The sequence below is a fragment of the Felis catus genome, chromosome C1, assembly GCF_018350175.1.
Source record: "Felis catus isolate Fca126 chromosome C1, F.catus_Fca126_mat1.0, whole genome shotgun sequence".
Lineage (NCBI taxonomy): Eukaryota > Metazoa > Chordata > Mammalia > Carnivora > Felidae > Felis > Felis catus.
In genome coordinates, this window is record NC_058375.1 from 157,979,426 (window position 1) to 158,556,141 (window position 576,716).

General features: G+C 38.2%; 12 protein-coding genes, 1 long non-coding RNA gene, 1 other non-coding gene and 1 pseudogene across 42 annotated transcripts; 9 read left to right on the forward strand and 6 right to left on the reverse strand.

The window, feature by feature from the left end:
- Positions 1 to 11,980: 11,980 nt before the first annotated feature.
- On the reverse strand, positions 11,981 to 210,613 carry LRP2 (LDL receptor related protein 2). Of its 3 annotated transcripts, none has more exons than XM_045033909.1 (79): positions 210,288 to 210,613; positions 173,615 to 173,722; positions 171,687 to 171,809; positions 162,061 to 162,177; positions 149,673 to 149,783; positions 149,227 to 149,340; positions 147,442 to 147,558; positions 146,250 to 146,402; positions 144,560 to 144,679; positions 138,428 to 138,556; positions 136,606 to 136,775; positions 135,383 to 135,600; positions 134,110 to 134,316; positions 131,075 to 131,277; positions 129,247 to 129,387; positions 126,960 to 127,163; positions 120,859 to 121,051; positions 118,983 to 119,108; positions 117,954 to 118,084; positions 115,247 to 115,384; positions 114,589 to 114,870; positions 113,197 to 113,436; positions 111,843 to 111,962; positions 111,627 to 111,743; positions 109,780 to 110,157; positions 108,333 to 108,581; positions 107,125 to 107,336; positions 106,109 to 106,293; positions 104,878 to 105,106; positions 103,696 to 103,873; positions 101,746 to 101,874; positions 95,781 to 95,947; positions 94,690 to 94,833; positions 90,612 to 90,721; positions 88,642 to 88,819; positions 85,733 to 85,946; positions 84,193 to 84,426; positions 82,425 to 82,613; positions 78,539 to 79,459; positions 78,241 to 78,406; positions 77,700 to 77,858; positions 76,251 to 76,537; positions 75,130 to 75,333; positions 73,781 to 74,023; positions 71,590 to 71,715; positions 70,124 to 70,243; positions 67,082 to 67,213; positions 64,850 to 65,051; positions 61,087 to 61,382; positions 59,492 to 60,008; positions 57,989 to 58,141; positions 57,301 to 57,471; positions 55,432 to 55,655; positions 53,369 to 53,546; positions 52,206 to 52,402; positions 51,042 to 51,287; positions 50,292 to 50,414; positions 49,174 to 49,293; positions 47,820 to 47,936; positions 47,000 to 47,116; positions 45,989 to 46,126; positions 43,926 to 44,048; positions 40,572 to 40,700; positions 35,922 to 36,053; positions 34,715 to 34,846; positions 32,882 to 33,025; positions 31,611 to 31,776; positions 29,827 to 29,955; positions 28,354 to 28,574; positions 27,375 to 27,551; positions 25,049 to 25,168; positions 22,447 to 22,537; positions 21,579 to 21,646; positions 21,084 to 21,198; positions 20,421 to 20,550; positions 19,326 to 19,430; positions 17,385 to 17,492; positions 13,747 to 13,818; positions 11,981 to 13,557 (listed from the first exon to the last, which is right to left on the reverse strand). In XM_045033909.1, exons 1-79 carry the CDS (start codon positions 210,364 to 210,366, stop codon positions 13,396 to 13,398), a joined length of 13,938 nt encoding a protein of 4,645 aa, XP_044889844.1. In that variant the 5' UTR covers positions 210,367 to 210,613; the 3' UTR covers positions 11,981 to 13,395. The 3 variants fall into 3 exon arrangements, with proteins under 3 accessions (XP_044889844.1, XP_023115199.2, XP_044889845.1); XM_023259431.2 differs by having other exon boundaries at positions 21,084 to 21,201; XM_045033910.1 differs by lacking the exons at positions 144,560 to 144,679; positions 146,250 to 146,402; positions 147,442 to 147,558; ... (4 more) ...; positions 173,615 to 173,722; positions 210,288 to 210,613 and having other exon boundaries at positions 21,084 to 21,201; positions 135,383 to 135,599; positions 136,604 to 136,775.
- LOC109503159 lies at positions 209,715 to 242,193 on the forward strand. The gene is made up of 4 exons (XR_002162059.3): positions 209,715 to 210,242; positions 237,198 to 237,284; positions 240,566 to 240,760; positions 241,868 to 242,193. It is a non-coding gene; the product is annotated as an uncharacterized LOC109503159 (long non-coding RNA).
- On the reverse strand, positions 222,303 to 223,708 carry LOC101086244 (annotated as a pseudogene).
- An 8,641-nt stretch (positions 242,194 to 250,834) lies between the features above and the next one.
- On the forward strand, positions 250,835 to 251,137 carry LOC111561646 (M-phase-specific PLK1-interacting protein-like; the record flags this gene model as incomplete). Its single annotated transcript, XM_045033683.1, has 1 exon — positions 250,835 to 251,137. A coding segment is annotated over one exon (303 nt), but the record flags the coding sequence as incomplete, so codon positions are not given.
- A 12,332-nt stretch (positions 251,138 to 263,469) lies between these two features.
- On the forward strand, positions 263,470 to 263,682 carry LOC101086493 (26S proteasome complex subunit SEM1). The gene is given in 1 exon segment (XM_019839187.2): positions 263,470 to 263,682. A coding segment is annotated over 1 exon segment (213 nt).
- Positions 263,683 to 304,741: 41,059 nt separating this feature from the next.
- BBS5 (Bardet-Biedl syndrome 5) lies at positions 304,742 to 328,163 on the forward strand. Of its 5 annotated transcripts, none has more exons than XM_011285332.4 (12): positions 304,748 to 304,913; positions 306,998 to 307,080; positions 310,525 to 310,590; positions 311,224 to 311,273; positions 311,405 to 311,532; positions 315,599 to 315,734; positions 318,397 to 318,492; positions 320,646 to 320,708; positions 322,477 to 322,611; positions 326,543 to 326,626; positions 327,570 to 327,593; positions 327,748 to 328,163. In XM_011285332.4, exons 1-12 carry the CDS (start codon positions 304,855 to 304,857, stop codon positions 327,847 to 327,849), a joined length of 1,026 nt encoding a protein of 341 aa, XP_011283634.2. In that variant the 5' UTR covers positions 304,748 to 304,854; the 3' UTR covers positions 327,850 to 328,163. The 5 variants fall into 5 exon arrangements, with proteins under 5 accessions (XP_011283635.2, XP_019693784.2, XP_011283634.2 ...); XM_019838224.3 differs by having other exon boundaries at positions 304,871 to 305,009; XM_011285333.4 differs by lacking the exon at positions 310,525 to 310,590 and having other exon boundaries at positions 304,742 to 304,913.
- Positions 312,684 to 312,790, reverse strand: LOC111562043. The gene has a single exon (XR_002745103.2). It is a non-coding gene; the product is annotated as a U6 spliceosomal RNA (small nuclear RNA).
- Positions 328,164 to 330,651: 2,488 nt separating the features above from the next.
- Positions 330,652 to 347,009, forward strand: KLHL41 (kelch like family member 41). Its single transcript, XM_004001577.6, has 6 exons — positions 330,652 to 331,848; positions 336,095 to 336,252; positions 336,397 to 336,504; positions 339,584 to 339,769; positions 341,391 to 341,537; positions 346,354 to 347,009. Exons 1-6 carry the CDS (start codon positions 330,739 to 330,741, stop codon positions 346,463 to 346,465), a joined length of 1,821 nt encoding a protein of 606 aa, XP_004001626.2. The 5' UTR covers positions 330,652 to 330,738; the 3' UTR covers positions 346,466 to 347,009.
- Positions 347,010 to 350,451: 3,442 nt separating this feature from the next.
- Positions 350,452 to 411,423, reverse strand: FASTKD1 (FAST kinase domains 1). 5 transcript variants are annotated; one of them, XM_045033913.1, is made up of 15 exons: positions 411,355 to 411,423; positions 396,221 to 396,740; positions 393,519 to 393,587; positions 377,512 to 377,637; positions 373,953 to 374,351; positions 372,087 to 372,197; positions 370,621 to 370,752; positions 365,688 to 366,174; positions 364,529 to 364,643; positions 362,023 to 362,151; positions 361,100 to 361,231; positions 360,624 to 360,737; positions 352,768 to 352,906; positions 352,004 to 352,118; positions 350,452 to 350,783 (listed from the first exon to the last, which is right to left on the reverse strand). In XM_045033913.1, exons 2-15 carry the CDS (start codon positions 396,553 to 396,555, stop codon positions 350,688 to 350,690), a joined length of 2,499 nt encoding a protein of 832 aa, XP_044889848.1. In that variant the 5' UTR covers positions 396,556 to 396,740; positions 411,355 to 411,423; the 3' UTR covers positions 350,452 to 350,687. The 5 variants fall into 5 exon arrangements, with proteins under 5 accessions (XP_044889848.1, XP_011283633.3, XP_011283632.3 ...); XM_011285331.4 differs by lacking the exon at positions 411,355 to 411,423 and adding an exon at positions 398,790 to 398,937 and having other exon boundaries at positions 373,953 to 374,009; XM_011285330.4 differs by lacking the exon at positions 411,355 to 411,423 and adding an exon at positions 398,790 to 398,937.
- On the forward strand, positions 407,267 to 452,327 carry PPIG (peptidylprolyl isomerase G). Of its 6 annotated transcripts, none has more exons than XM_045033917.1 (14): positions 407,274 to 407,423; positions 409,135 to 409,194; positions 421,903 to 421,980; positions 422,072 to 422,146; positions 422,746 to 422,853; positions 423,466 to 423,510; positions 424,793 to 424,880; positions 430,077 to 430,106; positions 430,192 to 430,331; positions 440,920 to 441,133; positions 442,151 to 442,318; positions 443,737 to 443,824; positions 446,294 to 446,430; positions 446,619 to 452,327. In XM_045033917.1, the coding sequence occupies exons 3-14, from the start codon at positions 421,920 to 421,922 to the stop codon at positions 447,727 to 447,729; spliced, it is 2,265 nt and encodes a 754-aa protein (XP_044889852.1). In that variant the 5' UTR covers positions 407,274 to 407,423; positions 409,135 to 409,194; positions 421,903 to 421,919; the 3' UTR covers positions 447,730 to 452,327. The 6 variants fall into 6 exon arrangements, with proteins under 6 accessions (XP_006935404.3, XP_044889852.1, XP_044889851.1 ...); XM_045033916.1 differs by lacking the exon at positions 407,274 to 407,423 and adding an exon at positions 407,481 to 407,813; XM_006935342.5 differs by lacking the exon at positions 409,135 to 409,194 and having other exon boundaries at positions 407,267 to 407,423.
- A 1,871-nt stretch (positions 452,328 to 454,198) lies between these two features.
- On the reverse strand, positions 454,199 to 486,586 carry CFAP210 (cilia and flagella associated protein 210). Its single transcript, XM_011285329.4, has 9 exons — positions 486,419 to 486,586; positions 480,571 to 480,797; positions 476,056 to 476,229; positions 475,751 to 475,944; positions 467,956 to 468,112; positions 464,527 to 464,666; positions 461,513 to 461,705; positions 460,131 to 460,295; positions 454,199 to 454,645 (listed from the first exon to the last, which is right to left on the reverse strand). Exons 1-9 carry the CDS (start codon positions 486,477 to 486,479, stop codon positions 454,307 to 454,309), a joined length of 1,650 nt encoding a protein of 549 aa, XP_011283631.2. The 5' UTR covers positions 486,480 to 486,586; the 3' UTR covers positions 454,199 to 454,306.
- Positions 486,587 to 486,595: 9 nt separating this feature from the next.
- On the forward strand, positions 486,596 to 503,947 carry PHOSPHO2 (phosphatase, orphan 2). 7 transcript variants are annotated; one of them, XM_019838232.3, is made up of 4 exons: positions 486,627 to 486,902; positions 487,428 to 487,461; positions 492,317 to 492,366; positions 492,578 to 493,340. In XM_019838232.3, exon 4 carries the CDS (start codon positions 492,604 to 492,606, stop codon positions 493,327 to 493,329), a length of 726 nt encoding a protein of 241 aa, XP_019693791.2. In that variant the 5' UTR covers positions 486,627 to 486,902; positions 487,428 to 487,461; positions 492,317 to 492,366; positions 492,578 to 492,603; the 3' UTR covers positions 493,330 to 493,340. The 7 variants fall into 7 exon arrangements, with proteins under 7 accessions (XP_044889859.1, XP_044889858.1, XP_019693791.2 ...); XM_019838234.3 differs by having other exon boundaries at positions 486,627 to 486,869; XM_045033924.1 differs by lacking the exons at positions 492,317 to 492,366; positions 492,578 to 493,340 and adding an exon at positions 503,292 to 503,947 and having other exon boundaries at positions 486,596 to 486,869.
- A 3,867-nt stretch (positions 503,948 to 507,814) lies between these two features.
- KLHL23 (kelch like family member 23) lies at positions 507,815 to 527,074 on the forward strand. Of its 2 annotated transcripts, none has more exons than XM_006935345.4 (4): positions 507,815 to 507,947; positions 508,851 to 510,065; positions 513,768 to 513,920; positions 524,953 to 527,074. In XM_006935345.4, the coding sequence occupies exons 2-4, from the start codon at positions 508,853 to 508,855 to the stop codon at positions 525,261 to 525,263; spliced, it is 1,677 nt and encodes a 558-aa protein (XP_006935407.1). In that variant the 5' UTR covers positions 507,815 to 507,947; positions 508,851 to 508,852; the 3' UTR covers positions 525,264 to 527,074. The 2 variants fall into 2 exon arrangements, with proteins under 2 accessions (XP_006935407.1, XP_006935408.1); XM_006935346.5 differs by lacking the exon at positions 507,815 to 507,947 and adding an exon at positions 508,234 to 508,364.
- A 22,176-nt stretch (positions 527,075 to 549,250) lies between these two features.
- Positions 549,251 to 558,411, forward strand: SSB (small RNA binding exonuclease protection factor La). Its single transcript, XM_011285323.4, has 12 exons — positions 549,251 to 549,406; positions 551,105 to 551,179; positions 553,154 to 553,257; positions 553,346 to 553,520; positions 554,186 to 554,293; positions 554,384 to 554,484; positions 555,713 to 555,784; positions 556,099 to 556,141; positions 556,531 to 556,671; positions 557,269 to 557,455; positions 557,572 to 557,703; positions 558,018 to 558,411. Exons 2-12 carry the CDS (start codon positions 551,114 to 551,116, stop codon positions 558,107 to 558,109), a joined length of 1,221 nt encoding a protein of 406 aa, XP_011283625.1. The 5' UTR covers positions 549,251 to 549,406; positions 551,105 to 551,113; the 3' UTR covers positions 558,110 to 558,411.
- On the reverse strand, positions 558,110 to 566,037 carry METTL5 (methyltransferase 5, N6-adenosine). Of its 7 annotated transcripts, none has more exons than XM_023259438.2 (8): positions 565,915 to 566,037; positions 565,534 to 565,690; positions 563,290 to 563,404; positions 562,737 to 562,918; positions 561,430 to 561,512; positions 560,562 to 560,613; positions 558,608 to 558,657; positions 558,110 to 558,214 (listed from the first exon to the last, which is right to left on the reverse strand). In XM_023259438.2, exons 2-8 carry the CDS (start codon positions 565,640 to 565,642, stop codon positions 558,176 to 558,178), a joined length of 630 nt encoding a protein of 209 aa, XP_023115206.2. In that variant the 5' UTR covers positions 565,643 to 565,690; positions 565,915 to 566,037; the 3' UTR covers positions 558,110 to 558,175. The 7 variants fall into 7 exon arrangements, with proteins under 7 accessions (XP_023115206.2, XP_023115203.2, XP_023115205.2 ...); XM_023259435.2 differs by having other exon boundaries at positions 558,608 to 558,675; XM_023259437.2 differs by having other exon boundaries at positions 558,608 to 558,675; positions 565,854 to 565,988.
- Positions 566,038 to 576,716: the final 10,679 nt, after the last annotated feature.

Here is a 576,716-nt window from a genome sequence, read left to right on the forward strand (position 1 = left end):
GATCAAAAAGAAGAAGGAAAGGACCCAAATAAATAAAATCAAGAATGAAAGAGGAGAGATCACAATCAACACAGCAGAAATAAAAACAATAATAAGAGAATATTATGAGCAAGTACATGACAATAAAATGGGCAATCTGGAAGAAATGGAAAAATTCTTAGAAGCATATACACTACCAAAACTGAAACAGGAAGAAATAGAAAATTTGAACAGACCCATAACCAGTAAAGAAATAGAATTATTAATCAAAAATCTCCCAAAAAAATCAAGAGTCCAGGAGCAGATGGCTTTCCAGGGGAATTCTACCAAACATTTAAGGAAGAGTTAGCACCTATTCTCTTGAAGCTGTTCCAAAAAAATAGAAATGGAAGGAAAACTTCCAAACTGTTTCCATGAAGCCAGCATTACCTTGATTCCAAAACCAGACAGAGACCCCACTAAAAAGGAGAACTATACACCACCTTCCCTGATGAACATGGTGGCAAAAATCCTCAACAAGATATTAGCCAACAGAATCCAACAATACATTTAAAAAATTATTCACCATGACCAAGTGGGATTTATACCTGGGATGCAGGGCTGGTTCAATATCCTCAAAACAATCAATGTGATTCATCACATCAATAAAAAAAAGGACAAGAACCATATGATCCTCTCAATAGATGCAGAGAAAGCATTTGACAAAATACAGCATCCTTGATAAAAACCCTCAAGAAAGTAGGGATAGAAGGGGCATACCTCAACATGAAAAAAGCCATATTTGAACGACCCAACGCTAATATCATCCTCAATGGGGAAAAACTGAGAGCTTTCCCCCTAAGGTCAGGAACAAGACAGGTATGTCCACTCTCACCACTGTTATTCAACATAGTATTGGAAGTCTTAGCCTCTGAAATCAGACAACACAAAGAAATAAAAGGCATCCAAATTGGCCAGGAGGAGATCAAACTTTCACTCTTCACAGATGACATGATACTCTATATGGAAAACCCAAAATATTCCACCAAAAAAACTGCTAGAATTGATTCATGAATTCAGCAAAATTGCAGGATATAAAATCAATGCACAGAAATCGGTTGCATTCCTATGCACCAACAATGAAGCGACAGAAAGAAAAATCAAGGAATGGATCCCATTTACAGTTGCACCAAAAACCATAAAATACCTAGGAATAAATTTAACCAAAGAGGTGAAAAATCTATACACTGAAAACTACATAAAGCTTATGAAAGAAATTGAAGAAGGCACAAAAAATGGAGAAAGATTCCATGCTCCTGGATAGGAAGAACAAATATTGTTAAAATGTCAATACTACCCAAAGCAATCTACATATTCAATGCAATCCCTATCAAAGTAACACCAGCATTCTTCACAGAGCTAAGACAAATCATCCTAAAATTTGTATGGAGCCATAAAAGACCCCAAATAGCCAAAGCAATCTTGAAAAAGAAAACCAAAGTTGGAGGCATCACAATCCCAGACTTCAAGCTATACTGCAAAGCTATAATCATCAAGACAGTATGGTTCTGGCACAAAAACAGACACTCAGATCAATGGAATAGAATAGAGAACCCAGAAATGCACCCACAAACGTATGGCCAACTAATCTTTGACAAAGCAGGAAGAATATCCGATGGAATAAAGACAGTCTCTTCAGCAAGTGATGCTGGGAAAACTGGACAGCGACATGCAGAAGAATGAACCTGGACCACTTTCTTACACCATACACAAAAGTAAACTCAAAATGGATGAAAGACCTGAATGTAAGACAGGAAGCCATCAAAATCCTCCAGGAGAAAGCAGGCAACAATCTCTTTGACTTTGGCTGCAGCAACTTCTTACTTGACATGTCTCTGGAGGAAAGGGAAACAAAAGCAAAAATGAACTACTGGGACCTCATCAAAAAAAAAAAAAAAAAAAAAAGCTTCTGCACAGTGAGGGAAACAATCAGCAAAACTAAAAGGCAACTGACAGAATGGGAGAAGATATTTTCAAAAGACAAATCAGATAAAGGGTTAGTATCCAAAATCTATAAAGAACTTATCAAACTCAACACCCAAAAAACAAATAATCCAGTGAAGAAATGGACAAAAGACATGAATAGACACTTCTCCAAGGAAGGCATCCAGATGGCCAACCGACACATGAAAAAATGCTCAATATCACTCATCATTAGGGAAATACAAATCAAAACCACAATGAGATACCAACTTACACCTGTCAGAATGGCTAACCTTAACAACTCAGGCAACAACAGATGTTGGCGAGGATGTGGAGAAAGAGGATCTCTTTTGCATTGATGGTGGGAATGCAAGCTGGTGCAGCCACTCTGGAAAACAGTATGGAGGTTCCTCAAAAAACTAAAAATAGAACTACCCTATGACCCAGTAATTGCACTACTAAGCATTTATCCACAGGATACAGATGTGCTGATTCGAAGGGACACGTGCACCCCCATGTTTATAGCAGCACTATCAACAATAGCTAATATATGGAAAGAGCCCAAATGTCCATCGATGGATGAATGGACAAAGAAGTGGTATATATATATACAACGGAGTATTACTCAGCAATCAAAAAGAATGAAATCTTGCCATTTGCAACTACATGGCTGGAACTGGAGGGTAATATTATAAGTGAAATTAGTCGGTCACAGAAAGACAAAAATCATATGACTTCACTCATTTGAGGACTTTAAGAGACAAAACAGATGAACATAAGGGAAGGGAAACAAAAATAATATAAAAATAGGGAGGGGGACAAAACAGAAGAGACTCATAAATATGGAGAACAAACTGAGGGTTACTGGAAGGGTTGTGGGAGGGGGGATGGGCTAAATGGGTAAGGGGAATTAAGGAATCTACTCCTGAAATCATTGTTTCACTATATGCTAACTAATTTGTATGTAAATTTTAAAAAATAAAATATAAATAAATAAATAAATAAATAAATAAATAAAAGAGGCCCCAGAGAACTTCCTCATCCCTTCTGCCACATGAGGACCCAGAGAGAAGACGACCATCTGTCTGTAAAACAGGAAGTGAGTTCTCACCAAACCCTGAGTCTCCAAGCACCTTGATCTTGGACTTCCAAGCCTCTGGACTGTGAGAAATAGATTTCTATTGTTTAGAAACCACCCTATGGTATGGTATGGTCTCTGGTATTCTGATATAGCAGCCTGAGCAGATTAGTACAAGGAAATTGGTGGCCAATGCTGGGCTAGTACATGGGTCAAAGGTTTGACCCTTGCCTCAGTTAAGGACAACTTAAAAGGACTATATCTAGCTCCAGAGCATCCTATAGGATTGACTGAAGCCTTCATGGAAATGTATCAGAATTTATCTCTTTGTCCTATCTTGCCTTTGTCCCACCCATCCCTATATCTATATGCTTAGCTTTCCAGAACATTCTCAAGATCTCATAATATCAACATTTAGTTTCATAAAGGGAAGGATCCAAGCATCTTTCATAGATAAAGAATATTTTCTTCAACTCCTTCAACCTGTACATTAACTGAGTAGAAAGGGTATATATTTGCCATCAACTGGGATCTTTAGAGAAGTCCTGCTACCACAGAAGTCTCTCCACCATGAATGTAGTACACTGTGTTACCTGGCCTTGAGGGTTACCCTGCCTGGAGAATAAGCAGGTGAATACCTGGTGAATAAGCAGGTGAGTTGCTGGGCCACATAGAAGTTTACATTCTGGAGGGAGAGAACGACAAAACTAGTAAACAGACTTATATAAAAGATGGTGGCCAGGTCTAAGAAATGAAAATAATTGGTGATGTGACCCAGAAAAACAGGGTAGAAACTAGGTCAAGGGGACAGATGGGACTTTGCTGAAACTGATAACTCTGATTTGACTTAATTAGTTAAAAATAGAAAAAGTAACTTCAGTAAATATAATTCTTTTGATGAATTATACTTTTCAAAGCACGGATCCCATGGAATTATTAAAAGGGGGCCTTCCTTTATGAAAGATTTTTGAACACTGATCTTCAATTCCCCACTTAAGAAATACAATAGCAGGTAACTTGATCAGATTACTAATTTCTGGCCAACCTGGACCAAGACCTGAGTCTTCTCTCTAGAACAGAGATCTTTCCATTACATCATGTCTCAAATCACAGAGATGACCCAGAAACCAGTGCTGGCCATGGTTAGAGAGGTGCCCTGGATTGAAACCTCCTGGTTCAAAGCCCTGCTCTGCTACTTACTAGTTATGTAGTTTTGAGCAGGCTATTTTAATTCTGTGCCTGTTTCCTCCTTCATAAATTGAGGATGCTTATAATCATACCTCCCTCAGCTTGTTGTACTCTCTAAATGAGATACTATGTACAGAAACCTTAGTACAGAAGAGCATATACTAACTGCTTGGTGGATACCAGCTATGATCTGAGTTCATATCAAGCCTGGTCTCCAAAGGCCAGAAACCCAGGGCAGTTTCATAAGTGGTTCTCGACAGCCTATTCTGTATGAGAGCACTGTTAAATTTTAGAGAGTGGGTGACCCAGGAAGGGTAGAGCTTCTCTCCCTACATCAGGTGAACTTATAGTAACAGCTTATTTCCTGTCAGGAATCTGGAAGGGTACAAGGTTAACTTCTCAGATATTGTTTAAACAACACCTGATGGGGGTGTCTAGGTGGTTCAGTCAGTTAAGCAGCCAACTCTTGATTTCAGCTCAGGTCATATTCTCACGATCATTGGATTGAGCCCTGCGTCAGGCTCTGTGCTGAGCATGGAGTCTGCTTGTGATTCTATCTCTCTCTCCCTTTCTCTCTGCCTCTCCCCCACTCATGATCTCTCTCTCTCTCTCTCTCTCTCTCTCTCTCTCTCTCTCTCTTTCAAAATAAATAAGTAAGCATTTAAAAAATACATTTAATAAATAAAGAAACATCTGGCCATTCTATTCAATTACAAACCTTTATCAGGAGATTAGGAGAAAAAAGTCAAGATGTAAATTTAAACGGCAACTTATCAAGACCAGAGTGACCTCACATGCATTAACTTCTCTGAACCAGCCTGTGACGTAGGCAGGATAAATGTGCACCTGTGAGATCATTCATCTTTCACTGGGGGCTCAGGATTCGATGGATTTCTTTCTTGCCTTAGCCTGTAACTTTGTTCATTTATTTACTTAGCTAACATTTATTCAACACCTATTAAGTGTTGGGTTCAGTGTTAGGAGCTATGGATACAGCAGTGAAAGCTAGCTGTTGTCCCTGAGACATTCACACAGGGTAGGAGAGACATGCAAAAAAAAAAAACAAAAACAAAAACAAAAAAAAACACCCATTGTAATAGATTATTCTGTAGTCTTCCTGAGGCAAGACCAGAATGGAGGCAAGCCGAGAAGGTCAGTGAGAGCGCAGGAGAAGGCCATGCATCCCTCTTGATTAAAGCGAGACCCACCAGGAAATTACAAATAGAGTTTAGTCTAGGGTTAGGTGTCTGAGCTGTTTGGCTCCGCTATCCGTGTTGAGGCAGGGCTCAGAAAAACCACTGCAGCTGCCTTTTTCTTGCATCTTTGTTCCCCGGGAACAGCCACCTTGCATGATAGGATGCAGGAGTCACACCACAATCTTCAGCCCATCTTTCACAGAAGAAATCAAGGTGTATGTTCATTATCTATTTCAACGCAAGTGACTCAAACAAAGAAAAGGTTAATGCTGGTTGGCACAGCTAGTCAGGGCTGGCTTGGCCCTTCATAGGGAGAGAAGCCAGCACCCACCCAGCTTGGGGAGGAGCACCCCGAGAGCCAGTCCCGCACGAGGAATTCCCTGTGACTTCAGCCCTCTCCTCCAACGGCTCGTATTAAATCACATTAGTGCTAACTGACGGCAAGATAGCAACACACAGAGGCCAGGGGTGATTTATCTGACTTATCCGAGTTAGGGTCCTGGATCCAACAGTAGTTATAATAGGTTGTGTAAGTCATTTAATCCTTTCTGACTTCAATTTCTTCATCTGTAAAATAGGGGTGACAATACTAATCTACGTCATTGGGTGGTTGGGAAGATTAAATGAGTTCACACTTGGAAAGTGCTTAGAAGTCTTGGCACACAGAAAACATGCTATAAATACCTGCTGTTATAGCTGTTAGACAGTATAGGTCACAAGAATCCATAGAAATAAAATAGGGGAAGTAAAGGAAAATTTCTCCTGGGTCATGCCGTGCAACCTCCAAAGCATCTTCCCATCTGTTATCTCCATTTTCTGATCTGTGAGAGGGTAAAAATAGTAGTTCCTGTATAAAGCTTCCAGGAGAATTAAATGAGCTACTTCACATAAAGTGCTCAGTAAATGGTAGCTGCTACTATTTGATACTATGCCCTGGAACCTAGTAGATGCTCATTCACTATTTGTCAAATGAATCAGTTTATCCTCATGAGAGTCCTGTGGAGTTTATCATCTCCATTTTCTTTTCTTTTCTTTTTTTTTTTTTTAGGTAGGAAACCGAAGTTTTGCAAAGCCCAATAGTAGTGTGGGCAAGTCCAGCCAGCTAGTTAGGAAAAGAGTCATGGCTCCATCTCTCCTTTCCGAGATGCCAAAACTGACTCCTAAACCAGAGCTTGGTGGCTGTTTGCTTAAGTTATTAACATTGGTGTCTTTATACTCTGAACACCACAGCGCAACCCATTCTGAGTGGTAACCCACGTGGCCATCGTAGTGACTAGAGCATTCCCTCCTGGGCTGGACCTGCCTGAGCTACGTCTCCTGCCATCTTTTTGTGCCATCTTTTTGCTCTGACACAGAGCAGAAGGAAATATCACACCTCGGTGATTTCCAGACATTATAGACAGCCTTCTAAGACCATCTTGTAAAACAAAAATAAAAAAAAAAAAAAGGCTCCAGATAGCAGATGGATGATTACAAATTCAAGTTTAAAATTTTATGTTATGTCAGGGCACCTGGGTGGCTCAGTCGGTTAAGTGTCCGACTTCGGCTCAGGTCATGATCTCACAGTTTGTGGGTTCGAATCCTGAGTCGGGCTCTGTGCTGACAGCTCAGAGCCTGGGGCCTGCTTTGGATTCTGTGTCTCCCTCTCTGTGTGCCCTCCCCCGCTTGCTCTCTGTCTCATTCTGTCTCTCAAAAATAAATAAATGTAATTAAAAAAATTTAAAAAATAATTTTATGTTATGTGTATTTCACCATAATTAAAAAATAAATTCGAGTTTAACTTTCAAAGAATGGAAGTCCCGTGATTAATTTATTTTATTCCTAGGTTCATCTCTTCTTTAATCCAGAGACCATGCAAGGGCCTGGAATCTCATCAGAAGTCAGCAGGATACCATTGGTCCTTCTGGTTAAGGTCCCTTCATATGACTTAGGAAGCTCAGTATGGGCCTGGGGTCCCATGAAAGGCCCCTGAAGCCTTGGATGTATAAACAATGTTTGCGGGAGTTTCCTGCAGAAAGGGGCACTTCATGGCAGCTTTCAGCCCTAAAATTGACAGGCAGTCTTTCAAATACTTTAAAAAAAAATTTTTTTTTTCTAAAATGCATCTCTTTGATAGCTCACCTAGAGAGAGGCAGCATTTGAGGATAAAAATTAAGATGCTGTCATTGAATCCGACTTCTTTGAAATCTCTGTAACAAGCCTAGAACTTACTGGAGCAGCTGCAGTAGGTTTGAAATGAACAGAACTCCACATGAAGGCTCAAATACAGATAAATCATTGAACCATGGCACTTGAAAGCTAGAGGAGAACTTAGAGATAATTGTGTTGAACCCCTTCACTTTCCAGGTGAAGCTACTAATCACCTGGGAGGTGAAAAGACTAACCCAAGGCACGTGGCCAGTTAGAGCTTTGCTCAATGTGACTAAAGTCCGTGTCAGCCGCATACATGAGGTCAAAGACAGATAAAGTAACACCCCCTCATGTCCCCCCCCCCCCATGTTTTTATTGCAAATAAGCCTCCATTGCCCTCCACCAAATGTATTTGGTCACTTTAAGATTTGGAAAATGGCAACAAAGTACTGTGCCAACAACCTGAGGTTGCTCATCTTATAAAACTGACGTGTCACTCTGAAATGCTTTATTCTTAGAACTTGCCCCAAAATAAAACCTAAAAACTCGACAAATGCACTCTTGTAACTATACAGTTGGACTCTTGGTCATAGACCGTGTCTTACCTGACTGGAGGTAAGTGGTGTTACTGTCAAGAAAGCTCAGGACTTTTTAAAGTTTTCTATTCCCTGGCTCCTAAGAGAGGCCTCTTGAGGAAATTATAGCCACAATGGGGCTGAGGAAAACTAACAAACAGAACATAATGGAAGAAGAGTCCCTTGGAGCTAAGTCTGGAAACATGGGAAGGGATAAAAGAGTAAATTTCTGGGGCACGTGGGTGGCTCAGTTAGTGAGTGTCCAACTCTTGCTTTTGGCTCAGGTTGTGATCTCAAGGTTCGTGAGATACTGGGCTCTGTGCTGGACAGCACGGAGGCTGCTTGGGATTCTCTCTCCCACTCTCCGCCCCTCCCCCGCTGTAGCTCTAGAACCTCTCTCTCAAAATAAATAAATAAATATTAAAAAAAAAAAAAAGTAACGTTCTACATCAGCTTGTTCTTCAATCCAGTGAAGTCCTGGGTGCTAGACACTGGGAATTTTGTGAAAGACCCTACCCCTGCCTTGTTGGGACAAGAAATGTGGCTCTGAACATTGTGACTTAAATATGCACTTTACCTTTCTGGGTCTTGGTTTTCCCATCTTTCATGCCCAGGGGTATTAATTTCCTTCTCATTACACTTATGTAACAATAAAATGAGACCCCAAATTTTATCATCTCCCCTCCGGCCTCATTACAGACAAGATGTGTCCATTTGTCCAGAGGCCCAAATAAAATCTTGACCATCCCCATAACATCCTTTATTAAAAAAAAAAAAAAAATCAAAGATCAGCCTCTTGTAATTAGATCAGTAGTTCTAATGCTGGCTGTATATTAAAATCACCCAAGGAGCTTTTAAAAATATATTTCCCATTTTCAAAAAAAACTCTTCCTTCCTCCTCCACTCAATTAATGACAGTAAGCGCGGCTACTGTGGACTGAGGGCTTCCTCTGTGCCAGGAAGTGGGCCGAATACATTCTTTACACACATTTCGCATCAGACTCCCATGGCCAACCTGTTTTATAGAAGGAGCCTCTGGGGCTTTGATGAACAGCAGGAGGATGGCCTAGCGCCTATGATGAAGGCATTTGTCCTGTGATGATGGCTATCATCAGGGGACATCAGTTTTCAGAGGAACAGAAAGAGGTGCCCCTCCTCTCTGGTCTGCATAAGCAGAGACAGCACTCAATGACTGGCAATATTGTTATGTAAGTGGGACTCAATGCCCTCTAGTAGTTTCTAGAGACCTGTTCGTTTGGCTTCTTATCATTAATTGCAGAACATCACAGACACAAAGTGAACACGGAGGCTTGATTTTCAAACAAGATGCTCTGGATTCACTTCCAGGAAGGAGTGGCTCAGAATTGGTAAGACCAAAAGAACTGAGCAAAGCTGGTCACTTTAAAGAGCTGACACACCCAAATGTTGTTTTTGTTTTGGGGGTTTTTGTTGTTGTCGTTGTTTTGGTTTTGGATCCATCCCTTGCAGTGGCTGGGGCGGGGCCCCTGGTGAGGTGAGCCAATCGGTGTGGATCTTCCTTTCCAGGGCATCAGAGACCCTTCATATATGGGCCCATCCAACCTTCTCTAAGCTACATATGCAGCTACATGTCTTCAGGATCTTCACCCAAGCAGTATCCGATGGAACAACACAGCACGGCTTGTGCCATCCCCTGCACCGTGTCCGTCCCCACTTCCCTGTCTTTGCCCATGCTATCTTTTCTGTCTCCCCTCCTCCTTGGACTTCTTTACTGACAAATTCATCTTTGGAGGTCAAATGTGAAGATCTGTGACAAGCGCTGTCCTCCTGTGCTCCCACACATTTTATTGGGATTAGTTTCCTGCACTAGACTGCATCCTCTGAGAGAAGTGGCCACGGCAGCGGGTTGAGACAGCTGGATTGAAATTCCAGCCCTGTCGCTTACTGGCTGTGCGACTTTAGTGTTTAACCAAAGGTGTTTAGCCACTCGGTGCCTCGTCTGTACAATGGGGAGAATAGTATCTACCACATAGGACTGTTATGAAGATGAAAGGAGATAAAACACGTAAAGTATTGAGAACCGAACCTGGCGTGTAAACATTCTACTAGCTATTGTGATTTGCTGGTGCCTGTAACACGGGATTCTCTCGTGACAATTCATGATTGTGTGTTACTTAGAGAGGACAGCAAACAAACTGAAGGATGTGAGTTCCTAGCTCATTCAGGAAAATCTGAAACATACACCAGAATAGAGAGAATAGTATAATAACCCCCATGGACCCAAGGCCCAGCGGCAACATTTCTTGCCTTGTGGCCAATCTCTTTGTATCTCTATCCTGTTCCTCACTCTCTCCCCAGCACGCACTGGCTTATTTCAAAGCAAATCACAGATGTGAAGAAAGCAACTTTAGCTTTATTCTCTTGAGGGAGCTTTCAGAAAGGAAACACATAGTCACATAGTATCCCCCTTAGGACATACGGCTTGTGACCATGATGAACACAGGGGGAAGGCGGAACAGAGGCTGAGAGATCAAGGGCAGCCAAGGACTCAAGCCTGCAGTCCAGGGCTCTTTCTAGGATGCCTGGGAAAACCTGTGTATCTCCAACCAGCTTCCTTAGAACCCTCCCTCACCCCAGGGCCTACATAGTTCTTAACTGTCTTTGAGCCAGTCTGAAATATTCCACCTCAAAAATCAAACGTTGGTCTTTTTCCATTTCAGAGAAAAACCAACGTAATGGATGGACTTCTCAATGGAAAATTCTCCTGTCACATATGTTCCTGAAACCCGTGGTCTCTGCATCCCTTTGTCTGCAACTGAGTGCTGGTAGAACACAGAGAGAGTGAGTGAGTGAGTGAATCAGTGAGTGAATAAATAGTAGAAAGCTTACTGGGAAACCCTGGAAAAAGGTGACCGGTATGATCTGACAGCTTTGGGTGGACACACCTGCTGTGGTCATGATTTTATACTGCACACAATACTCCATGTCTGCTACTAAAATTGCCCCTGTTTCACGTGCTAAAATGATGAGCAACCTCAACTTCAGTCCTGTAAATAGTGCCCTGTCTCCCCGGTGTTCCTGCACTGGCAGAGTTTCCAAACAGCTGCCCTGGCTGGAAGGAAGGAAGCAGGGGGGAGAACCCAGCACTGGGGGAGCCTACCAGGAGGGGCTACGGGAGGGCCAAAGTCCACTAGAGAGGACAGGAAGGCACCAGCAGGCTCTCTGAGTCCTTTCTGGGATACACCGGGGAAACGAAGCTGAGCAGAAAACGAATTCTCATAAAAGAAATTCCTGAGAACAATTTCATGGTGAGCTTAATGCCCAAAACAAATACCAAAGCTGGAAATTACAAGCATTTCCAAGTGCAGGTTCTCCTGGCTCCCTTTTCCCCGTGCATCCACACTTTCTACTGGCTGATGCAGCCACCCCCATGTTAATGCATCAGAATACACACCCCACAGAAGCTTGACTTCCAATTTGGAACAAAACTCTCTCCAGCTGCAACCGTCCTCACTGCTCTTCTGTCAGGCTCCGCATGAGGAGCCCGGAGATCCCTCAGCAGTGGGTCCTTTCACTGAGCTCTGGAACACAATCAGATCCGAAAAGGGGGACTTGGCTCAGGGCCTACAGCGTAAGAAGAGGTGGAAATTGACTTTGAAAGGCAATTAAAGGGGCTGCCTCCCCAGAGTTCAGGTGGGAACCTAAGGAGCTACTCCCCTCTGAGATTACCCCACCAGGCCTGTCAGGTCTGCATGTGCTGGGAATTCTTCCTCCCCTCCCTGAACTCTGGACACCCCTAGCTCTCAGGTTGCCTGGCACTTACAGCCCTGAGCTCTGTGTACAGCGAAATACAACCGATTCACGAGCTGGTCTTAAGAAGCACGCCAAAGAAGTCTGATAAAATACACATTTATTAGAAATTTTTCAGCAGCATCATTTCCGTTTGCTTTTCTAATCAAAGTATATTTCAAAAAAATTACAATAAGCTCTCAAAATACAAGCCACAAATATTTTGAGAACTCGGTAACAAAATAATCAGTAGTACATGTTTCATTCATCCATCCATCCATCCATTCATTGTTTTAAAAATGTGCAATATTAGCACAGAGAGCCAGAAATGCTACTCAGTATGGAACTTGTATATTCCTGCCATGGGTCCTGTTGTGAAGATATGCCCACTATTCAAGAGAAACTCTAGGCTCTACAGTACATTCCGATACAAATGTATAATTTAGCCAAAAGGACCTAAAAAAAAGGCTCAATAAGAACAGTTTCCCTTTCTATTCATGTTCAACTTAGGAAATAAATAGTCATTATAATGATATTTTCAGACAGAAACAAAAACCCAGTTGAGGCTTTGCTTAACTGGTATTCGCTTTGCACCTTACTTGATGAAGACACAGATTTGGTTTGAGTCATTCAGCTGGTGAGCTCCAGTGTCTGGGGTAGGTGACCGCCTGAGATGCCAGGCAAGGACGGAAACTGCCCTATGGTCCATCAGGCAAAAGAGCTCGTTCAACTGGATGCAAACTCTTTGCAGGACACTTGTACCTCCTGACGTGGAATTTTCTCACAGACGTCACAAACAAAAACGTTGACTTGACAGCTAGTGAGGTAACACATGTGAAAGTGTTCTGGCTAGACAACACAAACATGCAGACGGGTGAAATTGAATTGGTTTTCTTCTACCTTCTGCATTATCTGAGGCATCTACGGTCAGACCCAGATGTCTAGATAGCACACAGTGCCCTGTATCCATATGGCTACTAATCAGCTAATCGAATAATCGGCTAATCTTGAACATTAAGTGCTGAGGTGTAAAAATGGACCCAAGAGTGGGGCCTGGGTTTCTTTGCTTGATAATCCTATAGGGAATACAAGTGGTACCTCTTCTTTAGACATGGCGAAAGGCCCCAAGTCAATTCCTTTCTTTGTTGGGTCATTTACTGGAATGATCACCAACCAATTCAGCAGATACTTTTCTCAGCAAATTTAATGATGTGATAATCTTTCCAAAATTTACAAATGTACAGTATATTTATAGCATTACCTTCAGATAGCTTCAGTGCAAAGATATCCATATAGTACATTGTGATAATTATTTGTAAAAATATGAGACAGCATAAGTAAAAAAAAAAAAAAAAAAAGACACACAAGACACAGTTTCCAAAGACACTTCCAACTACAGGCAAATGGGAAAAAATATATTTTTTTAATAAAGTACTGAATGTTAACTTTTTCTTCATCTGTTTGTAAAAAATATATGTGCAAAAGTGTGTTTCTAGTGATCCCTAAACAGATGGCATAGCTATACCTCAGAGTCTTCTCTAACAAGGTTTGCGGTGTCTGTAAAAGTGTCTTCCGTCGCAGTATAGGTTGGCACTGGGTCTCTCCTTGGAGAACTTTTAGCAGGGAGGGAAGGAGAGGGAGTGGGAGCCACAGCAGTGCTGTCCTTGTGTTCATTCTCCATCTAAGACCACAGGGAAAAACGAATCAGCCATTTATTCCCCCAGTGGGACTGGAAACAGTTTTGTGTGAAGAAAACAAATCTTTACCAGTTTGCTCAGAATAATCTGAGTGTATACCCACCTTAGCCAGACAAGTTATTGCTAAGAAAGAATGCTGAACGCCTGTGGGAACAAAAATTGTCAACAATTACCTCCGCATAGATTGGGTTTTCAAAGTTGGTAGTTGGTTTCAATTTTCGTTTGAAGATACTCCATTTTGTTGCCTAAATGAAAAGGGGGAAACAGAAAACCTTCAGTAATGGAATTTTTTGCATGGATTTGTTCCTCCATGGAGGTTTTTTTTTTTTTTTTTAATTTTACGTTTGTTTATTAGAAACAGAGCACAAGTGGGGTGGGGCAGAGAGAAAAGGGAGAAAATCTGTGCTAATAGCAGAGAGCCCAATGCAGGGCTTGAACTCATGAAACTGAGATCATGACCTGAGCCCAAACCAAGAGTTGAACGCACAAGCGATTGAGCCACACAGGCGCCCAACCTCCATGTAGGTTTTAAAATGTCTTCTGAGTGAAGGAAAAAGCAAACTGGGACCTGGGACCCCATGACCTGACCCATGGGTACATTGTTCAGTTCCTCCTCAGACAGTCCCCAAACTGAAACTGAAAGTCTCTGGGCTCTTTTCATCTAATAAGTTCAAAGACTTCCTTGACTTGACATGTATAGTTGACAGAATCTGTGCCAACAGAATCTAGAAGCTTTGACAGAGACAGGCAAGAGATTTCTTCAGGGGCTGCTTAAAACTTAAGGGGAAAGCCAGATTGTAACTCTCATTTCCTACAATGATGTCTTGATCCTTGGTCAACTCAAACCTATCCCTTCCCCTTCATCATTTCCTCCTGTGATCAAAATAGCAATGGTGACAACAAAAAATAGCATCTATTGAGAGCTTACTATGTATCAGGGGTTAGTCTAAAAGTTTTACAAGTTTTCCCAATTAATCTTCCTGGCAACTCTGAGGTAGGTGCTCTTATTTTATAGATGAGGAAGGAGTCACAGCAAGCGCATATAACTGAACTGTAGGTGGAAGAGTAGGCAATGATGATAGGACTCAGAGGACCATACACTGAAGAACCCAAAGAGAAATACCACAGACTATGGCTGGTGGCCCAGGTCTCGCTGAAAAGCTACCCATGGTGCCAGTGCCAGAAACAGCTCTGGCTGTTTCGAGATGGAAGAAGACAAAGGAACAGAAAGCAAGGGCGCGGACAGCCTGCTTCAGCAGGAAGCTAAGGTAGCCCATATGTTTTAGGGGCATCTCTTGCTCTGTGAAATTAGGCGGCCAACATGTGAGGAAGTAGGGGGCACATGACTACAGGAGAAGACCATTCACTATAACCCACATGTAAGTGAACACCTACTCTGTACATGGCAGCCACCAAGAAAAAGATAAAGACATTTAGATCAAGAGCCTGGCCTCTGGAAGCTTACACTTATGGGATGGGCTCCTTGGAGTTAAGCAATTACTAACAAGAGAAACTGGTGATTTTCACTTTTATCTCCTCGGGAAATCCAGTGCATGTCAACATGACTTGGAAAACAATAGAACTGAGTCATAGGAATTCTTGCTCCTAGCTTTGAGTCTTTTGAGTAGATTTACTGATGAAAGATACATTTGTGAGCCACTTTGGCACATTAATGTCAACCTAGAGAGAGCCTAACCAAGTGTTGCCTTACTGCTTTAAGCCACATTAGCTGTCATCTCAGTGCCCAGAAGACAACCGATAGAGAGAGATCCCTAGACATAGCACGTAGGACAGACCTTAGAGGGTCTCAGCCTCAACTGATTAAAAACAACAAAACAGAGGAAGAGCCAACACACTGCAAAGGTGAAGATGAGAAAGAAAGAGACTATAACTGATGAAGATCCACTCTCGTCTGAAAAGTCTTTCAGTGTTCATTGTTTCTGATGATAGATGTGCAGGTCAGAGGCTGCAACATCTCCACCACATTCCCCTTCCTGCTCAGGCTGGGAGAGAGCTCTGTCCAGTGGAGAAGATCACTAGACTTGAAATGGACTGAAAGAAAAGTTGAGAATATACAATAAATCTGGCACTGCCTTGGGGTTGAGTTAGATTTAGGGAACACTCAAGAGACACAACATTGCGACACTCAAGACTTGTGACATCCAAGTATTTCGGTGTCTGTAGAAAATTAATCTTCAAAATCCATTTTAAAATGTAGCTTAAAAAAAATCAGTCCCTTGAAAAAATATAAAACTGAAAATTCCTTTCTAAGACATTTTTATGTGTCTGGTGTGTGTGTGTGTGTATGTGTGTTCGTGCATGTGTGTATCAGAAGAAGGAATTAGTAAATGAAATATGAAAAGGTAGAGACCTTTGTTATAAACTCTTCATTAGCATTAATTTAGTTCAACTTTTATTTTGATCCAAACAAGCAGAATAGAAACCAATTTCTGAGGTGCTGAAAATTCAGCATGACTTCCAAGTTAACTCTGCAGATACCAGTTATGCTTACAGATTATTTCAGAAACAAGGATTGTGTAAATAGTCAGATTTCTCACTACCCTTGGATTTGTTTCTTTATATTACTTTACAGGGGTCATAGAACCTTAAAACTGAGACATTCCAGATCCTATTGCTCCCAATTGGAAATGGAGGTGCTGAGGCAGAGTGGGGCTGATTTCTGGGATCACAAAGCATTGGGGGAGACACTACTGACGCTTAATGGACAGGGGCCAGAAATACTAAAATGTCTTGCAATGCATAGACAAACTTTTGTACCACAAAGAACTATGCCAATAGTGAGCCCAATGAGAAACATAAAGACTCTAAAAACCAGAGGAAAAATATTTTGCCCAAAATCAGACAACTAGATCTTAAATAGCTTCATATGTGTCCATTAAAACTAGTGATGGATTATATATTAACACAAAATTTCATATCAAATTTAATTGAATTTCTCTCTGTAGACCAATCTGAAAATTTCAAAGTGCCTGAAAGCATGACAGAGAAGTTCTATTCATGATCTTTTTTTCTTTTAATCTCCAGTGTTAAACCCTGTACCTGGCACACCGAGGGCAATAATGTTGGTTGGATGGATAGATGGACAGATGAAGAGAGTATGAGTTAGTGCCATCTCGTGGTGAATATAGGTAACAGCAGTAGAGCTAAGAACAGTACATTATTCAGGGAACAAAGATGTAGACTGTAGAAAAACTGCATTACATGAAAAAGGAAAAGGTCTTCTATATGTGTGATTGACACAGTGAACTCTTTATTCTCAGTCATTCTGTAAAATCAAGTAACTCTAGTCTGAAGAGACTAGATCCTGAAATCTGTTGCCCCTCTTTTTTTTTTTAATTTTTTTTTAACATTTATTTATTATTGAGAGACAGAGAGAGACAGAGCATGAGCATGGGAGGGGCAGAGAGAGGATGAGACACAGAATATGAAGGAGGCTCCAGGCTCTGAGCTGTTAGCACAGAGCCCGGCGCAGGGCTCGGACTCACAAACCCAGCGAGATCATGACCTGAGCCAAAGTCAGACACTCAATGCCCCAGTTGCCCTTCTTTTTTTCCATATGGTCTCCCACGTCACAAGGAATATCATTCCATCTCAATCCATGCTAGAAATGTGGTTTTAGTTAGTGGAACAATTTTCAATTTATTATTATTTAAAAATTACCTTTATTAACTGCCTATCTTGGGTCCATGAGCCTATCAGGGTCTCCCTAGTCTCCCCTAGCATTAGTAAACCCAGCAATTCCTAAGCCCTTTGCAAATCCCATACCATTTCAGTAGCCAGACACTATTACCTGAGTTGCATCAGCACTTGGGGAAGCCGGCTTTGTGTCTGGAGCTATTTCAGAAGGGTTTACGGGACTTCCATAGTTCTGGTTATCCACATTTCCAGATACAGTCACCTGCATGCATATTAAAGGATATGATCCAGTTTTGAAAGAAGTTTTGCTGTGAAGTTTCTTATCAGCTCTTTGGTTCTCTTTACTGCCTTGCTTTCTCACAGACATGGTCAAGCACTATTTGTCTTTTTTTTTTTTAATTTTTTAATGTTTATTTATTTTTGACAGAGAGAGAGAGAGAGAGAGAGAGAGAGAGAGAGAGAGAGAGAGAGACAGAGCATGAGTGGGGGAGGGGCAGAGAGAGAGGGAGACACAGAATCCAAAGCAGGCTCTAGGCTCTGAGCTGTCAGCACAGAGCTCAATGCGGGGCTCAAACTCACAGACTGTGAGATCATGACCTGAGCTGAAGTCAGACGTTCAACCGACTGACCCACCCAGGCGCCCCGCACTATTTGTCTTAATAGGAGAACAATCCCGTGCCCTAGGACTAAACACCATTCCCATCTCCCTAAAATCAAAGCACCAACCACTATGCCATCTGTCTCATGCCTTAGTCCTGGGAGGCAAACACCCATCACAGTCATACTCTTACTTAGTAATGACAATTTTATTGTGTTCTCTGTGCTGCCTTATTTCCACTGTTGACCATATTTTCAGACAAACAACTCCAATTGTATACTGGCAGCCAAATCTTAGAGGAACAGCATGAATTATTCCCAAACTCAGTGGAGAACTGAGACTCTTATCTTTGGATATTTAGAATAAAATTACTATTCTGAGATGACTGCTTACAAGAGGTTGAATTTCTGAAACAAGAGACATAATGGAATTAATACCCCTCTAGACATTTTCTGCAACATTCATGTGATTCCAAGGTTCCCTCCTAAGCCCAAATTACCATGAATATATAGTTAACAAATTACAAGGTAAAAATTCATTCTTTTTCCTATATTTTTACATTCACTGTTTCGTTTCTTCTCAAACATGTGTTTGTAAACATGGCCTCATTTTATTTCGAGTGAAAATGCCAAATGAAATGCCACATCTATTGTATCATGTGATCATATTTTTGCTACCTGGATACCAAAGGACCAGGAAAAATGCTTAAGATGCAACTGTTTCTGATCTTAAGAATGCTATCCATAAAATAAACCTTTTTATCTTTAAAAGGTACCATATCTTATGATTTCAAATGAAGGTTAGGTATTAACCACGAAACTGCATTTCCCTGACGCTGTAGTTGTTTCAACAAAGGAAGTAGGCTAAATGCTGACAGGCACAGAAGTGGTGTGGGAGCTACTGTTCCAGGTCCAGGGAAAAGTTCTTTCCCTTCATCTACTCACCTATGTCACCTCCCTGCTCCTCTTAAAGATGAGTGAGTAACAGGGCTGCACCAAAGGAAATTTAGGTATCTGCCTACCAACGTTGGGGACTTTAGTTTTCAGAAAAGTATGTGAAAGGCAAGCATAAGGAGGTCACCTCAAATAACACACCGGTGATACCAATAAGAACCCAGAGAGTATACCCAATCCCCCAAATCTCCACATAATGACCTGACAATCATTCACTTGTTCGTTTCACAAATATTTACAGAGAGTCTGTGTGAGTCAGGCACTGCTTGCCAAGCCCCTGAGTGGACTCGTAATTCTTGCTCTGACCACTCAGCATGACAAGGCCCTTGGTCAGCACAGAATGGTAGCCAAGCCTCAGCGACTCTGCAACACGTTGGTATCATACCCTTGGGTCAGTCCTACTATCGCATTTAGTGAACCTGAAGGGTGGGAACACTGCTTCCTTCCATTTGAGGGAAAGTTAGGAGAACCCTAGGAGGGCATTATTCAATAGCACAAGATTGAGTAGCAGCAGAACCTGAAAGAAAGGGCTGTGACTTCTTACCTGGGTTGGCTGGTGAACCACTTTGACATCACTGTCCCTGGATGCATACATTGGGTTTTCAAAGATTATGGGCTGCTTCCCCATCTCCATGGCAAAGTGTTCACTCTGACGGAGAAAAGAAGTATCTGGTTTACACAGGAAGGAAGGTGCCCTCCTCACACCTGGAGGTATACTAGTTGCTATGCCAAATTTATCCAAAAAGAACTTAAAGCAAAAGCCAGGAGACACAAGGCCTCCACACGGCAAACATCACATGAAGTAACAAATGCACTAATTCATCAGATCAAGGAAACAGAAACACTCTTTTACACCCACATTCTCTTTGGCTCGTTAATGCAAATATTCACTTGGGGATAGGTCTGCACAGCAGAGAAAAGGGTGGCTGGTGGAAAAGAGAGCAAAGAGGAGAAGAGGGAGAGGGGAAAGAAGAAAGAATAGGTAATATTGTACTTTTATGCGGAGGTTAAACATGAAAGATTTGGGAGAAAGGCAAAATATTGAAAGTTATTTTCCAGTCCTGGTTATAGATCCTGTACTAGTACACTCATAAGGTAGCCATTTGGTCCTCACAAGAGGTATTACTGTATCCATTTTATAGAGGGGGACAATGAGGGTCAGAGCGATCAAGCTTCATGCCTATTATTACATTCTTAGAAGGCGGCAGAGCTGTGATTTGAACCAACCACTGCATCTAAAATCACTATGTATCCCAACTATACACATTGGTGGGAAAATATAGAAGACTAGGAAACATGGATTTCCCTACTCCTTCCCTTAACATACAAAGAGTCATCAAATAAAAACAATTCCATGCTCTCTCTCCCCTCTCCCCCAAAAAACATAAGACTCTTTAAGATTCCCATTAAACTTAACACTGTTTAGGATTCAAGTGTGGCTTAGAGCAGGGGTAAAGTGCAATTTTATTACTAATATGTTAGAGACCTTTCTGCAAAAACGTAATGTTTCCTAATTGTGTAAAGACTTTACGTTGAGAAGCATACCGTTTCATTTTTATTCTAGGTTAATTTTATTCTCTATAAAAAGTGTTTCTTTTATAAAACAGTAAACATACAGCCATTTTGCAGCCACACTCACCATCACCACTGATCTGTCAATGGCGGACTCAGGCCCAAAACCAGACACTCCAATATCCATGTTAACGTCTGCTCCTGATCTGAAGGTCACCCCATTTCCATTTTCAGAGGATTTAACTAGACTGCTTAAGCTGAAATAAAGTAATTGAAACAGTGTACGATTTTTTAAGCCACCTGTTGCAATAGTACCCTCTCCTCCATATTGCTAAAGCTTACTTAAATGAAACGCTCAATTCCCACTCTGAATTCATACATCAAATATGGTAGGAAGTTGCCTTAGCTACACAGAAGTGTTAAAGCACATTGTTGAATGCTTGACATCTAAGAGAGGGCTAACTTGGCACTTGCAGGAATAAAGCCTGGTCCAACCCACCGACTGTGTTCCAGTCTAACCTGAATCCCCACCAGTGGGCATAACTATGTGGACTATAAAGTGTGATTTGCATTCAGGCTTCAAAAAAGCATTAGATTAAGAGGTTGTGATTTGAAATTATGGCTTTTAAGTTCAATACTTTTTGTTTCTACAGAATAGGTTAAGCTGCACGTTATGCTATTTTAACTTACAAAAAAAAAACAAAACAAAACAAAACAAAAAACCCTGAATTATTCACATAGTCACATCACCCAAGCTTCTAAAATCAATATTCCACATGATGAAACTGACCTTGGTAGCTTGGGCAGAGAAGGCAAAAGGGAGCCAGTTCTCCTGTAGTGGAAAAATCCTAATGCTGCCAACGCTCCAATTATGATGATCAGGATGCCTGTCAACAGCACAGCCACTGCTGCCACCGAAGAGGGAAGAAAAAGTGACCATATCAGCATGGAGAAAGGGAAAGGAACCAATAGACTTAAGACTGGAAGCTGAGGGCAGAACCAATTCAAAGACTGAGTTAAACAGAATATAAACAGCTTTCAACTTAGGAGCTGTGAAGCACTTCCAGGTCACTCATATATATTTCTTTAATGTTCAGAGTGCGAGAGAGGTGGGGGACAGAGAGATAGGGGAACAGAAAATCCCAAGTGGGCTCTGCGCTGACAGCAGGAAGCCCGATGTGGGGTTCGAACTCACAAACCGATATCATGACCTGAGCCAAAGTCAGACACTCAAACAACTGAGCCACCCAGGCGCCCCCAGGTTGCTCATATTCTTAAAACTTACTTGTTCCTGGAGGGACGCCTTTTGAAAGTCCTATTTCACAATATTTTCCCATGTAGCCACTGGGACACCTGAAAGTGAAAGGAGAATTGCTCACAAGCTGTGGCATTCTTAGGCTTCCACAGCTATTGTACAAGCACATCTTCAGGTAGAGAGAGGTTTGACCGAGCAAATTACACATGGGACAGTCAGTGTATCTTGCACAACTTTGTTTATTCTGCCAAGATATGATGAGCAGCAAAAACAACTGACTTTGATCTGACTATGAAATTCACTTTCAATGCTGTGGCTATGACACCTGCAAGGTCATCAAATAAATGTATTGGTGTCTACTCTATGCAACGTTTCCACTGAGAATGAAAATGGAAACCAAGATTGTATTCTTTCCGCTGATATGTTTCCATTAAACGGTTTTTAAAGACCTCCATTTATCTTGTGCCACGTTAGAGCTTTCTCAAGAATTCTTTTTTTTTCCCCCAAATCTTTAGCCCAGTCTCTGCTCATCACAAGTGCTTGGGCTGACTCAGCTCTGCTGACAGCTGGTCTCCCACACTCCAAGTGTAATTAACACCAGGTGAGTAGAGAAATTGGGGCTGTCACTTCTCTAATCCCTGTTACAGTTGGCTCACAATCCTGTGGCATCTCATGGGGGCTTGTTGGAAATGCAGAATCCCTGTGAATGAGATGATACTTATGCACAGTATGGTTTGAGAAGCACTGCCTTAGTTCTCTGCGGACTCTCCCACGGGAGGGCAAGCTGGTCACGATGTGAAAATTAGTGAACTGGCAAGGCTCCTCTACTTGTTTTTCTGGCCACTTTGTCTTAAATTCCCCCAAGGCCTACAACTGGGACCTCAACATTCAGACTTACTTGCATTTGGGGAGGTCATTCTCATCAAAATAGCAATTTCCTCCGTACATACACCTGCATGGGGGGGGCATGTTGATAGGACTTTCGATGGCTGCAGAAAGGGAAAGCCATGCATGTGTTAGTCAGCCACACTCAGCAGAGCACCCAAACCATGCAAATGTGCTTCAGGCCCAGGGTCAGAGTGGGGAGTGGATGGGGGCAGGGCAGCTAATTAGTTTCCTCATCAAAACGGTACCTTCCACTTAAGTCAGATGAATGTCCTTATCAATAATAAGGTCTTGGAGAGTAATGTACATTTGGTGGAAAGAAAGAGGCAATTTATAGCATTTTCCCCCCAGTGGAGAGATGCTACACTCCAGAACATATATTAACATTTAAAAGAAACTTGTGGTAAAGAAATATCTTAGGACATTCGTGTTCTCATTTGAAGTTTTCAGAATTCTCCTCTGCAAGCCCAGTGAAACACAAGAGTTCAATCTGGGCACACCTCAACACTTCATCTGAAGGCTCCAAAGCATCAGGGACCCATCAATCAAGCAACAATGCAGATACACAGATGCCTGATAGACAGCTAGTTAGAGATGTCCTATTTTTTAAATCCTCCAACTTGCCCTTGCTCTGGGTCCCTGCTCCAGCTCAGCCCCCACGTACTCCTTGGAGGTGCCTGATGGGGCTGTTAGCGTTTCCATGTCTTATACCTAGAAGATGCTCAGTAAGTATCTGTCACATGTGCACTTATTTAAGGAGCTCAGATATCCTCCTGGCTCAGTCCCTCTATTTGAATCTCTACTCAAAGTTCATTTTATCACAGAGGCCTTCCCAGAACTCTCTACCTAAAGGCCACCCAACTCCCACCTGACCCTCATCCCTCTTACCCTGCTTTCGTTTTCTCCTTTTGCTTTTACTATCTGACATTATACATTTGGGGAGGGGGGGCAGTCTCTATTTAGAATCTCTATTAGAATATAAGCTCAACAAAGGCAAGGGATCTGTTTTGTTCACTTTCATTATCTCCAGCACTTAGTACTTAGCACATAGTAGGCTCTCAATAAATACTTACCAAATTAATTAATTAAAATGCCAAACTAAGACCCCATATGGAACAACTACCACCATTATCGTGCTTGCTTTGGTTAAAGTTCTTTTAAACAAGAATCTGACTATAATGCACTTGGCAAACAATGTAAATGAGGAAAGTAGTAGATGAAGTAACATCTTGGACAACACCGCCCATGAGTGCGAAATTGTGATAAATGTCAGAACCATCTGTCTACAGCATACAACAAATGTCAAAAGCTTGAAATTGTTTGGCTCAAAATATTACTAAATACTGTAATCTTGCCAATATTTCCCCCAGCCTCGGGATGAGAGTGGGGACAGGGGAAGAGAAGCGGGAGTAGCTGTTTTTTGGTTCCTGCGTTCATTCTCTAAACCCGCCAACTTTTCCGGCTGGTTCAGAAGAGCCAAAAGTTGGTGCCTTGTTTAACCACTTGCTCCCCCTGGTGGCCACAGGTGGTTAAGCATAGCATCATCAGCTAAAACTGAGGGAAGAGAACCATAAAATGGGCCACTAAAAAATAAAAACAAGGATGTGAGCCACAAAATGGGCTGCTAGCAAACTACAGGATGATTTTTTTAATGAGTATCATTAAGAATTGGATACCAGCCAGGGACACTAGTTATTCCCCAGGACTTATATATACTCCCTAATTTAAGAGTCACTGAAGAAAGGTCCTGCTAGGCACAGATCATCCACAGCATTTGGGATGAGAAATAAAGCACTGCTTCCTTATTCCAGCCTCCAGCCTCCAACAATGTAAGGTGTCTTTTTTTTTTTAAATTTTTTTTTAACGTTTATTTATTTCTGAGACAGAGACAGACAGAGCATGAACAGGGGAGGGGCAGAGTGAGAGGGAGACACAGAATCTGAAAGAGGCTCCAGGCTCTGAGCTGTCAGCACAGAGCCCGACGCGGGACTCAAACTCACGGACCGTGAGATCATGACCTGAGCCGAAGTCGGACGCTTAACCAACCAAGCCACCCAGGCGCCCCGTAAAGTGTCTTTTTAAATGTACCTTTTTCACTTGTCAAAACTTTGAAATGAGCATGTGAGGAAAAGAGTGACCCTCCTCTCGCCCTCCCATCCACACTGGATAAGGTCCCCCACCTCAGGAACCTGGTTCCCCACTTGAGGAACCCCAATTAAAGCCAGATGGATTCTGGGGCAACAGACATCCAGTATGGAGGTAAAGAAAGGAGGTAGAGACCTTATCGAAAACCCACTCTTCCAAATACCCTTACAAAACAACACAATGGTAGATTTGGGGGCACTGGATTGGTACCCTACAGATCCTAGCGAATAATTCTCAGCAATCACTGGAACACCAACTCTGTTTGTCTCCCTAAGTCCCACTCAGCTCTGTTCATATCTCCCCATCTCTCATCCCTCCTTCGAGCCACCCCCGCTCTATCCTGCAAAGGACCCAGCCACACAAGGATTTTTTCCAGGCTCCTGCAGGAAGAGAAGCACAAGTAGGGAAGCTACTGAAGAAAGCAGAAGAGCATTCCCAGGCCCCCATGGCTGTGCAGACAGCACTCCTACCTGCGTTACAATCAGTGGTGCTCCCTGTTATAAAGGTGGAGCCTTGGGGACAGGCACAGCTGTATCCTCCAGGTCTCAGGAGGCAGAGGTGACTGCAGACATTTTTGCAGCGGTTGGGCACTGGAAAGCACATGAGGACAGTGGTTAGGGTCTGAAGAGGGAATGAGTTCACCAACCAAAGATACGCCCATCAACTGAGTTGTGGCCCTGCCAGGTGACATCAGAGCCCAGCGCCTCTAGGCCACATGCCACCTGGCTATTCACCTCATTTACATGACCGTCCCCATGGCACCCCATCAGAGTGGCACAGCCACCCTCCTGCTTCTCACCATCCTACACTCACACTGTCTACTGGCCATCACTTATCTCCTCCCCGTCTCTGGCAGATTTGGAAGGTAGGTGTCCAGTCCACTGCATGACCACAAAAACTAATCAACGCAAGGCAATTTGAGATAGTTCAAAAGACCACAAAGACCCTATTATTATGTCAAGATTTGTCGTTACCTAAATTTGCATAGATCATAATGTGTCCAAATTATATATTACATATGATTTCCACCCTACCCGCACAGGAGTACTTTCTTCAAGTACTTTCCTTACTTGAAAGACAAGGGAATTTAGACCTGTGATTATCAGAATCACCTGAGAGCTATGCACAACTACTGATGCCCAGTCACAGAAATTCAGATTTAAATTGGTCTAGGATGTTACAAGTGTTACCGTTAAAAGCTCCTCAAGTAATTCTAGAGTCATCTGAATTCTACCTTAGCATGTACTATGATTTCTCCAAGGTATAGATGACCTCTAAACTTCTTCTCAGACTAACATTCTGTGATCCTGATTCTCTGTCATCCAGTCTATAACTACAGACAAGGAAATGGCTATAAAATAATAAGCCATATTCCAAAGTCTCACTCAAAATCTGCCCCATTACCATTTCTTCAGCTCTCTAGAAAAGAGCTTTTCAAACTTGAATGTAATACAAACCACCTGGGGAATCTGATTCGAAAAGGCTGGGTGGGGCCTGAGAGACTTGCATGTCTCACCAGTGCTACTGGTCCACAGCCCATACTTGAGCAGGGCCTGGAGCAGGACTTCTCAAATGTGGTTCCTGAACCAGCAACATTGGCGTCAGTTGGGAATTTGTTAGAAATGCAAAGTTTAGGCCACCTCAGGCATATTAAATCAGAAATCTCTCAGGTAGGACCCAGCAATCTGTGTTCAACAAGCCCTCTAGATGATTATGATATATGCTAAAATCTGAGAACTACTGGTCCAGAGTACATGTTAATCTGGCACAGCTTGGTCTAGATTTCTGGCCTACACAGCAATCAGCATTCTCCAAAGGGGGCCCAGCCAACTCCACTGACTCCTAGGTAGCCTTTTCTACAAAGGCCAGAGAGGGGGCTCACCCCATGTACCGTCCTCTCCCTTCTTGCCTTTAAAACTGCCCAGCACAAGAGCCCCAGGAGCATGGAGGACTTACGAGCTATTATACTGGTGGGATTCCCTATATGTGAGATGAAAATAAAATCTAATTATAATTCTGGAGATTAACTAAAGTAACAAATGTCTGGGTTAACACTTGAAGAGAGAATCTGACTTATAGAGCTTAATAAAAGCCTATTTCCTTTCCTCACTTCAAAAATTTCCTTCCCTTTTATCTAGCTTGATTCAGTGGTGAAGGATGAATTAGAACACAGGTAACCTGGTGAAGCAGGACCCACAACTAAGAAAATGGGAGAGAGGGGAGAGGGTAGAAATGCATGACTGACAATTTTAAACTGAAGCTCACGTAGCTCAGGATAACTTGACTAGCCTGATGTTCACGAAACCCATTGTTATGCACCTGACACCTAGCAAGGGTTTGATGCCTACTGGATTCTGTGGCCCAGAAGTACATACTTGTAACTCCAAACAATGAGGGCCGAAAAAAAATTTTTTTCTTAAACAGGCTTCAAGCCCAGTGTGGAGGCCAACACAGGGCTTGAACTCATGACCCTGAGATCAAGACCTGAGCTGAGATCAAGAGTTGGACATTTAACCAACTAAGCCACCCAGGCGCCCCAGGACTGAAATATGTTTACTTCATATCTGCTGGTGGTGTATATAATTACATTTGACCGCCTATTTTATTTTTCTTTGGTCGAAATGGTTAAAACACACACACACACACACACACACACACACACACACACACACACACACCTTTCATGCATCAAGAGATCAGACTATTATAATCCACTACCATTTTCCAACAATATAGCCATTAATTTGAAATAAGATTTCTAGATAATGAGGAACATCTTACTCCAAGGAATGTTACCTGACCGATCGTATCTATGTTGATGGAAGATTCGAACTTGAGTGAGCCATGGGTTCACCATCAGCATTTTCTCCTTCTCGTCTTGCCCAAATTTATCTTGCTTCCATACTTCTCCCTTATTCTTAGATATCCAGTAAAACTGGCCTTCAAAGATGTCCAGGTTATATGGGTTCATTGCTGCTTACCCACAGAGGAAAACCAAAACAAAGCAAGATAATTGAATAGAAAATTCCCTACCCCTCTTTTATGTCAGATGTCGTTATGCTTGAGTTATTCCCTAATTCAATGCCTTGAAAATCCAGGAACATTCAGGCAGACTTTCTGTACATGTGACCACAAAAGTGTGCTACTTTGGGAGATCAAGATGACAGACATTAAACTAGATTAATGTCTACTGGTTCATGCCAATTATAGAGTACTTGCTCGCTTTCAAGTTGCTGATTTGATTTTCTCTTTGGACAATAATTTGGATGGCAGAGATCCTTTTTTTTTTTCTTTGAACATAAGATACCACTTATCAGGAAAAGCTGGTAGATACTGGATTGTTGCAGTTCTGCAGAAATCTGGATTAGAAAATAAAATGTTTCTCTCCTTCTAGATGTTTCCAGTTCTACATAATAAACAATTGAGCATAATAAAAACAAATAGGTCTAAAAATGGTTAGACATGGATTTCCATTGGTACACATGACTGTCACCCCTATCAGGGCAACCTAATGGGAAACTTGGTTATTTCAATATCTGTTGCTAAGAGTGTCTTTTAAAAATTATGTTAAAAGGATAAAAACAAAACAAAACAAAACCTTAATTACTGCTAATGGATTCATTTGCATTTAAATCAGCAGCTGGAAGTTGAGGGGAGCAGTATCTAAGAAAATATATCAATCGGTTCCTAAGATTCAGATTCCTTCTGGAGAAAATGGGCAGAGACCCAAAACATATTTATTATTTAACATGGTAAATTGTAACTCATTTCTAACCTGCATTTGCAACGATTCTTCTATCAGTCCCATCATGTTTTATACTTTCAATATTGTTCTCCTTGAAGTCACTCCAGTAGATCCGGTCATTGTTCAGATAATCAATAGTGAGGCCTGTTGGCCAACCAAGGTCCTCCTGAACCAGGATGTTCCGATGCTGTCCATCCATCCAAGCAGACTCGATTTTAGGTTCTCTGCCCCAGTCAGTCCAGTACATAAGCCTGTAATGGAAAGTTTCCTCTAGTGAGGCTTCTACACTGAAGCAGAGCATGAACTTCCAAAAAAGAAATCAACTGTTTTTCATTGAGATCTGGGTGCTAAGTGATGCTATTTTTATACTTTACTTTAGAAGAAAGGGAGAGAAAAGGAGGGGCCAGTGCATCTGTAGTCCTTCCTGAAAACTTCCTCAATAGAGACTGCCCAGCCCTGTCCAAGTATATACATTCAGACAATTTAAAATGTATAATGACAAAGCTGTTCATTCTTCATAAAGTATTTATTGAATGCCTATGTGTGAGCAGCACTGTCCTGTGTTCGAGATGTATCAGAGAACAAAACAAGAATTCCTATTTTAAAATGGAGACCAGGGATTGCACCACCTCAAATACCTGGAAAAGACCAGGCAGGCAAAAAAAATGACTGGAGCACAGCAGTCATGAACATCAAGTGATGGTGAGAGCAAAGCCCTGTCTACAAGTTCCAGGCAATACTGCATCAAGAAAGGCATACCTACCTGGTGTTATCAGTTGTTCTGGTTTTTCAAGCCAAACATACAGCGTAAAATGTGTGTGTGTGTGTGTGTGTGTGTGTGTGTGTGTGTGTGTGTGTTAGCAATTAAATTTAAAAAACCTTAAAGCTCTGTTTAGTTCAAGTAAAATATATCTGTGAGCCATATTTAGCCTACCAGCTACCACTTTGCAGCCTCTAGTCTAAACCAATCACCAGGTATAAACCAATCCTTAAATTCTATTGAGAAATGTGTGGATTTTGGACAACTGGGCTATGGAAAAAATTGTGGCCAGAGGCCCTCCCCTTACACAGTATCAGTCTGAAGCTTGGATGGTCCTAAAGATGTTTAGGCCATCTTAAATTAGTCATAGATGTCAATGCAAAAAGTTCAAAGTCAATTTCAGTACAATTAGGAAAAAATAATTAAAGATATAATTTCTTGAAAATCCAGTGGCAAATATCTAGAAAATGAAAGACTCCTTCAAGTACTGGGGTGCCTGGGTGGCTCAGTTAAGTGTCCAACTTGTTTAAGTTGGACACTTGGTTAAGTGTCCAACTCTTGATTCGGGCTCAGGCAGGTCATGATCTCACAGTGTATTGGGCTCTGCACTGATAGCGTGCAACCTGCTTGGGATTCTCCCCCTCTCTCTGTCCTCTGTCCCTCTCCTGCTGGCATTCTCTGTCTCTCTCATAATAAAATAAATAAACTTTAAAAAAAAAAAAAGGACTCCTACAAGTACTTACCCTAGTTTGGGATTCACAACCACTGCAGCTGGTTGATCCAGTTGGGTGGAAATCAGCCACTTTGTGTACCTCCCATCAAGTTTAGCCACCTGGATCCGTTTACTCTTGGCATCTGACCAGTAAATATGCCTGAATTTAAAGGGACAAAGTTAAAAATCCAAAAAATCTAGACTGGTCATTTCTAGGGAAGAGGTTTGAAGATGAAAGCATTCAGTTTGGAATCTGGGGCCAACAAGACAACCACTTAGATACTCATGATGAGAGCAGAGTCTCCCTCCATCAGGAACGCCCCAATCTCTTCAGCCAAGGGAGCATCTTTGGAAAGTTACAAGTGGAAGAGTAAGGGTTAGAGGGGACTCCTTCTTGATCAGCCAGGATCAGTGATGATGGTGGACATCACATCTGGCATTACTACGAGACATGTACTTTCCAGGTGGAAGTCACCAGGCATTGTTTAGCTGGCCCTTTAACTGCAACTGCCCTGTGAATCTGTTTCGATTCAACCAAGAGCCCCAGTGGAATTAATAGGAATCTGGCATCAGCTCCAATGAGCGGAAATAGCCTTTCCAAAATAATGAACTCAGCAAGGCCACCCTGCCCTATTTTCACTATTAGAGCTGCAGGTCTCAGTCTCTTACAAGCAGAAAGATTTCCGTCAGCTTCTTCACTCGCTCTTTCATTAAGGCTGAGAAAGAAGCAAAACTTCACACATGAAGACAGATTTGCTACTGCCTGTTTGGTTTTCAGAAGGAAGTGCTACGGTCTATATAGTTTCAAGTTACTGACTCTCTGAGGCCTTGTTTCCTGACAAAAAATGCTGAAATGACTGTCCTGATAGCCTGTGGGCACAGCAGGGACCTAATTAACTTCTTCAGAGATGTTCAAGTCTTCCAGGAGCATTAGACAGGTTTGTTAAAAGGTGAAAATTAATTTATGCTGCAAATGACTCTCATTCTCCCAGAGGTCGGCAACAAGCCCCTGAGACTCCCCTCTCAAACATTTTTTTTTCATTATTCATTCATTTCCAAGGCCATGGGGGAGTCTATGAATGTGTGAGCTCTGATTCCAACATAATCACTTTCCCATAAATGCCACTCCAATGCAAGGCTCCTCCTCAAAAAAGGAGCTTATGAACTTTTCCACATCAGTTTGCATGTCATGAATCTGCCTGATGATAAACCTACTTAAAGCTCTTATTTAGAGATCATACAAAAGCTCTGGTTCTAGTCCCTAGGGCTCCAGGAGACCTAAAAGAGCAGAACAAAACTGACACTGCTATTAACTCAACCCAAAGACTACACAGGAAAGTCAAATTTCCAATCTGTTCAGACAATACGGTCTGCTCAAAACACAAGATGTGGGTTGTTCCTCCTCAAAATAATTACCAGAGAAAAATGTCTCATCTCAACTGCCTTGCTGGTAGAATTGTGAGACTGTTCCATTTCTTCTAAAATGAATAGTGCTGCCATACTGGAAGTTAATTTTGGAATCCAAAACTCTGTCGGCAAGAAAGCTCTCCTAGATATAATACAAAATCTTGACTTTGGTGCTTTCCCAAACTTTTTCATGGCATACATAGACTATAGGAAATGATACTGTCTATATGACACCTTGGGGTAAGCAGAGGTGGTTGCTGGGGCTAGAGCAAGCCCAGGCATCAGCCGGCTGCACCAGCGCTGAGTGCACCCATATATGGGTCAGCTTAACTCACGTGGTGTGACAAGCAGGAGGGAGATCTAGCCAGGAAAATAGAATTGACAAGAGGGGAACGTGGCTAAATTTACCTTCCAACCCAGTCCACTGCTAATCCGTCTGGCTGCATTATGTATTTCAGGTTCAGGTTAACCTTTGACACAAGATTATTAGTACCAGATTCAAAGTTGGGGATGTAGGCACGTTTAATAGCACCAAATTCAGAACCGTGGCCTAGCACAGTGTAATATATGACACCTGCAAGGCAAGACAAACAGGTGAGTTTCATGTTAAGAACATCAGGTAAGGGAGGAACTGGGGTCTAATCGGGTGGACTACTGTTCCTTCATTGACATCTCTACTTCCTTATTGTTCCTATAAGACTAGTAATTCAATTACATATATCTGATCAAACTCAACACATTATACTTGAGCTACTAGCTACAAATACTTCAACTGATAGCTTATTGATACTGACTTAGCTGTCTCTATCTCAAGGTAACTTATTAAAATACATTTCAGTCAAGAGCCTATTTTCTCTCATTAGGATCAAGTTCTAGTTTCAAAAAAAAAAATGTATAGATAAACCAGGGGCAGACTATTCAATAACTGGCAGTAAAGGAGCTATGTAGACGAGAAATCCTATTTAGCGTATAGACTACAGGATAGTGGATGGCAGGCATTTAAAAATCAAAGGAAGACTATGGCTTCCTAGGTATTTTCCATTCTTAAAAATTTTATTGTATTGTGTAAGTGTGAAAACACTACCATAAGAAATCTTACATTGCATTGTTATTGATAGTATGCAAAGCATTTTCACATGTTATCTCATTTGATCTTCAAAAGAACTCTCAGAGGTAGTCAGGTAGACAAGAATACTGTTCTTATTTTACAGGTAAGAAATGGAGAACCAGAGAATTGTTACAATTATTTAAGGTGGTTTAGTAAAACCATATATAAAACACTACGGGCTCATGAGTGAGTACTTATGGAACTGTGCCCAGGAAGAACTATAGAAGATGTCAGAGGAGGTGACATTTGAGCTGAGTAGAAATGTTGAGTTTGAGTAGAAATTTTGAAAGGTACAGTGATGGGGAAGAACAGTCCCTACCTGAGCAAAGACAAAGAGATATGAGGTGGTCCTGAAAGGATAATCCCCAGAGATGGGAGAAGGTTTGGTTAGAAGTTGACAAAGTTTGGCTGGGACCCACCGTCATGCTAAGGCGTCCAGAACACGCTGGACAGGAGGAGCCCCCTCTTCCACTCATGCAACAAAATTCACTCATTGAAAAATAAATTCCCCAAAGTTCAACACCTTATAATTCAATTAATATCAATGACAGATGCGAAAGTTCATACTCACTGAGACCTATGCCCTCAGGATCCCAGTCATAATCAATAGCCTGAATACGTTCCTCGCCTTCAAGATAATCTGAGAACTTCTCAGATGAGAGATTATACTTCCGAATTCGCACATTTTCAGGCAGTAGCAACAAAGGAGGATTACCTGTAAATAAGACAAGGGCTTCTTTATCTGTTTGAATTCTATCTGAATTCTTTTTTGTATGAAGTAGATATAAAATAGCAAGTATCCTCCCACCTTTAAAAAAAAATAAGTTTTTATAGAAATCTGACTATCTCTGCTAATCAGTAGAGCTAACTACCCAACTGGGTTGCCAGATCTGTGACAGTGGACATTCTTGCCTCCATTTTCAGGTGGAAAGCTAATATTTCTGCTAGGGATGTTATCAGTTCTTTATTCCTATCCCCGGTGGGTGATGGTTTAGAACAGGGCAAGACTGAGACCCCTAGACTGTGTCCTCTTTTCCACTGATTTTTTTTTCTTTATTCACTGGCAATAAAACACAAGACTGTAGACAATCTCACAGAAGAAATACAATATGTATAACGTTACTAAAAGTTTACCAGGAAGTCCTCATTCCTTACTCTTTACTGACAGAATTTATGATTGTTTTAGCAGGTAATCAGCTCCACGATTCAATTTATCTTCCAGCTAATGACAAAAACAGCTCATCCTTGTTCTTACCCAAAGCAGCTATTTCAATGGTTACTCATCTCGAAGTGCACTGTTTGAATTTTAAAATTTAATTTACTTGCAATAATATCAATCAAATCTCATTTAAGTAACTTTTGAAAGTTCACTTTATATATTTCTTCTGTCTTGACATTGTGCTTTATGTGACTACGAGAATTTATTTCAGTCATCTCCTTAGTTAAACGACTTGAACATTTTTTTAATTTGCTGCCTAATTACCAGACCAACTGCTCAAATGCCTTTACTCTAGTTTTCACTCAATGTCAGGAAGGTTTGGGGGGTAAAATATTTAAGTATGCTAATCAAATGTATGCTTTAAAAGCCCAATTTGTATAAAGAAATTGAACAGCCATTTTACTCTTAAATCTTAAAAATGTGATTTCCTTTTCAAGTTCCTTAAACTCCAGTACAAACTTTAAATTCAAATCTGTAAGACTTGTGAAGACCTATACCCTTCGACGGGGATATGCTGATTTTGGTCAGAACACTGGAAATTTGGACTATATAATACTTCTGCCACACAGTCTTTCTCTTTTGTCATTTCTGTCTAGTACTTATTACTGCTTTCTATCAGGCCTCTCAGATACTGGCATTAACCTAAAATGTAGAACAAATGGTTGAAATGAGCCAGACTCTTTCTGTCTATGATCAGCAGTCCATGAACAGTAAAAAAAGAAATTACCAACAGAATGTCCTTGACTTGCCCCAACTGAATGAGACTATTTTTCATGAATTACAGGGTTCCCACACCTTAGTCTTAGAGTGGGAGCTGGAGGGTTTCATTAATTTCCTTCTGTTGACCACCACCCTATAAGCAAGCTTTTCTTGTGTAAATATTCTGGAAGGTGACATCTTGTCCACTTTTTGAAGTTTTTATCAAGGTGGACAAGATGCTAAGCCCAGAATAATAAATAATACCTGACTCTCATTTTAATTCCTACGTATTTGTTGTGGGATTGCAGTTACTGTCTTAATCTGGCAGGAGAGGAGAGAGAAGAGAGTGGATGGGTGTTGGAAGAGAAGTAGCTGGTGAATTAAAAAGAAGACTGAGAGCCTAAAGCTTATTTTCTGGTATATTGTACTCATCAGCATTTATTTCTCTAAAAGTCGATTGATTAGTCCCAGCAGAACCCAGCATACCATCAGCTGCGCATCGTTTTCCATAGTGGTCACTCACAGACCTGAAGCCTTCGGCACAGGAGCACTCATAACTTCCTTTGGTATTTTGGCAGTGCTGGGGACAAACCCCAAATTGCTCACATTCGTTGATGTCTGTAGATACAATAAAAGCAAATATGCACCATCTGCTCCCAACCATTCCTTAGAGACCCTGCTTCTGTTTAAATCCATACTCATAAACAATGCGGACTGAGAAAGCTGCAGACAAAAATAAGCCATGACACCATCATTTGTGGAACACTTACTAAGAGTCAGATGTGGTTTCACATGCCTCTGCTGTTTTTCCCTCATTTAGTCCTCCAGAACGACTCTGCAATATGGACTATTCCTAAACCCAAAGTCCCAAAGCTAGGAAGCAATGAAGATGGGGTTCAACTGCAACAGTGCAGCTCTACAATAGCAGAATAAAATTTTCACTTTTGGAAAGCCGCTGTGTGTTGGCGTTGTTCAGTTCCAGTTCCCTCGCCCTCACTAGCTTCAGGAAAGGGACTCATTCATTTGATTTTTTTTTTTTTTTGATTGAGTTCTTAAGCTTCAGCTTCCAAAAGAACTGTCCCAATCATCTGAGTATGATACATCATGAGTTAGAAACAGAAAATTCAAATAAGAAAAGACACTTAAAATCATACTCAGTCCTTACCATCTTGATAAGCTAGCTTCTAACCCCATACCTCAGAACTCACTTATGTTTGGCATCAGAAAGTGTGTAACAAATATATGTTGTTGGACTTTGATGAAGAAAATAAAATTTGTGTTTATTTAAAAAAAACTGGTCTCTCACACTGATACAATAAGCAGTCAGCATTACTGAAGTCTTACCGGTTCGGCAGACATTACTAAGGATGAGCTATCTGCCTAGCCATCTGCTAGGGATGGGCAAGATAGCATGGAAAAAAAGTAATCGGCATTCCTGAATGTTGTTTTTTCATGTCCCAAGAAATTAGTGAGCAAAATCTTAACATCATCATTGGTTACATACATCATGAATGTACAGTTTATACTCTCAGAACTGATCGTCACCCTCTAACAGTACAATTACTGGTGCACTTAAGTATTTTAATGAGCAAGAACCAAGAGTTTGGCCCAATTAAGGGAATTCAACAGGGGTTTAATAAAAGGGAATGAGTGGAAAACCTAAAAAGTAGGAATTGTAGGAAATATACTCTACCATCACAGGAGTTCCTGTCCAAAATACTGGCTTTGAACCCAGGTCTACAGGAGCAGATAAAGCCTCCTTCACTTAACTGCGTACAATTTTGTTCGCATAGATTCTCCGCACATGATCTTTCTTTTCCTGTATCTGGAAAAACAATCTTAGTGTTACAAATGAAAGGTATAAACACTTATCTATAGCCTATTATAGGACATCTCAAGATAACCCCTTTCCATAAGTCTTTGTAAAGGATTGAGGACCCCTGTATTCAAATATCTGGTAACACCCTGAATGCCACTTATACAAATGTATATAATGTTAGATTCTTGAGGCAATTTTTCCATTTTACTCATCACTGCCAGGCTTACCCTCAGGACATCCAATTCCAGAGTCCAGAACTATGAAGTCAGAGGCTCTTTACAACTGTAACCATCTGTTATGCTATTATATATATTTAGATATGTAATATCTGATATATATATTAGGATTAAGATATATAAAATGATATATGTAATACATATCCTGTTATATGTGTAATAAAGGACACTGATACAGGTTAGAGCAACATAACAAATAGGAGGAAATTATAAAGTTATAAGAAGACCAACTGAGATATGTATACACATATATATCAAGTGTTGGCCAGTTATAAGTCATACCACTGCTATAAGAACCATAGAGTGGCCTGCATGAAAAGGAATTTTGCAACAACATATATGAACCCAGGACTTTAAAAATATTCAGACCCTATTATCGTTTTCCATGTTAATACATTTTCCTTCAAAAAGAAATAAAAATGTGCACTATGATTTATTTAAGGATTATAAATTATTGATAATAAAATTTTGAAAACTTGAACAATTATGGTACACTGCATTTTATCAAATCTGAGTAAGCCACCACTGGTGCACTACTTTATGTAATACTAAAAAAGAAAAACTCTGGGACTTACACTATGGCATGTTATCAACTGAAGAATGATCCTTGTTTCAGAGATGTTAAAATGTGAAAATAAACATGCATCTTAGAATCAATGAGTTATGATTATCTACATGATGGATTGTTAGGCAATCATTCAAATTCATGATTTCGAATGATACTTTGACATGGGAAATATCTATAACAAAAATGGAGGGAAAGATTGTAACACTACATAAAGACTATGTATCTTTATTTTTTTAATATTAATTTTTACACATACATGTGCAAAAAAAAGACAACAGAAGTACACCAAACTTTAAGATTAGTTGTCTTTTAGTTATAGGATTCAAGTGATTTTTACTTTTGATTGTTAATATTTATTTTCTGGGTTTTATAGCTTTCATAATACAAAAAAAAATTCAACAATAGTTCATTTTTATAGGGCTCATATGAATGACTCTTGTTATCCCTACTGTTCTGGGGTCCAGATACTCCAGGGAAGACTTTTAATAACTCATACTCCATCCTCACAGTTCATTGTTCCTCATCGCCCTGAATTCTTGTCTCTGCCAATATCTGTCAAAGCCATCTGGCTTTCATTTTTGTATTATTGTAACTTTGCATCTTTTATGCTGAGTCTCCATCTAACCCTCAAACCCAGGTCTTACAGGGAAGCTGACAAAGATGAACATACCTAGTGAGAGACAATGGGGGGACCAGGGGTGGGAAAGGCAGTGGTTATCTCCATAAAGGATTCAATCTTTGTCTGCCTCTCAAATGAAATTCTCTTGGTCACAGGCTTCTGAATATTTTAGCCAAAGAGACTGTGGTATCTCCTGGCTCAGTCCTTTTAAAGCAAAATAGATTTGTATCTATCTGCCTCCTATAGCAGGTAATGAGGGTTCCTTAGGGTACAATGACTATTTAAGCATATGAGGTTTGAAACGACTAAAAACATTGAGTTCAAAAAAGAAAAATAATCACAAAATAAAGTACCATGGTATTCAAAGGAATGCTGCCACTGGAGTTCATACTTCAAAGCTATATACATGAACGCCTTATAATAAAGGTCTTGTCTAGCTCTCAAGAACTACACATTGCTAAATAAGTCTATTCAGATTTTTTATTTTTTCTAGAGTCATGTCATTGTTTTATCGTTCTAAGAATTTGGCCATTTCACCTAAGTAGTCTAATTTGCTGACATCAAGTTCCTCATAGTATTCCTTTTTAAATTTCTTTTAAATTTCTATAAGGTTGGTAGTGATGTCACCACTACAATGTTAATAAGTGTGACCTGTTTTTATTAATTTGGACAGCCCTAAGCTACTCACATAACCTCTCTGGGTCTCATGTGTATAATTAGACTCTGTAATCTTCTGTGACTAAAGGTCCCATGAAGTAAACATTTCTAGACCAATTGCTCCCTTGAGTGAGTTATACTCTTATGAAGCAATAGTCCTTCAAACAAGAGCAGAAACCATATAACATTATAAGATTCTTCCTCAAATATGAGGAACTTATAACTTCTTTCATCTGAAAACAATCACCATCTTAATCCACAAACAACAGATCTATCCAAAACCAAACATGACACTGTATTTATAATATAGGCACTCTATTTTCTATTTTATGAAGGAATAAGAACCACTAAGCAGAGAAATAGCAAGTCAATCTACCTTTATGGGGCTAATTATTTTCTTTATACTTCAATGATGCTAGAAAAATACTAACGTCTTTCTCTCTTGATTTTAAAATATTTATTTATTTATTTATTTATTTATTTTTTAAATTTTTTTTTTCAACGTTTATTTATTTTTGGGACAGAGAGAGACAGAGCATGAACGGAGGAGGGGCAGAGAGAGAGGGAGACACAGAATCGGAAACAGGCTCCAGGCTCTGAGCCATCAGCCCAGAGCCCGACGCGGGGCTCGAACTCCCGGACCGCGAGATCGTGACCCGGCTGAAGTCCGACGCTTAACCGACTGCGCCACCCAGGCGCCCCTAAAATATTTTTTAAAAAGCAAACATATGCCCTGAACACCTCAGGGATCCTGTTTAAAATTAAAAGGATTGCTTCTTGGCCTTTTGGCTAAGATCAAGTGTAAAATTAAAAAGAGAAGGAGAAAGAAGGGGAGAAAGGGAAAAGAAAAGAAAGGCGAGTAGCACATGAGAACTGATATTTTAAATAAGAATTCTATGTCTTAAATTATTGACCCACAGAAGACTGAATTCGTTATCACATATCCACTTAATACCTAAAAAAAAAAAAATGCTGCTTCCAAACCTAAATTAATGTTTATGCTACTTATTCCCTTTCAATAAAGGCTGCTTTTGATCAAATGTCTTTTGAATTAAAAAGTACTGTGGTCTATTGTAAGCCTTTTACATGGCAACTAAAAGAGGAACTAATGTTTGACCCATGCCCAACTTGGAAATTCTCCAAACTCCTGGAACAGTTCACATGTCAGTCGTGGCACCAAATCTAGACTCAAATCTAACACCTAGTTTTGCAAATCCTGTCATGTTCATACTTTTTAAAATATTTCATCAAGTCACATTGTTATGTCAAAAACTCCAAGCCCCACTAGGAAGTGGGTAAAATAAAAGGCAAATCAACTCATTATGACCAGTTATTTACCCTCCTTCGTAACTCACACAGGAGAAAATTTGCCAGGAAATCCTTGGGATGCCTCAAGAAAGAGCATTTAAAGCCCAAGAAGTTGAAATCTTGTGGAACTAACTAGGATGATTAAGTCATGGGCTCCTAGAGTTTGAAGAACTTTCTTTCCTATGAAGAAACGGAGGCCTGGAGAGGTCGGCTGATGATCAAAGGGGCATAGCTAGTGGCAGAGCAAACTAGAGGTCTTGTTGGGACTCACAGGACTATTCGAATCCTGCCTCTGCCACTCTGCATGACCTCAAGCAACGTCCTAAAGCTCTCTGAGATTATATAGACAGACATAGTAATAGCAACCCAATGGGGTTGACTTGAGTGACAAATTAGATAATGTACGTGCAAGAATTTCATAAGAGCTCTAAAGGACTAAAAAAGTGTAAATTATTAACATGTCATCCCAACATTTCCATCACAATATTGAACTCGAACCACCTGTTGGTTGTGTTCATCATTCTTTTCCTACACAAATCCTCCCTCAACTTTAACAATAAAAATAAATGTTCCTTCCAAGGCTCCCTGTGACATCCCCATCTTTATCAACTCCCCTTAGAAGCTTTTCCCCTAAGTGCCGAAGGATACTGCATCTAGCTTATGGTCAAAAAGTATGCAGACTCATAAACGAAAAACAGCTTTCAGGTGCTGAGAGGCACCTAGTTAACGGGAGAAGGATGTGCTCTGCAGTTAGGTAGATCAGAATTGAAATTCCTGCTCAACCTCTTAACGGTAAGAAGGCATGGCCAGTTTTTTTAAACCTGTAACCCAGTTTCCTCATTAAAAATAAAAATAAAAAAATTGAGGGAGAGAATAATACCTAGCTCATAGGATTGTTACAAGGGTGAAATAAGATAATCCATGTACTGTTTAGCACAATGTCTGGTACAGAGTAAATGTCTGGTACCAACGTCTGGTAGAGTGAATGCTCAGTAACAGGTAGCTACGACTGCAGTTCAGAGCACAAAGTAAATTAAAAAGAACTATGTGGTTATCATCTACTTTATGTTCTTGCATGCTTTCATTAGGTAAACCTGAGTTACTCCAATGAACTCTAGAAATAAATATTTACTTACTGCAACCTGTTTCATCAAAATGGTCACCACAGTCATCGACATCATCGCATACAAGATGCTGGGAGATGCAATGTCCGTTGCTGCACTTAAATTCATCTTCTCTACAAGGTCTAGAGGTCGAAGCTACGCCTGTAATTTAAGAACAGAAGTTCAAGTCAAAGTCAAAACTTTCTCTTCTGTGGAACAAGATGCTTCCCTCTGTGGCAAAGATGGTTATTGCTCACAAATAAGCCTGTGCTTCCCCTACATTTCCCAGTCCCCCCTGCAGTTATGTTGGGACCATGTGACTCGTTCTGGTCAATGGGCTATGAGTAGGAAGCGAGATATGTCACTGCTAGACTGAAACAAATAAAGCCCATGTGCCTCTCTGCTTTGACAACCTGGGAAGCCATGTGTTTCAGGTGGCCTAGTTACAAGATGGAGGAGGGTTGGGCAACCTACACAGGCCTTTACCTGGGTGAGAAGTAAGTCTTCATTAGGTTCACTGCTGAGAGTTTGAAATTTGTTGGGTGCAGCAGCTAGTATTAATTACCTTCAATCGTATATATATAAAGCGCTTCCATTATAAACACCTAAATTATTTGGCACTGGCTTCATAGTCAGGAGGCAAGCAATGAGGAAAGCGATATTGGAGGCAGGAAAGATGGAGACCCATATTATGCAATGGCAAAACATCTGGTAAAAGTGTGACTTGGGAAAAATCAGAAGGCAGACCAACTGCTCGATGAGCATGTCAATCTATGGAAAGAGGTTAGAAAACAGAATGTTAGTAGTGTGCATTCCTTGTCATTACCAGTTGGGCGAGATAGTATTAAGACAGAGAAAAGCTCAGGGAAGAACCAGATGATTTAGAAGCAGAAATGAAATAAAATAAAGTCTAGAAACTTGATGCATGGGAAGAACTGACTGCACTCCCAAACAGTGAGATTCTGCTGTTTAGAAGTCACTGAGACAGAAAGACCCAGGAAAACCTGACTTGGATGAAATGACAGCCCATCTGTTTTTCTGGATGGCCTGAAGATAACTGATGATCACTTGAGACAAAGGTACATGGGGAAAACAAAGCAAAAAAAGAAAGCAGATTCAAAAACTATGTCTCAAAAGTGAGGTTCTTCACTTTTAGAAGTGACTGGAATCAAACAGGTGAAAAGCCGGTCAATTTCCAGGAAATACATGACCAAGCAAGCCAAAATACTCTGACAGGGACTCTAAAACCCGTGGGCCCCCAAACCTACAAGCCGGGAGTGGCTGAAAGCTGTGCAACTCCTAAAAAGGGCTTATTCTCTTGTTCCCTCTTCAACAAAGAGGGGAAAAGACAAGGAAATACTCCCAAAGGGTGGAGACAATGAGGGACAATAGACCCAGCGCTCCTCTCAGAGCAGAGCCTTGGCCTCGTCAGTGAATCTCCTCCACTCCCCACTGTAGTGGCCTTCACAAAGTCTACATAGGGTAACCCTATAGTTGAGAGTAAAAGGGCACTGTTAATAACTCCACCAGAGCAACAGACATAAATCAGGACTGCCCTGCGCCAACATGTGTCACCTAGTGTCACCTGGTGTTTCAGAATTGCTATAGAGTGGTGAAGGCAGTAGATCTCTAATTCTTTCTTGCCCAGTGGGAATCTTTATTTCTATTATGCTTCCCCCTGATCCACCACTATCTGTTGGGGGCAAGGGGGACACAAATAAAACTTATTTATGGACCAAGGGGAACCGAATCTGGAATTGACAGCAGGGCTACAGCCTACCCATCCAGGGCTCCTAGATTTCAGTTACTGAATGGGACTATGAGTCACATCCCTTGGAGTGAGGGTGAGGGAGTTCTATGCATGGGAAGAAATGTGTAAACGGATTGTTACTGACATAAGGGTAAACTGTGGTGGAAATCATTGGTATTCATTAAATATCCATGCACTTCCCTGGGTTTCCCAGTCCCCCTTGCAGTCATATTGGGGCCATGTGACCAGTTCCACCAAATGACCGCAAGCACAAGCAAAATCTATCACTTCCAGACCCAGAAGATTAAGAACCTGTGTACCTCTTCCATTTCTCTCTTCTCCTGCCTCAGCAACCTCGAAGACTATGTGTTCCAGGTGGCATAATTACAGGACCGAGAACTGCCTGACCTTCATTGAACTTTAAATCAACCTCTCCAATCTTCAGCCATTGAAATTTGCAGTTTATCTGTTGTGATGGCAAGCCATGATTCCTTTAACTAACAATTTACTCCTTGGGAAGAGTAAGTTTACGGACCCTTTTATCCACTTTCAGATTTGCCTATGTGCTATAATTGTGCTATAATCCATTGAAAAAAATGGCATTAACAGTAAGGGAGATGGAAAGGGGAGGGGGGTAGGGGGAAACTTGCCCCAAAATTTTTAAATGTTTTATTTCTGGGTTTTCATCCTTTTGTTCTCTACCTCAAATAAACATAGCAACAATGTTATAACCATAGGTTCGCCTCTGCCAAAAGGCAAAAAAAAAAACCATAAAATGAGTACAACTGGAGCACTGGAATAGTGTCAGTGTCCTCCCCAACGTCCCCTCCAGGATGACAGCTGGCAGGGAGAATTCCAAGGCCACATCAATACAAGGGATGGAAAACAGAAAAATTAGCCATTTATGTCAATTTTCCCAAATAGTATCCTTTAAGGAAAAAATATAATTGGAGTCTGGGGAAATCATTTTCCTCGCTGACTTTTTCCTAAGTAAATTATCCAAAAAATTAATCAACTCTCCCGTCCAATGAATAGATTTTAAAACATTCTCTAAATGGGGAAGCAGAGATTTTTTTCAATATCTAAAACATTAAATGCAGCCAGTTTGAAACTTTGATCTTAAAATAATCCCTTATTTTTCTCTTCTGAGAAATGAATTTTCATTTTAAAGATGCATGTAAGACAAGATCTGTTAACATCGGGGCTGCCTTATTTAACATGATCTTTTCAGTTGGACGTTGAGAAGTTCACATGCCTAGATTAGCAAGAAGTAACTCTAGGCTAAAAAGTAGCCAAACTTCATTTCTTTAAAACAAATAAACCATTAATTTGTGAAGTGCCAACCAGCAATTAGTGTTTGTTCTCATTTTAAGAGAAAAAAAGGGGGGGGGGAGCTTATTGAATATTTAAATGAAGACTGAATAATTAAGGGACTTGCTCAAATCAGACAGGAAAAAGCGGGCAGGGATGCATCTGAGTAACACGTAGGTTTATACGTCTGTAAACAACTGTCAACAGAGATCCACTGTCCAACTCGAGCCTCTACAGAATGAACTGAAATCCAAGAGGTACATTTTGCAAACTGCAGATAATTTGGGGCCCTTCATCTTTCCTTCTTCTTTTTCACTTTTGCTTACACTGCTCCTCTTTCTCATCACTCCCATCTCCACAATCATCCACATGGTTGCACAGCTCGTGCTTATAAATGCAGCGATTGTTGTCACATCGGAACCGGTATGGTGAATCACAGGAAACATCCACTGAGAAAGGAAAGATGGCAAAACAAAAGTACACGTTAAGAGTAGAATGGGTCAGTATCTAAAATGCTCCCCGGCCAGCAACAGTCTGGCTTCATTCATCCATTCATTTGTTCATCCAATTAACCAACTGACAAATACATCTTGACTATCTAATACACGCATTGTATCTAGGAACCAGATACAATGCCAAACAAGAAAGACACAGTCCTGGGGTGCCTGGGTGGCTCAGTCAGTTAAGCGTCTCTGACTCTGATTTCAGCTCAGGTCATGATCTGGTAGTTTTTGAGTTTGAGCCCCTCATCGGGCTCTGCACTGGCAGTGTGAAACCTGCTTGGCATTCTCTCTTCCTCCTCTCTCTCTGTCCCTCCCTCAGTTGCTCATTCTCTCTCTCTCTCAGATGAATAAATTAAATTTTAAAAAGAAAGAAAGCCACAATGCTTGTCCTTGTGAGCCACAAACTAGATGTGCTATGATAGCATCTACTGGCGAGACCTGATCCAGTTCCGGAGGAGGAGGGATAAGAAGAGGCTTCACTTGGGAAGGCTCTGAGTCGGGAAAGAGCATGGCAGGTGTTTGGGCCTGAATCAAAATCTCTGTAGCTGGAGCATGGAATGAGGGGAACAATGACAGCCATGAAGCTGGAGAGGCTGGCAGGACCCTACACAAGCTCTTACCCTAATAGCAAGGAGGCCACTGTTTGTCCCTCTGACTGCAGTTGTCATTGACTCTCTAGAGCATGAAGTTTCCCACCATGACAGACTTTCCTTCCTGAATTCCCTCACCTCTCTTACATTAAAGTTGCTATTTCACATTTGAACCCTGTCTCATTTTGTTGAATTAGACTTCTTGCTGATGCTTGTGCACCTGTGAGGAACCCAAAGGTAGAACCCAGGTTCCTTACTTGTTGAAGGGGCATGGTCCTCCATGCATGTACCTGGAATTGGGTAAACTCAACACACATATGTGTTCTTCTTCTACATGGAAGGCTTTGGCTGTTTTATTTTCCTTCTGCTTTTGCACCACACACAGGAGCAAAAGGAGAAACTTGTAATAAAGTTGGTTGGTGGGGGGCGGGGGGGGGGAGTCAGATCCAAGAGCTGATTCTTGGAAGTGTTGTTAATATTTATTTTTTCAAGTTCATTTATTTTTGAGAAGGGGAGAGAGAGAGAGAGAGAGAGAGAGAGAGAGAGAGAGAGAGAGAGCAGTGCAAGCAGGGGAGGGGAAGAGAGGGAATCCCAATCAGGCTCTGCAATGCCAGCACAGAGCCTGATGCAGGGGGGGGAGGGGGGGGTTGATCCCACAAACCATGAGATCATGATCTGAGCCAAAATCAACAGTCAGATAGTCAACTGACTGAGCCACCCAGGGGCACTGGAATTATTGTTAATAGAACTGTTGCAGAAATACTTTGCTGTGAATGACAGGTGCAACACTATAAAACAGTGTTGGTGACTTTTTCATGTGGCTATGTCTCTGCCTCTCCAAGGTTTAATTTTACTAGCTGTGGGCACTTGATCTTACAGAGGGAGCAACTTCCTAAGGACTTCTTCGAAAGTTACACATACTTAAGATATTTTTCAAGATCCATTAAGTTAAAGCAAAACAAAATATGCTCAGTTCCTAACAAGAAAAGAGGTAGCAAGAAAAATGTTGAGATGCCACTGTGAAAATATAATTCATCCTAATCAAATTTCTCTGAAGGGAAGGAAATATTCTGACATGGCATTTTTGTCAAATCCTTGGGCTAAAAATGAATAGTGATGAATGTTTCAAACACAGATCTAAGGCAAAAGACCAAGTACAATCACAGTGATGCCACTCATGCATCTAGTATTCAAAAATTGTCCAACTGCTCTCTGGTATCACATGCTCCACATAAGAAACTCTGAGATTTTGCCAGATAACACCACTCCCATACCCGCCCTTTCTCTGCCTCTTACAGCACAGGTGAAGTTCTTCGTCAGAACCATCGCCACAGTCATTATCACCATCACATTTCCAAGATGACCTGATACAAACATGATTTTTACATTCGAACATAGTAGCCGAGCAATATGCACCATTGGGGAAGCGAGTGGCTGTGGGTGGGGAGGAGACAAATACAAATTATTAGAAAAAGTACTAGTTTTGAAAAGTTAGCTTCTATTTCTCCTTTAGCCCTTTCCATTATAGCCTGCTCTTCCTTATTCATCAAGATGTTCTGTTGCCTGTCTGAAACCATGAGGGAATAATGAGGGAATACTTCTTAAGGACAGTTGTCCAATCCCAGTTTTCAAAGACGTGAGTCATTCTGTGGATAGCACTGGACTTCTTCTTTAGAGGCAAAGGCCACTCTTCAGCTGTGTCAGTACTGGCTTTACCCATCATCCATTTATACAGTTTCTTTGAAACCAGGTTTGAAGATGTGGCAACCACATCAATGATATCCATCACAGACAATCAACAACAATGAATATTCATTCAGTGATTCATAAAAACTAAAATGTGAATAATCACATTGGCTTTCGTTTTAAAGAACTTTTTTATGCCATCATGCACTTTAGAAAAATGTTAGTGCTATAAATTCAGAATGTTCTACTACCCAATCCAAGTTCTTTATATCCATCTATTCAAATATTCTTGTTTACCTGTGTTTTTTTCCAATTAATGATTTGTATCATAGTTAATAATGTGTAACTATTTTTCTTAGCACAGATATTTACTATATTTTCTATTTAAAATATTGTTAATGAAATGCACTTGAATGACTATTATGAACTACTTGGATACAGTGACTCAAATCCCAAGTGAACTTATAATTATCAATGAATGCATTGATAGATAATCAATGAATGCATAGACAATCCCTATGGCTTTCTCATCTAAGAAGTGGTGGCTGATGGAGAGGTAGGTTCTACTAGGCCATATGTGTTCATTTCAGATAAACAGCACCACAGGTGCCTAGAACTTACGACAGGTGGCTTCATCAGAGGCATCCAGACAATCAGCGGTTCCGTCACATTTTGATTGTTCAGGCACACAGTGTCCACTCTGACACTGAAAATATCCAGGTTGGCAGGTCTTCAACTCTGAAGAGAAAAGACTGTCATTCCAGAAGGCCTTGTCATTCTCAGTCAGGTCCATGGAATATAGTAAGTACTTCATCACATTACTATCCAAACTTTGTGACTGGCTCACAGCAAATGCACAACTTGTGGTTAGCAAATGAATAAACTCTCAAAAAATACACTTTCCCCACTCAACAACCTATCTCTCGTCTATTAAATAATCTCCAGCTTTCTCTCACAAATCTGAATCCCCAGACCCAACCCTTAATGAGTAAAGAGCTATAAAAAAATCACTTGGGGTTTATGATTCCTATTCTAATCCTCTGGCCTCTATACCAGGGAACTACAGTAATATATCCTTGAGGGCCACTTTCTGGGGAGCAGTAGGAAAAAATGTATTTGTTGTTATCATTTATAAGGACAATGCAGACTGAAGTCTGCTCCTAGGAAATGTTTAAGTTAAAATGAGATTTTTAAAAATCTCTTGCCATTTCCCCCTTGTATTAATCAAGACTGCTGTAAGTTAAGAATAAAAGCATAGAAAATACAGAACAGAAGGTACTGTGTTATGCTAAGGTTTATATATAACACAAATTACAAAAAAAAAAATTGTTTTACCCTGAAAAAACATATAAAGTCGCATTTGAAGTCCCTACTTCTGTCAACAATGCTGACCCTACTACCACAACCCCTGGTAAGCCTCTCAAAGCGCTCTGACAGTTACCACAGTCTCGTTCATCTGAGTTGTCTCCACAGTCGTTGGTATGGTCACAGACCCAACGAGAGGGGATGCAGCTTTGATCATCACAACGAAATTCACTTTCTGAGCACTCCCGGGGGACTGAAAAGGAAAGCCACAGAGCCATCAGTGAGGACCAGGAATCACACACAGAAGACAGACTTGTGAGTTGGCCTGAATACCCTCAGTGTGCGAGGCACTCCTGTGTCCCAAGTCCTAGCAATTTGCTTGGGCTGGCCGACTGTCTGCCCTCCAAAATGAGACCTTCTAACTCAATTTTAAGAATATAAAGAATGACCTTTATTAAGAGGTTTGTCCAAATATGATTTAATCTCAAGATAACTGTTGATTTCATGATAGTCTAGATAACCTCCAACAGAATTAAACATGAACTTTCTCAAATTTAAAATTCCGGTGGATCACAATTTCATGTAAGAAGTTTTTAGCCAATTGATATTTGCAGGTGCAATCAGCATTCTGATTCTCTCAATTGCCTATGGCAAACGGTGATCACTTCTTATTTCCAAAAGGTGACCAAAGTTACAATATATTCCATATTACAATTCACTTGGCTGGCTCAGTCAGTGGAGCATATGACTCTTGATCTCAGGGTTGTGAGTTCACGCCCAAACTGAGTGTGAGGCTAACTTAAAAAAAAAGAATGCATTCCGTATTAGTTGATCTGAAATTGACATGTATATCATGAATCACTAATAATACGTTCAGGGCAGGGTCTCAAAGTTGTTTTCAGAATGCATCCAGTTATTCAAGACTGACTATCGAGTTTGATATGATCCAGACCTTTGGATTCCTTTTCTTGACCTCCCTATCCAATTCTTTGTAGTTAGCACCTTCATTGGGAGAGAGGAACTAAAACCTGACCAGTCATTTAACCATTAGCCTTCAAGATCTCTTTCCTCTGCTATTAAGGCCATTTTGGGGCAAGAAGCAAAGTCTTTGGGTTAGCACCTTTCCTTCCTTAACTTCTCTTCGTTCTGATTTTTTTCTTTCTATTCTATTTATCTTGTTATATTTGTCCTTGATTTATTATAAGTCACCTCAAGTTCTTTGTAGAAAAAGTTAGATATAAATAAATTTAACAAGCAAAAAACATACTTGGGTAAACATCCTGCTCCCCAAAATTTCATTATAAGCATCTTAAAAGGAGATGTTTATGTCTTTATCCAAAGAAAAAGTAGAAATGTAGCAGTCAGCAGAAAGCAAGAGGTCAGGTCATTGTCATCCTACCCATCGAGGAAGAATGGCATAGACAACTGAGTTATGGACAAAAAGAACAAGCATCACAGCTCTAGTGGCACACAAAACCCTGAACACTCACCGCAGTTTTCCTCATCTGAGTTATCTCCACAGTCATTGTGCCCATCACATTTCCAGCGAAGAGGGATACAGTGGTGGTTATTACAGCGGAATTCTCCCAAAGGTTTGCACGTCCTCTCCTCTACAAAGCACAGTCATTGCCAAGATTTCAGAAGCCAAAGGTCAAGAAATGCCAAGGTAGTGCTGGCTTTCTTGCGAGACAATCTGAGAATTATGCTACCATAGACTCAAAGCTCCCAGAGAGGAACGCCAGCAACATACACTATCAATATCCCTCTTTTGGCTAACCTGAACCTATCCTACTTAAACTTGAAACTGCTACAAATTAGATTCATTCTCTTTCATAGAAACTGCTCAAAAAATGAACTGGTATCTGGCTTGTAAATTTGCAACAAAGGCCTGGAAAGGAAGATTAAGTGATGCCACGAGCTAATAGAACATTTCCATCTCATTGCCTTTAGTGGATTAAATTCAGTGTTATTAAATTCGGTGTTAAAATAACCTGTTATCTTCCTTACTCTCTTCCAACTAAGCCTGGCATATACACTCACAGACATTTGGGTTTCAAGTGAAAGTATATGGCTAACCTGGACAGATTCTATTAATTCATTGGGCCTTTTGCCCTAAGTTCTGTCAATGTTGCTGGGGTGACTTCAGCTTTCTAATAGATGGTATGGACAGAGAGACAATTCAGAATATGAAAATCTTCAGACAAGAAATACTCTGATGATGAATTATTTTTCTAGAGACAGATACCACATCTTTTCTGTACCATCCTTCCGTCAATTTTAATCAACCTATATAATTAGACAATTTAAACTTGTCAAGTGTGAATAAGGATGCCACATTTAGGAGAAATTGTATAAGTTCCTGATATCTTAACATCTTGCCCAATTACAACATCCTTTGGGATGGGATTTCATTTAAGATGATATAAATTAAACTCCCCCCCATTATCTGATAAAATGCTACAAAAATGTACCATGTTATCAGAAGGTGCTGTTCCAGAGCTAAACAGACGAACAATAATGACACGGGAAATGCACTCTCATCTCCTAAATGGCACCTGACACTTAGGTTTTCTTGCTTTCCCCCCACAACCCCTGCAGCCCCTCCTACCACAGCCTTGCTCATCACTGTTGTCCCTGCAGTCATCAAAACCATTGCACACAGCCCACTGTGGGACACAGCGGTAGTTCGTCCTACAGCTGAATTCTGTATGGTTGTCACAGCGATGGCTCACTGAAAAGAGAGGAAATAGCAAAGTCAGAACTGAAGTCTCAGTCCTGCATGAAAGCAGCACCAAAAGATACCTCCCCATTGTCATATTAAGGAGTAACAATTATCATGTTACCAACTGGATTAATTCTGGCAACATGTGTCTGTTTTACGTGTGATCTATTTACCAAGAACAGAAAGTGTCTTAAGTTTCCTCACTATCCCAGTATCACTCATTTGTGTTACAGGATAACTATGGGGGCTGGAGTGGGGGAGAACCAGGCTTGAAGCAAAAAGAAACCTGGGTGTCAGGTCTACCACGAAATACAAATGTGATCATCCACTTAATGTGAACCTCAGTTTCCTCATCTGTAAAATGGGAATTGGTAATACATTCCCTACCTCACAGGGTTGCCCTAAGGCTCAAATGAGAAAGCGCTAAACATACAAAATATTCTGGGTAGTAAGATATTCGGGGTTTCGAGAGGAGGAATCAGACACTTTCAAAACTGGGTCTGGTTCCACCTGCAAGCCATACTTGGCCTTGCAGTGCCAGAGTTAGCAGGGAGAGCCAACAGGAAGTGTGCCATGGGGCCAAAGCAGGGGCCCCTTGGTTTCCTGATCCGGGTCATGCATGTCCCTCCCACTTACTGCATTCTGACACCGGCTCATCCGAGTAGTCTCCACAGTCATTGTCCACATCACACTTCCAGCCTTGAGGGATGCAGTGGTTATTGGCACACTTAAAATAGCCTGGCTGGCAGATCCTGCTGGCACAGTTGTAAACATCTTCATCTGAGTTATCCCCGCAGTCGTTCTCCGAGTCACACCGCCAGGCTTCTGGGATGCAACGTTTGTTGGCACACTGCCATTCGTTGGACTCGCAGCGGTGATGCTCTGCAAGCAGGGGCATTGCGTTGCAAGGTGTTAGGAAAAGAAGCTCCTAATTTACGCTGATGGATCTTGGAGAGCCTGATCACAATTTCTTTTCAGAGGACTCATGTCCTAATGCGCTTATTGTCAACCAGCACAATTACATAGTCAGTTACTCTTTTGACTATGACCGTCTCCCAAATTCATAAATATCCTTCTCTGGCATGCAGAATTAGGGGTTCAAGACTACTCTCTGATGGCATACTAAATTCACCCTCTCCTCTCCCTGTTCTCCTAATGGACAACGTGTTTCAAACTTCACGTTTGTTGTTATTAATGTGTTGTTTTTCGTTTGGAGGGTTTCCTTCTTGGCTTTTAAAAATGAAAACACAAATAAATATTACACACGAGAGTCCTTGTTTAAAATGAGAGTGGGAAACCCTCATTTCGCCCTCAATGTTAGCACCCCAGGAGGATTCTATGCAGAGCACATGGTAAAGAATCACGGAATGCAGATGACATACAACCTACCTCAACTGTTTGCCCTATAAAGACCTTACTTTATAAAAATATAGTATGGACGCGACATTTCTTCTAGGACTGTGGACTAGTTTTTGGGTTACGGCATGCAGAAAACCCCCACAGAATCGCAATCGCACACAATCTGCTATAGAAATGGGCAAAGAGGGGCGCCTGGGTGGCTTGGTCGGTTAAGCGTCCGACTTCAGCCAGGTCACGATCTCGCGGTCCGTGAGTTCGAGCCCTGCGTCGGGCTCTGGGCTGACAGCTCAGAGCCTGGAGCCCTTTTCAGATTCTGTGTCTCCCTCTCTCTCTGCCCCTCCCCTGTTCATGCTCTGTCTCTCTGTCTCAAAAATAAATAAACGTTAAAAACAATTAAAAAAAAAGAAATGGGCAAAGAAGGCATAAAGCAATTCAACACACCACAAAGAATCTGGTCTTCATCAGAGCCATCAGGGCAATCTTGGTGAGCGTTGCACAGGAAGTGTGAGCTGGTACAGTTGCCATCCTTGCACTGGAACTGGCCTAATGGGCAGTAGCGCTGTGGGCAAAGGACTGGTTCATCAGAGCCATCCGAGCAGTCTCTCTGTCCATCACATTTCCACCAGATAGGAATACACCTGACAGACAAAACGCAGCACTTCTCTTAGCAAAACACTTGGTAGGACAGGCTATCCAGAGAGAAGATGTCAAACCTGAATCCCAGGTGATAATACGCAGGAGTATTTACTGTGGTGTACTTTCAGAGAAAATATAACTAACTAGATAAGATGGAACAGGTTGGTTAAGACTCAAATGCATGCTGGAAAAAATGCTTTGACCTAACGATTAAATTCCTGCCACAGAAGACAGTGGAGTGTGTGTTTGGGGTTGTGATTCTGGTAGCAGGAATTGGTTGGCAATATCTGCTGGGGTGACATAAAAGGCATACAGGTATTGGTTGGAAAGGTAGAGGGCGCTTACATTTATTGACAGCCTAGGTCAAGATAGGCATATGCTAGATCCTTAATCTAATATATTTTACTTAAGCAGACTAATCTGCCATTGAATCTTACATGCCATCATCTGAATTAACACCTCCCCCTGACTCAGTCATCAGTGGCCTACAGCCATTGTTAGGGAAATAACCTGTGGGCATGTTTTGTAACAGACACAAATGATCAAAAATGGATTTAAATGTATAATCCTGGATCCTCTGGCATAGTTAACTAAGAAGCTAGGCCAGTATATGAGTGGGAAAGAAAGAAATTCTACAACTCTTGAGGACTATTTTTCAGTGTGCACATACACAGTCTTGGGCCTGATACCCAGAACAATTTATTAGAAACAAAAAACACAGCTTGCTTTCTCTCTAAAATATAAATACTTGCATATGTAGGTATGACCTTTTGGTTAATAAATAGCTTCTATTCATGGGAGATATTATCTGAACTTGGAGACAGAGAGTCTTGGTGCATTCTGAACGAACCACATTAATTACCCAAAATCTGAGTTTATTAGGAAGTTCCCATCCTTTGGACCCTCGAAGTTCAATGGGTGTCCACAGGGATGGAGAGGCAGTGGGGTGAGGGAAGCGAGAGCCTTACTTTTCATTGTTAGCACACAGGAATTGGGTGCTAGAGCACTTGGGCAGGCAGAAGTTGAGGTCACCCATATGGATGGTTCGGAAGTCATCTGGACACTCACAGGTGAATCCATTTCCTCCTGCTGTGATGAGGCAGAGATGAGAACAGCCACCATTGTTGGTCCCACAGGGATTGTTCACTAGTGAAAGAAGGAAAATATATGTTCATTCACTTAAAATATCAAGCACAAGTGAGCTGACTGCTCACCTAATCAAACTAGTCACCTCTCATACGAAAAATCATTATCCCAGTTACATGCTTTTTCCAAAAATTCATAAATAGGACAGATGGTAGAACTGTGTAAGCAATGCTATGCTTTGAGAAAACTGATCTATGTGCTACCAGAAGTAAGGCATACCCACTGGTGTTTAGGACTAGAAAATATGTGTTTCTCAAAGTCTTTGGAGATCAGGTGGGGAACTCAGCTTAAGTTCATGTGCCCAGAACCTAACAGTTTTAATTTCTAGCAGATGCTAGAAATTTTTCTTTCATTCTGAGAATATGGGCAATAGAAGTATGGCCAAGAATGAAGCGAACAGGTAAACTGTGCAGTAGCACCTTTACTAATATTCTGGGTCATCACTTGGAGGTAAAGATTAATTTGAACTTATATTTTATTATTAAGTAAATTCTATCCCCAACATGGGGCTCACACACAAGACTCCAAGAGCAAGAGTCTATGCCCTACCAACTAAGCCAGCCAGGCGCCCCTAATTTGAACTTCTGTTTAAATAATATCAAAAGTATTCACTTCCGGGGGTGGAAGGACCTGAATATCCTTATTTTGCCAATTCTCATTTTTCCTTACTTATAAGTTTATCTTGTTTAACAAAACACCACAACAAAGCAGGCCCACAAAATCCATTCTATCCCCAAAGCATATTCCAGACCTTTGCTAGATTATCTTTACATTATACAATGGTTTTAACGACATGATGAGGAATATTAGTTCAAAAGAAAAAATTTTCCCTAACTTATGAGACACTGTGTTGCTCTTAACATTATTACCTTCCAGATGACAAGCATAACATATGTTTAACACATAAAGTGTCATACACAAATAGACACTTAATAAATGATGTTTTATAATTATTGTAATTTTCTTTTAAACATTTCCTTTAAATCAATCATTTAATAGATTGGTATTATGGAATGACTATTTATTGTGGTTACATAGGAAATGCCCTTATTTTTCAAAGGTGCTTTCTTAAGTATTTAGGGGTGAAATGTCATGATATTTTTAACCCACTTTAAAATACTTCAGTCCTCTCACCAAATACTTCAGCTCAGTAACTACAGCAACATAACAATTGTTAATTCTTATTAAAAACAAAAGCCCAGAATAAACCAGATGTTAAGGAAAAAAAAGTTATATGCCACTATCAACAATAGCCAAACTATGGAAAGAGACCAAATGTCCATCAACTGATAAATGGATAAAGAAGAAGCGGTATGTTAATACAATGGAATATTACTCGGCAATGAAAAGAATGAAATCTTGCCATTTGCAACAAGGTGGATGGAACTGGAGAGTATTATGCTAAGCAAAATAAGTCAGAGAAACACAGACATCATATGATTTCACTCATGTGCAGAATTTGAGAAACACAACAGATGAACATAGGGAAAGGAAAAGAAAAATAAGATGAAAACAGAGAGGGAAACAAACCATAAGAGACTCTTAAAGACAGAGAAGAAACTGAGGGTTGGAGGGGAGGTGGGTGGGAGAATGGGCTAAATGGGTGATTGGCTTCAAGGAGGACACCCGTTGGGATGAGCACTGGGTGTTATATGTAAGTGATGAAACACTAGGTTCTACTTCTGAAGCCAAGACTATACTGTATGTTAACTAACTTGAAATTAAAAAAAAAAAAAAGTTATAAGCAGCCTTTCCCATATGCTTTGCAGGAAACACTAACAAGTGATGTCATTCTCTTTATAAATTATGTTTATGCTTAAAGAAATAAGAATGGCATGCATAGAAACTAAAGCAACTGGGCCAGGCTTCTCAGTCACGTACTCACCAACTGGCTGCCTGTATGGATGATACACGTGGATGTCAAACGGTTTATGTGTTGTGTTCACCAGGACAGTCCTAGCTGATCCGTCATATTTGTTTCCCTTTTCAACTGTCCTTGTATTCCAATCTGTCCAATAAATAATGTCTTCAAAAATGGTAATAGCAAAGGGGTGAGAGAGTGTCCCGTCATACACGGTATGTCGATGGCGGCCCTCCAGATCAGAATACCTAGGGTGGGAGGAAGAGTCACTTAATGAAGCTAACTCCTTTCTTCTAATAGCTTTAGGGATAGATGAACTGAAAAATCAATTAATAAAATTCTACCTTCTAGTGGTAACTGAAGCCCACTCAGATCCTCCCCGAAACTCTTAGACTCTAATTAAACAAAAACCAAACTTAAAACATATTTTAGCTGAACACAAGATGTAAAAATTGAAAGAGCCATGCTTAGAAAATAGGAATAGCCACAGGAGTTCAACAATCCCTAAATCCTAACCATGGTTGCTTTGCTGCAGATGCAGCTGGTTCAGCTCTTATAGGCTTATAACCTCTTACATTAATGTTCTCCATTCAACATCCTTTTGATATCCTGGGATGGACATAATTTTTGTTTCCTAAGTCACTGGAAGAAATCAGAGGATAGCAATATAAAGCTGGGATTTTGCCTTTTCACGAACATTTCTGAGGAGAAGCTATTCTTAAGAGACAGCGAGGTTCTCAGTGTCACCTGCAAGGAATATACTAACTGAGTGAAAGTATAGGCCTGAAGGCTTCACTTTGCATACCCTGGCAGCACATTTATTATGAATCATTCCTCGGGCACTATTGATGAGTACTTTTCCAGACAAATAAAATTCCAGAGGAGGTTTTCTGATTTCAAGATATCACAGAGCATCTATGGCCAGATTTCCAGGTCCTTCCAGTTCTATTGCCTTGCTCATTGCTGTGAGTCTATGTCAAAATGCTGATATCAATTTTAGAGTAGACCCTAAAACTCAAATGGGAAGTGGAACGAGCTAGCAGCTAAGAAATTTGATGTTAGACATACAATATTAAAAATATCTCCAAAACATGATAACTTATGGTAACTTACAGGAAAACTTCAAGACCTTCTTGACCAATGTTATATGTCTCAATTTTAAAAACAAAAAGGGGGGCGCCTGGGTGGCGCAGTCGGTTAAGCGTCCGACTTCAGCCAGGGACTCTCTGCCCCTCCCCCGTTCATGCTCTGTCTCTCTCTGTCCCAAAAATAAATAAAAAACGTTGAAAAAAAATTAAAAAAAAAATAAATAAAAACAAAAAGGTTAGGGGTGCCTGGGTGGCTCAGTCGGTTAAGCGTCTTATTTCAACTCAGGTCATGATCTCACGGTTCGTGAATTTGAGCCCCACATCAGGTTCTGCACTGACAGCTCAGAGCCTGGAGCCTGCTTCAGATTCTGTGTCTCCCTCTCTCTCTGCCCCTCCCCAACTCATGCGCGCGCGCGTGCACTCTTTCTCTCTCAAAAATAAACATTAAATTAAAAAAAAAAAAAAACAGGTTAAAAAAGGGATAAGAAAATTAAGACGAGCTGAGCACCAAGCTGTCTATAATAAGGGAGAGTTTACTACCTCCATTTCCTCGATGAAAAAGCAATAAGAAATGAAAGCACCAGGACAAAAACCTAATCTATCTGGCTTTAATCTTCACATTCTTTCTACTATACCATAACCACAGAGCTCAGTGAATTGCCTATAGGCAGTTTTGTTTAGAAATGACTTCCAAGTGACTTCTAACACACAGGCAGTTAGAAGCTGCCTGGGAATAACACACTGGCAACAGAAGCCCTGGAATAAACAGTTGCCCAGTTTACTTTATCCTTTTTTCTGTACGTACTCAATGTAACCCAGGTGGGCATCTGCCCAATAGAGTAGATCGTTGGTGTAGTCAATGGTGATGCCATTGGGCCACTCTATCTTGGTAGAAATAATCACAGACTTATTCACTCCATCCATGCCTACTCTCCCAATGTATGCTCGGTGAGCCCAGTCTGCCCAGTAGACATGCCTGTTGGAAAAAACACAAAGGGTCAGTCCTTGAAGCCGAAAGAAGGCAGTAGCCAAAAGACATAGCTTTTCTCCAAATAGAGACATAGAACTGACATGCTACAGAGTCTCTCAGAAAGGAAAGAGAACTAACAGAAAACAATCTTTAAAAAGGATGATGTATAGGAAATGCTCAAGAATGAACATGATTAACTGGGGATTTCAGTGGGTTTCACATGGAGAGTTCAGTAGAGGTGGTGTTTTGGGGTTTTTTTTAACCTCAATTTTCTCTGCATGCAGCCAAAACAGGTGACTTGAAAAGTGAAATGGTATGTCATAGCAAACAGAACAATTGATGAATATCATTTGAGTACGCCATGCTTCTACCCATTATAACTAAACCATTTACCAGTTAAGAAAAGCAGAAGACAAATCCCAGCAAGATATTGGCCTTGAGATAAGTATGTGAACAGCCTTTTTGGTTACAGAGGCAGAATAAGGGCATGAGAGAAGAGCCCAAGATGACAGGGAGACAATACCCATATTGAGGGTGGAGGGCAATTCCTCTGGGATTTTCAAAGCAGAAGGTATTGTTGACATCCACACAGTGCTCGGCCAACTTGCGGCGGTATCGACCATCAAGGTCAGAGACAGAGAGGCAATTCAGGTAGGCATCCACCCAGTAGAGTTTTCTGAAATGAAAGGCCAGGAGTTACCGATAAAGCCATTTTGCTTGTTAAACGGTTTAGCTACCAAGTTTCCTATCCGTACTATGGTGGAATCACAAAGACCGCTGCTAGAAGGCACTTTCCCCCAAGAAAACAGAGGCAAGGGGAAACAGGAAACTAACCTTCCTGCGATGAGGCAACAGAAGATTCAAGATTGTGAACTACAATTCCCACCTTAAAGAGATTGTCACATAGGGAATTCTGGGGCCACACCTCGAATAAGGATTTTGGCTTTACTTTCTTAATGCAGCATAGGGCATCCTTCTCAGGCAATGTAAAGGCTTAGAGGAGCAGGGTCACAGAAGGGAAAGCAATTAGTGTCATATGAGAAAGCCGAGGAAGCAGACTTGTCTAAGTGAATTATTGAGACCGCGCAAAGGAACTCTGAATTATGACAACCTTAAGATACAGAGAAACCTTACCCCTCCCTGGCCCTGTCAGACTAGGCTGACAAAATGAGTTGCTTATTCTGGGCAATCTTACTTAATCAAACTTAAGAACCTTCAGACACTTATTAGAATCTTTTAGAAACTTCTACCTCAAGGATATTTCAGTTCTAAATATATTGCTATTCAGTAAAATCCATTTATTTTCTATTCTTAATCTGTGGTCCTTAATCTACCATCAGCGTAGGTGAGGCTTTGAGGGATCTATGAACCTTCTAAAACCAATGCAAAGTTGTGCAAGTGTAAATGTTCTAAGTGCTTTTATCCAGCAAGAGGTTCACGACTTTCACCAGTCTTAAAGCAAAGGATTCAATGCCCCCTAGAATTTGAGGGTCATTTAAGATCTGATGGTCAGTTCCAACTGGAAGGAGAATGAGTGTCTCCTTGCAAGAGGGGACCCCTGTTCCAACAAACCTGGATGTTCAGACTATTTAACTATTAGCATGGCAGCATCCTTTTAAGGATGAGAATGAGGAAATGAGTATGCATAAATCTACAAGCATTGCCAGTTAATTCAGTTGGGTGAATCCTGATGAATGAGGTGTCCACAAGCTTGGATTCAATTCTCTACTAAGATAAAAACAGGGGCACCTGGGTGCCTTAGTCAGTTAAGCGTCCGACTCTTGGTTTCAGCTCAAGTTATGATCTCAGACTCCTGAGTTCAAGCCCCACATTGTGCTCGGAGCTGACAGTGCAGAGCCTGCTTGGGAATCTGTCTCCCTCTCTCCCTCTGTCCCTCCCCTGCTCACTCTGTTTTTCTGTCTCAAATAAATAGACAAACAAATATTTTTACAAAGCTGAAAACATTGCCTATAATATTTCTTAAAAGCCCTTTTAACTTTTAAAAAGCCCCTCCATGTTTTCTTACCTGGTAACCCAGTCTACGGCCAGACTTTCTGCAGCTGGTAGTTTGTGGTTTATGACTATCTCCCTGTTTGTCTTATTCAGAAACATTCTCTCAATGACTTTATTCTCTGCATCAATCCAATACAGTCTCTTTTCTACTCGGTCAAAATCCAATGCCACAGCATTGCCCAGTCCTTGCAAAATGAGGGAGTAAAAATGGCCATCTAGAGTTAGATTTCTCAAATAGTAACGGTTGCTAAAAATGAGATAGGGCTCGATGTTACTGTTCTGCCGACAGCTTTTTCCATCTGGTTCTCGGAGGTAGCCTGGGGCACACTTACAGATGTAAGAACCCATTACATTCTCACACTTCTGGCTACAGACAAAGGGCGTCTCCTTGCATTCATCAATATCATCACAACTCCGATTGTCAAACATAAGCTTGTAACCAGGACGGCAAGAACAATAGAAACTGGTGAGGGTGTCTGTGCAGTTTTGGTCACAGCCACTTAGTAAAGGGTCATTGCATTCGTTAACACCTGTAAGTAAAAGACAGGTGTTAGAGAAGCTAAAATGTCCACCAAGGACCCACCATAATGGGTCAAGTTTCCCACTCGACGGCCCAATTCTTAATGAAACATGCTAAAGGAAGACAGACAATAAGGGCTTTCTAAAGGCCATAGATTATTCAAAAGTCACCATTTTTCAACTTCCTCCCCTACTTAATGCTTCACTGGTGGTTTGAACAACTAATATAACTAGTAAGATTAAGTTTGACTTCTAATCCTATACCTGCTACTCTCCTTGTAACTAATAATTTAAAAAGTAAAATGGCGGGAGAGAGGAGAAAGAAGAGCAAAAGGAAAGAGCCTGGCAGGTGTTATGCTGGTAAAACAGCATCTCGGGGAGGGGGGGGGCGGGTAGGTAGAGGAATGCTATGATTTGTAGCATCTCCCATTTCCATGGTATGACTCTCTCACATGACCAATTCCAGGTTACCAGGGCGACATCACTGGACAGGGAGCTGGGAAGAGATGTAGACATTTGGCTCTCATAAGATAGGATGAGCCGGCCAGCAGCCTCCTAAGTGTACTTGTAGCTGGTCCTGTGACACATAGCCAAGCTCACCCAGAAACTACGCAGGGAAGATAACATGTTCCCATTAATTCTATGTTTTATAAATGCTCAACTGGTTTACCTGGGGAGGTTAGAGTGAGAGGGGGTTTCAAACTCTCCCCTTCGGTCACCTGAGGATGAAAATGAATAGGCAAAGGAATCCTAGCAGAGGGACAGCTCAGGCAACAAGTCATTTCAAGGGTTCAAAGAGAACCAACACTGTTTGCCCTGTTTAACAATGCTGTTTAACTACCAATGGTATGAATTTGTTCATCTTCCATTCTCTATAATAACTGCCCAACTGATGAATTAGCTGAACAATGTTTGTGTACTGACCTTATATACCAAGAAATCCTTGCGTTCTGATAGACAAGCAATAGTAATTTCCTAGTGATATACTATTTAGAGGACAGACTGGGAAGTCCCTGTGAGTCATAGAGGGTTGAGAATCCACATTCAGTCTCCCTGTTTTCCTTTTCCCAAAGCTTCTGCTATACTCACCACATCCTTTCTCATCACTGTTGTCTGAGCAGTCATCTAGGTGGTTGCAGACTTTTACCATATCGATGCAGTTCCCATTGTTACACTTGAACTGATGAGGGGGGCACGTAGTCTCTGGAGTGTGGCACAAGTGCTCCTCCTCATCAGATCCATCTCTACAGTCATTTTCCCCATCACAGACTTCCTGCTTATAAATGCACAGCCCGTTCTGACAGGTAAATTCGCTCTCACTGCAAGTGGGGTACAAGCAGTCCCTCTCGTCACTGTAGTCACCACAGTCATCGCGCCGGTCACACCTGTGTAATGAGACCCAGTACCACACTTGGAAAGGTTGACAAGTCTCAACTATCACCTACTTGGGACTTTGCTTTCTTCTTCTACCTGAACATCAGGTGAACCATTTCAGTAACAAGACCACCCATGCCCTTAGTTCCCTCTCCCCCAGAGAGGGAACCCCACCAATCTCCAGCTCAAGAAGAATCTAATATTTAGCATTCCATATAATTTCCCCAGGTGCTGGTTGCTACCATTAGACATGTGGATCTAGAGATATTAAAAATAATCATATTCATTTTTAAGCAGTTGACAAATTAAACACAACTTTTATAGTTTTGGTGTTCATAATATCTATTCATCAGATAATGATGACAACTTATGGGCACGGGAAATATCCTGCATAGCCATGTGATAGAAGCGGCCATACCCAAGTGAAAATATATTATAAATGATGAGATTATTATGTGTCCCCTAACATATCTTCCAATTGCAGTAATGTTTTCATTGTCCTGTTCCTTCCATCTTTATTTATGATACCCTGCCACTTGTCATGAGATGTGAGTGGTCATGGTGATGGGAAGGAGGAAAAACTAAAAGTTAAGTATGGGCTGAGGGCAAAGGAACAAGGCATTTCCTATTATTGTCCGTGGACCTAGCATTCCCAGGCATCACGAGGACAACATAGTTCCCTGAAATTCTGTGAGCCAGACTGGTCTCTCCTCTCTATATTACTTCAAAATCCCATGAAAGTTATGATTACTGATGAGGGTCTCGTTGACAGTAACAAAACATAAGTATAAAGGAATCATGAAATTCATAATAGAGGAATTCATAAGTATAAAGGAATCTTGAACAAGGATTGGTAAAGCTAATGTTTGATAGTTCATAAAAGGATTTACCATGGAGGGCATAGGAGCTAGAGGCACAGTATTAAAAGATGTTAAGGTACCAAAGCTGAATGTGGTCAATTTTACAACTGATCTATGGTCAGGTCGCTAATCAGCAATGCCACCCACAAACCTAGGGCACTGGCAAAGTGATTCATAACAAAATGAGTGCATGTAACGGTAAAAAAAAAAAAAAAAAAAAAAGCTGTGATCAGAGGAAGCTGGTTTAACCCCATTTGGTGTCCTGGGACCTATTTAGCTCATTTCCAAATGATCTGAAACACCGATGCTGTCTATCCTATAGTTTAGATCCAACTCCGAACTTAGAAAAGCAAATCACCAGGTTTTTGGACATCACAGCACATCAATATTCCAGAAAGCTGCTCACAACTCAGCCTCATCCAGGTTCTTCAGCAACATCATAATGAGCCAAGAAAAAAAAAATCAATAGGAAAACTGATCTCCTATATCACCATACAAAATGGGGGAACACACACTCTGCCAAGCAAGCAAAAGGATGCACATTAAGAGGGCTCTTAGTAGCAACTACTGGCAGAAAGAAGAGAACCCAGGGTTATGTTAGACTCTATCGCTCATGTGTCCAGATAAGAAGTATTTGTCATTGTTTGTTGTTGTTGCTCTGCCAAAGCTCTTGGCTAAGCAATTCAGAAAGCTGAGGCAAAAACAAAAACAAAAACAAAAAACAACCACTTGGGAGGGAGAGAGGGAGAGAGAGGGAGGAAGAATGGGAGGAAGTAAGGAACAAAGAAAGGAAAAGATGCAATCAATAAAAGTTTGGTAGGACAGGGGAAGTCAGCTGAAAGATCACAGTAGTAATGTAATGAGACAGAACTCAGAAAGTTCAGAAAGGAAGTAGAGAAATCTAGAATCTGACATAAAAAATTAAGATCTGATACAATTCTCTTCTGTAGCTCCTAAGGCTAGGTTTTCAGAATATATCTCAGACTGATGATACTAAATATTTACTGAATTCAGAAGAACAAATAGCAGAAGAGCATAAAAGAACTCTTGAGCAAATAAGGAGAAAATATATTATTCACTTTCATTTACAAAAATTTTAAATCTACAGAACACATCCATATCCATTAAATACAGACAAAGCATATTGAAACGCAATCTCACTACTAAAAGAGACAGCTCTGTCTCCTGAATGTCTTCAGGGTATCAATACGACCAACTCTCAGCTGTGTCTACTTGGGCTTCGTCACTACCATTTTTTTGTCATCATGCCAAGTCCCTGCTCCTTTTGCAGCATTCACAGAACACAACTTGACCTTCTCTGGCTTCCTCAGGACTACCATCATGAACACACAGTTCCGTACCACACTGGATTCCAGAAGTACTTCCGGGTACTGTTGAGGGACTGCTTGCCCCAAAGCACATGGTTCCAGAAGCTCGGCTGCTCTCATCTTGCACCAGCACTGTGTATCTTTTCCATCTCCTTCCTTAGCAAACTGTAAGCTGACAGTTCCTGTTGCTATCAGTATGCATGTATGTCTTTTAACAGACCTTGGCACATGCAACATCTTTTCTTAGCTCCAGTTCTATGTGTCCAAATGCCTGATACACATTTTCACCTCAGGAAGTCCCACGACATCAGACTTGCTGTCTACATAGAGCCAACTCCCTCCTGGACCCCCTCCTTTTGTTAATGTTCTTACTATTCCCCTAGTCCATCAGGATTGAAATCTACACATCATTTTTCTGCTCTACTTCCCTGTATATCCAAAAATTGGCCATGTGGGGATAGTGAGAAGGCGGGGCACCAAAAAAGTATAAACCTTTGGAAAGGCCCATTTGGAGAAAGTGACAAGAAATCAAGCAACAGAATATTACAGGAGAGGTTTCCGATGCTGGCAGGCTGGGCACTGAATCTATTTGACCTGTAGTGCTCTTAGGATTTTAAATTTTGTTTCCAGCACTTAAAATCAGACTATTCCATATGAAAATCGATATTTCCAATTTCTCTAAAAACAGATCAGCACTCCCACACAATGTTGAACAGCATTTGTATCTCTTAGCTAGAAGGTGTGTTCTCAGTTTACCTCACCTTCCTCTCTCCACTGTTTCATTGGCTGTAAGTGCCAAGCTCCATTTATGATCATGTTTGTTTTGTTATTTTTCTTATAGCAGAGAGAAGAAAATGAGGAATTTCTTGTACCCATTCCTCTATTCCAAGTGGGAAACCAAGAGTGTCACCTACTTCTGGAAAGAATTTTCTTATATCAAGCCCACTTCATTAATCTCCCTGGCCCTCTATGCAAGGTCCACATTGTAACTTTCATGAGTCATAAACCCTTTTACCATCATGGGCCCCTTTCTCCATGAAAATATTAAAAATTGTACTTAATTATCACATTGGCACAAAGGCAAATATATTAATATTATATGTTAAAATACTTTATTTGATCTAAACTCTCATTTTTTTCCTTTGATTTTGAAAGAAATCCAAAAATTTTTATAGGCCACTAAAATTTCTATGGACCCTAGGCATTGTGGTCACTATGCCTAATGGATAAGCTACCCCTGCCCCTTTGGACATATGAGGTTACTGAGAAATTTGTTAATCCCCAATTCACCTGTATGAGTGTGGGACACACCGTCCATTACTACAGGTGAAATCATTTCCAGAGCAAGATCTCCTTGTGCAATTTTGATGCTCATCAGAGCCATCAGTACAATCCGCATCACCATCACAGACCCAGGATTGGGGAATGCACTTCCTGGATGGAGGCACGTTATTTGCACAGAGAAACTCAGAACTTGAGCAGCTGTGACTGTCTGAAACCAAAGCACACAAGAATCAGAAACCACATGACAACTCATTCTAGCAGTTGAATTCATTCTGAGCCATTATTTCTCTTGCTTTATGTTATTTAATAGCCTGAGGGATGAAAGCAAATGAGGGTAAAAACACATTGACAAATAAACAAATCACTATCATAATAAAAGATTATAATAAAAAATACCTTCTAAATTCCATTTTAATTGCTCTGGACCTTGGATTTTTTTTTTCAGAAGTAGGAAATAAATACCTCGCTTAGTTTTCCATATAATTGATCTAAAATCATGTATTTCCCTTGGAGCTTCAGAAAACTACTCCCATTTTGTTATCTTTACACCAAAAATGCCCTATACTTGATAACAATTTTTGGCTAACAAACTGTAATTACAAAAACACAACATGAGGGGCGCCTGGGTGATTCAGTTGAGCATTGAGCTCTTGAATTCATAGTTCATGAAATCGAGCCCCGCTTCGGGCTCAGCACTGACAGTGCAGAACCTGCTTGGTATTTGCTCTCTCCCTATCTCCCTCTCTCTGCCCCTCCCCCACACTCTGTCTCTCAAAATAAATACTTTAAAAACACACACACACACAATGCGGGATAGGTATTTTTATGCCAATTCTTCAGATAAAAATTAAAGTTCAAAGTGGTTAACCAGATGGGTCCAAGTCACAGACCTTTCTAAAGACCTAGGGATTCAAACCTAGGTCTTTTTTTTTTTCTCAAAATTTAGGGCTTTTTCAACTACATTACAGCTACCACCTAAGTAGAATTAGGGTATATAGGAGGGAAATATGTCAACAAGAGTTTTCAGCAACAATGACAACTGTTAGGAAAAAGATGAGATGCTAATATATAATCATTAATGCCTGCAGAATAAAAGAACTGGTATTTTATCCAATTTCATTGTGGATGAATGGGAGACAAAAGGAGGGGCTGTCTTGCTGAGTGGAGCTGGGAGGAAAGTACATGCCACAGTCTATGTTTGTGCAGCTGCCAACTCCCCATTTTAATGCACTGAGTACATGTGGAGCTAGAGACAACCACCAAAGTCAATGACATAAGGGGTTACAATGAAATGAAATGCAAACATCAGAAAGCCATTGTTTTTATCGTTTTACCATGGAAAGATGCTCTTCTAAGACATCTTAGCTAAGAGTTCCATGCTCTGTTGGTAATGGAAAACGGTGCTCCATGGTCTTTTCCACAAACCACTCAAAAGGAATGACCCTCCCTCTACCCACTCCTCCAAATAACAAGGTAATACATGAAACTGGAGGAACAGTTAATTACTACACTGTTTAAAGCTGTTTAAAGATGGAGTTCTCTTATGAAATCCTGCCATTGGCAACCACGTGGATGGAACCAGAGGGCTAAGCAAAATTTCAGTCAGAGAGAGACAAATATTCTATGACTTCACTCATATGTGGAATTTAAGATACAAAACAGATGGACATAAGGGAAGGGAAGCAAAAATAATATAAAAGCAGGGAGGGGGACAAAATATAAAAGACTCTTAAATGTAGAAAACAAACTGAGGGCTGCTGGAGGGGTTGTGGGTGGAGGGATGGGCTAAATGGGCAAGGGGCATTAAGGAAAACCCTTGTTGGGATGAACACTGGATGTTATATGTAGAGGAAGAATCACTGGAATCTACTCCTGAAATAATTATTGCACTGTATGCTAACATACTTGGATGTAACTTAAAAAATAAAAAAAAATTAAATTTAAAAAAATTTAAAAAAAAAGATTGAGTTCTCTTTATCTGCTTCAGAAATGTAGGACATTATTTCTGCTAGCTAAATGCAAGAGAAAGACAAAAAAATATTAAAATAATTTTTATCAAATTGAAGCATTGAAGTGGATGCTATCAATCAATTTCAGAGTGGAAAAAGATGGTAACATTTTACCAGTACACAACCAAAGAGGAATCTGCTGACAATCATACTCTCCAAAGACACAAAAACTAATCTCCCAACCTTCCATGGAATGTGACTCTGCAGAGGAATGAATGGTTTCACTTACCGCAGTGGTGCCTTTCATCCTCGTCACTCATGTCCCCACAGTCATTATCACCGTCACAGATCCATTCTCTTCGTATGCACCTCCCACTGTCACACTTGAACTCATTACTTAAACATGTTGCTTCATGGTATTCTGAGAAAAGATATAAAACACTCTCAGGGGAAAAGTGGTCTGTAATCCAAAAATCTTAACAGAAGCCTGCTATCCCACAGACTGTCTAAAAACCTGAAACAGAGCATTACCCAGCTGTGTACAGCTATGCTGGGTCTTCCAAGGAGTGTTGTACCAGTGACCAGTGTTCTGAGATTGAAGTACTTGACTGACAGTGCAAAGCTCTCATTATCTTTTGTTACCAGGATGAGACTCAATATTCCCTTTCAGGCATGATAGAGGAATAACAGTCTTTTCCCAAGAGGGTATAAATATTTCATTCATTTCATTCTTAAATCTACTTTTCATTCAAAAACATTTTGTTTGGCACAAACCATCCCCCAGCATGACTGATCCCTGTCTTCCGCTCTCTTTTTTGCTTTTCTCCATAGCACTTATCACCTTTCAACATGCTATACAATTCACTTACTTGTTTTGTTGCCTGTCCCCCCTCACTAGAATATAAGCCCCATGTGGACAGGGATCTTCGAATTCTTTACTGACATAGTCTGGAAGTGCTTAGAATCTAAGTGCTCAAGAAATATTTGTTGAATTAAACTGGTAAGACACCCTTATGCTTTAAATTAGCCATCACTGATTCAAATTCTTCCATCATAACCCCACAGGTACCTATCAACTATTTGTCACAGGTCCATACACCCAGGGGCCTCTCAAAATTAACCTAGGGCAAAGTACATTAAATTTTAACTATGGAAAAGGCAGCCCAATGATAAGAGTAAGGATAACAGGACCTTTCATAAGCTGCTAAGGAAGGAGTACACATGACTACAGCCTACAAAGAGACACGGTCCCTTTGGCACACACACACACACACACACACACAGCACACTTCTAGAAATCCAGCCTTTAAGAATCTTCCCACATATGCACCAAGAGGTTTCTAAAAGGATGTTCATTCCAGTATTATGTTTCATAGTGAAAAAATAGAAATATCCTCACCATCCATCAGTTAAGAAAAGGAAACAACACACGGGCCATCCATCCTTGAGATGGCAGGGCAAAGGAATAAGTAGCTCTGTGTTTGCTAAAGTGCTGACAAGATGTTGTTAAGCTGAAATGGGCAACGTTGCAGACAAATATGCATAGTGAGCTCTCCATTTGTGTTTTTGAAACTATATATTAGGATATACGGAAAAAGGTAAGGAGAATTCACACTCACCCTTAGCAGTGATTATCTCTGGGGAGTGAGATTAGAGAAGTCTAAGAAAATGAAAATTTCGCTTTTTTGTGTACATCTTACTATTTCTTTAAAATAATACTCCCGGGGTGCCTGGGTGGCTCAGTTAGTTAAGCAACTGACTCTTGATTTTTGCCTCAGGTCATGATCAGACGATTTTTGGGTTCGAGCCCCTCGTCAGGCTCCTCACTGGCAGCATGGAGTCTGCTTGGGATTCTTTTTCTCTCTCCTCTCTCTCTGCCCCTCCCCCAAGTGTTCCACCACCCCCCGTCCATCTGTCTCAAAATAGATAAACTTTTAAAAAATAAAGTAAAACTCCTTCATATTGTGAGAATGTATTCCTATATGGATTCTGCGTTTATCTTTATTTCATTGTGACAGGCAGTTGGTACCAACTGCAGTTATGGACTTTGGTTCCCATGGAGAAGTCTGGAAACTATACTTACTCTTCATATATTTGAACAAATCATTCATATATCTAAACCAATCTCTAACACTATTCTACTCACCTAACAGTTATTTATTTCCTTTATAGATCCTCACAACTCTACATGCCCTTTGCTTTCTACAAAACTTTCAATGTTGGGAAAAAAGAACTTGGCAAAGAGCATCAAAAACCACTCTCCAACTATTAGCCACAGTATTTGAACCTGAGAGAAAACGGGAATAGAAAACAGTCTGGATTCAGCTGTAAAATTATGAAAATGGTACTAAGAAAATACCCCCCAAATAAAAAGCTTTATATATAATTATTTTACTGCCGCTCTATTTATAGTAAGGGAAAAGATAAAAGCAATCAAAGTGCTTAAAATAGAGGCAGTTAACTCGAAGATAATACAACCACTCAATGGAATATCATACTGCCATTAAAAAGGAATGTGAAGACTGTGCAACCAGATAGCATATGCCTCTCTTAACCAGATAGCATATATTTTAGGCTTACAGGACATATGTTCTCTGTCACACCCACATGACACTGCCATTGTAGCACAAAAGCAGCCATAGACGAAACGTGGCCGCATTCTAATAAAACATTATAAAGACAGGCAGCCAGCCATGGTCATAGTTTGTAGACTGATTTATTGCCAGATAAAAAAGCAATGACAGTTATATTAAAAAAATGTGCACGGACATAGATTAGAACTTTTAAGGTTAATAGCACCCCCCAAATAAATAGGCACAACTGTCTCCAGGAATACAACCAGAGGGTCTCTGAAACTTCTTGGGAAACTCAGATGACCCTGGGACCTTACCTTTCGTAAGTCGGCACCTAAACTGGAGGAGGACATGTGCCCATAATATGCCCCTTCCCCATATATATGATAATTCCATTCACTCTTGGATCCTCCCACAGCCTATGGGCCAGAACTCAAACAAATTCAGAAATTCCAATTCACAGTCAATTAAAATTAATGGAGTTTAAAAGCCAGGCACAGTATTAGGGTATCACCAACATAATCTCATTTCATGATTATTAGGCAGCAACCTCCACACCCTGATCAGCTCCCCACACAGTACCCTACACAAATGGGTTTTTAATGAATGTCTGCTGAGTGGTTTCATCATCTTAACTGAGAGTAAGAGCAGAGTACAAACATTAGGCAGCCATGAGCCAACTCTGTGTGTGGAAGTAGCTGGAAGAGGTTCTCTAGCTGCATCATAATGCTTGTCATGCTTGCTTATTACTCTCTTACCACAAGTGTCAGGTTCATCAGAGCCATCAGGACAATCTGCTTCCTCGTCACAGTACCAGTGTCTGGGGATGCAACGTCCAGACGTGCAGTGAAACTCCTCATTGTTGCATGTGTGAGCAGCTGGAGGATGAAAAGAAGGTAAAACCCAGGAGTAAAACACAAGCTTGTTCCCATCATTCTTAACCATCTGCCTATATCTCTGAACTAAGTAACAGGTGCCAGGGAGGGAAGACTGAGGCCTGGGAAAAGGGTTTTTTATAAACTTTCCACAGGAAGGGAGATGTAGGTGAGAAAGAGAAGACAGGCAATACTGCTTCAGTATTCCAGAATTTTTCTTTCTAGATTCTAGAAACCCAAAAGTAAATTTTATTTGTTAAAATATCTGTTTGACAGATACACAATACACAAATAATGTATAAGAAGACTTAGTTCTATGTTTTCTGCTGTAACCTAAAATGAAATAAATTCTACTGAAATAATATTAAAAGCAAAAACAACATAAGACCCTATCTGAGTTCACTACACACACATCCTTTGGCTGTGTTGAGACCATGGTTCTAAAAAGTTAGCACATCTGTGTTCTTATTCATCCTTGTTATATGGGACCTTTGAGTAAATGACACTGCCTATGTTTGAATATTGATTCTTGTCTTGTGTAAACGTAGGTAACTCTAGTTCAGATGTATTTTCTAAATTGTTATGTGGGTACGAACTAGAATCAAGTCTTAGAAATCTTCTGGTCTACGAGGCTCCCTTGCTTTGATCCATAATATCTGATGATTTTCCAGGGGTAAAATTGATGAGTAAGCAGAGGTCCCTGAAAGGTCAGCCCTGTCTCCAATCTATGTGTCCCTGTCTGATGGCTAAATCCTGAATTCTGCTTCCTCCTGCTGCTATTATACTACAACTGACACTCGCTTTCAGACTGTACCCTGGACTGGCGAGAATTATTAAATTCTTAAATTATGCATCTATTTATAGTAATAGTTATCAAGCTTAAGAAAGGCCTTTTAAATCAGTCTACAAACCCAGGAAAAATATTTGAACCAAATTGCTAAATATGGAATAAAGATTTCTGAAACTCAAGCATATTAAAAAGACAGAAAAGGTATTTCATTTACTAATGGTGATTATAATCATATTAGGAGTAAATATAAGGACTTGACATACAAATTCTGCCTGGGGTTCCTGAAGACAAAAGGCCCTCGTCTCTGGGAGAAATAGCTCTGCAACTGTAAAAGGTCAGGTGTCAGAGCAGTTCTCTGGAAGAAATATGTAGGGCAACCAGCCAGAAAACAGAGAATGGGACTGCCCCTCTCATCACATCCTAAAAGAACTGCCCACTGCATCTACCATTGAGGTCAATTTCCAGTGACAAAAAGTGCAAACACCCAGACCATATATCTATGTATTAGCGGAAGACATGCGTCACGGGAACCACAGAAAGAGAAACAAGTTTATCTTACCACAGAAAACAGGGCTTTCATCACTCATGTCTCCACAGTCATTGTCTTCGTCACACAAGTAAAAATGAGGAATGCAAATATTCGTAGTCTGACATTTTACATATCCAGGCAGGCAGGCACGTTCAGCTTAGAAAAGACAGCCAGGTAAATATTGGAACGTATCTACCACACACACATATATATATAGCATTAACAACGTCCACACAAATAGAGCTATTGGACTCAAAATAGCTGGGAAGACCGAAAGGGGGGCATTTTTAAAGCTATCACGGAGGCAATAACCATGACAGTTGTTTCACCATAGATTCTAGAATAAAAAGAGGTATCTCTAGCTGGTAAGGGCAGGGGAGAAGGGAGCACGCTTACTTTGTAGCAAACCATCTATTTTAATTATTCATTTACTTATTTAATTTTAATTATTTAATTAACTCATCAACAAGAGTCTCAACTCTTGGTTAAATAAACTGTGGCATATCCACACAATGAGGTAATATGTAGCTGTAAAAAGGAATGAAGAAGAGCTCTATATATTGACAAGTAATGATGGTATGATCTCTAGCATATATGTTAACAGTAAGAAAGCAAGATTCAAAACAGCAGGAAAAACAATATGTGTAAGAAAAACAATATGTGTGTGTGTGAGTGTGTGTGTGTGTGTGTGTGTGTGTGTGTGTGTAATAAGAGAGAGAGAGATGCTTATAATAAAAAACAATAATCAGTCCCTCCTCGAGGCATCCAAGATGCTGAAAGGAAAGATGGCTAAGGGGAAGAAGGTGGCCCAGCCCCTGCTGTTGTGAAGAAGAAGGCCAAGAAGGTGGTTAATCCCTCATTTCAGAAAAGTCCCAAGAATTTTGGCATCGGACAGGACATCCAGACCAAAAGGGACCTCAGTCAATTTGCCAAATGGCCTAGCTATATCTGGCTGCAGCAGCAAAGGGCTATTCTCTATAAACATCAAAAAGTGCCTCCCATGATTAACCAGTTTACCCAGGCTTTGGACAGCTACTCAACTGCTTAAGCTGGTCCACGAATACAGACCAGAGACAAGGCAAGAGAAGAAGCAGAGATTATTGGACCAGGCTGACCAAGCTGCCAACAAAGGGGATGTGCCCACTAAGAGGCTGCCTGTCCTTGGAGCTGGGGTTAATACTGTCACCACCTTGGTGGATAATAAGAAGGCTCAGCCAGTAGGGATTACACATGATGTGGATGCCATTGAATTGGTTGTCTTCCTGCCTACCCTGTGTCATAAGATGGGTTCCCTACTGCATTACCACGGGGAAGGCCAGGCTGGGATGTCTGGTCCACACGACAACCTGCACCACTGTCAACGTCACACAGGTTAATTCAGAAGACAAAGGACCTCTAGCTAAGCTGGTGGAAGACATCAGGACCAATTATAATGACAGATATGATGAGATCCACCATCACTGGGAAGGCAACATCCTGGGACCAAAGTCGATGGCTCAAGCTGGAAAAGGCAAAGGGGAAGGAACTGGCCATCAAACTGGCCTAAGTGGATGCTGTTGAATTTTCTGCATTATAAAAGTAATAGAAAGTTCTCTTTCAGCCAGTGTCAAATAATAATAATAATATTATTATTAATAAAATAATGTTAAATTGAGAATACTTCAGAGTGAGTGGGGTGGAGAGGACAAGGAGGAAAGACTACTGTGAATGTACCTCATCATACAATTTTGACCATGAACCATGTACATTAGTTTGTATAAATAAAAAGAGGGATCTAAAATCTTAGATTATGATTAGATTTACTGGTAGTAGTATTATGTGTGTGGTTATTTTGAAATTATTATAGGCATTTTGAAATTATTGTAGAATAAAGCAATAAAGTAACTATGTTAATGTAATCAGAAACCAATTTTAAGCACAAAAAGAGATAGGATTTATAAAATATAAGTTAAAAAATGTAATCTTAAATTAAAATATAATTTCTCCCTTAAAAATTGTATTTCCTAGCTCTAGTACACTGAAAAGCCCAGGAAGCAATGAAAGCCAAGGAAAGGGCAACTCAACACTGTGGTAATTTCTAAATCTACAAAAGGAATGAGGTCTCTTGGGATAAGTGGCTAAATTCCAGGTCTGAGATAGGTTATGGAGTGAATGGGCCATGTTAAAATAACAGAGGAACCAACTTAGCAGAGCTCCCACGGTAAGTACTTGGTGAACTTACCGCAATTTTTCTCATCTGATGTGTCATTATCATGGCAGTTGTTTATGCCATTGCAGACAAACTGAAGAGGAATACACCTTCTATTATTGCAAGTAAACTCCGAAGTGGCATTACAGTCCCTGAACAGGCACCCTGCCTCGTCACTGTTGTCACCGCAGTCATTGTAGTGATCACAGCGGTAATGATACTGGACGCATCGCCCATTGTCGCAGGTGAAGGCTGTCTGAGGGCAGGTGTGAAAAGCTAAGAGGAAGAAAAGACATTGACGAGACTTCTTGATTAAAGCATTCAACAAATTAGAGGGGTGCCTGGGTGGCTCAGTCAGTTAAGCGTCCAACTTCGGCTCAGGTCATGATCTCACGGTTCGTGAGTTCAAGCCCCACGTCGGGCTCTGTGCTGACAGCTCAGAGCCTGGAGCCTGCCTCAGATTCTGTGTCTCCCTCTCTCTCTGACCCTCCCCCATTCATGCTCTGTGTCTCTCTGTCTCAAAAATAAATAAATGTTAAAAAAAACAAATTAGGAATCCTAATTTCTAGAAAAATACACTCAAATAAAATGGGTACTTTGAGTTTACCTTCTAAAGCAAAATAGGCTGCAAAATGGACTGTGTGCAAAATGAGGTAAACTTTAAATTAGATTAATCAAAACATATTGTGTATGTTTTTAAAGTAAATTAGTTATCTTAAGCAAATGTTATTCTCTGTCATCTCAATTTAAAATTTTACCTCAATCACAGAAAAGCATGCAAATACAATCTCTTTAGGGAAAATAAAACTCTCAGCCCCTACAGTCTATTGGGAAAAGGTAGCTAACTTCCAGTGTTTTACTCACCCCATTCAGATGGAAGCTGAATACTGAATGATTTAAATAAATCATTAATGACCCTTCTGCTATGAAAATTAATAAAATGATAACAATCACCTAGTAGAGTTCTTAGTTCCATGCTAAGTCATGCTTCACATGCACCAAACCCCATGCTGTGTTTTTTATATATATTGTCGCTCTCCTCACAAAAATCCTCCAGTTTCCAGAGGAGGTGTGTGAAGCTCAGAAGGGCTGGGTAACTTCTCCATGGCTTCACAGACTGTAAATGGCAGAGCTAGGATTTTATTCCAGCACCTTTGCTCTCAACCACGGAGGAAGTGCTTCCTACTGAAACATCATACATTACTCCCTGGCGGATATACCAGCTTCTATGTGATATAATAGTCTGCGTTCTCAGTTTTCAGTTCTAAGAGGACACACTGGCACAAAATTGAAACCTACACACACACAGAAGGATTCTGCACCAAAAACACGGCATAAAGACAAGTTTGCTTCCTAACGAAAGCTCTGAGAGTCCAACTCACCACAGACGATTTCCAGCTCATCACTGCCATCACCACAGTCATTATCGTTGTCACACTTCCATTGCTCTGAGATGCAGTGCCCATTGAGGCAGGTGAACTTGGAGCTATCACACCGTGTCCCATTGTCCACAATGCAGTACTTTTTGTTGTTGGCCAGATACCAGCGGCCCTCATGAGGACACTGGCACTCGGCACCATTTGGACCTGAAAAAAAGTTGCCGAAAAAGCAAAGGATTTGCTTATTTTCCCCTCCAGAATAGCAGTGGCAATATTTCTATATTAAATGCGCTACAAGTCAAGCCATAGAAACTCTTCCCATTGACCTCTCAACTATATTCTGAGTCCTTTTTCCATGAAGAACAACCACCAATTCTAATAAATACAGCTAATTCACCTTAATCTTTAAACAATTAGCTCTTGCCTGCACTGACACAATAGAAACCATTCTCCCTTCTCAGCAAAATCTATAAAGCAGTAGTACCAAAAGATGCATCTTTCTATGAACCTGTTGCTATCTATAAAACACACTATGAAACACATAATATCAAACTATAATAGTACCTTCTACGTGGAAGAAGTAAATCCTTTCATAAGGGAGGTAAGCTCAGTAATATAATTTCTTTTTTTTTTATAAAAGTTTGTAAAGTTTAGTTATTCATTTTGAGAGAGAGAGAGAGAGAGAGAGAGAGAGAGAGAGAGAGAGCAAGTGGGGAAGGGAAAGAGAGAGAGGAACCCAAGCAGACTCTGCACTGTAAGCACAGAACCCTATGTAGGCTTGGAACTCACGAACAGTGAGATCATGACCTGAGCCGAAGTAAGACAGGTGCCCCTCATTCATGGAATTTCTATTTAATTCATGACGTTTGGCGGCCACAGACTCCATGTTTCTACTTCCATCAACCTTGAGTTAAAATTGCCTTTTTTAAGAGGCCTCCATATCAAATAGAGCCTATAAAAGTCTTCCTCTAAACATACAAACCCCTAAATCTATTTTATGAATTACCCTGAAATTAAGGACAATTTTGATTTTCACCTCTTAGAGTTGAGTATCACTCAGCCTTCCCTACCAGTCATCAGCACTATTACACTACATGATTCGGTCTTCATGGGCAATGCCTTACCTGGTGCACAAATATGGCTGCAGCCTCCATTAAACTCACTGCAAGGATTGCTACACTGCTGTTGGTTCTTCACAATAACGCGAATACCATTAGGCCGGAAGGGAAAACTCATGGTCATTGCCATCTGACCTGACCCATCATATTTGTTAGCTCGGTAAATTTTTTTTGTGTTCCAGTCAGTCCAATAAATGTACTGGCCATAGAGAGTCAAGCTAAAAGGATGAAAGGCTCTGTTGACAATGACCTCACGCTGTGTGCCCGTCAGAGTACTGCGCTCAATCTTCTGCCTAAAATAAAGCAAGAAACATGTTGCAATCCAGAAATAAGAAGTTCCTCAAATGGCAACCCAATGCTAACCATTCCAACCATCCCTTTACACAAGCCCCCAACTTTCTTTTCAAGGGTAGCATAAAGCAGGAAAAAAAGTTTCATCCAATGATGGAAGGTCTTGGTTTGCTTATGAAACAATGGCCTGTATAAATCACTGATTTCCAAACATTAATATAGCCTACAAGTAAGCCTACACAGGGAACCAGGCTGAAATTAGGAACGGAAGAATATTATGAAATAATACATGCAAAGCATGGAATTCAATGTTTAGTATATATTTAGTACATATGTTTAGACATATTAGTCACTCAATGAAATGTGAATTACTTATTCCTTCCTACTCCCTTAATGACCATTTCAATTTGACATGTACCTAGTCCTTTGAGGTATTTACCTAAAATGATCCAAACTTAGACACTTAAACATCACTGCTTGCTTCAAATGAGAAGATAAAGAAAAGATGAGATTGTTAGGTGCTTAGTGTCAAAAGACCAAAATCTTAAGAAAATAAGCAAAATAAGTTTAAGATTTCTGACATGGAAACACCAGCAATAATAAATGAAATCATCTCATTTTTTTCAGCTGTACCATTAAGATGACTGGAATGTAATTTCAGGGCTACTTAAATAAGTTACATATAAAATTAGAATTGACCAAGGTTTATAAGAAAACATTGCAAAATTGGCTGAGAAAAACCTATCTGAGAAGATGACCAATAGTCAAAGACTAAAGGAAAATGTTTTTAACAAGATATGTAAGACTAAAGCCCAGAGGAAACTTAATATCAATGTGCATTTAAAAGTCATTCATATTTTGTAATAGTTACATGGGGGCTGGAGATTATAAATTGAGTGATTATATTTGTAATTATAATTGAAATTAACTTATCTAGTAATGTGTCTTTAGATGCTTTCTAGTTCATAATTATTCAATCTCATGATAGACCAATTTTAACAGGTACATTCATCAAGCTGAGACATAGTTCATAAAACTGTGACTCTACATTTTGGCCATGTCTATTTGGCATATTATATTTTCATCACATTATGCAAATCCCTCCTTTAGAAGTAGAAACAAGAACTCTTATCAACACCCACAAGAATAATGAAAGACACATACAGACTGGCATCTGCCCAGTAGAGAAGGTCATTCTCATAGTCCAGAGTGAGCCCATTGGGCCAGACCAGGCTGCTGTTCACAATAGGTACCCGGAAATTTCCTCCCAGTGTGGCTCTCTCAATTTTGGCATTGGTACCCCAGTCAGTCCAGTACATGTACCTAGTCATCCAAAAGGAGTCATAATTAATTCACCACAAGGAAGCTCACAATAATTAAAAAGGTTAAAAGAATGGCGGTCTTCTTTACCTGAAAATTTGACATTAATACGGCAAATGAAACCCACTCCATTCTCACCCACACAACTTGCCTAAAAGGGATTTACTGAGTCAGAACATTGATTCCTGATGAGCGGCCAGCCTTTCCAGCATCAACAGGAGTTACTTCCTAGTCAAAATCATTCATGCTCTTTCACACTTGAATATACAGCTATAGAGTTTTAAGCCAATAAAATGTTGGCTGTCTAGGAACATAATATAATTTCAGGCCCCACTCTCTCCAGAAATAAACATACAGAAATATGATAAACGAGACCATAGCATACCCTCGACAAGGATCTAAAACGATTGCTCTTGGCTTTGAAACGTGGGCTATCACAGTGCGCTTAGACCCATCCTCAGCCATTGAGTTAATTGTCTCATTGGTGTAGTTACTGTAATATATTCTTCTATTGATCCAGTCAAAGGCAATGCCATCAGGATTCCCTTTACCTGGACATATACCAATAAACACACACAGAGGTATTAGAATCTCAAAAAGCATTTTAGAACCTCTAGGTCATCCACATGTGTTGATTACACTGTGTCAATTTCCAATATAAGCTGCTCCTGAAGTGCTCTTACCTGAAATAATGGCAGTGGAGGACCTGGTCCCTGAATTTAGATTGACATACGAAATCTGACCATTTCCAGATCCTAAAGATTGTGTGAAGTAGATTCTGTTACTTATGTCGTCATAGGCCAGGTCTACAGCAACTCTTTCCACACTTATTGGTTGGAAAGGTGGGCTATGATCCTCAGGGTCCAAGTGTAAGCTTCTCAAGGTATTTTCCAAGGCAAAGATGAGGAAATTTTCTGTTGGAATGGCACAGCTCTTGCCATCACCTTCTAGGGTTCCAAAGGCACAGCCACATTTAGGGGTGTCCAATCCAGGGAGAGCAAAGCAGAAATGGGTGCATCCACCATTATTTTCCAAGCAAGGGTTGTGGTTGACCTCAGCTGGTGACCGGGGCTGAACACTCTGGTCAAAAATGGTTACATCTCTTAGCCAATTGATATTGTCCCTTATCACTGTTGGTGATTCATTGCTGTTTGGTTCCTTGCTAGCTTGGAAGATTTTTTTTAAATTTCTGTCTACCCATATGATAGAATTTCCAAAAACAGTGATGGCATAAGGAGTTGGATAACGACTGCCATAACGAATCACTTCAGACACTTCTGCCTCCATACCAATCCTTGCAATTATATCTAAAGAATCATCAACCCAATAAACATAGCGATTGCTGTGGTCTACTGCCAACCCCCGTGGTGTGACAATGCCTTCTGATACAAGCACAGTTCGATTAGTGCAATCAAGAAAAGAACGTTCAATCTTTGGGCTTTGCCCATAGTCAGCCCAGAAGAGATATCTGTTCTTGGGGTCTACAACAATATCCCTGGGTCTATCCACTGTGGCTTTAAGGAGAATACGGCGGTAGGTGGTATTGATCCGCAGAACTTCTATCAGTGTTTCAGACACGAAAGCATTGGTGAAATAAAGATTTCCTGCAGGAAAATGAAAGAGCATGCTGGTAAGTGCAAAACCAAGAAGGAAAAAGAGGGTACCTTTCAAATTCAGAACAAAATATATAAGGTTGAGGTTTGGATCAGTAAGTGTTATCTTTTCCAAGATAATAACTATTTATTAAAGAAATTGTTTCTTCAAATTTAAAGAGATAGTGCCTACCTTCAGCTTCTAAAGCAGATTGGAATTTATGACAAACGTGATAACCCACTTTCTACTGAAAAATATATTTTTCAGAACGTGCAACTGAATGTTTAACACCTAAATCTCCAAAGACTCTAATACATATTATCATGACATATCTTCTACTCCCAACATGAGGAAAGGAGTAAAGAGGGAAAGCCAGCAGTTTCTGACATTATCAATGTCATCAAGAGCTCTTTGTGCTTAGAATTAACATGAGTTAATAATAGTATACTCTAACCAGTGTAGCAGTTTTCATCACATGGACCTTCTACAGCCATCAAAACAAAAACCCATTTGTCTTTTGACATTACAAAACAATGTAAATGCTAGAAAGAAACAATGCTGGGGGGGGGGGGGTGGCGCCTGGGTGGCTCAATCAGTTGGAGGATCTGACTTCGGCTCAGGTCATGATCTCACGGTTCATGGTTCAAGCCCCACGTCGGGCTCTCTGCTGACAGCTCAGAGCCTGGAGCTTGCTTCAGACTCTGTGTCTTCCTCTCTCTCTGCCCCTCCCCTGCTCATGCTCTGTCTCTCTGTCTCTGTTTCTCTCTCAAAAATAAAAATTGAAATATAAATTAAAGAAAAAAAACCCACAATGGTGTGAAGGCAGTATGAGTAGATAGTGATCCCATATTGATTCCATGTAGTCAAAAGCCTATTGTTGAACTGTCAATTCTGCTACCAAGGAACATCTATTTTGTTCCTAGGTCTGAATCAAAATTGCTCAGGAGAAATCAGGCCAATATGCAATATGTTACTGATCTACTCTTTGTATATTTAAATCCTTCAATCCAGGCTTGGCAAATTTTTTCCAAAAAGGGCCAGATAGTAAATATTTAAGGCATTATAGAGCACATGGTTTCTTTCACAAGTACTCAGGTCTGCCACTGTAAACACAAAAAGCAGCCATAGACAATACATTAGCAAATAGGCACAGTTGTGTCTCAGTAAAACTTTACTTACAAAAACAGGCATAATCAAAAGGTACAAATTTCCAGTTATAAAAAAATAAGTACTAAGGATGTACAACATAATAACTATAGTCAACACTGCTGTATGGTATATATTAAAGTATTTAAGAGTAAATCCTAAGAGTTCTCATTACAAGAAGAAATATTTTTTTTCTTCTTCTTTCCTTTTTACTGTATCTATATGAGATGATGGATGTTAGCTGCACCTATTGTGAATTATTGTGCACAATATGTGAAAATCAAACTATCATGCTTTATGCCTTAACTTCATACAGTGATATATATCAATTATTTCTGAATAAAACTGTGGAACTAAAAACAGCCAGTGGGCTGCATTTGGCCCATCGGCCATAGACTGTTGACGCTATACTCTCAAAAGTAATATAGGAATTTGTAATCAGAAATGGGATTTAGGAACTCAATTAAACCCTTATCTAAGCATACTATGATATTTACTATTTACAATAAACTCTTATTAGAGTACTTAGATTTTCATAATATATTTTAATATTTTTAAGTGCTGTCTACGTACCCAACTTGATTAACACACAATGATACCAATTTTTTATAGAATAGGATCATATTCTAAAAATTATAATACATTTATCTCAGTTTATCAGTATATCATTAAACAAAAATTAATTTAAAATTTAATTTAAAACTAAGTACATGATACCTGAAACTAATATTACACTGTGTGTTAACTAAAATAAAAACTTTAAAAAATAATAAAATAAAAAACAGCAGGTGATTTTGCTACATGCAAGAGTGGGAAAATGTCAAGTCACATGTGAGGATAGTTACCAACCAATTCAATGTCAGCATATCAAAGGAGAAACAAGGGTTATGATCAGGCAGGGGTTGAAGAGAGCTTCAACAATGGCTAATGAGGGAATAAGTCAGTGATGAGAGGTCCTGTTACCACCTGGAGATCATATTTACATTCTTAGAGTTGTTTAGAATATTAATAAGTGTATGTTATGTATTTCATTATAAAAAAATAAAATAAATTTCAATAAAATTAAAACAGAGAAAGTGCCTAATAATCAAAGGGTTTTAACACATTAATAAGAGGAAGCGATTAAGAATTTGTCAGTTAAAATTGCTGAGCTTTGAGGCACATGGGTGGCTAAGTCAGTTAAGCACCCGACTTCAGCTTAGGTCATGATCTCGAGGTTTGTGGGTTCGAGCTCAGAGCCTGGAGCCTGCTTTGGATTCTGTGTCTCCCTCTCTCTCTGCCCCTCTCCCACTCGTGCTCCCTCTCTCTCTCTCTCTCAAAAATAAATAAACATTAAAAAAAATTTCTTTAATAAAATTGTTCAGCTTTGAAATAAATGATTGACATTTTATGGTTCACACAGTTTAATATCCTTATTTAATATCCTAAATTTTCATTTAGATATTTCTAATTTAGGGGCGCCTGGGTGGCGCAGTCGGTTGAGCGTCCAACTTCAGCCAGGAATTAGGTGCTAATCTAAGTGTGAAAAAAAACAAATCAACATAATTTTTCTAATCATTTTGCCTACAGTTCTGATTATGTTGATAATAGAACAAAATGTATTAGCTGTTATGAATTTGCCCACGGAAGTACCTTATAATTAACTTAATAAAAGTATAGCTTAGTCTAAAAGCATAATTCAATTTATCTTAAATAATACTAATAATTCTCTAGAAAAATATTTTTGTAGTGCATATGGTGTTAGATTAAACTTTCTGGCATAAAACAAGATGATAGAGATGCAAACACAAAAAGAGACTTCTCAATAAAATCATTATATGGCTTACCTACCTGCTACCCAATCCACTGCAATACCCCGAACTCCATTTTCTCCTATTCCTTGTGTAACAATGTTTGTAAAAGAAGACCCATCAGGTCTGATTCTACGGATTGCATTATAAGATGTCACAGAACTGCTAAAATCACACCAATAAATAAAGCCAGAGAATACATCAACATCCACATGCAGTGCATTTCGTCCTGAAACATTTAAGAAAAGATCATTAAACAGTACTCTGGATCGAACTGGAACTTTAAAATGCTTGCCCTCCCTCTCACACCATCATTTCCAACCCCCTTCTCTGACTGTGCCCCCCACTGCAAAATAAAACTGTTTCCCAGTTGCAATGAGCACACATACCACCCAGATCGTGGTTTCTAAAAACCATCTCCCACGATAAGAAACACTGGCTTCCGGGAGAAACAGCTGATTATAAGTTTGGGAATGGAAGGTATAAGATAAGCCTAGAACACCTTCTTATACACAGAAGCAAGGAAGCACTCAAACACTAATGAGATCATAACATCATACAGGTGGCCATTTTAAGAGGTTTTACCTGGCCACAATGAATTCAACAGAGTATCAAGAGTAATTGTGGTAAACATTTATAATACATTGAATTGAAAAAAAAAAATAAAGTAAAAACTTGAGTCCATGATTACATTCTACACCTGAAACTAGTAACACTAAATGTATGTGCAGGTGTACATACACACACAGACTGAGAGTTCAAATGTGCTGAAATATTAACAATTTTTGTATCCAGGTGAAGGGTATAAGGATGTTCACTGTACCTTTCTTTCAACTTCCCTGTGTTTGAAAATTTTCAAAATAAAAGTTATGAAAAAAATTAATTGATTTTTATACTATCTTTAGAAGATGGTAACTTAGATCCATAACTTTTTAGATATGAGTAAACAGTGCTTGCTTCGGCAGCACATATACTAGATATGAGTAAACAAAGATGAGTCATAAGTACCTGTGAATGTAAGTATCAAGCAGGAGCACACTTGGCACCAGAAGCTCCCTGACTTCTTACACTATATACCCTGCCACCTCTTCTGACCATCCACCCCTCCATTCCCTTCACTCTTTTTCTTCCCTTTCTATCTTTTATTTCTATCATTATCCTGTGGCACACTCCTTATGATGCGAGTAAACATTTAGTTCCCCCTGTGGTAACACACACCTAGAAATCTCTTGGTTCATCTAGAAAGCAAGTGATTATTTTCTATGTTCACTGTATATAAGCATAAAGTACTGCAAAAATACAGTTACTAAGGAGATACTAATGCTGTCAACTTATTTCAACTCCTCAAACAGATATTAACAAATCAGATTATGGACTACTTCATTACTATTCTAAGTAGCATAATCTTGACCCTAAATCTCCATTAACTGTTCTTCTAAACACCAACTCTGATTACTTCTTGCAATCTCATGCTACATTCTATCTTTCTCTAGTTCTGTCATTCTCAGTGTGGTCCATGGACCAGTGACATCAGATGACCTGGGAACTTGTTAGGAATGTAGATTCTCTGGCCCTACCCCAACTTACCAAATGCGAAAGTCTGGAGATGGGGTCCAGACCTGGTTTTAACAAGCTCTCCAATTCTGATGCACACTAATGTCTGAGAACTATTCAAGGCAGAGCCAGTTTATTTCAGGAGAGAACCTCATTACATGCTGAATCCAAACGTGAAGAAATGCTTTATGGCACCAAGAATTCAACATGGCACAAGACAGAGTGAAATCTTACTTATATTGGAGTTGGCATACCTTGGCCTGCCACTGGCACCATGGCTTCTGAATGATCCGACAATTGCAAGCTAAAGCCTCTGATTGTCGACAGCATTGAAACAACAAGGAAAGAACTATATGGAGAACAGGTCCGATTATCAGGATTGAGTTTCAATCCACTGGCACAGGCACATGAGAACAATCCTCCCGGTATAGGCAGGCAAATCTGCTGACAGGCATTCACATTGTTGCTACAGCCATTGAAGGATGTGCCTAAATGAAATCAAAATTAGTTTGTAACTTTTGACCTCACATATTTGCCACTCCATCTCAAATACTTTATACTGGGTCATCAAATAATTAATAATAAATAACACAATACCTGGGTTAACAACATAAAAACAGCATTGAATCAACTACAGCTTATACAACTAACACATAAAGGTACCACAACCATTATTTAATAGAGATTGGAGGATCAATGGTTTTTCTTCCACAAATCATATAGGAATTAGAAGAATTAGAGAGGTCAGTATGCAAATTCTAATTTTCTTCACCCTTTCGATCTATGTACTGGCATTTAAAATTACATCCGTTTAATTATATGATCAACAATGTGATGGGCATTTGATTTAGAATATATTAAATAATAACATTTAAAGGTTTTTTCCCATGCAATAAAAACAAATGCCAAGTAGCAAACCTAGGTTATAGACAGCAAACAAACCGTTTAATAAACTTTAGTTACAGACTAAAAGCTGTAAAATATGTCAAAACGTTAAAAAATCACCTCTAGATCATAATGCTAATCTAAGGGGCAAATCAAAAATTACATTATCTATGAAAAAAATGTTGAAATCAGAAAGTATTCCTTTTAAGATTAAAAATTCTATCCTGTTAACATTTTCCTAGCAGGTATCCAACAAATGTTTACTGACCACCTTCAATGTGCCAGGAACTTGTCTAGTTACTGTATATAGAGCAAGAAACAGGATAGACAAAATGCCTGTCCTTAGGGAGGTTACATTCTTTTACTTTTTTTTTTTAATATGTATTTATTTTTGAGAGAGGGAGACAGAGTGTGAGGGGGCGAGGGGCAGACAGAGAAGGAGACACAGAATCGGAAGCAGGCTCCAGGCTCTGAGCTGTCAGCACACAGCCGGATGCAGGGCTGAAACTCGTGAGATCATGACCTCAGCCCAAGTCAATGCCCACCGACTGAGCCACCCAGAAGCCCTGGGAGGTTATATTCTAATGAGAAACGGAGACAACAAACTGATAGATAATATGTCAGGGACTGCTATGAAGCAAAAGCAAAGTAAGGAGTGATGAAGAAGGAATGGGAATAAGCTTATTCTGAAATCAACCTGGCTTTCCAAATGCCAGATTAGTCTTCGACATTTAGCCAAGTTTATGACAGGGTTATCATTTTTTAAATATTTGAGGTAATTTCAACCTACATGCATGTGTATGTATACAGGTCTGTGTGTGGGCACGTATTTTTATATGTAAGTGTGTAGATGTGTGGAATATGCATTATACATTTGTGAATATGTAGGTTTCAGTGACAAATACTTACCGTGTCTGTGATAAACTCGGAGACCCCTCAAATTTGGAATATTCTCTCTCAAGACTACTTTGTTGTCCCCAGTGGCCTTGTCAACTCTTTCAATGACCTCATAGTGTTCATCAGTGTAATAAAGGTAAGAATCATAGACAGCAATTCCCCAGGGGTGGGAAAGATGGTTTACCAGGATCATTCGATTTGTACCATCCACGTTTCCTCTTTCAATCTAAAAAGATCAGAATTGTTGTCATTGACTGATTCATGGTGAAATGAGAGAAAAAAACTAACATTCTCTTAATAATAATACCTCACATTGATATAGCACTCTATCCAAGTAAGACAAATTTTTAGGGATATATACATGTATATTTGCTTAAGAAAAGCAAGAGCATGATTAACACCAAATTTAGTAGTTATCTCTGGTGGGAGGATTCCAGCAGGGAGGGGCACACAGGAAGCTTCAAAGGCAGTGTTAATGTTCTGCTTCTTAAGCTGGGTCATGTTAACATGGCATTGGTTTTATTATTGTTCCTTTAAATTGAATACACAGTCTATTACATATATATGTATTGCGTCACTGTATAATATCTGTATATGTATATGTATAATATGTATAATATCTGTATAATATCTTTCAAAATAAAAAATATAAAAAATGTTAGTAAAATACTTCTTTTTGTCTCTTTGTTTAACCTTTGGTTATCTCTGAAATAGTGACCCCCCTCTTTTAGTCCCCCACCACTTAACTCCTAAGGTCTATTTGACCTCTGTGTAGCTGGTGGTACCACTCCCACACGCCTAGGCCATTGGACACTTTCACCAGGGGTAGAAAGCGAACTCTATATGTCTGGTATTTGAGAGAATATGAGAAGGAATACATAGTAATTTGTGAAAGTTTTCCTATTTGTTTTCTTATGTGATATTCACAATTACATGGAGCAATAGATCAAGCAAATGTCATTATGCCTATTTCACTGATGATGAAGTTGGAGCTCAAGTAAGTCCAACAACTTTGTCAAACGGCACGGTGAAGGAAAGGGAAATAAACCTCTTTAGGCCCTGCATGTGATATTCCGGATAAGGATACACATTCAATATCTAACCGTAGACCATTACCCAGGAGTTGACTGACCCTGCATTTCACATTTTCACCAACAATTTCTGCAATGGGAACGGAAAATATGCTCCACTCAATGACAAGATAACGAGACTTGAATGGGGCAAAGGGTAATGCTGTTATATGAGAAGAGCTAACAAGTCTTAGTGAAAATGACTCTGGAAAACTAGAAAAGAGCTCACAAAAATGAAGTTCCTAATGAGAAATGACAAGTTGTCTGCTTTTGGAAGAAAAATAAAATGTGGACATAACTGGTTTGATTTCATTCCAGAAACTTGTCTCAAGTGCCTCTTCTGTGCCAGGATTTGAGCTGAGTTCTGGCAAGAGAGACAAATGAGGTTTGGCTCACTGCCTTGCTTGACAGGGAACCCAGCAGTTACAAGAACAGGTTATGCCCTAGAAACTGACAGAAGTTTCAGAAAGCTAGAGCACAGGGAAGATAAGCTTAGAGGGGAGCTTTGAAGGGGTGACCAGGACCAGATTAGCTGACCATGCTCAGCTGAAGTGTTTGGAGCTACTCCTATAGACTGAGCAGTGATCAAACCTATTTTGTGGTTTTATGAAGGTAACAGGCCTCCATCATGAAAGCAAGGTTTATTAATGACAGCCGTCATCCACTCAAGGCTAGAGAGAAGAGGCTCAGTATGGTAGAAGTGGCAGAAAAGGGCAGAACATGAGAAAAGAGGCAGAGGACAATTTGTCAGGATTTTGTAATGGCTAAATAAGGACACAGTTATTCGAGTGAGGGGAAACATGAAGGTTCTGACCTGGGAGAAAAGATGGAGAGTCACACAAATAACAAGCTCACACAGGAGTGCAGAGCAGATGAAAAAGGGAGAAAGATGGTGGGCACTGTCTGGAACAGGCTAAGTTGTTCCAGAAATCATGCCATGGGACAAGAGCTCCCTCATCATTGCACATAGGCATCAAAGTCTGTTAAGTGCTTTTAAAGCATCACTGCTCCTTTTTAATCCTCAAAGTTTATCACCATGATAAATACATACTAGGAATGAAATTAGCACTTGTTGAACTGATAATGAACTGAAAACCAAACCTACTGCACAATATTATGGTAAACACCAACATCAAAACCAGATCTGAAGTCACTACTATTTAGAAGGCAAGGAAGAGACTTAGCACACATTCGATTCCATATCCATAGCAATATTTTAACTGATCAAGTTATTATTGAGCACCTTCTATGTGCCTTGTCCCAGCTCAATTGCATAAGCACAACAGTGATGATCAAATACTATGTCTGTGAATGAATGAAATTATATAGTTTCTGCTTCTTATTGCAGAATATAAAATTACCTCTATAGGGGAGTTTTCATATATGTGCCAACCATTATCAAAACATTAGAAAATGACATGTAGCTAAGAGGGGATGCTGTGCACAGGAACTTGGTATGTACATTTTTTTCCCCTTCAGTCTCTACAATTGGAGAGCCTAGAGAACTTTCAAAGAAAAGCATTGAAATCACTAAAACATGAAAGAAATGGCTCTTACAAGTCAAGTAAGAAATGTGAAATGGAAATATTTGATCTTGAAAAAAAACAAAGGATGATGGAAATGGCAATGAACATTATTCTATAAAGAACTATGCACATACTAGAAAATATTGGACTAGAAAATATTCAACTACGGCAATATCTGCTCTAGGGAAAAAAGTTATTGGGAGAAAGGATAATACAACACTGGTCCACGTGGCCAAGTGAGATTGTTTAGGAAACACAGCCACACAAGGAACAATCATTATCAGCTATACATGCTCAGCAATAAAGACCAGTAGGGTGTGCATACCACTCCCGTGCTGGTGACAGCCCAGTAGAGTTTCTGCTCCTTAATATCAAGGGTGATAAACTCCAGGTGTTCAAGGTTCCCAGTGAAGAGAACTTTTGGAAATGTGCCATCCATGTTAGCACTTGCAATCTTGGCAGGAACACCACTGTCCGTTCCTTGGTCCGACCAGTACAGTTTCCTACAACCATGAAAGAACACCAGCATTTAATAAAACAATTTCATTGAATATTTAAAAGAATTGCCCTCGAGATGTGCTCAAGTCAATGGAGGAAGTCTAAATCATTAATATCTGGTGACATACAATGTGGAAGAGTACATAACCAGTGTTCTATCAATGTCTGTATTTTTCCTAGTTATTATTGGGGTAGGATGCTAGCACCCTGCATTGGGAATATTTTACCATGGTCAGACAATTTGGAAGCTTATGACTGACTAAGAAATTGCCTACATCAATGGTCATTCCCTTTCAAAGAATCACGCACTGTGCAGTGCCCTGGGAAGGACAAAGCTGATGTAAAAGTTGGCAAGTACCTCCCTGCTCACCTCTCAGGCCTATTATTTAATTCTTCTCTAAATCATCATCTAGCACAAGACCAGCTACTTTCTTTTCTGATTTCTGTGATGGAAAATGTAATATTACACACAAACCCTAATTGCCACACAGAATTGCCAAACCCATGATATATAAAATTTCATTAAAATATATAGGGTTGCTTTCTATTTCCACTGAGGACACACTGTCTAGATTTGAATCTCAGTTTCCACTCCTTTCTATCTCAGCTGCTGCCATAGCCTCATGAGACAATCCTCTTACACTCTTTCCCCACAAGTCTTCAAACCCCTTCATTCTGATCTTTATTTGCATACTTCTTGCATGCCCGTCCCATGCGCCTCATCTTCAAATCTAAACTTCCCTACTTGTAAGTTCTCAAACTCTGACATTCTCTGCCTCAACCAAACTCCAATCTCTTCCCTTCCCCCATTTTATTTCTTCTACTGAGCCTGTTCTTCAACCTTAAAACTTGCCTGAGCTTCCAAGCCTTCCATCGCTCTCTGCCTGGACCTCATGCATAACCATTTTAGCAACATCGTTATTTATTCTCATCATGTCCCATTGTGCCTACCTCACTAACAACTAGCCCTGCGTTCGTGTCGTAATTTTCTTTCTTTTCTTAAATTCCAGGCTATCAAAAGTTTGCTGGACAAAGTCATAAACTCTTGTGAATTCTGAGTTCCTTAAAAATTGAAGCTACCTTATCTTATCTGAGAACTCTCCTCCCTAGCTGAACACTTTCTCCTAATTGGTCTCCCTGCCCCTGGCCTCTTCCACTCTGATCCTGACCCATCCTTCAGAAATACAAATTTGATTTTATCATTTCCTTCCTCCAAATTCCCAACTGACTCAAAAGAAAGAAGTGAGATTCCTTAGCAAGATGACATTAAATCCTTCCTTTGGCTTCCATCTTGTCAACTGTCACTAATCTCTAAGACTCTGGCTTCAGCCCTTTACACAATCATGCTAAATACTGTGATGCTTCTGCGCTTTCCTTGTTTGGCCTCAAGTACCACTCCCCAGTTCCCAACCCATTCTCCACCCATGGGAAGCCTTCTCCTCCAAGTTCTATTTCAAATGTTATCTAGCTCCTTAAAGCTTTCCACATTCACTCAAATTCAGAATGCATTGTTAATTGCTATAATTCCATTTTTAAATGTCTAAAATTCTTTCCTGGAATTAATTTTAAGTCCAGTGTTGCTAATTTAAAGAACATAGAACAAAATACATATTTACATCTTTCATGTTAGATGTAACTCAGAGGTATTCCTCTTTCTCACTGAGATCTGTATTTTTCAAAATGTTGGCATATGAAATCAAAAAAGGTCCTAAGTCTGAAATCTTCCATTTCATCAGGTCACAACATTAACAAGAATGGTGCTGCATAGAGCAGATTGTGTCATTTATGAATGCTCACCCATTAGCAGGATCAACAGTTATGCCAACTGGAATACCAACTCCAAGAACTGTCCCATCGTTGGTAATCAGTGTTTTTCTGTATCTGACATCTCCCCGGAGTTTCAAAACCTATAGCATAAAGTCACTTATTAGAACTGAGTATCAAAACGGGAAACAAAAAAGGCTGAGGTGAAGGAGAACTTACACACACAACAAATGGGAGGGTTTGTGTGAGATTCCAATAATCCCTAATTGCATTTCAGGGCTATGAGGAAATCCCCTCAATAGAAAATGAGTAAGAAAAGCAAAATCACCTCTCAAATTCCTATTTCAATTCACCTAATGTTTCAGGAGAGGACATTTATATGGATCAAAGAAGGATTCAAATGGGTGAACATACAAAATCACTGCCTAAGAGAAGCTACAAAAACGTCTTCAGAAAAAGATACAGGAAAACTCTGGAAGACAAATGAAAACCCCACAGCTCTCCTGCATCCCAGTGATGTGGCCAAGGCACCTGGTGGTCCTTCACTGAAAACACAGCTGACAGTTCAAATTTACTCAGAGTTAAAGTGAATTCTGCGCCACGTTAACAGCCTGAGTTAAAACAGAAGAGTTCAAATCCCTGCCCATCTAGATCTGACTGGGACAAGTAAATTCACCTGTCTGAACTTAGTTTCTTTATGAATAAGGTGCAGATGATAATGGCACATTGCGCATAGAGCTGTGAGATAATACATGTATAGCATTTAACACAGAGCTCAGTACAAGTGTGTTTCCTATTTTGTTTATTGATCCATTTATTGAACACTTATTATGTAGCAGGCATTATACTAAACAGTATTGGACTGAATCCTCACGACCGTTCTGTGAGATAGATACCCATATTACAGATGATGAAAGAGGCCTATGGACGTTTAGTGGCTTTCTCAAAGTTACCCATTTTTAATTATTATTGCTCTAATTGCTAATGTTAACAGAACTCTGAAACATCACAGAAAAATATGGATTACCAGACTAGAAGCAGTTTCTTATAGGAACAAGGCTATTCTAATATGTACTTAAGACAGTCTGAGAAGAGAAACAGCTAGTAAGAAACTAGAAAATGTATATTGATTATTTGCACAAAGGTTTTTCTATAAAGTTGCTTTTTAATGCTAATAGATTGTGTATCAGTGTTTATGTTGTTTTTGAGAGAGAGAGAGAGAGAGCACATGAGCAGGGGAGGGTCACGGGGAGAAAGAGAATCTTAAGCAGGCTCCAAACCCAGGCTCAGTATCATGATCTGAGCTGAAATCAAGAGTCACTTAACTGACTGAGCCACCCACGGACCCCACGGTCTTTATGTTTTTATCTTTGCCCTCTCTCTGTCTCTCTCTATATTTTTTTCCTCCCTCCCTCTCTTCCTACCTCACACACACACACACACACACACACACACACACACACCCCTGTCTTTAATCACTCACTCTCCTCTCTAAATTTTTCTCTTTCCTGTCTGGTGTCTTTTTTAAATTTGCCCCTTTCGGCCAAAATTTCACTCCTTTTCTTAAGGCTAAGTATCTCTTTGGTTCAAAGGAAAGTTCTTTTCCTTTTGGGGGGATACATCAAGTTCTCTCTCACACAACCATTCTGTAGACTTCTTTTCAGCTACAAAATTACATTTAGTGAACGGGCACACAGCTACCCCTAGTGGAAAGCATTTATTCAGTACTTCTCTTATTTTCAAATTTGAATTAAATAGGAGTAACTCTTATCCTGGAAGGATATTATTCGAGTAAATGGTAAGTGAACAGTATTTCTGTGCCCTTAAGCAATCTAACATTCACCTGAGTCACCACTGATATCACAAAAGGAGAAAAACAATTAAAAAAAAAACAACGCTAAAAGGACAATTTACCTTTAGATCATTATTCTCATGAGCCCTCTGTGGATATTCAAATATATTGATGATTTAAGGGAAAAAGGGCTCTGTATTCACAGGATATCTTAGTTTCAAGACGTACTTTTAGTTACTGAGATATAACCCCATTTTGCAGATATGGAAGCAGAAACTCAGAGAAGTTAAGCAATTTGTGCAATATCAAATACCCTTTGAGCAGAGTAAATACAGTGTGTTTTCAAGTCTCAGTTTTTATCAAGTGATTTTCTCTGCCTGGGGTGCTTTTTCCCTACTTCTTCATTTGGCAGCGATAAATATTGGCCCTCTTTCAAGAAAGACACAGCTCACAAGTCACTGATTCTCCTGCCATTCTCCCTCTCCACACTTTTACTTTGCCCCTAGCCACAGAACAGTTTGTAGTCACTGTTCATATCATACTTAGCACACTGGAACAAAGCTATTTGTTTATATGTCTAGCTCTCAGAGCACGAACTACTTAAAAGCAGGAAAAAATATGTTATTCATCTTTGAATATCCAGGACTAACAATGGGACGGATTCATTTACTAGTATTTGTTCAATGAGTAAGTCAGACTCAAAGCAGGTCTTTTGACTCCAAAGCAAATTATCTTTCCTCTGTGCCTCACTGCATTGGGGAACAATTACTAACTTTAGGTTTATATGATTAGGGTGAACTTACCAAGATACACTTTTGCACACACACACTCACTCACACAGTTATCCATCAGCGGGTGCCTTGTCATTGTACCTAATATTGATGGAGGAAACATGTCCCCTGCTTTTGGAAAACTATCAGTTTAAAAGTCAAGAGACCAAAAGACAGAGTCTGAACATATTCATTGCCATTCAGAATGAAGACAGCTTTGTGTTAAGCAGACACTAGAGATGTGTTTGGAATTAAGGGTTTTAGGCAGTCAATTGTGCCAATGTTTTGATGGGAGAGTGATATTTTTAGTTGAGATTATGAAAAACTACCTTTTGTCACTGTCAAAGGGGGTTAAAGCAGACTGGATTGCTGGAGTTATCATTATAATAAGGCAAAGTCAGAACAGAACGCTTCCTGGGAAGCAGGGTGGTGAAGCTGACTGCTTAAGCCAGTTTCTTAAATTATGTAAAATTCAGGAGCTTATCTAAATAACAAAGGGTTTGAACCAGATGAGCCTCCAAGGTTCCCCTCATGTTAAGAGCTGATGATTCTACCTGGCTTGAGATAACTCAGAGGTTAGCATTTGTGCAACTTGCAAACTCCCCTCTAATTGTGTTGCTTGCCTTTGGGAATGTTGAGAGGACTAAAAGAGATCCTGTTTGTAGAAGACTTTGTAGACTGTAACCACTGTTCTGACCAATCTGCTCTAATTTCACCACTTGGCTGCTATGTGCCTTTCTCACCTTCAGCATTTCCCTTTCTGAATACCCCATAGAGAACCAGCTTACTTACTGGCTGGCGCCTCACCCTGAGCAGTGAATTGATCACTCTACACAGTCCTGCAGACTGCCCTTCTCACAAAACCCTCCCTTTGCTTTAGAAATTTTCACTTTCAAAATTATTATGAATTAATAACCTTGTCCCAGAATGGAACAAACCAATACTAGTTGAATTACCTCTGATTTACTCCATGCGATTGCATACTTGTGCCCCATCTAGAATTTCTTCTGGGAATTAGAGTAAAAAGAACACTTATCACACCGAGGAAAAGTATCAAAGGAATTAGAATCAAGTTTCTACTTTCTGTTGCACTGTTAGAAAAACTGCATTGGAGCCATAGAAAGATTTCCATCTTAGAACAGAGGTAACCTATAAATTTGGTTTGGGACTGAAACAGCATTACAGACTTGATGAGGAAAGATAGGGAGGAAAATCTCCTGCCTACTATATTCCTTCCATACCTAATGCTGAATTCCTTTTTTAAACTATTTTTATATATTTTTATAAATTATCTAAAATCCTTTTATATGAACAAGTTAGTATTGATGCTTAGGAAGAAAACAAAATAGGGCAGTAGAAAGTTCCAATAATTTATTTCTAAAGTGGTTTTACTCCATCACTTCTAATACTTGGATAGTTAATACCGATAGCTCCTCTCTTTTGCTTCTGCTTAAAAATAATTTCAAAATCAATGAAAGCATTTCCTGAGAATAGATTTTATATGCATCAAAAACCAGTGTTTGTGTATCTGGTATTATGGAATCATTACCTCAATTGACATTGTTCCAGGATTGGTGTAATATAAGTTTCTTGATATCCAATCTAAGGCCAGGCTCATGGAAGAACCCAACCTAGACAGAGAAACTAATACTGTTCTGTTGGTGCCATCTGTCTTCACTCTGTGAATTTCACCCTGGAAAGAAGGACAAGAAGAGGTGAGCTGGTTCAAAGGCCACAGTTTCCACATGGAAGCACAGCCACTGCTGGCTGCTAGGTTTCTTGAACACTCCTCACACTTGGAGGAAAGGCAAAGGTTCAGCGCCATTGGGTGGGCTCGCTGCGTATAATACTATAACACCAGCAACGCTTCAAAAATAATGATTTTTTCCGTGTGTCAGAGGACTCTGCAAGCCTTATCATTCAGGTTGCTTCTGATATTGGCTAGAGATTTATTTTCTAACTACCACAGGCCATAGTCATAAAAATAACCCACCAAAGGTGAAAATCAGGCGGCCAGAAGCATATTTTACATAGAGGTGACAAGCCTCAAACAGAAAGATCTTCCTCTCTTCTTTATTTGTAATCTCTTTGCCCCTTCCCCCTCCTCACAGCTTTCTCCTCTAAAGGGTGAGCTCCAATAGAAAGGGAACTGAAGGAGGGCTCTTTTTATCCTGGAGGCAAAGATGCTGAGAATATCCCAGCAGCCACATCAAATGCTCTCCTGGAATTCTTTCAGAGAACTATTGCTTTTTGTTTTGATTCATAATCATTTTTATATTCATCTAGAATCTTCTATTAGCTTAAAGCTCCTTAGGAGTAATCTTTGTTACTGATTCTTGATGTGTATTCTACAGTTGGGAGTGGCTAGTTTGGCGCAGAGCAAAAGTAGACACTTAATAATTGCTTGCTGAATGAATAAATAATATCCAATAGGTTAAATGTGCCTATTATCTGCTCTTTGCTCCAGGTCAGCCTCCTATTTACATCCTTCACTGATTCAAAGAAACTTAGTGGTAAATTAATTTATTTCTGGACCATTTCCCTTTTATCCACCCAGCAAAAGTTGGCTTATAAGAAGGCATTAGTGTAGGTAAGCTCTTTGAAACAAGTTATATACTTTGAATGTGATTCAAAACTTACTGGATTCTCAACCCAATAGATGAACTGCTCTGAGTCATCAAATTCAACATCATAACCGTTCATTATCCCTGCTATGGGAACCATAGCATCATTGCTCTTCACCTCAGGATTGAGGGAGATTCCAAAAATTACACTGTATCTCACAGTTATTAAGAAAGGTTGATTATCTGTGAAAATAGCAGATATCAGTCAAAATTATATCCTACTATTCCCAGACATTTAGAGTAATGGAAAGCAGTGGATTGTTACCATCTCATAGGATAAAACGCCATTGAAGCTTTGTAGCAAAAAATACCATACATGATAAATACTTCATCAGACAATCCAGGGCCTTTGATTGGGTTTCAGTGGGTTACTAGGTCACCAAACCTCCAACCATACATGCAACACTTCTGGACTTTCCCAACGTAGATCAGTATTTACCTTGCTCTTCATGAATTCCTTACTTACATGGATAAAGCATCCATGTGTGTTGAGCATCACATTCTACACATAGAGAAACCTCACTAATACTGAATTTAAAAAGTGAAAGAAAACATACAGACTATTCAATTTATTAGTCTTAAGTGTGCTCAAAAAATAAAAACACTACCACGTGTGGCTTGGTGTTTATTAGAGATTTTAATTACTAAATAAAATCCAATTTATAATCTCCCCAATTGCTGTTGCCCAATGGCTGTCTTTCACACTAGATTCTAACTCCCAAAAGGTAGTGACTATGTCTGATTTACTATTATGTTCCCAGAACCTCGCATGTAATCGTTGCCAAATAAATATTTGCTAACTAAATGAATGACCACATAAATGAATAAATGGATGGATGCATAAGTGGAAGTGTAAATAGTGTCTTCTAAAGTTCTCAAAAGTATCTGTATTTTGCAACTTTAAACATCCTCAAAATATCTTATTCAAACTAGCAATTCACTTAACCTCCTTAATAGATAAAAGGTCCTTTTTCTTTTTCTTGCTTTTTTTTTTTTCTAAGCAGGTTCCAAGGTTTATTTCAAGACAAAACCAACCACTGTGTAAACAGAATGCTTGCAGTAGAAACACCACACATCTTCAGCCCATAGGAAAGCACAAAGTCATACTAGAAGTTGTCTGGTGAGCCTCAAATATGGACTCTGGCCACTCAGGTTTGATAGACTGATGTCTTCTCTCAGATTGGAAACTTGCTGGCTAGGGACCAGAACTGATGACCAAGATTCCTCATCCCTTCCCAGTGCCAAAGACATGGATACACCCTGGCCATCTGTCTCTTCTTCTCTGGTCTAAAGGTCCTTTTTCAAAGATAATCTTTATCCTAGCTGTAGATGCTTTGTCAAAAAAAAAAAAAAATCCAAAATGATGAAAGTCAAGAGTGACGTATTTATAATTCTCTCAGAAAAGGAAAACTGGGGGGCACCTGGGTGGCTCAGTCAGTTAGGCATCTGGCTTTGGCTCAGGTCATGATCTCATGGTTTGTGAGTTCGAGCCCCGCATCGGGCGCTGTGCTGACAGCTCAGAGTCTGGAGCCTGCTTTAGATTCTGTGTCTCCCTCTCTCTCTGCCCCTCCCCCGCTCATGCTGTGTCTCTCTCTCTCTCAAAAATAAATAAACATTTAAAAAATTTTTTTTAAATAAAAGGAAAACTGGAGTGTGAGTTTCATGTTATGAAGACATGTATATGACATATACCACATATTAAGCAAAATATAAAATGATTAATCATTGCATAATTTTCATCTGCTAAAAATGATGCTTTCATTATTTTGATAATCTGGAAATTTTTCCATCTTCAATGTGATTTTAAGTTTATTCTGAGAGAGAGACAGAGCAAGAGTGGGGGAGGGCAGAGAGAGAGGGAGAGAGAGGATCCCAAGCAGGCTCCTTGCTGTCAGCACTGAGGGCTCAGTCTCACAAACCGGGAGATCATGACTTGAGACAAAACTCAGTCAGATGCCCAACCAACTGAGCCACCCAGGTGCCCCTGGCTCTTAACTTATTTTAACATCTCATTAGCTTTTCCTTTCTCCTGGCATTTCAGTTACTAAAAATTACTTAGCATTTATAAACCTGGAATAAATTTAAAGTAAATACTGCAGCTATTAATGTTTATATTTTACAAAGTCCTACAATATATAGCATTTCGTCTTTCCATTAAACCTGTGAAGTTGTTTTCAGCTGAGGCCAATGAAACTTGCAGGGGCTAGTGAGAGTGTAGGTTCACAAGCCCATTCTCTCTTAACTGCTCCACGTTGCCTCTCTTCTGAACAAATGAAAGAGCCATAATAATCGCCCCTATTTATTGAGAATATGGGCCATATAGTATGGACCAGATATTATTTCACTTAATTTATCTCCCTGAAGCCTCCAAACCCTGTTTGTTAGAGTGTTACCAACCCCACCCACCCCCAACTTTCAAATGAGGCACAAAGAAATTAAACAATTGTCAGGTCCTCAGACTCCAAAACTTATGTTCTTAATCACAAAAAGTGCAGACTGGGTACTAGTTATTGAATATCAAATTACCACTCAATTCATTTAATTTAACATGCAGTAATAAAATATGTAAGCTATATTGGGGGTTTATATCTACCTTGAAATTATATTGAGATATTTAATTATTTATTGATTATATGTTGTAAGTGTTCATTGGTTCAGTAAAAACAAGAAGTTATCCCAAATTTCACAGTAGAGATTATAAATTTTACTTACTCAAAACCGAATACTGCTCTTTTTAATGTGTAATTTTCATTTTGCTTAATTGGAGGAATTCTCAACCAAAGCACCTAAAGAACTGCATTTCTCATCCATCGAACATGGGCTTTCTTGATTCTTCCCAGAAGCACTCCTCTCAAGCCCTACCCAGCTCTACTCCTTTGGCCACTATTCCTTTGTCAGGCTAAGTCTCAGGCTCTTGATCTGATCGCTGCTGGCATATTTGAGAAAATATATATACCACTTACCACTAGTGAACATTTATGGGCAATGAACCAGAGGGTGGGAGTCATTTAGTGCTGCACTGGCAGAAAGTGTGAGAGCCAAGGCGAAGGATGATACCAGAGAGAGTGCATGAAAAGTGTTCTGTGGGAAAGATAAAACGAGTGATTTGATGACACAATACAGCCATAAGGGAATAAATAGGCGGAAAACACAGGAATGAAGAAGGAGCAAGAAAGAATATCGGAGGGCTTTGTCATTCACTGAACATTTACTGAGTGCTACTGCGTGCAACGAGCAAATATCAATGAATCAGGTGGAGGCTTAATCATCAAGGAACTTGATTCTACAGAACGAGGCAAAGTATATGGATTCTGGATCATAATGGCCATGAAGGAATATGCACAAAAGTACCTGGGGTGGGATGGGAAGGAGTTCAGAAGGAGGTGATATTTAAGCCATCCTACCACAGTATGTCTTTTGAAATTAAAAATCATTACTTCATTTTTATTCTTTATGTCATGATCCCATTAAGATTAGTACTAGCAGGGCAAGAAGTAAAGAGGAAGCAGTTGGTAATGGGAAATTTATGTTGTAATTGAACAGCAATGTTTACTACTTCCTAGCTAGGTTCCCCTTAACTCAGACGTTGCACTAAATGATCAGCGCCTCAACCTTTCTAACAGTGTGTGCAAGGAGTGTTTTCTTCTTATGTTGCACATAATCACTGAGACAATTGTCTTGTGTCTCGCTCACACTGAGTCGGAAACTCATTTTGGATTGGAGGTTGTTTATTGTAGAGGACACTGGGCGTTGTTTTGGTTTGCTTTTGTTGTTTATTTGGTTTTGGCATTGTGGAGAACATATTTTTGAAAGAATAAAAAGCTATTTTATGCAGAGAAAGTTCTTGGCTTAAAATGTTATGTCGCCTCATTAGGAAAAAAATAGAAATATCTCATAATTCCCTTACCCAACTGTAACCACTATTGGTGCTTACGTGTGTTGTCTCCCAGATCTTTTTAATGCATATTTTTACATGGCCAGTGGTGAACAGTCTGCCTTTTCACTTAACCTTATCGTATGCACTTCCAAAGATATTGCAGACATTTAGTAAACAATATTTTAAAAGCTATTTAACCTATAAATCAAGTAAAATTTTTTCATCTATAAATGTTAACAAGTCTTCTAAGCTTCTGATTGAAAAAAATGTGCCCCTCTTTTTCTTAGTTAACATATATTGGCATTCAGTTACCCAAGTGGTACTCAAAAATCAATTGAGCAATACTAAAAAAGTTCCACCTCAGTAAAGTCAGCCAATGGAAAACCCACTAGTGGAATTATTTGTGAAACAACAAAAGCTACTACTTAGATATCAATCACCATCAGATCGTTACATTGATTACACCAATCCCCAATGCACAGTTCAACAACCTTTGCATGGTGAAAGAATGCTTTGTATCCAAAATGTCTATAGCCCAGTTTAATCTCCTGCTGAAAGACTCTGAGGACACACTAAATTAAACAGTGTCAACAAGGATTAGGTGCATAATAAGTCTCTGAAGAAAAATGGCAAATGCCAATCCCTTTGTAAGCATTACCAATAATTAAAATCTTTCATCATGAAAGTATCATTGCAAAATATTATATCTTGATGGAATTCAATTTTCAGTAAGCCTACATTTGCAAAATCTGTAAACACCATTAATTTCCTGGATTCAGCAAAAATTTTCCACTTGAAAAATAACTTTCCTTCTAGATTAAGATTCTGTTTTCTCTTAGCTTAAGGATTTTTTATCATTAAATATTTAATTATAACTTGTCTGCAACCATTTTTGTCAGGACCAAAACACATTCAAAAACTAAAGTCAAAGACCTTGAATTTAGAATAACTCTCTAGATTTTTAAGCAAAGGTAAATGATTTTTAAAAAGACTTTATTATTGGGGGCAACTGTGTGGCTCAGTCAGTTCAATGTCCAACTCTTGATTTAGGCTCAGGTCATGATCTCGCAGTTTGTGGGTCCCAGCCCCGCATCAGGCTCTGCACTGACAGCACAAAGCCTGCTTAGGGTTCTCTCTCCCACTCTCCACCCACTCCCTGCTCACACTCTCTCTATCAAAAATAAACAAACATTGGGGCGCTTGGGTGGCGCAGTCGGTTAAGCGTCCGACTTCAGCCAGGTCACGATCTCGCGGTCAGTGAGTTCGAGCCCAGCGTTGGGCTCTGGGCTGATGGCTCGGAGCCTGGAGCCTGTTTCTGATTCTGTGTCTCCCTCTCTCTCTGCCCCTCCCCCGTTCATGCTCTGTCTCTCTGTCCCAAAAAAATAAATAAACGTTGAAAAAAAAATTTTTTTAAATAAATAAATAAAAAATAAACAAACATTAAAAAGACTTTTGTATCATGTACATACTCCAGCAGAAATCTCTTTTTTGGATTGACTGTATCTTTCCCTTTTGTTCTCACTCCCTAATAATACTAAGAAGAAGAAGAAGAATATCTCCATCAACCCAGTAAAGTATCTTGGATGAGACAAAGATTAAATTGCTCAAATAATCACTTAACAATCTTTCATACAAAGAAAACTTTCATTTTTAAAATACCAGATATTAAAGTTATTGCAGTTGGAGTCAGAAGGCCTATGCTAGAACACTCATCACTGACTATTAGTGACAACAATAAAAATGAGATAAGGAACCTGAGAGAAGGAAGCCATACACAAGTGTTAAGAATCCTTACTTCCTAAGTGCGGAATTTGGAGCTTCCCATTATCACTGCTTGTCTAACTGTAACCAGGTAAAAGAAAACGTGAGCTTAAGGATTGTTGAGTCATATCCACACATAATATGAGCTTTATATACAGAAACTATTACAACTGAGGTGCTCAATTAAATCACCCCACATGGCATGCGTCCCACATGGGCATGCGTACTCCAAAGATTTGCTGAATCAAAGGGAACACAGCACACGTTCTGTTAGCAAGTGGCTTAGAGCTCACACTGCTCTGCTAAACTAAGGCAGCCTCCACACTTAAAGGGCATACGGTACCTCTCAAGCAAGTCACAGAATCGTAAGAAAGACTCCATCCTGAAGGACAAGCACAAGAATAAAGATGCGGCATCTGTGAGGAAAGCAAGCATAGATGGCTGCAGGAGGAAGAAGCACATGAATTTTCACCTGTAATGGAAAAAGAAGAGAAGAAAACATTGGTGAATGGAAAACCTCCCACATTAAAGTGTACAGAGTGAATTAATAAAGAAAATGTAGTAAAATGTAGTGCACACACACACACACATGCCATATCTTTCAGCCGTAAAAAAGAAAATCTTGCCATTTGCAATCAGCATAAACTAAGTGAAATAAATCAAAGAGAGAAAGACAATATACTTGTCTATACTATAGTATACTATATGATATACAATATGATATAACTTATGCTATAAGTTATATAACTTATAAATACTATGTGCTATAACTCATACGTGACATCTAAGAAAAACCAAATTCATATGGAGAACAGATTGGCAGTTGCCAGATGCATGGAGTAGGTAGTGCACAAAATGGGTGAAAGTGGTCAAAAGGTATAAACTTCCAATTACAAGATAAATAAGTCCTGGGATGTTATGTGCAGCATTATGACTACCATTAACAGTATTGTATTATACATTTGAAAGTAGCTGACAGAGTAGATCTTAAAAGTTCTCATCACACACACACACACACACACACATACACACACGTTATAATTATGTATAATGGTGGATATTCACTAATCTTATTGTCATTATCATTTCATAATATATACATTTATCAAATCATTGTGCTGTGCACCTAAAAATATAATATTATATGTCAAATTTATCTCAGTGTAAGTAAATAAATAAATTTTTAAGTATGCACATAGTCATGCTGTTATTGTCCCCCTGGAGGCCCCCAGTAGAGACTCAAATAGATTAAGTTACCTATGTTGGTTCGGTTTTTTCCTAAATTACTTTACCCTTCCCCGGCATCATGCTTTCAACACAAAACTCATAAGAGAAATAAGAGAGAGAAATGACTTGCCCAAGGTCACAGGTCAATCCTATCTATAACCAGCTTATGAACAAATAGCTACTGAGTAACCCAAAGCTCAGTAATAGAAATACGATGCCAAATAACATGTGTCTCCTTGCCTAAGCTAAAAAATCTTTTTATATTAAATGAAATCAATGTGCATGTTCCCTTTGTGACCTTGAAATTTATCCACTATTGTCCAAATTTTGGTTAGATAGTAATCTTTTATCTTTCTATTGATTGTATCTTTGTGCGTCTCTGCTTTTTAAAATAAGGGAACCTATGTGCACCCCAGGCTCACAGGATGTCCTCTAGATCTTATACATTCTTATTATATATATTGCATTAGATTCATTAATCTATTCATTCACTCAAAAAACATTCACTGTGCTCTAAGCACTATTCTAAGCACTGAGAATACTATAAACATGGGAGCAGATATTCTAAAAAAGGGAGATAGAACTAAACTACCAATGTCAAATTTTTAAGTCATCTAGCCACACACACATCTAGGATGTGTGGCGTATATCACATCTACATCTAGGATGACTTGGGATAGCTACACCTACAGGGCACTGGCGCCATAATAAATGAGTCCTAAGAATAAGCTCCTTTAGATCACAGAAGTGTAGCAATAAAAGGATCTAAGGGACTATCTGGTCTATGCAGTATTTGTCAGCCGAGGAAACAGGGATTTAGAAATTGTCACAGAGACAGTAGCCAATTGGGGAATAAAATGACACAGTTTAGGTCTGTTGTTGTTACATACAAGTTTTTAGTTTACCATGATAAATAAAAGTAATGAAAATGTTAGGACTGCGGTGGTTAGTAAAGAAGAAGGGAGTATATTGCCCAAACAAATAGGTCTACAACATTGTACACTTAGCATTCTCAGAATAAGTGCTTTCCAAACTATTCCCAGGCAAGTGTCTCTATATCACTTACTATTAGGTTGTTTCACAGGATGAACTGCAACAACCCCCAGGGGCTGCTGAATATTACGAATTATGACTGACTGGTTTCCACCATGCCACTTATTGGCTTGCAAAACCTGATAAGTAGAGCGGTCAGTCCAGTACACAGAGTCTTCAAAGATAGTTAGGGCATAGGGATGTCGCAGAATCTGTGAAGTGAAGAGAAAAGATGAGACTTTGCCAACAAGTACAAACCAAGGCAAAAAATATAGAAAAGGATATCGTTTAGCATTTAATCATTTAAGACATAGGGAAGTCATTGTTCAGGAGACAGAGAAAAAATACACTGCTTGACCTATAATTATCCCACTATAGCACTCAAGATACTTTCACATTTTTGTCGCTTTCACATTGAGAAAGCACTTTCACATTGTGTCGCTCAGTCTTCATTTTTTCTCTGGTCATTACACTGGGCATCCATTTTACAAATGAAAGCAACACTGAAGGGCAGAAAGTAAGGTGACTTATCTGTATCCCCTACTCCCAAGCCTTAGCCCCCTCCCCTGTTATCACCACTCGTTATCCAGTGCTATTTCTGCCACTACAGATTCACATAAATCTGACCGAGCCTACTTGCATGCTTCCTGAAGGGAGGGAGGCCCTGCCAGGGCCCCTTAAAGCCACAGAACTATCACCAATGGCAATTTTAAATAATGGCTCTTTGCTAAAATATATATTTCCTATATCTTCCCATTCAAATTGTGAAAATAAATTCACCATAATTTTCTGAATAAAAGTTGATTAATGTACAGAATTGTTGAATCAGTATGTTGTACACCCAAAACTAATATAGCATTGTATATCAATTATACTGAAATTAAAAAATACAAAATATACAACAGGCTCTGATTTAACTGAGAAAGCTAAATATAAATTATTAATTTTGCTTAACGCACTTTTTTAAAGTGTAGAAGCAACAGATTAGCCTCTACAGATCAACTTAATCACACAAATCGTTCCCAGACATGGCACAATCTGACCATGAACTAGAATAAAAATATTTATTTTCTGTTAGTAAGGAAAGATGGATTGGCCCTCACTCCTGTTGATATTTCCTGTAAAAATTAATCTCTTAGTTCTCTTGTTAACTCTATTTGCTTTCTACTAAGCTGCTATTGTGGGTTCAGCGTGGTCTTCCTCAAAACCAACTTACCAAATCACTGGCTATCACCTGCCTCCGGTGCTGTCCATTATAATCACAATAGTCTATGTAGTCAAGATAGGAATCTATGAAATAGAGCAGTCTGTTGGGGTAGTCAATAGTTATGCCACTGGGCCAGAAAATCTTGTCCTGAACAATGACAGTGCGCAGACTGCCATCCATGCTAGCTCGTTCAATACGAGGGTGATGGCCCCAGTCAGACCAGAACATCAAATGGTCACTGTGGAAAGAAATCAGTTACCAGTCAGAAAGGATATATTTCAATAGGGAAAGTAACTGTCATTTTAAGTAATACAACATCATCTTTATGTTCTGCTTAAAGTAAATCATCTCTAATTCAGAACATCTATACAGAGTTTATTATTTCCTCTGAGTGTCACAAAGTAAAACTGTAATCATAATACAATCATAAGCCATCTGGGTGTTTCTAAAATGTTCATAAAACATGCAGTACATAATGACAATGAAAGTCTCAATGCCTATTCATGTTTCTGTACAATCCACAAACAGTTGATCTAGAAAAATCCATCTGGCCTTGTTTATCTACCCTGTCATTTTTTAAGATAAGAGTCAATTTATTCATCATCAGAGATTCATCATAAATTTCACTGGTGTGTATTACTTTATAATATCTAGGAAATCTATATTGCATCAAGCATAATTTGTCTAACTCACGATCTTACAGAGAAGAACTGAAGTTAGAGAATTTTAAGTAAATTCAAGAAAAGAAGCCATCAAAGGTTTCTAAGCACATGGGAGAATTTCTTCTTCCCGTTACGACCAGCGGGCAAAACTTTTCTTCCTTCCATGACATAAAATGGGGTTCTAATAAACATGAAATTGAAGCAGGAAAATCTTGCCTTTTTGGTTGTATAACCATGTTACAGCAAACTGGCCCGTCTATGGAATACCACTGAATGCATTCATTAGAGACCTAATTATATAATTCTATGACAATCAATTCAACAATTGTGTTACCAAGCTAATAAATCAATGTGTTCTTTAATTGAACAACCAATGGCTCTTATGTACTTTATGAAGAAGAGTATATAGATAAAGGAAGGGTACCAATAACTACTTGGATGGTTACCATATCTATAGAAATGTTTAAACAAGGTTTCATTTAAAATCTTAAGATACACGTATAGGCCATATCATGTTATTATTGTTTTTCCCTTATAACCATTTCAAGGCGATATCATTTAAAAAAAAAAAATCTTACCTAATTCTGGGATCTAATGCTAGTCCCCTTGGATTTGATACATTATGACTAATCAGCACAGTCCTGTGAGTCCCATCCAGTTTAGATACTTCAATTGTTTCCAGAGCATAGTCTGTCCAGTAAAGATTGCGACCTACCCAATCTACCACCATACTTTCAGTCATGGTGACACCACTGTTAAGTAGCTAAAGAAAAAAGGTGAATTAAGAGTGAATTCTGCGGAGAATGAATAAATTGAAATTATGTAAATAATTATATGAATAGATTGAAGTTCTATGAAAATCTAGAATAAGGCAACTAAACTTGTCCTAGGATTGCTTGTAAGGATTAGAAAATGTTGTCTTCCATGTAGCTAACCACCAAATCAACAGTACGGCATTCCACGAAAAATATACTACATTTTGTAGAATTGAATACTCTGGGATAACTCTACCGTTGGGTGAGTGTGTACTTTCATTTGGTTTCAAAGCTTTTGCATTTAAACAAAAGCTCTATCCATTCGCTAAATTGGCAACACTATGAAACTTTATAACGTTCACATGCCAAAATAATATCTTTATTGATTAAATGCCAACAATTACAAAATAAAGTCCTAAGGGGCAGAGGAAACATAACCATCAAGGGTCGAGAAACTGAAACTGTGGGAGATGGATTGAGAAATATAACTAAATTAAAGCTAAAGAAAAGCAACCCCTTAACTACCCTGCATTTTCCTCTGCTCTCATCCACTAGGGGAAAAAAAAATTACTAAAGCTATGTCAGAGAGTTTCTGAAGTCTCTGCGTCATGTGACCTGGAATTTAGAATCTTGGATCCACCTTCAGACGTCACATTCTTTTCTAAAACACGCATATATTGGGAATTATGAATGCCTAGGCCCCTTGGGTGCAATGTGGCCCAAAAGGAAAAATGAGAGCTACCCAGGATGAGGTAGGACCTGTTCTCACTGATGAGTAAGAGTAATAATCCCAAGACAGGGGGACTAGTGAGGCCATAGATCAGTAGAAATGTACTTACTACTCTTCTATCTGTTCCGTTGAGAAACGCACTCCAGATTGTACCCTGACCTCCATCAGACCAAAAGACACGACTACTGATTGAATCAAAATCAATAGCTACAATGTGAGAACCATTCCGGACAACTGAATAGATATTGTGAACCTGGGAGGTGATATTGTCAGCAACAATTTGGTTCCGACTTGCCACAAGTAGCAACAGACTTTCGGATGCTGTCCAAGAAGAAAATGCAAAAATGTCAATGAATCAGGAAGCAACCACAATTAAATTAAAACATCTCTTAAATATTTGATGCAATACTTTTGATAACAGAAGGAAGATATAATTCCAAACTATCGTAATAGGGAAAGCAAATTACTAAAAAAAATAATTTAATCACTTCATTCTTTATCTTGATAGCTCATTTTCATGAGTATTTAAAACCAGCTTTTTCCAAAATATCTTTTTTCCTTGAGTTATACCCCAGTGTTTGCCTAAATATCAATCTGGAGCAAACTACACTTGCATTGTTCCAGTTACTATTTGTTACTTTTGCAGTTACTTTTGAATTTTATCTTCCTTCCTAGAATGTGGGCTTCCTGATAAGAATTGTGTCTTAAATATTTTTGTTTTGCCTGAGGCACTGAGCTGTGGCAGAGACTTTTAATTATCTCTCAATATCTCTTCACTTCCTTTTTAGGAATAAATCATACCAAGTTTTAGCATGGTGCACAGCCTTCCCCCGCCCCTGGACTGTCTACCATTCAGCCTCCTACTTGAAAAAGAAACTATTATGATAACCTTCTTTATTTGGTCATTTTTTTAGGTGAACCATCCAAATCAATATCCTAATAGCTAGTATAATCACTTTCACATAGTAGAAACTGAATTAATATTGGTTGAATTGAATCAACTAAGCATTATATATAAAATGCTTAAATATGATATAGAAATAATTTTTAAATAATATAAAAGCCACTGATACTTTAAATAACATAAAAATCATCTACCTATTTATATTTTACTCTCTACTTTCCAAAATATCCCAAGATCTTTATCATTATTAACTTATTTAATCCGCACAATAAACTGTGGGTTGAGGAGTTACATAACCCATCCAGGATTCAACTCCAACACTGTCAAATGCCTGCATGCAACATTTGATCTTAAACTCTGGAGTGTGCTGTTATTCTGGCTGGAGGTAGTTCACTTTCAAGTTCAGTTATTACCTGTAACTTTGCAAGTCCTTCCGTTAGTGTCTAACGTGTATTCTTTATCACACCAGCACCGGAAGGAACCTCTCACATTGTAACAATGCTGGCTACAAAAGCCTGGAATATCACATTCATAGATGTCTTCACAGGTCTTAGAGTCATTGGCAAGCAGGTATCCTGATGTGCACACGCATTGAGCTCCATAGGGCCCCTGAACACATTGGTGAGTGCAACCACCATTGGAATCTGAGCAGCTGTCCTGGTCTAGAATAAAGAAAGAGAAATCACAAAGGAAAAAAGTCAGGAATCTTTGCTTTTTTTTTTTGTCCCACCCTGTTGTAATATTTATCATACGGTCTCATGCCACCTTCATTGTAATACCTGGGTAAGAGCTAAGAGCAGCTATTCACTTGGATGAGTTCCACAGGCTAGTCAGTGTCTGCTCTAATTTCCTTAAGGATTTACTCTCCTCCACAATCACTGTATTTAAACCACTTTTTTTCACTACCACTTCTATTATAATTCCATTTAGTGCAATGAGAGAAACTTAGGGAAATACTGTCGACATCAAAAAACACAACTGTCCTTGAGAAAGCATGAAAAGAGACCTAAATTACTTCCTGCTTGCTTTCTGACATTCTTCTACCTATACAGAAATGAAAGATGAGACATTCAAAAGCAAGGCTGGAAGGTCTATGAAAGGGAATAAATGGAAAGGGAAAGGAAATAAGAACATTAGAGGGCACAGATCCACCAACATGCCATCACTCCTTCCTTTCAGGGCCACAGCAGCAATGCCTGAAGCCACCCAAGGTTGGTTCACATGGCTGGTATGCAAATGCCTCTATTTCCATGTGTACTCTAACTTATTTTTAAGAGACGTGACAGGAAACATGCTCCAGAGAGGGAAGTAAGTCAAAATTACTAGAATATTTTCAGCACAAACACAATCCATATAATATCATAAGAATCTAAAATATTTTGCAATCATACCTGGCTGGGGTTCATCTGAGAGTGAGCATTGATTAAAGAGGAAAGAAAGAAAGGACAGCAATTAGGATTACATGCCAATCACAGGATTTTAATCACAGCAAACACAAATCCCCGGACTTCATTTGCTTTGTGGCAAGTTCTGATTGAAATTAGAAAATATTAAAGTTAGAAAAACTTAGGACCACAATCCAAAACAAAAATTAATTTGACAATCTAATGGCCTCATTTAGTCCCATTTTTCTAAAAAAGAAGTAAAAACACAGAACCAAGTGCAAAGGATTTAATGAGAAATATCATCCAGTGGTGATTTATTTGAAGTCCATGATGCTTATCCCTACACAGATTTGAATTCATAGAGGAACTGAAATCCCTTCCTTAAAGCTGCATGGGGACTCTGACAATGGTGATGCACAGAAGGCCACTGCTCAGAATGAATTTATGGCCATTAAACTGTGGTCAGGAAACTTACTGCAAAGTGGGGATTCATCTGTCCCATTGGGGCAGTCAGAGATGCCATCACACACTGCACTCAGATTCACACAGATGCTATGGCCAGGGCACTGCCATTGCCAACTGGGACAGTGAAAGGCCTGAGTAGGGCAGTCCTTCTCATCACTCATATCCCTGCAGTCATTGTCCCCATCACAGAGCCAATCTCTGTAGATGCAGTTTCCATTATCACACAGGAAGTGAGTTGAAGGGCAGGTCTTGGGGGCACAGCCGTGATGCTCATCAGATCCAAAGATGCAGTCTGGGTGCCCATCACACTCCCAGCTCTTCGGGATGCAGACACCATCTGCTTGGCACTGAAATTCATCTGGGTGGCACATCCCAGGAGGCCTAGTTGCTAAGATAAATGCATGGGAGAGATGAGCTTATGAAGGTAATTCATAATCCTTTTTATATAATTCCTAGATTAAGAAGAAATGATTTTGGATTAATGGTGGGTTTCTGATAATGACTATAACAAATTTAATATTAAAATCTAGAACGATATAGGGTTCTCAGACATTGCAGTGCACAAAAATTTTTCTACAAGTCCAATTTGTCCCTGAGTCAAAAGAAAAGCGTTTCATGTGTTTTTGACATTCGTTCAACTACAGGTTAATAATAAAATTCATCTTCTTCTTTATTAAATAATCACTAGTTCACTTCAATAGAATTCAAATTGCCATTAATTTGTTACTTTGAATTGATCAGTTTAATATCAAGTATTTGGATGTTATTATTTTCCCTCAAATGAACTACATCCAATGAAACCAGCACACAATAAGTAAACAAAGGGTGACAGTAAGTCCTTAATTCTTTGCTAAGTTTCCACTATGCCAAGTTTCCTCCCAGGGACCTTGTAAGGCAACCACAAGTCAGTGGCAATTGGTAGTTTAACCACAAATCATCACAGAAGAATTCCATGTTTTCAACAGAAAACAGGAACACCAGTGACTACGAATTTCTGGGTGTTGTATACATCTATAAAGTATTAAGCATTTTATTTAACTTTTCTTTTTATATATAGGTTTAAAAACTTATTTTCTGAATGGGGAGGAAAATTGATAAACACTTGCTTTTCATGGTCTAAAACACCATTATTCTAACAAGTGATTAACTTAAATCCATTTGACACAATTCGTGAGCAATAAAAAATCATGTCCACTATAGGTGTCTAGCCCATGGAGATTATAGATCCGTCAGATTTATATTTTATGAAGTTCTCCTTGAATCCTATGACTAGAAGGAATTTCTTTTCCGTGAACCCAATTGAATTTTATCTGTATCATTTCTAAGGCCTTCATTAATATGTACCTTGCTTCAATTATTTCTTATGTTATATAATTTCTTACCCTACTCTAACACATAACATCTTAGCAGATATTCAGCAAATAGCTACAAAAGAATTCGAGTCAATATCAAATACCACTCCACACCCTATCTATACCATGATTTGACCGCTCTACTGAAATTTAAAAGAAACAATTAAGATATCATTATATATAGCAAGCCTCAAAAATTTGAAACCCACGAATTTGGGATGTCCTAGGAAATATTCATAGTGAGAACAAAAATATCTAAGAAACATGGAACCTACTTAAGAGACTGGAAAGTGCCCATTTGTAAAACCACTTGATTCACAAATTTAGGTTATTATTTGGAAATACCTAGTCAACTCTACTGTATATTCAATACTGTATATTCAATACTCTTTGATAATGGTTTGTAATTTAAGCTGTCTTCTTTCCAGTGTATGCAAATTAGAAAAAACCTGTGGTAATATGAAATGATTCCTTGGCCTAAAACATGTAGGAATATGGTACTTACAACAGTCTACCTCATCAGAGTGGTCATTGCAGTCAAAAACACCATCACAACGATATATGTTGCTAATACATCGACCCTCACTGGCACATTTGAATTGGGAAGCAGTGCAATTAATTACTAAGAATGAAAAAAAAAAAAAGCATTCGAAATTAGCTCAAGGAAAAAATGACTATACATTTTTAAATGTCATGAATACAAATAAAGCAATCCACTTACCACAACCATTTTCATCAGATCCATCAACACAGTCCTTGTCCCCATCACAGACAAAAGATAGGTCAATACATCGATGATCAGGACAACGAAACTGACTAGGTAGGCATGTCTCTGTAAATTCTAACGTCATTCAAAAACAAAACCAAGTAACAGTTTATTTCTTGTTCAGTGTGTACCGTACCGAAGCTGCAAAATGCTAAGGAGATACACAGGTTATCTCATTTGTACATGTGTTCAAAATTCCTTCACATCAGCCATATAGCCAAAGTTAGCCCAGAAGAGTACTCAAAGCCAGGACAGTTTGAGGGAAGAGGAATAAGAAGATTATAGGTCAGAGTCAGATTCTGTGATTAAACCTTGAAAAATACATTACACTTACCAAAGTGAGCATCATGGGCTTGGACTGGACTATACCTCATGAATACAATTGGGTCTGTGACTCTCCACCAAAGCTAAGCAACGGAACCCAACTGGGCACCATGGTCAGCCTGACCCACATGCCACAACAGTATATAGACAGATCATGACTGGATTTAGTTCAAAGTCTAAGCAGAACATTTCTAGAAGCCAGGGTCCTACCTTGCTAAAGAGACATACCCTTAGAGTCAGATGTGCTGGCTGTCCCATCCACAATATGAAGCTATATTAAATATAGATGCACAGAATGTGAAAGCTAGAAGAGGTCTGAAAACCCATCTGCTACAGAGGGAAGTGACTTGCCTAGTCATGTAACTAAGACTAGACCTTGGTCCAGGGAACTCCATCCACCTTCAACTACTATTGTAGACACAAAAACAAACAACAACCTAAATGAAATCAGAACTAGCAAGATGAAAAGCAGGCAGACAGCACCAATGAAATTTAAATTTTCTGTGCTTCTGTGCTTTATTCCCTTTTTGCCTGTATGAAACAAAAAGAAAAACCAATAGCCAAATGTCTTATATGATTTAGAATAAAACAAATTTGTGATATATAGATAGATATAGGTATCTATATCTATCTATATATATCTATATATCACAAATTTGTTTTATATAGATATAGATATCTATATCTATCTATATATACATACATACATATAGTGGATATATAGTGGAGGAATTGTTTCCACTCGTGTCTGGATGTTAGACAGACACAGTCCTTTTTCTGCATCCATAAAACTCAGTGATCAGAGGACTCTAAGCATCTTTACTCTTTACTCTGATAGCCTATTGATACAGGGATTGACAGATGGAACAATGATTACAATCCAACAAAAACTGTGTGAGCCTCAGAGGAAAATGTGCAAGGCCTACTAATTGTTCAAATCTATTCATTAGGCTGACCAACCAAGAGAAGTCTGCGCAAAACTTACCGCAATTCTTCTCATCAGATCCATCTGCACAATCATTATCTGTGTCACAGAGCCAGCTCCTTGGGATACACAGATTATTATCACAGGTGAATAAGGATGCAGGGCAGGAAGTGGGTGCCTGGGACGGACAGTTCTGCTCATCACTGCCATCCACACAGTCATTCTGCTTGTCACACTTCCAGTGTGCAGGGATGCACTCTCCGTGGCTACAGGTGAACGCTGAAGATGCACAGGAATTATCTACAACGGAAACAAACTGGTCACAAAGACATTTGCTTTTACAGCCCTATTGAGTTCTTACCTTGTAAAGGCCCAGTTCTTCAACGGGAGCAAATATACAAAATAAAGAGAGACGTGCACGTCATTCTTATCATCACCATTGGCTGACATTTATGTAGCAATTAATTGTCATAAGCCAGGCATTTTTCTAAGTGTTTTATACATACTTTTTCTCTCTTAATCTTCACAAGTATACTGTGTGGTATGTATAATTATCTGCATTTTACAGATGAGGAAACTGAGGCTTTGAGAGATTTAGGAATCTCCCTAAGATTCAATCTCTAGTTGGTGTGACCTGAGACCCATCCCGTACTTCTCAGCTACACTTCGTCTAATCTCAATTTCACACTTAGTCTAAAGAAACCTTGAAAAGGTGTCATTGGAAAAACGCAAATTGATAAAATATTCAGGTAAAAATTTGTACATTTAAAACAAGAAAAAAATTTTAGAAATTTCAGACAAGTGGGCACTTTTATTTTCAAATCTGACACTCTTCTTTCTCTCCAAAAAGACAGGTTATCATTATTATTGATCTCACCTTGATAGAGAGTTCTTAGATTTCAATGATTCTTTTTTTAAATTTTAATGGAATGCTTTTGTTTTCTACAATAGCATTCATTAGGCCCCCGACTTTATACACCAGATTACCATGGAAAGAAGAATGTAAACATTAAGACCATCAGTTCACCCCTCTTTTACTCCAAAGTGGGGGAAAGGAAATATACCACTTGAAATTTTCAAACGCAATGATTACAAGTACCGATTATGAAATATATTCTTTCAGATACTAAAGGTTATAATCTATTTATTCTGACTTGACTTTTGGAGGAGCTTGTAATGACTGCATTGGTCCAAACATCCAGTCAGATAAAAACAAAATGTTGCTGAAGATAGCCCAAATCAATGGTAGAAATCAACTGTAGCATGATCTATGAATGATATTTACTATCTAGCTTCCTAAAGCCTTGGGGGTACATATTAAAAAATCCAAACTTCTAGAAGATTTTTTCCCCAACAGAGATAACCCAACCATAAAAAAGAAAAAAAAGAAAAAACAAAGGTCCACCTCTCTGTTCTATTCGTCAGAGTATCTCCTATGTATAAGCTACTTACTAAATTTGCCACATAGGTGCTCATCGCTGTTATCATGACAGTCATCTACTCCATCACAGCGGTAGTGACTGGGCACACATCTGCCGTTGCTACATGGAAAGGAAAGGGCACCACACTGCTCCAGGGGTGGTTCATGGGATGGGTCTTCCTGGCATGTCAAGTGATTAGAAGTCAAATTCATTCCATACGGACAACCACACACCCGCTGGAAATTTGGCACTGGGAAGCAGAAGTGGCTGCAGTCACCGTTTGGATGTGTGGGTCGGTTACAGTAGTTAGAACCTGCAAAAGCAATGAGGGAGACAGTGAGTTATGTACATTTCCACTGGGTTGGTCACAGGGTTAGTGGTGAAGAAAAACAAATGGGAAAGAACAGTGTTCACACCCAACACTAAAAAAGTAGCTGCTTCTTAGAAATCAACATGCCAAATGGAACATTCAGTTTAAACACAGAAAACGTCCTAAAATGTGTTTTGCCTGACAATATCTTTAGGATTAACAAAGTTGAACAGAGATTGTTAAGTCTTACACTATTTAACTATCTGGGTAGCAGGAATATATAACAATCAGGAGCTATATTAAATCATACATACTAAAAAGTAAAGGAGCCACCATGTTAAACAAAATACAACCATGTAAAAGAACTTGGCAACCTCACCAGTCTGAGTGTTGGCATCATATGATTTCACATGCATTATATTAGTGATGCCGCTTCGGATAACTCTCATGTCTCCACCATCCATTTTCCTCACTCGAACGATGGCACCCAGTCTCCAGTCGGTAAAAAACACATAGTCTAAGAAGAAATACCAGTGATTAGTATTATCATCACAGCTCACTTTGGAAAATGCAATAGACTTGTAACGCTTCTTGCAAATGTGAGAAGATTCTCCCACAAATATCTGTAATATATTTCTGTGATCATTTTCTGTGACTTATTACTCTCTAGAAATGGCTCCTTAGAAGGCTACATATTTAATGATACCAGAGTTCTGGTTCAGACAGGCATGTATGGAGTATTGTGATGGTATTTAATAGCAATTAGGTTTGGACTTCCATAGGTAGAAATAAAAAACTGGATTATTCAATAGAGCATTAGATGTGTCTCATATGACCGAGTTCTTATCCCACCTAAAGCACTAAACTTCTCAGTGCTTATAGGCAAGTACTTAACTGGATGAGGGTTCTTTTTTTAGTAAAATTAAGGAAATAACTAAATCTCTAAGCTCCCTTCCAGATCAACCCTTCTATATATCCCATGTCTTAATTGAGGACACTAATTTTGTAGCTCTGGGGATCAATCAAATTATCCACAGAAGTGTGCCTACCTCTCCAACTGTAGTAATATTCCATGAAGTTCAAAATAGTTAGTCATGTTCCCTTTATGCTACCAGAGCAAGAAAGTAAACACACACATTTTGAATAGAATCAGTGGATTTTTCTTTTTAACAATACTTTAAAATTCCCAGCTAACCAAAAAATGCCAAAAATGCCACAAATTTTATCATTAGACCAATTTCCCTTATCTGTGGCCTAATCAATGACTAATCAGTCACTGGACTTACTAAACCTTATCTAGACTGACTGACAATCTCAATCCCACCACTCATGAAGGTATCTTACTATACTTAAATAGATAAGAAGTTCAATAAACCTTTCACTCCTGTGTGGTGCACAGATAGCCAAGCATATCTAGCCTTTCCATAAAAAGAAGGATAATTTCTATGGTGTTGTGCAATCAAAGAATTTTCCAGGGGCCCGTGGGTGGCTCAGTCAACTCTTGATTTCAGCTCAGGTCATGATGTCCCAGTTTGTGAGTTTGAGTCCCACATCAGGCTCTGTACTGACATGCAGAGCCTGCTTGGGATTCTCTCTCTCTTCCCCCTCTCTCTCAAAATAAACTTAAAAAAAAAATAATTTTCTATAAGAAATTCACAATGAAGGGCAGTGTTGGGAGAAACCTACTATTATTATTATTATTATCATCATTATTATTATTATTATTTGGGGAACATGGTGTTGCTTTTGTGAGTATGCACTAAAATTTTTTTCATACTGATGAAACCAAAAGGTATTGAAAGTGCCTTTTTATTCAATCCCAAAACATTCCCTCAAGGAGCAGGAAAAATTTAACATTCCTACAATGTTCCTATGTGACATCAAATGGCTGTCTGACATCATTAGTGAAAAGGGAGTAAGTGGAAAGGCATAAATAGAAAGGGGTGAGTATGTAGAATTGACTCATCTCATCATAAAAACTTACTCTCGCAAGAGCATTTTTAAAATATTTTTAAATACCATGCACTCCTCCACAGATAAACAGACAGCAGGATGGAACATGCAATATATTTACTACCTATTCATTCCACACTATATGCATGGGAGAAAGTCTTTGATTTACAGTCAGTATCTAGCCTGTTAAAGCATCTTGCTAATTATCCAGAGTAGGATGTTCCATCCAAGTACACAAGTAGCATATGGTCCAGGGCCTTTTGTGGATCACAAAACGGCACTAACTGGACTAATTATGGTTTGTCAAACAGAACCAGGTTAGATTTGAGTCTCTCTTCATCCTCTTGGCCTGGCAATTTTGTATAATGCGCAAGCTATACAATCATTTGCAGAAACCTTGTGTTCAAGACTAAATAAACCACCTGTTTCACAATGCCAAGCTACACTCAACTCAATACCACAACTCCACTCAAGAGGGGAGCCAGGACAAGGAAAACTGAAACACTGTGATCATTGTTGCTGTGTCTCTCAGAATTTCACACCCCCAAGCAATCTTTACTAGCAGCATTAAATTATCAGAAAGGTTCATGAAAAAGCAACTACGTCTCGCTATTTTTCACAAGACATACACTAATTTCTATATAACAACAATGATATCAGTTACCCAATATGTGTCTAAAAAGTTTCAGAGTCATTCAGTGCCTATGCAGTTGATAAATATGTGTAGTAGCTTTCCCACATGAATTCTAAGAAGGTTTTTACAAAGAATAACAAAACACAAGACACCATAAACACTCCTAGTGTTTTATTCTTAAAAGTGATAGAATCAGTAGTTTATTTCTTTGGGGGATATTTATATCATAGAGTACTTGGGGAGTTTATAATCATGTAATCTACAAAATGCTATACCTATATAAATTGTCAATTATTATCTAAAAGCGTCTAAAACAAAAAATTCACAAAGTGAAAAAAACCAAATGTTTTGTCTACACATAATAGCACCATTCTCATTTTTTGTATTCTAAAGTAACCAACTTTTCTGGAGTTGTGAGATTGCCAAATGAGGATGAGTCTACTGTTAACAATTTGCAAAGTATAAAAAAAACACACACTTTTATTGCTTCAAAGCATACCTCCAAAGACAGTAAGTCCAAATGGATGTGTCATCTGCTGTATATGGCCCAGGTTTCTTCTGTCTAAGCCATCAAAGGTGCTGTGCTCAATTTTATCAAAAAAGGCATCTACCCAGTACAACCGTAAAGCACTAAAATGATAAAATACTTAGTTATCTGTTATCCAGAAACTAGTAATGCACCCTTTCCACGGAGGACAATCATAAATGGTATGTTCAGTTGAAACATTTATTAAACAAAGTTTTAAAGATTAGATTATACTCATTAAAAATGTGATAGTTTTTGAAAATGGCATGATTTCATTCTTTTTCATCACCTTACTTATGCCTCCCACCAATGATACAATACGTTCTAACGAAGCAATTTTTAATTGTCTTAAAATTTTTTTAATGTTATCTTCCAGTTAGGTATTTTATTTTTCTCCTGGTTAAGTCCATAAGTTAACAAAATATTGGTAGTAATCTATGTTTAAAAGACTACATATATTTCTTCCTTTTGTCTCTTCTATAGACTACTTTGGCATTCATCTCTGTAAGCTTTTTTACCCCATTATCTTTTCCTATGTTCCTAGATCATCAATTTCCTGAGAACTCTATCCTATACTTCAAAATTCTCCCAGAGTATATATATGCAAATACACATTTGTTAATTAATTGACACTAAAGATTTCCTACCCACAAGATGCTCCCTATGAAAATTACACATCACCTGAACTTCATCAAATCCCCTATCCTACTTCTAATGTGATTTCCATCTTGCCTCCTCTGTATGGACCTCCCACAAGGTCCTATCATTCTGCTCCCTCTATCAATATCCTCAGAATGTTCATGAGTGCATTAGTTTTCATCCCAGCAGAAGCTGGCTAACTATGTGTTCTTTGTGTCCTTGTACCATACTATGTCCTTCTCCCAGTGCCAATGATGTAAAAATATCTGAGTGCAAGTAGTACCAGTTTCGTCACTCCATCATACTGCTTAATGTGGTCCACACTAAGAGGGAACTTAATAATTCACAATGATTCCTACTTACCCCCAGTCAATGGCCAACCCATTGGGCCATCCAAGAGTAGTGTTTACTATAGGCAAAAGGTTAGATCCATCACTCCATGCTCTCATAATTTTAGCAGGACGGAACCAATCAGTGAAGAATATATACCTAGAAAAAGAGGTAATAAATCAAAAATGTTAACACTGGAACAAACTACATGACTCAGATTTTCCAGAGACATGTTACAATTTCATTTTCTGTATATGTTCTTGGGCTTATGGAGAAAAAATAAAATCTGTTTAATAGGCAAGTTTAGTGTACTATCGATCTCTTAATTAAAAATTCAGTTAGCAATATATAACTAAAGTCATAAATACAATGGCATTAAAATGGGCATCCAGAGCAGAGAACCAATGTGCTAGACTTGGGACATGAAACTATTGTCACCAAGTAGATTCTTTAAAAAGACATAATTCAGGTTACATTTTAAGATTTTATTTTTTAAGTAATCTCTAAACCCAACATGGAGCTCGAAACTACAACCCCTAGATCAAGAGTCACACGGTCCACTGACTGAGCCAGCCAGGCACCCCTGGGTTACTTTAAATACTCCCAAGTTGTTGAAATGAAATAATACACTATGAGCAAGAATACAGATTTTAATCTCTCTTTCCTCTCTGGATTAAACATCTAGGTCACACTAGATAGCTCTTTAGTCATTTTCCACAAGGAAAGCATTTCATCTCAGTTGAAGAATGCACCCAAACCAACTCTCACTCTCTATCCAAGGTAAACTTTTATTCTGACGAATGACAAAAAGAAAAATCTAGGGGTAAAAACAAACAAACAAACAAACAAAACTTTTCTCTCTCATATGACCCTTAAAATTAGTCTTTCCAAAACATAATTTTCTGAAATGTGACTTCATATTATTTAAATGAAGGAGTCAGTAGGAAAGGAATTTAACAGCTCTTCAAAACCAAATGGCTAAGATTTAGTTTAAGACAAGTTCATTAGGAAATCAACTCTTTACAGGGCAATAAAATGTATTATTAATAATATCACCAGTTTTTAAATGTTTCTTACATTATTTCACAGGAAGAAATTTAAATACAAAATAAACACTCTAGAGGCATCATACAGAGTTCTTTAGACACAAAGGCTTTGTAGTCAGATAGGTCTGAAATTTGAGTACTAACTGTTGTTTATCAGGTATTATATCTTCCTGGCTCACAAACCAGCTTTTGAATTAGACAAGATTATGTAAAATGCTTACTCTGTGTCCTCCAGAAATCAGGTTTTAGTGATTTAACACTCACTTTTTTTCTTTTTAAACTCCACTCAAATACAGCTACCAAGCTCAGACTTGTTCCAAACAAACATATTCGCTATTAACCAGATTTAAATAAGAAAGGTAAGAACCTAAAAGGAATAGTATAAACTGTTCTGTCTTTTCTTGTCTGACACCACCAATCACGGAATGGTTAAACATGAAACTTAGTCTGTGGTCTGAAAGACTTTTTATTCTGAAAACTACTGAATGATTAAGCAAGTTTTGCCACGCTTTGTATCAATACATTAAAGCAGGGAAAGAATTTGATCCTTTCCTGATAATTCCACTGCACATTCAATCCTTTTCTACTGAATCTGTATCACATTGTTGGTCCTCTTCAATTGTGGAAAAAAAAAAAAACACATTTCAGTGAAGACTAGGAAAGCTGAAACTAAGGAGAAAGTGATTTCAAGGAGATGAAATGATTCCTTAAACTTATGCTACACGGATAAAATTTAAGGTGATTTCAATTTATGTAGTTCAATCTTGTATTTGCTGAGCTTGCCAAATAAATGTGGCATCACTTTTCAATAACTTTAAAAGACATACAGTTTCAAGCTTTTCAGGGAACATGAACACACTTACCCAGCAATAGGATGAACTACAATTGATCGTGGGTTATTTAAATTCTGGATTATTGCACGTCTCGATTTATCAGCTAACCTCATGACACTGATACTCCTGTAAGAAGCATCTGTCCAATAAAGATTCTTTGAAATCCAATCAAAAGTCAAACTTTCAACACTTTCCACCCTGTTGGCGGTGAGAATTTCTCTTCCTGTAAGTTGAAATATGAACAAGGTTTAAGCTATATATATTTTATGCCACACATTTTCCAACTACTGCATATTTAAATTGTGTCAAAGTTATAACATATTTCAGTAACCCACGTGGAATTCTTAAAAAACAAAACAAAACAAAACAAAAAACAACACTGCTGAGCAACGAGCAACCACAGAGATAAAACTAGAATCTATCCATTCCCAAAAGTTTGGATCTCAAAAAACAGATATGATTCTGATAAATTGAACCAGAAGTGGTATGCCCTACATTTACTCCCTTGTTCAACCTTCCAGAAAAAAATTTCTCATTGCAGAACATCTGAAAGAAGAGAAGATACCTGAGTTCACATATTCACAAGCACCACCCACAGAGAGCTCTGATAAGCCACCAGGTACCACTGGCAGGAGATCTCTGAGGTGTGACCGCCCAACCTTCTCAACAGCCTTTCAAACTGCAAAGTTGCCCTATTTTGAAAAGACCAGCAAAGATTCCAAATGGAAATCAGAGGTACAGGAGGAAAAAAAAGGCCACTTTTCTCTTGGTGAAATTTTTATGTCTTTTCCCCTTTTTCTTATTTTCATTAAGGAAATCTGAATCACAGTCAATAACACTTTTTTTGAAGTAGGGAAAACCATCGTAGTGCTTTTTCCATTCATTTACTTAGCAAATTATAAAAGAAGTGTGGACACTGCCTTTGAAGGATTTATAATGAAGTGGAGGCAATTAAACTAAGAGGTAGAAATCAAAAAGTAATGGGTATTTTGACAGATGTGCATGGAATGGTATGAAACACAGACTCCAAATGAAGCACAAGGCGAGGTGGAGGTGTGGACAGTTTTCCCAAAGGAAGGGGTGAATTAGGTGCTATAGGAAAGGAAAGACTTGGAAGTGAGAAAGAGAGAGATTGAGAACTCCACGCATTTTGGAGGTTAATCAGTTAATGACAGAGGTTAAGAGAAAGGGAGAAATTTAGGTAACCACCAGACCCTGGGAGGAATGGGGGTGGGGAGGGGTGATAAGAGGGAAAGGGACAGTGGTCATGCTCTACATGCTCTAAGGCAGGAAGTCTTACATGGAGTAAAGATGTCTACTTACATCTGTTGGTTTTGAGGTATATGGTGAGGTACACAAAAGGCAGTTGGCATTATGGGTGTGAATCTCAGAGAGCTTGGAGGGAGATTTATGGAGGGATATTTATATCACCTGAAAAAAGTCTTCCCTGATCTTTCCCTCATTTGCCAGGTTAGGAGGAAAATCATTCAGTAAATGCCTTACCATAAGTCTCCCCATTCTAATTTATAATGGCTACATAAATGGTAATCCAAGACGCTGAAGGCGCAAAATTATGCAGAAAATAGAGAAGAGACCCACATGTTGAACATAGAGAACACGCCTATATAGGAAACAGGCAAAGAAGGAACGACCTCTGAAGAACACCAGAAAGATAAGGAAACGACATTGGAGGTGACCAAGATGAGAAGAGTGTGAAGTGACATAGTTGGCAGATTGAGATGGAGTGAGGAATAAGTGGAAAGTATAAATGTGGAAGTGAGAACAGGAACATGTAGGCCAATGTTCCAAGAAGTCCAACCATGAAATGAAAGAGAGAGAGAGAGCTGTAACTAGAGAGACACTTGGACTGGGATGTGGGTTGCACTTTTAGGATGGGAGAGATTTGAGCATATCGGAGTCCCTTGAGAGCTTCATCAGCTGATCTTGACTTTAACCTGATTTCTGACAACTCATTCTCTACATACGTACTCAATGACACGTATTCGTGGAAAACAGCAGTGTAAAACCTCTCTCACCAAAGCATACTACAGAGTGTTTTAAAAGGTAACTTGCTCATTATGTAGACTTGAAACTGACAAAAAGCGTGATGAGAATTCCAGTCTGACAAAGCAGAAGGAAGCTGATCTGTAGGAGACTGAGCCTACATGTGGCAAAAAACCTAACTCTGCTTTTTGGTGAAAGCTAACATTGACTGGAGTTCTCCAAGCTCAGTGGACCTAACTCTAGTCTTCAGATAGATGCAGTCTGGTTGAAAGTAGAAGACTGACCACACATGTTTTCTCCTCTTCCTTCCAAACTCTACTAACATGACAACAAAGGGACAGCAGATAAGAGATTTTGACACTTTGGAAGAGAAAGGGACTGCAGGTAATAACTCATTAAGGGCCGGGGGGGGGGGGGGGAGGAAGATGCAAACTAAGTCCAGCAGGGGGAAGACCCACACACACACACACACAGACACTTCAACATATTCGGGGTCAGAGATACCGGGCTCTGCGACACACAAGGGTGAAGAACTAAAGGGCTTAGTTACAAGTTGGTATTAGAAGCAGTGAGACCACCAGGTCCTTCCCGGATCCTGAGCAATTCTGCCACTTCTGTCCATCTACCTCTTCTAACAGACCAGCAATCTTGTTCTCTGGAGGAAATGATGCAGAGACGCTGTGGGCTCAAAGACACCACAATGCACAACGGCACTGCATCTGCTGGGTGGAACAAAACTGAATACAGGCAAATTGTGTGACTAGTGAACTGAAGGGTCCTTGGCCCCCTGTCCTCTGTACTTCTCCTATAACACAGACGGCAAGCTATCTTCACCTCCTCTTAATCCCCATACCAAGGAGAATGGAGACATCTAATAAGGACAAAGGACTATCCCTAGAAAAAGATTTACTAATATTGATGTTTGGAAGCTCCCCAACAGAAAGTCTGCCTCAATATCTGAAGTTATCCAGCTGATGAGGCCCATACAGACAGAAAGACCTTCTGGTAGCTTAAACAAAAATCACAGAAATTTGAAGAAAGCTTCCATCATGGGGGAAAAAAATGCGTAGTTAATGGTGTTATATTTGTTTCACATGTACAATATAGTGATTCCACAATTTTGTATATTACTCAGTACTCATCTAGGTAAGTGTAATCTTAATCCCCTTCACCTATTTATGCCCCCCTCCACCTCCTCTTTGGTAACTATCAGTTTATTCTCTATAGTTAAGAGTCTATTCTTTACTTTGTCTTTTTCTTTTTTCCCTTGTTCATTTGTTTCTTAAATTCCACATATGAGCATACCATACAGTATTTGTCTTTCTCTAACTGCTTTATTTCACTTAACATTATACTCTCTATACTCATATACTCTATACTCATTATACTCTCATGTGTTGAAAATCACAAGATTTACTTTTTTACGACTGAATATCATTCCATTGTATATATACCACATTTTCTTTATCCATTCATCTATTAATGGACATGTGGGCAGTTTCCATAATTTGGCTATTGGAAATAAGGCTGCAACAATTAGGGGTACAGACATCTTTTCAAATTAGTGTTTTCATTTTCTTTAGGTAAATACCAGTAGTGGAATTACTGGGTCATCTGTTAGTTCTCTTTTCAATTTCTTGAGGAATCTCCATACTGTTTTCCACAGTGGCTGCACCAATTTACCTTCCCTGCAATGGTGCATCAGGATTCCCTTTCCTCCACATCCTTGCCAATTTCTTGTCTTTTTGATATTAGCCATTCTGACTGGTAGCAGGTGATGTCTCATCATACTTTTGATTTTCAGTTCCCTAAAGATTAGTGATCTTAAGCATCTTTTCATGTGTCTGTGGACCATTTTGGACCATTCTGATGCCCTATTTAAGACAATGTCTATTTGGTTCTGCTGTCCATTTTTTAATTGGATTTGACTGCTGTTGTTGTCGTCATCATTACTGAGTTAGACTGAGTTCTTTATGTATTTTGGATATTAACCCCCTTAACCAATATATAGTTTGAAAATATCTTCCTCCCTTTCTGTAGGTGGTCTTTTCATTTTGTTGTCTAGTTTGCTGTGCAGAAGCTTGAGTTTGATGTAGTCCCATTCATTCATTTTTGTTGTTGTGTTTGTGCACAAAAACTTACTGCCAAAACCAATACTCATGAACTTCTTCCCTATGTTTTCTTCTGGGAGTTTTATGGTATCAGAAATCATTTTTTAAGTCTTTGATCTACTTTGGTTAATTTTTGTGACTTGTGTGAGGTAAGGATCCAATTCCACTGTATTACATGTGTTTCTCCAGTTTTCTCAACACCATTTGTTGAAGAGACTATCCTTTTCCCATTGCTTATTCTTGAAACCTGTCTCAAATATTAGTTGGCTATATATGCTAGAGTTCAGTTCTGCGCTCTCTATTTTGTCCTAATGTTCCATAATGTGTCTATTTTTGTGTCCATATCATACTATTGTTACTGCATTGGCTTTGTAGTACAGTTTGAAATCTGGAAGTGTGACACCTCCAGGCTTGTTCTGTGTCCTCAGGATTGGTTTGGTTATTCAGGGTCTTTTGTGGTTCCCTACAAATTTTAGGATTGTTTCTTCTATTTCTATGAGGAATGCTTTTGGTCATTTGATAAGGATTGCACTGAATCTGTAGATGACTTTGGGTATTATGACCATTTTAATAATATCAATTCTTGCAGTCCATGAACTTGGGATGTTTTTCCATTTGTATGTGTCTTCTTCAATGTCTTTCATCTAAGTTTTGTAGTTTTCATTTTACAGATCTTCTACTTCATTGGTTACATTGATTCCTAAGTATTCTATTGTTTTTTGATGCTATTGTGCATGGAATGTTTTGTTTTTACGTCTTTTTTGGATGCTTCATCCTTAGTGTAAAGGAAAGCAACTGATTTATGTATGTTGATTTTCTGCTCTGCCATTTTATTGAAATTATTAATTAAATTGCAACAGTTTTTGACTGATTCTTTGGGATTTTTTGTATATATAGGGTCAGCAGCAAATAACTGCCTTTTTGCTTCTTTCTTTCTAATTTGGATGGCTTTTACTTCTTTGTCTTACCTAATAGCTCTAGCGGGGACTTCCAGCACTATATTGAATAGGAGTGGTAACAGAGGGCATCCTTGCCTTGTTCTTAATCTTAGGGGGAATGCCTTCAATTTCTCTCCATTCAGTATAATGTTAGCTGAGTGTTTGTTGTACATGGCCTTTATTATAGTGAGATACGTTACTTCTATACCCACTCTGTTAAGAGTTTTTATCATTAAAGTATGTTTTCTTTTGTCAAATGCTTTTTCTGCATCTATTGAGATGATTGTGTGATTTTATCTTTCATTTTATTGATGTAGTGTATTACATTTATTGATTTGCATATATTGAATCATCCTTGCATCCCAGGGATAAATCCCACTTGGTCATAATATATAACCCTTTTAATGCGTTCCTGAATTCTGTATGCAATATTGTTTATTTTGTTGAGAAGCCTTGCATCAATATTTACCAAAAGTAATGGCCTACAGTTTTCTTTTCTTATGGTATCCTTATCTGGTTGTGGTATTTGATAGAATTCTCCAGTGGGTTATAAAATCCAAATATAAGATGATGTTATCATCCAATAAAGTACACAACAGTAAAGTGTGCCTGATTATAATGTGTCTCTCTGTGATGATTATGAAGATATTAACAGAACCCAAATCAATTGAAAATTTATAGTAAATCGACACTCACATATTAATTCATGTTTTTGTTTTTGGGGGTTGTTGTTTTTTTTTTACTATTATTTCAAGCCCAGCATCCTTCCCAGAGAGATCCTCTGGCTGCTTGAATATGAGGAATAGCTTCTAATCAATTAACCCATTACTGACTCTCCTTTTATGGAATGTCAGCTTCTTTTATATTAACATTTCTCATCATTAAAAATATACCCTTAAGAAAAAGTTTTTGTTTTAACTTAAGTCACAAAAAAGTAATGGCTCTCTTTCCTTATTTAAAAATATTTAGCAAGCCAAGTAAGTTCTAGTTAGAAAATTATTATTATTATTATTATTATTATTATTGTTATTATTAAAAAATAGACAAAGCATGCAAAAAAATTTTAATGTATTCTCACCTGTGCCATTGATATTTTGTTTAAAAATCATGTCTTTTGATGTATCTGAAAAAAAGATAGTGTTCTCTTGGGCATCAAAATCAACCCCAACAAAGAAAGAAGGATTTCCTGTCACTGGAACTATGACATCTTCTTGGGTAGACAGGTTGAACGGGATGCCACGAACGGCCACCTCAGATGAAAAGATCAGGAACTGCTTAACAACTGTAGAAAGAAGAACACATCGCCATGAGCCACAGGCTGGTTCTTGAATTCCAGAGAAATTACTTATACATCCACAATGCACATTTTATAATTCAGAAATGTACTTTTGAAATAAACATAAAAAATAAATCTGTGGAAAACATAGTTGGAAACAATGGGAAGAGAGGAAAAAAAGATAAGCAGCTATGACGGCAATATAACTATTACAATCTTTCTTCTTCTCGAGAAATTTATCCTTAAGATTTATATAAAACATGGTCCATAGGCTGAATTTCTAAGGCAGTATTAACTGGCCTGCATAGTAATTCCATCAAAATCCTTGCTTTGGATTAACTTTTGAATAGACATCTATACCAAGAATCCTACTGCAGTTTTTAAGGTATTAAGACCGGTGAAGGAAGAATTAACAGTAACCAGGTAAGTTATTTAGAAATAAACAAAGAAGGAAAAGATGGGAGGGGAGAGGAAAAATAGAGGAAATAGGGGAAAAGGAGTGATTTTAAAATCAAAGAAGGAGACAGTAATAGTATGTCAGGAAATCAAAAAGAGGTATACCCAAGACGTATACCCAAAAAATTAAAATTGCAGGAGTTTAAGTGCAAAATTATTACACAATGTAGTGTCAATGTAACAGTCAGAAATACATGGCTTTTTAAATGAGGGTGATTTTTATCTGAGTCTGGGATTACCTACAAAGTCAACAAATTTGGGGTGCCTGGGTGATTCAGTTGGTTAAGCAGCCAACTTTGGCTCAGGTTGTGATCTCGCAGTCTGTGAGTTCAAGCCCCACATTGGGCTCTGTACTGACATCTCAGAGCCTGGAGCCTGCTTTGGATTCTGTGTCTCCCTCTCTCCCCCCTCTTAAAATAATAAACTTTTTTTTTTTAAGTTAACAAATTTGTCTCCGGTAGAATTAGAGAATTTACATTCCAAGCCCAAAGCAGCACCATCTGGGGAGCAAGAATTTGTCAAGGCATTAAAAAGGAGAGTTTTCAAGGTGAAGACAAGACAAACAAAAGTTGTAAGAGTGTGCATTTCATCAGCTGAAGCTGAGGCAAGAGCCTAATCATGAGAAGATGTGTAGGCAACAAAAGAAGAAAAAGGGGCGCCTGGGTGGCTCAGTTGGTTAAGCATCCGACTTCAGCTCAGGTCATGATCTCACAGTTTGTGGGTTCAAGCCCTGCTTCAGGCTCTGTGCTGACAGCTCAGAGCCTGCTTTGGATTCTGTGTCTCCCTCCCACTTGCTGCCCCTCCCCCACTTCTGCTCTGTCTCTCTCTCTGCCTCTCTCTCTCTCTCAAAAATAAATGTAAAAAAAAAAAATGTAAAAAAAAAAAAAGAAGAAAGAAAAAGAAGAAAAGAACTGAATTGCATCCCAGAGCATAGAGGCAGATATAAATAAAATCTGAACTGAAAAATGAAAAACTAGATGAGTAAATGAGCTGCCCCAACACTTAGTTTGCTGTGGAATGCAACAATAAAGGCAAGGCTTTATTCCCAATAAAGTTAAGGCTACCAGCTAAAGTGGAAAAAGTATACACAATAGAGAAAAGAACTCAAAATTAAATTGTATGGAATTTTAAGAGAATAGTTTACGGGCACCTGGGTGGCTCAGTTGGTTGAGCATCTGATTCTGGCTCAGGTCATGATCTCACGATCCATGAGTTCGAGCCCCACATCGGGCTCTGTGCTGAGAGCTCAGAGCCTGGAGCCTGTTTCAGATTCTGTGTCTCCCTCTCTCTCTCTGCCCCTCCCCTGCTCATACTCTGTCTGTGTCTCTCTCTCTCAAAATAAATAAACATTAAAAAAAGAGAGAGAGAGAGAATAGTTTTAAAAGGAGACAAAGATTTCAGGAAGGAGACAAAGGGGAAAGGAAGTCCAAGGAAACCCTCAATGTGCAATTAAAGGAAAGACCCATGGGACAGCTCTGTGTATGAAGGGAGTAGTGCCTACTGAGGAAGATGCTCTGTCAGCTACCAAAGGCTTATTCACCATTAAGAAGTATGACAGCTGGTCCAGTCCTGTCCAAAAGCAGCATATACCCTTATGCTGCCTGCCAAAAAGAGCCCAAAAGTGATTTCTTACCAACACAGTGGCGGTTATCCACATCCAGCCTGAAACCGAATGTGCACCTGCAGCGGTAACCCAAACCATCATTATCTGTTCTGTGGCTGAGGACACAGACCTGTTCACAGCCCCCATTGTTATTTCCACATGGGTTGTTAACTAGAGGAAAAAATATACAGGGTTAAATCTCAGTTAGAAATGTATGATTGCCAAAGACATGTGAAACCACTTTGAGCCCTGTAGGTGAAACAGAATAATGGGTTTGAAACTCAGAAACACCACCGCTGGTTGTTGCTGTGTACATCCACATTTACCTGCTCTGACTCTCCCACCTACTCTCAAACTGCAACACACAGGGTTCCCACAGCTAGATAACTTTGGGAATTCTTCTCCCCAAGACAATTATGTCAGACCCTGTCTGCTAGCCTCAGTGGTTAGAAAGTAACTGCCTCCCCGCAAAAAACTTCAGGGTTATTTTTACCATTCATAAAATATAATAAGTAACTATTATTCACTGGATGCTCGCTTTGTAAGTAAGCCAATTTACAATCAATGACTCTAAGAGCTAAATATTATTATCTCAGTTTTATTACTGCCCAAGATTATTCAGCAACTAAACTGGAAGTCAAAACCAGATCTGATTCCAAAACCTTACATGCCTGCAATACAAACCAGTTTATACTTCCAAAACCCATTCTCAAAGGAATGACTGAAAAAGCTCACTGTACACAAAGCTTTTGTCATGGCCAAAAATGTCACGTCTGCTTTGAAAATTACCTTCTTAACCTTTGACTTACTCTTTAAAATTATCTCTTTACCTTCTCAGGTGGATTGATTTAGGGAAACTACAAAGAAAAATAATTTGGATGATAAAATTGGGTAATATTTTTGGTCAAGGACAAATAGGAATTTAGTAGCTGATAAACTGATTATTGCAAATAAATATTTCAAAAATGTTTTCAGGGGCAGCATGCATTTTCAGCTAACATATGTTTTCCCAGGATGAATACACTGAAGGATATTCACCTGAATGTATCAGTTCTAGTGACTGGTTTTTTGTTTAAAGAAAATAAATAAACCTAATTATAGTCTTTCTCCACTGTAAAGTCAAACCCACCACTTAACAAGGGAGTTTTAAAGTAAAATCTGCCTTTCCCTGAATTAATGTTCATTGATTGTAAACTTTCTATCAACACAGAAAAGAGCCATATACAGTCATAGTCATGCCAATTTAAAACAAGACTTAGTATAAAATAACAGACGTCTATACAATGTCTGAATCAAAATAATTTTTTTTTTGATGTGACCAGCCTATGACACCAAACACAGTCAGCCTATGACAGACCCAATGCAAACCAAAGAACAAGTGTCATACATATACAACAGAGAAGAAGAGAAATTGGTTCTGACGTCACCTCAACTTGGGCATGTTATTTTCTTCTTCTGGGCTTCGATTTCCTCAAATTTAATATTAAAGGATTGAATACAAGATTTCTCCTAATAGAATAAGAATACATATTTTGGTTTGCTTTGTTTGCTGTCTGTCCCCAGCATTTAGACAGGACTTGGCACATTGCTGGTGCCAAATAATATCTGTAAAAGACATCTCTAAGTTCCCTGTAGATTTGGCATTTTAACTCTGAAATACGTCAATTTCTCCAGAAGGCCCCAGGATCTACAGAGCCAATTTCAGAGAGTTTAACTCTCTAGATAACCCTCCATATATTTGAAAATGCCACCTAAATCTCATGATATCGCTCATCACTAACTTCCATGGCTGTGAAAAAAAATCTTTCTACCAAGGCTAGTACTGAGCAGGATTTCCATTGTTCTGGGGCAAACATACCATAAGGCTGCCTGAGGGAATGATAAACAGTCACTCCAAAGGGCCTCAGGGAGGTCTGGAGGTACACTTGTGGACTGGTCTCTGTGAACTTGTTTGCCTTCATTACAGCCATCTTTGTCCAATCAGTAAAGTATACATAACCTTCAAACAAGCTTATTCCAAAGGGATGAGGAATGAGTGAGCCTCCGTGGACGACCGTCTTCCTGTTGCAAAAGATGTACATCACACAATTTTTTTTTACCTTCATTTTTTTTTAATTTTGTTTTAAGTTTTATTTATTTTTGAGACAGGCAGAGACAGAGTATGAGCAGGGAGGGGCAGAGAGAAAGGGAGACACAGAATCCGAAGCAGGCTCCAGGCTCTGAGCCATCAGCACAGAGCCCGACTTGGAGCTCAAACTCACAAACCGTGAGATCATGATCTGAGCCAAAGTCGGACATTTAACCGACTGAGCCACCCAGGTGCCCCATACCTTCATTTTGATTAAAGGTGGAATTAGTTCAAGTAAATGCTTAAAAAGCTAAGTAATCTCTTGATCCAATTGTAGAATATATAGAAAAATATTTTTAAGTTGTAGGTATATCTCCACCTACATTTGATAGAAAGATTTTCATGTGTCTCTTGGGAAAGACCCTTGAAAATAAAATTCTAGCACCAGTCCTAGTTTATTCTAGACTTTTTGAAAAATTACTGTTTTCTCACATGCTTCTTTAAGGTTATCACACAAAAAAGGGGAAGAGGGTTAAGATGTGAGATACCATTTTGAAATCCATAGGTCAAAGAGTATAACAAGGGAATGGAAATGTAGTAGCAGATACCTTCAACTTACTTCACACTGCAGCATTAACCATTTCTTAGCAATAGGGAGCTGGATAGTAAGTAGAACAATTCCAGAACAACCATACAGACCTATTCCTGATGTCATTCTGGAAAACCAAAAAATAGCACGACTACTGTCATGCCTCAGGATAAACCTGTTTGCTCACCACACTTGTAGTGGAGGCACATAGTGGCCAGAGCTGCTTTACGTAGAAGAAAATACAAGTAAAAGGTGCCAAGCAAGGATAATGTCTGCCATAAGTTCTTCTACATCAGTGATAATTCACTTAGGCCACATAAAGAAAGTGAAGTAGAAGATGGTTCTGAGAAAAAAAAACTTATTTTTTTGCCTTGTGGCAAAATAGAAAGACCTTCAAGAAAAATCTTAAGAGCCCTGAAAGCAAAAATGCACTATAGAACTCTAAGAACTGAAGATGCTAAGGTTTCACACCAAAATGTAAAAAAAAAAAAAAAACAAAAAAACAAAAAAGCAAAAAACAAAAACAAAGAAACCTAAGGGGGCAAGTAAGCACACACTTTAAAACACTCAATAATGACATGGCACATTAAGATTAGAGAATGGTTTTTCTTTTTCATTTAGCAAATTCCAGAACCCTGAATGCCACCTGCTGGCACAGCAATAGGCAGTGACTTTATGATTTCAGCTGTACTCATGAGCTTTAATATAGCTCTTTGATGTTGCTTCACAGCCAGCAAAGCACTCAAATATTTCTGAAACTACATTGGTTTTTTTAGGTTTTATGTTTTACTTGAACCTTAGCATAAAAATAGTTAGGCTATCTAATATAATTTCAAAACACCTGTGAAAGAGAAAAAAAATTTAGGCAATTTCTCAATTGTTTTTGTATGACTTATTGGGTTGATTGATATTTTACGTTAAAGTGATTCATATTCTCATTATGGGAACCAGTTTCAGTGATAAGAAGTCACAGTCTTAATATCCAATCACTTCATTTCATCAAGTAGAGATTGTTTTAAGAATCTGAAATCTAGTGGTAAACTGTGATACCACCCTTAAAATATAAAGAAGAAAAAATATAATATTCCTTCCATTAAGAAAAAAATAAAATCAAGTCATTTGGAAAATTAAATTGGGCAGTTTATTTGCTGAATCCACAAAGTAGTTTTTGCTAGTCAAATTTAAAGACTGTGGTTTAACCAATTTTTGAAAATATGAAAAAGAGAGAAACTAAAACAGTTAACAATTTAACTAATACAGTTAACTGTAATCAGACTAAAAAGATGAAATAAAAACTTTGTCATATTTTGGAGAACAGAGGGTTACTACTGGAGAGGTTGTGTAAGGGGCATTAAGGAATCTATTCCTGAAATAATTGTTCCACTATATGCTAACTAATTTGGATGTAAATTAAAAAAAAATAATAAAATCTAAAAAATAATAAAATAACATTTAAAAATGCAAAAAAAAGTATGCTATAGTTTATGCTCAAATATTCTTAAGTATCTTTGAAGTACATCAGGTGAAAAGCAAGTCAGAATTTCTCTTTGAAATTTGAAATACATAAGGGCAGAGTAAAATCCAATTAATTCCCACCAGATTATGCTAAATAAATAATAAAATGCACTTATTCACTGGGGGAAAGTTAGAAAGCTAAACGATAAAGTATCCTTTGGAAACAAACCATAAGGGACCCAGAGAAATAAATGGACTCAGGAGTTAATGAAAATAATGTGTTCCATCTGAGAGTGGGGGAAAGGTTGGAGAGGAGAAATCAAAGAACAAATGCTCTACGCAATAATGAGTATTAACATGGAACACAAGAAAAGTTAACAACAATCCAAAAACAAAACCTTGTCGCTTCATGCAAATGTCAACACAAAAGTTATTCAAGATATTGAACCCACAAAGTCCGTATTTTTTTGAGAGGGGGGAGCACAAGTGAGCAAGGGGCAGAGAGAGAGAGGGAGGGAGAGAAGCGGGGCTCACCCAAAGCAGAGCTCAAGCTCACCCCATGGGGGACTTGAACTCACCAACCATGAGATCATGACCTAAGCCAAAGTCAGATGCTTCACCAACTGAGCCACCCAGTAATTTAATTTTAATTAAAGTATTTTAATCCTGGTCCTGCTGTACCCCTCTCCATAAATTTATATATATACTATTTATAAATATTTATATTTATATGTATATACTTTTTTCCCAAACTTATGAAGCTATAAAAAATACTTCTTACCTTTGAATTCCATCATAAGTTACAGTCTCAATGTAATCAAACCGGCAGTCCACCCAGTAAACACGCTTTAATACTATATCCAGGGTTATCCCAGCAGGCCATCCCAGTTTTGTTTTTACCAGGTCTTTCCGGTTGGTGCCATCCATGAAAGCCCTTTCCACCTTAGGTTCCCCAGAAAGGCTCTCCCAATCTGAGAAAAATAAATAACTACAAAAGAAAAACAAAAGATGACAGTTATTTTACAAGTTTCTCTGGAAAAAAATATGTTTTTAGGTTGTTTGGATCAATGGAAATTTTCTCCAGCTGATTAGAGAATCATGGGAGTATAAAACAACAGAAGAAAAAAAATCAGAGACTACGAGGGACAATCAGGAGAGTCAACAACTCCAAATAGCAACTATTAAAATGCACTAATACGGCAGCCTAAAAATTCATGTCATGAAGTACAAATGAATAATCATCATTCAGCAACCTTTCAGTAGCCCAAAGTTCAGACAAGCCTTCTAATTTTTTTTTTAATGTTTATTTTTGAGAAAAAGGGAGAGACAGAGTGTGAGCAGGCTCCAGGCTTCAAGCTCCAAGCTGTCAGCACAGAGCCCGACGCAGGGCTCGAACTCATGAACTTCAAGATCATGACCTGAGCCGAAATCACACGCTTAACCGACTGAGCCACCCAGGCACCCCCAAGTGTGCTAAGATCCAACTTTGAGAATTTGGGAGAAAACTAAGTCTCCTATAACTGTTTTCAAATGTGGACACAAGGAAAATTTGAATTTACACCTGCAGACAAGTAAGCATTACCAATCTTGATGGCATGTCGCACATCAAACAACTTGTAATTAGGTATTACCATTGTCATCTCAATCCCAGTTTGTAACAATTGCCAAAAGAATAGCTCCGATCTTCTTTCCCCTCTTTAAAAAACTACAGCTAATTCATGTTAGGATGATCATCTTGATCATGGTGAATCAAAAGCAACATCTAGTTGTAACAACATTATTAGATCGAGTCAGAACAGAGTCTATTCTCTCAGCAGGCAAATGTGGCGAACACTAAAAATAAAATTCATATCCCTAAAAAATCATATATTCTTAGTACACCAGTAGAGGTACTCCTTTAAAGCTTCTATGAGTGGAGACATAAAATAAGCATGGGTTTTGGAGCCTACAAGAAATCAGAATTAACCTTTAATTAATCCAATGGATGTTTTATGTATAAGAGGAGAGATAAAGCTCCAAAAATACTAAAATCAGTATGTTTCCACATCTCTTACCCAACAGTTGGGTCCACAGCAATTCCTCTAGGATGCCCCAAGTTTTCAGTTATGAGGGTGATCCGGTGGCTTCCGTCTATATTTACCATATCTATGCGGTTGACCTTGGTCTCTACTAAATAAAGTTTATTATTAATCCAGTCTATGGCCAGATTCTCTGGATCATCAAGAGAAACAACTTCTTGGATATTTAAGCCATTAATGTCAACTGAAAAAACCTAAAAGAAAGAAAAAACAAAATGGCATGTCTTAAGCTGTGGGCACTGTTTTCCTATATTCATTCAGTATATTTATCATCTATGCTGTACCAATCAGTCAGCTGGACTTAAAAAAAAATTCACTGAGACTTGCTAAAATATTTTATATAATGGGTTCCTAGGGAGAAAAAGATTATTTCAAAGTATATGTAAGGCAAATATAAAAAGTTGGATTTTTTTAAATCCTCCATCTCTAATTCTTGGTAACTATCAAAAGTTTCATTAAAGAATGTGGCTTTTTTTGTGGAGGAGGTGGTGATGGTTTGTTTTGATTTTTAGCTGTAAGCAAATCAGTATTGTTAATAATCCAAATTCTCATTTTTTAGAATTTTTATGCAAAAGTCACATAATTGAATTAAAATTTTACTAATAGTACAGAAAATGTGACAGGAAGAAATAAAATTCCATAACTCTTTAAAAGCCTCTAAAGTTTGTTTTAAAAATCTCTATTGCATCACTCAATGTTGAAATTAAATCTGTCATACTTTCCAAATAAGACAGCATAATGAAATTTTGGCTGTTAAACAAAATGTTGTCACTATTTGCTACCGAATCTTCCATTACAGTTCCATTTAGAAGATGCAGGTAAAATCTGATTTTTATCATCCAAAGCAGCAGAGTAGTTTTTACATTTTAAATGATCAAGTTTCAAAAATTACTACCAAATATCTGTCCAGTTTTGAAAGAATGTCTACTATTTCTTTTAATTAGGCTTTTGGACTCCATTTCGAATAAAATTAAAAGTTGCTCAAGGCTAATCCATATAATAGACTGCTTTGTTTAATAGGTCACATGTAATAGTATAGCATGGAAAAGGTGCTGATTAACATAAAATATCTCAAGGGCCTTTTTTGTTAGAAAACAAAAGAACTTTCCCCTTCACTCCCCCAAAAAATGAAAGCTATCAACACTTTGTGCTTGGGGTTCTATCAACTCCCAAGCTACACTCCTGAAATTTCTATTTACCTTATCTTGCACAGTGTCAGTCCAAAAGACTCTGTGTAGGTGATTGTGAAAATCCACACCCACAGCCACTCCATGATTTTGAGACTCTACCAGCATGGAAAAGGTCCTTCCATGAATATCACCAATTAGCAAATCCCGACCATTGGAGAAAATAACGAAGGGCTGCTCAGCTAAATGTGAAGAAGGAAGGTATTATCACACCTTTAAGTGAACAAACATATGCATATCACTCTCTCAGAAGAACTTACAACTGATAGGCTTCCTGCCTTTTCAAATACTTCTTCTATGTCATCTTATTTGATTTTAAAATACACTTCTGAGGCAGGCATATGGGTGTCATTCTACCCAGTTTACAGATAAGCAAATGGAGGCAAAAGATGTTTGATGAAGTGTTCAAAATCAAAGTAAGTTAGGAACAGAGTCTACCAAGAATTCAAGTGTCCTGACTGCTAGTCCAATGTGCTTTCAAGGACACTGAGGGGAATACATCAGGTATTTTCAAGAATCCTCTGTGATATGGGCACCTTACCCCATGTGCAACTTCAGATTATGTAAAGCACAGAACATATTTTAAGGATTACTGGGAAATCACTGTTAAAAATATGGCAATGATGATCCAAATCTGCTTTACCTACAAACTCACAGGCTTGCAAAATGACATATGAGTATCAAGATTTTCCTCACAGTCTTGTCTGCAATGGCTGAAGGATCAAAAATGCAAAGGATAAAAAATGATATAAAAGTCCATTAGTAGGGAAATAGCTAAATAAATAATATACATCAAAAAATGGACAATTATGCTAACATAAAAAAGTGAAGAAAAGTTCTCTGTGTTGATACATATCAATGCACAACCGTGTGTATAGAAAAATAGAATTAAATACTTATACTTGTACAGTCTTATTTATGTATTTAACAATCACTAGAATTGAAATAAACAATGATATCCATGGGATAAGGGAAGTGGAAACTGGGCAGAGAGAAACAGAGATGGAGAAAGACATTTTTATAGATTACAGTTTTTGAACATATGAATTTATTATCCATTAAAAAATAACTACATTTAATTGTTAAAAAATCAGCTGTACCAAAAAGCTATTAACACAGCAAGTCAGATTTTGTACAGGAAAATAACTTGGAAATGGGCAATTGATCAGATAAATGTCAGGCCAAAGGAACTTCAAAATAATATGTGAAAAAAAACATTGGCGAAAAGAAACAAAGTCAAGATCTTCCATCCCAGAAATGCATGATTCAATGACAAAATGTCATGATAAATGGAGGAGGGGGAATACCTTTTCTTTTTTTTTAACAGATTTTCCCCATAAATTTCCTATACTACAGTACTCTTAGATTGATTCCAACCAAACATCCAGAATGAGGGCATTCCCCAAAATTCCAACCCAAGTTTCATAGGTCCATTTGGAACCACCCCTAAATGTTTCATAAACAATACCAAAATTATTTCTATAGATACTAATCACCCACATTTGCGGTAGGTAAATTAAAATTTAAATGTACAAGTAACATACCACAATTAAATGTTGTGGATGACACAAAAGCTCAGACTCAAAGTGGACAAGCAACCAATTAAAAAACTATATGAATAATGGTCATAATTAATCCACAAATTGGTCCCTAAGAAACAAAGTATAAAATTTACGTGGACCCGTTCTTCTGGCAGCAGCGCCCACTCCTAATTTGTGATGAAAAAACCCTGCTATCCACATAAATGCTGATATTTCTTTTGTCATCTGCTATGGAAGGAGGATATTTCCTGTTTCCGGTTCCAAGATATGGCAAGCGTACTTAATTTACTCACAGGAAGTATTAGCTTTGCAATGTTGCTGATGCTCCAAGACATACCCTTCTGCACAGTGGCACTGGTGATGGCCAGTTCGGTCTTCACACATCTGGTCACAAATTCCCCATATCTGGCAATCATCAAAATCTGCCACATGGGAAATAAATATTTATAACCATGTTTACCAGCATTTTTTGAGCACACTCTGACAAAAGTCTTGGACGGGCCATATAGGAATGTGGTGATGCCCATATCTAAATAAGTCCCCTCTAGAGGTAGCCCACATTCTAGGCATACAATAAAAAATAGGAATTCAGAACAGGCATCTTCATATTATGGAAAATCTAAGATGATTTAAACAGTTTTTTTTTAATCTGCACAAAGGATAATTTTACAGAGGATGCACAGCACTGCTTAGATTCATAGCCTTGTGGTATTGCATTTCATTTTTTAATGTTGATTTACAAAATATCTGAATTTCTTCCCTTCAAAACTGTGTTTTCCCATATAGCAGCCACTAGCCCACCGTGGCTTCCTAAATTTATATTTCGATTAATTAAAATGAAAATTGGGGCGCCTGGATGGCTCAACTGGTTAAGCATGTGACTTTTGATTTCAGCTCAGGTCATGATCTCATGGCTTGCACCTTGCCAGCACAGAGCCTGCTTGGGATTCTCTCTCTGCCCCTCCCTCTCTGCTCTCTCTCTTTCTCTCTCAAAATGAATAAACATTTTAAAATAAAATAAATAAAATGAAATAAAATTAATAATTATTTTCTTAGTCTTACTTGCCACATTTCAAGTGATCAACAGCTACATATGATCAAGGGTTACCTTATGTGAAAGTGTAGATATAGCACATTTCCACCATTGCAGAAAGTTCTATTGGACAGTGCTACATCAGAATAAAGTAAGAGCTGCCCTATATCTATCCCATCAAGAAGTTACAAAACTGTAACTGCAATAAAGTATTTGGAAAGATTCATTTGCCCAGCTGCCTTTCCTCTGACATCAAAAATTATAACAGGGTGCCTGGGTGGCGCAGTCGGTTAAGCGTCCGACTTCAGCCAGGTCACGATCTCGCGGTCCGTGAGTTCGAGCCCCGCGTCAGGCTCTGGGCTGATGGCTCGGAGCCTGCAGCCTGTTTCCGATTCTGTGTCTCCCTCTCTCCCTGCCCCTCCCCCGTTCATGCTCTGTCTCTCTCTGTCCCAAAAATAAAAAAAAATTAAAAAAAACGTTGGAAAAAAATTATAACAAAAATTAAATTTAAATCATTTTTAAGACATTTTTAAAATATCTTCTACTTATTCATTAACTTCTTATTCATTCATTCATTTAATAAGTGTTCATTGGAAGTCCATTACATGACTGAGTAGGGTTTACTGTCACCATTGTCCTAGTTCTACTTTCTAAAACTGACATATAAACAATACAGTATGGTGGGGGGGCGGGGGAGAAGCAGATGGAACAACATAAAATATAACGAGTCTTTCTCAAAGATTGTACAGCTTAAGGGCTACAGAAATTGTAGCCTATCCTTAGTAGATTGTTGCCAAATATTTCATTTGACCCTCCAAGTTCACATCCACTCTTCAGTCTCCTTCACCCTGCTCTCTTCACCTGGGAGAAAGACCATCACATCCTATACCAACAGGTTCTCAGTAAATTATAATTTCTGAAAGCATTGTACCCTAGGGTCTAGAATTCTCCACATTTCTAGGACCCGATTACATTTGCAACAAATGTCACAGTTGTGAATTAGGTTCTACTATACTTGCTGCGTGGCCCTCTACCTCACAACTCCCCAACTACAAAGCTCAAGAAAGCGCTGGGATCAAGCTGAAGTTTCCAGTTTTCCCTCAAGATCAACTTCAACAACATGGGCCTACATGGCCCTTTCCAAGGACTGTGACTAACCAAAGGAAAACATTAATCCAATTTGGACATGACAAGGTAAAAGGCATGTGTGTATAAATAAAAGGCCTTTCATGACTTATCTCTTGTGTGCCCCCACCTCAGCCCTGAGAAAGCACCACCTGAGGCTTCACCTCAGTAGAAATGAAAGTACAGGATATTCGCCCTCAAATTCCGAGAATGTCATGACCTCATTTTGAATGCAAGACCGATGAGAATATGTCTTAAGGGCCTGCAGTCACCCCGGGAACAGGAGTTCTGATGTCAAACAGAAGAAAACCAAAGGTGAAGAAGTCATAACTAAGAATTCTCGGGTGCAAATGCCCTTCCTATCACCTGGGCTACAAGTACTTTAAAGGTTGAATGAGTGTATAAAATCACTGTCACTTTTAATGAATGAATAAGATTACAGTCTACATTATGGAGAAAAATGAAGGATAATTATTACACGTCATCAGCCAAAGTGAAAATAAGAAAAATTAAAGTAGACTTGAGGCTTTTCATGAGAATAGAAAAGTAGTGCAAACTGCCTAACACCCTAACACACTGCTTTATAATGCCACCTCCCACGCCATTACCTTTACCTATTTTTCTTTCCTTTTTATTCTTTGTCACCTCATACCAACAGATACTGCTTTGAAAATAATTCAAAAACCCCTTTTTAGCTTAGACCCCCTTGGACACCCTCTGATCCGTCAGGTTGTCTGAAATCCCACCATGCTGAATGACCTCCCTGCCCTAACTCCGTACCATGATGTCATTCCGTCAACAAACAGCATGTCCTGTCAATCAGAAACAATAACCCTGGTAAACTGCTTCAGCACGCCTCGGAGGCTCCACAGCCAGGTCAAGACTACCAGGGGCAGATGAATGGTAGAAGTCCACAAGATTACTTGTCAGGATTATCCAATTTTATTCTTGATTACCACTGAGGCATTCACTGGGGAGCCATGTCTAAGATGATAGATGTTGCATAGGTTTCCAACACCTGAAGCCTCTGTAATGAGCCAGCCATGCAGGGTCACAGTCATACAGAGAGTGTTTATTGAGTTGAAATGCTTGAAAGAGCAAACCAAAAGAATTTTCCTAAAAGCCCTGCTGAAACAAGTGTAACTGGTTTCGTAATGTCACGTATCAAAACTAATGTGTTCTCTTTACAAAGAGAGCAAAACACGGTCTGTGAAATAAATGTTAACCCAGCTTCAAAGAACACATCTTTGAAAAACAGAGATCACAGAAAAGGTCTCTACAGGTGGCACGGGACCTAACAATCACAAAGGCCCCCAACTGCAGACTTTTGAGTTTATCTCCAAATGAAGTCATCTGTACTAAAGTCCCAGGCACACACTGCAGGGATTAAAAAAAAGATGTTCATCATGTAAGTTGAAACTAGTGCCGTAGTATTAGATCAACGACTTCCAGTGTGCTAGGAACTGGGTGAGTTTTAGAAACCCTGAAATTATCTTATGCCACAGCAGAACATTGGCATTTTCTGTATTACATTCACTAATAGGTTAAATGTATTTTTAAAAACTCATTATGGCAGTTTTCATTTATTTCAGACTTCAAAACAAAGTGGCCCAGACCTCTGACAAGTAGCCCTAGACACTTGAAAATAGAACCCAAAGCTCATCATAGACTTAGATACTGGGGGGAAAAGTGTTGGAAAATGTGCTATCTAGACTCTAGGATGCAAAAAAACAATGTCTAAGAACAGGTTGTAGGGCATCACAAAACTAAGCCAAGGATTCTGAAAGAGCAATCACTTTTACTGAATAGACTTCACGGCCTATCAAGTTCCAAATGCAATGCAGCTCAGCAGCCGTCTCAGTCCCCTCTTCGGGGAGTGAGAGAAGAAAAAAGAGAGAAGCTGATGGAATACTGAGAATGTGGCTTCTGGTATTTCTATTGGAATTCCTTTTCTACTAAGAGAAAGGAGAAATGCCTAGAGAACTAAAAAGACTAGAAATCGAATTGGCAGGTGGGTGGCAATAAGTGGCGGGGTGGGGCGGGGGGTAGGGGGGGTAGACCCTGACATTTGCCAAAGACAAAAGGAGCAGCCTCGCACCCACAGATGAACAGCACTCTGAGGAAAAGGGGACGCTGCCTTCACAATGAAGCCAGGCAGCACAGGCAGGGGCTCAGAAAACCACCTAACAGTTGAGAACACTCAAGTGACCGGTATTTTTTAATTAGTTGACTGCATCCCCAATCTGATGATGGTGGTGGTGATGATGATGATTGTAATAATAAAACACAAAAAGTGTCCTGATTTCATTTAATGCCCGTTGCAGATCATCATCTTTTTTTATAGAATATTTTCAAATGATTAGAAATTTAGGGGCTTCCTTAAATAATTTTGAGTTGTCTCTGGGTCTTCAGAATCTCTTGAAGTGATTTGTGTAAAGCACGTCTTATCTTATATGCATGTCTTGTCTTGTGACATGTCTTATATTCAACAAGTAACTATACTGTTACTTCAGGGGAACAATCAGATCATGGGCAAACTTTGGGGCATGGTCCCAACATTAGAAACCTAAAATTGCCTCCTTTGAACACCACAAGGACCACCTTAATTGGATTGCTTAGCGGATATAAAAATCTTATTTTTCTTTGGCATATGACACATAAGTGAGTCCCATTATGGTTCTCAATAACACTGAGGAATAGACTTTCTCAAAAGTTTCAAGTTAAATTTGTAAACCAGAGTTAATTTGTGGCATTAAATTTTTTTCTGGCTGTGAACAGTTATTAAGATCAACCATATTTGATATAGTATAACCAAATTGGAAGCCATGAGCTGAGACTAAAGACTGAATAACTTCATTACTTTTACCCAAATTCAGTATTTTTGGCCAAATTATATTAATATTTTGGAAATTATTTCAGGAGAAGCACTTTTATAAAAGTATGTCTTACATATGCCATGTCTGTTTTTATTCAGAAAACCCTGAAGAACCCCTTATTTGGAAGGAATATCAAAAGAACACAAATATCCTAGGAAAAATCTGAATTATCTGTCTTTTGGAGATCCATAGATGACTACCAAACTTAATTTTAATGAATCATTACAGTTACCTTCCAGATGCCCTTTTGCCAACAACAGTAAAAACAAAGTTAAAAAAAAAAAAAACCTGGGGGTGTCTGGGTGGTTCAGTCAGTTAAGCATCTGGCTCAGGTCATGATCTCACTGTTCATGGGGTCAAGCCCCACATCGAGCTCTGTACTAAAAGCTCAGAGCCTGGAGCCTGCTTCAGATTCTGCGTCTCCCTATCTCCCTGTCCCTCCCCTGCTTGCACCTGTCTTTCTCTCTCTCTCTCTCAAAAATAAACAATAAACATTAAAAATAAATAAATAAAAACCCCCATGGACACTTTCTGCTAATACATTTGTTGTTTGTGTATCAAAAATCAGAAAGAAGGAAAGAAATCAGAGCATTAAAAATCACTGTTTAAATCCTACAAAAACTAAATTGATGTTACTTGGCCATAGTAATTTTCCTATCATCAGACCCCATCCTAATCTCAGAAGGATGCAAAGCTGGCTCACATCACACTCAAAAATTTCCTAGTGGGAAAAATCACTGTTACAATTCAGATAAGAGAGATGTGAGAAGTATCTGGTGCACCAGCATCTACTTCAATGCCAGCCAAATGAAGCAAAATGACGGTGTCTACTCTTGAACCAAGTTTCAAGAATCTTCAAACACAGGTGAAATCAATAGGATTAACAACAAGCATGGCATGGGCACTGACTGGCCACCGTGGCCAGTGGAGCAGAGAGCTGATGATCTGTGTTACGTGAGCACTCTTTAGTTGCTGGGTCCTGAAGACCAGCATCCTGGAGAAGAGGCCAGGGGTGAGAAGAAGCCATGTGGTAATACATCCACATGCATGTAATACCATATTAAACAACCAGTGTGGCCACACCAACCCTGCTTCCAAATACTAAAAAACACGAAAAGATTTCTTCCTTCATTATGTTGTGGACAAGTATCCATGTAGCTAGTCAACCCACTCAAAAGAACCACTCTTTTGCCTTGTGCATTTCACAAGTTTCTCAGACTTAAAACTTCCTATTGTCCAGGTTTTCTATGGGGACTGTGTTGGTCTTTGTTATAAAGATAGTCACTCCTATCCACAAGCATAAACACCTTGATGTCAGAAATCACATAACACATCAGTGTCGCAGCGTTGCACTTGTGATGAAACACAAGGCATTCCCACCTGTCACTTACCAACACAGGTGCGGGTGTTATTTTGGTCAACGACAAAACCTAGGGGACAATGACATATCCCTCCATTTGGTGACGGGTGGCATTGGTACTCACAGCTCAATATAAAACACAAATTCACATCTAAACAGAGAAAAACACTTTGTTAAATAAATAGTGAACTCTGGACAAGACTGATTTACCTATAAAGTAAAAGCTTCCTTTATCAAACCTAAAAGTTAATTAAGCATGTAGTAGAGACACAGAAATTATTACCATTCAAGCCTTCCTGCAATTTTATGCAATAAAAGCTCAATCCTATTTTTAAAAAAATAAATCCTTTTATTTTTTTTAAGAGCTAAGATTAGTGTATACAAAGGATTTTTGTACACTAAAAATAAATCCTTTTAAAGTTATAACTACATGCAAGTCAAGTCATCTTAAAGGCAGTTTATGGAAAAATCAACTCATAAGCCTATCTTTTTGTTTACATAGTAGAAAAAAGTCAAGAATTCCCAAGTGACTGGATTGGCAACATGAAACATGTTAACCATGGCTACTTCTAAACAACTACTAGATAATTTATAGACTACAGGTCATAAATTGTATTCCCATATAGGACACTCAATTGTCCATACAGTTGATGGATTGATGGTGGGGGGATATTCTACAACCATTTAGAAAAAAAAGAAAAACTGGGGTGCCTGGGTGGCTCAATCAGTTAAGAGTCTGACTCAGGTTAAGCATTTTGGCTAAGGTCATGATCTCATGGTTCATGGGTTTGAGCCCCGCATCAGGCTCTGAGCTGTCAGCCTGCTTCAAATTTTGTGTGTATCTCTCTCCCTCTCTCTCTTTCTCTCTGTCTCTCCCTCCTCCACTCACTCAGTAAATAGATAGATAGATAGATAGATAGATAGATAGATAGATAGATAGATAGATAGGAAAAAAGAAAAACTAAAGTAAGGTATATATCTCAGAAACCAGAAGGTTCTTTTTTTTTTTCCAATATAGCCAGATAAGACTTCTCCATAAGTATAAGCCAGAGAATAAAATCCCCAGAACACCTTTAGAATCATCAAAATTGCCATTAAAACCATTCTGCTTGGGTGAAAGAAAAAACACCACAAATATTTTGAAGCTCCTCCCATTAAGAGATGGAGTTTGTTTCATCAATCCATTGAATCTAAGCTTGGCCAGATGACCTGCTTTGGCCAATAACAAATTTAGCAAACATGACCTAAGAAGAGGTTTAAAAGAGCTCATTCGCTAGGGTGTGCCTTTTCTATCACCATGTAGAAAAAGACTAGACTGGGTTTTCATTTTAACATCTTGATGTGTCAATGAGCCGGTCTAGGCCACAAAACTTCCTAGCCAACCCAAAGGACCACAAGAAATAAATATTACTTGGTTTAATCCAGTAAGTTTTAGGATAGTTATGCAAACACCAATACTCTCTGTATTTGGCAATCTATTATAGAAAAACAGAAACCTCTTTATCTGAGGGGTGCCTGGGTGGCTCAGTGGGTTAAGCTTCCTACTTTGGCTCAGGTCATGATCTCGTGGTTCGTGAGCTCAAGCCCCACATCGGACTCTCTGCTGTCAGCACAGACCCTACGTTGGATCCTCTGTCATCCTCTCCCTCCCCGACTCATGTGTGCTCTCTCTCAAAAACAGTCTTTATCTGAAAACTACCCAGATAAATTTCCATACTCACCACAAAATCGTCCTTTGGTAATATTGGTTTCATCTTCTCCTCCTGGACAATCTAAAGTCCCATCACAAACCTTTAAAACTGGGATGCATTTTCCAGACTCTGGACAAGCCCATTCGCCTGGGTAACATTCATGAAAACGATGAGTACTGCTTTCTGCAGGGGGTGGAATAAAAGAGACACAGGCCACATGAGAGAGGGAGCCAACTCTTTTTAATCAATATAGAGAATATAGACCAGGTGGACAAGAGAAGTCCACAAGTATTCTTAGTAAACTAGTATTTCTAACTGTACTACTGGGCTTTTACTGAGATGAGAAATGGCAAATGGAATTATTCAAGTTCTGTTCTAAGGTAGGCAGCCAGATTATAAGAGTAAGAAGACACATGGACCTGAATTATCAAACAAACTAGATTAATAACCCCTAGAAGAAAATGCAGTTAATTTAAATCCTGAATTATAGAACTAGGGTTATCAAGGTAATAGCAAGTTTCCTGAGTTTTTATTTTGTTTTTGTCTGTCCTTTTTTTGGTTGTTCTTTTTCTTTAGTGAAATGTCATCAATGTAAGAAAAACTACAACTAAACTTCAGGAAGACTGCTGCCTGGAACACTGAAACCAATGGATCTTCCCCAAGCATCACTCTTACTATATCAGGGGCTGGAACAGTACAGGACTTGCTTTATGCTGTGGGCGTTAGTAACTTCTGCACTGTTGGAGGTACTGCTGGTGAAGGCGGTGAATATCATTGTCAATTTCCTTCTCAAAGAATCTTGAAACAATTCCCTGGGTAGCAGAGTCTCCTGCAACTACCAGTCCCTAACTCTTTCTCTCACACGTTGCCTACACGTTGCCTATCTTCTACCACTGGATGTCAGTGACTTACGTGGTTGAAAATCCGAATTTGAAAACAGAAAAAAGTCAGCATATATTAAAGAAGAGGGACAGACTGCCCCAGCTATTCTGCTTTAATGATGACAGGGAAGAAATCATAATTTATTCTATAATTGGGTCCAGGGTCTTTTTAAGAAAAGCCAGGGGAGTCACCTCCTTCTTCCCCACCCACTAAGTTACTTAAAATGCAGGCAATCCTGAGACTTGCTTATCACAGATAATTTCTAACAAGGAGAGTAGGAATACAAGTTCTGGAAAACACTTTAAGAAAATGCTTTCCAATAAGAATCTCTTCTCCTTACCACATCCATTTTCATCTCCATTATCTCTGCAGTCATCCTCTCCATCACAAACCATATTTTGACTAATGCAGTAGCCATTGGGGCAAGTGAACTGGTTGCCTCTGCAGGTCTCGTAGGCTGGAAGAAAACAGCAGTTGCACTCCAAAGACACAAATCACTTAGGAAAAATCAAGAAGTTCAACTCACTGCCTAAACTGAAACGAAACTGACCATGTCAATTTATTCTCTAAAGTATCTCAAAACAAAACAAAACAAAACAAAACAAAAAACAACCAGGAAAGAACAGGGGGAAGAGTGGAAAAAAGAAGGGGAGAAAACATAACAGCATCTTTGGGTCAAGGATGTGAACTCAGATGCCAGTCTGTCTCTCAAAATTACACGGCAGTATGCTATAGGTTGACACAGAACAAAGAATGCAGATTGATAAAAGTGCTACAGACAGGTCAACGTCCAGCACGCCCTTACTTTATCACAAGCACCGAAATTGCTATCTAAGACCAAATGATTCTGAGTCACCCATTCTGTGTTGTCACATTCCCTTTAATACAGTCACTGAAATAAGCCCAGGGGCCAGAAAGGAAGTCAGGCATGGCTCATAAAAAGTTAGGGTGATGGGGCGCCTGGTGGCTCAGTTGGTTAACCGTCCGACTTCGGCTCAGGTCATGATCTCACAGTTTGTGGGTTCGAGCCCCACGTCTGGCTCTGTGCTGAACAGCTCGGAGCCTAGAGCCTGCTTCGGATTCTGTGTCTCCTTCTCTCCCTGCCCCTCCTCCACTCATGCTCTCTGTCTCTCAAAAATGAATAAACATCAAAAAAAATGTTTAAAGAAAAGTTAGGATGATACTGAAAATAATTTAGCAAGGCATGGGTGCCAATCAATCAAAATGAGTGTGGTTACAAAAATCACATTCTAGTACATAAATGACCACAAAAAAGTGCCACCTCATTTTGTGAAATCAGTAAAACTCTCTCACAGAGACTTCAAACTACATATTCCAATAAAATGAGTCCAGAGTGAGAGTGCCTGGGTGGCTCAGTCAGTTAGTGTCCAACTTTGGCTCAGGTCATGATCTCACAATCCATGAGTTCGAGTCCTGCATCAGGCTCTGTGCTGACAGCTCAAATCTTGGAGCCTGCTTCAGATTCTGTGTCTCCTTCTCTCTCTGTCCCTTCCCTGCTCGCATTCTCTCTCTCTCTCTCAAAAATAAATAAATGTTAAAAAAATTACATAAAAAAAATTAGTCCACAGTTGGCAACCATGAGAGGTGATGTGCCTCATAGGCAATTAAAAGGAAAATAAAAAGTAGGGACAGAGTTAAAAAGTGGAGGCAACAAAAGCCACCTGCACCACACTGAAACTTTCCTGTCCCTCCAATATCAATGTGGTAAGAATTTCAAAGTAAAGAGGAGAGCTAGGACCACTGCTATAAGGGAACTTCCTCTCCCTTCGAAGTGTTCAACTATCAAGGTTATCAGACCCATTACTGAGGTATGGGTAATTTGAGAGCCTAGTGATACAATACACCCTGTACCCTTGTAGCCTAAGGGGGAAAAATGCACACTGTCCATCAGCAATCCTTCAACTCTACACAGATCCTTAGAAGATAAAAGAGTCTAGGTCTAACTACACTGCTGAAACTCATGCCATGAGGCCTAAGTGATCTTCTGGCTCCATCTGCCATCAGACATAGTGACCCTTTTGTTTGAAAAGAGTGGTACATTCGTCAGAAAATAACTACAGCAACACTCCTAGCAACCTGACCCAGCATAAGGAAATCACCGTACCACAAGAACGTTCATCACTGCCGTCTTCGCAATCAGGGTAATGGTCACAGACATAGATACGAGGGATGCACACCCCAATGTCACACTGGAACTCGTGTTGTGAACATTCCTGAGCTGTGACACAAAGTTAACGAGGGCAAGAAGAAAGAGAAGTTCAATTCCACTGTAGCCATTTAATTTCACAGGAAGATTCTGTCTCAAGTTTAAAAAGAGATTTTTATTATGCAGCAGCATGCTGGTAAATGTTTAACAACCAATTCTCCAGGAACAAAAAGGCCCTGACTCGTAGTGTTTGCCAATTTCCATGGTGCAAATACTCCCACTTCCAAATACTGACTTCAGGCTACCAACATGAATTCACCGAACACAAATTCGGGAAGAGACTGTGGAATTGGCCAGCATAAATGCCTGTGCACACCATTGCACATCTTGCATACATTACTCACTGCAATTGCTTTCATCAGAAGAGTCTCGGCAGTCAATTCTCCCATCACATTTCTGACTGCTGTTATAGCAGGCTCCACTGGCACAGGTAAGCTGTTCGCATGTTGGGTATTCTAAAAAAAGGAAAATAACACACAAATCTTAAATTAAGACATTCCTTCTGCATACACTTCTTCAGTGACTACTACATGTTAGACACTAAATGCTGAGCATATACTGGAAAACAAATGAGACCTGGTTCCTTTTACAAATTACAAACTGGGCTGTGTGCTAATGTGGGAAGTGCAGGGTTCTATGAGAATGCATAGCAGGGAGTCCAGAGCCCAGGGAAGTCTCCCCTGAAGAAGTGACCTATGAGCTCAGAGCTAAAGAATGAGAAGGAATTTAACTTATTCCAAAATGGAACCTTCTTTTACATAATACAGATAACATCCCAGATAGCTAGTGTACTACCAAACAGGCTTTGAGAAGTCAAGGGCTGTTTCTTTTGCCAGATGGTTGTTTCCTTTCTGAAAACAGGCTTCTAGGTTAGGAGGGATGGGACCACTCAGTAGCTATTTACTCTTACTCAAGCTGCTTATCGTCTCTGTTACCACTTCTTTATCCATACATTTACATAATTTAGTTCACAGGGTAGAGGGACCTCAAAACACAATGTCTACAATCGCATTCTGAAAAGCATAATGTGTTCTACAAGCACAAGTAACTATTACCACATTATACACATATGCTATTAACCAGATGCTTAACTCTGGTTTTCTAGCTCAAGATGGAAAAATCAGGATGTCCCTTGCAGGAATAACATGCTGATAGTCCCTCTCCTGTGTGTCCCCATACTTGAAACACATACCTCTCGTGATTCCGAATGAAGGCTTCATTCTAGTGGTTGTTTATCTGTTTCCCCCACAACATAATGACACCCTCTTAAGTTCTAGGATCCTGTCTTACCCATCTAAATTTTTTTTAATGTTTTTATTTATTTTGAGACAGAGAGAGACAAAGCATGAGCAGGGGAGGGGCAGAGAGAGAGGGAGACACAGAATCTGAAGCAGGCTCTGAGCTGTCAGCACAGAGCCTGATACGGGGCTCGAACTGACAGACTAAGATCATGACCTGAGCCGAAATCAGATGCTTAACCGACCGAGCCACCCAGGTGCCCCTTGTCTTACCCATTTTAGAATCCCCAACACTTAGTGCAGGAACTGGATCATTACTCAAGGTGTTCAAGATATGTTAGATATTGCTACTGACTTATCACAGATGAACTTTTTAGGTAAAAAGCTTTCAAAACCATTTTGAACTTCTGCCTTTTATGGTCTTCAATATCCTCCTTCTCAAACTGATATTTTTCTTGGTCTTTTTTTTTTTTCCATTAAAGATTGTTCTCATAATGATTCTCATATTATCTTCAAATTTCTCTTTAAGCAAAAGGTATGCCTTAGATAAGGGCTCAAAGACTAGACAATAGAGTCCCACTTTGTGGCTCAATTTTTCATTTAAGAACCTGCTTTGAGGTTTCATAGATGCGGACAGATAATTCCTTAAACAGTCCCAAAGTCTCCTTCAAGCAGGAGCAGTACACAAAATCCTGTGCTGAAACTTTATTAAACTTATCCTGAGTTAACAACGTGCACTTTAATGAAAGATGAACTCTCAAATGATACTTTTCCATTTTTTGTACAGTGAAAGAACCCCAAATATTCTCATCTCCAAAACTTTAAAACTGGACTACTAAGTGTCTTAATACTTAGGTGTACTTAAATAGCCAAAGTTCCATTTAGTTAATCATATAATAAAATGGAAGGCATTTTAAAATAGCTGATTAAAATTTTTAATTTCTTCTGAATTTTAATTATTTTTTTAGTAGTCTAAGAATCAGCTTAGGGTTACCGCTGTCTTTTCATCATTGAGAAGGTATGCGTTACAAATGTGCCTTCAAAGGGTCATACAGCTCTGTTTATTAATTCTCACTTCAAGAGATGCAAGAGGCCAGTTGAGTCTGGCCAGCAATTCCCCTCCCTGTGTGCCAGACAGCTCCTAGAGTATGTTGTGTAGCCTTTTAAGCAGGAGAAAGATCTTAGAAAACCCTGTCTTTGTAATAGATAAGGTATCTGTTTGGAGGAAAATGTATTTGGGGTTGGAGGGTGACTACCTCACTTAAGGTGATTATGGCAGATATGAAGGATCTGGGACAAATACACTGAGAGGATCACTTGTTCTCACCGTCCTGCCTTTTGAGAGCCAGTGCCATAAAACCGGAAAGGGAAGAACTACAACAGTATCCACTGACAAGACTAAAAGTTTTCTGACACGCCTCATTCCCCCCAACAAACAACAAGGCCAGCTTGAGGGCATCAGGGAGAGTATTGTGATGGTCAGAGGTCAGCAGTTAAACACCGGGAATGAGGAACAGCTTTCTTGTCTCCATCCACAGTGATAATGAATCTCTTCTCAATCAGCCAAGAACCTGCCTCAACTCCTACAAGCCTTCTGGTCTATTCTGTGCATAGTTAACTGCGGTATATGCCCATAGGGAAGACTGCATGGAACTACCTGACTCAGCTAAATACTGAAAATATTTGGAGACCCACACAGAGGGAATGGTTCCAAACTATTCACCCTGAACAAAATAAGAAATGAACAGATTCTACTTCCCTTAAAGATTTCTATTACCAACCCCAGGAAATAGGAAGTCACAATACTTTGGGACTGGCAGACACCTAAAATCTTATTTTTTGGTTTATTTCCTAACCAGGTCAAGAGTCTAACCTCATAAACTTTTTCCCATGGAGCAAACCCATCATGTATCTGAAATGTCCTGCAAGATTTTAAGTAGAGAGAAAATTTAAGAGAAGAGATAATGCACAAGAAACCAGAGAAACCCAACCTTCTAAGTTTTGTCTTAATGGAAAGATTGACAACGATCAAGTAGCCCAAGACCTCTAAAGCTTATCTGACACAAAAATTCACAAAAAGAACACACTTGCTCACACCACCTCTTCCCTCTCCCTTCCTTACTTTCTCCACATGCCAAATGTATGTGTTTGTTCCCCTACAAATGGGAGCTTCCCCCAAATATCCATACAAGATTGGTGTGGTGCTTGAAGATTTTTAAAATTTTTCTATGCTAATGATTTTATTTGAGCAAGAAAGTACCATGTTTAGATAATCAAATAATTAAAGGGTCTGAAGTGGCTTGAAGACCTCATGGAACTCCCAGAATGGAAATCATTCACAGCAGAGCAAGATATAAATATTAACACTACTCTTTATTATCTTGACAAGAGGGCTGTGAGTACATTCTAGTCTCAGAATTTGGCAAAATGGTCAAAAAGCACATAGAAAAGAAGACAAATTTATTACAAAGAAAGGGGAGACATCTTAAAGGTAGATTATGAAACTTAAGGTAAGATTTAAAGGAAAATAAGAAATTACTGATAAAAGTCTTGCCCAAGATACCTGAGACCTTTCAAGGTCTTAGCCTCATCCTTGTAAGTTAGTTACTCTGGCTAATCCAGTCAAAGTAATGATTTGCCAGAAAAAGTTTGCAAGTTTGGCCACCAGCACTTAGTTGCAAGTACTACCCACAGTTAAATAAGCAATGACAATAAAAGCCATCAATAACATAGACTGAAAAGTAGGTGCCAGAAAGTACCGAGTATGTATGAACTCATTTCATCCTTATCACAACCCTATGAGGTAGACACTATTACTCCCATTTATAGATTTCTATTCTATTGATGCTATATATGTACCTTTCTGAGGTTAAGTAATTTAAAAAAGGTCATACAACCAGTAAACTGGAGAGCCAGATTTCAAATTCAGGCAATGTGGCTCCACAATGCACATCCCTAGCATCACAATAGATGTAGCTACTGCTTAGAAGCTTCACAGCAAGCAGTAGGAAGAAGCAAAAAATTACAGAAACAAAATGAAATTGAAAGAAATAGAAACTCTTAGAAAGATAGTTTTAAAAGGAAAATAAATAACTCTAGAGAAAAAGCAAAGTTTTCGTTTCTTCCATTCAGTTTCCTATCCCACATTGGGAGTCTGGAGTGGTGAGGCCAACTCTAGATTTCAGCAAGTAATGGCATATTCTATTAAGGACTTCAATCTGGTATGATCCAGGAATTCAAGGAAACTCTATGCTAGGAAACAAAGCTTTCCAGGAGTACCAGAACAAACAAGAGAGTCGGCACCAAAAAAATAGACCACAATATAGCAGGGAACTCACTCTACCCCCCCCCCCAGTTAAATTCAAATCCCCAAAGTGACTGCCATCATGAACTAGCACCAAGGAAATAAAGCAACATACAGCAAAACAAGAGGAAAGTATTTCCTGCCACTCTTCAAAAATAATTAACAATGGCTTTCAATAAAAAGCATATACATAATAAGTTTTATAAAATGGAAATAGCAATTCAGCACCCTAGAAAGAGAAAGCAGGGATGCCTGGATGGCTTAGCCCATTAAGCGTCGACTTCGGCTCAGGTCAGGATCTCGCATTCGTGAGTTCGAGCCCTGCGTTGGGCTCTGTGCAAGCAGCTCAGGGCCTGGAGCCTGCTTCAGATTCTGTGACTCCCTCACTCTCTGCCCCTCCCCTGCTCTCTCTCTCAAAATAAATCAATAAACATTAAAACGAAAGAAAAAGAAAGAGAGAGAGAGAGAAAGCAAACACAGTAATCCCAAGGGCTAGTACCATGGGACTAAAATCAAGTTTAATCCAAGTAGCTTTCAGGAAGCAGAAGCCAAAAAGAGAAAACACATTATCTATTCCTATCTGTTCCTTACAGTGATCCTCTGTGACTCATCTGGGCAGAACAAACAAGCAAATTTTAACTGAAGAGACAGGAAGAGTACCCGCACCACTAGAATTATGAGAGTGGCCACTTGCAAACCATAGCTAGAAATGGCGTGGCTCAGTCTTCCTATCGAGAAACTGTTCCAGATAATTGAAGATTCATCAGCAAATGATTGCTGCATGAACGTCATTATGCCGAAAGCTAGTTATTCTACAGAGTGCTACGTTCCTTTTCATTAGAATTTCATTCTATCCAACATACATTTACTGAAATCCACCTCCCTGGATACTTTGCTAAGAACTGGATAAAGAGATAAACTTTAAAATTACAAATGAGGTAGAAATTCCCACAATGTTGGGAGGCACCTGGGTGGCTCAGTTGGTTAAGTGTCCAACTCTTGGTTTCGGCTCAGGTCATGATCTCACAAACTGTGAGATCAAGCCCCGCTTCAGGGTCTTCACTGACAGTGAGGAGACTGCTTGAGATTCTCTCTCTCTCCCTCTCTCTCTGTCCCTCCTCTGCTCGCACACCCTCTCTCTCTCTCTTTCTCTCTCTCTCTCAAAACAAATAAATAAACTTAAAAAAAAAGAAATTCCCACAATGTTTTAAAAAATATTTTATTCAATCAGGGCACCTGCGTGGCTCAGTTAAGCGTCCAACTTGTGGCTCAGGTCATGATCTCTCAATCCATGAATTTAAGCCCCGCAGTTCAGAGGCTGGAACCTGCTTCAGATTCTGTGTCTCCTTCTCTCTCAGCCCTTCCCCCACTCATACTCTGTCTCCCTCTCTCTTTCTCTCTCTCTCTCTCTCAAAAATGAATGAGTGACAGTGAGGAGCAGCTCTCTGATAAGGTGACAGTTGAACAGGAGCCATTAGGCTTAGTAAAACAAGGTCATTGCTGGCATTGACAAGAATGCTTTCAGGAGATTGGTGGAAACTGCTGTTTTCAGGGAGTTCAAGAAAGAAAGAGGAGAGGAAATGGAGGCAGTGATATTAAAGACAACTCTATGTAACTTTGTTATAAAAGGGAGCAAAGAAATTGGACAACAGTTGAGAGGGGTCTTGGGAGCTTTTATTTTTTTTTAACTTTTTTTTTTTTTTTTTTTTTTTTGAGACAGAGAGAGACAGAGCATGAATGGGGGAGGACCAGAGAGAGGGAGACACAGAATCTGAAACAGGCTCCAGGCTCTGAGCTGTCAGCACAGAGCCCGACGCGGGGCTCGAACTCACGGACCGCAAGATCATGACCTGAGCTGAAGTCGGCCGCTTAACCGACTGAGCTACCCAGGCACCCCTTGGGAGCTTTTAATAAATATTTATAATGTGCTTGCATGATAATTTATTTTCTTTTAAGTTTATTTATTTTGAGAGAGAGCATGCGTGCAAGCAGGAGAGAGGCAGAGAGAGGGAGAGAAAGAGAATCCCAAGCAGGCTCTGTGCTGACAGCATGGGGTGGACCCCATGAACCCCGAGATCATGACTTGAGCCGAAAACAAGAGTCTGACACTTAACTGATTGAGCCACCCAGGTGCCCCTGATGGAGATTTAAATAAGAAATTTTTATTTCCCCAAGGTTTCGGGGCTCTGAATTCTATCTCGACTGTAAGAACACCAAAACAGGTATGTCTGTGATGTGATAGGTAAGGGTGTCAGTCTCTCTGCTTCTGCTTTCTCACCTGGAGTAGTAGAAAGAGAACAGTAAGAGCAAGGCTGAAGGGGCAGCTTAACCGTGGAACTGAGTTTGAAGAAAAGCATGTTCTTTACGAGCCATCATAGTCTACAGAATGACTTGAATCATCCTCTTTATTCCTCTGTTTCCCATTTGGAGTTTCAGCAATTAGATATATAAAGGAAAATGTTTGAATTCTAAAGAACAGAAAGTCAATAGAAATAAAACTTCACGGACAAAGCGGCCCCAGTTGCAGGCAGACCAAATACTGCTGATTACCAGCAAGAAAGCCTTCATTGTAATAGGGATTTTACCCTTTCTTTGGCATTCCTAAGTATCAAAAGAGAAGTACTGCAAACCAGTGATAATTAGCAATAGTTTTACTCACACCAACATCACTCTAATATGGCACTCGATAAAAACAAAATAATCTGTTCTCTTAACTGGGAAAAACTGTACTAGTTTTGAGCAACTTAAAGTCACTGTAATATATTAACTGAATGACCCATAATTGCTGCATTGTTCTGATGTTTATCTTAGACTCTGCATGAGTGGTTTTTCCTTGATGCTAATCCCATTAGAAGTAAAATGGACTGCAGTTTTGAATCTCCTGTTCCTTGGGGGGAAAAATTAATTGACAGCTATTTAATAGTAGGTGCCATTTTATAGATAGCCAGACTGAAGAATAAAATAACTTGGAGAAAATGAACTTTTACCTGTTTCACAGCTTTTTATATAGTAGACATAACCAGAAATCGTTCTCACATAATAGAATAATCAAAAAATACCTTATGCATATTGGAACACAGCAGACAAAAAGACCAAACAATATGAAAAGCTTTCATACAACACAAATTTGTCTCAAGGATAATCTTTTTAGTGGAATCTTACTATGTTTGCCTTCCTCATCATCAGGCCCATTCTCTTCCCTCCCCTCTCCCTGCCTCCCTGAGAGAACTCTTATACACTTTTCTTTGTTCTGTACAAGGAATGTCTGGAATAGACACAAGGTGCTCTACGTTGGAGCGCAGTGTCTTGATCTTAGAAAGCTTGAAAGGGTAAAGACTATATATAACCTAGGGATCTGATCCGACAGTCAGGACTATGAACTACAGGGTCGAGCTTCCTGATCCTTTCAAATATTTGGGGAAAAGAATTAGATCCTTCTTTGGAGCTTTTCCAACATCATTACTATATTTAAATGATTTCTAGGGGCATAACGTATTTAGACCCCTTCGTGTAGACAATCTTACTTCTGAGAAATAGAGAAATGAAAGTCACACTCATAGGCTGATCCTGCATTTGTCCACAGGTAACGATTCCCATGTACCATGACTGCAGAAACAATAGAATAGTGTCATGTCTCATGAAAATGATTTCTGGGCAAGCCTTGTTTAATCCTTCATCATATTGTAATGTTCCAATTTAAAACAACTAATAAACAGCTGTTACATATCTGAAGTGAAGTAACTATGACTAAATGGATGTTAGCAACAATCAATGGCTGATAGACATTATATGCCTCCTAGTGGAAATATGCACCTGTATTTTCAAAGTATTGTGCCCCTACACACACAGACACAGACACACACATAGACACAGACACACACAGAGACACACTCACACATGCGCACGTGCACAGAAGTCTTTGTATCTGTTCAAGCCTCTAGACTAATGTTATTCCCAACTAGACTAGTGGAGGGAGATTTTGCTCCCACAGGACATTTAGCATTGTCTGGAGACATTTTTGGTTGTGACAAATGGGAGGTACTGCTGGCTTCTAGTAGGCAGAGGTCAGGGATACTGTTAGACATTCTACAATGCATAATGTTCCGTGCAAAAAGGATCTACCTGGCCCTTGATGTCATTTGTACAAAGGTTGAGGAACCTTGCTGTAAATATAGCTGCCAAAAACTACAGGACAGAAGAGCACGTTAAAGGACGTGCTCTGGGGATGCAATGAGCAAGATCCAGACTGTGGGAAACTTGGGACAAGTAATTTGGTTTTTTCAACAAATATATTGCAAGAGGTAAACGACAGAAATGGAAGGTAAACCTACAAATCAAAAGACAGCAACTAATTCCAATGCATAGATTTTATTTGGACTTTGCTTTAAATGACACCACAAAAAATAATAAAAAACCAATTGGGGAATTTTAAGAACTGATTATTTTAATGGTTGTTAACTCATAGGTGTGGGTTGTGATATTGTTATGCTATGTTTCAGTCCTTATATTTTAGAGTTAAATATTAAATTATTTAAAGATAAGATTATGGGTGCCTGGGTGGCTCAATCATTAAGCATCTGACTTCAGCTCAGGTCATGATCTCGCTGTTCATGGGTTCAAGTCCCACAGTGGGTGAGTTGAAGCCCCACTTCGGGAAAAACAGGATCCCCACTTCCGGTGAACCCGCTTCTCTCTTTCTCTCTCTCTTTCTCTCTCTCTCTCTCTCTCTCTCTCTCTCTCTCTCTCTCTCTCTCTCTCTCTGCCCCTCCTGGGATTCTCTCTCTGCCACTCACTCACTTGCACCCTCTCTCTCTCTCTCTCTCTCAAAAATAAAATATGGGCATCTGAGTGGCTCAGTTGGTTAAGCGTCTGAATTCAGCTCAGGTCATGATCTCGCAGTCCATGAGTTCTAGTCCCATATTGGGCTCTGTGCTGACAGCTCAGAGCCTATTTCGGATTCTGTGTCTCCCTCTCTCTCTGCACCCTCCCCCCACCTCAAGTAAATAGATAGATAGATAGATAGATAGATAGATAGATAAATGAAATAAAGATAAGATTATATGATGTGTGAAAAGTGCTTCAAAATAAGAATAAAGAGATATAGGTAAGACAAAATTAGCTATGAGTTGGTAATTGATATAACTGGGTGATGAGTACAAAGGAGTTCATTATCAATTCACTCTGCTTTTGATTATATTTAAAACCTGCATGGGCATACAGTTTAGACCTAGGTTAAAAGCCTGAGGAGATGGTCAGGTCATCACATCTACCTTGTGTTATTAAGATAAAAATTGCATAAAATAGTGATTGGAGCCCAGCAAATGGCAGCTCTCTTCCCTACTTCCTGCAAGGGTTCCAAACAAAGGGAAAACAAAATGAGGCCAATTTGTCTCCCTATATTAGCACTTTCTAAAGACTTTGATCCAGGCCATTATTCTCTTTCTTGTACAAATCTGGCTGTGGCCAGGAGATCAAAGCACAAAGAAGCATGAAGATTCTTTTCTTAACTTCCTGATTTGTTAGATTTTTTTTTATACTTCTCCATAAATAACACGTAGTAATAAATAAATAAGGCAAAGAGAAATAGGAAAGAATGCTTCATTACAAACCCCTTTTGCATGTGTCAGATTCATCTTAGAGCCATGAACCCTGAAGGATTCATGACTTGTATGATTCCAGGAGCAATTAACTATCATATAAATCTGGCTCTCTTAAGAAATCCTTGTTGCACCTATTACTTGCACTTAAAAAAATAAACAAAAACTTGATTAAAAATTCCTGCTCAGATATTTTATAAAGCTCACTCACTTCCTTTCCATAACCCCTTTCTATAACAGCAGCCTGCATACTTGTACCCAGCCAGCTTTTTTCCGGAAGGTCTATTGGCAAAGTTGTGAGGCAGTTGTACTGATGACTTTAGACTTGGCTGCAGGGTGTTCACATGGAATAAATCCAAACAGTCTGTTTCAGTTGCCTTTTATTTTCCCTAGAGTAGCATTTCCTTCAGTTCCATTGCATTTCCAATAAAGCACTCATTTTTATCCACTTGTAAATTAGGGATAAAGACACAGACTGTTGGCTGGTGGCACAGCCTCTGGTTCTCTCTTAAACTTGCACAAGGTAGAACTTTCTCCTTCTGTAAATAAAGTCTTTCATGAAGAGCAATCACCAGACTTGGAACCAGAAGATGGATTTAGCCCTAGCTCTGCCACATATTTTCAACCTTGAACAAGCCAGTCTACTCTTTGCAATTTTAGTTTCTTTATTTGTGAGAGAATAATAACACCTGCTCGATTGTCCTCATTGAGGAACCGAATTAAGAGTAACAACCAACATTTATATAACACTTACAGTTTACAAAATACTATAAAATATATGATTCATCACTATTATTTAGTCAAAAACATTTTCTTCACTTGCCACAATGAAGGACCTATTGTTTGCTTTACAAAGTACTGAGAGTACTTGACTCATGGACTTGTTATTTTGTGACATCCAGACATACACTATCTTTAAAATTGCCGGTAATTCTGTAAAATTTCCAAAATGAAAAGAGATCCAAATTAGAGACAACATAATCTCTTTCCGAGAGAACATTTAAGTTGGAAATTATACCACAACACAACTATACCAGCAATCCTGCTAGGAAATGGAGATACAAAAACAAATCACAGTATTTTTCTCAAAGAAAAATAAGACCCAAGGAAAGAAAGCATCCAACTCTTGATTTCGGCTCAGGTCATGATCTCACGGTCCGAGAGTTCAAGTCAAGCCAGCGTCACTGCTTGGGATTCTATCTCTCTCCCTCTCTCTCTCTTCCCCTCTGCCATTCATGCTCTCTCTCTCTCTCAAAATAAAAATAATAATAAATAAACATTAAAATGCACCATGTGATGATGGTATGGATGCAACATGAATCTGGACCTATTTGGAGCCAGATCTTTCTCTTTCACAATATTTCTTCCATGAAAAGTACAGTTTGAACAGTACGGTGAAATAAGAATGATTTGCTCATAACCAGTTTATGTTAGCTCCCTCCCAAGGCATTGCACCATATTGGGGAATGTACCAAAAAAAAGAACCAGAAGATGGTTCTCTCCTCATGAAGCATAAAATATACCAATTGGACCAAAGAAAGAAGTTTAGGAACAGTCCAGAAAATTAAAATTAAATCAAAATGATCAAACAGTAGAGGTGTCCCATGAGAATAGACTAAAACTTAAATCTCCGTTGGAGACATAACTAAGTTTACGATCAAGGCACTCAAAATCTATCCACTGAGTATTGGAATACTGAAATATTAAAACAATTCCCTAAACTCCGAAATATAAATTTAAGAGCAAAAGAAAGAAACTAACTGTACTTAGCTCACAGTAAACTTACGAGACACAGCCTATCAAAAGAAATTCAGGAAAAAATGTCTAAAACCTCAAGGACATTCTGATTCATAAATGATACCATAGATGATAAACGCATAAATAATAGACTTATAAGAACTTTTAAACAAAACTGAATATGTCTGAGACTAAAGATAGAGTTAGACCACAGAACTTACATAGTAGAATAAGTCCAATATTCTCATATTCTAACAATTCCACATAAACCTCAAGAGAGGCAGATTACTGATTTGTAAGAAGTACATGATGCACTATGATTATACACTCTCTTATTTTGGTTATGGTAATGTCTAAACATTACACATAGAATAGTGTGATTTCTATGCCTTATCTTGTGATCAGTTACAAACTAATATGTCATCATTGGAGAAAGCCATTTTCAGAATGTAACACTTTTCCAAAGGTAACCCGGAAAATACTGAGTCCATAAGAGCAGAAAACTAATGAGACATTTGGTTTAACATCATAATTCAATAAAACCCAACATTGACCAAACTGGATTTTATATTCAATGTATTCAATAACTTTTCAGGATTCTATGTTAATGTTAAAAGTCTCTTCCAAAAATACAGAAACTTGACATGCTAAGGCAGGACACACTTAGAATGTCTTGCTAAAAATAGTCTCCTATCAGAATATCACCTCTAATCCACAAAAGAATCTGCCAAGAAATTTCAATAACAAGAGGCATATTGTAGGCATTTCTGTCCATCAACAAATCTAACAAATTGATTAAAATGCCAAAGGGACAAAGGTGAAAGCAAACACAGTGCAAAGACTGAAAGGGACTCACGGCAATCTTTCTCATCGGTTCCATCTGAGCAGTCTCTGACATGGTCGCACCTGTATTCTTTTGGGATACATTCACCATTGAAGCATGTAATCTGATGGCTTGAGCATGTTCTCCCAGCTGTAGAGGGGAAAAGATACTACTTTATAATTACTGCCAAATACAGACCAATCCGTTGCCATTTACCAAAGATGAGTGAGGAAAATTTAAAAGCAAAGGCAAGAGAGTATACCGAACATAAAGTTTATAGGCTTAGAAAGCAGGGTACCCACCTACCCCAATGTAGACAGTGTGAGCTGTCTACAATGCAAAAGCAAAGGTATTAGTATCACGATACTATATCTAAATGCTCACAGAATCACATCAACACTCAAGCATGTGAGTGTAGACAATTATAGGATCCAACATGTGTTGAGAATACAATATACATTGATAACCAAAATGGTAAAACAAAAATTTTGCAGATATAAGAGTATCAGTTGAGGTACCTGTCATCATAATACTTTTTTAAACAAGAAGGAAATATGCCAAAGGGTTATAACAGTGGTTATTTCTGAGTAATGAAATTGTAGGGGATTATTTTTCCTATGGGTGAGTTTTTCCCCATTATATCAGCTTTCTACATCGAACATGTGTCAATTGTATATATAAACAATTTAAACTAGCTTGTTTTTAGCCTATGTTGGTTAGGGTAGATAAAATCAGGACATCAGTAGCTTATCAAATTTGCCTCTGGATAAAACAGATAAAAATCAAAGGAGTTGATGCTGCAAGCACCATGTGAATGCTATTTGGGAAGCCTGAGGCAGGAATTATCAGGGGATTTTTCAACTGTCCACATAAAAAGAGAAGCATTTGGGGGAAATGTGACCCACTGAAAAAAATTATAGTCCTCAAATTGAAGAAAAAAGGTTTCCCCTGCATTTTTATAGTTTCCTATACTTCCATATGGTAAAGATGCTTAGGTTTGGCAAAATTTGCTTTTCTGATGAAATTACGTATCTGTTAAGGGGTGTGCCATCATCTAAACTTTCAAAAAAAACCTTTCAAAAAGACAAGTGGATAATCAATCACAGTTTTAGAGCTGACACTTGAGATTCAAACATATACAGGTTATTATATGATAAGACATTCCGTGTTTAATTGACTATATCTTGTCATCCTGTTCTAAGAAAATTCTTTCATTATGTATGTGTTATGTAATTCTTGAATAGCAAACAAGATTTTTCCAGGCAGCCTATTTCTGACACTTCAACAGTATGATTTCATATTTTCTCCTGGTACCTTGTATTAATAAAGTTAGAATAGATCAACTTTTCTAGAAGTCACTTAAACGTATGAATTCAGCCAAAGCAGACACAATTTTATCTGAATAAGTCTAAAAAGATTAATATTTCCTCATTAAATTCCCATATAATTTACTTAAGTATGTATTGACAATTTCCACACAAAATTAAAGAACTTTTTTTAATTTATTTTTTAAGTTTATTTATTTATTTTGAGAGAGAGAGAGAGAGAGAGAGAGAAGGAGAGGCAGAAAGAGAGGTAGAGGGAGCATCCCAAGCAGGCTCCACACTGTCGGTGCGGGGCTCAAACTCCCAAACCATGAGATCATGACCTGAGCCGAAATCAAGAGTTGGAGGCTCAACTGACTGAGACACTTAAGCACCCCTAAAGAACTTTTTTTATTCACAAAACGGCAAGTCATGAGTAGCAGTACTAACAAAATATGTAGAAAAACTAAATCAAGTGCCAATATTATTTTAAGTATCTTGGCTTTCTTCTTAAACTGACGTCCAAAGCAATTGTATATTTTGTGCTTAACCTTTCAAAGGGGTTTATGAGGGGGTAATTAAAAGCTCATTCAAGGGGCGCGTGGGTGGCTCAGTCGGTTAAGCTCAGGTCACGATCTCGCGGTCCGTGAGTTCGAGCCCCGCGTCAGGCTCTGGGCTGATGGCTGGGAGCCTGGAGCCTGTTTCCGATTCTGTGTCTCCCTCTCTCTCTGCCCCTCCCCCGTTCATGCTCTGTCTCTCTCTGTCTCAAAAATAAATAAAAAACATTTAAAAAAATTTAAAAAAAAAGCTCATTCAAAAGCTCTGCACTGCAAAGGAAACAATCAACAAAACTAAAAGACAACCATGGTGGAATGGGAAAAAGATATTTGCAAATGACATATCAAACAAAGGGCTAGTATCCAAAATCTATAAAGAACTCACCAAACTCCACACCCAAAAAACAAATAATCCAGTGAAGAAATGGGCAGAAGACATGAATAGACACTTCTCTAAAGAAGACATCCAGATGGCCAACAGGCACATGAAAAGATGCTCAACGTCACTCCTCATCAGGGAAATACAAATCAAAACCACACTCAGATATCACCTCACACCAGTCAGAGTGGCCAAAATGAACAAATCAGGAGACTACAGATGCTGGCGAGGATGTGGAGAAACGGGAACCCTCTTGCATTGTTGGTGGGGATGCAAACTGGTGCAGCCGCTCTGGAAAAGTGTGGAGGTTCCTCAAAAAATTAAAAATAGAACTACCCTATGACCCAGCAACAGCACTGCTAGGAATTTACCCAAGGGATACGGGAGTGCTGATGCATAGGAGTACTTGTACCCCAATGTTTATAGCAGCACTCTCAACAATAGCCAAATTATGGAAAGAGCCTAAATGTCCATCAATTGATGAATGGATAAAGAAATTGTGGTTTATATACACAGTGGAATACTACTTGGCAATGAAAAAGAATGAAATATGGCCTTTTGTAGCAACGTGGATGGAACTGGAGAGTGTTATGCTAAGTGAAATAAGTCATACAGAGAAAGACAGATACCATATGTTTCCACTCTTTTGTGGATCTTGAGAAACTTGACAGAAGACCATGGGGGAGGGGAAGGAAAAAAAAAGTTAGAGAGGGAGAGAGCCAAACCATAGGAGACTCTTAAAAACTGAGAACAAACTGAGGGTTGATGGGGGGTGGGAGGGATGGGAAAGTGGGTGATGGGCATTGAGGAGGGCATCTGTTGGGATGAGCACTGAGTGTTGTATGGAAACGAATTTGGCAATAAATTTCATATTTAAATAAATAAATAAATGTTCGTTCAAACACGGAAAAATGACAAATTAAAATCATAGGGTTCCATGAACCAGTCTGATGCTAGAATTTACTTATTCATTACATAAACCTCTATTGGGGGCCTATTATATACCACAAAGTACACCAATAATGGGAATATAATGATGAATGAGGGACACTCCCTACTCTCAAGGAGCTCATGGCTTTCTAGGGGACACTTTAAGAATTTATTAGAGGGGTGCCTGGATAGCTGTGTTGGTTAAGCGTCCAGCTCTTGGTTTCAGCTCAGGTCATGATCTCACACTTTGTGAGCTGCGTCAGGATCTGTGTTGACAACTCAGAGCCTGTTTGAGATTCTCTCTCTCCCTCTCTCTATGCCTCTCCCCCACTCGTGTGCTTGCTCTAGCTCTCTCTCTCAAAATAAATAAACACTTTTTTAAAAAAATTTTAAAAAATGATGAAAGTGAATTATAGGCATACAAGGAATTATAGAAGGATCAGGGAGGTGTGCCTAATTCACTCTGAGATGAGAGTGTGAACAGGGACAGCTTCCTTTAGGAGGTAACACCTCACCTGGGTCTTAAAGGAGAAGCAGTGAGGTTAGCTAGGTCATAAGGAAAGGACTGTCTAGCAACAAGCATTCAGGCAGCATGCACAGTTGTGAAAGAGGGACACAGCACCATATGCCCAAGGGAACTAGAAGCACTGCTGTGACCCCACATGGAAATTTCCGGGCATGAATAGCAAGTGATAGACATGGAAAAATAAGTGCTGGCAGTGTCTTAGAAACCACTGTAAACCATGAAACCATGTTAAGGAGCTGGAGCTTTCTTCTTGGGGTGGATAGAGAGATACCCAAGGGTTTTAGTTAAATCTTTGTAGTATCAGTGTCAGGGAGAACCTGAGGAGGCATAGGACTAGAGGCAGGGAGGCCAATCCAGAGGCTGCTGCAGTCACCCAGATAGATGCTGGAAATGATGCTATAAATGGGAAAGAGATGAACTTCAGAGGTATTAGGCCAGAGCTGGCTGACTAAGTGTGGGCAGAAGAATCAAGAATAATTGCAAATTTCCAGTTTGGGTGCCTAAGGGATTGTGCTATCCTTTCCATGCTAATTGATTACATTTTTAATGTCACTAACAGCCATCTTTATTTTTCCTCTAACGCTTTCATTATGAAATATGTTTCAGGGGCGCCTGGGTGGCTCAGTCGGTTAAGCGGCTGACTTCGGCTCAGGTCACGATCTCGCGGTCCGTGAGTTCGAGCCCCGCGTCGGGCCCTGGGCTGACAGCTCAGAGCCTGGAGCCTGTTTCAGATTCTGTGTCTCCCTCTCTCTGACCCTCCCCTGTTCATGCTCTGTCTCTGTCTCAAAAATAAATAAAACGTTAAAAAAAATTAAAAAAAAAAAAAAGAAATATGTTTCATAGGGGCGCCTAGGTGGCTCAGTCGGTTAAGAGTCCTACTTCAGCTCAGGTCACAATCTCACCACTGTGAGTTTGAGCCCCACATCGGGCTCTGTGCTGACAGCTCAGAGCCTGGAGCCTGCTTCAGATTCTGTGTCTCCCTCTCTCTCTACACCTCCCCCACTCGCACTCTCTGTCTCTCTCTCTCTCTCTGTCTCTCTGTCTCTCTCAAAAATAAACATTAAAAATTTAGAAAAAAATGAAATATGTTTCATAAAATTCTACATTAACGAGGAAAAAGACTCACTCTGCCTATTTCTAGTAGTTAAGACTGATGTTGTATTTTCTGCTAGTACCTTATAGTGAGCTAATTTTATTTCTATAAAAAGATAGGGGTTCCTCAATGAGCTACCACCTCACACCTGTCAGAATGGCTAACGTTAACAATTCAGCAAACAACAGATGTTGGTGATGATGTGGAGAAAGAGGATCTGTTTTGCACTGCTGGTGGGAATGCAAACTGGTGCAGCCACTCTGGAAAACAGTATGGAAGTTCCTCAAAATTTAAAAATAGAACTACCATATGACCCAGCAATTGCCCTACTAGGTATTTATCCAAGGGATGCATGTATGCTGTTTCAAAAGGACACATGCACCCCAATGTTTATAGCAGCACTATCAACAATAGCCAAAGTATGGAAAGAGCCCAAATGTCCATCGATGGATGAATGGATAAAGAAGATGTGGTGTATATATATATATATATATATATATATATATATATATATACACAATGGAGTATTACTCAGCAATCAAAAAGAATGAAACCTTGCCATTTGCAACTATGTGGATGGAACTAGGGGGTATTATGCTAAGCAAAATTAGTCAGTCAGAGAAAGACAAATATCATGACTTCACTCATGTGAGGACTTTAAGACACAGAACAGAAGAACACAAAGGAAGGGAAGCAAAAATAACATAAAAACAGGGAGAGGGACAAAACATAAGAGACTCAAATATGGAAAACAGAGGCTTACTGAAGTGCTTGTGGGAGGGGGGATGGGCTAAATGGGTAAGGGGCATTAAGGAATCTACTCCTGAAATCATTGTTGCGCTATATACTAACTTGGATGTAAATTTAAAAAATTAATTAAATTTAAAAAAAAAAGATAGCGGTGTCTGGATGGCTCAGTCAGTGGCACACAACTTCAGCTCAGGTCATGATCTCACAGCTCATGGGTTCAAGTCCCATGTCGGGTTCTGTTCTGACAGCTCAGAGCCTAGAGGCTGCTTCAGGTTCTGTGTCTCCCTCTCTCTCTGCCCCTCCCCTGCTCATGCTCTCTCTCTCTCAAAAACAAACAGACATTAAAAAAAATTTTTTTTAAGGTAATTCACGTAGATCAACAAAAAACAAAAAACAGTTCATGGGAGAAGATTATTAATCCCACTTGGGACACCTTGAATTTGAGGCGTCCTGGAGATCTCCAACAGGCAGTTGAACATGCAAGACTGATGTGCAGACAAGAAATCTGGGTCATAAGCATAAATTTGGGTGTCACCAGGCCATCCAGATTCATCGAAATCATAAGGTTGGTTGAAATTATCCTGGAAAAGCATTGAGTAAGTGCAGGGCTCTAAGCAACAGCCATATTTACGGGCTGGGTAGAAAAGGAATACAAAATGGAATGATCAAAGCAGTTCAGAAAAGAACCAGGACAATGAGGAGTCATGGCAGCCAAGACAGTAGTGTCCAGAAGGAGGGCGTGATCACCAAAGTTGTACAATAGGGAAGTACATTGAGGAGTTCCCTGGTGACCTTAGTGAATATAGTGGTGGCATATCCTGTCTGCAGCTAAGGATGCCCAATAAAGAATTTTATGACATTAAAAATGCAAGAATTATATTGTGAAATCCACACTCATTTAAAATAGCATGTAGGGGCGCCTGGGTGGCACAGTCGGTTAAGCGTCCGACTTCAGCCAGGTCACGATCTCGCGGTCCGGGAGTTCGAGCCCCGCGTCAGGCTCTGGGCTGATGGCTCAGAGCCTGGAGCCTGTTTCCAATTCTGTGTCTCCCTCTCTCTGCCCCTCCCCCGTTCATGCTCTGTCTCTCTCTGTCCCAAAAATAAAATAAAAAACGTTGAAAAAAATAAAATAAAATAAAATAAAATAGCATGTAACATTGCTTATAAATTACTGCTATGGGAACACTTGGGTGGCTCAGTTAGTTAACCGTCTTGATTTCAGCTCAGGTCATGATCTCACAGTTTGGTGCGTGGGATTGAGACCCACATGGGGCTCAGCACTAACAACTAAGATCCTGCTTGGGATTCTCTCTCTCTCCCTCTCTCTCCCTCTCTCTCTCCCTCTCTCTCTCTCTCTCTCTCTCCCTCTCTCTCTGTCTCTCTGCCCCTCCCCCCCACTCATACTCTCTCTCAAAAAATAAACATTTTTGAAAATTAAATAAATAAATTGCTGCTATAACATTTTCTCCAGTCTCTTTTCCCAAGTGGTTGTCCTTAGGAGCTTGCATACCCTCTGTAAATATTATTATTGGCAAGGGGTCATCCATTACATTGTATCACAATCTACAGCTCAGCTTTCTTCCTACTTTGTGTGGGGAGCAAGAGAAAATGGAACCAAAATGGTCTATCTAGCCAAAAGAGAAATAACTCATCACTCATTAATTCATTCAGTACCCGCTTATCAAGAACCTGCTATCTGCTAGTAGGGATGCGAGCTGCATAAAGCATATTCACTGCTCTCCAGAGATTCACAATCTAGCCCCATCCTGTTCCCACTGAGCACTCACTATCTGCAGTCATCGCTTCTTTCTCCTAGGACCTTTGAGGGATTGGCCAGAAAATAGTATTGGCCCAGACAGATTTCCTACAAACAAGGATTTCTTCCTGTGCCCTACTATGCCTGGCACTTTTAATTCCTCCCTTCACTACTTCTGAACTATCATACCCCATCTCCCTTTTTCAGATCTGTTCTTCCCCTTTTGCTGTTCCTGAAACATGTTCACATCCTGAAACATAACTGGACCTCATCTGGACATCCCATGCTCCCATTTGGCCTTGATTAGCTCCTGTCCATGCCTTCTTCAAGATCGTCACTTGTCACCACCACCCTCCACAGCCCTACACAGTTTGCTGGTTTCTTCTTCATCACTTTGTCCCAAATATCACCATCTCTTTGTTGCTGGAAGTCCCCATGACCAACATTTACAAGCCCTAACAGGCTGTTTAATTATACAGTCTTCATTTTAGGAGTAAACTGAAGTCAAACTCAAGGGTATTTTGAGAATTCCTATTCTCTTCCTCAAAAGACCCTTGGCCGGACTGAAAAGAGTTCACAGTCAATGCTGGACTCAAAAGTACTGGGCTAAATTCCAAGCTCTTATAAATGAATCCAGGACCAACGAAAGGCCATGGAATCTCCATTACTAGTCATATAATGACTAAACAAGTTCTCACATGAAGTAGCCATCAAAAACATCTGTTTCTTCTTTGATCTTTGTGGACAATGACTGTAAAAATGCCAACAGGATCTTGGCTGGCATCTTAAAATCAAAAACAAAGTGATGATAGATGCCCATGATTTGTGGGATGTGTATTTAATGAAACAGAATGTGGGGGAGGCTTAAAGGTGAATGCCACACAGTGATCAGAGCTAGACTCTTCCACAGGACAATTGGGGTCAAGAGCCTGAACCAGTTCCTTACAGTCAGATACCTGCTCTCCAATTTCCATCTCAGTCTAACCTGGACTTTTAAAAGATTTTTGGTTTTTCACTTTGGGGGCTTTGGGTGGGGTTGTCTTATAAACACACACACACACACACACACACACACACACACACACACACGGAATGGATATTATGTTCTCCCTTCTAGAAGCTGAAATTATAAGGATGTGAATTCCAGGCCTTCTACAGCTTTCATACAATCACAAAAAGCCAACAGGCTAAAGATGGGAGTGCAGAAAAGTGGGAGAAAATTGGCTGATAATTTACTGAGTTGGGAATTCATCAACCCTGGAACAACAATACACTTAGGCTTCTTATAGTGTGAGATAATAAATTCCCCCCTTTGCTTAACTTTTCTGAGACGTGTGTTTCATTCTTTGCAGCCAAAAACATCCTCATTGATACAGGAATAATTTGAAATTATACAAATATCCTTAATAGAGAAAGCAAAGGAATGCTACACATGGCATATTTCTCATATGCTACCATCTAATATTTACCCAAGATTACTCTCTCACTCAAAATTATTTTCAAGCCCACTTCAAACTCTTTTACAGTTTGATCCCAACGAAATTAGAATGGGAGCGTTTCTTCCCGTTTACTGTCCTGAACTCCCTCAGTGTCCAGGAATGCAGCAGCTGCCAAGGTCTTCCTCAGGGCTACCATTTCCCTCCTTACTGCAGTTCATCCGACGCAAGCTATACCAGCAGTCACTGAAGCAACAAGCAACAATGCTTCCAACAGACCTCGCTACACTGCCACTTAATCAAAAAGAAGGCAGTGTAACACCGAGGCAGAAGGGGTGGAAGGTTATTATGCAGTGTGCACTGCAGGACCCAAAGGACCCATCCAACCGCCAACCACACAAATGAAGACTGGCCGCCCCCCACAGATACCAATAAATGTTCTGTTTCTTTACTGAGTGTGACATATTCTTAATACTGAGAACCTATCTTATTTCCAAATCGCTGGGGTATATTTATAATTCTTCAGCACGTTCACACTTTCAGTATCTTCTCACCCTGGGTGAGATTGCCGGCATAGGTGCCCCCTGTGATTTGAGTTCCAATTCAGCATTTATAAAGAATCATCCCAGGGGCACCTGGGTGGCGCAGTCGGTTACGCGTCCGACTTCAGCCAGGTCACGATCTCGCGGTCCGTGAGTTCGAGCCCCGCGTCAGGCTCTGGGCTGATGGCTCGGAGCCTGGAGCCTGTTTCCGATTCTGTGTCTCCCTCTCTCTCTGACCCTCCCCCGTTCACGCTCTGTCTCTCTCTGTCCCAAAAATAAATAAACGTTGAAAAAAAAATTAAAAAAAAAAAAGGAATCATCCCATTATTATTTTTAAATTTTAGGTGTCCAGAGGGCCAAAACAAAATTCCTCTACAATCACTTACGGCAATGCTGATGTTCATCGGAGCCATCCTCACAGTCCTCATCATTGTCACACTCCCAGAAGTTAGGGATGCATAGACCTTCACCCTGACACAGGAATTGGTTCGACTTGCAAGAAGGGGGAGCTAAAACAAACCAGGAAAGGACTCAACTCATTGTGTGAAACATCCACCCTATTACACCAACAAGCAATGCTTATTTCAAAACAATCTGTGTCAACTCCTGCTTAACACATTGATGGCAAATAGTAAACAGTCCTATAAAACAGCCTGTGGACTCTAATCAGCATTCAATGCCAAATAATTGCGGCAAAGGCATCACAACAAACTGATGATGCAAAGAATAAATACAAAGAATAAAACAAAACAGCCAAAACACAAAGGCATGACAAAAAAATATCAAATTAAGAATGTAACTTAAATACAAACTAACCATGAGTTATTGCTAAACTATTTGAAATGCTTTGTAATAACTAATAGTAAAGCATCATGATGAGCTGAAAAAACATGCTATTTGGAAAAGAAGACCCAGAATTGAATAATTATTATTTCTATAATTTTCTTGACTTAGGATCTTTGGCAGGTTCTCTGAGCCTCAATGTATGCACCATAAAATGGGGACTATATCTCATAGTTTGCTATAAAAAAATAAGTTAAACAATTTATGTGCAAGTGAAGTATAATGTTAGCTGCTGTCACTATTGTTGTTGGTACTGTTGTTATTATCGTTGTTATGGAACATTGGTATTACATTAACAATCTCTAAAGAGTTGTTGGTACAACTGTATTTATTCCTCTATCCCAGAATACACAGTTCTTGCTTTTCTGTTCCTGGTGTTTAATCTAAAAATGAACTCAGTAATCCCATAGGAGGCAAACAGATAGCACATGATCATGTCTCTGCAGATAGAACTACTCCCTTGCTCAAAATATGATTCACAAACTAGCAGCATGAGCATCACATGGGAGCTGGTAGAAATGCAGAATCTCAGGTCCCACTCCAAACATATGGATGTGAAACCAGCACATCAACAAGCTCCCCTATGCTCCATTTGTGCACGGAAGTTTGAGAAGCACTGAATAGGACCTATTCCCCACCCTCCTCTGATTGTCAAATGCATCACGATCCAAACAATACACCAAAGTTTGTTCTGTTGTGCCACAGGATGGCCAACAATTGCAAACAAAATTAATTTTTCCCTGATTTCTTGGTTTTCGGATGATAACCCTTGTCTGTTCACAAATCAGAATGAATGAAACTGCAGTGGTGTGATTGATCACCTACGGCAAGCTGGGAAAGCAAAAGATGTTAAGGGCTGGGATTTGTGCAGGAAAGAGGCTTTTAATGAATGATTCAACTTCACTATGCCTGTTTCCTAATTTGAAACCTATCTCAGAATACTGACAGAATTAAATGAAGAAATATATGTGAATATATGTGAAAGTGATTGTGTTATTAAACTTTGGATTTACAATATATCATGTTTTTAACTATCATTTTTTTAAACATTTAAGACCACACTAACCTCTTCTGTGATCTCTTTGTGTAATTTGCATAAGCTACACAACGTCCTTTATACAAAAGACTCCTCCTTGAATTACAAATCACAGTTGGTGGACAAAATTTCCAGAGTGAATAATGTGAAATACTTTATTATAGGCTTTAGGAAACTACTCACAAATTTGTTTCCATATCAAGGTCATGGGATAAGGGTAAGATAGAAATGGATGTGAATTGAAGCCCTTCCTCCAAAGAACTAAAAGAATCATTAATGCCATCAGTTCTCTGTTCAACAACAGACATCTCAAAACACTTGAGCCCAGTCGTGAATCTATCACTAAAGGTACAACTGTATCTTTGGTACAGTTGAATTCACCAGGAAGCACTTATATTACTCGAACAGAGTTTGGCCCGGCCCCTCCTCACTTACGGCAGCCAACTTCATCCGTGTCATCCAAGCAGTCTCTGGTCCCATCACACCTCCAGGTTGCAGGGATACAATGCCCATCTTCACAGCGAAAATGCTCGCTGTCACATTCTTATAATGCCACATGCAAAAAAAAAAAAAAAAAAAAAGAGTAAAAAAACTTACCCACATAGATATTTCAAAGAAATACAAATGTTTTATAAAAATAAAAGTTTTTTCAATGAATTAGTAATCAAAGGAATGTAAATTATTTATAAAATGAAGAAAACATTCTTATAATGGTTATTATCTGTTTCCGGGTCTGCAGGAAGATGGTCATTTTTGTGCACAGCTCACTACAGTATACCTTGACGTAACCAATCTGGAAAGCAATTTGACAACATATATCTTGCTTTTTAAAAGTGATTTTTCTTAGTTCTTTTATTTTTAGGTATTTTCCCCCCTAAGGAACTAATCAGAGAATTAGACAAAGATTTATGTATGCAGATTTTAATCACAACATTACTTATAATAAATTGCAAGCTTCCTAGATATTCAATAATTTCAAAAAAAGGATAAAATTCTTATCTTTATATTAACACATGAAGAACTCATTAAAATAGTTATGTAGAACTTCTAAATGATTTGGATAAAAACTTATATCATATAACAAAGACAAGGATGTATAATTTTACCTTTAACAGAGTTACATACGGAGTGTAGAGAAAGACCAGAATGTTATTGGTGCTTATCTCTGAATGATAACATCATGAGTAACTTCTTATTTGCTTGACTGTGCCTTTTTTCAGTTCTTCGCCCTTTATTTTTTTTAAGTGCCTTTTTATTACTAAATCATATATAGCAATTTATGGTCCTACATTCTTAGATTCAGACCAATATTTTGGCTTTTTTGTTGAACGCATTTGTAGGATGCCAGATCTGTAAGCTCATCTCTGCTTGTTTTAAGCCAAAAAAACAAATAAAAGAAAAATCTCTGTACCCCACCAGAGGGCACAAATTTGCCCCCCAAAGTTACTACATTCTCAAGTGGCAGTGATATCCCCTAGTGATACCATAAAGAGAATATAACTTAAACAAGTTTATTTCATGCAACCAATATAACCAGCAATTATCCTAGGTCTCCCCAGGGGACTAATTAGGCAGTTGGAAATCCTTTGAGTCCCCAAATATGTGACCAGTGACTTCCCCAGGTATCATGTGCCAAGTAGGAAATTTTTTTTAAAGAAAGCAGCCAACATCAGCCCAACCTGGAGAAGATACAAAATTATTCTTTCACAAGCCCAATGTGGTAGGAGTAATTTGGGGGGTTAAAAGAATACAATTATTCTCCCCAGGTATTTCAGTGATCATGCTAAATTACCGATTTCAGTTATTGGTTAATTAAGCAAAAATTAGGTAAATATACAGATCAATTATCTACTCCTAAGAGAAATAAACAATGTGCTATCCTGACTTGTGTAAATGCTGGCATATCAACAGCATGACATAAACATAGTTAAGTGATCTATTCCTAGGGGATATAGGCTACTTTGTTCATGGAATGTTCAAATCTGATTGTCTGGTAGTGACATCCTGATTTATAATGTATGCTGCAAATGGTCAGAAACTTCCCTTGGCTAAATGGTGGTACCGAGTGGTACAGGAATACGTACACCCAAATACCTTCTATAGACTAATGCACGATGGTGGTTGGTGGTGCAGGTCTGGGGTTGGTGGTGCAGGTCTCTTATCAACTACCTTTAAAACACAACAACCTCCCTTGCAAAAATGCCCCTAAGGAATGTACAAATTCACTCTGGAATCCCAGAACTTCTCATTGGATTTTGTTCTACAAAGCAATATTTCCATGGGAGATTAGGGGCTTTGGAGGTTTAGCTATTAACACAACATATATTAAATCACTTTTATCAATTAGGTCTATTGTTAGGAATCCAACATAATACATTTGTAGGTTCAGTACATTTGTCTCCCTTAGTATCTAATAATTTCTGGTTGAAAAATGGTAACAATCTAAAGGTCAGTCTACTTACAAAGAGTTTCATATTGCTATGAAAAAATGAGAAGCATAAACTTAGAAACTGAGCTTACAGAAGAAAATTCTCAAAAAACAATTTATTGCCTGTTTTAAAATATATATAATCCTTAAGCAACTTTTATTACAAGTCAGATTTTAAGGTTATTTTTCATTTTTCTTAAAATATGAAGTTATACACATCATAAAAAGAAATAGATACCCAAAAGTCACTTTTTAAAGCACTTCAAAGCCAAGTGCATAAAACACATGCAAACCAAAACTGGTAGGAGGAATTTTGCAATTAATCCTTTCTAGTTAGAGTTTTTTCATAATTGATCTCCCAGATACTCAGTTATCTAAAGAAATATATCAAACTCCATTTACTTACTTTATCAACAGATCCATGATAATTCATCCATCAAGTTCACCTTCTCAGTATTACCTTCTATGCCTGTTGTAACTCCCAAATGACTATTGTTTGGAAATACCTCTCCAGGAAAAACAAACCCATACTATATCATTGCTGGGTGGCCTCCCAGCAATCAAACAAAGTGCTCCACTGGTGTCAGAAGCCTGTCATTCACTCTATTATAAAGAGAATATGTGCTGTTTAGAAGCAAACTACTAGTGGAAAGGTCTGGGTCAGGTCTGATAACAATGACAGGTGCCCCCGATTTCAATTCATCTGTATGCACTTTATTTTCAGATTTCGGTTTGTTTTACATAAGTCAACCCGCCACAGGTATCTACACCTTATTGTTTAATAATTTGAAGTCCAAATAAGCGAGGAGAGGGATTTCATACACTGGAGCCAGTTTATGAAGAAAAAAAAAAATCTAAATAGAGCAAAAGGAAAAAAAATGTTTTCAACAAACGGTCTCTAAACATTCATATCCAGTCAATCCAGTTTTAACCAAGAGGTAATTTTGCAATAACGAGGAAAACATCGTAACCCACACTGAAATAAAAATCTTTTGTTAGGAACCAGGCAGCCATTGACAAGAAACCACTGGGACCAAGCAAACACACTATTTCCCCAGCACAAGCCCTGGCCTTTTCCAAGAATCAAAATAAATGAAAAGAAAAATACTTGCATGGTGCTTAAATGGCATGCACCACTCTAAGCACTTTGCCAACTTCAAGTCATTTAATTTCCATAAAAACCCTATGAGATAGACGTCATTTTTATGAACACTTCACAAATAAAGAACTTGAGGCACAGAGCAGTTCAGTCACTTGCCCGAGATCAAATAGCAAACATGTGCAATGCAAGAATTCGGACCTGACAGTTATAGTTCAGGTCCAAAGGCATCTGTGCCGCATTGACCACTGCTCTGTGTTCCCTTACACCAAAGAAAGAAAAGAGAAAAAGCAAAAAGGAAAAGAAACAGAAATGATTCCACCAAGCTCGAGAATGAATGTAAAAATGTGACTTTTTTTCCAAAGTTGCTGTCAACATTAACTGAGTTCGTGAACTGGGCTTGTGTGGAATCCCGACCACATTATATGCAGTATGATTCAGTTGGAGAAGAGTGGTATACCTGGCAACAAACATTGCATATAAAATTATTGGGCCTAGGGAAATTGGCCAATCAAAAGCAACAGTTTCAATCTCTTCAAGAAAAATTATATTAGACATGAGAATAAACTTGTTTTCCAACCTTATAAAGCCCCAAGCTGGAGAAAAACAAGAATAATCCTTTCTTTATAAATAGCCATATCCCAAGCTTCCTGGTCTAAGTGTTGGACCAAGAATGTGTTAGAGAAACAGATAATGCCTAGAGGGAGGAGGAAGTCACTTGTTTTCCCAGTGCAGGAAATAGTACTGAATTTTAAGAACACTACTTCTGTACTCTTTCTAGCCTCTAGCACAGTGCTAGGCCCACATGGAATAATCAACACGTATCCATCGGGTAATGAAAATTCCTCTTCATAAGATTCAGCCTCTTGGTATCATATATGTAAAACCATTAGACATATAAAACCATAAAGGCAAGCAGTAACAGTCTAAGAGTTTGTTTGCTATCTTAAATCCAAAGAAAGGAAAATGAGATCTGGAAAAATTTGAAATTACTTGAAAGAAGAATGTCCAGAAGTTTAAAAAAGAAAAAGGAAAAAATTGAGTCGTATTGAAAGGTTTGATTCTCCTACCGTTTCCTGTAAAAGTTTCTTTTTTCCTCTCATAAATTCTTTTCTCAAAAGAGAAAGGCAAGTTGTAGTCAATGGAACATTGTCCAAAGTGAACAGAGTAAGGTAATTTCTACGGCAAATCCTATTTTCCTGTTAGATCCTCTTAAACATGTGCTGGTTCTTCCAGACTCTTGGTCTACCTGAGGAAGAGGAGGTGCATGTACTCTTTTTAAAGATATGACGGGGGCACCTGGGTGGCTCAGTTGATTTAGCATCTAACTTCAGCTCAGGTCATGATCTCATGGTGTGAGTTCGAGCCCCACATCGGGGTCTGTGCTGACAGCTCAGAGTCTGCAGCCTGCTTCAAATTCTGTGTTTCTCTCTCTCTCTGCCCCTCCCCCACCCATGCTCACTCATTCTCTGTCTCTCTCAAAATAAACATTAAAAAAAATAAAAAATAAATAAAGATACGTCATGTAAAAGTACATGACATGTTAATAGTGTTACCTTCGCTGTGCTCAAACAAATGTAAGAGGCAATTCCTTAATTCATCCATAATTCTTTCTTCACTTTTTCTGTACTTTATTTTCATTCCCTTGACATACATTCAGTGTTTGTAAGTTGGGTGATGGTTTGCTACAATTCTCACACCCTATCCCCATCAACAAAGCCAGTTCCCTTCAAAGATTTAGAGTCACTTGCTTATTTCCAAAACTTGACCACTGCAGCCATGACAGGCAAGGGTAACAAACTGTGGGGAAGATCTGCTCTGCCTAACATCAACTGGTGGAATTGTCAAGGACTCGATTGATGGAACTGAAACCAGACATGCCCAGCAAACCAACCTACTACTCTTTTTCTGTGCAACATTCTGGTTTTCATAACAGATTGTCAAATAGGTGGCCAGAATTCTTGTGGGCTTTTTTAAAATGTAGTTTACAAACCACTAAGTTGACTGTTTTTTCCAAAATAGTGTTTCAGAGCCCTGATACCTGATTCATTTCAAGAAGACATTCATTTCAAGACATTTCAAGAAGTCAAGGACTTTGAGGCAGAACTCACAAAGCCACTCAATGAGTGATCATGTATACACATCATGTAAGTGTAGTTAAAAAAAAAAGAGAGACCCAAAAGAATATGTCAGATTCACTAAAGCCACCAAAAAAAAAAAAAAAAAAAAAAAACTCATACCTACTACATGCAAAACATTGTTCTAGAGCTTGTGGAAAAACAAAGAAAGTTAAGATATGGTTGGGTTTTTTTTTAATAGAGTTAATAAATTCTGGGGGGACAAAAGTAACATATAATATAAATTAGCCATGTATTAAGTATTTTCCATAGATTATCCCACTTATCTATCACAACTCTGTGAGATTATATTAAAAGCCCCATTTCATAGATGAGGAGATTGAGGCTTGACAAAATCTCACAACTAGTAGGTAGTGAGGTGGGGATTCAGACCTAGGTAGACTGATTCCAAAGCTGTGCCATATGACTGTAGAGGATTTGGTTCCAAATAAGCAACATAGACAATAAAAATCAACTGGTCTCAAGGAGAAAAAAATTAATACCACATGCTGGAGTGATTAGAGAAGGCTTCATGAAGGAGAATAAGACTTCACTGGGCCTTTGTGGATGAGCAGTATTTGGGTAAGTGAAGAGGAAGGACCAGTCCTTTGTGTAGCGTCCAAACAACTTGCAAGAAGCCTATCATGGGTAAAGGCCTAATGCGCAGGCCTCCACGGCATAAGGAACTACTTGTAAGTGGAGGACAACAAGGCTGGGAAGATGGACAATAAAGGGCCGAAAATGTCGAGCAAGAGAGTGACGTGATCAAACGGGTCAACTTTAAGAAAGCTTAGAGATCACTAGTGCCAGTAACTGTTTAAAACTAACAGTGGTTCTGGGTAGATGTAAGCCTGGAGGAGGATACAGACTTTGACCATGAGAAGGGCTTGGAGCTCTATTTCTTTCCCCAGAAACCGACCCAGAGCATAAATGAGCTCAGTGAGCAAGCTGGTCAGTGGTTCACTGAGAGGCTGCTAGCAGAGATGAGTCTCATCTTGAAGCCCCTCAAGTTGCCCCAGGCCTGGTCCACTTGCATGCTAAATGATCAGCAAGTTCTACAGGTACACCAAAAGTATCCTACTGTCCTTTCCCCACCATCCTCTCACAGCTGAATGTATCTGAGCATCCAGCCTACAGAATTCAGTCATCCCTCAAGAAAGTCAGCTGATCACTAGGAATTTATCCAAAGGATGTAAAAATGCTGATTCGAAGGGGCAGATGCACCCCGATGTTTATAACGGCATTATCAACAATAGCCAAAGTATGGGAAAGAGTCCAAAAGTCCATCGACTGATGAATGGATAAAGATGTGTTCCCTCTCTCTCTCTCTCTCTCTCTCTCTCTATATATATATATATATATATATATATACACACAATGGAATATTACTCTGCAGTAAAAAAGTGAAATCTTGCCATTTCCAACAATGTGGGTGGAATTGGAGGGTATTAGGCTAAGTGAAATAAGTCAGTCAGAGAAAGATATCACATGATTTCACTTGTATGTGGAACTTGAGAAACTTAACAGATGATCATAGGAGAAGGGAAGGAAAAATAAGATAAAAACAGAGAGGGAGGCAAACCAGAAAAGAACCCTTAAATACAGAAAACAAACGGAGGGTTGTAAATGGATGATGGGCACTAAGGAGGGCAATTTTTGGGATGAGCACTGGGTGTCATACATAAGAGATGAATCACTGGATTCTACTCCTGAAGCCAAGACTACACTGTATGTTAACTAACTTAAGAATTAAAAAAAAAAAAAAAAAAAAGATAGTTGATCTCAGTCATTGCTTAAATATTCGCTTAATGATTTTTTTAAGTGCCTTTCCAATAACCAAAAGCCAGCAGAATAACGTGAGGCCCTATCAGAGCAGCCTCTCAATCTGGAAATTGTTTCCACCTGTACTTACTGAGCTTTTTCCCATTTTCATTTAAACACAAGCTACCTGCCTTCCTCCCCTTCCCCCTAGTCTCTCACATCCCACTTATTTTTCATTGAGCACCTCCTACCCCAACAACCAGACTTTCAGGCAGTACTCCTGAGCATTATGAATAAAACCACACTTCTCAGGGGTTCTCAAGAGAACACAGTTGGCATTTAAGGTGGGACAATTATTTAATTGCCCGAGGCAAAGCAGAATGTATAGCACCTCTGGCCCCCATATGTGGAATGCCAATAGTGCCCTTCCCCGGGGTCACCGTGACAACAATAACACCCCATACATGTCCAAACATCACTCGAGAGTGGCGGTACCACCCCCAGTTGAGAACAACTTAGAACCTCTAAGCAGCTTGGACATTCAGAGCTCAAAACATCTTAATCCACATGAAAGAGATCATCTACCAAAACCCCTATAATAAATTCTTCCCTTCTGAAGATAATAAAATTTCTTAAACAGCAATCCCACTCCCTCCCACCCAGCAATAAGAGGGCCTGGGATTGGGCAATATGCTGCAGCTCCTAGTACCAGCAGCTTGAAATCAACTCCCCTGGGAGTGTGATAAAGAATCTAAGTTCCAGGGAGGCCTACTTCACCCTGGAATGTTCCACAGTGCATCCACAGGCTTACCCATTCAAGGGTGGGGGGAGTCACACAGAGAAAAAAAAAAAGGCTGAAAATCTGAAATCCTCAGGCAGTTCTTCATTAATGTAAAAGGATCATTGTTATGAAAAACAAAATCACAGACACATCTGCTTTATGGGGCAAACTTTTTCCACCTGTATAATTATCGTAACAAAAAATTTCTTCAAATGTCCTTACCCGATCTCTGCTACACTTAAAAATTTTGAAATAAAATATAAATTGGCAATCACATGAGTGCTTAAAACATTCAAAGGACTCTCCAAGATTTTACCCAGAACACTCCGCAATGAAAACTTCCTGGCAGCCACTACCAAAACACTGACACTATATTTGTATTAGTCTTTTCTGTACTTCCAAGTAATTCATGTAGTATTTTCTGTATCAGCTCAGTCACTGTGTTTCCTGTGGATGGACTCCTCCTCCACATGGAAGAAAACTAAGTCCAAGACCTTCAACCCCACTCCCTCTAAGGGACTACCTGGTTTTCTACCTCTCTAATGGCCAAAGAGCTATACTTACAGGATGCCATAAAGAACACTATCCAAACAGAAGAAAATTTGAAACAGTCGCCTGCTCAGGTAAGTAAGGAACCAATGAATCATGCTATACATAAGAAAAGTCTAAAATACCCTTCAGCACATAATAATTTAACAGGCCTTGTACAAAAACTATAAATCACCCTGATTTAAGTGCTGACTTCCAACCCCAATTGCCCCAAGTATTCTTATATGGCTTAGTGACTAGCAAATATGAATTACTGGAAAATGGTTGAATGGAATCAAACACTAAAAAAGAAACTAGGCACTTGTGAGAAATAAGGGACTACAGACATCTCCAGGCAGGCAGCTTTCCTGCCTATGGCTTATAAATGGTGCAAAAGACCCACTCTCAACTTTACAGACAGCAACAAACTAAGGTTTTCTTGATGCATTAGCCCCGTGTTGAACCATAAATCAAATTGAAACAGATATGTTAAAGTTGCAAATATCACTGCTAATTTGGTCACCTTAACAAGCAGATTAGATCACCAGGTTATCAAATGGACAATGGCTTGATACTGGAAATTACAATAGCAGCAGAAGGAGAAATTGATTCCCAACTGGTGGATTTGGTGATTCTCTACGGCCACAGACTAAATCAGTTGTAACTGCTAAATAGACCTTCTTGGCTGAATCTTACAAACACCTCACTGTACTCTTTCTCCTCTATTCCATGTTACTTCATTCTTAACTGTTACAATAGTTACACCAACGAGCTCTGATGGCATGAAAAGAGCAAGAAGAGGCAAAAATAGAAGAAAGAGAAAAAGGAAGAGGGAGGAAAGGAGAAGTGTTATGGTCAATAATCAGTGTCCAGACACTGAATTTAGTAAGAGCTAGCATCTTGAACCCTAACCTCAATTTGGTTAACTCATTCTTATTTAGCTTTGTCCCAAATCCAGACTGGACCAGGACGTAATTGCTAAGTGGGTTTATTGGTCACAAATTTCATGCTAGGAACTAAACAACCCTCTGATTCTAATGTGTACATTTTCAAAAAGTAGAGATCAGATATACTACATATAAAATACATACATAAATACACATATATACATATATATATAATTTACTCTGAAGCAAACAATGTTTCCATGTTATAATAAACAAGTGTGATGACAACTCTGATCAGGAATTTTGATACTTATTGTGGGGCTCATTACATTGTTATTGACACAAACACTGACTTTTATCATAGTTCATTTGTTAGGAGACTAATGGGGGTACACACATGTATGACTCAACCTTAATGATTTAGCTATGGGCATGTAGGGTTTCTGCCAACAAAGAACTTTCTTAAACTCTTAAATATTATGCAGCAAGAATGTGAAAATAATTCCACCAGTAAGTTTAAAAACCTGTTCTTGGGAATAAGTACTGATAATTAATCATCTGATAAACTGACATCATTATTTTTAATAAAAATGTATGGTGTCATTATCTTTCTTAAAAAATTAACCAATTTTTGTTGTTTTACACATTTTTTTGTATTTTTTTCCCTTCTAGTGACAAGTTATAGTTCAGAAAGAATTTTATACACAGAAGCTCAAAATTCTCCCACTGTGACCTGATATATGAAAAGTAAAGAACAGAGGAAGTAGATGAGATCGAGTGACCAAAGGAAGAGTAAATGGTAAGGTGGCAGGATTCAATTACAATTCTACCACGAACAAAGCATAATTCTAAACTGCGAGCTCCTAAGGGCGGGACTAAATACTTCTGTAATCCTAGTGCCTAGTACAGTACCTGCTAGTACCCAGATGACATTCAATAAATAAACAATATATAATCCATTAGAATATATGGATGAGGGGCACCTGGGTGGCTCAGTTGGTTAAGCATCTGATTTTGGGCTCAGGTCATGATTTCATGGTTCGTAGGTTGGAGCCCCATATCGGGCTCTGTGCTGACAGTGCAGAGCCTGCTTGGGATTCTCTCTCTCATCTTCTCTCCCTGCCCCTCCCCCACTCTCACTCTCATTCTCTCAAAATAAATAATAAATAAACTTAAAAAGAAAAGTCTAAAAAAATGTGTGTGTGTGTGTGTGTGTGTGTGTGTGTGTGTGTGTGTATGGCCAAGATGATTTCCAAAAAATGATAAAGGCTTGAAATCTTGGTGATTTCTGAACTTTGATAATGGATGCCACTGTTTAGAGGCACTGTTTCTTCTGATCTAATTAACATTTCAACAATCATCTTCCATACTGACCTGGCATGAGACACCAGACAGACTGGAAGAAGTCAACCTCAAATCCTTGGGAGCCTATTTATATGTTCAGATTATTCTCTGCTTATTCACTAAAGGATGGGATCCCGTGTTTATATCCAGCACTACTCTAGAGTGGAAAAAGTACTCTGCACCCCCCCCCAAAAGGCTATAAGAACATCTGATTCCACAAATCAAAAGCTATAATTTTTTATTATAAGAAATTTGCTAACATAATCATGATTTTGGTTTCCTTATACAGAGTCAAAGGTAGGGCTGCCTTTGTTAACTTGGGAATTTATAAAATAGGATCTGTTATATTTGCAAAGACTTTCACGTTTGAATGAATTTCTTGTCTTCTCTGCTGTACTGATCTTAACAGATTGAGCAAAAATAACTTTAGGACATGCCTCACCAGCTGGTTATCTGTTATAGTAAGAGTCCCTTGGCCCGGGGTTTGTTATGCCTGGGCTGAAGAGCATTTATAGGTCTCCAAATCACTTCCAGTCTCTATAAATGTCATCACTTTGTGTTATAATGTGATTACCATGACTCGAAACAACTCAATAGCTTATTGACACAGAATCAACAATACTATATTGTCTCCAACTGATACCTGTGTGTGATAAAATGGGGTGTGGGTTTCTGATTACATATGGTGAATTTTTAGTGTCCTAATATTAAGAACAGCTTAAATAAAATTATAAGTTTATCTGTGGTGATTGTCAAAAGCAGGAAAAACAATGTGGAGTGCATTTCCTAAGATTTTACCTAATCTGTACTATAAACACAATAAATAATGATAGTAAAAAACCTGTCATTATAAATTTAAACTTTTAACCATGCATTAAAATAAAACCTTAGAATTTCAATGCTGGAAAAAAGTAATGATTCCAGTAATAAACTATACTAGAAAGTACACACAATAAAACCTTTGTTGACACAAATAATTAAAACCATCTCTTACTGGAATATTGTCTACATTGCACTTTTTAAAAAGGCAACCAAAAAATAAACTGACATGAAGGATTTGGTCAAAAACAAGAATTTTTAGTTGGCTGTCTCAATTCTGGAAATTGGATATCTATGGTTACAGTTGTAAATTAGATATTGAATGAATGTGCTGATGATATTCAGAATGAGTCTTTAGGTATTGCAATAATTAAAGAAATTTTTAATTAAATTTAGTAACAAATTCAGATTTTACAAAAAAGAGCTAAAACAAGATACTAATAGAGAAAATACTAGATTATGAGCCAAGAGACATAACACATGGGTTTCAACCCTTGCAATAGCACTGACTGTCCCTACATCATTCTAAGTTCCATGAGGGTAGGAACTATCTGCCTTACTAACAATTGACTCTTCACTCAATAAATATTTGTTGCTTAACTGACTTAGCTTGGGGGACCTGGATTTAAAACTCTAATACATGGGGCACCAGGGTGGCTCAACTGATTAAGCATCCAACTTTTGGTTTCAGCTCAGGTCATGATCTCTCTCGGTTTGTGTGTTCGAGCCCCTCATTGGGCTTTGTGATGACAGTTGCAGAGCCTGCTTAGGATTCTCTCTCTCCCTCTTTCTGCCCCTCCCCTGCTCACTCTCTCAAAATAAACGTTTTAAAAAAAAAAATTTAATGAACTCTGATACACAGTTTCCTTAACCTGCAAATTTTCTGACCTACAACATCAGGTTCAAGTGAGGACTGAAGAGAACTGTAAAACACCAGCACAATGCTAGAAATACAGTCCTTCCAGGAAGGCTCGTTCCCTCCTGGGTACTCCCACCTGTCATCCAATTCTAACGTTGTAACAGTCTAGGTAATAAAATACTCCAGGATCAATACCTCCACCAGATAAGAGCTGTTTGTTCTAATTGAGAGAAAACCTCCCAACCCTGCACCACCTTGCTTCCAGGAAGCTCACTCAGCACTGAGAGCAAGGTGGTTGCTTTGCCTCCAGCCCAAGAACAAAGTATCCAATAGCCAAGTCTGGAGTCAAGGGCAAGACTGAAAATCAAGATTTATTCTAGGAAAAAGGTCAAGCCAGACCCAAAACCAAGGCTGCCACCAGTTTCCCTTTTCTTTATGCATCTTTCTGTTTTCCCACAATGACCATTTTTTATTATTTCATCTATTTTAAAATCACTCTCTTTAGGCGATCCTCTGGAGTTTATATGTGGAATACTGTTAAGTGTATAATTTCAACACACACACACACACACACACACACACACACACACACACACACTTGATGATACATATAAAGGCTTTCCCAGAATGAGCCTTGAGTCATTATTACACTATACAATGAACTCCCAAGTTTTCCTATTGACCTCAGTGTATGCCTCTATATGGACATAAAGAAATGAAGGTCATAAACAAATTCAGGATTTTAAAAGTTATTTATTTTTTGAGAGAGAGGGTAAGAGGGAGGGGCAGAGAGAAGGGGAGAGAGAATCCCAAGCAGGCCCCATGCTGTCAGAGCAGAACCCGATGCAGGGTTCAAACCCAAACTGTGAGACCATGATTTGAGCAGAAATCAAGAGTCGGACACTCAACCAACTGAGCCACCCAGGCATCCCAAGAAATTCAGGATTTTAATCAAGTGAAACTAAGCTAAAAATCGTTCCATTTAGAAAGTTCAGAAATGCTCCAGGTCCTAGGTTCAAAAGAATGGTATTTCAAATTCTTCCTACAAGTATTAAGATATTCATTATTCTAGTTCTCTAAACTTTCTCCTATATTATAGAAAAATGCTACAAAATGCAAGCATTTTTTGACTAAAATCATGTGTGATCATGCCTTTACAATACATTCAAAGGAAAACTCGAGATGACAAAGTTGTTCGCTTCTAGCTGAATGAGAAAGGCTTTATGAAACTCGGACATCCAATCCCTCCAAGAAAAAGAGTAAAATATCCCAGCGACATGACCCCAGCCTTAGGCTTCCCTGAGGCCTTACCGCCTTCCTAAGTATTCTCCACCCTCACAGAGCAGAGGCTCCAAATTCCAACAAACATGGACTGAAGCTCCGGCAGACCGTTCATCTGAGTGTTCTTAAGAAGGGAGAACAACAACTGGCAGGACACCTTTGTGAAGAGAACAAGGCCACAGTTTGGCTCTCCTTAAGCAAACCAGTATAACCACCCCCAAGTCCTGCCAGAAACTTAAGTGAAGCCAGTTCCTCCCCGAGCCGGGTTATGCTCACCGTTTACTAAGAGCACTCAACACTTCACTAAGTTTGGTGGGTAAAGTTACGAAGAAGGGAAAAGCAACTTAAACTTAAAAGGCTCTTCTGATAGTCCAGGAATGAGGCAATTAGGGCCTTATCTAGTTAAATGGCCCCACCTCCGCTTCATTTCTCCGCACCCCTGTCTGAAAATCCTTTTCTTCTCTGTCCCTTAGATCCCCATAATGTGGCTACAGCTTTCATGGCTCCCACCCCTGACCCCCAAAATCTGTTCCCAGTGACTTATTAACAGCAAAGTTTAAGTGGTTTTTAAAGCCCTTCCTTGGGTATTTGCATTTACAGCAGAAAATAGGGAGCCCTTCTGCAAAGGAATGAATTTTCTGATGGTGGCATTTAGGTATTCTCTAATGCACAAATACCTTCTTCACCAGCTTGGCGGGGCAGATTTTAGGGGGATAGAGTACCTTATCAGGACTCCACATAGGTGGTGGTACGTGTACAAGGCCATCTTTGCTGGTGCCAAAACCTCATCAGCAGTGAGACAGCACTTTTCCATAAAAGCACAGCCCAATTAAAACACACTCAAAGGGCTTCCCGGGAGAATTTGGTGTCATCTCTGCATCAGTGAACGTGTCTTAGATTACTCTGGGCTGAAGAGAAAGGCACTAAAGAAATATTGCAAAAGCAATGACTCCAAAGGCCTAGAGAGACCCAAATAACAAATGAAGATGATTTATTGAAATACTATTGTTTGGGTTCTTTTGTAAACTGAAACCCCTTACTCTATTTGTAACTCAAAGAACTCCTTCCACTAGAAGTGCAAGATTTACCAATTCCACCCAATATGGAATCTACACGTACATACGCCTGTATACACATACAGGTACACACAAGGAGGCCCACCCAGTGTTACAAAGCTTGCTGATCAAGGAATGCTGATCAAAGCTTGCTGATCAAAGAGCAACTTTAGGAATGCATAGCAAATGTAACAGTCTGTATTTCCCTTCTTCCAATCAGCCCAGTATGTCTAAAAGCCAACAGCTTTTCTGTCGAAGATTAAAACACAAAGTCTGCATAACCAGCCAGCAATGTGCTTGATATACTACTCTAAAAAAGGAGGGAGGAAGGGAAGACTGACTGTTCAAAAGCCAAGTAATTTTCCAGAAGCCAGCCCCTGGAGTCCTATAGGCTAGATAGATTCAGACCCCAGCTCTTGCTTTAATAACACTATGGCGGGTATGTTATTTAATTTCTACGCCTCAGTTTCCTCATCTTTTTAGATGGGATAATAAGAGCTCTTACTTATGAGGTTAATATGAAGATAGAAAAAGGAGTATAAGCCTGGCACATTACTAAGTGTTTAACAAATGTTAGTTATTATTAATATTTTAGACAGTGTTTTCTGGTCCTTTAAACTATATATTGTCTCCCTTTGAATTTTAGTTTGTTTCATACACATTTGCTCATACTCTAGCATTTCCATATTCATAATTGCAACATAGTTTCAAAATATTTTTAAATTAACTTAATTATGATAGCTTCTTTCCCCCAAAAAAGTTGATTTAATACTGAAATTTGAATAATACCTTATTACTAAATTATCAGTTTCATCTTAAATTATATTCTCTCTCATGGCACCTGGCTAGCACAGTTGGTTAAGCATCGAACTTTGGCTCAGGTCATGATCTTGCAGTGAATTCAAGCCCTGCGTCGGGCTCTGTGCTGATAGCTCAGAGCCTGGAGCCTGCTTCAGATTCTGTGTCTCCCACTCTGTCTGCCCCTCCCCCACTTGTGTGTGTGTGTGTGTGTGTGTGTGTGTGTGTGTGTGTGTGCGTGCGCGCGCTCTCTCAAAATAAACATTAAAAGAAAAAATTTTTTAATTATATTCTCTCTTTAACTGTTTCTTATATCTGAAGTTTAGAAGAGAAAAATATACCTGCATTCAAAATAAAACTGAACTAGAAAAGTAGAACTTAATTCACAAAGATAGGCAAGTTTTCAGGCATGTGTCTACTCTATGCACTTTCAAAAATACATTACTACTTAGTGAAATAAACTCTCTGAAAGCTTATTTTTTTGTTGATAATAGCTGTTTTTAAGACATTTAAATAATTACATTTTAGGGGTATTAAAATTGTTTAGTACATAGATATCTCAGTCCAAAGAAGTTGAGAGTGACAGTATTTACTGAATTACTGAGTTAAAAAATAGGAAGTTACTAAACCTTCATATTAAGTGTTTACAACCTAAGAATTCTCACTACACCCTAAATGTGGAAATTGTTTCTTACTCCACAACATTTTGAAGAAAGCCAAGCATGAAGGAAACCGAGGCCACATCTGGCAAGAGGAAAATTCCTGTGCTTTGCAAAATGTAAACTGCTGACTGTATCACCATTAAAACAACCATTAAGAAAAGATTCGGGGCACCTGGGTGGCTCAGTCGGTTGGGCATCCAACTTCAGCTCAGGTCATGATCTCGCAGTTGGTGGGTTCGAGACCCACATCAAGCTCTGTGTTGACAGCTCAGAGCCTGAAGCCTGCTTCAGTTCTGTGCCTCCCTCTCTCTCTGACCCTCCCTGCTTGTGCTCTTTCTCTCTCTCTCTCAAAAATGAATAAACATTAAAAAAAACTTAAAAAAAAAAAAAAAAGAAAGAAAGAAAGGGGGATTCTAGGAGCAGCTGAGTGGCTTAGTTGGTTTAAGCTTCCAACTCTTGATTTCGGCTCAGGTCATGATTTTGCAGTTTGTGAGCCTGAGCCCTAAGTCAGGCTCTGTGCTGACAGCACAGAGCCTCCTTGGGATTTTCTCTCTCTCTCTCTCTCTCTCTCTCTCTCTCTCTCTCCCCCTCCCTCCCTACCTCCCCTGCTTGAGCTCTCTTTTTCTCTCTCTCTCTCTCTCTCTAAAAAATATTTTTTAAGGGGGGGGGGGTTGATTTTGATGTAAAGAAACCAGCAGTATTTGATGTAAAGAAACAAGCAGTATTTCTAACCTTAAAATCAGAGACTCACAGACATATATACAGTAATATAGCTCTACTACATAATGTCAAAGGTTAAAAGAGACCTTAAAGTAGAATTCCAACATTCCATTGGTGCATGCTATGCACCAACAATTTCCTTCCTATCCCTCGGAACCATTTAAAATAGGCTTATCCTTCTTCCACATGATGGTCCTTCAAATATCTGGGGAAAGCCAGCCATTTGTTCCTCTTATCTCCCCAAGAAGCTCTAGTTTTTCCAGCCTTTTTCCCATAACATAGCCTCCAGTTCTCTCACCATCCTTGTTTCTCTCCTCCAAATTCATTTCAAATGGTCTCTGTCTCTCCCAAAATGTGATCCTCAACACTGAACAAATGCCCAGTGTTACCTGGCCATCTATGGCCAAGACCAAAGTAACCTACCCCAATATTCATTCCCCCTTCCTATTCAGAAAGAGAATCTCAATTTTATTCAGGTGAACAGGTCTTCAGCTGAAAGGCTACATTTCCCAGACTTCAGCTAAGTGTGGTCATGGGATTAAGTCATAATCAAGGAGATGAAATGCAAGCAGAAGTGCTGTACAGGACTTCTGGGAAGTCTTCTTTAAAGACAGAAGGCACACTCTTCCTTTTCCTCCTCCAGTTCCACTACCTGGCACGGAGCAGTGATGGCTGTGGCTACAGCAGCTATTTCGGACAATGAGGTGACCTTAGGGATGGATGCCACCACCAGAGTATGGTGGAGCAGGAAGACAGGAGTCACAGGAGTACCAAGCCAGGCTTCTACTGCTGGTTATAAAAACAAATGTTTATCCTGGTCAAGCCAAACAAAATCCTCTCTGCAACAACAGTCCTATCACCTCTCCTAGGTGATGGAGTTGCTTTACTACACTCATGTGGTTCTTTTAAATATCTACCAAAACAAATATTTCTCAAGCTCCTGCTTCCACATGGCTTTGTTCCAGACACAGGATACCAGGGGAGGCAGGCATAACTCAGCATTAGTGGTCCTATTCTAGAGGAGATAAAATACATACATAAATAATTATAATTCATGGTATGATGATAAGTGCTGTAAGAGAGGTTTAGATAACATTGAGTGGAAATCGAGAAAGGCCCTGTGGAGAAAGGAGTGCATAAGCCCCAATACGCAGATCTGAGGGATGGGTATTTCTGGCAGAGGAAACAAACTGGAACTGGCAGAGGCCAGAAAGTGTTAAGGCATGTCCAAGAAAGAGACACATTTTTCATCCTGTATCACTGACACATGCCTTCAAATTACAAAGACCTTGAGTGCTTGAGGGAGATTCCCTTTTACATGAAGTAAAAACCAAATTTTCAAGATCATAGCACCCTCTAAAACCACTTAGTGCCTCCATAGAGTCAATTCAATTCACAAGACATCTATAGAGCACCAACTGTTTTGCCATCAAGTAAGAGTCAATAATCATCTCCTAATCAATAAATGTGATAATTTTCCATATTTTAAAAAATACTTGGAGATGATACTTTGTTAATATTCTACTAAACTGGATGAAATGTTTCCAAGAGATGTATTCTGAGATATTTAATAAAGTGTAAGCACACCATGCAAATGTATTTCTCATTGTCCTCTTGTAATTGATCAATCTATTGTATTAAACTGAGTATGTATTCAATAAAAGTTAAAGAATTGGGCGCTTGGATGGTTCAGTCGGTATTAGAGTTAATTAAGCATGCAAGACCCAGAGCCAGTCCTCCTACTCTGTCTCAGTGTGCTCATTTATAAAATGGGGATAGAACCTCCCCAAATTGACACAAGGATTGAACACTATAACTATGGTGACGATATCACAGGCATATAGTAAGTTTCAGTAAAATGTCAGTTCTTATTAGTAGTATTATTCCTTCCTTCACTCCCTGTCAACCAAGATGGACCCTCGACAGAAATACTATTGGCATTTGGGACTAGACAGCTCCTTGTAGTATAGAACTGTCCTGTATATTGCAGCTGGTGTAGCATCCCTCCTCTCAACGCCTAGCAGTGACACTCAGGCATTATGACAACGCCCCCCCCCCAAAAAAAAAGCCTACACATTTCTAGATGCCTCTTACGTGAGCTGTACCAACTAGGAGTCAGTGAGCTAAACCACAGAAGACATCACACACCATGCCTAGATGGTCAATGAGGTAGAAGTGTTTAAAACAAAGGATTCAAGAAAATAGTATCAAGTAGTTATAAATGTATATAACATGGATGTACACTGAAAAGATACGTCTAATACTCCCATAAATAAGCATATCAACTTACAAAACAAATAACATGAATTATCCCCAAAAAGCCACAAATAAAAGCTTTCTCTCTATCCCATGGTGACTCTCTACATTTCTTATCACCTGCAGATCCACAGCTTTGGTTCCACCCTCATCATCTGTGGCTCCTCTAACTTAACTGGTTGATCTGCTTTCCCTCATTGCAGCAAGCATTATCTTTACAAAACAAAAGTCTGATTGTTGCACTTCCCTCCTTACATTTCTTCAAAGGCACCAAACTTCTTGACAGACAAAGTCCTCCACAGTGTCACCAGACTCCACTCTTCCAACTCCATCTCCTACTGACACACCCTCCTGAAGACTCAGTTCAAACAGCCATCTTTATGGTCTTCTTGGCTCTTGGCCCCCTCAGGCCTTACTTGACTTCAATCCTTTCCTGTGTTCCCAAACCTCTGCTATAGCACCTCTCACAAGTGTTTATTTATGCGTCTTGTCTCCACTTCTAGGCACAATAGGATCTCAGTAAATGTTTGTGGAATAAATACATTAATGACAATATTCACTGATTATTAACCAAAACTAGATTCGCTGATGGCTTTCTCACCCCCTTGAACTGACCTTGAACACCCCTCACTGACCTTGCTCTTGTTTCATGCAACAAAAAGACACTACCACAAAAGAAAAAACACATCATTGTGATTCTTACACATTCTGCCTAAAACCTCTCACAAAGCCAGGCGTTCATCTTCAAATATACTCTTCCCCCTAGAAATCCTTCTCCTTGACCAGGGGACACACCCAACTCTACTTAGCCCCAAGGTTCTTCATTGGGCTAAGTAGAGAGTATCATTGTTATTCTCAGTTACAAAGACCTCATCAGTAAACTCTGCATGGGATCAAGTTTCTAGGAAACATATACAGAACACACGAAATGGAAATACTGGATCCATTCAGAAGTTTGAAACCTTCTGTAACATTACATTTTGGGATCTGTGCTTTCAAGACCTGAAAAGTGAAGAACCAAAAATTCTTGGAGTAGAAAGGCAGATTATAAGGCCTGTCTTCTAATGTTTCTTCTTTGTCTGATAGTTTCACCTCCTTAAAAAAAGAAAAAAAAAAAAAAAAGATATATTTTTCCCCAGCAAGTTCTATGGATAGAGAATTTGACAAGTGGTTCCTTTATTTCAAAAGACCACAGCATGGTGGCTGTTCTGCTGCACTGACCTAACCAAGAGTTGGTCAACTATGAATGATTTAACACCAGGTTCCCTGTAGGGCCAAATGTTTACTGAATGCTCACCAAGTGCCAAGAACTTACATGTTCACAGTGTCCTTTAAATATTCCCAGGAGCCTGCAGGGTAGAAATTACTAACACCCATTGTATAGGTCAAGGAAACTGAAGCTCAGAGAGATCTAGTGGCCCAGGGGCACATATCTGGAAAGTAAGCAAGCTAAGTCTCCAAACTCCAACACCAGGCAGTGTCCCAGCACCAGAAAGGATTTGGCCACAGGTTAACCATGTCCAGGGTAGACCCTTGAGATTGAGGATCCTTGGGCAGGTGGAGAAGGGGCAGCGGGAAGAGCCCAAAGTTTTACTTAGCCAGAGATTTAAATTTATATCACTGGCTTCAGTGCATTCCCACAATTTAGGCTACTTTCTGTACATTCAAGGAAACTTTAAGAATTTTCTCTTTATAAAATGTGGGTTATTTTAGCATAGAATTTGTGCAAATACATACTAATTCCTCAAAAGTTATTCAAGATGCCAAGTATTCCTTCTTGAACCAATCCTAAACAACCTTAAAACATCTGGTATACAGGGCAAATCCCTGAAATATTCCATGTCTTCTAGGAAATGCAATGGCGTATTTGAGGGTATGGGAGATCATTTTTTAATGTTCCACCTCATATGTTTCATTGGAGATAAAGACATAATAAAATCTTATAGGCAGGGAAGTAAATTTTCAATTATAGAGATTCTTTTTTGAATGTTTATTTACTCATTTTGAGAGAGAGAGAGAGAGAGAGTGCATCAGTAGGGGAGGGACAGAGAAAGAGGGAGAGAGAGACAGTCCCAAGTAGTCTCTGTATTGTCAGCGCAGCGTCCTACTTGGGGCTGGATCCCACACGGGAGATCATGACCTGAACTGAAACCAAGTCAGGTGCTTAACTGAGCCACCCAGGCACCCTTCAATTAAAAAATTCTAAAACCAACATTTTTTTGTATATTTATATGATATTTTAAAAATGCAGTTAAGCTTTACAGACTAATACAATCAATAAATCCAATTATTTTTATAAGTTCCCTTTAAATAGAGCACCTAAGATATCCAAAGGTTATTTCTAGCTAAAAGCCAAATTCTGTTTCATTTTATTATATCCATCATTCAGTTTTAACTTAGAAAAAGGAAGGAAAATAAAATTTTTTAAAACTTAATAGTAAGAGCTTATCCTGCAGTCAGTTTATTTGCTACTCACATTCTCCCTTAATATTATTATGTACACACTTACTCATTAAGTTTCATTTCCCTAAGTGATTCTTTCAACATCTGCTAAGATAGAGCAAAGGTGTCCTTCAGCCTGACTTTTCTTTAAAGTCATATATTAAAACTTAACCTGGTGTGTTCTTTCAAACTATAGCTACCTTGAGAGTTCTCATTTGTAACAGTAAGGTTGGCAGGGAGGAAATGAGATGAGAAGGGGAAAACCTCTAATTTGTCATCAATAAAATAAATCAGGAAATACCCTTTAATCTCAAGAGTACAATTTACTGATTTAGTCATTTATTTACAAAATTGATGGAAATTGTTAACAAGGAGTTAATTGATTTAAGTCACCTGATTACTACAGTTAATTAACCACACTGACTTAATCTTCTTTGAAAACATCAACTAATCATTTCCCAGGTGTCAAGGGGTAAATCGTTAAATAAAAAATAAACCTCTGTCCCCCTCTTCAAGGGAGATTTCTTGAGCATGTTTTCTTTGCAGATTCCAATCTACCAACAAGCCAAGTTTGGTGTGTGTGTGTGTGTGTGTGTGTGTGTGTGTGTGTGTGTGTGTGTGTTTTCCCCTATACAGCTATACTGAAAGAGCTGCCATCTTTCCAGAGTTTTTTCCTCTTTTATAATAAGGGAGAAGCAGCCTTGCAACCCTACCATCCATGTCCTTTTGAATTACTTTAAAAAATGAGCTAGGAACACTTTTCAAGTAAAAATGAGCAAATGAAAGGCAATGGAGACTTTCACATGAGAAAGTGAGTTTTCAAAAAAATAACTTGAGAACTTATTTGGAGGGTGTGACTACAAAGAAATCGTGTGGGGGAATGGGCATGAGGGGCACGTTATTACTGAGCTGTTCTAATCTTTTAATTTTTTTTGGTTTAATTAAGTTGTCTTTTTTTGTTTGTTTTTTGAGAGGAAGAGCAAGCAGGGGAGGGGCAAAGAGAGAGGGAGAATGAGAATCCCAAGCAGACTCCACACCATCAGCACAGAGCCCGATTCGGGGCTCAAACCCATGAACCAGAGTTCATGACCCAAGCAGAAACCAAAAGTCGGCTGCCCAACCGGCTGAGCCATCCAGGCACCCCTGAGCTGTTCTAATCTTGACTGTGGTAGTGGTTACACAAATATATACACATATTAAAACTGATAGAGCTGCACACTACAAAGTCTATTTTAGTCTGTGCTAATTTTTTAAATAAAACAAAGCACTTCATAATGCCAATATTCATAAAAACTATGAAACCTTATTCCCTTTTTTAAAGATAGAAAAATTAAGACAAATCACCTGCCCTCCCCCACCTCAATGAAAAGGGGGTGGGGAGGCATAAGAAAACCAATCAGAAGGAATATAACCCATGTCTCTCATGGCTAGCCAGTTCTCAATTAGTAGACCCACTGCTTCTCTGAAAAAAAATAAAGCCAATTGTCTTTGATCTACCAAAGCACCCACAGTACAAGAGGGCTCTGGAGGGAACCAAAGTCCCAGGTCACTGTGACAAATCACGCTTACACTTGCTAAAGGGAAAGAGCGCAAGGGTCTTGATAAAACCTGATTCCCCTCCCGCCCTTTTCTCATTCCTTCCATCACAGCAAAGTGTTTGAAAAATAAATCTGGATTACGGTGGGATTTTGTTGCACATATTCACAATCGGCAACAACTATTAAAGACCTCTAGGATTTCCCTTACAGACAAGTGAAAGACTTCAATACAAGATGTATCCCTCTGAGCTCAAGTCCCACGTTTTCTCTTGTCTTCACTGCTGGGTTTAATTATTTACAGTGAGAATCATCTAACTTTCACTGCCTTCCAGTTAGTATGTTCAATTTTTAAACCATGCATTTTGTTTTTCACCAGAATCTCGGCTTTCAATGATTACTTTGCAAATTCTTTCAACACCTCACTGCACCAAATATTAGGGAAGAGGTAAATTTTTGTGGCAGAAGTGAACTGGAAAAAAAATTCAGAGTTTTGGTACACAAAAATTAACCATTTATTGGGGCGCTTGGGTGGCTCAGTTTATTAAGCATCAGACTTCATGTGAGGTCATGATCTCATGGCTCAGTCTGTGAGTTCAAGCCCTGTGTGGGGCTCTATGCTGTCAGCACAGAGCCCACTCTGAATCCTCTGCCTCCCTCTCTCTCTGACCCTCTCCCACTTGCAGTTTCTTTCTCTCTCTCTCTCTCAAAAATAAAAATTTAAAAACACATTTAAAAAATCAACCATTTAACAATTGACTTAAGAAATATGTGCATTTTACTTTGTTCATTGCAAATTCTTTTTATGTACTACATGCTAAAAACAAAACCAGAAGTACCTATCAATAGTCATCATTATGGTCTAGAAAAATCATAACTGCAACGTACATTAAATCCACAAGCCTCCTCTCCCACTTACTTGGCACTGGTGAATCCCTAAGGAATGACTGATAGAGCCTTACAACTTTGTTGCTTTTAAGGTCAACCTCTCCTGTTGTTTTAACAATCCTACTTCAAATACAGCCAACTTGAGGAAGCAGAGCCATAGTAGAAGGTAAGAAGTTCTATCTTGGAAGTCCACTTGACAGATTCACAGTAGAAATTCCCCGTAAAATCATCCTAAGAACTTTTTCTCCTAGAAATGCTGATTTAGGCAACCCAGTTGAGATGAAGTTGACTCCCTTTCAAGACTACCTGTCACCTCTGGCAACTTCCTCCCTACTTTCATCCCCCATCAAACCATACCAGTTTTGGATCTCATTCTCAGTGAACCTTGCTCTAGCAAACTTTTACCTGCATGGCTATCTCACCGAACTCCTCTGCTCTAGAGGGGTAAACATTTCTACCCTTTTAAACAGAGTTTCAGGAGGAAACAATGTCTTACTCCTAAGAACTGGTTCTAACGGTGACAAAGCAGACATCTTTGGCCAAGATGAGAGACGTCTGGGGGCCAAGAGACCTTTTAGCACCTTCAGCCCATAGGCAAATGCCTTCCACATCTCTACAAGACCAGTCTCCTCAAGGGGCACCTGGGTGGCTCAGACGGTTGAGTGTCCAACTTCAGCTCAGGTCATGATCTCACGGTTCATGAGTTTAAGCCCCATGTCAGGTTTTGTGCTGACAGTTCAGAGCCCGGAGCCTGCCTCAGATTTTGTGTCTTCCTCTCTCTGTGCCCCTCCCCAGCTCGTGCTTTCTCTCCCTCTCTCTCAAAATAAACAAACATTAAAAAAAAAATTTTTTTTTAATGTGTCTGATAGGGGCACCTGGGTGGCTCAGTCAGTTGAGCGTCCGACTCTGGCTCAGGTCATGATCTCGCAGTTCATGAGTTCAAGTCCCATGTCGAGCCCCGTGTCGGGCTCTGTGCTCACAGCTCAGAACCTGGAGCCTGCTTCAGATTCTGTGTCTCTCTCTCCGCCCCTTCCCCGCTCATGCTCTGTCTCTGTCTCTCAAAAATGAATAAACGTTAAAAAAAAATTTTTTTTTAAAGTGTCTGACTTTGGCTCAGGTCATGATCTTGCAGTTCACAAGTTTGAGCCCCACATCAGGCTCTGTGCTGACAGCTCAGAGGCTCCCTGACAGCTCAGAGCCTGGAGCCTGATGTGGATTCTGTGTCTCTCTCTGTCTCTGCCCATCCCCTGCTCATTCTCTTTCTCTCTCTCTCTCTCTCTCTCTCTCTCTCTCTCTCTCTCTCTCTCAAAAATAAATAAAAAATTTAAAAAATTTTTAATTAAAAAAAAAGAGCAGCCTCCTCAGATATAGAGACTCCACTCTCACTTGTTCATTACTATCTTCTAGGATATTGAATAAGAGAGCTTATTAAGAATTTTTCCATCAATATTAAACAACAGCAACCTTTTAAAATCTGTCATCCCTAAGAGGAAGTTAGAGTAGAACTCTCCAATTGGGTGTCATCTTTTGAATGAAAAGACATGTAATTATAGAGAAGAGAATACTGCCAGATAAGGAATGGTAGTACAGGAGGAAGCCAGCAAGCAAGAATCAATGGATACCCAAGGAGTATAGAGGAAAAAGTAGGTTAAAATAGAAGTGTACACTTCTGAATAGTAAGGTATTTTGACAGGCATATGTCACAGGAATCTCTCTATCCTTTGATATAACTAGTTACATCACGCCGGGAGCATAAGGTCTTGATCAACATGTATTACATGAATGATTGCCAAAGTCACACAAAAATATCTGACATTTGGGTTGCAAAGCTAACAATCTCTGAAATGAGGTCACCGTAACATAACATGAACCATTAAATAAGGCTTTGTTTGACTGTGTAGACAGGCACTATCTTCTACCTGCTCCTACTTGTCCACAGTGACAATATGTAAGAATAAGGGCTCTGGGTTCCAATCTCGGTTTCACCACTTAGTAATTGGATGGCTTTGGGCACCTGTCTTTGCCTTGGTCTTTTATCCACAAATGCAGATTGTTAATGAAGTGGGTAAATTAATACCTGTAAAACACTTAGGATAGTGTTAGACATGTAGCAAGCACTCCAAAAAATTTATCCATAATTATTTTACCTCATTCTTGCAACTTCACTACCCATTCATGCATGTAACTGAGCCATTCCTCTGCCTTTAACCTATTTGGTCATGGTTGTATATAGAGTCCTCAAAAGAATGGGACCTGGAATGAGAAAGGTTGTGCTCACAGGACAAGCAGTCATGGGCATTTTTCAGCAGTCTGGTCCTTCTTTGGTTGAGCCCATTTTTCCTTCATTCATCAGGAACAAGACTGATGAATGTCACGGCTTGACATGTGATGTTCTTTCCACCATAGTCCATGCCGCCTCCCTGAGTTGGGAAACCACTCCCCTCTTCAAAGAGGCCCTTTTGTGTGATCAAGGCTGTTTTCACCGTGCTGTGGCCTCAGACAGCTTTCTTTTGTGTTGTTTAAACGCAGAATGGCAGTCCACTAACATAATGTCAAAAACTTTGCCTTATCTTTTTGTAAAAGTTACTGTATCAAATCTGTCCTAAACATAGCAGGATGACACATTCTGTATATACAGGGGATTCTCACAGGGTAACCAAGTGTCTAAGTTAACGTTAGAAAGGTTAAAGAGACTGATGCAGGATCAGCCACTCTCAAATGCATTGGGAATCATCAGTGTTGGGGGTCAGCGAGGCGGAGGAAAGGGAAGAGTCAAATGGAGAGAAACAGCATTGCTAAGCCACTTGTTTTAATAGAGATAGCAATTTTTTATTCCCTCCATGGGGTTTTTGATGGAGCCTGGGGGAACTAAAGGCTGGCAATACCAGGGATATGGTGATGAGCTGAATGCCCCTTCTTAGCTTTAGAGTCCATGGGGCATTTACCCATTTGTTCAACTTATATTTATTTATTTAGCCCTATTCTAGATACTAGGTATAAAGCAATAAACAAGGGAGATAAAAATTCCTGCCCTCATGAAATTGACATCTTAAAGAAAGGAAGACAAAAGTAAATAAATAAATAAGTTACATACATTGTGTCAGATGGTTATAAGTGCAATGAAGAGAGTTAATCAAGAAAAATCTGAAGACCACACTGATAAGGTGACCTATGAGCAAAGACCTCTAGGAAGCAAGGAGTGTGAGTCATGCACAATTTGAGGGAAGAGCACTCAGAGAGAAAGCAAATTTAAAAGCCTTAAGGTACACACTATGTTGGGGGGATGGGGGGAGGAAGCAAGGATTATCACCATGCCTAGAGCATTGTGAGAGGGGGAGAGGAGAAAGGGTTTTCTACATTCACTCAGCTCCTTTGGGGTCCACTTCAGTTATAGAAAGGCACCTTGCCCAAGGTCATGCCCTTATGAGGGCAGGCCACATCTAGTAACTAAAAAAGGTCATTGCAGCCTGCCATAGAACATTCTCACAGTCAAGTCTTGCTCCAGAGCTCCCCACTAGGTTGACTGAGGCCTTCTCAGAGTGTTTAACTTCTGCCATTCCTGCTTCCTCGTTTCTCTTCAAGGGAAATGATCTTAATAAACATCTTTTACCCCAAACTCCATCTTAGTGTCTGTTTCTAGACAACTCAACTTGTGTGTGACAGAAGCCATTGGAGCTTTTGAGCAGTAGTAACATGATCTGACTGATATTCTAAATAGGTGTCAAGAGTAGACAGAAGAGGGACAAAAGGGAAGCAGAATGATCAATAAGGAAGCTATTGCAATAATCTCGGTAACAGCTGACTATGATGTGGATCAGTGTGGTAGCAATAAACATGGTAAAAAGTGATTGGATTCTAGATACATTTTGAAGATTAAAACAATGGGATTTTCTGATGGATTGAATGTAAGATATAAAAGAAAAAGGAATCCGAGCAAGGATGGTCTAGCCATTTACTAAGATGGAAAAGCCTATGTGGAAAGCAGGTTTAGGGCATTAGAGAAGATCAGAGTTATGGTATTGGTCTAGATTTGGATCAGATTCACGAATTTGGAAGTTGTCAACATATAGATGGTAAAGCCATGAGACAGGATGAGTCTCCAAAGACGTAGCGTAGACAGAGATGAAAAGTAGTCAGTCAGGTAGATGGGCGGGAATAAAATAGCAAGGAAGAAGGAAACCAGGAGAATTTGGTTTCTTGGAAGCCAGATGAGGTGTTTCATGGAGGAAGGCAGGATACACAGTGTCATATGCCTCTGATAGTTAAATAAAACAAGAGCTGAGAGTGGATTATTGGATTTAATAGCATGGAGGTCATTAGTGACCTTGGCAAAAGAAGTATCTACCAAGGGTGGGAGCAAAAACTTGAAAGGCATGGATTTGAGAAAAATTGGAGGAGAAAAATTACAGTGGGTATAGACAAATCTGGGAAGGAATTTTGCCATAAAGAGGAACAGAGAAAATAGGAACAGAAATGTGGGGAAAGAGAGTAGACAATTAATTAATGAGAGGTTAAGACAGAATTCAATGTAGAACATGAATGAACTGTTTGAACTTAAGAGCATGGAAAGTTCATCCAGTGTAACCAGAGGGAAGACAGAATATACAGACAGGATGTATGCAGGTGATGATGGCTGAGTTATGGGAGCTTGTTGAGTTCTCTTCTGATTGCTTCTTTTCACATTTATAAGAAGCAATGTCATCTGAGCAGGTGGTGTCGGAAAAAGGAGATATAAGGAAGTAGGAAAGTGAATGACCTCACCAGACAGCAGGTCTGAGGTTGAGATTAGTTTCACAAATTTATAATGAGATCAGTCAACCTAGTTTTGTGTTTTCTCTTGCCACATTTAGCTACAGCAATGCAGATGTGGAGCATTAGATTTAACCAGGACTGAGCTTTGGCAGAGCACAAGAGAGCAAGACAACGGGACAGGGGGGCCCGACTGCTGGTGGTATAGGCAAGGAAGTAATGTTAAGAGTCATAACAATAAAAGATGAGGAAGTAAATAAACAAGGGATTTGAGGGACAGTGTACAGGTGGTAGGATCACGGACTCTAAGTCCCAGTGGGGTCTACAAAGAATTGAGCCTAGGCTATAAAAGAAATGAGCTACAAGGTTTTCCAATACTCCCATTCCAACCATGGAATAGATGGCTGCTTTAGATGCCAGTGGGCTCTGTCGGGATGCTCTGACATAAATTGGAGGAGAGAGATTACAGTGGTTATAGAGAAATCTGCCTAATTTGGGTAAGAAAGGATTAGAGGATCCATCCAACAGTTGCTCAGCTTAAAGAATCAAAGTTTCTGAGAGGGGGAGAAAGGACTTCAATTGTGTCCAGAGACAGAGCAAAGAATACAATTAAGACACAAACAGTAGCTCTAGGGAGGGAGGGTCATGTTAGGCAGGATAGGAGATGGCCAGAAATGAGGGCAGCACTAGATATAAAAGAGTAGTTTTCCTTCTTACTGTAGCTACCTTGTAACGTCCCCATTCAAAAGAAAGTATGGATTTAACAGAGTGTATTTAACTGCTAGAAGGAATTTACAGTGGCATGTTAGTATACCTTTAGTTACAAAACTAAAAATGAGAGATTACCTAGATCAGCTGTTCCCAAATTGTCTGACCCTCAGAATCAACTGGAAACTCTTTAAAAACAGATGCCCATACTCCTGATTTAGTAAGATTGGGTTTTTGCCCTAAGAATCTATACACTTTTTAAAGCTCCCCAGGTGACTTTGATGATAATGCCAAGTTAGGGGAACTGGCTGACTTCTATCTAGGGTTCCTAAAAATTATAGCATTCTATAAGTTGTGGTGAAATAGTGCTTTTGAGAACATAAGCAAACTCTCAATGTTGAATTCACCCTAGATATGATCAAGAAAACATGCAGCCCCATTTGCTCTGGCAGCTATAATATAACAATAGGGGAAGCTGGACTGAAAACAAAGCTGAAACCTAGAAGAGAGTAGAGTCAAGAAAAACACAAAGAAAGAGAACTGGAGCCCTGACTGCACCTCACCTGAACCCCACTCGGCCTCAGAATTTTCTTACACAAGCCAATAAATACCCTTTATTGTTTAAGCCAGTTTGAGGTGGGTTTTCAGTTTCTTGTTTCTCGCAACAAAAAGTATCCTCCACACCCTTCCTTCCCCATATCAAAATTAAGCCAGTGTGGAAGCACATGCTAGCATTTTCTCTTCTCCTTTAGTGAGATTATAATGTGCATAGGATTGATATATTTCATATTTTAAAAAAACCCTTCCATTCTTCAGTTCAACTTTGAGGATTTCCCTAATGAAATAAATTATTTTGCTTTTTCAGCCTTTACACAAAAAAGCTTCTCCTTGCTAATGAAATAAAAACCAAAAATTGGGCCCAAAGAGACAAGCAAATCTCTGACACTATAGGACAGGATGCTTTTATATAAGAATCCAAGAAAGTCTAGCATAACAGAACTGTGGCTATTGTCTTCTTCCCCTTGTTCACATTTAACACCTATAGGAACGTCAAAAGTAGATAGGTTTTCATTTAATGTCAATCAGTAGATTAGTGAGTAAAGGCTCAAAGTTACTAAGAAAGAATCTTCATGTGTTATTGACCGATAGTACATAAACCTCTGGTATTGCTTACAAACTTGGATCTCAAGATCTGGACAATAAACAAGCCATTGTATCCATGGTAACAGTGGCTTAACTTTTCAATGCACAGAATGGTAATTACATTTCCTCCTTTCATTCATTTCTCCCTGTTCCCAATAACCTTGGGGGTCAGGCATGACCTGAGGGCTAATGACTAAAAGCATAGAGCTTTCATCATGAAACTTCACATTGTGTAACCCGTCACCTTTCTTAGAGAGACTTCTTATTTCCTTGCATTGGGTTTTGGCACTGTACTAAGTCAGAAGTACCCTTATATAAAAGTTAACCATCTTAATTTTGGAATGATAATGTTTCTAGTTTCTCAGCACATGCTTTAGAAATAAGACTTAAAGACCAGCAAAATAACCATTGGCATAGAGCGCATATATATTTGACATTCCGAATCAATCCAGGGAGGTGTGAAAGACACCTGCTCTACCATTATTGAAGAAGTTCTTAGGTTAAATGCTAAGGACTCTTGGATTTGCCCCAGGATGTATTGTCTCCATAGAAGCTTTTTTTTTTTCTAATTAGATGTTTTTATTTATTTATTTATTTTGGGGGGGGGTGGGGAGGGAGGGACAGAGAGAAAGGGAGAGAGAGAATCCCAAGCAGGATCAGCACAGAGCCCAACACAAACCATAAGATCATGACCTGAGCCGAAAACAAGAGTCTGACGCTCAACCAAATAAGCCACCCAGGCACCCCTCCACAGAAGCACTTTAATGTCTCCAAACCTCCTCTCTTCTTTCTTTCCACCCCATTCTCATAGCCAAGGCCTACTGCCTGGAAAAGCAGCAAAGTCTTAGAAATATAAGCAAGAAAGCAGAGTTAGCTGAGAAAGGAGAAAGGACGTAGGATTCACTGAAAAATGAAATCATATAATGGACTCAAGAGCTCCTGTACTCTGCTCTCTCAGCTCACTTTTCAGAACTTTCCTATCCATCACAAAGATCTGCTCCATATAAGAAGCCTTTAGGCTACAAGTAAATCTTCTAGAAGTCCTTCTTTCTCCTGTTCTCCTAAACTTAAAATTGCAACATGATCACATGAACATAAAACTTCATCCCTTTTGCTTTAATACTTCCAATATGTTTCCCCCCTTCAATTCATTGAGTTTTTCCAGCACTGACTGCTCTTGAGAAGTTTCTTCAGCCTTTTAAGTCTGTCTTCATGGATAAAACAAAAATAGCATCAGCTGGTTTTACCTGATAAAGTGTCCTAGACAGATTTGGTTTTTGCAGCCCAGCCTCTGTTCACCTGGGAGCCCTATCCAAATTTCCCTCTATGGTCGACCTTAGTCCATGACTGCAGGAACCAAGCATATGACCCAAAGCCTAAGCCATGGGCACATTTCATGCCAGGTACAATGACTGGTTCTGCAATGAGTCTGTGACCTAAGCAGAGCCCAAGAGGCAACTTACACTTTTAAGACAAGACAAAAACTCTTGCTTTTTCCCAGAAAGAACATGGCTCCAAGAGCCACTGACAGCCATCCTAAGACACTAAAGAACATGATTGAGAACAGTCTTCTCAGAGTCAGAAGATAGAGAAACCAGATCAGCTTGACATAGGCTGAGCCTCCACTTTATATTAGGTTGAGCAAAATATAAAATTTTATATTAGGTTGAGTCTTTCTTAGAAAAACAGCAATCCCATATGGTTCAACCTAATAGTTATATCTTTACAATTACGTATTGAAATAAATTTCCTTTTTTGGCTCCAGGAAGTTTAATTTAGATTTCTGTCATTTACAAATATGAATCTAGACTAACATTTAAAGTTGTAGCCACTAAGGGTGCCTGGGTGGCTCAGTTGGTTTGTGGAGCCCTGCATAGGGCTCTGTGCTGACACTAAGGAGCCTGCTTGGGATTCTCTCTCCCTCTCTCTCTGCCCTCCCCTGCTCACCTTCTCTCTCCCTCCCTCTCGCAAAAATAAACTTCAAAAAAAATGACCTAACAATTACCTTCAACTAAGAATAAATACCTATTCTGTACTATGAAATCCATAAACCTTAGTAACACGTTTCGATGGCCCAAGATTTTGAAAAATGGATCCAGAGATACGGTCTTTGAAAGGTGGGGCACTAACATGGCATAAGTTCTGAACCAAGCTGGACATGACACATGGTTGTATTAACCTATCCTCTTAGACTTGAGATTCCTCTTAGACCCGGGATATGTGACCCACCCTATATCTAAAAATGATCAATTAGGGGCGCCTGGGTGGCTCAGTCCGTTGGACATCTGACTTTGGCTCAGGTCATGACCTCATGGTTCTTGGGTTCAAGCCCCAAGTTGGGCTCTGTGCTGACAGCTCGGAGCCTGGAGCCTGGAGCCTGCTTCGGATTCTGTGTGTCTCTCTCTCTGTCCCTCCCCTGCTCACACTCTGTCTCTCCCTCTGTCTCAAAAATAAATAAATATTTAAAAAAATTAAAAATGATCAATTAGGAAGACACAAAGAGGAGAGCTGGTTCTATCCTGGGCCACAGGCCCTTAGGCTAAGGGCTTAACCCCCTCCCTTTCCCTCCTGTCCATCCCCCTTTCTTCCCTCCAGGTTTAGTTACTTATCTATAAAATAATGCAAGTAGACCAGCTGATAGCTAAGGTTTCCCCCATCTATAAAAGTCTAACTTTCTATTAGAACAGGACAGGCACAAGACTGAAGGGAGTTTGAGCAGAAGCCCTATACTATAAAAACTGGCTGGGAAGAACTTCAAGCAGAGAAAAAGAAGCCAACTGCTGTGAAATTAAAGCAGCAGCAGTATCAGAGATGTGACAGAACCAAAATATTGCCTGTTTGTTACTGGGCCCCATAATCCTTTTAAATACATAAACTTCACCTGAAAGTGTAATTGTCATAAAGCTGATACTAACTATAAAAGGCATAACCCAGCTTCTATTGAATGAAAGAATATAACTTGAAGATCAATACCACTTTCTCAAAAAAACTTTCAGTCATGTACTGGGATCTGGGAATTCCTCAAAGAAATGTTACTTGAAAATGCCTAAGGCCTCCTTATGTGCACTTGGAAATTAGAAATACGAATAGAAAACAAAAAAAGAAATGTTACTTTTAGTGTTGGTCAATATAATAATAGCTGTAGTTATTTGTCTATATGCCTTACATATTCAGCACTTTTATCTCTTTATGTTAATGAAATGTCATGGAGTAGATTCTCTTATCATTTCAATTTTGCAGATAAGCAATCTGAGCCATGGAAGTTTAGTGACTTCCCCAAAGTCACACAGCTAGAAACTGGTAAAGCCATTGCTAGAACCCAGACAGCCTGACTCCAGAGTTCAGGCTCTCCCAATATTTCTTAACAGCGTTCTACAAAATATGAAGAAAATACAAATAATTTTAGCTATAGATGTGTTATAATTTTTTTTTTAAAGACTAACCATAAAATACTCAGAGGTCTTTTCCAATTTCTAGTGATGCAAACTTTGCAGGAAGATCTTACCTAAAGTGTGTGCTCAAATAAGGATCTTTACAATGTCATACTTTACTTCACCTGATAAGTCAATAGGACAGGAATCTAGAAATCTCCTTAACCTTACAGGAAGGTTACCTAAAGGTCAGATGATAGAAACCTGAAAAGAATTTCTGAAAAAATATCCAGAGTTATGGTGCGTAAGTGGCAAAGACTTGTAAAATACCACTCAGATTCTTTAGTAACCTCATACATGGGTAGTGACTTAGGGAGCAGGACATTTTTAGTACAAAATAAAAGAGACAGGGAAATAGAGGAGAGAGCCACACACTATAGCAGTTAAATTATAGCCTCTGGACTCAGAATCTCTTGGACTGGCCTCACAGCTCTGCCATTTTCTAGCAGTATGACCTTGAGCAAGTTAACTTCATTGACCCATGCCTCCATTTCCCATCAGTAAAACAGATATAGAAAGAGTACTTACATCAAAGGGGTATTATAAAGATTAAATGTCAACATTATAGTATTTATAGTATTATAAAGATTAAATGTCAATTAGTGTAAAGCACTTAGAACAGGGTCTGCCACATGTATAAGTGTATGATATGCTATTATTACTGTACATATTATTGTATATTATCAGAGAAGATGGATGGATTTAAACCACCAAAAAGAGTAAGTACAGGGGCGCCTGGGTGGCTTGGTTAAACGTCCAACTTCGGCTCAGGTCATGATCTCATAGTTCCTGAGTTCGGCGCGTTTGGGCTCTGTGCAGGCTCTGTGCTAACAGCTCAGAGCCTGGAGCCTGCTTTGGATTCTGTGTCTCCAACTCTCTCTCTCTCTCTCTCTCTCTCTCTCTCTCTCCCCCCCCCCCTGCCCTCTTCCATTCGCTCGCTCTCTCTCTCTCTCTCTCTCAAAAATAAATATTAAAAATTAAAAAAAAAAGAGTTAAGTACACCTTATTGGTGACTAAACAATCAATCCAGGGGAGAAAACACCTGTTTGGGTTGTATGGGAACAATCCAGATGTATCCCAGATGAATCCGGACAAGATTTCCTTTTGCCAGGCACTGACAGGAACATACAGTAAATCCTATGGCTATACTTAGGACATACGATGTATATCACCCTAAGAGCTGCGGCAAACCCTCCACGATAATAATAAATCCTCTTTCTGTGTTACCAACCCTGAGAAAAAGGTGTGCAAAGCAAGAATTATTAACAGTCTCTCCCCGCCTCCCCTCCCTCTCCAAAGATTTTTACAAACCAGTGAGGTTTGTTGGCGTTTCCAAACTTCTCAGGAAGTCTGAAATGGGTACTGCTAGGAGTTGCTGTATAATTATTTAGTTGATTCCCTCTAAGGAGCTTACGCTAAGAATTGAGGAAAGAAAGCAGATTAACCATTTGAATACATGCCACGGCCCATCCACAAGCTTTTCCCTCTCTCTGCCATAAATGGGGACTTCTACAGTCCCCACCCGTCAACCCCAATATGTGATCCAGGGAAATCAATTTATTGCTTTGGCTAATCCTACAACAATAGGGGTTTCATTTTCATTGTAGGGCAATTAAGTTGTCCGACGGGAAGGAAGGAGCAGGAGGGGAGAGAAGTGGGGGGAGAACTCTCCCATCCCCACAGACAGATTAGTCCCTGTGGAGGCAGCAGCGTCCGTTCTGTCTGTCTGGTGGTCGGTCACACGCAGCTCTGGGCTGCTACCTAGCAACGCAAAGCCTGGAGAGAGCTCGCGGGTTCCCCGGCCTCCTCCTCGCCCTTCCCATTCATCCCTGGTCTCCCTCTTTCTCTCTTTCTCTTTCTCTCTCTCTTTCTCTCTCTCCCCCACCCACCCCCCACTCCGTTCGCTGCTCTGTCTTCAAAGTTTGCTCCTCTCCCTTCTCTCCCTTTTTCTCCCTACTTGTCTTCCCTGTTTTTCACCCGTACTGTTTTTATTCTCTCCACTGCTTCCTCCCTTTCTTTCTCTGCCTCTGTTTCTATAAAAACGTAAATTCTGACAACTTGAGAGAATTTTAAAGCGCTTCATACCAGAAACTTTTGCTTTCCAGCCCTCAAAACTCTGGCCGCGCAGACGGGGCCCCATTCATCAACACAAAAGCCCCCCCCCCCTCCCCGTTGAAAAGGAAAACCCTTCAAGAAAATGCTCCAGTATATCAGCCGCTCTCTCCGCCAATCCCGCCTCTTTGCCTTATCTCGGCTCGTAAATGATCTGCATCGAGATGCAGTCTCTTGAGGGTCACAGCGGGACCAAGTTTCGCCGAGGAAAAGAAGGGGGGGGGGGGTTGCTCTAGCCTTCGAAGGGATCTCCCCGGCTGCGCGCTGCAGGTGGAAAGCTGCGCACTGAGCAGCTCCGAGGACCGCTCAGCACCCCCAGGGAATAAATAAGTGGGGGGAACAGACTGCGCACAGGCTGAGAGAACCTCATTCTCCGGGTTCCAACTGCAGAGTGCTTTCCAGAGGATCGGGAGAAAGTCCCGTGGGAACAAAGACGGGGTCCCCGTGGGGTGCGCTGTCACCGAAACCGGCGGAGCCGCTTTCTCAAGTTTGTGGCTGCTCGGTTGCCGGGCGGGCGAAGGAGGGGTGCTCGCGCTCGCCCCTCGCTGAGCAACCTGAGCGCCCCGGCGGGAGCCGCTCCAACGCCGCCGCCCTGCCCTGGCCCCCTCCCGGCCGCGGTCCCCTCTGTGCGCTCACGGACTCGACCCCTGCCACTGCCGGGTAAGTCCGGAGCTCTGCGCGGAATTCCGGCCAGCGGGCGCTTACCTTGGCCACTGGCCGGCGCCAGGCAGGCGGCAAAAGCCAGCAGCAGCGTGCACGCCACCGCCGCCGCCCCGCGCTCCATCCCCGCGACCGTCCGGGGCCCCGGCCTCGCTGTTCCTTCCCCGGGAGGTGGGCGCGCGTAGCCCGCAGCACCGGCGGCACCTCTGCTCGCGAGCGCTCCTGTAGGCCTGCACCCCGGCGAGCTCCTAGTGGCAGAAAGCCGGCCCCAGCGCCCGAGGCATCCCGTTTTCTACCCGCGCAAGTCCCCACCCTCCAGACAGTGCATAAAGCCCTTGAGACCCGACCGCCCCGGAACTAGCATGCGGGAATCCAGCGGGGCAGGCCCCCTGCCGCCAGGCCCGCCCCCTGCACTTCGCAGCGTAGGGAGGAGTAGGGACTCGAACACACGTGCGCTCTCACATGCACACCCCACGCGCGCGCGCGCACACTCACACACGACTTCATAGGGTCGCGCGCACACCGTAGCCCACACTCCTCACTGTCACACAAACTGACAGTCTCACGCGCTCACTCGCGCGCCGGCACACACATTCCTAAGTCGCACACGCGTGCGGTACTCCACAGTCACACAAACACCGACACGTGCACGCACACTTCACAGGCATTCACACGTTTACTCACTCCTGGAAGTCTCACACTTGTTCGAACACCCGCCTGAGACACACACACACACACACACACACACACACACACACACACACACACGGGCACGTTCTGCCCTAGCCTCTGCGCGGGTTTGCCTGCGCAACAGAAGTCGGCTACGCAGTCCGCGGGGAAACCTACCACCGACAGTCTTAAAAAAGGAAGAAAAAGAAGAGAAGAAAACGGAAGGAATAAGCCCGCTGGGAGCGATTTGTGACCATTCTCTAGTCTGAAATCTCTAGGCTTCTCGGACACCCCGGTTTCACCCACAGAGTTGAGATGCTGAGATGGGTGCTGTTTTGGTTTTGTTTTTTTTTTTTTCCAAGAGAAAGGGGGCAGATCAATGTTGGGGGGAGAGTTGGATCCTTGTTCAGCTTTTCTTAAGCAGCACATACACAGGTGTCACCGCCAGATCGCGTTTCTTACAAATCTGTTCCATTTGAAGCAACATTGGAAAAGAATGAATGTCCTCTGGATTGACTGGTGCGCCTTTATATGAGGGAGAGACGTAAGGGGTTCAGGGAGCCCTGAAGCTCCCTCCTGCAAGGCAGCGTTAGACAGGCTGCCGGGGACTCCGGCCCCCAAGAGCCCTGCGGAGGGACCTTACAGCCATCCTCAGAGCATCTTCCTCAGGCGGTTCGTGACTCTAGAGCCGGCAGAAAAAAAGGAGGGGTGGCGCGACTTATTTCCTGGACCCGGGATCCCTGTCTTATGAGAAGGGGCCGTTCTCGGGCGGGGGGTCGCCCCAGAATCTCCTGTCCCGGGCTCTGGATTAACTCCGCAGCAGGGCCCCGGGAGCCAGGTCCCGGTCCAAGGAGTCAGGAGCCCTTTTCCCCCAGCCAGAGGGGCCAGAACAGTGGAGGCGGCATCCCTGTGCGCACTTAGTCCCGGACAGGGTCCCGCCGCCTCGCCCTTCCCAGGAGCGAGAACCTGCCAGTTATTATCACCCCTTCTCGCCGGGGCACCGACCGACCGTCTGGGGCTCTGCTGACCCCCCGACAGTCCGGACCCCTACCTTCCGTGGGCTTTGGTGATTGGTGACGCTTTGCGGGGAGGAGCAAGGGGAACTATTTTAGAAACACAAAAAGTGAGAAACAGACACAGGGAAAAACTAGACTTAAAAAAAGAGGAGGGCTGTGAGAAGGGACAGCAGTCACTTCGCGGCTTTCTTTCCGAGATTTCTAGATTTGGAAAGGCAGAGCTCTCTGCTCTGACCCAAGTCACTGGAACGTGGTTGGCCTCCCTGCACGGCACTGGCGCTGTCCGGCGGCGGCGCCGAGGAGGAGGCAGGATTGGGGACCGAAGGGGCAGAGGGGTCTGGGAAGTAAAGAGGCTGAGGCCGGTGGGAGGAGGGAAGCGGCGAGGGGGCGAGAAGCTGCACTTCAGTCTCGGCTGGTGATTTATGCCGGTTCCGGGCGGCCGAGGCGATGGTACGAGACCGCGCCGGGGTCAGGCGGCTCTGACGCCCGCCCAGGCCGCGCTGCATAGTCAATGAGCGTCCCCGCACCGCGGAGTTACAAAGAGCTGCGGCGGCCGCTGGGGAGGCGTGCGCGGGAGGGGCTGGGTGGCTCCCAGTGCGGGTGTGGGCGCGTGGGGGGTGTGGGAGGGTGAGCGCGGGCGCGAGTGTGGGGTGTGTGTGTGTGTGTGTGTGTGTGTGTGTGTGTGTGTGTGTCCTTTCACTGTAGCAGCCAGGGCTCCAAACATTCCTTTCTGCACTGAAGGGTTTTCCTCATTGTTGTTGTCTTTGTGCTCCTGTGTTGCCAACTTACTGGAATTCCTGACGTGGTTGCACAGCGGGGCTCAGGCTGACGGTACGAGCCAGCTGCGTTTGTGTACGGGGCCGACCCCGCCGTTAATCCCAGAATAACGCAGTGAAGGGGGGAGAATGGAGGGAGAGCGGGAGGGAGGGGAGCAGATAAAGGGTGGGGATGGGGAATGAGTGACCACTAACGGAGCACGGTCCATCACTCCCAACGCTGTGGGTGTAAATTCACACATCCACAGTTTTCCACTAGAAAATCTCATTTTCTCAGTGCAACCCCAAACTGGTGCCGCTTGAAAACAAGCATCTTTTTGCAGCCTGTTTATCTCCGGTATCTATACCTGAGAAAATCTAGATTTGGAGGACTAAATCTGAGGACCAGCATCCGGGAAAGCCCGAGTTAGCACAGTGGTGATTTAAGCCGACATTGTTTCTATATGATGTAAAGAGCAATTTCTTTTGTTTTCCACATTTCTCTCTCTATATATGCATGTAAGACTTTACAGTTAGCCAGAGACAGAGAGGAACAGTGCAGAAAAGTGATATTCTAGTAAATTTATGTTAATTGACTTCCTTGAAACATTTTTGACTTGTACATATTATTTTACTTATGCATCTCAATAACAAATCATTAAAACTATTTTCAGAGAATTTGTTCCTATCTTAAACTTCTGTTTCCTGCAGTGGGCATAAAGTTGTAAAATCTCCTTGAGTAAAATTCAACTTCAATTTGCTATTAATCCAACCCAGACTTGCTTCTTAAATGCTATTGAGCCAACTGCCCCACTGAACAGCTCCAGTCTAATGTCCTTGATACCTTAAACTCAACATGGTGGAGCCTGAACCGTAAACCTTCCTTGTTCCTTATCTCAGAAAGGGGCACCACCATCCAGCCCAGAGGCCAAGGCCTGAATTGTCATTCTTGACCCCTCCCTCTTCCCCACCCCTACATGCAATCAATCATGAAGTGCTGTTAACTTAAATTCTTCAATCTACTTTCTTTACTCCCAAACCCACCCACTTCTCTCAACTTCATGGCCAGTAGCCACCTAGACTCTCTCACCTGAATGATGGCAAGAGCCTTATACAAGTTCCTTGTCGTCAGTTTTGCCCCCCCCCCCATCTATCCATCTATTTTCCATTCTGCAATCAGATGATCCAAAGTGATATTTGGATTAGGCTAGTGCTTTCAAACGAAGATCATTACTAATTAGAGGGTAAGAAATCAATTCAGTAGTTCAGACAAGAATTATTTTCAAATTAAATAAAACAGAATAGAAACTAAAATAACTTTCATGTGGAAAGCATACGTATTGTTTCACAAAACTGGTTCATTCATATGTATATATAGGTATATATGGTCACCTTATTATAGATCACAGTCAAAAAAATTTGAGGTATCTCTCCACAAATTACACATAGTAGGAGAAGTGGAGAAACCTGGCAGATATCTTAGTAGGTTTTATTATTATCTAGGTATAGTATGGTCAATAGATCAGGAGATGACTGCCATTGGAAAGGTAGTGTATTATACGCGTCCAGCTGCCAAGAGAGGGAAGACGTGTCACACAACTGGGGGGCCACACAGGGAAGTACCAAAGTGAGCATTCCCAGAGGGAAAGGAGGGAAAATGTGGGCAAGCAGCTTTTCTGTGGTTTCTGAAGGAAGGAATACGCAGATAGGGTAAACACGCTCAGGGTTGGCCAGGTTGTATTTGAAAAACACTCCTTTGGGAGAACTCTCAGAGGAGGGAGGCACTGAGGGAGGCAGGAGGTCAAGGCAAGGTGACTAGGGCATACCATCAGGTTGTCCATTGCAAGGTGTGTCCAGCATATGCCTGCAGGGCAGATGTTAAAGCATCTTAAAGATTACACAAGCTAGAAACTTGGTAAATATAGCAGATGCCTCATGGTATCACTGACAAAAATGCATAATATAGCCATGAGAAAGCAGCAGACAAACCCAAACTGAGGGACATTCTATAAAATTACCAACTTGTATTCTTCAAAAATGGCAAGGTCATGAAAGACAAAGACTAAGAAACCTTTTAGAGATATGGTAATTAAATGCAACACACAGGCTTGGGTTGGACTTGGACTAGGGAAAAATATAGGAAAAACAGACATTTCAATGTCGACTATCTATTGGATAATAGCATCTTGTAATGTTGAATTGTCTGACATTGCTTAGGAAAGAGAAGGTCCTTGTTCTTAGGAAATACATCCTAGAGGATTTAGGGGTACAGAAACATGACTTTGCAACTTATTCTCCAATAATTCAGAAAGCAAAATTTGTGTGTATGCGTGTGTGTTAGGAAGAGAGAGAGAGCAAATGGGCAAAGAGTATGTGAGGGTTTCTTTGCACTATTCTTGCAACTTTTCTGTGAGTTTGAAATTATATTGAAATCAAATGATTTTTTCAAGTTTGAGAAACTTGGAAATCATAAATCCACATGAACAGTTCCCCTCCTATGTCCCAGTGTTCACTCCTATTATTGCCTGTGTCCATTCTTTCCCTCCCAACACCTTTCTTCATCTGGTTAACTCCAATTAAACTTTCCAATCTCATCTAAAATACCTCTTCTTCCAGGAATACCTCCCAAGCCCCCCATAGTGACTTAGGAGTCCCTTCTAATGTGTCCTCACAGCTCTATTTCCCTCAGTCCAGCTGTCATCACACTTGTATTCCCGTAACTTCCTCAAAGTTTCTCCCTCTGAAACCAGGATAATATTTTGCAGTCATGCAGACTACATAGATCACTTGGTTATAACACTTCGGTAGTTTTCACAGTATTCTGAAATAAAAATCAAAATTTTTAGCATAATCTACAAGTCTTTGCAGGATCTGGCCCCTGGCAATCTCTTGAATCTCATATGACAGTCTAGACACACTGGCCTCCTCTTGGTTTCTCAAATATACTATCTGCTTTCCCAGCACTGATGGTGAGATTCAGAGACATAGGGGAGAGATAGGCAGAGGTTCTTGGAGCTGCCTAAACTCCTGACTCCACTCCAGGTCTAGCTCCTAACCTACTATATCCTTAAAATAATCCTTCTTTTGCTCGAGCAACTTGAGTGGATCTCTGCCACACGCAAAACAGAGCAAGACTGAAACCATCAAAAAGTACCAAAAAGACATCTTAAGATATCTCACCTACCAGGCAGCCCCAGTATGCTTCTGATGTAATAACAACTGCAATCCAAAAAGGAAGAACACTGCATTTATGACTCTCCCACCGCCTACCTTTTTAAATAACTTGTAACCAGGTCCTGAGCCATAAGTCAGCTGCCGGTTCATGGTAGGTAGCCAGGGCCAAGAAAGCCACAGCAACACCTAAAGGGACAACCAGTGCAGCAGCCACGTTTTCCAAACCAAAAATGGAGACACCAGATATAGTATCACAGGAGAATCCTCCTGATTTGCAAATATAGTCATATGAAAAGTCTTGGCAGAATTTTAAAGAAACAACAGGGAATCTAGTAAGTCTCACGGATTGAAAAAAAAAAAGTTGAATAAAATTAGGACTCTGCTAAAAAATGTTAGGACTTAATGACCCAATCACAGGAAGCCCTGGGAGTCAGGTGAGCCTAAGGCATGCACAGATGTTCTGATCAAGCCAGAACTCACCAGAGTCAGGAAGCACCAGACCCCTCTGCCCCTCCAGTCCCCAATCCCACCTTCTCCTCCGCTTCACAGTGCAGGGAGGCCAACCACATTCCAGTGATTTGGGTCAGAGCAGAGAGCTCTGCATTTCCAAATCCAGAAATCTCAAAAAGAAAGCCACGAAATGACTGCTACCTTTTCTCACAGCCCTCCTCTTTTTTAATTCTAGGTTTATTCCTCTCTGTGTCTGTTTCTGCCTCTCTTTTTGTGTTTCTAAAATAATTCCCCCTCCCTCCTCCCCTCAGAGTGTCACCAATCACCAAAGCCCACGGAAGGTACGCAAGGTAGGAAGGTACAGTCTGGACTGTTGGGAGTCAGCAGAGTCCCAGACGGTCAGTTGGTGCTCCAGCGAGAAGGGGTGGCAATAACTGGCAGGTTCTAGCCCCTGGGAAGGGCGAGGCGGCGGGACCCTGTCCAGGACTGAGTGCGCTATATCAATGTCACTGCTGTGATATCTGGCACTTAGATCTCCCAGAACCCTCCTAAGGAGAATTTAGATCGACTCTCAGAATTATTCCCCTGGATCAACAGGAGAACTCTTTCTCTTTCAGCTCCCATCCCCTATTGGCTAAGAGTGATCATGGGGGGCATTACCTTCCCTGTCACCTGGGGTATGCATGTGTGTTCACCCTAGCCACTAGAGCCTGCAGCAATGGAGAAGCTCCTGGGCACAAAATGAAAGAAATGCCACAGACACCTGAAGCATAATGATTGCAGTCAAGGTGAGGTGAAACCCGTGTAAGGAGTCAAGTGACTAGGCAGTTGTCATACCTTAATGTTCTGTGGTACTTTTACCGTGTCCCCTGGTGAAATCATTCTGTCTAAGGATCAGGATCTCTGATCCAGCAGAACCTAAACTGCATTCTTGTCATTTAACAAATTCTTACCGTGATGGTGAGAGGCACCAGCATATACCTGCCACATGCTAGATCATAGAAGACAATATCCCAATCCCACAGCTTTGTCCTTGAGCAAATTACAAAGCTTTGTCCTTGTAATTTAAATACAAATTGAACAAGTCATTCTATTGTACTATTAGGGAAGCTCCTTCTGGGTTATGAGGTATACATACCTTCTTCAACTTACTATGGGGTTACGTCCTCCTGATAAACCTATCAGAAGTTGAAAGTATCGTAAGTCAAAAATGTATTTAATACGCCTAACCTACCGAACATCATAGCCTAGCCTAGCCTAGCCTAGCCTACCTTAAACGTGCTCAGAACACTTACATTAGCTTACAGTTGGGCAAAATCATCTAACACAAAGTCCATTTTACAATAAAGTATCAAAAAACTCCTGTAATTCATTGAGCAGAGTACTGAAAGTGAAAAACAGAATGGTTGTGTGGGTACAGAAGGGTTGTAAGTGTTATCAGTTGTGTACCCTCATCACCGCCTGGCTGAAGGGATGAAGGGAGCTGAAGCTGCCACTGCCCAGCATCACAACACAGTTCTATACCACACACTGCCACCTCAGGGGAAAAAATCAAAATGCAAAACTTGAAATACTGTTTCTGTTGGATACATATCTATTTTCTACCATTGTAAAATCAAAAAATCATAAGTCAAATCATAAATCGAGGACAAGCTGTATAATAAAACTAAAGCATTCCAAGGTCAAATACCCAGTATTAAACCTCCTTCACTTGTAAATGAGTTGCTTGTTCTGAGGCATCACTATTCAAGATCCCATGTTAGTAAATCAGGCATTTTTATGGTGCTGGCAGAGGCACTGTGAAAAGGAAAGACAAAACCACCTTCAAAGTACCAGTAGATTCTGGAAAAAATAAATCACCTCTTCCTCCATATATAAAGGGTCCAATGTAATCAATGTGCCACCAAGGGACTGATTTTTCTTTTTTCTTATGTCAATGTTGGCAATTTTGCTTTTCTAGAAATTTTTCCATTTCATTCATTTTCAAATATATTGGCATAAATTTGTTCATTATTTCCTCTTATCTTTTTGGAATCTGCGTGATTTGCAGTACTGCCCTTCTTTTCATTACTATATTGATTGATTATTTCCTCCTTTTTTTTTTCTTTTCTAGTATTACCAATTTTGTTGGTCTTTTCGAAGAACCAACTTTGGATTTGTTTTTACATCAATTACATTTTTATTTTTGTTTTGCATTTCATTAATATCTTTGCTTTTATTATTTCCATCTTTCTACTAACTTTAGGTTTTATATACTGTCAAAGTCATTTATTACATTTTTTTATTTCCATCATTATATTTTCAGTTCCAGAATTTCCATTCAAATCCTTTTTTAAAGAGCCCAGTTCTCACATGAAATTGTCCATATCATCATCTCCAACATATGAATTGTATCTTTTGAAACTGTCAATTGTTTATCTTTCTTTTTTTTTTCCATTAATTTCATTCTAGCTTCTGGTATGCTTGACAAATTTTAATTGAATACTTTAAATGAGTATAACATATTGTGTAAGCTATAGATGATGCTATCTCCTCCAAAGAGAATTTCTTTTCCTTCAAGTAGGAGTCAAAATAGGGGTAAATCTTTGATCCAACCAGAATGAAGTGTCTCAAGACTAGATTTCAGTCTTTTTTTTAATGTTTATTTATTTTAGAGAGACAGAGAGACAGAATGTGAGCAGAGGAGGGGCAAAGAGAGAGGGAGACACAGAATCCGAAGTAGGCTTCAGGCTCTGAGCTGTCAGCACAGAGCCCAACATGGGGCTTGAACTCACAAACTGTGAGATCATGATCTGAGCCAAAATCAGATGCTTAACCAACTGAGCCTCCCAGGCACCCCTGGATTTCAATCTTTTTGAGGGCTGAACTAGTTCTGGTTTGTCCTTTAAATACCTCAGTAGAAAATGTGCAGCATTTTCCAGGAACTTTTCTTCCTTAGTGGCTCTGAGTTCCAGTCTTTATCTCAGCAGCACCATGATACTACCAAAAGCTCTGATTAAACTCTTAACGTGTAAACATTTATTTATATTAGACTTCTCATATCAATGCAGCTTACAAATTGGAAATGCTTTGAGAAGAAAAGTAGCAGAGAATTTCCAGCTTTCCTAAGTGTTTTCCCTTTCTTTCTTGGCTCATGGTCTCTCAAATGCTGAGTGTGCTGTAGTTTCCCAATGCCTTTACTGTTATTTCATATTTTTAACTTTAAAATATATTTTTCATATAATTGTGACTATTCTCTCATACTACACCAAAACTCAACAAGTTGTTCCTAAGAGTTAATTACAATAAGGAATTTGAAACCACATCAAGGAACTTTTCATCCACAATTACATTAAAATCCATTGGTCTTTAACTTTGTTTTTGTTTTTTTCAACTTTTTTTTTTTTATTTTTTTGGGACAGAGAGAGACAGAGCACGAACGGGGGAGGGGCAGAGAGAGAGGGAGACACAGAATCGGAAACAGGCTCCAGGCTCTGAGCCATCAGCCCAGAGCCCGACGTGGGGCTCGAACTCACGACCGCGAGATCGTGACCTGGCTGACGTCGGAAGCTTAACCGGCTGCGCCACCCAGGCGCCCCAAACTTTGAATGGATTTTGTATCATTATATACTAGTCATTTTGAAAATATTAATTCACTCTTATGCAGCTCTTCTAAATGTTGATGTATTTCATTATAGAATATTTTTTTTAATTACATTGGCTAATATTACCACAAAACTCATTGTAAAAAAAAGAAAAAAGTCTTTCAGTATACTTAAGCTATCCAGTTCCCAATGGCAGATACAGTTTTCCAAAATTCCAATTTTTCAATTCAAAGCATAATATGTTCTGCCTAATATTTGCAGTACACCCTGTTGTAATAGGAACCTGTTTAGTAACAGATATGGCACAAAAATAAAAACTCACTAAATTTGAATATACTGCAAAACAACATTTGGATGAGATATCGTCCAAAATTTGTACATTCTGTCATCATGAAAGTAATAACTTTAAAATAATATTTAAGTCGGGGCGCCTGGGTGGCTCAGTTGGTTAAACACAGGACTTCGGCTCAGGTAATGATCTCACAGTTCGTGGGTTCAAGCCCCACGTAGGGCTCTGTGCTGACAGCTCAGAGCCTGCAGCCTGCTTCAGATTCTGTGTCTCCCTTTCTCTTTCCACCCCTCCCCTGCTTGCACTCTTTGTCTCTCTATCTCTCTCAAAAATAAACACTTAAAAAATTTAATAAAAAATAAATAAATAAAATAAAATAATATTTAAGTCTAGAAATACCTCAAACTGAAAGAAAAATTAGGCTAAGAAAAGTTTTTAAAATTATAGTAAAAATATAGCAATTATATATGGTCTTTTTGAATTCTCTTTGAAAGGCCATTTACTTCTCCCCATATCCATTATAAACTATACTGTCATTGGTTATATTTGGACACAGTACACTTGAATTTTGTGACACAGAAGCAGATGCTGATGGGAGAAACAAGTTGGAAAATAACACATTACAATAAACCTATGTTCCCCAGAATCAGCTGAGGTTCCCTAAACTGAAAAAAAATTATAATAAAAATAAAACCTACCATTAATAATGTTTGGGAGGGTGAGTAGCACAGAGACATTGACTCTGCTACCATCTGATTACACTGATCTTGGTAATTGTGGGTAAATGGACAGAAAACTTTTTGGCCAAATAGCTCTAAAAATTATTCTTTAAAATTGATTTACTACTTATATGACTCTTTATAATCAAAATCCTTACTATTTCTCAAACTGAAAAATTGGAGGTGCTTCCTAATGCAGGTTTTAGAAGAGAGAACTGCAAATTCTTTTCTTCCAACACAGCCCTTTCCAGTGGGCAGATAAAGATAAGGATATTTTCCATACCTGAGTGCCTTTGCCTCTGCTCCTTCAGAGTTGGCTGGTTTTCATCTAGACTCCTGTCTTCACTCACCAGTCAAAGGAAGACTTCTCTCTGCTGTACCTTCCTGTTCATACAGTTATTTCAACCAACAGTTAGATAATTGCCTCAGTCAGAACAGAAGCGAAAGGGTATTATAAATGTGACCTTACAAATTAAAGTTAATAAAACAACTGTATTTGCTTTTCATAAACCCCTTACTTGTAAATTAACTCTAATTTAATTGCCATGTCACTTTGGTTACTAGAAATTTAAAGCTTTAGCTTATGATAAAAATTAAGTATTATTTTCTGTTTATGTTTGAGAGAGAGACAGACAGAGCACAAGCGGGGGAGGGGCAGAGAGAGAGGAAGACACAGAATCTGAAGCAGGCTCCAGGCTCTGAGGGGTTAGCACAGAGCCCAACATGGAGCTTGAACTCACAAAACTGTAAGATCTTGACATGAGCCAAAGCCGGACGCTTAACTAACTAAGCCACCCAGGTGCCCCTAAATATTAAATATTATTTTTATCTTCATAAAAATATTTAGGAAATCAGTTTGCAAAGTAACGTGCATTCTACATGCTATTCTGTTAGGTTGCATAGGCTTGTACGTGTCTGTGTGTGTGTGTGTGTGTGTGTGTGTGTGTGTGTGTAGAGACAGAGAGAGAGATGCATGAAGTCAAGATCAAGATTGAACTCCACTCTAAAAGAATGATCACTGAACCAGTACAAGTCTTTAGCTCCAAACGGTGGGATTTGAGGTGATCTTTTTTTAACTTTTCTATGTTATTTAAATTATCTATAATTAATATATGCCATCTTTATGAAAAGAGAAAAAACAATTTCTATGGACACACACAGGAGGGCACACCTATCTCTCCTTTGAAAGGGAAAAATCAAGGTTGAGGAATAAAATGATCTATAAGCTGAATATTGAAAGATAAGTAATTCATATGGCTGAAATGAGGAAGAAGGAATATAATAAAATCCTTTAACTGATGCATTATAGTGCCCAACAACCTTATGTGATAAGTATTTTTATCCACCCAAGATCTCCTTTCCATTATTTATATCCAGGTTCTTTTTTTTTTTTTTTTTTTTTTGTAATATGCCACAACTTTTATTGCGACGTGGCCATTTTTGTGAGGGTAGGGAGTTTGATCTCAAAAACAATGTTCCATTTAAGGCTCTTTTATACAGAAATTGCCATCATGACTGATATTCAAAATATTTTTAGCGTTGCCAAACTTACATGGTAAACATAAACTCCTACACTTATTCAGTAGTGTACACTCAATGGAAAACAAAAAGGCATTAACAGCTGTTTCTTTTAAGATATGCAGGTAACAGGAATGAATACTGAGGTACTAGGATAAGTTGATGACACTGTTAACAAAACTTAATTGGCATTCCTTTTGGGGGAGGGAGAGTGAGTTAAACTCATTACAAAAAAAAGTGCTTTCAATGCATAGTGTTATATCTGTGTTGCCATGTCACAAAAATAGGCTTGCCAAGGCAGGTGAGGTGTATGAATGCTCGAGCCTCACAGAACTGCAATCAAGTGCAACTATAAATAATACTGAATAAAGTTTACCATCTGACCAGTGGATAATACTTTCAAGGCATTCAATCAGCTTACCCTTTGCAGTATTCTAAGCTATTCACATTGACAATCACTTTCATTGTAGTGCTTGCTGCAAGGGAGGCATATAACCAGTTGTTTTGGCTAAAATATGACGGGAAGGCATTCCTTGGGTTCTACATAAAAGTAACAGTATTAAACAGTCTAATGGCAATCCCTGATAGGCTGCTTACATGAATGGTATTTCCTTCATTCACTGTATTGGAAGGACCCAGTGGGAAGAGAAAAAAAAAACAAAAACAGAAACAAAAAACACCTAACACTATTTCAATTGATTGAGGTGGAGAAATGGAAGCTCCTTAAGATCCAGATGGCACTTGCACTTTATAAGGGTTTTCCTTCAAGTGAAACTAGTTGCCTCCCAATTTCTCTCCAAGTGTTGAACGGTCCTTTATATCATCCAATCCATTTACTTGCCATTCACTTTTAATACCTGTAAATTTCTTTTTAACGGCATCTTTAGAGCTAGCATAAATCATCTTGCTTTTTAAAGGTGCACTCTCAGGACCCCAGAATATAAATACTAGGTCTTCTTTCTTAGACTCTTTTGTTTCGTAGTGTGGCATTGTACAAAGCATATCGGCAATCATTCAGAGGTAGCAACTTCACAAAAGATGTGTAGGGGTCCTCTACAGTATCACCAATGTCACCCACCAAGATCTGCTTTGCTTCCTCTACAATTATTTGTCTTTTGTTATCACTTAAACAGAAGAGAACGGCTTTCTTTCTTTTTTTGATCTCCTCTTGTGTAGAAGATTTTCTTACTTTCATATCATTAAAAACTTTGATGACTTCATCATTCACTGTAACTCCAGAAGCCATAGTGTCTGTGGCTGTGGCTGCGGCGGCGGCTCCAGCTCCGGGTCTGTGGCACTGGTAGGAGGAGAGGGAGGGGCAGGCGGGCAGCTGCGAGTGCGGAGCTGCAGCCCTATATCCAGGTTCTTATATTAGGTATGTTTTTGAAGAGTAAAATTATGAATTCCCTCATTAAAAGTCTTTCATTGATAAAAGTACATACTTAACATAAAAGCTAGGTGTCTTAGAAATGGGGATGCTCAGAAAAAGGGCAATCTAGAAACACAAAGTATTTATGCACTAAGCACATTACTCAGGCAAAAACCTATTTACCTATTCATTAGATATTAAAACATTATCTGAAAACTTTAAGACTCCCAAAATAAAAATTTTATATATCATAATCATTTTAGCTTCTAGATAAATTTGGGAGATTTCCCTGGACCTAGAAAAAACAAAATGCAATGAATAAAATGGACAAATTTGAAAGGTACATAAACTACCAAAACTGACTCAAGAAGAAAGAGAAAATCTGAATAGACCTAAAACAAGTAAGGAAATTGAATTAGTTATCAAAACCTCCAAACAAAGAAAAGCCCAGAACCAGATGACTTCACTTGTGAATTCTACCCAACACTTAAAGCAAAATTAACACCACTCATTTTCAAACTCTTCCAAGAATACTGAATAGGAGGAAACATTTCCTAACTAATTCTATGAGGCTAGAATTACCTTGATACCAAAACCAGACAAAGATACTATAAAGAAAAGAAAATTATAGGGGTGCCTGGGTGGCTCAGTCAGTTAAGCGTCTGACTTTGGCTCAGGTCATGATCTCACAGTTTGTGGGTTCAAGCCCACATCGGGCTCTGTGCTGACAGCTCAGAGCCCAGAGCCTGCTTTGGATTCTGCATCTCCCTCTCTCTCTGCCCCTCCCCTACTTGTGCTCTGCCTCTCTCTCTCAAAAATCAACATTACCAAAAAAAGAAAGGAAAGAAAGAAAGAAAGAAAGAAAGAAAGAAAGAAAGAAAGAAAGAAAATTATAGACCATACAAATCAAAACCACAATGAGATACCACCTCGCACCTGACAGAATGGCTAAAATCAACAACTCAGCAAACAACAGATGTTGGTGAGGCTGTGGAGAAAGGGGAACCCTTTTACACTGTTGGTAGGAATGCAAACTAGTGTAGTCACTCTGGAAAACAGTATGGAGATTCCTCAAAAAGTTAAAAATATAAGTACCCTATGGCCCAGCAATTGTACTATGAGGTATTTTACCCAAAGGATATAAAAATATGGATTCAAAGGGGCACATGCACCCCAATGTTTATAGTAGCATTATCAACAATAGCCAAATTATGGAAAAAAGGACCCAAATGTCCATTGACTGATGAATGGGTAAAGAAGATGATGTGGTATATACATACTATGGAATAATACTCAGCCATCAAAAAGAATGAAATCTTGCCATTTGCAATGATGTGGATGGAACTAGAGTGTATTATGCTGCGCAAAATAAGTCAGTCAGAGAAAGACAAATATCATATGATTTCATTCAAATGTGTAACTTAAGAAATAAAACATGAACATATGGGAAGGGGGAGAAAAGAGAGAGGGAAGCAAACCATAAGAGACTCTTAACTATAGAGAATGAACTGAGGATTGATGGAGGGAGATGGTGGGGGATGGGCTATAAATGGATGAGGGTGTTAAGGAGGGCACTTGTTATGATGAGCAATGCATGTTATATGTAAGTGGTGAATCACTAAATTCTACTCCTGAAACCAATATTACACTATATGTTAACTAATTAGAATTTAAATAAAATTTTGAAAAAAAAATCACAGACTAATATCCATTATAAATATAGATGTAAAAATCCTCAACAAAATACCAGCAAACTGAATTCAGTAATACAATAAGAGAATTATACACCATGACCAAGTGGGATTTATCCTTGTAATGTGAGGGTGGTTTAATAAATAAAAATCAATTAATGTAATATATCATATTAACAAAATGAATGATAAAAACCACATGATCACTGCCGTTGGTACAGAAAAAGTGTTTGGCAAAACTCACTTTTCATGATAAACAAAAGTACTCAATAAACTAGGAGTAGGAGGAAACTTCCTCAATATGATAAAGAATTTATCTGAAAGACCCACAGCTAATATAATAGTCAATGGTGAACAAAGTGAAAGCTTTTCTCTTAAGATCAGGAACAAACAAAAATACCCATTTTCACCACTGTATTTAACATAGGGCTGAAGGTTCTAACTAAAACAATTAGGCAAGAAAAAGAAATAAGAAGCATCCAAATTGGAAAGGAAGAAGTAAAATTATCTTTGTTCAAAGATGACATGATATCATATGTAGAAAACCCTAAAGAACACACACACACACACACACACACACACACACACACACACACACTGTTAGAGCTAATAAATGATTTCAGAAAGTTGCAGGCTACAAAATCAACACATAAAAATCACTTGTATTTCTATACACTAGCAATGAACAATCCAAAATAAATTAAGAAAAAAATGTACTTATAATAGCATAAAAAGAATAAAATACATAAGAATAAACTTAACCAAGGGAGACAAAAGATTTATAGATTGAAAACATTGCTGAAACAAATTAAAGAAAGCAAGAATAAAGGAAAAGACAGCCTGTGTTCATGGATTGGAAGACTTAATATTGTTGAAATGGCAATACTCTCCAAAATAATCCTCAGATTCCATGTAATCCTACCAAAATCCCAATGGCATTTTTTGCAGAAATGGAAAAGCCAACCTTAAAATTTATATGGAATTGCAAGGGACCCCAAAGATAGCCAAAGCAATCTTGAAAAAAGATCATTTGAATCAAGTTAGACAACTCACACTTCATAATTTCAAGACTTATTTCAAAGCTACAGGAATGAAAACAATGTGTTTCCGCCATAAGCGGAGACATACATCCATAGAAAATAATTGACAGTCCAGAAATAAACCCGTACATCTGTGGTCAATTGGTTGGGGTGCCACCCATAACCATTCAATGGGGAAAGAATAGTCTTTTCAACAAATGGTGTTGGGACCACAGTATATCTATAGACAAAAAATGAAGTTGGATCCCTACCTTGTACCATAAATAAAAATTAACTCTAAATGGATCAAAGACTTAAGTTAAAACTATAAAACTCATAGGAAAAAAAAACATAGGGGCAAATGACCTTGGATTGGCAATGCTTTCTAAAATATAACACCAGGGCTTCTGGCTGGCTGAGTTAGTAGAGCATGTGATTCTTGATCTCGGGGCGAGGAGTTCAAGCCCCATGTTGGGCATAGAGATTATTTTTTAAAAATATACTGTTAATAAAATACTTTGCAACTTGGATCTTTAAAAACTAATAATAAGAGGGGCACGTGGGTGGCCCAGTCAGTTAAGTGTCCAACTTCAGCTTAGGTCACGATCTTGTGGTCTGTGGGTTTGAGCCCCGCATCAGGCTCTGTGCTGACAGCTCTGAGCCTGCAGCCTGCTTCAGATTCTGTGTCTCCCTCTCTCTTCTCTTCTCCTGCTTGTGTTCTATCTACCAAAAATAAATAAACATTAAAAAAATTTTAACTAATAATAAGATCAAATAAAATATGACACCAAGAGCACAAGCACCAAAAGAAAAAAAAGATAAATTGGACATCATCAAAAATTTTTAAATTTCTTATTTATTGTATAACTGAAAGTAAATAGTGATGGGGATGACTATGATACAGCATAAGGAATCTAATCAATAATATTATAAGAACGTATGGTGACAGATGGTAACTACACTTATAGTGGTAAGCACAGAACTATTGAATCACTATGTTGTACACCTGAAACTAACATAAGATAGATCAACTATACTTTAATTAAAAAAAAATTGTTTTAACTTCTGTACCCCAAAGAACACAATCAACAGAGTGAACTCACAGAATAGGAGAAAATATTTATAAATCATAAATGTGATAAAAGTCTAGAATCCAGAATATATAAAGAACTCTTACAACTCAACAACAAAAAGACTAACAGCTCAATTTAAAAAACAGGCAAAGAGATTGTCTCAGGCAAATAGATATGTCTCCAAAGAAGATATTCAAATATCCAAAAAGCACATGAAAAGATGCTCAATGTCATTGGTCATTAGAGGAAAGCAAACCAAAATCACAATGAGATACCACTTCAACACATTAGGATGATCATAGTAAAAAAACAAAGAAACAAACAAACAGAAAATAACAATGTGGAGAAATCAGGACCTTTGTGCACTGATGGCTGGAACGTAAAAACAATGTAGCCACTGTGGAAAAGTTTGGTGTTTTATCAAATGTCAATTACAATAAACCCAGCAATTCCATTCCCGGGTATATAGCCAACAACACTGAAAATAAGAACTCAAGCAAATGCTTGTATGCCAATGTTCACTTCTGTACTGTTTATAATACCCAAAAGGTGGAAATAATCCAAGAGTCCATCAACATATGAATGAATAAATAAAATGTGATATATACACACACTGCAATATCATCTAGCCAAAAAAAGAATGTAGTTTTGGTACACACTACAATATAGATGAACCTTGAAAACATTATGCTAAGTGAAATAAGACACAAAAGGACAAACACTATATGATTCCACACGTATGTGATATGTGCACACAGTAGTCAAATTCACAGAGACATAAAATAGAATGGTGGTTACTGGGGTCTTTTGGAAAAGGGGACCCAAGAGATACTGCTTAATAGGTACAGAGTTTTTGTTGGGGATGATGATAAATTCTGGAAATGGATAGTGGTTATGGTTGTGTAACATTGTGAATATACTTAATGCCACTGAATTGTATCCTTTAAATTACTAAAATGGTAAATTTTAAGTGTATCTTGCTACAATCAATAAAACTGCAAACAAGAAGCGAAAACCAAATGAAAATCAACAATAGAGAGCCAGCTTTACCCTATTTTCTTTTTGTAAAAATCTATGTGGCAATCAAAATAGACTGAAAAGTGCCTTCGGAACTTCCTGTGTTTTTGTCCTCCTGAAAGGCCTCAGAATTTCTTGCTCTTTTCTTCACACTGATACAAACCCCTATTCACACACTTTTCAAAAGCAAGTGTGTAATTTAAAACATTTATACTCCAAATGAGTTGTTTCTTTTTTTAATAAACCTTAGGGTGAAGGGACTGCCACATTACCCACTGGGTCCTTTACGTGGCAACAGTATTTCAGTGGTTGACTCTGCTTATGTCAAGCTGCACAAGGAAAACTGATCACTTTTTTTGTTTCTCCAAACTTCCTTGTAGCTGAAAGAATAAGAGAATAAATGAAATTGTCATAAACCATTCAAGTTTTCTGATTTTTTTCAATGGCATAGATATATGTCTTCTTTTTATCCCACATTAATTCCACAAATAACATGGACCTGGTTATTGAAAGGTTTTGTGGCAGGTGTTGTGTGAGATAGACATGAAGTTGTCTAAGATGTAGCTCTTGCCTTCCAGGGACTAACAATCTTGAACAGAGTTCAAACTGCAGGCCAAATCTACCAGATGCCTATTTCTGTATAGAACAGAAGCTATGGAGAATTTTTACAATTTTATATGGTTGAAAAAAATCAAAAGGAAAACAGTATCTCATGACATGTGAAAATTATGTGGAATTCAAATGTCAGTTTCCAAAAATCCAGTTAATTTGAGTACTAGTTCATTTGTATACCGACTATGCTGTTTTCATTCTACATATACCAGAGTTGAACAGCTCTGACAGAGACCACATAGCCCACACAGACTAAAATATTTACTGTCTGGCCATTTATAGAGTTTGCCAACCCCTACACCCAATCTAGAAGGTGACATGAAATGCATATGGAAATAACAGCAAATTCAGACAGGCTGGAGTAAACACCATGTGACACCCAGCAGGTTCTGAGTGCTGGGAGCCTACAAAGGATAGCAGGGTGATCACAGAAGACATCAGGGCAGAAGCAGATTTCAAACTGGTCCTTGAAGGATAGTAAGGGTTTCCATAAGTGATGATTCAGGAAAGAAAATTCTAAACAAAGGAAGAGTATGAACAGAGAAAGGATAAGGAAAAATATAAGCTTTGGGGATAGGACACCCCAACTCTATAATCAAAAGGAATTACTAGTGGGGCATCTGGGTGGCTCAGTCAGTTAAGTGATCTTACGGTCACGATCTCACAGTTCGGTTCGTGGGGTCACACTCCCCATCAGTGGCAGGTGGGGGGGGGTGAGGCAGAGCCTGCTTGGGATTCTCTCTCCCTTTCTATGCCTCTTCCCCACTCATACTGTCTCTCTCTTTCTCTCAAAATAAATACATAAACTTAAAAAAAAAAGGAATTACTGAGAATGAAAAATGCGAATAGCCTACTGGTTGCTCTCTCTTTATCACAAGCTACAAATCATTAACGATCACAAACATCAAATTTTAAATATAATTTAATTCTTATTCTATACTCTTCTCTGGAATTTAGTGTATTGCAAGAACTCTTACAGCAAAGTATGCTAAAAAATTGTATAGTACAAAAAATAGGATCCACTTGGATTGGATTAGTCAATAGCCACACTATTGGTGATCTGAATAGACATGAATTTGTATGATTTTATTCTTCAGATTTGTCACTCTACCCCCCAAAAAATGTCCTAAAATTTTATAACTGTTTTTTTAAATATGTGAAGTCTACAATTGCATGTCTGGTGGCTAAAGAGACAGTTAATAAAAATGTGCTAGTCCCTAGAAATCCTGCATGACTGCCAAAGTAGATGGATGAACTGTGTCAATAATCCAAAGGTCCTGAGCCCCCTGGATTGATGGTCGCTAAGTAGTCAATTTTTTACCCCTTTGCCAAGGTGTTTGCTTCTTGGAAAGTTAAGACTCTTCTCAGAAAATCATCTCTTAGGAAAAAGCAAAGTTCCAACCTTTGGAACTTGAGATGATTAAGGTAACTGTTTTACTTGATAAACCATGGGGTTGGTTAGAGAAGGAAATGTTTAGCTCTTGCTGCTGCTTTTGTGCACAACGTGTAAAGGGCTTCATGGGCAAGATTTGCTGGGCAATACACTGCCAGCATCAGGGCTGGCAGCTCTTCACAGGGAAGCTTTGCTGGCAACATAGAAAGACATTATTTTCATCAAGCTCCCCCAGATCCTCCCAGTAATAAAGCTGCCGAGCCTATCAGGCAACCATCACAATTAAGAGCTACATTGCCTAGGTTCAAATCCCAACTCTAATCTCAGTTATTATGAATGACTGTAATATTTGAGTTCTCACCAAGTCACTATAGTCACTCTTCTCTTCCTGTCAAAGAATCCTCAGTCTTCCCCAGGATTCATTCTATTAATGGTCCTACAGTTTTCACCATATAGTATAAACACCCAATTCTGTACACTTTCTTTTCTTATCACCATTCATCAGACCCTACTGAGGTCATTTATGGGATGTTAACACAGCAGCCTCAGAAAAGGCCTTCCCTTTTAACTTGCAAGAAGCATGAGCAGGCTAGAATTCTGTTTATGAGAGGTCTCTATCTATTATGGCATAGTCAAGCTAATGACCATCTGAATTATATTATATTTGCAGTTGAGGTCTTATAGCTGAAAGTGGGGCCAAAAATACCCTTTGATCCCTTAGATCTTGCAAGGGTCCCCAAGGATTTGTAAGCCCTTGTTGACTAAAGATAGTTCTCTGGCTCAAACTTAGATATGTGACTATTAGAATAAGAATCAATGGAGCACCTGGATGGCTCAGTCGGTTAAGCTTCCGACTTTGGCTCAGGTCATGATCTTGCAGTAAAATAGTTCGAGCACCCCAAGTCAGGCTCTGTGCTGACAGCCCAGAGCCTGGAGCCTACTTCTGATTCTGTGTCTCCTTCTCGCTCTGTCCCTCCCCCCCACTCATGCGCTCTCTCTCTCTCTCTCTCTCTCTCTCTCTCTCTCTCAAAAAAATAAAATAAATAAAACATTAAAAAAAGAACTTAAAAAAAAAGAATAAGAATCAATGACAAAGGCCACTATTAGTACTCAAAAAGTCTCATAAAAACAAAGCTAAAAGGGGAGGGGCATGGGGGATGGTGTTGTAGAAGAATTATCTGTGAAAAGTCAACTGTTTCAAAAAAGCCTCATTAAAGACTGAAGGAGTTTGAGGCACCTGGGTGGCTCAGTCAGTTGAGCTTGCGACCTCAACGCAGGTCATGATCCCATGGTTCACGAGTTTAAGCCCTGCATTGGGCTTGCTGCTGTCAGCACAGAACCTCCTTTGGGTCCTCTGTACCCCTCTCTCTCTGCCCCTTCCCTGCTTGTGCACTCTCTCTAAAAAATAAATAAATCTTTTTAAAAAATTAAGGTAGTTTGTTTTATCAAAGACCTAATATAGCATCTAATTTCAAATATCAGCTTTCAAATATCTTCACCAAAGATGACTTGCCCTTTTTTTTTTTTTTTTTTTTTTTTTTTTTACTCATGAAGTATAAAGACCCATTAGGTTTAATGAATTAATCACTCAGAAAGCAGTCTCACTTGCTTTGGAAAGTTTCTAATACTGCACCAGTGTGAATTGGTTTGCGAGCATAATTCATTCGGGAAACATGCCTGTAATCCAAAGCACTCATATATCAAAGTGAATTTCAAGAACCATTGGCTCTGTTGTGATCATGTGACACTCAGCATCACGTACTACTCATATTGTAAGATACCGCTCATTTATCAAGTTAAAATTTATTAGAGGGGCGCCTGGGTGGTTCGGTTGGTTAAGCTTCTGACTTCAGCTCAGGTCATGATCTCACAGTTCGTGGGTTTGAGCCTCATGTTGGGCTCTGTGCTGACAGCTCAGAGCCCGTGGCCTGCTTCAGATTCTGCGTCTCGCTCTCTCTCTGCCCTCCCCTGCTTGTGCTCTGTCTCTGTCTCTCTCTCAAAACTAAACATTAAAAAAAATTAAAAAATAAATGAACACTAAAAAAAAATGTTTTAAGTACAAAACAATTTATTACAAATGTCTGTTCATCTTGCAGAACAAGTTACAATCCAAGGATTTACTATAATTAATTTGTGTCGTTTGGGCTGTTATGAATTCATCAACAAAAAGAAAAAAAATGCTATTTTTCCTTTTTCTATTCAAGAAATACAGCCAAGTCTTTGTGTTTGAGTTTTAGGTTCCTTTGCCCCGGGAGGAATAACAGTGTTTTGTGTGTTTCCTAAGCTTTCTTTTTGGGAAGTCTTGACCCATGCAAGGAAATGGTATTAAGGCTTCTATGTTTCCTAGGAAATGAGAGTGCTGGCTTGGACTCCCAAATATTTGATTTTTGCAAGACTGGGAGAGGAATGGGGCTCTATGAGGAAAGGAAACCTCCACTAGCTTCTCCACAGTGCTCTAGATGTTGAAGGAAGTGGATGGGTACAGGGATACCTATGGAAGACAAGAGACTTGGGAATAGCAATGGGGATCTCCATAGCCAAGCTGCAGAAATTAGAGAGGATCTCAGGGAAGGATTGCCCTGTGGTCTACCTGGAGCCAAACAGTAAAGGGCCAGGTTGTGACAGAGGCATCATATAGCAGAAAAAGTGGATTAACAATGGTGACCACTATGGTCCAAAGACCCATCATGTCCATAAGGCCAGAGTTCTTGTGCAGGCCCATGGCGGGTATGTGATTTATATTGAATTGTTTACTGACCTTGGCAAACAGGAATTCAGAAATAGACTCAATGTTAATTTAGATATCAAAACACTGCAACAAGTTGTTATGGAAAAACTCATATCTATTTTGGGTTCCTTTACTAATCCATAGACTGGAAATAATAATAACATCCATCTCAGAGATAATTGGTGTGACCAAATGAGATATACTGTGTCAAGTATGAAATGCATTTCAAATATTTTATACTGTTTTATACTGTTGTGGATACCGTTTTCTTCCCTTGCTGGAGTGTTCACTAACCACCTGCTCCAACGTCATCTCTCTCTCGTCACTTAAATAAGTGAAGACTCAGTTCATTGCAGCCAGCAAGAGTAGCTCTATGAACGTTAGGAATGATAAGTTTCTTTTGGAAAGGCTTTTTTTCTAGGTCAGTCTATTTTACCAGTGTAGGGAAATTGATTGAACCCTTTTCTGTGCAAACACACACAGAAGGATTCTTAATCCTTCCCTGAGGGCTTTTTTGTTTGTTTTAACATTTCTCTTATTATCTATTCTAGAATGACCTTTGAAGTTACAGTGACTTTTAAGCATGGCTACTGTGAATGCAGAAATCTAGCCAAACAATGTAGGAAACTTTATTCAGCTTAAAAGCCATCACTATGACTTTCTTGAAAGAATCATATTACAGGGGAAATGGTTTAAAATTCTAACTTGGGAGTTCTACTCCTGAAACCAATACTATACTCTATGCTAACTAACTTGAATTTAGATAAATAAATTTTAAAAATAAAATTCTAACTTGGAGGGGCACCTGGCTGGCTCAGGGCATATGACTCTTGATCTCGGGGTTGTAAGTTCGAGCCCCATGTTGGGTGTAGAGATTACTTAAAATAAAATCTTTCAAAAAATAAAATAAATAAAATAAAATTCTAACTTGGAGAGTAAGAGGGATAATCAGATAACAGATAATATTTAGATGACTGTCTAAAATATGCAAATATATCACCCTTCTCAGAATTTTAGTAAATGGTCTGTAAACAATTTCTTAAAATTAGCTAGAGGATTTCTTCATTCGCAAAACTTTTTGTACTGGAAACAATCACTCTCTACTACTCCTCCCAACAACCTTAGGAGAGAGATGTTATTAGCTTCACTTACACAAGAGGAAGCAGCTTAGGAATATTTAAGGAATTTGCCCCAAGTTCTAAGATGTAGGGAATGTCAGGGCAGGGACCAGGGCGCGTATATGTCTGAACCAAAGTCTAGACTCCACTGTGAAGCTCTAGGGTCATTCCCGCTTTCTGAACAACAGCAGCAAAAATCCTTTGCTACCTTTAAACTCTTATCTAACCCAGACCAATTCCTGACTCAAAGAAGAGTCTCAAACTCAAAGGCCTACAGGGCCTAGGATGGTAACACAAATAAGTTAATATAGGTCATATTTAAGAAAAAATTCACATTGTTCCACAGTGTATAACTTGCCTACTGTTCAGCTTCAGTCAATTATTGTCCTGAGAGAAGTTAGACCTATTATTACCAGCCCCTAATTTTGTAACAGAAGCCAGAAATCTGGATTTTTGGGAAAAACACCCCAATTTTCAGATGTTGGCAATAAGAGTACTTGTTTTTAAAGAACAATACTTGAAAAAAATTCTGTATTTTTAAATAAAAAATAAAGCAATGCTACATGGGACAATATGTACAGGCTAAACTTTGTGAGACACAGTCTAGGGAGAAAAGGAAAACTTGTTCGATATTCTTACCTTTTGATTACTGACAGACTTTAGTCGATTTAGGTAAAAATAAATGACTTTCCAGACAGTACAATAAGAGAAAGGAGTCATGCCACAAGTACATGGTAGGAGAAAAACAGCTCATTAATTAATTGTAGTCTCATTTGTGTATATATATATATATATATATATATATATATATACCATGAAAATAATTTTTAGTGATCTTCCATCAGATTTTATTCCTTGACAACGAGGGTAAACATATAAAAATGTTGTGTACCGGGGCGCCTGGGTGGCGCAGTCGGTTAAGCGTCCGACTTCAGCCAGGTCACGATCTCGCAGTCCCTGAGTTCGAGCCCCGCATCAGGCTCTGGGCTGATGGCTGGGAGCCTGGAGCCTGTTTCCGATTCTGTGTCTCCCTCTCTCTCTGCCCCTCCCCCGTTCATGCTCTGTCTCTCTCTGTCCCAAAAAATAAAATAAACGTTGAAAAAAAAATTAAAAAAAAAATGTTGTGTACCAATTACTGGAAATATAGAAATTATATTAAATCTATGCATATCTCCTTTGATGACCAATTCATTGGAGTAATTTAAAGCTAAATCAAAATCAACTCATTCCTTTATGGCAAAAGCAATCTTATCTGCAGCCAGCCAAGAGAGCATTATCAGGTTTGGTGGTAGGTTTTTGTCCACACCCCCCCCCCACCCCCATGACAACTTAAATGAAAAGCCCTCAGGTTGAATTACAGCAAAAAAGGAAAAAAAAAATCCTATTTTCTAAAATCTTTCTCTAACTCTGACTCTCAGATCTCTGCACTAGAGATACGGCTGGAATGTGGATGTAGATGGGAGTAGTAGTGCCAGAATCTTTTCAATGGATGTGCTTCTAAGCACAAAATTTTTTAAAGAAGTTTCCCAGTATCCCTCAATGGAAAAAAAAAATTAATCTCTGGGCCTCAAAAAAAGTACTGTCTCCATTTCATTTTCATCAGCCATTCGCATTAGTAACTATAATATTTTCATTTGTCTCTTTGTTTTCCCCTCTCAGTTACATATACTTTTTAAAATAGTGGCTGTGTTTGAAGCTTTGTAATTAAATTACTGTGGATCCATCCTTGCATTTGTGAAGGCACGGTTTTCAAATAATATGTATTGAAAGACTGGAAGATCAAAACAGTAAAAGTGCAGAACAAAATTAGTCTCAGGGACCCATTTTCTCTTTGGGTTTCTATCTATTACAATGATTTCGATCCTTAAGGCAAGGAAGAATCACATTCCTTCTACACAAAAGCAACTCTGAAAGTCATTAATTATTTTGTATAATGCCTAACATGGAGCTTGATACAGAGTGAGTAGACTATAAGTGGAATTGCTGAACTATATTGCAAACATTTTGTAAAATCTGAATTTTAAACAGCATTAGGTCAAAATGTTTACTCTTTGAACTTCTGTCTTTTTATTTTCTCATAGGTCCTTTGGTCTGGCTTGAGATGCACAGAGCTAAGACCTAGGAGATTTAGCACACCTTAAATAGGGAGTCAAATAATATGCTAAGTGAAATAAGCCAGACAGAGAAACACAAACACTGCATGGAATCACTTATATGTGGAATCCAAAAAAAAAGTTGAATTCATTGAAACAGCAGAGAAGTGGGTGCCAGGGGCTGGGGAAAATAGGGAGAGGTTGGTAAAAGAATACAAACTTTCAGTTGTGAGATGAATAAGGTCTGAGGATCTAATGATCCAATGTATAACATGATCACTTTATTGCTAACAACTGTACTGTAGAACTGAAATTTGCTGGGTAAAATTTAAATGTTCTCAAATACAACAAAAAAGGCTAATATGTGAGGTGATGGATGTGTTAATTAACTCCATGGAGGGAATTCTTACAAAATGTACATGTATATCAAATCATTACATTGTACAGTTTAAATATCTTATAATTTTACTCATCAGTTATACCTTAATAAAGCTGGGGGGGGGGGGGGGAGGGAGCCAAAGGCAGTGAACGGTTATATAAACCAAGTTAAAATGTTGACAAGGGTCTTGCCATTTCTGAATGTTTCCAACTATGTAAGGAGAACATTTTTCATTGCTAAAATGGGCATGTATAATTTTTTAAATTAATGTTTTTCTTATTTCAACCAGAAAAGGAAGAGTGAAATCAAAGGAATTTACACTTCCAAAGAATTTTTTAGGAACTTTGGATGCAAAGAAAAAGAGCAGCTTCATATGGTGAGTTGTCATGTTGAGAAAAAAAAAAAGGAACTAATGAATGGGAATATAGAACCTTGAGACAACTATCACTGTATTTGTAGAAAACTGTTAGCTATTTTAAGTCTAAAATGGCCCAGGTTTTCTAGAATTAATTTCAATTTTAAAAATCTATAAAACTGCAAGCCCTGTACTTGTTCCGGTTGGGCCTATAAGAATGTCCTATTTCCATGGCAAAGCTTTAAGTAAAATTTTTAAAGGTGAAAATCATGGCAAAAGATCAAAGGATGAGAAATAGGTGGCAGGCTGTATAGTCAGTTCTACATCAATAGCATTCAGCCGCCTCCTCCTCCTATTTCTTGATAAAAACCCATTAATTCCCACTCCCTTCTGTGCTAACATTCAAGAAAAATATGCTTGGACCTGCCTCGCACACTGTGAGAAGCACAAGAGTAGAATCATGCTAAACATCTGAAATAGCTCTATTCAACTCGTGGCTGTGCGACCAGCACTCTCGTCCATCCGCAACCTTGTCCTTGCAAAGCCTGAAGGAAAAATGATCATCTCCTTTACTGCCTGGGGTAGAAAGATCAGATTAAGGCACATAAAAAGGTTATGCAGTAACCAAATAGGAGACAAGCATTTCTAACCCTGGGCTCATGGCAATAATTTTTCCATACAATTTGGGCAATACCCATGGGGTAGATGTTTATCTGTGACATTTCTTAAATAAATTTGCTTATTTTGGAGAAAGCAGGAGAGAATAAAAGGACAAAGGTGGAGGATTAAATTTGACCATTCTAAAATGTGAACCTCTGACCTACAACTATTACTTTCATGTGGGTAAAACATAGCACTTCAAGGTCTTACATACGGATGGCACCTAGCCAATCTACATCCTTCTCAGCAAACTTTTTAAAGAGTAAAATATATACACAAATCATTAAGTATACAGTTATATGGATTTTTCATAAATTAATCCATGTAGCCAGCACCAAATCAAGAGTCAGAACATTATCCACATCCCAGAAGCTCCCCTCATGACCCTTTTGGTCACTCTCTTCCCCCAAAGGACACCACTATTCTCACTTCTAACCACATAGGTTCATTTTAATAAGTATTTATTTTAATGCACTTAAATTTATGTCTTTTTGAGTACTTGGCTCCAGATAAAATCTGTATATATATATTGAACCAACCTAGCTGTCTTAGGCATTCATTGACTACTCAGCTACACTGAGTATTACACAGTAAGTACCATTTTGGAACAAAAGACCCCAGGTTTTGTCCCTGTGGCTCTGCCACAAATTAGTTGTGAGATCTAGATGGAGTAACTTTTCCATTTGGGCCCTTAAATACCTGTCTGTAAAGTAAGTATATTTAAGTAGAAAAGGTATAAGGTCTCTTCTGAAAGAATATACTTAGTATGAAAATATCATGAATATATACTTTCAACTACATATACCTTTCAAATACATACATATATCCAAATATAATACTTATATATTCAATTGAACATATATTCAATTACATATAATTATATATAAATAACATAACTTTATACAGAGATTTACAAAATATTTTGCCTATTTACTTTACTTCAAAGACAAATATTTATTATGGCACTGTGGCCAATATACATGGGTAATAAGAATATATATGGGGTCCCTTCTCTCATGCTGTTTCCAGTTTTACTCTAACTTAAGCAAAAAAGTTAATTAGTGATTAATGATGAAGCAGGGCATATGGGTGGCTCAGTTAAGTGTCTGACTTTGGCTCAGGTCATGATCTCACAGTTCGTGGATTCGAGCCCCGTGTCGGGCTCTGTGCTGACAGCTCAGAGCCTGGAGCCTGCTTCGGATTATGTGTCTCCCTCTCTCTCTGCCCCTCCCCCACTTGTGTTCTGTATCTCTCTCAAAAATAAATAAACATTAAAATTTTTTTTCTTTAAATAAAGAGAAGGTACAGTGGGACTAAGTGCCTATGGATCATTTCCTCCCAAAGGGACACAGAATTCAAGGAAATAAGGGAGATCTATATAGAACTCCAAAGTAGAAAAAAATTACAGTGTCTGAGCCTTGAGAATCTTTTCTTTTTTTCTACTCAGTGAAAACTTCTCTTCCCCAAAGTGTCAGTGCCCTTATTTCTCCCTATTAAAACCTATTATTAAGATTAATTTATTCTCATTAATGTGTAAACGGTTGCCAAACCTGAATATTTTCTCTCACAAAAGCGTTTATACTGACCAAGACATTTTGATTTTGAGGAATGAATTTCTGGTTACAGAATTTCAAATATCAGAGAGTCAGAAGGGCAGGACCTCTTTTAGACAAGGAACAACTAAAATCACCCTCTTCAGGGAGCCTTAAAGCAAACTTCTCTCCCAATGTTAGTGGCCACGATTTATTAAGCACTTACATTGGCCAACATTGTGCCAACCTCTTTATATACATCATCTCATTTATTTCCACAGACACTATTATGATTTTTTTTGACATTATTATCATTTTTATTTCACAGATGAAAAAGCTGTTAATTCCTAGCCCAAGGGCACACAAGGAATGGCACTAAATCCCACCTTTGCCTTTCTGAAATGCCAGTCTGATCCTGGGTTTGGCAGCAGTTACCAGCCAAAAGCAAAAGGAGAGGCCAAAGTTCCCCAGAGCAGTCCCAGGAAGGGAACACACTCTTCTGGAACATTGGTAGTGAAGGCCTGAGAGGAAAGGAAACACAACCACTGTTATTTCTGCTTCTGGCAGCTCTGGACTTCCTCCTTCGGACTAGACCCTTACAGAAGCTGCATTAATGCTATCAAGGCCCTGATAACTTAAAGAGTGGCAAGATTCTAAGGGTGCATTGAAATACTGCTCCCAAAGGCCTACAGATCAACCTGCTGGGCAGCCCTGACTTAAAGTCATTCCCAGCCAACATGTTATAGAAGCTTCTGAGGCTAATAGGGACTTCAGCTATAAATCAAGAGTGGCCTCTGAACATCCTGACAGGGCATAAAACATCCAAAACTCCCCTCTGAACACAAGCACTGACCATGTCTCCTAATTCTTATAAGGAAATGCTGCAGTCACTCCAAAGGGCTTGTTGTATACTGTTAAGTAGAATTGTAAAGCCCTGAGGCTTTTCAAAGGGCCTTTACTAAGCAGGGGTTCTAAGTACTATGCTGAGAAAGAGAACACAGCTTGGTAACAGGTATCCCCAGCACTTAAAGGGAGTATCTCTAATGATTCCCACATATATGACGCAACATTCTAAAAGTACTCAAAACCAAAAATTAATTCAAAACCTAGGTACAATCTCCCACCATGCTTGGGATGAGAAGAGATGTCAAAACCCTGCAACAGAACACAGCTACTCCAGAAAGCAAGGGATCATTGACTACTCATTGAAGCTACATCTCAACACGTGATGATTGCATTTGTTTCAAGAAGATTACTGGAATTTTGTCCAGAATGGTTTCAGTGCCAGTCCAACATAATGTAAAGGTAAGTTTGGGACTATGGCAACCCACAATAATTATAGAGACTCATTTGGGGCAGTTCCGTTTATAGGAAGACAGATTGAAGTCTCAAACTACTAAATTCAAACAAATGAAAATATGCTCAATCCAGGTCAATTGCTCAGAAAGAAATGAAATTAAGCTGCATTGTTTTAATCCAAATGAGTTTTTCAAAATGTTATTCGCAAATATCCAGCTTTATCTAATTTTATGATATATTTTATTCTAGGCCCTAACATTGCTACAGTTTGTCTTAGGGGCCAAGATATGGCTGTGACTTGGCTTAAGTGAACCACCAGCTTCTAAGGAGACTTATCAGGGAGTGTAAGATAAACAGAAGTCAGCGGTATGTTCAGGGTTGTTGGACGGGTTTTGAAGGAGGAGGAGAAGGGGCATCAAAGACTTGCACACCATCAGAGGTGAGGACGCCCAACTTCTCCGCGTTCCATTTCCTCTAATCTGGATTGGCATGTCTGACCAAATTCTTGCCTCTGGTGCCACTTTTAAAATCCTAAGAGATGAGAACATCAGAGTACTATTTATTATATTTTTAAAAGGATGGTCTCAATTCAAAATGAGGTAGATCTATATTGACTGACGTGCAGCAACTGCAAAGATACATTATTAAACATTTAAAAAAAGAAAGTTCCAGAATGTCATCTATACTGTGCTATTTGTGTATTTTTTTAAAAAAGGGGGGGGGAGGAGAAAGGTATATATAAATGCTTTTTTGTGCATATCTAGATTCTAGAAGGATACATTAGAAAGAGGTAAAGATAAAGGGATCAGATAAGGGGATCTTGGGACTGAGATATCCACCTACACTATACGCCTTTCAGAGTTATACAATTTTTCTGGGTTGAAAAGGTAATCGTGAAATAAAGTGCAACATTTAATTGAGAGTTATATTTTCCAGACCAATATTTGACTTTGAAATTTAACACAAAGTACTGTGCAGAAATAAAGTCACCCAATGATGTCTTAAACAGCTAGTCAAGCCCGGGAGGATTTTTAAAGTGCAAATGTCAGTCCATTTTCAATAAACCAGCTTCTTTTGCTGCTGTTTTTAGTCTTTTTTTTTTTTGGCCCTCAGATTTTCTGAAGATTGAAGTCTTCATGGTTGTGAAAGAGAAATCACAAAGACTAAAAGAGAAAATGTGTTGCTGTGTTAGTTATTAAATAAAAGTGTTTCCCCTACTCTCTGGAGACAGAATTACAAAGAAAAGCTGAAGTCATCTAAGATTTATTTCTCAGTCCCTAACTGCTTGTGAATATGGATCAAGATTGACACCCAGTGGCCAAATTTAATCCTTTCTTTTTTTTCCACTGAAATTCCCTTTCTGGGTAATTAGCCATTTTCTAAAATGTCCCTTTATTTGTTTTCAATTGTAAATATTATTAAAATCTATGTCTTGTTTATTTAAAGTGTATCATATCTTATAAAGCCAGATTCAACTAGTAAGTCTTATTTCACACATAATTAATACATTTATGTCTGTATCCTCTCTTTTTATGCATTTTCTTACCTAACAGTAAAAAGCAATTTGGGGGGAGGGGGCGCAGAGGGATGGGCAAAATGGGTGAAGGTGAGTGAGAGAGTAAGGCTTCCAGTTATGGAATGAATATGTGACAGGGATGATAGGTACAGATAGGGAATATAATCAATGGTATTATGATAGCATTGTATGGTGACAGATGGTAGCTACACTTGTGGGCATAGTATGACATACAGACTTGTCCAATCACTATGTTGTACACCTGAAACTAATGTAACATTGTGTGTCAACTATACTTCAATTAAAAAAAAAAAGACTATTTGCCCTCACTTGACAAAACAATGTATTCAATTTCTAGTAGAAGCTAATGGAATAAATTAGAATTATATAGCAAACCTAATTGGACAACAAGATAATTTATATCCTTAACTTTTCCTAAAGCAAATAGCAAAATTACCTGTTCTGATTGGTCAGTTACTTATAGATAATTACACATTAATGATTTTAATTTTGAAATCTTGAGGGTGACATAATTGCACATAAAATATGCTAATTAGGAAATTCTATCAGAGTTGAAGTTTGCTTCTATTTAAAGAGGAGAGGGACAGCTGAAAGACTCAGTTGGTTAAGCGTCCAACTCCTGACTCCTCGACTCAGGTTGTGATCTCAGTGTTTATGAGGTTGAGCCCCTGCTTCAGGCTCTGCACTGACAGCGTGGAGCATGCTTGGGATTCTCTCTCTGCCCCTCCCCTACTCTCTCTCTCTCTCTCTGTCTCTCTCTCTCAAAAATAAACAAATTAATAATAATAATATAAAAAATAAAGATAAGGAAAAAATGCATAGCATGTATAATTTTGTAAATCAATCTCATATGAACACTGGAAATTCTGTGGTAAGATTTGTATTGTGGCATCCATTTTAATGGTTCTAAAGAATAGAAAGAAAAAAACCTTAATTTTTATGATGTTAATATTTTAGCAAATACATATGACATGTGTAACACAGATTACCAAACAAGCTGTGAATTTAAGAATCAAAAAGATCAAAGTCCAAATTCTCACTGGGCAATCTTGGACAAGTCTCAGCATTTTACTAAACTTGAAATCCCTCACCTATAAAATGGAGCTATTAATCCTTCCTTGCAGGGCTGTCATGAGGATTAAATGAGATATAATTTTAAATGCTTATCACGGTACCAGGCACATAAATATATAAGAGTATTTATTATTACCTGAATACCAGAAACAGCAAGGTTACTAAAGTCAAACCCCCATGAACCAAACTTCTCTTCTTGAATCAAGTTTCCAGAGAAAGACAGATACCATATGGTTTCACTCTTATGTGGACCCTGAGAAATTAACAGGAACCCATGGGGGAGGGGAAGGAAAAAAAAAACAGGTTAGATAGAGTGGGAGAGAGCCAAAGCATAAGAGACTCTTAAAAACTGAGAACAAACTGAGGGTTGATGGGGGGTGGGAGGGAGGAGAGGGTGGGTGATGGGTATTGAGGAGGGCACCTTTTGGGATGAGCACTGGGTGTTGTATGGAAACCAATTTGTCAATAAATTTCATAAAAAAAAAAAAGTTTCCAATAGCTGCTTTGATACAGGTGAACAGGGGTCCCAGATAATCTGAAAGTATAAATAATCCAAAAAATCAAATAATCCAAATAAAATCACTTACAAGTGGGTTTCTATTATACGATACTTTTATGGCCTACTTACTTTCACAATCATTTTTTTTTTTTTTTCAACGTTTATTTATTTTTGGGACAGAGAGAGACAGAGCATGAACGGGGGAGGGGCAGAGAGAGAGGGAGACACAGATCATTTTTTAAATCAAAAATTAAAATTAGTTGGGGCGCCTGGGTGGCGCAGTCGTTAAGCGTCCGACTTCAGCCAGGTCACGATCTCGCGGTCCAGTGAGTTCGAGCCCAGCGTCAGGCTCTGGGCTGATGGCTCAGAGCCTGGAGCCTGTTTCCGATTCTGTGTCTCCCTCTCTCTCTGCCCCTCCCCCGTTCATGCTCTGTCTCTCTCTGTCCCAAAAATAAATAAACGTTGGGAAAAAAAAAAAAAATTAAAATTAGATTGAAAATCAGGGCTCTCCAACCTTTTTTCCTTTCAGGAAAAAAAAATCCAATAAACCTATAAACCTCCATGTATGATATATGTAAATTACTTATATTTGGTATAGACACACTATTGACCTCTTATGCATATTATAAAATATGCCCAAAATAAAAATGTTTGAAGTATGAACTAAATATAAATCGAAGTGGAGACATTCTTTTCTATCTCAAAATGGAATATCTTGCACATGCTTGGGGAGGGTACCTCCCATTCTGGAGGTGTTACACTAACAGTTCTCTGACTTCTCACCAGTGAAGGGCAGAGAAACTAACTGATTGGTGATGTGGCACACTGGAACAAGCAAGGGCTTTAAGGACCCCAGTCTTTTCTTGCATTGGAAACCGCTCTTCCATTTATGACTGGTGCAGTCTTCACAGATCTCTTCATCTCTTTAAGCCTCAGGGTCCTCTTCTATCAAAGGAAGGTGATTATACCCACATATGATACTATCCATAAAACACAGTTGTGGGAGCACAGTATCGTTATTACTTAGAGGTGAAAGAAGCTTTCAAAGGTCACTTAGGACGCTGAAGCTAGAATGACACAGTCCACCAGATTTTCAAGTCTGGGAGACTTGCCAAAAGCCACAGAGCTAGCTAGCTACAGACAAATCCAGAACCATCCTGTTGTCTTTACTGAGCTGTTAACTACCTCAAAAAGGGTGCTGCCAGGCAAGTTTTCTCTGGAATTGGGAATTTTAATTCTGCCATGAAATTTCCCATAAATTTTGTCCCATCTGTAATCTACATAGAAGTACAGTTAAGGATACAATTACCAATATACTCTTATGATATGGTTTTAAAAAATCCCACAAGTCACAAAGTAAAGTATGTCCTATTACCAGCACCAAAAATCTCTTCAAAATATTTTATTTTTAAATCTACAGAAGAGGAAAAGCTCTGGTCTAGAAGAAATGAAACTTAGATTCTGGTTCCAACTGTGATGTGAACAAATCACTTGCTCACTCTATACTTTATTTTCCTCAGCTAGGTATTAAAGGGAAATGATAATTTGCTTATTGCAAGGACAGCATAAGCATACAATAAACAATAATATAGGTTAGTGAAAGGATTCTATGAATAACAATCATTGCTAATGACGTGCACGCACACACACATATACACTTGAGGACTCTTCCCAGACCAAAAGAAAGATCTGGTCCCTTTAGAGACAAGACCATAGACTACTCCACCAGGCTATGGGTTTCACCAACAAAAATCACTGTCATTTCTGCCTTCTCCGATCCCCCCTCTTGTCCTCTGACTACTACAGGGGCTGGCCTCTGTCCTAGACCTATTCTGAGCCATTCCTTATCAGCAGCCCCAGGCCCTCCAGCCTGTAGACAAGGTATATGGTTTGCTAAGAATGAGCCTTGGAATCCCACATAGCCAGGTCACAACATTTCCCACCTGACTTCTCCCTGACCAAGTCATCTCAGTCCTTAAGACTGAGCAGCTGCCTTGGCTCAACTGTTTGGAGCTCTCAGCCTTTACAAGGACTGATGTCTTAACCAATTAAGAATGGATGTCATATTGTGGGTCTACTACTGTGCTAGGCATTTTACATACAGCATTTCCAATCCTTATAACAATCTGTGAAGTGGTGATTATTTCACTTTACAGTTACAGAAATTGAGACTCAGAAAGGTTAAGGAACTTGCAAAAGTCACACAGCTAAAAAGGGAAAATGCTTGGATAACCATTTCAGTCTGGCTCCAAATCATGTGTGCTTCATAAAATATTTCACATCCTGATTCCCTGCCTTGATCCTGCCTGATTTATCCCTGCATTCTGGATCCTGTTTATTATAACTTTGCAGGGGTCCTCCCAGGAACCACTGGATTGGCATACACAACAACTTCCTGCTTGTAGACTTATCTGCTAAATGGAGCACATATTGGAGCCCACAGAAGCATTTTCCTACTCTTGTATATACCTTAATTCGCTAACTGCCTGCCTGACAAGCTTATACTGCTACACCCTTTAGACCCAGAGCATCGTGTTGCATGGCATTTCCACCTGTACTTTCATTTCTCTCTCATCTCAAGCCCAGCTTCCTTCTTTCCATGCCAGCCCACGTTCCTGAGGTTCCAGCATGCTTTTACATCGGAGCCTGCCTTAGCAGCAACACACACAACACCTTATTATCTCCCTAAAATAATGTCTTAAGGAACTAACAAATTATTCACTACCTTGGAAAATACTATATTTCATTTGGATGGGTAATTGTGCATATGCTTTTTTTTTTTTAAAGTAATCTCTATGTCCAATGTGCAGTTTAAACTCACAACTCTGAGATCAAGAGTCACATGCTCTAACTAATGAGCCAACAAGGCACCCCTTGGATGGATAATTGTGATTCACCATTAAGAAAAAAAAACAGCAGATATTTAGGCTGTCTTTTAAATGACAGAACAGTCATTTGAATTGAAAACATCTGAGTATCAAGAAACCAAAAATCTTTTTAATCTTTATAGATACACAGGGAACAGAATGGGATGGTACCCCCCCACACCCACCCCCCACACCTGCTTTTTAAAATTCAGGGACAGTGATATAAAGCCTCAATAGAGGGCAATAAGCCACATGAAATCTTTAATTTTTTTATGTCTTTATTTTTTTTATTTTGAGACAAAGAGACAGACTGTGAGCCAGGAGGGGCAGAGAGAGAGGGGGAACAGAATCTGAAGCAGACTCCAGGCTCTGAGCTGTCAGCACAGAGCATGACATGAGGCTCGAACTCATGGAGTGTGAGATCATGACCTGAGCTGAAGACGGACGCTTAACTGACTGAGCCACCCAAGTGCCCCAATACACGTGAAATTTTAATGAGCTCACACTAATTCTCCAAGTTCAGGGAAATGCAAAAAAGCACTATAATCACATTTTATAGGCATTTTAAAAAGAAACATAGAAAGCATAAATTAAAATTAACTATGATATTGTAAGACTGAACCTTGCAGATTTTACAGAATGGGAATCATGCCACACACTTGTGACAGGTCACTTTACTAGACCTTAAAAGTCCTGATTTACAAGAAATATCCTGCACTTTTCATGCTCTAGTGAACAAAGCTATCTCCAAAGTTGAAGCCTTAGCTATGATCCCAATTATATAAATTTAGGAAACAGTTTACTGAAATTCAGACCTATAGCAGAAAGTAAATGCAAGGCTCTTGCAAAGTGGCTTCCACTCCTAACTTCAAATGTGAATGTCTTTCATCTGAGGCAACTGTGCAACAATTATCTAAACAGCTATTATCAAGGTTAGATGGGAATAACTCTGTTCCCATCACCAAAAAGTGCCCAGAGAAACGTACCAGACTCATATGACACCTTTGCTCTAATTAGACTTTAAGGTCTAATTAGATAATGTACACTTTCTCCCTTCCTGTCTGGGGAATGACCAAATATCAAGTATCAAAAGTGGACTTGGGCAGAGTGATTCGGTAAGACCAGCTGGATAGGAAAAACATACTCCCTTAGACTATGCTTTTACTTCAATAAGTGATAGTGTTTCACTTTCGTTGGCATTGTTTTCTTCTGTGTCAGAAACTGTAAAGCCAAGTACTTCACCCTATTTGTGAGGACCGGTAAAACATGTCCCTCGCAACTCTTATACAGCAGCCAAATTGCTAAGAGAATCTTAAAGGATAGAGATCAGAACTAATCAGCATCAGGGCCTTAGCAAAGCAGCTAGAGTCTACTCAAAACTTCAGACTTCAAAGAAGACAAAAGTTGGTTTCCACACAAGTTCCCATCAATGTTGACAAGGTCATGGATGTCAACCTGTATCAGGCCTTTTTCATGACTTGCTGCTATAATAATAGTGTGTATTGAGAGAAGATTTTCATGCCAAGAAACCACTCTGATTCTTTTTAATTTGCCATCAAAAAACATCACAAGTCTTCTAGTTAAATATAGAAACTGGTCTTTACATTTCCCTAAGCCTCTAGGAGATGATCTCTATTGATATTACCAGAAGGGAACTCATTCTGGATGTCCCGGAGCACAGGGAGGTACAGGTAGCCTTTGCCTGTTGCAATTTGATGTTGATATTTTGGTTCTTTTGTGCTCCTATTGTCCCCTGGTTCAGTAATGGGACAGTGAGCAGAGGAAGTGGCTGAGGGATCCTATAATAGTTTTTTTTTTTCATGTTTACTTATTTATTTTGAGAGGGAGAGAGAGAGACCATGAGTAGGGGAGAGGCAAAAAGAGGGAAAGAGAATCTCAAGTAGTCTCACTGTTGTTAGCCCAGAGCCTGACGCAGGCTCAATCCCAGGAACCATGAGATCATGATCTGAGCCAAAATCAAGAGTTAAACACTCAACCATCTGAGCCACCCAGGTGCCCCTATCCCATAGTAGTTTTGCAGTCATAGGAATTCTCTTGCCCAAGACCTGCACATTCTTTGCCCTGTTGCCCATAAATAACAGGCTGCACAACATAATCACCAAAGCCACTGATTTTCCAAGACAAATGGCCAATAAATTTTGATTAAAAACTTATAGTTCTTGGGGCGCCTGGGTGGCGCAGTCAGTTAAGCGTCGGACTTTAGCCAGGTCACGATCTCGCGGTCCGCGAGTTCGAGCCCCGCGTCAGGCTCTGGGCTGATGGCTCAGAGCCTGGAGCCTGTTTCCGATTCTGTGTCTCCCTCTCTCTCTGCCCCTCCCCCATTCATGCTCTGTCTCTCTCTGTCCCAAAAATAAATAAACGTTGAAAAAAAATTAAAAAAAAAAAAACAACTTATAGTTCTGTATCAAACCTCTGTTACAGTAATCACAGAGTCATGGCATTGGTTAGCAACACATGGATTACGAGATAATATTTTGACAATTCGTGGTTTAATATAATTTTCAAAAAAAAGATAAAATCATAACTTTCATAGATACAAAGATGAATGTGTATTAAAGATTGTATTTAATTTAATGAGGAAACTGAGGAGGATTTACAACCAATCAAAGCAGAAGTCAAAAAAGCACAAATTTACATGGAGTAAGGAAATGGGAAATGATTGCGCAAATGAAGGCAAAACTAGCTTCTTCCACAGTGGAGGATAGTCAATTGAACCCCTACTACACAGGATAGAATTTGCATGTCTATAGACAAGAATTTTTTTTTACATGACTATCAGTTATCTACAATTTACAGAACTGTAAAGCCCCCATAGAATCAGAATCAGATAACATAGAAGGGTGTCCCCTAGATAGTGCATAGTTTTTCACTGAAGCACAAAATTGTTCCTACAACATCTATGTTTATACCAACTTGAGATTAAAGAAGTAATGGATAGGTAACTGTTGTCCAAGTAAACAGTCTGAAAGAATGGTACAAATTATCAAATATCTTTCAAGGAGCATGACCAATAAGACTTTCCCGGTTTTGTACCATTAAAATGTCACTCCATGTTCAACAATAGTATTAAATACTATTATGTGTGTAATTGCACATACAGTTAGTTCCAGAATGCTGGTTGAACCATTTTGTTCCATGTTCCTTGAGGAGCCACAGCCCCAAACTGTTGAGACACTGTTCTATCTGCACCTAAACTTCACTTATCTCTTTTCTCTTTCTCTTTCTTTCTTTCTTTCTTTCTTTCTTTCTTTCTTTCTTTCTCTCTCTCTCTCTCTCTCTCTCTCTCTCTCTTTCTTTTACCACAAGAGTAGGATCTGAATAAAAAAGAGCTCCTGGTTCCTGGAACCATAACTGAGATAATGACTACTCTTACATGCAATGTTCCAAGTTCAGATGCCATATTGATTGACAATAAATGTCTTCCTCCAGCATCTCCTCTAGTATCATTTGGCTTTGATTTTACTTACTTTTATTTTATTTTATTTTATTTTATTTTATTCTATTCTATTCTATTCTGCTCCACCAACCAAGGTCTCACAACTCCATAAAGTCAGGGAAGCATTAATTCCTCCCTAGTCACTACAATTGCTGAAATGGAGTCAGCTGATATTTCCACAGTTGTTTGTACAGCTCAGAGACAACTTTATGAAGGTCATAACCTTCCTTGACATTATAAGCCAAATGGAGACAAGTGGAAATATATGCTATAGGCCTGCCTAATAATTGGCATGTGTCAGGATCATATTTTTAAAATATTAAACTGATGCAGTTTTGGTCTCATAACCTTTAGTAATTCCTGGTTTCCCTGAAGCTCCCTACATATAGCCTAGAAGAAAGAGGCCAACTGAGTCTCTTCATCAGTTCACAGAAGACACAACTGTTTCAAAGCAAAAGCAAAGGGACTAAGGGAAGCACCTCCTGGGGTACCCGGGCATAGGCAACCACAGCTACCCTCCTCTTGTGATGGTAGGGGACTGTGTGCCACACGCTGCCTGTGGTTTGGGCCGGGTCTAGGCCCTACAGGAGCAGCCAATCTCCACCACAGGGCAGCAGCTTCCTGGAGTAGAAGGAAAGAGGGGTGATTTGGGTCTCAGTACCCTGGCAGCTATTCTGGCTCCTACTCCAAGTCACCCTCGGGGTTGCAATTCGGATACTCCCCAGGGCAGCAGGAAACCCACCCCGAGGGTTCTTCAAGGACATCTACACCCTTTGGATCAGGGTGTGGTGGAGAAAAAAGAATGTCTAATGAGTTGGAAAGTTACTTCAAGCCTTCAATGCTTGAAGACCCTTGGGCTGGCCTTGAACCCATATCTGTAGTGGATTTTAACCAACAATACAACAGTATTCAAACATTCAGAGGCAGAAAAGGAAGATACTTTTGTTAACATTTCTGAAATTCATCTAGAAGCTTCCCATGTCAGGAACATCTTGGACAAAACTTTCACTTGTGTAATTACATTGAACTTAAGATGGTGACTTTGAATATTTAGTTGGGTCTTCTTGATATTTTTCATCATATCAAGTATTGTTGATATTAGAGAAGACATACAGTAGAATAATTTGCAGTATTTAGCTCTTTAGAAGTGCCTACCACATTTTAGAGAATTTACAGTTTCCAAATATTTCACATTCACAGTTATATAATGGACATTTGTCTTTCAATGGTTTTCCAATGTTTTAAAATAAAACATTTTGTCTTTTTGGAAAAAAAAAAAAGCAAAGGGACTAAGTTACAAGTGTTTGATAAGGTACAGTAATGGTTTTGTTTTGAATTGCAACAAGATTTGACTGGCAAGATATTAGCCAAAGCCCAAAAGACTTTTTTTTTTTCTTTTAGAGTTTTATAACAACAGTGCCATTTAGAAAGTAAGGAGGGGCAGAATTTTAGCCCCACAAGAAGGATTAAAGACCTTTCTAGGTTGGGGGAAGAGGAGAGTTCATATACATAGTCTGCTCCTTGGTTCCTTCCTTTTACCCTGGAGGAAATTCAGGCAGTCCCAGAATTTTTCTGGTCATTCTTACATAACAAAAAGCCCAAATGGTTACATCAAGTTGCAAACAAAATATCAATTCAGGAAAAAAAAAAGTAATCAGGTAATAAAAGCAATCTCAAGTAATTATCAATTTAATTTGATTTAACAATTCAACTTTCCCCTCTTTCAACTGGGGTCTTTATAGGTAGCGCCAAAGAATGGAACATGATGCTGTTTCCCCAACATAGGCTTCTACCCCTATCTTGCTACCTTGCTAGCTGTGTTTTCTGACTCATCAAAGGTCAAAGCAGGAGGAGGAGAAAAGGGAAAGAGGAGCAGGGAAGGAGAACAGGAAAGTTAGTACTTGATCAAGACTATCCATGGTCCTTGCCCTCTGGTCTGACAGATGTCCAAAGCTGGCTCTAACTTATAGTACCTTTTGTGAGCCCCTTCAGAAATCCTCACTGGGAATATTCAACTTCATTTCTAGTCCTGGTGAATGCATTTTCCTTTGCCTAGCTGCTCCACCTCAGCATTCCACCATCCGTTCTCTCCCTTGGGTTCCTATCACTCAGTCCAGGCTTAGACAAGATTTAAAAGAGCCCCAGGTCTGTTCTTTCTCCCAATGACTGTATCTGATGGAGTAAACACACACGCATCCTTTGCTCCCACCTTGGATCAGCTGGATAGTCCACATTCCTGCCTTTTACATTTTTCAGTCAGAAGTCAGACACCAGTCCACACTGCCACCCTCCTCCCCCCAAACTGCATGAATCATGTACCAAGATTTCTGAGAAACTCTTCTCTCCAGGTTTGAGATGAGGGAAAACGAGGTACAGAAAGCTTACAACAGAGCTCTGTTCAAAAACATCCTCTGTCAATCCCTTCTTCCCATTTCCAATGCTATCCTTTAGAATTTCAATATGAGAAAGGTTTAGAAACTTCCTTCAAATTTTACAAATTCTATTCTGTGATCTCACAATCCACTCTGCCATCTGGCATTTGTCATTTTAGGATCCCAGCTTAAACTTCCATTTATAGGTCCTATTACAAGTGTTTTCTACTATTAGAGGAAACAAGGACTCATGAACAACATAGGTTAAGTATAGAGGGGGAAAAAAAGAAAGTTAAATGTTAACACATCTAAGTTATGACTAAATATTATCCCACCTCAATTTTTATTTGCCCTCAGTACAATATATGCATGTAATAAGAGAGTCCTGGAAAACAGGGGTCCACAAAAAAAAAAAAAAAAAAAAAAAAACAATGGAAACAGAAAGCACCTCTCTGGAGAAAAAGCAATAAAAGAAAAGGATAAACAAGTTGGCAACCATCTGCAAAAAGATCAGGTGTCCTCTCTTCCATCAACATCAAAATAGTTTGTGTACCCATAGCTCGGCAACCCCAGAAAGATGTATGGAGAAGAATTTAGTGAGTTGATGCCTACTGCTCCATCTGTATCTTCAATAGAAGTAAGAGGTAAAAATGTTCACAGCCAAAAAGCAAACAAACAAACAAAAACAAAAACAGCAGAGTCAGGAGCAACAGTAAAGGGAAACGATGGTTCTAAGGGAGTGAACTTGGGGCGCCTGGATGGCCCAGTAAGAAAAGCACATGACTCTTGACCTTGAGGTTGTGAGTTCAAATTCCCAGATTGGGTATAGAGATTACTTAAATTAAAAGAAAAACAAATGGAGTGAACTTGAAAGAAAATTCTGAATTACAAGGTTTGCTGCTTGCTGGGCATCTCAGAAATGCTGGGTGACAGCCCAGACTGAGTGTGCCCATGAGCTTAACTACCCACCTATAAGAGTTAAGTGACATTATTTATAAATTAGATAAATGAGTTATACAGTGTGGAGTCCTACATGTGTGAACTTAACTTCCTAATGTTTGATATGATTCCATTTACTAATGTTCTTAATATAACTTCATTGTCAGTATTAAAAACAGTTTCAGATGTAACCAACAGCTCTAAGAAAGGGTAACTACACCACCCAGCAACATTCCATTAAAGCTGGAGCAACTCACGAAAGACTGGACAGAAAAAGAGAACATTAGTATTTTAACTCTTGTGCAATTCTTGTGGTTGCTGTTAAAGTAATATGCATGAAGGAGAGTTCCCAGGGTGGTATCAGCAGAATTAAGGACCACCACATGAAGCCTTGCTCATGGCTTATCCGTGTGTTTAGAAATTTGCTTCTACTAGGGATGCCTGGGTGGCTCAGTCGGATGAGCATCAGACTTTGATCATCAGGTCATAATCTCATGGTTCGTGAGTTCGAGCCCCACATCAGGCTCTGTGCTGACAGCTCAGAGCCTGGAGCCTGCTTCAGATTCTGTGTCTCCCTCTCTCTCTGCCCCTCCCCTGCTCATGCTCTGTGTGTGTGTGTGTGTGTGTGTGTGTGTGTGTGTGTCTCAAAAATAAACTTAAAAAAATAATAATAATAATTAATTAATTAAAAAGAAAGAAATTTTGCTTCCACTCAATAGTCATCTCTTAACCTAGTTTTCTTCCCATGGAATCTAATGAATCTACTCCCTTTGATCCCTTCTATTTTATTCACTATTGCCATGTAGCAAATTACTCCATAAGTTAGCACCTTAAAACAACCATTTTATTATGCTCATGAATTCTGTGAGTCAGGAATTACAACAGGGCACAGTGAATAAGACTTGCCTCTGCTTCCATGGTATTTCATGTCTTAGATAGGAAGATTCAACAGCTAGGACTGACTTTCTGGCATGGGAGGGAAAGAAGTGCTAGTTACCTAGAAGTATAATCACTCACATGTCTGGCTGGTGATGCTGCCTGTCAGATCTTAGCTGGTGCTGAGCAGCTACACATGGCATCTCGTGTGACCTAGATTTTCTCCCATCATGGCAGCATGGGAACTTACATGGTGGTTCAGGGTTCCAAAACCTGAATCTACATTACTTCTCTGGCCTAGCTTCAGAAGTGACACAGCATCACTTCTGCTGCATCTATTGGTTAAGCGAGTCACAAGCCAGCTGAGATTCAAAGGAAGGGGAAATGTACTCTCTCAATAGTAGGGGTGTCAAAGAAATTGCAGCCAATTTTTAAAAACTGCCACACTTTCTTGACCATCACTTGAACACATGCAAGATTATCCTAAATGCACATCTACTTTTATTTTTGTCATTATTTCCCCATTTTGAGTTATCAAAGTAAGGTAAGGCTTCTCTGAGATAAAGCACTGTTTTCCTCTCCATTTATCACCTCAACCTTGCCAAGTATACACACAGGCACATAAACATACATACTTACACACTACAGTTTTCAGAGAATTAATTAAGCAATGAACTTTAAGATTCAGGAAAATGGTCAGAGTCAATTTTTTTTTCCACTGCAAAGGGAAGCAAATCTTGAACTGTTCACCATCAACAAAATTTACCTTTTCCTCTTTCAGAAAATCTTAGCAAGCTTTCTTTTCTTTTTCTTTTTTTTTTTTTTAATATATATCCAAGTTAGTTAGCATATAGTGCAATAATGGTTTCAGGACTAGATTCCAGTGATTCATCCCCTACATATAACACCCAGTGCTCATTCAACAAGTGTCCTCCTTAATGCCCCTTGCCCATTTAGCCATCCCTCCATCCTCTTAGCAAGCTTTCTATCAACTATTACATCAATTGATCCAATTTTTTAAAAAACATAATTAATTTTCCCACCAACCATTGTTTCATGATATATAATTATATAAACAATATTTCAAGGTAAATATTCTTTCTAGTCCTTAACAGAGAAGTTCAGTATTTAATCTATTAGTACTAAAATCATTCTTATCTTCTTTAAAATATGTACTTTATATATTTTCTTAATAACCAAGTGAACAATGACTATTGCTAAAGAAGTTGAGAAAAACATATTCACTTTGAAACATTTTTTCTTTAATCAAAACTGTTGCTGGAAAGCACTATATTGCTTAGAAGCTCTTCATTATCCTTCAAGAACAGGGGTACCTGGGTGTCTTAGTAGGTGAAGCATCCCACTCTTTTTTTTTTATTTTTTTTTTAACGTTTATTCATTTTTGAGAGACAGAGTATGAGCGGGGAAGGGGCAGAGAGAGAGGGAGACACAGAGTGTGAAGCAGTCTCCAGGCTCTGAGCTGTCAGCACAGAGCACAGAGCCTGACGTGGGGCTCGAACTCACGAATTGCGAGATCACGACCTGAGCTGAAGTAGGATGCTCAACCGACTGACCCACCCAGGTGCCCCCCATCATCCTTCAAAGAAACACTTTTTCTGATTGTATTTTTGTCTTGAGTTGAGAGGCATATATTATACAGTCCAATTTGATACAATGTTTGCATAAGAATCACTCTAGTTCTTAGCAATCCTTCTTTTGTGGCTTCTTGGAGTGTCATTTGCTGCTCCCTGATTATGGCAAAGCCAAGGACTTAGAGGATAACTGCCCTGCCCACAGATCAATGAAAATGCAAAAAGAAAATACCTGTAACTTTTATTTAGTAAATTTACCAAACTATTCTATACTTGTTTTTACCAGATTATGCAAGGATAATGCAGGAATTCCAACCATGTCCCTGAATGGACAGTGATAAGCAGCACTGACAGTGAAATGGAAGAAACACAAAATGCTCCAGGGTTATCCAGCCTCAGTTGAAGTCATTATCCCAGGGGAATGAATCCATATCTCACAGGAGAGTTTACATTTACAAGGCTAGTTTAGAGGAAACTGATGTAAAGCAGAATATGAATGCCATAGGAAAGACTCAAAATGCTTTGGGGATTAAAAGGGTAAAAAAATCACATACGTTAGAGGAATTATGAAAGACCTCATAGAAGAAGTGGCTACACACAGACAGCCAACCAACAGTTTAGGGCTCCACCCTTAAATATAATGAATGCCTAAGATTCATCAGATGTTTCTGGAAAACAGCAACATGTTTTAGAAAGACCCAAACAAGCAAACAATATGAAAAGAAAGGGAGAAAGAAAATTTAAAATTTTTGAGGAGTGGGAGGGAAAAGGAGGACACAATACAAAGAAGAGATAAAAACTTATAAAGAATAGCTTCAGAGAAATAAGAGAAGATGTAGCCTGAAAAAAAGAACAGGTACAAAGAAAACAGATAATCCAAGAACAGGAAAGACCTCTTGGAAATTAAACATTTGTATACTAGGGGCACCTGGGTAGCTCAGTTGGTTGAGTGTCTCACTTTTGATTTCAGCTCAGGTCATGATCCCAGGGTTGTAGGACTGAGCCCCGCATCAGGCTTCACACTGAGCACGGAGCCTGCTTAAGAGTCTCTCTCTGTCCCCTCCCCCACTCATACACACACTTTCTCTCTCTCTCTCTCTCTCTCTCTCTCTCTCTTAAAAAAAAAATCTATACACTAAAAACTTTCTAATTAAATAGAAGGATTAGAGGGGTGCCTGGGTGGCTCAGTCGGTTAAGCGTCCAACTTCAGCTCAGGTCGTGATCTCGCAGTCCGTGAGTTCGAGCCCGCGTGGGGCTCTGTGCTGATAGTTCAGAGCCTGGAGCCTGTTTCAGATTCTGTGTCTCCCTCTCTCTCTGACCCTCCCCTGTTCATGCTCTGTCTCTCTCTGTCTCAAAAATAAATAAACGTTAAAAAAAATTTTTTTAAATAGAAGGGTCAGAAAATAAAGTCTTTCCAGAAAGTACAGAAGAAGAAAGCAGGGGAATAGGAGAAAGTTACAAAAGATAAGAAAATTGAATAATCAGTCCTGATTATGGAACATCTGATAGTTATGAGTACCAGGAAGAGGAAAAAAGACCAAATGAAAGAGTGATAATCTAACAAGTAATTCAAGACAACTAGTGGTGCTGAGGACAGAAGTCTGTAGCCTAAAAGGACTTGGCCAAGTGACCAACACCATTAATTTCAAAAGCCCCATTCCGGGGTGCCTGGGTGGCTCAGTCGGTTAAGTGTCCGACTTCGGCTCAGGTCACGATCTCGCGGTCCATGAGTTCGAGCCCCGCGTCGGGCTCTGGGCTGACAGCTCAGAGCCTGGAGCCCGTTTCAGATTCTGTGTCTCCCTCTCTCTCTGACCCTCCCCCATTCATGCTCTGTCTCTCTCTGTCTCAAAAATAAATAAACGTTTAAAAAAAAAAAAAAGCCCCATTCCAAGGACAGCATCACATAAGTAGTGACTACTGGGGATAACATGAAAATCCTTTAAATCTTCAGAAGAGAGAATAAAAGATCACATACAAATGTTCAGAAATGAGAATGGTGTTGATCTTCTCAATAATGACCTTAGATGACAGAAGACAAAAGATCAGAAGTCTTAAAGTTTTTGAAAGATAATGACTTGCAACTTATAATCAACTTAGAATTTCCACCTGGCTAGGCTTTAGAGTGGACTAAAAAGCATTTACAGACATACAAAGGGTAAAAAGTTTACTTCCTTTCTTAGAAAATTAAAATGTGTCCAGCAAAATAAGTAAATAAATCAAGAAACAGAAAAATCATGGTTTCCAAAAACCAGGGTATCTACTTTAGGAATGAGTCAAAGAATAGTTGCAGGATGACAGCCAACACAGAGAACCAGTCAAGAGGACTCTGGGAGGAAATTCCCAAAAAAAACAATGTTAATAAACTATGTGATTTGCCTAGCTTTGGAGAAATTATTGAGAGGAGTTTGACAAATCTCATGGAAAAAATTAAGGATAAGTACTGAAAGGTGCACAAGCATAAAGCAAATGTTACAATCATCAACTCCAGGAAGAACAAGCACAGGAACTCTAAATGCAAAGAAATTAAATCATAATACATTATTTGGCTCAGGAGTAAACAATATTTACATAGTATGATGCTATCCAATTATTGAACCAAAAATTATAATTCTATTATGATGGTGGAGTGCTGCTGTCTACCCAATATTCCTTCCTTCCCTGTCCCACCTTCTTCCACTTAGGTTTTGTTGTTGTTGTTGTTGTTGTTATGTTTGTTTATTTATTTTGAGAGAGACAGAGACAGCCAGTGGGGGAAGGGCAAAGAGAGAGGGGAGAGAGTGGGGGAGAGAGTTGCAAGTAGGCTCCCTGCTGTCAGCACAGAGTCTGACTGGGGCTCAAACTCACAAACCATGAGATCATGACCTGAGCTGAAACCAAGAGTTAAATGTTTAACCGACAGCCACCCAGGTGCCCCTTCTACCTAGGTTTTGTTCAGGTATCTACAATTTTCTTTCTGCCAACATTCTTTAGGAGAGGTTGATCCCAATGCCACACCCAAAAGGTAAATCTAGTTAGTCCCAATCATGATAATCCCATCCATCCCTTCAGTTGTGATAGTTTTAGGAAGAGACTTAGATCCAAGTCAGTTAGTTGAAGGGCTTCTTAAACAGAAGTGCAAGGAAGAGTCAGTCTCCTCTTCTTTCTGTGGATATATGTTAAAGACAACTAAATTTGCTACCACCATTCAGCAATCATGAGGGCAACTTAAAGACAAAGTCAACACCCCAACAATAGGAAAACAAAGCTCAGAAGTACTCATGTTTTGAGGATGCACTGAATTATGCAGCTTTGAGAGACACTGTGTTTAGATTTCTGTTAAATAGAAATAATAAATGTCTTTTTTAAGCCAGTAGAGTCAGGGTTTTCTATAATCCTCACTTGAAAGCATTCTAATTGTTTTGGGGTTTTTTATGGTGGGGGTCTGCAGAGGAAGAGGGTGCAGCCTGATACTCTGAGTACTAAACTGTTAAATCCACATCTACCATAACAGGACATATATAATACACTATCTAAAAGTATTAAATCAAGATAAAGCAGTATAAATTCCACATTTAGAAACACAGAGGCAAATACTTGGAAAAACAGTTAAAATACTAAATAGTGCGTAGTTTTAGGAAGTTAGGAATAAGAGTTGCAGAAAAGTGAGGTAATACTATTTATTTTTAATTATGTGGATGATTACTTTGATAAAAATAAAAAATAATTACAATAAACAAATCAGCAAACAAAAATACAGATGTGATTTTCCAAGGTAACTGTAAAGAAAGGTTGAGCACCCCATGTAGCTATCAAAGTAGCTATTAACATCCCACAAAAGCCAAACCAACTAGTCTACAAGAAGTTAATATACTAGTCATAACCACATGGATCTTACAGTACCAATGGTTCAGATTGGGGAGCAACCCAAATCTTTTTAACTACACAATGCAATCCTCAGATGGTGTCAGACAGAATTAGAACATGATGATATGATTGCAAGGTGACATGATGAAGGCTAGGTTAAGGTCACACGACTTCTCAGAATTCTTTCCCCAAGTTATTTGCTGTCAATTTCATTCTTTTTTTTTAATTAAAAAATGTCTTGGGGGGCCTGGGTGGCGCAGTCGGTTAAGCGTCCGACTTCAGCCAGGTTACGATCTCGCGGTCCGTGAGTTCGAGCCCCGCGTCAGGCTCTGGGCTGATGGCTCAGAGCCTGGAGCCTGTTTCCGATTCTGTGTCTCCCTCTCTCTCTGCCCCTCCCCCGTTCATGCTCTGTCTCTCTCTGTCGCAAAAATAAATAAACGTTGAAAAAAAAAAATGTCTTCCTGCTCTCATTTCTCTATAATGCAAATATGAAATTTTGCACTCAAGATCTCAGTATTTTTTTCTTTTTTCAAATTTTTTATTTAAATTCTAGTTAGTTAATATACAGTGCAATATTGGTTTTAGGAGTAGAATTCAGTGGTTCATCACTTAATAAAACACCCAGTGCTCATCATAACAAGTACCCTCCTTAACACCCATCACCCACCTCCCTCCATCAACCCTCAGTTTGTTTCCTAAAGTTAAAAATCTCTTATGGTTTCCCTTCCTCTCCCTTTTTCCCCCTCCCATATGTTTATCTCTTTTGTTTGTTAAATTCCACATGAGTGAAATCATATGGTATTTGTCTCTCTCTGACTGACTTATTTCACTTAGCATAATACACCCTAGCTCCATCCATGTTGTTGCAAATAGCAAGATTTCATTCTTTTTGATTGCTGAGTAATATTCCATTATATATATATATATATATATATATATATATATATATATATATATACCACATCTTCTTTATCCATTCATCTGTCAATGGACATTTGGGTTCTTTCCATAGTTTGGCAACTGTTGATAATGCTGCTATAAACAACAGGGTGTATGCACGCCTTCAAATCTCTATTTTTGTACCCTTTGGGTAAATACCTAGTAGTGCAATTGCTGGGTCATAGGGTAGTTTTATTTTTAACTTTTGAGGAACCTCCATATTGATTTTCAGAGTGTCTGTACCAGTTTGCATTCCCACCAACAGTGTAAGAGTGTCCTCCTTTCTCCACATCCTCACCAACATCTGTTGTTTCTTGTGTTAATTTTAGCCATTCTAACAGGTGTGAGGTGGTATCTCATCATAGTTTTGATTTGTATTTCCCTGATGATGAGTGATGTGGAGCTCTTTTCATGTGTCTGTTAGCCATCTAGATGTCTTCTTGGGAAAAATGTCTATTCATGTCTTCTACCCATTTCTTAACTGGGTTATTTGTTTTGTGGGTGTTGAGTTTGATAAGTTCTTTATAGATTTTGGATACTAACCCTTTATAAGATATGCCATATGCAAATACCTTCTCCCATTCCATAGGCTGCCTTTTAGTTTTATTGCTTTTTTCCTTTGCTGTGCAGAAGATTTTTATCTTGATGAAGTCCCAGTATTTCATTTTTGCTTTTGTTTCCCTTGCCTCTGATGATATGTCTAGTAAGAAGTTGCTCCTGCCAAGGTGAAAGAGATTACTGCCTGTGTTCTCCTGTAGGATTTTGATGGTTTCCTGTCCCTTACATTTAGGTCTTTCATCCATTTTGAATTTATTTTTGTGTACAGTGTAAGAAAGTGGTCCAGTTTCATTCTTCTGCATGTTGCTGCCCAGTTTTCCCACCACCATTTGTGGGTTTTTTTTATTTTTTTTTTAACGTTTATTTATTTTTGAGACAGAGAGAGACAGAGCATGAATGCAGGAGGGCCAGAAAGAAGGAGACACAGAATCTGAAACAGGCTCCAGGCTCTGAACGGTCAGCACAGAGCCCGATGCGGGACTTGAACTCACGGACGGTGAGATCATGACCTGAGCCAAAGTCGGACGCTTAACCGACTGAGCCACCCAAGTACCTCTACCCACCACCATTTGTTGAAGAGACTGTCTTTTTTCTGTTGGATATTCTTTCCCGTTTTGTTGAAGATTAGTTGACCAAGGTCTCAATATTTTAAAGGGCTATAACTGAAAAAAGATATTTTCATCAAACTTCCATGATTTTGTAACTGTCGTAAAACATTAAGGTCAGGTGAAAGCATCTGATTTTTGATAGTCAAAGGAACAAGAATGTAAGATTTGGAGGGAAGAAAAACTTGTCATTTTATCAAATAGTCCGGATGAACTCAATTTATTTATCTCTTGATCTTTGGCAAATTAACAAACAGGATATTAAAATTAACATATTTTAAAACAAAATCTCATCACTGATTTCAGCAGTAACATTGCTGAACATTTCAGCAGTAACATTGACCACCAAATGTTTTACCAGATCAAATAATGAAAATGACTGAATCAGATTTGCATTCCCATCTTGTTCTCTGATCAGCTCTTGGTGAGGTGGCCCTGAGTCTGCTATAGGAAGGAGGTACAGTCATTCTCTAGGATCTGGGAGAGGTAGGAAAGGGGGACCAAGACATTGGGATGTTGCTATTAGCATCCTATTAACTCCAGTACTTCTTCCGGTCTCAGTTTATTTCTCCAGGAAGTCCTCCTTAACCTCCTAGACTAAGATAGGCCCTCTGTTATACACTCTTATGACACCCTACCCTTAGCACAATGGTAATCAAATAATTGTTTCTGCATTGAATTGTTTCATGTCTACCTCCCTACTAGAGAGTAAGTTACATGAATCACAGATTGGATGTATTTGGTTCATTTTTACATTACCTGGCACGATGCATGGCATATTGTACATGGCCAATAAATATTTGATGAATAATTGAAAAGGGGGAAACAAATGGTTTTAATACACGTTAAAATATTTTCAGCCTAGGGGCATCTGGGTGGTTCAGCCGGTTAAGTGTCCAGCTTCAGCTCAGGTCATGATCTCATGGTTAGTGAGTTTGAGCCCCACGTCAGGCTCTGTGCTGACAGCTCAGAGCCTGGAAGCTGCTTCAGATTCTGTGTCACCCTCTCTCTCTCTACACCTCCCCCGCTCACATTCTGTCTCTCTCAAAAATAAACAAACATTTTTTTAAAAAGCTTTAAAATATATTCAGCCTTACGGTAAAGAAATAGAAGTGAAAACATCAATGAAATACTATCTTCTACTTTATCAAATTGAAAAGTTAAAAAAAACTGCAAATATACCGTGCTGTTGGCAAGAGTGAAGTATGACAGGTGGCCCCTGTTGGGGCTGCTATATGTTTAGCAACACATAAGAAACTTAGCAAAATAATTAATATAATTCAAAACTTAAATGCATATACCCTTTCACCCAACGATTTCACATCTAACATTTTATTCCACCACTGTGCTCTCATTTCTATTCAAAGACCCTTGTACAAGGAAGTTCATGATTTTGCTTGAATAGAAAAAGAATCCTAAAATCATATAATAAAGAGAGTTAAATATCCCATGTCTTTAAGGTAGAGCCGGCCTCCTTACAGGCAGCAGTGGTGAGGGAAAGTGAGGATTTCAACTTTGCCACTGGCCTGAGAGGTTTTTTTGGCATGAAGGGTTGCAATGTCAGAGAAAAAGCAGCTGGTGGACTTAGGTCTCTGGGAGGAGGACAACGAGTTCAGGGAGTTCCCCAAGGAAGACTGGGCTGGTTTAGATGAAAATGAAGAAGCAGATGTCTAGGAAAATAACTGGGATTTTGACAATGTAGAGGGTAACTTCTCCAATCTGATATGAGGTAAATCAGAGACACATGGTTATAAGATGGAGACCTCATAGCATCTGGAAGTGTTGAAGCAACCTAAGCTTGAACTTGTTACTAAATTCTAGGACAGAGAATCTAGGATGGGACACCTAAAATATGTTTATTTCATTACCTGCTTGGATTTTTTATTTTTGTTTTTGTAACACAAAACATAAATGTTTTGATCTAAAAAAAAAAAGAGTTAAATAAATTATGGTACAGCTATGTAATAAAATACTACACAGCAGTAAAAGAATGAGTTATATATATTTATATACTGATTAAAATAATAACCAAGACATATAAGTGGAGACAATAAAATGCAAAAATATAAAACAATGTTTATATTATATTCCCCTTTGTTGTTGTGGTTTTTAAAGGAGATATATGTGCATATAAGATATATCTGGGAACCCACATGAGAAAATGGTAACAGAAAGTTGCTTCTGGTGCAAGAAGACTGGGAAACTGGACACTGGGACAGAAGACAAATTTTCTTTTCACTCTATACTTTTTAAACTGTTCACATTTTTTAGCACGTATATTAATACATTTTTAACAGAACAGCTTGTTTAAAAATCTAATTCTTGAAGGAATATTTTTCTAGACCACATGAATGGTCTTTCCACGTAGAGCTTTTAATCACTCTGCAATTATATATACATAAGATGACTGGATTTTGATTTAGATTATCTTGAAGATGTTATCCTTAATGTACACTTATTATTTGTCTCTGTTTTTTTAAATTTTTTTAACATTTATTCATTTTTGAGAGACAGAGAGAAACAGTGTGTGAGTGGGGGAGGGGAAGAAAGAGAGGGGGACACAGAATCCGAAGCAGGCTCCAGGTTCTGAGCTGTCAGCACAGAGCCTGACGTGGGGCTCAAGCTCACAGACCGCAAGATCATGACCTGAGCCAAAGCAGGACCCCCAACCAACTGAGCCACCCAGGGGCCCTATTTGTCTCTGTTTAAAATAAATGTCTTTCTTCAGATCACTAGTAATTTTTGTAAACAGAGACATGTAATAAATGTCTGCTAAGGAGAGGCTCTCAAGTAGCTACAGGTTAATCATCTTCATTTAACATAGAAGGTACATTTCTCTTTTGAAGCAGGAGTCATATTCATTCATTCATAACAATAAATCTAATTTAATCTCTATGGCCATGCATTCTATAGTTATACATTTTATGAAATAAATTATAATTTGTTTTAAATGTCTTAAAAATGTTAAGTAAGAGAGTAAATTAAATGTTATTAAGAAATATTATTTATTAACATTAAATGTTATTAAGAAAAATAAGACTTATATGGGACAGTTACAACTGTTGGCTAATTGATGTGCAATCATAGTTGAAGATATAATTTTATCAGACTATAAGTCAAAATGTACACAGCATGAGAGAGAATATCTCATATGCCTGGAATCCTAGTGAGAAAACTGTCAAACATCATATGCATTCAGCTAAACTCCTGCCACATTAAATGAGGCTTTCAGAATGTAAGTACATCTGAGTCACAGAACTGTCCTAAAGAATATGGAAACTTGTTACCAAAATAACACATCAAGAATTTGCTATTGAGTAAGAAATTGTCAACTCATTAAGACATTTCTAGCTATCTCCACTTCAAGTCATTAATTTTCTAATAGAAGTTAAAAGGTGAGCAGTATCTTAATAAGACCACTAATTTTGCAGGAAGAATGCTTCTATGTATCTTGATTAATGTATAAAGTACTTAGCAACTTATTTTTTATTTTCAATATATCATTTAAATAATATTAATGTTATAATTTCTATATAATGGACTATTGACCTAATTGAAAACTTTATATTGACATTAGTTGTAAAAAATACTTCTTAACTTTTTTTAATGTTGAGAAATTAAGAAAGTTTTTGACCAGGATGAAAAGGCACAGAGCAAAGGTTGATTCTACCATAACATTAGTCTACTCAATAATGAGGAACTACTCCCTTAACTTAAAATGTCCTTAGGGATTGGGGGAGATAAGATCAATGTTGTTTTAAGGGTACAAATTTGCAATGAGTAGTAAATAAGATGTAGAGATCCAATGCACAGTATAATGAATACAGACAACAATATTGCAATACAGTCAGCAAACTTGCTAAGAGACTAAAACATCATTATCCTATCCACTAAAAAGAAAGCATAATTATGTATTGTGACAAAGATTTTAAATATCACTGAATGGCAATCACATTGCAGTATATAAGTGCATCAAATTAACACATTGTATGCCTTAAATAATAAGGCATACATAAGTCAAATATACTCAATAAAAAAGTTTTTTTATAATTCAGAACATAAAAAAATAAAATGTCAGATCATTTCACAATATATACATAAACATTTATAAGTCTTATTAAGTCTAAAGTCGACCCATTTTACACAGACAACAGATTTTTTTAAGTGGAACTGAAACAATGATATTCAAGTAAGTAAAATGGATAAATATTAAAATTCTAAGAAATTCAATTATGACTTTAAGCAATTAGGTTTAAAAAAATCTACTTCCTTAAAAAATCCAGTCTTTCTTAAAATTCTTTTTTTAAGCTTATTTATTTTGAGAGAGAGAGAGAAAGCAAGCAGAGTAGGGGCAAAGAAAAGAAGAGAGAATCTCAAGCATGCTCCACACTGCCAGCACAGAGCCCAATGTGGGGCTTGAACCCACAAACCGTGAGATCATGACCCAAGCCAAAACCAAAAGTCAGACCCCAACTGACAGAGCCACCCAGGTGCCCTGAAAATTCTTAAGGCATGAATAGTCTCACAATTTCATCAACTCAAATCAAATACTTTAATTTTTTTAATTCAATTTTTTATTTAAATTCTACTTAGTCAACATATGTGGTAAAATTGGTTTCAGGAGTAGAAATCTATGATTCCTCACTTACATATAACACAGTGATCATCACAACAAGTGCCCTTCTTAATACCTATAACCCATTTAGCCCATCCCAGGCCCACCTCCCCTCCAGCAACTCTCAGTTTGCTGTCTATAGTTAAGAGTTTTTTTATGGTTTGTCTCACTCTCTCTTTTTTGCCTCTTCCCCTATGTTCACCTGTTTTACTTCTTAAATTCCACGTATGAGTGAAATCTTATGATATTTGTCTCTCTGACTGATTCATTTTGCTTAGCATAATACTCTGTAGCTCCAACCATATCATTGCAAGTGGCAAAATTTCATTCTTGTGTATACAGATACCACATCTTCTTTATCCATTCATTAGTCAATGGCAGACAACTGGGCTCTTTCCATAATTTGGCTACTGTTGACAATGCTACTATAAACATTGGGGTGCATGAACCCCTTCAAATCAGTATTTTTGTATCCTTTGGGTAAATACCTATTAGTCTAATTGCTGGATCCTGGGGTAGTTCTACTTTTAACTTTTGTGAGGAACCTCCACACTTGTTTTCCAGAGTGGCTGCACCAGTTTGCATTCCCACCAACAGTGTAAGAAGGATCCCCTTTCTCTGCATCCTGGCTAAAATCTATTGTTTACTGTGTTGTTTATTTTAGTCATTCAACTGGTGTAAGGTGATATCTCATTGTAGTTTTGATTTGTACTTCCCTAATGATGAGTGATGTTGAGCATCTCTTCATGTGTCTGTTAGCCATCTGGATTTCTTCTTTAGAAAAATGTCTGTTCGCGTCTTCTGCCCATTTTTTAACTGGATTATATGGTATTTGGCTGTTGAGTTTGATAAGTTCTTTACAGATTGTGGATACTAACTGCTTATCAGATATGTCATTTGCAAGTATCTTCATCCATTGTATAGGCTGCCTGTTAGTTTTAGTGATTGTTTCCTTTGCTGTGCAGAAGCGTTTTATCTTGATGAGGTCCCAATAGTTCAAATCAAACACTTTTAAAAGCAAATCTTAGATCAGATGAGATAAATTAAGAGTCCACAGTATGTGTTCTGTCCCACCAGACAGTTCTCAGTTGTTCAACCAAGAACCTACTACTGGAACAAGCAGAAGGTAGGGCAGAAGCTGCTAAAAGCCATCTCACAGTCACATGACATAATATCATACAGATTTTCAGATAGACTCCAAAGGTAGCCACCCATATAAATCCAGTGAAAACTGATGGTCTGCTAAGTCACCATGTGAGGCTGCTGGACCTATGAACATGAAGTGAACCGCACAGGGAGGCTTGTCAGTGAGTTAGTGAGTGGTTGGAATGGCACAGGGCCAGGCAGGAGCATGAATATTGTGCCTTTTAAACAGCATCTTAAAATACTCAGAGCAAGGGGTACATGCACCCCCAATGCTTAGAGCAGCATTATTAACAATAGCCGAATTATGGAAAAAGTCCAAATGTCCATCAACTGATGAATAGAAAAAGAAGATGTGGTATATATATATACAATGGAATGTTTCTTAGCCATCAAAAAGAATCAAATCTTGCCATTTGCAATGACATGGATGGAGCTAGGGTGTATTATGCTAAGCAAAATAAATCAGTCAGAGAGAGACAAATATCATATGATTTCACTCACATGTGGAATTTAAGACACAAAACAGATGAAGATAGGGGAAGAGAGAGAGAGAAGGGGAAGCAAACCATAAGAGACTCTTAACTATTGAGAACAAACTGAGGGTTGCTGGAGGGGAGATGGGTGTGGGATGGGCTAAATGGGTGATGGATATTAAGGAAGGAACTTGTGTTGAGCACTGGGTGGTATACCTAAGTGATGAATCACCAGTTCTATTCCTGAAACCGTTATTACACTATATGTTAAGTAACCAGAATTTAATATAATTTGAAAAAAAAAATACTAAAAGCAAATGCTCCTCTTGGCCATGGAATCACACCCAATCTCCACCTCCAATCAGCCCTTTCTCAGTCTGCCACCTGCCCACACCACAGACCTGGTGTCTCTCCCTGATCCTGCCCTGCCACTTTCCAGTTTCCTCCCACCAGAAAGTTCAGGGTTTGCTGAAGAGTTTAGCAGCACCTCCATGTCTCCAGGCTGGCCCTGGACCCTCTACTTTCGGGCTGAGAGAAAGCACTTCTGAGGGAAACTATGGAGCCAAGGAAAGCTAGGGGACATCTTCCAGGCCACCATGGCATAGTGAGGCATGGCAATGCATGGGAGGGCTAGGGGAGAAACCTGGAGGAAACCCAGAGGGAAGGGGGAGGGGCCAATGAGAGGGGGCCAGAATTCCCCCTGTACCTAAAAGTAGTAGGGTGCCAGGAGATAGTCCTGGAGCTGGAGAAGACCCTAGGAGACCCCAGCCAAGGTTGCTCATGTTCCTGGATCCTCATCCCATGACATCCTGCTACACCTGCTGGGTCAGTGCTAGTGGTTCTAGGCTGTGCATGTGGGGCTGGTCTCTTCCAGGAGAAAGTCCTAAGTTCTGTGCTTTCCTAATGCACAGAGAGATCCCTCCCTGTTAGCTATGTGTGAGATACAGAATAAATTTGGTTATCAAGGATGTCTGAAATACATTCTCCTTCTCCAGAAAACTGGCTGATCTTGTCATTTATACTGTAGTGAGCCTTTGGCTCTGGAAAAACTAGGCCATCCTTCTCTATTTAGCAATGAGATAAGTATATAACGTTTTTAACACTACAAGCCAGTGGATGGGAATAGCTGCTGGGGACAGGTTATAGAAGGATATGACTGCAGGAATGGAAGGAAGAGGGTCTTTGCAGAGCCAGTGTTATGCATGAACAGAAACATCAGGGTGAAGCTAATGAGAATTTCCATCAGGGCCAAGTGAATGTATTTATCACAACTTGAACATTCTTCTAAGGGTCCAGGAGAATGTTTTGCATATTGAGAATCTTACTGGATCCTCAAGGATACAACCATATGAAAGACACTTCCAAACACTAGATCCAAAGGGATTATCAGTCAATAAAGACTGATGCCAGCAAATGACCAGTGTCCAGAATCTCCTTTATTAGGTCTTAGACTCACAATTGCAAAGTGGGGACAGCTCATAGTTAGAATTTTTCTTGGCCAGGGAAACCATCAGGTCCTTTGAGGAATGTCTTCTTCACAACTGACACTGGGATAAATCCACTTGAAAGTAGGGTTCTAGCCTTTCTGTGCTTATTTCACTCCAAGCAAAGCCATTTCTGGTACCTAACAAGAACTTAATACTGATTAACATGTTAGACATGGACACTCTTTATTAAAAGGTACATTCCTGTCCAAAATAAATTTAAAGAGATACGTTTTATTTTAGCAAAAAAGATGGTGTGGCCACCAACTCACTTTCTTTGTGAAAAAACAACTACTGATCAACAGCTAGAGGTTTAGTCCAGCAGAAGCTAAATTAGAATCTTGAGCCAGAGTTGGAAAGTAACAATAAATTTAAACAATTACGGGTGCCTGGGTAGTCAGTTGGTTGAGTGTCTGACTCTTGATTTTGACTCAGGTCATGGTCTCACAGTTGTGAGATTGAGCCCCACATCAGTCTCCAAGCTGAGCATGGAGTTCGCTCGGGATTCTCTCTTTCTCTTCTCTTTCTCTTCCTCTGCCCTTCCCCCACTTGAGCATGGAGTTCGCTCGGGATTCTCTCTTTCTCTTCCTCTGCCCTTCCCCCACACGCACACGTGCACACACGCACACACACACACACTCTCTCTCTCTCCCTCCCTAAAAAATAAATAAATAAATAAATAAATAAATAAATAAATAAATAAAGTTAAACAATTACATTAATCGGGAAATCAGACACCAGAAACCACAACAGTTGTTTCCACAGAGAGAATTTAATAGTGTATGTGGAATTGGTTAAACAGATCTTGGAAAACTAAAAGAGCAAACAGAGAAGTCTGAGGTAATAAAGAGACTATAACTGTGTCAGGAAGCAGCTGTCACCCCAAAAGCTGGGGGCAAAGGAAAGAGGTTGGAGTCATTAAAACTCAAAAACTCAGAGGATGAACCCCCAAATTGGGGGTCTCTAAAGAGGAGGTACTGCCTAACTGGTGCTGCTACTTCTGAAGCTGGAACCAACTGCTATTCTTGGTATACTCTTTATTATTATTTTATTATTTTGAGAGAGTGCAAGCAGGGGAGGAGCAAAGAGAGGGGGACAGAGGATCTGAAGCGGGGTCTGCACTGACAGCAAGGAGCCCGATGCAGGGCTTGAACTCATAAGCCGTGAGATCATGACCTAAGCTGAAGATGGACGCTTAACCAACTGAGCCACCTAGGTGCCCTGCTATTCTTGGTATAAAGAGCCAAAATAATACACCAATTATGGTTTGACTGGTCAGATCACCATAAGAAAGGATTCAGAGGCAGTCAGTACATGCAAGACCACCTTTTTTTGCACAAAAGCAAAGCCAACAAAAATGGCAGGAGACTTAAAACTCAACAACACAGAGACAACCCAACAAAAAATTGACAAAGGATTTGAAAAGATATTCCTCTGAAAGAAGACATGCAAATAGCCAATAAGCACATCCAAAAAAAAAAAAAAGCTCAATATCATTGCCATCAAGGAAATACAAGTCAAAACCACAATAACTTATTACCATACCCACTAGAATGGCTATAATAAAAAACCTTTAAAAGAGAGAGAGAGAGAGAGAGAGAGAGAGAGAGAGAGAGAACAGTAGCAAGTATTGGCAAAGACGTGGGAACATTAAAACCTTCATACATTGCCAGTGGAAATGTAAAATAGTGCAGCTGCTTTGAAAAACAGTTTGGCATTTCCTCAATAAGTTAGACACAGAGTTATCTTATGATCCAACCATTGGCATTCTGAAAATGTTCTGGAATTAGTGTGATCATTGCACAGCTCTGTTAATATACTAAAAGTCACTAAATTGTATACTTTTAAGAGGGTGAGCTTTATGACATATGAATTATATCTCAATTTTTTTAAATAACAGGAGAGAGAAGACCAAAAAATAGGGACAGTTTTTTAAACAAGATAATATTCGACTATGCATATAAATTTTGTCTCCTTTTTCTGGAACATCCTATTCAATACCTTTCCACATCAAAGTGTATTTTGACTTTGTTATTTGCTATTCAAAATCTGACTGACTAATCAAGCCCTCAAAAGAAACATTAAAAAAGTACATAGAGTGCTTTCATAATTAACCTCTGGTTCATGCACCCAAGAATGCAAGCACAGAAACCTATAAACCATTGTGTCCCAGCATTATCTACCCTGCAACCCTGGCTCCTGTGATCTGTGGCCTCTGATGGTTAGGAAAGGGCACTCACCTTTCCATCTGACTCCTGACCCCTAATTGGCACTTTTGCACCAATCCTGGACTCCTGTCCCCAGGACAGGCACCAGTGACAGATGAATTAGTAAGACTAGTAAGATTATGGACCATCTACCTTACTTGGTGTCCCATCTCCGACTATCACTCCAAGGAACTCTCATCACACAACCTCCCTTGGCTAGAGGAGGGCCAGAAACCTAGAGGTAGAAACATCTCAGGTATAGATTTGGCATATTTATTTATTTATTTATTTATTTATTTATTTAATTTGGGGGGGGGGGGAGGGCAGCGAGACAAGGAGGAAGAGAGAAAACCAAGCAGGCTCCATGCTGTCCGTGCAGAGCCCGACTGGGGACTCGATCCCATGAACCCTGAGATCATGACCTGAGCCAAAATCAAGAGTCAGACACTCAACTGACTGAGTCACCCAGGCATCCCTAGACTTGGCATATTTTAAACACCAATTAGTCTTGCTCACGTTTTCTTCTCAGGATTTCCCCCATCTGTCTCTTTTCTGTTACCACTGTTTCTTCCTACTTTATGCCTGCATTGTTACAATTGTCTCTAGTTTTTTTATAGTCTCTCCCATTTCCCATTATCCTACACACAGATACCAATAACTTTTTAAAAACATTTTCTCTTTTTCACTTCTCTGAAACCTTTCAATGCCTCTTCACCACCAGTTGAATGTTAATAAAATTTAACGTCTGAGCCTGGTTTTAGAGCCCTTGATAATCTAGTTTCAATCTCATTCCAGATTTACATAAACTCCCATTTTGATTACATACAATACTCTACACTCACCTTAAGATTGTTTATTTCTGTGCCTTTATGTATGCCTTCTCCCCAGTTCCTAATTCTCCTTCCATCACACCTATAAAATTCTATAAGGTCTTCAAGACCTATTCTTTTTTTTTTTTTAAGTTTATTTATTTACTTTGAGAAAGAGGGACAGAGAGAGAGAATGCACACACATGCTCAGGGGATGGGGAGAGGTGGCAAAAGAGGGACAGACAGAGACAGAGAGAATCCCAAGCAGGCTTCATGCTGCCAGTGCAAAGCCTATGGGGGGCTCAAACTCATGAACCATGAGATCATTACCTGAGCTGAAATCAACAGTTGGGCATTTAACTGACTGAGCCACCCGGGTGTCCCAAGACCTATTCTTTAAAGCTGAGATCAGGTCTTAGATTTGTCAAGAAGCCTTGATTATCCCAGCTGAGTTTAATCTCTCTCCTTGAAACCATCATTATTTTCTTTCCCATTTGGCTCTCTCCATCCACTACTTTGTAGTGTAATCACTTCTGGCCTCCCCAAAGGTCCAGGAGGACAGTGGAGTTTTGAGTGTCCTGAAGTGCTAGTCAAATTCAAACTGCAGATCCATTCTGAACAGTGATCTTAAAACTTTCAGATAGTTGTTAACTCTTAAAAGTTAGGAGATTTCAGGGCACCTGGGTGGCTCAGTCGGTTGAGACTCCAACTTCAGCTCAGGTCATGATCTCGTGGTTCATGGGTTCAAGCCCCCCATTGGGCTCTGTGCTGACAGCTCGGAGCCTGGCAGATTCTGTGTCTCCCTCTCTCTCTGTTCCTCCCCCACTCGCACTGTCTCTCTCTCTCTCTCTCTCTCTCTCTCTCTCTCTCTCTCTCTCTCAAAAATAAAGATAGATAGATAGATAGATAGATAGATAGATAGATAGATAAATGAATGTTGGAAGATTTATCATAAGAGCTGGGTTTCCTGCTTCTCTTGAGACCTTAGTTCATACTGGACTGCATTCAATTCATGCTGGACCTGTACTCCTGCTTAGAAGATGCTGAGGCTGAGTAGTGGCCACCTCTTTAAGACAGGGCCTGTGTCTTCCAGTTCACCCAAATTCCCATCTTGCACAGTCTTTAAACCTCATTCAGGCCCCAAAGCATCTCTCTGCTCCTAACATCTCTATAGTGTAAGGGATAGATGGATGGATGGATGGATGGATGGATGGATGGATGGATGGAGAAAGGGATAAATGAACAAACTAACCTAGCATGTGACAGAACTTACATCCTCCACATGTCTCTTGCTGTCCAGGAGACTTGACATCTGAATTCCCCTAGCTGCTCCACTCTCCCACTCTGTTCTTTCCTTGTCCTGGGTCATGTTCAGAAAAATTCTAGTGTAAGCCTGAGTGAAGAAAAGACTTATTTCTTTTCGATAAGCACTTCCCATTTTCTGTCTCAGAACTCATAATGAGTCTGAGTGACAGTCAAAATTTTATAAAAATCATTCCTGTGTCTCTGTGTCTGAAAGTGGGAAAGTAAAAACTCAAAAGGGATCCATGCAAGTCACAGCCTTTGCTTTGATGTGCCCCTTGGTGACCCACACTGAGGCAACACATGGCTGTGGGTTCCCATTGTTAGAGTAAATGTGACCTTTCTTACATAAGGGGATTGTGGTTTTGATCGATTGAAAGGACCCCGTGGGCAGCCAGGGATCAGCATAAAGGGTGAAAAGGTGAACAATAAATATGCCAGTGCATTAACACAATTAGGTTTATAAAAAAGGCACTGAAGCAAAATGGAACATCAAGGGTTTATAAAAGCAGCTGACATGTTCTGTGTTTTAGAGATGGATTTATAGCCAATTAACGGTCCAGAACCATTCTAACTCCTGTACATAGGAAAACATGAGCTGAGACAAAGAGTGATTGATTTCAGTGGGAAAGTCCTGCATTGTGAAATGGGAGAGAAAGTGGAGACAGTATAAGGCAATTAGTGGGAAGTATTGACTTTGCACAGCATAGATGTGGAATCGGGGTGTTGCAAGAGACTGAGGTTTGTTGCCGCCTCTATTGTTCTTATTGCTATTCTTTGTGTTGTTTTAAAGTGTCTTATAGTAAGGCAACAGTTATAGCTGTCATGGAAAGGTGGCTGGATCACAAGATTTACCAGATCCTTTTGATGTTACTAGCACTGGAATCCAACATTAGGTATTAATCAACTCTCATTGTGTGGAGATTATCATGTTATGATTACAAGAGAGGAAACAGAAGATTTGGGCTTTAATAGTAATGACTTTTTCCATTTTTAGAGTTCTACCTGAAATCCAGGGGCACTGAGCTGCCCATAATAGGACCAGGCACTATGATATGTAGAAAATATAAATAACTTCTATTCAATTCATCTGTCCTGAGGTAAATCCTTTCTGCCAACAGTTCCATATGTAGCCACTCTCCTAGCCTTGAAACACAGTCAAACCAAGAGTGTGTATACCACTAATGAATATTGATCTAATTCCAAACATCTATATTCAAAGTAAGACCTAAGCACAGATAATTGCAGTGGGATTCATCATCTCTGTGGTTCTCTTTCCTCCACCTTTTCTAAAAATCAATTGCTCTGACTATGGATATCCCCTCTAGAGAAGCTTCTAAGAGAGATAAGTAGGAACATAACTAGAGAAAAAGAAAGTAAAGTCTAATAGCAGAGCAGACATGGACAATAGAAGATAGAGGGGGGTTCTACCAAGAGGGAAAATGGACTGGATAAAGTTCAAGTCGGTAGAGAGTAGTGAAGATTAAAGATAAACAGCTCACTTTTTTGAAAGGGAAAAACTGGATTCTAGATTTTGCTGATTTGCTGGTATCAGGCTCTAGAAAATAAAAATCAACTTCAACATTACAGTTGGTTAGTACTTAGAAAAGAAACAGGATAACTCAGAGCAATTAATCTCTTTTTCTTTTCTAATAGGATGTCTGCATTGGTAGAGCAGGGATAGATCACTGATGTGAGTTACAGATCTCAGAAAGTCCTGTGACAAAGTCTTTCATGATTGCCTGGTAGACAAAAATAGAGAAACAAGGACAAGATGACAGTACAGATAAGACTGACAACTTTATGATGACAGGAATTGTCACCGACTTGTTCACTGCTATATCTTCTCTATGCATCAGAGATCCTGACCCAGGCTCAAATATTTGTGTCGATTTAGTAAAGTTAGATGCATTCACTGATGACTGAAGAGCAATACCCAAAGCACATTGTTTTCTGGATCTCTGTCAACAGATTTTATTTTATTTGCCTTCATATCTCCAGGAGATTAGAAAATACCTGGCATATAGCAGGCACTCAATAAAATGTGATGAATGAATGAATTAACCTATAGGTCTTTTATAACATTCTTACAAGATTTTTTCTTCTTAGTCTTAACCTAGTCAATGTTTTAACTGATGACTTGGTTCAAGGTATATTAAAACAAGGGATTATCAGTTACTGCAACTGTACACATTGAAGCAATGAATAGATGAAATACAATGGATGAAGAAGACATAGGTGGAGCATTTGGATGGCTCAGTTGGTTGAGTGTCTGGCTCTTGGTTTTGGCTCAGGTTATAATCCCAGGGTCATGGGATCAAGCCCCGTGTCAGGCTCTGCACTGAACATGGAGCCTGCTTGGGATTCTCTCTCTCGCTCTCTCTCTCTCTCTCTCTCTCTCCCTCTGCCACTCTCCTCTGCTTGTGCTCTCCCTCTCTCTCTAAAATAAAATGAAAAGGTCAATATTAATATGACAAAATTTAATGTTACCAAATCTATATTCAAAAAATGCACAAGGCATATGATGCAGCAATTCCACTTCTGTGCACAGGCATACCTCAGAGATATTGTGGGTTCAGTTCCAGACCACTGCAATAAAGCAAATATCACAATAAAGCAAGTCAAATGAACTATTTGGTTTCCTGGTACATATGAGTTGTTTACAATATGCTGTAGTCTAGTAAGTGTATAATAGCATTATGTCTAAAAATTTAATTTAATTTTAAGGGGGGCCTGGGTGGCTTAGTCAGTTAAGCGTCCGGCTTTGGCTCAGGTCATGATCTCATGGTTTGCGAGTTTGAGCCCCGCATTGGGCTCTGTGATGACAGCTCAGTGCCTGGAGCCTGCTTCAGATTCTGTCTCCCTCTCTCTCTGCCCCTCACCCACTCGTGCTCTGTGTGTGTGTGTGTGTGTGTGTGTGTGTGTCTGTGTCTCTCTCTTAAAAATAAATAAACATTTAAAAAATTTTAATTAATTTTAAAATACTTATTGCTAACAAATGCTAACAGTCATCTGAGCTTTCAACAGGTTGTAATCACTGATCAGAGATCACTATGACAAATATAGTAATAATGAAAAAGCTCGGAATTTGGGAAAAATACCATAATTTGACATAGAGACACAAAGTTAGCAAATGCTGTTGGAAAAATGGCACCAATAGATATGCTTAACTACAGGGTTTCCACAAACATTCAATTTGTAAGAAAAAAAAAAGCAATATCTGCAAAGCACAATAAAATAAGGTATGCTTGCATTAATTCAAAGAAAATAAAAACACTAACTTGAAAAGATATATGTACCTCTATGTTCACTGCAGTCCAAATGCCCATCAATAGACAAATAAAGATGTGTTATATATATATATATATATATATATATATATATATATATATATATACACACAACAGAGTATTACTCACCCATAAAAAAAGAATGAGATCTTGCCATCTGCAACAACATGGATGGACCTAGAGGGTATTATGCCAAGTGAAATAACACAAAAATAGACAAATACCATATGATTTCATTTCTATGTGAAATCTAAAAAACAAAACAAATAAATAAAACAAAACAGAAACAGACTCATAGATAACAGCAATGTGGTGGTTGCCAGAGGGAGGTAGATGGGGAGGTAGGTGAAATAGGTGAAGAGGATTAAAAGATACAAACTTCAAGTTATCAAATAAGTTATAGGAATATAATGTACAGCATAGAGAATATAGTGAATAATATTCTAACAACTTTGTGTAGTGACAAATGGTAGCTACACTTATACTGATCACTTCATAAGGTATATAAATATTGAATTACAATGTGGTATTCCTGAAATTAATATAATTTTATATTTCAACTCCACTTCAATTAAAAAAAATGCCCACCAAAACCCTGCTACAACTGATCCATGAATTCAGCAAAGTTGCAGGATGTGAAATCAATGCACAGAAATCGGTTGCATTCCTATACACCAAAAATGAAGCAACAGAAAGAGAAATCAAGGAATTGATTCCATTTACAACTGCACCAAAAATCATAAAATACCTAGGAATAAATCTAACCAAAGAGGTGAGAAACCTAAACACTGAAAACTATAGAAAGCTGATGAAAGAAACTGAAGACACACACACACACACACACACACACACACACACACACACACACAAAAGGAAAAATATTCCATACTCCTGGATTGGAAGAACAAATATTGTTAAAATGTCGATACTACCCAAAGCAATCTACATTTTCAATGAAATGCCTAACAAAATAACACCAGCATTCTTCACAGAGCTGGAACAAACAACCCTAAAATTTTTATGGAACCAGAAAAGACCCCGAATAGCCAAAGCAATCTTGAAAAAGAAAACCAAAGCAGGAGGCATAATTTCAATCCCGGACTTCAAGCTGTGTTACAAAGCTGTAATCATCGAGACAATGTAGTACTGGCACAAAAACAGACACTCAGATCAATGGAACAGAATAGAGAACCCAGAAATGGACCCATAAATGTATGGCCAACTAATCTTTGACAAAGCAGGAAAGAATATCCAATGGAATAATGACATCTCTTCAGCAAGTGGTGCTGGGAAAACTGGACAGCGACATGCAGAAGAATGAACCTGGACCGCTTTCTTACACCATACACAAAAGTAAACTCAAAATGGATGAAAGACCTGAATGTAAGACAGGAAGCCATCAAAATCCTCCAGGAGAAAGCAGGCAACAATCTCTTTGACTTCAGCCACAGCAACTTCTTACTCAACACGTCTCCAGAGGCAAGGGAAACAAAAGCCAGAATGAACTATTGGAACCTCATCAAAATGAAAGCTTCTGCACATTGAAGGAAATAATCAGCAAAACTGAAAGCAACTGACAGAATGGGAGAAGATATTTGCAAACGACATATCAGATAAAGGGTTAGTATTCAGAATCTATAAAGAACTTATCAAACTCAACACCCAAAAAACAAATAATCCAGTGAAGAAATGGGCAAAAGAAATGAATAGACACTTCTCCAAAGAAGACATCCAAATGGCCAACTGACACAGGAAAAAATGCTCAACATCACTCATCATCAGGGAGATACAAATCAAAACCACAATGAGATAGCACCTCACACCTGTCAGAATGGTTAACATTAACAACTCAGGCAACAACAGATGTTGGCAAGGATGTGGAGAAAGAGGATCTCTTTTGCACCGCTGGTGGGAATTCAAACTGGTGCGGCCACTCTGGATAACAGTATGGAGTTTCCTCAAAACATTAAAAATAGAACTAACCTATGACCCAGCAATTGCACTACTAGATATTTATTTAAGGGATACAGACATGCTGTTTCAAAGGGACACAGGCACCCCAATGTTTATAGCAGCACTATCAACAATAGCCAAAGGATGGAAAGAGCCCAAATGTCTATTGATGGATGAATGGATAAAGAAGATGTGGTGTATATATATATATATGTATATATATATATATATATATATATATATATACATATATATATATATATATACATATATATATATATATATATTTCTTTTTTTTTTCTTTTTGGTTTCTGAGTAATACTCCTCAATCAAAAAGAATGAAATCTTGCCATTTGCAACTATATGGATGGAACTAGAGGGTATTATGCTAAGTGAAATTAGTCAGTCAGAGAAAGACAAATATCATATTGACTTCACTCATATGAGGACTTTAAGATACAAAGTAGATGAACATAAGGGAAGGGAAGCAAAAATAATATAAAAACAGGGAGGGGGACAAAACATAAGAGACTCTTAAATATGGAGAACAAACACAGGGTTACTGGAGGGGTTGTGGGAGGGGGGATGGGCTAAATGGGTAAGGGGCGTTAAGGCAACCCAAAATCATGGTTGCACTATATGCTAACTTGGATGTAAATTAAAAAAATAAATTAAATAGAATTAAAATAAAATAAAATAAAACAATGTAAAATAAAGAATTCTTATGAAACTTGAAAAAAATGCACAAGTGAAGGATAGGAGGGCTCCCAACATGAAATAATTTACTTTTTTTTTCTCAAAAGGAAATAATTTACTTTTTAAAGTAAACTCAACATCATTCTAGAATTCCTAATGAGTGAAATAAATAAAGAAAAAAATAAAATAAAATGCATACAGATTAGAAGGAAGAACTATTTCCAATGTGTAGAAAACTCCAAAGAATCTATTTTAAAAATCTCCAGAATGTTTTTTTAATTCTCAAATTCAATGAGAGAAAAACTTAATTAAAAGATGATAAAAAAAACTTGAGCAGACATTTCACCAAAGAGGCTATTTATTCTTTTTCAATATATGAAGTTTATTGCCAAATTGGTTTCCATACAACACCCAGTGCTCATCCCAAAAGGTGCCCTCCTCAATACCCATCACCCACCCTCCCCTCCCTCCCACCCCCCATCAACCCTCAGTTTGTTCTCAGTTTTTAAGAGTCTCTTATGCTTTGGCTCTCTTCCACTCTAACCTCTTTTTTCTTTTTTCCTTCCCCTCCCCCATGGTCTTCTGTTAAGTTTCTCAGGATCCACATAAGAGTGAAACCATACGGTATCTGTCTTTTTCTGTACGGCTTATTGCACTTAGCATCACGCTCTCCAGTTCCATCCATGTTGCTACAAAGGGCCATATTTCATTCTTTCTCATTGCCATGTAGTACTCTATTGTGTATATAAACCACAATTTCTTTATCCATTCATCAGTTGATGGACATTTAGGCTCTTTCCATAATTTGGCTATTGTTGAGAGTGCTGCTATAAACATTGGGGTACAAGTGCCCCTATGCATCAGCACTCCTGTATTCCTCAGGTAAATTCCTAGCAGTGCTATTGCTGGGTCATAGGGTAGGTCAATTTTTAATTTTCTGAGGAACCTCCACACTGTTTTCCAGAGTGGCTGCACCAATTTGCATTCCCACCAACAGTGCAAGAGGGTTCCTGTTTCTCCACATCCTCGCCAGCATCTATAGTCTCCTGATTTGTTCATTTTGGCCACTCTGACTGGCATGAGGTGATATCTGAGTATGGTTTTGATTTGTATTTCCCTGATGAGGAGCAACGTTGAGCATCTTTTCATGTGTGTTGGCCATCTGGATGTCTTCTTTAGAGAAGTGTCTATTCATGTTTTCTGCCCATTTCTTCACTGGATTATTTGCTTTTCGGGTGTGGAGTTTGGTGAGCTCTTTATAGATTTTGGATACTAGCCCTTTGTCTGATATGTCATTTGCAAATATCTTTTCCCATTCCGTTGGTTGCCTTTTAGTTTTGTTGGTTGTTTCCTTTGCTGTGCAGAAGCTTTTTACCTTCATAAGGTCCCAGTAGTTCATTTTTGCTTTTAATTCCCTTGCCTTTGGGGATGTGTCCAGTAAGAAATTGCTATGGCTGAGGTCAGAGAGGTCTTTTCCTGCTTTCTCCTCTAGGGTTTTGATGGTTTCCTGTCTCACATTCAGGTCCTTTATCCATTTTGAGTTTATTTTTGTGAATGGTGTGAGAAAGTGGTCTAGTTTCAATCTTCTGCATGTTGCTGTCCAGTTCTCCCAGCACCATTTGTTAAAGAGACTGTCTTTTTTCCATTGGATATTCTTTCCTGCTTTGTCCAAGTTTAGTTGGCCATACGTTTGTGGGTCTAGTTCTGGGGTTTCTATTCTATTCCATTGGTCTATGTGTCTGTTTTTGTGCCAATTACCATGCTGTCTTGATGATTACAGCTTTCTAGTAGAGGCTAAAGTCTGGAATTGTGATGCAAAGAGGCTATTTAAAGGCAAATTAGTGTAGTCTAACATCTTTAGCAGGAGGGGGAATGCAAATTAAAATTAGGATGAAATATTACTCAACACCTATTAGAATGGCTAAAATTAAAAATATTGACAATTCCAGATGTTAACAAGTATGCAGAACAACTGTAACTCTGATGGAAATTCAAAATATTATAGATGGTCTGGAATGTCATTTGGAAGTTTTTTTTTTATAAAGATGTATCTTAACAATTCTACTCCAAAGTATTTAGAAGAAATGAAGTCTATGTTCACAGAAAAACTGACACATGACTAGTTACAGTAGCTCTACCAAAACTGTCAAAAATTGGAAACAACCAAATGCCCTTAAACTGGTGAATTGACAAACTATGGTGTATCCATACAATGGACTATTACTTGGCAATAGAAAAGAATAAACTATTAACACATGCAACAACTTGAATAAATCAAAAAGTCACCAAACTAAGTGAGAAAACTCAGTCTCAAAAAGTTACATACCAAGTGAATCCATTTATGTAACAATCTTGAAAAGACAAAACAATATCGTGGAAATCAGACTAGTAGTTTCTAGGGCTTAGGAGTCAGAGGAGGATGTGATTACAAAGATACAGAAGGAGGGAATTTGGGGGAAGTGATGAAACTATTCTGTTTCCTGATTATGGTGGTATCTATACAGGTATAAAGACTCATATAACTGTACACTAAAAAAAAATGCTAACTTTACTGTATGTTAATTTTTTTAACTCCATAAATTTTTTAAATAAGATAGGACAGGGACAGGGGTGCCTGGGTAGCTCAGTTGCTTAAGTGTTCTTCAGCTCAAGTCATGATCTCATGGTGAGTTCAAGCCCCACATTGGGCTCTGTGCTATCAGCCCAAAGTCCACTTCAGATCCTCTGTCTCCCTCTCTCTCTGCCTCTCCTCCACTTGTTTTCTCCCTCTGTCTCTCTCTCTCTCCCCCCCCCAAAAATAAATAAAAATAAATAAACTTTAAAATAAGATAGGACAATTTTTGTTGACCACAGCTTAATATATGCCAAAAGTGTGACTTGATCACCAAAACACAAAAACAAAAACATAAAAAACAAAAAACAAAATAAAACCATCCTGGGATGCATTAATGGAAGAAGTAATCCAAATAAAAAAAAAGCTATAGACATTTCTTTGATCAGACCACATCTATAGTTTTCCGTTCTATTTGGACATTGATACAATCAACACTATCTAGAGGAAGGAGATAAGGATGGATATGGAATGGTGGAAAGAAGATATTTAGCCTGGAGAAGAGAAGAAATGACATGCTAATTCTCTCACTATATCAGAAAAATTGCTTAATGTTTTACTAAGTCTTTTTCTGTATTACTCCTGAGGAAAGAACTGCCTCTGTGGGAAGTATTTGCAAGAAGGCAGACCTCAGATTACTATAAAGAAAAGCTTTCTGATAATTCAAGTCGTGAATAAGTTTTATGGGTTTTTAAAAAATGTTTATTTATTTTGAGAGAGAGAGAGAGAGAGAGCACTAGCAGGGGAGGGCCAAAGAGAGAGTGAGAGCAAGAATCCCAAGCAGGCTCCATGCTGTCAGCACAGAGCCTGACCTGGGGCTTGATCCCATGAACTATGAGATCATGACCTGAGCAGGAATCAAGATTTGGTCACTTAACCAACCGAGCCACCCAGGCACCCCCAAGTTGTAAATAAGTAAAATGATCTGCCTACATAAGTAGTGAGCTTCTCATCATTGGAAATCATTGAACATGTTTAAGCAGATGTTAACTAACCATCTGTCAAAATTATCGTCAAAGGGATTACTTCACCAAGTAGGAGACTGATCTCTTTAACCTCTCAGGTCTCTTCAAACTCCACCTCCTGTATTCTAAATAATAAAGGATGTTATAAATCACCCTCCCTCCCTGCCATGTGTATCTCCAACTACAACTCATTATGTACGTTAGATACAGAGTGCTCACAAAACCCCCTCGGACTCCTCCTAACACTGATGGTCCCAAAACAGCCTGCTAGACCGTTTTAATGATTTCCAACCAGCAACAGGAAAGATACGCAGAAGAACATGTGAAAAAATTAAATTTGTGCAGAGAGTGGATAAATTCTAACAAGAACGTATAGAGAATGTTTGACCCTGCTGTTCATACTCAATGAGTTATTGTATCTTCCTAAAAATGGACTAAAATTTAGTTTGAGATCTATGTTGACCTCCCTGAGTTAGTCTTTGCTCTAGTCTAGAAAAGAAAACTGGAAAGTTCCATGTTTTAAAATTTACCAAAAGGCAGAAAAAAATACCCCTATTCTTTCCTGTTCTTTTCAATTATTTGAATCTTACTCTTTATATTTACTCTCTAGATTTCTCAGCAAGAATTTTGTAAGCCTAAACCTTTTGAAGGTCTAGCAACAAATTAGGAGCAACAGTGCCTAGTAAAGGTCATAGTGGACAGCATCAAGGCTGGTTTAACAGACATCAGGCTCACAAGGATTGGAACAAGAGGAGGCTATGGAAATTAGTTTTATCGGGCAGAACGTGAATCAAGTCAACTGATTATTATTGATATATTTGAGGTTGAAAGTGCAAGATTTAAAACAGTAGATCAGGCATGACTTAGACAGGACTTCAGTCAGAGATCATGTGGCACTCCAATGATTCCAAGAGTGCCAAATTATGCTGCCCAAGTCCAAGGCTATTGTGATGCCTTCTCACATAAGCATCCAAAGACCAGCCTAGTTGGCCTCAACCTCTTAGTGGAACTCTAGTTCCAAATTATTTATGTCAGATGCAACTTTACTTTACTCTTTTCAAGGTGTTCATGAAGGTACAATAGTTCCCCTTACAAATCTACAATAGAATTAAAAGTCTGTTTGGTAGACAAAAATAATCTATGGTACTTGAAGTCCAGTCACTCATTAGGGTAGGTAATCACTGGAAGGGAGCACAGTGGGGAGGTTCTGGGATGCTCTGATTTAAAATTCTAGTTGTATACTTGTGATTCGCACATGTTTCTGTATTTATGTTGTACTTCAATAAAAATGTTCCAAAGATAAGGAAAAAGCCTTGAGCAACAGCTTCCTGAGGCCATTCTGGCTACTGAGCAACCAGCAGTGTGATCACTAAACCTTAGCCCTGGACTCTCAGCTCTCTCTCTTTATTTCCCTGTGTATGTGCCTGCTCACTCATACATGTGCACACACCCAAACACCAACAAGATCTCTTCAGAGGCAGAAGGGGAAGCAAGCATAGTCTAGAGAGGTTTTTTTGCCTTATCTTCCCAAGCCTGACCCTGACTCCAGACTTAACTGATGTCACTCTACAGACCAGGATTTGACATTCTACTGCTCAGTGTTGGAAAGGGAGTCCTTCTTCTCTTGGTAGAAATCCAGACCACTGAGGTGGAAGAAATAACATAACTTTAAACATCAGTTAGCTAGTGATGTTGTATGTGTATAGTTATGTATATTTAGCAAAAAAAAAAAAAAAAAAGGAAACATATTGAAATGCTAACAATTATTGCTGAGCTATGGAAAAAATGCATTTTTTTCTTTTCTTTTTTACTTTTCTCTCATGTTTCTATTTTCTATAGTAATTGAATACTACTTTATAATCAAGAAAATACTATAAAAATACCATAAAAAGTGCTATAAATAAAATGTTCTCTGTGTATACTACATGAGCACTTTCAAACCTATAAGCGTTAAGTTTTCTCAGTGGATTCTCTGTATATTTGAATACAAGTCCTTTATCAGACATGTGTTCTGCAAATCTTTTTTTCAGTCTGTGGCTTGTCTTTTCATTCTCTTAACAGTCTCTTTTATAGACCAGAAGTTTTAGATTTTAATAAAGTCCAACTTAGCCCTTTGTTGTTTCATGGATTGTTCTTTTGGTCATATCTAAAAACTCATCGCTATCTGTTGATTCTTACAATAATTCTCTGATATTATTACCTCCATTTTGCAGATGAGGAAACCAAAACTCAGAGATGAACTTGACTAAGCTCAGATGGGCAGAACTACTGGAATTGGGACTGACATATTCCAACACTCACTCCACTATACACTGTTGTAATGCTATCTAACTCTATTTTGCCTTTCTGTTTTCTTTGCCTTTCTTTCCTTTTTCTTTGAAGGTTTTTTTTTTTTTTTTGAGAGACAGAGACAGAGACAGAGAGAGAGAGAGAGCACATGGGGGAGGCGCAGAGGGAAAGAGAGAAAAAGAGAATCCCAGGTAGGCTCTGCAAGGGGCTCAACCCCAGAACCATGAGATCATGACCTGAGCCAAAATCAAGAGTTAGTCGCTTAACCAACTGAGTCATCCAGGAGCTCCTGAAATTTTCTTTTTAAACCTAGGGTGAACATGGTTTTCCAAAAGACATGGCAACTTCCAGAGAAAAAGAGATTGATGAAGTTGGTCCAAAGATTATCACAAAGGCATTGTTAGAAATATGCTCCATGATAGCAGTGTCAAGTGTTGTGGAAGCTAAGGGCCCATTTTTCTAAAAACACACACATTTTGTATACATTTTGAGGCATTCTGGATGCCATACCTGCTTTATGACATAGGTATAATTAGTTTAACATCTGGTCATCTGCAAGAAATATAAAATGATATAAAAAACAACATCTATGAAAGCACTAGCATAGTTCCTGTGCGTAGTAGGCACTCAATAAATTCCCATTTAATCTGAAATCTGATTAATTTGGTTAATAGTACTATTTGCCTTCAAGCAGGGAATCTACACCCACTTGGTTTAATATAATCTATTACATGGGGCACCTGGGTGGCTCAGTCGGTAAAGCATCCAACTTCAGCTCAGGTCATGATCTCACAACTCATGGGTTAGAGCCCCACATTGGGCTCTGTGCTCACAGCTCAGAAACCGGAGCCTGCTTCAGATTCTGTCTCCCTCTCCCTCTGACCCTTCCCCGTTCACACTCTGTTTGTTTCTCTCTCAAAAATAAACATTAAAAAAATTTTTAATAAAATCTATTACAAGAATTTGCCACAGGGTGTCACTATTGTTCTAGAGAAAAAATTAAGAGCATACACCTCCTCCCTCCTCCCAGACCTCCTTATTTTAAAAAACTAAGTAATGCCTCTGTGGTAAGTAAGGAGGAAGTGGGGAAGGGCATTGCTTTTCTATTCTAATAGCTTTTTAAATTTTTAATATTAACACAATTCATTGCATTTGAATATCATTTTTAAAATATTGCATCAACATACTTTGGATTACTGTGCAGTTGTTCTGGGTGCAAAAAAAAATTAAAAAGTAGGGGCACCTGGAAGGCTGAGTTGGTTGAGCATCTGACTGTTGATTTTGGCTCAGGTCATGATTCCAGAGCCATGAGATCCAGCCCCAAGTGGGGTTCTGCACTGAGGGTGGAGCCTGCTTAAGACTCTCTCTCTCTCTCCCCTTTGCCCCTCTCCCCTGCTTGCACTCTCTCTCTCTCTCTCTAAAATAAAAAAATAATTAATTAAAAAGTACTATTTGGGTTAAGAAACTTTTGCTCCAACCCAGAGAGTCCATGGGGAGTCTTAATCACTCATTTACTCATTCATCAAACATTTACCGAGTACCTGCTATGTGATATGCATCGTGTAAACCACAGTATGCCAAGAAGTTTGAGCATATCTGGTCACTTTCACAATAGCTCTGGGTGATGCGACTCTTGCTTAGGGTAGCCGTAGGATAGGGATTTGTTTCAGAATACGTATAGAGAATTTGGTCACCCCAAACTGCCTCTCATGGTTACTTGAACTGAAAAATGTCATAATAGTCCTATATCTTATAGTGCTGCCTGGAATAATATCCATTCATCACTGCTAAAATGAGCAGCAGTCATCTGTAAAATATCCACCCGGCCCATGCCTTCCTCCCTCTGGGTACTGCTGATGGCACAAGAGACAAAGACAATGACATTTACATCAACAGTCTCATTTTATAACACCATTTTTGAAATACTCACATACTGTAAAATTCATCCATTTAAAGTGTACAAGTATGGGAATGCAAGCTGGTGTAGCCACTCTGGAAAACAGTATGGAATTTCCTCAAAAAGCTAAAAATAGAACTACCCTACAACCCTGCAATTGCACTACTAGGCATTTATCAAAGGGATACAGGTATGCTGTTTCGAAGGGACATATGCACCCCCATGTTTACAGCAGCACTATCAACAATAACCAAAGTATGGAAGGAACCCAAATGTCCATCGATGGATGAATGGATAAAGAAGATGTGGTATACACACACACACACACACACACACACACACACACACACAATGGAGTATTACTCGGCAATCAAAAAGAATGAAATCTTGCCATTTGCAACTATGTGGATGGAACTGGAGGGTATTATGCTAAGTGAAATTAGTCAGTCACAGAAAGACAAATATCACATGACTTCACTCATATGAGGACTTTAAGAGACAAAACAGATGGACATAAGGGAAGGGAAACAAAAATAATATAAATACAGGGAGGGGACAAAACAGAAGCGACTCATAAATATAGAGAACAAACTGAGGGTTACTGGAGGAGATGTGGGAAGGGGGATGGGCTAAATGGGTAGGGGGCACTAAGGAATCTACTCCTGAAATCATTGATACACTGTATGCTAACTAATTTGGATGTAAATTAAAAAAAAAAATTAAATTAAAAAGAAAGAAAAAAAACATTTAAAGGAGGACTTAGAGCCATCTGTCAACCAGCCTTTTACTTTATAGACAAAGTACTAGTGGTAATACAGGGGGAACAGTAACAGACTGGTTGGCTTTTCAGCAACAGAGTCACACTGCTATTTTTTTCCCCACAATTGCTATTCTTGAACTCCCATGATGCCTCGTTGTCTCTTTAACATTTTCTTTATGAAGTATAACATGCCTACTGCAAATGCATTAAAACATAATTGTAATAATTAATAAATTACCATAGAGTAAACCTTCATGTAATCTTCCCTCAGGCCAAGAAAGAAAATGTTGCCAGCATTCTAGAAGGCTCCTGGCTGCCCTCTGGAGCTTATAATCTCTTCTCTCTCTGATAAATGTAACCATAATCCTGACTTTTATAGTTATGGCTTCCTTGCTTTTCTTTATACTTTTATCTCCAGTGAACTATAAATTATACTATAGCTTAGTTTTGCCTATTTCAATGATATAATTATATTCATTATAAATTTTTGTGCAATATTCAACATATGTGAATACATCATGTTGCTGCTCTTGATTGTAGTTTTCTTTGTCATAAATGGATAGTATTCCATTTTATGAATATATCGCTATTTATCCATTTATAAATCAATGGATATTGGTTGTTTTCAGTTTAAGACTATTATAAATAATGCTGCTAGGAAAAGTCCTGTGTATGTCTCTTAGTATACAGATGCATGTGTTTCCTTTAAATATGTATCTAAACTGAAGTTGCTGATCCATAAGGTATTTGTATTTTCAGCTGTGTTAGCTGATTTCAATCTGTTTATCAAAGTGTTTGTGTCATTTTACATTCCTACCAGAAGCCTATGAAAATTAAAGTTGCTTCAAATCTTTATCAGAAACTTGGCATTGTTAACTTTTAATTCTAGCCATTCTGGTAGGAGTCTCATTGTAGTTGTGTATTTCTCCAATGATTAACAAGATTGAGCTTCTTCTCAGATGTTTATTGGTCATTTATATATGCTTTTTTGCACAGTGGAAAAAGTATACAAGTAGTAGTTTTTAGCAAATTCAGAGTTGTACAATCATCACCATTATCTAATTCCACATTTTTGTTACCTCAAAAGAAAACTGCACACCCAGTAGCTGTCACCCCCACCCTTTCCTCAGGCTCTGGCAACCACTCGTCTACTTTCTGTCTTGGTGGGTTTGCTTATACTGGACATTTCATATAAATGGAGTCCTATAAACGGTTTGTAAATGGCAAAAAAAAAAAAAAAAAGCAATTCTTATGTCATCTCTACTCCAACTACTATAGTTTGAGTAGATTTCTGCTTCCAGTAAAGTGCTTTTAGAGTAGTGCCCAATATGTGATATACATCATGAAAGCCTTTGGGTGGATTTCTTGGCTAAACAATACATCCAAATTGAAGTGAAGTTGGTTTTACTTAGGACAAAAGCAGCTGAAATTAGTCATCTTCTGAAATCATTATTTTTTCACTATGGTCTGAGAATGTGGTCTGTTTGGGCACAAGAATTATATTTATTATCCTATATTCTGAAGTAGGAGACAAAAACAAACTAACCTTAAGCCTCTTTTAATTAATCAATAAATACAAGAGTCCCCCACCCAGTCCTCGCCCATAGCATAGAATGAGCCAACTATCACCCGCCTGGTGGTGGAGAATAACATTCACAGAGAGAAAACCGTGCTTGGCATTGTGCTAGCTATTTTCCTCCCACCGATTCTGTGAGATAAATACTTTAAGAATGAGAAAGGAGACTCAGTGAGATTCAGTAACTTGCCCAAGGGAGGTTACATGCCTGACACATGGAAGTGTTTAGTAATGGATAAAAGCACAGGATCAGGAGCCACGCTTTCTGGGTTCAAATCTTGAATTCTATAGCACACTACCTGTGTGACCTTTAGCAAGTTCCTTTACCTCTCTGTGCTTGAGGTGGCCCCTATAAGGAAGGGATACTAACAATATTTACCCTATGGAGAGGCTGTACGGTTCAAATAAGTATCTAAAGCACTTAGAACAGTGCCTGGCAAATGAAAAGCCCTATAAAAGTATTAACTATTACTATTATTAGAATCCAGATTTGCCTGGATTTAAAGTTCTTGACATTGGTGAAAACCCATGCCCCTCCATGCTTACCCATGCTTATATTTTTGCAGGGTTAGGAGGTCTGTGTCCTGACCTGAACTGACAGTGCTGCAGAATGTGGCCTCTCTGTCCACATGCAAGCCCAGTGCAGTGAGCACATCAGTGATGACATCCTGCTGACACTCCAGACCGTGTCTGCTGCATCTTATTTGCCCACACACTCTACGCAGATACCACAGCTCTGGTCTGCATTGCAATACTATACATCATAAGGATGCAGGAAAAAGGTGTGAGAGCGGGTGCCTCTTTCCAACACTGTAGAAGTAGGATAATAAGACTTCAGTGTCACTTTCAAGAAAAGAGAAGCAAAACCAGGCCAATGAAGTGATAACATGAACTAATGACCAGGAAGGTGTTGTCCTGCCCACATCCCAAAGCAAGGGGACAATTAAGATGATTTATGGCAACAGTGGGCTACCATTACTGGCTTTGACAGCAATTGTCTTTATTTTAAGAGGACTAGGTCCTTTAGTCCTACAAGTCTGCTTAGATTTCCGGGAGAAGGAAGGCACTCAGGAAAAAAAAAAAAAAAAAAAAAAAAGCTATTCCCTAAAAAACATAAAGAGGGAAAACTTGAATTTTAATTTTTTTCTAAGTTTATTTATTTATTTTTGAGAAAGACAGAGACAGCATGAATGGGGGAGGGAGAGAGAGAGAAGGAGACAGAGAATCCCAGGCAGGCTTCACACTATCAACACAGAGCCTGATGCAGGGCTCGAACCCATGAACCATGAAATCATGACCTGAGCCGGAACAAAGAGTTGGAAGCTTAACTGACTGAACCACCCAGACACCCCTTAATTTTTTATTAAGTAATCTCTATGCCCAGTGTGGGGCCTGAACTCAAGCATCATATGCTCTACCAACTGAGCCAGTCAGGCACCCTGAATTTTAAGTTTTCTTAACAAAATGTATTATCTCTTTATCTGTATAATTATCTGCTTACCTCTCCGGAATAATTCTAGAGAAGAATTAATAGTCAATAAATAAATAAGTCCCACTGTTTGAAACCTGATTTCTGCTGTGGGGTGGATCATCTAAGTAGAAGCTCGTTAACAATCCAATATCTACAATCGGGAGAACCATTTGAAACCTGTTTCATTATTCTGTACATGCCTAGCGCATCTCTCTTTACTGAAGGAATTCTCGAACTTGGTTATACATTGTAATCACATGAAGATTAATGGGCTATGCCCACAGAGATGCTGATTCCATTGGTCCAGGGTGCAGCCTGGACATCAGGAATTTCAAAGGCTCTCACCTTATGAGTCGCTGTTTTAGAACTGTTTTAGAAGCAGTGCTCGGTTTGTAGTCACATGTCCTTTGGTCCTGTGTCAGTTTCAGCTGTTCTGGAGGATGGCTACCTATATTTTCAGGTCTCCCTAGAGATTTCTCCACTACCAAGTGGCTTTTAAGTTTTTATATGCCCCATGATCTACATATTATCTCAGGCCATCCCAACCCAAGCCTTTAGGACGGGCCTTCTAAGTGAGCATGAAATAGTGAGAATTCTTACAGTCTCAACTAAAATGACCCTGATACTTACTCAAGTCCAGAGATGAGCTGAAGGAAGAGGTTGACTATAAACTACTAGAATCTTAGTTCTGGTAATGAGTATAGATTGTTTAAAAATTATATTTGTATGTTCAATTCTGTTGCCTTCTCCCTTAATACTGTAAGCTAGAATTATGTTACTTAGCATAGGGTCATATATAAATATACAACATGATGAAAATTTGTGATTTAACTATAAAGCAGTGTACTTCCTTTCTTGTTGTCATAGAAAGTTGGAAATCAAATGGAAATTACCAAGCAAAACCAGAACATCTCATAAGTTGATTGGGCTGATGAGAACGAATACGGAATCATCTTCACTCCATAACAGACATTTATAAAGCATCAGCTAAGTGGCTGGCACTGTGCTAGGTACTCAGGATTCAAAAAATGATCCTTGTGAAGCTAACCATCTAGTGTGGAAACACATAATTTCAATATATTATGGTTAGTGCTCACCTGGAAAGGAAGAACAGAGAAGGAGCCTTGAATTCAAAGAGGGGAACAGAGGTGGGGGTTGGGAAGCCTTCAGGTGGAGGTGATGATTTAGCTAAATTTTTAAGATATGAGCAATCCAAATAAATAAATAAATAAATAAATAATAAAAGATAGTGGCTAAGGCCTCAGTTAATCATATTCCAGCTTCCTTGGGGCACCTGGGTGACTCAGTTGAGCATCCGACTCTCCGGCTCAGGTCATGATCCCAGAGTCGTGGGATTAAGCCCGGTGCTTAACATTTTCTCTCTCTCTCTGCCACTCTCACCCACTTGCACACACACATACTCTCTCTCTCTCTCTCTCTCTCTCTCTCTCTCTCTCTCTCTCTCTCAAATAAAATAAAGAAATTACACAAAATTTTTTTTAAATCATAGTCCAGGGGGACCTAGGTGGTTCAATCAGTTGAGTCTCTGACTTCGGCAAATTTGAGCCCTGCATCTGACTTGCTGCTGTCAGCATGGGCCCACTTCATTTTATTTATGTTTTTTATGTTTATTTATTCTGAGAGAGAGAGAGAGAGAGAGAGCATGAGTGGGGTAGGGGCAGAGAGACAGAGAGAGAGTGAGAGAGAATCCCTAGCAGGCTCCATGCTGTCAGCGCAGAGCCCGACACAGGGCCCAAACTCACAGACTGTGAGATCATGACCTAAGCTGAAATCAAGAGTGTACACTTAACCAACTGAGCCACCCAGGCACCCCAGCACAGGCCCACTTCAGATCCTCTGTCCCCTCTCTCTGCCACTCCCCTGCTTGCACTCTCTCAACAATAAATAAAACATTTAAAAAATAAATAAATAATAAAAAATCATATTCCAGCTTCCGCCTTGGTTCTGAGCCAAATGTGAAATTGGCCCATGGGTCAAAACCTCAGCGTTATTACTGCCACTTTTGCATTACTCTAAGAATGACTGTGACTTTACCAGGGGGAAAGTAGGAAACAGTGATAGAAGGAATCCTGTGATTTTCACCTCCTTATCACAGTGAAGCTTCTGGTCACATTTCCTAGAGTCTATGGTTATGTAAATAGAGCAGCTTGTTAAATAGGTTCAAATTATTCCTTATCATTCCCTGAGCAAAACAACTTTATCAGAGTCGATAAAAACCCGCGAAGAGAACATGGGGGATTTATTTGCATTTTTTTTAATGTTTACATATTTTTGAGAGAGAGAGAGAGTGCAAGCGAGGATGGGGCAGAGAGACAGGGGAACAGAGGACCCGAAGACGGCTCTACATTGACAGCAATAAGCCTGATGCGAGGCTCGAATTCATGAACCGCGAGATCATGACCTGAGCCAAACTTGGAAACTCAACCAACTCAGCCACCCAGTCACCCCAAGGAGAACATGTTTTTATTTAAGATAGGTGTTCTTTTCGTTTGCTTGTTTGTTTTAGTTTATTCATTTACTTTAAGGAGGGAGGGGCAGAGAGAGAGGGAGAGAGAGAGAACCCCAAGCAGGCTCCCGCTGCCAGCACAGGGCTTGAACCCACGATCCGTAAAATCATGACCTGGCCCAAAATCAAGAGTCAGATGCCTGGGGCGCCTGGATGCCTCAGTTAGTTGAGCATCTGACTTGGGTTCAGGTCGTGATCTCACAGTTGGTGGGTTCTGTTGGTGGGTTCAAGTCCCACATCCGCTCTGTGCTGACATCTCAGAGCCTGGATCCTGGTTTAGTTTCTGTGCCACCCTCTCCTCTGCCCCTCCTCACTCCTTCTCTCTCTCTCTCTCTCTCTCTCTCTCTCTCTCTCTCTCTCAAAATTAAATAAACATTAAATAAAAATTCTAAACTGTATAGCCTATTTGGCACATATTCATTTTTGGACACTCATTATTTATTATCAAACCTGGTCCTAAAAGCTAAGTGGGAAAATTCAAGACCAGCTTCTTACAGAACCCAGAGGCCATACAAATGTGTGATAAAATTTTACAACAATTGCTGCAGCATTTTTTAACCTTTTAATTTAAAATACACTTATTACATTTAATTTTTAAATTTATTTACTTAGATATATACATGGGGGATGGGGGGTGGGGATCAGACTCAAAGTGACCAAAGTCACAGTAAAGCTACCTCTGTTGGAGTAGGTAAAATTAGGTGCAATATTTAGGAATTCTAAATTTTGCCTATATATTTCATCCTTCCTATCCCCTTTTTATTATGCTCTATTTCCATCTTCCCTAAGATAATTTTATGGTTGTCCTCCAACCCTAAAATGATAAGTAAGGATATATAAAATATAGCAATGCTCAATAATTTAAAACCCATTACTTTAAGTTTTTTAAATTATAGCAATTCATTTTTGTAGAAGCTCATTTTGAACTTGATTTATAAAATTCCACTTAATTTATAAAATTTCTAATTTAATTTTTAATTTTAATATTAACATTGCTCAATGGCATGATGAAATAACTACTATAGCCACTATATTTAAAGCTCCTAATTGTGAATTCAGTTGCTGTCTGAAATACATTCTTATATCTGGATTCAGTTACAAATATAGTTTTGAAAAACAATTAAAAAATGCACTTGAAAAAATGAGATACTGAAAGGCCTTTTTTTTTTTTAACCTAAGAAAAACTTGTATTTGCAGCTCAAAAAATATATATATAATCATTTGGCGATCTAAAAATTAAACACGGCCTGAGGTGATCAAATGATAAAATTTGTTTCTTTTTAAAAATTCTTTATAATAGAGATTATAATTAATCTAATTAAAGAAACGTGGTATTTTTTGACAAAACTTGCAGATTCTTTTTTAGTCAATTCAGTTTATTTTTTCACTTTCATCCAAACTGCTAAAATCAGATAGCTCACTGGTTGGTTACTTGGGTCCAGTCCTTGAGAGAGGAAACTTTTATAAACTAGTCCCAGTTTACTCTGGGAACCTGGTTAAGTTGTTTCTGGGACTCTCGATTAGGAATGGACAGTATTGAAGAGTCAAAAAGTCACTGGTATTGTCTGTCATAGGTGTCTGGTGTGGGCTGGTGAGGTGCATATAGAGCTCCAGGCACTTACCCAATGCCACCTCCCCTGAGCTTCAACTGTGCCACATACACTGTTCATCATCCACCTGACTCTCATTTCTTCAGAAGGCTGACATTAAAAAACAGTGACTCAGAGAGGAATGAGTAAGAAGCCAAAAACATAAATAGAATCCTATTATGTCTGCTCCTCTTTCACATATGCCTTTAGAGTGAGTGAGTGAGCGAGTGAGTGAGTTAAAAAGCATTTGAATTTAAGCAACAAAATAAATAACTATAGTATTGGATTATAACCCAGAGAATAAGTTAAATACTTATGAGTTCATACTGACATAAATAAATGACTGAATAAATAAATAACATGGAAGAAACGGGCACATCTTTCTTACAGAATTCCAAATAATAAATGTAGATATTTCCCCCTCTAGGATATGGAGCCTAATTCTCCTCCCCTAAATATGGGCAGGACTTAGTGGCTTATTTCCAAACAACAGAGCATGGAAAGAGAAAATAGTAACTTTCCTGTAGAGAAACCTAGTACAGACACCACTTTAATCAAGTGATCAAGGTTGGCATTATCAGTAATAAGTCATGTTGATATTATCTACCCCCTGATCATTTGATACCTACATCACAGAATTATATAATATATATAAAGAAATTTAATTTTAAAAATATGTAAAAAATTCCTTTTATTTCTTTACACACTTACCACAGTTTATGGATATGTATGTGTGAGTATATATGTATATCTGCGCCTGAGTGGCTCAGTTGGTTAAGTGACTCTTGATTTTGGCCCAGGTCATGAGATTTTGGCTCAGGTTCTTGAGATTGAGCCCTGCGACAGGCTCTGCATTGACCGTGAGGAGCCTGCTTGGGATTCTCTCTCCCTCTCTCTCTCTCTCTGCCCCTCTCTCTCTCTCTCTCTCAAAATAAATAAACATTAAAAAATAATAATAATAAGGTTGGCTGAAACATCCACTCCACATTCTATACAATATCCAGTAATATCCCCAAGGTGTCTGTGTTATCTCAGAGGGCTTATCTTCTCATAGTTACCTACAGCTCCAACCTCTGACTCCCTCTGAATTAACTGGTTAATATTATGGATGGCCCCTTCTTCACAAAACCCCCTGGCCCTGTTCTGAGCCATGGAATTTGGCATCACTTTCTGATATCTACCTAGGGAGAAATACTCACACAAAGCCTTTGTGTTGTAAAGTTTTGTGAGATGAATAGGGTTTACATCACAATTCTACAGATAACTTAAAATCCAGGGTTAAATATCCAGGCCATTCGAATGACTTTCTGCTATTATGTTGAAATTGCAATTTCTACTTCAGCCTCCCTCCAGGCTTCTCCCTTTTCCTCTCCCTCTATTCTCCCTCTCCCCTCACAATGTATCCTAAAGCTATGTAAGCTGACAGTCTTCTGGAAAGCATTTTTTATACTGTTTACTTTATTAGTACAGATAATATTATAGCTTACAAAATGGATTTTCTAAGCTTTACTAGTTATGTTACAATCAGCAGATAACAGAAATTCTAAGAAACAGGCAATAACATTTTTCTTCTTGCTGTAACCCCTTTAATCTTTAAAATTAACCTGATGGTTAATGTACTGTAAATGGCTCCAACGTCATCAGATTGTTTTTGTGTTTTGGATTTACATGAAAGAACAATAACGATGAAACCCATTCCATTCATAATGTTTATGCTTAATGCTGTGAGGAATTGCTATTTTATCAGCTCATTGAGCATTGAAGCTCAATTTGAGTGTACAAATCATATTGTAAAATAAAATAATAACCTTCTAACTGCGTTACTATGTACTATTAATGGCATGCTATTAAAATAACTTTGGGCAGCACAGTAAATCTACTTGGAGGTGTGAGTTAAAAATGTTTGTAAAATGTTTTATAAAAATGATTAATATTGAAATATAAATAATTATAGACATTTTCCTTGTTCTTTTTTATACAGAAGATACGCAGGGGTTATGATGTTTATCAACTTAGGTCAAGGCCTTGCAATGTGTGTAATACACTTGCACGACAGTATGGATATAAATGACTATACTTAGTTTTGGAAAGGTGGCTGCCACAGAAACGTCTATCATTTTGGCAACAATGGTCAATATATAGTGGCTTGCCCAGTATTTAGTGGAGGTTGTGGTAATATAAATATTAATTTTGGAGTATAACTTGATATATGATAGGTTTAGATTGGGGAGGATGGTGTGCCCAGGCAGGGAATGGCAGAAAGAAAAGCACAGGTATACAGTGGGAATCAGTTCAATAGTTCAGAATTCCTGGCCATTGGTAAATAGTGAGATGTAATGCTAGAATTCTGGGGTAATCTGGCTTGATAATGATAATGATAAAGAGAATGCATCCTTTTACAGCTTAGGGAAAACACATTGAAGTATGATGACTGGAACTAGGGTGATTCACTTCGGAGTCATTGGTTTGTTTCCAGTTTGACCAGACTGGAGGTCAATGAGGCTGTTAACATTGGGAAGAGAAGGGGCCTGATACTTCCTATTACTAGTAGCATCCAAACAGAGGGGCTATAGCTATTACCAAGAAAACTACATAAGAAGACATGAGGTGAGGAGTCCATAGCTTTCCTCTCTTCCCTACCCTACCCCTTCCTGTCCCCATTAAGGCTGAGATTCACCTCCTCTGCATAATCTACTGCCAGCCTTTTACACTAAACTCAACTCAACCTACCTGATCAAGAAATACATCTACTTTGGATGTGGTACATCAAAAAAATGAACAAGTTTTTAAGCATAGCACACTGTTCTTAACAACATATATTAATTGCTGATGAATATTCACAAATAGAGAATTTTTGTGTTTCACCCAGGTGCTAAGCAGTACATTCCTTTTCAGTAATATAAGGAAACATCATTTCTTAATGCATCCTCTATGATGTCCAGGAATACATCTCATAGAAGACTTTGAAAATAAACCATAATGTTTCATTTTATTTTGCATAAGCTTAAAATCCTTAAATGGATTCCACAACTTTTAACGTTTTATTAAAACTTTTTTTTTTTAACGTTTATTTATTTTTGAGACAGAGAGACAGAGCATGAACGGGGAAGGTCAGAGAGAGGGAGACACAGAAACTGAAGCAGGCTCCAGGCTCTGAGCTGTCAGCACAGAGCCCGACGCGGGGCTCGAACTCATGGACCGCGAGATCATGACCTGAGCTGAAGTCGGCCACTTAACCGACTGAGCCACCCAGGTACCCCCACAACTTCTTTACAGTAAGAAAATCTTTGTTCAGCAAAAGAACAAAGGATTACATAAATTTAACTTTTTCAGTGTACAGATTAATTCAAAATAAAAATTTTTATAGTAACGTTAAAACCATCTAGTAGCTCTTTTACATTTTAAAACAGCTTGTAGGGGTGCCTGGGTGGCTCAGTCAATTATGTGTCTGACTCTTGATTCCAGCTTAGGTCATGATCTCACAGTTGTGGGACTGAGCCCAACATCAGGCTCCACACTGACAGCATAGAGTCTGCTTGGGATTCTCTTTCTCTGTCTCTTTCTCTCTCTCTCTCTGCCCCTCACTTGCTCGCACATGCTCTCCCTCTCTCTCAAATATTAATTAGCTCATTAATTAATGTTAAAAAACAGCCTGTAATAAATGCTACTCAGGAACTTGTGACATGTATTTAATGACTGTCTTCACATAGAAGCTAAGGCATATTTCAGAGTTAAGAAACGGATCAAACACTTGGAAAAGCACAAATATAATTACTTCTTTCTCTGAAGTCTTTTTGTTAAGTAGCCATTCTCTAGTAGTTGCACTTTAAAAGTTGTTTCTAAGTGCAATAATTTTAAGATAGAAATATATTTCAATCAATATTGATTGACATCTAATTGAACAGAGTAAAATATTTGCACTAATGCATATTTTATGTTATATAAATTCTAGATCTTAGATTTTTTAAATATTAAGGTTATGAGCCTGGGTGGCTCAGTTGGTTAAACATCTGACTCTTGATCTCGGCTCAGGTCCTGATCTTACAGTTAGTGAGTTTGAGTGTCACATCAGGCTCTGTGCTGACAGTATGGAGTCTCTCCCTCTCTCTCTCCCTCATTCTCTCCCTCTCTGCCCCTAGCCTACTCATGCTCATTCTCTCTGAAACTAAACTTAAAAAAAATTTTTTAATAAATAAATAAATATTAAGATTATAAAATATACTTTGGCTTACTGAATGTCTTCCTAGTAAGATGTATCTTCTTGGCAGGAAGAATACCAAGCACTGGGGTATCCAACATATTATGAACACATATAAAAAGTAGAAGCTGACACTTTGAAGGAAAGATTATCATTATCCATGAACTCTGAACATTAATAAAAGTGATCATTTTAAAAAGGAGATGAGTGGAGTAGAGAGAAGAAGCAATGACTCAGTGACATAAAGGTAATGACTAATTTTTATTCTTGTTTTGACTTTACTCTGCTTCTTTGCTACCCAAGCTATGCATTGGCTTGCACTAGGCTCTAAGGTCATCAGCCATTTCCCCCCTCAAGCCCTTAACTTTGCTTTTAGATATAAATTTCAACAGGTACGCTTTTTTTTTTTAAGAAGTATAACTGACATGCAACTTTATATTAAAATAGGTGTTCTTGAAAGACATGAGCAGGCAAGAGTAGTTCAACAAATGGTGCTAGAACAACTGAATATCCATGTACAAAATAAAGGAACCTCCTAGGGAACTTTTCCTCACACTAGATATAAAAATTAACCTAAACCAGACCATAAACTTAAATGAAAATCCAAAACTATAAGACTTCTAGAAGAAAACAGAAAAAAATCTTTGTGATCTTGGGCTAGGAAAGATTTCTCAGACAGGACACAAAAAACCATAAAATAGAAAAGAAAAAAGTCATCAATTAAATCTCATTAACATTAAAAACTAAAAACTTCTGTTCTTTGAAAGGTAACATTAAGAAATGAAAAGGCAAGCCAGAGACTGAGAGAAAATATTCACAACATACTTACGTAACAAAGGACTTTACTCTTACAAAATTCAGTTATAAGAAAACAAACAACCACATTAAAAACTGTGAAATGACAAACAGTTTACAAGAAATATTTACAAGTGGCTGGTAAGCACATGAAAAGATGCTCAATACTATTAGTCATTACAGAAATACAAGTTAAAACCACAATGAGATGCTATATACCCACTAGAATGGCTAAAGTTAAAAAGATTGACAAGTAACAGAGATACATTGTTAGTGGCAATGTAAAGTGACATAACTGTTCTGGAAAACAGCAGTTTTTTAAAAAGTTAAACATACAACTATCATATAACCCAGAAAATCCACTCCTAGGTATATTTACCCAAAAGAAATGAAAACTTACATCCACAAAAAGGCTTGTGCATGAATGTTCTTGGCAATTTTGTTAATGACAAAAACTGAAAAGGACCCACATGTCCAAAGGCAAAACAAAGTGCAACATATCTAAAAAATGTGATATTAGGGGCACCTGGGTGGCTCAATTGGTTAAGTGTCCGACTTCAGCTCAGGTCATGATCTCACAGTTCATGAGTTCGAGCCCCACATTGGGCTCTGTGCTGACAGCTCAGAGCCTGGAGCCTGCTTCAGATTCTGTGTCTCCCTCTCTCTCTATCCCATCCCCACTCGTGCTCTGTCTCTCTCTGTCTTAAAAATAAATAAAACATTAAAAAAATTTAAATAAATAAAAAATGTGATATTAAACAGCACTAGAAAGGAACAGACTATTGATACATGTAACAATATGGATGAACTTCAAAACATTATGCCAAATACTGGGTGTTGCATATGATGAACCACTAAACTCTACACCTGAAACTAATATTACACTGTATGTTAACAAACTGGAATTTAAATAAAAACTTGAAAAAGAAAAAAAAAACATTATGCCAAATAAATGAAACCAGATACAGGAAAAGTATATATAGTACTCTTATATAGTACATATAATTTATTATGCCATTTATATAAAATTCTAGACCATTCAAAATTAGTATACGTATGGCAAATTTTATAATTACTTTACCACAGTAAAATAATGAAAAAGAAAACAATCTACAGTAAAAGAAAGCAAACAAGTGATGTCCTAGGACCTGGAGTTGACTGCAAAAGGGCACAAGGAAACTTTTTGGGGTGACAGAAATGTTCCATAGCTTCATTATGGGAGTGATTACATCGATGCATATACTTGTCAAAATTCATCAAAGAGCACACCTAAATAAAATAGATGCATTTTTAATGTAAATTATACTTTGGTACAATTTATTTAAAAAGTAAAAATATATACACATAAAAAACTTTCCTTACAAAGACAGGAGGAAAAGAAAGTCTGGGAAACAAAGAATATGAATCTCCAGTTATAAGCACATTGAAAAGTAGGTCTTCATTTCAGTCTTCATTATGAAAGTCCTATTGATGTCAGTGTATCAATTTAATATTGCTTTACAATAAGTTACACAATCTTAGAAATTTAAAACAATACAAATTTATTTGTCTCACAGTTTCCGTGAGTCAGGAGTCTGGGCTGACTTCATTGCTTAGGGTGTCACCTAAAATCGAGGTGTCAGTGAGATGACTGAATCATCTCACTAAGATCCCATCTGAGGCTTGGGGTTCTCTTCCAGGCTCATTCAGGCTGTTGGCAGAATTCAGTTCTTCGTGGTTCAATGGCTGGAATTTGTTTTCTCGCTGGCTCTCATCTCCTAGAGGCTGCCCTCAGCTCCTAGCTGTGTGGTTTTCTCACAAACTTGGCTACCATTTCATCATAACCAGCAGAAAAGAGTATCTCCTTTAAGGGCTCATCTGATAAGGTCAGGCCCACCACGGAGAGTCTCCATTTTTGATGAATTCAAGGGACATTAAATATCTGCAAAAATCTCATCTTTGCCATATAACGTAATTTCATCACAGGGCTGATATCCTATCATATTCATAGATTCTTCCATGCTCAAGGGAAGGGGATTAGATAAGGTATGCATAGAAGGAGGACAGGTATCTTAGGGGCCATTTAGAATTCTGCTTACAGTCTGCCCTCTGGCACTCAACAATTCATGCTCCTCCCAAAAGAAAAAAAAAACTGCTCCCTCCCAAGGTTCCTTTCTCAGACTATTACACCCTCAGCTTAAAACCCATGATCTCATCATCTAAATCATCTATATGTGATGCGAATGATGCTCCTGTGTATAATCCATTAAGTACAGTTCATTGAAGCACAATTCCTCTTGGCAGACCTGGGAAACTAAAGAGACCAGGTGTCTGTCCCCAACACTCCCATCACAAAATGCTGGGCCAGGCAGGCACAGAAAAACAGAGATATTCCAGTTCAAAACTTCTATCCTTGCCTTTTCATGAAAGGTAGCATATATTTGCAAGTGAGTAATCAGCCTGCTTCCTAACAGAATTTTGCTGGTCTTAGCCTCTGCTATTTGTTAGAGTAGCACCACCCTTGATTCCACAACCTGTATTAGTTCTCTATTGTTCCACGTAACAAATTACCACCAATTCAGCAGCTTAAAACAACAGACATTTATAACCTGTTTCTATAGATCAGAACTCCAAGCATGGCTTCTCCAGGTTTTCTGCTTATAGTCACGCCAGGCTGCAATCCAGACCCTTTCTGGAGCAAAGGCCTGATCAGAAGTTTTACTAGGGAAAGATCTGCTTCCAAGCTCATTAGGTTGTTGGTAAATTCCCTTTCCTTGCATTTATATGATTGAAGCTGCTGTCCCTCAAGGCCATATCATACCAGCTGGCTTCTTCAAGGCAAGCAAGAGAGTCTAGCTCCCATCAACTAAAACCAAGTCTTACATAACCACATAATCATGGGAATGATATACCATCACTTTTACATCCCATCACCTTTGCCATATTCTGTTGGCTAGAAGCAAGTCACAGGTTATGCCCACTTCTAAGGAGAAAGGATTATATAAGAATATGACTCACTGGGGGCCACCTTAGTTTATGTCCACCATATGTTCCAATGTCTCCATTACTTTCTTCAATGTGAGGAAAACTCCTATAGTCTTCCATGTCTCTAGTATGGCACAGAGCCTAATACAGAGGAGCTCTAGATCATTTAAAGCTGTAGTTATCAAACCTTTGATTTCAGGACCCCTTTATACTCTTAAAAACAATAATGATTATTGAGCAGCTGAAAGAGCTTTTGTTTATATGGGTTATATCTATTGATATTTAATGACACATTTAAAAATTCATTTACTGACTCATTAAAAAGTAATAAGCTCATTGTATGTCAACATACATAACATTTTAAAAAATAATTATATTATCCAAAAATATGAGAAGAGTAGCATTGTTTTACATTTTTGCAAATTTGCAAGTTTGCAAATTTTTTTTGTAATGTTTGGCTTCATAGAAGACAGCTAGATTCCCATACCTCTGGAAAACACCACTGTACATTTAACGAATAAATAAGAGTTACAATGGCAAATAAGGTCTTCCTGTTATCCTGCATATACTTTGACCTTGTGGGTGCCCTGAAAGGATCTTAAGGAACTCTGGGGATCTCCAGATCACGCTTTGAAAACCACTGAATTAAAGTATTGTCATAAGCTGAGGAAAGGAAGGCTTTTGAATCATTCAAAACGTTTTTATTGAGTGCCTACTCTGTGCCAGGCACTGTTCAAAGTGAACTAGATAGATCAGGTCTTGTCCTCTGGGTGCTCAGGGTACAGTGACAGATCAGGGACCGCCTCAGTTGACGTTTGAGCTGAGACTTATGTGACAGGGGGCAGACCATGCAGAAATCTGGGGAAAGAGAGTTCCAGGCAGGGAAAGGGAGCCCTGACTCCCTGGAAGGTAGGCATTAGGAGAAGGTAGCAAAAGATCGGGCAGGTGGGCGGGACCTGATCCGGCGGGGCCAGGTTAAGAATTAAGTTTTAAGTCTAAATTTCTTGACTGTAGCAAAATGGGGGAAGGTGGTGGAATGGCTTAAGGATGTGTGTTTGGAGGCTAGGAAAGTCAGTCAGAGGCCAAGCACACACTCCTGGGCCGGAGCCAGCTTGGTTTCTTTGAACCTCCCCCATCTCGCCTGGAGCCACAAATCCGCTTAGTGACGCAACGGGCCCGGGAAAGCGCGCACCCTACCTCAGGAAGCTTGGCTCTCGGCGCCCGCCGTAGACGTCGTGACACAGGCGACCCGTTGCCTTGGAACCAGTGAGACGCCACTCGGCCTCCGCTGCTGCCGAGAGTGCCAGCGTTGGGCCTCGGTCACCATGTCGGTGCTGGACGCGCTTTGGGAGGACCGGGATGTCCGCTTCGACGTCTCCTCGCAGTGAGTCGCTCCCGGGGCCTGTAGAGGGCGCCGCAGCGAGGTTTCAGGAGGAGCCTGCGTCCCAACAGCTCACGGGCCTCGCGAGAGCGGGAGGAGGTTTGCGCCTGTGGTCCGCTCCCCGGGAGACCCCGGGTTGGCTCGGCCACTGCGGGAATGCATGTGAATTACAGTGGTTCAATCCAGTGCGGTCCGTGGCCGCGTCCTGACCCCGGGCACCTATCAGAAAGCTGAGCCCAAATACGTCCAGGACCATCCAGGGCTTGGGCGTCCGGTATACCCAAGTGAGCTTGGGGTGCCAGTTTTGTGTGGTGGAAGAACTTTTGGCAGGGACTCAGGAGCCCAGGGTTCTAAAACTAAGCCTGGAATATCGACACACATTGTGGGCCCTTAGACTTCACCGTTCTGAGCTTGAGCTTCTTCGTCTGTAAAACAAGGGAGGTGGGAATAAGCATTTTCCAAAATTCCTAACCACGCAAACTTTATTTCCATGATAAGTTTCCATCTTATTGTTCATTTAAATCACCAATAGGAAGAAGGAGCTACCTTTTGGAACCTCTCAACAGAAACCTTGGGTTTTTTTTAATTCCATGCCTTAAAGAGAAAATAGTATTTGCCCTACCCAAAGTCCCCGGGGGAAATGCCCATTGGGATATTAACTTTTGGAAAACAGTAAAGCTAAGGTTCTTGGGTTAATGATATGAATGAAGCTTCTTAGCCACTTCTTATGATTCCTTATCATGAACAAAACCTTGGATAGCCAACGAAATATTAACTTCTAATTCTAACATGGTCTTAGATCCTTTAAGAACTTGTGAGGGAAGGGAATTTATAAAATTATAAACGACAGTTACATATTGCTCACATCCTATGACTTTCTATTATTCTTGGAGGGTTCTTAATCCAAACAAAGGTCCATTTCATGAACATTTCCACTTTATTAAATATTTATCAAATACTTACTATGTGCTATTTACTGGGCTGATAGCTAGGGATAATGATACCCACACCCCCATTTTAGTGCAGGAGATACACATAGACAACTTTTTTTTTTAACGTGGTAAGTGCCATCCTAAATACAGAATAGTTCATTCTGCTTAGGGAAGACGTTAAAGAAGAAATAATATTTGAGTTCAGCCCTGAAGGTTGGGCAGGACCTTACCAGGTAGACAGAAAGAGAGTATTCCAGAAAAAAAAAAAGAATAAAACATTAGGAGCAGAGTCTTGGTAGTACAAACGTCATTGGCTAGAAGGCAGAATTGGCAGGTAGAGGATGGAGGAACAATCAGAAAGGTAGAGTAGCCAGACTATAAAATGTTTAGCTGAGGATTTGGGACTTCATTTTCTAGGCAGTAGGATGATGTGGAAGATAGCAGGGAAGATACATGATCATGTTTGCATTTTCAGTAGGTAATTAAGCCAGCTCTATGGAGAATGTGTTAGGCTGTACCACATACTCTGCTAGGTTTTTGTTTTTGAACACTCTAGATGCATTCTGTCAGTTAGCAAACTTCTCCACTCTATTTCCTTTTATTCCCTGTATCTAATTGTTTACCAAGTCCTAACGATGCTTTGCTTTAGCTTGTTCCTTCCATAACTGCCTGACCTCCTTTCCTCTACTCAGAAACCTCTGAAGGTTTTCCGTCATCCATAGGACAAGGCTCATATCTATCCGACTAGCATTCAAAAGTAGTGGCATGCATTTTTCACTACCTCTTAGCATAGATCTTCTCCAGCCAGATCGATCTTCCCACATTCCCTCATCATTTTTTTATTTCTGCTTCTCACATTCCCTCATCATTTTTTTATTTCTGGTCTTTAATCACGGACTCTCTCCCTCTCTTATTTCTCCAAATCCTACCTATCATTCTAGTTCTGACTTCTTTGCATGTCCCTGGTCACTCCAGGCCCCACTAGTCTCCAGGTTCTAGAAGTTCTTAAGACCGTATTTTCAAATGCATGAGTATTTGGTACTGTATCATTTATACTGTTGGCTGTTTTATCTGCATATGTCTCTTCTGTCTCTAACTAGATTGTAAGTGGGTATAGTTGTAGCTATAAAATTAAAGCCTTGATATTTATCTTAGACAAATGAAAACAAGACCTGGAGAAGCCCTTATTGATTGTTTAGATTCAATTGAAGACACCAAAGGAAATAATGGGGATAGAGGTGAGTATATTTCCTAATTTTTTTTTTATATTTCTGGTTTGATTTACAAATGATAAGTCATATCAGCTGGAGAATAAGATGTGAGACAGCATTATGTGTAAATATAATTGTGAAAGTGAAAGAGTTAAATCTACATAAGACTTTTGTCACACTTAAAGAGAAGAAAGAATAGGTATGAAACCTGCAGCCCGGGGAATACAGGTTCTTCCTCAGAACTTTGGTCCTTCAATAAATCCCAGTTTTGAAATCAGCTTTCTCCAACATAACTATTAAAACTCCAGGATTCCTGTCTGTAAGGAGCATGGGATAGTTCTGACTTTTGAATCTGCCTCCCCACGAAAAGAATAAGTATGTCATAGCTTTGCTATCTGGAGCCATGCTTCCTTTTAAGAACTCCAAGAGTAACTCACAATGTCCCAAGACTGACACCTGGAGATGAACATATGGAGTACAAATTTAGGGCTGTATTGTGAAGTTTATTTGTAGGTTAAGCACTGAAGAATCATGTGAGATGTCTGAGGAGTAGCCAGAGTTGGACTCTAGAGTCCTTCCCACCCCAAACCAAATCCCAAAGGCTTGAACTTTGAAAAGTCCCAGGCTTCATATAGCCGTAATGGAGCCAAGTCCAGTGACCAGGTCTTATAAGCGTCACTACTGTTGTTTAAGAAAAAAAATAGGGGATGAGTAGGCAGCTTAGTATATCTGAAAAGGCTTTTTAGGGGAAAGGAGGTTTAAGAAGTTGGGTCATATGGGGCGCCTGGGTGGAGCAGTCGGTTAAGCGTCCGACTTCAGCCAGGTCACGATCTCGCGGTCCGTGAGTTCGAGCCCCCACGTCGGGCTCTGGGCTGATGGCTCAGAGCCTGGAGCCTGTTTCCGATTCTGTGTCTCCCTCTCTCTCTGACCCTCCCCCATTCATGCTCTGTCTCTCTCTGTCCCAAAAATAAATAAACGTTGAAAAAAAAAATTTTTTTTTAAAAAGAAGTTGGGTCATAAACCTCTTATTCAAGAGAAGAGTAAGTGGGGGGGAAAGGAGCAGACCTCATTCAGGTAAGAAGGATCAGTAAATCCTAGAGAAGGAACAGTAGCCCTTAGCAGAACAGATAAGGAGGAGCAGTAAATCCTAGAGACTGAACAGTAACCCTTATTGGCAGAACATGCTCACTGCAGCCTTTCTTCTTTTCTTTTTTTTTTAATTTTTAATGTTTATTTTTGAGAGACAGAGAGAGAGAGAGCATGAGCAGGGGAGGGGCAGGGAGAGGGAGACACAGAATCCGAAGCAGACTCTAGGCTCTGAGCTGTCAGTACAGAGCCCGACGCAGGGCTCGAACCCATGAGATCATGACCTGAGTCGAAGTCGGACGCTTAACCGACTGAGCCACCCAGGCTCCCCAACACTGCAGCCTTTCAAGTGGCCACTTGCTCTTTGGGTCTTTCTTCTGGTCTGCTCTGGAGTGGTATGTGAACAGCAGGTTTAATTGTGGGCCTTTCTTCCCTGTGAAGGGAACCTGTCATAACCAGCAGCCTATAGGCACATCCTGTCAGTGGCAAGGGCCCATCCTTGAAAGACTGCTTAGATCACATTGATGAAATGCTTCCTAGTGTCAGCCAGGCCCAAGTGAGAGTGAGGTATGAAGATTTCGCAGCAAATAAGAAGTCTTAGTTTGTGCCTTTGAGGGTGGAATAATAATCTCTAGATGGCTAGATCCTGACAAACCTGAATTAACTTAAGGAAGCCCTGAGAAGGTTTAGTTGTTGTCATACAGACTGGCATGAACTCTTATGTGACAGTCCATCCACCAGTCCAAACAAAGACTACGGGTAATAGACCATTTTTGAATTCATTGAGTCCCTCATTAAGTATAGAATCATATACTAGCACTTCAGAGTAGAGAGGGCAAAACACCTCCCTGCCAGAAGTCTCCATCATAGTGCCTGAAATCTTCCTATTAATAAAAATAACTGTATTTGTACACATCTCACAAACAATTCCCCAGAAAATGGCATTTTACAGGAGTGTGCAGAGCTGCTGGTTAATAAGAAGGTAGAAAAAGAGAAGGAGATTCCTGTCTTCTAGCCGTCTCCATCCATTCCTTCCCAGCAGTTTGAAAATGACCAAATTAAGGCATTACAAAGTTCAGGAGACTCATGTTAAAACTATAAATACCCCAGGGTGCCTGGGTGGCTCAGTCGGTTAGGTGTCTGACTTCAGCTCAGGTCATGATCTCACAGCTTGTGAGTTCAAGCCCTGCATTGGGTTCTGTGCTGAGAGCTCAGGCCCTGGAGCCTGCTTTGGATTCTGTGTCTCCGACTCTCTCTGCCCCTCCCCAACTCGCGCTCTGTCTCTCTCTCAAAAATAAATAAACGTTAAAAAAAAAAAAACCACACCAAACTATAAATACCCCAAAAGATTAGCACATTTAATCCATTTCAACTAAGTAGCCTGACGTGAAATTATCAGATTATCTTTGCACACTGAAGCTGTATGAGAATGAAACAGCCATATTTCAATGTTTGGGAGATTAGGAAGAACAGGGACAGTTATATTTTGGTGTTTGGGGAGGGGTTTTCAAAGAGGAAAGAGCATGACCTGGCTATAGATTACTCATCAAGAGAATTCTGTGGTTATAATTTGTTGAAGAAATATTGGGGTTAAACAAAGTTAAGGGAGTTTTATTCAGGATATCTCAAAACTATTCTAATATGCTAATTGCATTCTAAATCTGTAAGACACATAGTTTACCATGCTCAGATTTACTTGACTTTTTTTCCTCAGAGCATTTATAGAGATGACTATTTCATAAGACACACTTTGAGAAAGGAAGTTATCTAACTCTATATTTCAGTATAAGAATGTCAGTCTGAAGCTAGGAATGAAAAGCATAAAGCCTTAAGCAGAATTTAGCCTGGCCATAACTTCATATGAGCAAAAAAAAAAAAATTTGTTTATAGCAAAAAAAAAAAAAAATGGGTATATAAGTGTGGCTTATATAAATGAGAACTGTTAAGAGAATACTCCTGTGGCAGGGATTAGTGTATATATGAAAGTCCTTTGAGAAGGGTGATTTCACTGAATGAGTTTGTAATTATGCCATCCCATACTCATTCTCACTTGTACATTTTTGACCTGCTGGGACCTCCCAGAGCAACTTCCACCAAGACCCAATTCTCTCTTTTAATCTGAGTTAAACCAAGCTGTTGGCATTGGATACCTGTATCCCCTCTGTAACTATCAGATTTTGTTTCTCTTGGATTCCAAATCATGCACTGTATACTTTATATAGGATAGATACGAACAATAAACACATTCAGTTGCTAAATGTATGAAAATATCTGTGAGGATGACTGCTGATACTGAGCCAGAAGTTCTACGTCTACCTCTTTCTGTGCTGCAAAAATGGGTCCTTATATAAGGTAACCTATTTTTGTTTGTTTGTTTGCTTTTAGGGAGACTCTTAGTAACAAATTTAAGAATTATCTGGCACTCTTTGGCATTACCCAGAGTCAATCTTTGTGAGTATTTTTGTTAGATGACATTAAACAATAAAAATACTTTGTCAAGTGAACTTGCACAGTGGCTTTTGATACCAAAAAAGCTGTACCATGAAATATGTGGAAAACTTAAATTGATAAAAACTTGAGCAGCCCTGTATAGACTGTATCATTATGCAAAAGAAATGTTTTTCAGTCTGTCCATTTTGTCTCTTGGACATGAGATTAGTGCTTTTACACTGAATGGTTTCGCTTTTGTTTTTGTTCTTTACTTACCTTTGACAACTTGCTATGACCTGTTTAATCCCAAAAAAGAGGGATCTAAATTCTAGTAAAAGTGCAACCTTCCATTGTGTTAAATTTCGTTTTACTTATTTTTTAAAACTATTTTAGATTATCCAGCAAGACTTTTTCTCTTGAGGTAGTGGTACTAAGCTGTTCAGTGAATAATACAATATAGGTTTTAGAGAAGCAAACTTCCTTTCTCCCATGCTGTGAACGTTGTTTGTGCAAAGAGGCAGAATTGATATTCTAGTTCTTTTAATTGTTTAACTTAAATTTGTAAAAATGTTTTAAAGTATTTTATATATATTTAATTTTTTTTTCTCTCGGTTGATTGTATCATGTTCTTGAAATTCTTTGCTTGAATTTTAGCTATCGGTTACAACTGCATATTGAACATTACAACAAGGACTGCTAACTCTGTAAGTCTGAACAATCTTATTGAAATGTATGTACTGAAGAAACATTAACTATTTTGAGGTTGGACTTTGTTTTCACTGTAAATGAGAGTTGCTCCTAAAGTCTGAACTTTTAAATAAATTTGTTCTTACAGAAATTACGAGGCCAAAGTGAAGCTCTTTATATACTAACAAAATGTAACAGTACTCGTTTTGAGTTTATATTTACAAATCTGGTTCCTGGAAGTCCTAGACTTTTTACTTCTGTGATTGCAGTACACAGGTATGGTAATACTTTATGGATTATTGAATAATTTTAAGGCAATTCTATGATATAGAGGTTTAGAGGATAAAGTTTATCTTCCTGCAAGCTCAAGAAATTACAATATCCTGAGAATATATAGAAGAACATACTGCGTTATAATTTAATAAACACTTTTAAGTATTTATAAAATACATAAGACTACTGAAAATTCAAAAAAAAAATTCTACTGAAGGGGCGGCTCAGTCAGTTAAGCATGCAACTTCAGCTCAGGTCATGATCTTCCAGCTCATGGGTTCAAGCCCTGCATCAGGCTCTGTGCTGACTGCTCAGAGCCTGGAGCCTGCTTTAGAGTCCTCGTCTCTCTCTGTCTCTGCCCTTCCCTGCTTTCTCTCTCTCTCTCTCTCTCTCAAAAATAAATAAAATATTAAAAAAAGAAATTCTACTGAAGATTCTATTAAATTAGCTACCAAGGAAGTGACAGTGAAATAGAGAGTTCATTCAATTTAGATAACCAAGTTGGATAATTCAGTTAATGAATTAAAAAGATTGTTTTTCTAGCAGTAGAAGGCATTCTGGGTGTTTTCCCTAAAGAGTTTTATTGTTGTTTTTCTTGTGTGTGTGTGGTTGTTTTGGTTTTATTATTTGCTAAATTATTTTCACTACGTTAGCTCTTTTTAAAAAAATATTTTTGTTATGTTTATTTATTTTTGAGAGAGAGAGACAGAGAGACAGAGCATGAGCAGGGGAGGAGCAGAGAGAGAGGGAGACACAGGATCCAAAGCAGGCTCCAGGCTCCGATCTGTCGGCACAGAGCCCAATGCGAGGCTCGAACCCACGAACCGTGAGATCATGACCTGAGCCAAAGTTGGACGCCTAACTGACTTAGCCACCCAGGCACCCTTCTTTTTTTTTCTTTCTTTCTTTTTTTTAATTCTATAAAGAAATGCAAGTTTACACTTTCTCATTTCCGAGCTATGTAGAAACAACATATGTGCACATAGATTTTCAGGTGTCACTCAACTTCATTCTCATGTCATAGATTGCTTTACTGGAATATTTTTCTAGTAAATTATCACAAGTTCATTATTCAGCGCCACATGTTGTACTTTGACTCATATCATTTCCTCCAAGTTAATCCGCAAAGAGTGGCAGTTTGCTAAGAAGCTGCAGAAAATCTGGAACGCTTCACAAATTTGCATGTCATCCTTGCACAGGGGCCGTGTTCATCTTCTCTGTATCATTCCAATTTTAGTGTATGTGCTGCCAAAGCGAGCACTGTAGCTCTTTATTTTTAACCAGACCTAAGTGCTATGATTTTTTTAAATCTTGGCTAAGATGACAGGCAAAATATACATATACACATATTTATACACACACACAGAAATATATATACTATTGTTTTAATTTGCATTTCCTTATTACTAGTGATGTTGAAATTTTTTTGGCTATTTAGTTTTCTATTATAAATTTCTTTTTTTTTTTTAATTTTTTTTTTCAACGTTTATTTATTTTTGGGACAGAGAGAGACAGAGCATGAACGGGGGAGGGGCAGAGAGAGAGGGAGACACAGAATCGGAAACAGGCTCCAGGCTCTGAGCCATCAGCCCAGAGCCTGACGCGGGGCTCGAACTCACGGACCGCGAGATCGTGACCTGGCTGAAGTCGGACGCTTAACCGACTGCGCCACCCAGGCGCCCCTATTATAAATTTCTTAATTATGCTCTCATCAGTTACGTATGTTGCAAATTTATTTCTTAATTTCCTAGTATATTATTTCATTTTGCATTTTGTTGATGATTTTTTTAAATATTTTTTTAACATTTATTTTTTAAAAAAAATTTTTTTAACGTTTATTTATTTTTGAGAGAGAGAGACAGAGCATGAACGGGGGAGGGTCAGAGAGAGGGAGACATAGAATCTGAAACAGGCTCCAAGCTCTGAGCTGTCAGCACAGAGCCCGATGCAGGGCTCGAACTCACGGACCGCAAGATCATGACCTGAGCTGAAGTCGGCCGCTTAACCGACTGAGCCACCCAAGCGCCCCTAACGTTTATTTATTTTTGAGGGGGGAGGAGGGGCAGAGAAAAAGGGAGACAGAGAATCCAAAGCAGGCTCCACTCTGATAGCAGCAAGCCCGATGTGGGCCTCGAATCCATGAACCATGAGATCACGACCTGAGCTGAAGTTGGACATTCAAACCAACTGAGCCACCCAGGCTCCTCAATTTTTTAATCTACATAATGGTTTAGATTTTTTGAGATATAATTCATATAGCATAAAATCTACCATTTTAAAGTTTACAGTTTGATAGTTTTAGTATTTCACAAGATTGTACAACCACCATCATTACCCAGTTCAGAATATTTCTGTTACCCTAGAAAGAAACCCTTATAGCACTGTAGTCCGTATGTCACTCCCCATTCCTTTCTTCTCATAGCCCCTGTTTTACCACTGTAAAAACCAGTTTTACTTCTGTCTCTATGGATTTGCCTATTTGAGACATTTAATATAAATGGACTCATACAATATAGTGCCCTTTTATATCTGACATATTTAACTTATATAATGTTTTCAGCATTCATCCATGTTGTAGCATGTATCAGGACTTCACTCCTTATAACTAAATAGTATTACATTGTACGGATATATTTTGTTTACTCACAAATCATAGACATTTGGGTCTTTTCTACTTTTTAGCTATTTTAAATATTTTTCAAATTCTGTTGGACATATATGCCTAATTCCCAGTTCTGTCAGACATATACCTAAACCTTAGCTATTTCACTTTACTTAGAGATGTAATACGAAAAGGCGTTTGAAGGAAGCATAGAAACTGCTTTCTTCAATATTAAAAAGTAAGAGTTCCCCCACAAATAACTCACAGCATAGTTTCCATTTTTTCCACTGGTTAAACATGGATGATTATAGCACTAAAGGAAATTAAGATTTATAGGCAAATGCTCAAATCCTCCTCTTTCACAATTTTTTAAATGTTTATTTATTTTTGAGAGAGCAAGGGTGAGCAGGGGAGGGGCAGAGAGAGAAGGGGCAGAGGATCCAAAATGGACTCTGCGCTGACAGCAGAGTTTGAGCATGTTTGTGGGGCACTCACTCACAAACCGTGAGATTGTGACCTGAGCCAAAGTTGGATGCTCATCCAACTGAGCCACCCAGGCACCCCTCCTCTTTCACGACTTATATGTTAGATTAATTAAAGTAAAAACCATAAGTTTGACAATGAGTATTATGATTTATGTCAATAACTTCTAAAGTTACTCAGGCTAAGAAAACCCTTTAGTTTTATTAAATGAGTAAATTAGCCTATAATTTTGTGGAGTAAAATTAGAAGTAACAATCAAATGTGATCCAAATAGGTATAATGAAACTAATCAAAACTAATAATAAATACAGATTTACAGAATAATTATATTACAGAAATACAGAAGAAAATTATTTATTAGTTATCAATAGGAAAGCATGGAGAAAAAAACAAAGGGATTTTATATATATATAAAACACACACACACTCGCACACAGATACACACTGTCCTGTGGTCCCTTTTGGAGCTGGTACACATTCATTCCAATTTTCTGTATGGAGGTGGATGTGACCATAATGTTCTCAGGTTGCAATGAGAAAAGTAATTGGACTCCTGTTTGTGTCCAAAGAATAATGGTGCCTTTGACTAAAACAGAGAAATGGAAGGAAGCATTTTGTTTGATAGGGAAAAGAATTTCCATGTCTATTATAGGTAAGCATTGTTTTTCAGCTTAGAGGGAAAATCTGTTTCCTTTCATTTGTGCTGTATGATATGTGCTGTCTTAAAAATTAGACATCTAAAAATAAACCTGTTTATTTATTTTTAAAATAAATAAACATTTATAGATCCTATACCAAAATGATAAAGACTAAAAGACTGATCACCAAAACTTACTGAAAAGCAAATTTTTAAATTTATTATAATAATTACTTGAGTGATGTACATAAAGTATTAACAACTATATATTTTGGTAGGTAGGTAAACATAACTTAGGAAAACCACATTTTCAGGGTGGTTTAGTCTTTGTTTGTTCTTTTTTATAGAGCATATGAAACTTCTAAAATGTATCGTGACTTTAAACTGAGAAGTGCATTAATTCAAAACAAGCAACTAAGATTATTACCACAAGAACATGTATATGATAAAATCAATGGAGTATGGAATTTATCCAGTGATCAGGTATTGTGCAAAAAGCTAATGAACCTTTTGGGTCAGTGCTTTGTAATTACTTCTCCATTTATCATTGAGTTTGTATGTTCATTTAACTCTTAAAATAAGCATTACATCTGATAAGTTAGCATTAGCTCTCAATATAAAATAATCTTCCGATTTTCATATTTTCATGGTTTTGTGCTTTTTTTAGTTTAGCAGCATTTGTTCTATGTAGAATTTACAGTTGGAGTAGACCTTGGAGATTATCTAGTTCACTCTCCCCATTCACTTATAAATTAAAAACTCAGGCCCCCAAAATTAAAAGACCTCACGCATCTAGTTCGTCTGAGAGCTATCTTCTTCCCCCTATGCTGTACTACCCTCCAATTCTTGATAACTTATGCTGATGAAGGAGAGCCATGGGTGGACAGTCATGGAAGCCTTTTAATTTGGTCTTTATGGAATTAAACATATAACTCATTTGGTGATTCCTACATCTATTATTGTAACTTCTCATTTGCTCCTGCAGTTAAGACCAGTTGAAACATACAAGCAACAAATAGTTGGAATAAGTAACAAACCAATTTCTAGAGAAAAAGTTGTGTCTTACTAAGAATAGTTTCCAGCCTTTGTGTGTGTTATAACCTAGATTAGACTGATAACCACTGGATTAAAGCTATAGCATTTGAAGGAAAAGCTTTTTGCTAAACATTGAATCATAAATTTAAATTACAATTAATTTCTAGTTTTAAACTCTGATAATGGTTCTATAGTATATAGACAGCTTTCCATCTGAATAACTACTCATCAGGAATCAGCAAACTTTTTACTCTGAAGGGCCAGATGGTAAATATTTTAGGCTTTGCAGGACATACTGTTTCTGTCATAACTTCTCAGACTTGCCATTGTACTAGGAAACCAGCCATAGGCAACTTGTAAACAAGTGAGCATGGCTGTGTTTCAATAAAACTTTATTATGGACACTGAAATTTGAATTTCATACAGTATTCATGTGTCATGAATTATTGTTTTGACTTTTTTCCAGCCATTTAAAAATGTAAAAATTATTCTTGGCTTCTAGGCCATACAAAATGAAGCAGCAAGACAGATTTGTCCCACAGACTGTAGTTTACAAACCCCTGCTTTAGGTAATAGCTTAGATGTCACTTTCTGAAACCTTCCTTTTGTGTTGCCTATGCAGTCTGTACTTAATTGCCACCTCAAATTATTCCTGCTCTAAAATACAGAGCTTGTCTATACCCTCACATTAGATTGTAGGCTTTATAAAGTAGGGGTGGAATTACTCTGTTCAGTTAGATCCTTACCACCTAGCACCACACCTGGCATTTTAAATTAATTAATTAAGATGTTCAGGATTATCAGAAATATTTTATTGAAAATATGGATGTTATTGTAACCTAACTTATGTTTATTGAAAAATAATAAAATAAAATAAAATATGCCCTCTTATTCTTTTAAAAAATCCTTAGGAATTTTGCAAGTTGTTCTGTTCTTCTAAAATGAGAGGAAAGAATGACATAAATAATTACTCCTTCTAAACTCAGACTGAGTATTGTTTAATGGGATGTGCACCAGGAATAAGGAGGCTGAAATTTTTTGTATAACAATTTCTTGCAAAATGAGAGTGGATGAGGGAAATATATATACTTATATATATGTTTATTAACAATGATAATTGAGAAATAAGTGGTCTTTTTTTAAAATTTATTTATTTATTTTGAGAGAGACAGAGACAGTGTGGGAGGAGGGGCAGAGAGAGAGGGATAGAGAGAATCCCAAGCAGGCTCTGTGATGCCAGAGCAGATCCTGATGCAGAGCTCGAACCCATGAAGTGGTGAGATCACGACCTGAGCCGAAACCAAGAGTCAGACACTTGACCGAATGAGCCACCCAGGTGTCCCAATAAGTGGCCTTTTCTGATGTTTCAAACCTGCTTATCCCAGAAGAGGGCTTTTTAGATTTTGGATTTGTGAGTTAATGTGTTATGCCCAACCTCAAAGTATAAAATAAATTCCTCTGGGAGTATATAGTGGAGAGAAGGTAAAGGTAAAGGTGGATAATGATATAGATAAATGGTAGAGGCAGCTAATTTTGGTGCCATGCTATTAAGTATTAAAGATTTTTTTAGCTATCGTCCTGAAGTAATTTTGTTGAAGGGCCATGTAATTGGAAAACAGTTTGATTTATAGTTAGCATTGAAGAGCTATAAAATAACTCTTATGGACTAATGGGAGTTATCATATGTGTTTTGTCTCTCTTACCACAGTTCCCTTGTCTTAACTTACTCCAAGTTTTGAACAACAGTCCTAATAAGATGTAACACTTGTAGAATGCTTACTATGTGCTATACATTGTGATAAGGACTTTATAGGGGTTATTTAATCAAATCTCCATTTTACATTTGATACAATGCACCAAGAACAAATCTGCCCGTGCTCAGGCAACTGGTAGGTGCTGATGGCATAATGATTAGAGTCTAACCCCAGAATCCAGGCTTTCAGTCATCTAGTTGTACTTCGATTCAGTGAATAATGAAGTCATTAATACTCCATGATACTCAATTCTGGTATTCTCTGCTACTGTGATAATCAGAATTACTCTGGTGTTTAGAAAATAAAGAGTAAGTATTCAAACAAATGATCATTGATGTATCTCTCATCTTTCACAGGGAAATTTAGGAACCTTTTTTATTACCAATGTGAGAATTGTGTGGCATGCAAATATGAATGACAGTTTTAACGTCAGCATACCATATCTGCAAATTGTAAGTGCGTGCATTTTGGTGACCTTGTTTTAATGTAGATTATTTCTGTTCAGTAGTTAATGGAACTTTCAGGATTAGATGAATTCTATCTCCCTCTTTTTTTCCCCCCCAAGTTTATTTATTTTGAGAGAAAGAGAGAGTGCACAGAGGAGGGGCAGAGAGAGAGGGAAAGAGAGAGAATCCCAAGCAGGCTCCCCACTATCAGTGCAGAGCCTGACGTGGGGCTCGAACCGTGAGATCATGACCTGAGCCAAAACCAAGAGTCAAGGGCTTTAACCAACTGAGCCGCCCAGGTGCCCCTCTATCTCCCTCTTTTTAAGTGGCAACAGTCTAGCTAAGAGCAGACTTTTAAAATGTTGAGAATTTACAATTTCAGCATAGAAAAGACGCAACAGTACTTACATTCAAGGGAAATCCCAGCATTATCAACTTGCTATTAAGAGAGAAATATGCAGGATTTTCAAATTTTTAGTAGTTACCATACAGATTAAGATGTGTCTTTCTTTCTTTCTTTCTTTTTTTTTTTTTTTAAGATGTGTCTTTCTTAGGTTCCAGTCAGAGAGTGTTAGCTACTAAAGTTCTCCATAACCTTTTCATGAGGTAGATGTATAGTGGTTCTTTGCAAGTCTTAAGCATACTGCTCCACACACTTTGTTTTGGCTCTCTTCACACTTTCTGCTTTTAAAGGCAGAATGAAGTCTTTAATTCTGTGAATGAACTGTTTTCACTGTTTACAGAAACAGCATTAATACAAGCTAGATTCATACTACAGGTTTGGTGAAAGGAATTAAGATGGTTTTTAGTGATAATGATTTTAGCTTAAGTTCAATTAAAGCTGTTAAAATCCAGAATAACAACTAACTACATCTGAGACCAGTCGTTTTGAGAGTAAAGGCGGTTCTTTTTATATCTTCTGCTAAGTATGTGATTCAGTGAAACAGATAGTAAATTCCAATAAACTGAAGAATTTCATTTACATAAGGAAAGTGCATATAGGACTCTAGTGCAAATTAGATGGAACGTAAAAATAGTTAATGAAAATCCTGTGTGATTTGCCTATGGTAATCACCCTTATTGTGGGATATAAGAAGTCTTAAGACTAGGCAGTTTCATTAACAACTATTTATTGAATAGACACAATGTATGTGATATCTGGAAAATGTCATTTTTTAAGACTTCTGAGTTTACAAGGATGGTTCTTTGTAAACTGTTCCCAAGCCTATCTTTTGCCAAATCGTTTGATTTCTGAGTTACTTTAAAATATCTGATTGTTAATGTGACAAATATTTAGCACCCACTCTGTGCTAGGTGCTAGCGAGATAGTCGTGAACACCATGAAGCAGCACACAGTTCCTGCCTTCAAAGAGTTGTCAGTCTGGTGGAGAAAACCAACACATTAAACAGAAAATCGTAAAAACTGATAGGAAGAAAATGATTTCTAGCCATCTAAAGATGTATAAGAATTTAATAACCATGGCTGGGAAGATATGACAGAATCTGCATAGGTATTTGATAAACTGGTGTTTGTATTGTTGGTGGCTGTTTTATATGCGTTTATATATGTTCTAGCTTGCCTGACCTACTCTGTATTATACTAAAAAATTACTGAGTAGTAAACAACCTTGTGCTTTTTGTTCTTCAAATACGATAGTTTTTGTTATTTAAGAATACAGTTACCAAAAATGGCCTTTGGAATGAATTCAGCCTGGTCCAAACAACTTGCAATCTGATATCATCACACTCTGTCACTAGGACAGTCATATCCATGTGACTTTTAAAAACTAACCCAGCCTTAAAAACCACAAAAGATGCTGGCTCTCCGGTACTAAAAGGTTGCTGGCCTTTGGTTTCAAATACTCAGAAAAGTTGTGGACTCCCTGATTGGGGGGGTGGGTGGGGATATTTGAATCAGATAATTTTGTGCACATTTCAGAGATTTCCTCTTTTGATTACCTAACAAGTTTGCTGCCTGTTTCTAGTATGAACAGTTTCATTTTACTTGATCTCAGTGGGAGTGTAATGCAGGAAAGAGGGAGAATTCTGTTCTTTAGATTATGAAAAGTGGTTACTGTGTAGAAGTTGAAAAACTTGTGTTAAAGAATCACTACTATCAGATAGTAAAAACGTGCATTTTTTTTTCATTTTACATCTAGCGTTCAATAAAGATTAGAGATTCAAAATTTGGTTTAGCTCTTGTCATAGAAAGCTCTCAGCAGGTAAGATATTTTCTATTTGTATTAATCTTTAATAGATTTTTTAAACTATATGACTGTCTATATTTTTAGTTTTATTTCTATAGTAACCGGTTTACATCCAAGAAGAATATTAGCTATAACATGAAGTTATATGAAAAGTTTAAAATCATGCAGTAATTGTCCACATAGGAAGAACCTTGCTTATGTTTGTTTCTTTGTTGGGCAGACATAACCATTATCATCATTATGATTATCATTTTTTTATGTTTATTTATTTATGTTGAGAGAGAGTGTGTGTGGGAGGGGCAGAGAGAGAGGGAGAGAGAGAACCCCAAGCAGGCTCTGAGCTGTCAGCATTGAGCCCAACACAGAGCTCCATCTCGCAAACCGTGAGATCATGACCTGAGCCAAAATCAAGAGTTGGACCCTCAACTGACTGAGCCACCCAGGTGCCCCATGATTATCATTCTTAATGACAGAGTTAAGCCACTGTACTTTTCATGTATTATCTCAACCTCTACCCTATGATACAGTTACTATTTTTTCCCCATTTTACACTCAAGGAATCCGAGGCTTAGAGAAGTTAGGAACCTTGCCCATAGTCTCACAACTAGTAAGTGGTGGGGATAGATTTTGATTCAGGTCTGACTGATTCACAAGAGTGTCCTTGGGAAACACAGATATATACAAATAGACACACACATGCACCCTGAGATTATATGGTATCTAATTATAATTGCTGTGTCCCATTAGGCCAGTTCTTTGCAGAAATACATTTAAATAAAACATTTACTTGTAAAATCACTGCTCTTCTAAATTCGAAGTTTGAATATGAATGTCTACTCACTTCTTCCCCTTGGCCTGCAGATTAGTAGCTTCTATTTACTGAGTGCTTGCTATGTTCCAGGAACTGTATCAAATGTCATGTGTACATTATTTTATTTAATACAATGAGATAACTGTTTTATGGTTAGAAAACTGAGGCTTAAAAGATTAAGGAAAATATGTTTCTCAGCATCAGATAGTAAATTTGTTGTAAAACACAGAATTTGAACCCAAAAGTATATGCTCTCACCTTTCACAGAATGCTACTTAATTGTTTTTTAAGATTTTTTTTAAAGTAATCCCTACACCCCATTTGGGGCTTGAACCAACCCCAAGATCAAGAGTCACATGCTCCTCTGACTGAGCCAGCCAGTCGCCACCCCCAGCCCCCCACCACTACTTAATTTTTTAACACTCTTCAACAACAATCTGTCGTGATCAGGTACCTTTCCTAATTCTTCAAGGAGAGAGCCTCAGCAGGCCCATTCCCTTTCTTCTTTTAATACGGTTTATTGTTTTTCAAGGTCTAGCTCAAGAAAAGCTTAGTTCCCTTGGCCATCATAATATACAGTGTATTTTTTTTAATCTTAAAATATCATCTTTGATATTTATAGATGAAATGATGTGATATCTGGCTATGCTTCAGAATAATCCTGAGGGGTGAGAGGAGGAGATTTGGGGGAGAGGGAGGTTAAATATGGAACAGAGTTGGCCACACATTGCTACTTGTCAAAACCAGAGATGGCTACATACGTGCTTATTGTACTCTTTCTTCTATTTTTGTATGTGCTTTCAATTTTTCATTACAAAAATTTTAAATGAAAAAATCAGCTTACCTATGGTGCTCTGAAATAGACTAGAGTTATAGTTTATCATATACTGTGATTACCATTCCCAGGCTTGTTTTTTCGTTTTTCTTTTTTCTTTTCTTTTCTTTCTTTCTTTTTTTTTTTTTTTTGTACAGAGTGGAGGATATGTTCTTGGCTTTAAAATAGATCCTGTGGAAAAACTACAAGAATCAGTTAAGGAAATCAATTCACTTCACAAAGTCTATTCTGCCAGTCCTATATTTGGAGTGGATTATGAGATGGAAGAAAAGGTAATTAGCTCAGTATGTAAAATACAGAGTATGCTGAATTGCTTTTACACATCTATAAAATTCAGACATAAATACATGTGTACAATTTAATTTTGAACTTTGTTTAAAACGATGAATGTACAGACTGCTCAGTGAGCATGACCCCCTCAGCCATCACAAATTTGCAGCTATCCACCTGTCTGTCCACTGGCTGCTCCATCGTCATTCCTGCCCTTCTAGGTGAGAGGTTTATTCAGAGAAGCGTCCATGTGCAAGGCTTCTATGATGTGGAAAGACTTCAGTCTCTCACGCTGTTTGGTTTTTATTCCACTTCTGCCTCCCCTTAGCATTTGGGCAAACCTTATAGGCCTTACAGATACAATGCTTTTCTCACAGAGCCCCACCATATAGCAACTCCAGGAGTCTACTCCATCAATAGGGCCAGGTCTGTTCCCTATTCATCAGTGCCTCTGACATACCAGTTAGGAAGTATTTTGAGTATCCTGTCCAAATGTCTGCTCTTTGCTTTCTGTATGATTTCTGGCTTTTGCCCCCAAACCCACCCTGCTCTCCAGGTACATGAACTCTCCTTTCGCTTTATTCTTCAGCCTCTCCAACTAGGACCCTTGTCATCTGGTCTGTCACTGGTGTCCTCACCAGCCACTACATCGGAGATGTCCTCACTGTCTGCTCTGTCAGTGGGACCCTTGCCAGAGGTTCTGTCTCTGGTGCCCTCACTGACTAGTCTTCTCACAGGTGCCCTTGCTATCTGTTATTTTGCTCAGGCCCTCACCGTACACTGTTACTGGTGCCCTTGCCACCCACTGTCAGTAGTGTCCCTGCTGGCACTCAGCATGTTGAGCCATATCACAAAGCATATACATTACCTGTCTCTTCTGCTCTTGGACTACAGTGCCTGAGCAGAGAAGATCAAGTAGGGCCGGACAGCTAAGTTCAAATCCACACCCTCCGACTTCAGCCAGGCCTTTGTTGCCTGGTAGCACTCCTTGCACGCAGTTTTTTCTCTCCCTATAGTACTCTGTATATAGCCCCCTCCCTTCCAGCCGAAACTTCTCTGTGGGTTGCTGACTGCATTATACATACGTTCATGTATTTCATCTCCTTAACCATCATTTTCTGTTTTCCTCCCACTCTGCACTTCCTTCGGCATTCTCCCTTTCACTCGGCCTTCTCCGTACATTGCTCAGCAATGTCAGCCGTCCTCCAGTTCCGTCCACGTCCACTGCTGTACACGACTCCCACATCTTTTGTTCCGACCTCGACACGTTCTCTCATCTTGCCAAGCCTCCAAATATTTATGAAGATTTTCACATAAATGAGTGTTCCAAATAACATAAATTGAATTTCTCATTTAAAAGTTTATCTGAGTAATTTAAGTAAGTAAATAATTTTCCAAGTCTCTAAGCTACCCTGGGACTTGATTGAATACCTCAAACTTGGCATACCTAAAATGCTATCATTTTTCTCAAAAGCACCACCCTACTGATGGACCTATTTGTTTATTTTTTAGCATTAGTCAAAGTCAGCCGTGCTCAAAAGCTGAGATTTCCTTTTTTGTTTTTCTGATTGTCTTATTTCATGCATTCAGTCAATCATACAGCCTCCTCCCTTTTCCTATCCCTTTCTTTACACTCACACCACAATTACTGTTATGACTTTTCCTTCCAGAATAATGTTGTGGAACAAGCATGTTCCTTGGAACCTGGCAAACCTGACTTTAATCCCCATCTCACCATTTATTTGTGATTCTAGGCAAATTTGAAGTACAATTTTCTCATTATAAAATGAAGATAATCTCTCTCACAAAGTTATTGATCATGTCCATGAAATGCCTGGCATATGAGAGGCACTCAGTATGTTAATTCTCCTACAAATTCCCTGCTTTTCATTTCTTCTCTTTTCTTCTTTTTTGATCCACAGTGCATAATAATAGCCAGCCATAATGACTCACTCTTATCATCTTGTGTTAAGCCCCTACTCAAAAGCCACCTCTTCAGGGAGGTCTTCCCTGACTACCATCTAAAACAGCAGCCTCCGTCACTTTTTTGTCCCTTATCCTTGCTTGCTGGTTTGCTTGCTTCTTTTATTTTTGGTACCACTCATCAGTCTTCATTGTAAATAATCTCCATGCAGTCAGGGATTTTCATCTATTTTCTTTAACCACTGTATCTCCAGCAATCAGAACTAACACATAATAGGCTCTTAGTGAATATTCATAGATGCTGAATGGCTGCATTGAACACCTACTGTTCCAATTCACTGCTCTAAGAACTTTATATGCATCATTTCATTTAATCCTCCCAACAGTACTCTGAAGTATAGTATTATTATCCTTATCTCACAGTTAAGGAGATTGAGGCTTAGCTAGGTTAAGTTACTTATACACAGTTACACAACTGTGAATGTGGTTGAAACATTCAGGCTGTCCTCAAAGAATCAGGTCGCTCTTGTCAAGTAATACACTTCTACCCTACACACCCCTCCCACCAATTACCTATAGTATAGATAAAGTCTAAATTCTTTGGGCTGGTATTAAAGAATTTCAGTAGACACCAGTCTACACTTCCTACCTTATCTGCACAGCCACAGTATCTGGTTGTACAGCCTGTGCACTGCCCAACTATAAGAACCTGGTAAATGTAGTGTGAATGATGCTCCTTTGAGATTGCTCAATACAGTAGCCCTGCTAGCTTCTTCTGTCTCATGGGACTCTTATATTCTGACCATACTGGATTATTCATCATTCTTCAGCCACATCCTGTGGTTTCTCACCTTTGCTGATGCTGGTCCCCTCTGCCAGGAATACCCTTTCCCCTAACCCTACCTATATGGAAGCCGTCTTCATCCCAAAAGGCCTACCTTATATGCCACTTTTTTCTTCATGAAAATTTCTGGGATTCACAAGCCAGAAGTCGTGCTGTCTATATACATTTTTATTATAATAGATAAATTGCATTTGTTACAGCTACTTTTCATTGGTTAAACCATATGATATTAATCTTTGACCATTTTTGACTAGTAAAAATGGCAATTTCATATGTTTCAACCTAGTATTTAATTATTTGTAATTGTGTTTTATCTGTTGCTCCCTTCCCACGAGATTACAGACCTTTTGTAAGGACAGGAACTTTTTACCCTTGGTAGTACTAGCATAGTGGCTAACACACCAAAGATACTAAAACATTTGAAAAATGAATATCAGTACCATATTTTATTTCGGTTTACCATTGGAATAGTCCGTGCAAATCATAGTTCTTTTACTTTTCACAAATTCCGTTTAATGACCATTTCAGTTTTAAGGAAAATTGAAAATTTGCTGTTATCCAAACTTAGTTTTTTTTTAAACCATGTGAAAGAAAATCAGATAAAGTCCAATGAGAGTTTTTTTCTTTAAGGATATCTCTAAGTATCATATTAAGTATGTGTAAATTTGTCATTTTAACATTTTTGATGATATTGACTTCATATTTAAAACCTTGATGTTTAACTGATTACTCAAGGTAATTTTAATAGAATATAAATTATCATGTACCTGGGTGGCTCAGTTGGTTAAGCCTCTGACTCTTGATTTCGGCTAAGGTCATGATCTCACAGCACATGAGTTTGAGCCATGCTTCAGGCTGCTGGCAGTGCAGAGCTGCTTAGGATTTTCTGTCTTCCTCTTTCTTTGCCCCTCCCCTGCTCTATCTTCTCTCTCTCTCTCTCTCTCTCTCTCTCTCTCTCTCTCACACACACACACACACACACACATACACACACACAAGTAAATAAACAGAATATAAACTATGCAGTGATTTTTCTAAGATTTGAGTAGTTTGCAACTGTTTTATCCTTTTACAAGTATTTACAATTCTCACAGCACATTTTACTAAAATTATTTGTTGAATTACTGTTACCTCTTTGATGCATTTTAACATCTGCTGATTTTTAGCCACAGCCCCTTGAAGCTCTGACAGTTGAACAGATTCAAGATGATGTAGAAATAGACTCTGATGATCACACGGACGCTTTTGTGGTGAGCATGATGAAGATGAGCTACTGAAAATCTTATGATTTTTAAAATCTGAGTCATGTTTAATTAAGTAATGGCTTAAGTATGTAAAACACCATAGAATGTGAGACTTCTTGAGAGTTATCTCACATATGAGTTGGAAAGCAATTTTTTCTTTAAGTTAGGGACTTGTTCTTTGAAATTACCTTTAAGTTACCAAACTGGGAAATAGTTTGAGAACACAATTATTCGGAGGATTTCAGATCTGCAAAAGATTTTTCATACCTAAGAATAATAGAACATGCTAGTTAATTAAATTAATTTAAAAATCTATACTTTTCATAATTAGTCTTTATGAGATGGACTTCCCTTCGATTTATTGGCATATTACCTTAAAAAGGATATTTGAACAATGAACTTTTCTGTTGCAAATTTGTATTATTTAGCTTTCATAGCCAGAATAATAATAATGCTTTCTATATATGGTGGTGTATAAATCTGACTAGCATACCTCTCTGGGAACAAGTATTTTTAAACAAGTGTGAAATTCATGTAAAATATTTAATTATAAACTACTACTACCTCAAATGTATGCATTTGCTGATACATTGAAGCACTGATTGCTTTGTTTTGTTTTGCCAGCATCTTCTTCTAAACCAAAAGTAGGGATAAAATTTTATAGCTTTTAAGTCATTCTTTTTATCTCCTTTCAGGTTAACAATGCTAATTATGTACTAATTACAAAGCACATTTTTTGGAGCTTAAAGCTTGTAGTCACTACTAATGATTGGCAAGTTAAATCTGCTGCTAGCATAGTAAAGATAGATGACAAGAGCATTAGACAGAATGAAACAGAATGTGAAATATATGTAGTTACACAGTTGTTTTATAAATGAATTACCTATTTCTTAGTCCACTCACCTATTACATGTTGAGTATGTGAAATATTATTTTCTTTGTCTTATAGGCTTATTTTGCTGATGGCAATAAGGTAAGGACATTTTACCTATAGTATATGAAAAAAAAACTTTCTGTATTCTAACATTTAGTATTCACAAAACTTATGTGAATCCTATTTTTTGTTTTTTTTCCTCTTCCTTGCCCACCTTCTTCATTCCCATCTCATCCTCTTATCTCACAAAAAGCAACAAGATCGTGAACCTGTATTTTCAGAAGAACTGGGGCTTGCAATAGAGAAGTTGAAGGATGGATTCACCCTACAGGGACTTTGGGAAGTGATGAGTTGATCTTGAGTTGAGCTGGATTTCTATTTAAAGATATCTCAAGATTAAAGATACTAGTCGCCTGCTATAAGGCATGGAATAGTTTTTACATTTACAGAAAAAGCTTTTAAGAAAGAGGGATTTTTTTAATGACTAAGGAAAAACTCATTTATCTAAGATTTTATTGCCTCTCTTCTAAAAATTATATTTAAAATTGTAATCATCACATATCTGGTTTGTAAATATGTTTATTTTGTATCTAATGCTTGTAAATTATTAGTCTGCAGATATTAAAAGACTGTATCTTGTTGGGTTAATAAAGAACTTATGCAGCACCATTTAATGTTTTGAAAGCATTATTTAAAAGAATAAGATTATTCTTATGGAGTTATCAAAATACTGCTTTTTTAATTTTAAAATCTGGTAAATGAATTATCAAAAAGCTCCAAATGTAAACCAACTCTAATATAAATTATGACCCTTAAACTTGTCATGTTTAGGTGACCATTTCTGTAAAACCTAAAAATTATAGCTAACTCTGAAGTATATCAACCCCTGTGTAATGTTTTGGGCACTATTTTATAAGTAATTTCAATATAGATTTGACAAGAATACATTTATTTAGTAAGGAAATAGTTTTAAATAGTTTGTAAATAAATAGTTCATTTATTGACTTTCTCCTTGTTTGTACTCATTGAAACTTCTTTGAAGTTTTCAAAAATAGAGTATTCTCAGATTTCTTGGTTAGCTAAGATTTGGCAACTTCTCTGGCATCAGTGTTTTTTTGCCACTGCTTGGGTATAAAGAAACATTGTAAGGAACCTTTGTCAAATCATTGAAATCAGCAGAAGGAGCCCTCTTTTTCTAAAGAGAAAGGAGTGTTTTAGAAACATCAAAATGAGATGCAACGGTATGTACAACCATAAACACATAGTACAACCAAATGCTAACCTGAGTTTAATAAAAATCAGTGAACAAAAGCTATACATTGCTTTCTTTATCTAAAAAGGAAAAGATTTATACATTTTTAAAGGATGGGGTTAGAATAAACAACCTATGTTAAGGGGAGAAAAGGCTGTTTGAAAAATTTATACAGGTCACAAAATGCTGCCAGGAATATATTTAAATAGTTTTTCAAGCAAAACAGACTTCATAATTGCTTACTAGTAAGGAATCTTAAATGTCATAGCATGGTGTTTGCATCTGACTCATTAATCTTTTCAAATGTTAGTTGTTACTTGTAGAGAGAAATGAGTCATTTATTGTTTAAACACGGGAGCAGCTGTTCATTTTTTCTAGTGTGTTAAAACCTTCACTGACATCTATAAATGGAAAAAAGAGTCAATGAGCTCTTCTTTCAGCTGTTGTTTTAGCAGCTGACAGTGCCATTGACTTCACTGTGATGTAAAATAAAAGAAAAAATCTTTACTCATGGGTAGAAACCTTGAAGTTTAAAAATACAGAATTCACTGATCTGGGGGCATTTATTCATTCGACAAATATTTATGGAGCACACAAGGCCCTGGGGCTATAGCATTGAACAAAGCAAACCAAAAAAACTTCCTGTCTTCATGGAGCTTATATTCTTTTGAGCATTGTTATGAATACCATAATTTGAAATTATACAGTATTTCTATAGCCCCACTGAGTTCGGAAACTGTGACAATATAATTTTATAATAAAATAGTTCATGAAGAGGTATACAATGTCATCTGCATATAAACAAAGGATCAATTTTTTTTCAAATCATGACTTCTGCATTCCCTAATCAATATGGTGTTCTATTATAATCAAGAACTTAAATTACGATTTCAGTTATATATTCTTTTCTTTTTCCTTATATAGTCTTGTTTTCCAAATTATGCAGGTGATATATAGCACTTCTTCCTCAGTCTGCTGTAGTCTGTTGATAACATTGTTTTCATGGAGTTATATCTGTATTTTAACTTTTTATTTAATGAAAGGTTATCTTCAACATTTAAAATCACAGAGTATCTTTAGTAAATCATATTATATTTGAGTTTTTTCTTTCCCTATTGTTGACTTTTAACTATTTCTATTTCTGTCTAAGCTTGATGACCCCTTTTAACCTTTGCCTTTATTTTACTTGTCTTATTATTGTTTGCCACATCAGATCCTTTGTAGAGCAAGGCAGGGTATGAATAAATAATTTTATCATTTAATTCAATACAAATTAGGGTTTTTCCATTTAAGAATAAAGATAATTCGGAATGTCTTAGAAAACTAGCAATTTCTCTGTATTTATTATTTCAATTATGATGGGGTATTATTGATGGTTTTTTAAAATAAAATTACAGTACATAAACAGAAGTTTTTAAGTTTCGTACATCTAAAAGAAAATTGTAAATCCCACTGTTTTAAATAGAAAATAAAAATTCGTATGTAACCCTTATTGGAAAAGGGATTTTGCTTATGAGTATTCAGATGAACTCACCTCATATTCTTGACCTTTGCATCATTAATTCAGACAGCCAAGGAGTTTGCCACTAGACCATTTTTAGCGGACTGACTCATTTTTTATGATTCAGTTTTCTGTTAGTTCAATAAACATTTTCTTTAAACATGCCTTTATTGACATATGCTGTAATGCTTTATGTATGTTAAAGCTTTCTACTTCATTTAAATCCCCTGTTTCTTAGCTGTTTCCTTAGTGATTAAAAGTTCCAGTTGTTCCCTTCAATCTATAACAGCTGCAAGAACAACTCTTCTTTCCAAACCAGCTCTCCTAAATTCCCGTTGTTAGAGTGGGTATCTATATTTAGCTGGTGGGATTAAATTGCAAAGGCTTCAAGCTGGGCAAAGCACACTGATCTGCCTTTTTACAGCTAGACCTGTGTGCTGCGAGGAGCTAAGGCCTTCAGTGTCCCCTTCCTTACCCAGGTTACTCACAAAATGGATTCCCAGCGGGAACTCACAGAGGAACTGCGGCTTTACCAATCCACCCTTCTTCAGGATGGTCTAAAAGATCTCCTGGATGAAAAAAAATTCATCGATTGCACCCTAAAAGCAGGTGACAAAAGTCTTCCTTGCCACAGATTGATTTTGTCAGCTTGTAGTCCTTACTTCCGTGAGTATTTTTTATCTGAAATTGATGAGGGGAAAAAAAAGGAGGTAGTATTAGATAATGTGGATCCTGCTGTACTGGATTTAATCATCAAGTACCTGTACTCTGCCAGTATTGATCTCAACGATGGAAACGTGCAAGATATTTTTGCCTTGGCCAGCCGCTTTCAGATCCCCTCGGTGTTCACTGTCTGTGTTTCCTATCTTCAGAAAAGACTTGCTCCTGGTAACTGTCTAGCCATCTTAAGATTAGGACTTCTTCTTGACTGCCCGAGACTTGCAATCTCTGCCCGTGAATTTGTGTCTGATCGTTTTGTACAGATTTGTAAGGAAGAGGACTTTATGCAACTATCTCCGCAGGAACTGATCTCAGTCATTTCAAATGACAGTCTAAATGTGGAGAAGGAAGAAGCGGTATTTGAGGCGGTGATGAAATGGGTGCGAACAGACAAGGAAAACAGGGTCAAAAACCTTAGCGAAGTGTTTGATTGTATTCGTTTTCGCCTTATGACAGAAAAATATTTTAAAGATCACGTTGAGAAAGATGATATAATTAAAAGCAACCCAGAACTCCAGAAAAAAATCAAAGTTCTCAAAGATGCCTTTGCAGGCAAACTCCCAGAACCTAGCAAAAATGCAGAGAAGTCTGGGGCTGGGGAGGTGAACGGTGATGTTGGTGATGAAGATTTACTCCCTGGTTACCTGAATGACATTCCCAGGCATGGAATGTTTGTCAAAGACCTCATCCTCTTGGTGAATGACACAGCTGCCGTGGCTTATGATCCCACAGAAAATGAGTGCTACCTCACTGCACTGGCTGAGCAGATTCCCCGAAATCATTCTAGCATCGTTACCCAACAAAATCAGGTGTATGTGGTAGGAGGACTATATGTGGATGAAGAAAATAAAGATCAACCTCTACAATCCTACTTCTTCCAGGTAAGAAGGGCTAGTTTTCTAAAAGTAGAGACGTAAAGGAAAGGCTGCTGTTTACTACCCAGTTACCTGATGTGTGAATCATTCAGGCTGCTTGCATTTTATTCTACTGGATGTCCTATGCAGTCCCTTGCACCTTTGCTACTTACAGAGCTGACAGAAGTACTTAGATCAGTTAACTTAATTGCTTGTTAATATTTAATAGAAGGTTTGGTGAAGAATGAGGTTCTAATTAATGTGTAAGTGATGACTCAGATTTTCTTTACACTCTTTTACCCACAGTGTTAAGTTTATAGCTGATGGTGACTATAATCCTTCAAAACTCCGTGTGTTAGTAAAACCTAAATTGAAACTTTTAACCCATTAAGTAGGTTAATGTATTTCTCTAAACCGTAGTACTTTCCACATTGCAAAAATTATAATTGGTCAGATTTTCAGCCTTTTTCCAGGTTTTCTTGAACTGATTTGAAATTATTAAGGGTGGTATTTTATCTGTTATTTATGTTTACTGCCTAAAATATAATTTTGTTGAAAATGAAGAGAACTTATATAACTTAATTTACACACTTTGGGTTACCTTCTGGGAAAAACTACAAAGGTGTCACTAATTTGAATTCATCAATTATATTTAGAAATTTTTATTTACGATGATTTTTTATTTATGCCAAGTGACCACATGTATTTGGATCAGAGTTGTACTTCAACATCATTCCAATTTAATCTGTTTTGTGAAACCACAGATGTGTCCAAGAAACCAAATACTCCCAACTAAACTCTTTATAGTTTGTTTGAAGTGAGTTTGTTTCATATTATTAACACATTATATTTTATCCGTTTATGAAGGAATCAGTGGCTTACCCTTTATCTTTAATAATGCCAATTTTTAAGCTACTTTGTAGCTTACAGCTAGCTCAGATGAGTTTGTTTAGATCATAGCTACTCATGGCCTGAGGTTTATGGGCACTTGAACTGGAAAGGCCAAAGATAAGTGTAGAATGTCATACCACAGTCACTGTGTGCTCTCAGTGTGTGACATGCTGTGCCTTCACAAAATACTACCTTTAACCAGGTTTTCCTAATCTTGAAAAATGTAATATATATGTTAATCATTCTTAATTTTCAAAGTTCCATTGAAAAATGTTAACTATGAAATACAAAAATAAAACAGAAGCTATAATCCTAAGTGTTTGAATGCATGCCAGAAAATTTCCTAAGCTCTAATTTTAAAATCAGTGAAATTTCAGAAAAGCCAAATTGAATTTAAAAGGCAATCATTATATCTAGGAAGTAAAAATGGCATAAAACACACATGGACACACAGGTATCTAGAAATCATAGATCAAGGAATACTTAACAGTATTATCTTTATTCTCTTCCATCCTGTTACTGCTTTTTTTTTTTAATTTAAATCCAAGTTAGTTAACATATGGTGTAATAATGATTTCAGGAATAGAATTTAGTTATCACTTACATATAACACCCAGTGCTCATCCCAACAAGCTCATCCCCCCACCCCCACCCCTCCAGCGACCCTCAATTTGTTCTCTGTCTTTAAGAGTCTCTTATGGTTTGTCTCCCTCTCTGTTTTTATCTTATTTTTGCTTCCCTTCCCCAATGTTCATCTGTTTTGTTTCTTAAATTCCACATAAGAGTGAAATAATATGATATGTGTTTTTCTCTGACTGACTGATTTCACTTAGCCTAATACACTTTAGTTTCATCTACGTTGTTGCAAATGGCAAAATTTCATTCTTTGTGATCACCGACTACTCTTACTTTTATGGGCACAGCCTCTCATTTCTGGTTCAAGAAACCTGTTCAGTGTTCTTTATAGCTACAAAAACAGTTACACGAAGTTGAAAAGGTCAACTCTCTGTCATTGCCCATGACTTGCTTCTCTTAAAAGGGACAAATAGTGCAACAAGATGCCAGGATAAAAACACCTGACTGTAAGAAGGGTTATTTATGACTCACAAGAAAATATATGAGAATTTCATGTTTTATATTGTATTTTTCTGCTTGATCCCGTCTATTTAGAATGTATTAAGTTAGGAGTAGTATGATCTTTGATTGTGTACTATAAATAGATTATGAGAATTTTTTACCTAAGAGAGGGTTGTTTGTTTTGTTTTGTTTTTCATAGAATTAAAAGATTCATCAAATCTTTGAACAGGATCCCATTTTAAAGTAATGTAGGTCCAAACCCTGATTTTAAGGATGAGGAAACTGGAGCCAGACAGGTTAAATAGCTTGACAGATCATCTATAAAAGAGCCTGGTAGACAGTACTGTTACATCTGCTGTACTAAGTGCCCTGATTGGGGAGAGGATGGTGATGTGGACAGTCCTGTACAGTGTGGGCAGTTAACTCTTTAGTCTGGGATCGTAATTGCTGTTCCCAGTTTTAAGAAACAGTGGATTTATATAGCTTGTTTTTGAATATTACTTAAAAGCTCTGTGCTTGACCAATTATTTAACCTTTCTGTGCCTCAGTTTTCTCGTCTGTAAAACAGAGATAGTAAAAGTGGCAGTCCTGGAGGACTGAATGAGATTACCCGTGTAAAGCATTCCATACGCAGCCTGTCACAGAGTCCAAACTTCATAAATGTTCGTTATTATTTCTACCATACTACACACCACTTTCTTGATGAAAGGACTTTTTTCCAAAAATGAAAAAATTAGCGATCACAACCTAGATGTTAAAATTTGTGAATGCAGACCTAACAATGCATATGTGAGGATTAAACTGCTCATTTTATCTAGTCTTAATTAGTACTTGCTTTAACCAAAGTTACAAGGTGAAATATACATAGGCTTCTACAGAGACCCTCCCTTGACCACAGCCCTTATTATCTGCACCTACTCTTGGTATCCAGTTATTCTGGGGTTTGTTCCTTCTTCTGCTACACAGATGTAGCACTACAGAGAACAACAAATCTGTAACTGCACTCCTTCAAAAAGCAATTTTCTCATGCCTTCATGTCCTAATATGCAAAGTGGAAAAACGTAAAATTACCAATAGTAAGCGCTGAAACTGATACCTGCCACACCAGAATTACCTACCTGAGAGCATGGGCACCTAGAGAGCTGTCTGAGGCTTGCAGAAGTAGCAGCAGCAAACACAAGCAAATTACTTCCTAATGCAATTTTAAAAAAAGACAGAGGCGAGGGTTTTTCCAATGACTTCCAGCAAAAGGCTAGGAGGTTATAGCCAGAACCCTGCCTATGTCAGAAATAATAAAGCGAAACAGAGAGAAACCTACACAGTTTTGAAGAAAAGAAAAAAGATATTGCCTAACATCCCAGTTGTCTGTGGACTGAGCGACAGGTCCAGCTGTCCTGGCTTGGGGAGCATGTTAAATATAGCATTCGGGGGTCACTCACATACACCCTCCCCACAGTCACAACTTCTCTTTCCCCAAGGAGCTAACAGTATTAGGATGCTTTTCTCGAACCTGAACAAGACAACATGGGAAGAAACTTTGACAAGAAACCTCACAGTTCTTTTTTTTTTTTTTTAATTTTTTTTTTTGACATTTATTTATTTTTGAGACAGAGAGAGAGAGCATGAACAGAGGAGGGTCAGAGAGAGAGGGAGACACAGAATCTGAAACAGGCTCTAGGCTCTGAGCTGTCAGCACAGAGCCCGACGCGGGGCTCGAACTCACGGACCGCGAGATCATGACCTGAGCCGAAGCCAGCTGCTTAACCGACTGAGCCACCCAGGCGCCCCGAAACCTCACAGTTCTAACCAAACTCTAGTGACTCTGTTCTCTTCTTTTTCCAGATTTTGTTACTTTTGGCTATTTTGGTAAACCAAGCAGAATTTCTCATTTTTCTTGGTAATCCAGAGGTAAAATATGATACTTTTGGATTGCAGTTTTATTTTACCTGCAGCATCTTTGACTATCTCAGTGTATTCTTTTTTTTTTTTAATATATATATATATTAAGTTTATTTATTTTGAAAGAGAGAGAACAAGCAGGGGAGGGACAGAGAGAGAGGCAGAGAGAGAATCCCAAGCAGGCTCCATGCTGTCAGCACAAAGCCCGATGCAGGGCTTGATTTCACAAACTGTGAGATAGTGACCTGAGCCAAAACCAAGAGTCAGATGCTTACACAGCTTGGCCACCCAGGTGCCCCACTATCTCAGTGTATTGTAAACAACACATAGAATATAGCATATTTCTTGGAACGACTGTAACTCTTTTCTAACAAGCTGTACAATTCCTTATATATTTTTCTTTCAGCTTGATAACATAGCATCCGAGTGGGTTGGACTTCCACCTCTGCCATCAGCCAGGTGTCTCTTCGGTCTGGGAGAGGTAGATGACAAAATCTATGTAGTTGCAGGCAAAGACCTTCAAACAGAGGCTTCGCTGGATTCAGTATTATGCTATGATCCCCTGTAAGTTGCCATGACATTCCTGTTTCGTAAGCATTCAGGTATATGAATGCCCATTACATATTCATAGCTTTAGAACCTAGAATTAACTGAAAGCATAGAAAACGTGTTTCAAAGCATAGAAATTCTACCATCTTGTCATTTCAGGACTGCAAAATGGAATGAAGTTAAAAAACTGCCTATCAAAGTCTATGGCCATAGTGTGATTTCACATAAGGGGATGATATATTGTCTAGGAGGAAAGACAGATGACAAGTAAGTACCTAAAATCTCCTTATGGTTTACATCCAAATGATTTTCCTTAACATTTTTTTAAGTAAGCTCTACCCCCAACGTGGCGCTTGAACTCACAAACCTGAGATCAAGAGTTGCATGCTTCACTGACTGAGCCAGCCGGGAGCCCCTCCAAATGATTTTGTTATTGCAAGAGTTCTTCCCTCCTTTCATCTGAATCTACATACTGAAATGAGACTTGGTTCTCACTTATAACATTTTGGAAGTGAAAGCTTCAAAATAAAATTTTGAAAAGCTATTAGAGGATATTATAAATGATTTCTGAAGGGAAACTGTATAAAAGTTAACAGTAGCTAAAGTATCAAAAAATAAATAAAACTTGTTAAAGTAAATGTGTAGATATTCAGCATATTGCTAGGAACTAGCATGATACCGCCCTCATAAGCATTCTTACAGTTGAAAAGCAGCATTTAGGAGCATAATCAAGTCTTTTTCATTATATTTCACTATGTTAAAGCCAGTGGGCTTTCTTATTCTTTTGGCCACAACTAGATAAAAACTAAGTGTACCTCTTTAATGTTATATCTAAAATATAACTGCTAAACCAATAGTGCATTAAAATATCATGGATTTGTACTTTACCTTCATAAAAGAATTTAGATAGGTGAGTTTGAAACTGAGGAGCCTGGTGACAGAAAAGAAAGCAGTTATTTCCTAAACAATGTTTCACTGATTTACTCCTGGACAGAGTAAGAATATTTAAATATTTTGATAGTCAAAATATTTAACAACAACTGGTCACAAAGAGGCACTGATCAAACAGAACAGCTGCATCTGGTACACCCACTGCTGCCTAGTTTCTTGTGAGAAAAACAGGATGAAGGTTCATATAACTTGATTTCTAGGCACTTCTCAAGGGATAGGTAATTAGGAAAAGGATCTTGTTACTCAAAGGGAGAAGTGACTTCAGAGGGCTCCAAAAGTCAGTCGGTTAAGCCAGGAGCCTGTCTGGTAAAATGAAGATTTTCAGTTTAAATAGTGAGAACTAATGTCCTGCCTCTGAAAACTCTGCCTAATTTGGCTTGTCCTCATTTGCCCGAGCTGCTTAATAAATAGAGATAATCCTGGAAAGGGAACCAGAATTAAGAATTATAAGGGCAAAGCAGGAAAGGAGAGTAGAATATGGAAATGTGCTAGAAATAAAGAACTCTATATTCTGAGTTAACAATTAATGGTTATTATTAAATTAAAATGACAAATAGCACAGGAAATGTGATTTTAAAAAGCAATGGGAACCTAACAAGCGGAAAAAAAAAAAAAGAAAAGAAAGAAAAGAAACAGACTCATTGATATAGGAAACAAACGGGTGGTTACCAGAGCGGGGAGATGTTGGGGACGGGTGAGACAGGTAAAGGGGATTGAGAGATACAAATTTCCAATCATAAAATAACTCATGGGGATGTAATATATGGATAGGGAATGTAGTCAATAATATTGTAACAACTTTGTATGGTGACACATGGTAACTAGACTTACCTAGGGGGATCATTTCTTAATGTATAAAAATATCAAATCACTATGATATACATCTGAAACTAATACGATATGGTATGTCAGTTATACTTCAATTAAAAATAAAATAAAATAAAAATAAATGACTAATTGTTTAAAAAGAACAATGGGTTTTTATACAGTCTATCCATATTCAAAGATAACATATTCTGATATTTTAATATTTTCCTTAATCCCAGCCATTCCCATAATTTAAAGGAAGGCCATATTATAAACTTAGTGCAAAATCTTATTTGGGGTATTTTTCCTGAGTAAATAGGATGGAAAATGTGTATTAAGCAGTGTTCTGACTTTGAAAATCTAGTGACCCTGCCAAATGATTTAAATTGTTTCCTTCAAGTGGTATTAGTAACCAGGAAATTGATATGTCAGTAAGAAGCATACAGGTCTTGTTGGTAAGAATACATTAATCTTGAGAGTATGATTAACCAAGACAGCATTGCTTGATGAATGCCAAAGAACTTTGAAATGAGTCATTATCTAAAAGTAAGCACTAAATCTCACTAGTTAACACCACTGAATTTGAAGAACATGGTTTTGTATCATGACCTTGTCAAGAAGTTTTAAAATAATACTCATAGTCAAATATTAGAGGAAATGCTTCTACTCCAGATATCTGGTCTTTCATAAGACTAAAGAAAAAAGTTGTCCTCCTAAAACGTTGGGAGTGATGCTTGTTGGCTTTTTTGCTTTACCAAATATATCCAGGGGCACCTGGTTGGCTCAGCTGCTACAGCATATGACCCTCGGTCTTGGGGCTGCGAGTTCAAGCCCCACATTGGGTGTAGAGCTTACTTTAAAAAAGCAAAAACAAAATAAAAAAGCCCACAAATATATCCAGCTGATGAATTATTATTTAGCATTTTGAACTCCTATCTGTAAATTATGGATAACCTTAAGGAACTCTGAGGAACATACTAAGAATAATTCAGATGAGTACAGGTTTTCCTGGTAGCATTTAGCATATAAAACTGCTCTCCTTACTCATCTATTCAGACGACTAGTTGTCTAATCTATAGTCCCAGATTTCTTAAAATACCCTGGTGTATTAGTAGTATACTAAAATGAAACCAGCCATCATGTTATGGAGTTAAATTTAAAATAGGTACTTTCATACCTAATTATTTTTTAAATTAACTAAGTCATTCCTAGGAGATTCAAACAATAAGATAAACTTAACATTTTTGTTGCTTGGCACAAAAAGGGTCTATGATTTTTTTTTTTTAACTCTGTTTGTGTCTTCTGTTGAATTTAGCAGCAGATAGGATTAAAATCCACTCTGGGCGATTGCCGAAAGGAAAGGTACTCTACCATCCAGTAGTATATTTAAGTTATAAAATAGTTTTAGTGCCCACATTGGCAATTGTCCTTCACTTGTGTCATAGGCTCAGATTCAGAATACTTATGAGTTTTTCTAATTCTGCTTTATGTATCTGAGACGGGAAGCAATGTTAAACGATTAGTGAAATTGCTTCTTTCAGAAAGGAAGGTTCTAAAAGGACCATTTTGTTGTCTTTTATGTTTACAGAAAGTGTACAAACAGAGTGTTTATCTACAACCCAAAAAAAGGAGACTGGAAAGATGTGGCTCCAATGAAAACCCCTCGTTCCATGTTTGGGGTGGCCATACACAAGGGCAAGATTGTGATTGCAGGAGGCGTCACCGAAGATGGCCTTTCAGCTTCAGTAGAAGCTTTTGACCTCATAACCAATAAGTGAGTTGCTGTATCTTACCAAAGCATATGAGTCATTCTACTTTTTAACTTTGGATGAAAATGAAGCTTTCTGATTAGGACATGGGGAGAGGAGGGCAGGGAGGCAAGGATTAAGATGAAGTATGTGGGTTCCTTCTGTTATTGGGTGTGAAAAGCCTAACATTTTGATGCATTACGTGTGTTTGCAACTTGGAACACATAGTTCTCAAGTTAATGTTGGAGTGTTCAATTTGTCCTTATTTGTTATTAACTTAACGTTATGAATTTAGTCGTGCAAAGGTAATACTTCTGAATAATTATATACATGTGGGTGAATATACATGTCTCCGTATGGTGTTTTGATTTGAAATATGTAGAATGAAAAGACCTCCACTTAGCTTATGATATTTGTAAAGCATGAATGCTTCAAATGGTTAATTCTTCTTAAAATTTTCACTTATAAGCTTTTATTGGCTTAAAGTTAATATGAAAAGACATTTGACAGATATCGTTTATGTAAAATTAGTCTTTTTCAAATTTTTGAGTTCACACATCTAGATAAATACATAGTTTTTACACTCCTAGTTTAGCAATGAAGAAAAATCAGAGCACTGTCATTACTTTTTTAAGGAACCATGTATGCCTGATTACAAAATACACTTTAGTATCTGAAAATCACCAAGGAACTTTTATGGATTTAAACGATCATTAAAAATTGTGTTTTTGAAAACTATCATATAGGTAAACACTCATAAGAAGTTAAAGAAGCAGGGCACAGAACTATAAACACTCTATGTTCATAGCTTTTTCATGTATATGTATAGACATTTATATTTATAAATCTGTATGCTTTTTGAAAAAGACAAAATTACACTAAAATGTTGCTTATGATTATGTCTGGAGGGTATGATCATGGTGGTATTTGTTTTCTTCTATACCTTTTTGTATTTCCAGGTTGTCTTACAATGTATATGTGCTATTTTTATAGTTAGAAAAACAAATAATATGTTTAGAGAAAGGTCCACTTTTAACGACAGAGAAATAGAGAGTTGCCAAAATGACTAACTCATTCTAGACTCTTGATACCTCCAACTGATTTTATTAATTTTATCATTAGTTGTCCTATTTCATATGGCTTTAAACATTAAAAAGTTCCCTTAAATCCTTTATTTAAAAAGATGAAGTCATTAAAAAGAAAATTACTAACTCTAGTTTCTCAACTAGGTTAATTACATGCCTTTACTGCAAAGGATTTAGAGATTTCTCGAGAAATGATGGAAACCAGGCTTTTTAAAAATTTGTATTACCATTCAAATGAAATCCAGCACAGTAAGACTCAGGAGCCCTAGAAGTGCACCAACCCCCCAGTTTATGGCACACATTTTGATAACCATTGCTGAACATGCTAATTGATGAAGGTGAAATAGTCCAAGATTGACATATTGAGGGCTTTATATTTAATCTGGTTACATCTTTCAAATAAAGAAATATTTAGCTATTTTTCAGTAGAAAAACTTAATCTTCTAATTTTAGATGCCTATGCTAACTTGAATTTTTAAATTATAATTTCACATAATTGTTCAGTAAATAAATTTGGCATTTCCTTAGGTTTTACATTGACTGTATTTTCAATAATTCCTAGATGGGAAGTAATGACTGAATTTCCCCAAGAAAGAAGCTCCATCAGTTTGGTCAGCCTGGCTGGATCCCTGTATGCCATCGGGGGCTTTGCGATGATTCAACTGGAGTCTAAAGAGTTTGCACCCACTGAAGTCAATGACATATGGAAGTAAGTTTTTTTGACTCCAATTTTTTGGACCAAAGATTAAATCAAATAACTGATAACCGATAAAGCAATTTTGCAGTCAAGAGTAAGCCAGACTTTCCCAACATGTATGCTTCTTCTTGATAGTAGCTTAAACACTTTTCAAACCTAATTGAACTTTTGCACGTGCCACTTACTTGATGATCAAGTACTGCTTCTAATTAGCTGTGTGCTTGGGAAAGAACTTATCTAGGCCTTTTTCTTAATCAGTACAATGAGATTCGGACTGTTGATTCTTTAATAAAGCTCTACTCTGCTCTGAAAGTGTACTACACTAGGCATCCAGTAGAGTGAGGGCTGCTTCCAAACCTTTCTACCAGAGGGTACTTTATTTCCTAAGAGTTCTGAAGAAACATGTAGTTAACTTCTTGAGTTTTCCACAAATTCATTAATTCTATTTTGATTCTAACTTAAACCATTTTTGAGTTTTTGAAGATTCAGTTACAAAAGTTTTTTAAAAAAGAAACAAGTGAAAAGGAGCAATCCATTTTACCCCTCAGATCGATGCTGGGCAGGTCTCCGAAGGATGACATTTGCAGTGGTTAGTCAGTTGAATATTTTGAAGTTAGGCTTGAAATGAATGTAGTATTTATACAGTGTGTGGGGGGTGGTGAATTTTACCATAGTTTCTAATGCAGTGAATGTCCCCTGGAGACCAAGGCACATACAGGAAGTCTTAGGAGCAGAAGTGTAAGTTGTGTCATGGAGAGCCACATAGTTGGGGCAGGGCATACAGTATGCAGATATCTGGTTACCACTAGGATACCACATGTGTCTGTCAAATGGCACCTGCTGCCTTCAGCCCAGGCACTGTGCTTGCTGATAAAAATTTATAGGAGGCAGATCTCAGTTGCTTGAGGTAAGCATTAGTGAGTTGATACCATACACTCATCCAGAAACTGCCAAATTCATGCTTTCCCTCTCAGCTGAAGGCCAGCCCCCACTCTCAAGGATGGATGCTCTTCCTTGGTCTGTTACCAGATTGTCTGGAACCTTGGTACTCAAAGTATGGTCTATGGACCACCAGTGGTGGCATCTCCTGAGAGCTTCTTAGAAATGCATAATCCCAGGTCTCACCCCAAACTTAATCAGTATCTTCATTTTAACAAGTGATTTGCTCACTCATTTAAATTTTTAGGGAGGGAGGGAGGCAAACCATAAGAGACTCTTAAAAACTGAGAATAAACTGAAGGTTGATGGGGGGTGGGAGGGAGGGGAAAGTGGGTGATGGGCATTAAGGAGGGCACTGTTGGGATGAGCACTGGGTGTTGTATGGAAACCCATTTGACAATAAATTTCATTTTTAAAAAAATAATAAAAATAAATAAATAAATTTGTAGGGATAGCTTTGGAAGAGCGATCAGTGAAGGCATGCCGCCAAGCCAAGAGTAGAAAGTGGATATTACTGCTTCTATACCTGACCCACCACATGCCTTATTCCCTGGTGAACTGAAAGGCTGAAAGACAGGTGGCTTAACCAAGGAATTATTTTATGCATCAAACATTATTTCCTTGTGTTGTTGTAATAGTAACTAGCTATGTAGAAGGCAAGAAAAAAAGTAGCTATAAAGGGAAGTTAAGTATTACTCATCTTTCCCCACCCCAAAAGAGGAGGAGGAACAAAAACCAGAGATTTCCAGGGAGGAAAGAGGCTAGACTTAGGGAGAAGTTGAGATGGAAAAAGGCTGGAAGCAGTAGGGAAAAAAAGAATGAAATAATGGAGGGCTGAGAAGGTTAGGGTTTTTGGAAAACAGGGATAAGCACAAAGAGTGAATAGGCAGTGATCCTTAACCCTGGCTGCACATTAAAATCACCTGGGATGGGGGTGCCTGGGTGGCTCAGTCAGTTGAGCGTCTGACTTCGGCTCAGGTCATGATCTCACAGTCCATGAGTTCGAGCCCTGCATCGGGCTCTTTGCTGACAGCTCAGAGCCTGCAGCCTGCTTCAGATTCTGTGTCTCCCTCTCTTTCTCTGCCCCTCCCCTGCTCATGCTCTGTCTCTCTCTGTCTCAAAAATAAATAAAAACATTAAAGAAAAAAATTTTTAAATCACCTGGGATGCTTTTAAAATATACCAGCGCCTGGACCTTAACGCAGGCCAATTAAATCAGGATTCCTGCAGTGAGGTCCCAAAACCTTCTCAGGTGATTCTACTATGCAGCCAGGGTCAAAAACACTGATGTTAGGGAATGGTGCTGTCAATCAGCTGAATCCCACATGAGCCACTGTGGTTCCTAACGGTGGTCAAAAGCTAAGTTGCTTCAGCAGGAGGATGTTGTAGGCAGCAAAGTAGAGCATCTCCTGCTAAAAGTAGCCCTTACATTGCTGAGGGGAGCCTGAAAGAGGCATCCTCTCTGATTATGTTTGATTTTGCAATTAGGACAGTGGTTCCCAAAGTTGCTTGCTCACTGGAATCACGTAGGGAGCTTCAAAAAGTACTGACACCTCTTTCCTACCTCTATGGACTATAATTTCATTTTCTAGAGTATGGTCTGGGCTTTTAAACTTTCAAAAGACCCCTGGATGATTCTAATATGCAGACAAGTTTGGGAACCGCCAGATTGGGGAAAGGCAAGAATGCATTCATCACTGTCTGCTTGGCTGTAAAATTTTAAATTTAGGTACTGGTGTTTTCCACTTGGGTGATAAAATCTAGAGCAATAATTCTCAACTCTTGCTGCATATTAGAATCACGTCAGGAACTTTAAAAAATGTTCGTGCCCAGGCCATACTCCATACCAGTTAAATCAGTCTCTGGGGGTAGGACCCAGGCATCAGTATTTTTAATGTCTCTAGTGGTTCCAAATGTGCAAGTCAAGTTTGAGAACCAGTGATCTGCTGTGGTTTCCAAGGCAGCATCAGCACCACCTGTGTACTTGTTAAATATGCATATTCTCAGGCCTTACCTCAGATCTGAAACTCTGGGATTGGGGGGTCCAGCCATCTGTGTTCTAGCAAGACCTCCAGGTGACTCAGATGTGCACTGAAGTTGACGGCCACTTAAATTCTACTCCTGAAACTAATATTACACTGTATGTTACTTAACTAGAATTTAAATAAAAACTTGAAACATTAAAGAGAAAAAAATAAGTTGAGAGCCCCTGATCTTCCAGAAAGGTGGCTGCCCACTTGTCCTCAACTTCCTGGTGAATCTCTACTCACATTTGCAGAGATGAGAACTATCGGTATACCACATTCTAAACATATAGACCCTTTTAGTGTGATATGTAAAAAAAAAAAACCCCAAAAACCTTCCATTCTCGTATTTTTTGCTGAAATCTTTCCATTATTTAGGATTGACCAAGCTGAAAGTAAAAATATAACTGTCACTGGGGCACCTGGGTGGTTCAGTCGGTTGAGCATCCGACTTCGGCTCAGGTCACGATCTCACAGCTGTGAATTTGAGCCCCGCGTCGGGCCCTGTGCTGACAGCTCACAGCCTGGAGCCTGCTTCAGATTCTGTGTCTCCCTCTCTCTGCCCTTCCCCTGCTTGCACTCTGTCTCTCTCTCTCTCAAAATAAATAAACATTAAATTTTTAAAAATTAAAAATAAATAAAAATAAAAAATACATAACTGTGAGGGAGCAAATGCTTTTAAGCCTCATTTAACCTGATATTGTTTAAATTGGTCACTTTTTCTTTAAGTCACTTAAAACCGTTCTTTTAATTTGTTGCCCCAAATTTTGTATAGATAATCAAAGTTCTTCCCTTTATTAGTGGTAAAATATTTTTTGTCTACTTTTCTCAATGTAAAAATCACTTGGTGTACAGTACAAATCTTGAAAATTAAATTTGGACTATTGTTAAAATTAAGTCAGATAGGACATATCTTACATAAGTATGAGCTACTTTTAAAAATTATTACTTTAAATCATCATCATAGAATGATTTGGGGGTATTTCCTTTGTGCCAAGTATTAATAGCTTCTGGAGGAGGGAGAATACTAAGGTGAATAAGATATATTATTTGCCCTCAAATACCCTTGATCTTGTTGAGGACATAAATATGAGGAAAAATTTTCAATAGAGTGGTAACTGCTATAATAGATACTATATAAAGGACAATGTGAGAAATGAAGGGAAAGCTACAAAAAGGCTTCAGAGAGAGGGCAGCGTTTAGGAATTCCTCAAGCAGAGAAGGCATTCCAGGCACCAGGCAGAGTAGAGGCACACATATTTCAAAGCAATTCAAGTTCCTGTATCTTTATAGCCGTGAATATTCCCTGAGGGAACAACCTAATGTTAGTTCTTACCTAACATCAAATGCAAACTCTAATAGTACTCACACAGGACAATAAAGCAGAAGGGAATGGATTCTTCTGGAGTGATCACTAGCATCAGCTGCCATGGTGGGCACCACTGTATGGGAAGGATTGAAATTATAATCAAGGTGACCAGCTGTCCCTGACTTTTCAGTTCTTACTCTTAATGTAGAGTCTGCTGACTTTGACTCATAGCGACCAGCCATCTTTATCAATCCAAATGTGAATGAATGATTAACTATTACTCTTCATCTCTGCACAGTCTTTGATTCCCAGAGAAGGCTTAATTAACTGACTAAACATCCAGATTAAATACCATGGCGGTAGTTCAGACATATGCTCAGAGAAAGCATATTTGAGGAGGAATTCAAATGATATTGTACCAGTCAGCTGTGTCCTCCTCTAGTTAAGAGCCAATAGGTTTTTCTCAAAGACCCACATTCGTGTATTTAATACAAGAAAACGTACAGAACTATCTATTTAAAAACTGCTTATTGATTACTTTTTTTTTCTCCATCAGGTATGAAGATGATAAAAAAGAATGGGCTGGGATGTTGAAGGAAATACGTTATGCTTCAGGAGCTAGTTGCCTAGCAACACGTTTAAACCTCTTCAAACTGTCTAAACTATAAACCGGGAGGTGAAAAAACACAACAGAATGGAATGTGGTTTGTTTGGATAATAGGGCTTTAATTTATTTTGTTTTCAAAAGCCTATACAGAGATTGATGTAGAAATTATTCACTAATTACTGTCCATGAGGTTAGCAGTGGGTGTCAAAACCTCAGTCATTGAATCTTCAATGTAACAATCATTGTTTAAAACCATTTTCTAGTAGGAAATTAAGTATTAAGTTGAACAGATTATACCTTTTGTTAATCTGTCTCACTCGATTGTAAAGAAATTTTCTAAATTTGAGTTGTTTACTAATTCTTTCATTTGCATTGTTATGGTAACTTTACACTCATTTTCTATTATAAATGAAATTGGAGAATGAAACATGTATATCTACATTTTTTAATGTTTAAAATGTCAAAAACTTTCCCTCGTGCTTCAAGATATGACAAGATTCTATGCATTATATTAAAGATTACATACCATGAGAAAACTTTGGAAATGTTATTTAAAAAGTATAATAAATGGGTTTCATTTGAAGGGGAAAAAACCTCTAAGTCAATTTTAAGTGGCCTTTCTTTTTTTCTCCATTCCTTTTGTGACACTAGTATATTGTTTATGATTTAAATCAAATTTAATTTTTTTGGGGGGTACCTGGGTGACTCAGTCGGTTAGGCATCCAACTTTTGGTTTCAGCTTAGGTCATGATCTCACAGTTCCTGAATTCCAGCCCCGCATTGGGCTCTGTGCTGACAGTGCAGAGCCTGTTTGGGGTTCTCTCTCTGCCCCTCCTGCTCTCTCTCTCTCTCTCTCAAAATAAATAAACTTTTTTAAAAAATTTAGTTAAAACCAGTAAACCAGTCTTCAAGCCATTAACTACAGTGTCTGTGATAGGAGGGTTGGGGACTGTCCTTAGGAAATGAACTGATTCTTTAATTGCTGGGCAGAAGTTGGGGCCAGTGAGGTGTATATTTGTGTATTTGTCGGTTTAAGTTTTATCTATATATTCCATGAAAGAGCTACCTATTTGCAAATTTCTGATAGAAAGGTGACTGGGGTGCCTGGGCAGCTCAGTCAGTTAAGTGTCCAATTCTTGATTTCCACTCAGGTCATGATCTCACAGTTCATGAGATCACGCCTCACATGGGGCTCTGCACTAATAGCACAAAGCCTGCCTGGGATTCTCTCTCTTCTTGGTCCCTGCTCAGGTGCATGTGCATGCTTTCCCTCTCTCACAAACTTTTAAAAGAAAAAAGAAAAAAAAAAAAAAACGGAAAGATGACTGTATTATTGCGTTTTCTAGGATGTGAAACCCTGTACTCAAGCTGTTTGTTGTTAGTATATGCACTAGGCTGGCTCTTCAGTGTGTCCACAGCCATCACATTCAACTCTGTGCAAGTCACCAAGTAATTGTCGTTCGTGGGTTTCACATGCTTTTGCAGACATGTTCGACTTCTAGCCTCACACATGTCGCTTTCTGAGAAATCTGACTTGGAACTAATTTGGAGTATTCCATTATTATTTGTCAAGCAATTTCATAAAGAACAGATGAGTGTTCATGCAGTTTTATTGTCTCTACCATAAATATGGAAACATATCCAATAAAAATCAGTTTTATTTTGGATCTTTGAAGTAGAATCCTGGCTACTTTTCTGTATTGACAGAAACTATTCTAAACTATCCAGGATTATATAATCAACAAATCCTGAAGGTGGGAAATTCTACAGGTTGTTCAGTAGATAAACTGTTTCGAAGAGAAAGGGATGGTGTGGGATACTTCTAGATTAAGACACATTTAAAAGGTTGTGGGGAGGCAAATTATGGTGTCTAGAGATGCAAACCTGAGTGATAAAACTGTAAGAGGAAGTGCTTACTATAAAAGCAAGACAGGGATGCCTGGGTGGCTCAGTTGGTTAAGCGTCCAGCTCTTGATCTCAGTTCAGGTCTTGATCTCAAGGTTGTGAGTTCAAGCCCCGTGTTGGGGAGAGAGTGCAGACTGACACAGACATGATATTACATTGTAAAAATAATGCTTTGGGATGATGGAAATGTTCTGGAATTAAATAGTGGTAATGGATGCACAAACTTTTGAATACTCTAGAAAACCACTGCATTGTATACTTTAAAAGGGTGAATTTTATGGTATATGAATTATATCTCAATGAAAAAAGAATGCTTTAAAAAAAAAGAATGTTTTGTTTATAACAACTCCAGTTATTTAAATAGAAAGATCATCAAACAAAAATATGTAAGAATATATACATAAATAAAACCATTTGGGTAGGGCAGCCTAGAGGAAGGAGAGTACGAGATGTGCTACACTAGAAGTCACATTATGTGTAACAGTAAGTGAAAGGTACATCAGGGTCATTTAATCAAGATTTCCCTGTATTCAAAGTACACAATAACTAGGTTTTCATTTATATCCAAAGAAAACAATTTATAACCCTCCTCAGTCTAACCATTTTTTAAATTTTTTTAACGTTTTTATTTATTTTTGAAAGAGACAGAGCATGAGTGAGGGAGGGGCAGAGAGAGAGAGAGGGAGACACAGAATCTGAAGCAGGCTCCAGGCTCTGAGCTGTCAGCACAGAGCCCCACATGGGGCTCAAACTCACGAACCGTGAGATCATGACCTGAGCCGAAGTTGGACACTTAACCAACTGAGCCACCCAGGTGCCCCAGTCTAATCATTTTATTCTTAAAGTGCTTACTTTTTTTTTTTTTTTTTTTTTTTGCTTACTGTTATGTATTGCATTTCACACCATGCAAAGTAATAATATTTTAAACAAGTGCTTCAACTAAACCTAAATCAAATATCAACACACCAAAATCCATGCAGGACACGTTTGGTTTTGCTTTTTTTTAAATGTTTATTTTTGGGAGAAAGAGTGAGCGGGTTGAGGAGGGGCAGAGAGAGAAGGGCACAGGATCCAGAGCAGGCCCTGCGCTTACAGGAGAGAACCCAATATGGGGCTCAAAGCCATGAACCACAAGACCATGACCTGATCGGAAGCTGAACGCTCAACCGACTGAGCCACCAGGTGCCCCAGGACACATGTTTTATAGCTATGCTTAAGACTCAAGGCATTCTGGCTACCAACTTATTTTGGGACAGAATGAATTTAGAAGGTCATGAAGTCAGAAGATAGCAAGCTTCAAATGCTAATTACCTGCACTTACACTAAGTAGCCTGAGGATAGTTACAACATGGCTTTCTGCTGAGCACAAATACACCACACTTGGAAGAAGGGCTAGGGATTACGTCCCATAGTAGGTCCCTAGTTACTATTTTATTAAATAAATGTGTTGTAAGGCAAGAGAAAATCATTATTCCCCCAGCATGTATACGATCAGACCAGGTCAAGTTTGGTCCACTTTCTGGGGTGCCCGGGTGGCTCAGTTGGTTGAGTGTCTGACTTCGGCTCAGGTCATGATCTTGTGGTTTGTGAGTTCGAGCCCCACATCAGGCCCTCTGCTGTCCACACAGAGCCCGCTCCAGATCATCTGTCCCACACCCCCTCTCTCTCTGCTCCTTCCCCGCTTGCACTCTCTCTCAAAAACAAATATTTAAAAAAAAAAAAAAAAAGATTGGTCACTTTCCCCCTCAGCTACCACTCCATTTCTTTACTTCCATTTATTTATTAAAAAAGAAAAAAAAAAATCCTGTCTCCTCCTGCTTTCTATTAAACCAGTCAGGCTTTCACACCTAGCACTTCACCAAAACTACTCTTTTCAAGGTTACCAATGATTTTCATGTTGCTAAATTCAACAGTCATTTCCCAGTCCTCATTTTACCTGATGGCAGCATCTGATACAACTGCTCACCTCTCCCTCCTTGAAATGCTTTCTCTACTTGGCTTCTAGGAAGTGTTAGTACCTATGACTTTCCCTCCTACCTCGCTGGCCACCTGTGGCAGATACACAATATGCACTGCTGTATTCCCAGCACCTAAAACAGTTACTGACACTTAGTAGGCCCTCAAAGAATGAACTGTAAACGATTCAAGTTTCTTCAGAGCTACAAGTCTTTTATATTAAGAATTTTATACAATTTCCCAACCAGATAGTAGAGAAAGATTAAGTATTGGAGAAAATAAAATGTCTGTTTAATAGGTATTCAATTGACCTTGAAATCAGTCAATTCTGTACTATCATTTTTCAGTTGAGTCAGGCCCCTTAATTAAAATAAGTTCAAATGTGACACACCAGCATCACGAATTTTAATTTAAAACTACAGTCATGATTTGCCTTCTCCAAATATACATTCTCTCAGGTAGTCCATCCGAGCTTCCTTTGTTGACAGTGCCATAGAGTTCCATTCAAAATGAGGGATCTGTAAAATACGCAACGTAGTTTGAATTTAAAGTTTTAAAGCAACAACAAAAAGCATCAGAGAAGACTTGTAAGCACTACTAAGCCAAACTGTAGGAGCCTATTAAATTAGCTCACATAAGCATAAACCATTTTCAGAAGCCAGGTGGGTCCTTCTCCCAGATAAAGCCCAGATACCTCCTTCTGCCTCACGGCTACTTTCACCTTCCTGTTCCTACAATACCAACAGTGGACATTTTTTCCTGTGTACCTTTCCTACATACACACACTAGCCTTTTTCTCTTGTATCTCTACCCATCTCCACAGTGCCTCTCTCTTGTAAGATAAATAAATATAAAAACCAACAGATCTTCTACAGATAATAAAATAAATGATTTTCATTTCCTATTCAAAAAACATGGAGAATGTCTGTTTTGGAGATATTTTAATATAACTGTTTTTTTAATATTAAAAAAAAGGTAATTCTAGAACTGTCACATTAAAAGGGAACACATACTGGATGGACCTAGAGAGTATAATGCTAAGTTAAATAAGTCAGACAGAGAAAGACAAATACCATTATGACTTCATTCATGTGTGATTAAGAAACAAAACAAATGAACAAAGAAAAAAAGAGACCAAAAAACCAGACTCTTTTTTTTTTTTTTTTTTGAGAGAGAGAGAGAGAGAGATAGAGTGAGTACATGCGTGTGCATGCATGCAAGTGAGGGAGGGGCAGAGGAAGAGAGAAAATCTCTGCTGACAGCTCAGAGCCCAACACAGGGCTTTGTCTCACGACCGTAAGATCATGACCTGAGCCAAATTAAGAGCCCGACGCTTAACTAATTGAGCCACCCAAGAGTCCCAAACACCAGATTCTTAAATACAGAGAACAAACAGGTAACCACCTGTCAGAGAGGAGATGGGTGGAGGGGAAGGGTGAAATAGATAAAGGGGATTAAGAGGTACAAACTTCTACTTGCAAAATAAATAAATTATGGAGATGAAAAGTAGAGCATAGGGAATTTAGTCTGGAAGACTGCAAAATGTTTGAGGACAGATGATCACTACACTTAATTGTGGCGAGCACTGAGTAATGTATAGAATTGTTGAATAATGTTGTATACCTGAAATGAATATAAAAATGTACGTTAATTATACTCCAATTTTTAAAAAAAGAAAACACATGTACATCTAGTTTTCTGAGTTCTTTAGGGGCAGAATTACATCAGTATTTCATACCTGAATTACACGATACCCCAAAATTTCCAAATGTCGTTTTTTCATAGCAGATTTCCCCTTTAAGTGAGGGATGTTTCTACAAAAAGCTCTTGAATCCAAAAATTCCAAAGCAATCCTACACAAGATTAAAAATATATATATTTACTTCTGAAATCAAAATGAAAAACTAAGTAATTATAAGCGTTTCAGGAACAAAGTTACATCTTCATAAATTAACAAAAACCAAATGAATATATGAGTATGCTAAGTTATTATTCTACTTAAATTGGTAACTAGGGACATATAACACTACTCATTAGAATTTACACCATATTATAGTAAAAATTTCCACGCTTTCTCATTTGTTTCCTTGTCCAACATATATTTATTATGCAACTACCATATGGAAGGCACTGTGAGGGACACAAACATAAAGAGATACAGCTTATAGTCTAACATATTAAGTAACTGTGATACATATTAAGTGACTGTAATGCAGTGTAGGAAGTGGCTAAGTGCTATGAGATAAGTAGAGATGTATGGGAGCTCCAAAGAAGATACTATTTACTTCCACTGAGGACAATCAAGGGTTAGCACTTTAGTTAGATTGCTAAGCTTTGGACAGCAAAGGACAGACAGTAAGTCAGAAGACACATGAAAAGCAAAGACACAGGAAAAGATGATATGAGCAGCAGATACTCCGACAATTAATCCTTGTTAACAGAGTTCATTAAGTTATGCCAAATTTAACGTTTAACAAAATCTGAAACTAAGAAATAAGATACCTTTCAGCTCCTGGTGGCAGTGTTGATCCAGTTATTTGGGTATTTGATTCCCAGTGCATTTCTGGTAGTTTTCCCAAAGTTATACTATTGCTTCCATATGGAAGAGGTTTTTTTCTTTTATCCAAGATACACTCAAAATCTAAGGAAGTACAGGAATCAACAGTATGAATTAAGTAAATTCCTACAGGTATAGGTTTAAAGATATATTTTATTTACTTAAAAAATTTTTTAACATTTATTTTTGAGAGAGAGACAGAGAGTGAGAAAGAGAGGGGGAGGGAGAGAGAGAAAGAGAGAGAGAGAGAGAGAGAGCGAGTGTGAGTGAGGAAAGGGCAGAGAGAGGGAGACAGAGGATCCAAAGCAGGCTCCGCGCTGTGAGTGCAGAGCCTGATGCAGGGCTCAAACTCACAAACTGTAAGATCGTGACCTGAGACGAAATCAAGAGTTGGCCACCTAAACGACTGAGCCACTCAGGCGCCCTAAAGATATATTTTAAACATGTATATACATATATAGAGACATACATATCTATAGACACAAACAAAGAATGATGTACCTCCCTAATTACCCAACTTGTTTTATAAGATCTGGTCCAATGGCACCTGTCTTTGAAAATCAATCAATAAAAATCAACCAACAAGTATTACTAAACTAGATTTAGCATGGAGTTATATTTAGCACTGGTACAGGCCAAATCACATTAAGTTTTATTTTAATCCTCTTAAATCTCCTGGTAACATTTGGAGAAAGCTAAACCCACTCATCTGAAGGAAAGTTTCAAACATGTATCCTGTCTTTCCTGCAGGAACTGTACATGAGAGTAACTAAATAGTTGATATGGGTAAGTTCTTTTTAGACAAAACCCAGCTAATGCAGAAGAAATGATACAGAATATCACTACTTTACCACCCCTAACGAATGATGGATTTAGACAATAATTTTAATGGCTAATAAAATCTGTAGGTGAAAAACTGATAGGAGAACTTTCTAATGGATAAGCTGATGAATCTTTAATATAATAAAAATAAGACAACCAGCATAGTGTGTCTTCTGATATGATGCACTAACAAGTTCATACCACTTATGAAATAGTCTGGGCAAAATAAATAAATGACAGGAATCTAGCCTGAATCTAATCAAGCCCCTAATCAAGTCCTAAGGACTGGCTTACAGGAAAACAAGGGATGCAGGAGCATGTTGAATGATACAACAGGGTTGCAACTGGAAAAGTCTAGATGGTGAAAAAAATTTTCTTTCAATAAATAAATTGTAAGGGGAAAAGAGAAAAGTAGAACTTAAAAATGTAATGTTTGGATTCCAATTTCAAAAAATAAACAGTAAAATAAAACATACAAAAGACAATTGAGACATTCAAACATTGACAAGCTATATGATATTAAGAAATTATTGGGGCGCCTGGATGGCTCAGTTGGTTAAACGTCCAACTTCATTTGGTCATGGTCCAACCTTCGTTTGGACAGGTCATGATCTCACAGTTCCTGAGTTCCAGCCCTGTGATCCGGCTCTCTGCTGTCAGCAGAGCCCACTTCGGATCCTGTTCTCTCTCTGCCCCGCCCAAGCTCTCACGTACGCACTCTGTCAAAAATAAACACATATTTTTTTAAGTTTACTTACTTATGAGAGAGAGAGAGAGAGAGAGAGAGAGAGGAAATGAGCAGAGGACAGGCAGAGAGAGGGAGAGGGAGAATCCCAGGTAGGCATTTGCTGTCAGCACAGAGTTCGACCTGGGGGGCTTGATCCCAGGAACCAGTGAGCCACCCAGGCTCCCCAAAAATAAACATTTAAAAAATTATTATGAATGGCTATAGGGGTGTTCATGATGGTACTGTGGCTATGCATCTTTTTAGATATACATTTTAAGATGGTATGTCTGATTTGCTTGAAAAGGATCAAGTGAATTTTGATAACTGTTGATGCTGGGTGGAGTTCATCATGCTATTCTATCTTTGTACTTGTTTTGAAATTTTTTTGTAATAAGAACAATGGTAAAAATATTTAAACCAAGAAAAAAAAAAACCGAAATGAAAAAAGAAACAACAAATGAAAAGGAGGAAAGAGTAGGTTTAGTTATCTGCTTTTTATACATAAGGGAAACTGAGGCACTGAAGCAACTTCAAGCTAAGTATCAAACATGAAATATAGTTCTCTCATTGAGGGAACGAATTCTGGAGCTAGAATGCCTAGGTCAAATACTGGCTCAGCCATTTGCCAACTATATAACCTTGGGCACACAATAATGTCTCTGGGCCTCAATTTCCTAATATATGAAATAGAATAATTTATGTATCTAGTAAGGGCATAATAAAGAAGTTTATTATATATAAAGCATTGAAGACGGCATCTAACACGTAAGAAACAATATGTAGTTATATCAATTGCTATTGCTGTTGTTGTATGAAACTGCAGCATTGTTTGACAACTGCGTGTACCAACAAAATATCCTCAAAAAAATCTAAGGATTAAATAAACATCACATACTCACTCAATGAAATATGTATGAAGTCACTAAAAATAATACATACCTATGGGCACAGAAAAATATTTACAATATGTAAACATAGCTACAACCACTATATAGAATAAGCCCTTTTTTGTTTTAAACAAGTCAGAAAAACATACAGTAAAAGTAAACAATGATTAAACATGGTAATTCTTCTTTTTTGTTATCTGTACTTTCTTGGTTTTTTAAGTATATATTTTGTAATTTTTTTAAAAATGTGTGTCTTGAGGCTCCGTAGCTCAGGGGTTAGAGCATTGGTCTCGTAAAAATGTGTGTCTTTTTTGGGGGCGCCGGGGTGGCTTGGTCGGTTGGGCATCCGACTTTAGCTCAGGTCATGATCTCATGGCTGGTGACTTCAAGCCCCGTGCCAAACTCAGTGCTGACAGCTCAGAGCCTGGAGCTTGTTTCGGGTTCTGCTTCTCCTCTCTCTCTGCCTGTCCGCCACTCACACTTTGTGTCTCTCTCCTTCAAAAATAAATATTAAAAAAAATTTTTAATATGGGGTTTTAAAACCCTAAGCAATGCTTCCAATCCACAGTTATTAATCATACTATTATGCTGTCTTAATTATGCCATATCCATATACACAAATGTTACCAGTTAAACCTTATTTTAATGATTTATATACATTTTCACATAAAAATAAGCCTATTGACAGCAGGAAGTACAAACATGAGTTGGAAAAACAATGGGATATAGTAATCCTGGTTTTAGTACTAATTACATGTTACGCATGATTTGTAATACATGATTTTTTTTTTACTTTTTTCTTTTCTGTATTTTCCAAATGTTTTACATAGATGTGACTCTAATCAGAAAGAAACATTAACAAAAATAATAAAATGCAGTAACAGGAATGAAGAGCCAGTCACAGTGCCTGTCACAAAGCTGATGCTCAATAATTTTAAATTATGAGATGGAGTTACCCACCATTTTCACATTCATACTTTAGTGCATTTCCTTCCTTTAGTGCATTATTTTTACAGGAGTATATTTTAAAATATAGAAATATATAATTTTTTTAATGTTTATTTATTTTGAGAGAGAGAGAGGGAGAAACGGAGTAAAATGGGGTCGGGGGGAGGGTGCAGAGAGACAGGGAGAGAATCCCAAGCAGGCTCCTGTCAGTGCAGAGCCCGACGCAGGGCTCAATCTCTCAAACCATCAAGAAAAATCAAGAGTTAGATGCTTAACCGACTGAGCCACTCAGGTGCCCTAAAATACACATATATTTTAAACAGTGCAGATTAACAGGAGTATGCAGACACAGTCCCCAATCTGTGAGTTTTCAACTTTACAATGGTACAAAAGTGATAAGCATTCAATAGAAACCATACTTCAGATTTTTAATTTGGATCCTGCGTGGGCTAACATGCACTACAATAATCTCTTTTGATGCTGGGCAGCAATAGTGAGGACTGACAACTGACACAGTTAGAACCATTCTGTTTTTCACTTTCAGTACAGTATTCAATAAATTATATGAGATATTCAATACCTTACTGTAAAACAGGCTTTGTGATAGATGTTTTTGCCCAACTGTAGGCTAATGTAAGTGTTCTGAGCACATTTTAGGTAAACTAAGCTAAACTGTGATGTTCAGCATGTTACATGTATTAAATGCATTTTGACTCACAATATTTCCAATGTAAAATGGGTCTCCTGGGATATAACCCCATGGTAAGCCAAGGAAGATCCATGTCAATCTTTTAAAACAACCCTGTCACAGGGTGTAGGTCGTCCTCCAATACCTAATACTTCCATTCATTTTTAATAATAGAATTAGCTGAGTACAACCCGGAATAAAAACCACATTTTCTTAACTTACACATAGCCAAGTGTGGCCATGGGGTATAATTAAAAGCAGTATGTGCAGAGGCGCCTGGGCGGTTCTCTTGATTTCAGCTCAGGTATGGTCTCACAGTTTGTGGGCTAGAGTCCCGCGTCAGACTCCACATGTTGGCAGTATGAACCTTGCTTGGGATTCTCTCTCTCCCTTTCTCTCTGTCCCTCTCCTGCTCATGCTCTCCCTCTCTCTCTCTGCACCACCCCCCAAACAGTATATGCAACTTCAAGGAACGGTACTTAAGGGACACCCTTCCCTTTCCTTCCTTCTCCCTCCTGCTCAGATTATAGATGTGTTGGCTAAAGTAGAAGGAGTCATTTTGGACCAAAAAGTGGAAGCTACATGTTGAGGTTATAAATTATAATAAAATAGAAGGATCCTGAACTTTAATGTTCACAGAGCTGGCATCCCAGCCTTGGATGCCAGTTACACATACAGGAGAAGGAAATAACTTTAAGTTCCTATTATTTGTGGATTTTTGTCACTCATAGCCAAATATAATCCTGACTAACATAAAACCAAACAACTGAGAATATGTGTTTTGTAGTACAAGATGAAGGTATTAATGACTATTGGGTTCAGCCTTCGGCTGAATACAAAAATCACACACACACACACACACACACACATCTGATCACCCATTTCTGCCCAAACATTTCTTCTTCACAAGGCAGACCATTATTCCATTTTTTGACAAATCTTTCATAAAACTCTTATATTGACGTAAAATATTCCTTTTTTTCCTGTATTTTTATTCTTGAGATAAATATCCACTTCTTCTTTCACAAAGCAATCCTTAAAACATTATGTTATGCCCACCATAACTCTTCCAGTTTTCAGATTAAACATTCCTAGCTTCTTTGTTAAATAAAATTTATTGAGCACTCACTATGTTCCAAGGACAGTGCTAAATGCTTTTCATGCAATATGTCAGGTAATCCTATTAAGTGGGCATTATCATCCCCATTTACAGATGAAGAAACTAATAAAGTTCGGAGGTTTAGGAACTTGCTCAGGGACTGGAATCTGTGCAGTTCCTGTCCTCTCTAGTTGTAAGACATGATTTCTAGATCCTTTGTTTCCAGGCCCTATTTGTCACTCTCACAAAATGTAACGCTCAAAAGAAGAATACAATACTAAGATATGTCTGAAGGCCAGAATACAGTGAGACTACCAACTTTCTTGTTATTCTTAATAACATAGTTTAAAACAGTATTTGACTTTTGGTAACCATTTACAGTATTAGTTTATATCAAGTTTTTAATACTTTATAACATCCTGTATGTATGCAGAAGTTTTCTAATCCTAAATTTTATAAAGTTTATGTTAATCCTCTTAAAACCTCATCTTTTCCTTTAAGTCCACATTTGAATTTAGCTATTTTTTAAAGTTTATTTATTTATTTATTTATTTATTTTGAGAGAGAGAGAGAGAGAGCACACAAGTAGGTGAGGAGCAGAGAGAGAGGAAGAGACAGAATCCCAAGCAGGCTCCATGCCATCAGTGCAGAGCCCAATGTGGGACTCAAATTCACGAACTGAAAGATCATGACCTGAGCCGAGACCAAGAGTCAGACACCTAACCAACTGAGCCACCCAGGTGCCCTGAATTTAGCTATTAAAAAAAAAAAAATCTTATGTTGCCACCCAATTTATCAGCTGGCCAACCAACTTTATGTCATCCATGATGAAATCAGAATGCCTTCTACAACTAGACCACTGAGAAACAAGGTTAACCAGGTTAGAGTTGATCATACGTACCTATGGAAATCTTCATCCAGGTTGATAATCCAACTTAGTTTTTATGATGAGCTTAAAACAATGAAATTGTTTCAGGGTACTTAGTGGAGAGGAAAAGAACGTTTGAAGATCTAGGAATGTTCAGTGAATCTGAACCTGGGATTTACTTAGAATTTTTTAAAAATATTTTTTAATGTTTATTTACTTGGGGGGGGGGGTAGAGAGCATGAGTGGGGGAGGGGCAGAGAGAGGGGGAGACACAGAATCCAAAGCAGGGTCCACACTCTGAGCTGTCAGCACAGAGCCCGATGCAGGGCTCGAACTCACAGGGCTCGAACTCACAGGTCGTGAGATCATGACCTCAGCCGAAGCCAGACACTTAATGGATTGAGCCACCCAGGAGCCCCTGGGTTTTACTTACAATTAGTAAAAGATAAGTAAAAAATTTTTTTTGAAAAACAGCAAAATGCTGACGGTTATCAAAGCTGGACCATGGGAACCTGAGAAATCACTGTACTCTTCTATTTCAGTCTGTTTGGAAATTTCCATTTGATGAGACAATTCTACTTTAATTAGTTCAGTCTTCTGGGGCGCCTGGGTGGCTCAGTTGGTTAAGCGTCCAACTCTTGATTTTGGTTTATGATCTCACAGCTTGTGAGTTTGAGCCCCGCATGGGGCTCTGTGCCTATAGCGTGCAGCCTGCTTGCGATTCTCCCTCTCTCTCTGCCCCTCCCCTGCTCATACTCTGTTTCTCAAAAATAAATAATAAATAAATTTCAAAAAAAAAACTTTTAAAAATAGATCTACCCTATGACCCAGCAACAGCACTGCTAGGAATTTACCCAAGGGATACAGGAGTACTGATGCATAGGGGCACTTGTACCCCAATGTTTATAGCAGCACTCTCAACAATAGCCAAATTATGGAAAGAGCCTAAATGTCCATCAGCTGATGAATAGATAAAGAAATTGTGGTTTATATACACAATGGAACACTACTTGACAATGAGAAAGAATGAAATCTGGCCTTTGTAGCAACGTGGATGGAACTGGAGAGTGTTATGCTAAGTGCATTAAGTCATACAGAGAAAGACAGATACCATATGTGTTCACTCTTATGTGGATCCTGAGAAACTTAACAGAAACCCATGGGGGAGGGGAAGGAAAAAAAAAAAGTTAGAGAGGGAGACAGCCAAACCATAAGAGACTCTTAAAAACTGAGAACAGGGGTGCCTGGGTGGCGCAGTTGGTTAAGCGTCCGACTTCAGCCAGGTCACGATCTCACGGTCTGTGAGTTCGAGTCCCGCATCGGGCTCTGGGCTGATGGCTCGGAGCCTGGAGCCTGTTTCTGATTCTGTGTCTCCCTCTCTCTCTGCCCCTCCCCCGTTCATGCTCTGTCTCTCTCTGTCCCAAAAATAAATAAAAACGTTGAAAAAAAATTAAAAAAAAAAAAAAAAACTGAGAACAAACTGAGGGTTGATGGGGGGTGGAAGGGAGGGGGGGCTGGTGATGGGCACTGAGGAGGGCACCTATTAGGATGAGCACTGGGTGTTGTATGGAAACCAATTTGACAATTAATTTCATATTAAAAAAAATAATTATAAAATGAAAAAGTGGTCTTAGAGTGATAAAAATAAATAAATAAATAAATAAATAAATAAATAAATAAATAAATAAATAAATAAATAAACTTTTACAAAAAAAATTAGTTTAGCCTTCTGAAAGTACCTAGTAACCTGCCAAATACTTACCTATTTTATGGTAATAAGGTGTAAGAACCGAGGCTTTTACATAATTGGTTCCTCCTAACACCTCTGCTAACATTTTATAAATCTGCTGTTGTGCTCCATTCATGCTGCCAGTATCTTTATGAAAATAAAAATAATTACTTCACTTAAAATAGGTTAATCCATTTTTTAATAAAAATCATCCCAATTCTGCAAACCAAAAAACAAAGATTAGTATTTTCAACAAGAGCTTCAGTATAATACCATATGCAATGATATTAAATTCAGAACAATGTAAGTTCTGTATTTTCTACCAAAAGAGGATTAGTGTCCTAAATATTAAGAAATTCTTATAACACAAATCTCACCTACAAAACGGTTCTACTAAATAGGTCATGGCACTCGCAGCAACTCTGGTGTCATGGTTAGGCTTAGCAAGGTACTACCTAAAGTTTACTTTGGAATTAAACTTTGCTGTCTGACCCAAAGAAAACTCAAACCTTTATTATACTGTTGTTGGCAGAAGCGGTCATGAAACCATGGAATCTGATACTCAGGGCACTCCAAGCAGACAGCTCTATTTAACTCCATAAGACGTAATTGGACCCTCATACTTAAAGATGAACATAAAACTGAAAGCAAAAATAAAATATTAATGGATTTTAACAGGTTTTTCACATTCATTTATTCCCATTATTTGTTAGTACTTTTAGTCTCATATTATAAAATCATCTCATTTGCACACACATGCTTTATATTTTTTAATTATTCAATGGTTTGATTAGGAACAACTCTTATGTCATTTTCACTACTCACAAACATTAGAACTACATTTTTAAAAATACAACCAAAGAATTTTCATTGACCTAATATTTCACATTAGGAACCAATCCTAAAGAAACAAAGATGAGGTCAGTGATTCATATATAACAGTCATTATTTATAATAATGAAGAATTGAAAACAACCTACATGATAACAAATGCTATCATATTCACATCATGGCAGATTATATAGACACTAAAAAAATCATGACATCAAAAAATACTTAATGGCATGCAGAACTGTTCAAAATATAGTTCAATGACCATAGGCAACATACAAAAGTGATATATAAATAATCCAAATTTTGTTTTAAAATACAGATAGATACATAAACACACACATAAGAACAGGAGACAGACAGAAAAAAAAGATACACTCCAAAACATTATTTAAAGTGGTAGTTTCACTTGGCAAAAGATGATGAGTAATCTCTTACTTTCATTTTTATACTTTTCTATGTTTTCCAAATTTTCTACAAGAAGCAGGAAATACTTTTATAAACAGAAAAACATATATTAACATTCGAGTGCTTCAGTAGAGGTAGAGTTGAAACCTGGCTAAAAACACAAGTAATAATTTGATAAAATATAGGTACATACGTTCAAGTTGAGAATCCATTTTGGCTAAGAATTTAATGTTAAAAATAGCCTGCAGCAGATCTTCTGGAAAATATTCAAGTGTGGCCAAAGAGAAACCAAGAAACACTAACACGAGAGGATCCAGTACACCTAAAACAAAATTACCATTAAAAAATTTATAATGTACAGCCACTTCACATATACATAAGTACACACTTTATTCAGTTCAAACCAGGTTTTTATTATTTTTTTTTCAACGTTTATTTATTTTTGTGACAGAGAGAGACAGAGCATGAACGGGGGAGGGGGAGAGAGAGAGGGAGACACAGAATCGGAAACAAGCTCCAGGCTCTGAGCCATCAGCCCAGAGCCTGACGCGGGGCTCGAACTCCCGGACCGCGAGATCGTGACCTGGCTGAAGTCGGACGCTTAACCGACTGCGCCACCCAGGCGCCCCTAAATTTTTTTTTTTCAAACCAGGTTTTTAAAAAATAATACAAACACAGCCTTGACAAAACTCACCTATACTGTTAATAAGGCAGGATAGTGGTGAAGTGCTTACATCTGGGTGGGAATAGAGTAGGAAAGGGGGACAGGAGAGAAGGATACTGTGGTAATACTCTGTTTCTTCACCTGGATCGGATTCCTTGGGTGATTCAATTTGTATAAATTCATACTACATGCTAAGGATATGTAAATGTTCCTGTATTATTATTTCACTTCCATAAAAAGTGTTTTAAATTGCTTTGAAAAGAGAAAGAATTCAAAACAAAAGGTCAATGGTGTATGTAAAAACTGGTCCTAGTCTTTATAAATTGGTAACAATATAATATTGTTCAGAATGTGTTAGGTATCCCAGCGCCTGGGTGGCTGGGTTGGTTGAGCCACTGACTCTAGATAAACGCTCAGGTCATGATCTTGCAGTCATAAGATCAAGCCTCACATTAGGCTCCTCCCTTTTTCTCTGCCCTGCTCTCTGCCTCTCCTCTGCTCGTGTGTGCTCGCTCTCTCTCTCTCTCTCTCTCTCTCTCTCTCAAAATACATAAATAAACTTAAAAAAAAAGAGAATGTGTTAGGCGTCGTTCCAACTTTACATATATATTAACTCACTGAAATCTCACTTCAGTATACGGCAGGCACAATTATTATCTCCTCTTTGTAAATAAGTATACAGAGGCACAGAGAAGTTAAATGACTTGCCTAAAGTCACACAGTTAGCAGCAAGTGGAGGCTAGACTACTATTCTGTGCTGCTGTGTAGGGATCTCAAATATCCAGGCTGAGTGTAGACACATGTGAAGCTCAGATTTCATATAGCATTTCCTCCTTTTCCTGTCCCCCAACAGCATGACACATGTCCCAGAGTACAAGACTAAGGTTATTTAGCTGATTTGCCTCATCCAAGAGACATTTCTGATGAGAAGGAAGGGGTCCCTATTGACAGCAATATTCTTAGAAAGGACAACAAAGATGTTAAATCTTTTCTTCTGGATATTTTTGCTGAGTCTATTTAATAAATCAAAATCAAGTCATAAATGAGGTTAATAGTAACCTGTCAAAATTATATTTATTCAAAATAAAGAAAATTATCATACCATTATTTAAAATTTTACTTATAAAGGCTCCCATGAATTTTCCAAACATTCTCTTAATAAGTCTTAAAAAATCAAAGCTATATTTCTCAACCTTTCTTCTCTTAAACATTTTATTTAAAAAAAAAAGGATATGCTTTCATTTCCTTTTGATGGACAAAAGACTGAACAACTGGGAGAGCACACTCTAAGTCTCAGATTCAGGTCTCCTCTTTCTACACATAATTCTGTTACTAAAAAAGGGTGTATATGAATGCCACACGTGCATACGCCCATTCATGACTAAATATATACATATCACAACAGCCCATTTTACTTATCTATTTGCAGACAAAGTAGTATCAGACATAGTTCTCATATCATAGTATCGGTCAGTGACAAGAGAAAGGAAAAAAAAACAGAATATCTAGATTATAAGAGACTAAAGAGGTATCATCCTAATGCAATAGGTGGTCCTTGATTAGATCCTGGGTCCAAAATAACCACTCTGAAGAGTATTTGGGGAACCATGTGCTGTGTATTAGATATTAGGGACTACTCATTTTCTTAGAACAGTATTATGGTGAAGAGGTCATTATTCTTAGGAGGTATATGCTGAAGCAATTAGGGGTAAAGGGTCACAACACAACTTACTGTGAAATGGCTCTGAAAAAAAGTAAGAGAGCAAGAGAAACAAACAATAAAGCAAATATGATAAAATGTTAACAATTACTAAATCTGCCCACTGAGTATATAGGGGCTCTTTGATTCTTTCCATTTTTTCAAGTTTGACATTTTTTCATAATAAAAATGCTTCAAAAATGGGTACAAACTTGTTTTTAGGTCTAGAACTCATGGCTGTTATGGTTACCCCTTAAATGAAGGATATCTCTTACCACAATGGCAATGGTATCCTCCAACCTACTTACTCAATGTACTGCCAAACAATATACCTACTTAAGTAAGAATTAAGGTGTTGAACGCAAATTCCAAAAAATTCATCACTTTGAGGTGGATCATAGTTCAAGATGCTAAATGGAAGAATAATAGGAAGGATCGCAAAAGGGTGGATCTGTATAAACACAACAAAATGTTACAGTTTAAACTTCAGTAAAACAAAACAAAATTTTAACCTAATTATTATTTTGGGTAGAAATCTTCTTCTAACGTGCTGAGAGTTAAATGAACATGCCTACAGTAAAATGATAAATGCAGCACTACTTATTAATTTTTCCACCCTGCTATAATCTACTTAATCCTACCACTAGTTTCTAGTAACTCTAGTATCAACGCAGAAAAAATTAATCAGATAAAATGCAAATTAATTTTGTTAGGTATAAAACCTATTCCAGGATTCATTAGTCATTAAAATGAATAGGAAATAGTATCACTAATTTCCATCCTATCAGCGCATTATAGAGACCCATCATATAATGTAATTAAGGAAGCTAATTAGTTTATAACATTAGCATTTATTTTTCTTTCATTGATTCATTTTTTAATTTCATTATTCACTCATTCATCCAAAACTTAATGACTGCCAGGTACAACAGATTTTTATTTTAATTTGGGAGAAATATTGTCTCATAAGTAAAAGCCTTATCTGATATATACAAGAGATTTTAGTAAGTGAGCTTCTTCTCACATAATCCAAAAAGCAACATTTTACAAGTAAGTTCCAGAAAAAATCTGTAAGAAAACACACTGACAATTTAAGAATACACAAGTCAGTGTACAGCTTATATTTTTCTCATTTTTCACATTTGGGCTTTTGAATGGAGTCGTTCTTAGTAAAAGTAATATTACAGGATTATAGAAAATAAAAAGAAAATAAAAATCATTCATACTCCATTTCCTAATACAACTACTATTAAGTATTTCCTTCTAGACAATGAAAGTTGACTACAGATCCTAAAAACATTGTAGTGAACCAAAAGGTGACTGCTAATCTCCCCAAATCTATACTGCGGGAGGAAGAAACTTTAGAGGAAGAACAAACTGTGGCACCAGACACTAGAATTTAATTTTTAAACTTCAAATTCCAATTAAGTTCTCAAAGTACTTACGATGAACTTATTCTTTTAGAAATTGACAACTACATAAAACTCAATTTCACCTTTTCAGTCTGCTGAAGGACCACTGAAGCTATCCTATCAAGTAGCAAAGTACTGAGGTAGTTAGTTCTAGAAAGAAAAGATGCAATCTCAGCCACATTTTTGTAATTAATGTCATCCATCAAACGGTGTAAAGTAGCAACTGTTTCTTCAAGAAGTGACTCAGCAAACCAGTCTCCTTTTAAAGATTTAAGTTCTTCCCATAACAGATTCAAATTGGTGCATTTCTGTAGTCTCTGAAGACCATAGTGATCTAGTTTTTGAAGTAGTTTCAGCTGTTTCCCAGTAGTATTATCCAGGTATGTGCGATCATAATGAATCCATCTTAAAACAGATGTGGCGAAACTATTCAGGTCAGTTAGGTCACATTGTGGTAAAACTGCTTCAATTCGAGATACCTCCACTTCATCTAGGTAAGGAGATGGAAGAATGGAAAGGGCATAGACCAGGATGGAAATCTCACTAGGTATAACACTAATTTTCAAATAACTATAAAGGAAGGGGGAGAAAATGAAAAGAACAAAATTAATAAATCAGCAACAATAATGAAATATATTTAAAGTCTGAATATATAATTATTATTATTATAATTAATAGATGTGGTAGGCTTAAAATACAAGTTAGTTTAAGAAGGGTTAGATAAATTCAAAGATGACAGGTCCACAAAGGATTACTAAGAGAAGTCCTAAGATTTTCTAAGGCACATCCCAAATATTTTACGCAAAAATGAAACCATAGTCCCTAGCAAACCAAAGATCAGTGTCAGAACAATGTTTCCAGTGCTGTTGCTTGTGACAGATTTTGGGCTCAAAGTTTGGTCTGACCTGTCAGGAGCTGGTATGACCTAGCACAGGCCCTGCCATCCTGTGATCACTCAGTAACACTAGTTCCCTTCCCACTTCTGCTATATAGGAAGTCCAACCTTAAAAAAAACAGAAAACACAGAACATAGAAGTGACCCCATTTTCTACTCCTTTTTCCCCAAATTCCCATGATAACAGTCTCACCCCCAAAGTAAGAGTCTTGCCACCAGGACAGCAGTTGTTAAATTGCAAATAAAAAACTGAGAACTTTTAAAGACTCTTTTGGCTTAGACGTACTAGAAGAAAAAATCAAATCTAAATTAAAACAAAGTTGTTGAGCTACTTTTTAAAATATTAAATTAGCATATTAAAATAATCATAATAGTCAGTGCTAGAAAGGGTGCATCAACACAGGCATTTTAAACCTAAAAAGCAACAATATCATTTGACATGGTCAATCCCTGTCTAGGAAACTAGACTAAGAAAATAAACTAAAATGTGGGCAAATGTGAACCTATTTTGGGGCTCCTGGGTGGCTCAGTTGGTTAAGCATCCAACTTCGGCTTGAGTCATGATCTCACAGTTCATGGGTTCAAGCCCTGCATCGGGCTCTGGGCTGACAGCTCAGAGCCTGAAGCCTGCTTTGGATTATGTGTCTCCCTCTCTCTCTGCCCCTCCCCTATTCATTCTCTGTCTCTCTCACTCTCTCTCTCAATAATAAATAAACATTAAAAATTTTTTTAATTTTTTAAATATATAGGATTATGAAAGAAAAATAAATAAGATGCTAGCAAAGATTTGTGTTATGTTAATTCATCATATTTTTACATGGCTAAAATTTAAAAACTAAATATTCAATGAGGGAACACTTAAGTGAATTATGATACAGTCATATGATAGGTAATATCCAGTCATTAAAAAGATTTACAAATAGTTCTAAATGATGTGAGAAAATGCCAAGTGGGTAAGGTTAAGGGGGGGGGGGGGGGAATACAAAACTAAATCTCAACTAGGAGGGACAAAAAATTTTTTTTTCAATATATGAAATTTATTGTCAAATTGGTTTCCATACAACACCCAGTGCTCATCCCAAAAGGTGCCCTCCTCAATACCCATCACCCACCCTCCCCTCCCTCCCACCCCCCATCAACCCTCAGTTTGTTCTCAGTTTTTAAGAGTCTCTTATGCTTTGGCTCTCTCCCTCTCTAACCTCTTTTTTTTTTTTCCTTCCCCTCCCCCATGGGTTTCTGTTAAGTTTCTCAGGATCCACATAAGAGTGAAAACATATGGTATCTGTCTTTCTCTGTATGGCTTATTTCACTTAGCATCACACTCTCCAGTTCCATCCATGTTGCTACAAAGGGCCAGATTTCATTCTTTCTCATTGTCAAGTAGTGTTCCATTGTGTATATAAACCACAATTTCTTTATCTATTCATCAGTTGATGGACATTTAGGCTCTTTCCATAATTTGGCTATTGTTGAGAGTGCTGCTATAAACATTGGGGTACAAGTGCCCCTATGCATCAGTACTCCTGTATCCCTTGGGTAAATTCCTAGCAGTGCTATTGCTGGGTCATAGGGTAGGTCTATTTTTAATTTTCTGAGGAACCTCCACACTGCTTTCCAGAGCAGCTGCACCAATTTGCATTCCCACCAACAGTGCAAGAGGGTTCCTGTTTCTCCACATCCTCTCCAGCATCTATAGTGGAGGGAAAAAATTTTATACACACATGTGTAAGTATTATCACAAATGTATATATATCACAAACTGTTGTCAGTGGATGAATGAGTTTAGGAATGATTTTTATTTTCTTCTTTATACTTTTTTCTGTTTTCCAAAATTTCCAAAATAATTGTTATACAATGTTTGGCCCAGTGCCTGACACAAAGTAGGTACTCAATTAGTACTAAATGAGTATTTTATTCTTAGAGCCACAAAAAATAAATACACCCTTTTATGTAAAGGGAAAAACTTTATCTGTCTGCAGAATTGACCTAGGAGATAGAACTCTCAATATTTGCCAACCTTGTGATACTTGTCTAAAAGTAAACTCCCGACAGATACAATCTCTTCAACCTCCACTTGATGTTTTTCCTGGAAATAGTTCCTCAAATTCCAAAACTTACATGTGCATGTGTGTTCACTTACAATATCACCACATACCCACCAGTATGGCTAAAATTAGAAAATAAAAATATACAAGTGTTGGCAGGGACGTGGAATAGGAATGCTCACATTCTGCTGGTGGGAATATAAACTGGTACAGATACTCTAGAAAACCATTTACCAGGATCTACTGAGGATGAACATATATTTAATCGATGAACCAACAATTACAATCCTTGGTAAATATCTACAGAAGTGCATACATATATCTACTAAAAGATATGTATGAGGATATTCATAACAGCACTATTCATAATAGCCAAAAACTGGAAACAAAATATCCACCGCCTATAGAATGAATAAAAATATTTTTGTTATATTCTTACAAAGAGAATACCATACAACAAAAACATGGGTAAATCTCATAAACATAATATTGAGCCAAAAGAAGCCAGACACAAAATAGGCAAAACTAATCCATGCAGTTAGAACTAAGTGTAGCAGTTAATCTGGGAGACAGGGGAAGCAGAGTAATGAGGAGAAATGTACATTATATTTCAATATAGTAAAAAAAAAAAAAAAAAACCACCAAAAACCAACATTATTCTAGTAAATCAATTCCCTGTGTTCTCTGAATGGTTTCAGGAGCTATTTGTATAAACATCTATGTGAATAGTTCAATTAAATTGTGTTCCTTCTAACATCTACTTAATATTGCTTGCACTGAAATAGGGGAAAGTGAGCACCTATGATTTTCATACAACATCTCCCAATTAGGGTTTGGATAAAATTTTAAATTACAGAGACATATAAGGGCCATCCCTACTCAGAGTTACTAAATTTTAACATTGTCATATTTGCTTCAAGTCATTCTATAAAGGAAATAAAACATCACAGGTAAAGTGGAATCCCCTTGTATGATCCCACTTCTGCTCTTATTTTTCTGTTAACATACCTAGAGGCAAACGGTACTCTGTAATTTAACTTTTTAAAAAACATTGTGCAGACCAAATAAACCATGTCCCGGGGTCAGTTTATGAAAATTTAGAACATAAAATTCTTCATTCAGAGGCTAATAAAAGTCCATGCTATATGTGAAAAGGGTGAGGAAACAATAATCCTGCATATTAATACCTTGATAAGAAGGAAGTTATTTCTTCAAGAAAAGAGTGAACTTTCTACTAACATACCTATTAAGCTAAATTTTCACCTGATAAAGTGCCACCTCTTATTCTTCAGTTCAAATCCTTCTGAACCTTAACAGCATATACCTTTATTATAATAAAAATCATTTTGAACTACGTGCCAGTCTTTTGATTAATCGCATAGAATCCCATGTCTGGTCTTCCAGGAATCAAACTAAATCAAACTAGTATAGAAAAATGGAGGAGAAAAAGATTAATCTAGCTTTAGTTTCACTCAAGACATTATTCTGATCATTAAAATAAAAAAATTTTAATGGAAAACTCCATTTTGGCTCCATTTCCATAAACATCAATGGAAAACTAACTTCCTAGTTGAAATACAAATGTTATATCCATAGAAAAGCAGAAAATGTTAAATTATATACAAAAATGCTTTTGTAAGTAATATTATTCTTAATATCTTATTTTAAAAAGTAGAAATTTAAAAAATTTAATATGTCTTAAGACAATCTAACACGCCTTAAAATAGGCAAGTAAGCAGACTGAAGGCCCCTAAATATGAATGCTCCCAAATGGAGTTTTGCCTTGTTGGGCAGCTCCAATTTTTCGTAGTTATTCTATTCCTGCATGAAAGGAAAATGCCTTGGCTTTTGCCGTTATTCATGCCCTAGGGAACTCCTCGCCCTACTGGCTTCATTTCAAAATATACCAAGCATGAGCACTTGCAAAATGGGTATTGGAGGAGACAAGTGTGTTAACATTTTAAATAATAAGCCACTTAATTCTGCCTCCAAAAGTTCCAACTCTCTACGTAATCAAGCAAAACAGATGTTGAGTCTAGATTATAAAATAAATAAACACTTTGATTTTAACCTTACCTATGTAGTAATTCTCTGAGTTTCACAAAAAGCTCTTTATTTTGAAAATGGAGAAAAATCAGTGCTCGAGTTATCTTCAATAACTCTATCGGTTTATAGTTATCCAAATGTTTATGCAGAATTGAAGCAATTCTAAAAAGAATGATAAAATATATTAAAAATTCATTCACTTATTTATTAAACATTTACTGAGGAGCTCTTTCATGCCAGACATACACTGCTTTAGAGGAATGAATAAAATAAGGTTTTCTGTTCTTGAACAGCTATCTCAAGGTGACAGAAATGTAAACAACAAAATAGAATGATATAAGAGCTATCAATGAAGTGTGAATGAAATAATATTTAATTATTAATAGTAAGAGGAGGAGGGCTCCTTGATTGCTCAGTTAAGCATCTGACTCGATTTCGGCTCTAGTCATGATGTCATGGTTCGTGAGTTTGAGCCCCACGCCGGCTCTACACTGACTCCCTCTCTCTCTGCCCTTTCCCTACTTGTGTGAGAATTCTCTCTCTCTCTCTCTCTCTCTCTCTCTCTCTCTCTCTCTCTCTCTCTCTCACTCTCAAAATAAATAAATAAATATTTTAAAAATAATAATAGGAGGGAAAAGCATAAAGTTTCACTTTCTAAATTAAAAAGAACTCAGAAAACAGCCATCAAATTCCACATCTTCCCCCAAAAGAAATCTTTATCAGGGTTTACTAACAATTAGCAAAACTGATTTAATTCTCTTCCTTAAATCCACTGGCCCTCTAATGGAACTGATTAAAAACAATGAGAAATGCGCCAAGAAATGGGGCATAAGGAATACTTTAAAAAGGAACATACAATTGATAATAAAACATGAAGTATATATCTGAACTATGTATTTTTTTTCTTCTTAAATTTCAAGTAAAAGAAAGACAATATATGGAGGTATGATTTCAAGGTAACAACTGTGGTATGAAACAAATCAAGTTCACATAGATGCCCTCCACTTTCCAAGACTAAAATGTTCTGGCTTGAGAATAACAATAGCAGCAAATGAAGTGAAAAATACTATAGACAATTTAAAAAATCTACCTTAAAAAACAAGCTATTGGGGCGCCTGGGTGGCGCAGTCGGTTAAGCGTCCGACTTCAGCCAGGTCACGATCTCTCGGTCCGTGAGTTCGAGCCCCGCGTCGGGCTCTGGGCTGATGGCTCAGAGCCTGGAGCCTGTTTCAGATTCTGTGTCTCCCTCTCTCTCTGCCCCTCCCCCGTTCATGCTCTGTCTCTCTCTGTCCCAAAAATAAATTAACGTTGAAAAAAAAAATTAAAAAAAAAAAAAACAAGCTATTGTTTAATAAACAATGCCTTAAGTGTTAATTCCTTATTTCTTCAAAACCAACAGCTAAATTATAGAAAAAAAATAAGGCATCCTCAAAAAAAAAAAATAGTTACTTATGAATGACAACTAAAGATAGGCCATGAATTTCAGGAAAGACTACTTTTTATTCAGATGTGAATTTCTGCTTTCCATCTCTTCCATTGCTCCCATCACTGCCAAGGCTTGCTGGCTGGTTAGCTCCTCTGACATTAATAATATAGTTGATTTAAGTCTAGAAGAAAAGAAAAATACTTTTATGTTGAGTAACTGATGAAGCCTATGAAAGTTTTGTGTTTTTTTTTAAATAACAGTTCTGAGGTAACAAAAAAATATCAACAAAAACTGAATTCTATATATAATTCCAATTTTCTCCCCACCTAATAGGGGATAATATAAATATAATTGAATAAAGAAAAATATACTGTTTTCATCAAAGGAATTAGGCTTCAGTACAATCTAATCTTAAACTGTCTCTTAAAAAATACAGACAAAAGGTTTTTAAACTGATTTTCAAATAAGATAAAGTTATAATGATTATAAAATACAATAATCCAGTGAAATTCAGGACTATAGAGCTAAAGAACTAAAAATTGGCATTCTAACAATATCCCAGTTATTCTAAATTGAGTAAGATCTGATCAGGAAGTCAATATACCTGCATATTAACAGAAATCTTACCTACTAAATACTTGCTGTGACACTATAAACTGAAAATTTACAAAGATGATCCATTTTGAAACCATCCAAAATTGCACACTAATACAACTATCTATATATAACTGTATCTTTTAGAATAATTTAGAATTATTCATATTGGATAGCTCTACACCATCCTTTTCATCAACCTTATCAAACATTTTCAAATCCAGCTTCTCCTCAAAGCTTTGCCCAGTCATTTATTGTCTCTATATTTTTCTTTCATTTTCCTGTCTACTATCTATAATCACTAATTTGAGTACTTATTCATAACTGTATTGCAGTATCGTGGTATTTATGTAATTCAATTATATATACATTTCTATCCTTCCAATTGGAATATAAACTGCTTGAAGGCAGGCACCCAGTTAAATTCAACTTCTGTACTGCTTTAGAATATGAGATTCCAACAATACTTAGTGACCAAAAATAAATAATTAAAAAATAAAATTCCAATAAAAGCTTTTTAAGTAATCATCTTGTTCCCATCTTCATACAGTCTCTTAAAATGTCTTAAATGTCTTCATATAATTCACAGGACTCTTAAAATTAAAACTCTCCCTGTGTGTCCTTTGCTAACAGAGTAATAATGATGCAGATACTTCTATTATGCAACTCCTGGAACCCCTGTTTAACTGAACCTACTAATCATACTTATCTCTTGGCTTGTAATCTTGCCTAGTAATCATTCATTAACTTAATGTTTGCTCATCTTTATATCTGAAATAGTCCTATCTACATCAGTGTCAGGCAAAACTGGAAATTTTTTAAAGATAGGAGATAGATAAAATTCACTCCAACCTAGCAAGGGAACACTTACCAAGGTGCTTAAGAAATGCCTTTGATGACAAATGTGAGGATCACAAAGCACAGAATGGTCCATTATTAGCACTAATATAATTCTGAATATTCCACACCCTATACTGGGGGTGGGAGAGTCTTATACCTGTGTGTAAAGCCTATCAAATGGCCCAGGAAGGGAGAATAAAAGCACTTAAGCAGCATTCTCCACAGAGAATATCCATCTCCCTCATCCTTTGGGTTCGCCACCACCGGGAAGTCATTGGCCCTTTCTCAGAATTTAGCAGTAGACTAGCAGTAGAATTTAGCAGTAGAGATGTAAATTAGAACATTCAGAGAAAGCATCAAGGAGCAGACATAAGAGATCATTCTCCCTTCCAGGACTGCATGGGGGTGACATCTGTGCCTTCTAGAACTGCAAGGAGGTCTAAGCTTGCAAGGCCCCATAGAGTCTCAACAAGAAAAACAAAGCATTTTTAGCCAAACTTACTGTTCCTTTTCTTCAGGTCCTGCCATGGGTCCCAATGCTACAAACAGTTTTACAAAGCTATGAGGGTGATTGAACAGAGAAATCATTTCAGTTAGCCTCTTTTTAGCCATTTTAACAAATTCAAAACTATGAAACTGTAGAGAGTGGTATAGACTAAGTATTTTACTGATGGAGTCCAAATCAAGGTGGTTCATATTGCTTAAAAATACCGTATTACACCTTTCTAATAGTGGGTAATAACTATATTTAATATTTCGAAGAAATTTTACTATTCTTCTTGCAACGTTGACCTGGGAAGAATCTATGGTATCAAAAAGATGTTCTGTTTTGTTCACTAATTGGTCTTGAAAATGTTGTGATATTAAAGAAGATATGTTGACCATCAATATAGACAAGGACCTAAAAAGGAAACAAATGCAAAGATTTTTACATTATTTAAGAATAAAAAACAATTCTAAGACTAAATGATTAGATATGGAAGAGAACTAGTTAAAATATTACAGGTTTTATACCACAAAATTTTTCCTTTACTTATGGGACTTGAACACACATCTAGTAATTAAATGCCTTTAGATTTAAAACACACACAAAAAAATACATTGAAATAATATCTTTTGTTAAGTGTGTATAATATCTCATTCTATAGATAACTGCCTTGAAGGAAAATATTTCAGTGAAATTCACTCAGAAATCACTTTGGACCAATTGCCTATGAATGCACCATTAAAAGTCTCATTTTAATTTTTGGAAGTAGACTTCGCTTTGTTGCCCCTTTCTCTGTATATCTGTATCTTACTAAAAAAAAAAAATCTTGGCAAAATGTTTCTTACTAATAAATTATTTCATATTTTTTAATGCCTCATGCTAGACAGATAGCAATATATGACAGTAAGTACTGAACTTCTGGCAGCATTTAATATTTCTTCACCAAAAAATACTTTTAAGGAACACAACTCTTCCAGTTATTAAGGAAGACATCAAAATTACAAAGGTGAAGTTCCTGCTTTCAAAAAGCAGGTGTTACACAATACAAAAACAGCCTGACTGGCTCAGTCAGTTAAGCATCCAAACTCTTGATCTCAGCTCAGGTCTTGATCTCAGGGTCATGAGTTCAAGCCCCACATTGGGCTCTATGCTGGGTGTGGAGCTGATTTAAAAAAAAAAAATCAGAAAACTACAAATATAAAGCATCATAATGCACCCAAAATGAATAAGGAATGCAAAATGTAAAATACATATAACAAATGTTTGGGGATGATCATTAGAAAACATCTACAGAAAAGACATGAAAATCTAAATATAAAAATATCTCAATCATTAGGATAGGGAAATTATTTACATTTATTTTTGTTTCCAAATTTCTTCAACATTTTCAATAAAATATATTTTAAAAACCCAGTTGTGAGGTGCCTAGGTGGCTCAGTCCATTAAGCATCCGACTCTTGGTTTTGGTTCTAGTCATGATCTCACGGTTGGTGAGTTCAACGTTTATTTATTTTGGGGACACAGAGAGACAGAGCATGAATGGGGGAGGGGCAGAGAGAGAGGGAGACATAGAATCGGAAACTCACGGTTGGTGAGTTCAAGCCCCACATTAGGCTATGTGCTGACAGTGTGGAGCCAGTTTGGGATTCTCCCTCTCCCTCTCTCTCTGCCCTTCCCCCATTCACTCTCTCTGTCTCTCTCTCTCTCTCTAATATAAACAAACTTAAATAAAAAATTTTATATTAAATTAAAAAACTCAGTTGTACAATCTCTGGCTTCCCTACTCAAATGTTTAATGCTAACATTAATTAGTAACCTATCATTGCTATTTCACTTAACCATAAAACCCCCTGAAATGATTTTTTAAAACTGTATATTTATCTGTAATTGTAGTTTGGAGTAGGGAAATGTCCAAAGATTTGACTAGATTCTCAATGGAGTCTATAGGAATTTTTTACACTTAAAAAAATTTACACTGATTTTTTTTTTAATTTTTTTTTTCAACGTTTATTTATTTTTGGGACAGAGAGAGACAGAGCATGAACGGGGGAGGGGCAGAGAGAGAGGGAGACACAGAATCTGAAACAGGCTCCAGGCTCTGAGCCATCAGCCCAGAGCCTGACGCGGGGCTCGAACTCACGGAGTGCGAGATCGTGACCTGGCTGAAGTCGGACGCTTAGCCGACTGCGCCACCCAGGCACCCCATACACTGATTTTAATTGTCTCGGCTTTTACAAGTTACTTTGGTGTATGGGTGTGAAATCAGAGAGAGCATAAAATATACCACTGTAATGGTGTAAAATATACCACCATTATTTTAATGTTTATTTTTGAGAGAGAGAGAGAGAGACAGAGCACAAGCAGAGGAGAGGCAGAGAGAGAGGGAGACACAGAATCCAAAACAGGCTCCCGGCTCTGAGCTGTCAGCACAGAACCCAACGTGGGGCTCGAACCCACAAATGGTGAGATCATGAGCTGAGCCGAAGTTGGACACATAACCAACTGAACCAGCCAGGTGCCCCTACCATTTTAAACATTTTTAATCATACCATTCAGTGATAATAAATATTTCCACATTGTTATACAACTATTACCACCACCTACCTATAGGACTTTTTCATCTTCTCAAACTAAAACTCCTTGGCCATTTGAACAGTAACTCTCAATTCTTCACCCCCGCCAGCCTTTAGCAATAACCATTCTACTTTCTATTTTTATGAATTTGACTACTTTAGGAGTTCATATAAGTGGAATCATAATATTTGTCCTCTTGTGTCTGGCTTATTTCACTCAGTATAATGTCATCCATGTTGTAGCATGTGTCAGAATTTCCTTCCTTTTTAAGGCTAAATAATATCCCATTGTAGGTATACACCACATTTTGACTGTCCATTCATCAATCAAATGGACATTTAGGTTATTTCTACCTTTTGACTATTCGAACTAATGCTGCTATGGACACTGATGTATGCTATAGACTGAACTGTGTCCTCTCCCAAGCTCCATCTATTAAAGTCCTAACCTCCAATGTAACTATATTTGGAGACAGGGTCTTTGGGAAGGTAATTAAGGTTAAATGAGATCATTGAGGGCAGGCAAACTTGTTAGCTTGCAAGTAAAGTAAAATCTCAAATCTTTCACAGATCTCAACAATATCATGTTACACTTTACATGTGTAAACAATATCATGTTTACACTTTCCCACAGCAACATTGCAAAGTAGATGCAAGGTAGTACTATTTTTTTTTTAATTTTTTAAATGTTTATTTATTTTTGAGAGAGAGACAGAGGGTGAGCGGGGGAGAGGCAGACTGAAGCAGGCTCCAGGCTCCAAGCTGTCAGCACAGAGCTCAACACAGGGCTCGAACTCACAAACCACGAGATCGTGACCTGAGCCGAAGTCAGACACTTAGCTGACTAAGCCACCCAGGTGCCCCAGTAGTACTATTTTATAGATAAGCATACTAAAGTTTCAAGAGATTAAAGTCACATAGGTAAGAAGTGACAATCTAAGTGTATATGCATCCAAAGCCCAGAACCTCTCCAACCACATATTTACCTAAAATAAATTTACCTTAAGTCCTCTATGGTTTCCAGTTTCCTGTGTACAATATCAGCTATTTTTCCCATTAATGGACTGAAATATAAATGTTGATTTGCTAGGCAAAAGGAAAATTTTGATAGCATATTAATATCAAACCTATGAAAAGAAATATACAAAGGAGACCATTACTATTTACTTTCACTTAAAACACAATACACAGTTATAAAATAAAAAGCAATCAAAAGTACTAATATACTACTAACACATTATGAATGTAAAAGGAATGTTTCTAAAATGTTGATTATTTATTATTATAAAAGTAACAATTAAAAAGTCAGATACCTTTGGAATATTTTTTAAAGGGAAAAATCACAAAACTATTTGAATCCCTAATTAATTTTTTGAGGTGACAGAACAATTTCAACACAAGGCTGAACAGTAACAAAACAACCACTGCTACAACCATGCTGTAAAAAACTCCAGAATTTTTCTATAGGAAAAATAATCCTATTTCTTCAACAAGTGAATGGCAAGACAAAAGAGAGGAAAGAAGAGTTGTTACAGATTTTAAGACTCTTGGGAAAAAAAAAAAAAACAAGACTCTGACTTCACTAAGACAAGCAGAAGAAAGTCCACAGCAGCACAATATGTAAGAGTAAAAAACTGCAAACAATCTAAATATTTATCAAAAGTACAACAGATAAATTGTACATATTCATAAAATACTACACAGCAATAAAAAAAGAACAAATGACTGAATCATGCAACATCATGAGGGATTCTTTAAAGCATATTAAGCAAACTGAACTAGACATAAGAGAATATACTATAGGCTTCCATTCCTACAAAAACAAAACTAATTTATGGTATTAAAAGTCAAGACAGGGACGCCTGGGTGGCTCAGCCAGTTGGGCGTCCAACTCTTTTGGGTCATGTCATGATCTTGGTTTGTTAGATCAATCTCCGCATTGGGCTCTGCACTGACATCAGAGCCTGCTTGGGATTCTCTCTCTCCCTCTCTCTGCTTTTCTCTCTCTCTCTCTCTCTCTCTCTCAAAATAAATAAATAAACATTTAAAATAATAAATAAAAGTCAACATAACAGTTATCCTCATGGTAGGGGGATGTGCCTGGGGAAAACATGAAGGGAACTTCTGGGCAACTAGTGATGTTCTATTTATGATCTTGGTAATATTACACAGAAGTGATCAGTATGTGAAAATTCATCAAGCTGTACACTTCGGATTATTGTAATATGATGATATTCTTCAATCTAATGCTTACTCACAAAATGAGAGAGAGACACTTGAGACAAAGCAACCAAATATAATGTGTGAATCTTGTTTGGATACTGACTTAAACAAATTGTCTATAAAAAGACCTTTATAGAGCAATCAAGCAAATCTGAACACAGACCAGGTATTAGATGATATTAAGGAATTATTATTTATTTTTCATAGTGATGACGCTATTGTGATTATATATTTTTTTATTAATGATTATACCTAGATTTCAATTTTTTTACTCTTATTTTTCACTCTTTTTTTTTTATTAAGTAGGCTTCATGCCCAGCATGAAGCCCAACATAAGGCTTAAACTCACAACCCTGAGATCAAGACCTGAGCTGAGATCAAGAGATGGACATTTAACCAACTAAGCCACTCAGGTGCCCAGCGATTATATATATTTTTAAAAGAGAGTTCATCTCCCAGAAATACATACTGAAGTATTTACAGATGAAATGATACAATTTAAACTATACTGAGGGGTAGGGAGAAAATGGGAGGTGACCTAGATAAAACAAGACTGCTTTATGTTGGTAGTTGTTGAAGCTGGATGATCGGTACATGGGAGTTCATTATACTAATGTCTCTAGTTTTATAAATGTTTAAAATCTTTCACAATAGATTTATAAATTTGAATTTCAAATACATGCTGTTTACCCTTGGTATGATCCATCATATAGTGCTAATTCATAACAATACATCCTATTTGAATCATTATGAATTATATTTATATAACATTTATAAATATTTTAGCAAAATCATTAACAACTAATGCAACAAAAAATTAACATCATAGGCTACAGACTATAAAAATCATAAGTTAATATGTATTTTATGACACTATTAAAAATTCTATATGTGGAATACAAATTAGCTTTAAAACTTTTCATATGTTATCATGCAAAAATAAAAGTATTGCTAAATATAAAAACATAGAATAAAATATTCTAAGCTATTTTGAAATGGAAAACAAAATTAAGTCTAATTGACTTGGAAGTACAATCGTACATTTGTAATTTAACTGTTTAATAGAAAAACAAAAAAAGTATTTTACAAGTGATTTGTTCAAGCTGCATAATACACATTACAATGTTGCTGTAAAGAAAAATAAAAAGTTTTGAGTTATTGTCAATAATGACCAAATTTAACCCTAAAGATCCAGTAGTTTATACTGCTCATAATAGAAATAATATTATTTTCCTTATTCTCAATAAAAGATATTACAGATAAAGAGAATGCAAAAATGGAGGATGAGAAGACAATGGGTTTAGGTCATGAGATTTACTAAGAGCACAATGCAGTAAATGAACGTAGAGTTTCTCGACCCAAAGAGCTGTTCGATCCTGTTTAACCTAATCCAGCCCATATAACAAAGGCCCACTAGAGCTCATCCATACATAACCACAATTGTAAGAATTTATCACGGTTTATGTTTTAAGAAGCAATATGCTAAAGGGCATGAGATGGGATAATAATTAATAACCAGTGAAAAGCTTGCTCCTCTGTCTACAGATAAATATATTGTTTCTTCTGTATTTTAGTCAATTCTTTCCTTTCTGCTGTAGGTTTCTGATTGGTTTAGGAGAGTTGTTCTCCTAAGAGTTTTTTGGTTTTGTTTTTCACTTTTTAATCTCCATTACCTATTTCAGCCATCCCCCCTACTCACCTCCCTTCTGGTAACCACCTGTTTGTTTCCCTGGTTAACAGTCTGTTTCTTGGTTTGTCTCTCTTTTTTTTTTCCTTTGCTCATTTGTTTTGTTTCTTAAATTCCATATACAAGATAGATCATATTGTATTTGTCTTTCTCTGACTGACTTATTTCACTTAGCATTATACTCTCTAGCTCCATCAATGGTGTGGCAAATGGTAAGATTTCATTATTTTTTGTGATTGAATAATATTCCATTGTATATATACACACACCACATCTTTTTTACCATTCATCTATTGATGGACACTTGGGCTGCTTCCATAGTTTGGCTATTGTAAATAATGCTGCTATAAACATTCAGGTGCGTGTATGCCTTTGAATTAGTGTTTTTGTATTTTGGGGTAAATACCCAGTACTGCAATTACTGGATCAAAGGGCCATTCTATTTTTTTATTTTTTGAGGAACCTCCATACTGTTTTCCACAGTGGCTACATAAGTTTACATTCCTACCAATAGTGCAAGAGGACTCCCTTTTCTCCACATCTTCAGCAACACCTGTTGTTTCTTGTGTAGTTGATTTTAGCCAGTCTGACACATGTGAGGTGTTATCTCATTGTAGTTTTGATTTGCATTTCCCTGATGACTGATGTCAAGCATCATTTCATGTGTCTGTTGACCATCTGGATGTCTTCTTTGTAGAAATATCTGTTCATGTCCTTTGCCCATTTTTTAATTAGATTATTTGTTCTCTGGGTGTTGAGTTGTATCAGTTCTTTACATATTTTGGATACTAACCCTTTATTGGATATGTCATTTGCAAAAATCTTCTCCAATTCAGTAGGTTGCCTTTTAGTTTTGTTGTTTCCTTTGCTATGAAGAAAAATGTTTGTTTTTATGTAGTCCCAATAGTTTATTTTTGTTTTTATTTCCCTTGTCTTAGGAGATGTATCTAGAAAAATGTTGCTATGGCCAACGTCAGAGAAATTACTGCTTGTGCTCTCTTCAAGGATTTGTATGGCTTCAGGCCTCACGTTTAGGTTTTTAATGCATTGCATTTAGTTTGGTTTATGGGGAAAGAAAGTAAGCCAATTTCATTTTTTTGCATGCAGCTGTCCAATTTTCCCAACATCATTTGTTGAAGAGATTATCTATTTCCCATTGTATATTCATTCCTCCTTTGTTGAAGATTAATTGACCATACAATTGTGATTTCTGGATTTTCTGTTCTATTGCATTTATCTATGTGTCTAGTTTCATGCCAGTACCATACTGTTTTAATTACTACTGCTTTGTAATATAACTTGAAATCTGGAATTGTGATACCTCCAGTTTTGTTTTGTAGTTCCATACAAACTTTAGGATTGTTTGTTCTAGTTCTATGAAAAATGCTATTGGTACTTAATAGGGATTGCATTAAATCTGTACATTGCTTTGGGTAGTATAGACACTTTAACAATATTTGTTCTTCTTACCCATGAGCATGAAATGTCTTTCCATTTCTTTGCATCATTTTGAATTTCTTTCACCAATGTTTTATAATTTTTAGAATAAAGTCTTTCACCTCTTTGGTTAAGTCTATTCTGAGATATTTTATTGGCTTGGGTGCAACTGTAAATAGTTTTCTTAATTTACAGTTAAGATTGTTTTCTTAATTTCACTAACGGCTGCTTCATAATTAGTGTATAGAAATGCAACAGATTTCTGCACATGATTTTGTATCCTGCGACTTTACTGAATTCATTTATCGGTTCTGGTAGTTTTGTGGTGGAGTATTTGGGATTTTCTATGTCCAGTATCATGTCATCTGCAAATATTGAGAGTTTTACTCCTTCCTTACAATTTGAATGCCTTTTATTTCTTTATGTTGTCTAATTGCTATGGCTAGAACTTCCAGTACTATGTTAAATAAAAGTGATGAGAGTGGACATTCTTGTCTTTTTCCTGACCTTAGAGGAAAAGCTCTCAGTTTTTCACCACTAAGTATGATGTTGGCTGTGAGTTATTCATATAATGTCTTCATTATGTAGAGCTATGTTCCCTCTAGACCTAATTTGCAGAGGGTTTTTATCATGAATGGATGTTGTACTCTGTCAAATGCTTTTTCTGCATCTAATGAAATGATCATATGGTTTTTATCCTTTCTTTTATTGATGTGAAGTATGACATTATTTTTAAAATATTAAACCACCTTTGTATCCCATGGATAAATCCCAGTTGATTGTGATATATAATTTTTTTAATGTATTGTTGAATTCAGTTTGCTAATATTTCACTGAGGATTTTTGCATCTGTATTCATGAGACATATGGGCCTGTAGTTCGCTTTTTTTGCAGTGTCTTTATCTGGTTTTGGTATAGGGTGACACTGGTCTCACAGAATAAATTTGGAAGTTTTCCTTCTATTCTCTGGAGTAGTTTGAGAATAGATAATAACTCTTCTTTAAATGTTTGGTAGAATTCGCCTATGAAGCCATCCGGTCATGGACTTTTGATTTGGGGGAGTTTGTTGATTACTGATTCACATTGCTGGTAACTGGTCTGTTCAAATTTTCTATTTCCTCCTGCTTTAGCTTTGGTAGCTTATATGTTTTTAAGAGTTTATCCATTTCTTCCAGGTTATCCAATTTGTTGGCATATAGGTTTTCATAATATTCTATTACAATTGTTTGTGGGGGTTTTTTTGTTGTTTATTTATTTTGAGAGACAGTGCGAGCAGGTGAGAGGGAAAGAGAATCCCAAGTAGGCTCCAGACCTCCAGCACAGAGCTCAGCGTGGGGCTTGAACCCACAAACTGTGAGATCATGACCTGAGCCAAAACCAAGAGTTGGATGCTTAGCGAACCAAGCCACCCAGGCAACCCTCTGTTACAAATTGTATTTCTGTGGGTGTTGGTTGTTATTTCTTCTCTTTCATTAGTAATTTTATTTGGGTTCTCTCTCTCTCTTTCACTGTCTCTTTTTTTTTCTTTTTTTTATGAGTCTGACTAGAGGTTTACCATTGCTGAGCTTTTCAAAGAACCAGCTCCTGCTTTTATTGATATGTTCTATTGTTTGTTTTATTTGTTTGTTTAGTTTCTGTATCATTTATTTCTGCTCTAATCTGTATTATTTCCTTCCTTTTGCTCAGTTTGGGTTTTGTTTTGTTTCTTTGGGTTTTTCTAGCTCCTTTAGGTGTAAAGTGAGGTTGTTTATTTAAGACTTTTCTTGCTTCTTGAGGCCTGTATTACTATAAACTTCCCTCTTAGAACCACTTTGCTGCATCCCCAAGACTTTAGTAACTTGGTTTTCTCATTTACATTTGTTTCCATGTAATTTTTGACTTCTCATTTGGTTTCAGAGTTGACCCATTCATTGTTAGTGTCATGTTATTTAACCTCCATATATTTGTGTTGTGTTCCATGGCTTTTATTTTTTATCAAGGTATAACTGACATACAACATTATATTAGTTTCAGGTATACAATATGATGAATTATTTATATACACTGTAAAATGAGTACCCCAATAAGTCTACTTTCCTCCTGCCACCATATAAAGTTACATAATATGTAATATAATATTGTTGACTATGGTCACCATGCTGTACATCACAACCCCATGACTTACTTATTTTGTGACTGGAAGTTTGTAACTCTTGCCCATCTTCTCCCATTTTGCCCACCCTCCGACTCTCCTCCCCTCTGGCAACCACCAATCTATTGCCTGCACTTATAAGTTTTGTTTTGTCTGCTCATCTGTTTTTAGATTCCCAAATATAAATGAAATTATATGATATTTGTCTTTCTCTGGCTTATTTCAGTTGGCCTAATATCCACAAGGTCCATCCATGTGCTTACAAATCACAAGATTTCATTCTTTTTTATGGCTGAGTAATATTCCATTGTATATATACACTACATTTTCTTTATCCATTCATCCATTAGTGGACCCTGTGGTTATTTCCATATCTTGAATATTGTAAATAATGCTGCAATGAACATAAGGGTGCATATATCTTTGATTAGTGTTTTTATTTTCTTTGGATAAATACCCAGAAGTGGATTTATTGGATCATATGGTGGCTATATTTTTAGTTTTTGTAGAATATCCATAATGTTTTCCATGGTGGCTGTACTGATTTACATTCCCACCAATAGTGTAAGAGGGTTCCCTTTGCCCCACATCCTCGCCAAGACTTGTTACTTTTTTGTCTTTTTGATAATGGCCGTTTTGACTGGTGTGATATACTTCGTAGTGCTTTTGATTTGCATTTCCAATGATTACTGATGCTGAGCACAGTTTCATATGCCCATTGGCCATCTGTATGTCTTCTTCGGAAAAAGATCTATTCAGCTCCTTGCCCATATTTTAATCAGATTTGTGTTGTGTTGTTGATGTTATTTAATTGTAGTTCTTTCTATATTTTGGATATTAACCCTTATTCAGCTGTATGATTCGCAAATATCTTCTCCCATTCAGTAGGTTTTCATTTTGTTGATGATTTTCTTCACTGTGCAAAAGCTTTTTAACATTGTCTCCTTGGTTATTTTTCTTTTATTGCCATTGCCCTTGGAATGAGATCCAAAAAAAATATCACTAAGAGCAATTTCAAGGAGTTTACTGCCTAGGTTTTCTTCCAAGAGTTTTATACCATTTGGTCTTGTAGTCAAGTGTAGTCAAGCTCCATTTTGAGCTTATTTTTGTGTATGGTGTAAGATAGTGGTCCAGTTTCATTCTTTTGTATGTGGCTGTTCAGTTTTCCCAGCACCATTTATTGAAGAGACTGTCCTTTCCTCATTGTATATTCTTGTTGTAAGTTAATTGACCATATGTGCACAGGTTTATTTCTGGGCTCTCTATTCTGTTCCATTGATCTGTCTGTTTTTAGGCCAATAACATACTGTTTTGATTACTACAGGTTTCTAATATGATTTGAAATCAGGGTGCATGATGCCTCCTCTTTTTGTTCTCAAGACTGTTTTGGCTGGTAGGGATCTTTTGTGATTCCATACAAATTTTAGGATTGTTTGTTCTATTTCTGTGAAAAATCCCATTGGAAATTTGATAGGGTTGCATTGACTCTATATGTTGTTTTGTGTAATATAGACATTTTGACAATATAATTTTTTCCAATCTATGACCATGGAATTATCTTTCAATTTATTGGTGTCTTCTTTGATTTCTTTCACCAATGTCTTAGTTTTCAGTGTACAAGTCTTTCACATCATTGTTTACATTTATTCCTAGGTATTTAATTCCTTTTGAAGCAAATATAAATGGGACTGTCCTCTAAATTTTTGTTTTCTAATTGTATGCTGTTAGTGTACAAAAGTGCAACAGATATTTTATATGTTGATTTTGTATCCTATAACTTTACTGAATTTATTAGTTCTCACAGGTTTTTGGTGTTGTCTTCGGGGTTTTCTTTATACAAAATCATGTCATCTGCAAATGGTGACAGCTTTACTTCTTTCTTTCCAATTTAGATGTCTTTTCTTTTTCTTGCCTAATTGCTCTGACTCGGACTTCCAATACTATACTGAATAAAAGTGCTAAGAGTGGGCATGATCTTAGGGGGAAATTTTTCAGCTATCATTGAGTATGATCTTAGCTGTGGGCATGTCATTTTTATGGCCTTTATTATGATGAGGGACATTCCCTCTATACCTTCTTTGTTGAGTTTTTTGTTTTAATCATAAATCAATGTTGAATTTTGTCAAATGCTTTTCCTGCATCTATTGAGATGATCATATAATTTTTTATCCTCCATTTTGTTAATGCGGCATATCACATTGATTTGCAGATGTTGAACCATCTTTGCATCCTTGGAATAAATCCCACTTGACCATGGCATATGACTTTTTTAATGTATTGTTGATTTTGGTTTGCTAATATTTTGTTGAGGATTTTTACATCTATGTTCATTTATGTTCATACTGACTTATAATTTTCTTCTTTTATGGTGCCCTTGTCTGATTTTGGTATCAGAGCAATGGTGGCCTTGTAAAATGAGTTTGGAAGTGTTCCCTCCTCTTCAATTTTTTGAGAGAGTTTGAGAAGAATAGGTATTAAATCTTCTTTGAATGTTTGCTGGAATTCACCACTAAAGCTGTCTGGTCCTGGACTTTTAATTGTTGGGAGTTTTTTGATTACTGACTCAATCTCCTTGCTAGTAATTGGTCTATTCAGATTTTCTATTACTTCATGATTTAGTATTATAAGATTATTTCTAGAAATTTATCCATTTCTTCTAATTGTCCAATTTGTTGGTATACAGTTATCATAGTCCCTTATTAGCCTTTGCATTATTTTAGTATCAGTTTTAATGTTCCTTCTTTCATCTGATTCCATTATTTAAGCTTTCTTTTTTTCTTAGTAAATCTAGCTAAAGGTTTATCAACTTTATCTTTTCAAAAAACCAGCTCTTAGTTTTATTGGTCTTTTCTATTGTCTCTTTAGTCTCTATTGCGTTTATTTCTTCTGACTTTTGCTATTGCCTTCCTTCTACTAGCTTTGGGCTTCATTTGTTCCTTGCTTTCTAGTTCCTTTAAGTATAAAGTTAGATTATTTATTTGAGATTTTACTTGTTTCCTTTCTAATAGATGCAAATATATTTATTTATTCATTCTATTTTTATAAATGTTTTTGTTTATTTTTTTTTTAATTTTTTTTCAACGTTTTTATTTATTTTTGGGACAGAGAGAGACAGAGCATGAACGGGGGAGGGGCAGAGAGAGAGGGAGACACAGAATCGGAAACAGGCTCCAGGCTCCGAGCCATCCGCCCAGAGCCTGACGCGGGGCTCGAACTCACGGACCGCGAGATCGTGACCTGGCTGAAGTCGGACGCTTAACCTACTGCGCCACCCAGGCGCCCCTGTTTTCGTTTATTTTTGAGACAGAGAGAGGCAGAGAGGGGGAGACAGATAATCCCCAGCAGGCTCATCAGTGCAGAGCCTTATGTGGGGCTTGAACTCACAAACTGTGAGATCATGACCTGAGCCGAAAACCAGAGTCAGACACTTAACAGACTGAGCCACACAGGCAGCCAGGCACTTGTTTCTTGAAGTAGGTCTGTAGTATTATGAACTTCCTTGTTAAAACTGCTTTTGCTACATCCCACAGATTTTGGAAAGCTGTATTTTAATTTTCATTTATCTCAAGGTTATTTTTTTCATTTTTTAATTCATCAATTGGTTGTCTGGTGGCATGTTGTCAAATCTCCACATATTTGTAATTTTTCCAGTTTTTTGTGATTGATTTCCAATGTCATACCATTGTGGTCTGAAAAGATGCTTGATAGGGCTTCAATCTTCCAAAATTTATTGAGACTTGTTTTGTGGCTAAACATATTATCTGTTTCTGGAGAATGTTCCACATACACTTAAGAATGTATATTCTGCTGGTTTTTGGTAAAATGTTTTGTATATATCTAAATCCATCTGGTCTAATGTATTTTAAGGCTAATGTTTCCTTATTATTTGTCTGGATGATCTATTCCTTGATGTAAGAGTGATATTAAAGGCCCTTACTATCATTGTCTTATTGTCAATTTCTCTCTGTAGGTCTGTTAATATTGCTTTATACTTTTAGATGCATCTATATTGGGTGCATAAATATTTACAAATGTTGTCTCTTCCTGCTAGATTGACCCTTTTATCATTATGTAATACCCACCTTTTTCTTTTATCACAATCTGGTTTAAGTCTATTTTGTCTGATATAAGTATAGCTACCCCAGCTTACTTTTGGTTTCCATTCACATAAAACATCTTTTTCCATCTCTTCACTTTCAACCTGTGTGTCATTACATCTAAGGTGAGTCTCTTATAGGCAGCATATAGATGGGTCTTGCTTTTTATCCATTCAGTCACTCCCTATCTTTTGATTGAAGAATTTAGTCCATTTGGGGGGAGGGGTTGCCCTTTTCATCAAACATTTATTAAATGAATAACTACACACAGCCTGAGCTGTGTATGGGCTGTTAAAGGCTTGAATGCCTAGCTAAAGCCAGAAAAACTTTTGCCCCTTTTTCATGTTCGCAGAGTAGCTACTGTTCATAGTTTGGCCAGTCCTATGGTCTGCAAAAGGGGTAAGCATCCCAGAACAAGATTCTGCTGAACTGGAATGGAGCCAGGGTAAGTGTACTGAGCCAACCCCTCAAGGCAGTGATCTTACAACCCATTCTTCCTGGTATCCAAACTCTTATGAAGACAGATGGGGAATAGGAAGGCTCTTTTCTGGCTAGGATGAGGCATATAGATGATAGAAAAGAAATCCAGGTCAGGTCATGATCTCATAGTTCATGACTTGAAGCCCCACAGCATAGAGCCTGCTTCAGATCCTCTGGCCCCCTCTCACTGCCCCTCCTCTGCTCGTGCTTTCTCTCTCAAAAATAAACAAACATTTAAAAGAAGAAGGAGGAGGAGGAGAAGAAAAGAAAACCAGAGAGAGGCTGGTGAAGGGAGACAGGAATTGCTACTTATTGACTTAGTTGTGGGTTCTGCAGTAGAGCGTCTTTGGGTTTTAAGAGCCTTTTTCTGCCTCCTTTCTTCTTCCTGCAACTTCTCCTGCTGTCTAAGTTGCCATGACTGTAATCCAGCATCCATTTTCTGTGATAGCAGTGCAACTCATCTTGCAAACATCTCCCTTTGGGCTTTTCTTCGAAGCTGGCCTTTCATTGGAGGTACAGGGCGGCCATCTGTGTAAGATCAGTCTGGGAACTCTGTAAAGGGTCTGTAGCCAGAGGGGTTGGTAGCCAGGCTCTGCCTGGGTGGAGAAAAACAGTTCCATGAGGATTCAACCGAGCTTCTGGTTCTCCAGTTCCCCCCAGACCAGCACTCACTGGAGTCACCACTGGCCGCCCACCTAACCCACCACACTGCTGTGCAGCCTCCACACACCTAAAGCAGCCATGCTGAGGCAAGAGAGCTAGAAGTGGGTGTCAGTCCATTTATGTTTAAAGTGGTTATAGATGGTATATACTCATTGTCATTTTGTTAACTGTATTCTGGTTGTTTTGTAGTTCTTCTCTGCTCCTTTTTCCTCTTGCTCTCTTCCCTTGTAGTTTGATGCCTTCCTTTAGTGTTTAGATTCCATTCTCATGATCTTTTGTATATCTATCACAGGTTTTTGCTTTCTGTTTTCCTGAGGCTTACATATATTAGCTTATGCACATCCCAGTTTATTTTAAGTTGATAGCAAGTTACGTTTGAATGCATTCTAAAACTGTATTTTCCCCTTCCCACAGTTTATGTTTTTGATGCCACATTTTACATCTTTTAATTTTGTATATCCTTTAACTAATTGTTGTAGTTATACTTATTTTTACTACTTTTGCCTTTTAACCTTCATACTAAAATAAGTGATTAGTCCACTACCCCTAATATATACTTACCTTTACCAGAAAGACTTTCACTTTCATACGTTTTCTTGTTACCAGTTGGCCTTTCTTTTTGGCTTAAAGAAGTCCCTTTAACGTGTCTTATAAGCCCAGTTTAGTAGTGATGAACTTGTCCAGTTTTTGTTTGTCTGGAAAACTTTTTCTCTCCTTCAATTCTGAAGTATAATCTTGTCAAGTAGAGTATTCTTGGTTGGAAGTTTTTTGCTTTCAGCACTCCCTTCTGGCCTGCAAAGTTTCTGCTGAAAAACTTGATTAAAGTCTGGGGGCCAGGGGGTCCCTTATACATAACAAGTTGTTTTTCTCCTGCTGCTTTTAAGATTCTCTCTTTAACCTTTGACATAATTATAACGTGTCTTGGTGTGACTCTCTTTGAGTTCATCTCATTCAGAACTCTCTGGGCTTGCTAGATCTGAATGTCTGTTTCTTTCCCCAGATAAGTGAAGCTTTCAGCCATAATTTCTTCAGATAGGTTTTCTATCCCTTTCTCCCTTATCTTCTCCTAACAGGACACCTATTATGTGAACATTGTTCCACTTGATGTTGTCCCATAGGCCCCTCAAATTATCTTTTTTTTTTTTCTTTTCTTGCTGCTCTGTTTGAGTGAGTTCTATTGCCCTGGTCCAAGTCACTAATCTTTTCTTCTGCTTCATCTACTCTGCTGTTGAATTCCTGTAGTATATCTTTCAGTTATTATATTCTTCAGTTCCATGTACATTCTTATATTCTCCATCTCTTGGCTGAAGTTCTGTGTTCATCCATTCTTCTCCTGAGATCAGTGAGCATCTTTATGACCATTACTTTGAAGTCTCTATCAGGTAAGTTACTTATCCCTGTTTCTTGTGTGTGGTTTTTTTTAAACGTTTATTTATTTTTGAGACAGAGAGACAGAGACAGAGTACAAGCAGGGGAGAAGCAGAGACAGAGTGAGACACAGAATCCAAAGCAGGCTCCAGGCTCCAAGCTGTCAGTACAGAGCCTGATGCAGGGCATGAACTCATAAACCAAACTGTGAGATCATGACCTGAGCCAAAGTCGGGTACTTAACCAACTTAGCCACCCAGGCATGACCTTATCTCCGTTTTGTTAAGGTTTTTTCAGGAGTTTTATCTTCTTCTCTCATTTGGAACATACTTTTTGTTTCCTAATATTTCCTTAACTTTCAGTGCTTGTTCCTATGTATTAGGCAAAAGAGCTATCTCTTCAGTCTTGAAGGAGAGGTCACAGGAAGACTGGGGTATTTCAGTCTGCTATCTGTAAATTGCTCTGGGGGTTTTAGCTTGCCAAGAACTCTGTAATTATTTCAGTTCCATGGGTCCCAGAAACGCAAACACCCCTGGCCACAAGAGGCAGGTGTTCAAAGCACTCCCTCTATGGACTGCACACACCTGTCAGCTTTGCTGGGGCCAAGGAAGAGCACCAGGCCAAGGCAATGCTGCCTGCCTACCAATTTTAGCACTGTGGGTTTGTGGGGAGCAAAGGTCAGGGCAAGCTGGCCCAACAGGTTTGGTGGGGCAGAGCCACAGAAGAACACAGATGCAGAGCAAACAACTTTCACAAGGCTGAAGGAAAGTGCTAAAATGGCACCAGCTAGTGCTGGTGCTAGCAAGATAGACTGCAAAAATGGTGTGCACCAGTGCCTTTAGCCAGAGAGAGAGCTCCAATAGACCCCTGTCCCTCTGGCAGGCACTTTAAGCTTACCCAGTGAATCTCCTTCACATATGGCCTAGGCACTTCCAACCTGCCATTTTTGTGCTGGGTCCCAGTACAAGTAAGTCTGCGTGTGAGCACTTTTAAGGGTGAGTTCCAATTTCCTATAACCCTTGGGTCTCCTTGATGTAAGCCCCATTGGTTTTCAAAGACAGACATCTGGGAGCTCATCTCTCTGGTACAGGTCCCAAGAATTGGGGTTCCTGATGTGGGGCTCAAACCCCTCACTCCTCAGGAATATGCTCCATATTTGTTAGATCCCTCCCTTTTGTGGGTCACTGAGTCAGGAGTGGGGTTACTGGTGAAACCAATCTCTGCCTCTCCCACCGGTCTCAATGTGGCCCTGCCATCTTTGTTGTGGAGTTGTTCAGCTAGTCTCCAGGTCTTTTTCAGAGACAGACGTTCTATATGTAGTTGTAGATTTGGTGTGTCTCTGGTAGAGTGAGTAGGATATCTATGCCACCATCTTGAACCACCTCTCCGTTCTGTGGTTTTTAAATCCTCCTTTCTCTTTCCCACTTTGATTTTCCCTTTCTTCACTAACATTTGTTTACTCCACTAATAAGATACCTAGGCCATGGTGATCCCTACATTAAAAAGTTCAGAATTTTCTGAAATAGCTAACAATTTTCCAAAATGAGGTCTGTTATTATCTCAACTCTTTTATAAATGGAGTTTCTCACATATTCTCATATAGCATAAATAGCATGGTTTTGTATAGAATAGACTTCACTGTACTCATAAGAAGAATGCCCTGAACAAATTTTACATTTTTCTAGATGACTGCTGATTATGGCAACATGCTACAAATAAAGCTCTGTATAGTAGAGGAAAGAGATCTGAATCAATCATAGTCACAGCAGTGAACTTGAAAGCATCTAAGTCACCTATGAGTGATGTTCATTGTCACTCAATAAAGAAGTGATAGGCAAGTACCTACAAATGCTGCTAAACAATGTTAAATAGTTTTCCTTTCTACTAAACTGGTGTCTTCTTTTCTCTCCTTTTACGGCTCCTGAATTTCTAGGTTTTTATAGGCAGCCTATCACTCAGAGAATCTTTCCTTTCTTTTTTTCTTAAGTTTTTAAAATAAATTCTACCCCTAATATAGGCTCAAACTCACAATTCCAAGATTAAGAGTTGCATACCCTACCACTGAACCAGTCAGGGCTCCAAATCTTTTCTTTCTGAAGCAAAAATCTTCCAGAAAAGAAGATTCAAAAAGCCAAATAGCTGTTGTTCCACCTTACTTATATTTTGACTAATTATATATGTGGCAAAGCACACTGTTTCCACTCTTAATTTAAAGAACAAATATTGGTGCCTCAGTCAGTTAAGCGTCCAACTTCAGCTCAGGTCGTGATGTTGCAATTTGTGAGGTCGAGCCCTGCATCAGGCTCTGTGCTGGCAGCTTGGAGCCTGGAGCCTGCTTCAGATTCTACGTCTCTTTCTCTCTCTACCCTTCCCCTGCTCACTCTGTCTCTGTCTCCCAAAAATAAATAAACATTAAAAAAAATTTTTTAGGGGCGCCTGGGTGGTTCAGTCAGTTAAACGTCTGACTTCAGCTCAGGTCATGATCTTGTGGTTCGTGGGTTCAAGTCCCATTTCCGGCTCTGTGCTGACAGCTGGGAGCTTGGAGCCTGCTTCAGACTCTCTCTCTCTCTGCCTCTCCCCTACTTGCACTCTTTTCTCTCTCTCTCTCTCAAAAATAAATAAACATTAAAAATAAATAAACATAAAAAAATAAATTAAACATTTAAATAAACATTAAAATTTTTAATTTTTTTTAATAAATAAAGAGCAAATATTCAAGCTTTCTTTGTCTCTTAAGGAAAATACACATTCCTCATTCTTTTCCTTTACACAATCAAAATACCCTCAACTAATTTTTTTTTTTTTTTTTTAGTGAAGGTTGATAAGTAGGCAGCAGCTCCCTATTCTTTCTCTACAAGATTTCACTCAGTTAACCTTGAATAGGATAACTGTGATCTTAGAAAATGAACCCAAAGTACTTGCCTTTCCAGTCTTCTCCATGCTTCTGTAACTAGAGCTTCAACCAGTAGGCCATGGGTCTCAGTAGCACACCTCAATAAAATCAAGAGAAAATAATTTTCCATACATAAACATTTTTAAAGTATTAAAAACAATCATGCAAGTTAACAATTATAATGCAAAAGTGAACCTCAAGTTATTATACTCTTACACAGTCTTTATTTCTGGTGCATTCCCATTTCAGTATTTTGATTTCTTGATACAGTATAATAAACATCTACATTTTATCCCATGCCTCTCTCATTCTTTTACCTGTTCAATGCCTTCCACTGAACAATGAGAACATTCAACAATACATATTATTTTAAAAGTACACATAACATATATTACTTTTCTCTGATTAGAAAAATATTTTTATAGGAGAGTTTTGTAAAATAAAGAAAAACTTGAATAGGGTACTAAAACTTATTTATAGGTCTGTACTCATAAACAGCCACCATCATTAATCTGTAGCATTTTTGCTCCATTTGTCTTTTCTACACACATACGGAATATACATATTCCTTTTACAGTTTTTTTTTTAATTTTGTTAAAAGATTTTATTTTTAAGTAATCTCTACATGCAGTGTGAGGCTAAAACTCACAACCCCAAGATCAAGAGTCACATGCTCCACTGACTGAGCCAGCCAGGCACCTCACTTTTACACTTTTGTACCCTGCCCTTTTCAGCATTTGCCCATGACACTACATAGTGTTCAAAACAATTTTTAAACATTGTATATTATTGCATTAAATGAATATAGTATCATTTAAACATTCACCTACTATTAGAATTTTAGTTTTTCAATATTATAAATAATGCTGGCATGAATATCAACGCACAATAATCTTAAATATGTACCCCAGATTCTTTTCTTTTTTTTTTTTTTTGCATTTTACTTATTTATTTATTTATTTATTTATTTATTTACACCCAAGTTAGTTTGTATATAATGCAGTAATGATTTCAGGAGTAGATTCCACTGATTCATTCCCTCTGTATAACACCCAGTGCTCATCCCAACGAGTGTCTTTCCTAATGCCCCTTACCCATTTAGCCCACCCCTGCACCCCCAACTCTTCCAGCGACCCTCAATTTGTTCTCTGTATTTAAGAGTCTCTTATGTTTTGTCCCTTCCTTGTTTTTATATTATTTTTGCTTCCCTTCCCTTACATTCATCTGTTTTGTATATTAAATTCCACATGTGAATGAAGTCATACGGTATTCGTCTTTCTCTGACTAATTTTGCTTAGCTTAATACCCTCTAGTTCCATCCATGTAGTTGCAAATGGCAAGATTTCATTATTTTTGATTGCTGAGTAATACTCCATTGTATACATATTTACCACATCTTCTTTATCCATTCATATCCCAGATTATTTTCTTAGAGATAAACTTTAGAAGCAAAATTATTGGATCCAAGGGTATCTTTATAGTTCTTGATATACATTGTACCATCAGAACATATAAGAGTTCCTCCTCCAGTATAGCTTCATTAACCATGAGTACTTTCTATATAACTAAACCACATACACTATATATTGTAGGTATAAAAATATCTTTTTAACCAATTTCAATATCTTTATAGCATTAAGCCTATATTAGTTTGTCTCCCCAAAATCAGAAACTTTCACGTTGAGTCATGAAGCAAAATTGAACTACATACTGCTTTTAAAACCTGAAAACAAAATTATATTTTACTCTTGAATCCTTTCAGAATTAAAATATGACTGAGGAGCAAAACACAGAAATATAGTTTTTAGGTAAATCATCACCAAGCAGCATTCCTCCATCTGCCTAACACACATGAGTCTTGTGAGGTGTTTAACACAATGTTTTGTGGTCTGGAAACTGCCCTCACTCAGAGATTTACGGTATACATTAACATATTAAAGCTTCTGAAGAGTCCTGCAATAAAGACTTGTTGAATTTTATTTTATTTGTTTTCCAAGCTGACATGACCACTGAGAAAGCAAAACAGGTATCTTGCCCATTATCATTACATACTCTCTTCATATACCTCAGAGAAAAAACTTTGCAACCACAGAAAGACCACCAAAAAAGGGAAGGCACTCTTCTTTTAGTCTAACACCACTCCCCCAAAGAGGTAAAGCCCTAAGCCCCTTTCCTGTATAACTGACTTCCTAATAAAAACAACTGTATCTCTGCTTTGTGCAATGCTGACATCTATAGTTACTGATAGTCCTCACAGGTTAGCCAATCAAGTGAGAAAACTTATTTTTCCACGAATGAGACTAAGAAACAGACTAATTGCAACTTCTGTGTGTGTGTGTGTGTGTGTGTGTGTGTGTGTGTGTGTGTTTCCCTTATATACCTGCTGAATATTTCACTTAGAAAATCCAGTTCTTTTGAAGGCCGGATTCCCTTGCAAATAATGTAAAATTTCTTTTTTAATGTTTTCCCAGCTTTATTGAGCTATGACTAACAAGTAAAAATTGTATATATTTAGGTTGCACAACAGGATGTTTGATATACATATATATTGTTAAATGATTACCACAAAGAATATCCTCTAAACATCTTAAAAATATTCAATGATCAAGAATACTATTTATAGGGGAAAAAAAAAACCACATTGTTTTTCATTTTAAAGAGATTTTTAGAAAACTGATATATAATTATAAACTATAATCATTTCTATAAAAAGTAAAAGTACATTACTTACTGTTGTGTGAGGTACAACACATTCACCAGGGTATCATCATTCATGAATTCCATTTGACTTGTAGCTAAATTATGAAGAGTAATAAACTGGGGATGGTCTCTGACACACTCAACATTTTTTAAAAAGCTGGTCTTCTGCTTTTGAAACTGCCAAAGTATATTAAATGCACATTCCACCTGCTTTTCTGAAAGTATGGCTTTGCTTTTTTGAATAAGATCAAAGATTTGCCTTTCATCTGTACACTTAATCATTTCGGTAATTAGTGGTTTACAACTGCAGGATCGAAACTGAAACGCTCTCCAGGAAAATGGACAAACAGCTCTTAGGCGAAGCATATTTACAAACAATAAGTCTTTTTTTAAAAAGGTATTTTTTCATTTATGTCACAAATTTTCTTAGGTAGGAAAACTATTTGCAACAAGTAGTCAGGTGTAATATCCTGGTAAAAAGGTAGCTATTTCTCCTTCATGTATTTTGCTTCCATTATGATAACTCCAAATCCCATTCCAAAATGCAGCTTCTGTAAAAGGATTGGTTTGACATGGATTAATACCAAATTAGTTCCAAAATTTAAATTAAAGTTACAAGCTTTTTCTGCATTAACTCTAGTTAAGACTTTGTTCCTAGTCTGAAGCAAACAGCAGGATTTGGTCCAAAATTAAGTGTCTGGGAAAAGGGGCTTATTTCTGCACTCCATTTAAAAAATGTTTGTTAAATTTTACATATATATAGTTTTCAAATTTGACGACAGAAGCAGAAGGGAAAAAAAATCCTACACTCAGAACCATCTTTTTAAACCAAAAGATTCAGGGTGCCTGGGTGGCCCAGTTGGTTGAGTGGTCAACTTTGGCTTCAGGTCATGATCTCAGGGTTTGTGGGTTTGAGTCTCACACTGTCAGCGCAGAGCCTGCTTTAGATCCAGTCTCCCTCTCTCTCTGCCCCTTCACCCCTCTAAAAATAAATAAACATTTAAAAATAAATAAATAAATAAATAAATGGCTCAAACTGTTTGGAATAAATATGTCACCTTCAATATTTTTACAAGGAACAGCCATTAATTCAGAGTTATAACATTTTATTTTATTTATTTATTTTAAATGTTTATTCATCTTTGAGAGAGAAAGAGTATGAGCAAGGGAGGGGCAATGTGGGCGGGGGAGCAGACAGAAGATCTGAATCTGAAGCCGGCTCTGCACTGACAACAGTGAGCCTGACGCAGGGCTGGAACTCACCATCCACGAGATGGTGACTTGAGCTGAAGTCTGACACTGAACCAACTGAGCCATCTAGGCGCACCCAGAACTACAAAAAAATTTTTTTCCATTTTTTGGAAGAATAGTCTCTGGTATATTTACTTTCAGGATAATTGCTCCTTTCCTCTAGAACCCTAAAAGAACTCAAAGGGTTTGGTCCCTACTGACCTCAGATCAGTTTGAACCAAAAAGCAAGATGATTAAAGCTCCAATCAAGAAATAAGAAATCAAGTAATGTATCAAGACATGGTGAAGCAATATAAGAACCAAAGATAATTATGAAAAAGGATAATTTGTTTTAGAAATATACTGTAAATGTTTATATTTCTAATTGAGAAAGAACATTTAGAAAATCTGGGACTAAAATCATAGCATTTAACATTTCTGCAACATTTCATAAAGGACTTTTAAAATATATCATCCTATTAAATTTTCTCAATTAACCTGTCAGGTAGATATCATTTGCATTTTACAGATAAGGAAAGCTATTTGCAAAAAGGTTAAAAATCTACTCTAACTTGTGAAGCTGAGACAATCACTCTGTTCTTTGAATTCTTTCAACTTGGAACACCTCCTTACGTCAACAAACAAATACTAAAAGATTGCCTCAGAGTCTTGTCTATGGCTATGCTGTCTGTTCACAAGAAAAAACAAAAACAAGATAGAATTGGTATTTTATGATCATCAGTACAGCATCCTGGCCCACGCCAACCTGGGTCATACACATACACAAATAACCCTGTACAGAGCAAAGGTATCTTCAAGATTCTCCCGCCTACCCACAACTGAAAATGGAAGCAGCTCAATGATTAGAATATAAAGGTGTCAAGTCCCCAGCTCTGCTCCCAGATAAATGACCTTGGGAAGTCACTTAACAAAAGGAGGGGCCTTAAGACGATGAGTGTAGGGGCCTGTGCAAATGACAAGCATCCTCCACGCCGGGCTCACAGTAACACAGAACGAAAGAAAGTGATCTTCCGCATCCCCGCCTAGGAGTGGGCTCACCCCTGCCCTCCTCTGAGCACTGGAAAATCCAATACCGGAAGGAGGCCTCTGTTCTCAGCCGAACCCTGCATCTCGGGCCCGAAAACATGCTGGGTGGAAGAAAACCTGCCGTAGCTACCCAGCCCTGACTTGCAGGTTAAGTTCTTCCCTTAACAACCTCCAACTTTTCTGGAGGATCCCGGGGAAGGCTGCTTACAATGGCTTAGAAGCCAAGGCTATTCCTGGTCCCCAACAAGAAACGCAACAGGCTTGATTGTGTCATTCCCGCCCACGTCCTCCCATATCACATAGTTTTCCTCGAGAGACATCACCTCTCTTCTGACGGTGCCAGTCCCCAAACCAGGAAAAAATGCCGGGACATCGCAGCGTGCTCAGCGGAAGGCACGTACTACATGCCCCAGAGGGCGTAGCGGCGAGGCCAATGGAATGGACGTCGCTTACGCATTCACGAGGAATTCTGGTCATTGTAGTTCCACATTGAGAAACTGGGACGACACATCTTAAACTATAGAAGTTATGGGTCCTTTAGGTCAGTGTTCCTCAATCCAAATTAAGGTTTTACCCCAGTCCATGAAAGACAGATTTTTCTATAATATATAATAAAATATTATTATTTAGAAAATTAAATTTGAAATAGTAAACATGGAAAAAACACATGTGGATTTTTGTTTCTTACTATATTCAGCATATATGAAATAACTGTCAAGTGGCTACAAAATAAATCCTTACTCTCAGTTTCTGCCCCTGTGTCATGGTGAGGCCAGTATTTGGACCACACTTTTGTTTTTAATAACTTTATTGAGAAATAATTTACACAGTATGCAATTTACCCATTTAGTGTACAATTCAATACTTTTCTTAATTTAGGGTTGTGGAGCACCACCACAATTTATTTTAAAATAGTTTCGTAAGTCCAAAAAGAAACTGGGTAACCAATAGCAATCACTTCCTATCCCCCACCCCCAACACCCTAAGCAACTGCTAATGGCAGAGCACACTTTGAGTTGCACTGGTTTAGGTTGTTTGGAACCAGATCAACTGATAACAAATTTGAAGACTGAGGTGTTCTTAACGCACAGAGTAGAAAGAGTTTCAGAACAAACGTCAGAAAAAACATAGGGATGAAACTGGGCATAACCTGTACCAATGCCCTTCAGTCAAAGACCTATAGTTAAAGTTGGGATTACTGACCAGTTGCAATGAAGCAGAACACACATCCCAAGGGGTGTCAAATTAAAAAGGTGTTAAAAAGAACTTATAGTATTCATCCCTGTGTTAAGTGATTTTGGCAAGGCTTAACGGAGCTTTTCTCTGGACTGGATGCTGTGAGGAAGCAGGAATAATTCTATTATTGGGTATCTTAATAAACTTTATCCATAGGGCAGGAAGAATGAAGTTAAAGCTGTGCTTGACGAAGAGGGAGCAGTCACTCATAATAGCCAGGATACGTAGATGTTTGGTCATTTTTTGTGATTTGGACTATGTTCTTATTTGTTCTCAGTTCTGATATGATTATGTAATGGTCTTGTTTTTGTCTTGATCCATCATAGCCAGACATTGGCCTTGTCTCATGTTGGTGTTCTGTGTAATTGTTCAACAGAATATGAAGGCTGAGCTATGAGGGCCAGACCAGCTCCTGGCAACAATAAGGCCTAAATGATAGTGTCAGGACAGTTAGTTCACTGCTGGAATGTGTTTGTCTCCTTCTCACGTTTGTGGAATTGTAAGGAGACTGGCCTAAGAAACAAATACCTGAAGCTTGCCTTTCTCTGGAATCTTGTTTATATAAGGAAAGGAAACATTTTATTTAGTCACTGTTAGCAACTTTTTTCCTTACTTGCAGTCTAGGGCATTCATAAAATATATATTTATGTATAAATCAAACCTGAGAACAAAATCAAGGTAATAATTTAAGTCCACAGTCATAAAATTGTATTGTAGCTAATGATTTAAATCACGAAGAAGCATCTTTTACAAGAGCTAACAAGTGGTTAACAAAGGGTGGCTCTTAATTTCCTCCTAGCAAATGTCAATGCCCTTCAGCCAAAAATCACAAGAAGCCTGTAGCTGAGGTTTCTTACTTGTTGCAGCTAGCAAAAATGCACACAGCAGGGAGTCATTTAGCTGCACAGTAAAAGAGTATTAGAAAGAACCTATTATAGGATTCTTTGGTTGGGTAATTTTGGGGAGGGTCTACAGAAGGAAAGGTTCACTCTATCTTGGGTGCCATTAGGAAGTTGAGCAAGTCTATGATTGGGCATCTAATACATCTTAACTATAAAGAAGGCAGACTAAAGTGGGGCTAAAGCTAAAATTGGTAAAGTAGCATTCACTCATTTAATGAGAGAGAAATCTTTGGTATTATCTGTGGCACAGTGACCTTGTCTGATGTCAATGTTCTGTGAGATTGTTTATGTCCAACAGGAGGACAATATGCTTTGAGTTGTGTCAGATTAGTTTCAAATAACACTGAGGCTTCACAATGAGCATTAGGTCAGTTTCTCCAACATCAGAGCATCAGAGACTTTTGTTTGTTTTTTTTTGTTTTTTTTTCTCCCTCACCAAGTAATTTGAATGCTTTTTCTCCTGGAATAATTCTGCCAGTATATATATAAAAAAAAGTGTTTATTGGATATAACACCAAAAGCACAGGCAAGAAGAGAAAAAACTAAGTAAATTGAACTTCATCAAAATTTAAGACTTTGGTGCATCAAAGAACACTGTCAACAGAGTGAAAAGGCAACTCACAGAATGGGAGAAAATATTTGCAAATGATATGTCTGATAAGGGATTAATATCCAGACTTTTGAAGAACTCCTCTAAATTAGTGACAAAAAATGTTTTTTCAATGGGCAAAAGACTTGAATAGACATTTCTCCATGGTCACATGAAAAAAAATGTTCAGCATCACTAATCATTAGGGAAATACAAATCAAACTACAATGAGAGACCACTTCGTACCCAATAGATTAGCTATTATCAAAAAAACAGAAAATAACAAATGTTGGCAAGGATGTGGAGACACTGCACCCTTGTGTATTACTTACTGGTGAGAATATGAAATGGTGCAGCTGCTGTGGAAAACAGTATGGTGGTTCCTCAAAAAACTAAATAGAATTATCATGTAATCTAGTAATTCTACTTCTGGATATATACTCAAAAGAATTGAAAGCAGGAACTTGAGCAGTTATTTGTACAGCACTGTTCATAGCAGCATTATTTATAACAGCCAAAATATGGAAGCAACCCAAGTGTCCATCAACAGATACATAAAGAAAATATCATATACACATACAATGGGATTTTATTCAGCGTTAAAAAGAAAGGAAATTCTGACACATGCTACAACATGGATGAACCTTGAAGACCCTATGCTAAATGACATAAGCCAGACACAAAAGAATAAATATTGTATGATTCCATTTATATGAGGTACTTAGAGTAGTCAAATTCATAGGAACAGAAAGCAGAATAGTGGTTGCCTGGGGATAGAGGGAAAGGGCAATGAAGAGTTGCATAGAGCTACAGTTTTGCAAGACAAAGAGTTCTGAAGATTAGTTGCACAATGTGAATGTGGTTAACACAACCGAACAATACACTTAAAAACGCTTAAGATTGTAAATTTTATGTTATGTGTATTTTACTACACATTTTAAGTTTTTAAAAAAAACTTAAGTTTTTTTATTTATTTAAGTAATCTCTACCCAACCCCCCCCCCCCCCAACTAGGGGCTCAAACTCACAACTCCAAGATCAAGAATCACATGTTTCTCTGTCTGAGCCATTCAGGAGCCCTTATTTTACTACAATTTTTAAAAAGGTATTCAATTAAAAAGGGAAGGGCAACCTCACTGGTAGTCAGGAAATTAAAAAATAAAATGATACCATTTTTTCACCCATTAAATTGGAAAAGATTGAAAACAATTTTCATCAGGGTAAACAGACATTTTCATTCAACCTTCAAGTATTACAACCTTTCAGGATTCTAATCTGGTACTATATGCCACATTGAAAACTGTATGTGTCCTGAGATGCACTTCTGGCCATCTTTCCTGCAGCTTTATAAGCATCAATATTTTAAGGATATAAGGATATATGTAAAAGGATGTTTATTACAATATTGTTTGTCTTAAACCAAACTTGCAACAACTGAAATGTCTAATAGGAGAATGGCTGGATAAATTATGGTATATCTATACTATGGAAGGTTATATAGATATCAGAAAAAATGTTCATAATATATTTCATGCAAACAAAAGCAATTTAAGAGTAATATGTGTGATGGAATCTTTTTTTGAGAGACAGAGAGAGAATGCACACATGTGAGTGGGAGAGGGGCAGATGGAGAGGGAGAGAGTGAATCTTTTTTTTTCTTAATTTTTTTCATGTTTATTTTTGAGAGAGAGAGAAACAGAGTGTGAGTGGGGGAGGGGCAGAGAGAGAGAGGGAGACACAGAATCTGAAGCAGGCTCCAAGCTCTGAGCTGTCAGCACAGAGCCGCACATGGGGATCAAACTCACAGACTGCAAGATCATGACCTGAGCCAAAGTTGGATGCTTAACCAACCCAGGTGCCCCGAGAGACACAGAGAATAAGAGAGAGAGAGAGAGAGAGAGAGAGAGAGAGAGAATCTTAAGCAGACTCCATGCTCAGCATGGAGCCCAATTCAGGGCTTGCTCTCACACCCTGAGATTATGACTTGAGCCAAAATCAAGAGTTGACACTTAACTGACTGAGCCACCCAAGAGTCCCCGGGATCTCATCTTTGTTGAAAGAAGGGAGAGAAAGTTCTTAAGTTAATACAGAATAGAAAAGAAAATCACTGGATACTTCAAGGGAAAAGAATTGGAAAGGATTAGGGGCAATTATTTTTAAATCTCTATAGAATGTTCAAAATTTTACAATAACTTTTATTACTGTGAAATATATGTGACAACAAGCATGCTTCTTTTAAACAATATAATCAAATTGCTCACAGGTTTTTAAATTAATTAATTGAGAGAGAGAGAGAGAGAGAGAGAGAGCGAGCGAGCAGGGGAGGGGCAGAAAGAGGGAGAGACAATCCCAAGGAGGCTTTGCAATGTCAGCAGAGAGCCTGATGCACAGCAAAACCTCACAAACCATGAGATCATGACCTGAGCCAAAATCAAGAGTCAGATGCTTTACTCACTGAGGCACCCAGGCACCCCAACAAGCATGCGTTTTTAAAAAGTCTAACATATTATTGGTGATATAGAAGAAAATTAGAACAATTAATTTATTGTTTTTCTATGGATAGAAACAAAAAATTTCATTATTGTAAAATAAGGCAAGTTGAGGCACCTGGCTGGCTCAGTCAGTGGAGCATGTGACTCTTGAGCTTGGGGTGGTAAGTTTGAGCCCCACGTTGGGTGTAGACATTGTTTAAAAAGAAAATCTTTTTAAAAATTAAAAAAAATAAATAATGGTAAATTAATTGTAGTAGCCAAGCCCACCAACTTCCCTTCTTTTGGTATCAGACTCTATTCCTCACACTACAAAGACTGAAATTATGTAGGCTAAGCCAAATCTCGTAATTCACACCCATGTCCTAGTAGATGGGTAATGCTATCTGCTGTGATAAATAAAGCCAAATGTCAGTGGTTTAACACATATAGTTTGACTTCTCAACCATATCACATTCCAATGTGAATATCCCTGGTCAGTGGAGGACTTTTCTCTATTCAGAGATTCAGGGAGCTATGCTTCTTTTATAATCTCCCAGGGCGTCAAAACTCTCTGAATCTAGCTGACATAAATAGGAAGAAAGGACATGGAGAAGATATAGTACTTTTGGAAACATCTTGGCCTAGATGTAACATACATAATTTTCACTTACTTTCCACTGATGAAAAGTATTCACATATCTTTACTCAGATGTAAGAGGACAGCTAAAAATATAAAATAAAAAGTAGGCACGTCAGACACTTCCCAGTGTCACACCCCTCACTAGGTAACTGCAAGGACAAATTTTGGGGTCTGTCACTGTAATGCTAATCAAAGACTTCCCTGGCATTTTATAATTGGAGCTGGCAAGGACTTAGATGATTAAGATGTGAGGTAACTTCTTCAGGCTAGAGAATGAAGCCAAAACACAGGTAAGTCAAATAAGACAAGAGACAAGTTCCATGATATTCCATCTATTCTTTCTTCTCTGTATTAGTTATCCATTGCTGCTGTAATAAATCTCCCAAAACTTAGTGACTTAAAACAACATTTATCGGGGCGCCTGGGTGGCGCAGTCGGTTAAGCGTCCGACTTCAGCCAGGTCACGATCTCCCGGTCGGTGAGTTCGAGCCCCGCGTCAGGCTCTGGGCTGATGGCTCGGAGCCTGGAGCCTGTTTCCGATTCTGTGTCTCCCTCTCTCTCTGCCCCTCCCCCGTTCATGCTCTGTCTCTCTCTGTCCCAAAAAAACAAAAAAACAAAAAAACAAAACCATTTATCATCCCACAGTTTCTGTGGGCCAGAAATTCAGAAGTAGCTTAGTTGAGTGGTTCTGGCTCACAGTTTCTTACATGATTTAAGTCAGATATCAACAAGGACTACAGTCATCTGAAGTCTTGACTGACTGACTGAAGTCTTGATTGCTTCCATAGGGCTCACTCACATGGCTGCTGGCAAGAGACTTCAGTTCCTCTCTGACTTTTGCGGGGAAGCCAGTTTCTTGCCACAGAGGCCTCTCCATTGTCTGCTTGAGCATCTTCATGACATGGCAGTTGATTTCCCCTTGAATGAGTGATCCAAGAGACACAGCAAAGAGGAAATCAAAATGCCTTTTATGACCTGGTCTCCAAAATCACACTGTCACTCTGCCTTTTACTATTCATTAAAAGATAGTCACATTAGAGAATTTATAGACATATTTTAAAACCATCACACTGTGCAGCAGTTTTGTTTCACAAAGCAATACATTCCCAATTTTACCTAAGCTAGCTGAAGCTGGTTTTCTTTTATTTGCAAATGAGAGTGCTCAACAATACTGGAATCATAAGGCATATACAGTAAGTATTATTGGGGTGCTTGGGTGGCTCAGTCGGTCAAGTGTCCGACTTTGGCTCAGGTCATGATCTCCCAGTTTGTGATTTCGAGCCCTGCATCAGGCTCTGTGCTGACAGCTCAGATCCTGGAGCCTGCTTCAGATTCTGTGTCCCCCTCTCTGTCTGCCCCTCCCCCGAGTGTGTTTTCTCTCTCTCTCTCTCTCTCTCTCTCTCTCTCTCTCTCTCAAAAATAAACAAACACTAAAAATAATAATAATAAAATACAATCTTAAAGAAAAGAATATTGTACAACCATTTCAGAAAACTCTTTGGCACTATCTTCCAAAACTTATCCTATCCATACCCTAAGATCTAGCAATTCCATTCCTGGGTATATTTCCAACATATATATGGAATATATATGCTCGATATACTAGATACAAGAAAGTTCATAGAAACTTTATTCATAATCGCTAAAACCTGAAAACACAAATACCCATCTAAAGCAGAAGAGATAAATAAATTGTGCAATACCCATTGGGATGGTTAATTTTGTGTCAACCTGATTGGGCCAAAGGCTACCTTAATTAAACATTTAGTTACAGGTGTTATCTGCTAGGATGTTTCTGGATGAGATTAGCATTTGAATTGGTGAACTGCTGCTCTCCTGCAATAAACGCAATGCCTTAAAACAGGGGCAGATGCAGAGGGAGGTTGTCCTCTCAGTTTCACAGCTATTAAAATTGGTCAAGACCCTTACATGTACCACTTGCCCAACTGTAGCTGATAATTTACCTAACCTAAATGAGTGAAAAATGTAAATGATCGTAACTTACCCTTCTTTCTATACATTAACAAAATCTAAGTCCCTTTAGCTAGCTCCTTTTAAAACTCACTCACCCCATGTTCCCACAGGGATTGCCACCAGCCCTTCCCCCCAAATACCAGAGGCATTGCTTTTCAGCCTAATCTAGGGACGCCTGCCTCTGAAAATAATTTTTAAAACAATATATGTCCTATTTTCTTTTTTTTTTAATGTTTTTATTTATTTTTGAGACAGAGAGAGACAGAGCATGAGCAGGGGAGGGGCAAAGAGTGAGGGAGACACAGAATCTGAAGCAGGCTCCAGGCTCCGAGCTGTCACCCCAGAGCCTGACGGGGGGGCTCGAACTCACAGAATGTGAGATCATGACCTGAGCCGAAGTCGGACGCTTAACCGACTGAGCCACCCAGGCGCCCCAATATATGTCCTATTTTCCTAGACAGTCCTGCATTTGGAGTTAAAGATTTGCTTCGGTATTTAGGAACAGTGTGTTTGGGGAGGAAGCACTTATCCTCCCTGAGCCTCGATTTCCTTATCTGTAAAACAAGCATTAATAACCTATAACATGGTGTTGCTGTGAGAACTTAAAAAAAGAAAGAACATCAATGCCCTATGTAATTTCCTTTATTCCTCAACTAGAGCTTTGTTCGTTTTTTTTTTTTTTTTTGTTTGTTTGTTTTTGTTTTTTTTTCAACTTGTGTCATAGTGTTAACTGGAAGCTGAAGTAGAATCTCCCCAAAGACTGGGCTTACTTCCCAATACTCTTGACAGAGGATGAATGTTTACTAGATGAAGCATTTCATTTCACGAAGGACATGGCAATCTGACGGTTACAAACATTCCCAACCAACTCACACGACAAAAATTAAGTTACCTATGAACTAGGTATTTGACAGGAACCAACATCCTAGAATTACCAGGGAGGGCCTACGTGACGCAAGCAAAGAGAACACCAGGAGATGCGGCCAACCAACGGTGACGTACTTCCGGCGCGACGCTTTCTCTCCACGCCAGGACTGGATTGTGGGGGAGGGAGGCGGTTAGTGGGCTTTAGCGCCTTTTCTGGCGGCGGTAGATTTGAAGCGCTTTTAAAGGACCGGACCCGAGAACTGAAGACTACTGGAGCAGGTAGGTGGCGCGAGGCCCGTATTTTTTCGGTGGCGTCCTATGCAGCAGTCCCGGAGTACGAGAGCGGGAAGGGCCCGAGGAGAGGGGCGGAGCCGACGCGTTAGGCCCGGGCGAGTCAACTACCTTCCCCTCGAGGTATCTGGGCTGTCTGGTTCCTGAACTAGTCCCCCAAGAACCGTGGCGCTGGCTCCGCAGCTGTTGCAGCTGGACCAGGCGTCCAGCCGTGCCTCCGGGGCCTGGGAAACGGTCCTCCCCCTGCCAGCCCCCGCCCTCTCCACTTGGGCGCACACCTCCCTCCCTGACGCATTTTGCCGCACAAGCTGTAATATGGCGGCAGCAACGGCGGCCTGAACTCTAGGGAACGAGGGTGATTTTTGATGCTTCAAAATCGTAAGTCTGATCGCTAATGCGGGGTAGGTGGGAGGTTTGGTGGGGAAGGGGTAACCTGATGTCCTGTCAGGTTAGGATTGGAGAGTGGCGGGCGAGGAACCTGGATCACGGGGGTTAAGATTAGACTGAAAACAGGCTTTCCTCCACTCCGACCTTTTCGTCTTACGGACGGCGGCTGTCGTGCATACTTAAGTGATACAGGCCTCTTAGTTAAGCATTTTACTTAAACTGAAATCTAGGCTCTTCGCTTTTCATCCCAGGGCTGTCTAAAGTTCGCCCACGTTTCCAAGGACCTGTGAGCAGCGCAGGCATTTTAGGAGAAGATAATTACTCTTTAGGAGGAAGGCGATGCCTTCAGAGCTCCATATGCCTTGGGGGAAGTGTGCGAATTGGGCTCATCTTTAGTCTTTTAAGGATCTAAGTCGAGCTCTGCGGGAATGGAGAACTCTCAGTCATTTTGGAAATGTTGTAAAAGCACCATTTTGTGCATTAATCTAATTTATTCTCACACCAGTACTTTCTGTTCAGAACCAAGCTTTTGCAGTAGTGATGACAAATACGTCCAAGAAACAAATGTTTTGGACGTTTGGGGGTCCGTTAACTTTTAGTGGCTAAAACCACATGGAGCGGAAAGCATGTGTGCGTGTGTCCGTACGTAGTCCCATTTGGGAAAGAAGAAAAAAAAACGCCAGTAATTTGCGGGTTCGTAAAGATGATGGGTGAGGGGGTGGGTGTGTGAACGTTTTTGAAATAGTGCTGTAAAATTCAGAAAAAGCACAGATATCTAGAATGGCTGCTTTTCTCATAATATTTTTTCTTGGTACCCGAAAAGTTACGGTTCTAGCATTTCCCCCCTTGTTATGTTAACCATTTTAGATGGGATTCTTTTATTATTATTTTTTTAATTTTGTCTTTGTTTATTTTTGAAGGAGAGAGACAGTTTGAGTGGGGGAGGGGCAGAGAGAGAGAGAGACAGGTAGAGGTAGACACAGAATCTGAAGCAGGCTCCAGGCTCTGAGCTGTCAGCACAGAGCCCGAAGGGGGCTCGAACTCATAAATCTTGAGATCCTGACCTGAGCCTAAGTCGGCGCTCAACTGACTGAGCCACCCAGGCGCCCCTAGATGGGATTATTTCTGTCTTAATCAGTTCATTTTTACATCGTTTGACGTTTTCTTTTTTATTCAGGATTATGGGTGCCCTGAAATCCTAATGGGTCTTGTAGTAGGATTCTGCAGGGTTGTTTTGTTTTGTTTTGGGGTTGTTGTTGTTGTTGTTTTTTTTAACTGTGTTTGCTTTTTAAGGTTTTTTTTGTCTTTGCAGGCTGTTGTCAGGGTTGCCTCCCCCTGCTGTCAGGAGTGTACAAGTATGCAAGCTTCTTAGGTTAGAAAATTTGAATTTGTTTCTGGCTCAACCATCTTTCTGAACCTCAGTTTCTTCATCTGTAAAATACTTTGATTTCAGGCTTTCATCAGCTGTGGGCTTCAAAAATAAATAATCAGATTTGTTAAAATTCTGTGCAAAATTGGCTTTCAGTAATAACTCAGTGGTTCTATGAGTGATACATTTATTGTGACTTTTTAAAGATCTTTCATTTTTGGTACTTGTTATTGTGGTCTTGCAGTATCAGTGGTCTCTGGGTAAGGTTTTTGTCATTTTGATACTTTGCGTATTTTATTTTATTTTTTGTTATTTTTTTTAGTATTTATTTATTTTGAGGGATGGGACACAGCACGAGTTGGGGAGGGGCAGAGAGATAGGTGAGAGAGAATCCCAGGCAGGCTTCATGCCATCAGCACAGAGCCAGATGTGGGGCTTGAACTCACGAAATCGTGAGATCATTACCTGAGTCGAGAGCAAGACTTGGATGCTTAACCAACTGACCACCCAGGCGCCCCACATTTTGTGTATTTTAAATGAGATTTTCTGTCAGGCAACTTACATTCTACATGCAAAGAAAAATTGGTGGTGTGAACGAGCTCTAGTAGTTATCAGAACACCATCAACAATTAATTCTTCCAGTGTTGCTCTTTTAAGAAACAGACGTTGATGTTTTCCCCTTATTTTTTTTACTAATAGGATATTTCAATAGAATTATAATTTGTTAGTTAGTTTTAGTGTTCTAAGGTATTAAGGTGTCTAACTTGTCATGTATTAGGAATCCATAGATAATTAATTCAAGTGATTTGAAAAGTTTATTGCAGATCTGCTACAGTGTGTTATTGCACATTTTTGGCTTTAATATTAGCACCAAGCTTTAGTTTTTAGATTTAGGTGTCAGTGGTTTTGCCCTAGTTTAATTCATATGCTGTCTCTGTAAAAACTCTTTTTTTAATTTCTGTGGGGCAAATCTTGCATCTTGAAATTTACTGCAGGCAGTATTGTAAATACTCAGAGAAAACTTCTGTAACTGGGACTTTGTACTTTCAGTACCAGGCAAGAAATCTTTTGTGGTGGCTTAAAATGATCACTAACTTCTTTGTGAAATGTAACTACGTCATACTTACTTATAAATATAGGCATCAATTTTTTTAATATAAAATGTTATTTTTAAAACATGAATGATTCCTTAAGCCATTGATTTTTTTAAAATGAATGAAGCCTCTTTATGTATTAAGCTACTGCTCATTGTGTATAAACTTTAGCTTAAGATTTATTTGTAATTATGTCATTGCATTATGGTCATAAGATAGAATTTAAAATTTAATAAGCTGTTATCTGGAATATTTGTGAATAAGCTAGTTTCTACAGTGAAGCTGTAAAGTACTTAACTAGAAAACTCTTGCTGTTTTCAACTTATGACCTTGAGCCAGTCACTTTCGCTCTCTAGTCATGTCAAATCTATAAAATCAGATTGGACCAGATTAAGGTTCCTTCAAACTTCTAAAGTCTATAATTTATATAGGAATTACCAGATTGGCTAACATGTTGTTGTTATATGGTATAGGTATATTTCTGGAGGCAGTGGTATACATTTATCATTGTAAGAACTTAAATAATTGCAGGTACAGCATTAAGAATATTAGCAGAGATTTCCCAGTTAGTATATGCTTTTTTAGTTTGGTACTGACATAGCTGTACTATATTTTTATGCTCTCAGGTTGTATGTTTGGAAAGCATATAATATCCTATTTAACACTGAACTTGGCAACAGTACAGCTTTTCTCTTTTTATGTTTTCTAAAGAATTTCAGAAGTGCCTATACACTGTTAATCATATTTCTACCAGCACAGTGATTTGTGACTGTCAAAGACACTAAGGGAGGGGGCACTATGGAAGATCACAGGTGCCTTTCCTGATGCCTCAGAATATTAACTTGTTTGTACTTAGTTCGCTAGCACTATGGTACTCATAAATGTATTAAAGTGTTTTTGAAGCAATCTATTTTCATTTCTCCTTTGATCTCTGAACTACACAGGGTAAAGAGGCTAGTCTGAATGTCAGATTGCCTTTTTTGAAAGTAATCTATGAGATCTGCTATACTTGTAATTAGTTTAATGCAATATGCTTTTAGAAGTGGAAATCTTGTGTGAAAATTGTTACCTGTGTTATTAAACTTAAGCAGGTAAGAACTTTCCATCTTTATTTCTTAGTTCTGAACTGAAGATGCTCCTTGTGGATTCTGTTTTTTAAAAAATAAAAGAAACATTTTATTAGTAAAATGCAGCTCCGTTAGGCAGATTGAGGGAATAAGTTCTGTTTCAGTATGGAATAGATTCAGGGGATGGTTACTGGTAGGCTCTGGGAGAATTTACTGACTACAGATAGATATTAGCTATACTCCATGTGAGAAGCAGTACATTTAGGGGGTACAGTACATTTGAAGCAGAACCTGGTTTTGCTCATGTCTTGATTAACTTGTATTCTTTGCATTTGATAATGTAGTCCTGGGCCAGGCCCTATGCATGGTGTTGAAGGTACAAGAGTTTTGAGTTCGAGGACTTTACAGACAAGTTTATGACAAGGAGAATAAGATTCAACAAAGGAGGATCATTTAAGTTTTAGAGAGTCAGGGTGAAGTTCCCAGGAAGGATACTCTGTGCTATTTGAATCTTGTAAGGACACAGGAATTAGCCAAGGGAATCAGAAAGGGCAAAGACCTGTTAATCTTATAGTTTTAAAAGATTTACTGTCTACCTTTTGAAGAGTTATTATTTTACTGACTCCCTTGTACTGTATGAAACTTAAATTTTTTGAATGTCATAAAGTCACTGCATTATTTATTGCCTAATTGCAAATACCATGTCCTTTACCATATATATTTAGTGATTAGCTGCTTATGTCCTTGTCCTGCCCCTTTGCCCATCTTTCATGTTATGTTAGGATGGCTATCAAAATTGTTTTAGGTACGAAACTACAAGATTAAACTTTTTAACATATGAATTTGTAACTTCTCTGATATTTTTATGAACTATATTTGTTTCAAAAGTTTACACATCCTAGCATTTAATATTTTAAAATATTTACATGATATGTTACTGATATACAAAACTAAGATATTGTTGGTAAACATTTAAAACAACATTGTAATTCCCTCTGTTTAGAAAAAAGAATATACATAACATTTAAAAACTTACAGCTGCCAGGATTTTATCCATTTTTTATATGTTCTTATTTTTTTTTCAGTGAGCCTGTCAACTTTATTGTTTAAAAGTATTTTCATTATGAAAAGAGTAGATGAGGTTTCTGAAGGAGTCAGGCAGGTGAAGTGAGTTCAAGACGTCAAATAGATAATAAATGGTAACAGCTAATAGGCTATAGTTGGAGGCAGACCATGTTTATTGCTGTACAAGAAGGGACACGTTTTTGTTTTTCAAGAAAAATTAGTATCTGGATTTTATGGAAATAGCTGCAACTCTTTTGGGTTAAACAAATTTGCAACAAAGCAGGCTACCGTTCTGAAAGCTTTCATTATATACTGTTAGGAAATTCATGAATTATTTTATTGAAAATTGCATAGACTTTGGGGCGCCTGGGTGGCTCAGTCGGTTAAGTGTCCGACTTGAGCTCAGGTCATGATCTAACGGTCCGCGAGTTCAAGCCCCGCGTAGGGCTCTGGGCTGACAGCTCAGAGCCTGGAGCCTGCTTCGGATTCTGTGTCTCCCTCTCTCTGTGCCCCTCCCCCATTCATACTCTGTCTCTCTCTGTCTCAAAAATAAATAAATGTTAAAAAAAAATTTAAAAAAAAAGAAAATTGCATAGACTTGATTTTTCCCTGAATTGTATTTTTGATACCTCTCAGCATTGTTTTCCCTTTATTTTTTCTTGAAAAAATGAAAATTAATCAGATGTTTGTCTCATGTTAGATTTTAAGTATTATTGAGTAACACCAGGAAATCATAATTCTAGAGGAAATACTATGTATTATATTTCTGATTAGGTAAAATCTGATTTCAGTAATATTAGAGATATAGTGTTTAGCCATCTTTTTTGTCATCATTGTTCTCACTAGGTATATTTGTTCTTCATGAGCTATAACAGAAGAGCATTTATGTACTCAATATCTGTAGTGCTTTTAATAGTTTGCTGGCTTTCATCTTTCTTGAATTTAAGGCATATTTGATTTGTTAGTTTAGGAAAACTAATTTTAATCTATTTCTAAGAATGAAAAGTATCCTTATATGGTGTAACCTAAATATATAACCACTTACAGACATGTACATTATGACAACCTAATGTCCAACACAACTATTGAGTAAATTAAGAAATATTCATATGATAGACTATCACACTATGAAAATGCAATTTTTAAAAATATAACAGGGAACAAATGTTGAAGGAAAAAAGATACGTGTACACACATTAACACACTTTCTTCATTCATTCATCAGTGGACACTTAGGTTGTTTCCATGTCTTGGCTTTTGTAAATAATGCTGCATAATTTAGAATCAGTGTCAATATTTTGGTGTAAACCCTATCTTCTTTCAGTTATGTTGAGATGTAATTGACATAGTGTATAAGTTTAAAATGTACAGCATATGACTTACATATATTGGAAAATGATTACCACAGTAAGTTTTGCTAACATCTACCATCTGATATAGATGCAAGAAAAACCTTTTTTTTTTTTTCCTGTGATGAGAATTTTAAGGATTAGTTCTCTTAGTAGCTTTCTAATATACCATATAGCAGTAAGTTAACTGTAGCCATCATGTTTTTCATTACATCTCCAGTATTATAACTGGAAGTTTGCATCTTTCTATCTTCATTCAGTTACCCTACCCCCTTTCCCTCAGCTCTGGTAACTAGAAATCTGGTTTGTTTTTCCATGAGTTTGGGCAGGGTGTGTGTGTATGCATACATTTTTAAATTTACCTTTTTTTCCCTTAGAGTCTACATATAAGTGAGATCCTACAGTGTTTGTCTTTCTCTGTCTGACTGACTTCATTTAGCTTAATGTATCTAGGTCCATCCACGTTGTTGCAAATTGCAAGATATCCCCCTTTTTTTTTTAAATGGATGAATAGTATTCCATCGTATATGTACATTTTCTGTATTTTCTTTTTTTTTTTTTTAATGTTTATTTTGAGAGAGAGAAAGAGCGTGCGCATGCACTGAGTGTGGAGGGACAGAGAGAGAGGGAGACACAGAATCTGATACCAACTCCAGGCTCTGAGCTGTCAGCACAGAGCCTGACGTGGAGCTTGAACTCACAGACTGCAAGATCATGACCTGAGCCAAAGTTGGATGCTTAACCAACTGAGCCACCTAGGCGCCCCTCGTTTCCTTTTTTTAATGTACATCTGTTATGTGTAAAATTGGGATCTTTACTAACTTGCTTTTTTCGCCTGATACATTATGTATATCCTCTCATTCATGAGTAGTCTTTGATAATTTTTCTCTTTCCACATACGTTCGTGTGGTATAAAATTGGAAAGGTAGAGAAGGTTGGTTGAACAGTAAAAAAATCTTACCCATCTTCCCCAGCTACCTATTTCCTCTCCCACTAGTAGCCTCTATATTAGACAAGCAAACATATATATATATTTTTTTACTTTTCTGAAAAATATACAAAGAAAGCATTCCAAACATATCTCTGTATTTTTTTTTTTTTAAGTCAACAAAATGTCTTGGAGAGAAAAGTACATAAACTGCTTCCTCATTCTTTTTTATAGCCTTTTTTTATAGCCTTGTACACTGTATGGATATAATATGATTTATGTAATCTACTCTCTGTGGACATTTAGATTTACAGTCTCTTAACTTCTGAAACAATGGCTGCCTTGAACAACTTTATACGAACTTTATTTTGCAAATGTGTGGGATATGTATAAAATAAATTTCTAAAGTGGGTTACTGAGTCGGAGTGTATTCAGTGCACTTGTAATATTGTATGTTGTGGAACTGGCAAAGGATTGTATCCATTTACCTCTTTACTATTGGCAACAATGTATGAGAAGGTCAATATTGTTTATTTTTGTTAGTCTGGTAGGTGAAAAAAGTTATTTTAACCTGTAAGAAGATTTCCTATGGCTAGATGAATACCATTCATTTCATGAATCATTTATTTAACCAATTTTTTTTTCTTTTCTATGTTTTATTTATTTTTGAGAGAGAGGGAAACACAGAATCTGAAGCAGGCTCCAGGCTCTGAGCTGTCAGCCTAGAGCCCAACGAGGGGCTTGAACCCAGGAACCCAGGAGTCCTGAGATCATGACCCAAGCCGAGGCTGAAGTTGGACGCTGAGCCACCCAGATGCCCCCCAATTTTTTTTTAATGTTTATTTAAATTTTTTTAATGTTTTTATTTATTTTTGAGACAGAGAGAGACAGAGCATGAGCAGGGGAGGGGCAGAGAGAGAGGGAGACACAGAATCCGAAGCAGGCTCCAGGCTCTGAGCTGTCAGCACAGAACCTGATGCGAGGCTCGAACTCACGAACCAGGAGTGCATGACCTGAGTCAAAGTCAGACGCTTAACAGACTGAGCCACCCAGGCGCCCCAGTGTTTATTTATTTTAGAGAGTGCAGGAGTGTGCCTGAGTGTGGGAGAGGCAGAGAGAGAGAAGGATAGAGGATCCCAAGTGGGCTGTGTGCTGACAGCAGAGCACCTGACATGCCAGAACATACAAACCGTGAGATCATGACCTGAGCCAAAGTCCGACATCTAACCAACTGAGCCACTCAGGCGCCCCCTACCCATTTTCTATTACTGTACAACTTGTTTGTTTTTTATTTTACCATTGCAAAAAGCACTTCAATGACTACATAGGAATTTTTTTTAAGGGAAAAGGTAGATTTGGGGGGGGGGGTTAGTTTTTTGTTTTTGTTTTTTTTTTTTTTTTTTTAGTAAACATGGGCTTGAACTCACGACCCCAAGATCAAGAGTCGCGTGCACTTCTGACTGAGCCAGCCAGGTGCTCTGAATTTTTTTATACTTAGAATCCTTTTAACCGTACAGTGTTGGTATCTTTTTTCATTTAACATTTTTTCCATGTTATATTTTTAAAAATTGCATTTTCATAGTATAATAGTCTATCATATGAATATTTCTTAATTTACTCAACAGTTTTGCTGGACATTAGGTTGTTTTTAATTATTATTAAACCAAAATCAAATAATATTTCATTTAAAATGGTTACCTTCACAGAGATGCCAAGATACTGATTAGTAAAGTGTTAAAGGTTACAGTGAATATGAGTATATTCAAAGTTGTTGGTCTGTAATGCCAAGTTGCTTAGCAAAATCATTTGTGTGGTTTATATTTTTAATTTTACTTTTTTAAAATTATGTTTCCTTGTGTGGTTTTTGTGCTTTTAATTGTTTGTTGCGTGGACCCTGTGGTATTAGTTCCCAAAGGTGGGGGCAGAAGGACAGTGAGAGAGTTTTTTTGGTTGTCAGGTGTGCTGATACAAATAGGGCCACAGGTGATTAATATTCTTGCAGTGAGTTAGGATGGTCGTAGTCAGTGAAGAATTGTCCTAGTGCCCCCATTCCTAAGCACTGTTCTATAGTAAACAGTTTGTTGAAAATATTTCCCCCTTTTTTTTTACTTTTTTAATTTTCTTCTGACAAATAGAAATAATAAATTTTTCATGAAGTCAAATCTATTTATCTTCATTATTTATTTCATTGTTCACGAACCTGAGAAATTATTTAATATCCAGCGTTCAGATAAATATTCACATGTATCATTCCTAGTTTCCATGGGGTGAGGGGCACACAGTTTTGTGAAAAAGAAAAGTAATTTCCCAAGATCTTCTAGAGTTAAATGCAAACAACAGTAATAATCATGGAAGTAAGACACTTAAAAAATACATGAATACTTGAGTGGTCTTTTGAAGAGTTTCTTTTACAGGTCTCTATTGTAGAAAACTTGGAAAATGAAGAGGCTGAGAAAACCATATGTGACCCTTTCATTTAAGGATAGGCTGTTAGTATTATCGTGTATTTCCTACTGTTTTATTTTATTATACAGATACATTTTTTTATTTAAAATTTTTTTTTATTTTAAATTGGGAAACTACATGAATATATTCTCACTGCAAAAATTCAAGTCTCACATTTAAAGCTAAAGACTACTGGGGTGCCTGGGTGGCTCAGTTGGTTGAGCGACTGACTTCAGCTCAGGTCATGATCTCAGGGTTTGTGAGTTCGAGCCCCGCGTTGGGCTCTGTGCTGATAGCTCAGAGCCTGGAGCCTGCTTCAGACTCTGTGTCTCCCTCTCTCTCTCTGTACCTCCCCCGCTCATGCTCTGTCTCTCTGTCTCAGAAATAAACATTTAAAAAAGTAGTAAAGCTAAGGACTACCATTGACTTCCATTCCTACTCTTAGTCCCCTCTGATAGAGGACTGTCAATGTTGATATGTAACTCTTTTTTCTGTAGAAATAGAGTATTATTTGAGGGTGTAGACAAAATACTTACATGCAACTTGCTTTCTTTTTCTTTTAAGCTAAGTAACAGGATTTTTGGATAGAGTATGTAGACTTTTTAAACTGCTACGTAATATTTAATAGCATGTGTATACCAAAATTTATTTAGCTGTTCTCTCATTGTGGGACATTCTGGATGTTTCCTTTTTGGTGTTACAGTGTTGCAAGACAGCATTCTCACACATGCCTATCCTTTCATGTATATTCATTTATTTATTAAATACTGATTTCTTGCCATGGCCAAGCACTGTTTGAGGCAGTAGGAATTAAGAGAGCAAAATTGAAAAGGTTTATCACATCACAGAGCTTATATTCTAGTAAAAAGAATAGGTATAAAAACTTGAATTTATAATAAAATATCAATTAGCAGTAAATGCTTCGAAGAAAAATATGACAAGTAAGGGGATATAAAGTGTTGGAGGACAAGGGCTGCACCTTTGAATATACTGGTCAGTGATGGTTTCCATGTGGAGGGGATGCTTGAGCAGTGATTTAAGTGAAGTGAGGGAATGAACAAGGGGAAGATCTGGGGTAAGAGCATCCCACACAGAGGAAATAACAAGTGTGAAAGACCTGATGAAGGGCTAGGCCTTGGGATGTTTGAAGAACAGCTGGAACACATGTGTCTAAGGAGCAGAAGAATGTTAGATGAAGTCATGGAGGTCATTAGCTAAAATTTTTAGATCTGTGCTGTCTAGTGTAACAGTAGGTATGAGCCACATGCAGTTATTGAGTTCTTGAAACATGACTTTCTGAATTGATAAACACTGGATTTCTAAGACTCACTACCCAAAAAAGAATGAAATATCTCATTAATAACATTTTTATGTCAATTATATGTTGAAGTAGTATTTTGGACATACTGAGTTGAATAAAATACATTATTTGACCTGTTTTTTTTTTTTTTTTTAATGTGGCTACTACAAATTTAAAACTTATGTATGTGACTCATGTTTCTATTGGACAGTGCTAGTTTAGGTTCTTGAAATGCATGGAAAGACATTTTGAATTTTTTTTTTTAAGTTTATTTTTAGAGGGACATAGCACGAGTGGGGAAGGGACACAAAGAGAAGGAGGGGTAGAGAGAGAATCCCAAGCAAGCTCTGCATTGTCAGTGCAGTGCCCTATGCAGGGCTTGAACCCATGAAACTGTGAGATCATGACCTGAGCCAAAACCAGGAGTTGGACAGTTAACCCACTGAGCTACCCAAGCACCCCCATGGAAGGACATTTTTATTAAATGTGATAGATGTTAGAAAATATTAGGCAGAGGAATGAAGTGGTAAATGTACTTTTAAAGAATCATTCCACTTTGGTTATTGTAATAAGAATAGAAAATAGAGAACTAAGTAAAAGCAAGGAAAACCAACTAGGAGGCTATTGCAACATTCCAGATAAGAAATAATAATAACGGTAAAGATGGTGGGAGCATGTGGGATTTTTTGTGTTTTTTTTTGTTTTTTTGGTTTTTTTTTTTTTTTAGAGGGCAAGTTGGGGAGAGGGGCAGAGAGAATCTTAAGGGCCTCAGCACGGAGCCCAACGCAGGTCTCGATTCCACAATCCTGGGATCATGACTCGAGCTGAAATCAAGAGTCGATGCTCAATCCCCAGGTACTCCAGGATAATTTTTGAAGCTAAAATTCAGTCAGTGCCGACTTCCTAATAGTTTGAATAATGGGCTGTGAAGGAAAGTGCAACCAAAGACGATGGACAGTAATAATATTTACTGAGTTCTGAGAGAACTGGGGATAAAGAAGTAAAGTTTTGTTCTAGATATATTATTTTTAATAAAGTAAACTTTTTATTGAAATATAGCATACCAAAAGCTACATAGAATGTAAGTGTAGCTCAATGTTTTCCCAAAGTGAATTCCCCTATGTAAGCAGCTCTCAGAATAAACAAAACAAACACTATACTGGTAGCTCCCACTTGTGATCATAAAACTCCATAAATTAGTGGTGGTATTCATTGCAGTTTCGAGGTCCCAGAGCTATAGGATTTTTTACATTGTGCTCTAGAATTGAGAAACTTGGAAAATTATCAAAGGTTTGTCTAAAAGGTTAAGGGTGGGGCGTCTGGGTGGCTCAGTCGTTAAACATCAGACTTCATTCAGGTCATGCATGATCTCTTAGCTCGTGAGTTGGGGTCCCACATGCTTCTGATTCTGTGTCTCCCTTTCTCTGCCCCCAACCCCCAGCTCACACACACACACACACACACACACACACACACACACTCTTCTCTCTCTCTCTCTCTCTCTCTCTTAAACATTTAAAAAAAGTTAAAAAATAAAAGGCTAAGAGTAACTAGGGATTTTTCTGACCTGTCATAAATGATGCCTGGTTTTCCAACTGGGAGTTTGTTTTCAAGAATTCAGTACTGTATGTAGGAAATTAACTGTAATTATAAGCTATTTGGGGCAGTATTATCTATACCATAGTAATCATTTTGTAATAATAGATATCTCCAACTGGGATATTGTGGTTAAACAAGTAGCTGTAGAAGTTTTTTTGGAGGAAAATAAATCATTAAAATTTCTCTTCTCTTCCTCCACCCCCAAAAGTAGAGAAGAAGGCCTACAAAAATTATTTTGAAGATAAAGGATAATCAGGTACTAAGTAGTTTTTAAGATAAGATAGTTTCCTCACATTTATGGATTCAACATACCCTCAATTTCAAGTGCGCAGGAATTGAAATTCTATACAAGTAAACACTTAACGCAACCAACTTGGCAAGATCCTAAAATTACTAAGTTTTTTTGTTTCATTGTTTTCAGGAAGTCTGTGTAGCCTACTGGAGGATTGAAAGTTTAGATTTTTTGCTTTGTTTCATGTGAAACAAATTCTAATATCTATTTTACCTGTTAGAAATAAAATTGAGAAGTCATGAGAAAATGGTATTTTCCCCCCTTTCCCATACAGTAATGCCAAAAGTGAATATGCCAACACTTGGGCTGAATTTTAATGCAATATAATCTATCTTTTGTGTAACTTAATCCCCAATTTATGTGTTTGGGGTCTGTAAAATTGATAAGGGATATTGGTAGATATATAAACCTACATATGTGATGAAATTTTGTAGAGCTAAATAACAGGCACAAAGATGAGTGCCAGTAAAGTGGACATGTGAATGGAATAAAGGATTCTATCAACGTTGTTCTGCTTTTACGCTACAGTTGTGCTATTATACAACAGTTTTCTAAAATGTTATCATTGGAGGAAAATGGGTAAAGTACACACTGTATATTATTTCTTACAATCTACATTGAAGCTACCTAAAAATTGATGAAAGGAGGAATCTATTTAGGATGGAGAATATAGATTTTTCACAGCTTCACTGGACCTTTTGCAGAGCTACCAGCTTAGGATAATTTTCAGAAAAGCGTATACATTTCAATCTCTATTCTGAGCCAATGAAACTGTCATTTTTATAGTCCATAATTTTGGATGCTGTTTAAACTAAGTACCTTTGTTTCTTCTCCTCTTCACCTTACCCTGTCATTTCCCATCAGGAATCATGATTGAAACATCTAAGTCTTTCAGATAAATGCCTTAGCAAAAGAATGTTAAATAATAGCTATCTGCTATATAGATAAAAGTATTCACACAGAGTAGTATGTCACCTATTGGTATTTTTTGTCTACACTAGTATATCACTATAGGCTCTTGCTCATGATCAGAAAATAGCCTCATATGTAATGTGCTTTTAGTCAGGAAGGAAACCTACTATATATTTCTATCATTAAAATATCCCACTTTCTTCCTTGATAACTTATTTTTGGTATTTTTTAGGAATTTGAATGTTTTTCTTTTTAAAACACCATTTTAATCAAAACTTTTGTTTTTGTTTCCAAGGAGCAAAAGGGTTGGATCAGTCTGTCCTTGATTTTTCTCTATTTAATCTTGTGGAGTTCACTCATCATACAGACAATACAATTTTCTGTTTGAGTGGCAATGTATGTTCAGTTGTTAAAATAAAAGTTTTATTATATTATGGCTAAGGCCTTTCTTTTATGTCTTTTCTATTTGTTTCACACAATGCAATCTACTCCCCCCCCCCCCGCCCACCAAGAAAGAATCTATATTTTCATGGAAGTAAATATCAAAATAAGTTCAACTAAATTTCTAGTTTATGCTCCAGAATTTTTTCCCCCAGAAATTCATAAAAAAATTTTTTTGCTGTTTTGGTCTGTTTGCCTGAAACTGCATTTTATTCATAGATTGAAGTATTGGAGCCATGGGAATAAAGGTTCAGCGTCCTCGATGTTTTTTTGACATTGCCATTAATAATCAACCTGGTAAGAAAATTAGTATTCCTATATAACATTTATAAATGAATATTTAATATTTTAAATTGGTAAAGTATAAACCAGCTTCTTTCTTTTTCAGCTGGAAGAGTTGTCTTTGAATTATTTTCTGATGTGTGCCCCAAAACATGCGAGAACTTTCGCTGTCTTTGTACAGGTTTGTTGACATTTTCAGTTGCCCTGATGCTAGTCCCATTTAACTATGGTTTTAATTTTCTTATTTAACAGATTTTAGATTTCCCCATGCAGATTATGTACCATTGCCTAGGATGTGGAAGTAATTCTTAGAAATACTACTTAGTTGAGAGTGAGTGAGAGAGCACATAATTGGGGGAGAGGAGCAGAAGGAGAGGGAGAGGAAGAGCGAGAGAATCTTAAGCAGGCTCGGTGCTCAGCACAGAGCTTGATGCAAGGCTCAATCCCATGACCCCCTGGGGTCATGACCTGAGCTGAAATCAAGTGTCGAATTCTCAACTGACTGAGTCACCTAGGTGCCCCTAGAAATACTACTTGCAATGGGCTTTTATCTGAGATTGATTTCTACATTTCTACACTCTCCAGAAAGACACTGGTGATTTTTAAATGAACTAAAAAAAAATTCCCGAGGAGAGTAAAAATTCTGTAGTTTAAAGACGTCTACATAGTTCAAGAGAGGTATATTTTACGGGGGAAAGCTTTCCTCATTAATTTTTCTTTAATACTGCCTGCTTGATTTTTTTTCCTACTAAATGGCTTACTAATTTTTCTTCTCTGTAGGTGAAAAGGGGACAGGGAAATCAACTCAGAAACCATTACATTATAAGAGTTGTCTCTTTCACAGAGTTGTCAAGGATTTTATGGTTCAAGGTGGTGACTTCAGTGAAGGTAAGACTTTGAATCCCACAAAAGAAAATCATAATACTTTGTTAGGTATCATAGACCTTAAAGTTAGACAAGTCTCTAGAAGTACTCACAGACAAAAAGAAGGAGGCACATAGATAATTTTACTTTTGATGCATGAATTAATTTCACAAATGTGCTTCTGAATTAAAAAACACTATTCATCTCGTAGTAATTTGTCAGTGTGTGTGTTTGGTTTTGTCAAAACTAGTAATTCTTAACTATAATATAGTTTTTACCTATACTTTTAAATTGTAAAAACACTGAAATTGTATTTTTAAAGACATTTTGGGAAAAAATCTAATTTTTGTTCAAAGGTCTACATAATCACTAGAATCTGAGTGTTCTTTTTTCCACAAATCTTAATAGAGACTTTGTCACATTCTTAACTCTTGTATCATAGAGAAAAGAAAGTAATTTGGGATCTTGTCAGTATTGACTTTAAATTAATATCTTTTATGATTTGCTGTGAACCTTTGAGTATTTTTGATTCAAAGTCATTTAAGCACCTACTTTGTAAGAAGCATTTTGTTTAGGTGGCGCCTTCAAAGAGATTACTGTCTTGGGAGTTCAAGAGTCCATGTTTCTCATTCTTAGGGAATGGACGAGGAGGGGAATCTATTTATGGAGGATTTTTTGAAGGTAAAGATGTTTACATTTAAATTGTATTTTTAATGTTTTCTGTATTTAATTTTTCTCTATTGAATCAATAAGATTATTAAACAGTATACTAATATCCAACTACAGTTAGTGAATCCAAAAGTTAATCTTTTTGTGAAAAAATTTATATGATAGACTTTTTATAGAGGTAGGATTTTTTGTGTGTTTAGAACATTAATACATCATATTATTTGAAGGGTTTCAATGATCTATAATAAAGTCTTAGAATTATAGTGCTAGATTGGGCACTTCCACAGCTTAACCTTAATCTTTATTAAAACAGATTTAGCAATATTTCATACTAACAGTACTCACATGTTTAGTGGGTCCATTTTTCTGTGCATTTTTTTTATTTTTTTATTTTTTAAGTTTATTTATTTTGAGAGAGAGAGCGAGCATGAGCAGGGGAAGGACAGGGAGGGAGTAAGAGAAAGAGAATCCCAAGCCAGCATGGAGCCTGATGCAGGGCTTGAACCCAGAAACCGTGAGATCATGACCTGAGCCGAAACCATAAGTCAGATGCTTAACCAACTGAGCCACCCAGGCTCCCCTTCTGTGCACTTTAAAAAAAAAATCCCTTTGATATTTTAAACTTTGGATAATGTTTTTCTCAAATTAAAATTTTCTCTCTGGAATTTTTTATTAATGTGAAGATTATTTGAAAGACTATAAACTTGAATGTGGAAATAATTTCGTATTTCATATTTTTCACTTCAGGAATTCAGTAAAATTTTATTTCACGTTCTACTTGGGTGGTTCTCATATTCGAATCCAAGATTGCAGAGCAAGCTACTCTTTGCAATAAATGATGCTGTGGCAGAGATTAAGTTAATGAATGCCTCTCTGTGCTTAAAATAACCATATGTGCTTTTTTTGTGCTCAGAAAAGAAACAGAGGAAGTGTAAAAGAATCCTATCTGGTTTCTTTCTCTTCCTTTTTTAGGAACGTTTTATTTTTTTGTTTGAATAAGCAAAGAAAATTGTGTTGTCTTTTCCAAAATGATATAAAAGACAAGTAAATGCAAATGGAAAGAAAGGGGGGTGATAATAGTATTTGAATTTATAGCAAGGGATTGAAAATTAGAAATGTTTTAATCTAAAAAGGTGGAAGAAGGAATTGGTTAATATTTGATTCTTTCTTCTTTAAACCTTTTATCTTTTGTCTGGTGCTACAGAGCACATATGAAAATAAGATATGAAGAGTGAAAATGAAATTTTTTGGAGTTTATGCCTATAATATAACTGAAAACTTCGCTTCTCTATAGATGAGAGTTTTGCTGTTAAACACAACAAAGAATTTCTCTTGTCTATGGCCAACAGAGGGAAGGACACAAACGGTTCACAGTTCTTCATGTAAGTATTTATGCTGTGATCATTTAAAATATCCCTTTTTTGGTGTGTCATTTCTCATTGATTGCTAATAAATAGGAGAGGGATCCATAATGGGGAAAATTCTTGAAGGAAAGGGAACAGTGAATTGTTGAAGAGAGTAAAATTGTTAAAAGTGAAATTGAACTGTACTGCTTACGTTTCCAAATGATGAAGACTTGTCAAAAGGACACAGGAGCCAGACTGAAGGGGTAAGGTTCCCCCTGGCCAGATTAGGAAAATTTGAGCATCAAAATAAATAATGATAGTATCGGATTATTAAATAAAATAGAAATCCAGCAGCCCGTACAGGTATAAATAATAAACGAATAAATAATAAGGGAGAAGACAAAGCTGTTTCTTAGTAGAATGTCAGCTAATAAATTTAAAAGGAATGATAGAAAAGTCACCATTTTGCAGTCATCTCCATAATGACTGATTGAGGAAAGAATTATTTATTTAGAGCACAAGTTTAATAATAAGAATATTTGCAGAGTATCTCTTTATAAATTACTTGTTTACAAAGAATGAAATGCAGTTGATCCTCATTATTCAAAGATTCTATATTTGTGAATTTGCGTACTTACTAAAAATTATTTATAGTTCCAAAGTGGGTACTGCTAATGCTTCCAATTCTGAACCCCAAAAAATTTTGGCCAGGACTCTTCAACAGTGCATATTTTTTATCATGTCCTATCGGTACAGATTTGCTCTCCTCCTCAATAGCCTTAGACTCTCCTTGTCTCAGAAGAACTTAATCTGTAAGCACCATATGGCTTATTCCAGTGATTTACTATTCCATATTTGTAATTCCCGTCTTCAATAGTGAAAAACCTGGCTCCCATTATCTTCAGAATTTCTACCCATTTGCTGAATTCTATTTAAAAACTTGCTATTCTATTCTATGAAAAGTAACCTACTAACTAGAGTTGTTATTTACTTATAGTTATTTTTGTTTTTAGACCAAGGGTATGTAGTTAAAATACTGTGTTTAAAAGTGGCTCAGATTAGTGCCTTTTGGTGTGAATTTTGTGTGGTTTTGGTGTGAATTTTGTGTGGTTTTGTGGCTCAAAATATGTTAGGTTGATTGGTGTATGATTATATTTTGTTGTCTCACCATGATTAGTTTTTAGTTTTTTTTTTTTTAAGTTTATAAAACATGATTCAAAAAGAATACCTCTTAAGTATCGTATCCACCTAACTTTTCACTCCATTGCCATTCCCCATTTTTTCATCCCATTCCCATCCATCCATATTAGTAACCAAACCTTATTAGTTTCTGGCTTATCTTCCTCTATTTCTTTTTACAAAAATAAGCACAGATACATATATATATTTTTTTATTTTCCTTTTTTTCTTACACAACAGATAGCATACTGCATACAGTGTTTTTTGTTCTTTTCACTTAGCAGTATATCCTGGAAATCACTCCATATCAGTTCATAGAGATCCTTTTCATTTATCTTGCAGCTGCATATTACTCTGGTGTGTCAATAGACTCTAGTTCATTCAACTAATTGCCTTTTTAAGGCAATTAATTGTCTTTCTGATTTTTTAAATGAAAACAATTTATATCATGTTGGTCGTAGAAAAATAAGAACACAGATAAATAGAAGAAAAAATTCCTGTCCCCAGAATGTCTTTCTCTGCAATAAAAATGTAACCTAAATGTTGCATATACTCTATAATAAACTTTGGATACAATATAAATCTCTGCACATAGCTAAGTATTAATATTTTGATAGCTATACGTGAATCCATTGGTTGAATGTACTATGCTTTATTTGTCTAATTTTTTTTTAAGTTTATTTATTTATTATGGGAGAGACCAAGAGAGTGAGCATGCAGGGGAGGGACAGAGAGAGGGAGAGAGAATCCCGAGCAGGCTCTGCAGGATCAGTGCAGAGCCTGAGGCAGGACTTGAACCTACAAAACCGTGAGATCATGACCTAAGCTGAAATCAAGAGTTGGATGCTTAACTGACTGAGCCACTGAGGACCGTCTTTATTTATCTAAATTTTGAACATTTGGCTTGCTTCCTGGTTTTCAAACTGCTGCAGTGAGCATTGTTGTACCTATTGTTTGAAGCATTTTTAACTATTTTACATAAGTTGCTAGAAGTTTACTAGTGAAATGTTTACATATTTTTAAGTCTTTCTATATATATATATATATATATATATATATATATGTCTTTATAAGTCTTTTAAGTCTTTCTATATATATAGATATCTATATATCTATATATATAGATATAGATATAGATATTGCTATATAATGTACTCTAGTATCAACAGTATAGTATGCAAGTTCCAGTGTCACCAGATCTTCAACAACACTGTTTTCATTTGTTTGTCTTTAAATTAAAACCCTTCCTGTGCTATCCAAAACTTCTCTGTTAAGTTTATGTAATCCTTCACGTATATTCTCAGAATCTTCACTCTATGTGTTGATTTTTCCTTATCTCTCTTTATTTCTAGGTAACCCTTCTTTAACTTGTGTTTTGTTTTTATTGTTTTTAAAGGAGACAACTTCAGTTTTTTAATCTTAAAAAACTTTTTTATTGTGGCAACATATGTGATATGAAATTTGCCATTTTAATCATTTTTAAATGTATAATTTAATGGTATTAATTATATTCACAATATTGTGCCACTGTCACCACTGTTTCCAAAATGGTTTCATTGTCCCAGAAACTAACCCATTTCTTTTTACCCTCAGCCCCTGGTAACCTCTATTCTGTTTTCTGTCTCCATGAATTTCCTATTCTAGATATACAAGCAGGGGCTCCCAGGTGGCTCAGTCAGTTCAGCGTCCAACTTCGGCTCAGGTCATGATCTCACAGTTCGTGAGTTTGAGCCCCACGTTGGGCTCTGTGCTGACAGCTCAGAGCCTGCAGCCTGCTTCACATTCTGTGTCTCCCTATCTGCCCCATCCCCACTCATGCTCAGTCTCTCTCTGTCTTAAAAATAAATAAAACATTAAAAAAATTTTTTTTAGATCCACAAGCAGAATCATGCAATATTTGTCTATGGTTAGCTCTGTGAGGAGCCACTAAACTGTTTTCCACAGTGGTTGCATCATTTTATATTCCTATCAGCACTGTATAAGAGTTCTCGTTTTTCTCCTCTTCAATACACTTTTTCACCAATTCGAGAATGACCATGAAAACGCAGAGTTTAGGGGTTATAAATGAATTCTAGTGAGGAAGTGAACTTGCAAGTTATGGAATCTGTGAAGTGATGTTTGACTAAATCTAGATACAAAATATATGTATACGTTGAATGTAACATGTAATACAAATACACATAGGGTATACACAATGGTTTTTACATCTCTAAAGGGTTTAAACAACTTCAGGTGAACATAGCTGTTGTAGGAAGAAAACAGTAAGGAGTTAGTTTTACATGTAAGGTGAACTTATGAAAATACATGAACATGTTTGAATTTTTGTTAATTAGTATCATGTGGGCTTTAACCAAAGGTTAGCTTAGATTGTGTTCCTTCTTCCAAATTTCTAGTGCCTTTTTAAAAACTTTTTTTAATGTTTATTTTTGAGAGAGACAGAGTGCAGGTGGGGGAGGGGCAGAGAGGGAAGGAGACACGGAATCTGAAGCAGGCTCCAGGCTCTGAACTGTCAGCACAGAGCCCAGCTTGGGGCTCCCAACTGATGACTCAGGAGATCATGACCTGAGCTCAAGTCGGATGCTTAACCGACTGAGCCACCCAGGCACCCCATCTAATGCCTTGTTTGATACGATTCTTTAACATAATAAATGATATACAGTGTCCATCTTCATTCTACACCAATACCAATCTTCTCAACTACAAAGATTTTAAGTTTGGTGTGGAGTAGAAAAAAAGATTTTACAAAATTACTTCATTTGCAGGACTTTTTGCTTATTTTGAATTTTGTCAAAAGTTTTAATCCAGATTTCTTCAATGTGAAGTTTGTTTGTATATCAGGGAAAATAAACTCGAAGGTCTTTGGATCTTCGGTAACATAAGCCAGTAAAGCCTGCTGGGACAAGAATCTAAACTGATAATCCATGTATTAAAAAGATAGGGATAGTCAGCCTGACCAGTTACTGCCTCATGCAGGCGCCACACCTTCCAGCGTTCCAGAAGGTCTGAATTCTGGATTTTTGAGTCAAAGTATCCAAAACTTTTAATGTTGGCAACTAATTAAAATTTTTACAAACACTATATGGACCATTTCTGTTCTAGTCAACAGAACACATGTGAGGCCCATCTGAATATATACAGTAAGTCCCCTTTTATTCACGGGAAGTACGTTTCAAAGATTCCCTCCAGTGGATGCCTGAAACTTCATATAGTACTGAACTCTCTATATATTACATGTTTTCCTATATAGACATACCTGTGATAAAGTTTAATTTACAATTTAGGGATAATAAGAGACTAACAACAATAGCAAAAAGAACAATACACTGTAACAAAAGTTATATGAATGTGGTCTCTATCGGAATCTCTTACTGTATTGTACTTACCCTTTTTGTGATGATGTGAGATGATAAAATGCCTACCTGATGAGATGAAGTGAGGTGAATAACAGGCATTGTGATGTAGTGTTAGGTTACTTTTGAACTGATAGTATGTCAGATGGAGGATCATCTGCTTCTAGACTGTGGACTGACCACAGGTTACCATAGGTGACTGAAACTGTGGAAAACAAAACCACAGTTATGCAGTTGATCTATGCTTTAACTGTTTAAAATGTTAAGGTTGAAAAGCACTATTGTTAAACCCATAAACTAGTGGAATCTTTTGTTAAATTGTGGTCTGTTCATACAATAGAATTTATAAAAACCATAGAACATTCTACATGTTCAGTAAGAACCCAGGCACATGCAAGAAACGTGGATGAATGGAAATAACACCAAAATGTCAACTTTAGTTAACATGTAAGTTCTCAACAATGAGTGGTATTACTTTCATGATCAGAATGAGTTTTTGAAAATACATTATGTAGAAAGCATCTTGAATTTTTTCTGTTCGACTTAAGGTTAATGTAGTAAAATTCTATTATGTTAAAATAGCATGTGATTTCTTTGTATGCAACTTTGTTTCCAATGCAGTTATTTTCTTTTCCTTTTTAGAGATGCTAACTTTGTTTTTCTCTGACTTTGTTTTTATTCTTCTATCTGATGACTTCCAAAGAACAACGAAGCCAACTCCTCATTTAGATGGGTAAAGATTATTTTAATTTATTTTTTGACCACTTTAATGTTAAAATTAAAAGCTTTTATTTAGTCATCTTTACTTGACTCTTTAGGCATCATGTTGTTTTTGGGCAAGTGATATCTGGCCAAGAAGTTGTAAGAGAGATAGAAAATCAGAAAACAGATGCAGCTAGCAAACCATTTGCTGAGGTGCGGATACTCAGTTGTGGAGAGCTAATTCCCAAATCTAAAGGTAAAAACAAGCACATATTTCTGATAATTCTTATGCATGCTAAACGATCAGAGACATTCTAAATTGTTGGTGTGAAATTCATACTAATGTGAACATACATATGAGGCATTTGTGTTTTCTGAATGTCTTTTATCTTCACACTTTGTTCATTTACCATGGAGTCATCTAGTTTTCCCATTAAAAAAAAATTAATGTTTATTTACCTTTGGGGGGGGGAGTCACAGTGTGAGCGGGGGAGGGGTGGAGAGAGAGGGAGACACAGAATCCGAAGCAGGCTCCAGGCTCTGAGCTGTCAGTACAGAGCCCAACACAGGGCTTGAACTTACAAACCATAAGATCATGACCTGAGCCAAAGTCAGATGCTTAACCGACTGAGCCACCCAGGTGCCCCTCTAATTTTCCCTTCTTGTTAGTTTGCTATAATTTATCCTTCTCCTTCCACTTTGTTTTGGGGTTTTGTTTTGTTTTGTTTTTTAACTGTAGTTGTATAAATAGCATGGTAAATAAATACTCTTCTAGAGAAAGACACAGTGAGGGGGACGATGACAATTGAAGAGAATAACATAAAGAAACTTCAGGGAATAATTATTTCCGTTTATGCACTACTGAGATTCAGAAGTATTTGGAATATTTGAGAAACTTCTTTACTTAGACCAGAACATTTGAAATTAACATGACCAATAGTTTGGTATGATATTATGGAACTTTGTTTACTTAATATTTTTTTGTTTACTTAATGTTTTAAGTGTTTATATTATATATGTGAAATACGTAACTGCCATTATTTTTGACAAATATTGGGTCCTTCGTTACCCTAAAATTAATGGGGTGAGATTACCTGTGAGAAAACAATAAAATAATAAATGGACTATATTCTTCCTATTCTTACTAGTCTAGGGAATAGTATCCATATTTAGTTTTTCATGTTTAACGAATGTGAGAGTCATCTATAATCTTTTCTTTTCTTTTTTTTTTTTTTTAATTTATTTATTTTTGAGAGAGAGAGAGAGAGAGAGACAGACAATCCCAAGCAGGCTCCATACTGTCAAGCACAGATGCACGCAGAGCTCCATCGCACAACCAAACTGTGAGATCATGACCTGATCCAAAGTCACAAGTCAGACCCTTAAGCAACTCAGCCACCTAGGTGCCCCTATAATCCATTCTGATCCTTACAATAACTGTACTAATTTCTCCCATTTTACAGATGAGGATAGTCAAGAAGATTAAGGTTTTTACCACAGCAGGGAACTAAGCTTCAAACCCAAGCTTGCTGGCTCCAGATTTAGAGCCTTTTCTGTTATGTATTGCTAACTCATTAAAGTCTTTAACATTCTTTTCAGAATTGCCCTAAGTAGAACATTCTGTTCTCAAGTTTTAGGTATACTGATTTCCTTTGTATCATTTAGAAATAGGCACATTTGTTTTCTTTTAATGTAAAAACACCCAAACTAGTCATAGAAGCTTATTTTTAATTTTCTGTTTTCTCTATTCCACTTCGATTCTGATAATTTTCTTCTCTGTCATATTAAATATATATATACTTTGTAAACCATTGCAGGAATATGCTGCAGCTCATAATGGGACTGTTTATATAACTTGCTGATATTCATAAGCCTGGCTGTCTATCTTTATGCACAAACAACATGTATAATATATGTTTTGTGTTTGTGAAGATCCAGTGAAGAATGAGATGTTACTGAGTATCTTACATTAGAAAAAACAAAAACTAATTAATGTTTGCAAATTTTACACCCTGATACTGATACTTAATCCTTAAGACTGTTAGTATCATTGGAATATTTTCGTTTAAGGCATTATTTCTTCTCAAATCATCTAGGAAATTTTTATCTTTTATTTTCTACTAAAAACTTGGGTTTTTTCTTGTACTTTATGTCTCTTGTGTCTCTTTAAGGTCTCTTGTGTTAGGATATATTCTCTGCTTATAAAAGTTAAGGATACTGTGGTATATATATTTAGAAAGAAATTGGGGTAATAAAAATGCACATTTTAAACCATAAGCATAGATTTTCTAATAAATTTGGTGTAAACATTCTTTTAGTAATAAAAGGTCAGTGTTTGAATTATTGCTGAAAGAATGAGAAAGTGAATGAGTGCACTCTTTGTATGTTATTTATTATTTGTCTTCATCATGTATTTTCACATGTAGAAATAAATGCTAATTTTGCTGATGCCATTGTGACCAGACAGTTGTGCTGAAAGTTGATGTAGTGTCCTACTGTGTGTCCCTCAAACTCTTGCTAAGGAAGCATACCTTGCCCTTATCAGTTTTAGCAGGTGGGGAGGGAACATTTGGCTTTATTAGTGTCTGCCCAGGAGTTCATGTAAAGGTCAAGTGTGTTTTAAGCCATACTCCCATGCCTACCCTGTCCTGTTCTATACTGTGGAAATATGAAAAGATCTTTATATTTGAGGTCACAAAGTTTGGAACCTATTACCCTGCAGTCCTTTAATTACTATTCAGAACATTGGTCAGAATGGATTTTGTCATGCATCTATATAATCTTTTTTTAGGCAGAGCTGTGTCTCACATCCAATTTGTAAGTTTGATGGCCTCCTTACAGCTTTAAATTGGAAACAGTCAGAAAGCTTTATGCAACACTGTGGTGTTCATCATTATATTTAAAATCTTGTTTGAGAGATTTACACCCCAGTTTAAAAAGAAATAAATACAGAATCTTTTTTTTTCTTTTTCTAACTTCCTGAAAGAAAACAAAAAGACTTCTGAAGAATTCTGACTGTCTGGGCCCACCTGTATATGGTCTTGGTGAGTCTGGGCAATCTTCTTGGGCCTTTATCCCTTTTGCTGTTGCAGAATTGGAAATTCCGTTTTTTGTAGCTATTTGAATATACCTGAGAAGGTTCAGAGTTAAGAAGAAGAACCTTCCAACACATGTAGGAATGGAACACTGGAGGCTAATAAAAACTGCATTTCTGTAGAGGCTGTCAAGGGACAGAATGGAGGATGGAACATAGACCACCAAAGAATGAAACCACTACCTAAGTCAAGCTGCTTACTGATTTTTCAGGAGTTGGCATGACCTCAGGTTAAAAGAGAGGTCTGTACACACCTTGACCATGCAATAAGAGATGGGGCCATTGCTATATTACATAGAGTTTTATGTTACAGAAACACAAGTGCTGAGTTACAGATGGATATACAGTAGATAGTTGTATGAGTAGAAGTTTTGCCTGTATGTGGTAGGAAACATTGCCTGGCAATGCACAAAAAAAAAAACAATAGGGGAAATAGTCAGTGAATCTTGTACTCAGGAGACGGTAAAGAACACCAGAGATTCATTTATATAGTAAGAGGATCCCATTCATTGTTCTTAACCTGGAATTAGGAGCAGTGGTGATGGAACTTGTGCTGGAAGATAGTGGGATGTTAAACTTAGAAACTATCTAGGAGATGAGACCAGTAATATGAAATGAAAATACCTAAAGGAGACCTATTTTAGGAATAGTTCTATTCTTTATTCTATCCTATTTGATGATGCCCTAGAAATTGCCTTCAATATAAAGGTTTCATGTGAAATTCATTGATATAAAATCTGTAGATCTCAAATAAAAATGAATAAGGCAGCATTTTTTTTTTTTTTTTTACCTGAAATCTTTACAAGTAAAATGTTCTGGAGTTTGTTTTACTTTATCATACTAGTAGAATCAGTACCTAATTAGTAAGATTACACTGTGGGGCGCCTGGGTGGCTCAGTGGGTTAAGCATCCGACTTCGGCTCTGGTCATGATCTCGCGGTTCGTTCGTGAGTTCAAGCCCCGCGTCGGGCTCTGTGCTGACAGCTCAGAGCCTGGAGCCTGTTTCAGATTCTGTGTCTCCCTCTCTCTCTCTCTCTGACCCTCCCCCATTCATGCTCTGTCTCTATCTCAAAAATAAACGTTAAAAAAAAAAAAAAAAAAAAGATCACACTGTACCCTACCCCACCCTCCAAAAAGGTCAGTGAATAGGTTTAGGAAGTTCTTTTACATAGTGATAAGCAAATCACATAATCTAAAAAACTATCCAGAAATGGCCCACAAGTTTAAAGTGTTATTCTTTGTTATTCGTTTTCATCCCATTATGATTTTTAACTTGCATTGTGTCTTTGCTTTAGGTAGTGTTTCATTTTTACCTTAAGGATTCTTAAATGTTTGTTAAAGATACTTTGAAATAGATTTTGTGTAAGTGGTAAGTAGGGTTTTTTGTTTGTTTTTTTGGCAGTATCCCATTATTGTCATACTTGGAAGTTTTAAAATATCTACAGTTTTTAACATTTAATATATTAATTTGGTTGAAAATTTAGAGGCCAAAAAGGATAGTCAGTCAATGAAAAGTCTTCTTCCAATCTCTGCCCATCAATTTTCATTCCCACATTTTGTATATCGGTCTATATGTGAATTTTGGTCACATAGAATAAATTCTTAAAAGTGGAATTAATAGACTACAGGGGTCATGCATTTGTAATTTTGGTAGACACTGCCAGTGAATATAAGAAAATAAATTACCTTCTGGGGCACCTGGGTGGCTCATTCGGTTAATCGTCTGACTTTGGCTCAGGTCATGATCTCATGGTGTGTGAGTTTGAGCCCCATGTCAGGCTCTATGCAGACAACTCAGAATCTAGAGCCTGCTTTGGGTTCTGTGTCTCCCTCTCTCTCTCTGCCCTCTCCTACTCATGCTATCTCTCTCTCTCTCTCAAAAAAAATATTAGAAAATAAATTACTCTTATATACTTTGCAAAGCCACGTATTGCCGAACTCTGTGTAATCTTTTTTTTTTCTTAATGTTTGTTTATTTTTGAGTGAGGGAGACAGAGCGCAAGAAGGGGAGGGGCAGAGAAAGAGAGAGGGAGACACAGAATCCAAAGCAGACTCCACGCTCTGAGTTGTCGGTACAGAGCCTGACATGGGACTTGACTCAATGAACCGTGAGATCATGACCTGAGCCGAAGTCAAGATGCTTAACCAGCTAAGCCACCCAGGTGGCCCAACCAAACTTGTAATCTTTACCAGCCTTAAAATAGGTCAGGGTTTTGTTTTGTTTTGTTTTGTTTTGTTTTGTTTTGTTTTTTAAGTTTTATTTATTTTGAGAGAGAGAATAGGGCAGGGGCAGAGAGAGAAGTGGGGAAAGAGAATCCCAAGCAGGCTCTGTGCTGTCAGTGCAGACCCCAATGTAGGGCTCAGTCTCACAAACTGAGATCATGACCTGAGCTGAAATTAAGAGTCAGTTGCTTAACCAGCTGAGCCACCCAGGCATCCCTGATGTTAACATCTTTTAATTTAAGAACCATTTATATGAACTGATATCATTCCTTTATCTCTTATCTTTTACTCATTCTATTGTTTTTTCTTTTTGAAATTCCAAGTCACTTTCTGTTATTTCCTATTTGGAGAAATTCCTTTCGCCATTTGATTGATTGATATATTAGTTTTAGTGATTCAGCAACTCTGTACATTACTCAGTACTCATCATGATAAGTGTACTCTTAATCCTTTTCACCTATTTCAGCCATCCTGTCCCACTCTGGTAACTATCAGTTTGTTCTCTATAGTCTTATAAGGGGTTTTTTGGTTTGTCTCTTTTTTCTTTGTTCGTTGTTTTGTTTCTTGAATTCCACGTGAGTGAAATTATATGGTATTTGTCTTTCACTGACTGTCTTACTTTACTTAGTATTAATATCCTCTAGATCCATCCATGTTGTTGCAGATGAAAAGTTTTCATTCTTTTTTTTATGGCTGAGTAATATTCCATTGTGCATATACCACATCTTTATCCATTCATCTATCAGTGGGGGCAGCTTCCATAATTTCACTATGGTAAATAATACAGGGGTGCATATATCTTTTTGAATTTGTGTTTTTATATTCTTTGGGTAAATACCCAGTAGTGGAATTACTGGATTATAGGGTAGTTCTATTTTTAGTTTTTTGAGGAACCTCCATACTGTTTTCCAGACTGGCTGCACCAGTTTGCGTTCCCACATATTTATGTATTTCTTAACCATTTAACATGTGTAAAACTCTGCTGCTATTTTTATTAGTTTCTTATTCTTTTTTATGTATCATTGATGAAGTTTGAATTTTGCGCCCCTTTCCCCATTTTTCCCACAAGCCATGTGGTTTTTCTTGTGCAATTTTTCATATATAGCACAGTGATTTATAGGAATACATAGGTTGTATAACAGTGGAACTGACTGTAATTCTTCAAAGCCTTTCTACTTTACTCTTTTCCTTATTGACTATACTGTCTTCTAAATCCCTATATATACAATTTATAGTCAGTTTCTTTTTTTATACATATACATTTTTTAGTGTTTATTTTTGAGAGAGAGAGACAGAGTGCAAGCAGGAGACGGGCAGAGAGAGAGGGAGACAGAGAATCTGAAGCAGGCTCCAGGCTCTGAGCTGTTAGCACAGAGCCTGACATGGGGCTCAAACCCCCAAACCATGAGATCATGACCTCAGCCGAAATTGGACACTCAACCCAGGTGCCCCTATAGTCAGAGTTTTTAGAACACTTAGTACTTACATGTATATTTTCTGATGCTGTTTGCTATTGAGTTCACACTTCTTGGTCTTATTTTCTTCAACGTTTATTTATTTTTGGGACAGAGAGAGACAGAGCATGAACGGGGGAGGAGCAGAGAGAGAGGGAGACACAGAATCGGAAACAGGCTCCAGGCTCTGAGCCATCAGCCCAGAGCCCGACGCGGGGCTCGAACTCACGGACCGCGAGATCGTGACCTGGCTGAAGTCGGATGCTTAACCGACTGCGCCACCCAGGCGCCCCATTGGTCTTATTTTCTAAATAGATTCTAAACTCTGAGGGAAGGGGCATGTCTTATGAGTTTATTATGGAATTTCCCCATAAACTCTACTATTCTTTATCTTTGTATCGTGGCATCATGGTGGGTATAGATCTATATACTGTTCAGTTAAACATATGGTTGACCTGTGAACACACAGGTTTGAACTGCATGGTTCCACTTATACATGGATTTTTTTTTAATATATAAATACAGTGCAGTACTGTAAATGTGTTTTCTTTCCTTACAGTTTTCTTAATATTTTTCTCTAGCTTATTTTAGGAATACAGTATATAATCCATTAACATACAAAATATGTTACTCGAACAGGCTGTTTGCAGTTAAGTTTTTGTGGAGTCAAAAATTACATGTGGATTTTTGACTGTACAGGGGTTTGGTCATCTGTACTTACTGATCTGAGAAGGATAAAGTTTCAGTCAGATTCTCAATGTGCCTAAATCATATTTTTATTTTACTTTTAACACAGATTTTGAGAATCCGGATACATTTTGTTAGAACTAATACTGATTTTGTCGTGTCTCTATTTTTTGCCTTTTTACTCTTCTTTAACTTGCCATTTCTTTCTCAGTCATTTTCTCTCTTTTTCTGAGCAGATCATAGGAAAGGGACATGTAAACTAAATTTCACTTAAAAAGTAATATTGACAAACATCAGAAGAGGACACCTTTTTAACCTTAGAGCTTTCTAAGTTCTCTTCCAGGGCATTTTTCCTAAAACACAGTTTATTTTCCTTGTATGGTAGATGTCATCTGGTATTCAGGCAGATTATATTACCATACAAATAGTTCCAGCATTTCGTATTGTTGTGATATCTTGCTTCGCTCAGATGTTTTCTTGAAAAGTCATGTGTGAACTAAATAATGGTTATTTGAAATATATTCAGTACATTTGGTGGGGAGAATAGGCTTGTTTGTTAAATAAACCAACTGCAGTATATTTCTCATAGGAAAGAATCTCATTGCAAAATATAGGTTGGAGCTAGTAATCATGGTAATCAATTAAAGCATTACTGTATTTATATGGGATATTTTTATTTTGCTTGCCTATTATGTGCTCTTAAATTTTTATTGAGAGTTACTTATTATTAATTTACTCCTTCAGTTGTTTTAAGTTTGATTACCCGTGGCCACCCACCCATCTCTCAGGTTTGTAGTATATATAAGTAGATGTTTCAGTTTATACATGTTTAAAAGATACTTATTCTGCCTCAACAGTAGTAGTCTTGGCTTCAGGTTAACGATTGAACTCATGAGACAAAATAGACTTCATTCAGCACTAAGTTTATTTTCCTTTAAGAAAGGATAATACCAAGGGCGCCTGGGTGGCTCAGTCAGTTTGGCAGCAAACTTTGGCTCATGTCATGATCTCACAGCTCATAGGTTTGGGCTCCACATTGAGCTGTGTGCTGACAGCTCAGAGCCTGGATCCTGCTTCAAAATCTGTGTCTCCCTCTTTCTTTGCCCCTCCCCTGCTTGCACTCTGTCTCTCAAACTTTTCAGAAAATGAAAAGTTAAAAAGATACACCGGACAGGAAACAGAACAGTTTATACAGCAACAACATAGTGGAGATCTCATGATTTCCAGGCAGAGCTTGTGTATGTCCCAGGCATCTCACACTTGTTATTTTCATGATCCAGAGGAACATGACTGTGTGATGAAACCATTACCTGGTGTCCCTTCACCTTTTATACCTTGTACCCATACTCCAATGTGTTAGCATTCATTGGTACTGGAAAAATTATTTTGGCAGTGAACTGTAAGTCCTTGGTAAAGGACATAGTAATTTCAGACCGGTTGTCATTTCTCTTGGAATTAGTACACTCCTATAAATTCTGAGTTAAGGATTTCAAGAATGATATGGCACTTGTGCCTCAGGTGTTCCTGAGGCTAAAGGAAAAGTTATAAACCAGCAGTTAACCCTTTCAGTTAAGGTCTATAAACAACCAGTAGTCCAAAGATGTGTTTTCTTTGTCCTCTGATATTTTTTTATCATGGAAAATATTAACATATACAAAATGGTTGAAGTACTATAACCAAACAACAGTGTTCATTTACCCACCTTCAACAATTAAGTCATGGCCAACCTCATTTTACTTATATCCTGGTCATTTCTCCCTTTGTTATTTAAAAAAAAAATTTTTTTTTTTAATGTTTGTTTATTTTTGAGAGAGAGCATGTGTGCGCAAGCGAGCCAGTGAGGGGCATTGAGAGAGGGAAACGGAATCCGAAGCAGGCTCCAGGCTGTGAGCTGTCAGCACAGAACCTGACGCAAGGCTTGAACCCACAGACCGCGAGATCATGACCTGAGCTGAAGTTGTGTGCTTAACTGACTGAGCCACCCACGAGCCCCTCCCTTTGGTACTTTAAAGCAAATTCTAGGCATAACATTTAATCAATAATTTTTTCATTATTTGATCCATAAAATTATTCTTTAAAAAAATTGTGGTCATAGGTATACACATACACACATACACCTATCTATATTTCTAAATATTCCTGACTGTTCAAATTTCTAATTATTTCATTAATGTTATTTTTTTTTAATATTTGAGTTTGAATCCAAGTAAGGTTCAGATATGGGGGTTGTAAGATTCTTTTAATTTTGTTTTTAATAGATTCCCTCTACCATCTCCTTTATGTTTCCTTGAGATTTTTTGTTGTACAAGCTAGGTCATTTATCCTGTAGTGTTTCCCATTATTGCACACAATGGATTATACTGATTGCATCTTTGTTATGTAATGTTTTTTTTATCCATTTCATATAACTTTGTAGTTAGAGGCAAATTCCTGCTTCATTTATTCTTTGGAAAACTTGTGATAAAGAGCATCTACTGTTTGTTTAGCCTGTGGCACAGTTTATATAAGGAAAAACAAGTAAATGCTTTATATTTTATTTACCAATATGAACTGATGGATTCTAATATGTTTGATGTGTTCCAGTTTATTATAGTTCTCCATATACTGATGTTGTCCCATCTTTGGCCTGATTTCACTTTAAGTCCACCGTGGTTTGAATTAGAATACCTTTAGAGGAGTCAAACTCTATTTGGTTTGTCTTATATTTACCCAGTTCTTGTTGTAGCACACCTGGTTAACTTCACTTATTTATGTTAAGGTGCCTAGTCTTTAAAGCGTTGAGTTTGGGAATCCATTTCAATTAAAATAAAATTTCAATTTGAAATTACTTTTTGTAGAGACACCAAATCCTAGTTATTAACCATTGGTAAATGACTGCCCTCTATGCTAAGTCTGCTCTTCAACTAAGCTAAATTTCTTAATCATTAGAGGAATGCTCAGGCATTGAAACCAGCCAATGTCAGCGGAGTCATGTTTCTTATTTTCCACATTCGTGTGGAATATTTTTTTGTATGTGTTATTTCTCTTCTACAGTTCTACCTCTAATCTTGGTAATAAGATAAAAAGTAAAAAACCACAAGAAGATTAGAATCTTGGACTCTTAAATAATTCTATGCTTTTTAGAAACAATCCTTCAGATGTTTCCTAAAATTAGTGTTTTAGACCTACCTGTTATTTTTCCAGTTCCTTAGTGTAGTAGATCAACTTTGATCTGTGAATCCAGAGACCTGTATTCTAACCCTAAATCTTGACTCCTTTCCTGTACCCCTCAGTTCAGATAGCTGGATGAGCTAAGTGTTAAGTACTGGACTTAGTGAGGATCTGCAGCAAATCTAAATTTCTGTCTAAAAAGTGTTGACCAAAAACCTTTTTGTTTTTTATTAAAGCTAAGAAAGAAGAAAAGAAAAGACATAAGTCATCATCATCATCCTCCTCCTCATCTAGTGACTCAGATAGCTCAAGTGATTCTCAGTCCTCTTCTGATTCTTCTGATTCAGAAAGTGCTTCTGAAGAGAAATCAAAAAAAAGAAAAAAGAAACATAGGAAAAATTCCCGAAAACACAAGAAAGAAAAGAAGAAGCGAAAGAAAAGCAAGAAAAGGTTTTAACTTTACTTTTATAATACAGGCTTTACATTCTTATTCCCTTCTGTTTGTAAGTAAATCTATTGGGATTTTGGATCGATTATTTGGCAATATGAAAATAGTGAGAAATACTCCATACCATGAAGTAGAAGACCATTCTTTAAAAATATTTATTACTTTTGAGAGAGAGAGAGAGCAAGCAGGGGAGGGTCAGAGAGAGAGGGAGACAAGAATCCGAAGGAGGCTCTGAGCTGTCAGCACAGAGCCCAACGTAGAGCTTGAACCCATGAGCTGCAAGATCATGACCTGAGCTAAAGTTTGGACGCTTAGCCGACTGAGCCACGCACGTGCCCCAAGTGTAAGACCATTTTGATTCTATAGTCTATAGATTAAATTTAGGTACATTCATTTCCATTTTCAGTAAAACCATTCAATTCAGTTGTTTCTCTGAACTTAGTGAAATGATCTTTTGGGTTCATAGGTTTATGTTTTATAGGAGGAATAGAGGATTAGTGAGAATTGCAGGACACCGGTGATTATTGTCTTTATTGTTTGTAACAATCTGTCTTGCTTTTTTAGTCCTTTATTTCTTTTGTTGCTATGATAGCACAAGAGTAAAAGCAAATAATGTCAGTGCATTTACTTTCTTTTCTGTTTTGTCTGAAATAATATATGTTTGTACTAAAACATGTCTTAATATGTCTTTTGCTTTTAAAGCAATTAATTTCTTTACCTACATTTTTAACTTTCAAATTTATCAGAGTACAGTGCCAATGGAGTTCCGTATTTTAGAACCATTTTATTGGAAAATACTTTCTGAGAATGTGATAATGGAAACAGTTGGTTTGGGTTTTGGGTTGGTTTATGAGAGGAATGAAGGAGGATTTTTCCCTTTGTAATTGAATCTTTGCAGTTGGGGGCAGGATGGCATATGTATTGTGACTTCTTAAAAAGGAAAGAAATCCCAACAGTTGGAAATTTGGGATAAGTGCATAATAACCAAATGGAATTTGTTTTGTGTGTTTTCTGTTAAGCGCATCTAGCGAAAGTGAGACTGAAAATCTTGAAGCACAACCGCAGTCTACTGTCCGTCCAGAAGAGATCCCTCCTATACCTGAAAATCGATTCCTAATGAGAAAAAGTCCCCCTAAAGCGGATGAAAAAGAAAGGAAAAACAGAGAAAGGGAGAGAGAGAGAGAGTGGTATGTGAATGTGTATATCTTATAGAGTGCCCTGCACTCTTCATAATCGAACTTTTTTTAAATCTTACTTTAAACAAGATTTAATTGGTGACCTTGTCCCAACATTGAAATATTTTTAATAGGATAATGCTAACAAAGGTCCTTTTTGCTAATAACTACATAGCTGATAAGATTAACTTAATTCAAACAGATTTTGAGTAAAAAGTTACTTTTTAAAAAGTAAGCAGTGCAGATACCAAAAAGATGTGTACCAATTCCACTTCAAACCAATTCTATTTAAAACAAGCTTACGGTGTTATTTGAATATATTAAACTTTACTTTTAAAAAAGTAAGAACCTTTAATAGGGCAAAAAGGCTGTTTTCCATGTCTAATTTATAGTATTCTAGTAATGAAAATTGATACCATATAGAACTTCTTCGAAGATTTTTCTCCATAAATTCATGTAATTAGTATTAGTAGGCTTTTTGATTCTTTATAAATCATTTTAATAATTATGTACAAAAACAGAAAAAAGATTGAGACCTTTTTCTTATTTATGACTAGAAATTTGTTGTTATAAAAGTAATAAAATTCAGAGTATCTCCCCTATACTTTCACACTAGAGTAAAAATATAAAAATAAGTCTTAGTGTAAAAAAAAAGTTTTAGTTGTGTGAAACTTGAGGTAATTTTGATGGATTGGATTGAGTTAATTTTTCCTCAAGTGTTAAGAAAGAATATTTTTAAGGAAATAAATATTGCTGAGAAAATGTTTGAACTACTTTACAATCAACTTTTCAAAACATAACTTATATGTGTATTGTTTATGCTAATTAAGTATTAACTCATTATTTTTTGAAAACAGTTTTCCCTTTTTGATGTAAACTTTGGTACTAAACCATGGTGTAAACGTTTTGTTAATTCACATCAGCTTGTGTCTGCTTACTTCTCATTAATTACTCTTCTCTGTAGTTCTTTTAACAGTGCTTAATGCTTAAGGGATTATAAGCTACTTTGGAATAAGATAGTTTTAAAATTGTTCTCTCAGTGGCATCCAACCAATGCTGAGCTATATGAACTCTTGTGTTGATTTTCCTTAACACTGTCAAGTTTATTTCATCTTAAAAATGGTTATATAGCAGTGTTTCTCAGCACACAGCTGGCATTTGCGGGCAGAATAGTTAGTTCTTCATCCTCGTGCACTATAAGACTTTAGCATTCCTGACTCGTGGCTCTAAGTACCAGTAGCACTCTCTAGTCATTGACAGTTGAAAAATGCTCCCATACTTTTCCAGATACCTACTAGGAATTGATAACATTCCTGGTTGAGAACTACTGATTGTTAAGTTTTTAAATTAGTTTAGATCCATAAAGCCAAATTTTCTAGATTCATTTTTATAAAATTGTATGTTTTAATTTTTCCCTTGCTTCCTTCTAGTAATCCACCTAACTCCCAGCCTGCTTCATACCAGAGGCGACTTTTAGTTACTAGGTCTGGCAGGAAAATTAAAGGAAGAGGACCAAGGGTAGGTGATTCTTTTCCCAAAAATCTTGATAATATTGGCATTTATCATAATTTTCGAATGTTTCTTAAATATTGTTTTGTACATAAGTAACTAAAATTTAGAGTAGATATGGATATTCAATTATATATTCTCTTTTTATAGTAACTTCTTTATATTGGTATTTCTAAACTGAAAATGCATGGGATATTAATAGATTTTACATGTACACAGTGTAAAATGAAGTCAGTGTTTTGTGCCCCCATGTTACTTCCTGACCACTGTATTGCTAATCTTGTTAAAAATTCATAAAAATTAACCTGGTTCTTATATCTCATTCTCTTTCTCTTTACTGGATCCTCCCTATCAATTTAAATATCTTGTGCTTTCAAAACTTTTTAGAAACCGAGCTATACTTGGTTTATTATTTCTTCACTTCCTACTCATTTCCTGCTTCCTAAACTGTTTCAGTTTGTCTTCTACTATTCTGTTGAAAATAGCACTTGCTATATGGTCAGCTACATGTCACAAAATCCAGCGAGTCCTTTCAGTCTTTGTCTTACTTAATCTCCCTCCTTGTAATACTCTTGCCCTTTGCTTCCATCGTATTTTCTTTCTGTTTCTGGCCAGTCTGTTTTGAATTTCCAATGCCAGTTCATACTTCAATAGCTAGCCTTTCATAGTGTAGTATCGTGGGTTCCAACTCTTTTCGTTGTGCACCTGCTCCTTGGTGGTCTCATCGCTCTCATGGCTTCAGTGGCTACCATATATTGATAATTCTCATTTGCTCTTCTGGTACCAGGGTTTATCTGACAGCTGGCTAGTTGCCTCACAAACACCTCAAACTCTGCATATATAATCCTGAGCATAAACAGTTCCTCTTTAGGCGTAATTCTCCTTTAGGTTCGTGTTCCGGCTGACAGATACCACCTCCTGTGTAGTTACTTAAAGCCCAAGAATGATTTCATTTCTCTGCTGTCCATCACCAAATCCTGTCAGTTCAACCTTCTCAATACTTTGAAATCCATCTGTTTCTCTCAAGCTCTACTCCCACACCTTAATTTAGTTTACCTTTGTATATTCTCTGAACTGTAAGTGGCCTTCTAACTGTTCTCATGGCAGCTCCCAAGCTTTTTTGTCTTAGGGTCTTGGACCCAAAGATTTTGTAATGTGGATTATATCTATCTATATTTACTGTTTTAGAAATTAAAACCAAGAACTATTAAAAATGTAGAAATGTATAAGCACACATTCCATTAGCAATGAAAGCAAAGATACTAAAATGTCGGGTAGTCTGAAAAACTCCCCTGTACGATAATGAAAGAACAAAAGTGAAAAAGGCAAGTAACATGATTCACTGATGAAAATAGTTTTGACTTCACAGATCCCCTGAGTCTTGGGATCCCTAGATCACATTTGGAGAATCACTGATAACAATTCTTTATCTAAACAGCATCCAGAATAGTCATTTAAAAATGAAAATCTGATTATATCACTCCTTTGCCATTGATCTCAGGGTAAATCTACAATTTTTACCATGGCCTATGAGACCTCACAAAATCTAGCCCTTGCTTACCTTATCAGTGCTCTCGAGTACTACTTTCCCTTACAGTTTTTATCTTTAGCCATACTGATCTATCTTGTGACCATTTCTAACAAATGCTATTTTTCCTGTCTCAGAACCTTCAAATATCATATTTTTCATGCTTCACATGTTCTTCCTTACCCATCCATTCTCACTGTTACTTCCTTTTCATTACCCTTGCCTTTGTAACTTCTCATACCTCATACATGTTAGTTTTCAGCTTTTTAAGTTATATTTAACTTTCCCTGTACTAAGCCAGATCTCTCTATTACATATTCTATGAGCACCTTGTACTTCTTTTACACTGATTCTAATTATAGCTGCATTTATGCTTATTAGTATCTGTGATTGTATATCTGTCTGTGGGTTTCCTAGCCTTGTAGAATACAACTTCTAAAAGACCAAAATCCAGATATGTCTTGGCTCACTAAAGTTTCCTCAATACATGGTAGAGCAGTTGGCCATTCTAAGAGCTGAGTCAATATTGGTAGAATAAATGAACATCAATGCATATACTCAGTTTTTCTCATAATAGGGGAAATGTTTACTTTGACACATCAAGAATATATATTTCCAAATTGGAACTTGGCAACTTGTAAGGGTTCTACTTGTAAGGGTACTACTTGATAGTAGTATCACTTAAATAGGACAGTTCTACAGAGAGGACATAAGTGGCTAGAGTTTGTGTGGCTAATGCTTTTTATTGGGAATTTACAGTATGAGTGTCTGTTTAAAGTATTTTCACCTCACTGGTTTCATACCTGAAAATTAGGAAATTTTAGTTATTATAGAGGGTATAAGAAATACCAGACATTTTACTTGAACCTAGAAATGTATATACTTCAGATATTATTGCAGTGCTTTTATATTTTTATATGTTAATTTTTTTCCCTTTTTATTTTCTTAAGCGTTACCGAACTCCTTCTAGATCCAGATCAAGGGATCGTTTCAGACGTAGTGAGACTCCTCCACATTGGAGGCAAGAGATGCAGAGAGCACAAAGAATGAGGGTATCAAGTGGTGAAAGATGGATCAAAGGGGATAAGTAAGATTTAACTATATTATTTCAAACGTAGTGACAAATATTTTTTTACTCTTATGCATAAAGTTTTACTTATAGCCATTTCATTTATTTCTGAATATTTAAAGGAAAATAGAATACCATTTTAGCTAATAATGGACACCATCTCTTTTCTAATAAAACTTCCAAAAAACTTTTTTTCTCATTTTTAGGAGTGAATTAAATGAACTAAAAGAAAATCAAAGAAGCCCAGTTAGAGTAAAAGAGAAAAAAATAACTGATCACAGGCATGTGTCTGAGAGTCCAAACAGAAAAAATGAAAAGGAAAAGAAAGTTAAAGACCATAAATCTAACAGTAAGGAGAGAGACATCAGAAGAAATTCAGAAAAAGATGATAAATATAATAAAAACAAAGTGAAGAAACGGGCCAAATCTAAAAGTAGGAGTAAGAGCAAAGAGAAATCAAAGAGTAAAGAAAGAGACACAAAGCATAATAGACATGAAGAAAAGAGGATGAGGTCAAGGAGTAAAGAAAGGGATCATGAGATTGTTAAAGAAAAAGAAAAGTGTGATTCTAAAGGAAAAGATCAGGAAAGAAGTAGAAGTAAAGAGAAATCTAAACAGTTAGAATCAAAAAGTAATGAGCATGATCATAATAAAAGTAAGGAAAAAGATAGACGTGCACAGTCTAGGAGTAGAGAACGTGATGTCACTAAAGGCAAACACAGTTACAATAGTAGAACAAGAGACCGAAGCAGAAGTAGGGACAGGAGCAGAAGAGTGCGATCTAGAAGCCATGACCGAGATCGCAGCAGGAGCAAGGAGTACCATAGATACAGGGAGCAAGAGTACAGGAGAAGAGGAAGGTCCCGAAGCCGAGAGAGAAGAGCAACACCAGGAAGATCGAGAAGTAAAGATAGGAGGAGGCGGAGGAGAGATTCACGAAGTTCAGAGAGAGAAGAAAGTCAAAGCAGAAACAAAGAAAAATATAGAAACCAAGAAAGTAAAAGTTCACACAGAAAAGAAAATTCTGAGGGTGAGAAGAGAATGTACTCTAAAAGTCGTGATCATAATAGCTCAAATAATAATAGGGAAAAAAAGGCTGATAGAGATCAAAGTCCATTCTCAAAAATAAAACACAGTAGTCAGGACAATGAATTAAAGTTCTCCACATTGAAAAATAAGGAGGATGAGAAGACCAGGTCCTCAGTGGAAAAAGAAAACCAAAAATCAAAGAGTCAAGAAAATGACCACATACATGATAAAAATAAAAAATTTGATCATGAATCAAGCCCTGGAACAGATGAAGATAAAAGTGGATGAGTGAGTTGTGTAAACTTATTTCCATTCTGTCTCAAATTTTAAGTTTTAAAGACTTGCTGATGAATCTCCTTTATGTTGTTTCCCTCTTTTCATTGTTTTTGGGTTTTATGTTTGTCTTTTTTTTTTTTTTTTTTTTAATGTGGACTTTATTGAGTTGATCTTTTGATAATCTGCAACCTGGATAATTTGTACTGCTAAAGTTTTAATAAACTTGAAATGAGAAAAACATTTTGGTGTAATACTGTGTGCTGTGTTTAACTATTTCATGTATGCATTTTTGTGTTGCAACAATCAGCCAATAACAGCAAATACGCTTTTCTACATCCCAGTTTTTGTGTGATCAGCCAGTTCAAAACAAGGGTAACTGATTGTTGGAATACATTGTTACATAAGCTTGTGTTTCTCATGTTTAAAGTAACTTTAGAAGCCACTAGATAGAAGAAATCTTGTGTAGATTTTCTGACTGCATTTGTAATAGAGGCTTGCAGCAGCACAACAGCTTTTAATTACACAGAAAAGTAGGATCCTAATAACTTGAGATCTTAAGTCATCACTTTGGATTTTTTAGTGATTTGTGCTTTAAAATATTTATATTGCACTTCCTATGTTCTTTTTAATTTCATTCATAGCTTGATTCATACTAATATTTTTCCTACCAAGTTTTGTTTTACTGAACTGTCTACAAAAATAGTTGAGTACTTTTTTTCAGTTGATGTACTGATTGAGTTTGACTTGCTGTTATACAGCATTTGACAAGAACTTACCTTAGAAGATGAGATTGTAATTCTCAGTTGTATGTTGCTTTTGATCTGAAGAGATGAAACTTTTGCTTTGGGGAACACTTTTATTTTTATTATCATTACCCTTCTCTAAAATGAGGATACTTTAATCACTAAAATATACCACTTGTGCAGGTCTTTTAAGTTAGACAGATTCTAAAAATTGTTAGTATTGACATATTAACTTCCAAGATTTCTCTTTTGGCCACTGATCTATATAGAGTTGAGTGATAGCTCTGCATGGTTGTTGTTTTGGTTTTGTTTTTTTTTTAACTTGAGCTGGCTTCTCTAAATCTCATAGCTGTGAGTTTCAAATGGCAAGAAAATGCATCTTTTCTATATATGTATCACAATAGGGTATAGCATGTTTATGACTCTGGTTTCTTTCTATTCAGATGGCTTTATACCATTATTGTTAACATTATTTTAGCTTGGCATGTGTAACATTGCCACATAGAGTAGAGTAGAAAGTTGCAAAATTTGATAGCTTACAGAGTTAAACAATAAAGATACCCAAAGTCCATTTAGAATTTTTGTGTGTTGTATATTGCTATTTTTGTGATGTGTGGCCTTTTTTCCTGTATTTTCTCTTCTAAATAAAATATTGAACATCCAGCAAACACAAAACCTGCCTCATTTGAGAAGAAATTTCAGAATTCCAATTAATAGTAGCCTTTAGAGTGTTTTGTACTTTAATATTTGTCAATGTAGTGTCACCTCTTAACCAAGGTAGCTTCTTGGAAAACCCAGTAACTAACTCAGTGCTGTTTGTACTGAGCAAAACAGTGCTTAACATAATACTTTCCATATTGATTAATACAGTAATGACACATTTGGCATTGTGGTAGCTGTTTGTATAAAGAATAGTAGGTAATGATTATAAAATTGTTTGGACTATCTTGAAGCAAATTTCCACAGTGGAGTGCTTTTAAATTTATTTTCCTGATGATAATGGTAATAGATATTTATGATAATCTGGGGTGATTGATTCCTTAGAGACTTAGACCACAAACCCTACCTTAGCTAGGGATGATTTAATCTTGAGTTCCAAGCTATATAATCTGTTACATATTTTAAACTAGTTATCTTAAAATTCAGTAAGTTGCATTTTTAAAATTTGTTATAAACTATTTGAGCTTCAAGAAAGGTGGTGCTATTTAAGAAAGGATTTCTAATAACAACAATAAACCCATGCTAAGTAAAAATACTTAATGTCTGATTCCAGAGCTTTATCTACTAAAAATTACAGACCAGTAACCATAAGGGGAAGAATTCAAATTTCTGAAAGTAATATTCTCCTGTTCTGATTATCAAAAGAGCAACTCTGTGCTAAGATCGATAGACATTTAAAAACTGTTTTTACAGTAGAATAGATACGGTAAAGAAATTGAGATGAGAGATGACAATCAGATTTTATTTTCCGGATATAAAAAATATTTAGAAAATAATTAAACAGCATTAACTGTACCTCAAGTCTGCCTTTGCATCTGAATAGCACATAGCTCAAACAGTCCTTTCATTACATTTTTAATAGTTGTGGCACCTTTAGCTTTTACTTTGAAGATACTCCTTCCTGAAAGCCGGCTCTTTCTTTCCTGTCAGATTGATTTTATAGTTATGTCTGAGCTTATGATTTACCTCCAACTATCTTTAACTTCATATTCGCTAAGGATATTTAATTGGTTTATTTTATTGTTTGGCGATATCTGAGAATTGTTTTTATGATTATATCATTCTATTTTGGGTTAACCATTTGCCACAGAAATTGACACTACAGAGAGATTAATGTTAATGTAAAGAATCTACTGGGTTGCATTAAAATATTTTTAAATTACTCTACAGTTAATGAGTTCATAGAGTATTGTACGTTCTAATAGAATTTCTTAAAGCCTTCACAGAAATTTCAAAAAATTTGCTAAATCTGTCTTTGCACAAGTGTGATACTGATTCATATTGGCTTTGCTGAATGGCCTTTGATTCTTGTACCCAGTGAAAGATATTAAACTGAAAAGTAAATATTTCTTAATATTATGGACAGGAACACATTGGGTTTCCAGTATTTTGAGTAGTGATATTAATGGACAATTCTGATTTGTTTTCAAGTTGGTATATGGAACAAGTTTTTTTTCTTTTTTTCTTTTTTAATTTTTTTAGTAGCTCATTGTGCTTTACTCCAGGTGGCAGGGTTTTTTCATCACACTTTGAACCTTTTATAGTAAATTTCTACAGAAACTTGTTCCCTTTACCTTCACTGGAAGGTACTTTAAATATATACCATATACAGTTGGTTGTTATAAGGAAACATAAAATGGGTATTTTTCTGTCTCCTTTTGGTCATGTGTACTGTAATTATTCAATTTAGTATTCATACATTTACAGTTGAATAAACTCTCCAAGGATTGTAGATTTATAACCTTATTGTGAAAAGATATGTTTTGTTACAAATACTTGTTTTAAAAAGTAATAAACTCCAGGAAGTACTGCATTGGCTGACACCTGCCCATAGTGGGTTTCCCAACTGCTTTGAAAGGATTCAGACAAATGCAAATTCTGGCCTGTGGTGTGACACAAGATGTAAATACTGAAAAATCACATAAATTAAAAATCAGCAGGGTTGGAGAAGGGAGTTGTTGAGGGGTGTTGTTTTTAGGTGTAGGAGGAAGTGGTGGGATTAATTTGTGTTTCTGCTTTTTTTTTTTTTAAAGCAAATTCCTGTGTTACCAAAAGCCTATGCTGTATATTTTGTTTCTCTTTTGTGTGTTTCTAGTACTTTGAAGGATTGATAAACGAATTGGGTATTTGTATGTGGAGATGTTAAAAGTTGTGGCTGCTCTCTTTGTGGAAGGGAAAAACTTAAATGAAGTTAATGCACTTCTTTTCCTAGCTCAGAAGTCACTGTGATGTATATTTTTTTAATGAAATTTAGGAATAAAGCTGTTGTCACATTGTATAATTAGTTTCAAAATGCTGCTTCTCTTATCATTAGTCTAGTAACTGTTAAAACTGTTTTCTGCAAACTGCATTTTACAGAATTTAAACTCTGAAACTATCAACTTTTATAGTTAAACATTGTATTAAATAAACTATAACAGTTTGTTTTGTATTTTTAAAATTACTGTTGTATTAGTTATTCAACCTTTATTTTTATTAAAAGTAAATAATGAAGATAAATCAACTAAAAAATACTTTTATTTTACCCATGGGGATATAGAATTTGTATTAGGAAAAACTGAGCAAAGAGTTTAACAATACTGAACTTCTTTAAGAATTTAATCAGCAGTGATGACTTCCAGAAGGTTTGGAGATAAATTCTAGTGTAAATGTTCAATCATAATGCTTCAGATTGCAATGTGTCTTTTGCCTCAGCAAACTTAAGGTTAGATTTGAAATTTGTATTACTATCTACTGGAATGCTACCATTTGCTTTTTAATTCCTCCAAATTTCTCAGCATTGGGAACACTGTATTATATCCTGTGCCTGCCAGTTTTAATATAACACTTAACATTGTAAAGCCATATAGATGTTAATTGACTCGTAAAACAAATTGTCTAGTTTTTGGTTTCTTGTTTAGTTTCATTTTTATTTAAATTAGATATATTTAGGGAAAATGCACCAACTTGAAAGTCACTGAAAATATATATGGTTAGATAAAAATGTTCTGACCATTCAGTGGTTTGTATGTGTTAACAGGTGATATTAAATTCTCAAATTCTGGAGTGTTTTTAAATGCTTTATTTAGCCAGGAGAATATGTAAAAATGTGAGTGCTTCATATGGACTGTGTAAATTAATTGTGTATTAAAATACTTTTAGTATCAATTTGCTTTTCCTATTTTCATTGCTCTCTAGGTTTCCTTCTTAAACATATTTCCCAACCTAATACTGTATTTCCTTTTTATTTTTAAGCATGGATTCATAGTTTTTATACCTCCTACCCCCATACCCAAATTTCTTAGCCCCACATTTTAGCTATGGATTTCTTTTTCTTTTTTTTTTTAAGTTTATTTATTTTGAGAGAGAGAGAGAGAGAGAGAATATGAGTGTGGGAGGGGCAGAGAGAGAGGGTGAGAAAGAATCCCAAGCAGGCTCCATGCTGTCAGTGCAAAGACCAATGCAGGGCTCAATCCCACAAACCTTGAGATCATGACCTGAGCGGAAATCAAGAGTTGGATGCTTAACTGAGCCACCCAGGCTCCCCTAGCTATGAATTTATCAAATTGGCAGGTTATAACAGTTGTGTTTCCACTGCTTGGAGTGCTTTACAACTCGATTATTTTCACTTAGTTGTTTTGTGATTAATTTTAAAAGTTTGCATAGCGCTTTTGTTTTTAATGTGCTTAACTCTAGTAGAAAGCCCAGCCCAATTGAAAGTAAAACAATCGGGGTGCCTGCGTGGCTCAGTCGGTTGAGCGTCCGACTTCAGCTCAGGTCATGATCTCGAGGTCCGTGAGTTCGAGCCCCGCGTCGGGCTCTGGGCTGACGGCTCAGAGCCTGGAGCCTGCTTCGGATTCTGTGTCTCCCTCTCTCTCTGGCCCTCCCCCATTCATGCTCTGTCTCTCCCTCTCTCAAAAATAAATAAATGTTTAAAAAAATTAAAAAAAAGTAAAACTGTATATGTAAGGGAAAAAACTAGTAATGTCTTTGGTGTTCTGTGTTCTTCACTCAACTAAGTTGATTATAAAACACTTATGAAATTAACCATTTTGTAGAAACATGTTCTCTGTTTTATAATGTGAAGAGAGTTTCATCCAAAACTAATAATCACCCCTAAATAATGTACAGTACTCTCTAATACGGAATTTAAAGAAAAAGATACATGGCAGAGGTTTCCAGACTATTAGTTCATTGGGCCTTAGCATCTGGGTAATTTTAACGTGGTGGCAACCCTAGGCCAAAAGAAATACTAATTTAGTATCCATGTGAAAAAGGAAAATCATTTGTATTTCACTCAAGCAGTTACCGATGGGATGTGTGAAACTTATTCTACAATTCAAGACTTCCAGTCAGATTGGATGCCATCATCCTCACAGTCACCTGTGTATCAAATTGCTCATAATATGTTAATACTGCTCATAAGTAGTTAATACTACTTACAGAAGAATTATGTCAGGTAACTTGAAAACAGTAATTTGCACATGTCTAGCAAGATACTCTATAAAATAAGCCACAAAGAAATCAAACTCCATAATCATGGTGTTAGTAATAATTGTAGTGTTTTTTGAAACGAAGAATTATGTATTGAAGCATAAATACATAAATTTCTGAAGAGAAAAATATTTCCAATGGAATATAATTCAATTATAAAAAAGGAACAAAGTACTGATAATGGTACAACATGGACAAAACCTGAAAATAGCTAAATGAAATAGGCTGGACACAAAAGGCCACAATGTGATTCCATTTATATAAAATACCCCAAAATAGGCAAATCCATAGAGACCAACCAGATCAGTGGTTGCCAGAAGCTAGGGAGAAGCAGAGGGAATGGGAAGTGACTGCTTACGTATAGATTTTGAAGTTGGAGCAATGAAATAATTGTCCTGGAACTAGATAATGGTAATGATTACACAATATTATGAATATACTTAATGCCCCTGAGTACATATTTTTTAAAGGCTAAAATTACACATGTTATGTGTATTATCAAAGGGATTTGGATTAAACTTTGGTAGTTAATCAATTAGACATAATTGCACTTAGATGAGCAGCTTTATTAACAAATCATAAGCATAAAATTCATTTGTTTGTAGCTCATATTAGTTACACCTTAATATTCTCAATCAAAAATAAACCTTTTTCTACCATGTAAAACCTAGCCTTCCCTTAGACTTTTGAAAATTATATTTTGGTCCCTGAGAGTTACAAAAAGGGAGCTGGACTCCAGTGACATCATTTGCCTGATAACTGGGTCTTATTCCACCTCTGTCCACAAAAACAGGTCCATGGCCACCTCCATGTCCTTCCTGTACAGCTTTTACAAGAGGATAAATATATTTATTTGATTCCGACTCAAGTTCAATTACTTCTCTGGCATAATCCTGAAATTCCTTCTCCTTTTCAGCCATAAGAGCTTCAGTAAGTCTGCAATACTCTAATTCTGCTTGTTTTTCTTGCTTTGCATTAAATTTATTTTTGGCCTATAAAGAAAGAAAATGCAATTTCATATTGGTGCAATTTTCTAAATAAACATAGCATTTGAAGTTGTATATATACTTTTTTCTAAATTCATTGATACATGACAAGTTCTGACTTCACAACTACACTTGACTTTGAACAACATGGGGGTTAGGGACACCAACTCCTGGCACAGTGAAGAATTCGTGTATAAATTTGACTCCCCCAAATTTTACTAATAACTTACTGTTGATCAGAAGCCTAACTGATAATATAAAGTCAACACGTCATATGCATATATGTATTCAATGCTGCATTCTTAATACTTTTTTCTTAATTTTTATTTTTTTTATTTTTTAATTTTTTTTCCTTTTTCTTAATTTTTAAAAAAATTTCTATGTGGTTCATCTGCAAGTTTTTTCAAATGGTAGCACATCTCAAAAAAAAAATCATGTATTTACTGAAAAAAATCCATGTATAAGTGGACCCCCACAGTGCAAACCTGTGTTGTTCAGGGGGCACTGGTATATACTCTATAATTTATTTCAGAAACTCCCATGCTTCTCACAGTAGTATGCTCAAAGTAGTGGCTCAGTGAAAATAGCCTTATGCAATACCATATCTTTAAGCAAATAATATAGCAAAATAGTTAAAAGCATGAGCGTTAGGTAAAAATCAACTGAGGTTAGAATGCTGTTTCTACCGTTTAGAAAATGTACTTTCGCAGGTGTAGAAGACCTACCAATCACTGTCCCTGACCTATCCACTATTTTTTTTTTTTTTAATAATCTCTACACGCAACATAGGGCTCAAACTCACAGCCCTGAGATCAAGAGTCACATGTTCTTCCAACAGAGCCAGCCAGCCACTCCTCCTCCCTTACCCACCCCCCCATCCACTATTCTGAAGGAACTCCCTCAAACCCACTGTCCTAAATCAGTCCGATATACCATGTAATCCAGCCACATAAGATTAAATCAGCAGTGAATATCTGAACTAAATTAAAACAATTACATGTTCTTTTCCCAGGAATTTGAAGCTGCAATGAGTGGCATTTATCAATGTAGGGTTGATTGATCTGGAACTGGGTGGAGTAAGTACTCTCAGCAATTTACCAAAAGTCAATTTATCAACATCTCAATTTTTTTTCTTTCAACTCATATTTGCAAAAGCATTGTTCCTTTCACTTTATATTTAAAAAAAAAAAATTTTTTTTAACGTTTATTTTTGAGACAGAGAGAGAGCATGAACGGGGGAGGGGCAGAGAGAGAGGGAGACACATAATCAGAAGCAGGCTCCAGGCTCTGAGCCATCAGCCCAGAGCCCGACGCGGGGCTCGAACCCATGCACCGCGAGATCGTGACCTGAGCTGAAGTCGGACGCTTAACCGACTGAGCCACCCAGGCGCCCCTCACTGTTTATATTTTAATGAAGTCTGAAAACTTTTTGTCTTAGCATTTTAAGAAATGCTGAGCTTGTCAAACGTTTTGTGATTTTTGTCTACTTATAAATATATTTAATATTCATGAAAATATTTTTCTAAATCAGTAACCAACACTTCAGTATAAAATAGTAGCTCAAATGTGATATCCACCATAAAATGAAATTTATAAGGAAATAGAGCAACCATAACAATATGAAATACCAAATTTTTATTAGTCCTACGATTCGAAATGAAGTCTTCTATGTTTAAAAAAAAGGCTTTATGTGCTATTTGTTGAATTGGTGATACAATATACAATATCAAAAGTTTGAAAAGGCAGAAAATGATGTTCAAAAAGATTAAGAAACAAAAGCACAAAAACACTCTCATAAAAGGTAAAATGCTATAATTTGGGAACTTGCAGGGAAATTAGGATATGTTCGTTTGGCAGCAATTTGTAGAAAGACATTAAGGAAGTACAGAAAGGAAGTGACAATGGAAGTGAAGGATTACCATAATGGATCATAAGATTGATGCCTCAATTTTGATATGCATTAAGCATAAATAGATTTATAAAGAAACTTCAAAAATATTGTTTTACAATCCTAAAAATTATAACAGATGGGGCTAAAGTAATAAGCATCTTTAGAGGATGCTAGAGAACTAATTATTTTGAATACTGGAAAATAAAGGGAAATTATCAAGCATTTATCCTCTCTTTAAAAAATGTACCTGAGGGATGCCAAATTGTTGATCCTGAAAAGTTCTTTGATGACTTGAGCATACAAGAAGAAATGAGAGAATATCAATGTCTTGCCACCTCATGAACTAAGAGATCAAGCAATGATCATCAAAGGCTGTTCATGTCACAGAAAATGACAACAGTCATTAAGAGCCTTCTGATGGAATTAACACCACCTAAGAATTTTCACCAAAAGATTTGAACCTGAATCTGACCCAAACTAAATTGTATCTGAAATGCAGGGAACATAATAAACTACATCACAGGGATTCAACCATAAAAATCCAGACTGTAGTAATTCCAAAAGACAAGAAACTCTGTCAACTAGTAAAACGCCCCAACTAATAAATTGCAAGACAAACACAATAAAGACAAAAAGGCAGAACTTAAGACAAAAAAGAGAGGATAGGGGTGGAGGAGGAGTGTTAGATAAAAGAGACTTAAAAGACATATCAACCACATAGAATATAGAGACCTTATTTGATCCTGATTAAAACAACAAACTAAGGGGCGCCTGTCTGGCTCAGTTGGTAGAGCATGCGACTCTTGATCTCAGGGTTGTGAATTTAAACCTCACGTGGGGTGTGGAGCATACTTAAAAAAAAATTAAACAAAACCAACAAACTAAAAAATATGAGACAATTTGAAGGAAATTTAAACACTGAATATTAATTGATTTAGACATGATAATGAAATTATGATTGTGTAAATTTATAGAGTCCCTGAGTTTTAGAGATACATACTGAAATGTATGTTGATGAAATGATATCTGGGATTTGCTTCAAAATAATTGGGCAGATCCTACTTCTGGCAATGGCTACATGAGGAAGTTAGCCATTTCACCTCCACAAAAAACAAACTTATTAAAAATTATTAAAATCCCCATTTCAGAGCACTGTTAAGTGACAATGTATAGGCAACTACTTGACAAATGTGTTTTCATGAAAAACTGCTACTAAATCAGGTAAGAATCGCAAGTTTATGGCATTCTTGTCTGGGGGCCATTGCTATCTCTTCAGCTCAGGTGGTGAAAACTTGCAGGTTTGCTGGACAATGATGGCAGATTTCATTTGGGTTGAGTAGCAAAGCAGCTAGAAATTTAAGGATGAGTTTCTGGAAGTGAGATGGGTAGAGAAGGACTGAAATAATAAACTCTATGAAAATCCTTGACTAATTGGTAAACTACACATTCACACAGGAGACCCCAGTGAGCTTAGCAAAGATTAAAAGCCAGGGGAAACTGTGAATTTGCTGTTCTTAGAAATAACATCCTCAACCCATACACAACTTAATATGGCAGGAGTAACAGCATTACTGGCTTAACATAACTGAACTGAACTCCACCCACATTATTGGTTGACTATCAAAATGTCAATCTGCTGAAAGCCAAAAATAAAGAGAAAATTTTGAAACCAGCAAGAGAAAAATGATATATCACATTTAGGGGACCAACAATATGATTAATGGTAGATTTCTAATTATAAACAATGAAGGCCAGAAGACATTGGAACAATATATTCAAAGAGCTGGGGGAAAATGATATCCAGTAATTTTATACCCAATGAAATGAAAACAAAGTTATTTCCATAAATACATAAACTGAAATGGTTTATTGCTAACCCATCTATGCTGAATAGAACTGGCCAATAAACATGAAAAGATGCTCAACATCACTAATCATTAGGGAAATGCAAATGAGAACCACAAGTGAAATACCACTTCAAACCTATTTCAATGGCTATTATAAACAACAACAAAACCAACAAACCTAGAACACAACAAATGTTGAGAATTGGAGAAATTAGAACCCTTGAATATTGATGGTGGGAATTGTTAAATTGTTCAGCTTTATAGAAAACAGAATGGTGGTTCTTTAAAAAGTTAAACCTAGAATTATCATATGATCCAGGAATTCTATTTCTGTGTATATAGACAAAATAATTAAAAGCAGGACTCAACAGGTATTTGTATACCACAGAAGCATTATACACAATAGCCAAAAGATGGATACAACCTAAATGTCCACTGATGGATGTATGTTTAAAGAAAATGTACATACAATGGAATATTATCCATGGATGAATCTTGAAGGCATTATGCTAAGTAAAATAATACAGATACAAAAGGGCAAATATTGCATGATTCCACTAATATGAGGTACCTGGAATATTCAAACTCATAGAGACAGAAAGTAGAATAGTGGTTACCAGGGACTGGGAGGAAGGGGGAATGAAAAGTTACTGTTTAATGGTATAGAGTTTCAGCATAGAATGATGAAAAAGTTATGGAGATGGATAATGATGATAGTAAATGCACTTGATGGCCCTGAACTATACACTGAAAAATGGATAAAATAGCAAATTTTATGTATATTCTACCATATTAAAAAAATGTTAAAACCCAATGATAAGAAAACAAACAATCCAGGGGCACCTGGGTGGCTCAGTCGGTTAAACGTCTGACTCTTGGTTTTGACTCGGGTCATGATCTCACAGTTTGTGAGTTTGAGCCCCACATCAGGCTCTGTACTGACAGTGCTGGGTCTGCTTAGGATTCCCTCTCCCTCTCTCTCTGCCCCTCCCTTGCTCGGGCTCTCACTCTCTCTCAAAAATAAGTAAACTTTAAAGAAAAACAAAAAAAGAAAACCCAATTGAATAATACACAAAAGATTTAATAGACACTTCACAAAAGAAGGCACACAAAAGGCTATGAAGGATGTATAAAGACCTTCAAAATCTTAGTCACTAGGGAAATGCAAAACAAAACCATGAGATATCACTACACTACAAGTAGTTAAAATTAAAGGATAATGATACTAAGTGTTGATGAGGATGTGGAACAACTTATCCTCGCATATGTTGCTGGTAGGAATGGAAAATGGTATAGCCATTTTGGAAAACAGTTTAAGTCATAAATGATTGGATGCCAGGTCCTCTGCACATATTCTAAAATCTCTGGTACCCCTATTCACCCCAACTCTGAAATCTATGAGATCTCAGTCAACATAATCTCTGGGTTACAGTTATAAAGAGGGGAAAAACTAAAAGAAGATAAGCATTATGACCTGCCATATGCATTTGCATTTTCTTTAATATTTACTAAAGCACAATAGACACTGAAGAAAAATATTTGTGCAAAAGACATAAACTTAGTATGGGAACTTCAGTACAGATAAAAACAGAAACTAACTCTTCACATTTTTTATATATTTTATTGTGTCATAATCATAATGATCACCTGATCTTATTTGATAAAATAAACCACCTGGGAAACAGAAAACTAGCATGAACTCTACATTACATATTTATTGCTAAGATAAGTATAAACATTTAAGAATAATTACCATTTGCTGAATATGAGCATCTCGAACTTTTTGATGTTCCTTATCAGCTTTGCGTTTTTTCTCCTTTTCATGCTCCTGGAAAATCTGATCTGCTTTCATGATAGCCAGCAATTGTTTTTTAGCCTCTAGTTTTCTCTGCCTTTCTTCTTCCTCTTTATTTTTCATCTAGATGTTAAAAGGTAAAGGGAAAAAAAAAAGTTTTTATCAACCAGTTCTCTCTAATAAAGCACAGAGTTAGAAAGCTCCAAGCAGAGGGGCGCCTGGGTGGCGCAGTCGGTTAAGCGTCCGACTTCAGCCAGGTCACGATCTCGCGGTCCGTGAGTTCGAGCCCCGTGTCAGGCTCTGGGCTGATGGCTCGGAGCCTCTCTGTGCCCCTCTCTCTGCCCCTCCCCCGTTCATGCTCTGTCTCTCTGTGTCCCAAAAATAAATAAACGTTGAAAAAAAAATTAAAAAAAAAAAATACAATTCAAGTTTAAAAAAAAAAAAAGAAAAAAAAAAAAAGAAAGCTCCAAGCAGAAAGCCAGCCAGGAGCAACGCAAGAGTGGAAAATTTACATGCACCTGGGCTGGTTCCCACAAGGCCAGTTTTCTTCTATTTCCCCAATAACAGGAAACACCAAAAACTTGAGTAACATTGGTGGTTTAAAAAAATAAAATACAGAAACAGATGGCAAGAGCTTCTCAAGGTAAAGGAATATTTGTAGGTAAAAAATTAATTGCTACAATGTCTATAAACTATCCAAATGAAATGTTATGACAGTCAATTTTGTAGGAGATAAGGATTATCTGAAAGATCAAATACAGAAATGCAATAGAGTGATTTTTACTTGGTTTGTCTTAAAAACATTCAAATGTACATTAAGTGAATAACAATTTTTGCATTTCAGATGGTTCTGAAACAGAAGCATCTATCTTTGTATCAATATCTTATTTGTAATTGATTATCGTGATATTCTGCTAGCAAGTAAACATAGTTTGATTTCAAGAATATAGGCAGGTCGGGCGCCTGGGTGGCGCAGTCGGTTAAGCGTCCGACTTCAGCCAGGTCACGATCTCGCGGTCCGTGAGTTCGAGCCCCGCGTCGGGCTCTGGGCTGATGGCTCAGAGCCTGGAGCCTGTTTCCGATTCTGTGTCTCCCTCTCTCTCTGCCCCTCCCCCGTTCATGCTCTGTCTCTCTCTGTCCCAAAAATAAAAAATAAATAAATAAATAAATAAATAAAACGTTGGGAAAAAAAAAAGAATATAGGCAGGTAATTCATACATTGTTTTCCAAATCTTTGCTAGTTTTGTCAGAGAGGCAGAGGGAGTGGAAGCTACAATGGAAAGGGCTTACATTTGTTGTTGTTGTTTTTTATTTTCATTTGTTATAATTTAATCGCTTACCACAACAGCTCTATATTCTTCAATCGCTTTTAATTCTGCCTTGTTTTTTTCATATTTTTCTCTTTCTCTTTTTTCCCGTTCAGCCTCAACTTCTGCAGTATCTCTAGCAATAATCAAATCTTCATTGTCAAGTTTTTCTTTCATTAGTTCACTCAGGAAGTTATTTATTCTTTCTCTCCTTTCTTCCATTAGCCTATAACAAAATAACCAGCACTTGTTAAATCTTCATGAGTAGATTTGTTTTGAAGCCAATATAATTTTATTAGAAATCATATATTTTATAGTCTTTTACAAGACTAAATGGAGCCCCATTTCTCTTTATATGTACTAATTATTTTAAGTGGAAACTAATTTTAATACTTTATTTTTAGAATAAAGTTTATTTTATTTTATTATTTTTTTAAGAATAAAAATATTTTAGAAAAGGTATTTTAAAAATCCAAAGGGAGGAATGTATGTAATATCTTGTGTGTGTGCATGTGTGTGTGTGTCCAGGAAATAAAATGTTAAAATTCCCACAATGAAAATTTTTTCAAAAGTATCAGACACCCTTCTTACTTGAACACTGGAGGCTTAGGTTATAAAATAAATCAAAGGCATTTCTTTATTTAAAAAAATTTTTTTTAACATTTACTCATTTTTTGATAGAGAAAGACAGAGTGTGAGTGGAGGAGGGGCAGGGAGAGAGGGAGATACAGAATCTGAAGCAGGATCCAGGCTCTGAGCTGACAGCACACAGCCCGACGCGGGGCTCAAACTCATGGACTGTGAGATCATGACCTGAGCCTAAGTTGGACGCCCAACCGACTGAGCCACCCAGGCACCCCAACATTTCTTTAAATGAAATCTCAAAAATAACTAGTAAGAATTATCAAACTCTTGAAGAAATCCATCCTATTACTATATCCTGTTTACAATTTATTCATAGCACCTTATTGACTTCATCTATTCATATGAAGATAAACAACGCTCCTTTCATACTAGGAGATTCCTGAGGTCAGAGACGAGGTAAGTCTTGTAATTCAGAGCCAAGCATGGTGCCTGACACATTCAACAATAACTAGGTATTTGTTAAAGGAATAGGGGTATTTTCATATAAGATTGGGTGAAAAATACTTTTAAATTTAGATATGACAGATTTACTAAATAATTGCATGAGTTTGCAAAGAAATGTGGGAGAAATGGTAAGAAAGAACACAGTGCATATCCCAAGGAAATTATAATCTAAAGTGGAGAAAAGACATTTAGGCAAATAACTATACAAGGCAAAGGGTGATACGTGCCATGAGAGAGGTAGAAAGTGATATAGGCAGATGAGAAAAAAAGGTTTCATGGAAAAAGTGACACTTCATCTAGGCTTTCAAAAACAATATTCTAAACACTTTTATTGATTGCCTACTATACTCCAGACTCTATTCCAGGTGCTGGGGACATAATAGTTTAAAAAACCTTAAAAATCTCTGCTTTCATAGAACTTTCATTATAGCTGGGGTAGACGGAGAGTAAACCAAGTAAGTAGTTAAAATAGTGCCATATCACACAATGAGGAAAAAGAAAGCAACCTAAACAGGTTACCTAAACAGGTAAGCAGTGTGGAGAGTGGAGCTGTAATTTTAACTTAGGTAGTCACGGAAGGCCTCAATAAGAAGGCCTTATATGAAGGCCCTATATTTCAGAATAATGATCTGAAAGAGTTAAAGGTGAGCATTCCTCAGAGAGGGTACAGGAGTTCAGTGTGAGTGATTAAGAGGCAACAAAGGAGAGGACAGTATGAGATGAAGTCTGAGTGATGAAACTGAGGCAGCTGGGAATTAGGAGAGCCTCATGGGCCTTAATAAATACATGTGATGTAAAGCCATCAGAACAGTTTGCACAAGGAAAAGTAGATCTAGACAGAAACAGGATGTACTGCAACTGGCCTCCCTCATCTCATCTCAAACTTCTCACTAAGGTGAGCAGTGGTCTCCCTATCTGATGAACATTTCATTTTTAAAATCTCATTTAATCCCTCTATTGCTCTAACACCAATGACTGCTGTCTTCTTATTGAAACTTTCCTTTCTTGTTTCTCTGGTTTTCTTCCAATCTCTGAAAACTATTCTTTTGTCTCCACATTATCTTCTTTCTCCATTTGACCCTTAAATATGGACTTCTCTAGGGACCTTCATTTTTTACCTACTCACCATAAGTAAGCTCATCTGTATCCACAGTTCTAACTACCACTTCTATATCAGTGGCTCACAAAGCCATCTCCAGCTCAAATCCCTCTCCCACAGCAGAGATTTCCACTATTTCCAACCATCTACCAGATTGATTTCCTTGATATTCCAAGGGAACCCTAACTCACATGCTGCAATTGATATCATCATGTCACTGAATGCCCTAGTCATATATAAAATAATATAAATATATAAATATAATATAATGTATGTATATAATATTATATATAATTATATATAATATATATTAATAATATAATTATTAATCATATAATTAATATATAATATATTAATATATATTAATATATAATATAATTATATAATATATAATAATATAATTAATAATAATATATTATATAATATAATAATATATATTATATATAATAATATATAATTATATATAATTATATATATAATATTACATATATATATAATATATATAATATTACATATATAATAATATATAATATTACATATAATAATATATAATATATAATATATATAATATTATATATTATATATGATATAATTAATAATATAATAATTATTATATATTATATATTATATATTATATATTATAATGTTATATATATTATAATAATATATAATATATAATATATAATATAATATATAATATATAATATATAATAATATATAATAATAATATAAATAATATAAATATAATATAATATAAAATAATAAGACTTATTCTTAAAAATTACTCTCATATTCCAACTTCTGATTTATAATAATTTCAGATAGTACTTAATTACATAAGTTATTTTTAAAAGCTTACCTGTGTGTTTCAGCTTCTTTTTCTTTCCCTATTTGCATAAGACGCTTTTTTGCTTTGATAAATTTTCTGATCTTTTCATCCTCCTCCTCTTGCTGCTGCCGTTCCACAGCCTTGATGATATTTTTATCATTCACATGTTCCTTGAGGGAAAAAATTGTGTATTATCCTATCACAGAAATATGTTTCAACATACGAATATCTAACAAAAACTTGTCAAATGGCCACAGTTTCTGACTCAGTTATTTCTCTCTCAGGAACTTATCCCAAAGAAATAATGAGAGATGTGCATTAAATTTTATGTACCATGTGCTTTATCTCAAAGTTACTTATAAGAGTGAAAAATTGTAAACAATCTCAATCTTTAATAATGAAGAAATGGCTAAGTAAATTATACTCTCAATGACATGGGAAGATACAAACAATATAATGGGCAAGTGGGGGGAAAGGAGAATATAAAATACTACATAGCAATTTCAGTTTTATACACATATACAGACGTAAGTTTGTAACGTATATATAACTGGAAGAAATGAATCAAATGTTAATAGTTATCTCTGTGGTATGAGATTATATAGGTTACTTTTCATCTTAATGCTTTTCTGTATTTCCTTTCAAATATTTCCTTAAAATATGTAATTAAAAATAATTTTATAATCAGAAAAAATACATTAAATATATACAATTTTCATTTAATGTTTAAATAGTTAATACAATCATATGGTACACAAAATAAAAATATTTAAAAGAAACACAATGCAAGGGCACCTGGGTGACTCAGTCGGTTGAGTGACCAACTCTTGATTTCGGCTCAGGTCATGATCCAGGGTCGTGGAATCAAGCCCCATGTGGACCTCCGTGCTGAGCGAGGAGCTGGCTTAAGATTCTCTCTCTCTCTCTCTCTCTCTCTCTCTCTCTCTCTCTCCCTCCCTCTGGCCCTCTCCCCCACTCGTACTCTCTCTAAAATAACAAACAAAAAAACAAAACAAACCCCAAGATACAAGTGTAAAGTGTTCTTCCTTCCCCATCCACTTTTGCCTGTATTCCTAATTCCCCTGCCAGACTCGATCACTGTGAAACTAGTGAAAAAGAACTGTACCAAAGTATGTTACTGCGAAATTTTAGAGCTGCAGACATAAAGACCCGGAAATCTTTCAGAAAGAGAGAGAGAAAAAAGTAAAACACAACGGATCACATAAATAGGCTGAAGACTCTAAATGACATCATACTTCTCAATAGCAATACTGGAAGCCAGATGATTATGAAACTATGAATATAAAATTCTGAATTCTGAACCAGAATTCTATATCTAGTCAAACTATAAAGCAAATGTGATTTTAAATGATAACCTTTTCAGATAAGAATTTTTTAAATTGACCTGTATACCCTTTGTTAGGAGGTTACTTGAAGATATATTTCAGCAAGATGGAGAAGTAAACCAAGAAAGAGGAAGGCATGTGATTCAGGATATGGGAGCCTCAGCCCAAGAAAGTAACCCAAGGAAGTGCCAGAATGACTTCTGGGCAGGAGGCCTAGAGGGCAAGCAGCCCAGAAGGAGAAGGATGGAGAACTCTGGATGGGGGAGCTCTAAAAAAAAAACACAATGATGTAGATAATTTGATATTATTTAGATGAATATTTGAAAACTAACATCAATATACATTTGACGGAACTAATGGAACATGTGGGAAAAAACATGGTGTACAGCCATCAAAGCAAATAAATACACAATTATTTTAATCACAGAAAAACATTTATGCAAGCAAAGAAATGTAATCATAGTATATACTGTTTGGCTCTTCAGAGAACAATATTTATATAATAATGATAATGATTTAGCTATAATTGTAACACAATTATTTTAGAGGAAGGAGACAATGGGAAGAGAACAGTGTTAGAAAAGAACTCAATCCTTAACTACCAGGGCAGAGAGACAGAAAATGTCTAAAATTGATAAATCAAGATCTATATCTTTTTAATTTTTTTTTTAGCCATTATTCATTTTTGAGAGACAGAGCATGAGCGGGGAAGGGGCAGAGAGAGAAGGAGACAAAGAATCCGAAGCAGGCTCCAGACTCTGAGCTGTCAGCACAGAGCCCGACGCAGGGCTTGAACTCACGAACTGGGAGATCATGACCCGAGCCGAAGTCAGACACTCAACCGGCTGAGCCACGCAGGCACCCCAAGATCTATATCTTTAGAAGTTGATATATATTTTTAAAAAAGGAGGGGGCGCCTGGGTGGCTCAGTCAGTTAGTCGTCCAACTCATGGTTCGTGGGTTCAAGCCCCGCATCAGGCTCTGTGCTGATGGCTCAGAGCCTGGAGCCTGCTTCAGACTCTGTGTCTCCCTCTCTCTCTGCCCCTCCCCTGTCTCTCTCTGTCTCTCAATAATAAATAAACATTAAAAAAAAAAAAAAAGAACTTGGTGTATATTTTTAAAATACACAGATTATTATTTTTTATTCTCATGTTGGTTAAAATACAGTGTAGTCTTGGCTTCAGGGGTAGAACCCAGGGATTCATCACTTATATAGGACACCCAGTGCTCATCCCAACAAGTGCCCTCCTTAATGCCCATCATCCACTTCTCCCACACCCCTCACCTCCCACCCCCATCAACCCTCAGTTTGTTCTCTGTATTTAAGAGTCTCTTATGGTTTGCCTCCCTCTCTGTTTTTATCTTATTTTTCCTTCCCTTCCCCAAAGATCATCTGTTACGTTTCTCAAATTCCACATGTGACTGAAATCATATGATATTTGTCTTTCCCCGACTGACTTATTTTGCTTAGCATAATACCCTCCAGTTACATCCACGCTGTTGCAAATGGCAAGATTTCTTTCTTTTTGATCACTGAGTAGTATTCCATTACTAAAATATACAGATTATTTGGAATATAATTTCATATCAGAACAAACAGCTAAAAGAACCTGGAAGTGGTTATTAACAAGAAGCAGAAGGGGTAAAGCAAAGAACGGCTACTCTTCTTTTAAGCCTTTTGGTAGTGTTTGATGTTTTAATTCTGTGAATGTAGTAAGAATAAAAACTAATTTTAAAGAAAAGAATGTAAAAAATTACAAAATAAAGTAAGTTGCAATAGGAACAAAATAACTATTACATTTATCAAGCACTAATTCTTAGCAATGCCGCAGACACCAGACACATACCACTCCACTCATTCCTCACAACTCTCATTTTGAGGATAAGAAAATGCATTCACTTGAAAGAAAGTCTCATTCTCTTTTCTCTTTCTTGTTCATTCATGAGAGCACATCCACATAATTTCATAGCAAATGTAGCCGCCCCAAAAATATACTTAAAAACCCAATTCAATAGCAACTTGTTTTCAACCTTATTATTAATAAAAAATACGTTAAAAGTTAGGCATTGGACATTATACATTTTTTTGAAGAGATATATATTTTCAACTTACAAAAAACAGCCTTCTGCTTTCATTTATCTCTTCTTTTCTCTTTTCTAGTTTTTTCCTCATTTCTATTTCATGTAATGAATTCTGTCGCCTTATTTCCTCTGCATCCTTTTCTTCATGTTTTCTCCTTCTTTCTTCTTCCTCTTCATGTTCCTTTATTCTAAAGCAAAAGAATAACTATAATTGACAGCAAAGCAGAAAAATAGGTTATATTTTGAATACATGAGTGAGATTCTACCCTGGGATGATGTGAAGCTGTGGGGAAACTAGTGAATTTCTTTGAGGACAAGAAGGGAATATATAAAGAGCAGTGATGAAAGCCAAATCCAATCTTGCTAAGATTGCCAATATTTTCCTTTCTCTGAAATTTGTTTCATTGCTGACCAAAATTAAGTCCTACACTAGATTCAAATGTTCCTTTAGAAAGAACCAGTTAATTGAATGACAGTATAGTGGAATAGTGACATTATTTTACAGAAAAGTCCTTAATCCCTAGTGTTTCTCACTAGTCAGCACTAGACAATGGTACCTAACCTATGGGTCTAGCCTCTCAGGAAATGGGTTTCCTTACCCAGCTAGCCACTTTGCTGATCATTCTTTCTCTAGTCCACATCCACTAGCTATAGTGCCTTCTGAGCTGTAAGCCACACAGGGCTTATGTGTGAGTTCTGCAGAGATCCTGGAACAGCTTCCTTACTGCGAGGCTGTGATCTGTGAGATTTAGCTCTAGCTCTACCTCTTTAACCCACCTTCCCAGCCCTACCACAATCAGTACTTTATTGCAGACTCTGAGTGCCCCCATCTGGCAATTAATCCTCTGCATACTGACAAGGCTGTTCAGCCTAAGATGTCTAGTCTACTTGCTCATGCATTCTTGTCAGTCAATCAAGTGTGCAGGCTACTCTACCACCATTCTTTATCTGCTGTCTCTTTTTTTTTTTCTTCCTGAAAGGTAGGCACAGGGAAGATCAATAATACACTTAGACAAAAATATTGAGGAATAAACCTTTCAAATGCACCTGATCCAAAAGAATATTTTCTTGGAATCTTATCACTCATCTTCAGAAGGGAAAATTCCGTTCCCCTGCCGTGGAGGACTACACAGTTAAATAAGATGGTAAGTTCACTTTGGTATTATTAAGCCAATGGAGGACAGGAGATTCCCAGTTGATTCATCTGTACAGAGTAAGCAGCTTTGGAGCCACAATCATTTTCCTGAGGAGGAGCTAAGAAAAAAGTCATTGTTGTCTACAGCTAAACCAGGTTTACGATCGCCCTAAAAATATTAATTTTCAAAAATGTTTTATTGTTTAGTTCGTTAGAATTCTTAGAAGCAAAGAAGATTCGTTGAGCTGGTGAGAAGTCTACAGGTGAAGAATGGTAGAACAAAATTCCATACAGAAGGAAAAATATGTGGGAAGGCCCTGAGGCAAGCAAAAGTTTGACAGGTGCTCAAGGCCTGGAAGATCAGTATGACAGAAACACAGTAACTAAGGGGACGGAGTGGTAGGAAAGGAGGTTTAGAAGATGCAGCTAGATCACACAAGGCTTAGCAGGAGATGGTCAAGTTTCCATTTTATTTGTTTGTTTATATTTTTGAGAGAAAGCACGAGTGAACGAGGCGCAGAGAGAGGGGAGAGAGAGAATCCCACCAGATGCAGGAAGGGATGGAGAGTGTGGATCCCGGGGTGGAGCTAGAGCTCACCCAAAAGGGGGACTTGAGCTTACCCAAAAGCAGGAGCTCACCACCTGTGAGATCATGACCTGAGCTGAAGTCTGATGCTTAACCTACTGAGCCACCGAGGCACCCCTCCATTTTATTTTAAATGAATGGAAAGCTATTGAAAAGTTTTAGGTAGGAGAACAATATGATCATTTTTTTAAAAGCTTATTTATTTATTTTGAGAGGGTCGGGGAGCCAAGAGAGAAGGAGAAAGAATCCCAAGCAGGCTCCATGCTGCCAGCACAGAGCCAGATGTGGGACTCAAACTCACAAACTGTGAGATCATGACCTGAGTTAAAATCAAGAGTTGGACACTTAACCAACTGAGCCCCAGCTGCCACAATATGATCAATTTTTAATAAAATCTCTCTGGATGATGAAAGAAGGGGTTAGGAAGAGAGAATAGTAGGCCAGTTAAGAGGTTGACACAATAATTCATGGGACATGAGGACTAAGATGACAGCAGTAATTTTAAGATTCATTTTGGAGAAAAAATTCAACATGAATTGCTGATAGATTTGATGTGGGAAATAAAGGAACATGAAGAATCAAGGTGTATTTCTAGGTTTCTGATTTGGACAACTGAGGGTTAGATAAGGGTGTCACTAGAATGTCCACTGTGGGGGTGGTGAATAAATACTTTCCTGCTAGACATTTTAAATTTGAGATATGTATGAGACATCAAAATGGAGGATGTCTTAAAGGCAGTTGTATGTGAAGCTGGGACCCAAAGGAGTGGTCTGGACTGGAGTTATAAATTTGTAAGTTCTTAGATTTAGGGTGTGTTTTTAATCCATAGGAATTTTAATCAGTAGGACGTGATCACTTAAGCCCTCCTTTCTCTTTGCTTTTTCCCTAGATGATCTTATCCAGGGGAAAGTCAAGCAAACTATCCTGTAATGATTTTCCCTTCTTCTGGGAAGTTAATGAGATTAATAGGAACTGAGTTGTTCTTAAGCAAGTTCTACGGGCCCCTTCCTAGAGAAAGGCTTACCTAGAAGGAAATAGAATTATAGGCAGTATCTACAGATACTGTTAAATTTCTTTTCAATAATTATGTTTAAGGTTCTTGGTCAAAATCCCTCCATGTGGGGATTTTGGTGTCACTAGAGTCCCTCATTTGCCCCATCCTCATTATGCCCACTGGGCTGTGAGCCACAGGCAGATTCTTACACTGCTCAAAGCCCAAAAAATGGAATAGAATGACTAGGTCTACAGCCTAGAGATTGTTCTAAAAATGTGTGAAAAATCTCACTTTCAGGCACAGGGCAGCAGCTGTACAGTGTGTTTTGGTTAACCATTACTAAGTAATTACCCCCAAACTTAGTGGACTAAAACAATAAATGTTTACTATCTCATACCATTTCTGAGATTCAGGAATCTGGGAGTGGCTTAGCTAGGTAGTTCTCCAGAGGTTGCAGTCAAGATGTTAATTGGAGCAGTAGTCATTTAAAGGCTTGACTCAGGCTGGAGAACCCATTTTTACATATCTCTTGACATGAGGCCTCAGCTCCTTGCTACATAGACCTCTCCATAGAGCTGCTTGAGTGTCCTTACATCATGGCATCCTCAGGAATGAGTGATCCAAGATAGGAAGGAGGAAGCCACAATGCCTTTTATATGCTAATCTCTCTCAGAATGTCACACATCATCATTTCTACTCATTCTCTTCATTGGAAATGAGTTACTCTGTATAGCCTGCACTCGAGTTAGGAAGGAATTAGACTCCATCCTCTGAAGAGAGGAGTATCAAAGAATGTGTGTACATATTTTAAACCACCACCAGGTAATACCTGAATAGCACTTGGTAATACAATTAATAGGGCATTCAAAAGAGTCTTGCCTCTTGATATCCTCCAATTTCCTTTATTTGGGTGTGTTAAAATATGGTCTTTGTTCAAAGTGGAAAGTCATTACAAATTTTGGCCTACAAGGCACACCATGACCTGGCCCTTGCCTCTTTCCAATCTCATCTTTAACATTGCCCTCTTTGCCCTCTTACTATAGTCATCTTGACTACTTGTAGTTACCCAAATACACCATACTCTAACTAACTTCTGGCCCTTCACCCATGTTATTTCCTCTCCTTAAAATACTTCTCCATTTCCTTTTTGCATGACTTATTCCTACTCAGTTTTCATAATTCAGTATGAACTGAGATGTCCATTTTATATGCTTCCACACATCCTGTACATATATTCATCAAGATATCTACTATCATGCCGTAATTATTTGTTCCATGTTTATACCTCCTCCCCAGATTGTGAACTTTTTAAGAAAAAAGACAATTGCATTCATCTTCACAGTCTCAGTTACTAGAATAGTGGCTGGCAAGTGGAGATTGTCCGATAAATGTTTATAAAAATGAATGGATGATTGGATAAATGAATTTACTAATAAATGAGTAGCCTATCTTAAAAAAATTTTCCCCTGAATAGACTCTTATCATTCAAGAAAGCAGGAAGAAAACTTTCCTTCTTTTCTCTTTTTCTACCACATGGTCCTCTGTATCCACTCAGATCAATACCAGTGTTAGTATTCCAGTTCTATTGTTAGCTTAAAGAGGCTTTTTATGGGCTGATTACCATTCCTAACAGTACTTTAAGTGCCATGCATTCTGAGTTGTATAAAACTGATACATGAATCAACATTCAACAGAATATCACTGGTGATAATTTTGTGAATTTGTACACTTAAAAAAAACATTTATAATAAATAGATTTGCATTTTCCTTTGTTGTTTTCAATTACAGAATTGAATGTTTCTTAATAAATTTAAGACATAAGACTTCTGGAACCAAATTGGGAACCCAAGCCCACGTGTCAAATATCTTTCCCTCCTAACTCCCCACAAAGCAATCAGCAGAACAGAAGAAATTCTACACCACTACAAGAAACTGAATAAAGCCAAGTCTTAGCTATATGCTTGAGTTTCCAAGAGATTTCAACAAAAAAACAGGGCACTTGAGAATGCAATGAGGATAAGTAATACTTGGCTATCATCCACAAAGACAGAGTGTACCATGAAAAGGAAAGGAATTGATGCTGACCTCAGAACCTGGTCAACATCTCCTAGACTGCACTGAAGATAAACCAAACAAACAACCCAAGCAAGCATTAAACCTGCTGGAACTTCTAATCTATTGCCAAAGACCACATGGAAAGGAGATCCTGTGGCCTCAACACAGCCTACATGCAAAGGCTATAGGTGGATGGCCTGTGAAGTGTTAGTACTTGCCAGGTAGATTCCTGGAGATCAGTCTGCTACCGCAACAGCCAACATAAGAGATATTTTTCAAAGGTGACTCACTGATCAAATATTTGCCTCCTTCTGCCAATGGCTCTGTCTCTAACTTGCATAAACCCTTGGATCTCTACACTGACAAAGAAAAACATTACAATAAGTCCAAAGCTTTCCCTTCTCTTTTTACTAGGGGCTCAAAGAACTGAAGAATACACACTTTGGCAACACATATATCCTGAGAATTGATATCTATGTCACTCAGACTATAAGAAATAAATATATATAGCCTATAAGAATATATATATGTATATATATATACATGCATATACATACATATATATACGTATATATATGTATACATGTATATATACGTACACACACACACACACACACACACACACACACAAAACCATAATAACAAAAAGAGACAGATCACATCAAAGTAAGTATATTCTAAATATGAACCTACACAAGAGAACAATGTAGTAAACAATTTATGGTAACAAAAATGAAAACAGATGAATATTTACACATGAAACAATAACCTGCCTCACTAGAAATAAAAAGAAATATAAATTAAAAGATACTATCATTTGGTCCATTAAATTCTTTAAAAAATACTGTCCAGAATTGATTATAACATAAAGAAAAGGGTATCAGATATCATTGATGATTACACACTTAAAATCCTTTCCAGAGGGCAATTTGGCAGTATCTCCCCACATGTAAAATCCAAGCTCAGTTCAAGAAATCTATCCTACATAAATACATCTTTGCACAAACATTACAAAATAAATATGGTCAGGGATGTTTATTTACCATAGCATTGTTAGAAATGGAGGAGGGGAAATCCAAATTTCCCTCGATAACAATATAGTTAAATAAATAATGGTACATTCTTTGTGTACAATATGATTATTTGAAAAGATGTGACAGATCCTTATATTATGGCAAAAAAGATATTCAAGGTATATTGTTGAGTGAAAAAATGAAGACACAGAAAAATAGTGTATAATATCCATGGCAAAAAATATATAAACATACTTAAATATGTCCTGCATATAAATATTAGTAACTATAATAAAACATTCTGAAGGGATAGTCCCAAACTTTAAATAATGGCTATTTGTGAAGAGGCAAATGGGACTTAAAGAGACATTGAATAGGGTGTATATGAAGATAGGCTTTTTAATTTTACTCCAAATTTTGCTGTTTTGAATTTTAAACAGGTATATATTCATTTCTTATTTGCAAAATTAAAAAAAATAACTTTGAAGAGTAGCAAATATATGCCCAAATGTTAACAGTACCTACTCTGGATTACAGAGTTTCTAGTGATTTTAATTTTCATTTTGTTTGATCATATATTAATGATATGGTTAAATACAATCATTTTTTCTTTAAAAGTAGAATATTGTTTAAATTTTTTGATATATTTATGCACATTTAAACTATAAAGAAACTGGTAAGCCTTACACCGGCGAAACAAGGTGGCTGATAGACAAGGAACAGACTATTCACTGAATCCCCTTCGTGCCTTTTCCTATTTGCATGTATCAAGTATTTAGAAAAGTAAATAAAATTATGCACAAATGCAATCCCCTCTCCTGATATATATATAGTAGCTACTTCTTTAAAAAGTTCAGGTTTGGGGCACTTGGGTGGCTCAGTCGGGTAAGTGTCCGACTCTTGATTTTGGCTCAGGTCATGATCTCACGGTAAATGAGACTGAACCCTGCATTGGGCTCTGTGCTGACAGTTATGAAGCCTGCTTAGGATTCTCTCTCCCTGTCTCTCTCTCCCTCCTCTGTCATGCACACATGCATGCTCTCTCTCAAAATAAACATTAAAAAAAAAAGTTCAGGTTTGATTTCTATTTACTGACATAGCAAGAGCTCATGATACTGGTAACTGAAAAAATATACAATGATACTGTTGATCCAATTTCATTTTATAAAATAAGAGTATATATTCTCAGAAAAAAAAGTCTGTATCAGTCACTCAATGATTGTCAGGGGCTGAGGGCAAGGAAAAGAACTTAGTTCAAAGGGGAATTAGGGAAATTTGGGATGATGAAAGTATTCTGTATCTTGATTTAGGGGTGCTTTCTAAAGCTATCTGCTTTCTAAAAGGTGAATTTTATTAGTAAATGTAAATTATAGTTCAATGAATCTGACTCCCTCTACCACTACCACCAAAAAATGTCTGTATGGCTATATACCAATATACCAAAACGATAACAGATTATTGTGGTAGATTAGATTACTGCTCAAAAAGATTCACTCTCTCACTTCCCACTTCCATAGGAGTCTATTTCTCTGTTCCATCGTTGTTTGGCTTGGCCATGTGATTTGCTTTAGACTTACAGGAGACTAAGTGTATTTCCTTGACTTTTGCCTTTGAGTTTAGCCATGTACTTGCAAGCTCAGGCTCATTCCTTTACATCCCTGTCAATACCATGAGAAAAGTTTCCCTGTACCTCAAAAATGAATACACATGGAACAGATCAGAGCTATAGTCATAGCAACAAGCAAGCCCAGACAGCCCTGTAGTTTGAAGAAAAGCTGTGCAGCCAAGCCCAACCAACCTATGGATGCATGAGAAAGAAATGTTTACTGTTGAATGCCACTAGATTGTGTGCTTGTTTGTTATGCAGCATCATTGTGACCATAGTAACTAACATATTATCTCTGGGTAAGAGAGTAATAGTGATTTTTTAACTTTCTTTGTAGTTTTTCTACTTACTAAGTATTACAGCATACTTTTATAATCAGAAAAAAAAGTTTTTATGAGAAAAATAAGATACAAAAAAGGTAATTTCTATATACATACTGTTTTAAATGATCATTGGCAAGAGCCACTCTATCTCTGCGTCGTTTTTCTGCTTTTTCTTGTTCTTCTTTAAAAGCTTTTTCAACGTTGAGTTTTAATTGTTCTTCCCATTTTTTATCTGATTTTATTTTATTCTTTTGGGATTCAATCTGTGCATCACGTTCTTTCATAACTCTACTAAGAAGAAGTCCTGACTACAAAAAAAAAAAAAAAAAATTGTGGCATTTTAAGGAAATAAAGTCTAATTATTTATGTAAAGAGATATGTTAAATATATAGAGAAATGCAAGAAAACCCAAGTAGTACATGAAACTTTTTCACTCTTTCTGTCTGGTAAAATTGATATTGCTTTGCATATTCAATAGCCTTTTTCCTTTCTCCTTGTTTGTATATTGCTTCCTCCACATCAAGATTTTGTCTTTCTGCCTCTATTTCTTCATCACGCTTCTTTTTGGCTTCAAGTTTCTGTTCTTTCATCCCCTGTAATAAGAAAAAAACAGTCTTCTGTCTTCATTTTTCAATTTAATTTTACGAAATTTCACATTGCATATAATGAAATATGAGTCATTATAAGTCTTTGTTATATTTGCATATATCATTAATAAAAAATGTTAGAAGTTAATATTTTTTTTCAAAATATGAAATTTATTGTCAAATTGGTTTCCATACAATACCCAGTGCTCATCCCAAAAGGTGCCCTCCTCAATACCCATCACCCACCTTCCCCTCCCTCCCACCCCCCATCAACCCTCAGTTTGTTCTCAGTTTTTAACAGTCTTTTATGCTTTGGCTCTCTCCCACTCTAACCTCTTTTTTTTTTTTCCTTCCCCTCCCCCATGGGTTTCTGTTAAGTTTCTCAAGATCCACATAAGAGTGAAACCATATGGTATCTGTCTTTCTCAGTATGGTTTATTTCACTTAGCATCACACTCTCCAGTTCCATCCACGTTGCTACAAAAGGCCATATTTCATTCTTTCTCATTGCCACGTAGTATTCCATTGTGTATATAAACCACAATTTCTTTATCCATTCATCAGTTGATGGACATTTAGGCTTTTTCCATAATTTGGCTATTGTTGAGAGTGCTGCTATAAACATTGGGGTACAAGTGCCCCTATGCATCAGCACTCCTGTATCCCTTGCGTAAATTCCTAGCAGTGCTATTGCTGGGTCATAGGGTAGGTCTATTTTTAATTTTCTGAGGAACCTCCACACTGCTTTCCAGAGCGGCTGCACCAATTTGCATTCCCACCAACAGTGCAAGAGGGTTCCCTTTTCTCCACATCCTCTACAGCATCTATAGTCTCCTGATTTGTTCATTTTGGCCACTCTGACTGGTGTGAGGTGGTATCCGAGTGTGGTTTTGATTTGTATTTCCCTGATAAGAAGCGACGTTGAACATCTTTTCATGTGCCTGTTGGCCATCTGGATGTCTAGAAGCTAATATTTTAATTAAGCTTTTGGGTAGCTAACATTTTTACATGGTTCAAAACACCAAAACATTTTTGTAAAAATTTTTTTTTAAAGTTCATTTATTTTGAGAGAGGCAGAGACAGTGGGAGTTGTGAGGCGCAGAGAGAGAGGGAGAAAGAGAATCCCAAGCAGACTCCACATTCCTAGCACAGAGCCCAATGCAGGACTTAAACCTGCAAAATCGCAAGATCAAAACCAAGAGTCAGACGCTTAACTGACTGAGCCATCCAGGTGTCCCCAAACCCCCAAATATTACAAAGGTATACAGTGAAGCTCTCCCTCCAATCCTAACTTCCAGCAGCAATCTCTAAGATAATCACTATTGGTTTCTTAGTTTGCTTCCAAAGTTCCTTTTTTTTTTTTAAGTTTATTTTGAGAGAGACAGAGACAGTGCCAGTGGGGGAGGGGTAGAGAGGGGGGCGGAGAGAAAGAGAATCCCAAGCAGGCTCCGCACTGTCAGTGCAGAGCCTGACACAGGGCTCAAATTCAGGAAACCTCAAGATCATGACCTGAGCCAAAACCAAGAGCTGGACACTTAACTAATGGACCCACCCAGGTACCTCCAAAGCTTCTTTCTATATTTACTAAAAAGAATATATATTTACTATATATATATATATATATATATATATATATATATATATATAACTATTTTTATTCCTTTAAATAACTACTTCTATCCAATGTGTCATGTCAGATGAGGTCTTTCTTCTTCTTTATGAGTCATACTTTTGATAACCTTAAGGAAACCTTACTTACCCTAAAATCCTGAAGATATTCTATGATTTATTTCAAAAGTTTTACTGTTTTACTTTTCACATTTAGGTCTTTAATCCAGCTGAAATTCATTTTTGTATATTCTATATGGTAAGGATATAATCCCATTTTTTCCTATGCCAATTATCTCAGTATCAGTTATTGAATTCCCAATCCTTTCCCTTCTGATTTGAATGACATTTCTGTCATATGTCAAGTTCCCATATATAACATGTGACTGTTTCTAGGCTCTCTTCTGATCTATTATTTTATCAATCTCCGTGCCTACAAAAAAAAAAAAAAAAAAACCCAGCTTTTACTACTACATTTACTATATTTCTTCTTATTCTTTAACATCTGTAGAGATGTAAAGTATTATATGGCATATTCCACTCCAGAGACTTCTTCAAAATCAAGATTTTTAGAGTATAATTTACACACCCTCTTTTAGTATACAGTTTTACAAATGCATCGTCACTTATAGAACAGTTGCATCGTCCTCCCCAAAAATACCCTCATGCCCTGTTATAGCGACCACTACCCCTGTCTTCAGCTGCTGGCAACCACTGATCTGTTTTCTTTCCCTACAGATTTGCCTTTTTCAGAATGTAATATATGTAATACGTGATATCAGTCATGATTTAATTCTTCCTTCTTCAAGAAAAAAAGAGACTAAATTATGAATCTTGTTTCTTCTTTTTTTTTTTTTTAACGTTTATTTATTTTGAGACAGAGAGAGAGACAGAGCATGAACGGGGGAGGGGCAGAGAGAGAGGGAGACACAGGACCGGAAGCAGGCTCCAGGCTCGGAGCCATCAGCCCAGAGCCCGACGAAGGGCTCGAACTCACCGACCGCGAGATCGTGACCTAAGCTGAAGTCAGACGCTTAACCGACTGAGCCACCCAGGCGCCCCATGAATCTTGTTTCTAAAGCAAGGTACCAAAAGCTTTCTGTGCCCCTTCCCACAGTTGGGAGAAAATATTTTTGAATCAAATATCTAATAAAGGACTTGTATTCAGAATATATTTTAAAAATTACCTAAACAAAATAATAATAAGAAAACAAACCCAGTTTAAACACGGGCAAAAGATTTGAATAAGCACTTCTCCAAAGAAAATATGAAAATAAGTTCATAAAAAGATGTTCAACATCATTGTAATTAGAGAAATTCAAATTAAAACTATAGTAAGAGGGGCACCTGGGTGGCGCAGTTGGTTAAGCGTCCGACTTCAGCCAGGTCACGATCTCGCGGTCCATGAGTTCGAGCCCCGCGTCAAGCTCTGGGCTGATGGCTCGGAGCCTGGAGCCTGTTTCCGATTCTGTGTCTCCCTCTCTCTCTGCCCCTCCCCCATTCATGCTCTGTCTCTCTCTGTCCCAAAAATAAATAAACGTTGAAAAAAAAAATTTTTTTTAAATAAAACTATAGTAAGATACTACTTCACACCTATTAGAATGTCTATAATTAAAAAGACTGACCACAGCAAGTTGGCAAGAATGTGGAGAAAATAGAACACTTACACACTTCTTACAGGAGTGTAAAATTATAACTACTTTCAAAAACAGTTTGGACATTTCTTACAAAGTTAAATATGCAGCCATCATATTATTCAGCCATTCTACCAAGATATTTACCCAAGAGAAGTGAAAGTATATGTCCACAAACAGATTTACACATGAACGTTCATATACAGCTTTATTTATAATAGCCAAAAACTGGAAACAGCCCAAATACCAACATTTGGTTGATTTCAAACCATCGACAATTGAATAGATAAATAAATTGTGGTCCATTCATATAATAGAATACTACTACTCAGCAATAAAAATGAACAATTGGTACACACAACAACATTAAAGAATTCTGAAAGGATTTCAAAAAATTATGCTGAGCAAAATTTAAAATAGAAAATAGTGCAGGGGCACCTGCCTGGTCAGTCGGTGGAGCATGCAACTCTTGACCTCACGGTTGGAGTTCAAGACCCACGCTGGGTGTAGATTACTTAAAAATAAAATCTTGAAAAAAAGAAAGAAAGCAGATCAGCTGCCTGGAGACAGGGGCAGGAAGGAATGAGAAGGTGTAAATCAAGTATGGGGAAACTTGTTTTGGTGATGAGTATGTTCATTATCTTAATTATAATGATGGTTTCAGGGGTGTGTAAATATGTCAAAACTTAGCAAATTGTACAACTTTAAATATGTCTATTTTATTGTTTGTCACTTCTAAATAAAGCTGTTGAAAATGTGCTTCATAGCATTTTTATGATTTTTTTAAAATGTTTATTTTTGAGAGAAAGAGAGAGAGAGAGAGAGAGTGCAAGTGCATACGTACGAGTGGGGGAGGGTCAGAGAGAAAGTGGGGATAGAGGATCCCAAGCAGGCTCTGCCCTGACAGCAGAGAGCTCCATGCAGGGCTTGAACTCATGAACTGCGAGATCATCACCTGAGCCAAAGTTGGACACTCAACTGACTGAGCCACCCAGGTGCCTAGCATTTTTTATAATATTTTACACATAAAAAATATTTATAAAATGTACAAAGAAACAAGAGTGAGTCTTCAGTACATATGTATTCCTGGGTGATTAATACTTACTGCATATGTATTAGTCCAATGTTTTACCACTTCTTGGGATCGGAAATGCATTTCTTTCTTTGCCTTTCTTTCTGCACGAAGGCATGCTGCTTCTCTTGTCAAACTGTCAAGGCTATCTCGAATCCTTTTCCACTCATTGTGTGGAATTATGGTAACCTGCCGGAGATCAACCTTGCTAGGTAGAAGAGGTGGATAGAGGACTTGATCTTCTTCAGAGTTCTTTATTTCTAATAAATTTTAAAAAATAAACATTAAAGACTTTCAAGAGTTTAAATATTTTTTCTCAGACATTTCTATATTGTCATGATACCAGAAATTCTTTTAAATAATAATTTTATTCTTATTATTTCAAGGACAGCTGGGATTAAGTGGAAAGTATAGAAGAACTTGAAATCAGAAGACAGATTCGAGTATTTGCTTGGTCATTTCCTTACTCTGTAAACTTAGGCAAGTCATTTAAATTCTTGGAGCCTTAGTAGCAAATCTTTAAAAGTTGAGATCAATAATACCTACCCCAACAGGTTGTTATTAAAGCTTTTTTTAAAAAAATGACCAGGGGCGCCTGGGTGGCGCAGTCGGTTAAGCGTCCGACTTCAGCCAGGTCGCGATCTCGCGGTCCGTGAGTTCGAGCCCCGCGTCGGGCTCTGGGCTGATGGCTCAGAGCCTGGAGCCGGTTTCCGATTCTGTGTCTCCCTCTCTCTCTGCCCCTCCCCCGTTCATGCTCTGTCTCTCTCTGTCCCAAAAATGAATAAACGTTGAAAAAAAATTTAAAAAAATGACCAAGCAGCAGTCTATAAATGGATAATTTGGGGGATAATTTGGAAGAAAATCTTTTGGAGTTGTAGACATTGTGATTGACTCTATTCAATCCCTTCCTAATTGAGTAGTGGCAATGTAATTTGGAGAACTGAATACAGTCTCAGGGTGGGCCTCATTAGTTAAACAATACTTGTATCTCCCTTGGCAACAATTATTTCTGTAATAAGCAAACAAAAGGAAAAGAGATTTATTTGAGACTTTTATTTTTTTATTATTATTTTTTTAATTTAAATGTTGTTATTTATTTTTGAGACAGAGAGAGACAGAGCATGAGCAGGGGAGGGGCAGAGAGAGGAGGAGATACAGAATCTGAAGCAGGCTCCAGGCTCTGAGCTGTCAGTGCAGAGCCCGACGCAGGGCTTGAACCCACGGACTTGAGATCATGACCTGAGCTGAAGTCGGACACTTAACCGACTGAGCCACCCAGGCCCCCCTATTTGAGACTTTTAGAAAAGTTCTTCCTGTTCTTCTGGGAGAGACATCTGAGAGTGACTCTCCAGCTAGATATGAACAAGGAAGCATGAAGACCAGATAAGCAGCATCCTATGACCACAAAAAGAAGTAGCCTTATGATAAAGCTGTTACTGTGAACCACAAAGAAAAAACAAAGGGGGAACATGGGGCAATGAGGATCTCATTATGATGCTAGATCAATTAGACCTGAAGCCTGGAGTTCCTGTTATATGAGCAAATAAATGTCCCTATTTTTAAACATGATTGAGTTGGGTATTCTATATATGAATTAAAAAGCATCCTAAATGAACATACCACGTATGAACTATGTAAATCTAGACAAAATTACTTTTTTTAATGTTTATTTATTGTTGAGAAAGAGAGAGTGCGAGCAAGGGAGGGACAGAGAGAGCGAGAGAGACAGATGATCCAAAGCAGGCTCCACACTGATAGCAGCAAGCCCAAAGCAGGGCTTGAACTCACGAGCCACGAGATCAAGACCTGAGCCAAAATCAGTCACTCAACCGAATGAGCCACCAAGGTGTCCCTGTAGACAAAAGTATTTAACTCTCTAATTCCTTAATTGCAAAATGAAGATATTAATAGGACCTATGTTATATGGATGATGTGAGAATTAAATGAACTTGTGTGTGCAAATAATTTAGAATAATGTGTGGCACACAAAATGTTCTCAATAAGCATTAGCTATTAATATGTTTACTATTATTATTAGAAGATGAAATGAAACAAAAGTACAGAGAAAAGCAAAAGCAAGAAATCACATAGCTCCAGAAAGAGATGAAGATACTGAGAGAAAAGCTGCCAGGATCAATTAGAGTCTTCTTGGGGTTTGAATTAAAGTTGATGGGATTGAGAAATTGGTTGCTGAAGTAAAGAGTGAATTTAGAACCACAGGTACCATCTTGCCTATCACATACCAAGTCCCCACCTAGAGAATAAAGCTAAGCAAAGCTGACAGATAGAATAGTGTCCTGGATCAAGTTATATCTAAATTCAGCTATATGTAGGTCTATGTGTAGGTCAGCTATGTGTAGGGTAGGTCTGCTAGCAATGAATTTGATATTTTTGTTTACCTGGAAATATATATATATATTTTTTAAAGTTTATTTATTTATTTTTGAGAAAGAGAGAGAAAGCGCAAGCTGGGGAGGGGCAGAGAGAGAGAGGGAGAGAGAGAGAGATTCCCAAGCAGGTTCTGCACTGTCAGAGCAGAGCTCGATGTGGGGCTCAAACCCCCAAACTGTGAGATCATGACCTGAGACAAAGCCTGATGCTTAACTGACTGAGCCACCCAGGACATGGAAATATTTTAACAGTTTTCATGGATAAAAAATCTTTAAGTCTTCTTCAGTTAATACCTTGAATATCTCAACCGTCTGTCTTCCGCCTTCCATAGTTTCTTAGCAGAAATCAGCTAATAATCTTATTGAGGCTGACTTTTATGTGTTGCATTTGTTCTCTCTTGCTGCTTTCAAGATTGTCTTTCCCTTTGTCTTTTGACAGTTTGATCATGATGTGTCTGGTTCTGGATCTGTTTGAGTTTATCCATTTTAGAGGATCAATGAGCTCTTGAACGTATAGATTAATGTTTTTCATCAAATTTGTGAAGTTTACAGCCATTACTTCTTCTACCCCTTTCTCTACTCCTCTCCTTCTAAGACTCAAATTATATACATCTTGGTATACTTGTTGGTGTCCTATATTTCTCTGGGGATCTGCTCATTTCTATTCATTCTTTTTTTCTTTCTATTCCTTAGACTGGACAATCTCAATCAATATATGATCAAGTTCTTTGAGTTTTTTCTTTTGCAAGCTCAAATCTGCTTTTGAGCCCCGCTAGTGAATTTTTCATTGAAACTATTGTGCTTTTCAACTCCAAAGTTTCTATTTGGTTTCTCTTTATAATCTCTATCTCTTTATTTATATGCTCTATATTGTGAGACAACATTCTTAATACTTTCCTGTAGTTCCTTTGACATTTAGTTCTTTGAACATATTTACAGTAATTGTAAATTTACAAAAGAAACTGTTTAGTAAGTCTAACATGTGGGCTTCCTCAGGAACAGTTCCTATTCAAACTTTTTTCTTATTTTTTAGCATGCTTTGTCATTTTTGTCGAAAGTTGTAAATTTTAAATAACATGTGGCAACTCTAGATATCAGATTCCCCACACACCCAAAGTTTGTTTTTATTGCTGTTGTGGTTTGTTTAGTGATTTTCCTGAACTAAATCTGTAAAGTCTGTATTCTTTGCTGTATGTGGCTTTTGGAATCTCAGCTTGGTTAGCTTAAATGTCAGCTAATAATTGGACAGAGTTTCCTTAAATTAAGCTTTTTTTTAAATTTTTTTATTTTTTATTTTTAAGAGAGACAGAGACAGAATGCGAGTTGGTTAGGGGCAGAGAGAGAGGGAGACACAGAATCCACAGCAGGCTCCAGGCTCCAAGCCATTAGCACAGAGCCCAATGCAGGGATGGAACCCACAAACTGTGAGATCATGACCTGAGCTGAAGTTGGACGCTTAACCAACTGAGCCACCCAGGTGCCCCAGAAGTTTCCTTAAATTAAATTTAATTTCCTTAAATAAATCTCCCAGCCTTTGCCAAGAAACTCTCTGTGAGTGCTGGAGCATGACTTCAATGCTCAGGCAGGTAGTTTACACCTCTGTCTTAGCCTTTACTTTTTTCTTGCATTGAGCCTCAAATTTAGCTAGAGGTGAAAGCTAAATTCTCAGGTATTTCCTGGGCATGTGTATAGCACTATGCATGCATTTGTCCTTCTGGACTCCCAGGAATATGTAGGGAGCTTCTCAAAGCCCTTTATGGACATCTCATTTCTCAGGTGTTCTTTTAAAGTTTTTGGTCAGCTTGTTTACAACCAACAGTGATCACTACTTCAGGCAGTTGTGATGTTTAAAAAATTGTCAATAATTGTTTTAACAAACATTCCCAGTGAGCTCTGAGTCAGGTAAAATAAAATTAAGTATTTTCAGTAGGATTTTCCAGGGAACTGTGAGACAGGTAAAATAATAGTTATCTAAAAAAAGGCTGTGGAGAGAATCCAATCCTTTCCTTCCCCCTCCACAGGTTACTAAGCCACTGGCATTCACTGTGGTTGCAGTGGTTTTCTAGACTTCCATGGGGCTAGGAAAAAAGTATGGGACAAGAGCAAGTTAAAATGCCAAAAAACTTACTGTTGTTACCAAGATTCAGCTATTTTTCCTGATAAAACACTCTTCAATTGTTACAAGCCTTTGGTTAATCTCCTGAGTTCTAAAGAAAAAAATTTTGGTTTTGACGATTTTTGTCAGTGTTGTTTTTAAAAATAAAAATTTTTAAAGTGGGCTTTACACCCAACATGGGGCTTGAACTCACTACCCCAAGATCTAGTCATATGCTCTTCTGACTGAGCCAACCAGGTGCCCCGGGGTTCTTTTCGATTTAATAGAGAAGAGGATTTTTGGAGATCCTTATTCCACCATTCTGGCTGATGTCACTCCATTAAATCTTTAGATAATTATTTGTTTTACAGATAGTTGTCTACATATCTGAACCCCTCTCCTACTTCACACACTTCTAAATGTAAATTATAATTTAGCAGTGAGGCTCAGATGCCAACTTGTGGACCAAGTGACACAAAACATTTTTTAAAACCTATCACATAAATCTAAGTCTTTTATAGTACTGTGTATGTAAGAAAGTATGTGAGAGTAATAGTTGTTGTTGTTGTTGTTTTTTCACTATATGTCACATGGTTACTGTCTCTCTCCTACATGTCAGGACTTCATAAGTCCTTCACTGCATAAATACCCTGTAGTGTCCACTGGAGGGATAATGGCTGGCTCTCACTCTGCATCTGGCAGAACGAGGCTCTCCTGCTACAAAAGCTCAGGTGATGACATGAACTCAGTCCAAACTCCCAAGGTTCTGATGGTCATCATTGCAACATTAATTGGGAATTTACATACTTAAGAAAGCAAAATCATTCGAATTGTTAGAGTTCTTTAGATGTCCCCCTAGGCTACTTGTATTCAAAAATCAAACTTTTATAACAAGTCACCTAGATTACAATACCTAAGTAGCATTATTTTTTACACTCCTTCACTTTAGAGATGAGGAAATTGAGACATTTCCATGAAAGACTTTCCTAACAGCACTCAGTAGGTTCACAGCAGGGTCAAGATTCTAATGAGGTCATTGATACTTCCAAAAGATATTCCAATTCACTCAATGAATAACAAAAGTTTAAGGGGATTCAGCAAATACCAGACACTTGGAACTGCAACTACACAGCTCAAGGCTCAGACCAGCTGGTCAAGTGGGAGTCTCTAACTTCTCTTTCCTCCGCTCCTATTTGTAAACTTTTCTCACCTACCCAATCATATGAAGACAAAACTGTTCATTTACACAGAGCCCAACGATACCCATGGGGATGCTTTGGATTTGGTGCAGCCCATTTCAAAAAGTAACCTAAACTCTAATTTGGCACCCTTGCCTCTTACCGTATGCCTGGAGGCCAGAGCAATCCCTGTGCCTGGAGAGGCGAGTTTAGCTCACCTGTGTTTTCCTTCGCCTGTCCAGAGCGCCTTCCGAACCGCACCAGCATCTCTGACGACATGCCCTTGGCGCTATCTGGCTTTCCAAGCTACTCCGAGGCGGGGAGTGTAGGAGTCCTGCTGGTCTAGTGTTAGCCAAACTGTGCGGTTGCTTAGCAACGCCGCCGGAAGTGACGAGGGCGCCACCGAGGAACGGTGAACGCACTGCAGTCCGCCTTGGGGCTAGCGAACCCCGGATGCGCCTGCGCAGGAAGTCGAGGCTCAGCGTGCGGGTGGGGTACCCCTCGCGGGCAGGCACAGGAACAAGGTCGGAGGGCAGAGTCCGCGGAAGCGGCTCGGAGGCCAGGACGGCTGCCGACGTCTGGGTTGGCGAGGAGCTCTGGGGACCCGGCCCGGCCTGGTGCTCCCAGCCTCATCCAACGCGATCCTCACAGGAGATGACCCCCAACGAGGTGCCTGCACCTACGTTCGGGGCGGGCCGGCAGGTGTGTGGGAGAGCGAGGCCTATGCTTGGTGTGTGCGGCCCACTGATCTCCTCGCGGGTGGAAGGTGGAGGGCAAAGGCCTCCCTTCCAGAAAAACCCAGAGATTAATTGACAGAAAATCTGTTTGTAAAGACTTTGGCTTCTAAGCCATGATCCGAGCTAGATGAAGCTTATATTTTAAAAATTTTTTTTAAAAAAAGGAATGTTAAAACTTGGATGTTGTGCCGGAACATTGATATTAGGATCTTTAAGATCCTTCAAATTGCTTAGTAAATACAGTATAGTAAATTGAATGCATTTGTGGGACCAGCCAGACCACTAAGGGCACAAAAATCTGTTAAGAGTGGATGCAGGCTTGTTTTCAGAAGATCCTTTTCTGACACATCGAGGTACAAATGATCTCATTATAAGCTAGTTGTCTAGGACACCTACACGTTAGGCACCAAACTAGAGTCACTCAAAGTGAAAGGAGGTAAGATTTTTAATCATTAAGGTTCTAACACATAGTTGTCCTGTTTTTCTTCAGGTTTTCTATCAGAGGTACCACCATAATAATGCTGGTAAGTATGAAAAGATTAATAAAATATTTGTTGACAAACTAGCTTTTGCACATACAGCGTTGGTGGCGTTGGTGGTTTTTTTGGAAGCATAGTTGTAAAAATGTCAAGAACTCGGAAGAGTCAGAGATTTTATCCTGCTTGCGCGCTAACAACTTAGCCTGCGACAGTTTTGTAGAAGACATAGACCCCTAGAGCACAGATGAATTACTTATAGCGGTGGCAGAAGCCAGAATATTAGCACTGTTGCCCCACTTGCCACAGGGTGATGCAAAGAGGCAGAAGTCGCCTGCACTTGGAGTGTGTTGCATTACAGGACCGGAACCCTGAGCTTAGGGAACCATAATGTTTATTATAGTGAACATTAAGCATGCCTTTCAGTATATATACATTTTTGACAGCACAGCCCAGAGCATAGAGTGCTGAATGCCTTGCTTGTAAGGCATCTAGAAACAGTAGAGACCCATAGAGAATTGCCTCCCAACAAAAATTCTCTGGAATTTTAACTCAATAGGTTACAGAAAGTATTGAATCATATAAAATTTAGTGTCAGTAATTTGCCTGTTTGACATGGTAGTCTGATATCATTTGACTTCCTACACCTGGTTCAACTAACTCATGGATATTTATAGCTAAGTCTATCTAGAGTTAGTTACTTATCTGCTGACCTCCACTCTTTTGTTGTTGTTGTTGTTATGAAATTAAGGTATTATTTGCACTCTGATCTGAAACAGTTTAAATTATTCTGGGGACAAAATTATTACAAAACCAGTGTAGAAAAAGAATGCACTGAAGTTGAGGCACCCATGATCTTACCATTGTACACATAGGCTTTTTTAACTTTTTTAAACAAAAATGGGACTAGACTACTGTATACACTGTTTAGTGACTTGTTTAATTTGAACTGAACATCTTAGCTTTTACTGGCTAAATAAATACTCCATTATCTGGCTATCATATCTTATTTAAGCAGTCCCCAATTCTCAGATATCTATGTAGTTTCCAGTTTTCATTATTGTTAAAGACACATAGGCTATTGTTAATCACTGGAAACATTGCAGATATACCAAATATATCCTGTTCATGCTTTTGGAGAGAATAATCAATAACTGCCTTTGGAATTTTAACATTGTATTCAAAATAGATTCATATTCTTTTTTTTTTAATTTTTTAATGTTTATTATTTTTGAGAGACAGACAGAACACAAGTGGGGAGGGGCAGACAGGGAGGGAGACACAGAATCTGAATCAGGCTCCAGGGCTCGAATCCATGAACCTTGAGATCATGACCTGAACAAAGTCAGATGCTTAACTGACTGAACCACCCAGGAGCCCCAGAATAGATTCACATTCTTAAAACTAAATTTTGGTGCACATCCTTAAGTTTTGGAGACATTTCTATTAAAGTATAGCACTAATCTTTGAAAGTTTATTGAAACAGAATGTGGTACTTGTCTATTATTTAACAAGTAAAAAGAAATGATGAAATCTGGAAATCTCAGCATAATCAGCCTAACAATTGTGTTTATATCCACTGGATAAAAATCTATATTCACATAACATTTCCTGTTTTATATTTAAGGTTTTTGTTTAATCAAAATTTTGTTTCTCTTATTTCTAATAGGTGACTTTCTGATATAAGAGAAAACAGTATAGTTAGAAAACATAAATTTAAAAATACTTAAATACTTTTATTAATTTTAGGAGTTAAGAAGTCTCTGTTTTTTGCTCCAAACCAGAAGACTTTGTTCCCTGCATATAGAGTAGGGGTACTGTTGGTTAGAAACTGGCTGGTGTTTAAAACTGAAGATTGTCATGACTATTTAACCTAAGCTCTATTCTGAACTAAAATTAATTGTCTTGGAAATACTAAGTCAAGCAAGTATTTTTAATAAAAGTTTATGTTGAGTGGTGACAAGAAACTAATAGAGGGGCCCCTGGATGGCTCAGTCAGTTAAGTGTCTGACTTTAGCTCAGGTCATGATCTCACAGTTCGTGGGTTCAAGCCCTGTGTCAGGCCCTGCACTGACAGTGCAAAGCCTGCTTAGGATTCTGTCTCTCTCTCTCTCTCTGCCCTTCCCTGACTTGTGCTTTCTCTTTCTCTCAGAATAAATAAATAAACTTAAAAAAAAACAAAACAACTAATAGAAAAAGATCTGAAATTAAGAAAAGTACACCTTCAGGTAGAAATTAATAGTCAACAGCAGAACTATGTTAACTTCAAGTTTATGATATATCTTATTACTTTGAGGTTAATAGTTCAGGAATTTAGGTTACTTGTGGCTGATTAAATCTAGGCTTGAGACAGTTTTCAACCAATGAGTTACATTTGAATATTTTTAAAAATTATAAACTCAGAATGCTTGAAAAGCATGTTTATTTAATTTAAAGTGTGCCTGGAGTGTAGTACTAATGTGTTTGTCCACTCTGCCTTATTGTTGATTATTATGTTTTGTGAGAGAGTGAATTCTGCACTTAAATCCCTGGCAGTCAATCAGAGATACCTGGATTAGATATTTAGAGATACAAGGATCCAGAGTATCAGAATATTATATACTGTCTAAATTTAAACACAACAGGAGATACCCTTCTAGGTTAGTTGTTCTCCAGATACCCTAAATTGAGAGACAGAATACTTACTCCTGTTTGAGCCAACAAGCTCTATTCTCAATTTTACCTACTAGATATCTATTGTTATAAGCCAGAGAATATATGTGGTTAAATGCCATGTTTTCCATTAAAAAAAGATTTTTTTTTTTTTTTAGTTTTTATTTATTTTGAGAGAGAAAGCAAGCAGGGTCGGGGCAGAGAGGGAAGGGAGAGAGACAATCCCAAGCAAGCTCCACACTGCCAGCACAGAGCCTGATGCGGGGCTCAAACTCACCAACCATAAGATCATGACCTGAGCCTAAATCAAGAATTAGACACTTAACTGACTGAGCCACCCAGGTGCCCCCATGTTTTCCGTTTCTAATTTATCTCTTCTTTTTCTTATTGCTGGGGTTCTTCACTTTTCTTTTTAGGATTTCTTTTTTTTTTTTTTAATTTTTTAAATTTTTACTTATTTTTGAGACAGAGAGAGACAGAACAGGGGAGGGTGAGAGAGAGAGGGAGACACAGAATCTGAAGCAGGCTCCAGGCTCCGAGCTGTCAGCACAGAGCCCGACACGGGTCTCAAACTCACAAACCTTGAGATTGTGACCTGAGCCGAAGTCAGACGCTTAACCGACTGAGCCACCCAGGTGCCCCTCTTTTTAGGATTTCTTGTTAAAACCTCAGAATGGTCATAGATGTGGTATTAGGGTTAGTGTGTACTTTGAGACTAATGAATGTTTTCATGTAATTAAGCATCTTTTTGTCAAAATGATCTGTCTAGTATTTATTTTTAAACTGATTGATAAGAGGGGTCCCTGGCTGGCTCCGTCAGAGGAGCATGTGACTCTTGATCTTGGGGTCATGAGGTTGAGCCCCATGTTGGATGTAGAGATTACAAAAAATAATCTGAAAAATTAAATTTGAAAAATTAAAAAACAGTGGGGCCTGGTTGGCTCAGTCGGTTAAGTGTCCGACTTTTGCTCAGGTCATGATCTTACAGTCAGTGATTTCGAGTCCCCCACTCACACTCTGTCTCTCTCTCTCTCAAAAACAAATGAACATTAAAAAAAATTTTTTAAAAAAGAATTTTTTTAATGTGTATTAATTTTTGAGAGAGAGAGAGAGACAGAGTGTAAGCAGGAGAGGGGCAGAGAGAGAGGGAGACACCAAATCTGAAGCAGGCTCCAGGCTCCGAGCTGTCAGCACAGAGCCCCCTGTGGGGCTCGAACTCATGACCTGTGAGATCACAACCCAAGCCAAAGTCGGACGCGCAACCGACTGAGCCACCCATGTGCCGCAACATTAAAAAAATTCTTTAAAAAATATTTAAAATTTGTAAAAATAAACTGATTATTTTTACATTAGAGTATGAACTAGAGTGTCAAGCAGACCTGAGTCCAAATTCCAGCTCTTCCACTTAACTAATACTTAACCAACTTAACTAACACTTAAGCTTCAGTTTATATGTCTCTAAGATGAAGTTAATTTCTACTTAATAGGGTGATGAAATTAAGTGAGATGATGAAATTGTGAAGTTCTTAGTCCAGGGCCTGGTGTATTGTGGTATCTTTAAAAATATTAGTTACACTGAAAAATGTGTTGTTGTTGTTGTTTACACTAATTGTAGCTTCTCTTGGGTATTCTTTATAACTGTCTTTTTTACATAATTTTTATACATACTGTCTGTTGACCAGTTTTGTTTTTCCTTTTCTCTTGAGATTTATAATTAATGACCTTCAGTGTCATTTAATGAAAACAGAGAATTAAGTAATTGTCATATCATAAGCAATGTGATTTTTCACATATACCCAGATTATTTGGTACTCTGGAACTAAACTATCTAAAGACAATATAAATAAATGTGAAAATTGTTAACAAAAGTTACTTCTAGTCTGGAAGAATGGAATTGACTCCCAAGTTTAAGTAATTTGTCTAGAATTCAAGTACAGCATCAAGCAACCATTTAGTTATAACACTGGCATTGATGACTTCAAGCTAAATATGGTTTTTAGGAAAATTATTCACATTTTTGCAAGATTTCATAGTAAGTTAAATTTGGTCAGAATTTTTGTCAGTATACAGAGAATTTATATTATACATGATGTGTTAATATGAGGATTACTGTAAATATTTCAAACTAATTTGTGATAATTTAAAGACAATAAGAGTGATTAGCCTACTTATTTTCTGTCTTAAAATTTTTCTAAATTAGACTGTAAGAGAGTAATTATTTCATTATTCCTCTCATTGGCTTACTCTGTAGTTTAATTCTGAGTGCTCAAAGAAGCATCCCCACAGAAACACAATAATACTGTGAGTATCCTTTTAGATAATCTGTTTCCATTTACCTAAAATACATATGAACTTTACTTCTTAGGGAAAAGTGCTTAAATGATGGTCTTAAAATGCGTAATCATTTTAACTTGTTTATTAGAACCTGTGTTTTAGCAGATTAACAGTAATGTTTGTTAATAGCTAAATATGTAAATAGTATGTTTAGGAAATAATATTTCTTCTTTTTCAGGATAACCCAAATTTGCTTTGGGAACCATGAAAATTTTGCTCGTTTTTGACTTTGACAATACAATCATAGATGATAATAGTGACACCTGGATTGTACAGTGTGCTCCAGAGAAAAAGCTTCCTATTGAACTACAAGATTCTTATGAAAAAGGATTTTGGACAGAATTTATGGGCAGAGTCTTTAAGTACTTGGGAGATGAAGGTGTAAGAGAAGATGAAATGAAAAGAGCAGTGACATCAATGCCGTTCACTCTGGGGATGGTGGAACTTTTGAACTTTGTAAGGAAGAACAAGGATAAATTTGACTGCATCATTATTTCAGATTCAAATTCAGTCTTCATAGATTGGGTTTTAGAAGCTGCCGGTTTTCATGATGTATTTGATAAAGTGTTTACAAATCCAGCAGCTTTTGATAGCAATGGTCATCTCACTGTGGAAAATTACCATGCTCATTCTTGCAGTAGGTGCCCGAAAAATCTTTGCAAAAACGTAGTTTTGGTAGAATTTATAGGTAAACAGTCACAGCAGGGAGTGAATTATACACGAATTGTTTATATAGGTGATGGTGGAAATGATGTCTGTCCAGTAACTTTTTTAAAGAAGAGTGATGTTGCCATGCCTCGGAAAGGATATACTTTACAGAAAACTCTTTCCAGGATGTCTCAAAATCTTGAACCCATGGAATCTTCTGTTGTAGTTTGGTCTTCAGGTGTTGAAATAATTTCTCACTTACAATTTCTAATAAAGGAGTAATATGCCAACAATTGAAATGTCTATCAGTTAAGGTTGGGTACAGCAGCATAAAACTACAACCTCAAATACCAGTGGCTTTAAAAGATTTTTTTTCCCTCTCACTTAAAAAAATTTCAGAGGTAAGTATCACAAGGCTGCTGTGGTGCTCTACCAACCTCAGCATTTGGCTCCTATCTCATGTTTCAAGATTGCTGTTCGAGCTCTGTCCCTTGCATCAACACTGTAGCCAGCAAGAAGGAGGGCAGTGAGTGAGAAGTTTGTACCCTTACTTTTCTTTGGCCGGAACTTAGTCACAGTGCTCCAGCCTAACTGCGAGAAAGGATGAAAAATGTATTATTCCAGATGACCATGTGCCTGGGGAAAATTGGGGAAAAGAGAAGTACAGAATTGAGGTAGGTGTAATTGGTGTCTCTACTACTGGTGGTTGATAGATAGATTGTATTTTTAAATTTATTTCCAGAGGGAGTAAGTAGTCATATATTTTACTTTATTAGATACTTACTTCAAAAGCTTGTCCAGTAGTTACAGAACTTAAAAATAAGCCTGATACCTTATTCCTATAAGAATAAAAGGCTCCTGGGGTGCCTGGGTGGCTCAGTCAGTTGAGCGTCCGACTTCAGCTCAGATCATGATCTCACGGTTTGTGAGTTCGAGCCCCACATCGGGCTCTGTGCTGGCAGCTCGGAGCCTGGAGCCTGCTTCCAATTCTGTGTCTCCCTCTGTCCCTCTCCCCGCATGCTCTGTCTCTTTCTCTCAAAAATAAATAAACGTTAAAAAAAATAATAAAAGGCTCCCAAATGTATATAATGTCTTACTCCCAATTCAGTATTTTAAAGATAGGGATGCAGTATCTGTTGCCCAAGTTTTCATCAATCTCAGATTTTCTTTTGAAATGAAATAACGTTCTTCATATATTTTAAATTTATATCAGCATCACAGACTATAACTCCAGTATGCTGGTTTGGTCACTATGTTATTTCTATTTAGCAATTCAGTCTTTGTAGAGAGAGGCATGGGTAGCAGGCAGAGAGAAAACGAGAGAGAGAGAGAGAGAGAGAGAGAGAGAGAGAAAGAGAGAGAGAGAGAGAATCCCAAGCAGCCTCCACTGTCAGTGCAGAACCTGATGCTGGGCTTGATCTCAAGACTATGAGATTATGACCTGAGCTGAAATCAAGAGTCAGACACTTAACTGACTGAGCCACCCAGACGCCCTGTCATTTTTATTTTTTAATTGAAGTTAACTTGATACTGTGTTGCATTAGTTTCAAGTGTACAACATAGTGGACAAATTTATATGTCACATATTTATAAATCAGGCTGTGCTCACCACAAGTGTAACTCCCAACTGTCCCCATGCAAGGCTTTTACAATACTGTTGACTATATTCCCTATACTAAGTATAGGGAATATATATATTCCCTTGTGACTCATCCTTGTGACTTACTCATTCCGTAACTAGAAGCCTGTATCTCCCACTCCTCTTCATCCATTTTCCCTTCCCCACCATGCCCCCGTGGCAACCATGAGTTTGTTCTCTATATTTATGGGATATTAAAGGGTCTGTTTCTGCTTTGTTTTATTTTTCAAATTCCACATGTAAGTGAAATCATATGGTATATGTCTTTCTTTATCTGACTTATTTCACTTAGCATAATACCCTCTAGGTCCATCCATGTTGTTGCAAATGGTAAGCTCTCATTCTCTTTTTTATGGCTGAGTGATATTACAGTATGTGTACACATCACATCTTTTTTTTTTAATGTTTATTATTTATTTTTGAGCGAGAAACAGAGTGCAAGCAGGGCAGAGGCAGAGAGAGAGGGAGACACAGAATCCAAAGCAGGCTCCAGGCTCCGAGCTGTCAGCACAGAGCCCAACACGGGGCTTGAACCCGTGAACCATGAGATCATGACCTGAGCCGAAGTCGGACACTTATCCGACTGAGCCACCCAGGTGCCCCAATGTCTTCTTTGTCCATTCATCTGTTGGTGGATACTTAGGTTGCTTCCATATCTTGGCTATTATAAATAATGCTTCAATAAACATAGGGGTGCATATATCTTTTTAAATAATGTTATTGTTTTCTTTGGGTAAATACTCAGTAAGTGGAATGAATTACTGGATCATATAGTATTTATATTTTTCTTTTTAAAATAAACCTCCATACTGTTTTCCATGGTGGCTGTACCAGTTTCTATTCCCACCAGCAGTGCATGTGTGTTCCTTTTTCCCCACATCCTCACCAACACTTACTATTTCATGCCTTTCTGGTACTAGCCATTCTGACAGGTGTAAGGTGGTATTTGCTTATAGTTTTGATTTGCATTTCCCTGATGATTAGTGATGTTCAGCATCTTTTCATGTGTCTCTTAGCCATCTGTATGTCTTCTTTGGAAAAATGTCTTTTCAGGTCCTCTACCCATTTTTTTTCTGCCCATTTTTTAAAAATTAGATTGTTTCTTTGGTGTTGAATTGTGTAAGTTATTTATATATGTTGGAAATTAACCCCTTATTAGATATATCATTTGCAAGTATCTTCTCCCATTCAGTAGGTTGCCTTTTTGTTTTGTTGATGGTTCTCTTTGCTGTGCAAAAGCTTTTTATTTCTGTGTAGTCCTAGTAGTTTATTTTAGCTTTTGTTTCCTTTGCCTGAGGAGATATATCCAGAAAAATGTTGTGAAGGCCTATGTCAAAGCAATTCCTGCCTGACCTTTCTTCTAGGAGTTTTATGGTTTCAAGTCTCACATTTAGGTCTTTAATCCATTTTGAATTTTTTTTGTGTGTGTATGGTATAAAAAAGTGGTCTGGTGTATTATTTTGCATGTAGCTGCCCAATTTTCCCAGCACCATTTATTAAAGAGACTATGGTGTTTTCTCCATTGTATAATTTTTGCTCTTTTATTGAAGATTAATTGGGGACATAATTGTATGTTTATTTCTGGACTCCATTCTGTTCCGCTGATCTATATGTCTGTTTTTGTACCAGTACCATTTGATTATTATAGTTCTGTGGTAGATCTTGAAATCTGGGATTGTGATACTTCCAGCTTTGTTCTTTCTCAAGATTAGCAATGCAGACTTGAGTGATACAATATATAATAGTCTGAATACTCAGCATTTATGAGACTTTCATATGAGGATATTAGCAAAACATCTACTGCACTGAAAGTTGTGTAGTTCTATGCTGATTTCTAGGCTCTCATGTTCTAGGTTTAAATTTCCATTATGTAATAATAGCAAAATTGTCTTTTCATTATGGAGGGCACCAGAAATAGAGATTTTTCAATATAATTTAATGGGAAAAATTGGTACCATCTATTTTTTTCTAGGTTGAAAAAGTAAATCTTTGCTTTAAATTAATAAGTTAGATTATGTCTAAGCACATTTACTTGTAAGTAATTGAGTAAAGAAATGAAATGAGATTATCTAGGATATTTAGAGCTCCCAGGGGCTTGGCAGAAGCAAATCTAAATTCCCTCAAAAGGAAATTAATATCCTAAATATGGTACATAGACTCTAAGGTGGCCTCCCATGATCCCTGTATCCCAGTAGTCCGTGTGTGTGTGTGTGTGTGTGTGTGTGTGTGTGTGTGTGTCTTTGTCTGTGCAGGAGGTGATCTATGATTTGCTTCTAATCAGTGGAATACCACAAAAATGATGCAATGTGCGTGATAATGTGGCATGATGATATTATATCAGATTGTGATGCCCATCTTGTTAAGAAATTCTCCCCTTTGATTTTAAAGAAGCAAGCTGCCATGTTGTGAACAGGACATCAGAGAGGGCCACCTGGCAAGCAATTGACGGTGGCGTCTAGCCAAGAGCAAGAAGTAAGCCCCTGGTCCAGTAGTCTGCAGGGAACTGCATGATGCAATTATGTGAGCTTGGAAGTGGATCCTTTCCTAGTGGAACCTCAGCTGAGATCACAGCTCAGGGTGACACCTTGATTTGGTTTTGTGAGACCCTGGAACAGAGCATTTTGTGGAGCTGTTTGGACTCATGACCCATAGAACGTATGAGATAATAAATATATTTTATTTAAGATGTTAAATTTGTGGTAATACTGTTATGCGGTCATAGAAAATTAATGCAGTAGGCCTCAAAATAAATCTGTAAATAGTTTTGCAAGTACCTTATGGGGTATACAATGAAAAGTAGCCATACCAAAAGACAAGAACGAACACCAGCAGAAGCTTCCATTTAAACAGATCTGCAGGACCTCTAGATGTTAGCATTTTCACACACAAACTATAGAGTGTTTTGGCAAAGAATTAAAAATTACACAATATGGAAATACTAGAACTGAAAATTACTATGACTGAAGTTAGAGTCTTGGTGGATGAATTGACAACAGAACAGGCATATCTGAAGAGAGAATTAGTGAGCAAGCACAAGTTAGAAGAAAATATCCAGAATGGTGCAAAGAGAGACAAAACAATGAGAATACAGAAGAGAAGTTAAGAGATATGGAAGATAAATAAGGTCTAACCTAGGAAATTGGTGTCCTAGAAAGAGAGGAGAAAGAAAATGAAATATGCAGTATTTTAAGAGATAATGATGGAGAACTTAAAAAAATTTTTGAAAAGATAATGATGGAGAACTTTACAAAGTTGATAAGCAACATCAAATTAAATTAAAAAGTATTTATGAACCCCAAACAGGATAAATAAAAGGAAAAACCACATGGAATCACATTGTAAAACTACTGACAATCAAAGATGGAAAAAGCATAAAATGATCAGAGAAAAAAATTGACATTGAACGGAGCAACAATCAAACTAATAGCTGGCATTATTTCTTTCTTAAATGTTTGATACAATTCAAAATCGAAGCCATCCAGGCCTGGAGTTTTCTTTGTTGGCAGATTTTTGGCTACTAATCCAGTTTTTTTAATAGATAGAGGACTATTCAGCTTCTATAGTTTTTTTTTTTTTTAGTAAACTTTGGTAGTTTGTTGACTGTATCTATTGCTTCATAGCAAATTACCTCAAAATTTAACAGCTTAAAAATAAGCATTATCTCAGTTTCTCTCAGTCAGGAATTCAGGAGCACTCAACTGGGTTGTTGAGGATCTTTAATGGGTCAAGATGTTGGCTAAGGTTGTAGTCAGGGAAGTTGGACTAAGGCTGTAGGATCTGCTTGCAAGGTGGCTTTTGGCAGGAGGCTGCAGTTCCTCGCTGCTTGTTATCAGGAAGTCTCAATTTATTACTGGTTGCTGGCAAGAGGCCTCAATTTCCAACCACTTGGGCCTTTCCAAAGAGCTGCTTGAGTGTCCTAAAGACATGGTTTCCTGCCAAGTGAGTGACCCAAGAGAGAGGGCAGAGAGGAAACCACAATGCCTTTTTTGACCTAGTCTGAGAAATCAAACACCATCACTTCTACCTTATTCTATGTATTAAAACAAAATACTAAGTTAAGCGCACACTCAAAGGGCGGGGGATCAGACTCCACCTTTGAAGGTGGAGTTAAAGAATGTTTTATATACTTTAAAACCACCATAATGGGGGCTCCTGGGTGGCGCAGTCGGTTAGGTGTCCGACTTCAGCCAGGTCACGATCTCGCGGTCTGTGAGTTCGAGCCCGCGTCGGGCTCTGGGCTGATGGCTCGGAGCCTGGAGCCTGTTTCCGATTCTGTGTCTCCCTCTCTCTCTGCCCCTCCCCCGTTCATGCTCTGTCTCTCTCTGTCCCAAAAATAAATAAACGTTGAAAAAAAAAATTAAAAAAAAAACAAACCACCATAATATCTCTCAATGACTTTGTCCATTTCATGTAAGTTGTGAAATTTAGGGACATACAGTATTTCATAATATTCCGTTATTGGCCCTTTAGAACACATGTGTATCTACTGTCTAGATTTTACCATTAACCTTTTACTCTGCTTGTTTTATCACATATCCATCCCTCTATCTAGCCATCTTTTTTTTTTTTTAATTTTGCCTTTTTAACATAAACACTGGTCTTCCCCCTTTGATTTTTTGTTCCCCAGTGTATCAAACCTGTGCTATCTGGATCTGATTGGAACACAAACTATACTCACTAGATGCCAGTGGCATCTCTCCCAACAACTTGTGATACCCAAAATGTGTCTAAACATTGCCAAATATCTCCCGAGGAATTAAATAATTCTTGTTAGAGAACTACTTACTTTATGCTTAAGAGGCAGTATCTTTTATTTGTGGAGCAAGTGAGGATATGGCAATTGTACATACTAAATATTGTTACTCTTTTATTTATTTATTTTTGTAATTTTGTAAATTTTTATTTATTTTGAGAGAGTGTAGGGGAGGTGCAGAGAGAGAGAGAGAGAGAGAGAGGGAAGGGAGACAGAGAATCTGAAGCAGGCTCTGAGCTGTCAGCCTAGAACTGACACAGGGCTTGAACTGTGAGATCATGACCTGAGCTGAAGTTGGACACTTAACCAACTGAGCCATCCAGGCTCCCCAGAAACAAAATATTAATATAGGTATTTACTAACACAGAAATTCTTAGAAATGCCCAATGTTTATGGAAAATGTTACTTGGTAAAAAAATTAGTTTGTTTTATGTACTTAAATAATATTTCATTTGTGTATCTAAAAAACTGGTAAATAATATTTATAATTAGACTAAATATTATTTACCTCATAAGATTTTTATAATCAGTGCAAAATGGAAAACTTGCTCATTCACATATTTTTCTACCACTCTAGTCATTTTCCGGATTGTGTTACACACCAAAACCACAATGCATTTCACAACCTGGTCCAAACAATATTTTATTATCCTCAGTTCAATATGAAAGATATTCTTTCAGATATCCATGAACAACTTAGCCCTCTCACACTTAAATCCAGAAAATGCTATTACACAATTTTGGAGGCTAAAAATACTTCATTCAACAAAAATTATTTTGGCACTTACTGTGTGCAAACAAAAACCTGTGGAAGTATAGGTTAAATTTCTTACAAAATAAGACACCCTTCCACAAATTTACAATTTGATTGAAAAGGTGGGACATATACATATATAATTCATAATACCAAAGTATGATTCATAAAGCAACTTAATAGCATAAACTAAAAGTACTTAGGTCAAGAAAGGACTAACTGACCATGTAGCACTTTGTTTTGCACTCATTGGCTAATTCTGATGTAAGAAAAGCTTTATGAAAGAGGTACCGTGGTCCACACCTTAAAAAATGGAAAGGAGGTGCGCCTGACTGGCTCAATCTGTAGAGCATGAGACGCTTGATCTTCAGGGTCATGAGTTCGAGCCCCACGTTGGGCATAGAGATTACTTTTTAAAAATCAAACGAGGGCACCTGGGTGGCTCAGTCAGTTAAGCGTCCACCTTCGGCTCAGCTTATGATCTGGTTTGTGAGTTTGAACCCCACATCTGGCTCTGTGCTGACAGCTCAGAGCCTGGATCCTGCTTCAAATTCTGTGTCTCCTCTCTCTCTCTCTCTCTCTCTGCCTTTCCCCCGCTCATGCTCTGTCTCTCTCTCAAAAATAAGTAAACATTAAAAAAATTTTTAAAGTGAAACCTTTCAGACCATGCTGCAGGAGGACAGTGTCTACAGAATAAGTCATTTATGGAATTTCCTAAAGAACTATGGGCCCCTGAGCAAGTTTTTAAACAAAATTCTGGAAGTCTTCCTTTTAATCCATTCATGTTTTCATTTATACAACAAATATTTATTGAGCATGTGTTACATGCAGACATTGTTCTAGGATTACAGAAACGAACTGGAGATAGAACTATGAACAAAACAGGCAAAAATCAGTGCTTTTCTGGAGCTTATATTCTAGTGGGAGAAATCACACAATAATCTGATAAATAAGCAAATAAATATATAGTATAGGGTAATAGGTACTATGAATTAAAATAAAGCAGATAAGGGGAATAAGGAATAGCACGTGGAATAGGGAGACAATTTTAAATAGATTGGTAGAAGAAGGCCTCACTGGGAAGTTGATATTTGAGTAAAAACCTGATGGAAGTGAGCAAGCAGGTCACATGGTGGTAACTGGGAAAAGCAGTTGTAGGCAAAAGAAATAGCTACTAGTGAGGCCCTGAAGCAATGATGTTCCTAGTGAAGGCAGAAGGCACAGCTGGGCATGGGGGTCCAGGAGGCCGGTATAAGTAATTAGGCTTTTACTAAATGAGACAGAGAGTCTTTGGAGAGCTTTAATCTCTGATTTACTTAAGAGTATCTGTCTTGGTTTACTTGAGCCAATACTCTTACTTTTTTTTTTTTTTTTTGGTTATAAGAATTGGGTTTCTGTTGCTTGTAATTGAAAATTTTTCTAGTTTATTTTTCTGTCTTGTGTTAATTGTATCTGGAATTTAGCTTTAACTGTGGCACCCAAAAACATATTCCCAATAAGCTGCTATCTTGTAAGTGACCCTCTCCCACACAGTAGTAGACTAGTTCCTGTTTTGAAGCGAGACCAGTGGTCTTTCATAAGTTTTTTGCACAAGTACCCCCCCAAACAACTGAAAAACTATACTCACTTCCACATTTTCAGGTTGATATTGAAAAGTTTTCATCATAAGCTTAAATATTTGCCAAGGTTGTCATTTCTAACATATTGTAAAGAATGACTTTTTTTAATGTTATTTTTTATTTTTGAGACAGAGAGAGACAGAGCATGAACAGGGGAGGGGCAGAGAGAGAGGGAGGCACAGAATCGGAAATGGGCTCCAGGCTCTGAGCTGTCAGCGCAGAGCCAACGCGGGGCTTGAACTCACGGACCTCGAGATCGTGACCTGAGCCAAATTCAGACGCTTAACCGACTGAGCCACCCAGGCACCCCAAGAATGACTTTTTAAAAAAAAAAGATTTTATTTTTATGTAATCTCTACAACCAACATGGGGCTCAGATCCACAACCCGAGATCAAGTCACATGCTGTACCTACTAAGCCAGCCAGGCGCCCCAAGAATGACTTTTTAATAGGTGATTACATAACTTTTAAATCTATTTAATAAAAACTTCCTATATTAATTTGAAATTTACCATCATTCATTTAAAAATACATAAACAGAGGCCCCTGGGAGACTCAGTCGATTAAGAGTCTGACTTCAGCTCAGGTCATGATCTCATGGTTCATTGGTTCGAGTCCCACATTGGGCTCTGTGCTGATAGCTCAGAGCCTGGAGCCTGCCTCGGATTCTGTGTCTCCCTCTCTCTCTGCCCCTCCCCGACTCACGCTCTGTCTCTGTCTCTCAAAAATAAATAAACATTAAAACATTTTTTTTCATTTAAAAATACATAAATAAGTTCTTTAACAGTGAAAATTTGTTTTCTTTTTCTTTTTAAATCTGAGTATAGTTGACACACAATGTTGCATTAGTTTCAGGTGTACAGCATAGTGATTGGACAGGTTTATACAAATGTATACATTATGCTATGCTCACCACAAATGTAGCTACCACCTGTCACCACACAACCCTATTACAATACCATTGACTCGATTCCCTGTACCTTTTATTCAACAGTGGGAAATTTTTAATCGCATTCTTTTTTTCTTCTTGAGGCCATATTTCTGTTCCACTTTCCCCAGAAAAATGTTGTCCTACTGAAAATAAAGGCAGTCCTCATTTTACACAGTGGTGCAGGACCTAAAAATGTGCCAGATTACCGGGCAAAGTAATCTTAATAATTAGTGGGAAAAATTTTAATTGTGACCTTAAAATATTCTTTTGTAAGAAAATTAAAAACTGTTTTACTGTCAGTTACAAATATATAGGAAAATGAAAAACATAGTAAGATCAGTATTTACTTCGTACAGTGCAATTAGAAATATTGAGAATTAAAGTATTTCTTTGTAGAAAATATTATCTTGAGTAGTTTCAATAGTTCTTGCTTTCTTTTGTCATATAACTTAGAATACAGAGAGACCATCTTTCTATGCCCTAGTGAATTGTCATACTTTTTTCTAAGTTTGGGTCAGTTTCCAACATTTTATCCTTTGCCTTGTCAGCATTATGAAGAATCTCCACGAGTTCCTGTGATATGAAGTTTTTTGCCAGCATCACTTCTTCTGGGACATCTTCATTCCTTTTGTCAACAACCGCTTTCCTCACTTAAGTCCCTAAGTTTGCCTGCAGCAATTTCCACTGACTGTATATCTAGACTCTCTCAGATGGTGGCAGTGTTAACATACCCTTGGTCAGCTGTTTCTTCTAGTACTTCATTATGTTCTATTCAAATTTCACGTGTGGCATTATCCTTTTCAACTATTTGCTGAGTTTTCATTTTTATTAGCCAATGTCCTCTTTCAGTGATCTATTTTTGTAAAATAATACATTTGTCACTGGCAGATAACGAGGTAAAACAACCACAGGCTTTGCCGTCTGTGTGTCTTTGCTGCTTGAACTGAATAACAGATGCACAGTGACCAATCACCAACGACTTTGAAAGAAGAAATATGATTGGTCACTGATAATGATGCTCATCTGTTATTCATGTAGTGACTTGTAGATTGAGGAGCTGGGGGTGAAATTTGTATTTTGTGCAGTTACAGTTAATATACCATAGTGATTGAAATTTGAACCCTGTTTAGGGGATTGGTGTTATTTAAGCATGGTAAGTGAAATTCATGCATGTTGGGTCCATTCAAATAAAGAATTATCTGTATATTTTTATACTTGAATTTTTTTTTTGTTAATCACCTCTTAAATTTGCAACAAAAACGTACATAAATTAAAATTTAAACTATTTTATGTCCTGGATTCTTAAGTAGAAAAAAAATTATGGGCTGTTTAACATTACAATTATTATAATTGATCAAACAACATAAATGTGTTTAAATTAAAAGTAAAAATTTCAAAAATTATTTCAGTCTGATGAATTGGGCTATTTTCTTTTCATTAGACCATATATCATTGACTAAGTATTGCTTACTGTTGGAATGAGACAGAGTTTAGAATCAATGACATCCTTGTTTTTCATTTCTACAGATAAAATCCCTGAGAAAATGTGTTCACACAGACAAACAGATGGAAATGAGAGGAATTTTATTATAGCAGTGCCACTCATTTTGTGGATTCTTTCCAAGTTATTTGTCAAAAATGCTCTTTGACATTTGCTAAAAACAAGGAATTTGAAAACTTCTGACTTGCGAAAGTACTTGTTACCCAGTCATTAGAATGTTCACTCTCTTATTTTCCAGGAGGCCTACCAAAAAGGCTTTGCCACATTTATCAGCTTCTGGGCAGCCAATTACACACCTGTGTTGATTGTGTAGGTACAACTCCTAAGGACACTGTTCACATTGCACTCTACTTGAGGGGAATGAGCTGGAATCGGTCAGTGCACAACTGTCACAGCTGTATGTGGTGGCCTTATAAATTATGCCTACTAAATAAGCGTCCGACTTCAGCTCAGGTCACGATCTCGTGGTCCGTGAGTTTGAGCCCCGCGTCGGGCTCTGGGCTGATGGCTCAGAGCCTGGAGCTTGCTTCTGATTCTGTGTCTCCCTCTCTCTCTGCCCCTCCCCCGTTCATGCTCTGTCTCTCTCTGTCTCAAAAATAAATAAAAAACGTTAAAAAAATTTAAAAAAATAAATTATACCTACTATTTACTTAGCAACTTATTTAATCCAGTATGTAAATGAAGTATGCAAAATTTCCTGTATATATCCATCATTTATACACACTGATAATGATATCACAATTAGCATATCAAACATTTAATGACATAGCAGTATTTAGTGGAAAGATGTACTAATATGGTAAAAACAAATAAAATAGTTATTTTTAGAAACCAAGAGTCTTTTAGAAAGTGAAGTGTGATGTCAAAAGGCATCCAATTCCATGCCAAGCTCAGTATCTGCCAAGAGTCATTTATATCTCATCTCCATGGTGGCTCTTTATTTCCTTAAGACTTGAATTCACAGATGGCACATTTGTTTCCTCGAACAGTGTCATTAATTTATTTAATTTATGAATGCTAATTATATGTTTCTGAGTGCATCAGATCTATTAGCATTGCAGTGGTCTCTTTGATAAAGCATGTGGTAAAGAGGAACTGCTCTGGCAGTACCCTACAGGACCTGTTCTTCCCTTGGCAAGTTGAGGCAGTCTAACATATACTAAGATACACTGTGTTTGGCCTTTTTTAAAAATGAGATATAATTGACATGTAACTGACATACACTGTTAAGCAGTAATTCATAACCAGTAAATATCAGGCAGTGGAAGCAAGAGTTTAGTTGGCCTATACAGCAATCTGAATAACTGCACAAATGACAATACAGTGAATTCTATTATTCAAGAATCATTTATCACATGACATTATGATTCTGGAAGCCCCTACTCCTTGCCTGGGTGGCTCAGTCGATTGGGTGTCAGACTTTGGCTCCTGTTTTGAACTTGCAATTCGTGAGTTTGAGCCCCTTGCAGCTGTGCTGACAGCTCAGAGCCTGGAGCCTATTTCAGATGCTGTGTCTCCCTCACTCTGCCCCTCCCCCCCTCTCAAAAATAAATAAACATTAAAAAATGTAGAAGCCCCTACTTTTAGTTAGGTGGAGTCTGTAATATTTTCTATGCATCAAACTTGGCATCAGAGCCACAAACTTCAGGACAAATATGGAAAGAATGCCCCCTCTTCAATCAGTCACAATAACACCAAGAATAACATCACTATCAGTTGTGAAGGACAAGCTGTCTATAATTACAATTTACTATAAAGTTCATAATTTTTTGAAGAAATGTTTACAATTACGAATTTCCAAATTGAGGTTTTGATGGAGAATTAAGTGTAAATACCCTTTCATTATAATAGCTTTCATATGTAACATTTTTATGCCACATCCTATACACTCTCACATTTGTAATTTTATTTTATCCTTCCAATAATGTTATGTTGAGAAAATATTGGCATTTTCTGTTTTACATATCAGAAAACTAAGGATCAGAGAAATTTTGGTACTTCCTTAAGGCTATATGTTATAAAAGTGGCAGAGATGAAACTTCAGCCTGAAACAAAAATCTCATATACTTTTCCTCTCTACCAAACTGTTTACCTGAGGTTGAAATAGTGAACCTTTTGTTTTTCTCCCATTTTGGGTCCAACATCCATTCTTCTAACTTTGCAAAAGAATCACCTGATGCTCTTGTTAGAATACAGATTCCTAAGTCTCCACCCCAAAGACCTGGTGGTGTTTGTGGGATGCTGCATAACTATGATCCCACATAATTCAGTTGAGACTGACCTGCAGAATTAAACTAAAACCACCCAAACGAGAACAAGCAGATGCTACTTATTCAGATTTTGCTATAGCAACAGAGTAAGCCCCCATTACTTGCCTTTGGGAGAGGCTCAAAGGCAGGCAGGGGAGTGGGAAAGCTTTATAAAACTGAAAAAAAGGGGGAAGGTATGTTCGGATTGGAGGTTGTTGGCCTGGGAAAGCTAGAGGCAGGCTACTAGAAGCAAGGGGTGTTTTATGTGATTGGTTTGGGGAGCAGTTGGCTTTCTCTGGTTGCTCCTGAGTTGGAAGTCCAGCAAAAAGAGGGACCTTGGCAGTCCTTGAGGATGTCCTAACTGTTCTGGTCCAGATGCAGAGGTTATGGTTTGGCTTCCTGAGCTTCTTACGTGGTTCAGAGTTGTGTTGTCATACACAGTTTGGCCATTGTCCATTCGTATATTCTGTCTCTCGGACCATACTTTGAGAAACACACTGGGCCTCTGATGTTCATTTCATCCTGGTCCCTTTCCTCCCTTAACATGGCTAGACTGTCAGCTCCCTAAGAGCTCTAATTACCAGTGCCTAACCCTATCAGACACTCAATAAAAACTCGCAAATGAATGGATGGATGCCGTCTGTGTAGCACATGGACGTCTTTATATGACTGGACTTGCTGTCATCAGGAAGAAAGACTGGAGGCTGCTTCTTCAGCTACTCTGCTCTAAATATGTGAACTTGAATCCTTGACCCTGGCTGCTCTCAGTTTATCTTAAAGCTTCCAGGTTAGTCTGTAGTGTGCAAATCAGCCCCAGGGGCTCCCTCCTGAGTTGAGTGCTCCGCTGGGGGCGGGATGATGTTGGTGGGAAAGCGACACTTATTCTAGCATTCTGAAGGCAACCTCAGCCCCAGACCTTTAAGGTTTGCTGCACACTTTCCCCTCCATCTCTTCCCTCTAGGGCCTGGCCTGTGAGAGCTAATGAAGGAGGGGGAAAGGGCATCCCTCTCTCAGCCTCCAGATGTGGACTTCAGTGTCTAGAGAAAAACGCTCGGGGGTGTGTGCTGTGTGTGAGGCTCAGACCTAAGGAAGGAGCAGAAAGCTAGTCGCGCAGACGGTCTCCTCGGAGCTGACTTCCCACCTGCTGCAGGGGGGAACGGCCGGGAAGGGGCTGCAGCCGCGTGCCCGGCCGCCCCGCCCCTGCTCGCAGCGCGGCCCCGCCACCGGGGAGTTCCCGCGAGTGGCCCCGCGCCCAGGCCGCGCGGGGGGCTGTTCGGCTGGAGGCGGGGAGCAGCCAGGGCACCAAAATAGGAGCCGCTTGTGGGCTGGAGCTGCACTAGCAGGCACCCTCCGCCGCGCTTCTTCCAAAGATGGTCAGAGGGTCCGGAGGCGCCCCAGCCCCCGCTCGCCGCTAGCCCGTCGGCCCGCACCGTGCCCGGGAGCCGTCGCCGAAGGTAGGTGCGCTGCGGCGCCGCCGCCCGGGGCCAGCCCGAGGGGAGCGAGCGGGGCCGAGCGCGGGAGAGCGAGGCCGCGCCGCCTCCCGAGCCCGCCCGCGGCAGGGGCGCGGAGACAATGGCCGCGCGGGCGCCGGGCCGGGCCGAGCGCGGGGCCGCCCGCGTGCCCTCCCCACACCTGTGCTGCGTCCCGGGGCGGAGGGGACGCGGGCACCGGCCCGGCGGGCGGCGCGCGGCGCCCTCGAGTCGAGTCCCCGCGCCAGGCCCGGGGCGGGGCGGTCTCCGGGCGGGAACGCGGGCCCGGGGCCCAGGCGCGGGGCGCGCGGAAACCCCTGCGGCAGGCGCGGGGGAGGGGGCGCAGGGATGGAGGGACAGCGGCCCGGCAGCTTTCTTTTCGCTCCTTTCTTAAGCCGAAAGGTACAAGGTTTCCCTTTTCCAAGATTTCTTCATTTCTAGTTATATTTCGATCGCCCCTTTTTTGGCATCTCGAGACGACTCCCAAGGGAGACGGAGCTAGTGAAAAAGGTTGAGTTGGGGCCGAGCCAAGACGGCCAAAGTCCGGTCTCTAGTGGGGTGACCCGCCAGGACACTCGGTTTGTCAAGCGTGGGTTCTCTCTCTCCGACCGCCAACTAGGGTCGGATTTCGGAGACTGGGTGAATGGGGTAGCAAATCAATATTTTTTATTTAAAGGACTACTGAAAATCCTAGGGGCCTCATTTCAGGCTCAAAGTGACCCCGAATTTAGATTGACCATCACATAAATGACGAAATAGTGTATCCACATTTTGCATTTGTTACTTAGTCTAGCTTTAGAGTATCATCATAAGGATTGGCATATTTAGCATTGATTATTTTCAGTAATATGCAACATTGAAAACACATTTATTTCATGTTTATTGCAGCCATGGCTCTCAAAGGACAAGAAGATTATATTTACCATTTCAAGGATACGACGCATCCAGTGGATTTTCTGGATGCATTCAGAACATTTTACTTGGATGGATTATTTACTGATATTACCCTTCAGTGTCCTTCAGGCATAATCTTCCATTGTCACCGAGCTGTTTTAGCTGCTTGCAGCAATTATTTTAAGGCAATGTTCACAGCTGACATGAAAGAAAAATTTAAAAATAAAATAAAAATCTCTGGCATCCACCATGATATTTTGGAAGGCCTTGTGAATTATGCATACACTTCCCAGATTGAAATAACTAAAAGAAACGTTCAAAGCCTGCTTGAAGCAGCCGATCTGCTACAGTTCCTTTCAGTAAAGAAAGCTTGTGAGCAGTTTTTGGTAAGGCACTTGGATATTGATAATTGTATTGGAATGCACTCCTTTGCAGAATTTCACATGTGTCCAGAACTAGAGAAGGAATCTCGAAGAATTCTGTGTTCAAGGTTTAAGGAAGTGTGGCAACAAGAAGAATTTTTGGAAATCAGCCTTGAAAAGTTTCTCTTTATATTGTCCAGAAAGAATCTCAGTGTTTGGAAAGAAGAAGCTATCATAGAGCCTGTTATTAAGTGGACTGCTCATGATGTAGAAAATCGAATTGAATGCCTGTATAATCTACTAAGCTATGTGAACATAGATATAGATCCAGTGTATTTAAAAACAGCTTTAGGTCTTCAAAGAAGCTGCCTCCTGACCGAAAATAAGATACGATCTCTAATATATAATGCTTTGAATCCCCTGCATAAAGAGATTTCTCAGAGGTCCACAGCCACAATGTACATCATTGGAGGCTATTACTGGCATCCTTTATCAGAGGTTCATATATGGGATCCTCTGACAAATGTTTGGATTCAGGGAGCAGAAATACCAGACTATACTAGGGAGAGCTATGGTGTTACATGTTTGGGACCCAACATTTATGTAACTGGGGGTTATAGGACGGATAATATAGAAGCTCTTGACACAGTGTGGATCTATAACAGTGAAAGCGATGAATGGACGGAAGGTTTGCCAATGCTCAATGCCAGGTATTACCACTGTGCAGTCACCTTGGGTGGCTGTGTCTATGCTTTAGGTGGTTACAGAAAAGGGGCTCCTGCAGAAGAGGCTGAGTTCTATGACCCATTAAAAGAGAAATGGATTCCTATTGCAAACATGATTAAAGGTAAGTACAGATTACATTTATTCTCTATTTTTAAGTGTTTTTTTTTTAAGTTTATTTTGAGAGAGACAGAGACAGTGCAAGTGGGGGAGAGGCAGAGAAGGAGAGAGAGAGAATCCCAAGCAGACTCTCCACTGTCCGCACAGAGCCTAATGGGGGGCTTGAACTCATGACACTGAGATCATGACCTGAGCTGAAACCAAGAGTCGGATGCTTAATTGACTGAGCCACCCAGGGGCCCCAATATTTTTTAAGGGTTTGAAGTTAAGACCAGTGATCTAAATTATCTTGCAAATAACTTTAAAAGAATTTATCACTTTTGGAATGCTACCTAGGAACTGTAATAGATTATACAAGTAATTGTGGACAGAATGTTCCAAGTAAAAGCGTGGTATAACAGTCCCCAACTTGTTTGAGGTTATGTGATCAGAATATGCTACTCAGACTAGAAAAAAATCATTTATGTAAGAAAACAGTATAACTCATTCTCCTTACTCTACAGCTTGTTTCAAGCCTAGGTCTTGCTTCAGGTCTTAAGAATATATATTTAAGTCAAAGTCTAAATGAAGGGAGAAAGCTGGGTAGTTTTATTAGTTTATACTTAAAATTTTTTTTTTTTTGCTTGCTTACTCTTGAAATTGAATCCTTTTCAATCCTGCTTTTAAGTATTCAGCTTTCTCCCTCTCATTATGTGGTCATCTCTCCTTTAAAGGGTCTTTCATTAAAACTTTGAAAGGTTTGGTCCCTGTAGAGTGTAACAAATTACATTCTCTCAAAAACTAGAGACAGATAGCCCCTTCTTTTTGTGATTCAAGTCCTGTTTCATAGAGTAGAAGATAAGGCAGATCCCATACCCTCCCTCATGTGGTCCACACAGCCAGGTGCACTATTGGGTCTCAATGTCTGTCTGATAAACACTGTATTTTCTGCTGTGTCCAGCACTATATCAGCCTTGCTGTCCTTCCCTCCCACTGGCAAAAGAGTTAAACTGGAATCTTAATTACATTTATTCATTTGTGCTGGAGAGTTGCACAAAAACAACTGGTAGGTTGTTACTAAATTTGTGTCATTTTATCCCAAATGTTCCTTCCCAGGGCTTTCTGTTTCTTTTTTAACACTAGGGAGGGTGTGGGAATCTGACCTGGTCTGGGAATCTGACCTGGTGTGATCGTTGGATGACAAGCAGGAAGCCTGAGAGGCCGGATGGTCTTGTGATCAGGCATGTTGCTTCTGAAGCCAAACTGCGGTCCAAATCCCAACCTTCCACTTACTTGCTGGTGTGCTCAGGCAAATTGTTTAATCTCCCTGTGCCTCGGTTTTATGGTCTGTACAGTGGGGGTGACAACATTATATAGCTTAGGGTTTTGAGAAGATTAAATGAATTTATGCATGTGAAGTGTGTAGAACAGTGTCTGGAGCAAAGTAAACAGTAAGTGTTAGGTATTCTTGTCATTATTCGTTGTTCATTATTGTCATAATAAAGGTCATTATAGAAGAACATGTCAACTTTGATAGAACAAAAATATCTTTCATATTAGGGGCGACTGGGTGGCTCAGTCGGTTAACAGCATGAAGCCTGCTTGAGGTTGTCTCCCTCCCTCTCTCTCTGCCCCTCCCCTTCTCGCTCTCTTTCTCTCTCTCTCAAAATAAAAAAATAAACTTTAAAAAGGTGTCTTTCATATTAAATCATGCCCGTTCTCCTGCATGCCGGAAGGTTCTGCTGCAGTAGGTGATAGAGTGGGAGAAGGGGGCATAGGGCCCACTACTGTTGCTGCTCTGGTTTTGTGGTTTTGGACTCTGCCTGAGCTTGACCTCTGATTCCTGGTCTTCTCCCCAGGATGTTCCTGAAGGTTGTCATGACTCCTTTCCTACTAAAGAGACAAAGAAAGTTCAAATATTTTAGCAGCTATTGTCAACGTGGAAAAGTTTCTGCCAATGAGATAATGAGATAACAGTTCCAGTGCTTTCCTAGTGAAGAGCATATTTCTGTGAGGATGAAAGTTTATCACTTTACTGCAATTTTGTTGAATCATATTAAAAATTTTTTTTTGATGTTTATTTTTGAGAGAGAGAGACACACACATGTACACACACACACACACACACACACACACACAGAGTCCCCAGTGCCCCTGGGGGAGGGGCAGAGAGAGAGGGAAACACAGAATCCGAAGCAGGCTCCAGGCTCTGAACTGTCAGCACAGAGCCCAATGCAGGGCTCAAGCTCACCTACTGTGAGATCATGGCCTGAGCCATAGTCAGACGCTCAACTGACTGAGCCACCCAGGCACCCCTGTTAAATCATGTGTGAAACATGCTTGCTGAAAAGAAAATGCTTCAATGGTGCGTCCACTGTGAAAGAAAGCCATTATCTGTTTTTTGCCTTCACCTTGAGTAGAATGGGAGACCCTCATGCACGAAAGCCCCCCATTCCAACCAGCTGGGCTTGAAATTTCAAAGTTTTATTTATACTTTGACATTGAAGTTTTGATTCCTGATTGTAACTAATTGTCCCTGGGAAGGGTAACACTGTGTCAGTCATGCGCAGCTTTCGCCAGTGCTGATTTTGAGTTTTAAGTTTCTCATTTTTCTAAGTTGCAAGAGTAACGTTACTTTTCCCAGTTTGTTTTGTTTTGTAGTCATGAAGTGAACTGGCAGCTTCCCCTGGTGATCAGAATGTAAATTGGGTAGAGTCAAATTTCAAATTCATTTCCTTTTTTGGTTTAGGGATGTACAGAGAAGAAATAAATACTTGGCTGAAGTTTAGGAGCTCCTGACTTTTTTTCCCTCTCTTATCGTAACTGCCCTGCTTATAAACTCACTTTTGTGTTGGAGTAGAAATATACAAGGAGGTTGAACTGCACCCAGCATGTACCAGTGGTAAATAAAAGTTGTTTGAAAGACTAAACTGATGTATTCAACTAATCTGATGTCTTCCTTCCCTGCCGAACTCATTTCTTCCTCCTCATTTTCCTAGGGCATCAGGGTGTCCTGGTTTTCTGAGCTTAGGACCTCAGAATCAGTTTTGTTTGTTTCTGGCACAGTCAGTCATCAAGGCTTATCTGTGCGTCTTGTCTCCATACCCAAAGCCCCTCCTAAATCAGGCCCTCAGTATTTTGTACCTGGGCCAATACCTAGATCTTTCTGACTCTGTCTTCTGCTTTTGTAGTCTCTCCCTTCCTCTGCTTAAAAATCTTAAAAATCCTGCTGAATGAAGTCCACATTTCTTAGTTGAGTGCCAGGATCCTTTGTGATGTGGCTTCAGCTTACGATGTCGGCTTTAATTCCCACACGACAGCCCCAGGTTTGCCACGGGCCCTTCCGTGTGCTGGCATCAATCCGGGCCTCTAGACATTGCCCACTAAGCCTCTGCGCTTGCCTTGCCCTCTGCTTAGGATGGCTTCCTCTCATCTCTACCTGCCACAGTCCTACCTACCAGGGTCCAGGTCAGAGTCGGCCACCTGCTATCTGACTTCCCTCCTCAAAGCAATGTCTCCTTGCTCTGAACGTTCACGGTGTTTCTGTACCCTGTGTTCTAACTATTGGTGTAAGTGTCTCACCCTCTTTTAAAAGAGTGCAAGCAGCCTCTCTTGTTCATTCTTCTATCCCTCATAGCACCTAGCACAGGACCTTGCATCTACTATCAGTAATAACAGAAACAATAAACTGAGCCCAGTATTCAGTGTGATTTTAATTAACACACAGGCGTGGGAAATGCAACTGCTTGTGTCTTACATGAAGTTATCTACGTCATCGGCGGCCACTGCGGCTACAGAGGAAGTTGCACCTATGACAAGGTCCAGAGCTACAATTCAGATATCAATGAATGGAGCCTCATCACCTCCAGCCCACATCCAGGTAAGAAAATACTGTTTCAAATAGTACATGTTGTACAGCTAAAAATGGCCTGGAAATAGAAAATGCTAGATTTATAGCAGACTGCACATGGGTGTAATTAAAAGGCTCAAAATATTCATATGCTCATCCAACCATAATCACAGGTAGTTCCAATTAGGTTACATCTACAAATGCTTTCCCCGATGTCTTTACGGAATACATTTTAAGCCTGTGTGGTTAAAAGTGGTAGTTTCTTTTTAAAATTTTCTAGATTCTTTTTATGTAAAAAATTAAAAAAAAAAATTTTTTTTTTCAACGTTTATTTATTTTTGGGACAGAGAGAGACAGAGCATGAACGGGGGAGGGGCAGAGAGAGAGGGAGACACAGAATCGGAAACAGGCTCCAGGCTCTGAGCCATCAGCCCAGAGCCCGACGCGGGGCTCGAACTCACGGACCGCGAGATCGTGACCTGGCTGAAGTCGGACCCTTAACCGACTGCGCCACCCAGACGCCCCTAAAAATTTTTTTTAATGTTTATTCATTTTTGAGAAACACAGACATGGTGTGAGTGGGGAGGAGCAGAGAGAGAGACACACACACACAGACAGAATCCAAAGCAGGCTCCAGGCTCTGAGCTGTCAACACAGAGCCCGACGTGGGGTCAAACTCATGAACCATGAGATCATGACCTGAGCCGAAGTCAGATACTCCAACTGACTGAGCCACCCAGGCGCCCCAGAATTTTCTAGATTCTTTTGTTTTTTCCTATTCCTCTGTTGTGTGCTTTCTTTCGTTTATATGCATTATATAAAACACAGTTTTTATAGACAGTTAAAAAGCACTAGTCTGTCAAATAATTGGGAAGATTACTCATTGATTCAGTTCAACAGGAGATGGTTTCTTCTTTTTAGCATGTTCTGTCTGGGCGCCAGTAATTATTAAGCACTCACTCCTGTGATGTACAGAACCCCATGTTGGCCTTACTTTGACAGTCATGAAGGGGACATGTGGTCCATCCACAAGGAATGGCCAGCCTTCTGCCTTCTGTGCCTTTGATCTTTGACATGTCTCTTTGATATATGTTTAAGATTTTTCCTTAGGTAAGATTCATATCACCGTATCACTATACTACTTTGGATGATTTTCCATATAGCATAAGGCTTCTATGTGAGTCACTGGTGAGCATAATTGGAAATTCCCAAGCTTGAATCATCTGAGAGTGATAGCAGTTGTTAACCTTCTTGAACACATTCTGTAGGTCAGCTACTGATTAAGCACCTTACGTGTCGTATTACCTTAAATTCTATCTATAACCTTACGAGTAGGTATTGTTCACCCCCATTTTACGTATTTAGAAATGGAGTCTAGAAAGGATAAGGTCACACAGTTTGGCAGTGGCAGACCAGGATTCATTTAAGCAGTCTGATTGTATACTCTGTGCTATAGCCACGAAGCAGTCTGTCTCTTCTGAAGGGACCAGGCTCTCCTGCTTTTGACCAGTTTCATCTGGCAGTTGAGGTGAAGCCCACTGAATCTGGTGCTGCATATCCATATGTCCTGGGCTTTGCATAAGAAGAGACTTCGGCCACAGGCTGGCCTGGCTCTGAAGACATGGAACAGGTAGCCTATCTCCTAGTAGCCCAGATGTAATTATCGCAGACTCCCCACCACTTTCTGTTATGGTCAGCGAAGTTATAATGGAAAGTAGTAATACCGGCTTGTATGGAGTAATAGCTAACTTTTAGTTAGTAAGTATGCATCAGGCACTAACTATTCTAATAATTTTTTGTGTCTTAATCTATTTAAACCTTACAGCAATCCTATGAGCGAGGTACTACTATTATCTCATTTTGCAGGCCACTGAGGCACAGACATGGTAAATGAATTGCCTAAGGTCAACTAGCTAGCACTTGTTAGAGATGAGGTTCAAATCCAGGCAATCTGGCTGGGAGGCCATGTTCTTAACAATTGCACTGTTATCTCACTTGATCTTCATGTTAATCTTATCAGTTAGATATTACTTTGACATCTTTACAAAGAAAATCCAATGTATGAAAACTCAGATTAACAAATTAGAGGGCAGTTATTTACATTACAAATTTAATATAGATTTCATAAAGGGTTCCTTTAAAAATAAATGTCTTATAACATATTTAAGTAGCATAGGTCTTGTTAACTGCTTGAAAGGGAGTCTAAAAGATGTAATCAAAAGCATGAAAATCCATGGCCAACTGAAAAATCAGTCAGAAATAAATATTAAATTAGAGTACAAATCAATGGGATCATATAATTCTGTTTGTAAAATTTTGCTTTATATTGGACTTTTTTGTGACATAATGTAAGAAACAAAGGTAGCAAATTAGCATGCTGCCTGGTATGTTCTTTTTGGGGTACAGTGTTTAAAATATTTTTAACTGACTTGCCACCAATATTTAAAATTCGGTAGTTCTTAAATAAAAATCATGATTCCTGGCCTTTAGAAAAATTATAATGACCTTAGACCACATTCCTTTCTGTCTGCAATCACTGGATCCAAGTAGTGGCTGTTCCCTTTTAGATGGCACTTCTTTTTTTTTTTTTTTTTTTTAATTCATTATCTCAGTGCTGCATGCTTTTTTTTTTTTTAATATGAAGTTTATTGTCAAATTGGTTTCCATACAACACCCAGTGCTCATCCCAACAGGTGCCCTCCTCAATACCCATCACTCACCCTTACCATCAACCCTCAGTTTGTTCTCAGTTTTTAAGAGTCTCTTATGCTTTAGCTCTCTCCCTCTCTGGCTTTTTTTTTCCTTCCCCTCCCCCATGGTCTTCTGTTAAGTTTCTCAGGATCCACATAAGAGTAAAAACATATGGTATCTGTCTTTCTCTGTATGACTTTCACTTAGCATAACACTCTCCCGTTCCATCCACGTTGCTACAAAAGGCCATATTTCATTCTTTCTCATTGTCAAGTAGTATTCCATTGTATATATAAACCACAGCTTCTTTATCCATTCATCAGTTGATGGACATTTAGGCTTTTTCCATAATTTGGCTATTGTTGAGAGTGCTGCTATAAACATTGGGGTACAAGTGCCCTTATGCATCAGCACTCCTGTATCCCTTGGGTAAATTCCTAGCAGTGCTATTGCTGGGTCCTAGGGTAGATCTATTTTTAATTTTTTGAGGAACCTCCACACTGTTTTCCAGAGTGGCTGCACCAGTTTGCATTCCCACCAACAGTGCAAGAGGGTTCCTGTTTCTCCACATCCTCTCCAGCATCTATAGTCTCCCGATTTGTTCATTTTAGCCACTCTGACTGGTGTGAGGTGGTATCCGAGTGTGGTTTTGATTTGTATTTCCCTGATGAGGAGCAACGTTGAGCATCTTTTCATGTGCCTATTGGCCATCCGGATGTCTTCTTTAGAGAAGTGTCTATTCATGTTTTCTGCCCATTTCTTCACTGGGTTATTTGTTTTTCAGGTGTGGAGTTTGGTGAGCTCTTTATAGATTTTGGGTACTAGCCCTTTGTCTGATATGTCATTTGCAAATGTCTTTTCCTATTCGTGGTTGCCTTTTAGTTTGGTTGACTGTTTTCTTTGCAGTGCAGAAGATTTTTATTTTGTGAAATCCCAATAGTTCATTTTTGCTTTTAATTCCCTTGCCTTTGGAGATGTATCAAGAAATTGCTGCGGCTGAGGTCAGAGAGGTTTTTTCCTGCTTTCTCCTCTAGGGTTTTGATGGTTTCCTGTCTCGCATTCAGGTCCTTTATCCATTTTGAGTTTATTTTTGTGAATGGTGTGAGAAAGTGGTCTAGTTTCATTCTTCTGCATGTTGCTGTCCAGCTCTCCCAGCACCATTTGTTAAAGAGACTGTCTTTTTTCCATTGGATATTCTTTCCTGCTTTGTCAAAGATTAGTTGGCCATACTTTTGTGGGTCCAATTCTGGAGTCCCTATTTTATTCCATTGGTCTATGTGTCTGTTTTTGTGCCAATACCATGCTGTCTTGATGATTACAGCTTTGTAGTAGAGGCTAAAGTCTGGGATCGTGATGCCTCCCGTTTTGGTCTTCTTCAATATTACTTTGGCTATTCAATCTCCCAACAAGTAAGAGTCCAGGATCAGATGGCTTCCCTGGGGAATTATACCAGACATTTAAAGCAGAGATAATACCTATCCTTCTCAAGCTGTTCCAAAAAATAGAAAGGGAAGGAAAACTTCCAGGCTCATTCTATGAAGCTAGCATTACTTTGATTCCTAAACCAGACAGAGACCCAGCAAAAAAAGAGAACTACAGGCCAATATCCCTGATGAATATGGATGCAAAAATTCTCAATAAGATACTAGCAAATCGAATTCAACAGCATATAAAAAGAATTATTCACCATGATCAAGTGGGATTCATTCCTGGGCTGCAGGGCTGGTTCACCATTCGCAAATCAATCAATGTGATACATCACATTAATAAAAGAAAAGATAAGAACCATATGATCCTGTCAATCGATGCAGAAAAAGCATTTGACAAAATTCAGCATCCTTTCTTAATAAAAACCCTCAAGAAAGTCGGGAAAGAAGGAACATACTTAAACATCATAGAAGCCATTTATGAAAAGCCCACAGCTAATAGTATCCTCAATGGGGAAAAACTGAGAGCTTTCCTCCTGAGATCAGGAACACGACAGGGATGTCCACTCTCACTGCTGTTGTTTAACATAGTGTTGGAAGTGCTAGCATCTACAATCAGACAACAAAAGGAAATCAAAGGCATCAAAATTGGCAGAGATGAAGTCAAGCTTTCACTCTTTGCAGTGACATGATATTATACATGGAAAACCCAATAGACTCCACCAAAAGTCTACTAGAACTGATACATGAATTCAGCAAAGTCGCAGGATACAAAATCAATGTACAGAAATCAGTTGCATTCTTATACACTAATAGTGAAGCAACAGAAAGACAAATAAACTGATCCCATTCACAATTGCACCAAGAAGCATAAAATACCTAGGAATAAACCTAACCAAAGATGTAAAAGATCTGTATGCCGAAAACTACAGAAAGCTTATGAAGGAAATTGAAGAAGATATAAAGAAATGGAAAAACATTCCATGCTCATGGATTGGAAGAATAAATATTGTTAAAATGTCAATACTACCCAAACTTATCTACACATTCAATACAATCCCAATCAAAATTGCACCAGCATTCTTCTAGAAGCTAGAACAAGCAATCCTAAAATTTGTATTGATGGCACTTCTGTGCTCCATTTCACCAGTCTCTCCCATTCCTATCACATCATGTACCTGGCATCCGTGCCGTTGCTCTTCTTACTCCCGGCCTGCTTCATTCAACTGGTCTGTTAGCTCCTTCGCCCTTGAAGGCATAGGGCCTGCCTCTGCTGAACTGTGGTGAGGTGTGCCTCTTACACACTTTCACAGCGCCTCCTGAGGAACATAAAATGTCAGTCTCAAGTCTGCCTTACAGATCTGTAGCTTAGACCACAAAAGAAATCATGACTACTCTTATTTTTAAAAGGTACTATAAATGTTATCTTTTTTTTTTTTTTTCTTAATTCCTTTGAGGTCGGTGGTTTTCGGTCTTTTTTGTTTTTTGCTTTATTTTATTTATTTATTTTTAAAAAAATTTTTTTTTCAACGTTTATTTATTTTTGGGACAGAGAGAGACACAGCATGAACGGGGGAGGGGCAGAGAGAGAGGGAGACACAGAAGAATCGGAAACAGGCTCCAGGCTCTGAGCCATCAGCCCAGAGCCCGACGCGGGGCTCGAACTCACAGACTGCGAGATCGTGACCTGGCTGAAGTCGGACGCTTAACCGACTGTGCCACCCAGGCGCCCCTCTTTATTTTTTTAAATGTTTATTTATTTTATTAAAAAAAATTTTTTTTTAACATTTATTTATTTTCCATAGAGAAAGAGACAGAGTGTGAGCTGGGAGGGTCAGAGAGAGAGGGAGATCCAGAATCCAAAGCATGCTCCAGGTTCTGAGCTGTCAGCACAGAGCCTGATGAGGGGCTTGAACTCACAAACTGTGAGATCATGACCTGAGCTGAAGTTGGATGCCCAACTGACTGAGCCACCCAGGCACCCCTCATGTTTATTTATTTAAGAGAGAGAGCGCAAGCGGGGGAGGGGCAGAGACAGAGGGAGACACAGAATCTGAAGCAGGCCCCAAGCTCTGAGCCATCAGCACAAAGCCCAGTGTGGGGCTGGAACCCACCAACCGTGTGATCATGACCTGAGCCAAAGTCAGATGCTTAACCAACTGAGCCACCCAGGCGCCCCCCCCCCCTTTTTTTAACGTTTGTTTATTTTAGAGACAGAGCACAAGCAGGGGAGGGGCAGAGAGAGAGGGAGACTTTTTTTTTTTTAATTCTTTAATGTTTATTTATTTTTGAGAGAGAGAGAGAGAGAGAGAGAACAAGTGGAGGAGGAGCAGAGAGAGAGAGGGAGACAGAATCTGAAGCAGGCTCCAGTCTCTGAGCTGTCAGCACAGAGCCTGACATGGGGCTCGAACTCACGGACTGCAAGATCATGACCTGAGCCGAAGTCAGATGCTTAATCCACTGTGCCACCCAGGTGCCCCAAGGGTGGTGGTTTTGTTTAGTTAAAAAACAGGGGACTCCACTCCATTAAATTAAAGATAACATTTATTAAGACCTTACCTCAGGAAGGGTACCATTCAAGTTATTATGTAAGACACAAAGATGGTTAAGAGTGAGTCTCTACTGGGGCGCCTGGGTGGCGCAGTCGGTTAAACGTCCGACTTCAGTCAGGTCACGATCTCGCGGTCCGTGAGTTCGAGCCCCGCGTCAGGCTCTGGGCTGATGGCTCAGAGCCTGGAGCCTGTTTCCGATTCTGTGTCTCCCTCTCTCTCTGCCCCTCCCCCGTTCATGCTCTGTCTCTCTCTGTCCCAAAAATAAATAAACGTTGAAAAAAAAAAAAAAAAAAAAATTTTAAAAAAAAAAAAAAAAAGAGTGAGTCTCTACTGCTACAGGAGCTCAGAATTTAGAAGGAAATATACATACATAACAGGAATATAAGACAGTTTTAGAAATAAGTGCCATTAAAATTGAGGGTAGAAAGAGCTTGAGAGTAAGGGGAATCTGAAAATCTTAGAAGGCTTCCAGGAGTTCACTGTTATGATTTAGTCCTTAAAGAATGGATACAATTAAGGTATTTTTTGAGGGAGGAAGTTAATGATGGGAGGCAGAGGGGCAAGTTCCAGGTATATTCCAGTACCTGGGAGTGGATGTATATGATGGGATGTGAGAGGGTGGAATGAGAGATTGGATGGGAGAGTTCAGTGGAGGAGCGTACCATAGAGGGCTTTGAGTGGCAGTTAGGAGAATTTGAAAAATGGTGAACTAACAAAGGTTTCAGAGCCTTTCAGAATAGATTAGGAGAAGACCAGAAGTCTGCTGAAACTGTTATAATAACCCAGGTGAGAAATGCTGAAAGCCTGAAGCATTAGGAGGTGAAAACAGGTAGATATGAGGAATATTATGGATTCACCATGGGAAGGAGGAGGTGGTGGGAACAGAAGAGAGGAGCTGAGTTGGAACTTAGTTTTGTAGTTAACTGTGAAGGACTGGTTGGATCACCCAGAAGAGCTGTCCAGCAGGCAATGGGAAGTGTGGGTCTGCGGCCCAGGAGGAAGAGTGAGTCTGACTTTAGAGATCTGGGTGTCATTTGCTTGGAGGTGATGACTGTGGGTGTGGAAATGGTTGAGGTGCCCTGCAAGGGTGGGACTAAGTACAGCTAAGGACAGAGTCTTGGGAAACAGCACTAGTTAAGGGATGAGCTGGGAAAGAAGAGTGTGGGAAGAACAGGGAGGAAGCAGGATGTGATAAAGAAAAAAACCTATGGAGAGCCTTGTCAAGTGGGGAGAGAGTCCTTTCTGGCTCCGCCATTTATTCACATGACTGCTCTTGGGCAGTGGCTTAAGCTCTTGACTTTTACTTTCTCGTAAAATAAAGAGGTTAAATTACATAAGCTTTACAGGTCTTTTCCGTGAGAAAAATCTTAGGAAAAAGTTCTAAATCATTTCAGTGTATACTGAATACCTGAAAATATCGTGGTTGTCTCAGAGCCCCTACATGGCTTTATTCATATCATTCATGGAATACTAAATACAGACTGCTATGGATTTATAGTGAATAGTTGTGTGTAAACTTTTTGAGCCATGACAGATGGGACCATTCTTATACTTAGTTTGAAATTGTTCACTCGTTCATTGGTCCAACAGAGGTTTGCTGAGTGTTTCCCACATGTTGTGTATAGTGTTAGGTATAGTTATGGATAGTGCTGGGAGCTCAATAAAGGCACAGTTCCTCAGGCTCAGTAGCTTTGTAGAGTGACCAACAGAGAAAAAGGCAGTTACAGATGAGGAAGAAAAAGTTTCCATCAGCAAAAACAGAGCATTATGTTGTATTTGGGTAACAGGAAAAAACCCAAGAATCACCTTATCTTAAACATTTTTCCTGCTATAGGAAGATTGAGATACTTAAAAAAAATTTTTTTTGTTGTTTATTTATTTTCATGGGGCACCTAGGTGGCTCTGTTGGTTGGGCGTTCGACCTCAGCTCAGGTCATGATCTCGCAGCTTGTGAGTTTGAGCCCCACACATCAGGCTCTGTGCTGACAGCTCAGAGCCTAGAGCCTGCTTCAGATTCTGTGTCTCCCTCTGTCTCTGCCCCTCCCCTGCTCGTGCTCTGTCTCTCTCTCCTTCAAAAATAAATAAACGTTTTTAAAAAATTAAAGTTCATTTATTTTGAGAGGGAGAGAGAGAGCACGAGGAGGGGAGGGGCAGAGAGAGAGAGAGGAAGAGAGAATCCCAAGCAGGTTTCACACCGTCAGCTCAAGAGCCTGATGCGGGGCCCAAACCCATGAATCGTGAGATAATGACCAGAGCCAAAATCAGGAGTCGGTCGCCCAAATGACTGAGCCAGCCAAGGGCCCCTTTTGATACAGTGCTTCACATAAGAACCACAAATTGAGGATTTTTTGTGAAATTTAAGAAAGGCCTAGTGAACTCATTGTTGAATCACTTAACACCAATGGATAAGATTTCTGAATCATCATTAATTTTCATGACCATTTAATGGAATGATTTCTCTAATTTCACAAGTACTGAAACAACTAAATTCTATAAAAAATTCTGCATGTATATAACTGGAAAGTAACAAAGGGGGTTTTTAGAGGTGGAAGAATTCTTATTTTCCTGGATGTCGGACACTTGAGAACAACAAAGCACAAATGTCCATCTTCTGAGATTTTTCTTGGCCTTCACAACCTAGATAGCAGAAACTTTACTGATAAGAATGTACTTGCATCCTTAAAGGGGAAATCACATTTTTGATTGTATATTCTCTTTCTAAAGAAGGGTTGATAAGCTTTTTTATTTTTTTATTTAATTTTTTTATATGTTTTTATTTATTTTTGAGAGAAAGAGAGACAGGGCGTGTGTGGGGGAGGGGCAGAGAGAGAGAGGGAGACACAGAATCTGAAGCAGGCTTCAGGCTCTGATCTGTCAGCACAGAGCCCGACACGGGGCTCGAACTCATGAACCACGAGATCATGACCTGAACTGAAGTCAGACGCTTAATTGACTGAGCCCCCACACACCCCGATAAGCTTTTTTAGTGTATAATGGGAGTGCATATTTGGGTACAGAGGGTACAAAGTACAATTCATTCATTGATCCAACAACCTTTTATTGAGTCCTTAAAAGGTTCCAAACACTTGCCATTCTCCAGCTGGGATGGAGTAGTGGGCAGGACACAGGTCCTACGCTGACCGAGGGTAGAGGGACAGTAAAGAAGAGACATCAGATAATGAGAAGTGCTGTGGAGAACATTAAAACAGGGTGATGTGGTGGAAATGCCTGACTGGCTACTTCATGTTGGGTGGTCAGAGGAGGGCCCTCCAAGGAGATGATCATAAGATGAGACCTAGATGACAAGAAGGAGGCAGCTGTGCAAAGACTTGGGAAAAGAAGAGTTTCTAGACGTACGGAACAGCTCAGTGACAGCAAACTGTGACGTTAGTGCTCCTGACAAATCCTGCAGCTGGAAGTATTGAAGTGTAATCCTCTGGTTGCTATTCCCAGAGAATGAACTCACAGGCCAGTAGTGGTGCTAGAAATAGGGATGTGGAAGAAGCCTGGGACTCAGCATGCCTGTGACTAGGGTGAGGGAGGAGAGACGCTCGCTCGAGGCACAGAACTGGAGTCCCTCCGCGAGTGAGAGCAGAGCGGCCTTGTGTTTTGCGCTCTAGGCCCCTCGCTTGCCTCGCCTGAGTCACAGACCTGGGAAGGGAGAGGACGTGAGGTTGCAAAAGAGCCTGATGCCTTGAAGAGCCAGCAGGTTTGCATGTGGAGGGGGAGACACATAAAATGGGAAAAATTAAAACAGCACAGAAGGCTTGCCCACCTAGAGGCAGACTCCCAGCCCAGGATCCAGCCCTCACACAGCAGCCCTCTGCCTTTGAGCGTCTTTCACGGGGTTCTTAAGATGATAGACTGTAGTTCCCCACTAGTCTGGTTGTGCTTCTCTAAGTCCTTGTGTCCTTAACTTGACGAGCGCTGTGAGAGAGGCAAGCAGGGTCATCCGTGCGGCACCCGTGGCTGCAGAGGCTACAGATGATAGGGATGGTGGTAGGGATGGCCGCTAAGACCTAGAGGAACCTGCACTAGTTACCTTGTACGTCTTTGTGTCAGAACAATCGGAGAGACCCTACAACTGTTACACGTGGATGTAGAATGAAAGGTGTCTGTGCTGGGGAACTCTCAGAAGGGTCTGAGGATGAGCTCTTCCCTGGCATCCTGCAAAGTCAGATTAAGGATTACCTGAGAGAGAATGGCTGGACAGGTAATCTGAATCAGGTGATCGGGGATGGATTTCATGGCTCAGTGTTGTGGTAGAGGAATCAAAATGTCAAGACTACTCTACTTTTGTCTGCGGCCTTGTAAGGGATTATTATATCATCACCCTAAGGAATCTCTTTTGTTCATTATCCTAATAAAAATTTGCTTTTTTCTTTTTAATAGAGTATGGATTGTGCTCAGTTCCATTTGAAAATAAGCTCTATCTAGTTGGTGGACAAACTACAATCACGGAATGCTATGACCCTGAACAAAATGAATGGAGAGAAATCGCTCCCATGATGGAAAGGAGGATGGAGTGTGGTGCCGTCATCATGAATGGATGTATTTATGTCACTGGGGGATATTCCTACTCAAAAGGAACTTATCTTCAGAGCATTGAGAAATATGATCCAGATCTTAATAAGTGGGAAATAGTGGGCAATCTTCCAAGTGCTATGCGGTCCCATGGGTGTGTTTGTGTGTATAATGTCTGACTGAATCCATAGAAATGACCAAGTAATCACTGCGTAGTGGGAGAAAAAAAAAGAATTCAGGGTTTGGAGTCCCTTACTTATTATTGTGGCCTGGCACATAATGGGTAAATTCCCATGCCTAACCCCCACTCTTCACTTTAGTACAGTGATTAATGGTCAAGAAAAATCCTATGTATATTTACAGTTGAATCAGTAAGGTTAACACCCTATAATCTCTGCTTTTCAAAGGTAATATGGAATGTTGGATGCTTGGTAGAAGGTAAAATACCTTTATAGTGAAATTTTCTCCTGGTAGCATCAACACTGGTGTAGGTCAGAATCATTCTGTGGAATGAAATGTCTCCTATGACCCTGTAATGTACTAGTGTCTATTAAGGTTCTGTTTAGCTAGCAAGGAATTTGAAATTCAAGGAGGGAATCTTCTCTACCTCTACAAAATCAACATTTTAAAACAACTTTTTTTTTTCACCGTTAGACTTATTTAGAATGTGGACTGACTTTAAGTTTTCTTTTCTTTTTAGTGTGTATAATTTATTGTTCTTCTTTAGTTACTGACTGCAAGAAGTATACAAGACCTGTGCAAGAGATTATTACTGTTGAGAGTTTACAAACTATATTTAAAGGAATGGCACATCTGAAAAATTGCAGAGAAAATAGTCAAATATTTGCTGATGCTAAGAGCTATTTTTAATTTTCAGCTTTGATGTAAATTGCTAGTTTAGGTGTCTTTAGTTCAAGCATGCTATGAAATCCTCTTTATTCTTAAGTATAGGTATATATCTGCATACAAAATTGAATTTTAGAGCCGGAAAGCGTGTAGAACAGTTGTGATATAGTAAAAAATACATTGATGAGAAGAAATTTGCATTCATTTCCCAGCTGTGCCACTAACTAGATTTTTGTAACTTGAATCGAGTCACTTAACCTCTCCTCAATTAGCGCTTCATGACCCATGCACTTTGGGTCATAGATGTGCCTAGATGTGGAGCCCCATATCCCTTGGGGCAGTCAGAGGTAGCCTGGGTGGCTGAAGTTTCTGGGCAGAAACATCTTTGTCCACTTTCCCCAGTGTGCCTACAGTATTACTTTCTGTGTGTGCCAAAACTTGAGAAAAGTTAGGAAGCATTGCTGAAGTTATCTGAACTTTTAGTGATCTGTTAGACCATCTATCCACACTCTTCATCCTTTTAAAAAGACAGTAATTATTTTTAACTTTAAATGTGGAAGTTGAAAACTGCCTAGTGCTTCTGATTTTTTTCTTTTTTTTTTTTTTTATAGAAAGAGACTATTTAATGCATTCATTTCAGATGGCATTTTAAATAGACACAACCCTTTGGGAATGCAATATGCTACTACATAGAGAGAGCCCCCGAAAATGACCGTATCTTTGTCCCATAAATTCTACTCCTAGATTTTAACCTAAAGAATAATATAAAAACAAAACAAACAAAGGTAAATGCATGAGGATGTTTATGTCTGCATTATTTATAACAGCAAAGAATTGGAAATAATCTACATGTTAAGGAAGAAAGTGGGCTAAGAAAACAGTGAAGTATTATACTCCTACTACAATAATTATTTGGAAGACTGTAAACACATGGATGTGTCTGTGATATGGTAAGTAACATAAGCACAATACAAAAGAGAATGTGCACTATGTGACTTTGTAAAATCTTTTCGCATGTAGAAGGTAATATGCAAACTGAAATCCATTGTGTTAGTGTGGGGGGAATGTGGAATGATTTTTAATTTATTTAAGTGTTTTTCCTTAATATGACTTTGTGTTTTCAATAAAAATAAGTAAATCACAATATATGTGGTAGAATTGCTGGAATTTTGGGTGAGTGAGTCAAAGGATAGTCAGAATTAGTGAAACCACAGAATTATAGACTGTTCCAATCTGAAATTGAATTATAGATTATTTGATTGCTTTCAAGAACACTTAGCTGGACCAGTAATGTGGTGCCCTGTAGCGCTTTGGAGATCTGTTTTATGGAATAGATGAAAACAATTTAAATCACCTTCCCCTGCTTTTAGCTTATCTAAGTCCTATAAAACCCTGATTCAAGTCCAACCTCTGGGAATTCTTTCCTGACTGCTTCAGCCACAGTAAAACTCGCACTGTCACATTTAAAGAATTTATCATTTATATATATGTAGTATATATCATTTTGAGATCATGGATCACATATGATTATTTTAATTTTTTCAAGGCCTAGCATTTCATTTGTATATCCAGTGTACTTTTTTAACAAAGATGATGGGTATCTGTTACTTTTATGGAAAAGCATTCCACAGGTGCTTGAAAGACCTTGAAAATAGTTTGTGACTTGAAGAATTTAATTTGCTGCTCCTATTTTCTATAAAATTCTGTTTTTGGTATTGCTTTGTGCATACAAGAAAGGATTAAGGAAGGTAAGGTAAACATTTATGTCAGAATTGTGCCAAGTTCCAAATCACTGTAGTGTGAATGAAAAGTATCGTACTATAATTAAATGCAAGCCATTGGTTTGGGAGGGCCAGCACTGTTTTGCAAAATAATTAAAATTGTGGAGATGATTTTAAGTAGATGATTTTGAAGTTAATACTTAAGAGGACTCTAAGTATCCAAATTTTAAAGTTAATGTTTCTCACAAGTCATATTTTTAGTTTTGAGCTGCGATGAAATAGGGTCAACATCAAGAGTACTTGCTTAGGGGTGCCTGGGTGGCGCAGTTGGTTGAGCGTCCAACTTCAGCCAGGTCACGATCTCATGGTCCGGGAGTTCGAGCCCCGCGTCAGGCTCTGGGCTGATGGCTCGGAGCCTGGAGCCTGTTTCCGATTCTGTGTCTCCCTCTCTCTCTGCCCCTCCCCTGTTCATGCTCTGTCTCTCTCTGTCCCAAAAATGAATAAACGTTGAAAAAAAAAAAAAGAGTACTTGCTTAAAGGCACATTAGCCTTTTTCCCCCTCATTCACATACATAAATGCTGGTGTTAAGGAATGAATGTTTGTGTCTCCCCAAATTCATAGGCTGAAGCCCTTATCCCCAATGTGACTGTAGAGGTAGGGCTTTATGGAAGTAATTAAGGTTAAGGAGGTTATAAGTGTAGGGCTCTGATCAGATAGGATTCGTTTCCTTGTAAGAGTTACCAAAGAGCTTTCTCTTTCCCTGCCTGAGTGAGGATACAGAAAGCAGCATCTGCAAACCAGAAAGAGAGTTCTTACTAGAAGCCGACTGTACTGGCATCCTGATCTCAGACTTCCAGCCTCCACAAACGTAAGAAACATTACTATTGTTTAAGCCACCCAATGTGGTGTTTCGTTATGGCAACCTGAGCTGGCTAATGTAGCCTGCAAAGGAGATGGTGCTTTATATGATGCAGTTAGGTGCTGAATCAGCCAGGAGTAGACAGGCTGTTCCCTAGACAATCCCCCTACCTTCCTCGTACCCCTCCACCCAAAGCACCCAGAAACCCCCATTTTATTAGTATGAAAGTGTCTGAAACTCTAGAAATACAGTTTCATTTTTCTTAGATGATAGTAGATGTAGCTAGGGGTTTCGTCTGTCTAGTTCTTGCCATGACTGCATCTGTACTGATGCCCTAACTCCCTCCTTATGGGGACACCTACACTTCGGCCATCATAGCATCTCATCCCCAGCCATGGTGATGAGTCCAGAGCTGTGGTTGGCCGAGTTCCCAACTGAGCTGGTTTGAGTGGATATAACTAATACACAGAAGACAGCAATTTGGGATGGGGGGGGTGACACTGGTGTCTTGGTTCTAGGCCTTCTTGATGCAGTTCCGTGTCTGTCTTTTCCACACTTTGATTATGTGAACCAGTAGGTCCTTTTTTTGTTTTGATTTGGGTTTCTGTCTACTACAACCAGTAGAGCTCTAATATCAAGCAAATGGTGAAATATAAATATTTTTTTGGATAATGTGTTAGTGTTCTATTGCTGCAGGAACAGTAACAAATCACCACAAACTTAGTTGCTTAACACAGGACAAATTTGCTTTACAGTTCTGCAGGGTATAAGTCTGACATGTGTGTCACTATATCAGTTTTGGTCACCTTAATTCCATCTGCCATTTTTGCCATGTACCCTAACATATCCACAAGTTCTGGGCATTGGGACATGAATGGAATGTGTTCAGGAGGCCATTACCCTGCCTGCCACAGATGGTAATATATTAAGTCTTACTGACTTTTGGAATTCCATGTGGTTGAATTTGTCTTATTTCCTCAGAGGAGGTTCTAATAGAAGGAAAAAGAAATCATGATGAGTCTCAGGGACCCCTGGAGGACTGGAAGGTAACAGTAGATGAAAAAAAGAGAAGTTGATAATAGGGTCATTTGCCATTAGACCATTCTTTAAAGGACTAGCCTTTCTACCCTGGAAACAATATATAAATATTTTATTTTTGAGAGAGAGAGCACATGCATGGAGCAGGTGAGGGGCAGAGAGTGAGGGAGACAGAGGATCTGTGCTGAAAGCAGAGAGCCTGATGCAGGGCTCAAACTCCTGAGCTGCGAGATCATGACCTGACCTCAACCGACTGAGCCACCCAGGCACCCTAAGCCTGAAAATAGTATATAATGCAAGAAAAATCACTGTAATTATGTTACAGATGCGGATTGCCAACCTTGTAACCATTATTTACTGGTAAGGAAAAGCGCCATATTTTTTTGTCTATTAAGAAAACATGTACCTTGAATCTTTATTAGTCTAAGCCAATCACGGCTCTCCCATCTTCCTTGTCAGTGTTTGGTTTAGGAATATGTGTGTGAAGCATTTCAAACCTCTAAGACATGAGAAGTCCGCTTGGGGTTGTTACAGAAAAAACATAGGAGATAGATAGGAGGACTCTACATGGTAAATCTCTTTCTTGAGGTTAATATACAAAGTTTTCTTAACAATTTGGTCACTATTATTAAATGTCAGTACGTATAATAAAACCACAAAATACTTCATAATATCAAGTGTTTCATAGTTTTTTAGCTATAGCAGTGATGGTTGAACAGCTAAGAAATAGAGCAGTGTAAGACAAAAATATTTTTTATAAAATTACAAAATATCAATACTGATAGTAAATCTTCATCATCATCATCATCATTCATCATCAATTATCACAATAGTTAAGAACATGACAGCAATACTTCACAATTGAAGGGCTCAATATGAAATTAATACCATTGTCAAGAAATTAAACAGGAATTTTAATTTGTATTGAAGGTAATAAATAGAGTGTTACCTAAAAATATATAGTAGTCTAGTCCTAAAATCCAAACCTGAAGTCCAATGGTATTTTGAAATTGTGAATCATAAACTTAACTCTTACTTTAGCCTCTGATTTAAAAGATAATATTCTTTTGGGGGGTTCACTGGAGTGGTGTTCAGCACCTTGCTCAAACCCTCAGTGAATATTCTAGATTCCAATTAGCCACAATTTAGGGGTGTTCTATGCTGGTTTAGGAATGATCAATGTAAACTATGTCCAGTTGTATATATAAGATTGCCAATATTTTTTTAATGTTTATGTATTTATCTTTGAGAGAGAGCATGAGTGTGGGAGGGGCAAAGAAAGGAGAGAGAATCCCAAGCAGGCTCTGCACTGTCAGCACAGAGCCTGATGTGGAACTCGAACTCACAAACTGTGAGATCATGACTTGAGCCGAAATCAAGAGTCAGTCACCTAACTGAGCCCTAAGATTGCCAATATTTCAACTTCTGCCTTTGAAATTCAAACCAAACCACAAGCTCTTACCTCTGTATACTGACAAGTGCCTATAGAAGTTCTTGGTGGGGAATCTCAAATCCATCGCTGTGTACTTCAGCCTTAATAGGGAGAAATGGAGCCGATTGTCCCCACCCCCACCCCACCCCCGCCTACACACACACCTTACCACCATTGTTCACCAACATAAGACTGTGTGGGCACATGTAATCTGTTAACCCTCTTAGCAATGCCAGCCAGACACTGAAACTTGCTAAATGCATCTTTCAGCATTTCTTTCCTGGACAGATGGATACACAAAGGCGGCACTTATGTTTCCCGGATGTGTATTTCTGCAGCCCCTCTTCTACCCTTTAGCTCTTTCCTTCTCACACCTTCCTCACTGAGGAAATGAGACAAGCCTTCTCCCAGACAACAGACTCTAGGGCCTGTGCATATAGGCAGACATGGAGATAAGAGCTTCACTAGTTTGTGTGTGATTTTTTTAACCTTTTTTTAAACTGTCAAATATAATACAAATCCAGAAAGCCACATGAAACAAATGAACAGATTAGTGAGTTGTTAAAAGGCAAACCTTCTTGTAACTGGCATCCATGTCAGGAGAGAGGACTGGCCAACCACCCTAGACACCCTCCAGAGGCACCTCACAAACACACCCCCCGCTGCTATGAATAACCTCTGTCCTCACCATAGTGATTATTTTTTTTCTCCTACTGGCTATTAGCACCTGTATTACTAGTTTCCTGTGGCTGCTATTAAAAAATCATCTCAAACTGGATGGCTTGAGACAACAGAAATTTATTCCCTCAAAGTTCTAGAGGCCAGAAGTCCAAAATAAGGGCTGTGCAGGGCTGTTGTCTCTCTGAGGTGTCTAGGGGAGAATCGTTTGATTCCAGCTTCTAGTGGCTGTCAGCATTCCGTCACTTGCAGCCACAAACGATCCAATCTCTGCCTTGCTGGTTGGATGGTCTCTTCCTCTTCTGTCTGTGTCAAATCTCCCTCTACCTAACTTATGAGGACACTTGTGATTGGATTTAGGGCCACCTGGATGATCCTAGAGGATCTCCTCCTCTCAAAATCCTTAATGTAATTACATCTGCAAAGACCCTTTTTCCAATTAAGGTGATGCTGACTGGTCCATAGGATGTGGACATATTTATGGAGGGGTCACCATTCCACTTAGTACACCATCCAAGTATAAATTCCTACAACACTGTATTTTGCTTTACCTTTATTTTGTGTTTCAGGTTTCTTAACTGGTAGGTTCCCCATCCATCTCTCTCTCTCTCTCTCTTTGTTTTAACACCTTACAATTTATTTGCTGAAGAAGTTGGATCATTTATTTTGCTTTCCCAAAGCTGGGGTTGTACTGATTGAATGTGTGTTGTGTAGTTTAGCATATTCCTTTGTCCTCTGTGTTTCCTGTAAGTTGGCAGTTAAATCTAGAAGCTCAGTCAAGTTCAGGTCTGATTCTTTTGGCAAAACTACTTTGTAGGGGGGTGCCTGGGTGGCTCAGTTGGTTGAGCGTCTGACTTCAGCTCAGGTCATGATCTCGCAGTTTGTGAGTTGGAGCCCCTGCATCGGGCTCTGTGTTGACAGCTCAGAGCCTGGAGCCTGCTTAGGATTCTGTGTCTCGCTCTCTGCCTTGCCCCTGCTCATTGTCTGTCTCTCTCTCAAAAATAAATAAACATTAAAATAAAAATTAAAAAAAACCCCACTACTTTGTAGGTGGTGGTGTGTTTGTCAAAGGACACAGACTCACCTCTTTCTGATGTTAGCAGTCATAGGTACTGTGTGATGAGAAAACCACCATTTGGAGTGGCTGCCTATGCATCTTGCAGTATAACAACCCTGCTCACACCTGGAGTCTGGATATTCATTTGTTTGTTTATGGAATTTTATTTTTATTGAAATATAATTGACACACAATATCGTATTAGTTTCTGGTGTACATCGTAGTGATTTGATGTTTTTCTACATCAGGAAATGAGCCTACAATAAGCCTAGTCGCCATCTGTCATCATACAAAGTTATTACAATATTATTGACTCTATTCCCCGTAGTTTAAATCACATGCCAGAGTCTGGATGTTTAAATAAGCACCTACACGGGGCGCCTGGGTGGCTTGGTCGGTTAAGCATCCGACTTCGGCTCAGGTCATGATCTCACGGTCCGTGAGTTCGAGCCCCGCGTCGGGCTCTGTGCTGACTGCTCAGAGCCTGGAGCCTGTTTCAGATTCTGTGTCTCCCTCTCTCTCTGCCCCTCCCCTGTTCATGCTCTGTCTCTCTCTGTCTCAAAAATAAATAAACGTTAAAATTAAAATAAATAAATAAATAAATAAATAAATAAATAAGGACCTACGCTTAGGATTCCCGCCCAGGCTCCTGCTTTGCTTTTCCCTGGGCACCTTTTAAAAATAACCACTTACAGTGGAGCCTGGAAAAAGTTAGTGGCCTCTGGCCTGACCACCTTATAAGTAATAAGGGCTTGCTACCCTGCTCTCTATCTCCCGCTCACTCCTGCCCTGGGACAGAAGACTGCCTCTCTGCCTGGCTCATTGTGCACATCCCCACTCCCTCCACCACCAGTTTCTGGCATTTGTAACAAATCTTGTGACTTTTCTTCTTTTGTGTGAGTATATGGAAACTGTGGCTTCATCATAATGACCCTAGAGTTTTCACTTCCCCCAAATGGGAGTTCTGATGCAGAGGAAGCTACCTGCTGACCCCGTGGTGGTGGCTTCTGCCTCCTCATTCAGCATATTCTGCGTATTCTTAATATACCAGCCAAGGGCCCCCTAACACAGATACTCAATACATAGGTCTTTAATTCATTAGAGATTGCCAAATGGTGATTTCCATGCCATTATCTTTTTGGATGTATTTGTTGAAATACTTCTGTGAAGAGAAACTTTCCTTCATTTACTATTTGTTTACCCAGAGGTATAAGAAAGGTGGGATAAATGCTTGGTTCCTACCTTAATGTACCAGTTTGCAAAATAAACAACCTTCAAAGGTAATTTATTAGAATTATTGGATTTTTTAAATCATGATTAGCGAATGGATTTAAACATATTTGTCACCTTTCAGTCCATTGTAATCTTACTGAAGTTCAATTTATTCCATCTTGAGCCAGTGAAAGGCTCTACAAATGGCTTTCCAATTCCTTTTGGCACAGTCCCAATAGTCTTTGATACCTTCTTTGCTACCCAGTGTAACGATATACTCCTGGCTCATTGTCTACATCTCCTGCCTCCAATCTGGAATCTGACATTTATACAAGGAGCCCTGGTTTCTTTTACTGAAAAATGATATTCCAACACCATAGTCTGCGCGCTAGGGATGTTTATTGCTACTAGGTAGGTCATTGTTTCTAGCTCTAAAATTAAAATATATAATAATAACAACAACAACAACACACAAGACAGGAGAGGGGTAATTAAAGTTTTCTAAGGTCCTAGCATTGTCAAGGAAGTGCTAAAAGCACCATATGGTGTTTACCTAACCTCTTCTAACAGCTGTAGCCCCGTTTTCCCCCAGAAAGTGTTCTGGTTCTCAGAGTTACCTGGGATACTAGAATTAGAATATCACATTACAGTTCATTTTCTTTATCCCACATCTTACACACACATACACCATTCTCAGAAGAACAGTATTTTTTCCCCTCAAAATAACAGTATTAACATGCAGGTTGGGAATGCATTTTCAGTCATTTGGGGCTTCTTCAAAGTCCACACAGGAAGCAAATGTAGAGATAAGGTTGAAACTGACTCACTACCACCTGGGACTTTGTGGGGTTTAGACAGAAGGAAAGGATGGTAAGGGATTCCAGGCACGAACTCAAAACGTGTGTAAAAAGTAGGAACATTTTAGAGGATTTTGTTCTTCATAATTAAAAAAAAAATTTTTTTTTTTTTAAGGAATCTCTATACCCAACGTGGGGTTTGAACTTACAACTAACTCCCAGATCAAGAGTCACATACTCTATGAGCTAAGCCAGCCAGGCACACTCAAGTTCTTCATAATTTTGAAGATCTTTGAAACAGTCTTTGTTAGACCTTTCTTCTGCTTTTTCATCCTCCAATTTCTAGCAGAAGGCGTTTATGCTTAGGAACTCAGCCGACAGCTTATGGGGGAACTCTTCCAGATAACAATTCTCCCTTGTCAATATGTAAAATTATTTTCAACTATTTTAAAAGTTTACTAATTTATTTTGAGAGAAAGAGAGGGTGTAAGCAGGGTAGGGCAGAGAGAAAGGGAGAGAGAGAATCTCAAGCCAGCTCCAGGCCCAGCACAGAGCCCCAAGTGGGACTTGATCTCATGGCCAAGAGATTATGACCTGAGCCAAAATCAGGAGTTGGACACTTAACTGACTGAGCCACCCAGGCACCCCTCAACTGTTTTAAGAAAATGTAGACACCCAAAGTTGACTTAAAAATTTATGTATTCTCTTTTTCACCTCTGCTTTTAAAAGACGTGAGGGAGGCAAAGTGAAGGAGTCCATAACATTTGTCTCCTCGAACAAGAAGAAGTTTATCTAAGGTTTGTGTCAGGAACTGCATAGTTTAGAATCCCCGTGTATCCAAGCATTTATGTAGCCACACCCAAGTCACAACCCACACCTGGTTATGAAATTATTGGAAAGTTTAAACCAAAATTGCACCCAATGTAAATTATCATTATTATTCTTACAGCTTCAGTCTTCAGGTGCATTTTGTGGCTTTAGATTTCCTATTTGAGTTTTTTCATCTTGTACACCTGTAATATTTTGAAAAGTAGTTTTAACTAGGCATCTCTCCATAGTGACATCCTCTTCTGAACCTCTGTGTTTTTATTGTTTAAGTTATAAATAAAGATGTTCTTGGCCATTACAAAGGATGAGCTGAAGCTTTGAAATGTTTTTTTAATGAGGAAGCTCAAGGTTTTATGAGAAAATATAACAAAACATCCTTGAAAGTAGCACAGCATCCTGTCTCATAAATCCAGGATTGGAAACTTTCTCAACAGGCTCTTTTCTTTTCTTCCCCTTCCCTGTCTATAAAAAACATTTAGAAGAGTTTAAGATGTGGGAATGGACAGCACCCAACCCACTTCTCCAGTGGTACATTTCTGAGGGTAACCAAGAAAAATGTATCAAAATTGCAAATGAAAGATTCTGTTGAACTGGAAGAGAACACTTCTCATCTCCTGATGTGCCCTTCCAGATGGAAGCAGCTCTGCTAGTTTAATATCCTTGGATTATCCTGCTTCTCCCTAGCGAAGGAGGGATGGCTTTCCTAATTTTTAAACTTATAAAGAATAAACTGGCGGGGCGCCTGGCTGGCTCAGTCAGAAGAACACACAACTCTTGATCTCGGGGTTGTTAGTTCAAGGCCCAAGTTGGGTATAGAGATGACTAAATAAATAAATAAACTAAAAAAAAAAAAAAAAAAAAAAAGAATAAACCGGGAAGGCTCCACTTAACCTCTCTTCTTCCTAAACCTATACAGGGAAGCCTATAGTCCATCAACATTGCCTTGAATAAATGGAAAGAGATTGGGAATTACAAGCCCCCTTATCTACAAATGTAAGCCGCATTCTTCAAACATCAGTTTTTATCAGCAATAGAAGTCATATTTTGATCACCTGCCTAATTCTTTGTCTAATTTCCCAATTGGCTCAAAAGTTGGATGGGGATGAGGAGTGTTATTTATTGTTCTAAAATCCAAACACACATCTAAGAATTTATCCTACACATACAATTATGTATGTGTGAAATGACACATGTACAAAATTACTCATTGCTTCACTGTTTGTAACGGCAAAAGACCGATTGTCAGAGGGAAGGGGGTGGGGGGCATGAGCAAAATGGGTGAGGGCGCGTGGGAGGTATAGGCTTCCAGCTATGGAATGAATAGACCATGGGAATAAAAAGTACAACATAGGGAATATAGTTAATGATATTGTAATAGCCTATGGTGACAGATAGTAGCTACATTTATGGTGAGTTTAGCACAATGTATAAACTTGTCCAATCACTATGTTATACACCTGAAACTCATGTAACGTTGCATATCAACTATATTCAATGAAAAAAAATTTAAGGGATAGTACTAAAAGAAAATAAATACAGCTAAGAAGATAGAGTTGATAAACTGGGAGAGGAAACAGGATTATTTTTCCAGTTTGAGGTGGGGGGTGATAAACACATGTAGTATGCCTCTCTGTGCCAGGCACTCAATGCGTATGAAGTAGTAAACACGGAAGACACCATTGCTGCTCTCAGAAAGCTCACATTCTGTTGTTGTGGACTGACAATAAATAATCAAATCTATATTTAAATTTGCAGAATCAAATTTATCACGATAACCCAAACCATATAAGCTTCAGGCCCCACAAAACCTGTATGTACCTGTAATAAGGTACCAGATGGGTTGGCATAAAAAACAGACACATAGACCAATGGGATAGAATCAAAAGCCCATGCTACTCTTGATCTCAGGATTGTGAGTTCAAGCCCCAGGTTGGTTGGGCATAGACATTACTTTAAAAAAAAAAAAAAAAGTCAAAAGCTCAGAAATAAAACCAGGCAAATATTTGGCAGGGAGCCAAGCATACTCAATAGAGAAAAGACAGGCTCTTCAATAAACAGTACTGGGAAAATTGGATATTCACATGTAAAACAATGAAACTAGACCCCTCTCTTAGACCACTCACAAAAATTAACTTGAAATGGATTAAAGATTTAAATGTAGGGGCACCTGGGTTGCTCAGTTGGTTAAACATTCTACTTTGACTCAGGTCATGATCTCCTGGTTCATGAGTTCAAGCCCTGCGTCGGGCTCTATGCTGACAGCTCAGAGCCTGGAGCCTGCTTCAGATTCTGTGTCTCTCTCTCTGCCCCTCCTCCACTCACACTTTCTCTCACTCTCCCTCTCTCTCTCTCTCTCTTGAAAATAAACATTAAAAAGATTTTTAAAAATTAAATGTAATACCTGAAATCATAAAACTCCCAGAAGAAAACAAAGGAAAAAAGCTCTCTGACATTGATCTTGGCAACAATTGTTTGGATATGACACCAAAAGCATAAACAACAACAACAACAAAAGAAACAAGTTGGACTATATGAAACTAGAAAGCTTCTGCACAGCAAAAGAAACAATAACAAAATGAAAAGACAACCTACAGAATGAGAAAAATATTTTCAAACCATATATCTGATAAGGAATTAATATCCAAAAAATACAAGGAGCTCATACAACTCAATAGCAAAAAAAAAAAAAAAAAAAAGGAAACAATCCAATTTAAAAATGGGCAAAGAACCTGAATACATGCTTGTCTAAAGAAGATACATGAATGGCCAACAGATACCTGAAAAGATGTTCAGCATCAATAATCACTGGGGAAATGCAAATCAAAGCCATAATGAGATATCACCTCATGCCTGTTTGAATGGCTAGCATCAAACAGACAAGAGATAATAAGGGCTGGTGAGGATGTGGGGGAAAATGGAACCCTGGTGCACTGTTGGTGGGATTGTAAATTGGTAGAGCCGCTGTGGAAAACAGTATGGAAGTTCCTCAAAACAATAAAAATAAACTGCAATATGGTCCAGCAAGCCCACTTCCAATACCAAAAGAAATGAAAACACTGTGTCAAAGAGATATCTGCACCCCAATATTCATAGCAGCATTATTTACAAGAGCCAAGACATAGAAACAACCTAAGTGTCCATCATGAGATGAATGGATATAGAAAATGTAGTATATACATTATTCAGCCATAAAAAAGAAGGAAATCCTGCAACATGGAGAGAACTTGGGTGCATTAAGCTAAATGAAACAAATCAGATGGAGAAAAACAAATACTTTATGATCTCATCATATGTGGAATCTAAAAAAACAAACAACCCCCCCCCCCCGGCCAAAAACCAAACTCATAGGAAAAGGGATCAGATTTGTGGTTACCTGAGATGGGGGGCAGGAGTGGGCGGATTGTTGGATGAAGACTATCAAAAGTTACAAATTTCAAGTTGTAAGTTAAATAAGTACTAAGGGTATAATGTACAACCTGATGTCTATTGTTAGCACTGCTGAATGATATGTTGGAAAGTTGCTAAGAGTAAATACTAAGAGTTCTTACCACAAGGGAAAAAAAAACATGTTTTTCTTCTATTTTGTATCTGCATGAGATGATGGGTGTTAATTAAACTTCTTTGGCAATCATTTCATGATATATATAAGTCAAATCATTATGCTGTGTACCTTAAACCTTTTCAGTGATGTTTGTCAATTATGTCTCAATAAAACAGAAAAAAAAAAAGATACCAGGTGGTGATCAATGTTATGTAAAACAAATCAGGATAAAGTAGATGGAGTGGGGTCATTGTGAGGGAATACTGTTTATATAGGGTGGTCAGCAAAGGCCGCTGATAAGATATTTGTGCATGAGGTCTGAAGGAAAACCCAAACCTTGGAAACAGCAAATGCAAATGCCCTGAGGCATGTATACTGAGAGATCTTATGTATATTTGTTATCCAAAAGGATTTAGCCTAGGCTTAGTTAATACTTTTAGAATATTTTACATTTACAGAATCAAGGAACAATTACACTAATAAACATATATACTCATTAAGCAATCAATTCATAAGAAATGCAGAGGGTGGGGGCGCCTGGGTGGCGCAGTCGGTTAAGCGTCCGACTTCAGCCAGGTCACGATCTCGCGGTCCGTGAGTTCGAGCCCCGCGTCAGGCTCTGGGCTGATGGCTCGGAGCCTGGAGCCTGTTTCTGATTCTGTGTCTCCCTCTCTCTCTGCCCCTCCCCTGTTCATGCTCTGTCTCTCTCTGTCCCAAAAATAAATAAAAACGTTGAAAAAAAAATTTAAAAAAGAAATGCAGAGGGTGAATTTTCATGAAAACAGTTTCATTTTCTGCAAACCAATCTGCAATTTAGTACTGTACAAAGTTTATAGGCTGACTCACATGTTCACACTTGGTCCTCCACAATGATACTCCTAAAATCCTAAAATGATTAAGTTCTCTTTATTTCTAGTATCTTTCTAGTATCTGACTCTAAGAACCAGAACAAATTTCTTTACATCTTCTGTGAGTCTTCCAAAGTTTACTTTATCCAGAGACAAAGGAGAAAGAATCCTTCAAGTTGGTAGCTCTTAGCTCTGTTTTTAGAGTAAACATAACCGTTTAATGAAAACAGACAATGTGCGTGCACTGAGTGTTATTTTAAGGGAATCAACAGAGAAGGGAGGGATGGGGGAAAACCAGAAGAGATCAAAGGTTATTAAACAACCCGGAATTAATAATAATAAGCTTTTGAAAAAGTTTCAAGCCAGTGTATCCTGTTTTTTTCCTGTCTACCTTCAATAAAGAAATGGTCATTAGAGAGAGGATGAATTTAACTAGACTCCAAGCTTTCCTGAATCAGAAGGCAGAGCCTCTTTTGTTTACTTTTGTGTCCTCAGGGACAAGCACATGGTAGGCTCACTATGTATATTCGTGGAGTTAATAACTAATGTTAAACTGAGCAGTAGCAACCATAGTTTTCCTACACTTCCTGGTGACACTTGGATTCAATCTTATATGTGGGTTTCTTATTATTTTTCCAAGCCCTGCCCACAAAAAACCTTAAGAAGATGAAATGGAGAACTTTCAGCCCTGACCCTGTAGTCACAGAAAATGGGAGACTACCTGACTGCGGGCCTCACAAGAATTTCAAGGCCCAGAACATGTAAGTTGGGCCTAGATGGCTTAGCTCACGGAGCCTCAGAACGATCACCTTCCATGGTAGTCTAAGCTGCTTCTGAGCTGCTGTAGTTGGGAACATAGAAAGCAGGGAGTCTGTCATTTTATGTTCCTTTGACCTGGGGGATATTCCGTTCTGCAGAATTGCCAAGAGATGCAAACTTTGGGTGCACTCTGAGAGATCTAAAGGAGGCAATGGAAGCCACATTCATCCTCCTGCATCTGTATCTTATTTATATCCTTTGCTCTGCCTGTTGGCTCATTTAGAACTAAATCAAAGTAATATCAACTTGAAGAAGAGCCTTGTCTTTATTCTTTCCATTCCCCAAACTTAGACCAAATCCCATGGTCTAGTTTTGAGCTCTAGCTCTGTGTTTACAGGGAGCATATTTAATAAAAGATGACAATTTATGCAGAGTATTATTTTAAGAGGAGCTAGAAATATATGCTCCAGCCCTCCAAGAGGTGACTTTATAGTAAGGGAGGCAAAAAATATAAAAACTATTCCCTCAAAAGCAATGTCAAAGCTACAGGTCTTGGGGCACCTGGGTGGCTCAGTTGGTTAAGCGTCTGACTTCGGCTCAGGTCGTGATCTCACAATTCATGGGTCTGAGCCCTGCATTGGGCTCTCTGCTGTCAGTGCAGAGCCTGCTTCAGATCCTCTGTCTCCCTCTCTCTCTGCTCCTTCCCCATCTGCTCAAGTGTGCGCATGCTCTCTCTCTCTCTCAAAAGTAAATAAACATTAAAAAAAAAAAAGCTACAGCTTCTAAGAACTATAATGAACCACACGACATTCACTCAATTTGATGTAATAGTGTAGAAATCTGCCTCTTCAAATTATATTTTTTTTACAGAATTTTAAAACTTACTTAGTAAAAGTAAAAGATTATCCAGTATGGAATTATTTAATATATTTAAACTAGACCTCTTGTATGAGTATACCACAATACCACACACTTCTCCCCCGACTCCAATATTTCTTTGTGGTTGGGATAGAAGTCCACAGTACTCAAGCTGTCAATGGTGTCTGCAATGGCTCCTCAGTCACCTTGACTTGGATGTGGTAGGAGGAGTCTCATGGAAACAAGGCCCAGAGCCTCTTGGCCTTTCAGGGATAGGAGGGTGGAGGGATAGTGTGTATTCTGCACTGGGAACAAGCATCATCGAGCTATGAAAGCTCCGGGCTTTACTGAGTGAACCCTAGTGTGTTGGTCTAGTTATGATGTAGTATCCTTCAAGAGATGTCAGAAACACTTATGTGTGGGCTCTGATAAGGTACAAGGTCCAGAACAAAGATTTCAAGTCTTAATTCATATACAAAAACAATAAGAAGTGTTATAATTGGGGACGTGTGGGATACTATGGCAGCATAGATGAGGGACAACTTCTCCCAAGAAATAGTATCGGCTAATGAATGCAGAAGGAATGATGGACTAATCGCCATTTTGCCATCTGAATGAAATAATGGATCTAGTCATTGATCATCAACAGCTGCTAAAATCATTAGGTGAGAAGCTGATGGGGAACTTTATGATTCTGGATCAGACAATACTTGGGCTCAGTGATTAATTTTTTTTAAGTTTATCTATTTATTTTTGAGAGAGAGAGAGAGAGAGAATGAACATGATCTGGGGAGGGGCAGAGAGAGAGAGGAAGACACAGAATCCTAAGCAGGTTCCAGGCTCCAAGCTGTCAGTACAGAAACCAACGCTGGGCTGGAACCCACAAACCGTGAGATCATGACCTGAGCTGAAGTTGGACCCTCAACTGATGAGCCACCTAGGTGCCCCCCAATGATTAATTTTAATATTCCAAAAAGGAGACTAATAGACCATACATGTCTCCTAATGTGATGCAATAAAAGCACAGTATCACCTATGGAATGTTCCTCCCAAAGTTTATAGCCAGAATCTTATCAAGCCTCTAGACCTAATATTCAGTTTAAAGGAAATGCAGGGAACAGAGGAACATTTTATCAACGTTTATTTATTTTTGGGACAGAGAGAGACAGAGCATGAACGGGGGAGGGGCAGAGAGAGAGGGAGACACAGAATCAGAAACAGGCTCCAGGCTCTGAGCCATCAGCCCAGAGCCTGATGCGGGGCTCGAACTCACGGACCGCGAGATCATGACCTGGCTGAAGTCGGACGCTTAACCGACTGCGCCACCCAGGCGCCCTAACAGAGGAACATTTTAAATAACACCCAGGATACAATCAGCCAAACCTAGAATGTAGCAAATTCTGTAGGGAAATGATTTGATTCCATCAACAAATAAATGGTGAGGAAAACTAAAGAAAAGAACATATAGATTAAAATAATTTTAAGAGGTATATCAACAATGCAATATATGAATAACATTTGGATCCTGATTTGAATAAAGGAACTGAAAATATATTTATGAGGCAAAGAAATTTGAGTACTGACTGCCTATTGATGATATTGAATCATTTTTATTAAATTTACTTTTTGAGTATGATAATGGTAAAGATGGCTATTTTTAAGTCCTTATTCTTAAAGATACAGATGTAAGACTTTGTGGATGAAATCATTATGCCTGCCATTTGCTCTAAAATAGTCTGCTGATGGTTTTGGGGAAGTGGGTAGCATACAGATAAAGCAAAAGTGATCATATGGTGATAAATGTAGAAACTGGATGGTGGGTATTTGGGGAGTTACTATATTATACTTTCTACTTTTGGAGCATTCTTGAAAATTTCTGTGATAAAAATGAAAACAAACAACACAACAACAACAAAAAAACTTGCAACCCTCTTAGCTCTCTCCTTGTGAATTATTTTTCAAAGCCTACCAATGGTTTATCAGCAACACCTTTACAAAACAATACTTCATCTATGGATTTCTTTCATTGAGGTCCCATGATTCTCTCAAAATTCCCCATGGTTGTTCTGAGTTAATTTATTACTTCATTTCTGTTTTTGAATGAGTAAGAGAGAACTTTTTCCCTGGGATTTTTCTACTAACTGCCCAGTTATGCTCCCCAATGTGGGGATTAGACCAGTCCTCTCAGTGGGAGGTGCCCCCAAAGCATGATTTCAGCTTGTGTGTTAAGAGAAGATCCCCCAGACCTTCCTATGCTGCTCCTGTCTTCACAAAGCTTTCCTGGGAGACCTCTGCATGATAGGGAATTTCTTAAAGTAGTCTTGCTTCTGGAATGATTTTCTACCACTTTGCTGCCCAAGTTGTACGGGTCAGGATTTCCTCCACAATGCCACCTACCTCACCTCAGCTGGTTTTGCTTCTTTTCTCTCCTTCATTAATGAAGTTTCCAAGGTCTTTTCAATATATGCCTGTCATCCATCCATGAGAGAGTGCTTCATGTTGTAATTTAATTGCTGTTGTTATCATTGCAGTGAGTAGGCTCACTTTTGTATTTTGAGCAGAGTCATATCTGAATTTATGGGGCATGATGCTAAATGAAATTTGGGGGACTCACTTTAAGAAAAAGAATACCAAATTATGTAGGAAAATGAGTATCTCTTTAAATGAAATGATAAATCACAAGACAAATACCACAAAATCCAGAAAAAATAATATTTTAAATTAGTTAACTGCCAGAAACATTTCTTTAATACTTTCCCCTACACTTTTGGCTTCATAGGTTTTGATCAATCTGTATATAACAATAATTTTGTAACATTTTCTACAGAAAGAGTATTTTCTGTAGAAAATGGTACAAAGATATTTCCTCTAGAATAGTTAGAATTTCTCTAGGATGCTTTTTATTATTGGTTACTTAGAAAGGCATTGCTATTGACGATGCTTTGTAAATATTTAAGAGTATTATCAAATTTAGGGACACCTGGGAAGCTCAGTCGGTTGAGCATCTAACTCTTGATTTCAGCTCAGGTTGTGATCTCGTGGTCATGAGATTAAGCCCTGAGTTGGGCTCTGTGCTGACAGTGGAGCCTGATTGGGATTCTCTCTCTTTCTCTCTCTGCCCATCCCCCATGTGTGCTCTCGCCCACCCTCAAAATAAATAAACATTTTTTAAAAAGAGTATTATCAAATTTAGGAAAACTATCATTTTTTTCACATATTGATCGTAAGATTTCAGGGTGTATAAATGTTACTTGATGGCACTCATTATAATGGTATAATTTTAGATATTTGTTGTCATTATTTTTAAGTGATCAAAAAATTTAATTTTGGGGGCACCCAGGTGGCCCAGTCAGTTAAGCCTTCAATTCTGGATATGGGCTCAGGTCATGATCTCACAGTCCTGAGATTTAGCCCTGAGTCAGTCCCCGAGCTCGGTGTGGAGCCTGCTTAAGATTCTCTCTCTCTCTCTCTCTCTCTCTTTCTCTCTCTGCCCCTCCCCCGCTCACACGCACTTTCTCTCTTTCTTTTTTTCTTTTTTTTTTTCAACATTTATTTATTTTTGGGACAGAGAGAGACAGAGCGTGAACAGGGGAGGGGCAGAGAGAGAGGGAGACACAGAATCAGAAACAGGCTCCAGGCTCTGAGCCATCAGTCCAGAGCCCGACGCGGGGCTCGAACTCACGGACCGCGAGATCGTGACCTGGCTGAAGTCGGACGCTTAACCGACTGCGCCACCCAGGAGCTCCAGCACTTTCTCTCTTTCAAAAAAAATTTGGGGGGGGGGGCACCTGGATGGCACAGTTGGTTAAGTGTCCAACTTTTTTTTTTTAATTTTTTTATGTTTATTAATTTTTGAGAGACAGAGTGTGAGTTGGGGAGGGGCAGAGAGAGAGAAGGAGACACAGAATCTGAAGCTCCAGGCTCCAAGCTGTCAGCACAGAGCCCTACTGGGCACTGGAACCCACTGACCAGGAGATCATGACCCCAGCCACAGTCAGACGCTTAATTGACTGAGCCACTCAGCCGGCCCTAAGCGTCCAACTCTTGATCTCCATTTAGGCCATGATCTCACAATTTGTGAGTTCAAGCCCACGCTGGGCTCAGAGCTGATGCCCCGGAGCCTGCTTGGGATTCTGTCTCTCCTCTCTACCCCTCCCCTGCTTGTGTGCTCTCTCTCTCAAAATAAATAAATGAATATTTTTAAAAATTAAAAAACATTTTACAATGTGTTATGATTTTCTCCTCTTCATTAATTGGATTGTAAATAATCCAAAAGGCTTATTCCTTTCTTTTTTGGAATTTATTCTTCTTCCTAGTAAATTGCTGCTATTGAGAGGATCTAAAAATTTTTTGGTATAATTTGCTTCTTGAAGTCAAAATTATGCCCACTACCATTCTCTTTATCACTTTATCTTCATACTCCATTAATTTTATGAATTTTTCTCAGTTCTTTATTAAATAACTGTGCTGACAGCTCAGAGCCTGGAGCCTGCTTCGGATTCTGTGTCTCCCTCTCTTTCTGTCCCTCTCTTGCTCACGCTCTGTCTCTCCCTCAAAAATAAATATATATTAAACATTTTTTTAATAAATAAATAACTCTGAAACCTGTAATTTCCTCACGTTTTACTGAAATGTTCTAAAACATCTGTTCAAATTATAGATATAATGGCTTATTCTCAATTCAACTGCTTCTTAAACAGATAAGAAAAATGCCCATATCGCTTTAACACTATCAGACACTAGGCGAAATGGGATGGAGGGAAATTTGAAATGGAAAGAACACCAGTTTTAAATTTTTAAAATGTTTTATTTATTTTTGAGAGAGAGAGAGAGCAGGGGACGGGCAGGGGACAGCACGGGCAGGGGAGGGGCAGACAGAGAGACACAGAATCTGAAGACAGGCTCCAGGCTCTGAGCTGTCAGCAAACAGCCCAATGCAGGGCTCAAACTCACGAACCCTGAGATCCTGACCTGAGCTGAGGTCGGACGCGCTCGACCGACTGAGCCACCCAGGCGCCCTGAAAGAACACCAGTTTTAATGATCTTGGTTAAAATATTTTACTTCTGCAAATTTAACAAAAACACTATCTCATGAACGTGTTACTAGGATTCCTCCCAGGCTTTGGAAAGAGCCTATGTAACCGAGGGGCTCTGAAGCTTAAACTTCATTAGCTTCACTGTAAATCCACCTCTGATCTTGAGAAATCAGTATAAATATCCTCTTCCTTCCCTTGGACAAAGTGTGTTCCTGTGTTTTGTGTGCTGGATCTTCTGTTTGCTCCTCCAGATCCAGTCTCCACGGGGGAGGCGATGCATTCTGCTTGGGTCCAGCTGAAGGAGAGTACTGGTAACAGATTGGAGCAAAGGGGCAACATACTCTGACCTTTATTCCCCTGGCTCCTTCCCTGCAGTGTTGGCATGAGTTGGATGCCTCTTGTGAGGGCCCTCTCCAAACAGTCCTCTTTGTCACCACTTCCTTGTTTTATTCAGTCAGCCCTTGGGATGGTAAAAGAACCTTCATTGTTACTAGTCCTAGGATACTGCCTTATCCTTCAGAGTTTATTTATGCCCTGCCTACAATTTTGTAGAAAGTGGTTTATTAAACTCTTGAAATTACCCAAGTTGAGTATATCACTTTTTCCTGCTGGGACTCTGATACAGTTTGTAACATCAGCCTTGTACAGGCAACAAATTTTTGTTGTTTAACACTATCTTAACCACTTTGAAGTGTATAGTTCAATGGCATTAAACACATTCATACTGCGAAACCATCACCACCATCTATCTCCGTAATTCTTTCATCATGTAAAACTGAAACTCCGTACCCATTAAACAGTAACTCTCCATTCTCCCCTCCTCTATTCCCTGGCAACCACTATTAAGCTTCCTGTCTTTATGACTTTGACTACTCTAAGTACCTCATCTAAGTGGAATCCTATAATATTTGTGTTTTTATGAATGGCTTATTTCACTTAGCACAATGTCCTCGGGTTCATCCATGCTGTAGCATACGACAGAATACCCTTCCTTTTTAAGGCTAAATTCCATTGTATGTGTTGAATGCCACTGTAAGTGGCATTTTAGATTTCTTCTAAAAGTTTTTTTTTTTCTTTAACTCAGCATTATGTGTATGAATTTCATCTATTTCAATGTAGGTACCAAGAGATGGTCCTTTAGTATATTATCCTATAAAGTTAAGGTATGAAAGAGGTGGATATTAGCAAGAAAGTCTTCATGGTGCTTTTTCTGAAAAAATGAAGCTTGCAGCTGTGTAGCCAGGAAGCTTGGCCTCTGGAAGAGAGAGGGAAGGGGAGGGTGGGGGTAGGGAGAGAAAGGGAAGAACAGAGATGGAAGCGGGAGGGGAGGGGAGAGAGAGACTAAAGGACTAGGGACCCAATAGGAATAGTAAATAAATGTCCCGCAGTAAACGTGGTTTCTCGAAGTAGACTGTACCTGCTGTTCTACCCAGACACTATAGGGCATAAAGGAGCAGTTACATTTGTTTAGGTGCCACTGTTTCTAGGCAGAGTCTGGTCTTTTTATTCCCAGTGCTAAGCTCCGTACCAGGACATTAGTAGGTATGTAATAAAACAGTTTGCTGAATGGATGAGTGAGAGTACTTTGACACATATTTGATGTGTTTTGTTAAATACCTAAATTCTCACTGACTTGATCAAAAAAGAAAATTAACTTTTTAATTAAGTCTGGCAGAAAGTAGAGACTAGATAAGTACTGAACTTGATGAGTGAATAAAAGAGAACCTGATTAATTTGAATTAAAATTACCTGAGTATACCTAATTTTTTTCTCATCATCTTGACGCAATGTCTGGATTGAATCTGTAACTGCATTTTTTCCCCCAAATAAATATATTTGATCTATTTTGGGACTGCCAAAAAGCCCTGAGATCACTTAGGGATCTCAAATTTTCAAGAAAACTGAGGGGAAAATAAAGATTACTTCACAAGAAAAAAAACTCCGTTAGTGACTATATTATCGTGCAAAAATTATACTAATAGAAAAGAGTTCTAGCAGAGGCAATTGATTTCTGCATTAGATGGCATCTTGGTCTTCTAAAATTACGTTTTTTGTTTTAAATTAACGTCACCTGCTCCTCCTACTATATGCAAAGCAGTTCCCAGTAAGGAACATGTTGTATCACGTTTAATGCTCACAACTGTATGAAGTAGGTAATATTTATCATTGGCCCCACTTGATACATGAGGGACAGAGAAGCTGAGTAAATCGCTCAACGAAAAAGTCTGTAAACAAGGAGAGCCATTACTTGAGCGCAGGCAATCGGACTCCAGAGTCCCAGCTCCTAAACGCTCTACTCTGTTGCTTTCTCAACCCTAAGATTCCTGAATCCCTGATTTTTAAAAAATTTCACTTGCCATTTTTTTGAGAACTATCACAACGCGATAAAGTTTAGATATATATACGGATCAAGTAAAACAAATTTTTTGAGAAGTATAATCTGAAAAAAAGCCAAAACTTCATACGCATGAAGAGCCGAAGTAAGTACCGGAGATACAAACGCGGTCTAGAAATACTTAATATATATTTACCCTAACACTCTCCACCACCCTGCAGGACACTTCAAACCAATCTCCTTGGCGAGGGGGCGGGACTTCGCGGGCCGTGGGAGCCCACGGCCGGCGCGCATACTCCTTACGCGGCGCTGGCTCCAGCGGCCCGAAGCTCCGCCCACTTGGGCCGCGAGGGCTGCCGGGAAGGCCCCCATCTTCCTTACGCGCGGTAGGCCAGCCGGCGGCGCTGGGAAGTGGGGACGTTGTTGTCGCTGTTAGTGTTTTTGTGGCGTGGCTCTGTGGGACCCGGACCTTAAAGGTGAGCAACTCAGGGTGGCAAAAGAGAAGTACAAAAGGATATGCTTTGCGTGGCTGCGGCGCATTCCCTTGCCTTTCTGCCTCACGCCGGGTGCGTCCACTCCTTTGGTCCGCATGTTCCGGGCGAGCGCCGCGTGGGCCGCAGCCCGAGGCGGCGCGCAGGGCTGGCCGCGGAGGGGCGCGGGCCGCGGCGAGGTGCAGAGCTGGCCCGAGAGGAATGCAGGAACCGGGGTTTCCCGCACGTGCTGGGGTCGGAGCGGGCCAGTGGTTGCTTTGGGACTGGACTCAGGCGGGTTCTTTGGACGGAGGCTGCCGGCATTCCCACTGCGTCTTCGACTTCCTACCTTCTCCGTGTTTCGGTGTCGCCGAAGGTGGACGTTTAGGGCAGTGTTTTCAGTTTCTGAGGTGGTTGGCTGTGGTGAATCGCCGGAGGCGCCCTTGGATCCCGTGGGACCAACTGGAGGTCGGGGAATGGGGGCCGCAGGTGTTCCTCTAGCGTCACCTCTCTAGGGTCTTTAGTGTCCCTCGTTCACTCACGTCAAGGATTCTGTGCGAAGTGAGAAAGTGTAGGTAATATTTCACTTCTAGTTGTACATTATCTTGTGAAACGTAAGTTTCAAAATTGGGTAGGCCTAAGAAGTCTTGTAACGACGGAACAGTTCTTACCTGTTTCATCCTTTGCTTTGTAAGGGACCCTAGATCATGGTAATAATTTAGGAATGTAGGTTGTGGTCGGCAAACAATGCATAAGATCGAGCAAATTTTATAGTGGAATGGCACCATACAAATACCTATTATAGGAGCTTCCAGTGTGCATCCAGATTGCTGCATAGCAGTTACAGTGTGAAAAGCGGGAACTTGAAGAAGTGTACCAAAGATCGTTCACTAGAGTCAACTAGTGGCATCTATCCTTATGAGTTCTTACAAATATATTTTTGTGAATGTGGATGACTGGGTGGTTTAATAGAGCACTGGAGGCAAGTCATTTGAAGTCAGAAAACTTGGTTTGTGCTCCCTAGCAAACCAGCCTCACAACCTCACTTTTTCCTTCAATGCCAATGTCAGGGAAGTGAAACAGAAAACTGGTTGTAAGGCTAACCAATATATTGGTGAATTCGGGGGCATACCCCCAGCGTAACATTATTTTAGTGCCCCCAGATTCTTAAATTATCACGTGTTCCTTAACATACAGATTTTAATCTAACCCTGATGGTAATATTTGATTTTTTTCAAGTATCATTATGATACTTAATCTTCGCTGATAAGTTTTTGGTAAGTCAGCTGTGAGTAATTTTAAAAGACGTGCAACCCACGCCAAACAAATAGAACTGAGATGGATCGAAATATACTGACAGATGGTGATCTGCTTAAAGCTGGACATGGTTGGTAAGGAGTTGAATGGAGTTTTTGCCCAGTGCTTTCTTGATCAGCTAAGTGAAGATAACTACTTGCTTTGTTATAGAGATGGAAACGTGATTTACTGAAAGGGTTGCAGATTATCTATCCTTTTCAATGTTCCATCATTTATTCCAACATTCTTTTGTTGAAATTTGAGAATTGAGTAGAGAAATTGAAACTGTGAAATTAAAAATTGTTGATTTTTTAGAAAATAATTGATAGCTTTAAAACATTCTTCTAGTCTTGAGTGGTATGTAAAAAAAATAATAATCTCTTTATGCCAATTTGGGAAAATTTGCAGATAGCCACAATGGCTGAAAATGGTGATAATGAAAAAATGGCTGCTCTCGAGGCCAAAATCTGTCATCAGATTGAGGTAGGATTCTTGTGATATTAAATTGCAAAAATGCGCTCTTTCTTTGAAAGGAAATGTAGAGCCTCAAAACAAATGCAGAAGGAACATTTAATTTCACTATGCTGACCTATTAAACATTTCGTGTAGAGTATTAAACATCTGGTTTGTCTTTGATACTTGGAATTAGATGAACTCACAGTAGTGTAGAGTTTTGTATTAGTGAAATCAGTTTATGAAATCCAAGACCTGCAAACCTTTCAAAAGGTAACATTATAGACTAATGTTACTTTTTTGCTTTCCTTCCCCAGTTTATAAAGTGAGGATAATAGTACCCTCCTCCTCCTGAGGTTGTTGTGAAGATTACATTAGTTAATAAAATGTAAAACATTCAGAAGAGTTCCTGGCACATAATAAAGTAAAAATTCTTTGTAAAGCAACTTCTCTGTTAAATAACACTTTATCTATTTGAAGGTCCTAGTAGATTTGTCTGCCCAATTAAGCTAAGTTCTGGGCTGTTACAACTTTTAACAGAGTGTCTATTTTTTTTAATGTTTATTTTTGAGAGGCAGAGAGCAAGAGCAGGGGAGGGGCAGAGAGAGAGGGAGTGTCTATTTTCAGTCAGCATTTTTTTGAACTTAGGTATTATATTTAAATTGAAGCTTTTCAGTGTCCACAATGGCTCTGTGGGAAATTATCTCTTAATGTTTTCTGTTCTTACCGAGGAACTTCAGATCATATTATTTGGTGGTTTTTGCAATTCTCAGAACTTTTTAAGTTGCACTTCTCTGCCATTTAAAATATCCTGTGCTACAAATTTTTGTACTAATTTCATTATAATTTTTGTGAAGAAAAATTACAAACTTCAGTTTATCATTTAGAAAGTACAAAGATGTGTATAGACAGAGTTAATAATGTCCCTTCCACTATCTGCCACCTCTCAAATTCTGTTCTCTTGCAGTAATCAAAGTTAAAAACCTAATGAATACCCCTTCATACTTTGTGGTCAGTGCTCACACTAACATAATTCTTATTTCCTTCCCTTTCCCCATCACACATGGATGCATTTTGGGGGAGTAAAGTTTTGTGTCCTCAGTTATTTACCCAGTCCCCTGTTTGACGTAGGGTATTTCTATTTTTTTTTAGCTGTAAGAGTTCTGTGATGAATATCTTTATATATAAATCTGGGTAAATATGTTCACTGATAAGGAGATGTTCCAGCTCAAGCGTCATACACATTTTTTAAAACCTTTGATACTTATCGCCAGTTTACATCTCCACCTGCATGACCATTTGTCTGTATTCAGGACAGTACTAGGTATTCCCGTTTTTAGAATTTTGGCCAGTTTGTTAGGTGAAAAGTGTTATTTTTATATGTTTAGATTACATTCTTAGTAATTTTTTGATGTCCTTTACCCATTTTTCTATTAGGGTTTTCAGAGTTTTTTCTTCACCCTTGATTTATAAGAATTATTAACAAACTTCTTTGTCTTTTACATTTTAGTTACTTTTGGCATTCCAAGTAGTCATACCTGGGTCTTTCCATGTATAGTTTTCTTGTCTTTTTTGCTTTTATACTGAGAAATAGTGTTTTTATGCTTAAATAAACACTTGCCTATTTTTTTTAACTTTTAAAAATTAGAGAGATTAATCAGTTTATTCCAGTTCTTTTTATTTAACAATCTGTTCTTCACACACTGATTTGCAACAAGAGGCTTCTCATATACTAAATCCTTAACTATGTTTTTAAAGACTTGATAGTTTATTCACATATCTGCTAATTACATTGTTTCAGTAATAAATTTTTGGTTTTATCTTTTTAATTTGTATTGTAAATGTTTCATTATAGTATATTTGGGAGAAAATGTTTATTCTTAAGTTATGACATGTATTTTTAAAGAATAGAACATGGTGATGTAATGGTAATTAAAAAAAACAGCTTCAGAATTGGAGTCAATATTATACAATGCTCTGAAATATAATGTAATTATCTTGCAGTATTATTTTGGTGACTTCAATTTGCCACGGGACAAATTTTTAAAGGAACAGATTAAACTGGATGAAGGCTGGGTACCTTTGGAGATAATGATAAAATTCAATAGGTAAAAACCTTTTTAAAATCATCTTTAGAGTTTTCTGTTAACAAGTGCTACTATGAAGTTTTATGATCCTTTTATATATATTCTTCAGGTTAAACCGTCTAACAACAGACTTTAATGTGATAGTAGAAGCATTGAGCAAATCAAAGGCTGAACTCATGGAAATAAGTGAAGATAAAACTAAAATCAGAAGATCTCCAAGCAAACCCCTCCCTGAAGTGACTGATGAATATAAGAATGATGTAAAAAACAGATCTGTGTATATTGTAAGTAGGCCTTTAACAACGCACTTAATTATATTTTAAATATGTCTTATTTAGAAAAACCATTTGGTAGAGTGGATAAGGATAAAGACTCAGGAATCATAGCTTTACCATTTACTGTGTGTTCCTGAGCAATGTTCCTAACCTGTCTAAGCCTTATCTTCATAAACGAGGAGAATATTTTTTACTTTATAGAACTATTCTGAGAATTAAATGAAAAAAACCCTTATATACCATTGTACAAAATCTTGGGCATGTTGTAAGCACCCAGTGCCTGTCAACATCTTATTTATCAGTAGCCAATCTTGATAGTAATTTTCTTTAGCATCTTAATTTTTTTAAGTAGAATTTTTTTTCCTGGAAAATGTCAGACCTACAAAGGTAGATTGACTGTATAATGTACCATTATCCAACTTCAGTTATTAACACGCAATTAATCTTGTTTTATCTCTGTCTCAAGTAGATTATTTTGAAGCAAATTCTAAATTAGTCACTTTTATTGCACTGGAGTACAGTGGCTCTTAACTAGAGCTGTTGTTAAACATTTAAGGGACAGAGGGAGATGGATATGTGTATCCTTGGCTTGGTTTCAAGACAGAATGAGTCAGAATTTCTGATAAATTGTTTACCTGAGAAGTCATTTGTCCATTTCTTTCTACTCTTCACAGAAAGGCTTCCCAACTGATGCAACCCTTGATGACATAAAAGAATGGTTAGAAGATAAAGGTCAAGTACTAAATATTCAGATGAGAAGAACATTGCACAAAGCATTTAAGGTACAGTTGTATGATATTAACAGACTTTATCTAGTTGAAAAATATATGGGACATACCTTTTTAAAAAGGGTTTTCTTCCCCTTTTCATAGGGATCAATATTTGTTGTGTTTGAGAGTATTGAATCTGCTAAGAAGTTTGTTGACACCCCTGGCCAGAAGTATAAAGACACAGACTTGCTAATACTTTTCAAGTAAGTCTTTATGCTGATGTTTCTTTTGGCTGCTTAGTTATATGGAGTTGACACATTGGCATATAGAATTTGGAATAGCATCTCCTGTAAGGACAATATTTTTAGTATCTTTGGGCATTCCTTGATAAATACTTGACATTTGATCAGTGGAAACTACTAGTCCTTTGAGACCTTAAGTGTTTTTTAGTACCTTTTCACTGTTAGCAGTTAATAAAGATTAAGTTTTAGTACTTATTTTGCATCTAAAACGTATAATCAAATTAGATAGTACAATTTGGGCTTTTGGTGTGGTTAGAGAATCAATCCCTGTACAATTTCCAGTCTGTTCTTAGTTCTCATAGTCTGTACATGTCTATATTTGTTAGTACAAAGGACTATTTAATATGGATTTGGATCACGTTTTTGTTTTTGAGAGAGAGTGCCCACACAGGGGAGGATGAGGGACACAGGGAGAGGGAGAATCTGAAGCAGCCTCCTTACTCAGGATGAGCCTAATACGGGGCTCAGTCTGAGATCATGATTTGAGCCGAAATCAGGAGTCAGAGGTTTAACGTACTGAGCCACCCAGGTGCTCTGGACCACATTCTTTAGTGTGTGTGTATGTGTCAAAAATTGGGACAAACCAGAGCGTTTTGTGGTAAAGTTAGGCCATTGTCCCCTACTTTCTCATTACGCAGTCTTTTAAATGCCATGTGCTAAATCTGATGGACTTAGAGAAAACTGATGAATCGTGCAATCAGTGTTAACCCTCAAAAGTATTTTTTAATGTAATTTCCATAATAGATCTTATTCTTGGGTTTCAGAAATTGTAGAATTTTCTCCTTTTGTGAAAGTAACACTGTAGAAAATTCTATGAAACATTAAAGAATTTACATAACTTCTAGTTTACTTTTTTTCCTACACATGAATGAGAAAACCAGTGTGAGATTATTATGGTGTTGGGTTTCTTTTTGTTCTGAGATTAGATGGTAGTGATGGTTGTGCAATTCTGGATATACAAAAAAAAAAAAACTGAGTTGTAGACTTTTAAAAGTTGTAAGTTTTATGGAATATGAATTGGTTTTTAGTAAAGCTATTAAAATAAGTAACTTCCTTGACATCTTTTGAATTTTTAGGTAATTATGTTGATAGAAAATGTAACATTCCTTCCTGTGCTTAAATCACTCAAAATAATTTGCATCTTATCTTTGTTCTCATGAACTCAGTCCCTATATTTTGTGTTCTTTAGGGAAGATTACTTTGCAAAAAAAAATGAAGAAAGAAAGCAAAATAAAGTGGAAGCTAAATTACGAGCTAAACAGTAAGTACGTTGAGCCAGTCATTTTAATTCCTTAAAGGTTTAACAGGGATAGAGTTAATGGTTCTGGGAAGTGGCGCTTGATGATGAGTTCTGAAATGAGTAGCAGATTTTTCTTTTGCTAGTGAAACATTGAGATCTTAAGCTGCCTTGATAATCTGGGGGCCACATTGTGTTGCATTCCAGCCTTGAACAATCAGAAAACTTACGGACTGGCTTTGATTACTAAGCAGTGTGTGATCGTGATTGAGGTTAACTTTCTCAGGATTTAATTTTTTCGTGCAGTAAAAGGAAACGTTCTAACATTTCTTTTGTAGAGAGCAAGAAGAAAAACAAAAGTTAGCAGAACATGCTGAAATGGTAAGTATGTATTATTGGTATCCAAAGAAATCATTAATTCAAATTTATGAGAGTAAAAAGTGAGGACTTTTTGAGGCATGTCTATAGTTGTTATTGTACGAAAGTCATAGCCCAGTAATATTGCCTAAAATCATGATTTATCCAGAGAAGTAACTTAATAACTAGATTTATTTATTAACATATATACCTAAGTAAATATTACTTGTTGAAGAAATTAAGTTAAAATCAAGCTGTTGTGGAACAAGGGATGACATAGGAAAATGCACTGTTAAACTACTTCAAAATAACATTTTAATTTATAGCCTTTTCCATGTATTAGGTATAGAGTGGTTTAAGCCGTTTGGGGTTACTTTTAAGAAACTTCTTTGTTGCTTTGTATGTTTTTATAGAAATCTCTAGAAGAGAAGATTGGCTGCTTGCTGAAGTTTTCAGGGGAGTTAGATGATCAGACCTGTAGAGAGGATTTGCACATCCTTTTCTCAAGTCATGGTGAAATAAAATGGATAGACTTTGTCAGAGGAGCAAAAGAGGTTTGGAAACATTCATGTGCTTTTTAGCAATCAGTTTAAAAATCCATAGAAACGTTTGTTTTTTATTTAGTTTTTAAATGTTTACTTCTTTAGAGAGAGGGGGACAGAGCATGAGTGGGGGAGGGTCAGAGAGAGGGAGACACAGAATCTGAAGCAGGCTCCAGGCTTTGAGCTGTCAGCACAGAGCCTGACGTGGGGCTCGAAACCATGAACCGTGAGATCATGACCTGAGCTGAAGTCAGACGCTTAACCGACTTTGCCACCCAGGTGCCCTGAAACTTATCTTTTAGAAGACAACATTAGTAGAAATAAAATAATTTTTTAATTAATGTGTTTATGAAATAGTTTTTACTTTCCATTTTGTTACTGCCATCACTGGATGTGATGTCTGATATTTTCTGAATTATACTATGGATAACTGTTGATATTAGTGACTATGAGTTTTGTGGTAACTTCCTTTCTGAAGTTTAGTAAAATTCATTGAAACTGGTAATGGCATAGAAGATTTGCAAGGTAGGAAAAATAACTTGAGCAAAGGAATTAACTATGGATCTAAAAAAAACCTTAAGGGTGTGGCTTTCATTGTCTTTGGTATAGGGGATAATTCTTTTTAAAGAAAAAGCTAAGGAAGCACTGGATAAAGCCAAAGATGCAAATAATGGTAACCTACAATTAAGGAACAAAGAAGTGACGTGGGAAGTACTAGAAGGAGATGTGGAAAAAGAAGCATTGAAAAAAATCATAGAAGATCAACAAGAATCTCTAAACAAATGGAAGTCAAAAGGTCATTAGTTCCGATTTGTCTTTGACCATTGGTTATTTTAACTCATTTGCTTGTTCAGAGACACTGACAAGAGATTTAAAATATTTCTTAATGGATTTCTCATTATGTTTCTATAGGTCGCAGATTTAAAGGAAAGGGAAAGGGAAATAAAGCTGCCCAGACTGGGTCAGCTAAAGGAAAAGTACAGTTTCAGGGCAAGAAAACAAAATTTGATAGTGATGATGAACACGATCAAAATGGTGCATCCGGTAAGTTTTTCTAAGTCCCCTGGTACTTTCATGAGAAATTATTTGTGGGAAAGAACAGCAATGTGGGTTTTTCAACTTCTGTATAGTGACATTCTTGGACAGTGATTTTACACAAGTTATCCTGTTTTACAAGTAGAAAACAAAGATGTTTGGAAGATAAGTTTAGAGAGCAGAAGATCTGTACTAAAGGAAAAGCCTTCTCATTGGTGTTGGGAAGTTGTTTTTAAACAGAACTATTTTTGATAATTATGCTCAGTATTAAAATAGAGTAATGCCTATATAGTGAACATAACAAAAATTCTGTTATTGTGTAGGACCAGCAAAAAGAGCAAGAGAAGAAACAGACAAAGAAGAGGAACCTGCATTAAAACAACAGAAAACAGAAAATGGTGCTGGAGACCAGTAGTTTAGTAAAAAAAAAATTTTTATTCATCTTAATTAGGTTTTAAGCTGCTTTTGTCTTTAGACGCTTTTAAAAAGAAAACCGAATTAGGTCCACTTCAATATCCACCTGTAAGAAAGGAAAGTTTTTTGTTGTTTAACTTGTCTTTTTTGTTATACAAATGAGGATTTTTTTTAATGTATAGTTTTGTTTGTGTTATTTCAAATGATTTAAATATCAAAAGATCTTTCCAGTAAATTGCCTTTGTAATATGAGAATGTATTAGTACAAACTAATAAAATATGTACTATATAAAAAAGCAAAAACCTAGTTTTTTTTAATTTTTGTGTCTAAAGCATATGAGAAAGAATTTACTTAAACCAGAATATTGGCTGTTTTCCCATAGATAATTATTCTATCTCCTGCTGGCTTTATGTACTCGGGCAACTTGTTAACACTGGAAACACTCATTGAAAAGTTCTTCAGTACTGAATGTAGATAAGCCAGAATCAAGAGACTTACTGATTTCTTTTTATGAAATTTGTATGATGCTGGCAGGTCATATCGCAACTCTATAAAACAAAAGTCATCTAAGAATAAAAATTACATTTCTAAACATTTACCACCCCTGACATATATACATACATTCAAAAAATTAAGGAAGTACTTAAATTAACCCTGGTAAGGAGAACATTTGACTTGCTATTTCCCTGAGATTAGCTATGGCTAACTGAGTTTGGCATTTTTGTTATTTTGGTCATTTATACCATAATTTGAGGTTATGGGGAAGAGTGTGAAAGGGTAACAGCTGGGGTGCTTTGGTGGCTCAGTCGGTTAAGCGTCCGACTTTAGCTCAGGTCATGATCTATGGTTTGTGGGTCTGAGCCCCATCTTGGGCTATGCGCTGACAGCTCAGAGCCTGGAGCCTGCTTCAGATTCTGTCTTCCTCTTTCTCCACCCCTCCCTGTTAGCACTCTTTCTCAAAAATGAATAAACATTAAAAACCAAAACGGTTGAACAAAAAAGAGATAGTACCTTTCTATTTTTAATTTCCTAATAATCTATAGCTGGCGATCATAATCATGCTTATTTTTTAATTTCTTCTCTGGATTTTAGTATTGGTAGTAAGTAATTATTTTCCTACTAAGCTCTCAAATGAAAATCCATTTTTCATAATCTAAGAAATAACGTAGGTTCTCCAAACTTAACACTGTTAGAGGGATGGCAATGAGACAGCCTATTCTTCACGTTTCCCAACATAAATTCTAACTCTATAGGCTACAGCTCTCAAATTTTAATGTGCAGTCAATCATCTTCAAATCAAATCTTTTTGAAATGTGTATTTCAGTAAGTCTGGGTGGACCCTAGAATTATGCAAGACTTCTCTCCCAAGTGATGTCAATAGTATGGTCTGAGGACAACATTTGGAGTAGCAAGGCAGTGGTTTGGTATATGTGGAATTGTTTTAAGGTGCTCCAGCTTGCATATTCTAATACCTTAAACTAGGTATAGAATGACAGTATTGGGTAAATAGGAAGACTGTATAATTACATTACTAATTATTATTAATAATACCTGATCTAGTTACATGGTTAATACCACAGTGCTAATCCTGGACAGTTTATTATCAAATAAAGATATTTCCCCTATTGTATTCTTATTTCAGGCCTTCCGAATTACTTGGATTTACAGTTAGCTCCTAGTTACAGGTTCTGCCCATTTTGATGTTTGTGAATATTACCCAATTTATTAATAAAAATGTATTAAACATTTACAGTGTGGATGATTACATCCTATCCCCCACTAAAAGAAAAAAGCTTCATGTTCTTTGACTTCAGGGACAATTAGAAAATTGAAATAGAAAAGTAATCGGGGAGCCTCGGTGGCTCGTTTGGTTAAGCATCTGACATCAGCTCGTGATTTCACAGTTTACACGCCCAGTAGGGCTCTGTGCTGACAGCTCAGCCTGGATCGTACTTCGGATTCTGTGTCTCCCTCTCTCTCTCTGCCTCTCCTCTGCTTGTGCATGTGCGTGCTCTCAAAAGTAAACAAACATTAAAATTTTAATTAAAAAAAAAAAGTAATGAGGCATAATCTGGTGGTACTTTCCATGAATGGATTTCACACAGGTCTGACCCACTCCAAGCTCAAGCTCTTAAGTCACTACGATGCTATATATTGTTCTGAGCCCAGTGTGACCAAATAGTTGGGTGCTATTATAAATTTTCAGTAAAATGCATAAATTGAGACAGTTTTAGCCAAACACTCTACCCTGCCTTTGCTTCATTTCCAACCCATTACCTATTACTTCATTTCCATTACCCATCACCTAAACTGAATTTTGCTAAAGTGAAAACATGTTCTATAATATCTTTTCTCAGCATCTATATACAAAATCTGGTTGGGCTGATATATATTGTCCTTAAATAATTAGGATTTAGATTTGTTTTGTGAAAAACTTAAAAAATTGTCTTACCTGCAATAATATCTATCTTGATTTTCCATTCTGTAGCTTTCTTTTGAATATGCTGAAGATAACATGTTAATGTGAGCTGATTTTTAAAATAAGTTTTTGAAAATTGCTTTACTGCTAATATTTCATATTGAGTTCTCAAGCTTTTATATTTCATTAGACCCTTAAAATTTTTTCAACTGGATGGGTACTATTTTGAAAATAAGAAACCAAGCCATTTCAATACTGTCAGTGTAGCGGTGAGTACAGTAGTATAGGTGGTAAAGCTGAATTCAAGTACTTTGACCAAGAAAGCTAAATTCAAGTACTTTGACCAGGATAACACAGGGAAACCATAGTCTGGATATGAACCTAGGCAGTCTGGCTCTACAGTCTGTGTCCTTGATCACTATGTTATATTGATAGATAATATACCCAGTGTTCTAGAATACATCTTACATACTCCCATATGTTACATGCTGGCAAGAAGAAGAATGGAAGAGGTAGGTTCTGAATTCAAATCAGTTTAGCTCCAGGCTCAGTGTTCTTAAAAATCAGGTCTTACTGCCTCCCTCATGCACACAAAGGGACAATGGGAGTACCAGGACTTAGCTAACTAGGACATATTATAACTGTAGTTATACCACACTTCATAGTCTCTTTCCTGGTAACAGTTCCTGCCTGAGCAAATCTGTGGCAAAAGAAGTTATGTAAGGCTGGGAGAAAGCTAATCACAAATGCTAGCTACTTAAAGGGAAAATTCAGTTTCTAAGTGCCAGATGTTTATAAAGGTCAGGAGAAATAGATACCTTGGTAATTAGTATTCACAACAAATCCTTAAAAACACTGTCATGAATTTTAAATTGACAATATCATGATGATTTGAACTTACAGCTCTAGTGGAGGATTTGTGTAAAGAGTACACTGCTGTTCTTGCCATTTCCAAAGCAGTCTTCAGAAATGCCATATCTGTCCCTGTTAAGATAGAAAAAGCTCCTATTTACATTATATATCTGTTATCAAAATAAAAGATTAAATGACTACCAGGTATTAAAAACTTTTTTTTTCCAAATTCCAAAATAGACACTTCAAATTGTTCCTTCAAAAAGACAGGATACAAATAAATAAAATATCTAAATATCTTTTAAAGTTGATAGAATAAAACCAGAATTATACTATCTTGGTTAAATAAGGCTAAAGTAAAACTTTTAATATTCCAAATTAACAGCTTTCAAGGAAGTAGAGAACAGGAACAATAGTAATCAGAATCAGATGGGGGCTGGAGGGAAAACTTTTCATATCTTCTTACCAACTTCCTACCCTCCTTGCCCAAAGGATACACAAAATAAATAGCCAGAGTCCGTCACTGTTACTAATGGATACATGTTGAAACCCTCATGTGTTAAGGCATCAAAAAGAGGTTTTTAGAAGCTTAACAGCCTTGGGGTGCCTGGGTGGCTCAGTTGGTTAAGTGTCCGACTTTGGCTACGTCATGATCTCATGGTTCATGAGTTTGAGCCCCACATTGGGCTCTGTGCTGAGAGCTCAGAGCCTGGAGCCTGCTTCGGATTCTGTGTCTCCTGCTCTCTGCTCCTCCCCCGCTTGCACTCTGACTCTCTCTCAAAAATAAATAAACATTAAAAATTAAAAAAAAAGTATAACAGCCTTTACAGGATTATTATAATCATTCATAAGGGTTAGGTAAGTCATTCTTGAAAGCACAGTATAAATAGTAAATGAGTAAAAAGACTATTCACTTAGTACAAATAGATGAAAACAAAGATTGAAAAATTCGATTCCCTAGCCATGCATTAAAAAATTCAAATTGTATGGGGCGCCTGGGTGGCTCAGTGTGTTGAGCATCTGACTTCGGCTCAGGTCATGATCTTGCGGTTTATGAGTTCAAGCCCCACGTTGGACTGCTGACAACTTAGAGCCTGGAGCCTGCTTCAGATTCTCTCTCTCTCTCTCTCTCTCTCTCTCTCTCTCTCTGCCCTTCCCCCAACTCACTCACTCTCTCCTTCAAAAATAAATACACATTTAAAAAAATTTTTTAATTGAAATTGTACTAATTATATAGGTAAGAGATGGTTTATTTAATGAATAGTGATAAAATCATTTAGCCCAATCAATAAGAAAATGACTTTTAAAACTTGCTTTTCTACAAATACAGCAGTACACATGATTCTTGTTACTAACCTTTATTATTTTTGGTCCCAAAGGGAGGATTCATAATTACTGTATCAAATGACTTGGACATTCTTTTAGATAATGAGCACACATCACACTGAACCATGTCAACATTTGTTAACTCAAACTCCTCCACATTCCTATTAAATATTTCCAATGCATCTTCATCTATGTCAAATCCAACACACAGCCTATAATACAAAACACAAAGAGTGACTACTTATAGCTCCCAAGTCAAAACAATGACAAAATCAAAACCATATACTTTTTTAACCCAACTGGCAAAGTAAGAGTGAGTATTGCCTTTCAACAGCATGATTTCCCAACCTGGCAAGGGTTGGAAACTGAGGTGTGTATAAGGGAGGCATCTGATAGCTGCTGTTAACCATTTTGTGTTTTAATTTTTTTGTTGTTGTTCTGCTCATTCATAATGTACTCAGTATCAGATTCTTGCTCCCCTCATCTCATAGTGTAGAGTCTCATAAATATAATTCAGTTAATTCTACTTATGTTTCTTATTAAGGCCATCCTATACCCAAACATTACATACAGGATCACCTACCCAGCTCCTAACATTGCAGTTCCGATGCTAAGAACTCCACAACCACATCCTAGATCTGCAACCACTTTATTTTCAATGTCATCATATGTATTATGGATTGTATACAGCATACACGCTAAAAGATAAAAAACATATTAGGAAATAAGAGGAAGTTGATGACCAAAATCCAACTCATGTAAATGACTAACATAATTTCTTGTTTTGCATTATTCCTTCCCCAAATGGTGTTCCAGATTATTTTTAAAAACAAAGAACAGGGGCGCCTGGGTGGCGCAGTCGGTTGAGCGTCCGACTTCAGCCAGGTCACGATCTCACGGTCCGTGAGTTTGAGCCGGTCTGTGAGTTTGAGCCCCGCGTCAGGCTCTGGGCTGATGGCTCAGAGCCTGGAGCCTGCTTCCGATTCTGTGTCTCCCTCTCTCTCTGCCCCTCCCCCATTCATGCTCTGTCTCTCTCTGTCCCAAAAATAAATAAACGTTAAAAAAAAAAATTAAAAAAAAAAAAAAAAGAACAATAATGCACACCAGTGGCTCCCAAAAACTACTCTGCTGACAATGCCAGGAATGACAAAACTCAAAATAGAAAAATAAGGTTAAAATGTTTTTTCCTCAGCCTGTTCAAAACACTGCCATACACACATGTACATTAGTTCTTTATTTGATGTTGAAATGTAAATAGGTTTAAAAAATGTCTTTGTCAAAATATCAACTTGGCAACCCTGTGTCAGTCTCCAAACTGTTTTGAAATTTTACTGATCTGTGAAATCTGTAAGTCGGGGAGCCACTAATATTGAACAACATTAACATTAAAATGGCACAGAACTTTTTGGCAACAAGTTTGTTACTAGAACACAGGTACCCTAAGTTCAAGATAGAATGGGAAAGGAGAAGTCCTATATCCACAGTATAGCTTTTAGACACATATACTCATGATCTACAGATATATATGCATATCTACTAATGAGAACTAATAAGAGAACTGAGGAGCACAGCGGAAGCTGCTGAGATCAGAAAGCAATCTTTCAAATACACAAAGATGTGGGATATATACTAAAAGTTAAGCGTAACACCACTGATATCTCCCTGTGGATATCTGAACCCAGCAATAATTACTGGCCATCACTGATGCCCTAGGATCCAGGGGTTTTATGAAAAACACAATTAGAGGGATATTGCAGTCTGACTGCTGTCCCAATTACTGCTGCAGGTGTTAGTGGCTTTGAGCTGGTATCTCAAAGAATTAGTACATCCACGTGCATGGTACACCATGGGTATGAAACATGGATTAAAAAAAAAAAAATTAGACTTCACTAAGAAACCCTACAGCCAGAATACATTAAAGAAGTCATCTAGGAGCACCTGGGTGGCTCAGTTGGTTTAGTGTCCAACTTCAACTCAGGTCATGATCTCACAGTTTGTGAATTTGAGCCCCACATCAGGCTCTGTGCTGACAGCTCAGAGCCTGGAGTCTGCTTCAGATTCTCTGTCTCCCTCTCTCTCTGCTCCTCTCCCACTCATACTCTGTCTCTCTCTCTCAAAAAAAAAAAAAAAAAAAAAAAAAAAAAAAGTCATCTAAATTGAGAAAATAGGTCTTAACCCAGACACAGTTTTGTGCCAGTTTGCTTGGAGTTCTGACAATACTTTTGGAATTAAGTGCAGGTATGCATGTATTTTCCTTGATTTTCATTGACTGCTTAGAAACAGAACTATGTTGGAGCTGGCAGGGATTCCCAAGTTAATTTTCCTAAGACTCTTCAGTGACTCTGGTAATAGATTCACTAAATATGAATATTTTTTCCTGTTTCCTCCTGTACTCCCAATATCAATCTCTTACATTAACACTGATGATTCTGGGTCACTAAAAATTGAAACGCATCCTCATCCTTATAGCACCTATTCTGGATTTGTTAAACTCAGTCCTTTGGCTACCAACCCTAGTATTCATTCATTGTGTGAACACGACCGAGAAATTCTTTACCCTCAAGGAGTTTATGGTATAAAGACAGAAACAAACATTAAAATGATGTCTGACAGTGTTAAGGGGTGTGCAGAAAACTAAACAGTAAAACAATAAAGGGGGGGCTGTCTTTAGCTGCAGTGTCAAAATAGTCCTCTCTAACGTGCTATGCAATCTCAGAGCAGAATTCCTCTAGACGTTCTTTGTATTCAAATAACTTCTATTTTCATTATGAAGTAAGTAGACGGGACAAACCCTGGGAAGCAAAGACCTGGTCACCAGCCGCCCTACCTGCAATGTGCGGCCTGGTAGGATACTGTTCTAGAAGTAGCTTGGGCTTTTCGAATCCATCCACTTGTTGCAGGCGACTTTCTAGTTCCTTAAGCCTTAATTTCTTCATTTTTTTTTTTTTTTAAGTGTGGGGTCGCAGGATTTACCGGCACTGGATCTGCAGAGAAACCCATTTAACCTTCATCTCCCCCCCCCGCCCCATCTACCCCGGGCCCCACGCCCACGCCCACCCCCACGCCTTTTCTCCTTGCCGCTGGCCGGGGCCGGACTGGGGAGGCAGGGAGCAAAGCGCACACCCAGCCCAGGCTGTTCAAGCTTTCCTTTCAGCGCCAGCGGCAGGCGGAGCCTGGGGCCAGCCTCCGATCCGCCCGCAGGTTATACCGAGCCGATCTCGGGCCCCTCGGAGACCCGCAGCGGCTGCAGCCCGGAGTCAACACAACGCTCCTCGCGCCGCGTCAGGGCGCTCCGGGAGACTGCTCGCGCCTGGACCGGGGCCGGAAGCGCTACTACGCACGCGCGGCCATGTCCGCTGCCCGGCGGCCCCGCTCCGAGCTGCAACCGCGGCCCCGCGGACGGGTTCCGCTGGCGACCCGGCAGCATCACCCACCGGTGGACGCCGGTAGAGCCGCCCCTTCTCGAAGCTACGAAACCGGACTCCGCCGCCTCTCACAGGGCCAAAACCCTCTACCTTTCCTTGAGTACCTGCAGGCCCCCAAAGGATGAGGGAAGAAAGGTGAAAGCAAGGGGGAAAGTCACGGTGGCTTGGTGTTAACACCTGGTTTAGCTCTGTCTTCCAGTCTCAGGAGGCCCGTCTCAAAAAGTAACAATTCCCACTTACCTTTGCCTCCTTGGCCAGTCTCATGCCCTACTTTGTTTTACATTCGTTTCCCTCTTTTTAGGTTACCTGTGTCACTTAAGTTGAACACTCACAGGGTGGTGATGTAAGAAAATGTAAGGAAGACAGTTTAAATGAAGGAATGGGTAGTGTGTCAAATGAAGGGGAGGGGTCAGCTTTCATAGACTAGAAGCAGAAAGCAAGTTGTGGTGGATTGTGAAATGAATGGAAGTTTAGGAATTAGAGCCAATGTGAACAGTTCTTAAGAACCGTCGCTATGAAAAGTGAGAATAGTTGGTGCTAAGTAAGGTTGGGGGAAGGTTGTTTTGTTTTGGTTTTAACGGTGGCAGGAGACATGAGCACACCTAAATTCAGACAGGATAGCGCTTATAGAAAAGCAGACGTTTAAAAAATACAAGAAGAAAGGACGCCTGGGTGGCTCAGTTGGTTCAGCATAGGACTTCAGCTCAGGTCTTGATCCTTCCGGTTTGTGAGTTGAAGCCCCAAATAGGGCTGTCTGCTGTCAGTGCAGATCCCGCTTTGGATCCTCTGTACCCTCCTCTTTTTGCCCCCCCCCCCCCCCCCGCCAATAAATAAACCAACCATTAAAATACAAGAAGGATATTGGAAGGAGTTAGAATCCTGAAAAGATGGGATCCTGTGCATAAGTGAAAGAATTGCCCTTAATCTGGAGAATGGCCATGCTTCGTTATTAAAGGAAGGGAAACAAAAGGAGTGGATGGATGAGGCTGTGTGAAAATGAACTAGAGAGAGTGGTGTCTGAAGCTATTTCCTGTGAAGAATAAAACTCAAAGTTACCTGTTATGAAGATTAAGGGAATTAAGATATGTAAAGTTCCTACTGTGTAAAGTTACCACATAAAATTGTCACATAACAAATGCCCAATAAATGTTAGTTTTTGGTGGTGGTGGTGGTGGTATCTATTGAGGAGGAGGTGGCTAGAGTAAGGAGGTGGAGCCAAACGAATGATTGAAACTAGCCCGGTATGTGGAAGGACAATGAATTCATCTGAAGTTGAAGGCAATTTTTTTCTTTCTTTTTTTTAAAGATAAAGATTTTACTTTTAGATAATTGTAGATTCGTATATAACCATAAAAAATAGTACTTAGAGGTGCCTGGGTGGCTCATTTGGTTAAGCATCAGACTTCAGCTCAGGTCATGATCTCATGGTTTGTGAGTTCACACCCCACATTGGGCTCTCTACTGTCAGTGCAGAGCCCACTTCATATACTCTGTCTCCCTCTCTCTCTGCCCTCTTCCTGCTCATTCTCTCTCTCTCTTTCTCAAAAATAAACACTAAAAGATAATACTTAGAGATCCTGTGTATCTTTGCCCCCAGTTTCCCCCAATAATTACATTTCATAAAACTATAGTATGGTATTACAACTAAGATATTGACAGTGATACAGTCAAGACAGCATTTCCTTTACCACAAAGATCCATGATGTTGCACTTTGGTAGCCACACCTACTTCCTTCCAGCCCTCCATAACCCCTGACAACTATTAATCTGTTCTCCATTTCTAGAATTTTGTCATTTCAAGAACTTCATAAAATGGAGGCATACAGTATGTAAACTCTGGGGAATTTTTTTCACTCACCGTAATTCTCTGGAGAACCTTCTAAAGTTATGTGTATCAACAATTTGTTTCCTTTTATTGCTGTGGTATGCATGTACCAGAGTTTGTTTAAACATTCACCCACTGAAGAATATCTGGTTTGCTTCAAGTTTTGTCTATTACAAATAAAGCTGCTATGAAAATTCATGTACAGTATGTGTGTGAACATAAGTCTTAATTTCTGTGGGATAAATGCTCAGAAGCACAATTACTGGGTCATATGGTAAATCCATGTTTAGCTTTTAAAGAAACTCCAAACTTGTTCGGAGTGGCTATATCATTTTACATTCCCATCCATCATATATGAGTGACCCAGTTTCTCTGCAGCCTAGCCAGCATTTAGGGTTGCCACAATTTTTCTTTTTAGCTATTCAGTTGGTGTATATTGATATCTCATTGAGGTTTTAATTTGCACATCCTTAATGGCTAATGACATTGTACACTTTTTCATGTGCATATTTACCACCTGTATATCCTTTTTGGTGAAATGTCTGTTCATTTCTTTTGCCTATTTTCTTTTAATTTTTATTTTTAGAGAGAGAGCACAAGTTGGGGAGAGGGGCAGGAGAGAGAAAGAGAATCTCAAGCAGGCGCTATGCTCAGCATGGAGCCTGACGCAAGGCTCAATCTTACAACCCTGGGATTGTGACCTGAGCTGAAATCAAGATTTGGAAGCTCAACTGACTGAGCCACCCAGGCACCTCTCTTTTGCCTATTTCTAATTGAATGTGTTTTCTTTACAGTTCAGTTTTGAGATTTGTTAATATATTATAGATTCTTGTCCTTTGTCAGATATGTGGTTTCCAAATATTTTCTCAGTTTGTAGCTTTTTTTAATCCTTTGTGCAGAATAAAATTTTTCAATTTTAATAAAGTCCAGTTTATCAATTTTTCTTTTCATGAATCAGTCTTTGATGTCAAGTCTAGGAACTCTTTGGCCCTAAAACTCAAAAAGATTTGCTCCTATGTTTTTCTGTAAAGGTTTTATAGTTTTCTGTTTAATATTTAAGTCTGTGAATTCATATCAAATTATTTGTTATATAAAATTTGAGATTTCAGTGGAGTTTTTTTTTCTATGAATGTCCAATTTGCTATAGCACCATTTGTTGAAAAGGCTACACTCTCTCCATTATTGCTTTGTACCTTTGTCAAAAATCAGTTGAGTATATTTATGTGAGTCAATTTCTGGATTTTCTACTCTGTTCTATCAACCTGTGTGTCTGTACATCTTCCAATACCACATAGTATTAAACTGAAGCTATATAATAAATCCTGAAATTAGGTAGTTTGAGTCCTTCCACTTTATTCTTGTTTTTAAAAATTGTTTTGGGGCGCCTGGATGGCTCAGTCAGTAGAGCATGTGACTCTTGTTCTTGGGGTCTTGACTTTGAGCCCCATGTTGGGTGTAGGGGAAAAAAAAGAAATAATTTTAACTCTTCTAACTCCTTTATCTTTCCATATAGATTTTAGAGTAAATTTACCAATTTACTCTAGAAACATTTTAGAAAATGTTGTTTTCTAACAACATTACTCTAGAAACATTTTAGAAAATGTTGTTGGGATTTTTATAGGAATTGGGTGAAACCTATATATCAGTTTGTGAAGAATTGATGTCTTTACTACATTGATTCTTCCAATTCATGAATACAGTGTCTTTCCATTTACTTAGATCTTCTTTGATTTCTTTCATCATCATTCTGTAGTTTTCTGCATATAACTCCTATACATGTTTTGTTAGACTTATGCTTAAGTATTAATTTTTTTTAATGTTTATTTTTGGGAGAGGGGAGGGGCAGAGAGACAGGGAGATAGAGGATATGAAGTCGGCTCTGTGCTGACAGCAGAGAGCCCCATGCAGGGCTCAAATTCACCAACCATGATATCATGACCTGAGATGGAGTTGGGTGCTTAACAGACTGAACCATTTAGGTGCCCCCATTAAGTATTTAATTTTCATTTTGAGCAAGTGTAAGTGGTATTACATTTTAAATTTCAGTGTTCAAATGTTAATCGATAATATATAGAAGTATAATATGTTTATCTTGTATTCTGTAACCTTACTAAACTTACTTACTAGTTGCAGGAGGTTTTTGTTTTGTTTTAGTAGATTCCTTAGAATTTTCTGTGTAGAAAACCATGTCATCTGAAGCTCAGGACAAATTTATTCCTTTCTTATTTGTATGCATTTATTTCCTTCATTAGCCTACTGCACTGACTAGAACTTCCCATGCTATGTTGACTGAGAGTAGTAAGAGTGGACGTTTTTGCCATGTTTTCCGTTTTGGGGAGAAAACTTTCACTCTTTCACCATAAAGTATACTGTTAGATGTAGGTGTTTTGTGGGATGTACCTCATCAAGTTGAGGGGTTCCCCTCTATTCCTAGTTTTCTGAGAGTTTTGATCATGAATGGGTGTTGAATTGTGTCAAATGCTTTCTCTATGTTAATTGATATGATCATGCGATTTTTCTTCTTTAGTCTTTTACTTTGGTGGGTAACACTGATTGATTTTCAAATATTGAAACAGCCTTGAATTCCTGGAGTAAATCCTACCTGGTCAAGATGTATAAATTCCTTTTTATACAGTGTTGAATTCTATTTGCTAATATTTTATTAAAGGTATTTGCCTCTGTATTTATGAAGGTTATTTGTAAGTGTCTTTTTTTGTACTGGCTATGTCTGGTTTTGGTATCAGGGTAATACTAGCTTCATTAAATGAAGTGGAATACATTCCCTTCTCTTCCATTTTCTGGAAGAGATTATATACAGTTGGTGTTAATTCTTTAAGTGTTTGGTAAAATTCTAAAGTGAAACCATCTGTACCTGGAAATTTTTGAGGAAGGGAATTTTTAAATTACAAATTTAATATTATTAATTTTAGGGCTATTCAAATTAGCAGTGTCATGTTGGGTGAGTTGTAGTAGTTCATGTTTTTTAAGAAATTGGTCCATTTCGTCTAAATTATCAAATTTATGTGTATAGAATTGTTAGTAGTATTTCCTTATTATCCTTCAGGATCTGTAGTGGTATCCTCTGTTACAGCTCTTGCTGTAGTCAGAAGGGGGTGAAAGTTGTAGGCTCCCTATGTGGTCCCCACTGACATCTGGTGGTTGGAGGATGGGAGAGAGCCTTTGTACAACCTGAGGAAGGTAGAAGTCTAGGCTTCCCCTTGGGCCTTTGCTAGTGTGGACATGGGTGGGACCAGTGTCTTTTGTGGTGTTTGGCTGGAGTAGAGTGGTTGTTGTTTAAGAGTTTTCTGTCTTGCTACGCTACCCCTTTCTTGGTTCTTTGGCTAGAGAGAGAAGCTTTTGTTGCAGCTGCTCCTCTTGGCATTTATGAACTGCTAGCTTCTTTAGGCCCAAGTCTGGAATATAATGAGACAAAAAGAATACACAGGGAACTCACCCACTGTGTTCTTCCTTGGATCTCAAGGTTCTTCACTGGTCTATCTTCTTCTCTTCCCTTTCAGCGTCTTCTTATGTTATATATATAATGCCCAGGCTATCTATCTATCTATCTATCTATCTATCTATCTATCTATCTATCTATCTGTCATTTTTAAGTACATTTACACACTGACCAACAGCACTATCCAATTCTAGAACATTTTCATCACTGCACAAAGAAACCTCATACCTATTAGTAGGAATTTCTCATTCCTCCTCTTCTCCCAGTATCTGACAACAACTAATCTGCTTTCTGTTTGTATGTATGGATTTGCCTGTTCCAAACATTTTCTATAAATGAAATCATGTGTCCTTTTGTGTCTGGCTTATTTTTTTTTAATTTTTAATGTTTATTTATTTTAGAGAGAGAGAGAGCAGGGGAGGGGCAGAGAGAGAGAGGGAGACACAGAACCCGAAGTAGGCTCCAGGCTTTGAACTCTCTGCACAGAGTCCAACATGAGACTTGAACTCACAAACCGTGAGATCAGGACCTGAGCCAAAGTTGGATGCTCAACTGACTGAGCCATCCAGGCATCCCTGTGTCTGGCTTCTTCATTTAGCATAATGTCTTTAAGGTTCATTCATGTAGTATATGTCAGAATTTGTTTCCTTTTGATGGTTCCATGTTATTGTATGGATATACCACATTTTGCATATCCATTTATGAATTAATGGACATTTGGGTTGTTTTGACTTGTGGCTATTGAATAATGCTGCTGTGAATATTCGTGCACAAGTTTTTGCAGGAATATATTTCAATTGTCTTGAGTACATATCTAGGAGTGGACTTGCTGGATCATGTGATAATACTATATTAACTTTTTGAGGAACCGACAAAGAGTTTTCCACAGTGATTGCGCTATTTTATATTCCCACAAACAGTGTATGAGGGTTCCAATTTCTCCATATTCTTATGAACACTTGTTATTTTCCTTTCCTTTTATTTTATTTTATTGTTTTTGTTAAGGCCATTCTAGTGGGTGTGACGTGGTAATTCAGTGTGGTTTTGATTTGTGTTTCCCTGATGGCTGATGATGTTGAACATCTTTTCATGTGCTTATTGGCCATTTCTGTATCTTCTTTGGATAAATGGTAATCCAAACCTGTGTCTACTTTTACATTGTTTTTGTTGTTGAGTTGTAAGAGTTCTTTGTATATTCTCAATACTAGATCCTTACCAGATATATGATTTGAAAATATTTTCTCTCATTCTGTAGTTGTCTTTTTACTTTCTTGATAGTGTCCCTTAACATAATGCAAAAGTTTTTAATTTTGGCAATGTCTAAATCTATTTTTTTCTTTGGTTGCTTGTTCCTTAGGCGCTTATCTAAGAACCTGTTGCCTGATTCAAGGTCACAAAAATTTACATCTATTTGTTCTTCTAGAGTTGTATATTAGGTCTTTGATCTATCTTGAGTTAAGTGAACACTGAAATCTCCATAATGGTGGTAAGAACTTAAGAAGTAGAGGAAAGCTGCTTTTCTACTGCCAACTCTTTTTATTTTATTTTATTTTCTTTTATTTTATTTTATTTTATTTTATTTTATTTTATTTTATTTTTAAGTTCATTTATTTATTTTGAGATAGAGAGACAGCAGAGGAAGGACAGAAAGAGGGAGAGAGAGAATCCCAAACAGGCTCTGCGCTGTCAACACAGAGCATCACCCGGGGCTTGAGCTCACAAATCTTTTTAAAATGTAGGTACAGGGCGCCTGGGTGGCTCAGTCAGTTGTGTGCTAAACTCTTGATTTCGGCTCAGGTCATGATCTAACCGTTCATACGTTCAAGTCCCGCGTGGGACTCTGTGCTATGTCAGCATGGAGCCTGATTGAAATTCTGTCTCCCTCTCTCTCTGCTCCTAGCCCACTCATGCTCTCTCTTTCTCTCTCTCTCTCAAAATAAATAAATAAACTTAAAAAAATGTAGGGGCAAGATTGATCTGTATAGGACATTGATAAGGAGGGTTAAAGAGTGATTTAAATGGATACCACAAGACTTTTGGGAAATACTTTTACCACATCACCAGGAGACCTCTTTGGTTAAACTTTAATTGATGGATTAGTAAAATTTGCTTTTGGTTCTAGGTAGTACACACTGTTCTAATGGTAACTGGGAGCTACATAAAATGTGTGATCCCTTCTAGTAGAGAGTTAATGATTTGCTTGGGGGAACCAACAATAAACAGTTGAAAAGTTTAGTAACAACTACTAGCATCTATTAGAGTGGCTAAAATAAATTAGGAAAAGAAGAAGAAACTCACAATACCAACTACTGTAGAAAATATGGAGCACCTGGAATACTCACACTTGGTTGTGGGAATGCAAAATGAGTTAGCCTCCTTGGAATGGTTTCACAGTTTCTTATATAGTTAAATATACACTTATCATATGATTCAGCAATCTGACTTGTAGGTATTTGAAGACAAATGAAGATACACGTCTACATAAAAGCCTTATGTATAGATGTTTATAACAGCTCTATTCAAAATTGTCAAAAACTATAAACACCCCAAATGTCCACTGACTGGTGAATGGATAAAATGTGGGACACTCATACATGCCATACAATACTACTCAGCAGTAAAAGAAAAAAAGAACCCTTGATAAATGCAACAGCATAGATAAATATCAAAAGCATTGTGCTAAGTAAAAGAAGCCAAACTAAAAAAAACTACATATTGTATAATTTTATTTATATAACACTCTGAAATCTATCAGAGAGGAATACAAATTAGTGGATGCCAAGGACTGAGTTGGGGAGGGATTGACTATAAAAGGGTATGAAAACACTTTTTGGGATGGTGGACTGTGGTGGTTACATGGCCATGCATTTGCCAAAATTCATAGAATACCTTAAAAGGGTCAGTTTTACTGTATGTTAATTACAATTTAATAAACTCAATTTCACAAAAAAAGTTTAGTAACATTATCAAACCAGTCATTTATACATTAATCTCACAGTTTTCAAGCTTTTTTTGTGTCAGGATAGTTTTCTTTAAAATGATTCAGGACCAGGGCGCCTGGGTGACTCAGTCGGTTGGGTGTCGGACTTCAGCTGGGGTCATGATCTCATGATTTGGGAGTTTGAGCCCCGCATGGGCCTCTCTGCCCACTTTGGATCCTCTGTCTCCCTCTCTCTCTGCCCTGCCCCTGTTTGCATGCATGCCTGCACGCACTCTCTTTCTCAAAATTAAATGAACTTAAAAAAAATTATTAAGAACCTCAAAAAGCTTTTGTTTATGATGGGTTATATTTACTGATATATTTATATACTGATATACTTATATTACTGGAAATTAACACTGAGAAATTTTAAAAATTCATTAATTTACTTAAGGCAATAATAATTCCATTAGATGCCAATGTAAGTAACATATTTTGTATGAGAAGTAACTGTGTTTTCCAAAACAAAAAACATTAGTAGGAAGAAAAGCATTGATTTACATTTTTGTAAATCTCTTTAATGGCTGACTTAATAGAAGACAATTGAATTCTCATATCCATTTTCACAGTCAGTTGGTTGTGATATGTTTTTTTTTTATTGAAATATCTGAAGAAAATCCAATTTGACAGGGATATTTAGTAGAAGAAGCTAGGAGTAGTTTCATTGCTTATTCAGATGATTGTAGATACTCTTTTATATGATGCCACAAGTTGAAAGCAGTAATATCTTGAAGAGCAGCTGTAATGTGGAATCTTAAGCTATCAATGAGCTACAATTCATTAGACTATGTTGGACTTAAAAACTTGTTTTTAATGTTTATTTATTTTTGAAAGAGAGAAAGAGAGAGACAGAGTGTGAGCTGGGGAGGATCAGAGAGGGAGACACAGAATACAAAGCAGGCTCCAGGTTCTGAGCTGTTAGCACAGAGCCTGATGTGAGGCTTGAACTCATGAACCATGAGATCATGACCTGTGCTGAAGTCAGATGCTTAACTGACTGAGTCACCTAGGAGCCCCAGTCTATGTTGGACTTTAAATAATAATGTTTTACTTATACATGATTTTGTAACATTATGTGTCAATCATTTAGAAAATATTGGTTCACTGAATTACCCAAGTCTTCTGACATATTTTGTTATACCATATCAGAAATCACATTTAATAATATCACCACCAATCTACCCAGAAAAATCTTTAAGTAATGGAAAGACTGTCAAGCTCATGGTAGCAGATGTAAAACTTTTTAAATATTAATTTTGTCTTGAAAAATCAAAAATTTTTTTTTTTTGGTAAAAAATACTGCCAGGCGTTTTTCATGAAATGACAGTCTACTTCATCCATTTATCAGAAAATGACAGCCAAATATGAAGTCTGAAAAACCATATTTTGTCAATCATGCTTTCAAGTAAAATTGTGTGATTAATATCCAGAATATGTAGAACTCCTACAATTCAATAAGAAAAAGACTAAGAAGCCAATTCAAAAAATGGACAAAATATTTGAGTAGACATTTCTCCAAAGAAGATATGTAAATGGTCAATAAGCACATGAAAGGATGCTCAACACCATTAGTCATTAAGGAAATATAGAACAAAACTACTGTAAGCTTATGCCCAATAGGATGCCTATTATCAGTAAAATGGAAAATAACAAGGATGACATGGATATGAAGAAATTGGAACCCTGTGCATTGCTGGTGGGGATGTAAAAGGGCAGCTGCTGTGGAAAACAATGTGGTGGTTCCTCATAAAGTTAAACACAGTGTTATCATATGATTCAGCAATCCCACTTCTAGTTACATACCCAAAAGAATTGCAAGTAGGAATGCAGATACTTACACAACAATGTCCATTTTAGCCTTATTCACAATAGCCTAAAGGTGGAAATAACCTACGTGTGCATCAACAGATGAACGGATAAACAAAATGTAGTCTACACCTACAGAAGAACACTTTTCAGCCATAAGTAATGAAATTCAGTTACATGCTACAACTGGATGAACTTTGAAGACATTATGCTAAGTGAAAACAGCCAGACACTGGGGCGCCTGGGTGGTTCAGTTGGTTGAGCGTCGGACTTCCGCTCAGGTCATGATCTGACAGCTCATGAGGTCCAGCCATGTGTTGGGCTCTGTGCTGACAGCTCAGAGCCTGCAGCCTGCTTCAGATTCTGTATCTCCCTTTCTCTCTGCCCCTGCCCCACTCATATTCTCTCTCTCTCTCTCTCTCTCAAATAAATAAATAAATAAATAAACATTAAAAAAAAAAATCCAAAGCAGGCTCCAGGTTCTGAGCTGTCAGCACAGAGTCTGATGTGGGCTGAA

What these genes read in the sequence shown, in the direction of transcription:
- LRP2 (XM_023259431.2), bottom strand. Translation starts at nt 210,366, where the DNA reads ATGGAGCGCGGGGCGGCGGCGGTGGCGTGCACGCTGCTGCTGGCTTTT. An exon ending in GCTGTGGACCCAACTGTTGG is followed by an intron (nt 134,317 to 135,382) that starts GTAAGAGATGTG and finishes TTTCTTTTGTAG; the next exon opens with TTATTTATTTTTCTCAGATT. An exon ending in CTCAGATGAGGAAAACTGCG is followed by an intron (nt 47,937 to 49,173) that starts GTGAGTGTTCAG and finishes TTTCCTTTTCAG; the next exon opens with TCCCCCGGGAGTGCTCAGAA.
- BBS5 (XM_011285332.4), top strand. Translation starts at nt 304,855, where the DNA reads ATGTCGGTGCTGGACGCGCTTTGGGAGGACCGGGATGTCCGCTTCGAC. An exon ending in ATTACCCAGAGTCAATCTTT is followed by an intron (nt 310,591 to 311,223) that starts GTGAGTATTTTT and finishes CTTGAATTTTAG; the next exon opens with CTATCGGTTACAACTGCATA. An exon ending in TCATAGAAAGCTCTCAGCAG is followed by an intron (nt 320,709 to 322,476) that starts GTAAGATATTTT and finishes TTTTTTGTACAG; the next exon opens with AGTGGAGGATATGTTCTTGG.
- KLHL41 (XM_004001577.6), top strand. Translation starts at nt 330,739, where the DNA reads ATGGATTCCCAGCGGGAACTCACAGAGGAACTGCGGCTTTACCAATCC. An exon ending in GGAGGAAAGACAGATGACAA is followed by an intron (nt 336,505 to 339,583) that starts GTAAGTACCTAA and finishes TTATGTTTACAG; the next exon opens with AAAGTGTACAAACAGAGTGT. An exon ending in GAAGTCAATGACATATGGAA is followed by an intron (nt 341,538 to 346,353) that starts GTAAGTTTTTTT and finishes TTTCTCCATCAG; the next exon opens with GTATGAAGATGATAAAAAAG.
- FASTKD1 (XM_045033913.1), bottom strand. Translation starts at nt 396,555, where the DNA reads ATGCTTCGCCTAAGAGCTGTTTGTCCATTTTCCTGGAGAGCGTTTCAG. An exon ending in GTGTTGTACCTCACACAACA is followed by an intron (nt 393,588 to 396,220) that starts GTAAGTAATGTA and finishes GATTTTATTGAG; the next exon opens with GTGTGCTACTGAGACCCATG. An exon ending in TGGGGTATCGTGTAATTCAG is followed by an intron (nt 350,784 to 352,003) that starts GTATGAAATACT and finishes CGTATTTTACAG; the next exon opens with ATCCCTCATTTTGAATGGAA.
- PPIG (XM_006935342.5), top strand. Translation starts at nt 421,920, where the DNA reads ATGGGAATAAAGGTTCAGCGTCCTCGATGTTTTTTTGACATTGCCATT. An exon ending in AGGTGGTGACTTCAGTGAAG is followed by an intron (nt 422,854 to 423,465) that starts GTAAGACTTTGA and finishes TCTCATTCTTAG; the next exon opens with GGAATGGACGAGGAGGGGAA. An exon ending in AACGGTTCACAGTTCTTCAT is followed by an intron (nt 424,881 to 430,076) that starts GTAAGTATTTAT and finishes TGACTTCCAAAG; the next exon opens with AACAACGAAGCCAACTCCTC.
- CFAP210 (XM_011285329.4), bottom strand. Translation starts at nt 486,479, where the DNA reads ATGTCGTCAGAGATGCTGGTGCGGTTCGGAAGGCGCTCTGGACAGGCG. An exon ending in AAAGAAGCTGAAACACACAG is followed by an intron (nt 461,706 to 464,526) that starts GTAAGCTTTTAA and finishes ATTTTGTTATAG; the next exon opens with GCTAATGGAAGAAAGGAGAG. An exon ending in AAGAATATAGAGCTGTTGTG is followed by an intron (nt 460,296 to 461,512) that starts GTAAGCGATTAA and finishes TTTAACATCTAG; the next exon opens with ATGAAAAATAAAGAGGAAGA.
- PHOSPHO2 (XM_019838232.3), top strand. Translation starts at nt 492,604, where the DNA reads ATGAAAATTTTGCTCGTTTTTGACTTTGACAATACAATCATAGATGAT.
- KLHL23 (XM_006935345.4), top strand. Translation starts at nt 508,853, where the DNA reads ATGGCTCTCAAAGGACAAGAAGATTATATTTACCATTTCAAGGATACG. An exon ending in TATTGCAAACATGATTAAAG is followed by an intron (nt 510,066 to 513,767) that starts GTAAGTACAGAT and finishes ATTAACACACAG; the next exon opens with GCGTGGGAAATGCAACTGCT. An exon ending in CACCTCCAGCCCACATCCAG is followed by an intron (nt 513,921 to 524,952) that starts GTAAGAAAATAC and finishes TCTTTTTAATAG; the next exon opens with AGTATGGATTGTGCTCAGTT.
- SSB (XM_011285323.4), top strand. Translation starts at nt 551,114, where the DNA reads ATGGCTGAAAATGGTGATAATGAAAAAATGGCTGCTCTCGAGGCCAAA. An exon ending in CATTGCACAAAGCATTTAAG is followed by an intron (nt 554,294 to 554,383) that starts GTACAGTTGTAT and finishes CCCTTTTCATAG; the next exon opens with GGATCAATATTTGTTGTGTT. An exon ending in CGATCAAAATGGTGCATCCG is followed by an intron (nt 557,704 to 558,017) that starts GTAAGTTTTTCT and finishes GTTATTGTGTAG; the next exon opens with GACCAGCAAAAAGAGCAAGA.
- METTL5 (XM_023259435.2), bottom strand. Translation starts at nt 565,642, where the DNA reads ATGAAGAAATTAAGGCTTAAGGAACTAGAAAGTCGCCTGCAACAAGTG. An exon ending in TACCAGGCCGCACATTGCAG is followed by an intron (nt 563,405 to 565,533) that starts GTAGGGCGGCTG and finishes TTTATCTTTTAG; the next exon opens with CGTGTATGCTGTATACAATC. An exon ending in AATTTCATAAAAAGAAATCA is followed by an intron (nt 558,215 to 558,607) that starts GTAAGTCTCTTG and finishes CCTTTCTTACAG; the next exon opens with GTGGATATTGAAGTGGACCT.